The sequence below is a fragment of the Rana temporaria genome, chromosome 12 (genome assembly GCF_905171775.1).
Source record: "Rana temporaria chromosome 12, aRanTem1.1, whole genome shotgun sequence".
In the NCBI taxonomy this organism is placed as follows: Eukaryota; Metazoa; Chordata; class Amphibia; order Anura; family Ranidae; genus Rana; species Rana temporaria.
The window spans coordinates 133218069-133720460 of NC_053500.1; the positions used below are offsets into that span (position 1 = coordinate 133218069).

Genomic DNA, 502392 nt, shown 5'->3' on the forward strand with positions numbered 1-502392 from the left:
CAATTAACACTTCATCTCACAAATTGAAGTCGCAGGGCATTAAGCTGTAACACCTAGGATGCAATCTCTACTGTTTGTACAAGCGTGCAGGAATTCTTCTTTTTTTATATATATATATATATTTTTTTAAAAGGTTTGCTAAGTAGAGATGACTCTATTAAAATACAATTTGTCTTTGGCTGGGCCAATCAGTGTGGCCAGAGACAATTAGATAATATGCGGACAGAGCGTGATCTGTAGATTCCGTATCAGTTTTGACTTACCCATTTGTATGAACCCAGAGAAGAAGAAATGAAACTTTAACCACATGACCTCCGGAAAGGTTTTACCCCCCTTCATAACCAGGGCATTTTTTGCTATTCGACACTGCGCTACCTTAACTGGTAATTGTGCGGTCATGCAACACTGTACCCAAATTAAATGAATGTATTTTTTTTTCACTTATATAGGGCCAGATTCACAAAAGAGATACGATTGTCGTATCTATGCGCCTGATTCATAGAATCAGTTACGCATAGATAGCCCTAAGATCCGACAGGTGTAACTGTGTTACACCGTCGGATCTTAGGCTGCAATTCCAGGCCGGCCGCTAGATGGCGATTCCATTGCGGTCGGCGTAGAATATGCAAATGACTAGTTACGCCGATTCACGGACGTCCGCTTTGCCCGTCGATCTAAATTTACATTGTTTCCGTAGAGATGCGTCGCGTAAAACTAAGCATGCCCTCTAGGTGGTCTAACCAATGTTAAGTATGGCCGTCGTTCCCACGTCGAATTTTTAAATTTCACGTCGTTTGCGTAAGTCGTCCGTGAATGGCGCTGGACGCCATTTACGTTAACGTCGAAACCAATGACGTCCTTGCGACGTCATTTAGCGCAATGCACATCGGGAAATTTTAGGGACGGAGCATGCGCAGTACGTTCGGCGCGGGAACGCGCCTAATTTAAATGGTCCCCGCCCCATTTGAATTAGGCGGGCTTGCGCCGGGCGGATTTACGTTACACCGCCGCAAGTTTACATGCAAGTGCTTTGTGAATCAGGCACGCTGTAAACCTGCGGCGGTGTAACGTAAATGGGATACGTTACGCCGCTGTGAATCTGGCCCATAGAGCTTTATTTATTTGATCACCACTGGGTTTTTTTTTTTTTTATTATTATTATTATTATTATATGAAAGTAAAAAAAAAAATGTTTTTTTCTAAATTCTCTCTATATAGATAGATAGATAGATAGATAGATAGATAGATAGAGAGAGAGAGAGAGAGAGAGAGAGAGAGAGAGAAAGAAAGAGAGAAAGAAAGAGAGTTGTTCTCATAAGTTTACATACCCTGGCAGAATTTATGATTTCTTGGCCATTTTTCAGAGAATATAAATGATAACACAAAAACTTTTCTTTCACTCATGGTTAGTGTTTGGCTGAAGCCATTTATTATCAATTAACTGTGTTTACTCTTTTTAAATCATAATGACAACAGGAATTACCCAAATGACCCTGATCAAAAGTTTACATACCCCAGTTCTTAATACCGTGTATTGCCCCCCTTTAACATCAATGACAGCTTGAAGTCTTTTGCGGTATTTTTGGATGAGGCTCTTTATCTTCTCAGATGGTGAAGCTGCCCATTCCTCTTGGCAAAAGGCCTTCGGTTCCTGGAAATTCTTGGTCTGTCTTCCATAAACGGCACGTTTTAATTCTCCCCAGAGGGGCTCAATGATATTGAGGTCAGGAGACGGAGATGGCCACTCCAGAACCTTCACTTTATTCTGCCGTAGCCAATGACGGGTCGACTTGGTCTTGTGTTTTGAATGATTGTCATGTTGGAATGTCCAAGTACGTGCCATGCGCAGCTTCCTGGCTGATGAATGCAAATGTTCCTCCAGTATATTTTGATAATATACTGCATTCGTCTTGCCAACAATTTTGACCAAATTTCCTGTGCCTTTGTAGCTCAAACATCCCCACAACATCAGCGATCCACCTCCGTGTTTTACAGTAGGAACAGTAATGCAAGGCTTTCTCCCTGGTGTGGAGTGTTATGCTCGCCCCCTCCCTTGGACTACAGAAGAGTCAGGACGCTCTCTATGTTGCAGATAGAGAAAGGAGCTGTGTGTTAGTGGGCGTCCTTACTCTCCTGTAGTCCAAGGGAGGGGGCGAGCACGACACTCCACACCAGGGAGAAAGCCTCGCATTACTGTGTGGAGTTACAGACAGAAGAACAGGAAGTGAGGATTTCTCAGAAGAAATAAGGACATTTAAAAGCAAAATTGAAGGATGAGGTAAGTGAAGGAGGACCGCACTAAGGTAAAGGAAACTATTTAGGGAAAAAAAACTGTACCCTAAGGCCCCGTACACACGAGGAGACATGTCCGCAGAAACTGGTCCGCAGACCAGTTTCCGCGGACATGTCCGACCGTGTGTACGGCCTAGCGGACAGGTTTCCAGCGGACAAAAGTTTCTAAGCATGCTTAGAAACTTGTCCGCTGGAAACATGTCCGTTGGACATGTCCGATGGTTAGTACGCCTAATTGGACATGTCCGCTGGTTATTACGTCTAACCAGCGAAACGAAATCCCGCGCATTCGTCGAATTGATTCGACGCATGCGTGGAAGCATTGAACTTCCTGGTTTGCGCACGTCGCCGCGTCACCGTCACAGCCACGTCACCGCGTTCTCTGTCCGCAGGGATTTTGGTCTGATGGTGTGTACACACATCAGACCAAAATATCCCAGGAGACATGTCCGATGAAAACGGTCCGCGGACCAATTTCATCGGACATGTCTCCTCGTGTGTACGGGGCCTTACAACCCCTTTAAAGTCCCACGCTATTCTTTATTGTTGCATTAACATAATAAAAAACATTAATGAAGAAGCATGCATCTTAATTTGTGCTACCAGCATGCAAAATCGGCCAAACGATTCTGGAGTCCAGGGTCAAAAACATTTTCACCATTTAGCCCTACATATAGCATGCAGCTACATACTACCAAGATGTACGACGGTCTTTTTAAATATTAATGCTGTTTTTTTTTCTCCTACTTCAAAGCCATTTCCGTGTTGACTTGGTCCAGCCATTCAGAATCTACAAACTCCAAGTGAATCTTTTATCTCGTAGTTTATATTTTCTCATTAGCAGTTTAAAGCCTGGGGCATGCCTGAAGATTATCGATACACCGTATACGTCCTCAGATGAGTTGCTTCTCCTTTGTAATCAATATATAGGTAATGATCCTGATGGGCAGTTTCCAGTACAGCAGATAAGTAAAGGTAGAACGGAAATGCAAAGAGTAGGTTGATCGATCTCAAATGCATCTATACAATCCCATTCGCCACAACCTTTTGACCTGGCCAGAAGGATTCGTTTTCATTTTAGTAAGCTTTTATCCCCATAATAAGCATGACATTTTATTCTCAAAATTCCATTTTCCGATAAATCTAGGCTTTGCCGTGATTGATACATGTGGCAATTAACAACCTATAGTTTGCCTTTTGGCCTAAATAGAACGATTTGCTTTATTTTGGCCTTCGCGGAATTTTATGTTCTCATCACACCTGACATAGACATGACCTGTGCTCGGTCATACTTCCTCCTGTCGTATTAACATTTAAATTGGTAGTTAAGTAGCTGTCAGTCAATAAACAATGGTGATTCCATGACCAATTAACTGTTTTCAATTGACTTGTAAAGACGGAGCTTATCTGCTAGCTGTGTTTATTCCCCACTTGGGAAATAAAGTACCAAAACATGACTGCTTGTGTAAAGCAAACTCTCCCATCCAGGAGAATGCAGCAGTTACTGTTACTATATATTATGAGCTAGATTCAGGTAGTTCGGCGTATCGTTGAGCGGGCGTAGCGCATCTCATATATGCTACGCCAACGTAACTCTGAGAGGCAAGAGCACTTTTCACAAAGCACTTGCTCCCTAAGTTACGGCGGCGTAGCGTAAATGGGCCGGCGTAAGCCCGCCTAATTCAAATTTGGAAGGTAGTGGGCGTGTTGTATTAAAATTAACCGTGACCCCATGTAAATGAATGGCCGAACGAACGGCGCATGCGCGCATGCTCAGAATCACGTCGCATATACTCCCTAAGAAACGACGGCTCAATGCGTACGACGTAAACGTAACCTACACCCAGCCCCATTCACGTACCACTTGCGTAAACAATGTAAAATATGACGGCTGTTCCGACGTCCATACCCTAACATGACTTACCCCTGCTTTAGGTGGGATAACTTTACATCGGACGTACGCCTTACATAAACGGCGTAGCTTACTGCGACGGGCGCAAGTACGTTCGTGAATCGGCCTATCTAGGTCAATTACATATTCGACGCGTAAATCAATGGAAGTGCCCCTGGCGGCCAGCGTAAATATGCACCCAAGATACGATGGCGTAGGAGACTTACGTCGGTCGGATGGAGCCAGAATTCAGGCATATCTGGTTTCAAGAATATGGCGCATAGATACGACGGCGCATCTGTGGACCTTCGCGGCGTATAAGAAGATACGTCGGCGTAAGTCCTACGTGAATCTAGCTCATTGTTTATATTCCTGTTTTTGGACTAGAAAGAAAAATGTGTAGTGCACATGCATGAAAAACATAGGAACCGGGGAGCAGAAAAACGGCAGCAGATGTTCTGGACTGATGAGTCCAAATTTGAAATATTTGACTTTAGCAGGAGGCAGTTTGTTTGCCAAAGCCATACAACGCTGGCTGTGCAGTCTGGCAAAGCCGCGTACACACGATCAGTCCATCCGATGAGAACTATCCGAAGGACCGTTGTCATCGGTTAACCGATGAAGCTGACTGATGGTCTGATGTGCCTATACACAGGGCCGATCCTAGGCACGGTGCATAGGGTGCATTGCACCCAGGCGCCTGCAGAGGTGGGGGCGCCAAACATCTAACAGACCCTCTAACAGAAGCCCTCTCTGTGTCCATCACAGAGGCCCTTCTCCAGGTCCCAATAAAGTACTCTGCTTCTCTTCCTGTATTTTATTTATTGTTAAGAGATCATGTAAGGATCCCAGGTTAATGAAGACTTTGTGGGGGGAGAATCTCTGTGGTTGAGTCATTGCCATAGAAACATTTGTAAAGGGGAGGAGTTAGTAAAATGACAATGCCCATGTGGGGGCGCCAGAAATATTTCTGCACCCAGGCACCTGTGACCCTAGGATCGGCCCTGCCTACACACCATAGGTTAAATAACCGATCGTGTCAGAACGCGGTGACGTAAAACACAATGACATGCTGAAAAAAACAAAGTTCAATGCTTCCAAGCATGCATCGACTTGATTCTATCGGTTAGGCGTCCATCGGTTAAATTTTAAAGCAAGTTCTCATTTTTTTGATCGAAGGTTAACTGACCGATGGGGCCCACACACGATCGGTTTGGACCGATGAAAAGGTCCTTCAGTCCGTGTTCATCGGTTTTGATCGATCGTGTGTACGCGGCCTAAGTCTGTATATCTCATGACTGCATATAAAGATGTACAATGTCCTTGCCACATGAAACCATTCCTTCATTCCTATATGAGGACATGTTCATGTTTTGCTTCAGAATTTCGGTTTCCTCTGAAAAATACATTTATTTAGTTGTGAAAAAATGATATCTATCTAAATAATATATATAGAGGTGGGACTTTTTGATGAGACCATGACTCGTTTTTGCTTTTAGGCCATAATGTTTTTTTTTGTCTCATCTGACTAGAGTACCTTCTTCCATGTTTGCTGTGTCCCCCACATGGCTTCACACAAACTGCCATCTGGACTTCTTATGGCTTTCTTTCAACAATGGCTTTCTTCTCCATAAAGGCCAGATTTGTGGAGCGAACAACTTTGTTTTTTATACTTGGACTTTTTCACAATCACATGTTTCACGGTTTATAGTTTTTCAGTAGCTACCATTTACAATATCAAATTTTTCTTGGTCAATTGCTGTTTTAGGCCTATGACTGCTTGAATGCCTGTGGTGATTCCTTCTGTCCAGCAGCCATATATGCATTTTCTGTAATCTTTTTCAATTGGACTCTTAATTTAAGAACTATAGCAGCCTGCATCCCTTCTAATTAGCTGTAAACAAGATACTTTACCGCAGCAAGAACAAGCTCTCTCGAGGTTGCCCGGCTTGAGGAGATGAAGAGACATGCTTAATATAGACTGTTTTTCAGCCAACCATAATTACTGATTAACTGTCCTCTCCTCCCGCATTTCTCTCCGAGTTTTCAAAGCATTATCTCAAATCCCGATCTCTCTTAATTTAAGGAAAATAATTTACTGTTTCTCATTAGCCTGAGAGGAGGCTGCAGAACATGCCCCTGTATAATAAGAAGCCGTCTGCTTGTTTGTAAAAGTACTTTTACAATTCTGCCTAAAGCTCTAATATCTTTGTTGTGAGTGATGGTCTGATTATTCTCATACCCCCCATAGAGAAAAAAATGAGCATTAGCTGATGCATTCATTTTGTATTATTTAGAGATTATTATTATTATTATTATTATTATTATTATAGTGCAGAAATATCCAAAAAGTAGTTGCCGCAATTTTTTGTTTTTTTGCATAGAGCATTAAAGGAGCTTTGTCAGGTGTTTATTGCTCTCAGTGGGCCAGATTCACAGAAATATTTGCCGCGTCGTATCTTTATTTGTAATTCACAAACAAAGATACGACGGCTTTTGGCTAAGATCCGACAGGCGTACGGCTTCGTACGCCTTCGGATTTTAGCTGTAATTCTCCGGCGGCCGCTGGGTGGAGTTTGCGTCGTTTTCCAGCGTCGGGTATTCAAATTAGCTGATTACGGCGATCCACAAAGGTATGTGCGTTCGTCACATTCTCTTACGTCGTTTTTTTGCGTCGTAAAGTTAAGAGTGCTATTTAGATGGGGTTATATTACACCATCCATGTTAAAGTATGGGCGTCGTTCCCGCGTTGAATTAAAAAAAAAAATGTTTTGCGTAAGACGTCCGGGTATACGAAAGTACGTTACGCGCGTCGCCGTTCAAAAAACACGTCGGGGCGCCGTAATTTCGCGCAAAGCACGGCGGGAAATTTCCGAACGGAGCATGCGCAGAACGTTCGGCGCGGGAGCGCGCCTAATTTAAATGGTACACGCCCCATTTGAATTAGGCGGGTTTGCGCCGGACGGCTTTACGTTACACCGCCGTAAGTTTACACGCAAGTGCTTGGTGAATCAGGCACGTGCGCTGAAAACTTGCGGCGGTGTAACGTAAAGACGATACGTTACGCCGCCGCAGATCTCTATGAATCTGGCCCAGTGTGCCCATTAGGAAGGCCCCCTGTCCTGGTGACTACACAAGAAGTTGAATGGTTGCCAGCTTGAAGGATTGGAAACTCTCTTACAGGGAAAAGATTGACCTGATTAAAACGTATCTGATTCCGGAGAGCCAGTGTCTCTCTTAATGCGAGAATCTACAGCTGTTTCTTCCAGCTGTTATGGGGGAACAGGTTGAACCTCGTTAAGACGTCTGTAACCTATCTTTCCAGGTGGATGGGTGGCCTAGATATGGTCAACCTGGTGGTTTTCTTTTCTCTGCTATTTTTGAAGCATAATTTTGGTAATATGCTGGCAGAGGAACCAACTGGGTGGGTTGGTAGTTTTCAGTCCTGGTTTAGGCCTTTTCTGCAGAGCTGGGAGAATGTTGGGCCAGTGTCTGAAAATGCTTCGGCAGTGGCGAGGAATGGCAGAGGAAATTAAGTCTCTTTCTAGGAAGGCCCAACATAGCAATACCAATAACTATTACTAAACCAATAACATTATTGTTTCAATTGCATCTGGTTTTATATGTGGTTCCAAAACACATTTAAACTATACATGTAGGTGCTACAAATTTCTTTTGGGATCAAATATCACAATACATTTTGTGTGTGTATAGATATGAATCTAGATTGATTTATAGGCCATGCTTTGTTTTACAGACAGTACATCATGACATTTAGACACTCTGCACAAGAAGACATTGCACAGCTATATTAAAATTCCTAGGAGAACAGGATAAAAAGAATAAAAAATGGTGACAATAACTTAAATATAAATAATATTTAGGGATTCGTTTCAGAACTTAGGTTTGGACCAGACCCAGAATCAAGCTGTCATTCCTGCTAAATCAGCTTTCCCCTAGACATGTGCAATTTGTTTCATTCCGAATTAGTTTTTTACAAATTTAGATAAATTTGTTCATTTGGAAATATCCGAATGAATGAACCTGTTTAACACATTTTTCTGAATGTTCGTAAATTTGAAAATTCGAAAATATATAAATTCATAAATTCCTAAATTCAAAAATCTGGAATAATAACTTAACTATTACTAACTATTAAATTATAGATATTGGAATTTTCTTTCAAATTTGGCTGTTAGTGAATGTAACGAATATGAATTTATCTGAAGTTACGAATTATCCGAAAAAACGAATGCCGTATCTAAACAAATGGAATGTAACAAATGAATAATAATAAATAACAATAATAATGATAAAAACTGTTTTTTTATTATTATTATTTTTATTTATTTTTAATTTATTCCGTTCCATTTGTTTAGATGTGGCATTTGTTATTTCGGATAATTCGTAACTTCGGATAAATTTGTATTCATTATGTTCACTAACAGCCAAATTCGAAAGGAAATTCCAATACCTACAATTTAATAGTTAGTTATTATTAGTTAGTTATTCTTTCTAATTTTTGTATTTTCTTTCTTATTTTTGGATATACGAATTTATAAAATTTACAATTTTCGAATTTTCGAATTTACGAATTTATGAATTGTGATCATAACGAATGACCTGAAAAATAAAAAAATAAACAATAAATGAAACGAAAACTAAAACAAATTAATTTTTCAGCAGTGCACATGTCTTTCCCCACCCTGGGGCCAGGTCATTCCCTGCTCCACAGACACACATAACAAATGGGGTGGTGATGCTTATGACATCATTGACCATCATTGACCTCATTGACCTAATATGGCCACATTTTCATATTTGGATAATATCATTGACCTAATATGACCATGCCTAATAATAATTGATAAATGCAGACTTGGGTACATATTTATAAATCAGGAAATGTGACTTTTACCAAACAATAAGTTGTCACTCCCACCAAATCAGCACCCAATAAGCCACAACCTGGCCTTTCTCAACTGCTACATGTAACAAAGGTGTGGGGATGATTGTGACATCATAAACCTAATCTGGCCACATGACCTTATTTGGACAATGTTCAGCGCCTTGAAAAAGTATACACACCCCTTGAAATTGTCCATGTTGTCATGTTGCAACCAAAAACGTAAATTTATTTTATTGGGATTTTATGTGATAGACCAACACAAAGTGGCACATAATTATGAAGTGGAAGGAAAATGATAAATGGTTTTAAAATTGTTTTTTACAAATACATATGAAATGTGAAAAGTGTGGTGGGTGCATTTGTATTCAGCCCCCCGGAGTCAATACTTTGTAGAACCTCCTTTCTCTGCAATTACAGCCGCAAGTCTTTTTGGGGATGTCTCTACCAACTTTGCACATCTAGAGAGGGACATTTTTGCCCAATTTTCTTTGCAAAATATCTCAAGCTCTGTCAGATTGGATGGAGAGTGTCTGTGAACAGAAATTTTCAAGTCTTGCCACAGATTCTCAATTGTATTTAGGTCTTGACTTTAACTTGCCCATTCTAACACTTGAATATGCTTTGATCTAAACAATTCCATTGTAGCTCTGGCTGTATGTTTAGAGTCGTTGTCCTGTTGGAAGGAGAATCCATGTCCCAGTTTTAAGTCTTTTGTAGACTCTAACAGGTTTTCTTTTAAGATTGCCCTGTATTTGGCTCCACCCATCTTCCCATCAACTCTGACCAGCTTCCCTGTCCCTGATGAAGAAAAGCATCCCCACAACATAATGCTGCCACCACCATGTTTCACGGTGGAGATGGTGTGTTCAGGGGGATGTGCAGTGTTAGTTTTCCACCACACATAACGTTTTGCTTATAGGCCAAAAAAGTTAATTTTGGTCTTATCTAACCAGAGCCCCTTTTTCCACATGTTTTCTGTGTCCCCCCCACATGGCTTCCCCGCAAACTGCAAACGGGACTTATTATGGTTTTCATTCATCATTGGCTTTCTTCTTGCCACTCTTCCATAAAGGCCAGATTTGTGGATTGCAGAACTAATAGTTGTCCTGTGGACAGATTCTCCCACCTGAGCTGTGGATCTCTGCAGCTCCTCCAGAGTTACCATGGGCCTATTGGCTGTTTTTTACAACATTTTCAGTCTTTTTTTATTTATAGTGCAAAAAATAAAAACCCAGTGGTGATTAAATACAACCAAAAGAATGCTCTATTTGTTTGAAAAAAGGACATTTTATTTTGGGTACAGTGTTTCATGAATGGGTAATTATCATCCAAAGTGTGAGAGCACTGAAAGCTGAAAATTGGCCTGTTTAGGAATGAGGTGGTTAAATTAATTGAAAAGTCCATCACAGCCTGTCAACCTGTTAAGGCAGCCAGTCTGATTACCTGTGCTCATTTTTTCGTGACTTCATGACAATATGATTCATATCAAGTCTAAAGAACAATTCCAACTGAAGGTATTCCATGAGCTATTAATGCTATCATGTAAGCTCAGTGACTAAGAGAAGGTCAACAAGTTCAATGACTTTAATCTGAGTTCTGTGTAACAGCTGACAAATAAGTACTCCCACCTTTATATAGGGTCAGTAGGAGGGCAATAGCTGTTCTTTCTGAATCTAAAGTGATGTGAATTGGCCGCCCTCTACATCCTTCATCATCTAATCACATTCAACCTTCTGCACTCATTTTACCAGCTTCTACGTCACAGCAGACACTTGACTTTGCCTTTTTGCACCAACAGTGCCCACACTGGTGTTGAACAGCCCAAACACCTTCTTCATTCAGGTAAAGAATGTCCAATTGGACATTCTTTACCTTTTAGTACACAATTGTTTAATTAGTGTCGAACGAGAGAACCCCTGTGGTCAGTGTGCAGTGGCTGGCAAAGAACCAGAGCAGGACCTGGAAGATCGCGGCCAGGGCTCAAGTCCTGCGGGAACGCGTGGGAACGGAGTTCCTGCACTTTTTTCACAGCAGGAACTCAGTTCCCTTTGCAGGACTAGAGCAGCCGAGAGCAGCCGAGCCACCCAAGCCAATCCTTCACTAAGCGGCGATGCCCAGCTCGAGTCACTGTCAGGGGCAGGCGAACCTTAGTAATCCTTTATGTTACTGGCCACTTCCTCTATATAGATTCATCAGGTATTCTGTCACTTCCTCGATGCTGCAATGTCTCCTGGGAGCTTTTGTCATTGTTCCCAGGAGACATTGCGGAGGTCTGCCGCAAGTTATCGCGGGATTTAGAAAGAACTTGCTTCACACTACCTGATGAATCCATATACAGGAAGTGGCCAGTAACATAAAGGATTATTAAGGTACAGTGGATCGAAAAAAAAAAAAACATGCGGTTTAGTAATTATGCATATGAGCGTATCATTTTTTTTTTTTTGGGTGGGGGAGTGGATCTTGGGTGGGAGTTCCCACACTTTTTTCCCCAGGACTTGACCCCTGATCGCAGCTATCACTGTAGTAGTGCCAACTATTAGTGATTTCCAGCTTCCCTAGAGGTCCAACGTACACGACTCACGCTTTTGTAAACAATAGATTGGGGGGGTGTTTATAGCTCATGTCGGGGGGGTTAGGCTATTATAGATCCTATAAAATGTGTCTTGGGAGGGGTAATTGGACCTATGGAGATAACTTTCGACTAGAGGTCTCTGGGTATATATAGTTGGTTGTTTCTGAGTTGGCATGTGCTCCAAAAATGTAGTGGTGTTTTAAGGTGATTGTAAATGCCCGATCCTCCTCTTCTTGGGTCCCAGGCTGGCGCCCCTGACTAGCCATCCTCCTCCTCCCACCCAGTGCCCTCATTGCAAGCCACTTGCTCTGGAGGTACACGTGCATGCTCACTTCCAAAACCCACTCTGTGTATCTATAGCCACAAAGAGTGTGGCTTGGCCTCACCCTCACACCCTCCCTGCTGGCTGTGATTGACAGCAGCGGGACACTGCTTTGTCAGAGCCAATGAGGAGAGAGTGAGCCTCTGCTTTCCTGCACATCAAGATGAAGATCAGGTAAGTATGGGGCGGAGCTGTATGCAGAACATTGTTTTATCTTAATACAGAGCAGTGGCGGCTGGTACTATTTGGGGGGAGGCAAACAACCCTGCCCCCCTCACTCACACATAACGCCGCTACCCCCCGCGGGAGAGGTACTGGAAGGTGGCGATCGGATGGGAAGGTGGCAATCAATCCTGATCGCTGCTTTCCTGTTTCTTCTCCTCCCGGCCAAACAGGAAGTGGGTCCTGAAACCCGATTGGCCAGGAGTCTTAAGATCTCATGATTGGCCAGGAGGAGAAGCAGGAAGACACTGCTCAGGGCGCAGTGCACAGGCTCTAATCATGTGCTTAAAAAAATAAAAAATAAACATTGGAATCTTGCGTCCGGCACCCTGCATGTAGATTAGGGTCGTGATAAAAAGAATGCATTAATGTAAAGAAAAACTTCTGACTTTAGACACACTTTAAGCAAGGAGGTGAGTTTTTTTGGTGAGCCATTAGCCCCGAATGAAAAATCTTTGTTGGTCAAGTGCTCCTAGACATTGTGGGTGTTCCTGTTACATTATCCATAGACAAACCAAGCAGAGTTGGTGGGAACCACTGATAATGGACACAGCAGGTGTACAGTCCCAGGCACTCCATGAATAGATATCGCCAATAGATTTCCCCAAGAGATAGAAAAAGACAGGTTGCTTAATTCTCCTGCACTGCTAGGTAGGTGCTAGAGTAAGAATTTTTCTGGCAGAGCAGTTACATTTAGGCAGGCCTAGCTGGTGGCTAGGCCTGTTTGTTTTTATTCTAGGCTGGGAGTGGCTCAGGGTAGCAGCTGGCAACTCACAGGCAGCATCACTAAGACTTCCCTCTTCTTTCTAGAGCTTGCTGGAATGATCTGGAAAGACAGGAGGAGGCGAGAGGTGGAGCTGCCTGGGGTGGTTTAGGGAGGTCTGACCAATCCCCAATCTGGATTGGCAGGGGGCAGGCCTCCTTAAATACATGGGGTCAGCCTAGCTGGGAAAGAGTTGTCGGGTGGAAAAGCTGGAATGAGAGAGTGTAGAGGCTGTCGGGGCCCACGGGGAGCTCCCCAATCTTGGGGTGTAACCCTGGGCTGGGGCTCGTGTACATCCAGGAGGAGTGAAGAGATCCTGAAAAGTGAGGCACATGAGAGGAGAGGACAGAGGGAGAGAACACTTCTAAGAATCTCCAGGGAGGACAACTGGTCACAGCTGGGAGGGCTGGTGAGTGAGCACAGTCGGGAGGACTGGGTACACGCCTGAGAGAACTGAGAGATTGCAGTTTGAGATGGGTGCAGAACCAGAAGAGAGGACTATGGGACGGGCAGTGGAAAGAGGTCTTTGTAGCCAGGCTGGTTGGCAGGGTCTGAAGAGAGCTATCTTGGAGTGGTAGCTAAATAGAGGACAGCTAGCACCTGAACTATTTCTACACCACATGGGCCTGAGGTCCCTGTCTGCAAAAGGCAGTTCATTGAGGCCTGGCTGAAGTAGTGTCGGCCTACCCATGTGGTGCTAGCTAGTCTGGAGGAGTAACAGTATTCAGCAAAGGAAGTGCTGGTGGAGCAACAGTCTGCAGCAATTAAAGTTCTGGAGGAGAAACAGTGTGCAGCAAGTGTTTGTGCTGGAGAGAAGACCGGAGTATATATATACTGAAGTGTACATAGAAGTCCCAAGCAAGTTTGCACTGAATATTCCTGGGCATCCCATAATTCCCAATTTCCCATCCAAGTTTAATACCCTCAAATAAAAAAACAAAACAAAGCTATGGACTATTCTATATCTCTTGAGCGTTTGAGAGATGGACGTCTGGCTGGGCAGGGTAACAGGTGAACCACAACATTCAGCAACCCCTACGGAGGCTTAGCTACATTTGGGGGCTCGTCCGGGATCATCTGTTCACAACTAACCTGCCAGCTGTTGCCCCTAGCAACCAAGATTGATCGAGCCATCAAACTGTGCTTTGTTCCACCACCCTACGGGGGCTTGGATACATAATAAAACAATTAGAATGTATTCATTTGAGAAGCATCTATGATACTTGAAATTCAAATTATAATTAATAACATGTCCATACCTCCTTTCTTTCTGACTTTGAACCTTACAGACTTTGGGGCAGATTCAGGTAGCTTTTACGGCGGCGTATCTCCAGATACGCCGCCGTAATTTGAAATCTGCGCTGGCGTATTGTTACGCCGATTCTCAAAGGCAGATACGCTTAAAAAATAGGCTTCCTCCGCCGACGTAACTTGAATGCGGCGGCGTATAATTGTGTGCAATATTACGTTGACCGCTAGGGGCGATTCCGTTGTTTTCGGCTTCGAATATGCAAATTACCTAGTTACGTCGATTTACGAACGTACGTGCGCCCAGCGGTAGTTTTTTACGTGGTTTGTGTAAGCCTTTTTCGGCGTAACATTGCTCCTGCTATTAGGAGGCGCAGCCAATGTTAAGTATGGACGTCGTTCCCGATTCAAAATTTTAATTTTTTACGTTGTTTGCGTAAGTCGTTCGCGAATAGGGCTGGACGTTGTTGCGGCGTACTTGAGAGCAATTCACACTGGGATATGTACACGGACGGCGCATTCGCCGTTCGTAAAACACATCAATCACGTCAGGTCATCACACATTAGCATAAAACACGCCCCCCCTTACACATTTGAATTACGTGGGCTTACGCCGGCCCCATTTACGCTACGCCGCCGCAACTTACGGAGCAAGTGCTTTGTGAATACTGCACTTGCTCCTGTAAGTTGCGTCGGCGTAGCGTAAATACAATACGCTGCGCCGCCGTAACTAGGCGCGCAGGTACCTGAATCTGCCCCACTATTTTCTGCCCTCTTTTTTTATTTTGTTAGAAGAAAATAGAATTGGACAGATCTTTATACCTTTATAAGTACACAATGGAGAACAAACATTTACCATAAAAAAGTAAGCCGTCCCCCTTGTTCATTCACAGACTGAGCTTTTCTTTGATTCTCTTCTTTTTTTTTTTTTTGTGCCATTTCATTAAAAATTAAATTACAGGTTTTGCTGACCAGGCAACGAGCCAGCCTAGTAATACTTTGTGAAAAAAAAAATAATAATTCTGAAAAACCTCTGAATATTACGGCAATTATTTCCACATCCCCTCCGGTCATTACAGAGCTACCGTGCGTGGAGACTTTAATATGAGTCCTTTGACATCGCGCTGACATTTAATGGAAAAAGTTGACAAGTACACATTTCAGAACAAGGGCTGGGAGCTTTAGAATGTCCCTCTATGGGTTTAATGCTGTGATTACAGTGTTTAAATTGACAGCAGTTTTACAAAATATCCCATTATGAAAGTATGCAAAAAGGAAGAAAACAATAGATTTAAAAAAAAAACACAAACAATTCAAAAATATGAAAATATGCACAAAAATAAAAATCTATGAAGAGTCCCATTAACATCAAAATAAAGAAAGTAGGTTGCATAAAAATGTTTGTTAATTGCTGTGTTTTAAACCGAGCGCATGCTGGCATTCGCCACTTCACCAAGGCCACTTAAGACATAAATCAATATTTTTCAAATTACAAGCTCTTACACTCGGGAGATTGGCAAGTGTTAGAAATGACGTCTGACAGTGGCGTTTTGCTTCTTATGGAAAATAGAAAAAGAACGTGCTGTATGGTGTAATGTATTGAATAGATGATTGTGCGTAAACAATACGTGCCATTAGAAATATAACTGGCTATCGTGATACCGAGGAATGAATAAGTAGGGCGTACCGTATTTATCGGCATATAACGCGCACTTTTTTCCCCTTAAAATCAGGGGAAAATCATCGGTGCGCGTTATACGCCGATCCCCGCTTTCTGAGCGCCGCCATATACCGAGTGCAGTACACTCGGGTACACTCGGCTGGGCTTGGTCACGCTCAGCTCCGCTCGCGGTCACGCCCTAGCCTTTATGCGTGAGGAGCCGCGCGTGGCCGAGCCCAGCCGAGTGTACTGCACTCGGTATATGTCGGCGGCAGCGTTCAAAAACAGCGTGGGAGAAGCAGGGAGGACAGCACGAGGACACCACGAATGCCGCAGACGGACGCCGGACCGGACAAGGCCGCCGATTGACGCCGGGCAACTGTAAGTAACTGTAACTGTAAACAGTCAGTATTTCAATTTTTTCCTTAGGATTCCCTTCTAGGCTTGGGGTGCGCGCTATACGCCGGTGCGCGCTATAGGGCAATAAATACGGTAACCCCCTCTGTTTGTCCCATGTACCAAAAGTGAAAGTTAAGAAAAATCCCAAATTCTGGGTAGTCACAAAACAGGAATGGAGGGGAAATCTTTCAATTGGGACATTAGTTCTGGTGACAACCAGAGATACCCTTACTTTGGCGGGATTTCTATAGGCTGTTGTGGGCCAGATTCACGTAGCGCAGCGGATCTATAGATCCGCTCGATCTACGTGAATTAAGATCCGCTCCCGCAAGTTTAGGAGGCAAGTGGCTAATTCACAAACCACTTACTTAATCCCCCGGCGGAATTCAAATTCCGCGGCTAGGGGAGTGTACTATTTAAATCAGGCACGTTCCCGCGCCGATTTAAATGCGCATGCGCCGTCCGGGGAATTTCCCGGCGTGCATTGCTCCCACTGACGTCACTAGGACGTCAGTGGTTTCAAAGTGAGCGGGACTTGCGACGCGCGTGTTCGTGAATTGGCGTACGCAAACAACGTTGGAAAATTCAAATTCGACGCGGGAACGCCAGCTATACTTAACATTGGCTGCGCCTGCTAAAAACAGGGGTAAGTATACGACGGGAAAACCGCTACGGAAACGACGTAAGAACACTGCGACGGGTCCGCGTACGTTCGTGAATTTGCGTATCTCGCTGATTTACATATTATTTATCGTAAATCAGCGGGAACGCCCCCGGCGCCATTTTTAAATTGAAAAAAAGATCCGACAGTGTAACACAGTGTAACACTGTCAGATCTTAGCCCTATCTATGCGTATCTGATTCTATGAATCAGGCGCATAGATGGGACCAGTGTAAGTCAGAGATACGATGGTGTATCTGTAGATACACTGTCGTAACTCTTTGTGAATCTGGCCCTATAACTTTCCGTTACTCTATCCAAAATGAAAAAAAAAATGAAAAAAATTAAAGTTTTGCCATAGGTACTATTTTCATTTGTGTCTTCTATATATGCCTGGAGTTCAGCTTTAAGTGCAGAGGAAAATCAGGGCTTTTATTGGGATATAAGTCATATTCTTCTTTTTGCAGACTAATAAGAAAATGTAATACTGTTTATGCCCAGCGAATTATGCAATGCTGGCAAGACTTAAAATATTTGCTTAAGCTGAATGCTGAGTTATGTGTATGTTTTAATCAGAGCAAGCTGGGGATTTTCATATCTTTTCTCAATTAGCTAGAAAATATTTAGCTTTAAAAAGCAAGTAGTATATATTGGTACATTAACATCCAAGTAAAGATAAATACCCCCCATTTTTATTATTATTATTACTATAATTAATAATATATACTGGGGCAGATCCACAAAGATCTGCATTGGCGCAGCGTATCTGAGATACGCTACGCCGCCGTAACTTACTTGGCATAAGTTTGAATCCAGAAAGAATTTGCGCCATAAGTTACGGCGGCGTAGTGTATCTCTTGCGGCGTAACGGCACGTAACTCAAATCGGCGAGTAGGGGGCGTGTTTCATTTAAATGAAGCGCGTCCCCGCGCCGAACAAACTGCGCATGCACCGTCCCTAAATTTCCCGCCGTGCATTGCGCTAAATGAAGTCGCAAGGACGTCATTGGTTTTGACGTGGACGTAAATTACGTCCAGCCCGATTCACGGATGAGTTACGCAAACAAAATAAAAAAAAATCTAATTCGACGCGGGAACGACGGCCGTACTTAACATTGCTTAACATACTTAACATTGCGTATGCCACCAAATAGCAGCTTTAAATATACGCCGAAAAAAGCCGAACGGAAATGATGTAAAAGAATGCGACGGCCGCTCGTACGTTCGTGGATCGTCGTAAATAGCTAATTTGCATACTCGACGCGGATTACGACGGGAACGCCACCCAGCGGACGCTGAAGAATTGCATCGAAGACGTACGCCTGTCGGATCTAACCCAGATGCCGTTGTATCTTGTTTTGAGGATTCAAAACAAAGATACGACGCAGGAAATTTGAAAGTACGCCGGCGTATCACTAGACTGTGCTGAGATGCCGATGCGCGTGCCTGGCGGCCGCGATGTCCACCAGGTACCTGCGATCGGCGGTGACAGCAAGGACGTGGAGCTCTGTGTGTGTAAACACAGAGCTCCACGTCCTGTCAGGGAGAGAGGAGACCGATGCTGTGTCCCTTGTACATAGGGATACAGCATCGGTCACCTCCCCCAGTCAGTCCCCTCCCCCCACAGTAAGAATCACACCCAGGCAATACATTTAACCCCATCCTCGCCCCCTAGTGTTAACCCCTTCCCTGGCACTCACATTTATACAGTAATCAATGCATTTTTATAGCACTGATCGCTGTATAAATGTGAATGGTCCAAAAATAGTGTCAAAAGTGTCCGATATGTCCGCCGCAATATCGCAGGCCTGACAAAAAAAATCGCAGATCGCCGCCATTACTGGTAAAAAATAAAAAATAAATCATAAATCTAACCCCTATTTTGTAGGCGCTATAACTTTTGCGCAAACCAATCAATATACGCTTATTGCAAAAAAAAAAATTAACAAAAATATGTAGAAGAATACGTATCGGCCTAAACTGAGGAAAAAAATATTTTTTTTAAAAAAATAATTGGATATTATTATAACAAAAAGTAAAAAATATTGGCCCAGATTCTCAAAGACTTACGACGGCGTATCTCCAGATACGCCGTCGTAAGTCCGAATGGGCGCCATCGTATCTACGCACCTGATTCATAGAATCAGTTACGCATAAATTCTGACAAGATACGAGCGGCGTAAGTCTCCTACGCCGTCGTATCTTGGGGTGCATATTTACGCTGGCCGCTGGGTGGCGCTTCCGTTGATTTCTGCATCAAATATGTAAATGAGCAATATACGCCCGTCGCAATTAGTTACGCCGTTTACGTAAGACATACGCCGGCGTAAAGATAAAGCTGGTCTCTAGGTGGCGCAGCCCATGCAAGGTATGGATGTCGGAACAAGCGTATCTTTTTACGTCGTTTACGTAAGTCGTACGCGAATAGGGCTGTGCGTAGGTTACGTTCACGTCACAGGCATTGAGCCGGCGTATCTTTGGGGTGTAAATACGACGTGATACTGAGCATGCGCGCGCATGCGCCGTTCGTTTGGCCATGCATCTACATGGGGTCACGCTTAATTTAAATACAACACGCCCACGACCTGCCTACTTTGAAATACGCGCGCTTACGCCGGCCCATTTACGCTACGCCGCCATAACTTAATACGCAAGTGCTTTGTGAATACAGCACTTGCCTCTCTAAGTTGCGGTGGCATAGCGTAAATAAGATACGCTACGCCCGCACATAGTTACGCCGACCTACGTGAATCTAGGCCATTGTGTTTTTTTTTTCAAATGTTGTTGTCTTTTTTTGTTTATAGCGCAAAAAAGAAAAAAAAATCGCAGAGATGATCAAAGAGATCTCCCTAAGATCCGACAGGTGATCTCCTTAACATCTGACAGGTGTAACTGTGGTACACTGTCGGATCTTAGGCTGCAATTCTAGGCCGGCCGCTAGGTGGCGATTCCATTGCGGTCGGCGTAGAATATGCAAATGACTCGTTGCGCCGATTCACGAACGTACACTTTGCCCGTCGCTGTAAATTTACGTAGTTTCCGTAGCGATACGCATCGTAAAGTTAAGGCTGCCCCCTAGGTGGTCTAGCCAATGTTAAGTATGACCGTCGTTCCCGCATCGAAATTTGAAATTTCACGTCGTTTGCGTAAGTCGTCCGTGAATGGCGCTGAACGCCATTTACGTTAACGTCGAAACCAATGACGTCCTTGCGACGTAATTTAGCGCAATGCACGTCGGGAAATTTTAGGGACGGCGCATGCGCAGTACATTCGGCGCGGGAACGCGCCTAATTTAAATGGTCCCCGCCCCATTTGAATTAGGCGGGCTTGCGCCGGACGGCTTTACGCTACGCCGCCGCAAGTTTACACGCAAGTGCTTTGTGAAACAAGCACTTACGATGAAAACTTGCGGCAGAGTAACGTAAAGGGAATACGTTACGCCAAAGCGCAAGTACGTGAATCTGGCCCTATATTTGAGTACAGTGTAGTATGACCGCGCAATTGTCAATACAAGTTTTTCACTCACTCAAGGGCCGGATAAAAGCAAGCTAAGGGCCGCATCCTGCCCCAGGGCCACAGTTTGGAGACTACTGGTATAAAGAATGTAATAGCAGCTTCTGGAAAAAAACTACAACAAAAACAAAAAAACAAAGGCTGATGGGAACACCCAAAAAGGAAAAGGAAAACTGATATATATATAACGTCATAAGTTCATTCAGTCTATAGAAAAAAACATTACTAAATGCGGCGGTCGGATTCCCGCGGGGAGCGATCCGGGATGAGGGCGCGGCTATTCGTTTCTAGCCGCCCCCTCGCGATCGCTCCCCGGAGCTGAAGAACGGGGAGAGCTGTATGTAAACACGGCTTTTCCGTGCTTCACTGTGGCGGCTGCATCGATCGAGTGATCCCTTTTATAGGGAGACTCGATCGATGACGTCAGACCTACAGCCACACCCCCTACAGTTGTAAACACACACTAGGTGAACCCTAACTCCTACAGCGCCCCCTGTGGTTAACTCCCAAACTGCAACTGTCATTTTCACAATAAACAATGCAATTTAAATGCATTTTTTGCTGTGAAAATGACAATGGTCCCAAAAATGTGTCAAAAATTGAGAAATTCAGACAAAGAAAAAAAAAACATTATGGGGCAGATCCACAAAGAAATTACGCCGGCGTATCTACTGATACGCCGGCGTATTACACCGTCGGATCTTAGATGTAATTCCACGCTGGCCGCTAGATGGCGTTTACGACGATTTCTCATTTGTCTATGCAAATGAGCCTGATATGCCGATTCCCGAACGATTTTGCGCCGCCTCGTCGTCGTTTACGTTGTTTCCGTAAGCGTAAGGTTACCCCTGCTATATGAGGGGTAACCTTACGTCGGTCTGCCGTATGCCATGTTAAGTATGGCCGTCGGGACAGCGTCGGGTTTTTTCGTCGTTTACGTAACTCGTCGCGAATAGGGCTGTGCGTTACGTCACAACCAATGTATTTGCGGCATACTACGGAGCATGCGCAGTGGCCTACGTTTAAGGCCGGCGCATGCGCAGTTCGTTCGGCATGGGGGCGCACTTAATTTAAATACAAGCCGCCCCCTTTGATTTACGCGGGGATACGCCGGGCCATTTGGACTACGCCGCCGCAAATTACGGAGCGGCGTAGTGTAAATGGCTTACACTACACCAACGCGGGATCTTGGAGAATCTGGCCCTTTCTGAATACGGAACTTGGGCCCTAAGTTACGGCGGCGGAGTGTATCTGAGATGTATCTATCGGCAGGCGTAGTGTATCTCAGATACACTACGCCGCCGTTACGCTGTAACTTACGGCGCAAGTTCTTTCTGAATACGGAACTTGCGCTCTAAGTTGCGGCGGCGTAGTGTATCTGAGATTTACGTCCGCCGATAGATACGATAATGCATCTGAATCCGGGCCACTGTTGGGTGTCTGCTGGGTGGTGTGCGTCGCGCCCACAGTTAATTTCACAGCAGGCTGCCTTTTCCTTTTGAGCTCCTCAATTTTTGGAGACAGGCATAAATAAAGAATTGGTGCTACAAGAGCACTTATCCCTTAAAAACAAGTCAGCAATGGCAGTTCTCATATTTCAACACCATCCCGCTGCGCTGCTTTCAAATGCAGATCACTGGCTCAGCTATAAACCATCCAAACATTTTTTTTATTTTATTTTTTTGCACATGAGGTTGGAGGGCAATAAATACACAGGTAGGTAAAACTTCTATTTCCTCTCGACGAACAAAGTGCTAATGGTACAATGCGACTTCTGGTCATTTTCTATTTTCTGCTTAGGCTATTGCTATTTTTTTTTCTTTGTTTTGTTTTTTAAATAAATAAAGCCGTCTGTTTGTTTTGCTCATCAGCATTCTGTATGATTGCTATGTCATTTTTATTGGGATCTCAGCTCCAGCAGATTTTCAGATACACAGCAATTTCAGCCTTCCAGTATTGTCTGCGTATCAGTTATTGTAAAAAGTCAAACACCTACACAGCTTCCTCGACATAAATAATTTATATGTAACCCACATGCAGCCCTGGGAGAATGATAGAGGATTGCAAAAAAAAATGAAAAAAAGCGGTGATATTTTTTTATTTTTTTCTTGCGCTTTCTTGAGTTATATCTGTTTTTACTGCACTGTGTTCCATATCGGAAGAGTGGTGGCAGCTCGAGGTACACAGGCTTCAGTGTTATTGGTGGGAAAGGATAATCAATGGCTGCAGATGCAACCTTTTCCTGGCTCTGGAGAGGAGACATTGAGCTTTCTATCTGTCTCTTTTATCTCTGTAATACACAGCTCCTGTTTTTACCTTATTCCCTTTTTCAATGAAAAATAAATAAAAAATATATTTAATTAATATTATAATGGAAAGTTTCCCCAATGAGGCTTTGGACAGCAATGTAACAAGATCAGAAATTCGAATAAAAAAGGTTATTTATTAGAAGAATAATCCAGTAGCATGAATAACATACAGTATTATTGATCTGGTTCAATTATACAGTATGGGCCAGATTCAGGTATGAGTTACGACGGCGTATCTCTGAGTGTGCGGGTCGTATCTATGCGCCTGATTCTTAGAATCAGTTACGCATAGATTTCCCTAAGATCCGACCGGCGTAAGTCTCTTACGTCGTCGTATCTTAGTTGCATATTACGCTGGACGCTAGGTGGCGCTTCCGTATATTTACACATAGAATATGTAAATTAGGTAGATACGCCGATTCAGAAACGTACGTGCACCCGGCGCATTTTTTTACGTCGTTTAAGTAAGGCTTTTTCCGGCGTATAGTTACCCCTGCTATATGAGGCGTACGCAATGTTAAGTATGGATGTCGGGCCAGCATCGTCGTTTGTGTAAGTCGTTCGCGAATAGGGTTTTGCGTAAGTTCCGTTCACGTCAAAAGCATTGACTATTTGCGGCGTAATTTGGAGCATGCGCACTGGGATACTTTCACGGATAGCGCATGCGCCGTTCGTTAAAAACGTCAAAGACGTGGGGTCACGATTAGTTAGCATACAACACGCCCCCTACCAGCCAGTTTTGAATTAGGTGGGCTTACGCCGGCCCATATACGCTATGCCGCCGTAACTTCGGGCGTATATTGTTTCTGAATACAGGACTTGCCTGTCAAAGTTACGGCGGCGTAGCGTATATGAGATACGCTACGCCAGCCTAAAGATAGGCATTTGTATCTGAATCCGGCCCTATATGTACAATACAGATACAACTATTCATATGACCAGAGATACTGTTGATAAATCCTCTTTCTCTACCACCTTATTCATTCATATGATCACCCACCCATACCACTTTTTGTACCATTATACCACTACAATACTTTAACCAATTACTTTTAACACTGACCAGCTATACCTAGAGGATTTAGCATATCGGCGTTTTATTTGCCGTTAGTCCTTACTTACACTTATATGGGCATACAAACATTCAGAAACACTTATAGTTAAACTTACACTCTGGCTTAATATGCTTTGAGTCTACCCTTTTAATCTTTTTACTAACACATGGTTACTATCTGGGTGGTCTTCACAGGTGCCGACTCCTCCTCTTTTCAGTGGACGTTTCCTGTGTGTCTCTCTGCAAGCCCCGTGGGGCAGTCCCCTTTTCCCTTCGGTGGTGTTTCGGGGGGGGGATCTGGGTGGCAACCCAGCCCCCTGGATTTATCAACAGTATCTCTGGTCATATGAATAGTTATTTCACCGTTGAGTGGTAAATATACGATTTATTCAACAACATGTATGACGTTTTTCTAAACCTTAAATATATGTAATGTAATGTTTGTACCGTATTTATCGGCGTATACCGTGCACTTTTTCCCCTTAAAATCAGGGGAAAATCGTGGGTGCGCGATATACGCCGATACCCCGCCGATCCCCGACATTGTCGCAATAAGCGTTTATCGATTGGTTTGCACAAAATTTATAGCGTTTACAAAATAGGGGATAGTTTTATGCCATTTTTATTAATAATTTTTTTTTTACTACTAATGGCGGCGATCAGCGATTTTTTTCGTGACTGCGACATTATGGCGTACACATCGGACAACTTTGACACATTTTTGGGACCATTGTCATTTTCACCGCGAAAAGTGCTATAAATATGCATTGTTTACTGTGAAAATGACAATTGCAGTTTAGGAGTTAACCACTAGGGGGCGCTGTAGGGGTTAAGTGTGACCTCATATGTGTTTCTAACTGTAGGGGGGCGGGGCTGGACAAGTGACATCAGTGATTTTTCTTTCCCTATATCAGGGAACAGATGATCACTGACATTGCCACAATGAAGAACGGGGAAGGTGTGTTTACACTCACCTCTCCCCCCGTTCTTCAGCTCCTGTGACCGATCGCGTGACACCGGCGGTGATCGGGTCCGCGGGTCCCGCCGGCACGGTCACAGAGCTTCGGACCTGGCGCTCGCGACCCCACGGCTGGGCTCTTAAAGAGACACGTACAGGTACCTGCTTGTGCCCAGCCGTGCCATTCTGCCGACGCATATCGGCGTGAGGGGGTCCTTAAGTGGTTAAACATTTGTCTTCAGTTTCCAGTTTAATCCTAAAGTCCTATTTTCCCGATGGAAATAAATATATTGATTATCTGGTATATTTATAAAGCAATGAATGTGACTTTCGTCAAACATTCACTGGTGGTGAATCGCTCACTGTCATTTAAAACACATGCCCGAAAAAAGTTTCAATCTGCAGCAAATATTTGGTGGATGTGAGACTCGTTGCTTTATAAACATTCTCCTATTTTTCAGGTAACACATTTGAAGTTAAATTTTGAAAAAAAAAAAAAAAACATTTTAAATAGGAAGTAAACAAGAAATAATGAGCATCCTGACATTTACATAAGATTATAATAATTCTCATTATTAAGTAGCAGCTAATAAACAAAAATAGCATGCTAGGCTCAAATTATTATAATTGTCTGTCAAGGTAAAAAGAGGGCAACGTCGCCATGTTTTCATAGGTCAAGCCATTGAAAGATGGGGGCCTTGTGTTCAAAATGAATCCATTATACAAATAGAGGGCCAGATTCAGATACATTTACGTTTCTCCACGGCAGCGTAACGTATCCCATTTACGTTACACCGCCGCAGGTTTACAACGTAAGTGCCTGATTCACAAAGCTCTTACCTGTAAACTTGCGGCGGTGTAACGTAAATGCGCTCGGCGCAAGCCCGCCTAATTCAAATGGGGCGGGCACCATTTAAATTAGGCGCGTACCCGCGCCGAGCATACTGCGCATGCTCAGTCGGGTAAATTACCCGACGTGCATTGCGCTAAATGACGTCGCACGGACGTCATTTGTTTAGACGTTAACGTAAATGGCGTCCAGCGCCATTCACGGACGACTTACGCAAACGACGTGATTTTTTAAATTTCGACGCGGGAGCGACGGCCATACTTAACATGGCTTAGAACACCTAGAGCTCAGTCCTAATTTTACGACACGTATCTCGACGGAAACGACGTAAAGTTAGAGCGACGGGTAGCGCGGACGTTCGGGGATTGCCGTAACTAGCAATGGCCTCGCCACCTAGCGGCCGGCATAGAATTGCATCGTAAGATCCGACGGTGTAAGTCAATTACACCTGTCGGATCTTAGGGCTATCTATGCGTAACCTGAATCTATGAATCAGCCGCATAGTTAGGACGGGCGGATCACAGAGATACGACGGCGTATCAGGAGATACGCTGTCGTATCTCTTTTGCGAATCTGGCCCAAAATACTTGGAACCCGATGATAGAAAATGAGACTGCATTGGTAATACCAAAGCACAAGTTATGTTTTCCAGGCCACCATTCCAATGAGATAGCAGATGTTCATAGAAGACTTTTTCTCTCCAGCATAGGCATGCGCACAGGGTGTGCCAGGTGTGCCCACCCACGCTGCTTTTCTGAAGTCATGTGGTTACTTTTCTGGATTTTGACTGGATGTTAGTGATCATAGCAGAATTTAGTGTAAGGAATACACAGGACAAAATGCATGTTGACAAGGGGAGTGTAGAGGTGGGCGGGGAGTCTACTGACTTCACGACTCCACCCACCGAGCTCCAGACAACAGACCCACCCACAGAATCTGCATTTTTTCAGTTCTTATAACAGACAGAGGGGAGACATGTGACAGGTGAGGATACATGCAGGAGGATTGTATATCCTTATAGATCAGCACTATGGCAGTAGTTTAGAAAGGATGAGAGCGGCTTTACATCCACTTTAAGGGGCAGATCCATGTACCTTGGCGCATTGTTGCGTCCGGCGTAGCGTATCTCTGATACGCTACGCCGTAACTTACAGCGTATTTTCCTTATCCTGAAAGAATTTGCGCCGTAAGTTACGGCGGCGTAGTGTAACTTTGGCGGCGTAAGGGCGCGCAATTCAAATGGATGTGATGGGGGCGTGTTTTATCCACTACCTGTGTTGATGGGGAAATTGAGCTATTTTCTTTCCTGCAACCTTTTTTCACCATCTACTGTATATGCAACATATAGTTTGTAACCGCTTAAGGACCGGCCCATGTAGATATGCGTCGGCAGAATAGCACGGACAGGTACATTAACATACCTGTACGTGCCCTTTAAGTGCCTGTCCGTGTGGTCGCACGCGCTCGTGACCCTGCCGCCATCCCCGTGATTTGGACCGCGGGTCTCGCGGACTCGATCGCCGCGGGGATCCCAGCGATCATCTCACATCTCGCATAGAGCGCGGAGATGCTTGTGTAAGCCTAGTGAGAATGACACTGATCTCGGGCTCCGTTAACTCGGAGCCGAGATCAGTGTCACGTGACACAGAGCCCACCCCCCCTACAGTAAGAAACACTATTCTAGGCACACTTAACCTCTACAGCGCCACCTAGTGGTTAACCCCTTCTCTGCCAGTCTCATTTTCACAGTAACCATTGCATTTTTATAGCACTGATTACTGTGAAAATGACAATGGTCCCAAAAAAGTGTCAAAAGTATCCGATGTGTCCGCCATAATGTCGCAGTCATGAAAAAAAATGGTCCCCTATTTTGTAAATGCTATAACTTTTGCGCAAACCAATCAATAAATGCTTATTGCGGGTTTTTTTTTACCAAAAATATGTAGAAGAATACGTATCGGCCTAAACTGAGGAAAAAAAATGTTTTGTTTTTTTTTATATATTTTTTGGGGGATATTTATTATAGCAAAAAGTAAAAAATATTGCATTTTTTTCAAAATTGTCGCTCTATTTTTGTTTATAGCGCAAAAAATTAAAACCACAGAGGTCATCAAATACCACCAAAAGAAAGCTCTATTTGTGGGGAAAAAAGGATGCCAATTTTGTTTGGGAGCCACGTCGCACGACCGCGCAATTGTCAGTTAAAGCGACGCAGTGCCGAATCGCAAAAAGGGGCCCGGTCCTTTAGCTGCAAAATGGTCCGGGGTTTAAAGGAGTTGTAAAGGAAAAAAATTTTTTTTGCTGAAATGACTGTTTACAGGGTATAGAGACATAATAGTTAACTGATTCCTTTTAAAAATGATTAAAAATAGATAAAAATCAATCATAAAATGTACCTGCAGTTTCTAGTTGTTTCCTGCCTCTGTGATGTACAGAGCCAATACAGGGCAGTGATGGTTTGGAAAACGAAACTGATTGGTGCTGAGGGGTTTTAGACACACAGTAATCACACCTCCTTGATTAGTGACCACAGAGAGAAAGCTCCCAGTACTGTGGTTATCAGGAAACAGACAACCAGGAAGTGTGGAGATCAGAGAAAAATTACAGCAACTTGAGAGCAAAAACTAACAATGAGGCCATGAAAACAGCACTGCTTTAGGGTAAAGGAAGCTATTAAGATAAAAAAAAATCCCTTTACAAACCCTTTAAGTGGTTAATTACACTGACTGGGTCACTTTAAGTTCTATTTGGTAAAATAATAGCTCCTTGTCCAGCTTAATAGATATTTCATGTGAATTTGTTTAAATTCCATAATGTAGCCAGTTCCTTTATTAGTTTTTCTTTCAGCTCTGTACAAAAGTCTCCAGGACATCGTTAGCGGGCAGATGAGATAAGACGATTGCTTATTGTATTTTACAGTAATAACCTACAGGAAAGAGGTGCTGCTCTCTCCCATTCGTCATCAGTTAAATACTTTGTATTTCTTAGCAGATGATAATGATCCCTTGGAAACTGCTGGTTGTACCAGAGTATTAATCTTTAGCATCCCTTTGTTATAAAAACAATATACTTTTGTATGCGTTTTTTATTAATTACAAACATTGCCTTTGAATTAGCATTACTATATAACACTAGAATAATTAAAGCTGAACTCCGGTCCATTAGCTAAATATGGTGCATCCTCCAATAAAGTTACCAGGCCTCTCCCAAGACACCAGCCTTCATCTCGGTTATCTCCAGGACAGGTCCTCCCCTGGTTTCCTCCATTGAGTGGCTTCCTCCCGCAGGACGGACATCACAGGATCACCTTCAATGTGCAGGTGATGCAATTTAATGCAATCTATGCATTAAGGTGAAAAAACATCTGATGTTGCCGCCCACCCGAGCCCCCGTTTTACTTACCTGCCCCGTCGAAAGCCCTGCGCGGTCCGGAGACCCTCTTCGCCGCTCAGCCTGGCCGCTGATTGGCTAGAGCGGATGGATTGAGAGCAGCGCAGCCATTGGCTGGCGCTGCTGTCAATCACATCCAGTGATGCGGCGCACCGAGGGGCGGGGCCGAGTGATACAGCGAGCCGCTATGGACGCTCGCTGTATCACGGGAGCGTGCCCGCAATTACTCACCACCATGCGAGTTCTCGCATTACTGTGGTGAGTAATTACGGGGAGGACCAGAGACAGCTGCCAAGGGACCCCAGAAGACGTGGATCGGGGCCACTCTGTGCAAAACGAACTGCACAGTGGAGGTAAGTATAACATGTTTGTTATTTTAAAGGAAAACATTTTTTTTCCTTTACAACCGCTTTAACCACTTGAGATCCGCGCTATAGACGAAATACGTCCGCAGCGCGGCTCTCAAGTGCCAAGTGGCCGTTTAAAAACGGCCTTTATGTGCATTACCCGCGCGCGCCACTGGGTGGCGCGCGGCGGGTAAAAACTGTCCCGACGCATCGCCGAAGACCCGATGCGTGTACCTGGCGGCCGCGATGTCCGCCGGGTACACGCGATCGGCGGTGACACGGCGGTGACAGCAGGGACGTGGAGCTCTGTGTGTAAACACAGAGCTCCACGTGCTGTCAGAGGAGAGGAGACCGATCTGTGTCTCTTGTACATAGAGACACAGCATCGGTCCCCTCCCCCAGTCACCCCCCTCCCCCCACACAGTTATAACACACCCAGGCTACACATTTAACCCCTTCCTCACCCCCTAGTGTTAACCCCTTCACTGCCAGTCACATTTATACAGTAATTAGTGCATTTTTATAGCACTGATCGCCGTATAAATGTGAATGGCGCCAAATTTGTGTCAAAAGTGTCCGATACGTCCGCCGCAATATCCCAGTCCCAATAAAAATCGCAGATCGCCGCCATTACTAGTAAAAAAAAAAATAATAAAAAAAATCATAATTCTGTTCCCCATTTTGTAGGCGCTATAACTTTTGCGCAAACCAGTCGCTTATTGTGATTTATTTATTTTTTTTACAAAAATACGTCGAAAAATACGTATCGGCCTTAACTGAGAAAAAAAATAGTTTTTTAAAAAAAAATTGGGATATTTATTATAGCAACAAGTAAAAAAAATATATATTTTTTTTAAATTGTTGCTCTTTTTTTGTTTATAGCGCAAAAAATAAAAACCGCAGAGGTGATCAAATACCACCAAAAGAAAGCTCTATTTGTGGGGAAAAAAGGACGCCAATTTTGTTTGGGAGCCACGTCGCACGACCGCGCAATTGTCAGTTAAAGCGACGCAGTGCCGGACGCTGAGATTTCGCCTGGGAACGAAGGGGGTTTATGTGCCCAGTAAGCAAGTGGTTAACAAACCAACATCAACATTTTAGCACAAAACAGATGTGGGGTATGTTTGGGGAACGCTAACCCACTCAAGCAAAACAAACATGGCCATATACCGATGATATAGAAAACATGGCTGCATGGTAAAAACTTCCACCATATGGATAACATAACCGTAGAGAATTTATGTGAAAAAGAAAAATGAGAAGAAAGAAACAACAAAAAAAAAAAAAGTAAAAGGGAAATAATAAACAAAAGCATTCTAACATTCTGAGTCTGTCTCACTGTAAATGAATATATTATAGCCTGATTCAAATAGGATATCAGATGATAAGGCATCTCAAACAAGCGAGAGAGGATGTACTTGTATAATCAAAACAGCTCCGCAGGAATTCTTCAAGGTAACATCAATCAGCAATTTTGCTTCTGCAGGTGGGAATGAATTGAGTAATGGCTTCCATCTATACATGAATGAAGTGTTATCATTTAAAGATTGATTCCCATGGTATACAGTTTCAATTTTATGTAACTCTATTAACTGAGCTTTTATATTAGAAATACGGGGGCAAGTATTTTTTGATCTAGTTAAGCCATATTAACCTTTTACTTATAATAAGTCTATACCGGATTGGAGTATGATCACAGCTGAACTAAAAATCGAGAGAAAAAGAGACGTAGGCAACAGAAAAATATACCATTTAGGGTATTTTCCTTCAATGCACATGGTCATGAATGAAGAATGCTGCAAAAGAGTTCAAGAAGCCATTACGTCAATGAAAATCATATGAAATGAAAACCATATCTGTTTCAAGGACTATTGAAGAGAAAAATCCCTTTGTGGACATTTCACAAATAACTTGGAAAGAGAAAAGTTATCCAAGATTAACCTCCCATGATATACAGTTTTTTTTATGTAAGTCTATTAACTCCTTTTATATTAGAAATTGCTTTGTTTTCTTGTTTATAGGTTTCCATGCTTGGGATCTATTTATTAGTGGACACTTGATGGTTATCAATTTCTTTTTTTTCTTCTTCTTCTTCTTCTTCTTCTTCTTCTTCTTCTTCTTCTTCTTCTTCTTCTTCTTCTTCTTCTTCTTCTTCTTTCTTTATTTATTTATTTATTTATTTACTTTATACAGGGAAAGGAATAAAGAAAACAGACACAAAAAATAAATCATCTTAACATATTTTAACATATCCTCCTTCGATATATACACAACAAAAAGAAAATTTGTACATTTGATTCCCCCCAGTCCTACCAACTTCTCCTTTCTAGGATAATGTCCACTAGGGGTGGGGAGGACAAAGTGAGACATTTATAGGTAGATTCACAGAGATTGCCGCAAATTTAAGGCGGCGTAGCGCATCGTATTTACGCTACGCCGCCTTAAGTCAGAGAGGCAAGTACTGTATTCTCGAAGTACTTGCCTCCTAACTTAAGGCGGCGTAGCGTAAATGCGGCGGGCGCAAGCGCGCCTAATTCAAAATGGGCTGAGGGGGCGTGTTTTATTATAATTTTGTTTGACCTGACGTGATTGACGTTTTTTTTTTTAACGGCGCATGCGCCGTCCGCCTACATTTCCCAGTGTGCATTGCGGCAACGTACAGCGCACGGGCCTATTGATTTCGACGTGGACGTAAATGACGTAAATCCCTATTCACGGACGACTTACGCAAACAACGTAAAATTTTCGAATTTTGAAGCGGGAACGGCGGCCATACTTTAACATTACTATTCCAACTATTTGTTGGAATAACTTTAGGCCTGATAAAGCGTTACGTAAACGGCGTATCTGTACTGCGTCGGCCGGGCGTACGTTCGTGAATAGGCGCATCTAGTGATTTACATATTCTACGCTGATCGCAATGGAAGCGCCACCTAGCGGCCAGCCTAATTATTGCACCCTAAAATAGGACGGCACAAGCCTTCGTTTCTTACATAGGTTTAAGTGTATCTCTGTTTGAGAATACACTTAAACTTAGGTCGGCGCAGATTCTGAGTTAGGTTGGCGTAGCTACTGATACGCCGACCTAGCTCTACCTAAATCTAGCTATTAGTCTAAACCATAGTAAGCGAGGTGAAAAAAGAAACAAAGTAACGAAAGAAAAAGGAGGAGGGTTCTTCCCCTCCAAATTCCACCTCTCAGGCCTCGTACACACAACCGTTTTCCTCGATAGAATCCATCAAGAAACTTGGTGGGAGAGCTTTTTTGCTGAGGAAAACGGTCGTGTGTATGTTTTTCATCAAGAAAACTGTCGAGGAACTCGACGAGGAAAAAAGAGAACAAGTTCTCGTTTTCCTCGACGGGAGTCTCAATTTCCTTGTCATGTTCCTCGTCGGGTTGGTTTTCGACAAGAAACACGAGTGTGTGTATGCTAAGAAACCCGCACATGCTCAGAATAAAGTATGAGACGGGAGTGCACCTTCGTTAAAAGTAGCATTTGTAATGGAGATGGCACATTTGTCACGCTGTAACAGACTGAAAAGTGCAAATTGTCTCTTACCAAACTTTTACTTAACACGCAGTAACATGAGATTAGCAAAACCAGCCCCAAGGGTTGTGCCAGTGGAATCGAACTTCCCGTGCCATTGTATGTGTTGTACGTCACCGCGTTTGAGAACAAGGAGATTTTGTCTTGACCGTGTGTACGCAAAGCAAGCTTGTCGAGTACCTCGACAAGCCTAACAAGGAACTCGTCGAGGAAAACAAAGTGTCTTTTCCGACGAGTTCCTCGGTCGTGTGTACGAGGCCTCATATCATTTTCCTATGTCTGATCATGGGATGAGCCTGTTTGGCTACTATCTCACAATATTCCGTCCACCCCCCTTATTTATGGTCCATTTCCATTCCCCAAAAAAACTCGCAAAAAAAACAAATAAATAAATAAATAAATGATGGTTATCAATTTCACCTTATGCCTCATACACACGGTCGGTTTTCCCGACGGAAAAACTGCCATGTTTGCTTTTGGTCGGGAAAACCGGCCGTGTCTATGCTCCATAGCAGTTTTCCAGACAGGAAAACTGCCATCAAAAAAATGAGAACTTGATTCTCTGCGTTTTTTTTAGCTTGGCAGTTTTCCTATGGGAAACACTGCAGTGGAGCATATACACGGCCGGTTTTCTCAACCAAAGTTGTCATGGTAGTTTTTCCTGTCGGGAAAACCGGCCGTGCGTACACGGGGAAAAGCAACCGTTCTCGGTTTTCTCCTCGGCGAAAGGTGATTCTTTATGACTGTTCTGGAAATATTCATACTAAAATGTTATGATTAACAAAAAGAAAAGGGTTCTAAGCCTTCCTGAGTCTAAAAGTAAAAAAAAAAAAGTTTTGGTCGGGTAAACTCTTTAGGTAGGATATTTTAAAGAAGCGCTATTTTTGCATTTCCGCATCCCATGAGCCCAAGTGGAGTTTGATTGCCTATATATAGAGCGTATAATTGGCCCCTGACTTCTTCTATGGACACTCCAACAGTGAAATCTCCCTGCCATAATTTCCAGCTCTGCTGCTGTCCACCTAGGACAGGGGTGCTCAACCTTTTTAAGAACGAGGGCCACTTAATCAACTCGGTAACCTAACCAATCGCGGGCCACAATGAGCGGACGGATGACAGGCCACACTTACTCTATAGGACCTCCGATCTGGCCAAATGGAAGGGGACAAATGTTTTTCGGAGTGGAGGTAGGCAGGCGTAAAACCGACATCTGTCACTCTGTAGAGGTGAATTGAGAGTCCCATTTGGTTGAGCTGATCGTGTGAAAAGGGCCTAAGACTGCTTTCACACTGATGTGCTGCGGTTTACCCAGCTGTGTCTATCCCATGGGTTAGCTGAACTTTGCCATAGACGGCGCTGTAGAGGAAGCATCGGCTTATGGGCCTCTGCTCTGCAGCTGCTTTCTTCCTCTTCCACCAGCTTCATTCACAACACTGATGCTGTGGTATGGCGGGTCAGCAACCTGCGATCTTTGCATGCCAACCCACCATTCCAGAGCAGGACGTCGTGGACCACATCGGAGGGCTTCGCGGGCCACTTGTTGGCCACCACTGACCTAGGAGTTTTGGGTCACCTTCCCTAGATTAATTACCCCAAAATTATTTACAAGTTTGTCCAACATATGGATCGCCTAGATCAAATTTCAAGGCTTTTTTTCTCAATGCCCTTATTTCCTTATAACCTTTCTAGCATCAAGCCCTAAAACTTGTGAATGGGACGTGTGCATGTTGGAGTAATTTACTCCCTCATGTCTCTATTTCATGGTTGTCAAACAATAAATGAACATGTTTAATACAGTTTATTGAAAGACTGAATTGGAATAGAATTGAAACAGGAAAAACTACAGCAATTTTGTAGTTGTTTGGAGCCAATTTCCTTGCAGCAAATTGTTTTTTTAATTTTTTTTAGTTCAATTGCTCTGCAATTACGTAAGAAAATGGAATTAAACTTGTAATCACTCTATCAAAATGACACATATATAGTGAGCTTTAGGCTATACTATCTCCTGCTGGGCTCAGTTTAAATAAAAGTCATTAATAAAACTGTCATGTGTGCTATAATGGTTACAAAAGTGAAAACTAAAGGCTTTGTTAATTAGCAGCATCAGCCCCGGGTTCAAGCAGGAGACCGGTCAGCATTTATGGTGGCCTAACAGCCTGACACTGGGAAGGCATATTTGCTGTGACAGGAGGAGAATACAAGTGAATAAGCGCACACATATCCATCCCCTATGGAAATTTTAGGTTATTAAAGCAGAGGTTCCACGGCAAATCGTTTTTTTTTTTGGTTGCATTAAATGTATTTATTAGATCACCAATTAGTACTCACGTGTTTGGTGACTTCAAACCTCCCCTGTCTGTTTTCGGGAAAAAGATGAACTTTTAAAATCAGCTATAGGAAGTTTCCATTTTGCTTGTGGGCATTGTGAAGCCCACAAGCACTGACTTCCTCGAAGCGGTGGATGGTGTCTTGTCACATTCGGCTCCCCATCACAAATTGCTCCGGAAGTGACGTTTTGTCGCCGCCATCTTGCTACACCCCACACTCCTGCACAGTAATGATAGAGTGAGAAGGGGGCAAGCGGACATCTTGTTACACCCACCGGAGTTTTAGATTTCACAGTTATTTTCAACACAAAACGGAGCTTATATGCTTAAATACAGTGTTTGGAAATCCGACGGACTGTTTACATGTTACATTTTTAAAGCAGCAGCAAACCTGCTGACCTTACATGGTTGCTAATGTGGCAGAACACCTCTGATTTTGACATTTAACATGTAAACAGTCCGTAAACATTAGTGTTAACTTACCTAAAAAATATGTCACTTATCAGTAAGCATTATCAATATTTCTTTTATGTCTTGTTGCCTAGGTTTCTTTGCATAAGCCTTAATTCAGCTTCTGGTTACCGTATTTATCGGCGTATAACGCGCGCCGGTGTATAACGTGCACCCCAATTTTAAGAGAATTTTCTGGAAAAAAAACGAATTTTTTAAATAAACAGCTTTGAAGCAATCTAAGGGTCTCACTCACATACCTCAGAGGGGAAGGAGGGGGACGAGCGCCCTGCCGGAATCATGCCGTCATCGCCTGTCTCACACACATACCTCACATACCTCAGAGGAGAAGGAGGGGGACGAGCGCCCGCTGGGAAATTCACCGAGCCGTCATCTCTTCTCCACTCGGCTCTCACTCGGCTGTCACGTCACACATGCACAGTCCCGCCTCCGCCATCGGCATTGGACCATCTCCTGTGATAGACAGAACACTGGTCCAATGCTGGTGGCGGAGGCGGGACTGTGCGTGTGTAAGGCCCCATACACACGGGAGGATTTATCCGCGGATATGGTCCAGCGGACCGTTTCCGCGGATAAATCCTCTCGAGGATTTCAGCAGATTTTAATGCGATGGAGTGTACTCACCATCGCATTGAAATCCGCGCCGAAATCCTCTGGCGATGATGTGTCGCGCCGTCGCCGCGATTATGACGCGGCGACGTGCGCGACGCTGTCATATAAGGAATTCCACGCATGCGTTGAATCATTGCGACGCATGTGGGGGATCCCTTCGGAAGGATGGATTCGGTGAGTCTGTACAGACCAGCGGATCCATCCGTTGGGATGGACTCCAGCAGATGGATATGTTGTGCATGTCAGCAAATATTCGATCTGCTGGAATCCATCCCAGGGGAGAAATATCCGCGGAAAAAGATCCGCTTGCGTGTACACACCATAGGATCTATCCGCTGAAACCCATTTGCTGGGATTTATCTGCGGATGGATTCTATGGTGTGTATGGGGCCTGACGTGACAGCCGAGAGGAGATGACGGCTCGGTGATTTTCGGCGGGCGCTCGTCCCCCTCCTTCCCCTCCGAGGTATGCTATCGGCGTATAACGCGCACCCACGATTTCCCCCTGATTTTTTGGGGGAAAAAAGTGCACGGTATACGCCGATAAATACGATATTTATAATCTCTAAAATAAACCCATATCAGAAATGACAATATTAAAATTAACAAATAAAAAAAGAAAACGGGTACAACGTATGTTGTCCATTCAGTTAGCATATAATGAGCTTTATTTCTCTTTGTTTTACTATTGTATATTCCAACTAGGAATCTAAATATAAAGTGATGACCGGAATAAAAAATTGTTCAAACAATACATTTGCCTCCCATATAATAAATGGTAAAGACACAGAAAAATATACAACCGTGTGAACCTGGTCTTCATCTGCATTAAAACCTTTTCAAGAGGGATTTCTTTCTGTGAAAAAAACAAGGTAAAGACTAACAGATAATTTTATATAACCTCCTCTAACTTTATAGCTGATATGTATCAGCAAATTGGCCCAATTATGGGTCAGATGAGGTTTATTTTAAGAGATCACTAATGGAACAAAAACGACCCTTTTGCAATCACATAGAGTAGACTATTACGGTAATGTTCACAGATGACATCTATTTATTACTGACATACAGAGGAAGAATATGCATACTCTCTTTTTCTCTTTGTATTTTTTTTAGATCTTTGCACAATTTTTAGCCTATATTTGAAAAAAAAAAACTGATAATTTTTAGTGTATTGCATACAATTTTTTTTTTAAAACCTTTAAATGTTTTGAAGTTTAGATATGGTTATGGTTTTACCTAGCTTGGGCCTATGTAAGTTTCTATGTGGCATACCCGTGGGATGCCCATGGAAGCAGTAGTGTATTTAGGATTTGTGCTGCCCTAGGCCTGACTAAACTCGTGCACCTCCTAATTTAAATATGACCCACCCCTTCCTGTCAAGGCCACACACCCTTTCTGTATAAGACCCACCCTGAAATTTTTAAGTGGAGACATTAGTTCTTAGGGCATGAGGGGGGGGGGGGCAATGGATTCCCTTAACTTGCATAGATTTCCTCTCACTTCCTGTTTGGCTATGGGGCAGGAAGTGAAGAGAAATCTCTGCAATGGGTCAGGGATGGAAAAAAAAACTGACCGGGGCTGTAACCCTCCCTTACGCCACGTACACACGATTGAAAAATGAATTAAAAACGATCGTGTGGGCTCCAGAGCATTTTTCATGACGTGAAAAATGGTCATTAAAAATTTAGAACATGCTCTATTTTTTTGCGTCGTTTTTAACGTTGTCGTTTTTCACATCTAAAAAAATGGTTGTGTGCAGGCTTTAACGACGTGAAAAAAAAGCGCATGCTCAGAAGCAAGTTATGAGACGGGAGCGTTCGTTCTGGTAAAACTAGCGTTTGTAATGGAGATAGCACATTCGTCACGTTGTAACAGACTGAAAAGCACGAAGACTGAAAAGCGCGAATCGTCTCTCACCAAACTTTTTTTTTTTCTTTTGTGCGTGTACTTAGACAGAGGAGCCGGACTGCAGGAGTTGGGAGTAGGCAGGCCTCCCCCAGAGACAATCTGCCACCTTTCTCCATGCCCCGGGTGGCAATGGCGGGTGTGTGAGGGGGTCCTCCCACACAGCCCACCCTACCTGCTCCGCTTTGAAGCCCAAAGGGGCAGAGGGACTCCCTATAAGGGAGTGAGAGGATCTAGCCCGCTTAACCAGCCCCGTTAGTCCTTCGCCTCTCTTTTTAGAGACCGCGTGGTCAAAGTGCTTTCGTGTTAACCCAATTTCGAGTGCGTGTGTAAGTGCTCTCACCAAACTTTTACTAACACGAAATCAGCAAAAGTAGCCCCAAGGGTGGCGCCATCCAAATGGAACTTCCCCTTTATAGTGCCGTTGTACGTGTTGTACGTCACCGCTCTTTACTCAAGCATTTTTTTTTTCACGATCGTGTGTAGGCAAGGCAGGCTTAACATGAATCAGGTTGAAAAAAACGTTGTTTTTTCTAGACCATTAAAAATGTTCGTGTACGTGGTATTTCTCTATCCAAAATGAAAAAAAAAAGTGTTGCCTATAGTTTTATAGTTTGTGCTACACTGTTACAATAACAGTGTTGCACAAGCCGGCGGGGACTCTTTCCGTGCTGACCCCCTGCAAAGTGCTGCCCTAGGCCTGGGCCTTGTTGGCCTAGGCCAGGATATAGCATTGTGTGGAAGCTCAAAATCATTGTATTAGGGAATGCTTTTACAGTGGGTCTGGGTCTTATGCAACAAAGTGGTTGCCTTGCTACAGGAGTTTGGATGCTTGGCATGGGCGCCATTCAGGGAACTCTTTGCAGTTTCTCAATTAATGCAAAGCATTCTTTGATTGGACAAAGTGAGGAGGTGGGGCAATGACATCACAACCCCCACCTCGTCCAATCAGAGAAGACTTTACAGTGGGAGAGGTTCTTTTTTCCTTTATGCCTATGTTTATTGGTGTGTTTCAGTTTTGACCAATGAGCAGCAGTCCGTCTGCTGGTTGGGCAGTGAAAATACCGCCATTTCCATTGGTTAGACCCCTTTTGAAATGTAATTACCATATTTATCACTAACTTTCAGAGGGAAGTTTCAGGAAAAAAACGTTCTACATATAATAACATTTTATTTTATTTTTGGTCTATCCTGGCAATTTGATGGAAATTCACTCCTTCGGCTATGTAACTCAACGAATGAACACCTTCTTGGGACCTCCCGGCATCATGAAAATTGAAATATGTAAACAGAACAAGGTGGTTTTATAATTTCATAGTTATGCTAGCCACATACTTCAGCAGGGAACAGCCAAATTTCAATCAGCGTGTGGATGTCCCTGCTCGACAGAAGCAAATGATTTGATTATTTTAGAAATCTTTTCTAGTTTGGCTGCAGTTATTGATCCCACTGACAGAATACAATATCATGGTTGGGGAGGGGGGTTCCTCCATCCACCTCACTTGTTGTCATATACCACATATGACCAGACTGTGTGGACTGCACAGAGAGAACCAAAACGCATGTAAGTAAATCATTTTTTTATTAAGGATAAGTGATAACAATATATAAACACCTCCGATACCAACAGTGAACAACCAACCAAACAGTGACCCACAAACAACAAATAACCATATACAAATAGAAGGGAAGTACCGCAATCTTAAACGTAGCCAGGCCAGGGTCATCAATGGGAGATCAGCAGATGGGGACAGGGAACAAACAAGACAGGGAGAGGATTGATCAGGATTGATCAGGCTGCAGGGTAAAGGTAAAAGTAACAGGGTCACAGGAGGGACAGGTTCGGGTACAGGGAACAGGGTTTAGGTATCAGGTCAGGATCCAAGATAACAGGTTCAGGTCAGGGCACAAGGAAGAGATACCAAGGCAACTAGAGAGTGTGAGTTGCCAGGTATTTATACATATCTCTTGCAATCAGGCTCAAGTGACGCTTGATCGCAGGAGATAATGATAATGATGACTCAATACTGCTGGAAAATACCCGCTGGAAGACACCGGTACTACGGCCCATGGATCTGACAGTGCCACCAGCAGGTGAAATCCTTTATTACAGATCCTGGCTGCGAAAAGACACCCGATGGTGGACACCGGTACTGCCATCCACGGGACCAACAGCGCCACCAATGGGTAAACCTTTTCCTGACACTTGTGTGGATGAAGAAATCTGTTTCATGAGCGCTGGATGAATAAGAAAAAGAAAAAAAAATACCTAACCATCTATGATCAGCTTTACTCATTTATGTGCATATAAATATTGGGATATGTTCTAAACCTTATTAGAAATGAGGAAGTTGCTTGAAAAAACATTAATGTAAATTGAAGTGCCACGCCACTGCTAAATGGTCCAGATATGACTTTATTCCAATAAAAGTAAAGGGGACAACCCAAAGAGTAGTCGTTCCAGGATTTTATTGGAACAAAGTCATATATGGACCTTTTAGCAGTGGTGTGGCTCTTCTGTATTTCACTTGTGTTATACTAGAAACCAAGGAGAACGAGAAGATCTTCTGGTCACCTATTTGCATCAACATCAATACTTTAAGATAGCAATACGAAGAAGATAACTTTACAGGTCCAGCGTTACTTCTGCAACTTCATGAAAAATCTGTGAAACATCTTCAACATAACAGAACAAGTCTAGACAATCCAAAGAGTAGTCAATGCATTTCAGGACTTCATTGGAATAAAGTTGTATCTTGACCTTTTAGCAGTGATGTGGCGCTTCAGTATTACATTTACACTACAAGCCAAGGAGACCATGGAGATCCTCTGGTCGCCTACTTGCATCAACATCAAAACTTTAAGGCCTCGTACACACGATAGGTTAACCAGAGGACAACGGTCTGATGGATTGTTTTCATCGGTCAAAACCGATCATGTGTGGGCCCCATAGGTTATTTAACCATAGGTTTAAAAAAAGCCAACTTGCTTTAAATTTAACGGATGGATTCCTAACCGATAGGTCAAAACCGATCGTTAGTAGGCACGACCATCGCTTAAAAATCCATGCATGCTCAGAATCAAGTCGATGCATGCTTGGAAGCATTGAACTTCATTTTTTTCAGCACGTCGTTGTGTTTTACGACATCGCGTTCTGACACGATCGGTTATTTAACCGATGGTGTGTGGGCGCGACGAACCATCAGTCAGCTTCATCGGTTAACCTATGACAACAGTCCTTCGTACCGTTCTCATCGGATGGACTGATCGTGTGTACTAGGCTTAAGATAGCAATGCCAATAAAATAACCTTAGAGCTCCAGAGCTTTTTCACTTTCCTGGGGAAAAAAACACCTTCTGCATATAACAGAACAAGCCCAGCTGAATGTGACTAACTAGCTATTGCAGTATTATTTCAGAATATGAAATACTGTGAATAGTTTAGGATTTTTTTTCTTGATTCACAATCAAACCATTTTTAGGAAATTAAAGATGTATTTTTTTTGCAAAGTGTCCCTCTTTTTCTTTTTAATGTCAGAGATCCTGAAGCAGTCTTTAAAAACACTTATTTAAGTCAAAATTCTTTATTTATTTCATGGATTGCTCAGTAATTAGCAGCATACATATAGAAGTTCCTTTACGCCATCATGCATTATGTATTTTTCAATGAATACATTTTTCTAGATGAAAGGAGAGATGGCATCAGTATTCCAGAACTCATACTACAGTTTCATTACAACAATTATCCCAGCCAGCAAAGTTGATCCTCATTAGCTGAGATTTCCTCTTTGTTGGGCCAGAGTAACAAGACTCGTGAGGATTTGGTGTGAGCATCTGAAATGCATAAACAGTTAGAATTCTGCATATGATTCTGTACCTCTGAGTATAAAAGCCAACCAACTACATATGCATACAAAGAGAATGTCAAAAAACATTTTAATTCTCCTTTTAAATCTGCCCTATATTGTTCCATTCATATTGAAAAGGGGTCTCCAGTTAAAGCCCAAACTTTTTTTTCTCAATTTTTTTTTTTCAATAGAGTAGGGAATGGTTAAAACGCTGGACGGGTATTTTCTGCCATTTGTGTTCCATTGGGGAGAATTCCCCTTTTGGGGAATTGTTTCCTAGACACATTTGGAAGTAATAGTGGAACGTTGAAGCGGGGTCTCCATTTAAAGCCATTTAAAGGCCAAACTTATTTTTTTTTTGGGATAGTGTAGGGAATTGTTTAAAGTCCGGCTGGGTATTTTCTACAATTTGTGTCCAATTGGGGAGATTTCACTTAAAGCGGAGGTTCACCCTAATAGCATGTATATCTGACCAATATACTTATACTTATATTCGTAACAAGTACTGTCCGCAATTATTATTTTTTTTTTAATGCTGTACGTACCTTGTAATCCATTTTTTCAATCTACTTCTCCCCACGGGAGTAGGCGTTTCTATGCCTAGGGGGATTGTCATCTGGGAGGTCGCCCAGCTGGTTGACGTCTGTTGGCCCCGACAGATAAGGCCCCGCCCCCCATATTGCATAGGCGCGCACGAGTTACAGGGCTTCCGAAAAAGCCCAACATGCGGAGATGTGAGTCGGCTGTATACGGTGCCTGCGCTCTGCATGTTCGGCTTCTTTCGGAAACCCCGTAACTTGTGCGCGCCTACGCAATACGGGGGGCGGGTCCTTATCCGCCGGGGGGAACAGACGTCAATCAGTTATGAACATAAGGGAGTTGGTCAGATATACATGTTATTAGGGTGAACCTCCGCTTTAATTCTCTGTTACGTTCCAGTTCCTGTTTTGGTTTCCTAGACACAAAAGGAAGTAATAGTGGAACATTGAAGCGGGTCTCTAGTAAAAGCCAAAACTTTTTTTTTTAATTTCTAGGGTAGGGTAGGGAATAGTTACGTTTGGCTGGGTATTTTCTACAATTTGTGTTCCACTGGGGAGATACAATTTTCTGTTCCGTTCCCGTTCCTCTTTTTGTTTCCTAAACACAAATGGAAGTAGTAGTGGAATATTGAAAGGGTCTCCAGTTTTTTTTCAAGATTTATACTTACCTAGGTGGATGTAGCATTGGCCCAATGCTACATTTGTGCCCAGCATGCTTTAAATCTGAGAACTGAGCGATCAAACACCACTGATCGCTCGGTTCTCAGGGCTCCATGAGCAGAGAGCTGGTGACTGTCAGTCACAGGTGGCGGGAGGGGCCAGCTCAGGCTCTCAGCAGCTTGCTGAGAGGCTGAGCTAGGTGCCAGTCCAAGATTGTGGGTAGATCCCAACCATATTGTCGTTATCTTTCCCAAGCCTGGACCTGCACTGTGACGTCGGCTGACAGCGAACTTCAGCCTGCTGTCTGCTGAAAACAGGTGACAGGAGTGCAGAACGAACTGCACTCCTGTGATCCACAGAAGAAGTACATCCAAATTAGCTTTGGTCGTACTTTTCCTTTAAGGGGTTGTCCAATCTGGAAAATGTGTAATTTCAAGAATTAAAAGCAGCTGAAGTAAGATGTAGATCGCCTTTCCTGTGCTTGTATCACTCCCATGCCTCCCAAGCCACCCCCAACAAATTAAGTTTTAATCACCTCCATGCATCTTGGGCCTTCCTAAGGCTGCATTCACACCTGAGCGTTTTGTCGCCTGAAGCGCGACGCTCAAATACGCTAGAGGGGAAAAAATACATTATCCCCTATGGAGATGGTTTACATCTCCACTCCAATACACCTGATGCCGAACGCCTGAAGCTCAAACAAGTTCCAGACCCTTTTTTGTTGCGCATATCGGGCGGTTTGGGCGTATTTGAGCATTTCCATTTCCCATAGAAAGTAATGGAAAGGCTCGATTCAAGCGACTAGCGCGACAGCGAGCGTTTGCAACGGGCGTTTCGTCGCTTTAATCAATAGAACTTTTCACCCAGGCAGAAGATAAAAAATATCTACCAACATAGCAACAAGTGATGAAAAGATGATAATTTTTCCTATTGGCTAAAATAAAAAACGTTCAAGTACAAAAACGTCGGAAGACGCTGTATGCAAACGCGCAAATAAGCATGAATACGCGCGTCAAAACGCCGGAAAAAAAGCCTGAAAAAACGTCCGAACGACCTACGCTCAGGTGTGAATGCAGCCTAAAGGGCAGTGAGGCCTTCCATCACAATAAGGATCGATAGTGACACCCTGAAGAGTGGAAGGGTGGGGTCAAGCTCACCTTTCAAAGTAAAGGTTTAAATTTTAACATCATTTTACCTGTCTTTTTCTTTGGATCTTCTGCCTGTTTTGGCATTGCATCAATAAAGGTAACCTTGCATTAAAGCGGAGGTTCTCCCTAAAAACAAGTATATACCATTCAATCCAGCATACTGCCGACATGTACATTATGCTGTTTTTTTTTTTTTTCGGTTTACATACCGTAGTATAGGTATTTTCCCCTAGTGGGCGTTCCTATTCAGAGACTAAGTGATTGACATATGACAAAAGCTTCACCCCGTCACCAGTTTCCGAAAAAAGCCGAACGTCGGTGTGCAGGCGCCGTATAGCGCCGTATAGAGCCGGCTTCTTTCGGAAACTGGTGACGCGCATTATGCGCCGGGGGTGAAGCTTTTGTCATACGTCAATCACTTAGTCTCTGAATAGGAACGCCCACTCCCGTGGGATTCACTACCCGGAAGCCGGGGGGGAAAATACCTATACTACGGTATGTAAAGCAAAAAAAAAAAAAAAAAACAGCATACTGTACATTTCGGCAGTTTGCTGGATTGAATAGTATATACTTGTTTTTAGGGTGAACCTCCACTTTAAAGTGGAGGTTCACCCGAAAACTTAATTTTTAACATTAGATTAATGCTCATTTTGTGAAGGGGAATCAGGTGTTTTTTTAAAATCGAAGCAGTACTTACCGTTTTAGAGAGTGATCTTCTCCGCCGCTTCCGGGTATGGGCTGCGGGACTGGGCATTCCTATTTGATTGACAGGCTTCCGACAGGCTTCCGACGGTCGCATACATCGCGTCAGGATTTTCCGAAAGTAGTCGAACGTCGGTGTGCAGGCGCCGTATAGAGCCGCACCGATGTTCGGCTACTCGTGGCACAATGTATGCGACCGTCGGAAGCCTGTCGGAAACCTGTCAATCAAATAGAAACGCCCAGTCCCGAAGACCATACCCGGAAGCGGCAGAGAAGATCGCTCTATAAAACGGTAAGTACAGCTTCGATTTTAAAAAAAAACTACCCGATTCCCCTTCACAAAATGAGCATCAATCTAATGTTAAAAACATTTTTTTTGGGGTGAACTCCCGCTTTAAGCATTTTCCTCCATCATAACCTCCATTGCAAATTCCCAGGTTTGTGACAGGTTTTCCACCATCTAAATTCTAAACTTCTAATTGCTACTCCACAGAGGGAAATAATAACATTTTGCAGTGTAAATAAAATTATTATATTTCTACCTCATGCTCTTGGTTTCACTGATGAAATATTGATTTATTATTTGCCTTTGTTTGGGCAAAGTCATTTAAATTGTTTATGATACAGTTAGTTGGCTTTTACATATCTTTTGAACCGAAGGAAATTGATCAGCCTTCAGCTGCAGAATGAAAACTTCTCCAAAATTCTATTTCCCCGTCTTTGGGAGCTGATAGATGAGGAAATCATAGGAGCACTTAGCAAAATATGCCAGGCCCAGCAAATTAACCTTATATGAAACCGCGATTGTACGTGCGTTCTGTTTATTTGTGTCTCTCATTTAGCAATCTTTGTTCTTCTTAAAGTGAACTTTCATGTGGATAGAAGATGCTACCTGGAAAAAAAGGTGTTTAATGCTTACCCTTTAGAGTGGTTGTAAACTGATGGCCGTCTCAGCCAATCAGGTTCCTCGATTCTGGTTATCGGTAACCTGATTGGCTGAAGCGTCACCAAGGCGGGAGAAGACATCGAAGGACGTGGAAGGAGAAAGGTAAGTGCATTTTACAGGGCACAGCGGCAACAATGGGCACAGAGGCGACAAAGGGCACAGTGGCATCAATGGGCACAGTGGTGACAAAGGGCACATTGGCATCAATGGGCACAATGGTGACAATGGGCACAGTGGTGACAATGGGCACAGTGGCAACAATTAAAGGGCACAGTGACATGCACAGTGTCAACAATGGGCACAGTGGCGACAATTAAAGGGCACAGTGGTGACAATTGGCACAGTGGCAAAAATTGGCACAGTGGCGACAATTGAGGGGCACAGTGGCTGCGTTTGATGGCATGGCACAGTGACTGTGTTTGATGGCATGGCACAGTGACTGCGTTTGATGGCATGGCACAGTGACTGCGTTTGACATGGCACAGTGGTGCGAATTGATGGCATAGTGACTGTATTTGATGGCATGGCACAGTGGTGATAATTGATGGCACAGTGGCTGCGTTTGATTGCATGGCACAGTGGTGACAATTGATGGCATAGTGGCTGCGTTTGATGGCATGGCACAGTGGTGACAATTGGTGGCACAGTGGCTGTGTTTGGTGGCATGACACAGTGGCTGCGTTTGATGGCATGGCACAGTGGTGACAATTGATGGCATAGTGGCTGCATTTGATGGGCACAGTGAGGCTGCAATTTTTTTCTTTTCGTTTGCGCCCCCCACCCCTTAATCTAGGCTTACCTGTAGGTGCAACCAATATCTCCCAAACCTAAAAGGTTTAGGAGATATTTGCAGAAAATACCGGCACCAATGTCTACAGCGCATGCGCACTGAGCGTTCCGCTTCTAACAGCGATCATGCCTTTAGTGGCGGCACCCACGCTCATGCATGGGAGTGACATCATCGCTGCTCCGGCCAGTCACAGCGCCAGAGCAGCGATACCCGGAAGTCACTCCGGGTATCATGGCGGCGACGGAGGAGGTCACCCAGGACCGTTGCGGGGGCTTCGATCTCAAGTAAGTAATTCATAATGAGCTAGTATGCTATGTATACTAGTTCATTATGCCTTCCTCTTGTAGGTTTTTTTTTTTTAAGAAATATTTTAGAGGGGATACTTCCTCTTTAAGGGGGATCAGGCAATCATTCAAGTAAGCATGTCCCCTTTTGCATTCCTTGGCTTTTCCTATTTATTCCTATGTCAATGCAGTATGTGGAGGCTAGTGAAAGGAAACATACAATGCAGAACGGAACCTCGATACTGCAAAGCCTCAAAATAAAGCTGAATCAAGAACATGGGAAGGACTAGGCAATGGTTCGGGTAAGCAGGACCCCTTTGCATTCCTTGGTGTAGCAAAGTCTTTAGCCTCTTCCAGTCTAATGAGAACCTCCAAGGCCAAAGATTGCTGGCTTTCTTCAATATGTAGTGGGTTGTGAGGCATATTGGGTGCAAAGATGTGCAAGTCATTGGACGCCAGACACTTCTTGGATGTAAAATACGTTTTATTTCTCTTTTTGTGTTTTTGGGGGAAAGAGGGTTAGAGCCAGGACACCCTTAAAGTGGAGGTTCACCCTATAAAAAAAATTCTAACATTATATCCAGCCCAGTCCTGCAAATAAAATAACACTGACCTTTTTTTTTCCCCCTGTAGATATCGTTTAGCCATAGCCTTCACCGCGGCTTCCGGGTAGGGAATCCCGCGGGAGTGGGCGTTCCTATTGACATGCCAATCAATTGGCATGCTAAACGACGGCGCACACAGCGCGTCACGACTTCCCGAAAGAAGCTCGGGTCGGCTCGGCTCTATTCGGCGCCGGTGCGCAGGCACCGAATAGAGCCGAGCCGACCCGAGCTACGCCCCCAACATGTTTCACTCCAACCCAGAGCTTAATCATGGGCTTAATCATGGGGATCATGTCATTTTCCGGCAGCTAGAGTACTGCTGGATTGAGCGGCGGTAAAGTCGGCCATACATGAATCAAAATTCAGCCGATTCAGCAGGGACCGGATGAGATTCAATCCATGTATGGGCAGACTGATTTTACCCAAGTGAATCAATAGATCGACTTGGACACAACCAGCCTGTCAGATTTTTGACATACGATCACTGCCGGCGGCTACAGCCACTTGCAATAATAATTGCATTCTGGCGGCTGGGAAGGCTGTGCGACACCCCCCCCCCCCCCCAGCAAAACATAGTAGCACTGCAGGAGGCATCCCCCATCAACACTGACTGTGTTGATGGGGGAATAGAGCGATTTTCTTTCCTTTCACCCATGGTCATCTACGGGCTGCAGTGGGAAGGACTGCCTACTGTTGCTACCAGTGTAGAAGAGGAAGGACCTATGGTGTCATCAGATAGGCAAGAAGTAACATCTGTATGAAATAGTAAGGTGGACTAAGAGAGAATGAAGTTCTACTTTAAAAACCACTATACACAGGGCCGCCATCAGGAATTTACAAAGCTTCAGGCATGGGCCCCCTGGAGCAGAGAACCGGGGGGGGGGGGGGGGTTTGCTGCCACCTGAAATTGCAAAGGGGGGGGGGGGGGCGCCGCAAATTGAGGCCTTTACAAAAAAAATAAGAAATAAAGAAAAATATATATATAAAATAAATGATAAAAAAGGGGGGTAGCCATCCGGGGCCCTGAGGACCTCTGGGCCCTTTAATAAAAAGAAAAAAAAAATATATATATATATATATAAAACAAATAAACATTTATAAAAAATACATAAAAAGGGGGGGTTGCCTCTGGGCCTTTTAATTAAAAAATATAAACATTTATAAAAAAAAAGGGGGGGTTGCCACATGGGGCCCTGGGGACCTCTGAGCCCTTTAATAAAAAATATATATATATATATATAAAAAAAAATATATATATATATATATATATATATATATATTAAAAAAAGGGGGGGTTGCCATCCGGGGGCCCTGGGGAACTCTGGGCCCTTTAATAATAATAATAATAATAATAATAATGAAAATATATATATATATATATATATATATATATATATATATATATATATACATATATATATATATATATATATATATATATATATATATATATATATATATATATATATATATATATATATATATATATATATATATATTTTCATTATTATTATTATTATTATTATTAAATATATTTTTTTATAAAAAAATAAAATAAAAAAGGGGGGTTGCCATCCGGGGGCCCTGGGGACCTCCAGGCCCCTGGGGACCTCCGAACCCCTTACAGGTATACTGCCTTTACCCCCCTGATGGCGGCCCTGACTATACATGCCCTTTAAAGTAAAACAGAATACAAAGGACAAAGAGTTGGCTATACAATATATTTGTCCTTGTCTTCACCAATAAGGTTCTTGCTGCATTTTAGCGAGCCTATAACCTGTTATTTCCTTTAGATTACTGCCTTGTGTCTTTAAGCTCACTGTCCCACAGCTGTTTTCCTCCTTGCTTCTATTTTTATCTCATAAAATCACAGCTCCGTCCTCTACGAGTCTATCTAGAAACTACCTTCAAGGGCATAATGATACTTTGGTAATATACTTTAGCAAAACAGTGTACTGCACCTAAAAGGAATAGCCCTAAAGCAGATGGATGACTTCAATTATAGCAAGCCTATGGTAAGCAAATAGAGGCGGAAAACACTTAAGAGAGCTGTACGACTCAACAAATAGTGCGGACAACCTTCACAGCCTTGGCTAAAGGTTTGGCAAAAGTGCAATATTTACCCAACGCTCCAAAGTTTCAGATGAGTTATTACTCAGGACGAGGTTTCAGTTGAGTTAACAAGGCACTGCCATGTTTGAGTTTAAGTAAATTTATTTTTATGAAATTTTGCATTACATCTGTCAAGGCTGAGAGACTCGCTGTAACCGATTCCATAAAGTAGGTAATGGCTAGAGAGAATCCTATCAAAAATGCATTTTGTGTGTTTTTCTGTAAATTGAAGGAGAATTTATGGTACCAGTAGGCAGAGCAATGTAGTACACATGCACATTGTCTGAGAAAGTGACAGCTGGGATAAAATTGGCTTTTGCTGGTTAATTTTTTTTGCCAACAGTAAGCGTTGTTTCAACATAAGGAACATGGAGAAAAATAATTATGAAACAAGCTTAAGGCTGGGATAAGTGAGGTTGAGTGTTAAAGAAGTCTGAGGCCTCGTACACACGACCAAGTTTCTCGGCAAAAACCAGCAAGAAACTTGCTGGGAGATATTTTTTTGTCGATGAAACCGGTCGTGTGTACATTTTCGTCGAGGAAACTGTCGAGAAACTCGACAAGCCAAAAAGAGAGCAAGTTCTCTATTTCCTCGACGGGAGTCTCAAATTGGCTCGTCGAGTTTCTCGACAAGCCTAACAAGGAACTCGACGAGGAAAACGATGTGTTTCGCCCGTCGAGTTCCTCGGTCGTGTGTACGAGGCCTCACTTCAATTTGTATTGTGTTCTGTTCCCCAGGTGACAAAATATATCTTTCTATGTGGGTCAAAAGCCTCATACACACGATCGGACTTCTATCGGACTTTTCCGTGGAATTCTGTCTGAAGGGAGTTGTACGTAACCTTGGTATGCATACACACGGCAGAACATTTTCAGCCAACAAACGCAAACATAGTGACGTAATAGACGTACTACTTGGTTTTTCAGCTCTTCAGCGCCACCCTTTGGGCAACTTCTGCTAATGTTGTCTTATGGTTAGCATTGCTTCCGAGCATGAGTGTTTGGAATTAGGATCGAATTAGCGGACGTAGGATATTTGTTGCCGAAAAGTTTGAGAGCATTCACATTTTTCAGATGAAAAAGCAAAAACAATTGTCCGATGGAGCATACACACGGTCGGATTGTTCGATCAAACAAGTCAGTCGGACCCTTGTTGTCAAAAAGTCTGATCGTATGTATGGGCCTTAAGGCTAGTAGTGAGGTTGGACAGGTCAACCTTCCTTCCTCCACGACCATCCAAAACCGCAGCTAGCAAGGTGATGGCTGCTGTGACAAATGGCACTTTTCTCAGTCTCCAAGCCCTGCATGCCCCTGCAAAAGAAGTTAGATAATATTTAACACTTTGGCTGGCAGTGTCTTTGATCTTTACTCTCTTGAAGAGCTACCATGGCTAAGGGGTCTTCAGCATTCGGCATCGTCACACTTATGCATGGTCTCATCCATGAGCCCATGTGATCTTGTGATCTGCTCCCATCTTGCAGGGCTTAGGCCTGAGTGGCCATTCACCAGGTCCCAACATTGTCATGTGAGGAGGACATCATCAACCCTGTACATGCTCCAACAACACCTGATGTGAAGCTTACACAGGGATGGGACTTAACAGATTTAAAAGGAGGAGTGTGGGGAAGGTTTGTATACATGGGTTAGGGGGTGGAAAAGAAAACCAACTTGTCACTTTGCTATGGCTCTCTTTAAAGTGGAGGTTCACCCAAAAACGTAATTTTTAACATTAGATTGAGGCTCATTGAGGTATGAGGTATGGGCTGCGGGACTGGGCGTTCCTATTTGATTGACAGGCTTCCGACAGGCTTCCGACGGTCGCATACATCGCGTCGCGATTTTCCGAAGGTAGCCGAACGTCGGTGCGCAGGCGCCGTATAGAGCCGCACCGACGTTCGGCTTCTTTCGGCTACTCGTGACGCCATGTATGCGACCGTCGGAAGCCTGTCAATCAAATAGGAATGCCCAGTCCCGAAGACCATACCCGGAAGCGGCGGAGAAGATCTATCTCTAAAACGGTAAGTACTGCTTCGATTTTTAAAAAAACAACCGATTCCCCTTGACAAAATGAGCCTTAATCTAATGTTAAATTTTTTTTTGTTGACCTCCCGCTTTAAAGCCAAACTCTAGGATAAAAAAGGAAGTATCAGTCTGCTGGCATACTATCCCAAATCCACACACATTTCTGGTACACTTACCATTTTCCAGCTTTCTTCTAGCCTGTTACATGACTAGCAAAATCCTGTTCCTTTCTTCTTGCCTGTTAGCGGGTGGCCCAGAATGGCCTTGTATTTAGATTTATTTTATGCCCCGGCAAAGGAAGATAAATAATACCTAACTCTGAACGTGTCTTGGATCTTTGCTCTCTTGAAGAGTTACCATGGCTGAAGAGTCTCCCTCATCTGTCACACTTGTGCCTGGTGTGCACTATGTGTTTTCATCCATGGGACCCCATGTCACTACAAGACACAATATTGAACTAAATGCCATCAGATGGAACCACAGGGGGAAGTGGGGGATGCAGGCATTGGACATTGCTGGATCTATTGAATGTGATGCTTCTTCCAGAGTCCACATTTTTTCAAGAGAGTGAAGAACCAAGGCACAGTTTTTGAAGGTTTACAAGAGGATACCTACAGGTTACTTTTCAAAACACAAACACACTTCCTACTTGCCTCTCAAGCTTTCTATGTCCCACTCTAACTGGTACATTGGCTGGACACTGAGGCCCAGATTCACAAAGGAGATACGCGGGCGTATCTCCAGATAGGCCATCGTATCTCTGAGTCTGAGCGGTCGTATCTATGCGCCTGATTCATAGAATCAGTTACGCATAGATTTCTATTAGATCCGACCGGCGTAAGTCTCTTACGCCGTCAGATCTTAACTGCATATTTACTCTGGCCGATAGGGGCGTGTACGTTGATTTACGCGTCAAAAATGTAAATCAGCTAGATACGCAAATTCACGAACGTACGCCCGGCCGACGCAGTACAGTTAAGCCGTTTACGTTAGGCTTTTCCCGGCGTAAAGTTACCTCTGCTATATGGTGGCGTAAGTGCGGCATACCAATGTTAAGTATGGGCGTCGTTCCTGCGACGAAATTAAAACATTTTTTACGTCATTTGCGTAACTCGTCCGTGAATGGGGCTAGACGTAATTTACGTTCACGTCAAAACCAATACGTTGTTGCGGCGTATTAGGAGCAATGCACACTGGGAGATTTCCACGGAGGGCGCATGCGCCGTTCCTGAAAAACGTCAATCACGTCGGGTCACAGAACATTAACATAAAACACGCCCCCCTGTCCCACATTTGAATTAGGCGGACTTACGCCGGCCGATTTACGCTACGCCGCCGCAACTTACGGAGCAAGTGCTTTGAGAATACAGCACTTGCCCGTCTAAGTTGCGGAGGCGCAACGTAAATCGGATACGTTACGCCCGCGCAAAGATACGCGGATGTACGAGAATCTGGCCCACAATCTTTAGAATGACTTCTTGACATATGAGGTTCATGTGGTAACCAGGCCTGGACTGGGACAAAAAATAGGCCCGGGCATTTTAGACTGAGCAGCCAACTTTTCCAGGGACCGGGGGGGGGGAGGCTCGGTAGACATTTGCGGGTGGCTGGTGTCGGTCCTCCACACTGTAATGTACAGGGGACACTGTAATATAAAGGGAACTGCATTGTAAAGGGGCAATGCAATGATTACAGTGCCCCTTTACAGTGCAGTCCCCTTTATATTACAGTGTCCCAGTCCTATTGTGGCCATGCAGCATCAGTTTGCTGGAGTTGATTACATTAACATCTACCCATTATTAGTTGAATTATTCAGTGTACTGTATACTCATTATCAGTTACACTATACCCCATATACCCCATATCAGTTACAATATCCATAATATACCCATTATCAGTAAACCAATCCAGCATTATATCCAATATCAATTGTAGTATCCAGTATTTGCCCATTCTCAGCTGTGGTATCCAACATTACCCATTATCAGTTGAACTACCAAGCTTTCAAATACAAGTGTTCTAAGGAGAAGTCACATTCAAAGAAAATATCCAACAGTCATAAAAAATTTGCAAGCATGATATCCAGATGCACAAAGCAAATGCTGGGTTAACAGGCAAAGCAGGTCAGCGGCTATGTTCTGTTCCCTGAGTAAATTTAAAATCCAGATTTTCACTGCCTGGATTGAACATTTAAATAAGACTGATTTTTCTGGAAGAAGTCCAGGATAAAAGGATGGGAGCTATTTTGCTCTTCATACCTTGTAATGTGGGGTTAACATCAGAAGAAACTTTTCAGAAATATGTTATTTCTCTCATGTCTCGTGGCTTAATAATAAAACTGGATTTCTTGAATATTTAGACAGCATAATAAGTTGGAAATATTATGGGAGGCATTCATTGACACCGGCCACCTTTCCATCTTCCTCTAAGAAGGTTAAATTAACCATAAATCTGGCTTTAATGCCTCCACTCTGATGGTTCAATAGATACAAAATATTATTAGTAGACACAGTTTTTGAAAAGTTACAGCTATAAAGCTGTAGGTAATAGGTTCTAGACACATGCGTTGCTGCATTACAGTTATATAGGGGGCATTTATTTCTGTCTTGACTTTTCACCAGAGATGTTATAAAATTGATAAAAGAGGTTAATGAAGCATTGTTGGAAGTCCCTCAGCTTACACACACAGAATGAGGAAAAGGAGATAAAAAAAGAATGCAATATCTACACATATACACAGTCGTTGGTGCCATGAGGCAGACTGGAAATGTAACTACTGAGGGCAAATTCTTGGGCCCCTTTCACACGGGCGGATCGTTCAGGTCCGCCTGTCAGTTTTTTAGGCAGACCTGAACGGACGCTCCATGCAGGTCTATGGAGCGACGAATGTCAGCGGTGACATGCCCGCTGACATCCGATACGCTAAATTTAGATGGGGGGAAACCCTATTTTCCATCCGTCTGGCCGATCAGATCAAAAATAAAAGTGATAAGCGCAAATTGAAAAATCTAAAAGTGAATGATAAGACAGTCAAAACTGATAACAATCTGTTAATCAACCTATATTAAAAAGGAGACAGTGAAAAAAGTTCTGCAGTGAACCATAAATCAAGTACAAAATAAGTGAAATTATGTGCAGCAACTGTTTAAAGACTTCTGCCCATGGACGGTCAATACAGACAATCTGGATGAATCTTCACAAAGATTGAGCTCACAGAGCGCTTACCTCCAGCCAGTAAGTAATGCATGTAAACTAATTCCTCAAAGGCACTGGAATAGAGTCCGGGGGCGTCCTCTGCGTGTAGTAGCAATCCGGGTCCAGGCACAATGGAGTCAGCTCACCAAGACGACCATGAGTGTTACCATGAGCAAGAGCAAAACGAATAAAAAACGCCAAACACAGGCACTTCCGGTTGGATGGTCAGGGTATCATGTCACTTCCGGTTACGTCTGGAACCTTACGCGTTGCGTCACGTCACGTGACTTCATCGAACCTCTGATGAAGTAACGCGTAAGGTTCCGCCGGGCGCCGGGCGCAAGTACGTTTGTGAATCGGCGTATCTCCCTCATTTGCCTATGTGCATAGAAAATCAATGGGAGCGGGAAATGCACCCAGCGCAAATATGCGCCCACGATACGACGGCGTAGGCAAGTTACGTCGGTCGTAGGAAGCCTATTTTTAGGCGTATCTCAGATTGTGGGCATGGCGCACAGATACGACGGCGCATACATACACTTATGCAGCGTATCTCGAGATACGTCGGCGTAAGTGCTTTGTGAATCCGGGCCGTACTGTTTAGTTTACCAGAGGTATTAATAACACATCATAAACTTTAAATTGATGTTGTAAATTGTGTAATTTTTGGCTCTATTTTAATCTCGAAATATTTAGAGCACTTTGAGTTGTAATAAGCCTACAAAACTCTTCAGGAAATTCTAATAGGACACACAGTGTGCCCGAAACATAATAGTAATTCCGGTAAATTGAAAGAAACAGATTTAGGAATTCAAGGGAAGATCGATAACATAATTAGGAGATCAATTTACACTGTTATTTGTCTGTCACTTGTTAAACACTTGCGACAGTATCAGACAAAGCATTCACTCTCTCTCTTCCCGCCTTGCCTACCTTTCCTACTGTTTCTTTGCAGCTAGTCCTTGGTGTTTCAGTGTATTTCATACAATGATGCAGCCATACTGATACAGTATGTGAGACTCTAACGTTTAAGGGTCTGTGTTACAGGGCTTTGTTCACTTCAAGGGGGGGGGGTTTGCACTCTTGTAAATCCTACTTGAAGCAGGTCAGAGGAGGCCAACTGCAAGTCCAGTGCACCCTTCAATTCTAATGAATTCAGGAACATTTCAAACTGACGTCAATGTTGCCATCAACAAAAGCAGTTATCTAAAAGCCATCATAAGTAATTCGCTAGAAATAACGACCAAAGTCTTTGAAGTTCTTGCTTCCACTCGTTGCCATCCAAAGTCATAATGCTGAAAAAAAGGCTGAAGGAGACTCAACTGACTGACGTCAGTTTTGCAATTGGCAAAAGCCGCTATCAAAAGGCCATCAAAAGTCATTCACTAGAAATAACGACCAGAAGACTTTGAAGTTCTTGCTTCCACTGGTTGCCGTCCAAAGTCATAATGGCGAAAAAAAAGGCTGAAGGAGACTCAAAGGTTGAGAAGTCCAAAGCAAAGGATAAGCCACAAAGGAGATCTGCCCGACTATCTTCTAAACCAGCCCCGCCTCAACAAGAGCCAAAAGCCAAGAAGGCAGCTGCTCCGAAGAAAGCTGACAAATCTCCCAAAGGCAAGAAAGGCAAGGAAGATTCTGGAAAAGAACGGAGAAACAAACTTCGACCAGGCACAGAAAGCAGAGGCGTCTGCTGATGCCAAGTGAACTGTGTGAATTTTGAAAATTGTGTAATTCTGGTGAGTGTACAGTTTGATATACAATTTTTTATCAAGTTTTATAACAATGCAGAACTGTGTTTTACTTTTTATTTTAAGCTGTGTTTGGCAAATGCTTTGTGGGTTTTAATGGGCAGGGTGTGACGTGACGGTGTGATCTTCATTCATTTAACAGCTACATTGAGCCCCTGTGTTTTTACTCCCTCCATTAAATTGGCATAATTAAAAAAAAAGGCCATCAACACAGACACATAGGCCCAGATTCACAAAGGAGATACGACGGAGTATCTCAGATACTCCGTTGTATCTCTCAGAGTATCTATGCGACTGATTCATAGAACCAGTTACGCATAGATATCCCTAAGATCCGACAGGTGTAATTGTTTTACACTGTCGGATCTTAGGATGCAGTACCGCGGCCGCCGTTGGGGGAGTTTGCGTCGTAAACCAGCGTCGGTTATGCAAATTAGGAGTTACGGCGATCCACAACGGATTTTCGCGCTCGCTACGTCGCCACTAGTCTAGTTTCCCGCCGCAAAGTTAGTCGTCGTTTTGGGTGCCTTAACTTTAGACAGCAAACGTATTGCTGTCTAAAGTATGGCCGTCGCTCCCGCGTCGAAATTTAAAATTTCACGTTGTTTGCGTAACACATCCGGGAATACGGAAGTACGCTGCGCACGTCGCCGTTCGAAAAAATGACGTCACTTCGCGCAAAGCACGGTGGGAGTTACGAAACTGAGCATGCGCAGTAGGTCCGGCGCGGGAGCACGCCTAATTTAAATGTTACCCGCCCATTCGATTTGAACCGCCTTGCGCCGGATGTATTTACGATACACCGCGGCAAGTTTCCAGGTAAGTGCTTTGTGGATCGGGCACTAAAACTGAAAACTTGCGGCGGTGTAACGTAAACGGCTTACGTTACACGGGCGCTATTGTACCTGAATCTGGCCCTATAAAACCTAAGTTTAGGTGTATTTGTTTTAAACGATTGATGACCCTATACTGTATATATGTGTATAACTGTGTATATATATATATATATGCGCAGGACCTGTACGTGATCCTACACTTCATGGTCTGGGGCGCATACTTGGGCCACCTGCAACCCGCTTCCACTGTAATTGGACACAGCGGGAGCCAATCAGCGGGTCCGGTGGAACACAATGTCCGCCGATCATTTCCGAGAGAAGCAGAACAGTGGTCTGCCTATGTAAACAAGGCAGATCACCATTATGTGAGAAGGGAAGGTACAGTGCCTTGATAAAGTATTCATACCCCTTGAAATTTTTCACATTTTGTCAAGTTACAACCAAAAATTTAAATGTATTTTATTGGGATTTTATGTGATAGACCAACACAAAGTGGCACATAATTGTGAAGTGGAAGGAAAATTATAAATGGTTTTTAATTTTTTTTACAATAACATATGTGAAAAGTGTGGCGTACCTTTGTATTCAGCCTCCCTAAGTCAATACTTTGTAAAATCACCTTTCACTGCAATTACAGCTGCAAGTCTTTTTGGGGATGTCTCTACCATTTTTGCCCATTCTTCTTTGCAAAATAGCTCAAGCTCTGTCAGATTGGATGAGGAGCATCTGTGAACCCCTTTAAATACACTTTAAAGCTGATGACACTTAACCAACCAAGTACAAGGAGCAATCCAGCAGTTCATTTTTAATGTTATCACAAAGGGGCACTTATTCCTGAAGAGCTGAATTTACAGAGCTATATCAGCCCAATAGAGGTGGCAATTAAGAAAAATGAAAGTAACTATAATGTACAAGAAAGTCATTTCTGCAAAGTAAAGAAGTAAAAAAAGAAAACTCAATTGCAAGCGCAAAAACATTGATTTGAAACAGATGTAAGAGCTGTGAAATTGGCACACAACTGCCTATTATAAAATGAAATAAAATAAACGCTTTTATATAAATATATATATATATATATATATATATATATATATATATATATATATATATATATATAATGGCAGCTGTCTGTTCTTTACAACATGTTGTATAAAATGTGCTTAAGAGCAGGGCCCCCGAGAGCCATCACAAATTATATATAATGGTGGCGTGAGCAGTAATGGAACGTGCACAACGTCCATCTTTTATCAGTAACATCGGAGTGTAAAGAGATACTAAAGACGTCAACTGGAACCAATGAGAAAACTACAAATGTTACTTAGAAACAAGTCCTAAAATGTACTCGAAATAATCAAAATTGTATGTATAGCTTAAACTTTTTTGGGGGTTTTGTTTTGGAATTACTAGGAAAGGACTAGAGTTTCAGTGAAGTGTTTATTGCTTGTTGTGTCTGTGCTCTGATCCTCTGTATAAGACCTGGTGACCACCAAAACAAACATTGACTGGAAACTCTTTAGAGCTGCCACCAGAAGAGGAGCTGAAGGCAAAGTACTGCAGTTGTGTTCCGGTATCTCGATTTCCCTTGGTATCAGTCCCCAATTTAAATACTAAAACCAACAAAGGGGAGAAAAATGGGGGAAGGGGGGACTTTCAGTGAGTGGTATTGGTATGGAGGAAAAGAATGTCAGAGGTCAGAGGAGAATGGGCAGACTGGTTGGAGATGATAAAAAGTCAACAGTAACTCAAATAACATTCAAGGTATGCAGATCTCTGAACACACAACATATTGAACATTGAAGCAGAAGACCACACCGGGTGCCACTCCTGTCAGCTAAGAACAGGAAACTCAAGCCTCGTACACACGATCAGTCCATCCGATGAGAACGGTCTGAAGGACTGTTGTCATAGGTTAACCGATGAAGCTGACTGATGGTCCGTCGCGCCTACACACCATCGGTTAAATAACCGATCGTGTCAGAACACGGTGATGTAAAACACAACAACGTGCTGAAAAAAATGAAGTTCAATGCTTCCAAGCATGCGTCGACTTGATTCTGAGCATGCGTGGATTTTTAACCGATGGTTGTGCCTACTAACGATCGGTTATGACCTATCGGTTAGGAATCCATCTGTTAAATTTAAAGCAAGTTGGCTTTTTTTTAACCTATGGGGCCCACACACGATCGGTTTTGACCAATGAAAACTGTCCATCAGACCGTTGTCCTCTGGTTAACCTATCGTGTGTACGAGGCCTTAGACTACAATTCGCACAGGATCATCAAAATTGGACATAGAAGATTGGAAAAATGTTGCCTGGTCTGATGAGTCTCGATTTCAGCTACAGCAGTCAGATGGTAGAGTTAGAATTTTGCTTAAACAACATGATAGCATGGATCCATCCTGCCTTGTATCACCGGATCAGGCTGGTGGTGTGTAATGGTGTGGGGGATATTTTCTTGGCACACTTTGGGCCCCTTAAAGGAGGAGTCCAGCCTGAGCTTTTTAGGCTGGGCTTCTCCTCTGGGTCAAAGGAGTGTAATTCGTTTTGCACTCCTGGGACCCATTTTCAGCGAAGAACGGTCTGAAATCCGCTCTCCACTGACGTCACTGCCATCAGTCGCGGCAGCGCGTCATCACGACTTCCAAGTCGGGATCTGCCAGCTGCCCTGATTGATGGCAGCCTCAGCGTCCCAGCGAGCCGATGAGACAGCCTCTCCCGGCCCCTCCATGGCTCAGCAATTCAATGAGCATGGAGAAGCAGAGAGGAAAGACGCTGACTGACAGTCAGCAGCTTTCCTCTTGGGGATCTGTGAGATGGCGATGTTCGGTGGCTCAGTTCTCAGTGCAGAGACAGCGGGGGACAGATGGGGCATCGGTCTGATGTTCCATATACTGAGGTAAGTATAAATAAAGTATGAATAAAAAATAAAAATGGAACCCATTCTTTTAATACCAATTGAGCATCGTTTAAACACCACGGCCTACCTGAGTCTTGTTGCTGACCATGTCCCTCCCTTTATGACTACAGTGTACCCATCTTCTGATAGCTCCTTCCATTAGGATAATGTACCATGTGACAAAGCTCCAATCATCTCACCACTAAGCAATAAGGTCACTGTACTCCAATGGCCTCCACGGTCACCAGATCTCATCCAATAGAGCACCTTTGGAATGTGGTGGAATGGGAGATTCGCATCATGGATGTGCAGCCGACAAATCTGCAGCCACTGTGTGATGCTATCATGTCACTATGGAGCAAAATCTCTGAGGAATGCTTCCAACACCTTATTGAATCTATGCCACAAAGAATGAAGGCATTTCTGAAGGCAAAAGTGGGTCCAACCCGGTACTAGCAAGGTGAACCTACTAAAGTGGCCGGTGAGTGTATGTGTGTATATATATATATGGGACATCTCTGCCGTGTCTTTCACTTCCTTTAGAGATTCACATCCGATGTGGTACTCCTGCTTCTACCAGATATGTAACAAAAAATTGGAGATGCAATCTCAAAAAATTTGACTTCAATCTTCATGCATCGACAAGACTGCACAGTTTCGGACAGGAACTCCGTCCTCCATCAAGTTGCATGTGCAGTGCTCACTGCACATGCAACTTGATGAAGGACGGAGTTCCTGTCCGAAACTGTGCAGTCTTGTCGATGCATGAAGATTGAAGTCAAATTATTTTGAACAGTAACTGAGATTGCATCTCCAACTTTTATAGGCAATACGTGTAAGCCACCCAAGAGAGCACACAAGTGTGTCCCTTTACCAATCTCCCAATTAATTATTTCATACATTATACCTCTCACATATTTACCATTGTACAATATATAAAAAAAAGTGCATACTTCCTAATATGGAAAGTAACAAAAGAAAATCAAATATAGATGCAAAAAGTAAATGAAGAAAAAAAAAGTGCAAAAAATAATAATAATAAAAGAAAAAAGTGAGCACTGCACATGCAACTTGATGAAGGACGGAGATCCTGTCCGAAACTGTGCAGTCTTGTCGATGTATGAAGATACTTATACCTCTCACATATTTACCATTGTACAATATAAAAAAAAAATATGCATACTTCCTAATATGGAAAGTAACACAAGAAAATCAAATATAAATTGAAAAAGTTAATGAAAAAAAAAAAAAGTGCAAAAAATAATAATAATAAAAGAAAAAAGAAAACATATATATATATATTATAAAAAACATTGTAAAAAGTGGCATACAGCAGATTTACTAGTGATTTGGATATGTTTATACCATCTGCTGCTCGCTGGTTGCTCCCTTAATTTATTTAGCCAACACCATTTTACTGCAACAACCTATACTTCTGGGCCATGTGTAAATGTCATATTTAATGCGTGCTCTATCATGAATCCAATTGTACGATGTAATTAAAATTGGCACACACAGTCTGTTCCTGTTCTTGATCAGGATAGCAACAAACCAGAACGAATCAGGAAAACTGACAGTTTGCTCCAGCCAGCACGAAGCGATGAGTGTGTCGTATTAGCTGTAAATTATTCTGTAATGTGCACTAGTAACAGAGTTAGATTACTGTATTTAGAAAAAAAACTGATAATATAGGCCTTAGACATGTGCGTTCCCGTTCGTAAGGAATGAATTTTCGTACGAATTTGTTAGTATTCGTACATTTGCATCAATTCGAACGTCCGAAAAGCTGAAAGAACCAAAATACAAAAATTACGGAATTCGGAATAAGCAAAATAACGAACAAGTGAAAATACGAACGTATGACTGGACAATCTTACTAAAATACGAAACACCGAAAAAGCAAAAGAACGAAAATGACATCTATAACGAACGATTTGCATTCTGTATTTTAAATCCTTTGTCTGTTCGTATTTTCATTCGTATGTTCGTATTTTCATTCGTGTGTTTTGTAAATCCGTTTCTTTGTCTGTTCATAAATTTGTGTACTCAAATCGTTCTTTTGATTGGGCACTGGGCAGTGTAGTTAGTGAGTGATTACTTAATATCTTAGCCAATCAGCTTATCTCTTTTGTGTCACATTGTACAGTTTAAAGCCTCGTACACACGATCGGACTTCAAACAAACTTTTCCGTGGATTTTTGCCTGAAGGGAGTTGGCCGGACTTTTGAAACCGAAAAAGTTTGTCCGATAGAGCATACACACGGTCAGATTTTTTGGAAAACGCTCATTTTGACGTTTGTTGGCAAAAAGTCCAACCGTGTGTACGGGGCTTAAGAGAAAGTCTATCTTAATATGGATTAGCCGCATGTTGCGATGCATTTACGAAAGTAAAAAATTACGAATCCATTAAACGAAAATTATTATCTAACAAAATTACGAATTTCGAATCAACGAAAATAAATTAGACAGAATTACGAATCATTCAGTATAAACGAAAATAAAACTGTTACGAAAATACAAACGGGTCCGAATAGGAAAACTTGAGTCTTACGAAATACGAACAGGTCCGAATAGGAAAACTTGCGTCTTACGAAATACGAACGGGTCTGAATAGGAAAACTTGAGTCTTACGAAATACGAACGGGTCCGAATAGGAAAACATGAGTCTTACGAAATACGAACGGGTCCGAATAGGAAAACTTGAGTCTTTCGAAATACGAATGGGTCCGAATAGGAAAACTTGAGTCTTACGAAATACAAACAGGTCCGAATAGGAAAACTTGAGTCTTACGAAATACGAACAGGTCCGAATAGGAAAACTTGAGTCTTACGAAATACGAACAGGTCAGAATAGGAAAACTTGAGTCTTACGAAATACGAACGGGTCCGAATAGGAAAACTTGAGTCTTACGAAATACGAACGGGTCCGAATAGGAAAACTTGAGTCTTACGAAATACGAACGAGTCCGAATAAGAAAACTTGCGTCTTACGAAATACGAACGAGTCCGAATAAGAAAACTTGCGTCTTACGAAATATGAACGGGTCCGAATAGGAAAACTTGAGTCTTACGAAATACGAACGGGTCCGAATAGGAAAACTTGAGTCTTACGAAATACGAACGAGTCCGAATAGGAAAACTTGAGTCTTACGAAATATGAACGGGTCCGAATAGGAAAACTTGAGTCTTACGAAATACCAACGGGTCCGAATAGGAAAACTTGAGTCATACGAAATACGAACAGGTCCGAATAGGAAAACTTGAGTCTTACGAAATACGAACGGGTCCGAATAGGAAAACTTGAGTGTTACGAAATACGAACAGGTCCGAATAGGAAAACTTGAGTCTTACGAAATACGAACAGGTCCGAATAGGCAAACTTGAGTCTTACGAAATACGAACAGGTCCGAATAGGAAAACTCGAGTCTTACGAAATACGAACAGGTCCGAATAGGAAAACTTGAGTCTTACGAAATACGAACGGGTCCAAATAGGAAAACTTGAGTCTTACGAAATACGAACGGGCCTGAATAGGAAAACTTGAGTCTTACGAAATACGAACAGGTCCGAATAGGAAAACTTGAGTCTTACGAAATACGAACAGGTCCGAATAGGAAAACTTGAGTCTTACGAAATATGAACGGGTCCGAATAGGAAAACTTGAGTCTTACGAAATACAAACGGGTCCGAATAAGAAAACTTGAGTCTTACGAAATTACGAATCTTTACGAATCTACGGAACGAGACAAAATACGAACATTTTTGTTGTGCAGATATCTAATAGGCCTCTGTTAGCACGAGAAAACTATATGGGGAAAAAAATAAAAAGGCGTGTGAGATTTCCAAGGAAAATTATAGTCATTAGTGCTGAAATGGTGTTTTGTTCTGAGAGAATATGTAAGAGAGCGGGCCTGATGTTCAGTTGCAGATCTTCCTTGTTCTCAATATGGCTGTAAAAACAGGCTATGGGGGGAAAAAATCCATAATGAACCAAAAATGTTGTTTGTAAAATTATATGAAATTTAATACTCTACCTGAAACTATTTATTACTTATTAAAGTGGAGGTTCACCCAAAAGTGAACCTCCACTTTTCGGAACCCTAGCCCCCCGCCCCTCCAGTGTCACATTTGGCACCTTTCAGGGGGGGGGGGTGCAGATACCTGTATAATACAGGTATTTGCATCACTTCTGGGTATAGACTCACGCGGGAGTCCCGCCCCTTCGCGTCACCCCCCGTTGTGTTCTGGGAAACACTCGGCTCCCAGAACGCAGCGGGGATCAGTGAGGACGGCGCAGCGCGACTCGCACATGCGCAGTAGGGAACAGTGAAGCCGCAGCACTTCACTTCCCGAATTCCCTCACCGAGGATGGCGGCAGGGGAAGCCGAGAGCCGAGCGGTTGCTCGCCCTCGACTGCCGACGTTGTGGGCATTTGCAGATGTATAACTGCGGCGGCTGGTCGGCAAGCAGTTAAAGGAACCTATTTAGAAAATAAAAAACGAACCTTTACAACCCCTTTAAATTTGAGTTAACTTTTTTCTTCAGTGATTTTTTAACAAAAGCATCACTGAGCTAAATGGCGTTTTTATACTTACCTGCAGTTTAGCTTGTACCACAGGATCATACACATACAGATAACTTTGGCTATTCTTGGAGTGCATTTTTCTCCGCTATTTACAAGCAGTGATAAATGGAATTCTTCGCATGATTCTTGCTCTTATCTGCCTCTTCCAGTGACTTGAGTGTAGCAATGAATTTAAAAACAATGTTCTTATAATTCATTGCCCTTCGCACCGCAAAAACAAATTAGCCGCACAATTAGCTGTTTTGTGCTACTTGTAAAAAAAAATTCTTATTAATTAAGGTAATTTACTATGCACAAAGCACCCAATTAAAAGTAATTTTGTGTGCTGAGATGTAAATAATGCTAACAGCCTGCAATTTAAGAATAAATATTCTATGTGCTTTCCTGAAAAAAATGGCAAGAAAATAATAAAAAAAAAAATCAGCATGCCAAATAAACAAACATAGAATATCAATTTATTGTTTCAACCCATATGGCATAACTTATGTTTAATGTAAGGTACATGGGGAAAAAAATTCCGGGGCATGCACGGCTCACCTAATATGAGAACAAATGCTATGATCCTTGCAATTTTCTGCATTCAGTGCTGTCACAATTTGATTGACAATTGCACGGTCATGCAACGCTGACATTATTTATAATTTTTTTGAGACAGATAGAGCTTTCTTTTGATGGTATTTACCACTGTTTTTTTTATTTGTTGTTAAAAATTTTGAAATAAAAAAACTTTTTCTTAGTTTCTGTTGGGCACTGATGGCACTGATCATGAGGCACTAATATGCAGCACTGATGGGCATGGATAGGCAGCACTAATATGTGGCACTGATGTGCACTGATAGGCAGCGCTTATGGGCACTGATAGACAGGACAAATAAGCGGCACTGATGGGAACTGATTGGCAGCACTGATTGGTGGCACTGATGGGCGGCAATGATGAGCAGGCACTATTGGGCACTGAAAGGCATCACTGATGGGCACTGATTTGCATCACTGATAGACACTGATTTGTGGCACTGATGGGCACTGATTGGCATTACTGATGGGCACTGATTGGAATCACTATTGGGCAATGATTGGCATCACTGTTGGGCACTGACTTGCATCACTGCTGGGCACTGTTGGGGCTGCACTGATTATATATGCAGGTCTCCCCTGTGAGGAAATGCTGCTGATCGGCTCTCCTTTCCTCACACTCTGTCATTGTGAGTAGAGGAAAGCTGATAACTGGCATCTCCTTGTTTACACGTGATCAGCTGTGATTGGACACAGCTGATCACATGGGTAAAGAACCGCATCATTGGCACTTTACCAAGATCGGGGATGTGCTGTGTCCCTGCAGGCGAGAGTGGGACGATGTCATATGAGCTCTGATTTTCATCACAATGCCAAGAATGAAGAGCAACTGAGCATGTGCAGAGCAGGGGTAAGACAGTGAATTATTGGATTTTAAGCAGTATGAATACCATATTTATCGTGGTATTGCACGCTCCGGCGTATAGCGTGCACCCCTAAAGTGGACCCGCATTCCTGTAAAAAAAAAACATTTTAGTACTTACAGTTTTGGTGTCTTGCGTGGCGTCCATCGGCGGCCTCGTCGGGTCCGTCGTCCATCTGCGGCTTCGGTGGTGTCCTCCTCGTTGGGTCCGGCGTCCTTCTGCGGTGTCCTCCCCGCTCGATCCCCGCTTCCTGCGCCGAGTTTGAACACTGCGCCGGCATATACCGAGCGCAGTACACTCAGGTATAGTCGGGCAGGCTCGGCTCCTCTCGCGGTCACGTCCTGTGCGTCCTGTACGTCCAGGACGTGACCGCGAGAGGAGCCGAGCCTGCCTGACTATACCCGAGTGTACTGCGCTCGGTATATGCCGGCGCAGTGTTCAAACTCGGCGCGGGAAGCGGGTATCAGCGTATATTGCGCACCCACGATTTTGCCCTGATTTTCAGGGCAAAAAAGTGTGCGGTATACGCCGTTAAATACGGTACTTATGTTTAATGTTTTTCATAGCTATGCCTGAAAAGGGGTCTGAAGTGATCTAGCAGGGCTTAATTTTTTTGACTAAAGTTTGGGTTTTTCCTATCCATCACAGGGTTTTCTCCATCTATCACAGTGATTGGCCACACAATGGTTCTTGGTGATTGAAGGAGAAAAGCTAGGCTTCAAAACTGCAGCAATATACTGACATTTTCAGAATGGAGCACATGTGTACAGTGATTTGCCAACAAAATGGCTCCTGATGATGGGAGGAGAATGGCTAGCCTTCAAAATATATACTAGAATTTGCTTATTGCACATTGGAGTACATGGACTTTTGGGGCACTTGAGACAAGGTTTGGGGGCATGCAGGCATGTACTGGCCATTGGGACTATAGGGAGTTTCCCGGTGGGCTGATGGCTCAGCGGGCCCGTTTCAGTGACAGCCTGTCAAAGTATGATGGCTGCGCGGCCCATTAATTTGAGCACCGCTGTACTGCCTCTAAGAGAAATAAAGTAGAACGGCTAATGGCCAGTGAATGGGGGGGTGCTTGGGTGGCCATCGAGGTTGGCTGGCCGGGGGGGCCGGGTATGTCCGGCTGGCTGGTATAGGAGAGACCTGTAATCCGCACTGCCCATCACCTCACTTCATAGTGCCTAACCCAGATAAACCTCAGCGCCGCTGCATTGCTGAAAGGCAGCCAATGGCTGTGCAGCAATGCCGGTTTCTGAAATTCCAGCCAATGAGGCTGTAGCAATGTTCCTTCATGTCGTTAGCCCTCCCCCTTTACTTGTTGTTGTGCATGTTTGCAAAATTAAAGTGGGCTGGTCTGGATGAAGTCCAGGGACACATTTTTGCCCCAGTCCAGCCCTGGGGGCATGTGGTGCATGCATTCTGTTGCCTAAGCTGGTTTCTACATTTAGAAAAGTTGTCAGGTTTGCTTTAATGCCCCCCCAGCAGCACATACTCACATTTCCTTTATAACAACAGAATGTCCCTCTCTTCTCCGTAAGTGGTTCTCCACCACACTGACTGGACCCAGGATAAAAGGCTAATGAACATATTACGGAGTGGTAGTTTAGCACTCAACGTCCATTAAACTAGTCATATACTCTATCTAATAGCATCATAGAAAGACAAGATGACCCAACCCAACAGCAGTTTCTCACATGTAGGGTTCTTTGTTGAGTTTTCTTGGTTGAGATAAAAAAACTATATTTAGTGCTTCTGAATTACGTTCACCCAATCCACTTAATATATACTTTAGCCTTGGCAAAACCTACTCCTTTCCTAATGGCCAGACACTATGGAGATGGAGATTATTTAGTTCCTAAGATATAAAACCTTGGCAGCATTTTGTTTCAAAATAGTTCTTATTGTAAAAATGTTCTGCAAATGAAAACAACATGGTTTGGTAGTATTTCGAAACATGCCAAATCCATACACTGTTGGTTTAAGTATAAAGTAAATTGTTAGTGCCTATGGAAGCCATATTAGCCAATAGGGGGCACCATCATCTAGTTATTGCAACTGAGAAATAAGGAAGTGGTTTAGAACTCTTCCCTTTTCTCGATTTGAGTATAAAAACAGTCTTCTCTCCTTAAAGGACCATGTTGTCTATATTTTGCACTGACGAGGGCCACCATGCCTGGAAAATGCAGGTTGGGTTATTATTTCTATACATATAGGGCCAGATTCTCGTCCAGCGGCATAATTTTGTGCGGGCGTAACGTATCCGCTTTACGTCACGCCTCCGCAACTTAGACGGGCAAGTGCTGTATTCTCAAAGCACTTGCTCCGTAAGTTACGGCGGGCTTAAGCCCGCCTAATTCAAATTTGGATCAGGGGGGCGTGTTTTATGTAAATGTACTGTGACCCGGCGTGATGGACGTTTTTCCCGAACGGCGCATGCGCCGTCTGTGGAATTTCCCAGTGTGCATTGCTCCAAAGTACGCCGCAATGACGTCATTGGTTTCGACGTGAATGTAAATGACGTCCAGCCCCATTCACGGACGACTTACGCAAACAACGTAACTTTTTCAAATTTCGACGCGGGAACGACGGCCATACTTAACATTGGTACGCCGCAGTTATGCCTCATATAGCAGGGGCAACATTTCGCCAGGAAAAGCCTAACGTAAACGGCGTATCTTTTCTGCGTCGGCCGCACGTACGTTCAGGAATTTGCGTATCTAGCTAATTTACATATTTTGATGCGTAAATCAGCTTACACGCCCCTAGCGGCCAGCGTAAAAATGCAGTTAGGCTCCGACGACGTAAGAGATTTACGCCAGTCGGATTTAATAGAAATCTTTGCGTAACTGATTCTAAGAATCAGGCGCATATATACGACGGCTCGGATTCGGACTTACGACGGTGTACATGGCGCTATAAGGTTCTCGGTTTTCCCCTTGGTTTATCCGGCGGACTTTTTACCGCTGTGATAACTGATCGTATGTACAAGGCATTAAAGGCCATTAACTCTAAGGCCTCGTACTCACGACCAAACATGTCTGCTGAAACTGGTCCGCGGACCAGTTTCAGCGGACATGTTCGTTCGTGTGTAGGCAGTAACGTACAGAATTCCAGCAAACAATCGTCGGCCAGACCGTTTTCCAACGAACAACTGTTTCCTGGTCTTGCTTTAAAACAGTCTGCTGGAATCGTGTCCGTCAGACATGTTCGGTCGTCTGTACACAAAAGCAGCGTACAAAAACCCCGCGCATGCTCAGTCCAAATGAGGAGACGGGAGCGCTCGTTCAGGTAAAACTCGCGTTTCTTTGGGATATGGCACATTCGTCATTAGAAACCTTTTATTCTAGCAAGAGAACAATGTCTTAAAAAGGCGCACTAAACCACATTTTAAAGCCTCGTTTTATTAATTCTTCTCTTGCTAGAATAACCCCGTTCTCTTGCTGATGCAATTTCAATAGAGTTGTCCCATACTGAAATGTCACATTTCTTGCTTGTGATGTAATCCTTTAATAATGTTTTCTATGCCAGACGTGTGTTTTGGTTGGTGGTCCTCCATAATTTAGAGTAGTCATTTTTGTAAAGGAATGTGCATTTTTTTTTAATTTTTTTTTTTGTTTCTAGTTATGTCACCATTTAAACTATTTTTTTTTTACATGTTTTTTGAAATTTTTTTTTTTTTTTTGGTGTTTCATTAGAGAATATTAAACCATGTTGGCACACCAAATGTCCCCCCCCCCCCCCAAGGAGTGTGTCCTTTGTAAATTACCCATTGTATATTTATTAAAGGTTTGCTGCCTAATAATCCCCACAGTATATCAAACAATAGACATGTTTTCAAATGAAAGCAAAAGGCCTTTTATTCAGGCAAATGTCATCACAAAAAAATAAAAAGAACGGCAGCACTAGAATAGATAGCAAACTATATGCAAACTTGCATTTCCAACATGGTGAAGGATAAACTTCCAAGCCTCAGTAGCCAAACACAAAAATATGAAGCAGCAGCACACAAACAAAGGAACCCAAACTGTGGTAGTACAAACACGATGTCCTTTATGTGGAAGGAAATGGAAGGCAGAAAATCAACGTTTCCTCCTCTTTCCAGCCTTCCCTCCAGGCAGCCTTCCAGCGGATCGAACACGGGGTCTTGCAGGTGGGGTTGATGTGGCAGCAGGAGGATGGTGTTCCGCAAGCCGGGCCGGGTCACATAGCCCAGTGTCTGGGGTCAGCAGGCCCCTCTGCATCCACCAAAGGACCTGGTTCATCAGGGCCTTTGCCAGTCTTCTCTGGTCCTCCTCCCCTTCATTTAAATCATGGGCCAATGAGGCACTGAAGGCCTCTGTGGGGTTGAGGGGGGCCCTCATGATGGCGCTTGCCTCCTGGATCATGCGGAGGCTTGCCTCCTCCACAGGCCTCAACTGCCTCCTTCGGCCTGATGGCCTCACCTGGGGGGGAGAAGACTGGCTGGTGGTGGTTCTCCTGGCCGGGTGGACCTGCTGCAGGCCACTGGGCCCAGCCTCCTCCTGGCTGCCACTGACCCCGGCCTCCTCCTGGCTGCCACTGACCCCGGCCTCCTCCTGGCTGCCACTGACCCCGGCCTCCTCCTGGCTGCCACTGACCCCGGCCTCCTCCTGGCTGACAGACACCTGAGGATCTGCCACCTCCTGGCTGATCTCTTCTTCCTGTGTGGAAAAAAAAAGAATTTTTTTACAATTTCGCTAAATAAAACCACACTCATTTTCATGTTTTTCGTTCAGTATTTTCTGTTCATTATTACTTGAATACACTCTACTTCTGACCCCTGCAGTTGTCATCCCTGACACCTATTTGTCTGTACACCTTTTTGTTTGCTTTTTTCCAGCTTGGTTTTATTTTTACAATATCTAATCATTAATCCACCAAGAATTATTTACGCCATAAATATAGAGGAAACTACTATACCTCCTCATCGAAGGGTGGCAGATCTGCATCTCTGTCAGCCAGGCCCTCTTCCTCCGACTCTGCAGGGCTGTGGTCATCTGGGGAAGGTCCGCTGGAAGGTAGCATGGAGGAAAGGTTGGAAGAAAGACTGGACATCGTTTTCCTGCCTTCCATTTCGTCCCGCAAAAAAGCCATCTGTTTATAATACCACAGTTTGGGTTCCTTTGCTTGTCTTGCTGCTGCTCCCGATTTTTTGATTTTATTAGCTTTGTATGCTCTCCTGTATGTGCTTCTGAGGTTGGCAAGTTTATCCTTCACCATGTTGGCAGTGCATCCTGGCACCCATGTTTGCATATAGTTTGCTAGCTCTTCTAGTGCTGCCGCTCGTACATCTTTATTACAATATAATGCGTGTTTTGAATTCCACAGGATGGGCGTGTCCTGATATTTTTGTAGTAAGGCCTCTATAGCTTCCTTGGTTTGTAGTTGGTCCATTTTACTTTTTGAAATATGATATTTTTTTTTGAGTCTAGATTCAAAAAACATAAACCAAAGAAAAATAAATATTCAAAAGGATCAGCGTTGACCTTGATATAATATGTGTCTTTAAATTTATTACCTATATCTAATTACAAACACAGTCTCTCTTGTTTAAACAATGATTGTCAGCTCGGCCGCATTGGTTGTACCAAACATTGATTTGCTAGATGCAGAGCCATTGTTAACATTGCAGTAAATATTTTTAATATTGAAAAATAAACAATGCTTACAAATGACAGTATTCATCTAGGCACTCTTTCCTGTGTAAATCTCATGCCCCTGACAATGGATGACATAAAAGACACTTCCTAATGACCTCTGTACAACCAACACTTGAACAATACTTTGCCTGATCTGAATACACCATTCAAAAACTTGTCAATGAGGTACAGCATTGTTCACATCTCTATTTTGTGAGGTGTCCAAAAGCATTTGGATACCAAAATAACATTGTGGTACCCCATAGACAGAATAGCTTAAAAAGGGTGCAACCAACAGCCCAAACCCCCATCCCATGTGTCTACATTTTCAAGGCCTCTGCTGATCACATTTTTAATTTCCTTACCTTCCTGTCTCTCGCTCCTCGTTTCTCACGCTCGCCTAATTACCGCGTAAGATGCGTAATCACGGCGTAAACCTTTTAAACACTCCGCGTATTTATGAAACCCCGCCCTCGTCACCTTTGCGAGGCCCCTAATCAATGAGTTTAGGAAATATGGCGTTAACTGTGTATGTTCTGGATGCGCTCGAAGATTCTCCGCGTAACGGACGTAAACACGTTGTTTGCATTCTCTACACTCCGCGTATGTATTAAACGCCGCCCTCTTCTCCGCCCATGGCGTAAGAATTCATCTTTTCCACGCCCATAATCTCTGTGGGAAAGGAAAGATGGCGATGTCACACGAGCGGGCACGATGCTCTCATGCCACAAGTGAAGGGACAGAGGCAGGGACGTCCCGATCAAGGAAAAGAAGATATAAAGCCACTAATATGCGGTTCCAGGAAATGGTGGAGTTAGTTTACATCATGCGAAAGAAGGACTATGATGGGGAATTAGGGCCATACAAGACCCCTAACCGCCGAAAGGCACATATTATGGACAAGGTGGCGAGGAGAATGCAGAGGATGTTTGGGATCACCAGGTCCAAGGAACAGCTGAGGAAACGATGGTCAGACTTAAAATTGAGGGAGCCACATCAGATGAAGAAAATACTTAAAATTCTGCGTAAAAGTAAGTAAATATATATTGGGGTTGGGGGGGGGGGGGGGTGTTGATTGTCTGCAATAATGTGTTGCCATGTATATTTCACCATCTGCCTCCTTGGCCAGCTTGTAATTTTAAAGACATGTTGTTATTTATTTTTTAGAACATAAATAACTACATATTTACAAACAGTGTTCTTAGTAAACAACGTAACATCACATAGTTTATCAGAAAGGCTCGGTTATTACAGGAACAACACACCTGGACATGGCTCACTGGCCAAAAACTTTGTTTGTAAACATTGTGTAAAAGCTAGTTCTAGAAAAAAAAAGTATGATAATGGGAAAGGCAAACAGGATTCATTCTAAAAACAGTGGTAATAAAGCAGATGTTTTCACATCTGCAATGCAGAGCACCTGTGTCTCCCCAAATCAAAAATGGGTTTTGGTAGGGTCTCCCAGAAATACAGTTTAGGGGGGACATCCATGTGTGTCACTTTGCTAAAAAGGGGCAGGATCAGAGCTTGCCATATAGAAGTAATTGCAAAATGTAGGTTTGGTGAAAGATAAAAGTAACTAAATGAAAGCCTCTTCTAAGCAATGTGTGCGATTTATGCTCTCCAATATCTGTGTGCTGATGAGTCTACATTTTTTTTGGTTTATTTCAGGGGAAAGAAGTCGCCAGCATTTGGAGGAGGCAGAGAGGGCCAGACAAGGCCAAAATCTGCCATCTCAACATGTGGAGGAGGAGGAGGATGTGGAAGGAGAAGAGGATGTGGAAGGAGAGGAGAATGTGGAAGGAGAAGAGGATGTGGAAGGAGAGGAGGATGTGGAAGGAGAGGAGGATGTGGAAGGAGAGGAGGAAGGAAGAGAGGAGGAAGAAGTAATTTTGGACTTAGAAGTCATAGCAGATGAAGGGCAAGTGGCGGAAGAACAATTTGGCGAATTGAAAGAAGGTGGATTGATGGATGAAGGAGGAGTCCAAGATGATGGGGAAGTGGTGGAAGAAGGAGGAGTGATAGAAGATGATGGGGAGGTGGTGGAAGAAGGAGGAGTGATAGAAGATGTCGAAGAGGTGGAAAGGAGAAGCCCATCAGGTCAGTGTCACCCTAGCTTGATTCCAAAAAACATATGTAGATAGGCCTCATTGAAAAATAATATTGTAAATGCCATTTTTTTTTGTTGTTTTAGGGGAGGAGGATGGTGTGCCAATATTTTCACGTGCAAGTGCTGCTATAATTATTCAGCAGGTAATGGAGTGCAGCACTGAAATGCACAATATGCGTGAAAGGATGTTTCTCATGGAACAGAATGTAACAAATGTCCTTTTGGAATGCAGCACGGAAATGGACAATATGCGGCAAAGAATGATGGTGATCGAATCTAATTTTAAGAACATTATTGACATGATGGGCCGTGTCAAAGACTGAAACACCCCCCGCCCATCCCCCGCCCCCACAAACATTTTTACAGTTTGAATAATGAATACGCCAAAATTTGAAGATACACACACAGTGTGCCAACATGTGCTATCTGCCATCACAGAATATCTAATGTCTGTGCTTTGTGGGTCCAACCCCCTCCTCCATCCTCAAGTAGTTGAGAGGAAGGGTTTGCTCCCACAAAACACAGACATTGATCACCCATGATGTCAGATAGCACATGTGGCCATTTGTCTGTTGAACCAATGACATTTGGCGAGTTTGCACTGAATGTGTGTATCTTCCAATTTTGGCGTGTTCCAGTGTGAAAGCACACCATGACTGACTGCTGTTGTGAGTTTTGATATTTTTTGAATTGGATTTTGTTACTTTTTGACCATGTTGAACATTTTGGGATACTATAAAGTTTAGACCATAAAGAATAAACAACGCCAAAAAATTTTTTAAATATATATATAGAATTATAAATCTCTCTAATCACTGAATTTAGTGAAGTAGAGATTTGACTCCAAATTCTCACCTAAAAATTTTCTTTTAGAAAAACACACCAAAAAATAAAAAAATGGTTAAAAAATTATTGTTTTTTGTGCCTAAAAAATATGGCCAAAAAAAAAATTAAGGCGGTAAACACCCCACCAAATATAATCTATATATATATATATATGTAAACAATAAATCTAACTATATTTGATGAAAAAAAAAGTGAACTTGTTAATAAATGTATAATCTGCATAATATTTTTGGTTGAATTACCTGAAAAAAAAAATAAAATTTTAAAAAAATTTTGAAGACTCCTAAGTACAAAAGCAGGGAGTAATGAAAAAAATAAAAAATTATTTTTGGGGTCATGAACAAGCAAAAATTAAAAAAAATTGACCTCAACATTTACAAATGGAGTTGCTTCTTATTTCTAGACTCAATACCCTGTTTGTAGATGAGTGAATAATGTGCAAAATGTGGTTAGTTACTAAAAGTGGAGAAATCAATTATGCATTACAATTGAAGAAGTTAGTTAGAGAACCAGGAAGACAGAAAAAGAGAAAAAGCATTAATGACAAACAACTGTATAAAGTCCAATGGTCTAATTATTTATTATTTTTTAGAATATTCCTTTCTTTGGGGGCCGAATTAGAAAGAAATATGATCTGGCATAGCAATGGCCCCCCGACCCATGAAGTACTCAACATATTTGTCGCGTACCTCACGAGCTGATTGGGGGGCCAAGCCAGCGCGACCAGTGTCCAGCCCGGGAAGGGGATCTGAGGGTAGTCTTGCCTCAGAACCGATGTCGGGTAGGTACGTCTGGGAGTGCCTGCGTAAAAAGTTGTGCAAAATGCAGCAGGCAAATACAACGGTGTCCAATTTATATTCCGCCAGATGTATCGATGTCCTGAACAGGCGGAACCGGTTGGTGAGTATCCCAAAGGCATTCTCGACTACCCTCCGAGCCCTGGCCAACCGAAAATTAAACACACTCCTCTCTGAGGTGAGGGTCCTCTGGGGAAAAGGCCGCATGAGGTGAGGACCAAGCCCAAAAGCCTCGTCCGCTAGGAACACAAACGGAAGTCCTTCCACATTATCTTCATCTGGTGGCAATGCCAGACCACCAGCTTGGAGACGATCATAGAAATCAGTCCGTGCGAACACTCCCCCATCAGACATCCGGCCGTTCTTCCCCACGTCCACATATAGAAACTCATACTGTGCCGACACCACCGCCATCAACACAATACTATGATAACCCTTGTAATTATAATAGTACGACCCCGAGCGGGGTGGGGGCACAATGCGGACGTGTTTCCCATCTATTGCTCCACCGCAGTTTGGAAAATCACACCGCTGGGCAAATTGGGAAGCCACAGACTGCCATTCCTGTGGTGTGGAGGGTAGCTGTGGGGACAAACAAAATTAGAGATTTAGTACTTTGTAACAAATACATCCTACAAGCATCCTTGTGACAGTTCACAGTATTAAAATTGCATTAGAAAAATGTGCATGGAGAATTTGGGAAATGAAATATATAGGGCCACTTCATTAAGAGACTCCACAGCCCTCTGATGGGGACAATAAAAGTTTGAAGGGGGGGGGGGGGGGCACAAAAACCAAAAAGTCCTGTTTGAAAAAATGGCAAGGTGGGTTTGTCCCTAGGATAGCATGCTGGACAGGTTAATATTGGGTAAGGGACAAATATGCAGGTAGGCCAAGAATAAAACATGTAAAGCTGATATCAACATGCATAGGGAGAAAAGGTAACGTTAGTTAAACACACAGCATATCTGGGAAAATAAAAAGAAAGTTAGTTGGCCACATTATTAGAGCCAGGAAACTTACCTTAATATACTCCTCATGCATAACTTTGATGATGGCAGCACACGTGTCCGGTATGATGACCCCAAGCGCCTGCGGAGAGATGCCTGTCGAGAACTTGAGGTCCTGCAGGCTCCTCCCAGTCGCCAGGTACCGCAACGTGGCAATAAGCCTCTGCTCGGCCGTGATGGCTTGGCGCATCACAGTGTCCTGCCTCGTGATATAGGGGGACAGAAGATCCAGCAGACGGTTGAATACGGGGTCCGTCATGCGGAGAAAATTCCTAAAGTCATTAGGATTATTCTCCTGGAGTTCCCTAAGCAGAGGCATATGTGAGAACTGGTCACGCTGGCGCAACCAATTCTTGGTCCAGAAACGCCTCCGCCCCCTGTTTCTGGCCAAAGTACTGGACAAATGAACATATCCAGCAGCCATCCCATAAACAGCACCAACTCGCGAAAATTGACGCTGCTGCTCCATCATGGCTTCAAACCGGCCGGCTGGTCAGTCAAGAACACACTGAAACAGAAAGCACTCGCAAATCCAGCACTACCTGCGACAAACGCGTGACAAACAGATACGAGCGCACAGGATGCAACTGCTAAAGCAGAAACAACCTGCTTGCCTATAGCCGAATGACAACTACGTTACCGCAAGCACACGCACTGAACCCGTGAATACACGCTGTCAAAGCCTGGAGACCGAGAAGCGCGAATCAGCTCTAACCAAACCTTCACTAACACGAGCAAACACGTAACTAGCAAAAGAGGAACAGAGGGCGGCGCCATTAACTTTGGTCTTCCCCTTTATAGTGACGTCGTACGTAGTTTACGTGCACGCGTTCCGGTACGACGGGAATTTGGTCCGCTGGTGTGTACACGCCAGCGGAACAAAACACAAATCAGCCTTGTACGCCGGAAACTGTCGGGCAGACAGTTTCCAGCGCACAGATCCGGTCGTGAGTACAAGGCCTTATATGTGTTGCGTGGTTATTATACTGGAGTGGTATGGGGTTCTGGTTATAGCTGCATGGCAAGACAAGCCATAATTAATACCCCAGTCAAATGCATAAGAACATTTCTTTTTTCGCACTGCATAAATACACTAAAGACTTGATAATAAAATAAAATAAAAACCTCTAACACATTTCCCTCATTTGCAGAATCATATCACCCCAAGTGAAAGTTATGAGTAAGGGGGAAAGAGATTTTACTAACAGCCAATGGGTTTATAAGTCTTTAATTCTGATTACTTCCTTTTCCTTTATTCTCTTATTTTTGCATACTGGACTAAGTCCTGGACCCTTACTTCCCTAAGACCTGCACTCTGCATCTTCCCTTTATTCAGAAATCCCTTTAAAGCCTCTTCTCTTAAAATAAATGTCACATTTTGACAGCCCCTTTTAAACAACATCAATACTGCATTCAGCATCTCAATTGATTTATGCACTGTGCATAATAGCTGACATTTTCGCACATTTACGGATTGGCTAATGCCACATGACATTTGCCAAATGCACAAGACTTGGATATTTGGTCTGAGAATCATTTCTCTGGCCAGGCCTAAAAGTCAATCAATTTTAAAAGAAATAGATTTATTAGACCTCAATAAAGCTTTGCATCAGCATTTATTCAGAAGTGTATGACTCAAGTACACTGCTAATCTTATTAACCCATTAACATGTGTAGCACTACCCCTTAGATCATGGGTGCTCAACCCGTGGGCCTTTAGCTTTTGCGGAACTTCAAGTTCCATCATACCTCTGCCTTTGGGAGTCATGCTTGTGACTGTCAGGCCTCGTACACACGAGGGGACATGTCCGATGTACACACCATCAAACCGAAATCCGCGCGGACAGGATACGCGGTGACGTGGCCGCGCCGTCGCCGCGACGATGACGCGGCGACGTTCGCAACCCTGGAAGGTCAATGCTTCCACGCATGCGTCGAATCACTTCGACGCATGCGAGGGCTTTCGGCCGAGCGGACATGTCCGGTAAGTCGTACAGACGACCGAACATGTCCGACGGACAGGCTTCCAGCCGACATGTTTCTTAGCATGCTAAGAAACATTCGTCCGCTGGAAACCTGTCCGATCCGCCGGAAAATTGTCCGGTCGGCCGTACACATGACCGAACATGTCTGCTGAAACTGGTCCGCGGACCAGTTTTAGCAGACATGTTCGGTCGTGTGTACGAGGCCTCAGCCTTGCAATGCCTCATGGGACTTGTAGTTCCGCAACAGCCGGAGAAACACAGGTTGAGTACCCATGCCCTAGATTAACCCGTTCCTTCCCACTATAGTGCAGGGGAAGCCAGGCACACAGCAACTGTCTATCTACTCTGGCTCATTGATCAGTCCAAGGGTTTGTCTTTTTCTGTATTTTAATGCTCAGAGAAACTGGGGAGGGGATTTGAGGTGGTGTGAAATACTTCAAAATGCTCAGACACCGTTCTATAGGGGACACTTCTCTAAACAGTATAGCAGCACCGTTTCTTTTCACTCACAGCGTGAGATATTTTGTAAATCAGATGCAGTGTTTTCGTATCCACCTCCTGACTTGTGCCCGTCCACAACTTTATCCCAGAGATCCTGGTCACAGTGTCTTGCCACTCATAGTTGATTTTTTGCTTCAGTTGCACTACTGGGGACTGAAATGCTCCACAAAAGATATTTTCATGCTGAGCTAATCAAAATGATCACAGTTGAAAGTCAAATGGCTTTGTGTGCTATTGAGAAGGTGATTAGCTACACCTGATTGAGTTTACAAGTCAGGAGGGGGTGATCCTTTTTCCAACTCAGTCATTCTGTTGGTGTTATATCTTTCACTTGGATAAAACAAAAACGGTCTGTCTTAATTTCAGGCAGCAAAGCATGTAAGCGAGTGTAGGGTGTAGCGACTTCACAGAGGGAATCACACGAACTGACTTTATAAACCAGGCAACAATTATTACCGGAGAGACAGTAGTAGAAAGAGAATTTACAGCAGTAATGCAAGTAGTTTTACTCCAAGCATGGAGGCACAGATACACAGCACAGTCACTTCTGAAGTAAGCGGTAGTTGTATTTGTCAGCACTATAGGCACTTCCTACTGACTGGCACAGTATAAACCCAAGCACACAATGCGTATCTGTAGAGGCTGATATTCACACACGTTACCCGGTAACATCGGTATTTCTTCAGCATATGGATATAGGCGTCTGATAGAGTGGTCCCTCCCTAACAGCGAGGACACTTGTTTTATTATCCGCAATGGGGAGTCTTTCATCCGACCAGGATTGCTGATACAGGACTCTGTAGGAACCCTATACTATCCCTCACAGGCCGGAACACTCTCCCTACCTTCTCCTAACTCTCCCTCACAAGCGGGGTCTCTGTCCCTGTCTATACACACACGTGTTCTGTCCTAAACGTGGGATTTCCTATATAAGATATCCAGCCAAAAAATGGCCGACCTCGGACAAGAGGACATCCGTGATAGGCGGAACACTGAACAGAGTGAAAAATGTTAAAAATATTTTTAACATTACATTCAGCCGAGTTGTCCTAATGACAATCGGCTGTTTTTTTTTTTTGTTTTTTTCCCATACATACCTTATTTTCACCGCCGCTTCCGGGTATGTCTTCTGCGGGACTGGGCGTTCCTATCTGATTGACAGGCTTCCGACCGTCGCATACTACGCGTCACGAGTTGCCGAAAGAAGCCGAACGTCGTTGCGCAGGCGCCGTATAGAGCCGCACTGACGTTTGGCTTCTTTCAGCAACTCGTGACGCGCTGTATGCGACGGTCGGAAGCCTGTCAATCAGATAAGAACGCCCAGTCCCGAAGAAGACATACCCAGAAGCGGCGGTGAAAGTCGGTATGTACGGGGGGGAAAAAAACAGCCGATTGTCATTAGGACAACTCGGCTGAATGTAATGTTAAAAATTTATTTTTGGGTGAACCCCCGCTTTAAAAAAAGGAGAAGACATTATTTGAGATCATGGGCCTTGGTTTTATAAAACGTGTATCGGCACGGATCTGTGCACTCAATTTATTCTAAGTTTACTGTACAGTCTAATCTTCTTCTGGATGCTAAATCTATGGTTAATTGCTCGCACTTCGTTATTTTGGATCCAACCGACATAATCAATATTATGGATCATCCCCTCTTCTTATCTGAACCCTGAGCTCCTTTAAACTAACACAGACGTCTCTCCTTTTGTTTTTCCACCCCCAAGTATTATGTTGTTCTACTTTTCAACTCATTAAAGCAGATTTGCTTTGCTTCAGTTTGGGGGGAATGATGTTGAGGCAAAGTAGTTTACAATAAACACCGGAGAACAGAAATCATGCTATTGTTATAGATCACCTCTGGTGCTTTATGTTATTGAGGAAATGCTGCAGTTCTGCCAAGGAATAAAATAGAACCATGGTCTCTGATAAAAAAAAAAGATGTGTTGCAGCACTTACCGTAATCATAATTGCATCTGTATTCAAAGTTTTCTCCAAGTTCCCCTGCAAAGTCTCACCTGTTGATCACCTGTTGATCCTGACAGTGAAGTCCACCGAAGGCAGTATCCTTTCATGGGGTGGCAACAATACTGCACTGCCCCTGCTCTTGTCGTGTCGACTGTGTTTTCTTGCAGTACAGTGGGACATACTGTAGCTCCCAACTGTCCCTGATTTCGAGGGACTGTCCCTGATTTGGGGCAATGTCTCTCTGTCCCTCTTTCCCCCTCATTTGTCCCTCATTTTGGTCTGATCTATATAGTTGTATATAAAATGCACTTTTTATCTTTCAAACAGTGTTTCCCCAGTGCTAAACCTTTCATCCAAGTTCTAAATTGCAGTTGTAAATTCTAAAAGCCAATATAAAGAAATAGTAGTGGGAAAAAAAGTCCTTGTGGATTTAATTAAAGTGGTTGTAAAGGTTCTATTTTTTTTAAAAAAGTGGTTGTAAAGGTTAGTTTTTATTTTTATTTAAATAACAAACTTGTCATACTTACCTCCACTGTGCAGTTTGTTTTGCACAGAGGGTCCCACGATGGCTTTTGCTAGCTAAACCCCTCTGTGAAGCTCTATCTCAAAGGGGGTTACCTTGCGGTCACATACAATCGGCGTCCATAGCCACTGTGTGTATGACTGGGCCCCGCCCCCGGCGGCCGCGTCATTGGATTTGATTGGCTGCGCTGCTATCTATCTATCCAATCAATGCTGAGACTCCGTGGAGAAGAGGACACCGGGGACGCACAGAGCAGGCGAACTGGCTCAGGTAAGTAAAACGGGGGGCTGGGGGGCCTGTGATTGCCAGGTGTTTTTTCACCTTAATGCATAGGATGCATTAAGGTGAAAAAACACAAACCTTTACAACCCCTTTAACCTTTGTTTGGTTAATTCTCCTTTAAGGGGGTGTGGCAGGGGGTGTGTCCTATGCCTACGTACGTTTGTTAGGTGTCCCTCATTCCCATCTCAAAATGTTGGGAGGTATGCAGTGGGATGAAAAGATGTTCAGGGGATGTGTCTGACAGCATAGTCACTACAGATTGACAAGCCTGTAACTTATCAATCAGCAACAGGCCACACCTAGTTCTGCCCATTGCTCTATTGATTGACAGCATTCTTTTTTTTTTTTTTGTAATCCGTGGCGGTGAGCAACAACAAAAACCTGTGAGTGAACAAAAAAAGTGCATGTGAAACACACACAAAAAAGTGCACTTAAGGTTGTGCCTTATGCCCACCCCCTGAAGGAGTAGGACCTTACCCTAAACCCCCAGGGAGCAAGACTCCTGACAGGCACAAGGTTTTGAACATGGTCCATCTAGCTAAAAGACACTGGGGTAGATTCAGGTACCTTTTGCGGCGGCGTATCTCCAGGCTTCCTCCACCGACGTAACTTGATTGCGGCGGCGTAGAATTGTGTGCAATATAACTTTGGCCTCTAGGGGCGCTTCCGTTGTTTTAGGCGTAGAATATGCAAATTTTGTTCGTTTTTTACGTCGTTTGCGTTAAGGCTTTTTCGGCGTAAGGCTGCTCCTGCTATTAGGAGGCGCAGCCAATGTTAAGTATGGACGTCGTTCCCGCTTCGAAATTTGAATTATTTACGTCGTTTGCGTAAGTCGTTCGCGAATAGGGCTGGACGTAATTTACGTTCACGTAGAAACCAATACGTTGTTGCGGCGAACTTGGGAGCAATGCACACTGGGATATGTACACGAATGGCGCATGCGCTGTTTGTAAAAAATGTCAATCACGTCAGGTCGTCACATATTACCATAAAACACGCCCCCCTTCTCCATTTGAATTACGCGCGCCTACGCCGGCCCCATTTACGCTACGCCGCCGCAACTTACGGAGCAAATGTTTTGTGAATACTGCACTTGCTCCTGTAAGTTGCGGAGGCGTAGCGTAAATACACTACGCTGCGCCGCCGTAAATTATAGCGTAGCTACCTGAATCTAGCCCCTTGATGGTATTTTGCCCCATCCATTTTTCCTTCTATCCTGACAAGTGCTCTGGTCCCTGCTGCAGAGAATCAGCCAACAACAGAAAATTACCACCTCCATGCTTTACTGTAGGAATGGTGTTATTTGGATGGAGAGTTGTATTGGATTTCCACCAGACATATCGTTTGGTGTTGAGGCCAAATAATACAATTTTAGTCTCATTTTACCACCTTTTTCCATGTGGCCTCAGAATCTTCAAGGTGCATTTTGGCAAAGCTCAGTCGTAACTGCATGTGGCCTCAGAATCTTCAAGGTGCATTTTGGCAAAGCTCAGTCGTAACTGCATGTGGCCATTTTTGAGGAATGTTTTTTTTTTTTTTTTGTAACCCTCCCATATAAGCCACGTTTGTGGAGAATGTGTGATATTGTTGTCACATGCGCACAAAAACCAATCTTTGTCATAAATTCCTGCAACTGCTTCAGAGTTTCTGTAGGCCTCTTGGTAGCCCCTCTGACCAGTTTCCTCCTGGCTCTTTCATCCAGTTTGGAGAGAAGTCCTGATCCAGGGAGGGTCTGTGTTGTACCAAATACCTTCCACTTCTTAACCACTTAAGGACCGCCTCCTGCACATATACGTCAGCAGAATGGCACGGCTGGGCACAGGCACGTACCTGTACATCCCCTTTAAGTGCCCAGCCATGGGACCCAGTCCGAAACTCCGTGACCGCGGCCGTGGGACCCGCGGACCCGATCGCCGCCGGTGTCCCGCGATCGGTCACAGGAGCTGAAGAACGGGGAGAGGTGAGTGTAAACACACCTTCCTCGTTCTTCACAGTGGCAATGTCACTGATCGTCTGTTCCCTGATATAGGGAAAGGCGATCAGTGACGTCAAACGTCCAGCCCCGCCCCCCTACAGTTAGAAACACATATGAGGTCACACATAACCCCTATAGTGCCCCCTAGTGGTTAACTCCTAAATTGCAATTGTCATTTTCACAGTAAACAATGCATTTTTATAGCAACTTTTGCTGTGAAAATGACAATGGTCCCAAAAATGTGTCAACATTGTCCGATGTGTCCGCCATAATGCCGCAGTCAGGAAAAAAATCGCTGATCGCCGCCATTAGTAGTAAAAAAAATATATATTAATAAAAATGCCATAAAACTATCCCCTATTTTGTAAACGCTATAAATTTTGCGCAAACCAATCGTTAAACGCTTATTGCGATATTTTTTACCAAAACTATGTACAAGAATACGTATCGGCCTAAACTGAGAAAAAAAAATTTATATCTTTTTTGAGGGTATTTATTATAGCAAAAAGTAAAAAATATTGTGTTTTTTTTTTCAAAATTGTCGCTCTATTTTTGTTTATATATATATATTCGCCAGCACACCAGGGATCATTTTAAAAAAACGTCCAAAAATTTAATGCATATCTATTGATCCAAAAGAGCAACGTTTCGAGGCAACGCAGGACCTCTTCGTCAGGCAAAAGATGATTTTTGTTTATAGCGCAAAAAATAAAAACCGCAGAGGTGATCAAATACCACCAAAAGAAAGCTCTATTTGTGGGAAAAAAAGGACGCCAATTTTGTTTGGGAGCCACATTGCACGACCGCGCAATTGTCAGTTAAAGCGACGCAGTGCCGAATCGCAAAAACTGGCCAGGTCCTTTACCTGTGTAATGGTCCGTGTCTTAAGGTCTTAAGTGGTTAATAATAGACTTCACTGTGCTTCTAGGCATTGATCAAGCCTTTGAAATGTTTTCGTATCCATCTCTTGACTTATGGCCGTCCACAACTTTATCCCAGAGATCCTGGTGACAGTGTCTTGCCACTCATAGTTGATTTTTTGCTTCAGTTGCACTACCGGGGACTGAAATGCTCCACGAAAGATATTTTCATGCTGAGCTAATCAAAATGATCACAGTTGAAAGTCAAATGGCTTTGTGTGCCATTGAGAAGGTGATTAGCTACACCTGATTGAGTTTACAAGTCAGGAGGGGGTGATCCTTTTTCCAACTCAGTCATTTCACTTGGATAAAACAAAAACGGTCTGTCTTAATTTCAGGCAGCAAAGCATGTAAACGGGTGCCGGGTGTAGCGGCTTCACAGAGGGAATCACACGTACTGACTTTATAAACCAGGCAACAATTATTACGGGAGAGACAGTAGTAGAAAGAGAATTTACAGCAGTAATGCAAGTAGTTATACCCCAAGCATGGAGGCACAGATACACAGCACAGTCACTTCTGAAGTAAGTGGGAGTTGTATTCGTCAGCACTATAGGCACTTCCTACTGACTGGCACAGTATAAACCCAAGCACACACATTACCCGGTAACAGCGGTATTTCTTCAGCATATGGATATAGGCGTCTGATACACTTGTCCCTCCCTCACAGCGAGGACACTTGTTTTATTATCCGCAACGGGGAGTCTTTCATCCGACTAGGATTGCTGATACAGTACTCTGTAGGAACCCTAAACTATCCCTCACAGGCTGGAACATTCTCCCTACCTTCTCTTAACTCTCCCTCACAAGTGGGGTCTCTGTCCCTGTCTATACACACACGTGTTCTGTCCTAAACGTGGGCTTTCCTATATAAGATATCCACCCAAAAATGGCCGACCAAACCTCCAGAGATTTGCTTGTCCTATCAGGACACCAGGCTTCTCCAAAATGGTGCTGGAGACAATTATAGAGGCCAAACAGCTCTGAACATATGTACACATAAACATATCAAATCGGCTGAAAAGTGAGTACCGTATTTTCCGGCGTAACTATAAGACAACCTTTTGTACTTAAAAATATGCCTCAAACTTGGGGGTCCTCTTATACGCCGGTACCTGTATGCAGATTCTCAGTCAGACTGCGGGCGTCCATTGTTCAAAAGCCGCACCTTCTCCTCGTGCTGTTCCGTGATAGGCGGAACACTCGGTTTCCCAGCAGAGCCTGTGTTCAGTGTTACGCCTATCACGGATGTTTTCTCATCCTCGGCCCTCGGACGAGAGGATATTCATGGTAGGCGGAACACTAAATGCAGTCTGACTGAGAATCTGCATACAGGTACCGGCATATAAGACAACCCCCGAGTTTTGAGGGAATATTTTTAAGTATAAAAGGTCGTCTTATACGCCGGAAAATACGGTACTCACTTTTCAGCCGATTTGATATGTTTATGTGTTCAGAGCTGTCTGGCCTGCTGGGAAACTGAGTGTTCCGCCTATCACGGAACAGCACGAGGAGGAGGCGCGGCTTTTGAACAATGGAGGCCCACAGTCTGACTGACTCTGCATGTCAGGGATAATGTAGGTGAGGCATGCAATGGCACAGTGAGGCATGCAATGGCACAGTGAGGCATGCAATGGCACAGTGAGGCATGCAATGGCACAGTGAGGTATGCAATGGCACAGTGAGGCATGCAATGGCACAGCGAGGCATGCAATGGCACAGTGAGGTATGCGATGACACAGTGAGGCATGCAATGGCACAGTGAGGCATGCAATGGCACAGTGAGGAATGCAATGGCACAGTGAGGCATGCAATGGCACAGTGAGGCATGCAATGGCAAAGTGAGATTAAAAAAAAAAGTAAATAAAGCATGTTCCTGCCAGCGGTTGTTCCGGCTATCCCTCAGCTTCGAGACAGACTAGTAGGAAGGGGGTCGTCTTATACGGCGAGTATATCCCAAAACCAACATTTTAGCTGGAAAATTAGGGGGTCTGCAAATACGGTATATACACAGTTTGTGTGCACTAGTTAACCTTGATATATTTTTTACTGAAAACTTGCGCTAACTTTACACTCTATGTGACATCAAACTACCACTATTTATTCTCCAGAGTTTTCAGGAAATGTATACTGTTTGGGGGTTTTAACTAATCTTCCAGCCTAAAATAATTATTTTAACATGTGTGCAAAATCAAAAATAGCTCTGGCAGTGGAAAATATATATATATATATCAAAATCACAAATATGTTTTGGGTCTTGGCAATTTGTGTTCTGGCTGGAAGTTTCCTTCCAGTTGATCCTGTGATATCTTTTACGTAAAACCTTTTTCTTCACCTCCAAACAACTTTGCAGACTGTAAGTAAAATAAGAGCAAATATATGCAGTATACAAGCAAAACTGAACTTCTAAAGTGTTAGTGCGAAGAATGATTTAGTGACTTCACTGTAAATAGACATTTATGTCACTTTGTAGACTCCGATCTGCATTGCAAGCATATAAATAAGAAATCTTCGAAACCTTGCAAGAGGATCAAACTAACCGCTTTTTGAAAGGTGAAACTGGGAAACTTTTTTTTTTAACCCCATCATGAAAATTGCCCTATATACCCATTGTCAGTCACTGGCATAGCGTCAGGGATCACAGGGGTCACAATGGCGCCCCAGCCCATGCTACAGGGGGCAACCCTGTCATATTCTGTTTTACATCCACCTAGACAGGAGATGAGGCAGGGGTGGCTTATACAGGAACAGATCTCTATCTTCCTCCTGCAGCTCCTTTCCCTCCTATCAGCATTCAGTGGCAGCAGAAGGTGAATGGAGGGGATTGGTTCCTGTATATGCTGCCCCCCACCGCCCCTTCTGTCTAGGTTACTCTTATTTCCTGCATCCCCTCCCCAGCATCACTGTCTGCTTGCACTCCTCTCCCGCCAGCTGCTGCAGGGGATGCTTTAGGAAAGAGTGTGGAGGAAGAGGCCAGTAAATATGTAATTTACTGGCCCCTTCCTTTCTGAATGACCACAGCAAGTGATCGGCACTCACTGTGTTCATTCATAACTGAAGCATAGTAAACTATTCTGGTTTGTGAATAAACAGGAAGCTCTGTACAGAGCTATTCCTATCCAATAAAAGCTGCGTTCTTAATCTCCTTTCTCTGTCGTAAAGGGGAAACATCAGAGGTCTGTTTGGACCCCTGATATCACACCAAAGCCCACCAACAAGGCTCTTAAAAAGAAAACGGTAAAATAATAATAAAAAAATATTATTGTTAAAAAAACGCTTCTCCTAGGGGGTTTACCGATGCAAGGAGGAGCCGCGGGCGCCATCGGGGGACCCCAGAAGTCGGTGATCGGGGTCACACTTTGCAAAACGAACTGCACAGTGGAGGTAAGTATGATATGTTTGTTATTTAAAAAAAAAAGGATTTACAATCACTTTAAGTTATTATTAGTTAGTTATTATTTCAGATTAAAAAATGTGGGGGTTTTTCGGATTTCAAGATAGCCATGCGGAAGGCGTAAAGAAAGAAAGAAAAAGAAAAAAAAAAGAGAAGAAAATAGAGGGAGGTTTAAAGTGGATGTAAACCCTCCATACACCCAGTGAAGTGAACAGCCTCAGATGATACACAGAGATTAACCAAATCAACCTACATAAGTTTTTATATGTATATCTGCTGTTTTCACATTTATATACTGTTTAGAAAGTTCAGATTTTATTAGGAGATTTTCTCTTCCTGGTTAACACAGAGTTTGATGTCTGGGCATAGAGCCAAGATAGCCAACATTGCCGATTGGAGGAAAGGCACACACCCCCTCTCCTCATAGGCAGAGATGCACAGAGCTGTTTTGTAATAGGAGCTGCTCTCTGCTACTCTATTTTAGCAACCTCCTTTGACAAAAGATTTTACAGGCTGCTTTTGTCTAAAAAGTCAAAAAATATGTCAGGAGTTCTCAGGCTGATAACAGAGGAACGGGTCAGGAGAGAGCTATAAGACTTAGCTCATTGAAAAGAGATAACAAAATTCTGCGGATATATGTGCCCAGCTCAAATTTCATGAAATCGGATTTACATCCACTTTAAGAGGAAGAGAAAGGTTTAAGTTTTGAGCAAACGGAAAAGGTCCTCTCTTCCAGATGATAGGTCTACATTCCTTTCCGAGTTTATGTGCTACCATGTTTCTAATATGAGTGTATTATTTTATGTGTATGTATTTATACATGTGTACTTCATATAGGGGGTGGTAAAGGAAAAAGGAAAAACAAAGGAAAAAAGTTAAAGTGAGCGTACGAGAATTTTTCACAAATAAAGGATCTACATTCCCTTCCTAGCTTACGGCTTATGTGCTAACATGTATCTATTATAAATGTGTTATTTTATGTGTATGTGTTTATCCATATGTACTTCATATAGGAGATAGTAAAACACTCTTATCCCCCTCCCCCTCCATCTCAATGAGGGAGAAAAAAAAAATATATTAAAATAAAATATATATATATATATATATATATATATATATATATATATATATATATATATACCGTATATACTCGAGTATAAGCCAAGTTTTTCAGCACATTTTTTTGTGCTGAAAATGCCCCCCTCGGCTTATACTCAGTCACCTTTTTGCGCCTGATCTCCCGGACTTTGGGGACCCAGTACCGACCGGCCATAGGCCCGTATGTCTTCCTTCCTTCCTCTACAAGTGTGCAAAGTTTGTTGTCCGGGGGACCTACGGCCGGTGGAGCACCGATTTTTCAAAGCTGGGCACCCCTTCCATGTTAAACGGTAATTTCTCCGATGACTTTGGGGAACCGGTACCGGTCGGTTGTAGGTCCCCTGGACCCCAAACTTGGCACACATGTAGCCCCACACTTTCTCTACAAGTGTGCAAAGTTTGTTGTCTGGGGAACCGATTTTTCAAAGCCGAGCACCCCTTCCATAGACTCCCATGTTAAACGTCAGTCTAGTCATGGACACAGTGAGGCATGGGCATAGTGAGGCATGGGCACAGTGAGGCATGGGGACAGTGAGGCATGGGGACAGTGAGACATGGACACAGTGAGGCATGGACACAGTGAGGCATGGGCACAGTGAGGCATGGGCACAGTGAGGCATGGACACAGTGAGGCATGGGCACAGTGAGGCATGGACACAGTGAGGCATGGGCACATTGAGGCATGTACATGGACACAGTGAGGCATGGGCACAGTGAGGCATGCACATGGACACAGTGAGGCACAGTGAGGCACAGTGAGGCATGCAGATGGACACCCTAGGCCATGGGTCTTCAAACTACGGCCCTCCAGTTGTTCAGGAACTACAATTCCAATCATGCCCAGTCATGTCTGTGAATTTCAGTGTGTTACAATGCCTCATGGGATGTGTAGTTCTACAACAGCTGGAGGGCTGTAGTTTGAGGATCCCTGCCCTAGGCTTATACTCAATAAGTTTTCCCATTTTTTTGTGTTAAAATTAGGTGCCTCGGCTTATATTCGGGTCGGCTTATACTCGAGTATATACGATATATAAAATAAATATGATAAAAAACAAACCTTTTACCACAGAAAAGGGTGCTTACTTTTTGGGTCTACTTTAATTTGTATCCTCTCCTCCTAGACTTACAGAGGTTATCATTTAGCATATTCAGTATCACAAGTAAGGTGGTGACAGGTTCACTTGAAAAAGCAAGATAGTGTAAATGTCACCAGATCCGTGTCTGAAGCCACAGCATTGAGGGCCAACAATGAGACAATGAAAGATCGACGGCTAATAATTCTTGTTGCCCTTCTATCTGGAAGGTGCCTGCTTGTAAACTGTGAAACAGATAGCAAGAGACGCTGATAGGTATACGGCGTCTATTACAATTTCCTGCATACTCTGGCAGAATCGCTAACAATGCTTATGTATTATGCCTCACATCTCCAACATAGCACAACCATCATTTCAACTACTCATCACATAACATGGCCATAAATTTTACTGTTCTATTATCTCATGTGGCCCAACTAGGAGAGAGCCAGTGATTCACGTATTGATAATAATGCCCTTCACATCGCCATTAGCACATAAATCAATGCCATGTATCGGAGAAGGACGGAAAAGGAGGAAGGAACACAAATAGAACGGCCTTCATTCATTAAATATAACTATTACTATTATTATCCCTATTGGATATTTGCATAATTATTCAGCTTGATCCCGAAAAAGAAAACAATCACATAAAGACTTAGGGCCAGATCCACGAAGAAGTTACGACGGCGTATCTATTGATACGCCGCGTAACTTCTAGGATGCTCCGGCGTATCTTTGTTTTGTATCCACAAAACAAGATACGCCTGAAGCTGGGCTAGATCCGACTGGCGTACGTCTTTGTACGCCGTCGGATCTAAGGTGCATATTTACTCTGGCCGCTAGGTGACGCTTCCGTCGATTTCCACGTAGAGTATGCAAATTAGCTAGATACGCCAATCCACAAACGTACGTCCAGCCGGTGCATTTTTTTACGTCGTTTCCGTAAGGCTTTTTTAGGTGTAACGTTACCCCTGCTATATGAGGCGTACTCAATGTTAAGTATGGACGTCGGGCCAACGTCGAAATTTACGTTGTTTGCGTAACACGTTCATGAAAAGGGCTTTGCGTAGAATTACGTTCACATCGAAAGTATTGGCTTGTTGCGGGTTAATTTGGAGCATGCGCACTGGGATACCCCCACGGACGGCGCATGCGCCGTTAAAAAAAACGTAATTTACGTTGGGTCAAGACGTATTAACATAAAACACGCCCCCATCTCATCCATTTGAATTTTGCGCCCTTACGCCGACACAGTTACACTACGCTGCCGTAACATACAGCGCAAATTCTTTCAGGATACGGAAAATACGCTGAAAGTTACGGCGGAGTAGTGTATCTGAGATACGCTACGCCGGACGGAAAAATTCGCGGAGGTACGTGGATCTGGCCCTTAGCTCTTAAAGTGGTAGTAAACCGACGGCTTTTTTTTTTTGTTAAACCTGCAAGACAATGGTGATAAAAGATGGCACAGTGGCTGCGTTTGATGGCATGGCACAGTGGCTGCATTTGATGGCACAGTGGCGACAATTGATGGCACAGTGGCGACAATTGATGCCACAGTGGTAACAATTGATGGCACAGTGGCTGCATTTGATGGGCACATTGGCTGCATTTGATGGGCACAGTGGCTGCCTTTGATGGGCACAGTGGTTGCAATTGATGGGCACATGTAGCTGCGTTTGATGGGCACAGTGAGGCTGCAATTGTTTTATTTTTTTTTTCGTTTGTTTGCGCCCCCTCAAAAATTTTGAGCACCAGCCGCCACTGAATTTACAGGCATCCTTTTTACAGGAATTGTTTCAGTGTCAACAGCTTGTTCTGCTAAAATATACCAGCAGAATACAGAAGGAGGAACAGTGTCCACCATGTACACTCTAGACATTTTAAATACAATTTTGCGGGATGTATTTCATATCTTTAAGGACCTTCATTGGTTGATAGGTTATTGCCATTTTGCTTGCATTTGTGATCATTGATATACTTTCTTGCCTCCTTTTGCAAACATTTTGTCATCAGCACCTCCATTTTTCCAACTTTTAAGTGAACTTTTCTGAATACACAAGGCTATGTAATGCTAATCCTCTTGTCCTGTTGTGGCTTGTTATAGAAAGAGGATTAGATATTTCCATAATCCATAATTTCACATTTCTTTCACAAAAAAAAAACCTCTTTTGAACAAAACACACCATTCTTAAATTGTATGTTAACCCTCACATTGGGCTCCTCTTATTTCGTGCCTTTGAACCATTGAAAGTGTTCTATTATATCTGTTGGTAAATGCTACTAAAATACCTGTTGATCCTGCCAGAAACTTCTCAGCTGATGCACTTGCTCCCACTCGCTCTTAAAGATACGCTGGGTTTCCTTGGCATAAGCCAGCGCAGGTGGAAGTGGGCGTGAGCCATGCTAATGAGGCGTGACCCCATGCAAATGATGGGCCAAGCGTCATAGAAGTACTTAAAATGAACGGCGCTTGCGCCGTCCCGTGGACGCATCCCAGTGCGCATGCTCAGAATCACGTCGGAACTACTCCCTAAGATACGTCGGATCACTGCCTACGACGTGAACGTAACCTACGCCCAGCCCTATTCACGTACTACGTAAACAACGTAAAATACGCTGGCTTGTGTTCCCTTTGCATGGATGCTGCGGAATTGCACCTCCTCTATGGGGCATAACTTTGCGCCGGACGTATGAGTTTACGTGCACTGCGTCGGACGGACGTACGTTCGTGAATCAGCGTATCTCCCTCATTTGCATATGTGCATCGAAAATCAATGGGAGCGGCAAATGCGCCCAGCGTAAATATGCGCCCAAGATACGATGGCGTAGGCAAGTTACGTTGGTCGTAAAAAGACTATTTTTATGGGGTATCTCGAGTTGTGGGCATGGCGCACAGATACGACGGCGCATAGTTACACTTACGCGGCATATCTCGAGATACGTCGGCGTAAGTACTTTGTGAATCCGTGCCTTAGTGTGTATGGGGCTTAAGACTGGGATGCCATTAAAGTTAATTTGTGTGTAAAGGCAGGCGTCCCAATACTTTTGGAAATATAGTGTATACAGTAACAATTAAAAAAAGCAGGGAGAGGGTTGTATTAAATGGCTTTAGGGCAATACTGAAAATACACAAATCCTTTAAATATCATGCTTGGGGGATGCCATAAGCTGGCAGCACATATGTTTTTGGAATTGATATTTTTTTCTTTTACAATTGGCTTGGCTTACATTTACCAGCAGCACCCAAATGATTTTCATTTTGTTGTTTTTTTAGGAAGCTTTAACAACAACACATCAAACGGTCATAGACACACTTTGAACAGCAGATAGAAATTGGCCAGGAGTTCACTGTGGCTGTCTCTGTTCTCGCTGATTCAAAACTATCCTGCCGTTGGCCAATTTCTATCAAACACTCATTAAAGGCACTCTATGGTCACCGAATACACTTTCATTTTATAACATCAGCATTGTAATTCAATACAAACAAAAGTTATTTTTGCCAATCCAATAGAAGTTTACTTGAAAATTCTTTTGTTTTTTAAGTGCTGTCTGTCTGCTGGCCATCGCTTTCTACAACTTCTTGGATTCCCTGCTTGTCTTGCAGCTTCTTCTCTGCTGTTTACTTTTAATGTTTAAGAACTACATGTCCCATGGTACCTTGCTGTCTGCAAGCTGTGATTTCTGTACTGACTCTGCCTCCTGAAACGCCTCCTTTCAGCAGAACTGTATTTCCGAAAGCAGGCTCTATGAATTCTGTGACACAGCAGTGCCTACTCACAGGGCATAGTGAATAAATGTCACAGAATTCAAAAGATAAATGTGCGGGGATCTTCACAAGGTAAGATTACAAATTTCTAAATTGTTTTGATTAATAGGGGTAGGCTAGAAATAATAGAAATACAATGTGGAACATCCTTCCAGCACCATTCCAGTCGCCTGGTGTATCAAGCTTCAAGAAGAAGATCAAGGTGTGCATGAGTGTCGCTACACGAGGTCCTGTACGGAAGACATCAGAGCGGTCTGGTCATTGGTGAGAGGGCAAATCGCGCAACCTTTATCCATCCTTTGTCACAGTTAAGGCCCGTACACACGATCGGATTTTCCGACTGGAAAAGTGTGATGACAGACTGTTGTCGGAAAATCCGTTTGTTTGCTCCATCGGACAATTGTTGTCAGATTTTCTGCCAACAAATGTGGGATAGCATGCTTTAAAATTTTCCAACAATAAATGTGTGATGTCGGATTTTCCAAGAGTACAAACACGCATGCTCAGAAGCTATGCTCACCATAACACAACATTAGCAGAAGTTGCCCAAAGGGTGGCGCTAAAGTGCTGAAAAACCACATCGTTTTGTGTTTGTTGGCTGAAAATTCTTTGCCGTTTGTATGCAATATAAGTTCCTGGCCAACACCCTTCGGACAAAAGTCCTAGGCTTTGTCAGCGGAAAATCCGATCGTGTGTACAAGGCTTTACACTAAGACATTTTGTACAAACATCTTTACTACAGGAATACTTTACTGCAGTTACTTAAATGTTGGCTCTTTATCCTTCCTCACTACAAGAAGCCTAATGTTCCCCACCATACCTAATCAGATTACAGTTAACGAGCTCCTACAGGCCGGTGAAGAACATCAGATCTGCAGCATGAACTCTATTGCCATTACTATTAGAAAGGCCCCCATATTATCCTTTATAGATCTGCTCTTCCTTCTTAAGCCTCATACACACGATCAGTCCATCCGATGAGAACGGTCTGAAGGACCGTTGTTTTAGGTTAATCGATGAAGCTGACTGATGGTCCGTCACGCCTACACACCATAGGTTAAATAACCGATCGTGTCAAAACGCGGTGACGTAAAACACAACGACGTGCTAAAAAAAATCCAATGCTTCCAAGCATGCGTCGACTTGATTCTGAGCATGCGTGGATTTTTAACCGATGGTCGTGCCTACTAACGATCGGTTTTGACCTATCGGTTAGGAATCCATCGGTTACATTTAAAGCAAGTTGTCTTTTTTTAACCTATGGTTAAATAACCTATGGGGCCCACACACGATCGGTTTTGACCGATGAAAACGGTCCTTCAGACCGTTGTCCTCTGTTTAACCTATCGTGTGCACGAGGCCTTAGGATAGCTTTACAGACTGACTACGTTTTATCTTCTACAGAGTGGCAGCACAATCGATTAGCTGAAATATCCATCAAGGGAGTAACTTTATCTCTCACGGAAGTGTTTATTACTTTAAATTTGTTTTTTTTTTGCATAAAAAAAAAAATATTAAAAACTAGACAGCAAGACTTAAAAAGGTCAAATATTTGAAATGAGAGCACTAAATAGAATGAGATTAACAACTCACAAAATCACATATCTAATGAACGCAATCAAGCATTGCTAATTTTAATTAGCATTTTACGACATTGGTTAATGAATAGAAAATATTATTTGACAGAAAGAAAATGGATTCAAGCATTTGGACCAACTTAAGAACATTTTATTTTAGATTGTAAAAATGCTACTCAACAAGTAAGGTATGTCCTGTGTACAGTACAAATGATGTTCTTTCAAAGGTTTTCTTTTCTTAAAAAGATTTCACAATGTAATTAATGGGGCTGCTATCTTGTTTTATGAACTAATAATCCAGATGCCTTGCCAGGATAAACGATTTTGTCCTTGGCTTTCTTTATGCACCTTGAAATGTGTAATTGCTAATAAAACCACGCTGTTATTGCTTTAATAAAATATTGTTAGTGTCTGCTGGACTAAGGTAAGAAAGTTGTATTTTGTCCCCATCCCACCAGCTCCTTGGGTGTACCGTATATAAAATTAAGGTAAACAGGTATCCAATTTCTGGAATGGTTCCACAGAATGCTACGGTTCAATTTATAGTTTGCGTTGCAAAGGTGAACTTGGAATAGTGTTGCAACTTTTAAATGTGTATAGTTAAACTTACCAGAAAATGAGTGAGAGGGTGAGAGTGAGTGAGAAAATTGACTAGCAATGTTGACTAGCAAATTGGATAGATTGATGGAAATTCCAGATTTTGGTGTTCATAGGCCCAGTTAGCTTCACTCCTTCAGTGCATGCGCCAGGACCTGGACCGCCTGCTGATGGTACTGTGGTTGCCTGGGTGGAGGGTTGTAATTCCAGCGTCCACCAGCGTGTGTCCCCAGGGACACTGGGAGGGTATTTAGGTCCTACCCTACTAGTGCCTCTTTTTCCATTTATTTGCTGCTACCAGATTTTGTTTACCTAGATCCTGCTCTTGCTCCTGCCATGTACCCTACTGCTTTGCACCTGCTCCCCCTTGTTCCTGATCCCAGTTTTGGTTCCCCCATTCTATCTTTTCCCTGCACCTCCAGTTTTCTCCTGCTTTTCAGTGTTCCCCGTTACCCCATTTTGTATATATTTTATATAGTTAGTTGTTAGTTAGGCTTTCTGTTTGGTAGGTTGATTAGTTAGTATATCTGCATGGGGTGGTCTTTAGGGGGTTAAAGTGATCAAAATTTTGTAGCTTTGCAGCCTGAAATGAAGACAGGCACTCATTGTCTTGTCGGGCTGTATTAAAACGTGCAACTTGTAACATCCAAGTAAAAGATATAACACCAACATGTCAGAGAAAAATAAATAAAAGGACATGCAAGGACATTCACCTTTTTCTCCTTCAACCACTGTGTGCTCATTGTTGCTGTGTGCTTTGGGTCATTGTCATGTTGGAAGGTAAACCTTCTTTCCATTCACAACTTTCTGGAAGAGGGCAGCAGATTTTCGTCAAGAATTTGACAGTATTTAGCCCCATTTATTTTTACTTCTATCCTGGCAAGTGCTCCAGTCCCTGCTGCAGAGAAACACCCCCATACCAAGATATTACCACCCCCCATAACAGGATATTACCACCTCCATCCTTTACTGTAGGAATGGTGTTATTTGGATAGTGAGCTGTATTGGATTTCCACCAGACATATCATTTGGTGTTGAGGCCAAACAATTACATTTTAGTCTCATCTGACCATAATACCTTATTCCATGTGGCCTCAAAGTCTTCAAGGTGTTTTTTTGGCAAAGCTCAGTGGTGACTGCATGTGTCCTTTCTTGAGGAGTGGCTTTTTTCATGACCACCCTTTGTCATAAATTCCTGCAACTGCTTCAGAGGTAGGCCATATCTCCGGGGAGCCGTGATGTGTGGCCACCCTGAAGGTGGGTGCCACACCCGGAACAAGAACCCCGCCCAATGGCGTCTGCTCCAGAAATACCCTCCCCCAGCATGCTCCGCGAGGGAAACTCCCTCGCTATTGGCTGCTGGCAAGAGGCACTCCAGCCTGGACTCCACTGCTGCAACCCGTCGCCCCGGGGTGGTATCACACCCCGGCAACAACAGAATAGACCCACAGCACAGCCCAGCTAAAGCAGAGGCCCAATTTAGCCAAATTAAATGGATGAGAGCTAAATAACTCGCTCATCCCCCTTTAAATTTAAAATAGCACCTGTACAGAAAGTACACAGGCGCTAAATATATATATATATATATATATATATATATATATACAACATTTTAGTGTGGTTGTACAGTGAGTCCAGTTAGTACAGATCAGACTGGGGTTCTCAGGGGGGGCCGGGGGGGGGGGGCTGGACAAGGAGCTTCCAGTGCTCTCCAAGGTAAACTGGGTTCCACAAGCCCCTGCCAAAAGTGACTCCCTATCCTCAAATTACAGCCATGACTGCCTCTATAGATATATAAGTGGATTGGCAGAGCATAACATTAATTATAAAAAATTGACTGTCAGCTTTCAAGTCCCTCTAAAAAAGAAGATTTATGGGGGTTTCCTTGAACAGGAAAAAATGTAGGGACTATTATTAAAGCATGAACAGTAGTAAGGTATGGAAATATGTGGGCCTGGTCAAACCTCAATCATGGGAACCACAACAACACATGTAAATATCAAAAAATTTATTTTATAAAAAAGTTTCTTTATATAGAGACATAGAAAAAAGGAAAAAGATATACAATAAATACTATAGAATGCATCTTTGAAAGGATTCAGACTAATAAAATGATACTTCAAATGCATAAGAATGCAGGTGATCTTCATTTCATCCCGCATGTGGCAGTTCTACTAGTTTCGCCCGAAAGGGCTTTGTCAGGAACCAATAGGGGGCAGTAGTCTGAGCAAACAAAGAGTATATCAGTAACAGAAAAAAAAATATATAATATACAAAAACATCACATAAGTTTAATGTATCAGTACATGCAGGCAAAATATATGATTGACCATAAATAATGCCTCTATAGATACATTGGAAAAGTGAGTGTAGACATGAAGGGGAAAGTAGTGTGTTATAAGCAAGATTACTGGGTGAAAATATAGGTTAAAAAAACATATTTTAGGACTGGTATGCTGCATTTAACTAGATTTTTCCTTTCGGGTTTAGAACACTTCTGTACTTTCCAGACTTCCAATCATTGCTTCCTATGAATTATTTGAACTGAAATAATACACCTCCCACGCTTCTATTTTTCCAACTACTTCTGTTTAAATAAAGCACAAGGGCAAGAAATGGTTGGCTAATGGTACCACTATCCTCACAGAGATTTTTACCTATCAATGTATCCCAAAAAAAAGACAAGACACAGGCAAAGGAATTATTTAGGAAGGATTTATTTACTTCCAGTAGACCTCTCCAAACTCCGGGAGCTCTTCTTTCACATCATTACTACTAATTGTTCTATATTAATTCACTTTTGCTTTAGCAAGGGCACAGTGCGCATTGGGCTGTTTTCTATTGCTTGGAGTAATGATACTGAATACATTGGATGAGAAATGCATTCTCGAAAGGACATTTTTAGCATTATAGCAGACTAATGTGTCATATGTCCTTCTTGAAGACATTACGTTTTTATTTGATATACTTTGGGATGGCCCTAGCTATCAAATATGTATAATCTAATATTCTCTAATCACCGAATGCAGCAGCTTGCTATTAACCTGACTTCCACAGGAGATTTTTTTCCTGTTTACAAGAACTGCATAATAATCTTAAGTTTGTTGTTGCAAAAGAAAAAAGGCTGAAGAACAATCATGTAAGAACAGGGGCCAGGTGTGTACCTAAACTCTTCTAAAGGTAGGTATAATATGTAAGCCAGCACCCCGTTGATAGATAAAAGTGTAACTCCAACCAAAACTTTTGCTTTGGGTAGTCCACCTTTGACTGATTTTTATTGCCATCTTGCCTTGGGACCCCACCGCACACACACTAAGGCCTTGTACACACACGATCAGTCCAAACTGATGAAAACGGCCTGAAGTCCAGTTTCATCGGTCCAAACCGACCGTGTGTACGGCCCATCCGTCTGTTGTCCTTTCGGACAAAAATTATAGAACTTGCTTTAAAATCGGACCGATGGACGGCTGACCATCAGTCAAAACCGATATTTAGTACACAAAAGCATCGGTTCAAAACCCGCGCATGCTCAGAATCATGTCGACGCATGCTTGGAAGCATTGAACTTCGTTTTTTTCAGCACGTTGTGTGTTTTACGTCACCGCGTTCTGACCCGATCGGTTTTTGAACTGATGGTGTGTACGCACATCAGACCATCAGGCCACTTCAGCAGTGAACCGATGAAAACGGTCCGTCGTACCATTCTCATCGGATGGATCGACCGTGTGTACGCGGCCTGAGACACACCACCACCTTCAGTTAAATGTGGTGTTGTCAGGGCTGGGCTCAGCCCTTCCTTCTCAGATCTCTGTGCTCATCTGTCGGTTAATTGCCAGCGACTCTCCATTCCACAGTGACTCACCTGGCTTTTTTTTCCTGTTTGTCTGTGCCTTCGCCTTGGTCCACATATCTGGACTCTCTCTGATGTGTTTCCTGTGAAAGACTTTTGCTTGGCTTCCCTTCTGGTTCATTATCCTATTTGCTGCACCCGACTTCGCAGATCTCTGGACTTTCGTTTCTCTGGCTTCTTCTGACTACCCGTCCTGGTTACTGAACTCTGCCTATGTTTTGACTATGTTTTGCTCTGTTTATACCATTTTAATAAATTGTTTACTGCACTTCTGTCTCAGTCTGATTCATTGTTTCTGACAGGTGTAAACATTTAACTGAGGGTTAGGACAGATAAGTAAAAAAAATGGCACAGCATTAAGTTTATAGCACAACCAAATACAGCAGCTTATTATAGTAAATAGCTAGAAAAATCATGGATAAAAATGCTGTAATATTTAAAACAGTATTATAGTCCATGGGAAGGTCTTGAGAGGCTAGAGAAAGGAGGAGCGACTCTCTGAAACGTGTAGCCATGCTCACTTATTGGTCCTCCATGGTGTGACATCCCATCTGGTCCTGCACCCTCCATGTGCTCCACCATGGTTCCGACGCCTCCGGATTATGCTTTCAGTGTACAGCTATTCAGCTGGCAGCCATAGCAGCGTCATATCGCTGACAGTAAACCACAAAGTCCACTGCTATCATTACTGCATTGTCAAAGGATATACAATGCTTTTATTGGTTTATACCAAGTGAGTTGCCATTTGTATTTTTACAATAAAATGTTAAATACTTGCTGCATTCAGCCTGGTGCCCTCCGCTATTTCATAAAATTTGGTGTACTGCCTGGAATTTTTCAACTGGGTGGCATAAAAAAAAAAAAAAAACAGCAAATAATTACCAAGAAATGGAAACCTTGTGGAAATGTTTAAAAATTCTAAAACATACGGCTAAAATAGAGAGTAAGGAATCGTTTTTTTTTTTTTTTGGTTTTGCTGTGTGTGTACTGTTAAATTTCTCATTATTTTCTGTCATAGCAATGAAACAAAGACATAGACAGGGGAGTTCCCTTCATAGGCAAGTGTCACCAGGAGCAGGGGTCCCCTTTGAAAGATTGGCATTCCCTTCTTGTTCTTGCGACAACTCTAAAAAAAAAATTGCCTCAATTGTAATGTGAACGGTGGTTTCAGTCACCCTAATTTTGGTCTGAACTAGATTAAGAAGAGGGATTTTCCATTCTTTTGAGATGGTTTGTTTAGCTGCCTTAGTAATTTGCTGCTATAATTTGATCTGAGGTTTTGTGATGTCTGGTGGTTGAAGATTCACCAGTGCTACAAGGGGGTCAGGTTGGATTGTTCTCGAGAATAGGGTGGAGAGAACCTGGAAGATTTCTGTCCAGGACAGGCTTACGACAGAAACCACAACCACCAAGTGTGATAGTGAGAGCCTATATTTCCGCAACCTCGAAAGCAAAGTGGTGAGTGGGAAGGAACATACTTTGGAGACTCTGGCCGGGACAAAGTACCATCAAGTCAAAAGTTTATAGTTTGCCTCCAGAGCAATCATATTTTGCATCAAGGATTTAGCATTGGTCCAGATTGTTGACATACACTTTATTTTCAATTCTAAAAAATAAAATAAAAAATGCAATAAAAAACACAATAAATTAACAATCATATTGAAATGTATGTGATATTTTAAAAGGGTGACATAACACTATAGATAATGTAATAGGATGAACTGTGCCATGGACTGTTGTGGTGGCCATACACACTTCAATTTGTTACTATCCAATTGATTTGCAATTCAATGAAAACAATCAAACCCACAAACAACTGAATAGCCATAACTTCCATTTCAAAGGATTTAGACCCAATTTCAACCAGATTCTATAAAACTGAGTCGATTGGCCAGGGTGGATCAGTTGAGATACTTTCTTCATTACGATCGTTGTCCATCAATCAGATTATGAGATTACATGGTGAAAACAGAGATGGGATTTATAGTTTATGAATTCTTAACTATCTATTATCATTCACTTTCCCATATGTGACATATTGGTCCAATGGGTTGTTGACTATAGATTGATTATTCCTATTGAAAAAGATTGATTGAATAAAATGATTATCTATTGAAGCCTGTATGGCCACCACCAGTCATCAGCGTCGCCGGGTGGCACCTCCCCTTATTTATTTAAGAACTGTGAAATGGCAGAGCAGGCAGCCTTCATCGGCTGCAGACCTTCTTTTTTTTTCGGGACAGAGGCAGGCATCGTGATTGACGATGGATCTACACATTTTTGTTTTTTAAATTAATGACTTTTCAAAAAACTGCCTACCCTCTTTTTTTACACTAAACTTTTTGGGGTGAATAAGTAGGGACACTATGTACCCCTACTCATTCACATAGGGGAGCCAGAATCTGTGGGACCCCTTGTTAAAGGGGGCTTCCAGATTCCGATAAGCCCCCTGCTCGCAGACACCCACAACCATTTTTTTTTTATTCAGTACTTTTTTTATTCTTGATAACAATACAGATTATACATTTATACATACATTTTATCCAGATACATGATCTCACTACTAACATTTACCCACCCAAAGGAACCCCCCGCCCCTACTGTAACTCTACACTCCCCCTCAACCCCAAAAACAATTCTCCCCCCCCCCATCCTCCCATCCTCTCCCAATATTAACCCTCTCCCACATTGGTTCATCTTAGATTTTCGTGGTCCCAAGCCTCCAACCTTTCCAGATAGCATCAAATTTGACCAGTGGTTGTGGGGGGGTGTGGGCAGGAAGCTTATTGGACAAGGTGCTTTGGGAGGAGCCCTCGTGCCCCAACCCCCCATTTAAAGGGCATGTGGCCTGGTATGGTTCAGGAGGGGGCATTCGCTTACCCCCCCTTTCCTGGCCTGCCAGGCTGCAGCTAGATAAGGGTCTGGTATGGATTTTTGGGGAAAACCCCACGCTATTTAAAAAATAAAATTGCCATGGGAGTCACCCTCAAAACCTAAGGGTCTGCCTGAACATTGATAAACACCAGCAAAAAAAATGCTAAAACATTCTTGTTTTTTTTGTCCAGCATTTCTAAAGTAGTTTTTAGCTGCATGAAGCCTTAGGATGGTATCAGTGCCTCTAGTCACGGTTTTAGTAGCAAACCCTTTTATGATCTAAAAATCCGCAAGCAGTGGCATTGCCAGCTAGGTGAGAACATTCCAATTTTAGATTTGTAAATGATGGAAAATTTCAGTTTCAGTCTTCACAACTAATGACCAGCTCTTCTCCAGGCAAGCACAGAATTGCAGGCAAAGCATTCATCTGCCAGGTCCTCTTGGCAAGTGGAGAGCAAACAGATACACAAGAGGGATAAAAATAGGAAAACACAGAATACATTTTGATCTGGAGAATAAATGCTACTTGTTGAGATAGTGACAAGTTGAGTAAACATCTACCGCCTTGTAAGAGTTTAAACCACTTCACCTTCTCCGCCATGACCTTGAAAACTTCATTTTCTTCCTTCCTTTTATTTATGGCAGATGAAAAGATTTTTCCTCTGCTCTCCTACTATTTCTTGTTTTCATAGTGAGACTATAATATATGGAAATAATTATGTCACTCCAAGTTTCTGCTATAAAAAAAGAGTATCTCAATGTTTTTCTAGCAGGTTTGTTTACTGTTTTTTTCCCGCAGATCGACATGTTTTCTGGAAGGTTGTATATTTTAAATATCATGTTCCTTTTTTTTTCCTGTTATCCTCCTCTAGAGTATTAGCTGTGCAGCATTCAGTTTCTTAGGTCTGTTTCAATTAAAATTAAAGGCAAAATTCCGTTTTGATCTCTAGAAATCATCACCCCCTAATCAGTGTGTTTTACCTTTTATGTTATTGCTCTGCAGCCACCATCCTTGATATATTACTCACTAAGGGCCAGATTCACGTAGAATCGCGGCGGCGTAACGTATCCTAGATACGTTACACCGCTGCAATTTTTCAGCGCAAGTGCCTGATTCACCAAGCACTTGCGATGAAAACCAACGCCGGCGGCCTCCGGCGCAAGGCGGGCCAATTCAAATGGGCGTGTGCCATTTAAATTAGGCTCCGTTTCCAAAATCCCGCCGTGCTTTGCGCGAAGTGACGTAATTTTTTTGAACGGCGACGCGCGTAGCGTAATTCCGTATTCCCGGACGGCTTACGCAAACGACTTTATTTTTTAAATTTCGACGCGGGAACGACGGCCATACTTTACACAGCAATACGATTGCTGTGTAAAGTTAAGGCACCAAAAAAAAACGACTAACTTTGCGACGGGAAACTAAACTAGCAGCGATGTAGCGACCGCGAAAAACCGTCGGGGATCGCCGTAACTCCTAATTTGCATACCCGACGCTGGTTTACGACGCAAACTCCCCCCAGCGGCGGCCGCGGTATTGCATCTTAAGATCCGACAGTGTAAAACTATTACACCTGTCGGATCTTATGGCTATCTATGCGTAACTGGTTCTATGAATCAGTCGCATAGATGGAAACAGAGATACGACGGCGTATCAGGAGATACGCCGTCGTATCTCATTTGTGAATCTGGCCCCAAATCTCTTAGGTCTGCTTAAGGCCTCGTACACACGATAGGTTAACCAGAGGACAACGGTCTGAAGGACCGTTTTTATCGGTCAAAACCGATCGTGTGTGGGCCCCATAGGTTATTTAACCATAGGTTAAAAAAAAGACAACTTGCTTTAAAATTAACCTATGGATTGGTAACCGATAGGTCAAAACCGATCGTTAGTAGGCACAAACATCGATTAAAAATCCACGCATCAAGTCGACGCATACTTGGAAGCATTGAACTTCGTTTTTTTCAGCACGTCGTTGTGTTTTACGTCACCGCGTTCTGACACGATCGGTTATTTAACCTATGGTGCGTAGGCGTGATGGACCATCAGTCAGCTTCATCGGTTAACCTAGGACAACGGTCCTTCAGACCGTTGTCCTCTGGTTAACCTATCGCGTGTACGAGGCTTTACAGTTCCTATGGACATTAGTTTGGCAACGAAAAAGGAGTCCAAGATTTTCTAGTGTTATCACATGTAGCAACAGGAAATAAATCCAACCCGTTTCAGGGGTCAAAAACTCCCCTTCATTAGGACTTGAACATCAACGTCTATCTTGATCTTGTTTTCTTCTTGTGTTAAATTGCTACTTTTCCTCAATCATTTTGCTTTGGAGAATGCTTTAACCAGAGTAAACCATGGAAATCCAGGCTAAGGGTCAACAACACGTGTAATAACAGGAAGGCAAAATAAATCCAACAGGTTTCTGGGGTCAGAAATCCCCCTTAATTTGGGCTTGAAAATCAACGTCTGTCTTTTTTTTTTTTTATAATCACTTTTTTTCCTTTATTATAACAAATTTCAGTTTACGAAAAGAAGAAGAAAAAAAACAATACACAAAAACAAACAAAAACATTCCATAAGTTTTCTCCTTATAAAATCATTTTAACATATAACCCTTGTTCCCCTTTCCCCTTAGGGTGCTCTAAATCTATACTCTTGTTTTCCCCTTTACCTTTTCCTTCCTTCCTCCCCCCTCTTCTCTTCCCCTCTTTATCGTGAAACCTTAATCCCCCCCCCTCCAAAAAAAAAAAAAAAAATCAATTTAAGAAAGGGGCTCAATGGCGCCTTATTTTTTGTTTTCTCCACCCCCCCCCCCCCCCGAAGAGGGAGAGAGAAAAAAAAACGAAGTTCCATATTACTCTGGTAAACCTCTTTTAAACCTCTTGTCTGTCTTGATCTTTGCTTCTTGCGTTAAATTGCTACTTTTCCTCAATCATTTTGCTTTGGAGAATGCTTTAACCAGAGTAAACCATAGAAAACCAGGCTAAGGGTCAACAACACATGTAATAACAGGAAGGCAAAATAAATCCAACGGGTTTCAGGGGTCAAAAATCTCCCTTCATTAGGGTTTGAACATCAACGTCTATCTTGATCTTGTTTTCTTCTTGCGTTAAATTGCTACTTTTCCTCAATAATTTTTCTTTGGAGATTGGAGAATGCTTTAACCAGAGTAAACCATAGAAATCCAGGCTAAGGGTCAACAACACATGTAATAACAGGAAGGCAAAATAAATCCAACGGGTTTCAGGGGTCAAAAATCCCCCTTTATTAGGGTTTGAACCTCAACGTCTATCTTGATCTTGTTTTCTTCTTATGTTACTTTGCTACTTTTCCTCTATTATTTTGCTTTGGAGAATGCTTTAACCAGAGTAAACCATAGAAATCCAGGCTAAGGGTCAACAACATGTGTAATAACAGGAAGGCAAAATAAATCCAACAGGTTTCTGGGGTCAGAAATCCCCCTTCATTTGGACTTGAACATCAACATCTGTTTTGATCTTGTTTGCTTCTTGTGTTAAATTGCTACTTTTTCTCAACCATTTTGCTTTGGAGAATGCTTTATCCAGACCTATAGAAATCCGGGCTAAGGGGCAACAACACATGTAATAACAGGAACGCAAAATAAATCCAACAGGTTTCAGGGGTCAAACGCCCCCTTTATTAGGGCTTGAACATCAACGTCTATCTTGATCTTGTTTTCTTCTTGTGTTAAATTGCTACTTTTTCTCAACCATTTTGCTTTGAAGAATGCTTTAACCAGAGTGACCCATAGAATTTCAGGCAAAGTGTCAACAACACATGTATTAACAGGAAAGCAAAGTGTCATGCTCGCCCCCTCCTTTGGACTCAGGATGAGAGTCAGGATGCTCTCTACGTTGCAGATAGAGAAAGGAGCTGTGTGTTAGTGGGCATTCTGTAGTCCAAGGGAGGGGGCGAGCACGACACTCCACACCAGGGAGAAAGCCTCGCATTACTGTGTGGAGTTACAGACAGAAGAACAGGAAGTGAGGATTTCTCAGAAGAAATAAGGACATTTAAAAGTAAAATGGAAGGATGAGGTAAGTGAAGGAGGACTGCACTAAGGTAAAGGAAGCTATTTAGGGGGGAAAAATTACCTTTACAACCCCTCTAAAGTGTTACTAAACCCAGGAGCCTGGATTTACTATATCTGGTCTCCCACAGTACACAGAACATGGAAATGCAATTATTTTAGTAAGTATAATCTGCTTAATACCCTTTCTCATCACAGGGATATAGTAGACTTGTGACTTCTATCAATAAATATGGAGTAGTTTTCATTCTCCTCTGACTGTCCTATGGGGCTGCATGACCTCTGAACCTCTGTCGGAATGGTGCTGATTGGCCCTGTGCCAATCACATGCAAACAAAAAAAAAAAAACCTTCTAAAAATACACAGCAAACTGAGCATGTGAAAAGTGCCCCCAAGGCACTGCACTATCAACAGATAGATTGGGGACACTGGAAGAAAGGGAAGGATCACACAACCTTTTTACACAATGTTGAGTATTAACCCCTTAGGTTTCACGGTGAGTATAACAAGCATGCTTTACTGAATATACAGACTGATTTTACTGTTGTGGGTAGCCATATTGCCCTTCTCCTAGCTGTAGGCCTCACAGCAATGGGTGCAGTTTTTTTTTTTTTCAAAAGTACAAAGGGCCAGATTCACACAAGGGATACGACGGCGTATCTGCTGATACGCCGTCGTATCTCTGTTTCTATCTATGCGACTGATTCATAGAATCAGTTACGCATAGATATTCCTAAGATCCGACAGGTGTAATAGTTTTACACTGTCGGATCTTAGGATGCAGTACCGCGGCTGCCGCTGGGGGGAGTTTGCGTCGTAAACCAGCGTCGGGTATGCAAATTAGGAGTTACGGCGATCCACGAAACTTTTTCCCGTCGTTACGTCGCCGCAAGTGTTAGTTTGCCGTCGCAAAGATAGGGCACCCTTTACAAAGTGGAAAATTACTCCACCATGTAAAAGTATACCCGTCTTTCCCGCGTCGCTTTTGAATTTTTTTTAAATTTTTTCTTTTTCCCGGCGCAAGTCTTTTTTTCACGTCGCGATTCACAAAACGTCGGCGCGTCGTAATTTCGCGCAAAGCACGTTGGGAAATTTGCGTCGGGAGCATGCGCAGTACATCCGGCGCGGGAGCGCGCCTAATTTAAATGGTACCCGCCCCATTTGAATTGGCCCGCCTTGCGCCGGACGGATTTACGATACACCGCCGCAAATTTCCAGGTAAGTGCTTTGTGGATCGGGCACTTAGACAGAAAATTTGCGGCGGTGTAACGTAAATCGGTTACGTTACGCTGCGCTCGGGCTACGTGAATCTGGCCCAAAGTGAGGTACTTTCTGTGATCACTTTGGAAAACAGCAAACAGGCATTTGTAAAACAAAAAAAAAAAAATCCACTTGTGCGTCAATATTATTTAATCCTAAGAAACAACTTAATATCTGCATTTCACCGAAAATTACTTGTGTGCGCAATTTCTATGACTCCTTTCATAATTTATCAGATGTATTAACGCGACTGAATAATACCGACACCGTCGCATTGTGCTCCTTCCCCTATATTCGTGCGCTTTATTACTTTACATAAATTTGCACTGAAAGCAAGCCATTATTCTTCCATGCAAAACTTTAGGCTTGAGAGATGTAATTCCAGCACCGAAACACCTACTGGGTTTTAGATTTAATGAACATTTCCTCTGCATTATATTAGTCAAGGAGGGCTATTTATTATTGATGAGTATGAAAAGTACATTCAGAGATTCATTTGGTCCGTGAGCAACCGGGTTTAGAAGCTACCAACTCTCCCAATGAACACAATCACAAGAAGAAAAAAAATCTTTTATTCACGTCCGAAAAGCTTATTTCCCTTTCATTCCATAAAATGTTTATGAATCCAAGCCTACTTTCACTATAACAGGTGCTCCATTATTGATGCCCTTCTGGTGTGATAGACAAGGTAGCCTAGTTGAATTTTAATAAAGTTATATAAAGATTATAAAGAATACTTTTGAATAATTTTTGGATTTTATTTAATGCCGTTCTAAGCACAAAAGCACGCATTTTACTAATGTTTGCCTAGGCAAATCCATAGATGTGCATTTTCTGTATACGTGTTGCCTTTGGTCTTTTTTTTACTTTTTTTTTTTATCGTTGTCATTTACCATTTTTGAAGTCAATATTGTTGTTTTTTTGATTACCGTATTTATCGGCGTATAACGCCTTAAAATCAGGGAATATCGTGGGTGCGCGAGCGCCGCAGCCTAGAGCCGAGCCGATCCGAGTGTACTGCGCACTCGGCTACACTCGGCTACGCCCGCAGCCACGCGAGAGAAGCCGAGAGGAGCCTAACAAACAGGAAATCCGTCTCCTCCCGGCTCGGCACCTAATTCAAAAACGAACACCGCCGCAACCCCGGGCAACATGCGGATGGAGGACTGGACGGACCCCGCAGACGGACACCTGGACGAACCCCGTGAGGAAGCCGCAGACGGACGCCGCGAGGAAGCCACAGACGGACACCTGGACGGACGCCGTGAGGAACGCTGGACGGACCCCCGAGCATGGCCGCAAACAGACGCCGGACTGAACAAGGCCGCCGGGCAAGACACCAAAACTGTAAGTAATTCATAATTTTTTTCAGGAATTTCCCTTCTAGATTAGGGGTGCGCGCTGTACGCCGGTGCGCGCTATAGGCAGATAAATACGGTATATCAAATCTGTTGAGTATAGCCTCATATAAAAATGAATACAGTTGAACCTCGGATTACGAGCATATTCCGTTCCAGGAGTATGCTCGTAATCCAAAGTACTCGCATATCAAAGCGAGTTTTCCCATTTAAGTCAGTGGAAACTAAAACAATTTGTTCTGCAATACCAAATGCGGCCAGAGGTGGGGGGCGCCAGAGAGCGCCGAAAAGGCCCGAAGACACTTTGGCTCGTTTCCTGTGCCCCTGTACCTCAGGCCAAATGAGGTACTGCAGGCCAATGTTCGACTTTTATCAGCTCCTGCGCCCCCGTACCTCAGGCCAAATGAGGTACTGCAGGCCTATTTAGCTTGAATTCTGCTCGCCTTGCGAGTCAACACTCGCAAACCGAGTCAGAGTTTAAAAATAAGTTGCTCGCAAATCAAAACGCTCTCAAACCAAGTTACTCTTAAACCGAGGTTCCACTGTAATAACAAATTGTAATAGAGTACCATCATCTAAATTAATATAGAGAAACAGGGAAGGGTGAGAATCAAGGGGTAGTTGCTGAAGCTAACCACAAGGATTGCCGCCTAATTGGTTGTAATGGACTATCTCGGTACTGATAAGAGACAACGTAATTTTTATATAAAATAAAGTATTTATAACATATAAAATTGACATACAAAATTCATCTAAAAATCAATGAACAAATATTTAGGGTTCCCCCAAGAGGTACCTGTTAGTGTATCCTCAACTAGTTTCGCCGCTTCTTCAGGAGGAGTGATCTATAAGACAGATAATACAATCAACCATAAGACAAATACATTGTAATTAGACATTTTCAAAACAGCAATAGGTATAACAAGGAGAATTGCTCACCCAGTAGGTCAAAGGTAAGCTATGAACCCAAGCAGCTCAGAGAGATTCCCACCTTGGCGGACGAGGGGAATTATGCGGAATAATTTCTAGATGTAACAAATAACAATATTGATAAGGGAACACAACCTCTAGAGTGGTTCCAATAAGGTAAAGGTGACAGAGTTTGGTGAAGAAAGAAAAAAAAAAGAAAAAGGCATCAAAGGCGGAGAGGGAAGGGACTGGAATAAGGGCAAGGGAAAGGAAGAGGACAAGGAACATGGGGGGCTGGAACACGATGACTGGAAACAAAAAGGGAAGGGAGGGGAAGACATGGCCGTCCACCTAAACTGACAGGCCGGGCAAGGAGAGCATTCATCAGAGAAGCAGCCAAGAGGCCCATGGTAACTCTGGAGGAGCTGCAGAGATCCACAGCTCAGGTGGAAGAATCTGTCTACAGGACAACTATTAGTGGTGCTCTCCACAAATCTGCCCTTTATGGAACAGTGGCAAGAAGAAAGACATTGGTGAAAGAAAGCCATAAAGAAGTCCCATTTGCAGTTTTTGAGAAGCCATGTGGGGGACACAGCAAACATGTGGAAGAAGGTGCTCTAGTCAGAAAACGCTATGTGTGGCAGAAAACTTGGGTACCCCCATTGCAAGTTGCTTTCTGTGGGGGCACCCGGTAGAAGGGAGGAGTCAGGAGTGCCGGCATGGTCCTGAGAAGAGGATCCAGGCTGATCTGTGCAAAACCACTAAACAGAGGAGGTAAGTATAACATGTTTGTTATTTTTAAATAAGAAAAAAACAAGACTTTAGTATCACTTTAAGGAGCAGTAGACATGTGCATTTGTTTTCATCCGAATGCATTTTCGTCCGAATTTCAGGTATTTTCATTATCGTTTTAACAAACGATAACGAAAGCACAGAGGTCGAAAACCGAAAGATCCGACATAAACAAATGCTTTATTTTCGTTTTCGTTGCGGTCGAATGTGCCTAACCTTAACTCTATTAGTCCAATATTATTCTACATAAAGAGAAAAGATTCGACATAGAGAGAAAAGATTCGACATAGAGAGAAAAGATTCGACATTATAGAGACATGAAGAAGAGTCGACATAGAGAGAAAAGATTCGACATAGAGAGACATGAAGATTCAACGAAGTAGCTAAAAACATACGATGCCACGAGTGGACATTTATGGTGAAATGCTCTGCCCATAGGCTATAGAAGAATTCTAATGTTTGACTAGTAATAATAATGAATAAATATAATTATTATTAGTCATACAACATTAGAATTCTTCTATAGCTTATAGGTGGAACATTTGACCGGAAATGTACGATTGCGGCATCGTACAGTTTCGTTGCTCCGTCAAATCTTTTTTTTTTTTTTTAAAGATTCTATCGAATCTTCTTTTTTTCTTTTTTCTTTTTTTTTTTTTTAAAGATTCCGTCAATTCTTCTTTTTTAAGATTCCGTCAAATCTTCTTAGAACATTCGACAGACACCATAAGCCTTCAATAACAGATTCGACCTTAATTAATTTGGATTTTCGGACGAATGCATTTTTTTAACGAAAAACAAAAACGACTAAAAACGAATTTCGGGAGTAACTAAATAAATGTATTTTTCGGACGAAATTCCGAAACAAAATATTTCAGTGCACATGTCTAAGGAGCAGTAGAGCAGAGGTAGGCCGGGCTACATGACCTGAGAGCACAGAGGAGCATCTTGGTCCAGGCAGGTTCTCGGGTTCTCAGAGCTACTTGATCTGACAGGAAAGCCAATCCCATTGATCCCCCCCTCCTTTTAAAAAATAATCTGACAACGGGGTCCTTAGAGATCATTTTTATGTGAAAATCTTTTTTCTTTTTTCTTTTTAGCTACATATTGATTAACATTGCTTGTAAAGCATTACATAAAAAAAAGAATATATTGATACTGCAGAGTTCTTATGTTAACATCTGTTCCCTACTGACACTGAATGAACAAAATAAGAAATGCATATCATGCTTTTCGCTTACCTCCGCCTGACTATATGTAGTGAGTACCCACTTGGGGTACTGTAAGTAAAAGTTTCCATTACTATATTAATTTGCCATCAGAATAAAGGGTACCCCCTCACACACACACACACACACACTACATTGGGACTTTATGGGCAAACTCAAATTATCAAATCAAATTACTTTAAAAGTATAAAGTTCATTCATACACAATAAAAACATATGACAACAACATGATAAGAAACAGCTCATGTAGGGCTGTTTATTGATGTTATTGATTGGGATCCGCTGACGAAGTCCCACCCGTGATGATCATCGTGTTTATTTTCAGAACACTTAAACACAAGGCGCTGGGTGATAGTGCCATGCTTGCAAGTGTCATTTTGTTCTTTTAAATAAATGAACTTGCATACAGAGAGCACTATATGTATCTCCTTTAACCACTTCCCGACCGCCGCATGTAAATGTACGTCCACAGAATGGCACGTACAGGCAAATGGGCGTACATGTACGTCCTTGCCTTCTAGCGGGTGGGGGGTCCGATCGGGACCCCCCCGCTACATGCGGCGGTCGGGTTCCCGCGGGGAGAGATCCAGGACGACGGCACGGCTATTCGTTTATAGTCGCGATCGCTCCCCGAGGCTGAAGAACGGGGAGAGCCGTATGTAAACACGGCTTCCCCGTGCTTCACTGTGGCGGCGTATCGATCGTGTGATCCCTTTTTATAGGGAGACTCGATCGATGACGTCAGTCCTACAGCCACACCCCCCTACAGTTGTAAACACACACTAGGTGAAGCCTAACTCCTACAGCGCCCCCTGTGGTTAACTCCCAAACTGCAACTGTCATTTTCACAATAAACAATGCAATTTAAATGCATTTTTTGCTGTGAAAATGACAATGGTCCCAAAAATGTGTCAAAATTGTCCGAAGTGTCCGCTATAATGTCGCAGTCACGAAAAAAATCGCTGATCGCCGCCATTAGTAGTAAAAAAATTTTTTTTTATAAAAATGCAATAAAACTATCCCCTATTTTGTAAACGCTATAAATTTTGCGCAAACCAATCGATAAACGCCTATTGCGATTTTTTTTACCAAAAATAGGTAGAAGAATACGTATCGGCCTAAACTGAGGAAAAATAAAATTGTATACATGTTTTTGGGGGATATTTATTATAGCAAAAAGTAAAAAATATTGAATTTTTTTCAAAATTGTCGCTCTATTTTTGTTTATAGAGCAAAAAATAAAAACCGCAGAGGTGATCAAATACCACCAAAAGAAAGCTCTATTTGTGGGGAAAAAAGGATGCCAATTTTGTTTGGGAGCCATGTCGCACGACCGCGCAATTGTCTGTTAAAGCGATGCAGTGCCGAATCGCAAAACCTGGCCTGGGCATTTAGCTGCCTAAAGGTCCGGGGCTTAAGTGGTTAATTGCATGTACTTTGCCCATTTGGAGTTCTGGTATAATATACCAAGGAGATCATTTGACTCATACATACTCCAGCCGTTGGTGGTTTTCATATATATCGATGTGGATTTCCTATATTTTGACCCTTATGGGAGGGTGCTTTTGACCCCCCCTGTTGAATTAGGGGTCGAGAAAAAAGGGGAAAAAAGGGGTATTAGCCCTAATCGGACTTTCAGCGACACAGTTAACAAAGGAAGTGTATACAAAATATATATATGTTTAATAGAAAAAGAAGACCACATACATGTAATAAGATACAAGGACAATACAACAATTTTAAATCATACATATGAATACATATTGCATGATGAGTACCCGAACATACAACAGTAAAAATGTGAAAAGGGGGAAAATACTGCGCTAATCTAAAAATATAAAGTGAGCAGCTACACAAGCAATATGACAAAAATTGGAATAGAAACAGTGAAAAAATATGCAGCGCTGAAGAATTCTTTTAAAAATTGCAAATTATGCGTCAATGTGATGAGAACACAGTGACCTGTGAGTGAGTGTCCATTTGAAACATCAAACACAAGGAAAACACAAAAACAAAAAGTCCATCAATAGGGGGTGTATGACCACATCCTCATCATTGGAAAAACTTTCTGCACGATAAAATCAGGAGTAGATGGAATACTCTTACCAGATTCTGTGGATCTGCTTGTCAGCGACAACAGATCGTAAACGCATGTAACGACTCCACACGACTCTGCTCAGCTGGACGATGGCACGATGTTAGACTCACCACGGGGTATCCTGATGGATGGCTGTGAGCCTGGACTGGAACCTCACCGTGGGTATACTTGCTCCAACTCCAATTCGTGAACAGGGACAGAGGGTCAGCTTGTTGAAACGCCAACTGGTGATGTAAACAGTGGTGTCCACTGATGCAAGGTGCACACAGACGTGGAGTTTGAAAAAACCTTTAAGCCCTGTTGCTTCCAAGATTTAGCATGTCGTAGAATGTTCTTCTTACAGCAGGATTGGCTCCAACAGAAATGGTAAAGTGAGGTCTAGGATGCCAAATTCCACCTGAACTCCAGATCCCCCAAAGACTCCCAGAGAAAAACGGGTTCCCCAATATTTCTGGCACCTTTAGCAGCCTAAGTTTAATGGGACTTCATATACAGGGGAGCATGAACCTGGTTGAGCCAACACAGTGGCATAGTAAGGGCTGTATCCAGGTGATCCACGATCCTGCAGGTTTGAGGACAGAAAAAAGAAGGACATACAACAGTAAACACTGGCCCAGATTCAAGAAGCAATTTCGCCTGCGTAACCATAGTTACGCAGCGCAATTGCTTACTTGCGCCGGCGTAACGAATGCTCCTGATTCAGGAACCTCGTTACGCCGACTGCAGCCTAAGAAATGCATGGCATAAGGCTCTTATGCCCGCATATCTTAGGCTGCATTCTTGCGATGGCCGCTATTCACGTACTACTACGTAAAATAGGACGGCTGTTCCCTGGTCCATACCTTAACATGACTTACACCTCCTTTATGGGGCTTAACTTTACGCCGGACGTAAGCCTTACACAAACAGCGTATATGATGCGCCGGGTGCAACTACGTTCGTGGATCGCCGTATCTCCCTCATTTGCATTTACACATAAGACGACTCTTATGTGTAAATCACCCTGTGTCTCTAATAGGGGCACAGGGTGAATGAGAACCCCACTATGTGCTAGCCAGACTCAATGTTGTATATATGTATAATGTTTTTATATATATATTTGTTTAAGTTTTAGGTAGAACAGGGAAGGCTTAAGGCCCGTACACACGATCGGAAATTCCGACAACAATTGTCCATTGGAGCATGCAGACGGTCAGATTACCCGACAAAACACATCCATCAGACAATTGTTGTCGGAATATCCGATCGTGTGTACGGGGCTTAAGCCTTCCCTATATATATAATAACATTTGGACTGGAAAAGCAGGATTACACTTTTAAATTAACAAAATTAATTGACTTGGGATTTTGTAACACCTTTTACTAATGAAGTTCTATAGAGTGTAGATTAAAAAGTCATATAATTGAAAAAAATATAAGCTAGGTGTTACAACGGTATGGAAATCAGCACTAGCTGAGTTCTTCAGAGTTCAGAATCTGTGAAGAGTCATTGCTCCAGGCAGGTGAGTCATACTATATCTCTAGTGCTGTGTGACTTATGCAAGTGTTTGTGATATGACCCATGCATATGAAATAAGTACATAAAATGAGATATCACAGAGGTTTGTCCATAAATCTATGTCTGTCTCTGTTGGCATCATTCAGTGATGATAAGAAGACATTTAAGACTGATTCATGCTTGTGTGTTGTTGCAACTCTTGCTAAAGCAATCTCATGGCATTACACTTGTTCTATGTGCAGGGCCATTCATTGTATATAGCATTCCAACACATAGGGGCAGATCCACAGAGCAAGTACGCCGGCGTATCTACTGATACGCCGGCGTACTTTCAAATTTCCCGCGTCGTATCTTTAGTTTGAATCCTCAAACCAAGATACAACGGCTTCTGGGTTCGATCCGACAGGCGTACGGCTTCATACGCCTTTGAGGCTGCATTTGATGGGCGCTGGTGAGGCTGCATTGATAGGCACTGGTAGGCTGCATTGATGGGCGCTTAATTAAAAATGTGGGGTGCACATGTGCAGGGCAAAGGTGGTGGGGCCAATGGGGGGGGGCGCAAAATGAGGTTTCGCCTAGAGTTTTAAAAATCCTTGCACCAGGCCTGCCTACTACAATGTACATGTGAGTGGATTTTTTTTTTTATAAACTGTGGTCTTTGCGGCATATCAGTTCACTAACAGGTTTGGGTTGTTGCCTGGAACTGCTCTTTAAAACAAAAAAGTCCCAGCATTAAATCTTCAGACACGCATGCCGTACTCTAATCTGCACAATAGATTTTATTTTATGGTACGCTGAAATGCACTCATGGGCTTATCTAAGTGATTAAGGAACAAACTCGAACAGAGTCGTCATCCAAAAATTGTAAATGTAAAAAAAAAAATCTCAATTTTAAACTCTGTCACACTGACTAAAAGCAGAAGTTCAAGATATTTCCATTCATGCTGAAAAGAACAAGAAATTCCACTTATAATTGTTTGATTGCCGCACATTCATAATTCAAGAAGAAAGAACGAACGTGTAACCGAGGAGAACCAAGTGTTTGGATGTCTTTTCTTACCAAACTATGCTAAGCGCTCTATGTACTTTATCGATCAAAGCATGAAGACGACTTTTTTTCCTTTTTTTTTTTTTTTTCTTATGTTGTTATTGTAGATTTAAATATTTGGACTGTACATAAATTCTTTCCTCTTTCCCAACATTCAGCTGAAATTGAAGTACCGACCAAACTTTTTTTTGTTGTTAAAATACCAATTGGTCTATCAAGTCTACCCTTGATGATGCGGAGAGTTATGTAGTTACATAGTAGGTAAGGTTCAATAAAGATAACAGTCCATCCAGTTCAACCTATGTGTGTGCGTGTTTGTGTAGATCAGTGGTCTCCAAACTGTGGCCCGGGGGCCAGATATGGTCCTTTGCTTGCTTTTTTTATCCGGCACCCCCCGTTCGTAAATGTCCGTGGTTGCGGGAATGTGCCAGTAAAAATAGCCGAGATAGGTTTGGCTTGGAACTGAGCATGGAGATTGGAGGCAGAGGGTGATTGGAGGCAGGGGGTGATGGTGACTGTGGTGGCACCGCAGAGGGGGATGGAGGCAGGGGGCAATGGAGGCGGGGGAGATTGGAGGCAGGGGGAGATTGGAGGCAGGGGGTGATGGTGGCACCGCAGAGGGTGGGGAATGGAGACAGGGGTTGTTGGTGGCACCGCAGAGGGGGAGGATGGAGGCAGGGGGTGTTAGTGGCAGGGGGTGATTAGAGGCAAGGGTAATGGTGGCACCGCAGAGGGGGATGGTGGCACCGCAGAGGGTGGAGGATGGAGACAGGGGTTGTTGGTGGCACCGCAGAGGGGGATGGAGGCAGGGAAAGATGGAGGCAGAGGGAGATTGGAGGCAGGGGGCCTGGGGGAGATTGGAGGCAGGGGAAGATTGTGGCACCGCAGAGAGGTGTGGTGGCAGGGGGTGATGGTGACTGTGGTGAGGGGGATAGAGGCAGGGGACAATGGAGGCGGGGGAGATTGGAGTCAGGGGGTGTTAATGGCAGGGGGTGATTAGAGGCAGGGGGTGATGGTGGCACCGCAGAGGGGGATGGTGGCACCGCAGACGGTGGGGGATGGAGACAGGGGTTGTTGGTGGCACTGCAGAGGGGGATGGAGGCAGGGGACGATGGAGGCAGAAGGTAATTGGAGGCAGGGGGCCTGGGGGAGATTGGAGGCAGGGGGATATTTGAGGCAGAGGGTGATTGTGGCACCGTAGAGGGGGGTGAAGGCAGGGGGTGTTGATGGCAGAGGGGGATGGAGGCAGGGGGTGATGTGACTAAATAATTTCCCCTTATTATATCGAAAAATAACAGAAATATGTTTTTTTACCTTGATATCTTAAATCAAATCGCTATTTGCCTAGCGTACTTGTTTGTAGCCTAAATACTGAAATTTGCACCTAAAAATGTAATTTAGTAACTTTTGTGAAATGCCAGTAAAAACGTGGCTGCACCAGTAAATTTTCGGGTGTCGTGCCAGTAAATTTCAATCTGGTAGGTTGGCAACACTGTTACCAGGCTATTGAACAGCTGTACCTAATAAAGTGGCCGGTGAGTGTAGGTGTGATGGTCCAGCTTCTACAAACGTTTGAACAGATAATGCAATTGACTTGACCAAGACACACACAGACGGAAAACATATGCTGGGTTCAGCTTCACTCAGCAATACTCTTTGAGTTTGGCCCAAAATAGCTGTAGGCTAACAGAGAGAAGTGTTGGAAATAAACTGTTGTAAAAAAAAAGAAAATGAATTGTTACTCTCTATGCCAAAATCATGCCCGTTACGAACGCCGCTGGAAATGTCAGACCTGGAAAGAGATTTCTTTCTTTTGAAACGTTCTCCTTTCCTTACTCGCCCAAATGTGACTTTGTAAGAAGATAATGCTGTCACCTTACATATGTTTCCACACTTTTACCAGAAATCTAGCCTTCTGTTTCTTGACCTTTCGCTACAAAGAGACTTCCAAACGATGTCACTTTCTCCCGGCCTGACTCGCTGTAATTTTCATTATCATAGTATCAAATTAACCTTATTATGACTTAAAAGGCATCCATGACACCTCATTAAACTTCAACAATGCTGAACTCAGAATTACTTAATGAATACTGAAATTACCGCAGGTTAATTTAAGAAGGGCATGACGCATTCAATTCTGCCTTCATGCTACAAAAGCAAGCAATTTTCTTCTATTCAAACACAACACAAGCAAATTTTATATAATACACCGAGCCAAAGATAAAAAGAAAAAAAAAATTAGGCAGCTTGGTGAATTCACAGGAAAGTCACTATTCTTTCCCACTGTTAAAGGTGTTTACAAAGAATATAATACATTTATTTAACTTTAAATAAGAATGTTCAATTTCTTTTTTTTTTTCCCTTTCTTTTCTTTTTTAGAGCTTGTTATTTCTAAAAAAAATAATAAAAAAAATGCTTTCTTATATTGTTAAATGATTGTGCTTCGGTAGATGCTCATTTTGAGTTATTTTTGCAAAGTCGCATACCTAACAAAGCCTAGTAACCCAGAAGCGATGTCATGACATCACGTCCGGTTAACTGAAGACTTAGGCCTCGTACACACCACCCAACATGTCCGATGAAAACGGTCCGCGGACACACCATCAGACCAAATTCCCCGCGGACAGAATACGCGGTGACGTGGCTGCGACGATGACGCCGTGACGTGCGCGCACCAGGAAGTTCAATGCTTCCACGCATGCGTCGAATCACTTTGACGCATGCGTGGGATTTCGGGCCAGCGGACATGTCCGATGAGTCGTACTGACCATCGGACATGTCCGACGGACAGGCTTCCAGCGGACAAGTTTCTTAGCATGCTAAGAAAACTTTTGTCCACTGGAAACCTGTCCGCTAGGCCGGGAAACTGTCCGGTCGGCCGTACACACGACCGAACATGTCCGCGGAAACTGGTCCGTCGTGTGTACAAGGCCTTTAAGGCGCCAGATTTAAAAAATAAGTCCCCACATCTCACCACTAGGCTGGGAAGCCTAAAAAAAGATCACTGCTTCACAGCAGAAGCGGCGCCCTTTTTTTGAATATAGAAGCTGGGCGTGAAGTCATAACATCGCGCCCGGCCTCCGACGATCATAGAGACTCCGGCGACCATCTTCTACCCCCCAAATTACTCCTCCCAAGACAAAGCCCCAACCCCCTCAATATCCTTGTGGTGCCCCCCTAACTCACATGATGCCATAGTGCCCAGGGCAGCCACCCCTCCTTCACACCCCTTGTCCCAGCCCTGATCCCAAGTATGGCAGCGTAAAACGGAAGTAATACAGCCAAAGATACGCCCATTCATGGGACTGTGACCTCCCCTTGTGATCACAAGGGGAGATAACAGTCCCACATATGGGCATATCTTCAGCTGGATTGCTTCCATATTACACTCTCATACTTGGGATCTTCTATATGTTCTGGTGGTTTTTCTATGTAAGCACATGCCGCCCAACATGCATGATGATATCCCCTCCAAGCAGGGCTGGGATAAAGGGTGGACAGAAGGGGTGGCTACCCTGGGCGCAACGGTTTATTGCAGGGATGTGGGCGCCCTGACCGTTACCATTAGGCGAAGGGGCGTGCAGTTTGTAATTTTTGCCCTGGGAGCTGGATTTCCTTGTTCCGGTGATCTGCCGTGCTGGTTCCAGGTATCACGGAAGTTCCAGCGCATGCGCGAACTGATGCGCTGAGATGGTTCCAGCTATCGGGAAAGTTCCTTTAAGCACTGCGCAGGTGCAAACTTGTAGACGGAAATCCCCGAACGGCGGCCGGCATCCAGGGCGACGTGGACTTAGAGGAAAGTGGCCAGTCGGCCTCACGTCCTCGCAGCGCTCGGACGGCTCGCTTCGCTCGCTCGGCCTCCTGGCTCTTTTTTTAACATCCTCCAATCCACGGGGATGTTAAAGAATGAGCCTGGATGCCGGGCGAGGTTCGGGGATTTCCGTCGGGAAGTTTGCGCCTGCGCAGTCAGTGCAGGAACTTCCCCCATAGTGGAACATTCAGGACAAGTCACCGGCACTGCCTCGAAGGGGGCAGATCTGTGACAGCCTGGGCTAAGAGGAAGTGGGTTGAATGTCAATGACCAACATTCATCCTGGAAGATTGGTGCCATCTAGTGTCAGAGAAGAAGCATTGCAAGGGACGACTTTAAATTAAAGGTGAGAATTGTAACTCAATTTTTTTCTTTTTTTTCTTTTTTTGTGCGCTGGTTTGCAGATTTTTTTTCCAAAGCTGAAGTTTACCTTTATCGCTAGACAATAAATCCTAATCACTTCATCACTGGGATATTCTAAAAAGCCAACTTAGACATGTGCTACACGCTGCTGTTTATGTGCCTACTTAAAACATAAGGAAGGCGTCGCGCAACAGAAATTACATGTTAAATTCTGCATTCTGCATCACCTTTTAGCAAAAAAGCGGATTGTGTAGGCGTGACACACTAAAGAGATGGATTGCCTGAGCTTGAAGTTACTTACTAAGTACAAACGAGGAGGTTTGTAGGTACAATATATTGATGCATTTCTTTTGTAAATATAATAGCTTGTCACGGGCTGACAAATCGCTCGCGGAGTCATTTTTGAAATGCAAAACGAGGGAGGCTAAGAAACGAATAAACAATTCAGGAAGCCAAAATGAAATCAATAAAACAAAGTCTTCTAACCACATAAAAGATTAGTAATTAGATCAATCTAAAATTTACCGATAGAGAGTTTTGACATTTTTGGGCTCAAAATAGCCCTTTCTCTGTTTACCCAAACCCCCCACCCAGCTCCTTAGAGCAATCGATCTTAATGGGACAGATACATTTCTGGGACGGATTACCATCGGGGAGTCTGACATCATGTAAGTCTGTGTGTTAAGATATCAAGGGCCATGACCCCCATTATTTTCAATCATTATCCAAAGTAACTTTGGATAAATTGAATTGAATTGCTGCAGTGGATTGAATGCTAAATATATATATATATATATATATATATATATATATATATATATATATATATATATATATATATATATATATATATATATATATATATATATATATATATATAGAGATAGATAGATAGATATATATATATATATAGATATATATATAGACATATATATAGATATATATATATATACACATACATACATACATACATACATATATATATATATATATTTATTTATATATATATATATATATATATATATATATATATATATGATATTTATTTTATTCAATTTATCAAAGTTACTTTCAATAATGATTGAAAACAGGAAACATTCCAAGGGTGGGGGAGTGAATATTTTTGCAAGGCACTGTATATATATATATATATACGGTATTTAGCTTTCAATCCACTGCAGCAATTCAATCAATTATCAAAGTTACTTTGGATAATGATTGAAAACAGGAAAAATTATTATATATATTTTAAATACTACTATATATATATATATATATATATATATATATATATATATATACAGCGCCTTGCAAAAGTATTCATTCCCCCCCCCCCCCCTCGCTTTGGAATTTTTCCTGTTTTCAATCATTATCCAAAGTAACGTTGATAAATTGAATTGAATTGCTGCAGTGGATTGAAAGCTAAATATATATATATATTACATTAGATGTATACTTTAAATACTACCATATATATATATACAGTGCCTTGTAAAAAAAATTACCCCCCCCTTGGCATTTTTCGTGTTTTGTTGCGTAACAACCGGGAATTAACATGGATTGTTTGAGGATTTGCATCATTTATTTTACAGAACTTTGAAGGGTTTTTTTCTTTTTTTTATTGTGAAGCAAACAACAAATAGGACAAAATAACTATTCACCCTCCTAAAGTCAATACTTTGTAGAGCCACCTTTTGCGGCTATCACAGCTCCAAGTCGCTTTGGATACGTCTCTATGGGCCAGATTCACATACATTTCCGCTACGCAGCGGCGGCGTAACGTAATCCATTTACGTTACACCACCGCAAGTTTGCAGCGTAAGTGCCTGATTCACAAAGCACTTACCTGCAAACTTGCGGCGGTGTAACGTAAATGCGATCTGCGCAAGCCCGCCCAATTCAAATGGGGCGGGCACCATTTAAATTAGGCACGTTCCCGCGCCGAACGTACTGCGCATGCTCCGTCGGGTAAATTAACCGACGTGCATTGCGCTAAATGACGTCGCACGGACGTCATTTGTTTAGACGTTAACGTAAATGGCGTCCAGCGCCATTCACGGACGACTTACGCAAACGACGTGATTTTTTAGATTTCGACGCGGGAACGACGGCCATACTTAACATGGCTTAGAACACCTAGGGCTCAGCCCTAATTTTACGCGGCGTATCTCGGTGGAAACGGCGTAAAGTTAGATCGACGGGCTGCGCGGACGTTCGGGAATCGCCGTAACTAGTCATTTGCATATTCTACGCCGACCGAAATGGCCTCGCCACCTAGCGGCCGGCCTAGAATTGCATCCTTAAGATCCGACAGTGTAATTCAATTACACCTGTCGGATCTTAGGGCTATCTATGCGTAACTGATTCTATGAATCAGCCGCATAGTTAGGACGGCCAGATCACAGAGATACGACGCCGTATCAGGAGATACGCCGTCGTATCTCTTTTGTGAATCTGGCCCCATGAGCTTGCCACATCTTACCACTGGGATTTTTGCCCCATTCCTCCTCCTTGCAAAACTGATCCAACTCCTTCAAGTTGGATGGTTTGCTCTTGTGAACAGCAATCTTTAAGTCTGACCACAGATTTTCTATTGGATTGAGGTCTGGGCTTTGACTATTTGATTCCAACACATTTACATGTTTCCCCTTTAAACTACTCAAGTGTTGCTTTAGCAGTGTGTTTGGGGAATAGCGCAAAAAAATTAAATCGCAGAGGTGATCAAATACCACCAAAAGAAAGCACTATTTGTGGGAAAAAAAGGACGTCAATTTTGTTTGGGAGCCACGTCGCACGACCGCGCAGTTGTCAGTTAAAGTGACGCAGTGCCGAATCGCAAAAAGTGACCCGGTCCAGGCCAGCCGAATGGTCCGGGGCTTAAGTGGTTAAATATGTTTTGTCAACAGTTAGTCATAACTTGCAAGTTGCCATTTTTTAATTGCAGTCCTGCTTAGTATGCATCTTGCTGAGGGTTCCCTTAATTGTGTCATTTAGAGTAAAAATATGATGTTTATTGGCCAGAGGTGTCACTACGAAGGCTCCAAAAATACAGAAGGGTTATGAGCAAACTTTGCAGCCTTTCTCCTTTGGCATGGCTGTCCCGCTAATTAAGTTGTATTACTCAGAATACACGCGGTAATCCTGAGTGACGGCAAGTGTTCTGAGGCTCCATACCTAACCCGCCAGCTGCTTCACATGACATTTGTGCTCCTTTAGAGCCAATCAAACTTGTTTATCATGCGTTGAAACGCTGCAGCTCAACAGCCTGTAAACTCAGCCCCTGAAAAATATCAAGAATAGAATTAATGACTTGAGTATTTTGTGAAGACTTTTACCATTAAGCTTATTATAAACTTCATATATGCCGAGCAAAAAAAAAGTAGATGTAGACCCTAACGGAATGAGATTCTCCAGACTCTCACAATGGTGACAACAGTAGACCATGCCTCTGTAAAGTACATCACAATATATTATCAAAAGTATTGGGACACCTGCCTTTACACACACATGAACTTTAACCACTTCCCGACCGCCGCATGTATATGTACGTCCACAGAATGGCACGTACAGGCAAATGGGCTTACAGGTACGTCCTTGCCTTCTAGCGGGTGGGGGGTCCGATCGGGACCCCCCCCCCACTACATGCGGCGGTCGGATTCCCGCGGGGGGCGATCCGGGACGACGGCGCGGCTATTCGTTTATAGTTTCGTCACGATCGCTCCCCGGAACTGAAGAACGGGGAGAGCCGTATGTAAACACGGCTTCCCCGTGCTTCACTGTGGCGGCTGCATCGATCGAGTCATCCCTTTTATAGGGAGACTCGATCGATGACGTCAGACCTACAGCCACACCCCCTACAGCCACCCCCAACACACATTAGGTGAACACTAACTCCTACAGCGCCCCCTGTGGTTAACTCCCAAACTGCAACTGTCATTTTCACAATAAACAATGCAATTTAAATGCATTTTTTGCTGTGAAAAAGACAATGGTCCCAAAAATGTGTCAAAATTGTCCGAAGTGTCCGCCATAATGTCGCAGTCACGAAAAAAAATCGCTGATCGCCGCCATTAGTAGTAAAAAAATGTTTTTTTATAAAAATGCAATAAAACTATCCCCTATTTTGTAAACGCTATACATTTTGCGTAAACCAATCGATAAGCGCTTATTGCGATTTTTTTACCAAAAAATAGGTAGAAGAATACGTATCGGCCTAAACTGAGGGAAAAAAATGTATATATGTTTTTGGGGGATAGTTATTATAGCAAAAAGTAAAAAATATTGAATTTTTTTCAAAAGTGTCGCTCTATTTTTGTTTATAGCGCAAAAAATAAAAACCGCAGAGGTGATCAAATACCACCAAAAGAAAGCTCTATTTGTGGGGAAAAAAGGACGCCAATTTTGTTTGGGAGCCACGTCGCACGACCGCGCAATTGTCTGTTAAAGCGACGCAGTGCCGAATCGCAAAACCTGGCCTGGGCATTTAGCTGCCTAAAGGTCCGGGGCTTAAGTGGTTAATGGCATCCCAGTCTAATGCCGCATACACACCATCACTTTATGTGATGAAAAAAAACGACACTTTCTGTGAAGTAAAAAATGACGTTTTTGAAACTTAAATTTTCAAAGACGAAGTTGCCTACACACCATCGTTTTTCTCACAATGTTCTTGCAAAGTGAGGTTACGTTCCACCACGTTTTACCATTGAAGCTAGCTTCTGGGCATGCGTGGATTTTTTTGCTACACACGGTCAATTTCTGTGAAGTAAAAAGTGCACTTTTGAAAAACGACACATAAAATTGAAGCATGCTTCAATTTTTTTTGGTCGTTTTTTACAAGACATAAAACGACGTTTTCCCCCACACACAGTCAATTAAAGTGACGTTTTTAAAAACGTCATTTTTTTTCATCACATAAAGTGATGGTGTGTACGCGGCATTAGGCTCAGATTCACAAAGCACTTACGCCAACGTATAATACTTTTCCCCTGACGTAAGTGCAAATGTGCGCCGGCGTATGTGTGCGGCAGACCCACAAACCAACATGCGCCTAAAAACAGGCTACACCCCGCCGACGTAGCTTGCACACGCCAGCGTAGGGTGGGCGCACATATGGGCTGGGCGCATGGTGCTGCTCCCATTGATTAGCCATTCAAACATGCAAATGAGGGAAATACGCCGATTCACAAACGTGCGTGTGCCCGGCGCAAGCAAGTTGGCTTTTTTTTAACCGATGGTTGAATAACCTATGGGGCCCACGCACAATCGGTTTTGACCGATGAAAACAGTTCATCAGACCGTTGTCCTCTGGTTAACCGATCGTGTGTACGAGGTCTAACAATGGCTTTAACCCCCTCCAGATTCTGTGCAAAAGTTTAGACTCAAGTAGGGCTGTAGAAAGACCTTTTGCTCAAATCAAATAGTCGGGAACAGTTGACGTGATTTTGAACTCTTGTCTTTTGTTTTGTCGATATTGCTCGGCATTGACTGTTGACTGTAGAAGCTCTAGCTTGTGTTTATGTTTAATGAAAACATTTCTGATCAGACAGAAACATGAAAATTGCTAGTTTTTAGCAAAGAACAACTGAAGGAAAATGGCACTTTACAAATCATTATGGTAACAGGGGTGTATAGCGTAGCTCTTTGCTTTGATTGCATTGATTTGTATCAAGGTTCTTTCCATTAAATACACGGCCTCCACATTGTGTGCAAAGAGGAAATGGAGGACGGAATATTGCAACAAAGCAACGGAGATAGTTTGGTATTGAGGTTTATTTTCTGCTATAAGATGTTAGGAGCACAATCGTTATATTTAACCTCTTCCTTACTGGGCACTTAAACCCCCTTCCTGCCCAGACCAATTTTCAGCTTTCAGCGCTGACGCATTTTGAATGACAAATGCGCGGTCATACTACACTGTACCCAAATTATATTTTTATCATTTTTTTCCCACAAATAGCGCTTTCTTTTGGTGGTATTTGATCAACTCTGCGGTTTTTATTTTTTGCCTTTAAATAAAAAAAGACAGAAAATTTTGAAAAAAACACAGGCCCGGATTCACGTAGGAGAGCGCATCTTTGTGCGGGCGTAACGTATCCTATTTACGCTACGCCTCCGCAACTTTGACAGGCAAGTGCAGTATTCACAAAGCAAAGTTGCGGCGGCGTAGCGTAAATAGGCCGGCGTTAGCCCGCCTAATTCAAATGTGGAAGATGTGGGGGAGTGTTATGTAAATTTAATGTGACCCCGCGTTAATGACGCTTTTTACGAACGAACGAAAGTATCCCAGTGCGCATGCTCCAAATTAACCCGCAAAAAGCCAATGCTTTCGACGTGAACGTAAATGACGCCCAGCCCTATTCGCGAACGACTTACGCAAACGACGTAAAACGTGAAAAATTTGACGCTGTTCCGATGTCCATACCTAACATTGGTACGCCTCATCTACGCCTCATAGAGCAGGGGTAACTTTACGCCGGAAAAAGCCTAACGTAAACGGCGTATCTGTACTGCGTCGGCCGGGTGTACGTTCGTGAATAGGCGTATCTAGCTGATTTACATATTTCTAGGCGTAAATCAGCGTACACGCCCCTAGCGGCCATAGTAAATATGCAGTTAAGATACGACGTCGTAGGAGACTTACGCTGGTCGTATCTTAGAGAAATTTGGGCTTATCTGATTCTTTGAATCAGGCGCCAAGATACGACGCCTCAGACTCAGAGATACGACGGCGTATCTGGAGATACGCCGTCGTATCTCCTACGTGAATCCGGGCCACAATATTTTTTTACTTTTTCTTAAAAATATCCCAATTTTGTTTTGTTTTTAAAAACAATTTTTTTTCTCAGTTTAGGCCAATACGTATTCTTCGCAATAAGCGTATATTGATTGGTTTGCGCAAAAGTTATAATGCCTACAAAATAGGGTATAGATTTATGTTTTTTTTTTAATGGCGGCGATCTGCGATTTTTGTCAGGCCTGCGACATTGTGGAGGAAATATCGGACACTTTTGACACTATTTTGTGACCATTCACATTTATTTAGCGAACAGTGCTATAAATATGCACTGATTACTGTATAAATGTGACTGGCAGGGATTAACACTAGGGGGCGAGGAAGGGGTTAAATGTATTCCCTGGGAGTGATTCTTACTGTGGGGGGAGGGGACTGACTGGGGGAGGTGACCGATCTGTCTCCCTATGTACAAGGGACACAGCATCGGTCTCCTCTCTCCCTGACAGGACGTGGTCTTTGCTCTGTCACTGCTGATCGCGGGTACCTGGTGGACATTACGGCCGCCAAGCACGCGCATCGGCATCATGTGACACGCCGGGCACAGGTTTTCCCTGCTGCGCGCCCTCTGCGGCGCGCACGCGTAATGTAAATAGCAGGACGTCCAGGGACGTCCACCCGACACTTGAGAGCCGCGCTGTAGACGAAAGACGTCCACAGTGGTTAAAGGCACATTTTAGAGGACATTTTTTTGCAAAAGGCACTGTGTTACTTCAAAAATTGCATGGTCATGCAACGCTGTACCCAGTTCTGTGTATCTTACCAACGCAGGTGCCGGCAGACATCCAGTGCACTCGGCTTGAATGCTTGAATGCTCACAGCAAAAAGCGGCCTGCCTGCGGCATGCACACGCCCCCTGCAGGCAGAAGTACAGAATCACATATATATACGTGATGCTGCAACAGGAGAGCCACCCTGTAGCAGTAAAACGTCGACCGAACGCTGTATGTATACGTTGGCACTATAAAGATGAATATCTCGGTAACGGCAGCAGCTGCTGCAGTATTTGTAGCTGCTGGCTTTAAAAAAATATAAAAAAAGGTGAACCTCCGCTTTAAAGCAGAATTCCAGGCCCGGATTCAGATAGCAGTTACGACAACGTATCTCCAGATACGCCGTCGTAACTCTGAGTTGCGGGGTCGCATCTATGCGACTGTTTCAGAGAATCAGTTACGCATAGATTTCCCTAAGATCCGACCGGCGTAAGTCTCTTACACAGTCGTATCTTAGGCTGCATATTTACGCTGGCGGCTAGGTGGCGCTTCCGTAGATTTACGTGAGGAATATGCAAATTAGGTAGATACGCCGATTCAGAAACGTACGTCCGCCCGGCGCATTTTTTATGTCGTTTATGTTAGGCTTTTTCCGGCGTAAAGTTACCCCTGGGCATCCTATGTTAAGTATGGACGTCGGGCCAGCGTCAAATTTTCCGTCGATTACGTCATTTGCGTAAGTCGTTCGCGAATAGGGCTGTACGTAAGTTACGTTCACGTCTAAAGCATTGACGATTTGCGGCGGAATTTCGAGCATGCTCACTGGGATTCTTTCACAAACGGCGAATACGGAACTTGCGCCCTAAGTTACGGCGGCGTAACGTATCTGAGATACGTTACGCCCGCCGATAGATACACCATTGTATCTGAATCCGGGCCCCAGGCTCTAACTAAGCCTAAAACTTCTCCCACTAACTTCTAACTCCCAATGTAACTGTTACCCTGTAAAAGGAAGATACTTATACCGTGTTTCCCCGAAAATACGCCCTACCCCGAAAATAAGCCCTAGCTGGATTATCGGGGTGGGCTGCAATATAAGCCCTACCCCGAAAATAAGACCTAGTCAATCTCTGTTAAAACACCTTTTAAATGCTGCCTATTGTCTCAGTTTGATGCTAAATATTAAACAAACATGTCTGCACCCACCGCTGCCCCGCCGGAGGCCGAAGTACAGATTATCTAAAAAACGAATGTAAAGGGAATAAACTGTACTCCTGACATGATAAGGGGGGTGTGGTGCTGGTGGGGGGAGACCTGAGGGGAAGACAAGACACAGGATTTTTAGACTTTAACATCTAAAAAACGGACAATGTAAATTGAAAAAACTGACTCCTGACATGATAAAGGGGGGGGGGGGTGAGACCTGAGGGGAAGACAGGACACAGAAATGTTGTTCAATGTACATACCGTAAATAAATAAGCCCTACCCTGAAAATAAGCCCTAGTGTGTTTTTTGTGACTAAAATGAATATAAGACCCGGTCTTATTTTCGGGGAAACACGGTAGTTGCCTATTCTCAGGGCTGTTCGGTCCGGTGACCTGTTCTCCCCAGTTCTTCAGAGGAGAGAGTGCTAAACATGATGGAACGTCTGGGTGGTGACATCACCCCTAGGACAAAGCCAAAGGTTTGGGTTATGGGGCATGTTTACTTTAATCCCCATTGTGGCACCATATCAATTATTTTTGCTGGGTTGAAAATACTCACCTTTTCTAGTAGACAATGTTTAGGAGTTTATAAATAATGTCATTCTCGGAACCACAGACCACATCAAAAAGTCAACATTTGTTTCTTTTAAATCTGTTCAAGTTTGTGTGACCTTTTCATATACTCAATAGAATAGTAAAAACCTCTATACGAGTCTCAATTTCAGTTTTTATTTATCCAAATTATATTTCCAATTTTTATTTCTTAATTCCTTTTTTTTATAGCTTATGCCCCGCAGCCAAGTTAAGAAAAACATTTTTATTAGTATCAAAGAAGTTGCAAATTATTTTGCAGTTTTATGGATAGGTGATGAAAGCTAAAATAATGAATACAACAATGACAACACAAAAAATAAGGCCTACAACCAGGGCCGCCATCAGGGGGGTACAGGCATTACACCTGTAAGGGGCCCGATGGTCCCCAGGGGCCCGAACGAGCCCCCCCCCCCCCCGTTTTTATTTTTTTGTTTGACCCCCCCACCTTTAGAAACTCGCTGCAGCCAAGTGGCAGGGGAATCTGCCCAGCACAGGGTAAAAAGGGTGTGCACAGGCACACCTGGTACACCCTGTGCACACGCCTATGGCCTAGGGAATGTTGCTGGATGTTGCTCTGCTGTTAGGCCCAATAGCCTGTTTTGGGGCCTAATGTGTGACTGAAACTGTCCTGCCTGGTCTGTAGGAGGCTGTGCCAAGGACCCAGGGGAGGCCCCTTGTTGGGGAGAGCGAGGAACGAAGCTGGGCTCTCAGAAGGTCCTGGTAACTCATCTGGAGGACACACTGAAGTTTGGGAATGTGTTTACAGTGTTGCCGGGTCAGCTTAACCACTTCACATCCCACCTATAATCAGGGATGGACTGGCCATTGGGACTACAGGGAGTTTCCCGGTGGGCCGATGGCTCAGTGGGCCGGCTTCAGTGACAGTGGACCGCCGCCCCCCTCTGCTCCTCTGTCTCTCCCTTCCCGCAGCACTCACCTCCTCTCCCTTCCCGCAGGGGGAAACAGAGAAGCGGGGGGGACCAGAGGAGCAGGGGGGACGACAGAGGAGCATGGGGGAGGGGACAGACAGCTGACTCAACAGCTATGGCCTGGGAGTTTCTCACTTCTCCCTAATCTTGTCCCATAAGGGGGGGCACCGAACTGATTATTTTCCCCAGGTGAAATAATGTCTAGCTTCCCCACTGGTACTGCCTATAAGAGTACCAGTACCAGCCGTTCTACTCTAATAAGGTAGAACAGGTAGTGGCTAGTGAAGGGGGAGAGGGGGCTTGGGTGGCCGGGGGGGGGGGTTGCGGGAGTTGTCCTGCCGCCATGGGAGAGACCTGTCAAAGTGGGCCATTCTGGATGAAGTCCAGGGCCAAATTTTTGTCCCAGTCCAGCCCTGCCTATAATAATATGACGGCCGCAAGGTGGCTCTGCCATCCTGGGTGGCCGTCATATGACGTCCTCGTACCTCCCGGCCCATCACTCGGGTGTCGATGCATGTGCCTGGCGGCCGTGATGTCCGTCAGGTGCCCGCGATCGGCAGTTACAGAGCCAGGCATGTGGTACTGTGTGTGTAAACACACAGATCCATGTCCTGTCAGGGAGAGGAGACCGATGATGTGTCTCTTTTACAAAGGGACACAGATCGGTCACCTCCCCCAGTCAGTACCCTCCCCCCGCAGTTAGAATCACTCCCTAGGGAACACATTTAACCCCCTTGTTTGCCCCCTAGTGTTAACCCCTTCCCTGCCAGTCACATTTATACAGTAATCAGTGCATATTTATAGCACTGATCGCTGTATAAATGTGAATGGTCCCAAAATAGTGTCAAAAGTTTCCGATGTGTCCGCCGCAATATCGCAGTCCTGACAAAAACATAACCACCATTACTAGTAAAAAGAGTGAGAGAGCTGAAAGCTGGAACTTGGTCTGGGCAGGAGGGGGGTTGAAGTGCCCAGTAAGCAAGCGGTTAAGAAATAATGTTGATCTAGTGAGTTTTCTGATTGCCTTTGGGAATTAGGATACAGTAAAACCTTGGTTTGAGAGTAACTTGGTTTGAGAGCGTTTTGCAAGACAAGAAAAATGTTTTAATAAATTTTGCCTTGATATACAAGCGATGTCTTGATATAAGAGTAGCGTCATGTCACAACCGAGTATAAAATATAAGTATAAGTGTAGCAATATGGGGCCATATTCTCATAGAAGTTACGATGGAGTATCTCAGGATACTCCATCGTAACTCCCTTTTTTGGCCCGCGTATCTATGCGACTGATTCTTAGAATCATTTTCGCATAGATACACTTAAGATCCGCCATCTGTAAGTCACTTACACTGGCGGATCTTAAATGTAATGACGCCGGCCGCCGCTAGATGGCATTTACGTGAAGGACTCATTTGCCTATGCAAGTGATCCTTCTACGCCGATTCCCGAACGAGTTCGCGTCGCGTAACCGTCGCTAACGTCGTTTGCGTAAGTGGAAATTTAGTCCTGCTATATGAGAAGTAAATTTCCGCAAGTCCCACGTAGGCCATGTTACGGATGGCGTTGGGTCCGCGTTGTGTTGTTTCGTCGGGTACGTCGTTTCCGTAAGCCGTTCTTGAATACGACTTTACGTCAATGACGCACACGTCGGCGTCATTGACGTTTTCCGCCGAGAACTGGAGCATGCGCACTGGGCTTTTTGAAGCCCGGCGCATGCGCAGTTCATTAGAATCGGGGGCGCGCTTAATTTGAATACAAGCCGCCCCCTTGGAGATCCGCCAGGCTACGCCGGGGCATTTACACTCCGCCGTCCCAACTTATGGAGCAAGTGTTTGGGGAATACAGCACTTGCTCCTGTAAGTTGGGACAGCGGAGTGTAAGTGCCTTAAGCGCAGCCCGCGGATTTTTAGAGAGAATATGGGCCATGGTTACATTTAATTAAGGTACAACATTTAGAAACGTATTGCTTCTCTTCTCATTAATACCCTGTAAAAAAAAATGCTTTGATATACAAGTGCTTTGGATCACAAGCATGTTTCTGGAACAAATTATGCTCGCAAACCAAGGTTTTACTGTATTTTTTTTCCATGTTTGAGCCTTAAAATAAAATTATTCTGCATCAACTTTGGGTTCAGGAGTCTGTGGATGGAAGGTATTATTTTATTTTATTTTTTTAATTTGAGGAACATGACCTTTTTCAAGCTGACCCAGTATATCAAAAGTTAAAAAAGTTTTGGACTGAGTTTTATCTTAATTCATTTTTTATAATGTAGGGTATTTCTAATTTGACAGTTCCCGCTAAGTGAGATTTTGTCCTTGTTTGTCCTTCATTTGAAAATATCTTTAATATACATTTTTTGTTTTTTTTTTACTTTGCTGTGCATCCTATGAGATTTCATTTCCACCTCTTACTTTTTTTGTTAAGATCAGCCAGACAGACATAATTAAGAGTGCAGCCACATAGGAAAACCCAAGTATGTGCTTGTGAGACCTAAGTGTTTGCTAAGAAATTATCATCAACCTTTTTCTTTAATTACTAATAATTAGCTGATATCTGGAAGAGCAAAGGCATTTAGCCAATGGTTTATTAGACTTCTATAATGCATTTTTTTTTTTTCTTTTGGGCTTCTCATATATTTACCCTTTTCGAGAAGCATTTTCGTTTTATTAAAATCATTTTCATTTCATTCCGGCCATAACAAATTTAAATGAAGTGCATTAAGTAAGATGACTCGTGTTAGTTATGATTAGCATTATTTAACCACTTCCTTACTGGGCACTTAAACCCCTTCCTGACCAGAGGACTTTTTGCGATTCGGCACTGCTTCGCTTTAACTGACAATTGCGCGGTCGTGCGACGTGGCTCCCAAACAAAATTAACGTCTTTTTTTCCCCACAAATAGAGCTTTCTTTTGGTGGTATTTGATCACCTCTGCGGTTTTTATTTTTTGCGCTATAAACAAAAATAGAGCGACAATTTTGAAAAAAAATAAAATATTTTTACTTTGTTGCTATAATAAATAGCTCAATTTTTTTTTTTACGTTTTTTTTTTATCCTCAGTCTAGGCCGATACGTATTCTACATATTTTTAGTAAAAAAAAAAAAAAAAATCGCAATAAGCGACTGGTTTGCGCAAAAGTTATAGTGCCTACAAAATAAGGGACAGAATTATTATTATTTTTTTTTTTTTTTTACTAGAAATGGCGGCGATCTGCGATTTTTATTGGGACTGCGACGTTATGGCGGACACATCGGACACTTTTGACACATTTTTGGCGCCATTCACATTTATACTGCAATCAGTGCTATAAATATGCACTAATTACTGTATAATTTTTTTTTTTTACTAGAAAAGGCGGCGATCTGCGATTTTTATTGGGACTGCGACGTTATGGCGGACACATCGGACACTTTTGACACATTTTTGGCGCCATTCACATTTATACTGCAATCAGTGCTATAAATATGCACTAATTACTGTATAAATGCTTTTTTTTTTACTAGAAATGGCGGCGATCTGCGATTTTTATTGGGACTGCGACGTTATGGCGGACACATCGGACACTTTTGACACATTTTTGGCGCCATTCACATTTATACTGCAATCAGTGCTATAAATATGCACTAATTACTGTATAAATGCTTTTTTTTTTACTAGAAATGGCGGCGATCTGCGATTTTTATTGGGACTGCGACGTTATGGCGGACACATCGGACACTTTTGACACATTTTTGGCGCCATTCACATTTATACTGCAATCAGTGCTATAAATATGCACTAATTACTGTATAAATGTGACTGGCAGGGAAGGGGTTAACACTAGGGGGTGAGGAAGGGGTTAAATGTGTAGCCTAATTAGTGTTCTAACTGTGGGGGAGGGGGGGGTGACTGGGGGGGGTGACCGATCTGTGTCTCTATGTACAAGAGACACGGATCCGTCTCCTCTCTCCCCTGACAGCACCGCTGTCTGCGAGAGCCGGGAATGAGAGATGATCTCATATGTAAACATATGAGATCATCTCTCATTGGCCGCACAGATCGCCTAGGAAACGGCCGCTCCGATTGGCCGTTCACGGCGATCTGTGACTGGCTGTGTCCGAGGGACACGGCCAGCACAGCAGTTCCCCGCTGCGCGCTCGGGAGCGCGCGCGGGGAACGCGAAAAGGGGAGGCCGTAAAAAGACGGCCTGTTAGGGATTGGGAGCCGCGCTGAGGCCGTACAAAGTCGTACGGCCGTCAGCAAGTGGTTAATGAGTCAAAGAAAATTGAATTTGGGTCTTTTCATGAGCTTTTAAAGTATAACTCCAGCAACAACATTAACTCCCAGAAATATATTGCAGCTTAACCACTTCACCTCCGGAAGATTTACCCCCTTCATGACCAGGCTATTTTTTTTGTGATACGGCACTGTGTTACTTTAACTGACAATTGCGCGGTCATGCAACGCTGTACCTAAATGAACAGTGGGCCAGATTCATAAAAGAGATACGACGGCGTATCTCCTGATACGCCGTCGTATCTCTGAGATACGATTGTCGTATTTATGCGCCTGATTCATAGAATCCGTTTACGCATAGATATCCCTAAGATCCGACAGGTGTAATTGACTTACACCGTCGGATCTTAGGCTGCAATTCTAGGCCGGCCGCTAGGTGGCGATTCCATTGCGGTCGGCGTAGAATATGCAAATGACTAGTTACGCTGATTCACGAACGTACGCTTTGCCCGTCGCTGTAAATTTACGTTGTTTCCGTAGAGATACACGGCGTAAAACTAAACCTGCCCTCTAGGTGGTCTAGCCAATGTTAAGTATAGCCGTCGTTCTCGCGTCGAAATTAAAAATTTCACGTCGTTTGCGTAAGTCCTCCGTGAATGGCGCTGGACGCCATTTACGTTAACCAATGTCCTTGCGACGTCATTTAGCGCAATGCACGTCGGGAAATTTTAGGGACGGAGCATGCGCAGTACGTTCGGCATGGGAACGCGCCTAATTTAAATGGTCCCCGCCCCATTTGAATTAGGCGGGCTTGCGCCGGGCGGATTTACGCTACGCCGCCGCAAGTTTACAGGCAAGTGCTTTGTGAATCGAGCACTTAAAACTTGCGGCGGTGTAACGTAATTGTAATACGTTACGCCGCCGAAGCGTAGGGCGATTCTACGTGAATCTGGCCCAGTGTCTTGAAATTTTCCACATTTTGTCATGTTACAACCAAAAACATAAATGTATTTTATTGGGATTTTATGTGATAGATCAACACAAATTGTAAAGTGGAAGAAAGACGATTTAACATTTTTTTTTACAAATATGTGAAAAGTGTGGGGGGTACATTTGTATAGCGTCCCCCGGAGTCAATACTTTGTAGAACCGCCTTTCACTGCTATTACAGCTGCAAGTCTTTTTGCGTATAGGGCTTTGCGTAAGTTACGTTCACGTCGAAACCAATGAGGCTTTGCGGCGTAATTTCGAGCATGCGCACTGGGATTCTTTCACGAACTGTGCATGCGCCGTTCACAAAAAAACTTAAAATATGCGGGGTCAAGTGAAATTTAAATAAAACACGCCCACAACATCCCCATTTAAATTAGGCGGGCTTACGCCGCCACACATACGTTACGCCGCCGTAACTAAGGGCGCAAGTTCTTTCTGCATACGGAACTTGCGCCCAAAGTTACGGCGGCGTAACGTATCTGAGATACGTTACGCCCGCAGATAGATAGACGAATCTATCTGAATCCGGGCCTAGATAAATATAATACGATTAATATTTATATATATATATATATAAACAATATATAGTCAATCCTGTATGAAAACAATGTAAGGAGAGTCTCAAATATTTATTCAGATGTTTTTTTTTTTTTTTTTTGTATTTTAATCTCAATCGACCCTTACGGTAGCAGCTCATAAATATTTCACAGCATTTGTCTATCATTAAATTCTCTGCTGAGCTCTTCATCTATTGCGAAACTCCATAAAATGGAAGAAATGAAAGATATCGGAGCTGTTGCTTTACCGTCAGCAGATGACTTAGGGCAAGGGTCTGAGTGACAGAGTTCTCCTTGGTGGTTATGAGTTTGGTAAGAATAACCTTATAAAATATTGATTATGCTGGTTTGTTTTCCACAGCCGTGGGAGCTTCGTGTTCTAAGATTTGCTTGTTTTTTTGGAAAACATAATTGGAGAGAGGAAACAATTTTTGTTGTGCCAACTTTTTACTTTAAACTCTTCCTGCTCAGCCCCGATGTCCCTTTAAAGTGGGTCTATATGTCCAGAGCAGGATGGACTTCCCCATCATGTGACCACTGTTATGGGCTGTCACAGTGGTCACATGATCACGGGTACCATTCCAGTAACTCCTGAGCATAACAAGGAACTGAGAGTTCCCTCTATGACTGTGGTCTCCAAATTGCAGACCAGGGGTCAGATGTGGCTTATCTTTGACTGGCACTATTCTCCCTACTGACACTCATGTCGCGCACACACGGTCGGAATTTCCGACAACAAATGTTCGATGTGAGCTTGTTGTTGGAAAATCCGATCGTGTGTTAGGCTACATCGGACATTTGCTGTCGGAGTTTCCGACAACAACAATTTTAGAGCTGATTCTCAAATTTTCCAACAACGAAAGCTGTTGTCGGAAATTCCGACCGTGTGTACACAATTCAACGCATAAAAATTCTATTAGGTAGATTCAGGTACGTTTGCGTAGCTTTGCGGCGGCGTAGCTTAAGGAATTTAAGCTACGCCGCCGTAAGTTAGCGAGGCAAGTACATGATTCACAATGTACTTGCCTGCTTAGTTACGTTGGCGTAGCCTGAATCGGTGGGCGTAAGGGTGCCTAATTCAAATGTGTTTGAGGGGGGCGTGTTTTATGTTAATGGCGCTTGACCTTTTTTACGTTTTTTGCAAACTGCGCATGCGCATACATTTCCCAGTGTGCATTGCGGCTAAGTACGCCACACGGGCCTCTTGATTTCGACGTGGACGTAAATCCCGATTCACGGACGACTTACGCAAACAACGTAAAAAATTCGAATTTCGACACGAGAACGGTGGCCATACTTGACATTACTATTCCAATAGGGCCTAGCTCTAACTTTACGCGGCCTATCTCTTACGTAAACGGCGTGAAAGTACTACGTTCGTGAATCGGCGTATCTCCTCATTTACATATTCTACGCCGACCGCAATGGAAGCGCCACCTAGCGGCCATTCAAAATATTGCAATCTAAGATAGGACGGCGCAAGTCGTCGTATCTTAGATATGTTTAAGCGTATCTCTGTTTGAGCATACGCTTAAACATAAGTCGGCGTAGATTCTGAGTTAGGTCGGCTTATCCACTGATAAGTCGGCCTAACTCTTACTGAATCTACCTATATGTATGCTCAGAATCGATTCGACGCATGCTCAGAATCATTGAACTTTATTTTTCTCGGCTCGTCGGAGTGTTGTACATCATCGCGTTCTTGACGTTCGCAATTTCTGACAACGTTTGTGTAACCGTGTGTATGCAAGACAAGTTTTACGGAACATCTGTCGGAAAAAAATCCACGGTTTTGTTGTCGGAATGTCCGATTGTGTGTACGCAGCATAAGAGTAGGGGCATAATTTCTGCCAATGACACCAACAATGGGACATTATTCCTCCCGGTGACACCATTGATGAGACACTATTCCTCCAACTGACAGCAACAATGAGGCACTATTCCTTCCACTGATACAAATGATGGGGTGCTATTCCTCCCACTGACACCATTAATGGGGCACAATTCCTCCCACTGACAAAAATAACGGGGCACTTTTCCTCCCACTGACACCAATGATGGGGCGCTATTCCCCCCACTGACACCAATGATGAGGCGCTACTCCTCCCACTGACACCATTGAAGGGGCACTCTTCATCCCACTGATACCAATATTGGAGAGCGGTATTTATGGGGCAGACGCCATTGGTTCTGGGTCTTCTTCTTCGAGTGTGGCACCCACCTTTAGGTTGTGGCCTACCTGGCCGGGGCGTGCGTGCTACGCAGTGTTCCTGGTTCCGGGACTTTGTTAGCGACTGGGTTTCCACCTTTGAGGATCCCAAGCTGTATTTGCTGTTCTGTGGAGAGTCTGTCTGAGGAGCGCCATTGAGAGGCTGGCGATCCAAAAGGGCCTCAACAAACCACCAGGGATCAAGGTAGCTGGACACTGAAGGATTGATCACCTGTCAGTTGGTACCTGGGCCGACTGACAGTAACTTTAGTTACTACCGAAATTAGTTTATATTTATTTTGTTTTGTTTCAATTTGGCAGTAATGAATTCCAGTATGCTAGGCCGTAAAACATTCAGTCTAAATTAACCCTTCATGAAAAGAAGCGTTTTTTGAATGTGGTCAGCGTTGGCAGCCCCTGGAATTCTCTCACTGCAGGTTTGGTTTTAAGAATCATTGGCCTCCGAGTCTTTCCTTTCCACCTACACGTGCTCCGAAAGACAATATCTCAGTGATTACATGATTGACACCCTCCACATAATTGCCGGGAATGCGACTTGATCAGAAGTGCGTGGGGTTGATAGATTTAAATAGAAGGCCGAGAGAAAGCGGGCAACACTTAACCTTGGATAAATTATCGCATTGGCTGACAGATTATAGAAGGCTTGTAAATTGTTGTTTTATAGCTCTGCTGGTAAAACAAACAGCAATAGTATTTACTCGTATCAATGAGTTGAGTCTGCCGAAAAGGTCAGTCTACCCATAGCTAGATTTTCGTTTTAGGTAGAGTGAAGAGTGTTGGCTCCTAGACTTACTTGCCTGCTGTGGATTCCTCTTTTTTTCTGGGACTTCGTGTTTATTGTATGTCATGGAGAGGGAGATTAAAGTACCGTATATACTCGAGTATAAGTTGAGTTTTTCAGCACATTTTTTTGTGCTGAAAATGCCCCCCTCGGCTTATACTCGAGTCACCTTTTTGCGCCTGATCTCTCGGAATATGGGGACCCGGGACCGGCCGTAGGGACCCCACCTTTGGCACACATATAGCCCCACTCTTCCTCTGCAAGTGTGCAAAGTTTGTTGTCTAAGGGACCTACGGCCGGGGAGCACCGATTTTTCAAAGCCGGGCACCCCTTCCATAGACTCCCATGTTAAACGGTAACTTCTCTGGAGAATTTGGGGACCTGGTATCAGCCGGCCAAAACATGGCACACATGTAGCCACAGTTCTCCTCTACAAGTGTGCAAAGTTTGCTGTCTGTGGGATCTACGGTTGGGGAGCATCAATTTTTCAAAGCCGGGAACCCCTTCTATATACTCCCATGTTAAATGTAAGTCTAGTCATGGGCACAGGGAGGCATGGGCACAGTGAGGCATGCAGATGGACGCCCTAGGCTTAAACTCGAGTCAATACGATTTCCCATTTTTTTGTGGTAAAATTCGGTACCTCGGCTTATATTCAGGTCAGCTTATACTCGAGTATATACGGTACATACATCTCAACAAAGAACTTCTTTTGGTCTGGTAAATATGTAGTTGAAAACAATTTGATATATCTATTTAATATATGTGTAGCACCCAGGCCCAGACAAAAAATAGGCCCAGGAATTTTAGACTTAGTAGGCAATTTTTCCCAGAGATGAGGGGTAGGCAGTGGAGTCGCTATGGGGGGGTGCAGATTGCTATGGGGGGGGGCTGTGGAGATAAGTAGGAGGGAGATGTGTGCAGAAGAAGTTAGAGCCCAGGAGGAGGAGTGGAAACAAGCTGTTGCACTCTGTATACAACGCACCCCTGAACTCTGTACGTAACACACTCCTGCATCCTGCACTCTGTACATAGCGCACCCAAACCCTGTACACTGTACACAGTGCACCCCTGAACTTTGCACTCTGTACATAATGCACTCCTGAACACTCTCCACTCTGAATGTAGTGTAATCCTAAACTCTGCCCTCTGTACATAAAACACTCCCGAACCCTGCACTCCAGATACTGCCAGCCCTTTGAGGGCAACCACACACTGCTGATGTGCCCCGCAATGAAATTAAGTTTGACACCTCTGACCCAGGGCATCACACAACCAGAAAGTTAAGAATCGGACATGCACATCTTGAGTTTAGAGGCTGACACTGAGGGGTGGAGGAAAATGATGTAATGTTTTTTTTTTCATATTTTTCAATCCATAGTTAGGGTTCGTTCACACCAGGCGCTGCGTTGAGTAGGGGCTGGTGTGCAGTATTGTCCAGCTAGTCCATCACAGTGTTGATGTGCCGATCCTGGCCACTCAGTGACATTTTGTAAAATTCTATCGGCCAACGTCTAGTACTTTTTTACAGCACACAGTGCCTGTGCACCACCAAAACACAGTAGTGTAAACCAGTCACATCAGTGACAAGGCAGTTTGTCTAGTCTTGTCGTAGGGGTGTAATGGGGTGTTGTGGGACAGCACTGGAATAGCCGCCCAACGTAGTCCCACTGTACCATGTGAAAATGGATCCTCAGTGCATCTAGGTGTTGCGGAGAGGCTTGGTGGAACAATTACAATTCAATAGCCCCCCCTCAAGATCTTTAGGTAAGGAGTGAATAACGAGAGGAATAGGAATAAAGAAGGGGGGAGGGGAAAGCAAAAACAAGGAAAAAAGAAAAGAAAAAAAAAGGGGAAGAGGTTTGGAATACAAGGGGATAGCACTCACATGGGCCACATCTGTATATATAGTAAAGGGGGGAAAATAACTACAAGTAGATATTGATGGTCAGACTTTGAGGCCAAGGAAGTATATTAAAAAATAAAGTTTAATATCATATTAAATTACAAACAAATATACATGGTAATAAATTACAATTACAAAAATGACCACTGTATACAAAAGTCGCCGACGCACGTTTCGCTGTGGGGCTTCTTCAGGACGATAACAAGGATTTCGTAGAGTAACGTATAACAGAGAACAAGTAGTTATATGACAAATGGTCTCTCGATGGCTGCATCCATAGGGCACAAATAGCAAACGGTATCACAAGATCGATAGGGAACTTGTCCACAATTTTAGAAAAAGATCTTGTAGTGACTTTAAGGTCAAAACACAGTTCACAAGCTTGAGATAGGCGTAACGAATATAGTCACACGTCGTCTGTGCTAAAATGAACGGTCCTGTGGCATACTGGGACAGCAAACACCTCACAGACAGCAGGAAAGAGTAAAATCCGCATCTAATAGGTCCCCAATGTGTTGGTTCCTATGCTAGGCAACAGTGTTGCAGCCTACAAAGGTAGTGTCATACAGCTGTAGGAGGGTGAGGTATGTGTCCCAGGGTGTACATGCATGTACCACGTAGGTAAGGAGTGTCTGCTAATGAATGGAAGTCCATGTAGACGCTGATTTTGGCCTCATTCTTGGCAGGCCTAATTAAGGCTTAGCTGAGATCTCGGGAACACAAAATGTGAAAGTAAAACGGCATTTCGTGAGTCAAGCTATTTTACATGCCAATTTGCATACATAAATACATTTTAAAATCTAGGCATCTGCCTACCATTTATCAACCAGAAATTAAGTCAATTCTCCACCAACGTCTCAATCTGGGAAACATTACTTCTGAAGGATTCTAGAGGAGGGCAACCCTTTGCATTTTTCTGCGGCTCCCTAATACGCCTTGTGTTGATGAATGCTTTAATTGCATTAGCAAATACCTTTTTTCAATATTCTTGGCCGATAAAGCCGCTATGAAGGAGGGTTGATGTTCAGGAACACTCGGCAGATGAGCCATCTGCTGGATGGCATTACGCCTGCTTCCAGACTAGTATGAGGTTTTCCATTATGCCAAGAAAAATTATTTGAATAATCAGATTGCATAACTTTTTCCGAAGGCCATCTGTCCAACAAAATATTCCCGAATGCCGTATCACAACAGCGGAGATACAAAGCCACATATGTCAAGTTATACCGAGACACACCTGGGATGTATATGTCTGTGTAAAAATGCAAGTTCTTGACACAAGAAGGAATCTTAAAGGAAAACTATTGTCTTTTTACTTAGTTATGGGTTTGTATTTTACTAAATTTATGTAAATACTCTTACCATTGTCAAGTTAACCTATGAATTTAAGTTGACCTAGATGGATCTGTGTCTTGATTCAACTTTTCCAACAAAGTAATATGTAGCCAGGTGCAGGCTACCATAATATGAACACATTGAAGACATTACTTCTATTGCTCCAGTCTGCTCTTGTTTGCCTTTAGTGCTGCACTTAGACTGTTTGCATCACATTTCTGAGCCAAGAAGCAAAGGACAGAGGGACTTGTAGTCCTGTGTTCAGCCATAACTGGACTCTGGAGTCTTTCTCAGACTATATCTCACAGCAAGCTTCTAACTAAGAAAGGGATTATGGGAAAGGCTATTTAGGGAGGTGTTTCCAGCGGGCCTGCTTTTTTCTTCCCGAGATCCATCAGTGAGCATCAGAGCTGCCGCCCGACGGCACACATCAGGTCCCATGAAATATCTTAAATTGCATAACGATGAGAAACAGAACAAAATAGCTTCAAGGGGGGGCACACTCCTAAACCTTGTGGACAGACTTTCCAGAAGAGTTGAAGCTGTTATAGCTGCAAAGGGCGGGTCAACTCAATATTGAACCCTACAGACTAAGACTGGAATGCCATTAACGTTCATGTGCGTGTAAAGGCAGGTGTCCCAATACTTTTGGCAATATATATATATGGTGTAGTTGTTGGTAAGGCTAAAGATTATGCAATCAGATTATTTTGTGTGTGGCCATATTTCTTTGCAAACACACTCTAGTGTTACCCTCGAGACCCTTGGAAGAGACGGACGTTCACGTCTGTAAAAAATTCAGACACTTGGAGGTTTTGCGGAATCTTAGTAGATGTTGACAATCCTTCTGCTTAATTAACAGATAGATCATTCACACAATCCTATTAGTCAGGAAGGAGGAACCCACCAATTAATTATTTGTCTGTTTTCAATAATTAAAAGCAGAACATTTGTTAAACTCTTTTACTTTGTTTGCCTTTAAGCTATCCCTGAAAACTCTTCAGAGAAGCCTATCCTATCTCACCCTAAAAACTCTTCAGAGAAGCCTATCCTATCTCACCCTAAAAACTCTTCAGAGAAGCCTATCCTATCTCACCCTTAAAACTCTTCAGAGAAGCCTATCCTATCTCACCCTTAAAACTCTTCAGAGAAGCCTATCCTATCTCACCCTAAAAACTCTTCAGAGAAGCCTATCCTATCTCACCCTAAAAACTTTTCCTTTCTCCATCAACTTATCCCCACATACATTTTACCTTCTGGATCACTGAGCAGGTCCTCCTACTCTCTTATCTCAAATTGTATTGTAACTGTACCATCTCCTTTTTTTTAAGTATTGTGCAATCTGTTAGCGCTATATAAATCCTGTATAAAACGAATTAACATGAAAGTTTATCGGACATATAGTAGATTTTCCTCTGGGAGTTCAACAATGTAACTAGACAAGGTCCACTGACACCCAAGGTGAAGACTACAAAGAGCTCCACCACCATATCCACCTTGCTGAGTTAAGACATACCATGCTTCTACGCAATGTGACTGGGAAAGGGCAAGATGCAGAACTGATGGCGACTGTGCCCTTAACCTAGCGCTACCACCTTCTGGTCCATAGAAGACTGAATAGTCAATAGTCATAGTGCTCATAGTAAAAGCAGACTCAGGTTCTCGTTATATTATTCACTGTGGGGTAGATTCATGTAGAATGGCTTATTTTTCTGCGGGCGTAGCGTATCTCAGATATCTGAGCGTATCTCAGATCTCAGATACGCTACGCCGCCGTAACTTAGTGAGGCAGGTTCTGTATTCACCAAGAACCTGCACCCTAAGTTACGGCGGCGTACCCCAAATCTGCCGGCGTAAGCGCGCCTAATTCAAATTGTGAAGAGGTGGGCGTGTTTTATGCAAATAAAACATGACCCCACGTAAATGATGTTTTTGACTAACGGCGCATGCGCCGTCCGTGAAAGTAACCCAGTGCGCATGCTCCAAATTAACCCGCAAAAAGCCAATGCTTTCGACGTGACCGTAAATTACGCACAGCCCTATTCACGGACGACTTACGCAAACAACGTAACATTTTCAAAATTCAACGCGGGAACGACATCCATACTTAACATAGGAGGGGTAACTTTACGCCGGAAAAAGCCTAACGTAAACGTCGTAAAAAAATGTGCCGGGCGGACGTACGTTTCTGAATCGGCGTATCTACCTAATTTGCATATTCCTTGCGTAAATCGGCGGAAGCGCCACCTAGCGGCCAGCGTAGATTTGCAACTAAGATACGACGGCGAAAGAGACTTACGCCGGTCGTATCTTAGTCAAATCTATGCGTAACTGATTCTAAGAATCAGGCGCATAGATACGACGCCGCACACTCAGAGATACGACAGCGTATCTGGAGATACGCCGTCGTATCTCCTACCTGAATCTGGCCCTAAATTGTCAAAAGTATTGGGACACTTGCCTTTACACACATATGAACTTTAATGGCACCCCAGTCTTAGTCCATAGGGTTCAATATTGAGTTGGCCCCGCCCTTTGCAGCTATAACAGCTTCAACTCTTCTGGGAAGGCCGTCCACAAGGTTTAGGAGTGTCTATGGGAATGTTTGACCGTTCTTCCAGAAGCACATTTGTGACGTCAGGCACTGATGTTGGATGAGAAGGCCTGGCTCGCAGTCTCCGCTCTAATTCATCCCAAAGGTGTTTTATCAGGTTGAGGGCAGGACTCTGTGAGGGCCAGTCAGGTTCCTCCACCCCAAATTGACTCATCCAGGTCTTTATGGACCTTGCTTTGTGCACTGGTGCGCAGTCATGTTGGATCTATGGTTTGCCCGTGTTCCAACACTGGCCTGTGGGGGTATCGCCACCTACAGGCAACACTGGGAAACTGCTTTTAGGCACAGCCACTGCCACGACAGAGGCTAATTTAGTATAAATCATCACAGTCTGAGCCACATTACCCTCTCAGACACCCACTAAATTTAACATAGCGCCCAGTCATTTGGGAGCAGGGCGCTACATATGTATTTAAAATGTATATTTAGCCGCTCCTAGTTCTGCTTTAAAACTAAGATTGTCCCACATTATAATATGTAGGTGTCATGGAATAATATTAGATTTGTCATGCCCCAATATCTCCTGATACGCTGTCGTATCTCTGAGTCCGGCCGGTCGTATCTATGCGCCTGATTCATAGAATCAGTTGCGCATAGATATCCCTAAGATACGACTGGTGTAAGTGTCTTACACCGTCGTATCTTAGGCTACAATTTCACGCTGGCCGCTAGGTGGTGCTTCCGTATAGTTGCGCTAGGAACATGCAAATTAGGTAGTTACGCCGATTCAGAAACGTACGTCCGGCCGGCGCATTTTTTTACGTCGTTTACGTTAGGCTTTTTTTCGGCTATATGAGGCGTAGCTAATGTTAAGTATGGCCGTCGTTCCCGCGTCGAGTTTTTAAAATTTTACGTCGTTTGCGTAAGTCGTTCGCGAATAGGGCTGGACGTAATTTACGTTCATGTCAAAAGCAATGACGTTTTGCGGCGGATTTTCGAGCATGCGCCGTTCAAAAAAAAAACGTAAAATACACGGGGTCAAAGCAAATTTAAATAAAACACGCCCCCAACATCCCCATTTGAATTAGGCGGGCTTACGCCGGCCCACATACGTTACGCCGCTGTAACTTAGGGCGCAAGTTCTTTCAGAATACGAAACTTGCGCCCAAAGTTACAGCGGCGTAACGTATCTAAGATACGTTACGCCGGCCGGACAGATAGACCATTCTATCTGAATCCGGCCCTTGTACTGTAGAGCGTCAAACATAACATGAATTCTAGACACTCACGGCGGGCATGCCTTCTCTGTAATTATAGCTCCGGGACCTTCCTGAACTAGTGACTTGATCCTTGATCATTATAGACGTGGCTTTGCAATTGCAGAAAATGGGAACATGTAATGATTTTGCTCCATCAATAGGTGTACAGAATTGGCTAACCTGAAGTGTCTACGCCACCATCTTGAGAAGTGTTCTTTTGTGAGAAATGGATACAGCTGGGTATGAAATTCAGCAAAAATTACAATTTCATAAGAGTCCTGAATTACAGAGGAGGCCTGCTCAGGGAACGAGTCCATATTTTGTACTTTACACATAATTATATACAACGGGTCTGAACTCCTTTAGAATTTTAAGAAGGTATAAAGGCATTTGAAAACCGGTGTGCAAAATATTGCTTTACAATGGATGGCACAGCATGCATTAATCATGCCCACAAGGCCTAAAATAATGTTTAGATCGTTTTAAATGTAAAATTCAGAGTCATAATACCTACCGTATTTATCGGCGTATAACTCGCACTTTTTTCCCCTTAAAATCAGGGGAAAATCGTAGGTGCATGTTATTACGCCGAACCGCGCTGTCTGAGCGCCGCCGCCACCATATACCAAGCGCAGTACACTCGGCTCCGCTCGCCCACGCTCGGCTCCGCTCACGGTCATGCCCTGTGCTGCCTCCTAGCCTTTATGCGAGAGGAGCGTGTTTTATGTTAATGACTCGTGACCCGACGTGATTGACGTTTTTAACGAGCGGCGCATGGACATATCCCAGTGTGCATTGCTCCAAAGTACGCCGCAAGGACGTACGCAAACAACGTAAAAATTAAAAAATTCGACGCGGGAACGACGTCCATACTTAAAATTGGCTAGGCCAGCTTTTTGTTCGACTAACTTTACGCCGGAAAACGCCTTACGTAAACAGCGTATCTTTACTGCGACGGGCAAGCGTACGTTCATGAATAGGCGTATCTCGCTGATTTACGCCTTCTAGGCGTAAATCAGCGTTCTCGCCCCTAGCGGCCGGCGGAATTAGACAGCTAAGATACGACGGCGCAGGCAGTCGTATCTTAGCTGCATTTAAGTGTATCTCAATTTGAGAATACACTTAAATGTACGACGGCTTAGATTCAGAGTTACGACGGCGTATCTACTGATACGCCGGCGTAAACGTCTCTGAATCTGGCTAATAGTAACGAATGTCAACAAATCTGAAAAAAGTTATAGCAAAATTAATGAATGTATTTGTTTCATTTGGATTCATTGAGAATAGCTGGTTGTTAAGAAGTGGGCAGCCGCTGCGTCCTTAACCACTTGCTTTCCGCCGTACGACTATAAACGTCCTGACTTTGACTGAGGAATACCGTTGTTATGCACGTGCATTTGCCGAAGCGACCACGGACGTTCTGAGCGTCCTTGGTTGGCGTGAGTCGGGGGAACAGCAGCTGCACCTTGCAGACGTCTTCCCTGACATTTTGTGATGTTTTGGTGGTGCTTTGGTGGTGCTTCAAGCGAACTTTGTCATAGACTTCTACGGAGGCTTTGAAGACGCTTTAAAGCACCACTAAAGCCACATGGGGTATTATTTTTGAAGCGAAGCCAAAGCAAAGCAAAAGCAAGGTGTAAACAGGACTGTAAGCTAACGATTATATTTAGTGACAGGAGCTTTGACTGGCATTGAGAGAGCTTTAACAAACCCTGTTCAAAGCCATGTTTTGAAGCAAGTGTAAACTAGCCCTTAATGTCACTTTAAGGGCCCTTTTTTCTATGTGTTTTTGATGCTTTGGTGGTGCTTTAATGATGCTTCTGTGATGTTTTGGTGGTGCTTTGGTGGGGCTTCAAGCGAACTTTGTCAAATACTTCTATGGAAGACGCTTTGAAGCACATCTAAAGCAACATGGGGTATTATTTGTGAAGCGAAGCCAATGCAAAGCGAAAGCAAGGTGTAAACAGGACTGTAAGCTAACTATCTTATTTAGTGACTGGCATCTTAGGTGTGTGTAGTCTATTGCATTAGGGTGTGAACCCCAAAGCTTAAACACACACTACTGATCACTCACAATGTTCATTCAGAAAGGGAATGGGATGGTCAATTACATATTTACCGGCCCCTTCCTCCACTCATCCTAAAACATCCTTGCAACAGCTGGTAGGAGAGGAGGGAAGCTGGTAGCACTGCAGGGGGAAGGAGGGAGCCAGGGAAGTAGGGGGAATCTGTGCTGTAAAGGGTGATTAGCAGGGCTCAAGTCCTGCGGGAACGCGTGGGAATGGAGCTCCTGCACTTTTTTCACAGCAGAAACACAGTTCCCTTTGCAGGACTAGAGCAGCCGAGAGCAGCCGAGCCGCCCGAGCCAATCCTTCACTAAGCGGCGATGCCCAGCTTGAGTCACTGTCAGGGGCAGGCGAACCTTAGTAATCCTTTATGTTACTGGCCGCTTCCTGTATACAGGGCCGTCTTTAATATGGTTTGGGCCCTGGGCAAAAAAAATGTTGGGCCCCCCTCCAGCTTATTTTGGGCCTGGCTGGTTCACATGTGTTCTCATTTGTGCAGGCACAGCAGCCCATTGATTTGAATGGGCTGCCATGCCTTTGTTTCCTGCAGAAAAAAGGTGCATTCAGCATTTTAAAAATACAGTTGCCTTGAAATCCATTCTACTTTTGCACCATGCTACTTACCTGCAGTTCTTGCACACACAAATGCACTGTGTTTTTAAAAGCGTGACCTAAACGTCTAAAAATGCAGCAAGTTTGACAGTGCGGGAACTGCAGATAAGTCACAGCAGACAGGAGAATGGACAGACAGTGCTGTATTTCAGTGCTTGATGGGCATAGGTGTGCCGTGTGCACAGCCTATTACATGAGGCATGCGCTTTTCTTTGCAGGAAACGCAGGCATGGTGGCCCATTCAAATGAATGGGCTGCTGTGCCTGCGCAAATGTGGGCCGCCAAAACACATACATGTGAACCATTCAGGCCCAAAATAAGCCCATCAAGCAGTTAAATACAGACAGTAATGCCATGTGCTCTGAGGTCTTACTCAGCCTGGACTGCAGGTCTGGTCTGTGATTTAAAGAGTTCCTCTATTTTACACATGGCATGGCATGGGTCCCATGGTGCTAAAGCAGAATGGACATACGGTGCTGTGACCACATGCCATGGCATGTGTAAAATAGAGGAACTTTTTAAAAAACTGACCAGACCTGCAGTGAATCATCAAATATTATAAAGACTTTGGGCACACTCAGAAAACTTCTATTTACAATATAGATTAGCAAACAGTGACATACCTTGAGGAGCAGGACATGAAGAAGTCAGCCACGGGAAGAGCAAACTGGGGATGTTATAAAATCACATTCTAATTCACTTTTATATACAAGCAGCACCCAGTGGCAGGAAGGGAGAAGTGCACGTCTAAAGGGAAGCCAGGGGTGCTGTACATTTTAAAACACTGGGAAGGGAAGCAGTACTGTCACTGGCTGCGTGCCACTGACGATTTTCAGCGCTGATTTGTGGGCAGCACAGGGGCTTAACGGGCGGCTCTGCTTTGGGCCCCCAACAGTGACAGGGCCCTGGGCAGCTACCCCGGTTTGCCCTATGGTAAAGACGGCCCTGCCTGTATATGGATTAATCGGGTAGTGTGCGGGTATTCCGCCACTTACTAGATGCCGCAATGTCTCCTGGGAGCTTTTGTCATTGTTCCCAGGAGACATTCCGGAGGTCTGCCGCGAGTTATCGCGGGATTTAGAAAGAACTTGTTTAAAAAAACATGCGGTTTAGTAATTATGCATATGAGCGTATCATTTTTTTTTTTTTTGGTGGGGGAGTGGATCTTGGGTGGGAGTTCCCACACTTTTTTCCCCAGGACTTGACCCCTGGTGATTAGGGTGTGCCTGGGCACACCTAGCACACCCTGTGCGCACGCCTATGACTGGCGTTCAGAGAGCTTTAACAAAGCGTATCCGAAGCCATGTTTTGAAGCAAGTGTAAACTAGCCCTTAGAATCACTTTAAATACAATCATGAAAAAATGCCACCAAGTAACAATGTAAACGATGTTATCATTTCCATATAAAATAGCTCTGTCCCTGAACATACAATTACAACATAACAGTAATATTTAAAACTGATCAAGAAATGGGCTCTGATCCTCCTTTCATTAGTTTGACAAAGTCGAGTGAAATACACCAAAACAAATTGTACCCATTAGGATCTTCTTTGTCATTAAATATGCATATGGCTCCCACTTACTAATTACAAGGCGGCATAAACATTTTAAACTTTATTTATATGCAAATCCAGCCATTGTTGATGTTAAATTTCCCTCTATTTTTATAGTCTACTTCGGTTTATAATTAAACTTCGGGCTTACAGTGGAAGAAACACTTCCTTTGTTTGCATTATTAATGCCTCATTGCAATTGTTTTATTGGGGGGAAACTTTTTCGGCTACTATAGGCTTTCTTGAGCTACAGTCATTTCACTCCCAGCATTCAATGTTCTGAATGTCTTGGCAGAGAAATGGAAAGATCTTAATAGGCTTCATCTGAAAAGTCATGGACAATTAAGTTGAATTAAGTGAGTCAAGTTGCTCACATCATGTATTCCTATTCAAAACTGGCTCCCTATTTGCAGTATTAACATTACTTAGAAGTCCTTTGGGTGAAATTGAGATTCTGTTTCTTTCTGCAGATTTGTTCACAGTTAAGAGACCCAAAGCAGGCTTCCTTCGGAGGGAAATAAATGGCGGATCATTAAAATAAGATCTTGACTTTAGCAGCAATAAAGTTATGGGCTAGAGGAGCTAGGGCGCATTAACCCATTGAGTTTCTATTTTAGCTTTTATTCTAGTGAATATACATGAACGGGCTGGTTTGCTCACACCTTGGACTTGCATATTAAGTTTGCCGCAAGTGGAAGTTTAGTGAATATTTAAACAGGAGAGTCAGGACGCTCTCTACGTTGCAGATAGAGAAAGGAGCTGTGTGTTAGTGGGCGTCCTGACTCTCCTGTAGTCCAAGGGAGGGGGCGAGCACGACACTCCACACCAGGGAGAAAGCCTCGCATTACCGTGTGGAGTTACAGACAGAAGAACAGGAAGTGAGGATTTCTCAGAAGAAATAAGGACATTTAAAAGCAAAATGGAAGGATGAGGTAAGTGAAGGAGGACTGCACTAAGGTAAAGGAAGCTATTTAGGGGGAAAAAAATTACCTTTACAACTCCTTTAAATGCAAGAAAGAAAAAATTCTGATCTAAACCCTTCATCCTTCATTGCAACTCAGTGCTGCTGATCTCCTCCACACTCTTTAACCACTCCTGTATACATGCGTTGGCTCCAGCGTTGGCTGCAAGTCATGGTGACATCTTTGGACCATACCCATTTACTGTGTATTGGTGTGGCTTCTCGTAGTCTCTGACAAGGTAATAACAATGGGGCACAATCGAAAGAGGGTTGCCATTCCGTAACAGGAAGCGCCTGATGGTTGAACATTACTGCAGGACCCCCTGGTGTTATTTTAAAGAAAGCTGCAGATTTTAGGTGAATATCTAAACCCGAAAACCAAATATTGAATGTAAATATTCAGCTCACCAATGTGTTGGCTGTAGTTTTCTTTTTTACTTTTTTACTCTATTTACCTGATTACCCAGCCAGTAACATACCGTATTTATCGGCATATACCGCGCGCCATCGTATAGCGCGCACCCCAAGCTGAGAAGGGAAGTTTAGGGAATAAACCGTACATTTTGGATGTCTTGCCCGGCGTCCATCAGCGGCCTTGTCCGGCGTCCGTCTGCGGCCTTCGGCGGGGGGTCCATCCAGCCTTGTCGGTGTCTGTCTGCTGTCTTGGCACGCTGTGCAGAGCCGGATTTCCTGCGCACTCGGCTTCTCTCGGCTCCTCTCGCATGGCTGCGGGCGGAGCCGAGCGTGGCCGAGGTTAGCCGAGTGCGCAGTACACTCGGCTCGGACAATGTCGGAGACAACGGGGATCGGCGTATATCGCGCACCCACGATTTTCCCCTGATTTTAAGGGGAAAAAAGTGTGCGGTATACGTCGATAAATACGGTACTTCCCACCTAGCCCAGGGTGGCTCCATTGCACCTCTATAGAGTTGAGCCACCCTTTGAAAACAGCACGTTCAATCTGTGAAGAGGGTAGTGTTGGATGCCTTAGAAAATTTAGATGAACTCGACTAACAAATTTAAGCCAAACTCCAGATAATTTTTATTTTTTTAGCCCGTTATGCCGCATACATACGATCGGAAATTCCGACAAGAAAACCGTGGATTTTTTCTGACGGAATGTTGGCTCAAACTTGTGTTGCATACACACGGTCACTTAAATCTTGTCGGAAATTCCGACCATCAAGAACGCAGTGACGTACAAGACATACAACGAGGCCGAGATCAATGAAGTTCAATAGGCAGTTCGGCTCTTCTGCTTGATTCTGAGCATGCATGTTTTTTTTTGCACATTTGCATACAGACGAACGGATAGAGAACCTGCTCTCAATCTTTTGTTGGCGAAAATTCCAACAGCAAATGTCCGAATTTCCCATCAAAAGCTCACATCGCACTTTTCTTGGCGGAATTTTCGACCGTGTGTAAGCGGCATTACAGCAACTTTCATTTTGTTCTTTTTGGGATGAAGGTTCTACATGAATAAATAAAGTCTGATGATTGTAAGCAACTCTGTCAGTGGTAAATGGTTTGTTTCAAACCTCAAACTGCTACTTTTGTTGGTCACCTTGGCCTGTGAAAGGAATTCTGAAAACTAACAGGCTTAATCTGGCCATAATTGGCTGTTCAACAGGGACCGGGCAAATTTCGATCAGTGTGTGGTCGTCCTTGCTCCACAGAAGTTGATTGTTTGAAACGATGCTGGAAAACTTTTGTGTATCAGCAGCTGGAGCCAATCCCGCTTTCAGAATACAATGTCCCGGCAAAGATAATTCCCCCATCCACCTCAATTGCAGCTCGCTGGTTGAATGGAAAAGAAAAATAAGCATCTGCGACCAGCTCTGCTTCATCAGGTAAAAATAAAGGAAAAAAATAAATGGCGGCGATCAGCGTTTTTTTTTTTTCCGGTACTGCGACATTATGGCGGACACTTCGGACACATTTTTGGGACCATTGGCATTTTTATAGCGATCAGTGCTATAAAAATGCATTGGATTACTATAAAAATGCCACTGGCAGTGAAGGGGTTAACACTAGGTTGCGCGAAGGGGTTAAGTATGTCCCTGGGTGTGTTCTAACTGTAGTGTGTTCCCCTAGTGGCCTCACTAGGGGATATCACTGATCTTCTGTTCATACATTGTATGAACAGAGGTTCAGCATTTCTCCCCCTGACAGGACCGGGAGCTGTGGGGCAGATTCAGGTACCTGCGCGCCTAGTTACAGCGGCGCAGCGTATTGTATTTACGCTACGCCGACGCAACTTACATGAGCAAGTGCAGTATTCACAAAGCACTTGCTCTGTAAGTTGCGACGGCGTAGCGTAAATGTGGCCGGCGTAAGCCCGCGTAATTCAAATGTGGAAGGGGGGGCATGTTTTATGCTAATGTGTGATGACCTGACGTGATTGACGTGTTTTGCGAACGGCGCATGCGCCGTCCGTGTACATATCCCAGTGTGCATTGCTCTCAAGTACGCCGCAACGACGTATTGGTTTCGACGTGAACGTAAATTAAGTCCAGCCCTATTCGAGAACGACGTAAAAAATTAAAATTTCGAAGCGGGAACGACGTCCATACTTAACATTGGCTGCGCCTCCTAATAGCAGGAGCAACGTTACGCCGAAAAAGCCTTACGCAAACAACGTAAAAAACTACCGCCGGGCGCACGTACGTTTCGTGAATCGACGTAACTAGGTAATTTGCATATTCTACGCCGAAAACAACGGAAGCGCCCCTATCGGTCAACGTAATATTGCACACAATTATACGCCACCGCATTCAAGTTACGTCGGCGGAGGAAGCCCATTTTTTAAGCATATCTGCCTTTGAGAATCGGCGCAACGATACGCCGGCGCAGATTTCAAATTACGGCAACGTATCTGAATCTGCCCCAGTGTGTTTACACACACAGCTCCCGGTCCCCGCTCTGTAACGAGCAATTGCGGGTGCCCGGCGCCGATCGAGCCCCTCCGGGCACGTGCACGGGAGTCGGGGGCGAGCGGGGGGCGCGCGCCCCTAGTGGCCTGCGAGAGACCCGAAGTAGAGCTACGGGCTCTTGCGCAGGGGAGCCGACCTGCCGCGGTAAAACGACGGCGGCAGGTCGGCAAGCAGTTAAAGGCGCAGGTGTCTATAATGGAGTCACAGGTACATTAGATTACTGAGACAATACCACTGATTAGAAGAATTATGAGAGATATAGGCTGAAGACTGAAGAAGATGTAACAAAAGGATGTGAGTGAAACACATTAATTATTGTGGATACGGCTGAGTGCTAATGAATGCATTTATATAACGTAAGAACATAATCAAATACATGAACTAATGACTGAATGTATAAATAAGTATGAAAAGTAGTTGAGATTAAATGTGATAAACCAAGGCAGACATGCTAATAATGAGCCATGAAATCTTAAAAAGCTAACTGAAACAATGAGAAAATAGCAATAAATCCAAGATGAAGGGCCAGATCCACAGACAGAGTACGCCGGCGTATCTACTAATACGCCGGCGTACTTTCAAATTTCCTGCGTCGTATCTTTAGTTTGAATCCTCAAACCAAGATACGACGGCTTCTGGGTTAGATCCGACAGGCGCACGTCTTCGGTGGTGTCCTCCTCGTCGGGTCCGGCGTCCTTCTGCGGTGTCCTCCCCGCTCGATCTCCGCTTCCTGCGCTGAGTTTTAACTACTGCGCCGGAATATACCGAGCGCAGTACACTTGTGTATAGTCGGGCAGGCTCGGCTCCACTCGCGGTCACGTCCTGTGCGTCCTGTACGTCCAGGACGTGACTGCGAGAGGAGCCGAGCCTGCCCGACTATACACGAGTGTACTGTGCTCGGTATATGCCGGCGCAGTAGTTCAAACTCGGGGCAAAAAAGTGCGCGGTATACGCCGATAAATACGGTACCTGCCAACTCTGACCTCTTGGATGAATCAAGTTAGTTCAGTACTGATCTAGTAAATATTTTTGTTCGTTTGTTAGGCTTCCTGTTACTTAGTTGGGCGTTTTGGTTATATGTTTGTAGTTCACTTGTATCATCACTTTTTTGTGTTTCCTGTTTGGATACTTGGATGTCTCTTATTTTAGTCTTATCACATTTACTTCACTATATATCGTCTGGTCCAAGTGTAGCCACACAGATTTGGCCATCCTTGCTGCAGATTCCTGACACCCACTGACCACCTGTGTATATGGCCTCAGCTTGGCTCCTGACTATTGCTACTCAGCAGGGGCGTCGTTAGGCCCGGGCTTGGGGGGCTGGAGCCCCGAATGGGCCCTCGAAAAGCCCTGAATCTATTTACCTATGGTTTGTATTGTTAGCCCCGAGCGCCGGGGCCCGGGACCGATCTGATGGGCGACCGAGTGCGGCTGGGGCCGAGTTTGGCTATGTGTGGCTGGGGCCGAGTTTGGCCGAGTGGGGCCGGGGCCGAGTTTGGCCGAGTGCCATAGGTCCCGCCTTCTGGAGCCTGCAGCGCCAATCCAGGAGGACCATGGGACGCATGACGTGGTGGTGCGTCGCCGTCCTTCATAGCCTGCAGAGTCTCCAGAAGGCGGAAATTTCAAAATGCAGCCGCCGAAGTTACAATATCCCTGGTCGGGCGGGCGGCTCTCCTCCCTCTGCTCCTCGGCTCGGCAGCTCCTCTCCTCCTCCTCGGCATGGCAGCTCCTCGACCTCTCCTCTCTGACAGTGACGAGTGACTGACACCACGGCTGAGCTCAGGTAAGTCAGTTAGGTAGATTCACAAAGAGTTAGGCCGGCTTATCAGTAGATAAGCCGACCTAACTCAGAATCTACGCCGCCGTATGTTTAAACGTATGCTCAAACAGAGATACGCTTAAACATATCTAAGATAGGCCGGCTTGCGCCGTCTTATCTTAGATTGCAATTTTTCGGATGGCCGCTAGGTGGCGCTTCCATTGCGGCCGGCGTAGAATATGTAAATGAGCTTGTACGCCGATTCACGAACGTACGCCAGCCCGCCGCAGTCAAATTACGTTGTTTCCGTAAGGCCTTAGGCGGCCTAAAGTTATTCCACCTATGAGGGGGAATAACAATGTTAAAGTATGGCCGCCGTTCCCGCCGCGAGGTTCGAAATTTTTTACGTCGTTTGCGTAAGTCGTCCGCGAATCGGGAGTTACGTCGTTTACGTCCACGTCGAAATCAATAGGCCTGTACGGCGCACTTAGCCTCAATGCGCACTGGGAATTGTAGGCGCCCGGCGCATGCGCAGTAGCAAAAAACGTCAAAAAACGTGAGGTCAAGCCTCATTTCCATACAACACGCCCCCCTCCAACCAATTTGAATTAGGCGCCCTTACGCCCACCACGATTACACTACGCCGCCCTAAGTAAGGGGGTAAGTGCTTTGAGAATATGTACTTTCCTCTCTTACTTAAGGCGGCGTAGTGTAAACACGCTAGGCTACGCCGACCTTAGTTTTGCGCGCCCCTACCTGAATCTACCCAAGTGTGTGTGTATCTATGCCATTGTCAGTAGGTCAGTGTGTGTTAGGTCATGCAGTGCAGGTAGGTCAGTGTAGGTAGGTCAGTGCAGGTAGGTCAGTGGTCAGCGTTGATGGGCACACAACCCCACCGCCCAGCCCCAACATACGTTACGCCGCCGTAACCTAGGGCGCAAGTTCTTTATGAATACGGAACTTGCACCGTAAGTTATGGCGGCGTAACGTATCTGAGATAGATACACAATTGTATCTGAATCCGGGCCAGTATTTCCGAACGGCCCCAAGCCCCCGCACCTCTGGCCAAATGCGGTACTGCACACCACAGAGGCTTGCATCCCGCCCGTTTTACGAGACAACGCTCGCATACCAAGTCAGGATTTTAAAAATAAAGTTGCTCGTCTTTCAAAACGCTCGTAAACTCATAAACCAAGGTTTCCCTGTACTATGTTATGTTTATTCTGAGTGTCAGGCTGTTATTATGAGCAAATGGCTATATCCGCTTTCTGATGAATTATTAAAAAAATATAACAATTTGACATATTAGGCTTGTTTGGTATATTAGTACATAGTTTTGTCCTGCTTTATGTGATACAGTAAATATGTTCTGGTGAATGATACAAGAAAACAGACATTTCCTGTATTCCTTTATCGGCTGCTCAATTTTGCTTTATGCAGTAATTGTCTTATTTTCTTTGCTCTGCGACTGCATTAATATTTGAAATATTACATTTTTTACGATAATTTAGTTTAAAGTTCTTTAGCAAAGATGTATATATTTATATATACTATATTGTCAAAAGTATTGGGACACCTACCTTTACATGCACATGAACTTTAATGGTTTCCCCAGGGGCGGCCTTAGGTGTTCAGGCGCCCTGTGCAAGCTAATCCTGTGCCCCCCCCCCCCAATCTTCACCCCTCGCCCCCTGGTCACCTAAACATACACAAAGAGGTCCCTTATATCCTCCTCCCCTTCTGTGTGTAGGCTGGCTATAAAAAGTAAATACTTTTTCTTTTTATCTGAAAAAGTAGATGCATGCAAGGCCAGGGGCTTAGTGTGACTTACCTTTCGCTGGATGGTGCGGCTGTGCATTTAAAAATGGCGCCGCCCGGCGCTTAGACGCCACTGCACATGCACTGTCTGCCCGAGAATAGGCAAGCGTTTTCGGGCTTTCCCGCATGCGCAGTGTGCCTGTCGGGGCCGGCAGCAGCCATTTTTTTTCAGGTGCCGCAGCCGATGCGTTGCTCTTCATCCAGTCTCAGGGCAGGGGGACCTGGCAGCGCCTGCTGCTGTGACTCGTAGGAGTCGGACTCCTGTGATGATCATGTGAGTAACTGACTGACTCACATTCTGCGAACTGTGATGGCCGCACGGCGCCCCTGTTGCCCATGGCGCCCTGTGCGGCCGCACAACTCGCACACCCCAAAGGCCGGCCCTGGGTATCCCAGCATTGCCTTATGGGTTTATGTGAAATCTAGCTGGCATCTATGAAAGGTGTGCAAAAGGGCATCAGAGAAGCGCTTGTTAAAGGAGCAGACTATGCAGGGCCGAAAATTGTATATACAAACCATGGAGAGACAATTCCATTGTTACACCTACTCCCTTCAAATGATCCCATGCTGGGATATGCAATGAAGGGAGGCCAATCCGGGAAAATTCAATTAAATCTCCTGCCCAGAATAGTCACCAGTATGTGCATGAAAGGGGGCTGACTTATGTAGTAAGCCCTCCAATCATGAGCCCAGCTAGGCCAACCAATGGGACATCAGCATGGTGGGATATAGTCAGGGCAGATGGGAAAGGGAGCTCTCTTGATGGAACGCCAGCCTGCAGGATGGTACTTAGGCCCCTTTCACACTGGGGTGTTATTCGAGCGTTATTCGAGCGTTATTACAGCGTTATTAGAACGTTATTACAGCGTTATTCGAGGGTTATTCGAGCAAAGCCTCATCTACAATCCCAGTGTGTTGGTAAAGCACCGGTAGGACCCTAAAGTTTTAGGGCGTTTTTGCAGTGTCTCGTGTGAAAGGGTAAGGCGTTTTTACAGCGCTTTCAATTCATTTCAATGGAGAGGGGCGTTTTTGGAGCGTTTTTTTTTTTTTCAGCACTCAAAAGCTGCTCCAAAGATGCTGCTTGCAGGACTCAGTGTGAAAGGGTCCATTGAGATGCATGGAGAGCGTTTTTCATGAGCATTTTAAGAGTGATATTTTTAACGCTAAGGCCGGGTACTAACAAGCAAACATGTACGGTGAAACCAGTCCGTCGGACCGTTTTCACCGTACATGCCTGCCAGAGGGCTTCTGTACGATGGCTGTACTAACCATCGTACAGAAGTCCGCGCGTAAACATTACGCGGCGACGTGGGCGGGCCTGCCATTTAAAGGCTTCCACGCATGCGTCGAAGTCATTCGACGCATGCGAGGGACGGCGGGCGCTCGGACATGTACGGTAGGTCTGTACTGACGACCGTACATGTCCGAGCGGGCAGGATTCCAGTGGACGGTTTTAAAACACGTTCAGGAATATTTGTCTGCTGGGAAAAGGCCCGGCGGGCAAATGTTTGCTGGAATTCGGCCCGCTCGCGCCTACACACGACCGAACATGTATGCTGAAACTGGCCCGCGGACCAGTTTCAGCATACATGTTTGGTCGTGTGTACGGGGCCTAAAACGCTGTAAAAAAACCCTTCAGTGTGAAAGGGGTCTAAGGGGTATTTATGGGAAAATGTCTGTCTTACATGTAACTGAAAATATTTGTACATTAATGTTTTAAAGGAATATACTCTGTATTCCTCCATGTAAATATTGTATGTTAACCTACTATTTCCTTCTTGTTTAAAACTATAGATATTTTCTGCGTATTAGATAGACTTTTTAACAATAGGGTCCATGACACCCTAGGTATAGAGGAAGTGGGTTGAATGGATGTCATTCGAATTAGAAGACTGAGGGCATCTAGTGGTAAATAAGAAATATACGGAAGAAATGCTTAGACCTCCGAGGCACTAGCAGCGCTAAAAAATTATTAACTCAGCCCATATTTTGGATTTGGAAACACTCATAGAAATCCTAGCCGGAATAAGAAGACTGATGGAAATCCGGGTCAGGTTAATTAGTCCCATCACCACACCTCATGGGCCTCCTCACCCCGTGGATATTAAGCTCTCCAGAGATCGAGAGAAACCGCGCCTTCAGTATACTTCCGTAGCAGGTACAAACAAGCCTCCTCCCGTCTGTGGATCCACAACCGGACTACGTCTTAGGATAAATTGCTCAGTGGACACTTTAGACGGGAGCGTTAGCCTCCTTAATAGTGGTGTACATACGAAAAAAGCAATCTCATATAAAAATCCTTTAGTCATGAAGCACCCCATCTCACTGGCTGAAGAAGGAACCAATGAGCTGTTCCGAAACGCGTCCCGCCTCTATGACACACTTCCTGTCCTCTTCCTGTTTGTGTTCCATGCTGGTTTTTGTCTCGCTTCCTCTGACATCATCCTCAGGCTCCAGCACCATTGTGTTCCCTAAACACTCACAGCACAAGTTGGTTGTTATCTTGTGGACTTCCCTGGAAGCTTTAACATCAGACTGGGACTACCCTGCCACTGGAACATCTTCTGGACACACTTACCTGCTACATGCCTGCTTCATCCACCATCTTGTAAGCGTTTTTAACCCCTTGTTTGTTTTTCTGTTAAGCACCCCAGACCACATGTGTCAATCTCACCCGGATCGAGCTTCACACTCGTACGTCTGAGTACAGTAGGTGACCATGTGGACACGAGCTAACGCGTTTTGTCATAATACTGCAGGGAACAGCTCTGGATCGAAGGTGAGTCATTTTTGTTTCACGTTTTAACTTTATTTTTAATTATTTTTGAGTTCTACTCCTTAAAAAAATATATTTTTTTCGCTTCAACCTAATGAGCATGCTGATAATTCAGCCTAACAATTTAACATTAATTTTGGTTGCTAATGCTCCCCATGACTCTTATTGGATGACACAGAGAAACAGCCGGCGCTGAGCACTATATTGAGTTGATCCTACACTTAATCAAAAAAAAAAAAAAAACGCTCGCATTGACAAAAGCAAGCAGAAACCTTTTCCCACTGTAAACAAATACAAAGACACTGCAGCAAGTGATGGATATGTTTAATATTTTTTCATAAAATATTTAAAGATTTTTTTTTTCTTCTTCTTCTTCTTCTTCTTCTCACTTGTTATACCCCTTGTAATTTTCTCTCATAATAAGCCATGAATAAATAAGAGACGTTTATTGTTTGTGTAAAGGGACCCGAGCGTCGGGCACAAACTTGTCTCCGTTAAACATTTCCTTTAAGCCGCTGGTCCGCGCCGGTGCAAACAAGGACAGAGCCGTCTACAACTTCTCCTAACTTTATAATCACATTAAATATCAATAACTACCGCTGGCGGCACGACGTGGGATTTTATATATATATATATATTTTTTTTTTGTTTGTTTTCAACGGAAAAAATTACCGTTTGACGGAGGGCAAAACAGGGACATGCCAAGTGTGTGGGCTTCGAGACTTTTGGCAGCTCCTGTTGAAACCCATCTGTAGCTTGTATGTGATTTAAAACTAACACTTCGCAAACAAATTTAGGTTTAAAATAAACCTTTTAAAAATGTCTTGTTGTGAATGTTCTGTACAGAAGGTCAATGACAGACTTGAGTTAAAAAATTAAAAAAAAAGATGAAACGGTAGGTCGGGAAATGTTTGAAAAGTTCGGTGTTAAAGCAAAACAGTCAGTTTTATCTTAAAGCCCATAATATATAACTATATTATATTGGCATAAGTATTGCGACGCCTGCCTTTACACGCACATGGGCCCCGGATTCAGAAACAACTTAGGACGGCGTATCTCCAGATACGCCGTCGTAAGTCTGAATGTGAGGCGTCGTATCTTGGCGCCCGATTCAAAGAATCAGATACGCCTCACTGTTGCCAAGATACGAGCGGCGTAAGTCTCCTACGCCGTCGTATCTTGGGGTGCATATTTACGCTGGCCGCTAAGGGCGCTTCCGTATATTTCCACGTTGAATATGCAAATGAGGTAGATACGCCGATTCAGAAACGTACTTGCGCCAGTCGGATTTAGCTATGCCGTTTACGTAAGGCGTCGGTCCGGCGTAACTTTACCCCTCATAAAGCAGGGGTAAGTCATGTTAGGTATGGACGTCGGAAACGTCGGAACAGCGTCGTATTTTACGTTGTTTGCGTAAGTCGTCCGTGAATGGGGATGGGCTTAGGTTACGTTCACGTCGACTGAACATTGAGCCGGCGTAACTTAGGGAGAAAATTCGACGTGATACTGAGCATGCGCGCGCATGCGCCGTTCGTTAGGTGCGTCATTTATGTGGGGTCACGATTCATTACCATACAACACGCCCCCTACCAGCCTAGTTTGAATTAGGCGGACTTACGCCGACCAATATAGGCTATGCCGCCGTAACTTAGGACGCAAGTTGTTTCTGAATACGGCACCTGCCTCTCTAAGTTACGGCGGCTTAGTGTATATGAGATACGCTACGCCGCCCAAACTTAGGCGATTCTTTCTGAATCTGGCCCATGAACTTTAATGGCATCCCAGTCTTAGTCCGTAGGGTTCAATTTTGAGTTGGCCCACCCTTTGCAGCTATAACAGCTTCAACTCTTCTGGGAAGGCCGTCCACAAGGTTTAGGAGTGTGTCTATGGGAATGTTTGACCGTTCTTCCAGAAGAGCATTTGTGAGGTTATGCACTGATGTGGACGAGAGGGCCTGTCCTGCAGTCTCCGTTGGAATTCATCCCAAAGGTGTTCTATCGGGTTGAGGTCAGCACTCGGGTCTTGTTAAAGGCTCCCGCTGTCTGCCTGCTCCACCAACTGACATTTCAATAGCTAAGGGGCAGAGTCACCTGATGACGTCAGTGGGTGCCCCTGCCCCCTTATGACGTCATGAAAAAAATTGCTCTAATCCACTCCCACCCACGCAACGCAATTATGTTGTGGCAGAGAGAGTGGGCTTTAACACTCACATATTTCACATGCGTGTCCATGGACTGCTAAGGTTTCGGTGTTGAGAGCACACTCACTTTCTCAGCACAGTGACCGATCTGTGACTCATTCTATCAACTTGGATCAACGCTCACAATGCCAATGTATTTTTTCCAGTGATCCACACTAATGAAGGGTGCCAGCATCATGAGTCATGTAAATCTATGTGATGCAGCCCAACATGCAATCTAGATAGAAGGTGGCCTTAGCTGGCTCCTCCCAAGCCATGGCCCAGGCGGGACTAGCTCCCAATCATGTGACCACTGTGACAGCCAATCACAGTGGTCATATGATCAGAAAGTCTATCCGGCTTTTAGAACCATTTAAATGGATGGGCGGGAAGGGGTTAAAATGCCTCCCTGAGCTCTGAATTAGTTGTAAAAAATAATCTAACAGTATAACAATCATGGCTTCTTGGCTCTGAGCGTTATTATCTTCTAAATTATCTTTTTTTCATTTTTAAATCAGGGTATAAGTTCACGTATTGAGAAGCGCCAATTGCTCTGTGAAAAAGCATCAATTCCCCAAAACAGGGTTTAATCCATTTTTTTGGCAGGAAAACGTATCGTCTATCCACAGCCAAGCGGTTTCCAATCAGCCAGTGCCGCAATGGCTTTTGTTTAATTTACCTTTGCGTGTGTGGGAAGCCCCACTCCCTCGTAATCTGTTTTATTTCATTCCATCAATGGCATCCCTAATGACCCAATTTATCAAGTCAGAATGCAGCCTTTTTTTTCTCATGTATTTTAAATGCAGTATTTAAATCACACTCTAATGAATGACGTCCATTGGTGAGAATCACATTCCAAATTAAGGAATTAAAGAACTCAGGTCACAAAGAAAGGAAAAATACATATCAAGTTATGAGCAATTCCTGTCATTGTGAGCTGTAGACTTTCCTTCTTATTAAAGGCTCCATTTTGGGGGGGGGCAGCAACAAACCCCCCACACCACTTCATCTGCCCGCTCGCTTGCCCGCCCTGCACTTACCTCATCCAAGTCACGGGTAGCTCCGGCAGCTTCCCCAGCTTCTCCGCCGGCCAATCTGGTCACTTCTCCTCCCGCTCAATCCGGTCGCTTCTACTCCGGTCTTAAGAGCCGCATCCTGTCCTAATTGGCTGGGGGGAGAAGCAGGAAGACAGTAGCGAATGTTGATTCACTAATGTCACAATTGGGTGGGCCGACCTTTTTGAAGCCAATGAGAGCCTCAAGCCTAGTACACACGACCTGTTTTCCCGGCAGGAAAACTGCCAGGAGAGCATTTGGCCGGGAATCCCGGCCGTGTGTATGCTCCCTGGCAGTTTTCCCATCAGGAAAACAGCCGAGAGTCCCGACGGGAAAATAGAGATCCCTGCTCTCTATTTTCTCGTCAGGTTTCCGGACAGAGTGTTTCCTGACGAGAAAAACGGTCGTCTGTATGCTTACCTGTCCCAGGTAAACCCGCGCTTGCTCGATAAGAGTTCGACGCAATGCGAGGTAGCATACAAGTTTAGTGTGGGGTGTAGCAAGATGGCGGCGACAGAATCGAAGGTGACGAGCGCCGGCTCGTCGTAGTCGATGACGTCATCGCGTTCTTGCCATTCAAAAGAACGGCCGTTCTTTTGAATGGCTGTCTGTATGCATGGCTTTGCAAGACAAGCTTGCCAGGAATCCCGTTGAGGAAAACCAACGTTTTTTTCCTGATGGGATTCCCGGCCCTGTGTACAGGGCCTTATGCTCTAATCATTTGCTTCAAAAACAAAACTCATAGAAATTAATGCATCCGGCGCCCCGCCTGGAGATTAGTAGCCAGTGCATGGAGATTAGGGGGCAGCGCCCCTGCGCCCCTTATGGACAGGCCGCTGTTCCTTCAAATGTTTTTGTTGTTTTAACTAGCCATTAGTGCAGTTAGGCTTTGTGTAGTAGGCTTGCAAGCAGGTGCAGATTTCCCTCCATCCAGTAGGTGGCACTGTGCCATTATACAAACTGAGTGGAGTCTGTTAGTAGAATTGTTCCCTCATTGACTCAATTAGTGTCTCATATAAAAGAAAAGGGATTTTGAGACTTTATATGAGACAATGACTAGTTAAGTACATACAGGGCTTTTTTTGGCTCAGACCCTTTGGTGCCCCGGGCGCTCACCACAATCACTTGTAAACACAGAAGTCTGGTTTCTGTGTTTACAAGTGACAACTCTACACTCTGTGTGTAACCCCCTGAACTCTACACTCTGTATGTAATGAAATCCTGGTATTTAATGCCCCTTTAAGACCCTCCTACTGTTTTTGAAATTTGAATGGGGTCGTGGTTGAGTTCCTGCACCTATTTTTTGAGAAAAAAAGCTCTGAGTACATATGTCTACATCTCTGTTAATTGGAAAAAAAGGGGGTTTAGTGGGACTTTATATGAAACACACCACTGAGATAAAATGAATCAATTAATATTCAATGACATATTTAATGATACACGTGGCCATACATACGAAACACAAAAATATAAATTCATCACAGTAAATAGCATAACAAATAGAATAAACATGATTGGCAAATCACATAATGGTAATAATTGTTGCAAAATACATAGATACACCCCCATGATTCATAATAGTAAAATGGTATAGTAACCAATATAATACAAACATGATAAATAGAGGCCATGGTATATATAATTGATTCATAATTTGCATATTTTCTGTGACATCGTATCAATGAAATCTCGACGCGTTTCGTGGATAAACTTCCAATTAGTGTCTAAGCGGAGAGGAACCAGCTGTCTGATTGGTGGCCATCTTGGTGCGGAACGTTATATAATTGAGTACCTTTGTTACCACGGGAGGTAGCGTAGGTAGGGAGGGAGGGAAGAAAGGAAGGAAGGACAAAGGTTGAGAAAGAAAGGAAGGAAGGACAAAGGTTGAGAAAGAAAGGAAGGAAGGACAAAGGTTGAGAAAGAAAGGAAAGAAGGACAAAGGTTGAGAAAGAAAGGAAGGAAGGACAAAGGTTGAGAAAGAAAGTGTATAGTGCACGAGAAGATTCCTGGCAAGTAGAGTCTGAACAAGGACAATGCCTGCCTTGAGGAGGCATTCCAGTACAATTCCAGCTAAGGTTGTTCTTTTGTTCTTGGAGTCGAGGCTCAGAACAGAGAACCCAAATTACCAAATGGCTCCTTCAGGGTTGACACCACATATATATATATATATATATATATATATATATATATATATATATATATATATATATATATAAATATATATTAAATTTGAACAACCTACTGTATATAAGATAATAAAAAAATTTGCATTCTTTCAGTACAGCCCTCCTATAAACAACCCTTGATAGATTTTTCTTAGTGGCAAGAGGTTGGAAAGTGGCGAGCATTTCTAGTTTAAGGTCACAACTATTAACCCCCCTCCATCCGGGCGGTTGACCTAATAACACTTCATACCCTCAGTACCCCTGTTTCTAGCCCAGAGGACATTCAAAGGTGAAAATTTTCCATTGTGTCTAAGTGACCTTTCTCCCACCTAATAAAAATCAGTATAAAAGTATTGTACTATATTCCCGCAAGGAAACGTATTCACTGTGCTGTGCAGGCAGCAGACCTAAAAAAATTAAATAGGCAATAACATAACATTTTTTTCGCCTTTACAGCTAAATGAGGTTTTAAATGCATTTGTATTGTAGGCTCAATTTTTGGGGAAATATCTTTGCGAGTGAAGATAATGTGCTTTTATTCCTTTTCTTCTGTGTGAAAAGTGCCTAATGAATGTGGCAAATTGCATTTTTTTTTACATCCACAAAATGACAATTTATCAAAGCTAGTTTGTGAATTATACAGAGGATGAGCATTTCAGACCTCCAACAGAATCGGGAAAGTAGAAAAGGACTTCAAATTGCAGAGGAGAACAGGGAAATAAAGGAAGGAAGGGAGGGACAAAGGATTGGAGAAAAAAAGAAGGAAGGAAGAAAGATAGGGACAAACTAGGTTGGGAGTAGTGGGAAGGAAGGAAGGGACAAAGGTTGGGAATAGTGGAAAGAAAGGAAGTAACAAAGGTTTAGAGAAGAAGGAAGGAAGGCACAAAGCTTGGGACAAAGGGACAAAGGTTGGTGGTGGAAGGAAAGAAGACAGGGACAAAGGTTGAGAGAAGACGGAAGTAAGGGAGATAGGGACAAAGGTTGAGAAAAAAGGAAAGGAGGGAGGGAAGGAAGGAAGGAAACAAGAAATATCAGGGCCGCATTTGCTCTCCCTGCCCCAAGGAAGGTTTCCGCAATGCACCCTCTCCCCACCAACTGAACCACCCCCCCCCCCAATCAACAGAGAAAGGCAACCGGATGGCAGGGGCACCACGGTTAGTTCAATGTTTGTTTGTTTTTTACTTTTTTATCACTTTTTTTGTAGCTTGTCATTTACTTTTTTTTTTGTATAATTTTCTTATTATTTTTCTTATTCTTTACCTTTTTATTACTTTTTTATTTTCTTAATTCAATTATTATTTCTTATTATTTTTTTCTTTTCATTTTTTTTTCTATTTTTTTCACTTAACTTTATTGCTATCACACAGGAAAAAACAATTCCCTGTGTGATAGCAATTGGAGGTGACAGGTTCTCTTTATTGACCCTGTCACCTCCAAAACAGGAGTCTTAACACTGTGCTAGAACTCCTGTCACAGCTGAGATGGGAAGAGCACAGCTCACCCCTCTCACTGTGTACATCCGTGGCAGGGACAGGAGACAGACTCGGTGGCTGCAGGGAGGACGGAGTCCCGAAGACAGAGCCAGCAGAGAGAGGTATGGGGGGGGGCAGGGGAGGACGGACGGCAGCACACATATTAGAAGTGATTTTGGCAACAACAAGCAAGCGGATTCCCCCACACTACATTTAGTCCAGCTAGAAAGCAACTTACCACCCTTAACTGTATGTTCCGGGCATCGGGGGACTCCATTTTGCTTCCACCCCTCTGCGCCCTGCCTCCCCGAGGCCTGGCCTCGATAGCCTTGTGGGAAATCCGGGCCTGAGGAATATAGGGATAGAGGTTGTGAGTAGAAGGGAGGAAGATAGGGACAAAGGTTGAGAAAAGAAGGAAGGCAGGTAGGTAGGTAGGTAGGTAGGGAAAAACATTTGGAGAGGACGGAAGATAGAAAGGAAGGAAAATAGGAAAAAAGGTTCAGAAAGGAAGGAAGGACAAAGGTTGGGAGAATAGAGGAAGGAGGGAAGATAGGGACAAATGTTGAGAGAAGAAGGAAGGAAGGAAGAAAATAAGATGTTTGATGGCTTCAATTCCTGCTACATATTCAGAGACAATTTATTGGAAGGAAGGAACCAACTTTATGGCCAGAACTCTGTTTAGACCTGACCATTACATCTCATATTAGTTTTCTGGAATTCCCATTCCAGAACTATGGGCATTAACATGGAGTTGATCTCCACTTTTCTGAGAAGGCTTCAACAAAATTCAGGATTACGTGTGATGTTATGCCCATTCAGCCAAAATAACATATGTCAGGCCCCGTACACACGACCGGTTTTCTCGGCAGAATCCAGCAAGAAACTCGATGGGAGACTTATTCTGCCGAGAAAACCGGTCGTGTGTACACTTTTCGCCGAGAAACCCGTCGGGAAACTCGTCAAGCCAAATAGAGAGCATGTTCTCTATTTCCTCGTTGGGCAATGGGAAAATTTGGCTCGACGAGTTTTCTGACAGCCGAACAAGGAACTCGACGAGCAAAACTATGTGTTTTGCCCGTCGAGTTTCTCGGTCGTGTGTACGGGGCCTCAGGTCAGATACTGATGTTCGATGAGAAGACCTGGCTTGCAAAATGTGTTCCAACTCATCCCAAAGGTGAGTAGAATTAAGGGCAGGACGCCACTTGAGTCTCTTACACCAAGTTGATCAAACCATGTCTGTATTGAGCGGGCTTTGTACACGGGGACACAGACATGCTGGAACAGAAAAGGGTCTTCTGCAAACTGTTAACACAAGGTCAGAAGTGTACAATTGTCTAAAATGTTGTAGCAAAATTCACTGAAAAAATCACTGAAAATCACTGAAAAACCTTGAAGCAAGATTTTTGAGATAGTGTATCCTACTGCAGGCCCAAAATGTTATGCAACACAAATTTTTACTTCCAAATGATGCAACCAAACAAAAGCAGACTTTGCTAAATGTCGATCTATCATAGACATTTATTGCTAAGGTTAGTGATTGGTTAGAGTACCCCTTTAAAAAAAAAAACTAAAACAGATCATGCCTCTGTATTTGAGTTGCAGTAATATTTCTTGTAGTCCCTTCCAGCCACATTGATTTCTGCGTGTCAAGACAAAGGTGTTTTTTTCCATCTAGTAGAAGTACAATACCTCCCAAAGTGCAGCCAGGGGACACAGCGCAGGAATCATAGCTGGTGAACAAGACTGCTGTGCTAATAATAATCACCTTAAATCACCGTCTGGGGATTTCATTCTAACCCAACACCAGCATCCTTTATTCTGTCCTCCCTTTTCCTAGTGTGCGTGTTATTGGTGTGATCTTTCACTGATGATGGGATCTGATTGCTGACTTTATTTATGGAGACATATAGATCACTTGAATAGGAAAGAACAGAAATAAACTGTCACAGATCCTACACACTGCACATCAACGAATTACCGTGTAACTTTCACACTGAATAAAAGGGAAATAGCACGACTGCTAAATATTCAGGGCAACTTAAAGTGTTTCTAACCCCCAAAACAAAAATGTGGTGATGGTTGTGATGTTTTGTTTTTTTTTTCAGTATTTTTTCCATTTATATCTGCCTGGTGATCCTGCCACTAAAACGCTTTGGGGTCTATTTATTAACTATCACAGATAATCCCTGTAATGTGTCTAATGTGTACTGTCCACACACCATCCACTGCCCTACTGACACTGTCCACTGCGCTACTAACACTGCCCACTTCCCCACTGACTCTGTGCACTGCTCTACTGACACCGTCCACTGCCCTATTGACACTGTTCATTGCCCTATTGACACTGTTCATTGCCCTATTGACACTGTCCACTGCCCTATTGACACTGTTCATTGCCCTATTGACACTGTTCATTGCCCTATTGACACTGTCCACTGCCCTATTGACACTGTTCATTGCCCTATTGACACTGTTCATTGCCCTACTGACACTGTCCACTGCCCTTTGACACTGTTCATTGCCCTACTGACACTGTCCACAGCACTATTGACACTGTTCATTGCCCTACTGACATAGTTCATTGCCCTATTGACACTGTTCAATTCCCTACACACACTGTCCACTGCCCTATTGACATGGTTCATTGCCCTACTGACACAGTTCATTGCCCTATTGACACTGTTCATTGCCCTACTCACACTGACCACTGCTCTATTGACACTGTTAATTGCCCTATTGACACTGTTAATTGCCCTATTGACACTGTTCATTGCCCTACTGACACTGTTCATTGCCCTACTGACACAGTTCATTGCCCTATTGACACTGTTCATTGCCCTACTGACACTGTCCACTGCCCTTTGACACTGTTCATTGCCCTACTGACACTGTCCACAGCACTATTGACACTGTTCATTGCCCTACTGACACAATTCATTAACCAATTGACACTGTTCAATTCCCTACTCACACTGTCCACTGCCCTATTGACATGGTTCATTGCCCTACTGACACAGTTCATTGTCCTACTGACACCTTCCTCTGCCCTACTGATGCAGCCCACTGCTCAACGGACACCATCCTTTATCCTACTGACACCACCTTCTACCTTACTGATACTGTCCACACACCATCCACTGCCCACTGTCCACTGCTCTACTGTCCAACACTGTCCACTTTTAAGGTAGTGTAAGTTTTTATTTTTACAGTGACATTTGTTTCATTAAATGTTTCCTTACTATTTAGTAAGGCCATGCTAGCAAATTTCTTAAAACCAAAAAAAATAAGAAGGGGGGGCACCAAATCCTGGTGATCTTTGATCTCTCTCATGTTGTTCAGGCAGATCTCTGCCTTTCAAAGGTTGCCTATCCCTGGTCTAGAGTAAACCGGTGAAAAAATACCTGCTTTATACCCACAGCTATGGGAACGTTAATGAACTAGGTCTTATTAGTGAATGGCAAATTGATGTGATCCTTTCTTTTTTTTTAACTCTGCATAACAGTTAATGTAGCAGACCTTCCTTACGACTGGCAATTAAATGGGTTATTACCAGCCATGCCCAGTCCCATGACTAGGAACAGATGGAGAGAACGGGAACAGCAACTTACTATTCCACAGCTTAGTTTCCAAATAACTGTACCTATGTCAAGTGAAGCATATGGTTCTATATTTGTTTGCATAATTTCCTAGTAATTGTAGCTGTATAGAGAATTCTTTAAATAATGCTGTACTGTTACACAACAGCTACTGGATATCAATCATTATTAAGGAATCAGTGTAAATAGTTTTAAATGAACAGCAGGCCCCTTTCAGCAAGTTGCAGATTTCTGATTTAAAGGGGATCGGACACTGTAAAGTGGAAATTTGGATTTTGGATAGAGTCTAAAGCAGGGGTGCCCAACCAGTGGCCCGCGGAGCTCTCTGATGTGGCCCGCGACCTCCTGCTCTGGGATGGAATAAAATAGAATAGAATACTGTTATTAAAGGTCAGTTTATTACTAATATCACAGTGTGTATATGGGCTTATCTGTTCTACAGTGGTTACTGGGCTGCTTTCAAACTGATCCACAGGTTCCCGCAGGACTTGAGCCCTGATACTAACCTTTCCAGGCCCCCATCATGGAGGCCCCCATCATGGATCAGTGGATTTGCATGGCAACTCCCTGATCTCGTGGTCAGGGTGACAGCTCCTCCACCAGACACTGACAGAAACAGCGACCACACCAATCCTAGCCAGAAGGCCGGAATGTCCCAGCGTTTCGGTCAGACCAGTGCAGCACCTATCCTAATCAGGAGTACCCTTTTGGCCTGCTCAGACTCAACCATGCATTAGCCTCTATGACCTAAGAGCGCCAACGTGGCCCCTGCTGAAACAGACCATCCAGATACCATCACGCCAGAGGATTTGCATGACCCTCCCCATTTAGAAGCAGCACAGCGCCTCCTCTGGCAACTGATAAGAACAGATACTACACTTGATCTTAACCAAAAGGCCTAGGTGCCGCTGATGATATACTAAAATGTAGGTGTAAAACCTTATGACGTTTGAGATGTGCATCTATAAGAGCTGAAACCAAGGGGTTATAGAGAAACCTAGGTCATGGTGAAGTTATTCGAATGCACCGTACACAGGATTGGAAATTCCAACAGCAAAAGTCCGATGTGAGCTTTTGAACAGAAATTCCGACCATGTGTATGCTCCATTGGCCTTTTGCTGGTGGATTTTCCACCAGCAAAAGATTGAGAGTTGGTTCTCAAATTTTCCAACGGAAAAAAAATCCTATCTGTAGCAATTCCGACACGCAAAATTCAGACGCAAGCTCGGAAACAATTTGACGCATGCTCGGAAGCATTGAACTTAATTTTCTCGGCTCGTCGTAGTGTTGTACGTTGTTCTTGACGGTCGAAAGTTCAGAGAACTTTTGTGTGACCGTGTGTATGCAAGCCAAGCTTGAGCGGAATTCCGTCGGAAAAACAATCCAAGGTTTTTCCAACGGAAAATCCCATCGTTTGTATGCAGCATAAGGGCTAGCTGTGATACCTTATAACCTCAGAGATTTGCACCTGGAAAACCTTGATTTTGCTGTTTGGACACCTTCTACAAAAGTCACATTCAAAAGTTTTGCGAGTGTGTGGGCATGCACTTGCAATTTCGGAATGTTTGCACAAAAAAAAAAGTTTGACTTTAAAGAGGAGAAAATATGAAATGCAAGTGGAGTTTGGCAGGTATCTTTTGGTACAGGATCAATTCCCTTTTTTTTTTTTTAATTACTCCTGTGCGAAGCAAACCTCTCCCTTCAAACATTGCTACAGACTGAATATTCCAGATAAATCATTTTTTTTTTTTATTCATTCATCTATGTTTTCATCCATCATAATATACAGAGAATGTGCCCAGCTTTAAAGTAAGCTTACTAATTACTGTTTCGCATCACACAGGGCTGATCAGAACTGCCGCCTGTTCAAGGCACTTCAAGGTTTTGATTGATAGTAAATAACATTGGAATGAAAAACACATTTTATCTGTGCGATGTACTTTCAGAGAAAAAAAGAGAGAAGTATCATTTACATATATTTAAAGCAATTAAAATCATTTTGAAAAACGCACATCATTTTTACATCCTGTCTTAGCCGTAGAGATCTATCAGTTCATTATAAATTTTAAAGTCTGCAGTCTATAATCCATGAAAAAAAAAAAAAAAATAGTACTTCATTACAGAAATAAAAAAATCCCCAGGTAATTATGGGAAATGATAAATGTCTTAATTTTATTAAAGAATGTATTAATTAATGCTGTTATCGGGAATATAATTTTCCTTTAGACTGGCTGGCTGGGATAGCCAAGCTCTCTTTTCTGCATTTGCAAAGATTTTAATTAACCTGTGCACTTGCGTAATGCGCAGAAAAGTTTTATGCTAATTTGCTTTTGTTGCAGTAATTAATTTGATTGGGTAAATTGAACAAGTTAAGAAATGTAACACTGGAAAAAAAAAGAACTGCCCCAGATTTTAAATCTTTTCTTTGTGAATTAACCACTTGACCACTGGGCACGTAAACCCACTTAATAACCAGACCAATTTTCAGCTTTCGGTGCTCTCACAATTTGAATGACAATTACTTAATTTTTTTCACACAAATAGAGCTTTCTTTTGGTGGTATTTAATCACCGTTGGGTTTTTTATTTTTTGCGCTATAAGAGAAAAAAGACTGAAAATTCTGTAAAAAAAAAATTCTTTGATTCTGTTAGAAAATTTAGCAAATTTTGTATTTTTTCTTCATTCTTTTGCATAAATGTGAAAGATGAAGTTACGCCGAGTAAATAGATACCCAACATGTCACACTTTCGTGGAATGGTGCCAAACTTCGCTACCTAAGAGTCCCCATAGGCGACGTTGCTGAGTATTGTGGGGTATTGCAGAGTAGTTTGGGGCATTGCAGAGTATTTTGGGGCATTGCAGAGTATTTTGGGACATTGCAGAGTATGGGGGGTATTGCAGAGTATGGGGGGTATTGCAGAGTATGGGGGGTATTGCACAGTATGGGGTGTTATTGCAGAGTATTGCACAGGGAGGGATGGATGGCTGGATCTGTGACTACATTTGTCACAGATCCAGCCCACAGCAGCAGCTACTGCTGCTTCCGCTCTCCCCACTCTCCTCTCACACACTGTACCGTTCGGTACAGATAGGGGAGGGAGAAACCGGCGTCATCACATGCGTCATCACAGCGGCGATTTACCGTGATCCGTGATCCGCCGGGTCCTGGGGACCCGGCGGTCACGGTGATTCCCGTGTGCGCGCCCCAGAGGGACGTCCTCTAGAACTCTGGACGTCCTCCCAGAGTTAAGCAACCGCCTTGTAGACGTATTTCGTCTATAGGGCGGTTGTTAACTGGTTAAAGAGGACCTGTAATGAAAGAATAAGTGCTGGTCACAGTACGGTGGTAGATATGTCATTTTCACTTATTTGACCTCTCATAAGGATGCATTTATGCTAACGTATCATTAGTGTAAATATATGTATTTATTTAACCACTTCAGTCCCGGAAGAATTTACCCCCTTCCTGACCAGAGCACTTTTTTTGCGATTCGGCACTGCTTTGCTTTAACTAACAATTGCGCGGTCGTGCGACATCGAGCCTAAACAAAATTGACGTCCTTCTTTTCCCACAAATGGAGCTTTCTTTTGGTGGTATTTGATCACCTTTGTGGTTTTTATTTTTTGTGCTATAAACAAAAAAAACTGTGTAAATTTAGAAAAAAAAAAAGCAATATTTCTTACATATGTATCCTTCTACATATTTTTGGTAAAAAAAAAAAAAAACACAATAAACATATATTGATTGGTTAGCGCAAAAGTTATAGCATCTACAAAATAATTATTATTTTTTTTTTATTAGTAATGGAGACGATCAACAATTTTTATCGTGACTGCGACATTATGGCGGACACATCGGACACTTTTGATACTGTTTAGCCTATAATATACAAAAAAACAATACCGAAGAAAATTGAATAGAAATTGTACTTTTTGTCCCCACTCCCCAAACCAAAAAAACAAAGCGGGGGGCAGTTGGACTATTGCGGTACAGGTGAGTAGAATCAAATATAGGAGTACATATATATATTGTGAGGGGTTAGCTCGGTAGCGGGGTGTGTGACCCCTTGGTTGGGATCACCACACACTAAATTTCTACAGACTGGCAGTCGAAGACAGTTGAAAAATAAAGCTTTTGGTTTATTTTTCCATCTTGCTGGAAAACAATTGCAAGCATCCAAACAGCATAAACAAAATCAAACATAAAATAAATCCTAGCCACTCTGGGCGTCTACCTTCCACACAGGAACCTAAGGAGTCTGGCTCAGCCTAGCGCTGGGCAGACAGTGCTGGTCATACAGCACAAACAGTAGTCTTTTTGATTTTTATAACACAGGAAAAAGTCAATGGTCTCCTCACCTCATCAGGAGACTTTCAGTACGCTGCTCTCCTACTCACAAAGCCTTAGGAATGACGCAGCAACAAAGTGGTAATCCTCTGGCTACTTATAAAGGCCTTGATTGCATCATTCTGACCTATCTTTCCCAGTGACGTACGAGGGTACGTCAGAGGGGGCGGGGTCACATGACGGGTGGCCGCTTCCCCTATATAAGTATATGTCAAAGCTCCAGGGCGTCATTCCGCTGGGCTGTGTCCAGCGGAGAGAGGAGTTCGCCTGTTGCGCTCTGGACGGATGGATCTTCTCATCGCTGGACCGGACCGCTGATCACCCGTCGCTGGAGAGATCATCCGTCGCTGGATAGAAGACAACGTTGGAGCAGGGAGCCGCATCGACAGTGGATTACCACCGCTGGATTTTTTTTTTTATTAATAAAGGAATTTTTTCTACGATGTCTGTGTGTATTTTTTTTTAACTATTTACACTTCCTTCGTGAAATGGTAGAGGTACAGTGTACCCCATTACCAATTCACATAGGGGGGGCCAGGATTTGGGGGTCCCCTTTGTTAAAGGGGTCTTCCAGATTCTGATAAGCCTCCCGCCCGCAGACCCCCACAACCACCGTGCAAGGGTTGTGGGGATGAGGCCTTGTCCCCATCAACATGGGGACATCCTCCCCATGTTGAGGGCATGTGGCCTGGTGTGGTTCAGGAGGGGGGGGCCGCACTCTGTCCCCCCCTCTTTTCTGCGGCCGGCCAGGTTAACGTGCTCGGATAAGGGTCTGGTGTGGATTTTTGGGGGAACTCCACGCCATTTTTTTTTTAAATTTGGGGTGGAATTCCCCTTAAAATTCACACCAGAACTCAAGGGTCTGGTATGGATATTTGGGGGGAACCCCACGTCATTTTTTTTCCAAATTGACGGCGGGGTTCCCCTTAATATCCATATCAGACCTGAAGGGCCTGTTAATGGAATTTTGGGGGACCCCCAGGCTTTTTTTTTTTTATGAATGAATCATCTTTGAATTGCCAGAGCCGACAATTCATTAGAGCCACAAAGCCAGTTTTAAATGCCTTTTTTTCTTTCAGAAATGACACTCTGTGAGATGGTGGAAGACTGCAAACATGATACAGGAGATGGTCAGAGACTGCAGACATGGTACAGAAAATGGTCAGAGACTGCAGACATGATTCAGGAGAGGGTCAGGAACTGCAAACATGATTTAGGACAGGGTCAGAGACTGCAGACATGCTGCAAGAGAGGGTTAGAGACTAAATAGGGTTGTTGGGGACTGGAGACATGCTTCAGGAGACAGTCCAAGACTGGAAAAAATATTACATTAGCGTGCTAGAAATCACTGCTATAACAGGGCAGTAGGGAAAATAATCAGTCTGCAGGGGCCCATGGGCAGCATGTGGGCCCCAGGCCACAAGCTGGGAACCAGCGCTTTATAAGGTTTTTGTTTTGCCTTCCTCGGGATCCGTTGTACCCTGACTTCCTTTGAAGCTGGATATCAGGCAAGCCCCCAAAATATTTGTACATTGCAGTGTTCCATCCCAGTGATTCTCTAGCAATGAAACTGTTTTGGGAACTCAATGCTGATTTTCAACATGTCATCAACGCTGCCAACATTTACTCTATTACCAATTCAAGTGATCAGAATTAAAAGCTCTTTATAGAGTGAACCATCGTTGTTTCCCCGCTACTCATGCCAAGGTGTCAAATTCAAATGTATTGATGGGGAAAAAAAATGCAATTACCCGACGAGCATTAAAAGCACGTACAAATTACCTTGTGACATCGATGTTGTCTTTAGATTTATTACAGAAACATCACAAAAATGATAACATATCCAACTTGGCAGCAGTATAAATTATCAGCGCAGCTAATGTGCGAACTCTGAAATGTAATTAAGAGATGTGGGCGGAACACCGTAAATAATATTAAACTGTTGGTACACATGTATACATTTGATTTGGAGTGCAATTAATTTGCAAGCTGGTTATTAATTACTTCAAAATGTAATGAAAAAATAAAAAAAAAATAACTTTTAGCACAAAACACAGAGTGAATAATGTATACTTACAATCACATAGACAAGCGCAAGTGATTCCTTTCCAAATCTTTTAAATTGACCAAATTTGTTAGCTAATTAAACAAAACAAATGTACGCAGATAATTGGCTTGTTAATAGTGGCTCCTGTCTAAAGTTTGAATGGATATCTTTGAAGGAGCGGAAATTGCATTGACCGGTCCTAGCATGAAGCTAAGCAAGTCTGTTGTTCTAGAACATTGTGTTCCAGAATTATATCACGCTGCAACACTTTCAAGTACCGTATTTGCCGGCGTATAAGGCGACTGGGTGTATAAGACGACCCCCTAATTTTCCAGCTAAAATGTTGGTTTTGGGATATACTCGCCATATAAGAAACCCCCCCCCCCCCCTCACCGTGCCATTGCCTCACCTCACTGTGCCATTGCCTCACCTCACTGTGCCATTGCCTCACCTCACCTCACTGTGCCATTGCCTCACCTCACTGTGCCATTGCCTCACCTCGCTGTGCCATTTCCTCACCTCGCTGTGCCATTGCCTCACCTCGCTGTGCCATTGCCTCACCTCACTGTGCCATTGCCTCACCTCACTGTGCCGTTGCCTCACCTCACCTCACTGTGCCATTGCCTCACTTCACCTCACTGTGCCATTGCCTCACCTCACTGTGCCATTGCCTCACTGTGCCATTGCCTCACTGTGCCATTGCCACACCTAACCTCACCTCACTGTGCCATTGCCTCACCTAACCTCACCTCACTGTGCCATTGCCTCATCTAACCTCACCTCACTGTGCCATTGCCTCATCTAACCTCACCTCGCTGTGCCATTGCCTCACCTCACCTCACTGTGCCATTGCCTCACTGTGCCATTGCCTCACTGTGCCATTGCTTCACTGTGACATTGCTTCACTGTGCCATTGCCTCACCTAACCTCACCTCACTGTGCCATTGCCTCACCTAACCTCACCTCACTGTGCCATTGCCTCACCTCACCTCACTGTGCCATTGCCTCACTTCACCTCACTGTGCCATTGCTTCACCTCACCTCACTGTGCCATTGCCTCACCTCACCTCACTGTGCCATTGCCTCACTGTGCCATTGCCTCACTGTGCCATTGCCTCACCTAACCTCACCTCACTGTGCCATTGCCTCACCTCACTGTGCCATTGCCTCACCTCACTGTGCCATGGCCTCACTGTGCCATTGCCTCACCACACTGTGCCATTGCCTCACCTCACCTCACTGTTCCATTGCCTCACCTCACCTCACTGTGCCATTGCCTCACTGTGCCATTGCCTCACTGTGCCATTGCCTCACCTAACCTCACCTCACTGTGCCATTGCCTCACCTCACTGTGCCATTGCCTCACCTCACTGTGCCATCGCCTCACTGTGCCATTGCCTCACCTCACTGTGCCATCGCTTCACTGTGCCATTGCCTCATCTCACTGTGCCATCGCCTTTATGTGCCATTGCCTCACCTCAATTCGCCGATCTTCATTATGCCTGGCAGAGTGAGTCAGACTGCGGACGTCCATTTTTTAAAAGCCGCACCTCCTCCTCGTGCTGTTCCGTGATAGGCGGAACACTCAGTTTCCCAGAAGAGCCTGTGTTCAGTGTTCCACCTATCACGGACGTCCTCTCATCCGAGGACCAGACGATGTCAGTGATAGCCGTAACACTAAGTCAATATGTATGGTTGACTTGGTAATTTTTGTTAATCTTTCTTATGAAGTAGTTTGTGTTTTCTTCTTTCCCCTGTCCTTTTCCCTTTCAAATTATGGGGATATGGCAGGTAAGATATCTGTAGAAGCATCTAATAATTTTTGTAAATCTTTTCCAGTTACAACAAAACCTCTGAAGAAGACCTGTATAAAGGTCGAAACGCATTAGGAATTGTTATATGCTTGTATATACACATGTCAAGCTGTTCGATAGTTGTTGTTTTTTTGTCATTTACTTATATGTATGGGAATTTTAACCACTTTTGTACCTTTGTAACTCATATCTTAACCATTTGAATATCCCCCTTGTATATGTCATCACACAATAAAAACTTCCTTCTTTTTACATACGTTGTCTATAATCTTTTAATTGAGCTGCCAAAAAAAAACCCACTGGGGGAAATACCCTTGACAAGAAAAGATAACAGGCCAATTATCAGGATAAGCACAAATACAAATGCAGACCAAACTAATTTCTGGAATATTTCAAGCCATTAACAGTTGGACAGAAGTTAATTTGACCGCCGTACCGGGTGCAACCTGTTGATCAGGCACTGGAAAAATAATCAGCAGTCTACTTCAGCTTTCCTGATAAGGGCAGCATGGGAGGGCTGGCAGCCTTAGGGCTGGGGGGCAAGTCCAGTCAAGTGGCCCATTGAACCGTCGAATGAGCTCACCATCCATGGCCCACCTGTTTTTTTAATGCAGCCTCACCAGTGCCCATCAACGCAGCCTGATCACTGGGGCAGGTTACATAGGGTGTATGGTGGGGGGAGATGGGGGGTCAGCTAGGGGTGTCAGGGTCTCTCACCTCAGTGATCTCAGCTCAGCAGGTCCTTGCATGCCACGGCCTCCTGGGGGGGTAATGCTCCTGGGCCTGGGGTCAAGTTGCAGCCAGCGCCCAGCCCTGCATCCTGACTCCCTGGCACGCATTGCCTCTTCCAAGAATCCGGTCCCAGGAAGCTGTAGTTTCCTCTGCGCTGCTCTGTTCTCCACCCACCGGGAGCTTGAGCGTGGACTACAACTCCCGGAATGCAACAGCAAGTGCCAAGCCGCTGTGTCCCCGAAATGACTTCCTAGTGCAGAATAAAAAAATATGGTAAAGGACAGAGGCTGCTGACCATTTTGAACATAAGTTAGAGCGGCCTGGGAGGCAATTGCCACCCTGCCTCCCGGCCCAGCCCTCCCCTGAAGGGCAGGTGTGCTCATCAGAGATCTGAGCTGCAGTGCTAGGTATGACCAGCAGATGCTGAAGACTCAGGACTGATAAATTATAGCTGGTAGTGTAAGATGCTTATCAAAAATCAGGAAGGATGACAGGTTTGTGGCCCTTTTGCCAGTGGATTCTCCTTCATTTCCCATCACAGCGATAGTGATCAATAAAACACAGAGGCCCAGACAAACATACATCCTAAAAGGGGTTAACCACTTGCCGTCTACCTCACATAGATAGATATACACCGGAAGAATGGCGACGCAGTGCCGAATCGCAAAAAGTGGCCCGGTCATTTGGCAGCCAAATCCTCCGGGGCTGAAGTGGTTAATAATGAATACCCTCTTTATCCTTCATGATGACATTTTCTACAAAGACAAAATATTTTGTCATAAAATGACTTATAAATGCAAATTATTGTTTTGACTTGAAGGAAATTTAAGGTGTATTGCTGAAATGGTTAAAAATGAAACATTTAAAAAAGAAAAAAAACACACAAAAGAAAGCAACGCTTCCAGTTGCGGGGAGGTTAAAATGAACCTTGTCTTGTTTGCCACTGATTTGGAGAATGACCTATTTTTGTTTGGTGTTTTGAAAGCTTGATTGGGTAGTTCTGCTTGTAACCAGCTTGCCATCTGTTGTGCATTAGTTTCTAATCCTTGGAATGTTTATGCATTTCATGCGTCCGTCCTAATAGAAGGAGGATAAAAAAAAACCACAAAAACACGAGGAAATGTGAAAAAACAGTTGGTCTTCATTATTTGTTGAGCTAATTATTTATTTATTTAGGTTTATGAGATGACAGAAGAAATACAAATTCAGGATAATAATTAATAATAAATCAAAAACACCTTTGGGCCAGATCCACGTAATTCGGCGTAATTTTAAGCAGGCGTAGCGTATCGTAGTTACGCTATGCCGCCGCTACTTTGAGAGGCAAGTGCTGTATTCACAAAGCACTTGCGTCTAAAGTTACGGCGGCGTAGCGTAAATGTGTCGGCGTAAGGGCGCGGAAATCAAATGACAAAGATGTGGGCGTGTTTTATGTTAATTCAACTTGACCCCACGTAAATTAAGTTTTTTTTGAACGGCGCATGCGCCGTCCGTGGGGGTATTCCAGTGCGCATGCTCGAAATCACGTCGCAAATAGTCAATGCTTTCGACGTGAACGTAATTTACGCAAAGCCCTATTCACGAACGTTTTACGCAAAGGACGTACATGACCGAAAATTTGACGCTGGCCCGATGTCCATATTTAACATTGCGTACGCCTCATAGACCCAGGGGTAGCGTTACGCCGAAAAAAAGCCTTACGTAAATGACGTAAAAAAATTCGCCGGCCGGACGTACGTTCTGAGAATCGGCGTATCTAGCTAATTTGCATCCTCTATGCGGAAATCAACGGAAGCGCCACTTAGCGGCCATCGTAAATATGCACCTAAGATCCGACGGCGTACTAAGACGTACGTCAGTCGGATCTAGCCCCCATTCAGTCGTATCTTGTTTTGTGGATACAAAACAAAGATACGACGGGGCATCCTAGAAGTTACGCAGCGTATCAATAGATACGCCAATGTAACTTCTTTGTGGATCTGGCTCAAAGTGCTTAGGCTTTGAGGGTGTTTGATACATGGTTGTGTCCTTAAAGTGGATGTAAACCCAAATATTTTTTTTTTTTTTTTTTATGTCACAATGTACAGTATAAGATTTCCTATCATCTGTGCCCAGTCTTGCCACACAGAGTCAATCCAGCTCTGAGCAATCCTCTTTTATTGTTCAGTGAAATACAACAGACTTCCAGATAAAAACCAAAGTCCTTGCTTCTGAAAAAAAAGTGCACAATTCACATCCCCTCCCCTTTGTTTTGATTAAATGTTTTCAAAATATGGGGTGAGTCACAGTTCAGTGCCATGAGAAAATGCAACAGCCATCAGAATATACATAGAGCTGGAGGGAAGAGGGGAGGGGGATGTGAATTGAGCACTTTTTACAGAAGCTGTGTATGTCTGCAAGCAGTGCACGAGATATGTAAATAACCCGTCACTCAAGCAAGGACTTTGGTTTTTATCTGGAAGTCTGTTTTATTTCCCTGAACAATAAAACGAGGATTGCTCAGAGCTGGATTATATGTGTGGCAAGACTGGGCACAGATGATAGGAAATCTTATTCTCTACATTGTGACATCAAAAAAAAAAAAAGTCGCTGGGGACTGCTTCACACTACTCCGAGAGGTTGAGCCCATCATGTCTTGGGCCCAGAAGAATCTGACCAACATCTCGGCGGCCTTTATCCCCGGAGTCCAGAACGTCCAAGCAGACTTCCTGTCCCGCACTCGGTTAGACAACAATGAGTGGTCTCTACTCGTGCAGACGTTCAAGTGGATCCTGCCTCTGGGAGTCAATCCTGAAGTGGATCTATTTGCTTCCCCCTGCAACTGCAAGTTTGAGAAGTATTACACTCGGGCCACTGCAGCCAGGCCTTTGGGAATAGATGCCCTGACAGATTGATGGGAATTCAAGAGGGCATACGCCTTTCCACCGCTCCCAATCATCCTCAGATTTCTACGGAGACTTCAAGCAGAAGCAATCGAGGTGGTGGTAATAGCACCCTACTGACCGAACAGGCTTTAGTTTCTCCTCCTGAGCCAGCTCAGCTTTTGGGATCCGGTGCCTCTTCCTCTCAGGCCGGACCTTCTTTTTTAGGGGGCAGTACTGCATCTTTGTCTGGCATTAATAAGACATATGGTCTAATTCTTGAGAGGGAGAGGCTGAGATCTCTCGCTGGCAGGCTGTCTAACAAACAGACAAATAGAAAATCTCTCCCCAAGCCCATCGGATAAACAAACCTGTGAAGGTATTTTTTGCTGTTACAACTTGTTCTCCATTGAACACACTGAACTTTTTGACCTATTAAGAAAAATCACGGGTGGTCTCCGGGTTGTACCCTTTCCCCAAAAGACACCCTTTATCTCCCCTCTACAGGAGTCCCCTCCTTTTTTCCCCCAGTGCTGATGGGGGGTGACTCCTTGTAAGCTGGGTGGAGGTGGGGCTTCTTCTCGCGGGGGACCTGGAGCACGTGGAGACACCTCGGAGTCATCTGGACTTGGTTAATTTTTAGAAGAGCAGCAGTTTAGTCGCCCATGAAATACAACTTTCTCGCTTATGAACTGAACTAAATTCCCTGAAGAAGACCGTTAACCATAAACTTTTGGTCGAAACGCGTTGAGTTTATATATGTGGAATTTCATATGAATTCATTGTTCTAATTTTGATTCCATGTGTCAAATGTTCCTTTATTTATGAGATATGTTCTTGATGTTACGTCCAGTAATTGCCTTTTATGACTCCCATGTAATTATGCCCTATTCCCTTTTCTTTTTGATACACGGAATAGAAATATATATATTTTTTATATAAACAATTTGTTACTTGTTTTATACAATACCTTGCTGCTAAAAAAAAAACATGAGGGATCTCCCATTCAAATCTGCACTCTCATGAAGTTTGGGAAGGAAAGGAATATTACGGTAAGTATTTGATAATACATTTTCGGTTATATAGCAAAGAATGGTGACTACCCCTTAAGATTTCATGCATTGGGTTTATTTTAAAAAGCCTCCCTAAGACTCATTACAAATCCAAACTTTTATACCAAAAAATACAACATGAACATTGAAGATACCGTATTTATCGGCGTATACCGCGCACTTTTTTCCCCTTAAAATAAGGGGAAAATCATGGGTGCGTGATATACGCCGATACCCGCTTCCCGCGCTCAGTTTGAATGCCTGCGCCGACATATACCGAGTGGAGTACACCCGGCTACATTCGGCCAGGCTCGGCTTCGCTCGTGCTCACGCATAAACGTCACATAGTGTGAGCACGAGCGAAGCCGAGCCTGGCCGAATGTAGCCGAGTGTACTGCACTCGGTATACGTCGGCGGAGGCGTTCAAACTGAGCGGGGGAAGCGGCGATTCGACGGGGAGACAGCGCGGGAGAAGCCGGGAGGACACCACCGAAGCCTCAGACGGACGCCGGACCCGACGAGGCCGCAAGACACCAAAACTGTAAGTACTAAAATGTTTTTTTTCACAGGAATTGCGGGTCCACATTAGGGGTTCGCACTATACGCCGGAGCGCGCAATACCCCGATAAATACGGTAAATACAGAAAAAGCATACCGGCCCGCGGAACTTTTTTTTTTTGGCTTTTATTTAATCTTTATTTGTTTTCCTTGGCTTGCCTACAACAACAGAGCTTGTTTTAGTTAATTGCAAATAATCACTTGCACTTGAAGTATTATGCATAACTATAAAATTATTATATTAATTAAGCTATTTGGTGCTATTTGAAGAAATAATTAGTTTAAGATGTAAACTTCTTTTCATCCCCAGGTTCCTATTTGCAAGCATGCAGTCATTATTTCTAATGGAGAAAAATGAATCACTGGGACAAACATCATGCTGTGTATCTAAGGATCTCGAGAGCAGCTTAATGCATTTGAAGATCACATTTTGTTCTTCGGTCTATAATATATTTATAAGTCTTTGGATGAGACCTGGTACACTCTTAAAAGGTTTGATTCCCTTGGAATGCTCAGTAGGTGTTTTTTTTTTTTCTTTAATCACAAATTATCACCTGCACAGTTGTACAAATATATATTTAATGAGCCTTTAAAATAATGTTTTTGCTTTTATAAAATATACAAAAAATTCTAGCTGATTTTTTTTATTTTTTCATTTTTTTATTTCAAACGACTTTCTTGGTAGGGTAGAAATTATAACTAGAGAATTTTTTTTATCATATGGAGTAATGTAATTAACTTACTTTGAAGTGGTGCTGAGCAAATTACATAGAACATAAAACAAGTCTCAACTAGCAGAGAAAGTTTCTATCATTGAACACATGGAGAATTGGTAAGAAGTACAGTGGAACCTTGGATTAGGAGCATAATCCGTTCCAGGAGAATGTTTGTAATCCAAAGCACTCGCATATCAAATCGAGTTTCCCCATAGAAGTCAATGAAAACTACGATAATTAGTTCCGCATTCACTTCTATGGCATGCAATACCGTATGTGGCCAGAGGTGGGAGGGGGCGCTGGAGAGCCTCGGAAATACTCGGGGACAGCTTGGCTGCTCTCAGAAAGGTTCGAAAACACTCTGTCCGCAAATCCTCTGTTTCTGCAGACGGGGGAAACCCCTATTTTCGGGTGAATACGGACAGACGGTCCGTGTTCATCTGATCCACCCATAGGGCAGAGCGGAGATCTGACAGGGTGGTCCCTGTACAGTGTGCGGGGACCGCCCTGTCACCAACCGGCTCAGCGGGGATCAACGGAGCGATCCCTGCTGAGCAAGCAGAGGTTCAACAGGCGGATCATCACGGATCCATCCCGTGTGAAAGAGGCCTTACCTGTAGGAGAAGCCCGCGATGTCCCTGTCTTCCTCGCTAGTAGCGAGTGGCCATTCTTCACCCCTCTTCCTTCTGGGGCCACGAACTCCGGCACTGTGACTGGCCGGAGTCTCGTGACGTCGCATGACGTTGCGTGACATCGCATGACATCACTCCCGCGCATGCCCCACAGCGTGCCCTTTCTTATTCCGGCGCACGCGCAGGAGAAATCGCCCTGCGGAAAATTTATCTCCTAGACCGCGCAGGTCTGGGAAATATTTCAAGCACCTACAGGTAAGCCTAAGGGCTCTTTCACACGGGCGGCCCGTTCAGGTCCGCCTGCCAGTTTTTTAGGCGGACCTGAATGGGCGCTCCATGCTCCTCTATGGAGCCGCGGATGTCAGCGGTGACATGCCCGCTGACATCCGACCCGCTCCCATCCGCCAAAGTGTGACGGAGGAAAAACCTACTTTTCCACCTGTCTGGCGGACCCGAACCCGAACTTTAAAAAAAAAGTTCGGGTTCGGGAACCCGAACCCGAACTCCGAACCCCATTGAAGTCAATGGGACACAGACTTTTAGTAAAAAAAAAAAAAAGGCGGAGGTCCCCCCAAATTCAATAACCAGACCCTTTAGGTCTGGTATGGATATTAAGGGGAACCCCGCCGTCAGTTTTAAAAAAAAAATGATGTGGGGTTCCCCCTAAATATCCATAACCAGACCCTTCAGGTCTGGTGTGGATTTTAGGGGAACTCCACCCCAAATTTAAAAAAAAAATGGCGTGGAGTTCCCCCTAAAATCCACACCAGACCCCTTATCCGAGCACGTTGACCTGGCCGGCCGCAGAAAAGAGGGGGGGGACAAAGTGTGGCCCCCCCCCTCTCCTGAACCGCACCAGGCCACATGCCCTCAACATTGGGAGGGTGCTTTGGGGTGCCCCCCAAAGCACCTTGTCCCCATGTTGATGGGGACAAGGGTCTCATCCCCACAACCCTTGCCCAGTGGTTGTGGGGGTATGCGGGCAGGGGGCTTATCAGAATCTGGACGACCCCTTTAACAAAGGGGACCCCCAGATCCTGCCCCCCCCCCTGTGTGAAATGGTAATGGAGTACACTTTCAGCAATTATTCGGGTCTGGGTTCGGGAAAAACCCAAAGTCCGTACCGAACCCGAACTTTACAGTTCGGGTTCGCTCAACTCTATTCACAACCACTTTAACTCCTTAGGTCCAACACTGAGTATAACAAGCATGCTTTTCTGCATATACAGACTGATTTCACTGTTGTGGGTTTAGTAACACATTAAAGCACCCCGCTTGGAAAAATTTCTGGCTAGTTTCGGCAAAAGATGAAATTATTGGTTACCAAAGTGCAGTCATCTTTTTGTAGAATCACACGGTTTTGGTAATCATATTGATGTTTCTTTTTTTATCCGCTCGGTTTGGCCCCCTGTTTTCCGCACGCTTGATATAAAATATTCCTGGCTAAACGGCTGACAAGCTGCTACAGATGTCAAAAAGCATTAACCAAGAACACAGCCAATATTCCATCTCCACCAAATTATCTAGGAACTGGAAGCCTAAATACTCAAATCTGGAGAGCCCGGACTTAATCCTTAAATCAATTCTCATTTGACCTTTAGAAACTCTTTTATCTGTCAGTGCCCCAGGCATCAAAAATGAGATTGCAATCTCGACCGAGCAGATGAATCAGCATGTACGTATCAATGTTCTTCTCCCGCCCGTCTCCAAAGTTAAAGTAAGAAAATAAAAAGCATGCATGTCATTAATTCCGTGTGAAGACTTGAAGGGGATGACACTCACCGTTCCCTATAGGACCATAGACTTTCATGTTATATGTATTGACTTTGGCTTGTAAAGAAAATATATCTTTAGTGGTTTACACCCATCGCACTTCGAGAACAAAAAGCCAAAATGAAAATATAAATTACCGTATATACTCAAGTATCAGCCGAGTTTTTTTTAGGGCTGAAAATACACCCCTCGACTTATACTCGAGTCAGTGTACCTGAAGGGCTGCGAGTGTCCGTTGTTTAAAAGTCGCGGCTTCCCCCTGGTTCCTTTCTGTGATAGGTGTTCCCAGCAGACACTGTGTTCAGTGTTCCGCCTATCATGGAAGTTCTCTTGTCCGAGGATGAAAAGACGTTCGTGATTGGCGGAACACCGAACACAGTGTCTGCTGGGAAACTGAGTCAGAGGATGAGAAGACGTCCGTGATAGGCTGCTGAGAAAAGCCTATGACGGAACGGGACCAGGAGGAGACCGCAACTTTTAAACAATGAATGGACGCCCGCAGCCTGTCAAGAATTTCAGGTACACTGACTCGGACACAGTGAGGTTGCAATGGGCACTGTAACGGAACAGTCCCACACTCCGCTTGAGTGCTTCCGTCATATACCGCTTCCTATCAGTCTGGATATAGATATCAGAAGTTCCAGCTGCTCACAAAGAACACAACGAGACGAGACTTGTTTGTCTGCTGAACATGGAGTGTTTATTAGAACCAAGAATACAACCTTATATACAGTTAAAGGAGGTAACCAAAACATAAATTAACATGAGCTAATTAACTAATCATTTACCCAGACTAGGCGACTCATAGATATGACCTTTCAGGGTAGACGTCACATCTCCTCGCTCACCTGCTATAAAATACACATTATCATAAGTGTAAACACAGGACATCTTCACACAATAGCAGGGTCAATTAGCACAGAGAACAGACAGATGGCTGGAGGTGGCATTAGCATCTCCTTACACTGTATTTCCCAACAGTATGAATCAGTCACTCTAATATGGCATATGATATCCGATCGTGTGTACAGGGCTTTCGAAGCCATTGCTTTAGATTATCCTCTGGAATTATACGCTGTCATTTAACCAACCAATGATGTGTTTTTCCTGGTAGGACAATGTAATGTGTCTCATGTCCTCTGCATGTGCCATCGCTGTCACCAGCCATTCATTACAGATCTAATTGCACTGATGCTCCTACTTTTCTCATTGACATACATTTATTTTAATACAGTAAAATACTTACGTATGAAAAGCAAAAGACACTTCTAATTGTCAGGCTCATCAACAACACATCATTTCTTGTGCTGTGGCTGGCTGTGGATATTATAATGAGAGGAACATTTCCTAGGCAGCTGTATGGGCTCTGTAATGGGATCTTAATTGCTGAAACAATTATACCTGATGAAAGGAAACAGTTTTTGATATGGGTATAAATGACGTGCACTTTCTTTATTCCGTGCACTATTTTTTAATACAGAAAAAAAAAGTGTGCTCTAAACAAACTTAAAGTGACATTAAAGGTTCGTGTTTTTTTTTAATAACAAACATATAATACTTACCGTATTTATCTGTGTATACCGCGCACTTTTTTCCGGTAAAATCAGGGGGAAATCGTGGGTGCGCCATATACACCGATCCCCGCTGTCTCTCCTAGAGCCTAGCCGAGTGTACTGCGCACTCGGCTATGCACGGCTCTGCCCGCCGCAGCCTAGAGCCGAGCCGAGTGTACTGCGCACTCGGCTAGGCTCGGCCATGCTTGGCTACGCCCGCAGCCACGCGAGAGAAGCCGAGAGGAGCCGAACACACAGGAAATCCGGCTCCTCTCGGCTTGCGCCAAATCCAAAAACGAACACCGGACACGCTGGACGGAGATGGACACCTGGATGGAGGCCGCAGACAGACACCTGGATGGAGACGGACACCTGGATGGAGACGGACACCTGGATGGAGACAGACACCTGGATGGAGGCCGCAGACGGACACCTCCAAAGCCGCAGACGGACACCCACAAGGCTGGACGGACCCCACGCAAGGCCGCAGACAGATGCCGGACAAGGCCGCCGATGGACGCAGGGCAAAAATGTAAGTATTCTTTTCCTTTTTTACCTTTCTAAGCGTTATATGCCGGCGCGCGGTATATCCCGATAAATACGGTACATCCACTGTGCAGCTCGTTTTGCACAGAGTGGCCCCGATCCTCCTATTCTGGGGTCCCACGGCGGCTCTTGCGGCTCCTCCCGCACTAGATAACCCCCTTTTGGAAGCGCTCACCTGAGGGGGTTACATTGCGGGCGCATTCCTGTGTCATACACTTGGTGTCCATAGACGCAGAGTGTATGACTCGGCCCCGCATCATTGGATTTGATTGACAGCAGCGGGAGCCAATGGCTGTGCTGCTATCAATATATCCAATGAAAGCTGGGACTCCATGGAGAGAAGGACAGCGGGATGCGCCCACGAAAATTCAGGGCTCAGGTATGTAAAACGGGGGGCTGGGGGGGCCAGACACGACAAGGTCTTTTTTCACCTAAATGCATAGAAGGAGTTAAGGTGACAAAACACGTAGGTTTACAACCCCTTTAACCACTTGCTGACCCGCCGCAGTACATATGCTGCAACCGGGCGGCTCCTACAAGCACAGTAACATACTGGTACTTTGCTGCCTGTTTCTGGGTTTCGGGCAAGAGCGCCCCCACCCGCCTACTTCCCTGCGATCTGTCAAATTTCAGTCTGTTGTCAGATTTTCCGATCATGTGTACAAGTCCATCAGACAAAAGTCCAAAGTACAAATACGCATGTTCGGAAGCAATGCTCATCAAACACAACATTAGCAGAAGGTGCCCAAAGGGTGCCACTAAAGTGCGGAAAAACCACGTAGTACATCACTACGTTCATGTTTGTTGGCTGACAATTGTGTGCAGTTTGTATGCAAGACAAGTTCCTGGCCAACAACCTTCAGACAAAAGGCTCACGCTTTGTGGAAAATTCGATCGTGTGTACGAGGCTTAAGTCTGGAAGAATGTTTGACCATTCTTCCAGAAGCGCACTTGTGAGGTCAGGCACTGATGTTGGACGAGAAGGCCTGGTTCACAGCCTCCACTAAATTCATCTTAAGGCTCCTTTCACACTTGTACGACTTGTCTTAAGACTTGGGACTTCAAAATCGTGATAGTGATTGACCCCTGATACAATCTCAGGGCTAACCCATTTCTGCCGCTTGATTCAAATCATAAGGTGAAATATGCAGACCAGACAAAGAATCTACATCTCACCTTTTTCAGCATTCAACCAGCAAGAGCGCTAGCTAGGCCTGAGCAGCTGCTTTTTATTGGCCAATGACATCACAAAACATATGCATTCAGATTGGTTAACTTACACATTTTACTCCCATTTACCCACCCATTTACACACCCCTGTGACGTCTGTCCTTTGCACAGGCTAAGTTCTTTGTCCAAAATTCATATACAGGGATTCCTTGGTCAGCTCTGCAAGGGTCTGCCATACAAGGTATAACAGTTCTTCTTGTACAGAAGGGGTGACTTCCTCTTGCAAGTCCATGTTTGTTTCCTGAGTGAATACAAGAAGAAGGAGGGGGAGGGGATGACATCTGCTCTTGATTTCAATAGCTCTCTTGTCTCTACTCCAATGCTCTAATGTACTGTGTCTTTAAAACAATATCTGACAAATCTTTTCAAGGAAAATAAACACTATGTGATACCCATATATAATAACTCCATCAACATTTGAGTAGCTCTATTCATAACACAAAAATATTCATTTTATTTACCTCCACCACAGTCGCATGACAAGTCGTTCCCCATGATTTCCAATGACAACCATTCATATTAGTACAACTTCAAGTCGTGCCGACTTCAAAATAGTCGTAGCACTTTGGCGCTAGCTCGCCCCCTCCCCCTTTCCTGACCTGCCGGGCTGCGTGCTCGGATAAGGGTCTGGTATGGATTTTGGGAGGACCCCCACTCACTTTTTTCGGCTTGGGGGTTCTCCTTAAAATTAATATCAGACTGAAGTGCCCGGTATGCTCTTGGTGGGGGACCCCATGCCGTTTTTCTTTTTAAAATTGGTGTGGAGTTCCCCTTTAATATCATCAGAGCACAAGTCCCATGTCAAAGTCGAGTCAGTTAAGACGGCGATCCGACTTTGATCCTACTTTAGTGATATTCAATGGGCTGAAGTAGGATGAAAGTCGAACCAAAGTACAATACCTGTTGCCGAGAATGTGTTTCCAGCACAACGGCATCGCGCTCATTCTCGCTCGGTGGAATAGAAAAAGCACATTCCAGCGAGCGCGTCATAGAAGCGACGGGGATCCGACTTGGGTTCCCGCCAATTCTAGCCGCGGCGTTTGGTATGAATCATGAGGGGGAACTCCACGCCAAATTTTAAATAAAAAAACGGCATGGGTTCCCCCCAGGGGCATACCAGGCCCTTAGGTCTGGTATGGATTGTAAGGAGAACCCCCTACACCGAAAAAACGGCATGGGGGTCCCCCCACAATCCATACCAGACCCGTATCTAAGCACGCCGGCCGGTCAGGAATGGAGTGGGGATGAGCGAGCGCCCCCCCTCCTGAGGCATACCAGGCTGCATGCTCTCAACATGGGGGGGTTGGGTGCTCTGGGGCAGGGGGGTGCCCTGTGGCCCCCCACCCCCAAGTACCCTGTCCCCATGTTGATAAGGACAGGGCCTCTTCCCGACAACCCTGGTCGTTGGTTGTCGGGGTCTGCGGGCGGGGGGCTTATCGGAATCTGGGAGCCCCCTTTAATAAGGGGGCCCCCAGATACAGGCCCCCCACCCTAGGTGAATGACTATGGGGTACATCGTACCCCTACCCATTCACCTGGAGGCAAAGTGTCAATAAAATAAACACACAACACAGGGTTTTAAAATAATTTATTAGTCAGCTCCCCACTCCTTTCCTAAACGACCGGGCGGCGTGCTTGGATACGGGTCTGGTATGGATTGTTGGGGGACCCCCACGCCGTTTTTTCGGTGTAGGGGGTTCTCCTTACAATCCATACTAGACCTAAGCACCTGGTATGCCCCTGGGGGGAACCATGCCGGTTTTTTATTTAAAATTTGGCGTGGAGTTCCCCCTCATGATTCATACCAAACGTTGTGGCTAGAATTGGCGGGAATCCAAGTCGGATCCCCGTCGCTTCTATGACGGCTTTTTCCCATCGCGGCGAGCCGGCTAGGCGCTGGTGGTCAATCTCGCCAAGAAAGGGAGCAAGATTGACACAATATCGCGGTCACCTACAGTAGTGCTGGGACTACTTTGAAGTTGGCACGACTTGAAGTTGTACTAATGTGAATGGTTGTCATTGGAAATCATGGGGAACGACTTTGCAGTCCCAAGTCGTAGGACAAGTTGTACAAGTGTGAAAGGGGCCTAAAGGTGTTCTATCGGGTTTAGGACACGACTCTGTTCAGGACAGTCAAGTTCCTCCACCCCAAACTCGCTCATCCATGTCTTTATAAACCTTGTTTTGTGCACTGGTCCAAATTATTTGGTTGATTATGGGGTGGGTTTGCTTTTCTGGGGTTGGGCTGTATAGCTTGTATGTTTCTATTTATTTATAATAAAATAAATCACTCACATGATTACAAATTGAAAACCGCATGGAAACTCAATAAGGGAAATTTCAAACCCAAAAGATGGGCGCGCACCACTCTGTTCCGGTAACATGATGACATCACACACCGGGCTCCACTCAATGGATATCTTGTCAAACAGATATCAATGTGGTGGACAAGAATGGTAATAAATGACCCCGACCAAGTCATTGTAGTAAGAACAAGATCCACCAGTACATAATACAAAGTTCTTTCCCTAGTAGAGCCTGTGTGCACTGTGTGCACTACGGAGAAGCAAGAACAGTAATTGAAACAATCTTACTATTCGAAATGGAAATGCGTGGGATCCTAATAATAATTTTATTGCATATTTTAATTCACCGTCCCTTCTATAGATATATTCATTTTGGAGTAAAGCATTTGAGTAATGCTCACCAAATTTGCCTATGGTGCTTCTGTTGTAAAGCTAAGCCATCCAAATCTATATCTGGAAACTATAACATCTTTTAAAACAAATTAACTTATGTAGTAGCAGTTAATCCTGGGTGTCAAGCTATGCTGCTTTTTTTTTTTTTTTTTCTAAGCAATTTAAAAGATAATTTCCCTCTGGACTCAACCGCATTTAAATATGCTGTTCGAATTGCTGGTGAATCTACTCCTGAATGAGAAATGCCATGCGGTACTGTTAAAATAATTTACTAGGAAATACAAAGCAAAGCCTATTTGTTTCATATTTTAAATACTTAAAGGGTTGTATGTGATTAGGAAAGCTGCCCTTTAATGTGACTGCATTGAGAAGTGTCATTGGGACTAGGACTGTTTGAGGTAGGATGAGCTTTGAAGTTTACTTGTTCTTCAGAATTGTTGTTGGAATTTTACTAAAAGAAAACTTTAAAATTAATGATGGTGGTGATAATGATGATGGTGGTGATGATGATGATGATCTATTAGATTGTAAGCTCTTCTGAGCAGGGCCCTCTTAATCCTCTTGTATTTTATTGTATTATAACTGTATTGTCTCCCTTTTATGTAAAGTGCAGCATAAACTGGTGATGATGATGATGGTGACGATGCTGATGATGGTGGTGGGGACGATGCTGATGGTGGTGGTGGTGACGCTGATGGTGGTGGTGGCAATGCTGATGGTGGTGGTGACGATGGTGGTGGTGACGATGGTGGTGGTGACGATGGTGGTGGTGACGATGGTGGTGATGATGATGGTGGTGGTGATGATGGTGGTGATGATGATGATGATGATGATGATGATGGTGGTGAGGGTGATGATGATGGTGGTGATGATGATTATGGTGGTGATGATGATGATGATGATGGTTGTGATGATGATGATGATGATGATGATGATGGTGGTGGTGATGATGGAGGTGGTGATGATGGAGGTGGTGATGATGGTGGTGGTGGTGATGGTGATGATGGTGGTGATGATGATGGTGGTGGTGGTGATGATGATGGTGGTGGTGGTGGTGGTGGTGGTGGTGATGGTGGTGGTGGTGGTGGTGATTATGATGGTGGTGGTGATGATGATGATGATGATGATGATGATGGTGGTGATGATGATGAGTGTGGTGGTGGTGATGATGATGATGGTGGTGATGATGATGAGTGTGGTGGTAGTGGTGGTGATGATGATGATGATGGTGATGATAAAGGTGGTGGTGATGATGATGGTGGTGGTGGTGGTGATGATGGTGGTGGTGGTGGTGGTGGTGTTGGTGATGATGGTGGTGGTGGTGGTGGTGATGATGATGGTGGTGGTGGTGGTGATGATGATGGTGGTGGTGGTGATGATTATGGTGGTGGTGGTGGTAGTGATGATGATGGTGGTGGTGATGATGATGATGATGATGGTGGTGGTGGTGGTGATGATGATGATGATGGTGGTGGTGATTATGGTGGTGGTGATGATGATGATGATGGTGGTGGTGATGATGATAATGGTGGTGATGATGGTGGTGGTGGTGATGATGATGGTGGTGATGATGATGATGATGATGATGATGATGATGGTGGTGGTGGTAGTGATAGTGGTGATGGTGGTGATGACGATGATGATAATGTGTATGTATTATAAAAACATTTTAAAATACACTTTATTGACAAAGGTTATAGACACCTGACCTTCACACCTACCCAATGACCAAAAACAAGTGGACATCCCTCCAAATGATTGGGGTCAGTTGTTTCCAGTGAAGGGTATAGCATCTCAGATGATTATGTGTGTATGTAAGCTGTAGACATGTGCCGTTTCCTTCATTGCGAATCGAAATTTATACAAATGTTTCCTTATTTGGAAATTCGGATGTATCCGATTTTCCGAATTACAATAGTAACAAATATAAAGTTCAAATCAAATTTCAATCATCTTCAAATCACATTTTAATTTTAAATTCCAAAAATATTAAAATAAAGGAATAGAATAGAAAATAGAATTGAATAGAAAGTAGAAGAAAGTTTTGTAAAACAGACCAGAATACCAAATAAAAGAATACTATAAAATAGAGTATAAAATAAAGGAATAGAATTGAAAAGAATAATAGATGATAAAAAAAATAGAATAGAAAATCTGAATAATAAAAGTATAATATAATAATAAATAAGTTATAAAGAAATAATAATTAAAATACAAATAAATATAAGGAGGATGAGAATATATTAATACTCAACATCTTATTTTTTTTATGACATTTTTTAACTGTGTGCAACAGTTTTGCCTAATTTTTATTTTAATTTGAACATTAATATATTATATTTGTCAATCTGGATAGATTATTTATTTATTTATTTTTTCAATTTAAACTACGCTATCAGCATTTTGATATGTGAGATGGATATAATAAGACCTAAGCTTACTCTCTGTATACACAATGCATCTAAAAAAAAAAAAAAAGTAGGGGTTGTTACAAAGATTTTCAATAACATTTTTTTTTCTGTGGCAGGAGTTTACGCACCATCATATAAATCCCTTGAGGAAGCAAGATAGCTGAAAGCAACTACAAATTTAAAGTTTTAGTTTAAAAGCTATAAAACTCGAGATTTTAATAACAGATTGTGCAAATTGCTCCATAAATCATGCGGGAATTGAGTCACATAGTAGTTCACAGAAATAAAGAGAGTTTATAAGAAAGAAAAAAAAGAAAAAATACACATACACATGAAATCTAACAATCACAACTCAGGTGGAATATCAATTGGATGCCTTTTTAAAGCTTTCAAAATAAAAAAATACAATGTCAAATGTCAAATACCCCATAAATAAGGCTTCCTGGTCTAAAGGGCACCCTAATATATTGCCTTAAATTGGAACGCCTTTTAACATTTCATATTTATCAATAGGGATGAGCTTCATATTCGAGTCAAACTCATATTCGACTCGAACATCGTATGTTCGATCGTTCGTCGAAATACGAACCAAACGGGTCGTTCGCGCCAAATTCGAGTTACGTTTCACAGACAATAACAGGAGAGCCATAATTGGCCAAAGCCAGGGTGGCTTTGGCCAATTATGGCTCAGGGGGTTTAGTACACACCCCACACTATAAAAGGCCGCCTGCAGTTAACAGAGAACAGAGAGAGGTCATTTTTTGCAGGTAGATAGAACAGGCAGGCAGGTAGGCTAGTCGGTTAATGTTACAGTGTGTAGAGGATATATATACATCCCAGGTGTTGTACATATATTTATACACTGTGGGTTTGATTCAGATAGATCAGCGGATCTTTAGATCCATGTAATCTATCTTATTTTCGATAAGCGCAAGTTTTTGAGGCAAGTGCTGTATTCAGAAAGCACTTGCCTCTAAAGTTGCGCCGGCGGATCGTAAATCCCCTGGCGGAATTCAAATTCCGCGGCTAGGGGGTGTGTATTATTTAAATCAGGCGCGTCCCCACGCCTATCGTACTGCGCATGCGCCGGCCGCGATTTTTCCCAGTGCGCATGCTCCAAATGACGTCGCTAGGACGTAAATTACGTCCATCCGTATTCGCGAACGACTTACGCAAACGACGTAAAAATTCAAAACACGGCGCGGGAACGACGACCATACTTAACATAGGATGCGCCGCTAATAGCAGGGGTAACTATCCGCCGGAAAAAGCCGAACGCAAACGACGTAAAAAAAAAAGCGACGGACGGGCGTTCGTTTCTGAATCGGTGGATCTCCTCATTTGCATATTTGTTGCGTGTAAATAACGAAACGCCACCTAGCGGCCAGCGAGAGAATGCAGCCTAAGATCCGACGGTGTAAGTCACTTACACCTGGCGGATCTTAGGGAGATCTATGCGTAACTGATTCTATGAATCAGTCGCATAGATCCGACCGTCGGATCTCAGAGATACGACGGCGTATCAGGAGATGCGCCGTCGTATCTCTATCTGAATCTGCCCCTGTATAGTTTAGCTAGATCAGTTCTTCCTAATTTACTGGCAGGCAGGTGATTGTGCTATTTAAGGACATTATCACAGGCATACTACAGTATAGACACCCAGCAGGTACAATATTTAAAGGAATTTAAAATATTTTTTTTTTTTTTATTTAAGCATCATTAAAATCACTGCTCCTGGAAAAAAACGACAGTTTTTAAAAACTTTATTTCCATTGATACATGTTCCCTGGGGCAAGACCCGGGTTCTCAAAGACGTTTTACGACAATAACTTGCATATTGGGCTTTAAAATTAGCAATTCGAACGTTCGAGTCCCATAGACGTCAATGGGGTTCTAAATGTTCGCGCGAACGTTCAGTCCGTTCGAAGGTTCTGGTGCGAACCGAGAGGGGGGGTGTTCGGCTCATTCCTATTCATTAATCCAAAAAAGAATATTATCGACCAATTTAGAAATTTCGGGAGCAGATGTGAAGATCCTGGGCCAGATTCTCTAATATTCTGCGTTGGCGTAGTGTAAGCCATTTATACTATGCCACCGCAACTTACTGGAGCAAGTGCCGTATTCTCCAAGCACTTTCTCCGTAATTTGCGGCGGCGTAGTGTAAATGGCCCAGCGTATGGCCGCGTAATTCGAAGGGGGTGGCTTGTATTCAAATTAAGCGCGCCCCCGCGACGATTGAACTGCGCATGCGCCGGGCTGAAAAATAGCCCAGTGCGCATGCTCCAGCTCACGACGGAAAACGTCAATGACGCCGACGTGAGCATCATTGACATAAAGTCGTATTCAAGAACGACTTAGGAAAATGACGTAACCGACGGAAAAATCCAACGCGGACCCGACGCCATACTTAACATGGCATACGGCGCACTGGCGTAAGGTTACCCCTCATATAGCAGGGGTAACCTTACGCTTACGAAAACGACGTACGCGACGATATCTAGATTCTTTTACTTTATTTTTTCATAATACGTCCTCGAAAAAAATAAATAAAATTATACTTTCCATATGCATCAGCAAGTCATTGTAAATTTCAGCCATGTCTAAATGTGATATATTCATTAATTCTCAAATTAATAATTTATCTTCTACTTCTTCTCGAGTGTAAGAAAAAAAAAAAAGTCAAACAAAACTATTATTCATACATTGATCAAACTCGATATTATTTTTTAAAGCACATTGTAAGAAAAAATCAATAGGTATAAATTCATCAGCATAATGAATAAATAAACAACTTGAAATATATTCAGGTTCAAATAAGAAAGATCAATATGTTATTACTTATAAAAATTACTTTAATAAATTATAGAAAATGGAGCATCCTGGGCTTCTGTATTGGATTTAGCAGCAGGATATTTCAAAGAACTAAAAAAGAGATTGTTAGTTTGAAACATTCGTGCCACATATCTTAGGTGTAATTCCAATGTTATCTCAGATTCAGGGCTGTAAAGCAATGAATAACACAATTATGGGGCAGATCCACGTACCTCCGCGCATCTTTCCGCCGGGGGCAGCGTATCTAAGATACACTACGCCGCCGTAACTTATTTAATTTTTTTCGAATCCTCAAAGAATTTGCGCCGTAAGTTACGGCGGCGTAGTGTATGTTTGGCGGCGTAAGGGCGCGGGATTCAAATGGATGTAATGGGGGCGTGTTTTATGTAAATACGTCGTGACCCGACGTAAACAAAGATTTTTTGAGCGGCGCATGCGCCGTCCGTGGGGGTATCCCAGTGCGAATGCTTGAAATGAAACCGGAACAAGCCAATGTTTAAGACGGTGACATCATTCTACGCAAATCCCTATTCGCGAACGACTTACGCAAACGACGTAAAAAATTCGAAATGCGAGGCGGGAACGACGGCCATACTTAACATTGAGTATGCCTCATAATAGCAGGGGTAACTATATGCCGGAAAAAGCCGAACGCAAACGACGTAAAAAAATGCGCCGGCCGGACGTACGTTCGTGGATCGCCGTAACAAGCTAATTTGCATACTCGACGCGGAACTCGACGGAAACGCCACTTAGCGGCCGCCGAAAAATTGCACCTAAGATCCGACAGCGTACTAAGACGTACGCCTGTCGGATCGATCCGAGATGCAGTCGTATCTTGTTTTGTAGATACAAAACAAAGATACGATGCGCAAAATTTGAAATTACGCGGCGTATCAAGAGATACGCCGGCGTAATTCTTTCGTGGATCTGGCCCTATGTACATACTGAAACCTTGGGCTATGCTTGGAATGCCACTCAAAACTGGGGACTAGAGTTGGGCCAAATGAACCGCCGATCCGGTTCGCGCCAGAACTCTTAAAAAAGTTCAGACCCGAACTCTGATACCGCGTACACACGACCGTTTTTCAGCCTCTAGAAAAAACAACGTTTTTTTTTCAACCCGATCATTAAAACGGCCTTGCCTACACACGATCGTGAACAAAAAAAATGCTCTAGTAAAGCACGGTGACGTACAACACGTACAACGGCACTATAAAGGGGAAGTTCCATTCGGATGGCACCACCCTTTGGGCTGCTTTTGCTGATTTTGTGTTAGTAAAAGACGATTCGCGCTTTTCTGTCTGTTACAGCGTGATGAATGTGCTTACTCCATTACCAACGCTAGTTTTACCAGAACGAGCGCTCCCGTCTCATAACTTGCTTCTGAACATGCGCGTTTTTTTCACGTCGTTAAAGCCCACACACAACCATTTTTTACAACCTTAAAAACGACAATGAACAAAATAGAGCATGTTCAAAATTTTTAATGCCCATTTTTTTAGATCGTGAAAAATGCTCTGGAGCCCACACACGATCGTTTTTAATGACATTAAAAAAAAAAAAAAGAACATTTTTTAAAACCCGGTCGTGTATATGTGGCATGAACCCTATTACTCATTTCGAAAAAAAAAAGAAAACATATTTTGTTATACAATTTTGAAAACAGGTAATTTTTCTCCTTCCTTCAATCTGGGCCATTATAATTGTTTTGTTTAACCACTTCCCGCCCGGCCTATAGCCGATTTACGTCCTGCAGGATTTTATGCCGCGCGCGCCCGTGGGGGCGTGCGGCGATCGGTGATGCGGGGTGTCAGTTTGACACCCTGCATCTCCGATCTCGGTAAAGAGCCTCCGGCTGATCATGATTTAAACAGGAAGAGCCGTTGATGGCTCTTCCTCACTCGCGTCTGACAGACGCGAGTAGAGGAGAGCCGATCGGCGGCTCTCCTGACAGGGGGGGTTCGCGCTGATTGTTTATCAGTGCAGCCCCCCCTCGGATCGCCACACTGGACCACCAGGGAAGCCCACCCTGGACCACCAGGGAAGGGCAAACAACAAAAAAAGGGGGCAAAAAAAGTCTGAAAAAAAAAACATTAAAAATAAAAAAGATGCCAATCAGTGCCCACAAATGGGCACTGCCTGGCAAAATGGGTAAATCAGTGCTGCCCCACAGTGTCCATCAGTGCCACCCCACAGTGTCCATCAATGCCCAGTGCCCATCTATCAGTGCCCATCTGTGCCACCCATAAGTATCCATCAGTGCCACCCATAAGTGCTGCCCATGAGTGCCCATATGTGCCGTCTATGAGTGCCCAGTGCCGCCCATGAGTGCCCATCAGTTCTGCCCATAAGTGCCCATCAGTGCCGCCTATGTGTGCCCATCAGTGCCGCCTATGTGTGCCCATCAGTGCCACATACCAGCGCGGCCAATCAGTGCCACTTCATCTGTGCCCGTCAGTACTACCTCATCGATGTCCATCAGTGCCATCTCATCGGTGCCCATCAGTGTCGCCATATCAGTGCCCGTAATTGAAAGAGAAAACTTACTTATTTACAAAAAAATGAACAGAAACAAATAAAAACTAAATTTTTTTTCAAAATTTTCAGTCTTTTTTTAGTTGTTGCGCAAAAAAAAAAATCGCAGAGGTGATCAAATACCACCAAAAGAAAGCTCTATTTGTGGGGGAAAAAAGGACGCCAATTTTGTTTGGGTACAGTGTAGCATGACCGCGCAATTGCCATTCAAAGTGCGACAGCGCTGAAAGCTGAAAATTGGCTTGGGCGGGAAGGTGCTTAAGTGCCTGGTATGGAAGTGGTTAATCAATCTTAATTTTTTAACATAACACTTTACAAAACAGACCACTGTGACACTCATCCAACCGAGCGGTAACCTCAAACAGGAAGAAATGATTACATTTAGAAATAAAATAAAGAAAATTCACAATGAACTTAATATTCACAGTTCATTACACAGAGTAATAATAGCCTGATATTATTTGTAATCCTCTTCATAAACAGCAGCATATCTTGCAGAGTAATACATATTCAATGAGATTCAAGGCAGGCAAAAAAAACAGTCTTGTTTTTGAAAAGTTTATTTAAGCTTTTAAAGCTTCCAAAGTTTCCTGTGTGGCACATGAATACAAATAATGAACTAATAATAAAAAATAAAGGACATTTTTACACTCTCAGCAGCTTGCCTGATTTGCTGTCATTATCCAGTTTGTATTTTTTTCATATCCGTTTTATTTATTTTGTAACTAAAAAAAACAGCAGTTTAATTCAGGGTTTAAAAGTAGTCACACTGTACAGGCTTAGGGCCAGATTCAGGTAGGGCGGCGCATGTTTGAGCCGGCATAGCGTATCTCATATACGCTACGCCGCCGTAAGTTAGAGAGGCAAGTGCTGTATTCACAAAGCACTTGCCTCCTAAGTTACGACGGCGTAGCGTAAATGGGCCGGCGTAAGGGCGCCTAATTCAAATGAGGAACAGGGGGGCGTGTTTTATGTTAATGACTCGTGACCCAACGTGATTGACGTTTTTAACGAATGGCAAATGCGCTGTCCGTGGACATATCCCAGTGTACATTGCTCCAAAGTACGCCGCAATGACGTATTGGTTTCGACGTGAACATAAATTACATCCAGCCCCATTCACGGACGACTTACGCAAACAACGTAAAAAAATCTAAATTCGACGCGGGAACGACGTCCATACTTAACATTGGGTAGTCCAACTTTTTGTTGGACTAACTGTACGCCTGAAAACGCCTTACGTAAACGGCGTATCTTTACTGCGACGGGCAAGCGTACGTTCGTGAATAGGCGTATCTTGCTGATTTACGCATTCTAGGCGTAAATCAGCGTATAGGCCCCTAGCGGCGGCGTAAGTAGAAAGCTAAGATACGATGGTGCAGACCGTTGTATCTTAGCTAGATTTAAGTGTATCTCATTTTGAGAATACGACGGCTTGGATTCAGAGTTACGCCGACGTATCTACTGATACGCTGGCTTAACTCTTTCTGAATGCGGCTATACGTTTTTTTTTAATTATTGAAATAATGTCCTGCTGCTTTGTGATCTGATACAACCCTGCTGAGCCTAGATAGAGCTCTACAATCAACAGAGGGCACCAGAGAGCATGAGCTTTGCTTACTGGACAGTTCTAGCTTTGACTTAGCAGGGGTGTGCTTGATCACTCTTACAGAGCTCATATATTGCAACAAAGGGTAGGTAGTAGGATTTTAAACACCCCTCCAGTGATCACACAAGGACACTTATGCAAAAAAAAAAATGTAAACTGAGACAAAATTATATATTTTTTTATATATTTTTGGGGGATATTTATTATACCAAAAAGTAAAAAATATTTTTTTCTAAATTGTTGCTCTTTTTTTGTTTATAGTGCAAAAAATAAAAACTGCAGAGATGCTCAAATACCACCAAAAGAAAGCTCTATTTGTGGGAAAAAAAGGACGTCAATTTTGTTTGGGTGCAACGTCGCACAAAGGCGTAATTGTCAGTTAAAGCGACGTAGTGCCGTTTCGCCAAAAAAATTGCCCATTCATTGGGCAGCCAAATCTTCCGGGGCTGAAGTGGTTAAAGACACTAACTTTTTTGAAGCGGGCAGTGGCACCCGGTATCCATATAGCAAGAGCACTATGTGTTTGTGGATCTAAGAGCTGGGAGATCAAGAGATTTCTGGCAGATCAAGTATTTTCTTACACTTGCAGTGGTTTGAAGGAATAAATTGTGAGGAAATTTGCATGTATTGCATAGATGTCCTTCATATTTTTTTGTCCTGACATATCGTATTTATCGACGTATATCGCGCACTTTTTTGCCCTGAAAATCAGGGCAAAATCGTGGGTGCGCGATATACGCCGATACCCGCTTTCCCACGCCGAGTTTTGAATACTGCGCCGACATCAGTGCTTTAAGTGGGCCGGAACGCGGCGGTACTCAGTACCGCCACTTCCAAAAATGGCCCTGGAGAGTACCAGCACCTCTCCGTGCGCCCAGTACGTGGGTTTCCGGTACCGGAACGCAGCGGAGAGCTAGCTACGTTGAATGAGAGAAACTAAGGGTGGGACTTTAAGGAAGAACATTACTGGCATATGAACCAAAAACATATGGTAAAAAATATTTATTATACAAACAAAGGAGGTATGACAAATACACATTCAGATGAAAAAATGGTACAATTAGTAACCACCTAGAAATTATATAATAGTACAAATTAGTCCAACAAAACATACATGGTAATGCATAATAGTAATGGGTCTAGGTACATAATTCTAGAGGAAACAAGAGGGTACATGATGGTCTATGATAGGTACTCATAGTGGGGCATCTGGTACATGAGAACCGGCTTTGTAGGGGTAGCATAGAAAAAATAAATAAAAATGAGTTGGTTCATAAAATTGCAATGTTAGAGGGTAAATATTATACATGTACACTGTGACATATCATCGTATAATGGCTCTACGCGTTTCGTGTTCACTTTAACACTCATCAGGAGCAGATACACAGTGTACGGGTATCTATAATAGAGAAAGAAATGCCATAGTAAAGTAATGGACATAATAGGGAACATAGAAAAGAGGGGAACAAAAATAGTCCCAAACACTCTCACCTAGTTATAGTAAAATGGGTAGAATCATAAGATGGTACTGTAAGAGAGGGGCAGCTATAAATGGAGAGCTAGCTACAGCATTGTAGTGGCTGGCCGGCGCTGGGCGAATTACATTGCGCACCGTCTCTCTCCTCCATAATGTCATTGGCTGGGCCGGCCATCAGCTAGTGGAGGGGGGCGGCCGTGTGCAGAGTACTGGTGAGTGTTTTGTTGCTACCTATGGCTGCTCACAGACTGATATGTATACACTTCTCCTATCAATTTATCATGGCTCGTTTCAGACAGCCATGCAGACTTGCCCTGTTATTTTCCTTTTAAGTTTATTTTAAACTGTCTTGAAAAGTAGGAAGATGTTCATTGTATGATTATTGTTGCAAGCTTGCACATGGACTGCTCAGAGTCACTGATGAATAACATCCATTATTCTATCTATTTTCTGTGGTGTCTGTCCCTTGTCATGCTTTGTGCCCATTTTATCTTCTCTTTTTTTAGTTTCTGACATCATCAGGTGGTTTATGTAATTTTAGCAGAAAATGCACCAATATATTGCAAACCATAGCTGCTATGGTTTGCAATATATTGGTGCATTTTCTGCTAAAATTACATAAACCACCTGATGATGTCAGAAACTAAAAAAAGAGAAGATAAAATGGGCACAAAGCATGACAAGGGACAGACACCACAGAATATAGATAGAATAATGGATGTTATTCATCAGTCACTCTGAGCAGTCCATGTGCAAGCTCACAGACTGTACCCTTTTGCACATTTTATTTATGTTCAGTAGCTCTTTCTACAGTAGCTCTTTTTCAGGGTACTTTCTAAGGGTATTTTCATGTTCAGTATTGGGGGGGGGGGGGGAGCACCGGCGCCTAATAGAGTACCGGCACCTCTTTTGGCCCACTTAAAGCACTGGCCGACATATACCGAGCGCAGTACACTTGGGTATAGTCGGCCAGTCTCGGCTTCTTCCGCAGTCACGTCCTGGACGTACAGGACGTACAGGACGTGAGCGCGACAGTTGCCGAGCCTGCCCGAGTGTACTGCGCTCGGTATATGCTGGCGCAGTATTCAAAACTCGGCGTGGGAAACGAGCGGGGAGGACGCGAGGACGCCGGACCCGACGAAGAGGACACCCGAAGCCGCAGACGGACGCCGGATTTGCCGATGGACGCCGCGCAAGACACCAAAACTGTAAGTACAAAAAACTCTTTTTTTCCACAGGAATGGGGGCAACTTTAGGGGTGCGCGCTATACGCGGGAGCGCGCTATACCCCGATAAATACGGTAAGCTTTAAAAAAGCTCTTTTCCTGAAAAATAAATAAGGCACAGTACATTTTTTTATTAAATACCAACTGTAAAATACATACTATAACGGGAGGGCCATGGGACCCAGAAGCTCTTACACAGATTGAGCCAGGAAATAAGGGACATATGTTGGATTGCTTTAACCTGGGTCTGTAATCCACAATATATTCAAGAATGTCTAGAAGAACTAATTACAGGTTGTTGATTCTGAACCCAACAGGTCAATAGAAGAGTGACTCATTCATGTGGGAACACAGACTGTTAAGGGTGTAATTAAGTCTGCTACTGTCATGTAAACTAACCTTAGTCTGGCTTCTAAAGACCTTTCATTGTGTTATGCTAGTTGACACTGTATTGTGTGAATTTCTATTGATGATAGATGTGTATTGTGAGTTAACACAGTCTAAAGGTCAGATGTCTGACTTATGTCTACTAAAGGAATGTGTATTGTATAGTAGGTGAGAGAAGCCGGAGTCATGATGTCTGACTTGTCAGCTGTAGCTAATTAAATTTAAAAAGAAAACGGAGGAGGAAGAAAAAAAGAGCTTTCCTGGAGCATTTCAGTCTCTGGTAGTGCAACTGAAGCAAACACTCAACTATGGGTGGCAAGGCACTGTCACCGAAATTTCCAGGATAAAATTTGTGAATGTGAACAGGCACAAGTCCAGAAGCACAGTGAAGTTTATTATTAAGAAGTGGAAGGTATTTGTTACAATACAGATCCTCCCTGTATAAGGACTCCGCTCCAAACTGTAGATATATACTATACACAGTATCTCACAAAAGTGAGTATACCCCTTACATTTATGTGAGTGTGTGTATATATAAATATATATATATATAGATATCTATATATACACTGCTCAAAAAAATTAAAGGAACACTTTGAAAACATATTAGATCTCTGTCTGTAACTCCACACAGTAATGGGAGGCTTTCTCCCTGGTGTGGAGAAAGCCTCTAGAGGGGGGAGGGGTGAGTAGGCAAATCAGGACACTCTCTATTTTACAGATAGAGAAAGGAGCTGTGTGTTAGTGGGCGTCTTGACACTCCTGCTCGCCCCCTCAAGAGGCTTTCCTTTTTTTTCCCCTAAATAGCTTCCTTTACCTTAGTGCAGTCCTTCTTCACTTACCTCATCCTTCCATTTTGTTTTTAAATGTCCTTATTTCTTCTGAGAAATCCTCACTTCCTGTTCTTCTGTCTGTAACTCCACACAGTAATGCAAGGCTTTCTCCCTGGTGTGGAGAAAGCCTCTTGAGGGGGAGGGGGGCGAGCAGGAGTGTCAGGACGCTCACAGCTCCTTTCTCTATCTGCAAAGTAGGGAGCGTCCTGACCCTCCTGCTCGCCTCCTCAAGAGGCTTTCTCCACACCAGGGAGAAAGCCTCCCATTACTGTGTGGAGTTACAGACAGAAGAACAGGAAGTGAGGATTTCTCAGAAGAAATAAGGACATTTAAAAGCAAAATGGAAGGATGAGGTAAGTGAAGGAGGACTGCACTAAGGTAAAGGAAGCTATTTAGGGAAAAAATTGTTTACCTTTACAACCCCTTTAATTTCAATTGACAGCAAAGCAGCTGAAACTGATTAACAACCCCCTCTGTATACACCCCTCCCCCTCTGCTACTTAACTGACCAGATCAATATCCCAGTTCTGATTTAAAAGTGTTCCTTTAATTTTTTGGAGCAGTGTATATACACACACACACACACACACACACACACACACACACACAGTGTATACATTCTGTATATAAAATCATAAAAAAATGATATAGACAGAAACTACCCAAAGGGCACCTCATATTCTTATGTACCTATACACATAACATTAGTCCAGCACCACTAAAAATACATTTTATTTATTTCACCAGCCAAAATAACTTTGTCAAAGAAAAGCTAGTTGTGGAAATATTATATAGCTTTTGTTTCCTTTAATTTCCTCCAGCCCTGCGTCTCATTGCAGTTGGAAGCAATAGAGAGCATGAAATATCTATTGCAGTTTTAAGATTCTTGTGTCTTGGCTGAGATTAAATTACTAAACCGGATTTTGAGTTATATATCTTTCATACTGTGATATGAATAGGCCGTAAAAATAAAACTAAAACAAACAGAGGAAAAGCATATGGAAGTTTTAGTTCCCAACACCAATCTAAATGTCAGGCTTCGTAGTTTGGAGATATAAATGAGAAGCTTTATGTTTTGACATCTGTGGAATGGGTACTATTAAACAGCAAATGAAGATTCGCAGGTAATATATGCAAATTTCCTACAACAATAAATTTCACTATAACACTTTGTAACAAAAGGTACTTACTACCCAAGATCACACATCCGTTGCATTATAACAATAAATTGGCTTTTTAGTGTAACGCCGATATGCCTATTCTTGAGTGGTATTTGTCATTCATTTTAACCTTGTTTTATTGTTGTACATACACAGACATCGACAAGTGTTCAAATTTGATAATTGATGTGTTCTATGAAAAGTTTTGGGTGGCATTTTAAAGGGCTTTGATGATTGTTTAATTTAAAGGCGCGGCTTTTAAATCATGGATGCCCACAGCCTGAAACATGGATGTCCGCAGCCTGAAACATGGATGTCCGCAGCCTGAAACATGGATGTCCGCAGCCTGACGGAGACAGGTACCGGCGTATAAGACGACCCCCGACTTTGGATGCATTTTTTTGTATCCAAAAGGTCGTCTTATACGCCGGAAAATACGGTACCTATTGGATAGACTGAATCATACAAAAATTCTGTTTGATCTTCCAGATTCCAAGAATATATCCAAACCCAGTTTTCTAAACCCACAGGAGACTGTTTAAAATGTTTCTTTATGCATGCATTGGCATACCTCCTTAGACCCACTCTTTCAGGATGGTATGGTCACCTTTTGAGTTGGCACTATCCACAGGCAGCTTAAAGCGGAGTTCCGGACACAATTTCACTTTTTAAATAGAAATACCCCTGTAATACACAAGCTTAATGTATTCTAGTAAAGTTTGTCTGTAAACTAAGCTCCGTTTTGTTAGGTTGTTACAGCATTTAGACACTTTATAAAATAGAAATTGACTGGGGCCATCTTAAGTGTGGGCATCATGAAGCCAGACTGTATGACTTCCTGGATTTCAGCCTTGCAGATCTCGCACATGCTCAGTGCTGCACAAGCAGTGTCAGATCAGGTTTCAGCACCTGTACTGTCCAAGTCACATGATTCTTCGAGACTGGGGAGTGCACAGACTCCTGGAAAGTTACACCCACTACATTCCCAGGAGTCTGTGCGGTGAAGCTTAAGCACCTAGGTGCAGGAAGAGGGAAGATTAACTATTCTGCCTAGCAACAACACTTTGAAGGCATCTAAAAAAAATATTTTTTTTCTTAAAGGACTAATGAAATTTTTTTAAAACTACTGATGTAATGTTATATTTATGGGTGGAACTCCACTTTAACTGAGACTTAACACAGACTTTAAATCTGTTGTACTGATTGCAGCACAGAGGGTGTTTCTTTGTCCAGTCTTTTGAAATCAAAGAAGATGATAAACCTGTCTTTTTGAAGAACTAACACTGACTGATGGCATATGTAAGAAAGCAGGTCTAGTCAGGATCTGTTTGACAAACTGACAGACAGAACACCTGTGGGAAAGGGCCTGTCAAGACCCGAATCTGAAACTGCAACCTTTGCTTTGTCTGGCAGTATCTCTTCTTCCTGAGTCACCTGAGCTCTCTGGGTAATTCCTTGGTCAATCTTGCCTTGAACCTTGTTTCTGGTGAACCTTGAATTTTTTTCTCCTCCCATGAACTTCCTATTTAACCCATGCCTTTGCACTTCCTGTTTTGCAGATTATTGTGCTCTCTTCATCCAATATACTACTCTTATCACTCTTTCCATCTCTTTCACATTAATATCTTCACTACCACTTGTTACCGACCTTTGGCTTGTTACTCAACTGTGCTTCCACTTGATTCCAACTTGCAACCACTTGCTACCGACCTTTGGCTTGTTTACTGACTACGCTTCTGCTTGATTCCTAACTGCTATATCTGCTACTGGACCCTGGCTTGTTCATCTTCTGGTTGGGCGATCCTGAGGACTGTGACCTGGTACTTACACACAGCAAAACCCATTGCAACTATCAGGAGCTCTGGTGAATACTAGATACGACTTAGGCCCCGTACAGACGAGCAAACATGTACGATGAAACCGGTCCGCCGGACCGTTTTCATTGTACATGTCTGCCCGGAGATTTCTATATGATGGCTGTACTCACCATCATACAGAAATCCGCGCGTACTCGTTACGCGGCGACGAGGCCGTGCCGTCCTCGCGACGATGACGCGGCGACGTGCGCAGGCCATGGCAGTTCAATGCTTCCACGCATGCGTCAAAGTCATTCGACGCATGCGAGGGATGGCGGCCGCTCGGACATGTACAGTAGGTCTGTACAGACGACCGAACATGTCCGAGGGACAGGATTCCAGCGGGCATGTTTCTAAACATGTTTAGAAATATTTGCCCGCTCGAAAAAGGCCCGGCGGGCAAATGTACGGTGGAATCCTGTCCGCTCGGCTGTACAGACGACCGAACATGTCTGCTGAAACTGGTCCGCGGACCAGTTTCAGCAGACATGTTCGGTCGTCTGTATGGGGCCTTAGACCCTGTGCCTCGGGTGAGCCCTGTGGACAGCTGCCTGGACAATTCATTGGACAATCTTGCCTTGAACCTTGTTTCTGATGAACCTTGAACTCTTTGCTCCTTCCATGAACTTCCTATTTAATCCATGCCTTTGCACTTCATGTTTTCCAGATTATTGTGATCTCTCCATCCAATATACTACTCTTATCACTCTTTCCATCTCTTTCATATTAATATCTTCACTACCACTTGTTACCGACCTTTGGCTTGTTACTCAACTGCGCTTCCACTTGATTCCAAATTGCAACCACTTGCTACCGACCTTTGGCTTGTTTACTGACAACGCTTCTGCTTGATTCCTAACTGCTATATCTGCTACTGGACCCTGGCTTGCTCACCTTCTGGTTGGGCGATCCTGAGGACTGCAACCTGGTACTAACACACAGCAAAACCCATCGCCACCATCAGGAGCTCTGGTAAATACTAGATACGCCTTAGACCCTGTGCCTCGGGTGAGACTGCGTCATCCACCAGGGTGACCTGCTTGATGGTGGATAGTGGCCCTGAACTGTGGGAAAGGGTTTGTCAGGTCCCGGATCTCAACCTGCAACCTTTGCTTTGTCTGGCAGTATCTCTTTTTGCTGAGCCATCTGAGCCCTGTGGACAGCTGCCTGGACAATTCATTGGACAATCTTGCCTTGAACCTTGTTTCTGATGAACCTTGAACTCTTTGCTCCTTCCATGAACTTCCTATTTAACCCATGCCTTTGCACTTCCTGTTTTCCAGATTATTGTGCTCTCTTCATCCAATATACTACTCTTATCACTCTTACCATCTCTTTCACATTAATATCTTCACTACCACTTGTTACCAACCTTTGGCTTGTTACTCAACTGCGCTTCCACTTGATTCCAACTTGCAACCACTTGTTACCAACCTTTAGCTTGTTTACTGACTATGCTTATGCTTGATCCCTGCCTGCTATATCTGCTACTGGACCCCAGCTTGCTAACCTCCTGGTGGGGCGATTCTGAGGACTGCGACCTGTTACTAACACACAGCAAAAGCCATCTCCAACATCAGGAGCTCTGGTGAATACTAGTTAAGACTTAGACCCTGCGTCATCAACCAGGATGACCTGCTTGTTGGTGGGAGCCTCTCTACTGCTATAGATACTGGTTTCTGAGCCTGACCCCTGGCCGTGACAGTGCCCTAAGCAGCACTAAACAGGAGAGATATAAAATCATGTAAGTAAACTAAACTGTGGGAAAGGGCCTGTCAAGACCTGAATCTGAACCTGCAGCCTTTGCTTTGTCTGGCAGCATCTCTTCTTGCTGAGCCACCTGAGCTCTCTGGACAGCTCCCTGGATGATCTCTTGGGCAATCTTGCCTTGAACCTTGTTTCTGGTGAACCTTGAACTCTTTGCTCCTCTTGTGAACTTCTTATTGAATCCATGCTTTTGTACTGTTTTCCAGATTGTTGTGCTCTCTCTCTAGCCAATATCCCACTCTTGTCACTCTTGCTGCCCTCCATATCTTCGCTACCACTTGGTACCGACCTTTGGTTTGTTCCTCCACTGCGCTTTCACTTGACCCCAACTTGCAACCACTAGTTACAGACCTTTGGCTTGTTTACTGACTACCCTTCTGCTTGAACCCTACCTGCTATAGCTACTGCTAGACCCCAGGTTGCTCAACTGCTGGAGGGGCGATCCTGAGGACCATGACCTGGTACTAACAGGCAGAAAAACCCATCTCCACCATCAGGAGCTCTGGTGAATACTTTATACTTTCATAGTGCAGTGCAACAAATGTATATATATATTAGCACATTTATGTACAATGTACTAATATATACATGCACTATGAAGGTATAAATTATTGTTTGGTATTGTGAGATCACTAATTGTTCAGTTAGCAACAATTTTGAAATCATTTTTAGCTACTTATCTGAGTTTTATAGTTTTTTAGGTTCACATGTGTTGAGATATTTTTGATTGCGCCGAATGTCACTAAATACTTGATCTCATCTGATGAACACAAGTTAATACTTAGACCCTGCACCTTAGGTGAGACTGCATCATGTGCTAGGGTGACCTTATCCTGCTGGTCAGTGGGAGCCTCTCTACTGCTATAGATACTGGTCTCTGAGCCTCAACCCTGACCATGACTGGGCCCTAACTACCGTGTTTCCCCGAAAGTAAGCCCTACCCCGAAAGTAAGCCTTAGCATGATTATCGGGGCGGGTTGCAATATAAGCCCTACCCCGAAAGTAAGCCCTAGTCAAAGTTCATTAAAAATCTATTTTTTCAAACCTATACATTGCTGGTGTTAAAAAATATGGTACCGCTATGTTTAAAGCCACTGCTGATTCGTCCTCTTCTCGCCTCGTCTTCAGCCTGTCCCTTCATACTGCACGGAGCGAGCCGATGACAGGTGACATCGGCTCTTCTCTCTCCTTCTCTCCTCCTGCCTGACGTCTTCTGCCGGTTCCTCCTCAGCGCGCAGAGCGGGCTGACGTCAGCGGGATCTCTTCTCTCTCACTCTCTCCTCCCGGATGACGAAAGAAGAGCAGGTGAATACCGGTACACCAGGGAGCTGTATACCCTACGGTAAAGGTATTTTCTATGGTACTGCACCTTATACAGTGCCAAGATGTCTTTCTCAAAATACCGTAATGACTCTTGACCTGACAGTTGGGGGGGGAGGGTTAACAGGGGGACACAGAATCTTTGTAAAATTTGTACATTCCGTAAATAAATAAGACATCCCCTGAAAGTAAGCCCTAGTGTGTTTTTTGTGGACAAAATTATTATAAGACCCGGTCTTACTTTCGGGGAAACACGGTAGCGCTAAACAGGAGGCAAGAACAGAGAGAGAGATATCAAATCATGTAAGTCAGGGGCCTCAAACTGGCGGCCCTCCAGCTGTTGCAAAACTACAAGTCCTATGAGGCATTGCAAGGCTGACAGTTACAAGCATGACCCCTGCCACGGGCAGAGGCATGATGGAACTTTCGCAACAGCTGGGGGGCTCGCTAGTTTGAGACCCCTGATGTAAGTAAACAAGTCGTAGTTGCCCTAAGCCACCACTAGATGCCAGCAAATTTCAAAAGACAGCAAAACTGCAAAAATACCGTATTTATCGGCCTTTTACGCGCCCCGGCGTATAGCGCGCACCCCCGAACTTGAAGAAAAATTCCTGTAAAAAAAAAATACTTACAGTTTGGATGCCCCTCGTCGGTGTCTTGCCCGTCGTCCATCGCGTCCATTGGCGGCCTCGTCCGGTCCGGCGTCCTTCTGCGGCCATCGTGGTGTCCCCCCCGCTCGATCCCCGCTGAGTTTGAACCACTACGCCGGCATATACCGAGCGCAGTACACTCGGGTATAGTCGGGCAGGCTCGGCTCCTCTCGCGTAAAGGACGTACAGGACGCACAGGACGTGACCGCGAGAGGAGCCGAGCCTGCCCGACTATACCCAAGTGTACTGCGCTCAGTATATGCCGGCGCAGTGGTTCAAACTTAGCGCGGGAAGCGGGTATCGGCGTATATCGCGCACCCACGATTTTGCCCTGATTTTCAGGGCAAAAAAGTGTGCGATATACGCCGATAAATACGGTACATATAAGAACAAAAAGGAAGAGATCATATATGGTTGAAGGATTGTTTTTATGTGAACTGAAAGTAAACATCTAATTTTGAGAGTTGAAATCAGGATACATGTAAGTATGTGTACTTTTTTTTAGACATTACATCTACGTTGTATAATTGTGCTGCATTTTTCCCATCCCTAGGTACCCTTAAAATACCCTTAAAATATCACAATATAAGAGAGCTGGAAAAAAAAGAACATAATCTGTTAAATTGGATGGGGAAAAGGCAGAAAAATTGGTAAGGAACTTCAAAACTAAAAAAAGAATAAAGAGCGCTCCGGTAGGCAGACAGTTTACTGAAAATTGCCACAGCGACAATCTATTCAGAAGGCTTTTACCTGAGAATTTCTGCTGCCGGGGGTGATTGTCAAAAACTGTGGCTGCAGAACGGATGTACTAAGGTTCTATGTGTCTTAAAAGTATATTTTTTTTAAAAAAAAACTTTAAAGTTCAGTTTGCTGTCCGTACTTTAATGAAAAATCCAAAACTGCTGGACTTAAAATTGATGTGAATAAAGCAAATGTATTTCTAACTGTCGTTTTTTTTTATTTTTTTTGTGGAGAACACTGGGCCGCTTTATTATATATATATATATATATATATATATATATATATATATATATATATATATATATATATATATATATATATATATATATACCGTATTTATCGGGGTATTGCGCGCTCCGGCGTATAGCGCGCACCCCTAATTTTGACCTCTTTTTCCTGTAAAAAAAAATTATTACATTTTAATACTTACAGTTTTGGTGTATTGCCCGGCGTCCATCGGCAGCCTCGTCCGGTCCGGCGTCCGTCTGCGGCCTCGGTGGTGTCCTCCCGGCTTCTCCCGCGCTGTCTTCATGGCAAATCCCTGCTTCCTGCGCTCAGTTTGAAGCCTCCGCCGTCGTATACCGAGCGCAGTACACTCGCGTATATTCGGCCAGGCTCGGCTTCTCACGCATAAACGTCACAGAGCGTGACTACGAGTGAAGCCGAGCCTGGCCGAATGTACCCGAGTGTACTGCGCTCGGTATATTGTGGCGCAGGCATTCAAACTAGGCGCGGGAAGCGGGTATCGGCGTATATCGCGCACCCACGATTTTGCCCTGACTTTCAGGGCAAAAAAGTGTGCGATATACGCCGATAAATACGGTATTATTTTTATTATTATTAACCACTTCAGCCCCGGACCATTTGGCTGCCAAATGACCGGGTAACTTTTAGCGATCCGGCACTGCGTCGCTTTTACTGACATTTACGCGGAAACATAAGGAACCTGGCATTGCTGAAAGTGCTAGTTGCCTGGCAACAATGCAGAAAGCAGAGACCCTGGAGAATAAAATGGTGGCCGCTGCAATTTTTTTTTTACGTTGAAAATTTTTTGTGCAGCTGTTTATTAACCACTTCAGCCCCGGAGCATTATGCAGCTAAAAGACCAGGCCCCTTTTTGCGATTCGGCACTGCGTCGCTTTAACAGACAATTGCGCGGTCGTGCGACGTGGCTCCCAAACAAAATTAACGTCCTTTTTTTCCCACAAACAGAGCTTTCTTTTGGTGGTATTTGATCAACTCTGCGGTTTTTATTTTTTGCGCTATAAACAAAAATAGAGCGACAATTTTGAAAAAAATGCAATATTTTTTACTTTTTGCTATAATAAATATCCCCCAAAAAATATTTTAAAAAACAAATTTTTCCCACAGTTTAGGCCGATACGTATACTTCTACATATTTTTGTTAACGCAAAATGTATAGTGTCTACAAAATAGATTTTGGTAAGCAGTGCCGTTCAGCAGCTGGGTTGTAAGAGAGGAACAGTTATTAAATATAAAATAGGTTAGTTTTGTCTTCATTGGCAATACTTCTCTTGAGGCCGCCCCGGAGTTTCCATTTATTTTCACTTTCCTTAGTTGGATAATTTGCAAGAGTGTGAAGACGCGTGTGCAAAGACATCAAAAACTTCCCAGTGTGCGCAGTTCTGTCAAATCCAAGTAAATTGGACTTATGGGATATGGTTACTAATGGCTTTGGGATGGAAGGTATGCTTGTCTCATTATGAAAGAGCGACCGGATTTTTTTTATTTTTCTTTCTTGGGCGTCCTAATATAACGCAGCTTCGGAAAGCTCGTACAAAGCTCTTACTGATTCACAGAAGTATTCCCAGTTTGAGAATATGGGTTGCTTATAATGGAGTGAAGGAAAGCAAATGCTTTTAGTTATTTAAATGGGAACCTGTTTTGCATTTATACTAACACTTCACCAAGCCTCTCGAAATGAGAGAATCGAGGAACTGAGGCTTACGTGAGCCTTATAATTAGACTTGTGAGCTGCCATTTGTGGTCTCCTCCTTTGAGTGCTTTTTAACCACTTGCCGACCGGCCACCGCCGTTATACGTCGGCAAGTTGGCTCGGCTGGGCGAGAGCACGTAGTATGACGTCCTCTCTCCCAGCCGCCACTAGGGGCACGCGTGCCGCCGGAGGCGCGCACGCGCACCCCCCGCTCGCCCCCGACTCCCGTGCGTGTGCCCGGCGGGCGCGATCGCCGCCGGGCACACGCGATCGCTCGTTACAGAGCGGGGACCGGGAGCTGTGTGTGTAAACACACAGCTCTCGGTCCTGTCAGCGGGGGAAATGCTGATCTTCTGTTCATACAATGTATGAACAGAGGATCAGTGTTTCCCCTAGTGAGGCCACCCCCCTACAGTTAGAACACACCCAGGGAACATACTTAACCCCTTCCCCGCCCCCTAGTGTTAACCCCTTCACTGCCAGTGGCATTTTTATAGTAATCCAATGCATTTTTATAGCACTGATCGCTATAAAAATGCCAATGGTCCCAAAAATGTGTCAAAAGTGTCCGAAGTGTCCGCCATAATGTCGCAGTACCGAAAAAAAAATCGCTGATCGCCGCCATTACTAGTAAAAAAAATATAATAAAAATGACATAAAAATACCCCCTATTTTGTAAATGCTATAACTTTTGCGCAAACCAATCAATAAACGCTTATTGCGATTTTTTTTTTACGAAAAATATGTAGAAGAAAACGTATCGGCCTAAACTGAGGAAAAAAAATATTTTTTTTTATATTTTTGGGGGATATTTATTACAGCAAAAAGTAAAAAATATTCATTTTTTTCAAAATTGTCGCTCTATTTTTGTTTATAGCGCAAAAACTAAAAACCGCAGAGGTGATCAAATACCACCAAAAGAAAGCTCTATTTGTGGGAAAAAAAGGACGCCAATTTTGTTTGGGAGCCACGTCGCACGACCGCGCAATTGTCTGTTAAAGCGACGCAGTCCCGAATCGCAAAAAGTACTCTGGTCTTTGTGCAGCAATATGGTCCGGGGGGTAAGAGGTTAAAGATTAACACCAAGCAAAACAAAACAAAAAAAAAACCCTGACCCTCCATCCCGTGACCCTATAGCTGATTAACCACCTCAATACCGGGCACTTTCACCCCCCTTTCTGCCCAGGCCATTTTTCAGCTTTCAGCGCTGTCACACTTTGAATGACAATTACGCAGTCATACAACACTGTACCCAAATTATATGATATCATTTTTCCCCACAAATAAAGGGCCAGATTCACCAAAGAGATACGACGGCGTTTCTCCTGATACGCCGTCGTATCCCTGTTTCTATCTATGCGGCTGATTCATAGAATCAGTTCTGCATAGATAGCCCTAAGATCCGACAGGTGTAATGGACTTACACTGTCGGATCTTAGGATGCAATACCGCGGCCGCCGCTGGGGGGAGTTTGCGTCGTAAACCAGCGTCGGGTATGCAAATTAGGAGTTACGGCGATCCACGAAGATTTTTCCCGTCGTTACGGCGTCGCAAGTGTTAGATTTCCGTCGCAAAGATAGGGCACCTTTAACATGGTGTAAAAGTACTCCACCATGTTAAAGTATGCCTGTCTTTCCCGCGTCGCTTTTGATTTTTTTTTTAATCTTTTATTTTTCCCGGCGTAAATCTTTTTTCACGTCGCGATTCACAAAACATTGGCGCGTCGTAATTTCGCGCAAAGCACGTCGGGAAATTTACGACGGGAGCATGCGCAGTACGTCCGGCGCAGGAGCGCGCCTAATTTAAATGGTACCCGTCCCATTTGAATTGGACCGCCTTTACGCCGGACCTGTTTACGATACACCGCCGCAAATTTCCAGGTAAGTGCTTTGTGGATCGGGCACTAAATCGGAAAAATTGCGGCGGTGTAGCGTAAACCGGTTTACGTTACGCTGCGCCCGCTGTACGTGAATCTGGCCCAAAGAGTTTTATTTTGGTCCTATTTGATCACCTCTGTATTTTTTATTTCTTGCGCTATAAACAAAAGAAAAGGGACAAGTTTTAAAAAAAAACCACAATGGGCTAGATTCAGGTAGCTGCGCCCCTTCTTACGGCGGCGCAGCGTATCGTATTTACGCTGCGCCGCCGTAAGTTTGAGAGGCAAGTGCTGTATTCACAAAGCACTTGCCTCCTAACCTACGGCGGCGTAGCGTAAATGGGGCCCGCGTAAGCGCGCGTCATTCAAATGAATTCCATGCTTGCCTCTCTGCGCTGCGTCGGCATGGCGTACATTGGGTTGCGCTACGGCGGCGTAATGTGCGCCCGCTCTCTGTGAATCTGGGCCAATGGCCCTGCGGGCAATTGAAAACCTGCAAAGCGTCGCAGCCAAGAAAAGAGACCTCCGTGTAATTCTTGCGTTGTAAAAAGCCGCGGATTCGCGTACACTTCTCAAGCACCTCTGCCAGATTAAACACCATAGAATTTTTTTGCATTATATTGAAAATCCCTCCAGAAATGTCTTGAGACATTTTTTTCATCAGACAAAATCATAAAGTACAGAGCGATGATCAATCTTTTTGACATTCAGTGTCTAGAGCCTATGTACGCGCATGCATCACAATTAAATGTGTGGAACAAAAGCGTTCCCTGACACATTCTACTTCAAATACATTCCACAGCAAAGCTGCAGCTTCTAAGATGACCACATGTGTACCTGTCTAACATTAAAACGAAAATAAGTTTTATCTATAACAGAATGTCCTCGGAAAGGAGAAGACGGGAATAAAGAAAACTTTTGCACAAAGTAACAGAAGTGAAGACTTTTGTTTTGAAGAAGAAAAAAAAAAATCTTGAGCAGTTACAAAATATACAGTAAACCAGTGGCGGCTGGTGCTCAAATTTTTTTGGGGGGTGGCGCAAACAAACAAAAAAAAAAAAAAAAAAAAAAAACATCAATTGCAGCCTTATTGTGCCCATCAAACGTCGCCACTGTGCCATCGAACGTGCCATACCATCAAACGCAACCACTCTGCCATCAAACGTGCCATGCCATCCAGGGACGCTGATAGGCCTGTTGTACCGGGCCCGGCCAGCAGAGGGGGCCCGGGTAATATGAACAGAGTGGGAATTGATGCAGAAAAAAAAAAATATTCCTCCAGCACCCTATCACCAACCAATCCAAGCACAGCTCTCTGCTGGCAGCACATGCGTTATGGCCCATAACGCATGTGCTGCCTGCAGAGACAGTGCCACCCATTGCCATAATGTGCTGCAGACAATGCCACCATGGGCATTGGCGGCATGGGTGGTACTGTCTGCAGTACATTATGGCATTGACGGTGTCTGGGGAGGGGGCGGGGACAGGGGTGGGACCCCATCAATTAGGCTGTACAGGGCCCCATGATTTCTATCAGCGGCCCTGATGCCATCAAACGCAGCCACTGTGCCCATCAATTGTCACCACTGTGCCCAGCAATTGTCACCACTGCACTGTGCCCAGCAATTGTCACCACTGCACTGTGCCCAGCAATTGTCACCACGGCACTGTGCCCAGCAAATGTCACCACTGCGCTGTGCCCAGCAATTGTCACCACTGCGCTGTGCCCGGCAGCAATTGTCACCACTGCGCTGTGCCCAGCAATTGTCATCCCTGTGCCCACTGTACTCATCCTAAGGTATTTCAACCACATGTCGCTTTAGCTGACACGTGGAAAGTGTCAGGAGTACGTGTATATGTGTTTTTTAACCATCACAATTTATTTTAATTCTCATGTGTTAATATATGTGTATCTCATTTCGGATAGATTTGTTCTATGTAACTGGTTTCCCATTGTTGCTTGTCCTAAAGAAGCCTTACGGCGAAATGCGTAGATGCACAAGGGACACCATTCAATTATTTGTATGTTTTTTTTTGAACATTGTAATTTGTGTATGCTCTTTGTAATAAATATATTTTTTGTATTTTTTTGTTGTTGTCTTGCCTCCAAAGTCCGACCATTAGTTATTCCTGTTTTGAGAAATCCTTGTTTTCTCATTTGTGCCCAGCAATTGTCACCACTGTGCCCAGCAATTGTCACCACTGCACCCAGCCATTGTCACCACTGTGCCCAGCAATTGTCACCACTGTGCCCAGCAATTGTCACCACTGTGCCCAGCCATTGTCACCACTGTGCCCAGCAATTGCCGCCAGATTACTTCCCCGTCCCCCAGCACTTACCTTTTCTCGGGTCAGCTATCCTCCCTCGATGTCTTCTCCCAAGTCCCGCCCTCGATGTTGCTTCAGCCAATCAGGTTACCGTTAACCAGACCCGGTGAACCTGATTGGCTGGGACGAGTGTCAGTGTTAACCAGGGAACGCACACCCTGTACGTCCCCTGGTTAACTATTTGGTAGCCGATTAGAGCCAACAGGCTGTAATCGGAAAGCCTATCAGAGCCGCTGGTTGTGATAGACACTTCCAAACACCAACAAAATGCTGTTATTCAGATGGCCGGCGCTCACCAGGGAGCCGGCCATCTGAATAGTGGGTGGCAGTGGAGACAATACATAGAGATTCATGCATTGCATTAATCTCTATGTATTGTACACCTGACAGCGCAGGGGAGCGAGGGGACGGCGCCATTGCATGCCTCACTGTGCCATTGCATGCCTCACTGTGCCATTGCATACCTCACTGTGCCATTGCATGCCTCACTGTGCCATTGCATGCCTCACCTCACTGTGCCATTGCATGCCTCACCTCACTGTGCCATTGCATACCTCACTGTGCCATTGCATACCTCACTGTGCCATTGCATACCTCACTGTGCCATTGCATGCCTCACTGTGCCATTGCATACCTCACTGTGCCATTGCATGCCTCACTGTGCCATTGCATGCCTCACCTCACTGTGCCATTGCATACCTCACTGTGCCATTGCATACCTCACTGTGCCATTGCATGCCTCACTGTGCCATTGCATTGGGTTGTAAAGGTAAAAGTTTTTTTTTACCTTAATGCATCCTAAGGTAAAAAAACATCTGACAGCACCGCCCCCCCCCCGAGCCCCCGTTTTACTTACCTCACCCCTCGAAAGTCCCGGGCGCGTCCTCGTCATCCTGTTCGGTAACCCAGCCTGGCCGTTGATTGGCTAGGTTGGACGAATTTATAGCAGCACAGCCATTGGCTGGCGCTGCTGTCAATCACAGCGGATGACGGGGGGGGCGGGGCCGAGTGATACAGTCAGCGGCTATGGCCGCCGCTGTATCACGGGAGCGCGCTCGCAAAAGCTTTCCACCATGTGAGGGAGCTCGCATGAAGGTGGAAAGCTTTTGCATGGAGGAGCCGAGACAGCCACCAAGGGACCCCAGAAGACACGGACCGGGGCCACTCTGTGCAAAACGAGCTGCACAGTGGAGGTAAGTATGACATGTTTGTTACTGTATTTATCGGCGTATACCGCGCACTTTTTTGCCCTGAAAATCAGGGCAAAATCGTGGGTGCGCGATATACACCGATACCCGCTTTCCCGCGCCGAGTTTGAATACTGCGCCGGCATATACCGAGAGCAGTACACTCGTGTATAGTCGGGCAGTCTTGCGCTCACGTCCTGGACGTACAGGATGTGAGCGCGAGAGTAGCCGAGCCTGCCCGACTATACACGAGTGTACTGCGCTCGGTGCGGGAAAGCGGGAAACGAGCGAGGAGGACGCCCGCAGAAGGACGCCGGACCCGACGAAGAGGACACCCGAAGCCGCAGACGGACGCCGGACCCGACAAGGCCACCGATGGACGCCGCGCAAGACACCAAAACTGTAAGTACAAAAATCTTTTTTCCACAGGAATGCGGGTCCACTTTAGGGGTGCGCGCTATACGCCGGAGCGCGCAATACCCCGATAAATGCGGTATTTTACCCCAAAAAAAATCTTGCCTTTAGTGTTCCTTTAAAATATTTTTTTTTTTTACAACGTATGTAGCAAAAACGATTCTGGCCGGGAAAGGGTCACCGCTACAGTATATTTTTCCCTTTTAAATAAACTGTATATGACACCGCAGGGGCCAATTGAAATAATATATGTCAACTATTGAACTGGATGTATTGTGACAACAGCAGGGCATAACTTTCATTTGAAACAAATCATAAAATCTATAGAACGGCTTGCTAGTGTGTCGGCGTAGTGTCCTCATATGATATAATGGTCTTTACATTAAGAGCGTAATGCCGTGACAGGTTTCCTTTAATATCGCTCATTGCATTGGCGTCCAGATACCGCCTACGTAGCGTGGAAGATAAGTTGCCTGCCCAGCGGAGCTTTTGTCTGTTGTACTAGCGGGTACATCTCATAGAGGTCAAGGCCCTGTATTATAGAGCAGTCAATGGCTACTTCTCTTCCACCATCCTTTTTTTTTTTTTTTACTAATTATTTCATCTTCTCTGTCAGTTATAATATTTGAGATCTTTCCCCGCGCTGCCCGAGCTGTCAAGGTAATGGGCAATAATTTGTCTGCACTTTTAGCCTCCCAGTAATATTTCTGGCTACGTCTGAGCGGGACATATTAAGTGGGTTTCAGTTCTCGAGGATATATTGAATTTTAATAGTTAAAACCTCTTCATTTAACAGCATTTGTGGAAGACAAATACAAATGGATGAAATCTAAAACGATGCACCCCGTGGATTTTATGATTTTATATTGGCCTATACGATATTACACTGTAGTGTGACTTCAAGATGAAAAACAAAAGCTACTGGCAAAGAAAAAAAAAAAAATATATATGTATATATATAATATATATATATATATATATATATATATATATATACCGTATTTATCGGCGTATAACGCGCACTTTTTTCCCCTTAAAATCAGGGGGAAATCATGGCTGCGCGATATACGCTGATCCCCGCTGTCTCTGAGCGCCGCCGTGAAAGACTGACAAAGACCGAGCCGAGCGTACTGCGCACTCAGGGAGGGCTCGGCCACGCTCGGCTCCGCCCGCAGCCACGCGAGAGGAGCCGACAGAAGCCGAGAGAAGCCGAGAGGAGCCGAACACACCGAAATCCGTCTCTGCACAGCTCGACCGAGGCGCCAAACTCAAACACCCGGCAGACGAACGCGATGGACACCGACAAGGCTGGAGGAACCGGCAGACGGATGCGACGGACACCGACAAGGCTGGATGGACCCCGCGCAAGGGCGCAGACGGACGCCGGACAAGGCCGCCGATGGATGCCAGGCAAGACAGCAGACGGACACCGACAAGGCTGGATGGACCCCGCGCAAGGCCGCAGATGGACGCCGGACAAGGCCGCCGATGGACGCCAACAGCAGACGGACACCGACAAGGCTGGGCATCCAAAATGTAAGTTTTTTCCTAAACTTCCCTTCTAAGCTTGGGGTGCTCGTTATACGCCGGCGCGCAGTATACCCCGATAAATCCGGTATATATATATATATATATATATATATATATATATATATTAGGGCTGTGGAAATTAAAGATTAATTACTCGATTAATCGTAAAATTTTTTGATTGATCAAAATTCTTTTGATCGGTACTAGTGGTGCAACGGGTCGTAAATGATCCATGACCCGAACGGGTCACCATATGTGGATCGGCACACCACGTGATCCGCGGAGCTCCGCTGATGCCTCGGCTATAGATAAGGCCGCGGCTTCGGCCTAGCTCCCCGGAGTTGCGGCCATCTTGGTCCACCCGGCGCGGCCTAGGTGAGCCTAGAGCAGCTCGCTGATGTCATCACCTGGCCTCAACTGCTCGTGTTCGGCCGGCTTCTCTGGTAAGAATAAGCAAGCACTAATCTTCCTATACAGTGGGGGAGATGTCTGTGGATATTACAGTGGGGGGGAGATGTCTGTGGATATTACAGTGGGGGGAGATGTCTGTGGATATTACAGTGGGGGGGAGATGTCTGTGGATATTACAGTGGGGGAGATGTCTGTGGATATTACAGTGGGGGGGAGATGTCTGTGGATATTACAGTGGGGGGAGATGTCTGTGGATATTACAGTGGGGGGGAGATGTCTGTGGATATTACAGTGGGGGGAGATGTCTGTGGATATTACAGTGGGGGAGATGTCTGTGGATATTACAGTGGGGGAGATGTCTGTGGATATTACAGTGGGGGAGATGTGGATATTACAGTGGGGGAGATGTCTGTGGATATTACAGTGAGGAAGATGTCTGTGGATATTACAGTGGGGGAGATGTCTGTGGATATTACAGTGGGGGAGATGTCTGTGGATATTACAGTGGGGGAGAGGTCTGTGGATATTACAGTGGGGGGGGGGTCTGTGGATATTACAGTGGGGGAGATGTCTGTGGATATTACAGTGGGGGGAGATGTCTGTGGATATTACAGTGGGGGGAGATGTCTGTGGATATTACAGTGGGGGGGGGGTCTGTGGATATTACAGTGGGGGGGGGGGGGGGGTCTGTGGATATTACAGTGGGGGAGATGTCTGTGGATATTACAGTGGGGGAGATGTCTGTGGATATTACAGTGGGGGAGATGTCTGTGGATATTACAGTGGGGGAGATGTCCGTGGATATTACAGTGGGGGAGATGTCTGTGGATATTACAGTGGGGGGAGATGCCTGTGGATATTACAGTGGGGGAGATGTCTGTGGATATTACAGTGGGGAGATGTCTGTGCATATTACAGTGGGGGAGATGTCTGTGGATATTACAGTGGGGGAGATGTCTGTGGATATTACAGTAGGGGAGATGAAAGAATGAAAGAATGCACACTGTATTAACCACTTAAGGACCGCCTCCTGCACATATACGTCGGCAGAATGGCACGGCTGGGCACAAGCACGTACAGGTACGTACTCTTTAAGTGCCCAGCCGTGGAGTCCCGCGATCGATCCCCGGAGCTGAAGAACGGGGAGAGGTGTGTGTAAACACAGCTTCCCGTTTCTTCACTGTGGCAGCGTCATCGATCGTGTGATCCCTTTTATAGGGAAACACAATCAATGACGTCACACTTACAGCCACACCCCCCTACAGTTAGAAACACAAATGAGGTCACACTTAACCCCTTCAGCGCCCCCTTGTGGTTAACTCCCAAACTGCAATTGTCATTTTCACAGTAAACAATGCATTTTTTGCTGTGAAAATGACAATGGTCCCAAAAATGTGTCAAAATTGTCCGAAGTGTCCGCCATAATGTCGCAGTCACGAAAAAAATCGATGATCGCCGCCATTAGTAGTAAAAAAAAAATAATAATAAAAATGCAATAAAACTATCCCCTGTTTTGAAAACGCTATAAATTGTGCGCAAACCAATCGATAAACGCTTATTGTGATTTTTTCTTACCAAAAATAGGTAGAAGAATACGTATCGGCCTAAACTGAGGAAAAAAAATGTTATATATATTTTTGGGGGATATTTATTATAGCAAAAAGTAAAAAATATTGGGGTAGATTCAGAAAGCAATTGCGTCTGCGTAACCATAGTTACGCAGCGCAATTGCTTAGTTGCGCCGGCGTATCGACTGCTCCTGATTCAGAGAGCTCGATACGCCGACTGCAGCCTAAGATGTGACTGGCATAAGGCTCTTATGCCGTCGTATCGTAGGCTGCATTCTTACGCTGGCCGCTAGGTCAGTTTACGTCATTTACATTCGTCGGGTTCCGCGTAAGGCTGCTCCTGCTATTAGCAGGGGCAGCCAATGCTAAGTATACCCGTCGTTCCCGCGTCGCGATGTTTGAAAATGACGTCATTTGCGTAAGTGAATCGTGAACGGCGCTGGACGCCATTTACGTTCACGTTGAAGCAAATGACGTCCTTGCGACGTCATTTGCCGCAATGCACGTCGGGAAAGTTTCCCGACGGAGCATGCGCACTACGTTCGGCGCAGGAACGCGCCTAATTTAAATGATCCACGCCCCCTACGGGATCATTTAAATTACGCGCCCTTACGCCGGGCATTTTCAAGGAGCGCCCGCACAAATTACGTAGCTACTGCTTCATGAATGAAGCGTAGCGCACGTAATTTACGGAGGCGCAGCGTTAAAAGGGTACGCTGCGCCTCCGTAAGAGGGCGCAAATAGTACCTGAATCTACCCCATTGCATTTTTTTCAAAATTGTCGCTCTATTATTGTTTATAGCGCAAAAAATAAAAACCGCAGAGGTGATCAAACACCACCAAAAGAAAGCTCTATTTGTGGGGAAAAAACGACGCCAATTTTGTTTGGGAGCCACGTCGCACGACCGCGCAATTGTCAGTTAAAGCGACGCAGTGCTGAATCGCAAAAACTGGCCGGGTCCTTTAGCTGCCTAAAGGTCCGGATCTTAAGTGGTTAAAAGATATTTTATTAATATCTTCTTCTTCTTCTAAAGCCTTACTAAAATAAATTACCCGCTAAGATCGGGTCTTCCTGACTTCCATTTTACAAATTGCTCTCTCTAAGCGGCTGATAATCATATTTTTATTTCACATTTTAAGTCAGCAAAACTAAGTTGCAGAGCAGACTTTAAGATAATTGTGCCAGATTATTAACTAAAAGCATGAAATTATCATAAGAAAACAAGTTCTAATGCTTCGCATTCATGCAACGCTCATCTTTTCATCAAAAACAGTTGACTTCGGTCTTTCCTTTTTTTTTTTCTTTAAATAAACTACATCTTGGCATTCTGTTCCTTCAATAGTAGCCAAAAATATCAGGAATCAATATCAAGCCATTTTCTTATCATAGAATAAATGAAAGTCTCAGATTTGCACTTCAATGAAGCAATTTCAGTTTTCTTTTAAATATGAGAATCTCCCTTGTATCTAAGCATGTTATTTTCTTAAAAAAAAATAAAAAAAAGAAGCTGTGTGCCATTGTATGCCAAGTTTATTTTTGCCGTATTGTTCGGAATAACATATCAGCATAAGATAGGAAAAAATCAAACCAAAATGTATTTGTTTTATTTATTTTTTTGAGTTGGCACCCCAACGTGCAATTGCAGTAGGAGGCAACACATCTGCATTGCTGGGCTGCGCTAACCAAGGGTCACAGAGCGTTCCTTAACCACTTCAGCCCCGGAGGATTTGGCTGCCCAATGAGCGGGCCGTTTTTTGGGATTTGGCACTGCATCTCTTTAACTGACAATTGCACGGTCGTGCGACGTTACACCCAAACAACTTTGACGTCCTTTTTTTCCCACATATAGAGTTTTCGTTTGGTGGTATTTGATCACCTCTGCGGTTTTTATTTTTTGCGCTATAACCAAAAAAAGAAGCGCGACAATTTTAATATTTTTTGCATTGCATACTAGCTCATTATGAATTACTTACCCCCCTCCGGCCGGCGACATCTCTCCCGGAGTTACTTCCGGGTATCGCGGACTCCGACGCGGTGACTGGCCGGAGCCGCGATCACGTCACTCCCGTGCATGCGCCGGTAACGGCACACTCCCTGAAGAAACGGCACATACATGCCAATGCTTCAGTTTGCTTCAATGCGCATGTGCCAATGACATCGACACATGCAGGGGACAGGGGATATCTCCTAAACCTGGGATCATTCGGGACACAAGGTCCCACTGTCTGTCTGGAAAGTCCCTAGAAGACTAAGGACTGAGAGAGTCAAATCAGCAGCTGAATATTTATGTAGCCCTGGACAATCCCTGAGAATAGGTACCCAGATGGTGGCTGAGAGTGAGCATAAATACTCTGAGACCTGGAGCAGAGAGGTTCTTGCCGTAGAGGACGAGATCCCAGCTGCTGCCCTCCTGGGCAGGCTTGCCATGTGTCTGCTGTTCATCGAGGTCGCTGGGGAACCTATTCTGCTAGAAGTTTGTTTAGAAAGTTTGGAGACCCTTCTCTAGACCAAGACTCTCCAAACTTTCTACACAAAGTCTACTGTCCTTCAGACTTTAGGGGGGCTGGACTGTGGCCAGCGGGAATATAATTTTTTTCCTGCCTCAGTAAACAGAGTAAACAGTCCCCCATCTTTGGTATTAGGGGGAGGAATAGTGTCCCGTCTTTGGTATAAGGGGGAGGAATAGTGTCCCATCTTTGGTATTAGGGGGAGGAATAGTGTCCCATCTTTGGTATTAGGGGAGAAATAGTGCCCAATTGTCTGTGTCAATGGGAAGAATAGTGTCTCATATCACTGGGATGAATACTGCCCCAAGGGCTGGATAAAGACATGCAAATCTGGCCCCAAGGCCAACGCTGTATCCCAGGCCTAGGGCAGCACTTTGCAGGGGGGCAGCACGGAAAGAGTCCCCGCTGGTTTGTGCTACACTGTTAGTGTAACGCAAGCTGCTTCTAATTTTGACTGTCCTATCAGCCTGGACCACAAACCTTCCTCACTGTGCTATATGTTTTCTGCTGCACCATTGGCATGGTTACATCTTCTTAGTCCTCTCCATAAAATTATCAAAAATTTGTGCTCAAATTAGAACTATAGACAACACTTTTTTTGGATAGAGCGAGCGTTATATCCCCTGTCAGTTTATTTTTTACCATCCCTGTCCCATTTCAGAGATTTCCCTTCACTTCCTGCCCCATAGCCAAACAGGAAGTGAGAGGAAATCTATGCAAATTAAGGGAATACAATGCCCCCCCAGGCCCTAAGAACTAGTGTACCCAATTTCAGGGCGGGTCTTAAACAGAAAGGAGTGTGGCCTTGACAGGAAGGGGTGTGTCATATTTAAATTAGGGGGTGCACGAGTTTAGTCAGGCCTAGGGCAGCACAAAGCCTAAATACACTACTGCCTCAAGCCGCATTTTGGAGACCCCTGCCCAAGACTTTTCAATGAGCCAAAGGAGTGACAAGGAAAGCCAGACTGCAGATGCAACTATGGGAAAAGACCCTAGGGACCTTCAACTACGCGCTCCTGCAGGAGTGAGTGCTGCATTTGGACTAAAATTCCTCTATTCCTCTATCTAAAGGTCCAGATACAACGTTATGCTTGGGGCTGCCAAACCAGCTGCTGTCATTACAATGGAAGCAATACCATTAAAATGTCCATTTCCCTTCCAGCCCATTCACATTGTCCTGAATCTCAAGCCCTGAACAAGCCCTTTTGGTCCCCTGAAACACGTTGAATACTCTTCAGATTGTCCCCGTGGCTTTTAATGGGGCAAATAAATTTGGGACCTCTCACTGTGTTGTGTTGTATTGTCCTCTATTACACAAAACTATCAAGCTATCAGTTTTGGGCAGCTACGGTCTTTTTTTAATTTGAATTATGTATTAATGTAAAGTTTCTGTTTGACATTAAAACAAGTTTAAAAAAAAAAGCCTTCTTTTTTGTTGTTTTTTTTTTTTCATACTGTTATATAAATGCAATGTATACAGCTCTGACCATGAAGAGCCATTGTGTAGCCGCCTCAGATGTCACCTATGTGCTTTATCACACTTTCCTGGAACCAATTTACAATAGCTTTATTTTACATTGATTTTAGTTCATAGAAGAGAAAAGTAGAGAACCTTGAAGGACATTTGCATACGTAAGCATTTACTGATGGTCCTTGGACTTGTTTGTATAACTCTTTATTGTTTTCTTTTTTATTGTTGCATATACTGTTAAACTGTTAAACATGCATCTATAATAATGCTGAAAGCAGTGGCGGCTGGTGTTTTTTTGTTTGGGAGGGGCAGCAAACAGCCAAACCCCCCCCCCCCAGTGAAAACTCAACCACCCCGCTGTCTGCCAGTCGGTCCACAATCACTTACCCCATCTAGGTGATGGGCATCGGATAAGAAGCGGCGAGGATCAGGCATCCAAAGAGCGGTGGTGGGAACCGGGCATCTAGGCATCGTGGGGACCAGGCATCCAGGCATCGGCGGGGACCTACATTCAGGCATCGGCGGCGACCTACATCCAGGCATCGGCAGGGACTGGGCATTCAGGAATCGACGGGGACCGTGCATCCAGGCATCGAGGGGGACCGGGCATCCAGGCATCAAGGGGGACCGGGCATCCAGGCATCGGCAGGGACCTACATCCAGGCATCAGCGGGGATTGGGCATCCAGGCATCGGGGGGGACCCGGGCATCCAGGCATCGGTGGGGACCGGGCATCCAGGCTTTGGTGTGGACCGGGCATCCAGGCATCAGCGGGGACCGGGCATCCAGGCATCGGCGAGGACCGGGCATCCAGGAATCAGCGGGGATCGGGGCATCCAGGCATCAGCGGGGATCAGGCATCGAGGCATCAGTGGGGATCAGGCATCGGCGGGGACGGTGCATCCAGTAATCGGTGAGGACCGTGCATCCAGTCATCGGTGGGGACCGGGCTATCCAGGCATCGGTGGGGACCGGGTATCCAGGCTTCGGTGTGGACCGGGCATCCAGGCATCGCCGTGGACGGGGCACCCAGGAATCAGCGGGGATTGGGCATCCAGGCATCGGTGGGGACTGTGCATCCAGTCATCGGTGGGGACCGTGCATCCAGGCATCGGTGGGGACCGGGCGTCCAGGCTTCGGTGTGGACCGGCATCCAGGCATCGCCGTGGACGGGGCACCCAGGAATCAGCGGGGATCGGGCATCCAGGCATCGGTGGGGACTGTGCATCCAGTCATCGGTGGGGACCGTGCATCCAGGCATCGGTGGGGACCGGGCGTCCAGGCTTCGGTGTGGACCGGCATCCAGGCATCGCCGTGGACGGGGCATCCAGGAATCAGCGGGGATCGGGCATCCAGGCATCGGTGGGGACCAGGCATTCAGGCATCAGTGGGGATCAGGCATCGAGGCATCAGCGGGGATCAAGCATCCAGGCATCAGCGGAGATCAGGCATCCAGGCATGGGCGGGGACCAAGCATCCAGTCATCGGTGGGGACCGTGCATCCAGGCATAAGCGGGGATCAGGCATCCAGGCATCAGCGGGGATCAGACATCCAGTCATCGGTGGGGACCGTGCATCCAGTCATCGGTGGGGACCGTGCATCCAGTCATCGGTGGGGACCGTGCATCCAGTCATCGGTGGGGACCGTGCATCCAGTCATCGGTGGGGACCGTGCATCCAGGCATCGGTGGGGACCGTGCATCCAGGCATAAGTGGGGACCGTGCATCCAGGCATCGGTGGGGACCGGGCATCCAGGCATAAGCGGGGATCAGGCATCCAGGCATCAGCGGGGATCAGACATCCAGTCAACGGTGGGGACCGTGCATCCAGGCATCGGTGGGGACCGTGCATCCAGGCATCGGTGGGGACCGGGCGTCCAGGCTTCGGTGTGGACCGGCATCCAGGCATCGCCGTGGACGGGGCATCCAGGAATCAGCGGGGATCGGGCATCCAGGCATCGGTGGGGACCAGGCATTCAGGCATCAGTGGGGATCAGGCATCGAGGCATCAGCGGGGATCAAGCATCCAGGCATCAGCGGAGATCAGGCATCCAGGCATGGGCGGGGACCAAGCATCCAGTCATCGGTGGGGACCGTGCATCCAGGCATAAGCGGGGATCAGGCATCCAGGCATCAGCGGGGATCAGACATCCAGTCATCGGTGGGGACCGTGCATCCAGTCATCGGTGGGGACCGTGCATCCAGTCATCGGTGGGGACCGTGCATCCAGTCATCGGTGGGGACCGTGCATCCAGTCATCGGTGGGGACCGTGCATCCAGGCATCGGTGGGGACCGTGCATCCAGGCATAAGTGGGGACCGTGCATCCAGGCATCGGTGGGGACCGGGCATCCAGGCATAAGCGGGGATCAGGCATCCAGGCATCAGCGGGGATCAGACATCCAGTCAACGGTGGGGACCGTGCATCCAGGCATCGGTGGGGACCGTGCATCCAGGCATTGGCAGGGTATGGGCATCCAGGCATTGGCGGGGACTGGGCTTCCAGGCATCGGTGGGGACCGTGCATCCAGGCATTGACAGGGACTGGGCATCCAGGCATTGGCGGGGACTGGGCTTCCAGGCATCGGCCAGTGGCTCTTCTCCTGCTCGCTTCCGCCGTACGTCTCCTCCCCTACTCCTAGGCATCCAATAGGATCGCCTGTCCTTTCAGCCAGAAGAAAAGATTACAGCACACACATGCTAAAATGAAATTTAAATTCGGCAAGGCTTTGCCTGAACACCTGAACATATTCAGCAAATAAGCAAAAAATATGGGGATTTGGTCACACCGTATGGCTATATGGTGCTTAAGCCCACTACTGCGTCAAAGTGCCCCATTATCAGTGGGTCCTACACTTTTCATAGAATGAAAGATCCTGCTTCTCAAACATGGGAGAAATACGGGGCGCGTTTAAAATGTATTTATTTTTTTCTTATTTATTTTACCTTTTCTTTTTTTCTTTTTACACTGTTCTTTAGAAAATAAACAAATTGTGTCACTTTTATTCCTATTACAAGGAATGTAACCAAACGCATGGCAGGACCTCTTAAATATAAGATCTGGGGTCAAAAAGACCTCAGATCTCGGGTCAGATTCACAAAGAGTTACGCCGGCGTATCAGTAGATACACCGACGTAACTCGCAATCTAAGGCCGGGTACACACGAACAAACATGTACGGTGAAAGCGGTCCGTCGGACCGTTTTCACCGTACATGCCTGCCAGAGGGCTTCTGTACGATGGTTGTACACACCATCGTACAGAAGTCCGCGCGTAAACAATACGCGGGGCGTGTCCGCGTCGTCGCCGCGACGATGACGCGGCGATGACGCGGAGACGTGGGTGGGCCTGCCATTTAAAGGCTTCCACGCATGCGTCGAAGTCATTCGACGCATGCGAGGGACGGCGGGCGCTCGGACATGTACGGTAGGTCTGTACTGACGACCATACATGTCCGAGCGGGCAGGATTCCAGCGGACGGTTTTAAAACACGTCCAGGAATATTTGCCCGCTGGGAAAAGGCCCGGCGGGCAAATGTTTGCTGGAATTCGGCCCGCTCGCGCCCACACACGACCGAACATGTATGCTGAAACTGGCCCGCGGACCAGTTTCAGCATACATGTTTGGTCGTGTGTATGGGGCCTAAGCCCGTCGCATGTTTAAGTGTATGCTCAAACTGAGATACACTTAAACCTACCTAAGATACGACAGCCTGCGCCGTCGTATCTTAGGGTGCAATATTTCCGCTGGCCGCTAGGTGGCGCTTCCATTGAGTTCGGCGTAAAATATGCAAATTAGTAGATACGCCGATTCACGAACGTACGCTTGCCCGTCGCAGTAAAGATACGCCGTTTCCGTAAGAGGTATGCCGGCGTAAAGATAGGTGGCGTATCCTATGTTAAGTATGGCCGTCATTCCCGCGTCGAAATTTAAAAATTTTACGTCGTTTGCGTAAGTCGTCCGTGAATGGGGCTGGACGCCATTTACGTCCACGTCAAAACCAATGACGTCCTTGCGACGTCATTTAGAGCAATGCACGCCGGGATTTTTTAGGGACGGCGCATGCGCAGTTCGTTCGGCGCGGGGACGCGCTTCATTTAAATGAAACACGCCCCCTACCCGCCGAATTTGAATTCTGCCGGGTGATTTACGCTACGCTGCCACAACTTTACAGGCAAGTGCTTTGTGAATAAAGCACTTGCCTGAAAAACTTGCGGCGGCGTAACGTAAATCAAATACGTTACGCACGCCCAAAAATACGCCCATCTACGTGAATCTGACCCTTCATATTTATACTAAAACCTGACTCGGTTCGCGAGTGTTGTCTGAAGCAAAATTCAAGCTAATGGGGTGTGCAGTACCGCATTTGTCCAGAGGTGCGGGGGCGCCGGTGACACTCGGAACGATTCGGAGCCGTTCAGAATCACTTGGAAATACTCAGAAAACATTCAGAAGTACTGTCCCAGAGTATTTCCGAGGCTCTGCGGTGCCCCCCCCCTACCTATGGCCACATGCGGTATTGCATGCCATAGAAGTCAATGCGGAACAAATTATCTTCCTTTCCATTGACTTCTATGGGGAAACTCGCTTTGATATGCGAGTGCTTTGGATTACAAGCATTCTTCTGGAAGGGATTATGCTCGTAATCTGAGGTTCCACTGTAGTGGAGTTTTCTCAAATTTGACGTAAAAAAAAAAATGAAAACATCCTTCAGGTCACGGAACACATATGATGGCTTGCCCAAGCAGCAACCAAGAGCGCCCACGTATGTAAACCAATTACAGATTTAAATAAAAGTGTTCATTTCCGCGAGCGTAAGAGAAATAAATAATTAAATACATTTCATCCAGGAAAACTAAGACAGCAAGCCAGCCCGAGAAAAAAAAAAACAGTATACGGCCGCTTTTGAAAAATCCAAAGAAAAGTTCAGGCTATTAAAAATGCATCCGTGTGCAGTAAATATTAACCAGACGTTGATGCTTCAAGCGGAGGATCCGGGCAAAATAACACAAGCGCGCTCCTCCGCGGAGGTACCAGAAATGCCTAAAAATAAAACAGCCGCGTTACGGTTTGTTATAAAAAAACGTCGGTTGCTAGCTGCACAGAGGAATTTGGATTCTCGGATTAGTGTGTCATCCCTGCCTAATGAAGTTGGGTGGGCGGGGGGGGTGTATCTAGATTAATCGCTTTAAGACCAGCCGTCACTATTATACTGCGGCAGGTTATCTCTCCTGGGCGAATCGCCATAGGTGTGCGTCAGCCGCTTTAAAAGCGATAGGGGGTGCGAAACGCGCCGGCGGCACAACGCCAGAGCCGATGCATGTGGCCGGCAGCCACGATGTCCGCCGACCACCCGCGGTCGCTCCACAGAGAGCCAGAACGGGAATCTGTCAATGTAAATAAACAGATCCCCGTTCTGTCAGAGGAGGAGAGACAGATCTGCTGTTCCCAGCTCTCTCCTCCTCCAGTCAGTCCCTCCACCCACAGTTAGAAACACCTCCCAGGGAACACATTTAACCCTTTGATCGCCCCCTAGTATGAAACCCTTCACTGCCAGTGACATTTACCATATTTATCGGCGTATACCGCGCACTTTTTTGCCCTGGGCAAAATCGTGGGTGCGCGATATACACCGATACCCGTTTTTTCCGCGCCGAGTTTGAATACTGCGCCGGCATATACCGAGCGCAGTACACTCGTGTATAGTCGGGCAGTCTCGGCTCCTCCCGCGCTCACGTCCTGGACGTACAGGACATGAGCGTGCGCTCGGTATATGCCGGCGCAGTATTCAAACTCGGCGCGGGAAAGCGGGAAACGAGCGAGGAGGACGCCGCAGAAGAACGCCGGACCCGACGAAGAGGACACCGAAGCCGCAGACGGACGCCGGACCCAACGAGGCCGCCGATGGACGCCGCGCAAGACACCAAAACTGTAAGTACAAAATCCTTTTTTCCACAGGAATTTCTGGCCAACTTTAGGGGTGTGCGCTATACGCGGGAGCGCGCTATACCCCAATAAATACGGTATATAGTAATCAGTGCATTTTTATAGCTGCATAAATGTCACTGGACCCAAAATAGTGTCCGATCTGTCCGCTGCAATGTCGCAGTCTCGCTAAAAATCACTGATCACCGCCGTTAGTAGTAAAAAAATAATAATAATAATAAAAATGCCTTAAATATATCCCCTATTTTGTAGGCACTATGGCCCAGATTCACAGAGAGCGGGGGCGCACATTATGCCGCCATAGCGCAAACAATTTACGCTACGCCAACGCAGCGCAGAGGCAAGCATGGAATTCACCAAGCCAGTGCTCCCAACGCTGCACTGGGTTTCGAAGGCGTATGCCGGCGTAGGTTGAAGTGGGCGTGACCGTATCACGAACTGCGCACGCATCGAGACGTGGACGCATCCCCCTGCGCATGCTCAGAACCACGTCGGAACAACTGCCTAAATTACGCCGGATCACTGCCTACGGCGTGAACGTAACCTACGCCCAGCCAGACATGTCCAACGTAAAATACGCCGGCTTGTGCTCCCTGGTGCAGCCCTTTGCATGTCTGCTGCTGGGTTGCACCTCCTTTATGGGGAATAACTTTACGCCAGACGTAAAACTTACGCGCACTGCGTCGGGCGCGCGTATGTTCGTGAATCGGCGTATTTCACTCATTTGCATATTTGAATGGCTAATCAATGGGAGCGCCACCATGCGTCCAGCCTAAATGTGCGCCCACTATACGCCGGCGTAGGCAAGTTACGTCGGCGGGATGAAGCCTGTTTTTAGGCGCATCTTAGTTTGTGGGTCCGGCGCACAGATACGACGGCACACATTTGCACTTACGTTGGCGTATCTTGATATACGTCGGCGTAAGTGCTTTGTGAATCTGGGCCTATAACTCTTGCGCAAACCAATCAATATACGCTTATTTCATGTTTTTTTTTACCAAAAACATGTAGAAGAATGCATATGCCTCGTTTCCACTGAGTGGATCGGTTCGGGTTGGTTCGGTACGGTACGCTATTTTGGGTGTTTCCATTATGAAAGCGGCCCATACAACCGAACCATACCGCACCATTCTGGGTCCTGCTTCATATGTGGGGCCATAGAAAATAGAACGGTTCGTTAGGGCGGAGCTACAATACATTCCACTGATTGGTGGACACGCTAGGCATTTTTTCTAAACCCTGTATGGCCCCTGACGGCAGTGTTGCCAACCTACCCTCACCAGAATAGACCAGACCATTCTAACCGTTCCAAACTGTACCGACCCAAACCGCTCCACCCAGTGGAAACGAGGCAATATTGGCCTAAACTGATTAGTGTCACTGGTCCCCAAAAACCGTCAAAGGTGTCAGTTAGTGTCAGATTTTCCCGCCGCAATATCATCGCTGTTCATCACCATGACTAGTAATAGAATAAAAATAAGGAAACAAATTTACCGTATTTATCGGGGTATTGCGCGCTCCGGCGTATAGCGCGCACCCCTAAAGTGGACCCGCAATTCCTGTAAAAAAAAGATTTTAGTACTTACAGTTTTGGTGTCTTGCGCGGCGTCCATCGGCGGCCTTGTCGGGTCCGGCTTCCGTCTGCGGCTTCGGTGGTGTCCTCCTCGTCGGGTCCGGCGTCGTTCTGCGGTGTCCTCCACGATCAATCCCTGCTTCCCGCGCTGAGTTTGAACCACTACTACGCCGGCATATACCGAGCGCAGTACACTCGTGTATAGTCGCTCGCGGTCATGTCCTGTGCGTCCTGTACGTCCAGGACGTGACTGTGAGAGAAGCCGAGCCTGCCCGACTATACACGAGTGTACTGCGCTCGGTATATGCCGGCGCAGTAATTCAAACTCGCCGCGGGAAGCGGGTATCGTCTTATAACGCGCACCCATGATTTTGCCCTGAATTTCAGGGCAAAAAAGTGCGCAGTATACGCCGATAAATACGGTACATAAATATATCCCGTAGTTTGTAGACTTTTGCGCAAACCAATCAATGTTCGCTTATTTTTTATTTATTTTTTGCCAAAAATATGTAGCATAATACATATCGGCCTAAGATGAAGAAATTCAATTTTTTTCAATTTTTTTTTGTTAGATATGTTTTATAGCAAAATTGACAGTCTTTTTTGGGTTATAGCGCAACAAAATTTACTGAGGCTGGCAACCCTGATGGGGCCCCCTAGTGGCATGGGGCCCTCAGGCAGTGCCCCAGAACCCTAATGGTCAGTCGGCCCCTGGGAGAGATCCATCTAAATCTAGCAAACAAGACCCCTGACTTTCTGAATAAATGCATCCCTTGAATTAGGAGAACTCTGTATTATGGGCACTAGATGGTGCTGACCATCATAGGGCTAGATTCAGGTAGCCGGGCGCATTGTTACGGCGGCGTAGTGTATCGTATTTACGCTACGCCGCCGTAAATCAGAGCGGCAAGTGCTGTATTCACAAAGCACTTGCCTCCTAAGTTACGGCGGCGTAGCGTAAATGGAGCCGGCGTAAGCGCGCCTAATTCAAATGAGTATGAGGGGGGCGTGTTTTATGTAAATGGGTGGTGACCCAACGTGATTGACGTTTTTTACGAACGGCCCATGCGCCGTCCGTGTACATATGCCAGTGTGCATTGTTCCAAAGTACGCCGCAAGGACGTATTGGTTTTCGACGTGAACGTAAATTACGTCCAGCCCTATTCGCGAACGACTTACGCAAACGACGTAAAAAATTAAAATTTCAACGCGGGAACGACGTCCATACTTAACATTACGTACGCCTCATAGAAGCAGGAGCAACGTTACTCCGGGAAAAGCCTTACGCAAACGACGTAAAAAAATTCCGCCGGGCGCACGTACATTTGTGAATCGGTGTATCTAGGTCATTTGCATATTCTACGCCGAAAACGACGGAAGCGCCACCTAGCGGCCAGCGTAAATATGCAGAGACTTACGCCAGTCGGATCTTAGCCTAATTTTGGCGTATCTTGCTTTCTGAATACAGAAAGAAGATACGCCGGCGCAGCTTTGAATTTACAAGGCGTATCTATAGATACGCCGGCGTAAATCAATGCTGAATCTAGCCCATAGCAATTAAACACGTATAATGATCATCAGCTCCACCTAGTGACCACAATATGGTATTTTCCTACTTCACTCCACTCAATATGAATGGAGAACATTCGACCTGGAGAGAAAATAGCCTAATAACATTTGCCCCATTACCAAAAGGATTGTACAGTTGCACATGATGAATAGCTCTGCATTTTTTATAAATATTTCCCTATGTGTTTCTTGTTATGTACTGTATATTTGTATTGTTATGTTTTTTTGTGCTCTACCCCCTTGTTCCTACAAAACTCATTTTTTTTTCTGTAGAGATCCATCTAAATCTAGCAAACAAGGCCCTTGACATCACTTTCTAAATAAATGATTGGGGGTTGGGGGGGATATATAAATAATAAATGAGGGGAAAACATGCTGAGAGGCGCTGAAGTGTTTTGACGTTACATCCACTTTTACGGAGCGTTGTCCATTCAGCCGAGCCTAGATTCACTTACCGTAAGGCACATTTATTGAGGAGGTCCCGATCACCTGGCTCCCCTCCTGTCACGGGTCCCCGGGCTGCACGCCGGCTGTGAAATGTGTTTAGAAACGCTCGGGAAGAAAATACAATTTGCTAATTTCTGAGAACACTTCAAGGCCCATTGTGCAGGTTCTGTAACCCGTAGCAACCAGTCATTTGTGTCATTCCATTAGCCCACCTCACACTAGGCTGGTCAAAGATATTATCTGGTTGGCTGGCACGCCTCACCTCCGGATATTTATAGAGCTGCAGATGAACTACGATATCTCAGATTTAAAGAGGCGGCTTCCACGAAGCAACGTGCAGTTCGTTTCCTTAAAGCTGAACTGTAGGCGGATATAGAAGACACAAATAAATGCAATAAAATTTTTGGGGGGTGCAAACAGGGCCGGATTCCAGACAAGGCCAACAAGGCCAGGCCTCGGGGCGGCAGTGGGTGCAGGGGCGGCACTGCGGCTGAGAGGAGAGGACACTTTCACTTTCATTTCCGGAGTTCCCCCCTGTCATGTCACGGATGGTGAGAGGAGAGAAAACAGAGGGAAGAGGAGGTGAGATGGCTCTCAATGTAATTTTCGGCATCAGCAACCCACCCCCCCCCCCCCGGTTCTCAATGTCATTTTGTCAGACCCCCCAATGCTCAATGTCACCCCCCCGCTTCTCAATTTTCGGCAGCACCATCCCCCGCCTCTCAATGTCATATTCGGCAGCAAACCCCCCCCCCCTCGTTCTTCGTGTGTTGCCGAAAAAGTCCCCCGGCGGATAATGTCCCCCCTGTACTGCGCAGGCGGGGGCGGCATTGAAGGACCCGGCCTTGGGGCGGCAAAGGGAGTAAATCCAGGCCTGGGTGCAAACAAACTGAAAAAAAACCCATCAATTGCAGCCACTGTGCCCATCAAACACAGCTACTGTGCCCATCAATTGCTGCCAATGTGCCATCAAACAAAGCCACTGTGCCCATTAAACGCAGCCACTGTGCCATCAATTGCCTCTACTGAAGTTCAGTGGCCTATGTTGACCCTTGACCTTAACCCTACTGAACACCTTTGGGATGAATTGGAATGTCAATTGCTAGCTCGCCAGGTCTTCTTTTCCAACATCAGTCCCTGTAGGGTGTAGAGGAACTTCAGTGGCCTACGCTGACCCTTGATCTTAACCCAACTGAACAGTATTGTAATGCCAGTTGCTTGCTTGCTAGGTCTTCTTTTCCAACATGAGTGTCGGTTGGGTGTAGTTGAACTTGTTGGGTGTAGCGGAAGTGTAGAGGAAGTTCAGTGGCCTATCTTGACCCTTGACCTTAACCCTACTGAACACCTTTGGGATGAATTGGAATTTCAATTGCTTTCTCGGCAGGTCTTCTTTTCCAACATCAGTACCTGAACTTCAGTGGCCTATACTGACCCTTGATCTTAACCCAACTGAACAGTTTTGTAATGCCAGTTGCTTGCTAGCTAGGTCTTCTTTTCCAACACCAGTGCCTGTTGGGTGTAGAGGAAGTGTAGAGGAAGTTCAGTGGCCTATGTTGACACTTGACCTTAACCCCAATGAACACCTTTGGGATGGATTAGAATGTCAATTGCTAGCTCACCAGGTCTTCTTTTCCAACATCAGTCCCTGTAGGGTATAGAGGAACTTTGGTGGCCTACGCTGACCCTTGATCTTAACCCAACTGAACAGTATTGTAATGCCAGTGGCTTGCTAGCTAGGTCTTCTTTTCCAACATGAGTGTCGGTTGGGTATAGTTAAACTTGTTGGGTGTAGAGGAAGTGTAGAGGAAGTTCAGTGGCCTATGTTGACCCTTGACCTTAACCCTACTGAACACCTTTGGGATGAATTGGAATGCCAATTGCTTTCTCGCCAGGTCTTCTTTTCCAACATCAGTACCTGAACTTCAGTGGCCTACGCTGACCCTTGATCTTAACCCAACTGGACAGTTTTGTAATGCCAGTTGCTTGCTAGCTAGGTCTTCTTTTCCAACACGAGTGTTGGTTGGGTGTAGTTAAACTTGTTGGGTGTAGAGGAAGTGTAGAGGAAGTTCAGTGGCCTATGTTGACACTTGACCTTAACCCTACTGAACACCTTTGGGATGAATTAGAATGTCAATTGCTTGCTCGCCGGGTCTTCTTTTCCAACATCAGTCCCTGTAGGGTGTAGAGGTACTTCAGTGGCCTACGCTGACCCTTGATCTTAACCCAACTGAACAGTATTGTAATGCCAGTTGCTTGCTTGCTAGGTCTTCTTTTCCAACATGAGTGTCAGTTGGGTATAGTTGAACTTGTTGGGTGTAGAGGAAGTGTAGAGGAAGTTCAGTGGCCTATGTTGACACTTGACCTTAACCCTACTGAACACCTTTGGGATTAATTGGAATGTCAATTGCTAGCTCGCCAGGTCTTCTTTTCCAACATCAGTCCCTGTAGGGTGTAGACTGTAGAGGAACTTCAGTGGCCTACGCTGACCCTTGATCTTAACCCAACTGGACAGTTTTGTAATGCCAGTTGCTTGCTAGCTAGGTCTTCTTTTCCAACACGAGTGTTGGTTGGGTGTAGTTAAACTTGTTGGGTGTAGAGGAAGTGTAGAGGAAGTTCAGTGGCCTATGTTGACACTTGACCTTAACCCTACTGAACACCTTTGGGATGGATTAGAATGTCAATTGCTTGCTCGCCAGGTTTTCTTTTCCAACATCAGTCCCTGTAGGGTGTAGAGGAACTTCAGTGGCCTACGCTGACCCTTGATCTTAACCCAACTGAACAGTATTGTAATGCCAGTTGCTTGCTTGCTAGGTCTTCTTTTCCAACATGAGTGTCAGTTGGGTATAGTTTAACTTGTTGGGTGTAGAGGAAGTGTAGAGGAAGTTCAGTGGCCTATGTTGACCCTTGACCTTAACCCTACTGAACACCTTCGGGATGAATTGGAATGCCAATTGCTTTCTTGCCAGGTCTTCTTTTCCAACATCAGTACCTGAACTTCAGTGGCCTACGCTGACCCTTGATCTTAACCCAACTGAACAGTTTTGTAATACCAGTTGCTTGCTAGCTAGGTCTTCTTTTCCAACATGAGTGACGGTTGGTTGTAGTTGAACTTGTTGGGTGTAGAGGAAGTGTAGAGGAAGTTCAGTGGTCTATGTTGACCCTTGACCTTAACCCTACTGGACACATTTGGGATTAATTGGAATGTCAATTGCTTGCTCGCCAGGTATTATTTTCCAACATCAGTACCTGTAGGGTGTAGAGGAACTTCAGTGGCCTACGCTGACCAATGATCTTAACCCCACTGAACAGTTTTGTAATGCCAGTTGCTTGCTAGCCAGATCTTCTTTTCCAACACCAGTGCCTGTTGGGTGTAGAGGAAGTTCAGTGGTCTATGTTGACCCTTGACCTTAACCCTACTGAACACCTTTGGGATTAATTGGAATGCCAATTGCTTGCTAGCCAGGTCTTTTTTTCCAACACCAGTGCCTGGTGGGTGTAGTTGAACTTGTTGGGTGTGGAGGAAGTGTAGAGGAAGTTCAGTGGCCTATGTTGACCGTTGACCTTATCCTTACTGAACACCTTTTGGATAAATTGGAATGCCAATTGCTTGCTAGCCAGGTCTTCTTATCCAACATGAGTACCTGACCTTTTAGCTTGAATTGGTATAAATTCCCACAGAGGCAATCCAAAATCTCGTGGAGAGTCTTCACAGAAAACTGGAGTATCCTACACACCATTCCTTACCTGGTTAAGGATGAGAGGTCAACCCCATGGTTTTGTAACAGGATGTCCAACAAGCTCATATAGGTGTGATGATCAGGTGTCCACAAGTGTTCTTTAAATAAGAATTGTTGGAATAATATACACAGTGGATGAGATTGGGAAATTTCTGTAGAAGCCTTCAGCACCGGTTCTTGCTTTAGAGGTACATTTGTAAAGAAAAATAATTCCGTATGCATATAACCAGTTATTATTCATACTTAATGGCAGCGTAAAGCCTAACTGGGACCCTCCTTTATCTTCCTTTGCAAACTGTGAACCACCATGGTAAGAGATGAACAGAACGCTACACTCTCCAATTTTTCGGTGCAGCTTCTGTCATTAGTTTCCACTCAATGGTAATAATACTAGAAGTACAACTGGCGCAGATGGAGTTCATTACCTGCAAGACGAGAATCAGTCACAACATCTGCTAAATAGGCACAATTGTAGGGGATATTGCCTGTGAAGATACACTATTGCTTCCTTTACAGTGCCAGTGCTACATTTAACTTTAAATTTACAGCTTCTTGTTGCAATCATTGGGTGCGATTGATCAAAGCCTGTTATATTTTTACAAGCGCCTTCTGGCTGCAAAAACCCCAACATTGAAAACAGTTTACAGCGCCGGTGTCAAGATGAACTCACCAAGCGGCAAGCTGCAACTTCACAGGGCATGACCGATGGACTCTTTGGAGGGCCGTATCTATGGCAGTGCATAATTTCAGGGCATTTATTTGTTGTTAGTGTAGCGCCTGGCTATTATCAGGGCCGGTGCTATTTGAAATTTAGAGGGAAAGTTCAGAGAAATAGTTGCCTCTGAACTAGTTTGATTGTTTAAATTTGGGTCTCTGCTCTAGCTTGGCTGTACTGCGGGCTATCCTTTTGTCCAGGGACTCCCGTCACCCCCGAACGGCAGGTGGCAGCAGCGGGGTCGAGTGTGTCTGAGTGTCATTTAGGGGGCAGACGCCATTTCCACAAGGTTCTTCCTCGTGCACTTTTTTAATTAAAAAATAAGACAACAGTAAAGTTAGCCCAATTTTTTTATATTGTGAAAGATAATGTTACATCGACTAAATTGATACCCAACATGTCACGCTTTAAAATTGCTCCCACTCGTGGAATGGCGACAAGCTTCTACCCTTAAAAATCTCCAAAAATTCTACAGGTTGCATGTTTTGAGTTACAGGGGAGGTCTAGGGCTAGAATTATTGCTCTCGTTCTGCCTCTGGCATGGAGTGGGCGCAATACGGTGAAGGGTACAGCCATAGCAGGAGGGTTAATATTCTAGAAAAGACAGGAGCGGGGCAGAGACGTGTGCTCTTGGCACCAATTCTAGCCAACCCTGAAGGACCTCTAAGGCCCCGTACACACGAGGAGACATGTTTTCATCGGACATGTCTCCTGGAAGCTTTTGGTGTACACACCATCAGACCAAAATCCCCGCGGACAGAGAACGCAGTGACGTAGAAGACACCAACGTTCTCAAACACGGAAGTGCAATGCTTCCACGCATGCGTCGAATCAATTTGACGCATGCGCGGGATTTCGGGACGCTGGTTACACGTCATAACCAGCGGACATGTCCGATTAGGTGTACTAACCATCAGACATGTCCGACGGATATGTTTCCAATGGACAAGTTTCTTAGCTTGCTAAGAAACTTTTGTCCACTGGAAACCTGTCCTCTAGGCCGTACACACCGCGGACCAGTTTCAGCGGACATGTTCGACCGCGTGTACGCGGCCTTACAAGCAGATCAAACTTCAGCTTTAAATGTAAAAAAAAAAATACAGCATGCAAGAACAGCGGAAAGAGCTTCTAGGGATTATCCTGCCCTGTAGAACAGATCAGGAGCATTGATATTAGGATAATCTATATGTCACACCAATATAATCCAGGTCAGTAAATGCAGATTTCTCTTATGTCTTTCACTTAAATTCCCCCCTTTCCTTGCTGGGAAATTATCTGTGTAATTAAATCAAGTAGCGGAGGACCTGCAGCCAGATGGGTTAATGTGGTATAACTAAAATGCTTTAGCCTTGAGGCTGACTGCATGGCGAGTGCACAATAAACACACAGAGGTATGTACTCCGGAGAGCAGGAATAATCTTCATAATGCCAACAGGGACAGGTAACAGCAGTAATCAGAGTCATGGACTGAGAGGACGGAAAAGGCTACTTATAATGCTTGCTAACCATCTTTATTAGCGATGAGTAAAATTGGGAGTTTTCTAAAATGTTATTTTTTCCATAAAAAAAATGCATTGGAGGCAATATGGAAGGCAAAATAAAGTAAATAAAAAAATGTATATTTTCCCAATATCTACCTACTGTCTCCATACACCAATGCCGTGCTCGACATCCTCCTCAGCCCTGCGGAGGCACTCCTCTACAGATTTTCCATGAGACCAAACTGTTGTTTTGACATCTCCCTCTATAGGGCGCAAGAATCAAACATCAATATCAACGGGGGAGGCGAGAGTAAAGTAGACCTTGGCCCGGATTCAGATACAATGGTGTATCTTCTCGGCGGGCATAACGTATCTCAGATACGTTACGCCGCCGTAAATTAGGGCGCAAGTTCCGTATTCAGAAAGAACTTGCGCCCTAAGTTACGGCGGCGTAACGTATGTGGTCCGGCGTAAGCCCGCCTAATTCAAATTTAGATGATGTGGGCGTGTTTTATTAAATGAATTGTGACCCCACGTATTTGAAGTTTTTTACGAACGGCGCATGCTCATTGCTCGAAATTATGCCGCAAATCGTCAATGCTTTAGACATGAACGTAACTTACGTACAGCCCTATTCACGAACGACTTACGCAAACGACGTAACATTTTCAAAATTCGACGCCGGAACGACGTCCATACTTAACATAGGATACGCCTCATATAGCAGGGGTAACTTTACGCCGGAAAAAGCCTAACGTAAACAACGTAAAAAAATGCGCCGGGCGGACGTACGTTTCTGAATTGGCGTATCTACCTTATTTGCATATTCCTCACGTAAATATACGGAAGTGCCACCTAGCGGCCAGCGTAAATATGCAGCCTAAGATACAACAGTGTAAGACACTTACGCCGGTCGGATCTTAGGGAAATCTATGCGTAACTGATTCTCTGAGTCAGTCGCATAGATACGACCCCCCAACTCAGAGTTACGACGGCGTATCCGGACATACGCCATCGTAACTCCTTTCTGAATCCGGGCCCTTGTTTTTTTATTTTGCCAAAATAAATAAATATATAACCCAATATCTATCTACTGTCTCCAAGCTCCAACGCTGACCCTAGCTTCCTCTACAGTCCAGTGTCGGCTCAATGGGGAAGGCGAAAATAAACTAGACATCCAACTAGATTTTTTATTTTACCAAAAAAATATATATATATATATATATATATATATATCTAAACTATATATATATATATATATATATATATATATATATATATATATATATATATATAAACTATATATATTCGAGTATAAGCCGAGTTTTTCAGCACATTTTTTTGTGCTGAAAATGCCCCCCCTCGGCTTATACTCGAGTCACCTTTTTGCGCCTGATCTCTCGGAATTTGGGGACCCGGTACCGGCCAGCCGTAGGTCCCCTGGACCCCAAACTTGGCACTGTAGCCCCACTCTTCCTCTACAAGTGTGTAAAGTTTGTTGTCCGGGGGACCTATGGCCGGGGAGCACTGATTTTACAAAGTCGGACACCCCTTCCATGTTAAACGGTCATATCTCTGGTGATTCTGGGGGACACAGTACCGGCCGGTCGTAGGTTCCCTGGACCCGGAACTTGGCACACATGTAGCCCCATTTCTCCTCTAAAACTGTGCAAAATTTGTTTTCTGGGGGACCTACGGCTGGGGAGTACTGATTTTTCAAACCTGAGCACCCCTTCCATAGACTCCCATGTTAAACGTCAGTCTAGTCACGGGCACAGTGAGGCATGGACACAGTGAGACATGGGCACAGTGAGGCATGGACACTGTGAGGCATGGACACAGTGAGGCATGCACATGGACACAGTGAGGCACAGTGAGGCATGCAGATGGACTCCCTAGACTTATACTCGAGTCAATAAGTTTTCTCATTTTTTTGTGGTAAAATTAGGTGCCTCGACTTATATTCAGGTCGGCTGATACTCGCGAGTATATACAGTATGTGTATATATATATATATATATATATATATATATATATATATATACATACATATATATATCCCAATATCCATCTACTGTCTCCAAGCTTTTTTACCAAAAAAATTAATAAATATAATATATATATATATATAAATATATATATATATATATATATATATATATATATATATATATATATATTCCAATATCTATCTACTGTCTCCAAGCTCCAATGTTGACCCTAGCTTCCTCCTCAGTCCAGCGTCGGCTCAATGGGGAAGGCGAAAATAAACTAGACCTCAAACTAGATTTTTTATTTTACAAAAAAAAAAATATATATATATATTTATATATATATATATATTCCAATATCTATCTACTGTCTCCAAGCTCCAATCTCCTCCCCCTCAGTCCAGCGCCGGCACTCCTCTTCAGGCAGAATGATAGCCATGTCATTCTGCCGATTTCCCATGAACCCAAACTGTTGTTTACACATCAACCTCTAGGGGTTACATCATCACACATTGGAGTCAATGGGGAAGGTGAAAATATAGTAGACCTCCAACTCGATTTTTTTATTTTACCCAAAAAATTGTAAATATACAGTATATACCAATATCTATCTACTGTCTTCATGCTTCAACGCTGTTCCTGGTTTCCTCCTCAGTCCAGCGCTGGGCACTCCTTCAGGCAGAACAACAATCAAGGCATTCTGCCCATTTCCTGTAAGCCCAATCTGCTGTTCACATATCTCCCTCTAGGGGGCGCATCATCATGCAGAGTGAGCTGACAGTACTCCAGGATTGAGTTGGCACTCCACTTCATTAGGTGAGCATGGCTCAGTCCTTGAAGAATGCCCATTCCCCCCACCCCCACCACTGGTGGAGCTGGAGGAAGTTGCCGTGATGTCTCTAGACTGGTTTGAACATTGTAGGTAAAAATGTATGTTTTCAAACAAAAATACCCTGGAGTGGAGGGTGGTGGAGTGCTGGTGAAAGGGAGGGGGGGCATAGGTATATCCTGAAGTTATTTTATAGTCATTGAGGTCTGATAAAGAGGTCACTCACCTCGAAACTTTCCATCACACACTGGAGTCAATGGGGTAGGCAAAAATAAAGTAGACCTCCAACTAGATTTTGTTTAATTTTACCCAAAAAATTGTAGGTATATCCTGAAGTTATATAGGCATTGAGGTCTGATGAAGAGGGGACTTCTCTCGAAACACGTCAGAAGACACGTGTGGCATGTTTCCAACATATAAGAAGTTTGTATACCTGTTCTGGTGGTTCTCCATGTGAATATTTAAGATGAGCATGATATTTTTATTGGTTTGTTAATATGATAACCTATTTTCCTCTTAATAAATAGTGTTCAAAGATAATGAACTAGGCGCCTGCTTTCTTTTTTATATATATATAGCATCTAGAAGTGTATCTATAGCCATTTTTTTTAGTTCTGAGTAGAGTAGGGAAGGATATATACAGCATCTCACAAAAGTAAGTACACCCCACACATATTTGTAAATATTTTCTTCTATCTTTTCATGTGACAACACTGAAGAAATTACACTTTGCTACAATGTTGTGTTACAGCTTGTACAACAGTGTAAATTTGCTGTCCCCTCAAAATAACTCAACACACAGCCATTAATGTCTAGACCACTGGCCACAAAAGTGAGTACACACCTAAGTGAAAATGTCCCAATTTGGGCCCAATTAGCCATTTTCCCTCCCCGGTGTCATGTGACTCGTTAGTGTTACAAGGTCTCAGGTGTGAATGGGGAACAGGTGTGTTAAATTTGGTGTTATCACTCTCACTCTCTCATACTGGTCACTGCATCAAATTGGTCTGCTTGGCTGTCATCCCACAAGGAAGCCTCTTCTAAAGATGATGCACAAGAAAGACCACAAACAGTTTGCTGAAGACAAACAAACTAAGGACATGGATTACTGGAACCGTGTGCTGTGGTTTGATGAGACCAAGATAAACGTATTTGGTGTCAAATGGTGTCAGGCGTGAGTGGCGGCAACCAGGTGAGGAGGACAAAGACAAGTGTGTCTTGTCTACAGTCAGGCATGGTGGTGGGAGTGTCATGGTCTGGGGCTGCATGAGTGCTGCCGGCACTGGGGAGCTACAGATCATTGAGGGAACCATGAATGCCAACATGTACTATGACATACTGAAGCAGAGCATGATCCCCTCCCTTTGGAGACTGGGCCGCAGGGCAGTATTCCAACATGATAACGACCCAAAAAAACACCTCCAGGATGACCACTGCCTTGCTAAAGAAGCTGAGGGTAAAGGTGATTGACTGGCCAAGCATGTCTCCAGCCGTAAACGCTATTGAGCATCTGTGGAGCATTCTCAAACGGAAGGGAGAGGAGCGCAAGGTCTCCAACATCCACCAGCTGTGTGATGTCATCATGGAGGTGGGGAAGAGGACTCCAGTGGCAACCTGTGAAGCTCTGGTGACCTCCATGCCCAAGAGGGTTAAGGCAGTGTTGGAAAATAAAATTGCCACACAAAATATTGACACTTTGTGCCCAATTTGGAAATTTTCACTAAGAGCCGGTTCACACTGCGGCTGCAACGACTTCAGGGGCGACTCTGCAAGTCGTCCTGAAGATGACTTCAGAGGCGATTAACAAAATGACTTCTGGCCCCGAGCCACCCCCGAAGTCGTACAAGAACCTTTTTCTTGCATCGCTCCTATTAGAACGGTTCTATTGCATAGAATGGGACGCGACTCGTCAGGCGGCTGAGCCGCCTGACCAGTGGCGGCTGGTGCTCAAAATTTTTGGGTGGGCGCAAACGGAAAAAAAAATTGCAGCCTCACTGTGCCCATCAAATGTCACCACTGTGCCATGCCATCAAACACAGCTACTGTGCCATTAATTGTCACCACTGTGCCATGCCATCAAACACAGCCACTGTGCCATCAATTGTCACCACTGTGCACCAGCAAACATGAGACTGCGGCAGACATTAGGGCATCGAGTAGCGGCTCCTTCTCTTCCCTTCTCGCTTCCGCCATGCGTCTCCTCCCCTCCTCCTAGGCGTCCAATAGGATCACCTGTCCTTTCAGCCAATTGGATGACGGGTTAAATACCCCACTTCCCGATTGGCCAGAAGGAGGATTAGTGTTGCAACAGCGAATATTCATTCACTGTTGCAACACACCTGGGTGGGCTCCAGACGCAATGCTCTGCACCTCAAGCCCTCCCTATATTGAAGCCTATTAGAGCCTCTGGCTATAATCAGTGCTTAAAAAAACAGACCCCTGCCCATCCCGCCATAGGAATTAATGTGCATGGATAGGGAGGGCAGCGGCATGGATAGGGAGGGCAGCAGCATGGATAGGGAGGGCAGCGGCATGGATAGGGAGGGCAGAAGCATGGGTAGGGAGGGCAGCAGCATGGATAGGGAGGGCAGCGGCATTGAAAGGGAGGGCAGAAACATGGATAGGGAGGGAAGAAGCATGGATAGGGAGGGCAGCGGCATGGATAGGGAGGGCAGCGGCATGGATAGGGAGGGCAGAAGCATGGATAGGGAGGGCAGCAGCATGGATAGGGAGGGCAGAAGCATGGATAGGGAGGGCAGCAGCATGGATAGGGAGGGCAGAAGCATGGATAGGGAGGGCAGCAGGATGGATAGGGAGGGCAGCAGCATGGATAGGGAGGGCAGAAGCATGGATAGGGAGGGCAGCAGCATGGATAGGGAGGGCAGCAGCATGGATAGGGAGGGCAGAAGCATGGATTAGGGGGGGGCAGCGCCCAATGCGTCCACAATGGACGGGCCACCCCTGGCATGGAGCCTAACTTTGCATCAAAATTGTATCTAGTAAAATCACTGCACTGATCCACAGAGCACAATAAATACACCGAGAGACAAGTACGACTCTTGTTTTTACGCATTTTTCCTTGATGAGCAAAATTGAGCTTCCACTTTGGTAAAATTAAGTTTCACTGAGAGCAAAAATCTGTAATTTTGCATCGAAATAATAATAAAAAAAAAATCACCGCACTCAACCCTGGAGCACATTAAACACACAGAGGCATGTACAAACCTTTTTTTCTTTTTTTTTTACGCAAATGAAGCTTGATGAGCAAAATTGAGTTTCCGCTTCAGTAAAATTAAATTCCACCGACAGTAAAAAAAAAAAACAGTAATTTTGCATCTAAATCAAGTTTAAGAAAATCACTGCACTCATCCCTTTTGCACAATAAACACACAGAGAGGCTGGTACTCCAGAGCTCAGGAATAATGTTCATACTACCAACAGAGAGAGGTAATCAGCACTAATCACAGTGCATGGGCTGAGATGGGGGTGGGTGGCTGCTTTCAGTGTTTGCTAGCAATCAGCATGCACTGAAAAAAAAGTGTGTCAGTGGATTTATTGACCACATTGTCTCCTATCCAGCATCCAGTATAGTCCCCCATGTGACAAGTCTTTTTTTTTTTTTCCTTGAATGGGAAATAGGAGGGATGCAAGTTTGCTGGTGGCTGGGATAGCCATGCATTATGCAACTCACTGACTGACAGTCTGCAAAGCTGTGGGTCACTTCAGGCTGTGGCTGCAGGTCAGGATGGGCAGAGTTTGCCAGTGAATCCAGCACTGCTTCATTGCATGCTGTACTGAGACAGCCTGGCAGGGAATACAAAGTGAGCTCTCCCCTCCCTTATCCAGGAGAATTGTCGGGAATCTATATGCGGGGATCTTGCTAGACTTCAGCACCTTGGACAGCGCTTCAGCTTCTACACAAGACTTATCCAGGCATCTTCTCAGGAGGGGGACCCTACAAGATTGGTGGGGGGTCTTTTTTTGCTGAACCCTCTTTGGCACCAGGTGGACTTCTGGGGAGCTCCTATAGTGACAATGGTTGAATGCAAATGGGAAAAGTGCGGGACTACACTGCAAGACTGCTGAATTCCCAACGCGGATTGGAAGAGAGGTCCTGCTGCAGAGCACCTTAAAGCGCCAGGGTAGAACCGCTGGAGAGGTCCTGCGGAGCACCTTTAAAAGCGCCAGGGAGGGACCACTGGAGAGATCCTGCCGGGCACCTTAAAGCGCCAGGGAGATACCGCTGGAGAGCTCTTTAAAGCGCCAGGGAGGGACCGCTGGAGAGGTCCTGCGGAGCACCTTAAAGCGCCAGGGAGGGACCACTGGAGAGATCCTGCCGGGCACCTTAAGCCAGGAAGGGACCACTGGAGATATCCTGCACCTTAAAGCGCTAGGGAGATACAGCTGGAGAAGTCTTTAAAGCACCAGGGAGGGACCGCTGGAGAGGTCCTGCGGAGCACCTTAAACAGCCCCGGTAAGTGCAGAGCGCTAATTAGCCACCCAGAGCTGGGGATCTTTATGAGCAGGACCCCCCCCCCAAAAAAAAATAGTCTAGGCTCGGGATCCTCAGCAGTACTGACCCGCAGTGACCTACCTGCTGCAGATGAGAGCCTTCCTCCATAGCCAGGGCGCGCATGAGCGACAGAACTGCGCCTTAATCTCCTCCAGGGAGCTGATGCACCTTGCTGGACCTCACTCCTACCCTGCTCAGCCTTCCAGCCAAGCCAAAGTGCCAAAAGTAGAGTGAACCGCCAATGATCCCCACCACCCTTACCCAAAGCTCATTGTGTGCAGCACCTTCAGGAGGGATCTCTGCTGGACAGCGCCTGTCTGGATTACCTGGTAGGTAGAGGAGCCTCATTAAAAAAAAAAGGATATTATTTTGGATGCACAAAATGCTGAAGTAATGGCAGCTTTCCCTTTGCAAAAGCTTGGCAGATTCAGATCAATATGCCAGGAAACAAACAGCTTAACTATCTGAGAGGCAATACAATTTTGCAAAATCTGCATCCTATCTTTGCTTTAAAAAAAAAAAAGATCCTTATTAAAATGATGCATTAAATGCAGGCTGCCCACCCATGCCTGGGAATTACATGACTGCAAATATGCAATCTAGTGTAGTAATATGTATAGAAAATTTCAAGTGACTGTAGTACACCTGAATCCTTTAGGATGTGCTTCTTCAAGCTTTGCTTTGGGAGGTATAGGGTGGTTTTATGTGATACTCCAGCGCCCCCTGGTGCCCAAACAAAGAGACACCATGGTTTTAAAAAAAAAAAGAAAGAAAAAAAAATTAAACCCCTTGCAATGCTATCTTGCTGCAGTCAGTCACATAACATCACACTGGTGTTATTTTCAATTCAATTTCTCTTTTCTCTACAAAATGTTTTGATTTTGTTTCGTTACCTTTATTTTTTATTTTAATTTTTTTTCTGTTATCTTCTCACAGGGGGGACCCCCAGCTCATCAAGGATGTCCATGACAGTCTTGGGAGATACATTGAAGGGATAAAACTAAAACAGCTTAATGCCCATCGCTGGGGGATCGACTGCACGGATAATGATCTTGCTGGCCAACTCTTAATTTAACTGCAAGAAGATTTGGCTGTGGAGATAATATTTTTTTTTTATATATTGTGATTTGGATTTTTTTTTTTGTCTTGTGAATTATTATTCTTTTTTTGCTTTTTTCCATTTTTTTTTTTCTACTGATGGAGAGAACAGGATCAAGTTGAGGTCCTTGTGTTGGATTTTTCCTTCTTCTTCTTTTTTTTTTCTTTTTTTGGGACATGAGTAAACATATTTGGAAAATACACTCAGGCAGAGAGGGACCTTGCCATTGGGAAGTGTTCTATTGATTGTTCCGTTGAGTGATGCAGTTGGTATGAAAATCGTAGAATGGAAATTGTTTGGGAGGTGGTGTTTTTCCTACAAGCCAATTTCATCGTTTGCATGTCAGGTATGGTATATAAAAAAAAATATATATATATTTTATTTGCATTTATTGTAGAATGAGATTTGATTTTTTATTATTATTATTATTATTATTATTATTATTATTATTATTATTCTACATGTACTGCATGGTAATACTTTTCACTGTGCTGTTTTTCCTTAGCCAAGGCACTTACAGTAAGAAATAAAATATTAAGCTTAATAATTCTCCCAGGTGCACAGATCACTTGGTCGGCTATCATAGGATGGGTGACATAATGATGTGCTGTTGGCATACCTCTAATTTTTCATGCATCTTATTCTACTATATAATGACATATATATGACATGTACGTATAAAATGTGGCTTAAATCCCAGAGCAAACTTTTATTAAAATGCATTTTTTTTAAGCATTTTTTTTTTTTTTGATCAGCTGAAAAAAAAAAATGTGTATAATTATTTTTTTTCTTATGATTTATGTGTTTAAAGCAAACCCTTCTTATTTTTCCTTTAATTCTTTTTTTAATGCCTCAAGAGTTGTGTAAGTTTTTTTCCAGTGCAAGGACTGAGGATGTTATATGGGGGTGATAAGTCTATAAGCGTTATTAGAGATTTTTTTTTTTTTTTTTGTGTGTGTGTGATTGTCATATCAATGCAAAAAAAAAGGGACATGTTGTACGCCAGGCAAAATAGGTGCTGTCAAAAAATAATGAATACTTTGGTTGGTGGGCACATTTATAAAGCACAGCTAGTTGGGATTATTCCTAATAATGGGATTTCAGCTGAATGTTAATTTTCCAGTATATAGCATTATATGCATAAACAGTGGGAGTCTGGGGGTCAGACCTACAAACCCAACCCATACACCCCCCCCCCCCCCACTCCGCCCCTCCCCCACCCCCCAAAAAAATAGCTTTGCGCTAAAGGACAGACTACAACCTCCACAATGCCATTGGCATGACACTGAAATGCGATTGGATATGGCAAGTACTAAATAGCTGGATTGGTTCCAAAAAGAGGGGATGTACGGTATTAGAGCATTTAGTTACTTTCAATGGTGGCCAAAGGGGGTGTTGCTTGAAATGAATTGTACTGGCTCTACAAAGAAGAGAGCTGTGTGGAATGAAAGTGAATTGAGAAGTGAAAATAAATAAAATAAAAAATATGCAATTTTTTTTTAATTGTTGGTGCTGTTTTTGATTAATCAGCTGTGGAAAATCGATGATTTTTTGATGTTTTAATCTTTGGCTCAATAGTGGGGAGCTGTATAGAGATAGGAGACGTTAACGCTGCTACTTGCCTGCAGGTTGTTATTCAATAGCTGCACCCAAAGGGAATTTTAATTGTAGAAAAATGTGGCAAAAGTAAGTTGCTTTGACTTATTAGTGAACTTGTTGAAGAAGCTAACTTGTTCTAAGAAACATATTTACTTTAATGCAGGATGGTGGTACCAAACCCATCCCTCTTGGTGTACCTTCAGTGGGGAGCCACTGCTGGGGGTCATGAGGCCAGTGGCCTTTCCAAGAAGGCTGTGTCTTGATGAGCAGGGGCGGACTGACAACTCATGGGGCCCCCAGGCAGTAGGAGATTATGGGGCCCCCGGGGCAATAGGAGATTATGGGGTCCCCAGGCAATACATTTTGGGGCCACACAATATACACACACACAGACAGGTCGGTGGTACCAAACCCATCCCTCTTGGTGTACCTTCAGTGGGGAGCCACTGCTGGGGGTCATGAGGCCAGTGGCCTTTCCAAGAAGGCTGTGTCTTGATGAGCAGGGGCGGACTGACAACTCATGGGGCCCCCAGGCAGTAGGAGATTATGGGGCCCCCGGGGCAATAGGAGATTATGGGGTCCCCAGGCAATACATTTTGGGGCCACACAATATACACACACACAGACAGGTCGGTGGTACCAAACACATCCCCTTTGGTGTACCTTCAGTGGGGAGCCACTGCTGGGGGTCATGAGGCCAGTGGCCTTTCCAAGAAGGCTGTGTCTTGATGAGCAGGGGCGGACTGACAACTCATGGGGCCCCCAGGCAGTAGGAGATTATGGGGCCCCCGGGCAATAGGAGATTATGGGGTCCCCAGGCAATAGATTTTGGGGCCACACAGTATACACACACACACAGACAGGTCGGTGGTACCAAACACATCCCCTTTGGTGTACCTTCAGTGGGGAGCCACTGCTGGGGGTCATGGGGCCAGTGGCCTTTCCAAGAAGGTTGTGTCTTGATGAGCAGGGGCGGACTGACAACTCATGGGGCCCCCAGGCAGTAGGAGATTATGGGGCCCCCGGGCAATAGGAGATTATGGGGCCCCCCGGGGCAATAGGAGATTATGGGGCCCCTGGGGCAATAGGAGATTATGGGGCCCCCGGGGCAATAGGAGATTATGGGGTCCCCAGGCAATAGGAGATCATGGGGCCCCCGGGCAATAGGAGATTATGGGGTCCCCAGGCAATAGATTATGGGGCCACACAGAATACACACACATAGACAGTATACATACACAGTATTCACACACAGACACACAAGATACACACACACAGTATACACACACACACAGAATACACATATATACACACACTGAAAAGGTACTGGAGAGGCGGGGCAGCTATAATCTTGGGATTTTTAGACCAAAGGCATGTCAGGAAGGGACATTTCAGGGACACATGTAAAAAAACATAGATTTTTACATACTGTCCCTGGTTTTACTGAGGCTGGCAACCCTGATGGGGCCCCCTAGTGGAATGGGGCCCTCGGGCTCTGCCCGAGTGCTCGAATGGTCAGTCCGCCCCTGTTGATGAGCAAATAAACGTTGATCCACTGGCGATATGGCGAATACGAATCTGCGATGCGGGTCACATGGTGCATTATCAGACATCTGTTGCTTGTAATAAAGTGATAAATTGAGCATTCAAAAAACATTAAAAACATATACACGAGTATACAGTGATCCCTTGTGCGTCAACGCGTTTCGCCGTTAGGCTTCATCAGGACACGTTCAAGGTTCAAAGATAACAAAGAGAAAACGGATCTCACTGTCTTTTAGTAGAGTTAGCTTCATACAAAATTATCCAAAAACAATGATACATAGAGATGTCTTCCAGCAGGGAGACTAGTTCCAATAGTCTATATATGGGCAGTTTAGAAGCAACTAGTTCTGCTAATATAGGCAGATCACAGATAGTAACTGGATAACTTCCAAAAACAGGGGCAAAAAGATATCACAGGAAGGAAATACAAGGTAACTAGCCAGTCAATGAAAGGCTTGAGTATTCACCCCAGGATCCGAGCGGGAGCTGGACACAAAGGAGGTTCATGTACTGAGACATATACTGTATGGTCATCAGAGTATGAAAGCCCCTCAAAAGGAATAATAGAGCTGTGAAGATCGTGAAAAGCCCCTGGGAGACAGCAAGGCTCTGTGCACCCTGGGCCCCCCACCCCCCCCCCCATCTATCTAGTCCATGGGTAGGTGACCCCCAACCTGCAGTCAAGACAAATGCAAGTCCTCCACCCACAAGGGGCAGAGAATTATGGGTCAATAGGCAAGCATAGATTATGTTGGTGACCACCTTATAGATATGTCAGGTCAACATGATGGTAAAGCTCCTGTGTGGTGTTAAGGTGGTTGTAAACCTCAGACAATAAATCCGAACAAAGCATATCGCTCTATAGTGTGTACTTGTCTCAATTAAAAGCACTAAGTGTCATTTCTGTCTGCTGCTTCGTTCCTCTGCTATCAGCATCATTCACTTCTGACAAATTTTCCTGACACCAAGAGAAAAAAGGTGACAGGGAAGGGATCTCCAGCACACAGCTTGTGATTGACAACTTCAGCTCTGTTCTTGTGTGCTGCGTGAAGAGCGTTGTGTCCCTTACCTTCAATCAGCTCTCAAAGCTCTGCTCACTAAGCTCTGCAGTGTGAAACTTCAGCTCTCCACCCCCTTTTTTATGACTGCTCAGACAAGCTGTATAAAAGCAAGACTTTGAACAGATGAAGGGAAGAGCAGGTCGCAGATAAACAGATACAACTTATGTAGGAGGATTGGTTTCATCTCTGTGTATCATCATAGTCAATTCACTGGGTATATGGAAGGTTTTACAACCACTTTAACCTTTGTGGACTGAAAAGTACATATTTGGGCATCTTTGTCATGATCACATAGTACACCGATAAGGCTTTGCACCACATAATCAATTTAATATGTTCTCCTATTGGCCTATTCTTTTGATCTCTAGACAGCTATGAGAAACATATAAGGACAGATAATCCGCACATGGTGTGATACTGTATGACGTTTAATGGTATAAAAAGGGGTTTACACTTACAGCAAATTGAAAAAAACAAGCTTGTAGATAAAATAGGACATGAGCAATAATTTCAAGAGTATTACCCAACGTGTTTCGTCCTATTGGACGTCATCTGTGGTGTCAATGTAAGGAAGCCAGAATGTAAGTAAAATCCACAATTAGGGTAAGAGTACATGGGGAAGAGGACTGTTTTTATACTGAGGGAGTGGACTGCTAAAGGGTCCAGAGGACTATTTTATTATGTATATGGGTTCACTAAGCCACACAAACATCTGATCTCCACTGAATGGACCAGTTTGCCCTAAATCTTGATCACTGGGTTAAAAATTGTGTTATGTGCCCAATTTTTACTACAAGATAGCATTTGAAGGGTGGAATTATTATTTTTTGGTGGTAGAAAGTCTGTCTACTCCAGACTACTTAACTAGGGTTTCTCCTTCCTACGATTAAGCCTTGGAGGGCAGGGGCAAATTGCATCAGAAGGCCTTGCTCTTTTGGTGGAGACTTGCAGGCTGAAGCCAATTCTGATTCCTATGCTATGATGGCTGGTCAGGGGAGCGACGTCTTTTGTACTTGATGTAGGGTTCCTCCAGAGGTTGGTAGGGGTTCCTTGAGCAATGAGCATATTCTGCCATTCAATCAGCTAAGAAACCACTGGCAACAATAATTATTATTATTATTATTACTGTATACAGGATTTATATAGTGCCAACAGTTTGCGCATAGCTTTACAACAGGGCAGACACTAAGGGGCAGATCCACATACATACACTGCGCCCGGTGCAGATGTCAGATACGCTACGCCGCTGTAACTTACTTTGAGTTGGTTTGAATCCTCAACGAATTTGCGCCGTAAGTTACGGCGGCGTAAGGGCGCGGAATTCAAATTCGGCGGGTAGGGGGCGTGTTTCATTTAAATGAAGCAGGTCCCCGTGCCGAACGAACTGCGCATGCGCCGTCCCTAAAATTTCCCGGCGTGCATTGCTCTAAATGACGTCGCAAGGACGTCATTGGTTTTGACGTGGACGTAAATTACGTCCAGCCCCATTCACGGACGACTTACGCAAACGATGTAAAATTTTCAAAATTATACGCGGGAACGACGGCCATACTTAACATTGAGTACGCCACCATATAGCAGCTTTAACTATACGCCGGAAAAAGCCGAACGGAAACGACGTAAAAAAATGTGACGGCCGCTCGTACGTTCGTGGATCGTCGGAAATAGCTCATTTGCATACTTGACGCGGAATACGACGGGAACGCCACCTAGCGGCCGCAGAAAAATTGCATCTAAGATCCGATGGCGTACTAAGGCGTACGCCTGTCGGATCTAACACAGATGCCGTTGTATCTTGTTTTGTGGATACCAAAACAAAGATACGACGCGCAAAATTTGAAATTACGCGGCGTATCAACAGATACGCCGGCGTAATTTCTTTGAGGATCTGCCCCTAAATATTACATTTTTGGTTTGGGGTTTAATACAGTTTTAAGAGCTATATTTTGTTTGTGGAACAACGGTATGCCGTTCTTGGGTCAATCCCTTCTATTCGCAGTTAGAGGATTGAACTATGACTAGGGAACAAATGAAAAATGGTTTTGTAGAAAAGCCTGATCCGATTGGTTGCTATAACAATACACATTGTGGGCCAGATCCACAAAGAGCTTACGGCGGCGTATATATTGATACGCCGCGTAAGTTCTACGATGCGCCGTCGTATCTTTGTTTTGTATCCACAAAACAAGATACGACTGAATGTGGGCTAGATCCGACTGACGTACGTCTTAGTACGCCGTCGGATCTTAGGTGCATATTTACGCTTCCGTTGATTTCCGCGTAGAGTATGCAAATTAGCTAGATAACGTACATCCGCCCAGCGCATTTTTTTACGTCGTTTACGTAAGGCTTTTTTCGGCGTAACGTTACCCCTGCCTCTATGAGGTGTACGCAATGTTAGGTATAGACGTCGGGCCAGCGTCTGTCTGTGTCTGTCGAAAGTTCTAAGAAGATTCGACAAGCAGCTAAAGTTTGGTTGTCCCGATACCACTTTTTTAGGACCGAGTACAAGTACCGATACTTTTTTTCAAGTAGTCGCCGATACCGAATACCGATACTTTTTTTTAATGTCATGTGACCGTTTTCAAACCACAATACAGACCAAAGATATTTTCTTTAGAATTATGAAGAACTGGTACATCATGGTGTGGGGCTGTTTTTTAGCATACGGTACTGGAAAACTACATATGATTGAAGGAGTGATCACTGTCAGTGCAGCTCATCGGTGCCAGTGCCCAAAAGTGCAGCTAGCCAGTGCCACCTATCAGTGCAGATCAGTGCCCATTAGTGCATCAGTGCAGGGAGGCAGCTTATTAGTGCATCTCATCAGTGCCACCCAATCAATGCCAGTGCCAGTGCCACCTATCAGTGCCATCCATTTATGAGTGCCATTCAATCAATGCCAGTGCCACCTATCAGTGCCATCCAATGGTGCCATCCAATTTGTGTTCGATGTCACAAAAAAAAAAAAAAGTATTCTATTTTGGTATCGGGAGTATTTGCGCGAGTACGAGTACTAGCGCAAATACTCGGTATCGGTCCCGATACCGATACTGGTATCGGTATCTGGACAACCCTAAGCTAAACTGTACGACGCCGCGATCGGACATTTCCGGTCAAATTCTCGGCCCATAGGCTATAGAAGAATTCTAATGTTGGTTGACTAGTAATAATAATTAATAAATATAATTATTACTAGTCATACAACATTATAATTCTACTATAGCTTGTGGGCAGAGCATTCGACCGGAAATGTACAATCTCTGCGTCGTACAGTTTAGCTGCTTTGTCGAATCTTCTTACAACATTCGACAGACACCATAAGCCTTCAATTGACAGATTCGACCTTAATTTAGATTTTTAGACTAATGCATTTTTTAACTAAACAAAATAAATAAAAACGAATTTCGGGAGTAACAAAATAAACGTATTTTTCGGACGAAAACGAAATTCTGAAACAAAATATTTCAGTGCGCACATGTCTACTTTTGACTATATAGGTAGGTATGTTGGTCAGGTGTCCACAAACTATTGGCCATATATAGTGTATACCGTGTTTCCCCGAAAATAAGCCTGGGTCTTATATTAATTATGCCAACAAAAGACACAGTGGGGCTTATTTTCGGGGTAGCTCTTACCATGTAATGTGCTGTCTTCTCTCCCCCTCCCCCTCCCTGCCTGTCAGGAATCCCCAGTGTGAACTGAGTTAAAATGCTTGTAAAATCCTACAATCCACTCTATTACAGTATTATATAGTGTACAATGTGCGTGTTCCTGTAATATAATTGTGCCAAATACCTTTGTTATAGCGCCATTCTGCGCTTCTGTGATCCGCCAGAGCTCTTTTCCCCGCAATTATATTACAGAAACACACACATTGTACATTATATACTACTGTAATATAGTGAATTTTAGGATTACACAAGCATTTTTAACTAGGGCTTATTTTTGGGGTAGGTCTTATATTGCAGCGCTCCTGGAAAATAACGCTAGGTCTTATTTTCAGGGTAGGTCTTATTTTTGGGGAAACAGGGTATGTATCAAAACCAACTAAGATTATATGGCAAGCTTTTTATCATTGGCTTATAACTCTCAGATTGGCAGTGTACTTATTTACATTGCTAAATACCCTTTCCTCTTGCTAATAGCATTCATTGTTTTATTTTGTTTTTACTGTTGTTGTGCTTTTTATCTTACTCTTCTATTTGGCATTCTGTAGTACAGTTATCTTAATGAACGGCCACGCTGCAGAATATTCACACATTACCATTAATGGGCCTTCGGTAATTAGTTACCATGTTTTCATTTGTTGGCTCACATTTGATTTATGTGCCGTACGGTGCTCATTCCCCCACCTCTGTTAGCTTACCATTTATTTTGTTCTTATAAGCACATTAATATCTTTCAGATATCCCACCCCCGAATGTCTATTTGCAGGAACTTGTTTCTATTGCCTTCATCTTTGTTAATGAATTCATTTATTTTATTGTTCTTGCTTTCCTGGGCTTTCCCGGTTCCCAATTTTCCCCAATATGCAGAACATGGCTGTCCATGTTTCTTATTCTCAAGGCTTCATTTTGGGTTGAGGTGGGCACAAGACATATGTGGACACTCCTCCAAATGATTGAGTTCAGGTACTTTTAGTAAGGGATACTGTTAACATTTTTGACAATTGTACGCTTCCAACCTTGTGGCAACAGTTTGAGGAAGAAAATTGAAGAAAGTGGCAGATATGTCCTCGTTAGATACAGAAGCTCATCCCAAAATGTAAAGGGAAAAATAGAACAGGGAGAGTAGGGATTATTGCGGTGCCAGAACAATTCAATGACAAGGGCCCGGATTCAGAAAGAATCGCGTATCTTTAGGCGGGGGTAGCGCATCTCATATACGCTACGCCACCGTAACTTAGAGAGGCGAGTACCGTATTCAGAAAGAACTTGCGCCCTAAGTTACGGCGGCATAGCGAAAATGGGCCGGCGTAAGCCCGCGTAATTCAAATGAACAAGGCAGTGGGCGTGTTGTATTGCAAATGAGGGGCCGAACGAACGGCGCATGCGCCGTCCGTGGACGTATCCCAGTGCGCATGCTCAGAATCACGTCGCAAATACTCAATGCTTTCGACGTGAACGTAACCTACATCCCCCGGCCCTATTCACGTACGACTTACGCAAACGATGTAAACCACGTAAAATTCTACGCTGTTGCGACGTCCATACTTAACATTGGCTGCGCCTCATATAGCAGGGGGAACTTTACGCCTACAAAACACCTTACGCAAACGACGTATATCAAGACGGCGGGCGTAAGTACGTTCGTTAATCGGCGTATCTAGCTCATTTGCATATTCTACGCGTAAATCTATGGAAGCGCCCCTAGCGGGAGGGACAAATATGCAACCAAGATACGACGGCGTAAGAGACTTACGTCAGTCGGATCTTGGCCAATTTCTGGCGTATCTGATTCTTTGAATCAGGCGCCGAGATACGACGGCACACATTCGGATTTACGACGGCGTAGCTGGAGATACGCCGTCGTAAGTCCTTTCTGAATCCGGGCCAAGTAATTTAAAATGTAACACATTTTGTTACAAAGTATTATAAAAATAGTACGAAGAGACAAAATATTGGACATGTGCACACTGAAATATTTCATTTCGGAATTTCGTTTTCGTCCTGAAAAATACATTTATTTCGTTACTCCCGAAATTCGTTTTTATTTATTTTGTTTCCTTAAAAAATGCATTTGTCCGAAAATCTGAATTAATTAAGGTTGAATCTGTCATTGAAGGTTTATGGTGTCTGTCAAATGTTCTCTAAGAAAATTTGACGGAGCAGCTAAACTGTACGACGCCGCAATCGTACATTTCCGGTCGAATGTTCCTACAGGCTATAGAAGAATTCTAATGTTGTATGACACTAGTAATAATTATATTTATAAATTATTATTACTAGTCAACCAACAATTAAATTCTTTTATAGCCTATGGGCCGAGCATTTGACCGGAAATGTACGATTGCGGAGTCGTACAGTTTAGCTGCTTGTCGAATCTTCTTAGAACTTTCGACAGACACCATAAGCCTTCAATGACAGATTCGACGTTTGTATGTTTTTCGCTGCTTTGTCGAATCTTCGCCGTTCATGTCGAATGGTCTACCCCAACACTGTCTCTATAATGTCGAATCTTTCCTCTCTATGTAGAATAACCTTGGACTAATAGAGTTAAGGTTAGGCACATTCGACCGCAGATTCAATAGACACAGATTGTTATTGTCAGCGTTATGTCAAATCTCCAATCTATATCGAATTGTTGTAGCAATGCGTTTTTGGGGATTGGCTCCCCTTTTTTCAGGACTTTGGTAGTATTAGATCTGTTGGTGATAACTGCAGTCTATGTCCTAATATAATATCAGTGTTTTGTAGTATCTATTGTGCTTTTAGTGGCAATAAAGGTTTACTAAAGCGCTAAAGAGGGTGAAGCTCAAATCCCCTGAAACACCAATAAAGTGATCATTGATCTCCAACCAGGTAGAGTTCCCAAGACTTTCTACCTCCATAACCTTGACCGGGACAGGAAATCAGGAGAAATCTCCCCAGGACATAGGACTCTTTTTTTTTTTTTTTGAGATACAGTTTATTTGGCTACCTTTATTTTCAACTTGCTGAGTAATTATTCCTTGTGTTTCTCATTGGGAACCTAATTTTGCAATGGTGGAACAAGTATGTTGCTTTTACATAATCTATTACGTGGAAACACATTGATATTGTAGGGTCTCTGCATTAAAAACAAATAAAGTAAAAACAAATATGCCTTTCACATGAATTATTCTCTCCCCTTTGTAAAGTAGATGACTTTATTATGCAGCTAGTTCTGTAGTAATCTGGAGTCATGGTCATATTATGCATTTGCGATGGAGGTGAGAGCGCTGTGCCTCTCGAACAATAGCTGTTGATGTAATCACACCGGCATCTTGTATTGCTGGTTCCTCCATCTCCTTATCGTGGAAGACAGTGGTGATAGCATCTTTATATAAAGAGCAGCCGTGGCCAGCCAAAACCACTCAGTGAACAACTAATGATATCCAGTAAAATCTACAAACTTGCTTAAGTTACCAAGCATGTTTGATTTATTTTGAACTTGAGTGTGTATAATCCATTGCAGCCACATTTAGCTGATTTTCTATTGTGCTTCTGAATTTACCTGATGTCTACTGTAGCTAAATTTTATATTTTGCAACCTCCCTCTCCAGAAACACTTGTACAACATTTTTACAGTTCCAGGTTCCGAGTTGTTCATGGTAAAAATGAAACCCAGTATGATTCCTGGGTGAATATCAAGTTCATGCCCGTCGGAATAAGACAGGCAAACCAAACAACTGCTTGAGGGCCCCGAGCTGGCCTGGGGCCCTGGCAGGGCGGGCTCTTGCCGCACCGCCGCCTCGTATAAATTCTGCAACCTGTAGCGTGGCCGAGCTCCTCTTCCTTCCTCCTGCAGTCTGGCCGGCTGCTTCCTGTCAGTTCGACCGGGAACAGCAAACTGAATCTCCTGCCGCGCGGACACCAACATATGCCGTTGTGTGGAATTCAGTCTTGTGAGGCTGGTAGAGGCTCTGCCGAGGATAGAGGTTGAAGTTATCATTGTAGAGTGTCTTGTGGGGAGGGATATGGGTATCCTGGATGGTATGGAGAGGAGTGCTACCCATACACGTTTATACTTCCTCCCAGGGATGGACTGGGACACAAATTTGGCCCTGGACTTCATCCAGACTGGCCCAATTTGACAGGTCTCTCCCATGGGGGCCAGACAACTTCCGCACCCCCCGGTCACCCAAGCCCCCTCTCCCCCTTCACTAGCCACTAACTGTTCTACTTTATTAGACTAGAACGGCTGGTACTGGTACTCTTATAGGCAGTACCAGTGGGGAAGCTAGACATTATTTCAGTCGGGGGAGAGAATCATTTTGGTGCCCCCCTTATAGGACAAGATTAGGCAGAAGTGAGAAACTCCCAGGCCATAGCTGTTGAGTCAGCTGTCTGTCCCCTCCCCCATGCTCCTCTGTCGTCCCCCCTGCTCCTCTGGTCCTCCCCCTGCTTCTTTGTTCCCCCCCCAGGTGAGGGCTGTGGGCAGGGAGAGGAGGTGAGCGCTGCGGGAAGGGAGAGACAGAGGAGTGGAGGGGGCAGCGGTCCGTTGTCACTGAAGCCGGCCCACTGAGCCATCGGCCCACCGGGAAACTCCCTGTAGTCCCAATGGCCAGTCCATCCCTGCTTCCTCCTCCACTAAAGTGCTGCTGAGTAGAGGAGAGAAGCCAACTAAGGCTGAGCTCCGGGAGGACTTTATTATACACAGCTGGCTGTCTATGTGCAATCAGTGCATGAGAAGCCGAAACACATTGAAGTAATGAGAAGACCCCAACCCCACCCCATCCACCCATCACCCTCACCCGCCCCTCATCATGACACACAGAGGAGACATGATCACTGAGGAAGGGAATAGATTTCTATATATACACACAAACCAATGTAGTAATGTAGTAATGTAGTTTTCGGCAGATCCATCAGATACATCCCGCTTCCGAACTTGAAAATTTCGCCCATTTTTGGCCTTGGGGCCCACAAATTCCTTCAAACGGCCCTGATCAAGTTTACGGCTGCTTTCACATTGCAGCGTGGAGCCGCGGTGACGGTATAGCCACGCTATTTGTAGCACGGCTATACCGTCGTATTTACCGCGATATTCGGGCGCTAGCGGTGAGGTTTTAACTCCCGCTAGCGGCCGAAAAAGGGTTAATACCGCCCGCGTTGCGTTTCCCATTGATTTCAATGGGAAGGCACGGTATAGGAGCGGTGAACACACCGCTCCTATACCGCGGTAAAGATGCGGCTAGCAGGACTTTTGGTGCGCTCCTGCTAGCGCACCGCTTCAATGTGAAAGCCTTCGGGCTTTCACATTGAACACTGCAGGGCATGATTTTTCATGCGGTATAGCAGCGCTATTTTTAGCGCTGTACCGCATGAAAAACGCCCCAGTGTGCAAGGGGCCTTACTGTCAATTTTTTTTCAAACTGACAATACAACCAAAAATCAGTTTGTTGTACCTTCATGTACCTATGTGAACTGTCAATTCATTTTCAGCCAATATATACCTCAGTCTTTGGTACACAACATAGGCCTTCACCTCTGATCCAATTCTAAGACAAGCAGCATTTAATGCTGACAGCATAGGTGTGTGCGGCCTATTGCATTAGGGTGTGCACCCAAAAGCTCAAACACAGAGTAATTAGGAATGAATGCTCCAGACTGTCTACTGCAAACAATCCCCTTAACATTTTTATGTTATAAAGTAAGACACAAAAATTAGCCAAATATGTTTTTTTATTTTGTGAAGTTTTTTATTTTATTTTATGCTATCTCGCCTTTCTTCCTCTCAGCATGTTTTAATGAAGGTTCATTACAAGATTATCAGGATTTTGATTGTCAGACTCCTGAGTCTTCTACACTAAAATCAAGTCAATTATGTTATATATTTCCTTCATACAAATAGAGTTTTTTATTATCAGTGCGGCGGTGACATAATTGAGGCGGTTTGGAGAAGGGAATCGTTTCAAAGTTATTAAAAAAAAAAAACTTTTACTAAAATCGGTCTCTATTGTATTTTATTTAAGGTGATTGTAGACACATTAAAGCACTTGCAACATAAAAATGTGAGCGCTGTCTGTGATACTTTTTTTTTATTTGCGCTAACATATAATTTTTCAGAACAATCTTTCGGGGTATGTCCCCTTCCTTAAAGGGGTTGTAAAGGTACAATAATTTTTTCCCCCTAAATATCTTCCTTTACCTTAGTGCAGTCCTCCTTCACTTCCTCATCCTTCCATTTTGCTTTTAAAGTGGAGGCTCACCCTAAAAACAAGTATATACCATTCCATCCAGCATACTGCCGACATGTACAGTATTTTTTTTTTTTTTTCGCTGTACATACCGCCGTATAGCTACTTCCCCCCCCCCCGGCTTCCGGGTAGTGGATCCCGCGGGAGTGGGCGTTCCTATTCAGAGACTAAGTGATTGACGTGATGACAAAAGCTTCCCTCCGGCACCAGTTTCCGAAAGAAGCCGAACATCGGTGCGCAAGCGCCGTATAGAGCCGACTGGCAGTTCGGCTTCTTTCGGAAACTGGTGACGCGCTTATGCGCCGGGGGGAAGCTTTTGTCATCGCGTCAATCACTTAGTCTCTGAATAGGAATGCCCACTCCCGCGGGATCCACTACTCGGAAGCCGGGGGGGGGGGGGGGATAGCTATACGGCGGTATGTACAGCGGAAAAAAAAAACAGCATACTGTACATGTCGGCAGTATGCTTGATGGAATGGTATATACTTGTTTTTAGGGTGAACCTCCGCTTTAAATGTCCTTATTTCTTCTGAGAAATCCTCACTTCCTGTTCTTCTGTCTGTAACTTCACACAGTAATGCAAGGCTTTCTCTCTGGTATATATACAGTACAGACCAAAAGTTTGGACACACCTTCTCATTCAAAGAGTTTTCTTTATTTTCATGACTATGAAAATTGTAGATTCACACTGAAGGCATCAAAACTAAATAAAAAAATAAATAAAATATATTTCATATTCTAGGTTCTTCAAAGTAGCCACCTTTTGCTTTGATTACTGCTTGGCACACTCTTGGCATTCTCTTGATGAGCTTCAAGAGGTAGTCACCTGGCGCAGCGCCCCATCACTCTCCTTCTTGGTCAAATAGCCCTTACACAGCCTGGAGGTGTGTTTGGGGTCATTGTCCTGTTGAAAAATAAATGATGGTCCAACTAAACGCAAACCGGATGGAATAGCATGCCGCTGCAAGATGCTGTGGTAGCCATGCTGGTTCAGTATGCCTTCAATTTTGATTAAATCCCCAACAGTGTCACCAGCAAAGCACCCCCACACCATCACACCTCCTCCTCCATGCTTCACGGTGGGAACCAGGCATGTAGAGTCCATCCGTTCACCTTTTCTGCGTCGCACAAAGACACGGGGGTTGGAACCAAAGATCTCAAGTTTGGACTCATCAGACCAAAGCACAGATTTCCACTGGTCTAATGTCCATTTCTTGTGTTCTTTATCCCAAACAAGTCTCTTCTGCTTGTTGCCTTTCTTTAGCAGTGGTTTCCTAGCAGATCTTCTACCATGAAGGCCTGATTCACACAGTCTCCTCTTACCAGTTCTAGAGATGTGTCTGCTGCAAAAGGTGGCTACTTTGAAGAACCTAGAATATAAAATATATTTTCAGTTGTTTCACACTTTTTGTTATGTATAATTCCACATGTGTTACTTCATAGTTTTGATGCCTTCAGTGTGAATCTACAATTTTCAAAGTCATGAAAATAAAGAAAACTCTTTGATTGAGAAGGTGTGTCCAAACTTTTGGTCTGTACTGTATATAAATATATATGTTTGGGGGTTCTGAGTAATTTTCTAGCAAAAATAATATGAGTTTTACATGAAGGAGAAAAGTGCCAGAATAGGCGCGGTATGGAAGTGGTTAAACACTTATTACAGGCACTAACCCCATAGAGTATTTTTTTCTATAGTTTTCATTTAATACGTACATTAGCAACATTTTGCACAGTTCTGCCTGTCCATTCTTTAGTTGTACAGTGTCTACCGGGAGGTACAGCTCTGTACCGGATGACAGGTAAAGCGATTGGCTTAAGCAATCCAGTTCTTTGCCTGGGGCTTGTTGACCCAGCACTTTGGCACTTCTCCCACATAGTTCCGTTTACATCCTTCAAGATATTGCTTGAGACACTTATATTAAGCATAAAAATAGATATCGCAAACACAGCTTCATTCACCCCACCATCTACACATTCAGAGAAGCTTGTAAAAATGAAACATATGTCACTGCAAATCAAGAATTTAAATAGCAGGTGTCAAAAGTACGGGTGCACACACTCAATTACCGAAAATTATACATACTGTACATAAAAGCCAAACACGTTTTAGATTTTTTTTTCATAAAATAGTAAAACACAATGCAGTTTTCATGAATATAACTGATCATTAGGGGGGCAGGGCCTTTCTGCTATCCCCAGTAGAGTATCCCAGTTTGGCCATTTTCCCTGTTCAGTGGCAGGTATGCCTCGTACACACGGCCGGACTTTCAGAGAAAAAAAGTCAGACGGGCTTTTTCTCTCGGAAAGTCCGGCCGTGTGTAGCCTCCATCGGTCTTTTTTTGATGGAAGTCCGATAGACCTTAGATAGAGAACCTGTTCTCTTTCTTTCAGTCGGACTTCCGACAGACTCACGGCGGACTTTTGCATGGTCAAAAGTCTGACGGTGTGTACAAGGCTTTAGGAGTCTGTCTTTCATTTGAAAACTAATGGCAGGTGAGTCTTCTACTGGCAGAATTTTTTTTTGGGGGCGGTGAGTGAGTGAGTGAGTGAGAAACTTATATAGTGCAACACATGCGAACTGAATCGCCTCTGGGCGCTTGGTATCCATTCCCTGGGCCCTCAGAAGAGATGGGTCTTGATCTTTCTCCTGAAGGCCAGGTGGTTTACCTCCAATCGGATGGTGGTTGGTAGAGCGTTCCATAGTCTGGGTCCTTGGACCGCAAATCTTCGTTCTCCTTTGGACTTGTATCTGGCTTTGGGTATCTGGAGTAGATTTTGGTTGGTGGATCGCAGAATGCGATTGGTGTTGTGAGCTTTTAGTTTCTCGCATAGATATTGGGGGGTATTTCCCAGAATACACTTATGTGTCAGACAGAGAGCTTTGAAAGTGATTCTGTCTTTTACGGGCAACCAATGAAGGGATCTCAACGAAGGTGAGATTGATTCCCAAGGTTTTTTCCCAGTCACAAGTCGAGCGGCCGTATTTTGAACGACTTGCAGACGAGTGATTTGGTATTTTGGGAGTCCAAGATAGAGGGCATTTGCATAGTCAAGTCTGGAGTTGATAAGTATCCCCACCACGACTGCAATATCTTTTTTTGGGATAAAGGGAGTGAGCCTGCGTAGAAGGCGCAGCAAAGATGGGGGGGTGGGGGGGGTTAAGATTTAACCACACTACCCCTTCTTCCCTTCACTTCTCTAGTATTGCACGGCTTGGCTCTCTCTGTTGCTTTCCAACAGTTGATAAAGTATAGAGGTCATGGAAGTTCATTCTAATTGCATGCCCTAGGCCAGTGTTTCTCAACTCAAGTCCTCAAGGCGCCCCAGCGGGTCATGTTTTCAGGATTTCCCTCAGATGAAATGGCTGTGGTAATTACCAAGGCAGTGAAGCTGATCGAATCATCTTTGCAAAACAATGTAAAGCCTAAAAACACGACCTGTTGGGGCGCCTTGAGGACTGGAGTTGAGAACACTGCCCTAGGCCTAGCCAGTTACTAAAGAAAAGGTTTGAAAAACTTCATGCCAGATTTGAACATTGCTTCAAAAGCTCCAACACCGTACACCTTCATCATAGAAACTCTTCTAATACTACACTTGCAACTGAGGATGGACTTCCCTCTTTGGGTGCCCAGATTAGGGTGACCATATTTCCCTGGTTTTATGGACAGTTTCTGATTTGATGGGCTGTCCCCTGGAAAAAAATTGTTCACAATTCTGTCCCTGGTTAAAAGGATGTGTATGGATTATTTGTTGCCTTGTTCTTCTTTGTCATTCTGACCTGCAGTGCACGTCTGGGCCTGGAGCCAGTAAATTAACCCTGCACTAGGGTACATGGCTGAAACAAGGGGTAAGGGGTAGATGGGCATCCAGGAGGAGCAGCTGCACTATGCAGGGGGGGGTGCTGGAGAGGCGACACGCTCAATCTGATGCCACAGACTCCACCCCGTCTTGCAAGTATATGGTGCCTATGGTGCACTGGAGATGAGGGAAGGGAAACTCACCAGGAGATGGTGAACTGTGGGGACTCACAAGCAATGCCATGCCAAGGTCTGGTCAGGCCCGTCGCTACAGGACAGGCAAACCAAACAATTGCTTGGGGCCCCGAGCTGGCCTGGGGCCCCCAACTTCCCCTTCCCAGGCTGTAGCGTGGCCGAGCTCCTCTTCCTTCCTCCTGGAGTCCTGTCAGTCCATCAGGGTACCGCGCGTGGTACAGAAGATTCAGTTTCCTGTTCCCGGCCGGACTGACAGGAAGTGCACACTGAGTGGGCACAATCTGTTAGGGGACTGGGGTCCCATAATGATAGAACACCGGACTGACAGGAGGAAGAGGAGCTCGGCCACACTACAGCGGCAGCCTACAGGGAAGAAGGGGAGGTGAGAATAGAAAAACATAGGGACTAGGGAGGAGTAAGAACATGGGTGTAAAAAATTAGTGTAGCGATAATGTAGGCTTTGTGTGCGGGGGGGGGGGGTACTTGGGGGCCCCCATTTTGCTTGGGGCCCCCAAATTCCTTCAAATGGCCCTGGGTCTGGTGAGTACTATTCAGGAAGTAGGGGATTTGTGCTGGAGGTGGTTTTGGCAGGGGGGGTTGTATCGGGAGGATGCATTAAGGTAAAAAAGCACGAAGCTTTACAGCCCCTTTAATCCATTGCTTAGGGAGCATCTTCATGCCTTACCTTTCTGAACAGAGCTCACGTTTCTCCAGTGCACGTGTCAAACACAAGGCCCGCGGGGGCCGAATCCAGGCCAAGTCATGTGGCCCTCGCACCTCTCCTGCAGTCGTGGCACCCCCCTTCTCTCCATCTGAGCATTCAGCAGACTCTGCTCTTCAAATAGACTCTACACATTCTGCTTCCCAGACCCTACACTGTGATGGATAGCTGCTACAGTTATATGCCACTTGAAAAGGAGGGTCACCCACCACTATCAGTGTTGCCAACCGTCCATATTTTTACAGACAGTTCGTAAAAACGGGCACTTTTTTCCCCCGTTCGTAAAATGTCCGTGGTTGCGGAAATGTAGGGTTCACCTGCATGAAATTCAATGTTTGCACTACTGCCCACAAAACATTTGCAAATATAATTACTAGTGCTGTCAGTTAAACGCGTTATTAACGGCGTTAACACAAACCCATTTTAACACCGTAAATTTTTTTATCGCGCGATTAACGAGGTTCACCCTTTAAAACATTTTTTTTTTTGTCAGCACGTACCTCTTAACCCTTTCACGCCGACGGGACGCATATATGCGTCCTCGGCGTTCGGGGGTTATACCGGGATGATGCCTGCAGCCGCAGGCATCATCCCAGTACCGTTGTTTAGAGCGGGCGATCGGCTATCCAAACATAACAACCGATGCGGCTAAAAGCCGCTCGGTTGTTATGCCGGAGGAGCGGGAGGGGACATCCCCCCCCCCCCTCCCGCCGCCTTTCGCCGCTCTGACCGGGCCTCCCGTCCCACCGGGAGACCCGATCCTCCATCCGCCACGTTCTGTGTTCAGGCGGAGACTGACACTAAGCCGTAAACGGCTTTGATTCAGTCTCCGCATTGAAACCACGGAAGCGGCGTCATGATGTCACTTCCGGGTTTCTCGGCTGCCAATGGCGCCGGATTTAAAAAAGTACACAGTATTCAGAATCGCCGTTTTCGGCGATCTGAATACTTTGAAGTGCAAAGGAGGGCTCGGAGGTCTTTTAGACCCCGATCCCTCCATAAAGAGTACCTGTCACCACCTATTGCTGTCACAAGGGATGTTTACATTCCTTGTGACAGCAATAAAAGTGATCAAAATGTAAAAAAATAAAAAAACACAATTTAATATTATAAAAAATAAATAAATAAATAAGAAAACAAAAAAAAAATGTTTTAAAGGGTGAACCTCCTTAATCGCGCGATTAATCGTGAGTTAACTATGACATTAATGCGATTAATCGCGATTAGAAATTTTAATCGCTTGACAGCACTAATAATTACAGGATGTTGAAATATGCATCCAACGTTAGTGAAATTGTGGGCCTACAGGCTGAATGTGAGCATGCTGGGCTTAGGTTTCCTCCTGCCAGGGTGCGCTGGAAAGCTCCCATCCATGAGTTAAGAATTCAATGATCAGTGATAAGTGCGCAAGCGAACCATAAGGAAATTGTCCAAATTTATTTTCTAGTTTACATTTATTTGCATAATGTTTACAGGCGCTAAAAACATGTTAAATTTTTTTAGCAGATAATATGTACACATAATGTTTTGTACACTGGAAGGTGTCAGAAGAAATCTGCAGTTTGCTCTGTGAATCAAAGTTTATGTATCATATCAGCCGGCACCTGTGCATAGTGATGCCGCGTTCATATCTGGTAGAAGTAATGTGATAGGGCGGGATGGCGGGATAACCACCAGCTGTAAAATGGTCCAACTGCTCATCCATGCTTAACATATACTATTATTACTACTATTATCACTGCACTGTATTTACCATCCTTCCAATATTTGACACATTCTGTATGATAACTTTTTTTTTTTTGCACAAATTTTTCAGAAAACTTATGGAAAATAACCACTTAAGGACCCCCTACCGATGATATACGTCGGCAGAATGGCACGGATGGGCACAAGCACGTACCTGTACGTGTTTCTTTAAGGCCCAGCCCTGGGGTCGCGAGCGCGCCGCTGGTGGCGCGCTTGCGACCTGGTCCAAAGCTCCGTGACCGCACCCGCAGGTCCCGCGGACCCGATCGCCGCCGGTGTCCCGCGATCGGTCACCGGAGCTGAAGAGCGGGGAGAGGTGAGTGTAAACACACCTTCCCCGTTCTTCATTGTGGCAATGTCAGTGATCGTCTGTTCCCTGATATAGGGAAAGACGATCACTGACGTCACGCATCCTATACAGTTAGAAACACATAGGGTCACACTTAACCCCTACAGCGCCCCCTAGTGGTTAACTCCTAAACTGCAATTGTCATTTTCACAGTAAAACGTGCATTTTTATAGCACTTTTTGCTGTGAAAATGACAATGGCCCCAAAAAATGTGTCAAAATTGTCCGATGTGTGTGCCATAATGTCGCAGTCACGAAAAAAACGCTGATCATCGCCATTAATAGTAAAAAAATATATATATTAATAAAAATGCCATAAAACTATCCCCTATTTCGTAAACGCTATAAATTTTGCGCAAACCAATCGATAAACGCTGTATGTAGAAGAATACGTATCGGCCTAAACTGAGGAAAAAAAGGTTTTTTTTATATATTTTTGGAGATATTTAAAGCGGGAGTTCACCCAATTTTTTTTATTTAACATCAGATTGAGGCTAATTTTACTAAGCAGAATCGGGTGTTTTTTTTTAAATGAATGCAGTACTTACCGTTTTAGAGATCAATGTTCTCCCGCCGCTTCCGGGTATGATCTTTGGGACTGGGCATTCCTATTTGATTGACAGCCTTCCGACGGTTGCATACAGCGCGTCACCAGTTGCCGAAAGAAGCCGAACGTCGGTGCGGCTCTATATGGCGCCTGCGCACCGACGTTCGGCTACTTTCGAAAACTGGTGACGCGATGTATGCGACCGTCGGAAGGCTGTCAATCAAATAGGAATGCCCAGTCCCGCAGCCCATACCCGCAAGCGGCGGGAGAACATCGATCTCTAAAACAGTAAGTACTGCATTCATTTAAAAAAAAACACCCGATTCTGCTTAGTAAAATTAGCCTCAATCTAATGTTAAAAATTGATATTTTGGGTGAACCTCCACTTTAACATTTTTTTCAAAATTGTCGCTGTATTTTTGTTTATAGCACAAAAAATAAAAACCGCAGAGGTGATCAAATACCACCAAAAGAAAGCTCTATTTGTGGGGGAAAAAGGACGCCAATTTTGTTTGGGAGCCACGTCGCACGACCGCGCAATTGTCAGTTAAAGCGACGCAGTGCCGAATCGCAAAAAAAGGGGCAAGGTCCTTAACCTGCATAATGGTCCGGGTCTTAAGTGGATAAATAAATATTGGACAGCATGATACATAATGGAGCGATTGGTTAGCCTCAGGCAGAGATTCAAACGATACATATGCTTGAATTGCTCAGAATATTTTACTTTAATTTGAATGAACCCTTTTGCATTAGGTACTGAGGTCTGCTCAATTAATTCTACCTATTGCACAGAAGGATTTAGATAATCGTTACGAATGGGAAGGTCTAGTGACAGATGCTTTTTAATGTAGATAAATGCACATCTAGGCATTTGGTTAGTCAACCTAAGTAGGTTAAATAAATGTCAAGTGCAGTGGGGACGGGTCGAACATTTGATGTGAGCTTTTTATAATACATTAATGAAAACATATTATCTAAATGTGGAGCATGATGAACTGGCTGCAAGGTTGGCAAACAAGAGTAAAAAAAGAAAGAAAACCCATTAACAACCTGAGTATAACTAATGAAGATTTGTTTTAAAGGGTAATTTTGAAAATCATTATAGAATTTTTAAAATCTAGAAACTTTAATTTAAAAAACCTGGTGATCATGACATTAAAGTGTACACTATTAGCTGGATTCAGAGAGAGTTATGCCGGCGTATCAGTAGAGACGCCGTCGTAACTCGGAATCTGCGCCGTCCTAAGTTTAAGTGTATTCTCAAACTGAGATACACTTAAACCAAGCTAAGGTACGACAGCCTGCGCCGTCGTATCTTAGGGCAATATTTAGGCGGGCCGCTAGGTGGCGCTTCCGTTGAGTTCGGCGTAGAATATGTAAATGACTAGATACGCCTATTCACAAACGTACGTGCGCTCGTCGCAGTAAAGATACGCCGTTTACGTAAGGTGTTTTCAGGCGTAAAGTTATTCCATCAAATAGCTGGACTAGTCAATGCTAAGTATGGCCGTCGTTCCCGCGTCGAAATTTGAAAATTTTACGTTGTTTGCGTAAGTCGTCTGTAAATAGGGCTGGACGTAATTTACGTTCACGTCGAAACCAATACGTCCTTGCGGCGTACTTTGGCGCAATGCACACTGGGATATGTACACGGACGGCGCATGCGTCGTTCGTAAAAAGCGTCAATCACGTCAGGTCACCCCCCATTAACATAAAACACGCCCCCTCATCCTCATTTGAATTAGGCGCGCTTACGCCGGCCCCATTTACGCTACGCCGCCGTAAGTTAGGAGGCAAGTACTTTGTGAATACAGTACTTGCCTCTCTGACTTACGGCGGCATAGCGTAAATACGATACACTGCCTCAAAGATGCGCCCATCTACCTGAATCTAGCTATATATTACCAAAAGTATTGGGACGCCATCGGAATTCCCATTCCGTCGGAAAAAAAGAGAACATGTTATCTTTCTAAGTCCGTCGGAATTTCCGAAGGAAAAACTCAGATGGGGGCACACACACGATCGGAATATCCGATGAAAAAATTCCATCTGACTTTTTCCATCGCAAATTCCGATCGTGTGTATGCGGCATAAGTCCGTAAGATTCATTATTGAGTTGCCCCACTTTTTGCAGCTCTAACAGCTTCAACTTATCTCGGAAGGTTGTCCACAAGGTTTAGGAGTGTGTCTATGGGAATGTTTGACCGTTCTTCCAAAAGAGCATTTGTGAGGTCAGGCACTTATGTGGATGAGACGACCTGGGTCACAGTCTCCACTCTAATTCATCCCAAAGGCGTTCTATCGGGTTGAGGTCAGGACTCTGTGCAGGGCAGTTAAGTTCCTTCACCCCAGGCACTCTTCAGTAAGGGTGAAACAAAACTCACAACAATACCACAGGACAGCTGTACACACCCCTCCAAATTCTACTGGGTACTCTTCAACAAGCTCTCCAGACCAAAATCCCAGACCAGACTTGAAATAGGCCCCCTAGCTGTGCTACAGCTGGGACCTCAATGACCTTCCAACAGCGTTCCAGCAGGCTGCCCCCAGGGGGCAGGGGGCTCCTTCTGCAGGACTCTACCCAGGACCAACTCAGCTCCTGCTCCAGGCCTCAGACTGTTTATGGGCTCTCCAGCCACCTACTGGGCACACCTCCCCATAAATATTTAGACTGACCTTCAGCCTCTTTCCCCACTGTGATTCCAAAATACTCTAAAATGCAGGGGGAAATAATCAGACCTGTGAGAAACTGATTAGGCTAAAGCAATCAACAGCTGCTTTACAAGCTACGGAGGAGCAAAACGCGTTCCCAGTGGTCCCCGCTGTCTCCTGGGACCAGTGTGTTTTGCAGAAGGCAGCGGGGGACAGGAAGTGAAGTGACTCCCATAGGAGTCTCTCCCCGGAAGTGGCTGCAAATACCTTTATTATACAGGTATCTGCACCCCCTCCCCCTGAAAGGAGCCAAATGTGACACCGGAGGGGGGGGGGGGTTCCGAAAATCGGAAGTTACATTTTTGGGTGGAACTCTGCTTTAATGGGCACATATTTTATATGGCACTGGTAAATATTTTAGTACACCATTTGGTTCAGAATATTTTTTTTCTTGTTTTCCTCCTCTAAAACCTAGGTGCGTCTTATGGTCAGGTGTGTCTTATGGAGCGAAAAATACGGTAAGCTTTGACGATAAAACCTGGAAGCTGATTGGTTTCTATGCAGAGCTGCACCAGATTTTGCACTCTCCAGTTTTAGTAAATCCAGTGGGGCAGATTCACGTACCTACGCGCATCTTTCCGCCGGGCGCAGCATATCTAAGATACACTACGCCGCCGTAACTTATTTTTTTTTTACGAATCCTCAAAGAATTCACGCCGTAAGTTACGGCGGCGTAGTGTATCTTTGGCGGCGTAAGAGCGCGGAATTCAAATGGATGTAATGGCGGTGTGTATTATGTAAATACGTTGTGACCCAACGTAAACAACGTTTTTTTTAACGGCGCATGCGCCGTCCGTGGGGGTATCAAAATTTAACCGGAACAAGCCAATGCTTACGACAGTGACATCATTTTACGCAAATTCCTATTCGCGAATGACTTACGCAAACGACGTAAAAAATTCAAAATTTGACGCGGGAACGACAGCCATACTTAACATTGAGTACGCCACCATATAGCAGCTTTAACTATACGCCGGCAAAAGCCGAACGCAAACGACATAAAAAAATGCGCCGGCCGGACGTACGTTCGTGGATCGCCGTAACTAGCTAATTTGCATACTCGACGGAAACGCCACCTAGCGGCCGGCGGAAAAAATGCACCTAAGATCCGACGGCGTACTAAGACGTACGCCTGTCGGATCGACCCGAGATGCAGTCGTATCTTGGTTTGTAGATACAAAACAAAGATACGACGTGGGAAATTTTAAAATTACGCCAGCGTATCAATAGATACGCCGGCGTAATTCTTTTGTGGATCTGCCCCAGTGTCTTTTTAATGTCATTTACTGTTCTTTGACCCAGAACCCAGGGCTCAAGTCCTGCGGGAACGCGTGGGAACGGAGTTCCTGCACTTTTTTCACAGCAGGAACGCAGTTCCCTTTGCAGGACTAGAGCAGCCGAGCCACCCGAGCCGCCTGAGCCAATCCTTCACTAAGCGGCGATGCCCAGCTCGAGTCACTGTCAGGGGCAGGGGAACCTTAGTAATCCTTTATGTTACTGGCCACTTCCTGTATATGGATTCATCGGGTAGTGTGTGGGTATTCCGTCACTTTCTCGATGCCGCAATGTCTCCTGGGAACAATGACAGAAGCTCCCAGGAGATATTGCGGTTTAGTAATTTAGCATATGAGCTTATCATTTTTTTTTTGTTGGTGGGGGAGTGGATCTTGGGTGGGAGTTCCCACACTTTTTTCCCCAGGACTTGACCCCTGCCAGAACCTCTACTAAAAGTCTGTTCCAAACATCCATTACTCATTGCTTTGGGTCACTGCTTTACGCCATTGCCCTATGCTCATACTTATACAACATTAATGGCTTTTTTTTGGACGCAAAAGAGTCCGGAACATGTGCGGAACTTACCTAGGAAGCCCTGTGTCCCCCTGGATAATTTCAAGAGTTACATAAACAGAACTGACAATTCCTTCCTGGGCCTGAACAGTAACAGCTGGTGTTGTATAAATAACATTTTCTCTTTCTCCCCGGAGATAAGAAATTCTGTCCTCTCTCTCGCAGCTCGAAACAGGACAAGTGCGCAAAAAAAAAAAAAATACAGCTTGGCAGAACCGCGCGATGGTCTACATAAATATATATGAAAATATTTGTTTTTCGTTTTTCTTATGAAAAAAACATGTATCGCTGATATAGGAGAAGATCTATGGAAAGTGACAGAAAACTGAATTATAGGAAACAATTCTTAGAAATACCGGGATGAAATAAACATAAAGGGCAGCCGTACTGGATGAAAACACATAAGAGCATTACTCTGTTCAGGGACTGGATTGCGGTGATAGCTTGACTCCTGAATATGGGCAGTAAGGCATTCTAGGTTAAGGTCAGACGCGGATCAGGGGCAAGGTCTCTCCAGTCTAGAAGCAGATTATACGTAATATATGTATGGATTTAATACAGTAAACATCTGACCCTTTCGGGCTGATACCAAACATAGCCAAGGGCAATTGATCAGAATAGTAGTCCATGACTGACTAGGTGACAACCATTTTTATTAGCATTAGATTCGGTGCACCCATACAATTGATTTCTGAACCCAACAACCTCAAAGCCATTGTGAGAAATCACGCTTTCCTAAATAAATCTCTCCAGTTAGGTGCACCCATATAATTGACCTGTTTCTGCTACATGAGGGCTGAATGAATGTTTTGGCTTCTTGTGTTGTTTCGAGACCGTGGTGTGTGATTTACGCATCCCACTCCAGCTATCTCCAAGAAAAATTATCTGGTACACGGGGGCTGAATAAACCTTTGGCTTCTTGTGTCATTTAGATACCATGGTGTGAGGTTTCTGCACCCAACTCCAATTACCTCCTAGATTCATTATCTGGTATATGGGGGCTGAATGAACCTTTGGCTTCTTGTGTCGTTTAGATACCATGGTGTGAGGTTTCTGCACCCAACTCCAATTACCACCTAGATCCATTATCTGGTATATGGGGGCTGAATGAACCTTTAGCTTCTTGTGTCGTTTAGAGACCATGGTGTAAGGTTTCTGCACCCAACTCCAATTACCACCTAGATCCATTATCTGGTATATGGGGGCTGAATAAACCTTTGGCTTCTCATGTTGTTTAGAGACCATGGTGTGAGATTTCCGCACCCAACTCCAATTACCTCCTAGATCTATTATCTGGTACATGGGGGCTGAATGAACCTTTGGCTTCTTGTGTCGTTTAGAGACCATGGTGTGAGATTTCCGCACCCAACTCCAATTACCTCCTAGATCCATTATCTGGTACATGGGGGCTGAATAAACCTTTGGCTTCTTGTGTTGTTTAGATACCATGGTGTGATGTTTCTGCACCCAACTCCAATTACCTCCTAGATCCATTAACTGGTACATGGGGGCTGAATAAACCTTTGGCTTCTTGTGTCGTTTAGAGACCATGGTGTGATGTTTCTGCACCCAACTCCAATTACCTCCTAGATCCATTATCTGGTACATGGGGGCTGAATAAACCTTTGGCTTCTTGTGTCGTTTAGAGACCATGGTGTAAGGTTTCTGCACCCAACTCCAATTACCTCCTAGATCTATTATCTGGTACATGGGGGCTGAATGAACCTTTGGCTTATTGTGTCGTTTAGAGACCATGGTGTGAGGTTTCCGCACCCAACTCCAATTACCTCCTAGATCCATTATCTGGTACACGGGGGCTGAATAAACCTTTAGCTTCTTGTGTCGTTTAGATACCATGGTGTGATGTTTCTGCACCCAACTCCAATTACCTCCTAGATCCATTATCTGGTACATGGGGGCTGAATGAACCTTTGGCTTCTTGTGTCGTTTAGAGACCATGGTGTGAGGTTTCTGCACCCAACTCCAATTACCTCCTAGATCCATTATCTGGTACATGGGGGCTGAATAAACCTTTGGCTTCTTGTGTCGTTTAGAGACCATGGTGTGAGGTTTCTGCACCCAACTCCAATTACCTCCTAGATACATTATCTGGTATATGGGGGCTGAATGAACCTTTGGCTTCTTGTGTCGTTTAGAGACCATGGTGTGAGGTTTCTGCACCCAACTCCAATTACCTCCTAGATCCATTATCTGGTACACGGGGGCTGAATAAACCGTTGGCTTCTTGTGTCGTTTAGAGACCATGGTGTGAGGTTTCTGAACCCAACTCCAATTATCTCCTAGATCCATTATCTGGTACATGGGGGCTGAATAAACCTTTGGCTTCTTGTGTCGTTTAGATACCATGGTGTGAGGTTTCTGCACCCAACTCCAATTACCTCCTAGATCCATTATCTGGTATATGGGGGCTGAATGAACCTTTGGCTTCTCATGTTGTTCAAAAACTGTTGTGTAAGATTTCTTAACCCAACTTTGGCAACCTTCAAGAGCTATTATGCAAAATTGTATTTTCCCTATTGGATCTCTACACTTAGGTAGAGCTTAGATGCATCTATAAAATGTTTTTTGGTACATAGAGGCTGAATGAACTTTTTGTTTCTTGTGTAGTTTAGAGCACATGATGTGAGATTTCTTCATGGTGTGAAATTTAGGCATCCAACTCTGACTACCTCCAAGAGCCATGATGAGAAATCTTGCTTTCCTCATTGAACCTTTCCACTTACGTGGAGGTTAGTTGTGCCCATCAAATAGCATTTCTGGTACATGGGGGCTGAATGAACCTTTGGCTTCTTGTGTTGTTTAGAGACCATGATGTGAGATTTCTGCTTGGTATGAGATTTTTGCAGCCAACTCTGACTACCTCCAAGAGGCATTATGAGATAGCTTGCTTCCCTATTTAGAATGGTCCACTGGTCACAGAAACCAAGTTTATAACTCAGTCAAGTGTGCACCTATCACATGAAACACCAGAGTTTAAATGAATGTAAAAGTTTGAGTTTTAACCTCCTTCTGTGGTATTGATGCCTAAAACAGGCAATCAGAGGGCAAAGGCTGACTTACCATGCCTTGTTCCACAATGGTGGAGAGTTGTAGAGCTTTGCTTCCTCATGTCAATGTTTCCCATCTGATTACTGGTGATCTAATGACTGGTGGGGTAATAAAGAAGAAGCAGCAGTAGAGGCGAAGGAAGTACAGATCCACAGAATGAATAAAGTGGAAGCAGGGTGATCCTTGAACTACAGGTCCTCGGGTCCAGCTTCCTCTCCAGCAAGGAGAACAGGTAGCAGCACAGAAGTGAAATCATCCAATCTCACTCTAAACTTGTTTAGACTAGCAGTCAGTTGCAACAGTGCTATAGTTGATCTATGCTGCAGATATTCAGCTATGGGGCTCAAGGCATAGGAGTGTCTTGGCACAGGAAGTTAACAGCCAGTTTTCTTTATTTTAATTGGGTAAAGTTTATTGAAAACAACAGGGAGTTCTCCAGAGCAATTCAATAGACAATAACCAGAGTACTTTAACATTCCAGTTACAGTAGATCAAATAATTCAAAAAATTAGATGTGCTATAATGACAACAACATCACTTATACTTAGGGGTTTTTTTCTGAGAGAATAGGTGCAGGTACCTCCCCCCCCCCCTTTCAAATCACCCCTTGTCTCCACCTCTTCCCACATCCGAGCACCATCTCTTGGTTCTACCCCCTACTCACCTCCAAGCACTACCCCTTTTAGAGAATACAGAACCAAGTATCATTTTTTGATGCTAAGTAGCTCATATGGAATTTGCTAATGAAAAGCAGTAAAACAGGTCCCCTGCAGCCATCAAAAATAGACCTCCCCCAGCAACAATAGACCCCCCCTTGGCAATAATAGATCTTCCTAACAATTATAGATTTCCCCAGCAACAATAGAGCCCTCTAAGCAACTATAGATCCTCGGCAACAACAGCCTCCAACAACAATAGACCATTCCCTCAACAGTAAATCTCCCCCAGAAACAATAGATCCCCCACCAGCAGCAATAGGCCTTCCCAGAAACAATAGATTCCCCCAATGACAATAGATCACCCAGCAGCCAACATCAATAGGCTTTCCAACACACCCCATATACATTGAGCGGCGGTGCCGGAACTGCATTCTCCCGCGTTACTGCTGCAAAAAAAGCCCTGGTTATACCGTAGTTTATAACAGTCAGCATTTTGCACAATGTAGCTACTCTCCAGATTTGTAACTAACAAATCACACACTATATTAGAGTTTGTCCCTCACAAAGTCAAGAGGTGATAAACCAGGTTTGGCTAGGCAGCTATCCCTTACTTTGTAATATTGCACCAGGCACCCCCTGTGCTGGAAGCTGTTCAGGGCGTAGAGTAGAGCCCATATGTTGGACCCTCTCTTTATGTGTTGGAGGATTCTAGCTTGAAACGTGGCCTGTAAAACTGAATTACTAGTATTTCGAATAATGGTCCGGTACCTGTGGAGTTTGGGGCAGTGCCAGAGGATATTGAAGAGGCTCCCTGATTCTCTAAGAGACCCTAACAGCATAGAAAAGTTACATTTTTTCAAAGTACTGCTTAGGCACAATCAACATTTCAAGATGTTGCCTATAAGAGTGCAGATCATAACTTTTTTTGTTATGTTTACTGTAAGGGAAAATGGCTTGCATTTAAGGAGCATCTGAGAAGTGTTTTATATACATTGCATAGGCGTGCCCACAGGGTGTGCCTGGGCACACCCTAATCACCCTGTGTGGTGCAGATTGCATCGAGATATACTGCTTTAAATGTGCACTAGCGCACAGAAAAATACAGCATTAAACGGCACATAACACACCGAAATATACAACGTTAAACGTGCACTAATGCACAGATATATGCTGCATTAAACGTGCAGTAACACACTGGAATATACTGCGTTAAACATGCAGTAATGCACAGAAATATACTGCGTTAAGTGTGCAGTAACGCACAGAAATAGACCCCTGATATCTCACCAAAGCTCTCTAATGGGGCTCCTAAAATGAAATAAATATATAATAAAAATAAAAAACTACTTACACGGTCCACTGCCCTACTGACATCAATCTCTGCCCTACTGACTCGTCCACCGCTCTGTTGACACCACCAGTATACTGTATATACACATGCAAATATGTTTGAGCTTTGGGGTGCACACCCTAATGCAATATGCTGCGCACACCTATGATACATTGACAATGCTTCCATAATGCAATTCCATTGACTTGTATGCTGCAATTTATAGCAAATGCAACAGTAAATGCAAGTAAACGCTTCTCCATACAATCCAAATTTAAATTCTGAAACTGTATTCCAGATCATTTTAAAAACTCCAGGTATATTAAACCTAACTGTTGGTTCCAGGCAAGCATTTTCATATATGAGGTGAAGAACTGTTTTACTAGCCATAAGATTTGTTAGAGAAAGTGCATCCTCTTGTGATTCACTGATTCCTTCTGAGCCGCCCCCACCTTCTGCCTTTTCCACACTTCCCACTGAATTTCAATGCTTTTTGCATTACTTAGAATGTGTCAGTGCTCCGGGGAGGAGATCCTGTTAATTGCGAGCTAATGGAAGATTTACTCCAAAAAGTGCCTTCCCATGGAGCGTGTTAGTTTGGGTCAGACTATCGCTTTAAGTGATTAAAGGCCACTTGAATAGGACATTTTATGTATAGCTGAAGGCTAGAGAGACATCCGGGAATCCATTGGTGGAAACCACCCTCTAGGGCTCATGCTTCTTTCGACAGTGATGGCCTTTAAAAAGCCAAGAAGGAGGAATTCCGAAATTCATGTTTTTGTCAAATGCTCTTTTATTTGATTTCTCTGGATTTTCTCTAATCTAGCAATATTAAAATAGGGGGCATGAGACAAAGTGCCCGCTGTTGGAACAATTTCCCAGTTCTGTCTCCAATTTATGGGGTAGGATTGAGGATTTTGGCCTGGGAGACCAACACAACCAACTGGCCTTTCAAAGTAGGGACAGTTCCCTGTGAGATAAAAGTATGCCACGTGCTACAGTGATTGGTGGCCATAGTGAAAGGTGAGTGTTATTTTAAAAATATGATTTATTGTAACATACTTTTTTTTAATTGTTTATTTATAACAGTTTTAAGACGTCTTACAATGTGATACAAAAGTTAAAGGGGTTGTAAAGGTATTTAAAAAAAAAAAAACTTACAATACTTACCTCCACTGTGCAGTTCGTTTTGCACAGAGTGGTCCCAATCCTCATCTTCTGGGGTCCCTCGGTGGCTGTCTTAGCAACTCCCTGCAAGAACTAACCCCTGTTCTGGGAAGCTCTCTCCCCAGGGGGTTAGCTTGCGGGTGCGCTCCCATGTGATACAGTGGCAGCCGTAGCCGCCAAGTGAATCACTTGGCCCTGCCCCCCCAGCGCGCCGCATCATTGATTTGATTGACAGCAGCGGGAGCCAATGGCTGCGCTGCTATCAATTTCCAATGAAGAGCCGCCTCAAGCTAGGGGAAACCATTGCGGGATCGTGCCCATGGATTTTCGTGCCACAGGTAAGTAAAACGGGTGGGGCTGGGGGGCCCGAGAGTGCAAGGTGTTTTTTCACCTTAATGCATAGGATGCATTAAGGTGAAAAAACATGAAGCTTTACAACCCCTTTAAGGCATTTCAACTTATAAAGATATAAAGCAGTACAAGCATAAACATATAAAATATATTGAGAATACGGTATAGTTAGGTAAAAATTTATTGTTAACCTCTTAGATAAAAAACAAATAAATTAATAAAAATTTTAGTACCATCATCCTGAAAAGTATTGAATAGAGATGGGGCTTACGGGACCCCAATACCCGAAAGACCAGAGAAAAAAGAGGGGCAGTAGGACTGTTGCGGTACAAAATTGAGTAGGTAAACTCACACAGAGTGGATAGAATAAAAGTTTATAAATTTATTGACATAGTATCAGACAAGATAAAAAACATCAAACCAAGAAAAAACAATAAAAGTTACAAAGTATTGTGATAAACCATATAGGTCACTGGGAGTGATAAACCCCTTAAGTGGAAAAATCACGGTGAAGGTAGGGGTCACGAAAGGGATTCTCAACTAGTTTTGCGACAGGCGTCGTTTCGCCAGGAGAGTTTTCCTAGAATTAATCAAAGTTCAATCATTAACTGTAGAAGAAAAAGTTGAAACAGGTAGTATCCAGTTCAACCTACACAAAGACATTATCTTACAAAATATAAACATTGGGGATAAACATTGGGGAATAGTGACCATGTTCCTTACCTAAAAAGGTTAATCCCGTAGTAGCTTGACCGCGCAATTGTCATTGAAAGTGAGAGAGTGCTGAAAGCTGAAAATTGGCCTGGGAAGGAAGGGGGTGAAAGTGCCCGGTAATGATGTGGTTAAGTACTATTTTTTGGCACTAAGCCAAGCACATTTGGCGACGGACATTTTTGTGCATTTCGTGCGTGGAAAACAAGTGCCAAGATGCACAAATGCTACCCGCATTTGGGGTACCATTAAGAAATGATGGCGCTGCAAGCGCAACTCATGTCTTTGCTTGTTTTTGGTGCGTTTCTGGAAACGCGGGCTGTATTTCCATATCTGTAGTATTAGTATCAGTAAACTTGCAATAGAGATAAAGGGGCAGAACCCCAAAGAAATTACGTCGGCGTATCTCTTGATACGCCGCGTAATTTCAAATTTTGCGCGTCGTATCTTTGTTTTGGTATCCACAAAACAAGATACGACGGCATCTGTGTTAGATCCGACAGGCGTACGTCTTCGTACGCCGTCGGGTCTTAGATGCAATTTTTCGGCGTCCGCTAGGTGGCGTTCCTGTCGTAATCCGCGTTGAGTATGCAAATTAGCTATTTCCGACGGTCCACGAACGTACGACCGGCCGTCGCATTTTTTTACGTCGTTTCCGTTCGGCTTTTTCCGGCGTATAGTTAAAGCTGCTATATGGTGGCGTACTCAATGTTAAGTATGGCCGTCGTTCCCGCGTCTAATTTTGAAAATGTTACGTCGTTTGCGTAAGTTGTCCGTGAATGGGGCTGGACGCCATTTACGTTCACGTTGAAAACAATGACGTCCTTGCAACGTCATTTGGTGCAATGCACCCTGGGAGTTTTTACGGACGGCGCATGCGCAGTTCGTTCGGCGCGGGGACGCGCTTCATTTAAATGAAACACGCCCCCTACCCGCCCAATTTGAATTCCGCGCCCTTACGCCGCGAGAGATACACTATGCCGCCGTAACTTACGCCGCAAATTCGTTGAGGATTCAAACCAAAGCCAAGTAAGTTACAGCGGCGTAGCGTATCTTACATCTGCGCCGGGTGCAGCGTATGTATGTGGATCTGCTCCAAAATCTTGTACTCCTAGTGATGACGTTGTACATGGAAGTGAATAAGACAGGTAAAGAGAAATAAATTAAAAAAAAAGCAGTTTCGGTAGATCCAAAGCCAGCAAACATTGTTCCATCAGGCAAACTGCCAGTGTCTTGGCAAATCATTCTGGCACTGTCAAAAGGTATATAATCTGCATGTTATAAAGCTTATTTAAATGGAATAGCACATAGCAGAGATTAGGTATATGTTTTTCCAACCAATTAGAAGGTAACAACCAAGTCCAATAGTGGCATCAATAAATCACAGCCTATTATACTCCAGTGGCTCCAAGCTGAGCATTCCAGAAAATAATAACATTGTTTATTCTGAATTAAATATGTACATACCATCGGTCACCCCTCGCAGCAATTTCAAATGAAAACAGTTTCGGAGAAATAGCAGAGTTGCAAAAAAAAAAAAAAAGGACCAGCGGGTCTGTTTGGTAATGATGATGTTTCAGAAATGTATAATTTCTCTATGTACAATAGTGTGGACACCAGACTATCACAACTATATGAGCTCCTTGGACATACCATTCCAAGTCCATGGATATTCATAAGGAGCAGGGCCGTCTTTAAGGCAGGGCAAAAGGGGAAGCTTCCCTGGGCCATGTCATTGTTGTGGGGGCCCAAAACAGCTGCCTCATACTTGCCAACTATCCCAGTTTAAATAACCTTGTCCCTTGATTTTTTAGTCCTGTGATGTGTCCTGATATCTCAGTGTGAAGTGTTGCTACTAATGCTGGCCAGCTCTGCCCTTTTGTTGTGTACAGATGACTCAACTGCAGACTCTGGGCCAGATTCACAAAGAGATACGACGGTGTATCTCCTGATGCACCGTCGTATCTCTGACTTAAACTGGTCGTATCTATGCGCCTGATTCATAGAATCAGTTACGCATAGATATGGCTAAGATCCGACAGTGTTACACTATGTTACACCGTCGGATCTTATTTTCAATTTGAAAATGGCGCGGGGGGGCGTTCCCACTGATTTACACTGAATAATATGTAAATCAGCGAGATACGCGAATTCATGAACGTACGCGGACCCGACGCAGTTTCTTACGACGTTTCCGTAGGTTTTACGGCAACAAATCCTGTTCTTTATGGACCTTGCTTTGTGCACTGGTCCAACTCATTTGGTGGAGGGGGTATTATGGTGTGGGGTTTATTTACTAGGGGTTGGGCTTGGCCCCTTAGTTCCAGTGAAGGGAACTCTTAAGGTTTCACCATACCAAGACATTTTGGACAATTTCATGCTCCCAACTTTGTGAGAACATTTTAGGGACGACCCCTTCCTGTTCCAACATAACTGTGCACCAGTGCACCAAGCAAGGTCCATAAAGACATGGATGAGCGAGTTTGGGGTGGCGGAACTTGACTGGCCTGCACAGAGACCTGACCTTAACAAGCCGCAGTTCTTTTGGAAGGCAAGAGAGCCCTTGAATCCAGAAAGAAGCTCTGAAGTTCTGGCATGATACGCCGGACCTCCAGAGCGCATGCGCCGCTGATGTCAGCGGCTGCATACAGGATGAATATCTCTTAAAGGATTAGGAGAGATTCATGTTACCTACAGGCGAGCCTTAATATAGGCTTATCTGTAGGTAAAAATCGCAAAGCAGAACATACAACCATTTTAATTACTATCATCATTCTGAATGAATATCAATTTATTTTCAGACATTATCGGCATTAATAACCCTATTTTCGGCCATTATCGGCACCGAAAACCCCTATTTTCGGCCATTATCGGCACAATAACCGTATTTTCAGCCATTATTGTCACCGATAACCCTATTTTTGGCAATTATCAGCACTGATAAACCTATGTTCGGCCATTATCAGCACGATTACCCTATTTTTGGCCATTATCAACACCGATAACCCTATTTTCGGCTATTATCGGCATTGATAACCCTATTTTCAGACATTATCGTCACCGATAACCCTATTATCGACCATTATCGGCACCGAAAAATCCTATTTTCGTCCATTATCGGCACAATAACCGTATTTTCAACCATTATTGGCACCGATAACCCTATTTTCGGCAATTATCGGCACTGATAAACCTATGTTCGGCCATTATCAGCACGATTACCCTATTTTTGGCCATTATCAACACCGATAACCCTATTTTCGGCCATTATCGGCATTGATAACCCTATTTTCGGACATTATCGTCACTGATAACCCTATTATCGGCCATTATCGGCATTGATAACCCTATTTTCAGACATTATCGGCACCGATAACCCTATTTTTGGCCATTATCGGCACCGATAACCCTATTTTCGGCCATTATCTGCACTAATAACCCTATTTTTGCCGATTATCGCCACTGATAACCCTATTTGCAGCCAATATCACCCATCATCCATTCACGTCGCACCGCGCGGCTCGCGCACGCACAGTAGGGAATCGGGCGGTGAAGCCGCGAGGCTTCACTTCCTGCTTCCCTCACCGAGGATGGCGGTGGGGCAGCCGAGACCCGAGCGTTTGCTCAGCTTCGGCTGCCGTCATCGCGGGCACCCTGGAAAGGTAAATCTCCTTATTAAAAGTCAGCAGCTACAGCTAGTAGCTGCTGACTTTTAATTTTTTTAATTTTTTTTAACCGGACCTCCGCTTTAAAGCGGTGGTTCACCCTAGAATGCAAGTTTCTTCCAAGAAATAAAGCATAGTAGCGTGAGCTACAGTATGCCTTTATTTATTTTTTTGCGCCATACTCACTGTTTAATCCCGGAGATACGTTTTAGACTCCCCGCGGGGAATGGGCATTCCTAGTCAGAGGGGACAATGATTGACGGCCAGCTATGGTGCGTCACGCTTCCCGAGTAGGACTCGTCTCTTCACGGTGCTTTACGGCGCCTGCGCACAGACTAGGAGCTGACTGCGCAGGCGCCGTAAAGAGCCAAGTCCTATTTTGGCTATTTCCGTAAAGCGTGACGCGCCATAGCCGGCCGTCAATCATTGTCCCCTCTGCATAGGAATGCCTACTAGACTGAAATTTATCTCCGGGATTAAACAGTGAGTACGGCGCAAAAAAATAAAATAAAGGCATACTGTAGCTCGCCATGTATGCTAGATGGCATGTTAGAAAAAAAATTTTTTTAGGGTGAACCCCCGCTTTAAGTCAGTAAAAGTACAACACAAATCTAACCTCTTTCTTTCCCAGCCAACTACTCCTCTTTGTTCTTTGACAGAACAATAGACAGCCATGTGGCCACATAAAATAATCCCTATGATTTATCTCTTATTTTTTTTTTTTATTCTTCCAACCTGGCTGATTGCGGCACAATATTTTTCCGGCTCGTAAAATAAAAGGAACGAAGAAAAATTATAAAAGATATACCGGGCAGGACAAAGTAAAGAGAAAGTACAGAGGGAGTACAATATGCGCAGGCGGTCCCTTGGCCTCTCTTTTAGGTGGCATATTGAGAACGGCCATTTTTCTTGGAGACGCATGGAAGGTTGACAGTGGAAACAAACTGCTCCTGGAGATTACCAGCTCCTTGTAAATTAGAACCCCGCTTAGGAGCTTTGCTGGTCATGAGATGAAAATGATTTTCAATCACTTTGGTCATTGCGGGATTAAAAATGAGGATGCAGAGATTAATGGCCTGTTTTGACTAATCCATTAAGCCTTCCAGTTCTCCTAAATTGACTAAACCAATACAGCATTAGCAAAAGGCAGCCTGGTCTGATAATGCGCTCTTTCCCCATTGAACATCCTCTAACGACGTCTCTGGGGGCTGTGTTAAACAGACCTATATAAATGTTACCAAAGAGCACGACGGCTTTCGCCGCTATCGAATCCAGCTGTATAATAATGGCATCCAATTAAAATTACGCATGGCTAGGCACCATTTCTATTATTTTGGTCTGGAGTTATTATATAAATAATGGACAAGGAACTCGTGTAAGTAGGAACGGTTTATGGGAAACGGGGAAATAGTTGATGTTTAATCATGGAGATAGAATTATAGAATTGTAAAACCCAAAGAAGAAGTTGGCTTTTTTTTCTAATATCACAATAAATTATATTGAGAAAAGGAAGGGGGCGTCCTGCTTGATTGCCACAGGGGTGTATAGGGGAAAAAAAGGGTCCTGGCAGAGCAAAGTTTTCAAGGGACAAACATAGTTTTACGGACAGCGATATGTAAAAGAAAAATGTTCATACAAAGTACATGGGCAGCTTGTTGGGTAAACAGTGTTAATTTCGTTGACTAAAATGACTAAAACATTTTAGTAGACGAAATAAATACTATTTTAGTCTACTAAAATACGACTAAAACTAAAACAATTAAGATGACTAATATACGACTAAAACTAAAATAGTCAAAAGACTAAAATGGGACTGTGACAGACTCGGACCCTCTAGAGTCTCTCTCTATTCATGAAACCCTGACCCGGAATCAGGTGGACTAGAAATGATCTAGCACTTAAGGAACATGCTATGCTTTCCAAGAGACAGGTGACCAGTTCCATCCATGCTCCAGTCCCAAGGCGTGGGTCTATGTGCCAGCCTTATCCCAGATGGAGGAGGGGGGGAAGCTTACCTAGGCTAAACAAGTCTTTATTCTGGAATTAGGATGGTAAAATGGACTCCAAGCTTAGTAGAGGGAATGTGGCAGCTCTCTACTGCCCAGTGGAGCCCCAATGGGGTCCCTGGGAGAATCAGTTTGTGTGGAGTAATAGGATGAGAGCTCTAAGAGTTGAGGGCCAACATATTTTGGATTTAGATTGCTGAAAGGTAGCTTCTTTCTCTCTCTATGCATGAAACCATGACCTAGAATCATGTGGTTTAGAAATGATCTAGCACTGGGTTCTTAAGGAACACGCTGTGCTTTCCAGTAGACAGGCAACCAATTCCATCCATGCTTCGGTCCCAAGGCAAGGGTTTTCATGTGCTAGACTTGGGGGTAGTGTCAGCTATTCTAGGCCTAACAAGTCCTCCATTCTGGATATAGAGTGGTAAAGTCCAGGACTTCACACTTGGTAGAGGTAATGTGGCATCTCAGTGGAGCCCCAATGGGGTCTCTGGGAGAATCAGCTTGTATGAAATAAAGGGATGAGAGCAGCAAGAGTTGAGACCCAACACATTTCAAGGGTCAATTATAACTCACTTTACATCAGCAGTTAGGTTTATTATACAAGTGGAATTTGGACGGGTGTTTACTCTTGAGTTTTATTTCTTTAAAAATTGCACTTAGGATATCATTCACTTAGATCAGGGGTGCCCAACCAGTGGCCCGCGGAGCCCTCTGATGTGGCCCACGACTGTCTGCTCTGGGATGGCAAGCCCAGTTTGTGGGTTTCCGACCCACAGTCCCAGACCAAGAGTGTTGTGAATGAAGCCGGCGGTAGAGGAAGCAAGTCATAGGCTGCTTTTGAAACGATCGGTACGACCCAATCAGGCCCTCCATTCACCTCTATTGAACCACAGATGTAAAACAGACTAATAGCCATTTACACCCGCCTACCTACAATCCGATCAATCCGAAAAAACCGAAGGGGGGATCCGTCCCCTTTCATCTGGGCAGATCGAATTGGAGGCCCATAGGAGTAGAGCGGGCTGTGTCCACTCTGCAAATGCGGAGTGGAGGTGGACCTGTCATCCGCCAGTTCCACTCATTGTGGCCCATGACCGGTTACCAAGTCACTTAAGTGGTAACCGGTCACTGTTGGGTACCCCTCAATTAGATCATCGGCCAGCACATTGGCTGTCAACTCTTGACAGGGTCTCCATCAGGAGGGTACAGGCAGTACACCTGTAAGGGGCCCGGATGGCAACCCCTTTTTTTTTCTTTTATAATTTTTTTATATATTCTTTTATATATTCATATATTTTTTATTTCTTTTATTTTTTGTAAGGGGCCCGGAGGTCCCCAGGGCAACCCCCACAATTTGTGCCCCCCCCCCCCCGCGTTTCTTAATTCACGACGGCCCCTCCTTCTCAATTTTCTCAATTAGCACCGGCACCCCCGCCCTCTCAATTCGTGGCAGCCCCCCCGCTTCTCAATTTGAGACGACAGCACCCCCCGCCGGTTCTCTGCTACAGGGGGCCCATGCCTGAAGCTGTGTAAGGGGCCTCATAATTCCTGATGGCGGCCCTGACTCTTGATAATCCCCTTTTATTGTAATAAATAAAAATACATAGCTAGATCAATCCCTACTGCTTGGAACGCTCAATCTTTCACTCGGGGTTCATGGAACTGCTGTCTTGTCACGTTTATGGAGATTCAACACTGATATCTGTGATTTCAATGCAAGGTACACTTTAATCTTGTTTACAGTAGTGTCACTTACTGTGCATCTAAACCATGATATGTCTGAGGCTATCCAAACAGTTGGTGATGGATTTGCCATTAAGTTATATACTTTATGCCAAGAATTGCAATTATACTGACATGTAAGATTTTAATGGTGTAAGCAAAGCCATTGACCTTTCCAGCGTTTTGGATAACGAGTCGAGCTTTCCACCACTGTATGTGTAATATATGTGCAAAAAGCACCTCTGACGGGAGCAGGCAAACATTTTGTTGATGTAAACGCTTCCTCAATCAGCCATGAAACGACTTTCAATTACGGCGAGCTACATTTATAGACGCTTTATTTAAGTAACAAGGGTTGAACGATGACAAATCGCTATTAATCACCATGGAATGTCTGATCCTTAATTGATTATCATTATTGGGGATTATGCTTGAATTTGTTGCAATCACTGTAATGCTTCAATCCCCATTATAGTTTCATTCCTTAAAGTAGATGCGACCCCAATCACTGAAATCTCATATAAGCTTTAGCATGTTAATGTCATTCCAAAAGTCATTCTCTTCCATGACCAATCTCCTCTCGGGAATGTTGCACACCGGCTACATCGATCTGCTGGTGGAGCTTTGATGCAATCTTTGACATTTCCATCTTAAGAATCTCGTATTACCCTGTCACATTGAGACCCTGTTATCAATCCTGCACTACTGGACTCTTTCCATTGTCGCATCTTCATATATGCCGACTCAGCCCCAGTGGAGATGTCTTGCTCCCAGCCCACCTTGCACTGTTTGCTGCACGCTGCACTCGTTGTCTAGGTTGGAAGTCTGCTGCATCTGCTCCTGACGAGTGGACATATCCACGAAACGCGTAGAGCTATACCTGATGCTACAGATACATCTCATATGAAATTCCACTTACCTACTTACTATGTATTTTCTATATAATATCCAGTGGATCTACCTAGGTTCATATGCGGGTGCCGAGCATGTTGCCTTTGGCATTTTATTGCCATATTATTCTCTACAATTATCTTTTATATACCCAATATTGCAATCATATGATGCTATGTATTTATTTTTCCATCATGTGAATGTTTTGTACATGTAAATTATGTAGACATATTTTTTACTTTTTGCTATAATAAATATCCACAAAAAGTATATATAAAAAAAAAATTTCCTCAGTTTAGGCCGATACGTATTCTTCTACCTATTTTTGGTAAAAAAAATTGCAATAAGCGTTTATCGCTTGATTTGCGCAAAATTTATAGCGTTTACAAAATAGGGGATAGTTTTATTGCATTTTTATTTTTTATTTTTTTTACTACTAATGGCGACGATCAGCGATTTTTTTCGTGACTGCGACATTATGGAGGACACTTCGGAAAATGTTGACACATTTTTGGGACCATTGTCATTTTCACAGCAAAAAATGCATTTAAAATGCATTGATTACTGTAAAAAATGACAATTGCAGTTTGGGAGTTAACCACAGGGGGTGCTGAAGGAGTTATGTATGACCTCATCTGTGTTTCTAACTGTAGCCGGGTGTGGCTGTAGGTGTGATGTCATCGATTGTGATTCCCTATGTAAGGGAACACACGATCAATGACGGCGCCACAGTGAAGAACGGGGAAGCTGTGTTTACACACGGCTCTCCCCGTTCTTCAGCTCCGGGGACCGATCGCGGGACTCCACGGCGATCGAGTCCGCGAGTCCCGCGGCCGCGGTCACAGAGCTTAGGACCAGGTCGCGTGCTCACGCCCGCGGCGCGCGCATGCGACCCCACGGCTGGGCTTAAAGGGCAACATACAGGTACGTTGATGTGCCCAGCCGTGCCATTCTGCCAACGTATATCGGCGTGAAGGGGTCCTTAAGTGGTTAATACAAATTTTTACCTGGGGTGCCCAAACTTTTTGATCCCCACTGTATGTAATAAATGTTTTGCTTTAAACCACAGCAAAAATGCAGCAAGCTCATAGGCGTGCGCACAGGGTGTGCCAGGTGTGCCTGGGCACACCCTAATCACCCTGTGTGGTGCAGATTGCATCAAAATATACGGCGTTAATATGCAGTAACGGTGTAACGCACAGAAAAATAAAGCATTGAATGGCACATAACACACCGAAATATACAACGTTAAATGTGCACTAATGCACAGAAATATGCTGCATTAAATGTGCAGTAACACACTGGAATATACTGCTTTAAACATGCAGTAACGCACAGAAATAAACCCCTGATATTTCACCAAAGCTCCCTAATGGGGCTCCTAAAATAAAATAAATATATAATAAAAATAAAAAACTACTAACACTGTCCACTGCCCTACTGACACCAATCTCTGCACCTACTGACACCAATCTCTGCCCTACTGACGCCGTCCACCGCTCTGCTGACACCATCAGTATACTGTATATACACATGCCCCCCCAGTAGGGCTACGCACAGATGTGAATGGGGCCTTACTCGGAACCGCCGCGGCACATAACAGTTAAAGCTTTTATTATCTCCGATGCCATTGGAACTTTCTCGGGATCAGTTTCCTATTAGCGAAGCATTGAACCAATCTGCTGCCAGAGAGTACGACTCCGAACAAGCTGTCCTAAATCTATAGCGGGAAGAACACTAATCAAATCAAAGACTCATTTATATTGTTGACTGTGTGCAGAAGGAACAAAAGGAAAAAAAAAACAACATTATGTTTCCAGAGAGTTGAAAGATTAATTGCCTTAAGAAGCGCACTGTATTTGTGTTTAATTTGATTAAACATTTCATTTGCCGATCGTTGAATGGCAACATTTGCAGTACAAAGGTGACGAATATCGATAGAAAATAAAGTAGCGGGATTATGTGGTGAAGTGAAGAACAATTGCCAAAATCCTTTTATGAAATGTTGCTGACTGACTGCTCAGAAGCACGAAAAGATTTAGGCCTCATGCAGATGGACATCTAGGAGGCTGCAAAGTCCCCCCCCCCCCCCAAACACCACTCCTTGGTTCCACCCCTTCCTACCTCCCGAACACCATTCCTTGGTTCCACTCCCTAACCACCTCCCAAAAGCCATTTATTGGTTCCACTCCCTAACCACCTCCCAACCGCCATTCCTTGGTTCCACTCCCTAACCACCTCCCAAACGCCATTCCTTGGTTCCACTCCCTAACCACCTCCCAACCGCCATTCCTTGGTTCCACTACCTAACCACCTCCCAAACGCCATTCCTTGGTTCCACTCCCTAACCACCTCCCGAACACCATTTCTTAGTTCCACTCCCTAACCACCTCCCAACCGCCATTCCTTGGTTCCACTTCCTAACCACCTCCCAAACGCCATTCCTTGGTTCCACTCCCTAACCACCTCCCAAACGCCATTCCTTGGTTCCACTCCCTAACCACCTCCCAAACGCCATTCCTTGGTTCCATGGCTGATAAGACGGCACTTATGGGTACTAATTTGGTGGCACTGATGAGGAGGAACTAATATGCTGCACATATGGGCACTGATATGTGGCACGGATGAGCACTGATAGGCGGCACTGATGGGTGGCACTGGTGGGCACTGATGGGCATTGATAGGCGGCACTGGTGGGCACAGATAGGCAGCACTCATGGGCACAGATAGGCAGCATGGAGAGGCAGCACTGACGGGCATTGAGGGGTGGCATTGATGGGCAGCAGTCTTGAGCATTGATGGGCAGCACTGATAGCCAGCACTTAATGGCATCACTAATGGCCACTGATTTCTGGCACTTGTGGGCACTGATTTCTGGCACTTGTGAGCAAAGGTAGGCACTGATTGCTGGCAGTGGTGGGAACACATTGCTGGTGGGCACTTAATTGTAATCAGGGCACTGATGATCCACCCAGAACGAGAGTCATTTGAGGGTTGACGGGTGGCAATTGGTTAAAAGTGCCTTTCATGCTAAAAAAATCCACTAGATTCTGGCCAATGAAATATCTCCAGATACGCCGTCGTAACTCCGAATGCGGGCCGTCGCAACTCGGCGCCTGATTCATAGAATCAGATATGCCTCACAGTTGCCTAGATACGAGCGGCGTAAGTCTCCTACGCCGTTGTATCTTAGGGTGCATATTTACGCTGGCCGCTAGGTGGCGCTTCCGTAGATTTCCGCGTAGAATATGCAAATTAGCTAGATACGCCGATTCACGAACGTACGTGCACCCGGCGTATCAAGATACATCGTTTACGTAAGACATACGCCGGCGTAAAGTTACCCCTCATAAAGCAGGGGTAGGTCATGTTAGGTATGGACGTCGTAAACGTACGAACAGCGTCGTATTTTACGTTGTTTGCGTAAGTCGTCCGTGAATGGGGCTGGGCGTAGGTTACGTTCACGTCGACTAAGCATTGAGCGGGCGGAATTTACTTTTGAAAATTCGACGTGATACTGCGTATGCGCCGTTCGTAAAAAGCGTCATTTACGTGGGGTCATAATTAGTTTACATAAAACACGCCCACCTCTTCCTTATTTGATTTAGGCGCGCTTACGCCGGCACATTTACGCTACGCTGCCGTAACTTAGGACGCAAGTGCTTTGTGAATACTGCACTTGCCTCTCTAAGTTGCGGAGGCGTAGCGTAAATACGATACGCTACGCCCGCTTAAAGTTACGCCGCCCTACGTGAATCTGGGCCTCGGACTCCAAACTCTGCTAAACCAGTTTGAAAAAATGCAGTTTAGATGAGTTTATAACGCTGATTTTGTCCTGTCCGCATAAACAGCGTTTCCAAGAAACCAGTGTGCCTAAGGCCTAAAGAACAAAGTTTGAACAGAGCAATGGATGTGACTAAAGAATAATATACTAAATATACTGTAATAGTAAGCCGTTGAGTGATATTTCTTTTTCTTCTACTATAATGTATTATCAAGCATATGCTCAAAAAAAACATGTGAATATACAGTTTAGCAAAGTTCAGTCCCAAAAATTTGTGATGGCTCCTTCACCGTGCACGTGCTTGCTCAATAAAGATCACTGTGCTCCAAAAGTGTGCAGTATCCCCTGCCCCCCTAGCTGTAGACCCGCCAGGGAATTTTGACCCTATGGCAAAATTGGGTCAAATAGTTGTTAAGTATGTATGGACCATATGCCTCTTGCCACTCTCTGCCAGACCACCAACACAGGACTCTGCTCAGATCTCTTCCTCCAATCTGCTCCACTCCAGCCGCTTTGTACACTGGGCCACAACCTAGATAATTTTTTTATAACCACTGCTTACCTGGTTCCGGGTCCTGCACAGGTAAGGTACATACCCAGCGGATGTGAAGACAATGGGCCAGATTCTTGTAGATTCCGCGGCGGCGTAGCGTAAGCCATTTACACTACGCCGCCGCAAATTACTGGAGCAAGTGCCGTATTCTCCAAGCACTTGCTCCGTAATTTGCGGCGGCGCAGTGTAAATGGCCCGGCGTAAGGCCGCGTAATTCAAAGGGGGCGGCTTGTATTTAAATTAAGCGCGCCCCGCGCCGATCTAACTGCGCATGCGCCGGGCGGAAAAATAGCCCAGTGCGCATGCTCCAGCTCACGACGGAAAACGTCAATGACGGCGACGTGAGCGTCATTGACATAAAGTCGTATTCGCGGACGACTTAGGAAAACAACGTAAACGACGGAAAAAGCCGACGCTGATCCGACGCCATACTCAACATGGCATACGACGGACCTTCGTAAACTTGCCCCTCATATAGCAGGGGCAAGTTTAGCTTACGGAAACGTCGTAAATTCGCTGCGTCGTCCGCGCGTACGTTCGGGAATTTTGCGTAAATAGCTAATTTGCATAGACGACGGGGAAAACGACGAGGCGACACCTAGCGGCGGGAAAAAAAAATGCATTTAAGATCTGACAGCGTAAGAGCCTTACGCCTGTCAGATCTAAGGGATATCTATGCGTAACTGATTCTAAGAATCAGTCGCATAGATACGACGGCCCAGATTAGGACTTACGACGGCGCAAATGGCGTTGCGCCGTCGTAAGCCCTTTGAGGATCTGGGCCAATGGCTGCAAACCAACGAAATCCATTCTATAAAAGTGCATGACACACACCACAAGTACATCAGCCGGTACAGACAACTACACAATGTAGTGTGAAACGCGTCAACCTCTTTACCGGCTGATGTACTTGTGGTGTGTATCATGCACTTTTATGGAATTGCCAAATAAATGGACTTTCACTATGTTGGTGTGCAGCCATTCTCTTTACATTAGCTTATCCATGGCAGGCGAGCCGAGGTGTACGTGCACCCGCATAAGGAGTCTCACCCACCTAACCGCACCTGGATCTACTCACCTGGAGCTGCGTTTTTCCTTGCCCAGCAGATCCAACGTTTTCCTTCTGTAATCCACTTCTCTTTTGACCTCCGCTCAGTCCCACACCGCCATTTTTTTGCATGACGTCATAGGGAATCGGCTGGCTCTTCCGGGTTCAGCTGACCACTCTCCCGATGACTTTCTGCTACACCTGCCTCCCTCCTTCTTACTCAGTGAAGGACTACGCCTCCGAGTCCTGAGATATGTGACGTACACATCGCAGGAGGCACAGCAGGCAAGGTGCATGTCATTCGCTTAGGCAAATGACGTGCATAGAGGGGTGGGGTGCGGTCCTGAGGTTTCTAATTACAAAGTAAAATTAATTAAAAAATAAAGCCCAATTTTCACAGTGGAGGGGAGAAAGAGTGTATAGAAGGCAACATCATATTGAGGGTGAAGATCTGCTTTAAAAAAGCTGAGGGTTTAATATCACTTTATTCAATTCCACTTCTCATCTCCCAATTTTGCCAAAATTTTGGGCAAGTTGATGCTCAACTTTGCTCATTTTTAATCCTGATCCACTGCTTTGAACAGCGTTTCCTCTGAACATGTTTATGGGATGGGAGTGAACATGTATGACCTCAGTAGTGTGCTTCGGCATCTCCATTGTCCAATCACAGCCTGTGGTGTATTTCTGGTTTCTTATTACAAAAAAAATTGCATTCTTATTGCAAAAAGGTTAATTAAAAAAAGCCACATTTCCACAGTGGAGGGGAGGAGGGGTAAATAGGAGGCAACATCATATTGAGGGTGAAGATCCACTTTAAAAAAAAGCTGAGGGTTTAATATCACTTTAGTAAAGGCCACTTCCCATCTCCCGGTTTTGCCAAAATTTTGGCCAAGTTGATGCTCACCTTTGCTCATCTTTAATCCTTAAAGTGGAGGTTCACCCGAAAAGTACATTTTTAACCTTAGATTGAGGCTCATTTTGTCTAGGGGAATCGGGTAGTTTTTTTTAAAATCGAAGCAGTACTTACCGTTTTAGAGAGCGATCTTCTCCGCCGCTTCCGGGTATGGGCTGCGGGACTGGGCGTTCCTATTTGATTGACAGGCTTCCGACAGGCTTCCGACAGTCGCATACATCGCGTCACGATTTTCCGAAAGTAGCCGAACGTTCGGCTTTTTTCGGCTACTCGTGAAGCGATGTATGCGACCATCGGAAGCCTGTCGGAAGCCTGTCAATCAAATAGGAACGCCCAGTCCCGAACACCATACCCGGAAGTGGCGGAGAAGATCGCTCTCTAAAACGGTAAGTACTGCTTCGATTTAAAAAAAAAACTACCCGATTCCCCTTGACAAAATGAGCATCAATCTAATGTTAAAAAAAAATTTCGGGTGAACTCCCGCTTTAAAGCGGGGGTTCACCCTAAAAACGATTTTCTAACATTACATCCAGCTCACTCTCTACATTGACAATATGTTTTTTGTTTTTTTGCACATACCTCGTACAGCTATTTTCTTCCCCGGCTTCCGGGTCGGGACTCCCGCGGGAGTGCGCGTTCCTATCCAGCAGGTGATTGACGTGATGACAAAAACGACCTCCCCTCGTCGCATAAGGACCGTCACGAGTTGCCAAAAGAAGCCGAACATCGGTGCGCAGGCGCCGTATATCGCCGACTCGCCGTTCGGCTTCTTTCGGCAACTCGTGACGCTCCTTATGCGACGGGGTGAGGTCGTTTTTGTCATCACGTCAATCACCTGCTGGATAGGAACGCCCACTCCCGCGGGAGTCCCGACCCGGAAGCCGGGGGAGAAAATAGCTGTACGAGGTATGTACAGCAAAAACAAAAAAAAAAACGGCATACTGTCAATGTAGAGAGTGAGCTGGATGTAATGTTAGAAAATCGTTTTTAGGGTGAACCCCCGCTTTAAATTACTGTTTTGGACAATGTTGCCTCTGAAGATGTTTACGGGATGGGAGTGAACATGTATGACCTCATTAGTGTGCTTCAGCATCTGCGTTGTCCAATCACAGGCTGGGGCGGATCCCTGACCAGGCTGTGTTGCTGAGCTGCAGTGTTCTCTGCAGAGAGGTCCACAATCTTGCTGTGTAGTAGTAGCTGGATCACAAACATGGCTAAACAGGATAATAAATCTGCCGATAGGTAAAACAATTTCCATACATGTATTTAGATGTATTTAGATGTTTTCCTGGAGTTCAAGTTTTACCGGAAAGTTTTATAGCCGAGTCGGCTTTTTCCATCTTTGAGTCAGCGAGCTCCAGTGACGGTGATTCAGTGTTATCTGCCCTAGACAGCGTCTACTTTAAATACCGCTTTACACTAAAACGACTTGGCCAGCTGTGACTCTCACAGTTCCTGCAAGCTCAGACATTCATCAGATACTTTGTGCTTATACAGTGCAATTCATTAATTGAATCACCGAGAAACGCTGGACAACAAATCACTCATTGACTGCAGATTGAAATAAATTCACTACAAATTCACAAAGCAGGACATCGCAATTAAATAAATCCACTACGCTCAAGAACACAAAAACAACTTACAATCCATCACATGCTCAACGCTGTCTTCCAACTGGCCGTGGTTGTTTTCGTTCTCTTTTTTTTTTATTCTTTCTTCTGAACTTTATCTTCCAACTTTTGAAGGAAACTTTAAATAAAAACCATTGTGTATTTTCTGCAGGTATTATGGAATGTACATCAGGTTGCAGTGGATGGGGGCAAGGTCTGTTGTGGTACACCACTGCTAAAGGCCAGCTGGAGATTGGGTTTGGTCTCCTATTTAAAGAGGCCAACTTAAAAAATTCAGGTAAACACGCTGGGCCAGATTCCCGTACATCCTGCGGCGGCGTCGCGTAAGCTATTTACACTACGCTGCCACTACTAAGGCCCCGTACACACGAGGGGATCTCCGCTGGAAACGGTCCGCCGGACCATTTCCAGCGGAGATTCCTCCTCCGGATTTGGATCCGATGGCTTGTACTTATCGGATCAAAATCCGTGCGGAATTCATCCGCGGTGACGTGTCGTGCCGTCGCCGCAATGATGACGCGGCGACGTGCGCGAAGCTGGAAGGTAAGTACTTCCACGCATGCGTCGAATCATTACGACGCATGCGAGGGAGGGGAGTGGACGGATTGATCCGGTGAGTCTGTACAGACCACCGGATCAATCCGCTGGACCCGATTCAAGTGGATAGATTTCTTAGCATGCTAAGAAATTTATATCCGCTTGAAATCGATCGGCCCGAGAAATCTCCGCGGATAAATATCCGCTAGGCCGTACAGACAACCGGATTTGTCCGCTGGAACTGATCCGCGGATCAATCCCAGCGGATAGATCCGGTCGTGTGTACGGGGCCTTACAGGAGCAAGTGCCGTATTCTCCAAGCACTTGCTCCGTAATTTGCGGTGGCGTAGTGTAAATGACCCGGGCGTATGGCCGCGTAATTCAAAGGGGGGCGGCTTGTATTCAAATTAAGCGCGCCCCCGCGCCGATCAAACTGCGCATGCGCCGGGTGGAAAGATAGCCCAGTGCGCATGCTCCAGCTCACGACGGAAAACGTCAATGACGCCGACGTGAGCGTCATTGACGTAAAGTCGTATTCGCGGACGACTTAGTAAAACGACGTAACCGACGGAAAAAGACGACGCCATACTTAACATGGCATACGGCGGACTGGCGTAAGGTTACCCCTCATATAGCAGGGGTAACCTTCCGCTTACGGAAACAACGTAAACGACGACTACGCGGTGCAAATTTGTTCGGGAATCGGCGTATCAGGCTCATTTGCATAGTCAAATGAGAACTGAACGTAAACACCACCTAGCGGCCAGCGTCGAATTACATCTAAGATCCGACGGTGTAAGTGACTTACACCTGTTGGATCTAGGCCGTATCTATGCGAAAATGATTCTAGGAATCACTCGCATAGATACCCAGGGCCAAAAACAGAGATACGACGGTGTTTCCTGAGATACACCGTCGTAACTCTTTTGAGAATCTTGCCCAGGAACATCAAGTATATGTAGCGCCCCCTTACTTTCAGTATGGGCACTACGCTAAGGTTAGTGGGGAATGGGAGAGTTATTTTGCTCCCATTCAAAATTTGTTAAATTTGGGCTGCTGTCATTCCTGAACTGTCCTGTAGGTCAGTCTGCGCTAAAGGGGTGTTGTTTCCACCCCTGGGTGACAGGTGGCGCCAAAGGGGTTCTGGCAGAGCCGCTTTTCCCCAGCAGCCAATTAGAGGAGTTTTCCCTCGTGGAGCATGCTGGGGAGGAGTATATCTGTGGCAGACACCATTTTTATGGGTCCTTCGCGGGTTCCAGGTGCGGCACCCTCCTTTAGGGCGTGCGCATCCAATGGACCCCCGGCGATGGCCTACCAGGCCGGTGTCGCATTCTACGCGGAGTTCCATGTTCCTGAGAGGGGCCCCAGTGACTTACTGGGTCCCCAGTTCTATTGAGAGGATCCCTAGGCAACACCAAGGCAACTTAATACGCCGATCTCAACAACAAATCAGCGGCTCCTGAGGGGGTAGCGCTACATATATTAAATGCTTCAAGGCGCTTTTTTCCATCCAGTGTCATCCTAATCCTTCAGAAGAGATGGGTCTTAAGTTTTTTCCTGAAGGCCCGATGGTTTTCTTCCATGCGGATGTTTGTGGGTAGAGCGTTCCATAGCCGTGGTCCTTGGACTGCAAATCTTCGTTCTCCCTTCGATTTGTAGAGGGACTTGGGGATGTGGAGGAGGTTTTGGTTTGGTTTTGGTTGGTTGATCGGAGAATGCGATTGGGAGTGTATTGTTTTATTTTCTCGCATAAGTATTGAGGATTTCTTTTTAAATTCATCATAACGAATGTTCGTAATTTTACGTTGTTTTTTTTTTTACGAATTTACCTTGACCTTTGGCCAACAAAGGCTAAAGCAGGTAGCTTGAGCAGGACGTAAGTTTATCCACTTAAGGCCCGCCGCCTGTACATATACGTCGGCAGAATGGCACGGCTGGGCAGATGGACGTACCGGCACGTCCTGTCCATCTACTCAGCCGTGGGTCCGAAGCTCCGGGACCGCGGGCAGGGCCGTTTGAAGGAATTTGGGGGCCCCAAGCAAAATGGACATAGAGGCCCCCCAACCCCCCCTGCACGCGCACACAAAGCCTACAGGAACCGGTGGGCGGCCTCCTACTGGCGGCTCTGGACTGTGAGGGAGGGAGGAGGAGGGGAGAGGGAGCCAGGCAGGACACACTCGTGTATTTAGGTTTTGTGCTGCCCTAGGCCTGGTGAAACTTGCGCACCCCTTCCTTTTTAAGACTCGTCCTGTCATTTTCATGGGATGAGGACAGAGGGACAGGGTGGGAGGGAGACAAGGTGGGATGAGCACAGGGGGACAGGGTGGGATGAGCACAGGGGGACAGGGTGGGATGAGCACAGGGGGACAGGGTGGGGTGAGCACAGGGGGACAGGGTGGGGTGAGCACAAGGTGGGATGGGGACAGGGTGGGATGAGCACAGGGTGGGATGAGGACAGGGTGGGAAGAGCACACGGTGGGATGAGGACAGGGTGGGATGGGGACAGGGTGGGATGGGCACAGGGTGGGATGAGGACAGGGTGGGATGGGGACAGGGTGGGATGAGCACAGGGTGGGATGGGGACAGGGTGGGATGAGCACAGGGTGGGATGAGCACAGGGTGGGATGAGGACAGGGTGGGATGGGGACAGGGTGGGATGAGCACAGGGTGGGATGAGGACAGGGTGGGATGGGGACAGGGTGGGATGAGCACAGGGTGGGATGGGGACAGGGTGGGATGGGGACAGGGTGGGATGAGCACAGGGTGGGATGGGGACAGGGTGGGATGAGCACAGGGTGGGATGAGCACAGGGTGGGATGAGGACAGGGTGGGATGAGCACAGGGTGGGATGAGCACAGGGTGGGATGAGGACAGGGTGGGATGGGGACAGGGTGGGATGGGGACAGGGTGGGATGAGCACAGGGTGGGATGGGGACAGGGTGGGATGGGGACAGGGTGGGATGAGCACAGGGTGGGATGGGCACAGGGTGGGATGGGGACAGGGTGGGATGAGCACAGGGTGGGATGGGCACAGGGTGGGATGGGGACAGGGTGGGATGAGCACAGGGTGGGATGGGGACAGGGTGGGATGGGGACAGGGTGGGATGAGCACAGGGTGGGATGAGGACAGGGTGGGATGGGGACAGGGTGGGATGGGCACAGGGTGGGATGGGCAAAGGGTGGGATGGGCACAGGGGAACAGAGCATCTTAATGGGGGGGGGGTAGAGGGTGGTATGGGGATATGTGCTGGGGAGTGATTTGAGAGGGAAGATGATATGTGCTAGTGATCGGACCCCCCCCCCACACACACACACACACACACACACTAGCACATATCATCTTCCCTCTCAAATCACTCCCCAGCACATATCACCATACCACCCTCTCCTCTCCCATCATTTCAATAGTTCACCTCGAATCTGCTTAAGGGGGGGCCCCTTACCTCCTGGTTACTGTGCAGCACTCGTGTCTCTCCTCGGCTCCTCCTCCTGGCTGTGTACACATTGAGCCATGAGGGGGGGAGGAGCCGAAGTGTGACTGTGTAATGTATTGCAGTCAGTGGAGAGAGAGGGACGGCTGCACTGTCTCTGGTGACCGCGCCACTTTGCGGGGGGCGGAGAAACGCCCCCCCCCCGCGAGCCCCCCTCCTCCCGCACGGAGAGCCGCACAGCTGAATCCTGGAGTTCAGTGCAACTGCACGCTTCGGCGCTGAACTCCAGGATTCAGCTGTGCGGCTCTCCGTGCGGGAGGAGGGGGGCTCGCGGGGAGCCTGTGAACATAGCAGCAGGCAGACAGGCGAGCCAGCTTGGGGGCCCCCCTGTAGCTCGGGGCCCCAAGCAATTGCTTGCCTTGCCTGTCCTGTTGCGACGGGCCTGACCGCGGGACCCATGGACCCGATCGCCGCTGGGGTCCCGCGATCGGTCCCCGGAACTGAAGAACGGGGAGAGCCGCGTGTAAACACGGTTTCCCCGTGCTTCACTGTGGCGGCTGCATCGATCGTGTCATCCCCTTTATAGGGAGACACAACCGATGACGTCGCTCCTACAGCCACACCCCCTACAGTTGTAAACACACACTAGGTGAAACATAACCCCTTCAGCGCCCCCTGTGGTTAACTTCCAAACTGCAAGTTCCATTTCCACAATAAAGAATGCATTTTAAAGCGGGGGTTCACCCTAAAAAAAAAAAAAATTTTCTAACATGCCATCTAGCATACTAGCGCGAGCTACAGTATGCCTTTATTTTATTTTTTTGCGCCGCACTCACTGTTTAATCCCGTAGTTACGTTTCAGTCTAGTAGGCATTCCTATGCAGAGGGGGACATGATTGACGGCCGGCTATGGCGCGTCACGCTTCACGGAAATAGCCGAAATAGGACTTGGCTCTTCACGGCGCCTGCGCAGTCAGCTCCTAGTCTGTGCGCAGGCGACGTAAAGCGCCGTGAAGAGCCGAGTCCTACTCGGGAAGCATGACGCGCCATAGCTGGCCGTCAATCATTGTCCCCTCTGCATAGGAACGCCCAGTCTGAAACTTATCTCCGGGATTAAACAGTGAGTACGGCGCAAAAAATAAAAATAAAGGCATACTGTAGCTCACGCTACTATGCTGTATTTCATGGTAGAAACTTGCATTTTAGGGTGAACCACCGCTTTAAATACATTTTTTGCTGTGAAAATGACAATGGTCCCAAAAATGTGTAAAAATTGTGCGAAGTGTCCGCCATAATGTCGCAGTCACGAAAATAAATCGCTGATCGCTGCCATTAGTAGTAAAAAAAAATAATTAATAAAAATGCAAAAAAACTATCCCCTATTTTGTAAACGCTATAAATTTTGCGCAAACTAACCGATAAACGCTTATTGCGATTTTTTTTTACCAAAAATATGTAGAAGAATACGTATCGGCCTAAACTGAGGAAACATTTTTTTTTTTTTTATATATTTTTGGGGGATATTTATTATAGCAAAAAGTAAAAAATATTGCATTTTTTTCATAATTGTCGCTTTATTTTTGTTTATAGCACAAAAAATAAAAACCGCAGAGGTGATCAACTACCACCAAAAGAAAGCTCTATTTGTGGGGAAAAAAGGATGCTAATTTTGTTTGGGAGCCACGTCGCACGACCGCGCAATTGTCAGTTAAAGCGACGCAATCCCGAATCGCAAAATTGGGCCTGGTCCTTTACCTGCATTTTGGTCCGGGGCTTAAGTGGTTAAAATAGTTAACAGGTTCACTTTAATGGTTCTAGCAAAGGAAAAAAAAAAATATTAAACTCATTTCCAATCGCTCAAACGTCTCGACTTTCATTTTCATTCAAAACGAGAAAAAATACAAAAAAAAGTTTAAACGCGCTAATGGGACACGAGCGGCGGAAACGTTCGAAGTCTGAGTTTTGACTGACAATACCGCCCGCCAGGCGTCTCGGCGCCTTTTCACACTTCGGCCAGTTTAATTTGCCATCATCTAAACACAGCACAATCCCTGTCATTGTGAATTGAGTTAAACAAGACTATCCATCACCCAGATATTCAATTAATTTGGAGCTGGCTTATTAGCGGCCACACGCGCATGATAATTCAAAAAGCCTTACTGTAATGTAATGGACCGTTTCCAATTTAATTTCAGCTAGACTGTCTTTTTTTCCCCCGGATTCTAGAGTCTAGTTCTCAAATAATAATCATGATTCTGAATATATAAGCTTTTTTTTTTTTTTGGCAAAACCTGTCTAAAATGAAAGCTAAAATCCAGGCAGATAGAAAAGACGCAAATGAATGCAGCTCTGGATTTATTCATAAATTAATCTAATTTTTATTTTTTTATTGCAAGCAGTGTTCAGATTTGGTATCAGCCTTGTACGATCCTCAGTAAGATCCCAGACTGGGAGAGGGAGGCGCTGCGTTGGGAGCCAATCAAATGTGCTGCATGCAGAGTTGCTATTAAAGTACCGTATTTATTGCGTTATAACGCGCTCCCGTGTATACCGCGCACCCCTAATGTTGCCCCGAATCCTGTGGAAAAAAAGTTTTTTTTGTACTTACAGTTTTGGTGTCTTGTGCGGCGTCCATCGGCGGCCTCGTCGGGTCCGGCGTCCATCTGCAGCTTCGGGTGTCCTCTTCGTCGGGTCCGGCGTCCGTCTGCGGCTTCGGGTGTCCTCTTCGTCGGGTCCGGCGTCCGTCTGCGGCTTCGGGTGTCCTCTTCGTCGGGTCCGGCGTCCTTCTGCGGCGTCCTCGCGTCCTCCCCGCTCGTTTCCCGCGCCGAGTTTGAATACTGCGCCGACATATACAGAGCGCAGTACACTCGTGTATTGTCGGGCAGGCTCGGCAACTCTCGCGCTGACGTCCTGTACGTCCAGGACGTGAGCGCGGAAGGAGCCGAGACTGCCCCACTATACCCGAGTGTACTGCGCTCGGTATATGTCGGCGCAGTATTCAAACTCGGCGCGGGAAAGCGGGAATCGGCGTATACCGCGCACCCACGATTTTGCCCTGATTTTCAGGGCAAAAAAGTGCGAGGTATAGGCCGATAAATACGGTAACATGTTTATAGGAGGAAAGAGCAGAGTGAGCGGAGAGATGGCCTTTCCCGGGGATGGACTGGCCATTGGGACTACAGGGAGTTTCCCGGTGGGCCGATGGCTCAGTGAGCCGGCTTCGGTGACAGCGGACCGCCGCCCCCCTCCGCTCCTCTGTCTCTCCCTCCCCGCAGTGCTCACCTGGGGGGAAAAAAGAAGCAGGGGGAGGAGCAGAGGAGCAGGGGGGACAACAGAAGAGCATGGGGGAGGGGGACAGACAGCTGACTCAACAGATATGGCCTGGGTGTTTCTCACTTCTGCCTAATCTTGTCCCATAGGGGGGAGCACTGAACTGATTCTTTACCCCGGGTAAAATAATGTCTAGCTTCCCCACTGGTACTGCCTATAAGAGTACCAGTACCAGCCGTTCTACTCTAATAAATATAACGGCTAGTGGCTAGTGAAGGGGGAGAGGGGGCTTGGGTGGCCAGAGGGGTGCGGGAGTTGTCCGGCCGCCATGGGAGAGACCTGTCAAAGTGGGCCAGTCTGGATGAAGTCCAGGGCCAAATTTCTGTCCCAGTCCAGCCCTTTCCTGTCTGCTGCTGCTCTTTCACTGCCCAGTTAACAGGCTTGGGTAGAGCAAGGGCATCACTTTCTTCTACAGTCATCCACCTGGCTGCGCGCTATGGCAGGGCTTTGAAGATCTCAGGACTGAATCAACAGAAATGCAACTCATTTAGCAAAAAGAGAGGATACACACAAAGCTCAGCCGCCTGCGTTTACATAATTGCCACTGAGTATGGCACTGGTGGAGGAAGAAGAAGAAGCTGCCATGACCACACCAGAAGATGGATGAGAAAGGGTATGGATGGGGGGAGGAGGGGTGGGGTTTCAAAATGCTGAAGTATGACTTTAAAGAGTAAGGAGTTGAGGTAGGGGTCAGCTGATGCTGGCTTTTGGGGGATCTATTGTTGCTGGGATGGACCTATTGTTGCTGCGGGGGTCAATTGCTACTGTGAGGGATCTACTGTTGAGGAAGGGATCTACTGATGCTGTCTACTGTGAGATCTATTGTTGCTGGGAGGATCTATTCAGTGGTGGCTGGTGCTCCATTTTTTTGGGGTGGCAGACAAACCAAAACCCCCCATGGTCGATTGGCCGGCTGGTCGATCCCCCCTGGTCTCTTGATCGTCAGCCCACCAGCCCCGCACTTACCCCACCTAGGTCTCTGGCAGCGCTTCCTCCTCGGTAGCTTCAGCATGTGTCTCCTCCTCCTCAGCTTCATGGTGGCTTCCCCTGTGTCTCCTCCTCCTCCTCCTCGCCGGCCAATGCGATTGCTTCTCCTCTCGTCCAATCGGGTCTCAGGACCCGCTTCCCAGTTGACCGGTAGGAGAATCAGTGTGTCAATAACAAACATTATTTCGCTAATGTCACACAAACTGGGTGGGTTCAGGGCGCACAGCTCTGTGCCCCGAGCCCACCCTTTTTTTAAGCCAATTAGATCCTCTGGCTTTAATCATGTGCTTCTATAAAAAAAAAAACACTATTGATATCAATGCGTCCGGTGCCCTGCATGTAGATTAGGGGCCAGGCGAATGGATTAGGGGCACCCCTGTGCCCCTTATGAATCGGCCACCACTGTTTGAAGGCAAGCTTATAGCCCATAGCCCCCTAGAACTAAGCCTTGCCCACCAGCCGTAATATAATAAGACATCAAGGACGCCGACCCCCCAAGCAGGGGGCAGGGACTGTGCTCCTCCAGGCATTGCCGGCCAGGACACGTACTGTCAGTGAATAAAGCGGTGATGTGGCAGCCTTTTTTGGGCGCATCAGATTGGCCCGGGGGGCGGTTGTGTCAGTTTCATCCTGGGACCTGCAAAATGCGGGACTGTCCTGGGCAATCCGGGACACGTGGTCACCCTAGACTGGTACATCATTTCTAAAACAGACATTTAAATCGAATAAGCGAACGACTGCATCCTACAGCGGTTCTTCACTAATCAAGTTGTTTTACAAGCTTTTCTTTTTAAATTGGCCAGGGGGCGTCAGCAAGGCTGTTGTTTACCTCTGGCGGCGCTGAAAGCGCACACATTCATTAACCTCTTAGAAATTATCCGTCATTTTCTCCTAAGGTGAGTAGCGGAGAGGTCAGGATGGAAATGTTAATCCGATTAATTTGGCTTAAGCTCGGTTCTGTTCAGGCAATGAGGATCAAAGGCCGGTTATTAACAGCAGCGAGGGGCCTGCAAAGTAATAATCACCACTTGCACTGACTCCGCCTCCTCCCTGCATTAAATAACGGCTCCATTAGCCTCGCTCAAACAAAAGACAAAGCGACACGGCGTAGATTGTTCGAGAACCTTCACCTTGAATACATTTCAAGTAAAAGAAAGGTGTGAAATGTTGAGCAATGGCAAAACCTGCAATTTAAATGTATTACTTAAAGGAAAAAAACGAATCCTTTGTCACTGTGGATTTAGTTCTTCTGGAGCTTATATCAGTAATATGTACATAGAAAAGTTACCAGAAGTTATTTTTCCATTCAGAATACCATACATACCTTCCTATATTACATTGTCACATAATGCTAGTAAAAGCGGACCTTTCAGTAACTTTACAGGTGTGCTGAGATGATGCCATCGGGGACTTTAGCTAGGCTGGCATGATGCCAGCATCAATCCAGCCTAAGCCCAGGAATAGGTGATGCCATCAAAGACTTTGCTTAGGCTGAGATAATGCCATTAATGACATAATAAAAATGCCATAAAACTATCCCCTATTTTGTAAACGCAGTGGCCGCGATTCGGATACATTGTCGTATCTTTGAGCGGGCGTAACGCATCTCCCAACGTAACATTGAAAGGCAAGTACTGTATTCAGAAAGCACTTGCTCCCAAAGTTACGTCGGCGTATCGTAAATGGGCCGGCGTAAGCCCGCGTAATTCAAAGTAGCAAGGCAGTGGGCGTGTTGTATTGTAATGAAGCATGACCCCATGTAAATGCATGGCCGATCGAAAGGCGCATGCGCGCGCATGCTCAGAGTCACGTCGCAAATACTCCCTAAGATACGTCGGCTCAATGCTTTGTCGACGTGAACGTAACCTACGGCCAGCCCCATTCAGGTACGACTTACGCAAACGACGTAAAATACGACGCTGTTCCGACGTTTCCGACGTCCATACTTTAACATGACTTACCCCTGCTTTATGAGGGGTAAAGTTACGCCGGACCGACGCCTTACGTAAACGGCGTAGCTAAATCCGACGGGCGCAAGTACGTTTCTGAATCGGCGTATCTAGGTCATTTGCATATTCGACGCGTAAATCTACGGAAGCGCCCCTAGCGCCCCGGTCGTATCTTGGCCAAATTCAGGCGTAACTGCCTATATGAATCAGCGCATAGATAACACGACGCTCATTTGGACTTACGACGGCGTATCTGGAGATACGCCGTCGTAAGTCCTTTCTGAATCTGGGCCTATAAATTTGGCGCAATCGATAAACGCTTATTGCGATTTTTTTTTTACCAAAAATAGGTAGAAGAATACGTATCGGCCTAAACTGAGGAAAAAAAGTTTTTTATATATTTTTGGGGGATATTTTCTATAGCAAAAAGTAAAAAATATAGATTTTTTTTCAAAATTGTCGCTCTATTTTTGTTTATAGCGCAAAAAATAAAAACCGCAGAGGTGATCAAATACCACCAAAAGAAAGCTCTATTTGTGGGGGGAAAAAAGGACGCCAATTTTGTTTGGGAGCCCGGCGCAATTGTCAGTTAAAGCGACGCAGTGCTGAATCGCAAAAAGGGGCAAGGTCCTTAACCTGCATAATGGTCCGGGTCTTAAGTGGTTAAAAAAAAAAACTAGATCTCTTTAAACATGTCTCTTTGTCACCAGGACAAGTGGCACATGGGCAATTTGTGTTCCATACTGTATTTTATTTTTATTTCTATACCTATAGAAATTCAGATCAGGTTTTGCTCTACAAGGGGGGGGGGGGGGGGGGAATTTGCAAACCAAATCTGAATGGTCAAAGACGCTCTAACCTTGTAGCCGATGTGAGAGCGGCAGCCGACTCTCGGCGTTGGATATACAGTAAAGATTAACTGAGATCTGGAAAAGCGCGCTGTCTCAAACATCAAGCGCAAGCAGATCTAGGTCACTAGGCCTAGCCCCGTGTCAGCTCTACACATACTAAACTTTTTGGAGCTTTGATAAAGATCTTGTTGTCAGATTCGCTAAAAATACATCCACTCTGCCATAGAGATAATGGCGCTATCGGTCTGTGGTCTGGGCTAGCGGCTTAAAGGGAAATTCCAACTAGGAACTAGGATAGATATTAGTAGGAATGGGGGGGGGGGGGGTGATTTTTTTTTAAATAGCTTTCCCAGCAGAATCATGCCGAAGTGGAAATTAGATATTTTCCCCATTTTCCTTTTTTTCAGTGAGCTGTTTGGGTAAACTTAACCACTTAAGACCCGGACCTTTAGGCAGCTAAAGGACCCGGCCAGTTTTTGCGATTCGGCACTGCGTCGCTTTAACTGCCAATTGCGCGGACGTGCGACGTGGCTCCCAAACAAAACTGGCGTCCTTTTTTTTCCCCCACAAATAGAGCTTTCTTTTGGTGGTATTTGATCACCTCTGCGGTTTTCATTTTTTGCGCTATAAACAAAAATAGAGCGACGATTTTGAAAAAAATTTTTTTAACTTTTTGCTGTAATAAATATCCCCCAAAAATATATTAAAAAAAAATGTTTAATTCAGTTTAGGCCGATACGTATTCTTCTACATATTTTTTTGAAAAAAACAGGTCAGCCTGTCTTCTAGCATAATTCCTCCTCGGTCAGTCTGTCCCCCAGTACAGTCCCCCCCCCAGGTCAGTCTGTCTTCTAGTATAATTCCTCCTTGGTCATTCTGTCCCCCAGTACAGCCCCCCCCCCAGGTCAGTCTGTCTTCTAGTATAATTCCTCCTTGGTCAGTCTGTCCCCCAGTACAACCCCCAGGTCAGTCTGTCTTCTAGTATAATTCCTCCTTGGTCAGTCTGTCCCCCAGTACAGTCCCCCCCCCAGGTCAGTCTGTCTTCTAGTATAATTCCTCCTTGGTCAGTCTGTCCCCCAGTACAGTCCCCCCCCCCCAGGTCAGTCTGTCTTCTAGTATAATTCCTCCTTGGTCAGTCTGTCCCCCAGTACAACCCCCAGGTCAGTCTGTCTTCTAGTATAATTCCTCCTTGGTCAGTCTGTCCCCCAGTACACCCCCCAGGTCAGTCTGTCTTCCAGTAAAATTTCTCCTTGGTCAGTCTGTCCCCCAGTACAGCCCCCCTCCCAGGTCAGTCTGTCTTCTAGTATAATTCCTCCTTGGTCAGTCTGTCCCCCAGTACAGCCCCCCCCCTAAGGTCAGTCTGTCGTCTAGTATAATTCCTCCTCGGTCAGTCTGTCCCCCAGTACAGTCCCCCCCTAAGGTCAGTCTGTCTTCTAATATAATTCCTCCTTGGTCAGTCTGTCCCCCAGTACAGCCCCCCCCCAGGTCAGTCTGTCTTCTAGTATAATTCCTCCTTGGTCATTCTGTCCCCCAGTACAGCCCCCCCCCAGATCAGTCTGTCTTCTAGTATAATTCCTCCTTGGTCGGTCTGTCCCCCAGTACAACCCCCAGGTCAGTCTGTCTTCTAGTATAATTCCTCCTTGGTCAGTCTGTCCCCCAGTACAGTTCCCCCCCCCCAGGTCAGTCTGCCTTCTAGTATAATTCCTCCTTGGTCAGTCTGTCCCCCACTACACCCCCCAGGTCAGTCTGTCTTCTAGTATAATTCCTCCTTGGTCAGTCTGTCCCCCAGTACAGTCCCCCCCCCAGGTCAGTCTGCCTTCTAGTATAATTCCTCCTTGGTCAGTCTGTCCCCCAGGTCAGTCTGTCTTCTAGTATAATTCCTCCTTGGTCAGTCTGTCCCCAGTACAGTCCCCCCCCAGGTCAGTCTGTCTTCCAGTAAAATTTCTCCTTGGTCAGTCTGTCCCCCAGTACAGCCCCCCTCCCAGGTCAGTTTGTCTTCTAGTATAATTCCTCCTTGGTCAGTCTGTCCCCCAGTACAGCCCCCCCCCTAAGGTCAGTCTGTCGTCTAGTATAATTCCTCCTCGGTCAGTCTGTCCCCCAGTACAGTCCCCCCCTAAGGTCAGTCTGTCTTCTAATATAATTCCTCCTTGGTCAGTCTGTCCCCCAGTACAGTCCCCCCCCCAGGTCAGTCTGTCTTCTAGTATAATTCCTCCTTGGTCATTCTGTCCCCCAGTACAGCCCCCCCCCCCCAGGTCAGTCTGTCTTCTAGTATAATTCCTCCTTTGTCAGTCTGTCCCCCAGTACACCCCCCAGGTCAGCCTGTCTTCTAGTATAATTCCACCTTGGTCAGTCTGTCCCCCAGTACAGCCCCCCCCCAGGTCAGTCTGTCTTCTAGTATAATTCCTCCTTGGTCAGTTTGTCCCCCAGTACAGCCCCCCCCCCCCAGGTCAGTCTGTCTTCTAGTATAATTCCTCCTTGGTCAGTCTGTCCCCTGGTACAGTCCCCTCTCCAGGTCAGTCTGTCTTCCAGTACAGCCCCCCCCCCCCAGGTCAGTCTGTCTTCTAGTATAATTCCTCCTTGGTCAGTCTGTCCCCCAGTACAGTCCCCCCCCCCAGGTCTGTCTGTCTTCTAGTATAATTCCTCCTTGGTCAGTCTGTTCCCCAGTACAGTCTCCCCCCAGGTCAGTCTGTCATCTAGTATAATTCCTCCTTGGTCAGTCTGTCCCCCAGTACAGTCCCCCCCCAGGTCAGTCTGTCTTCTAATATAATTCCTCCTTGGTCGGTCTGTCCCCCAGTACAGTCCCCCCCTCCAGGTCAGTCTGTTTTCCAGTATAATTCCTCCTTGGTCAGTCTGTCCCCCAGGATAATACCCCCCAGGCCAGTCTGTACCCCAGTTAAAGCACCCCCCCACCAATATAAATAAAAACACTGGAAGCTGATGTGGAGGGAAAGGGGAATAGGAGGACTAGTGCTGCAGGGCTACCACTGATGTGTCGGGGTTTCAGGTGGACTGAAACCCGGACACAGGATCTAAAACCTGGACTGTCCCGGTGAATCCCAGACAGGTGGCAACCCTACTTGTGCTGCTTCATTCTCTCGCACTCCAGCCCTGCTGTACAGGGACTGCAGGAGGCTGATCCCAGGTCAGATTCAGATACTTGCATTTAATAAATACATTTATTGATCGCAGAGCTGTAATAACTTTTGTCTTTTACAGTATATCTGCCTAGCGCTCACCTTTAAGAACTTTATCTTATAAAAGTAAGTTAATTTCCCGCACCCGTGATGGGAAGTCTTCGTGACTCCATGCAACTTCCATTTCATTATAATACTTCTGGCGGTTATAATGACTGGTTAGGGACTTGTACTTTCCTGTCTGTAGTCCGCTTTCAAAAAAGTAAATTATAATAATTTGCAGATCTGCTGACAACTACATAGAACAGATCAGGCGCGTTTAAAGTTGACACCAACGGCAGTCTAGGTTGTGATTTCCTTTTCTGCAATTTATTTTTCCCCTTCTTTAAAGTGAACCTGATACGTGGGCGGCCATTGCTGTTCTCACCTTCTGAAAATGGCGTGGTCCATATAGCAGGGGTAACTTTACGCCGGGAAAAGCCTAACGTAAACGGCGTAACTTTACTGCGTCGGCCGGGCGTACGTTCGTGAATTCGCGTATCTAGCTGATTTACATATTTTGACACGTAAATCAGCGTACACGCCCCTAGCGGCCAGCGTAGGTATGCAGTTACGATCCGACGGCATAAGAGACTTACGCCTGTCGGATCTAATAGATATCTATGCGTAACTGATTCTAAGAATCAGGCGCATAGATACGACGGCACAACGCAGAGATACGATGGCGTATCTGGGGATACGCTGTCGTATCTCTTTTGAGAATCCGGGCCTAAAAGTCCACTGTAGAAAGGTGACCTTTAGACACGTGGCGGCCTTTACTGCCCCTCAAAAAAAAAAACGATCTGCTGGGCTTGGCTCCTCACCACTTGTTTTAACCACTTGCCCTCTGGAAGATTTACCCGCCTTTATGACCAGGCCATTTTTTTGCGTTATTTTTAACTGACAATTGCGCGGTCTTTCGTCGCTGTACCCAGAATGGAATCTGATGTCCTTTTTTTCCTACAAATTAAGCTTTCTTTTGGTGGCATTTGATCACCTCTGCGGTTTTTATTCTTTGTGCTATAAATAAAAAAAGACAGAAAATTTTGAAAAAAAAAAAGACAATGGGCCAGATTCAGAAAGAAGTTACGCTGGCGTATCTATTGATACGCCGCGTAACTTCTAGGATGCGCCGGCGTATCTTTTTTCTGTATTCAGAAAGCAAGATACGCCGGAATTTTGCTAAGATACGACCGACGTAAGTCTCTTACGCCGTCGTATCTTAGGGTGCATATTTACACTGGCCACTAGGTGGCGCTTCCGTTGATTTCGCTGTAGAATATGCAAATGAGCTAGATACGCCGATTCAGAAACGTACGTGCGCCCGGCGGATTTTTTTACGTCGTTCACGTAAGGCTTTTTCCGGCGTAAGGTTACTCCTGCTATATGAGGAGTATCCAATGTTAAGTATGGACGTCGGGACAGCGTCGAATTTTGCGTCGTTTGCGTAAGTCGTTCGCGAATAGGGATTCGCGTAAATTACGTTCACATCGAAAGCATTGACTCTTTGCGACGTGATTAGGAGCATGCGCACTGGGATACGTTCACGGACGGCGCATACGCCGTTCGTTAGAGACGTCATTTACGTGGGGTCATGTTTTATTTACATAAAACACGCCCACCTCTTCACAATTTGAATTTGGCGCGCTTACGCTGGCAGATTTAAACTACGCCGCCGTAACTTAGGGCGCAGGTTCTTTGTGAATCGAGCCCCAGCCTCACTAAGTTACGGCGGCGTAGCGTATCTGAGATACGCTACGCCCGCACAAACTTACGGCGGGCTATCTGAATCTAGCCCAGAATTTTTAGATTTTAACATTTTTGTTTTTGGAAATAGAGAGGGATAAATGACACGGCACAAACACTGTGTTGTCTATTACGGTATGCTTTAAAGGAATGTTTTTAAATGTTGTTTAATGTACATACCGTAAATAAATAAGCCCTACCCTGAAAATAAGCCCTAGTGTGTTTTTTGTGACTGGAATTAATATAAGACCCAGTCTTATTTTTGGGGAAACATGGTATTGCCTTCTGGAATGTAAGCTCTACAAGCAGGGCCCTCCTGGCCAGATTCACGTAGGGAGCGCGTATTTGTGAGCGGGCGTAACATATCCTATTTACGCTACGCCTCCGCAACTTTGACAGGCAAGTGCAGTATTCACAAAGCAAAGTTGCGGCGGCGTAGCGTAAATAGGCCGGCGTAAGCGCGCTTAATCCAAATATGGAACAAGTGGGCGTGTTTTATGTTAATGTATTGTGACCCGACGTAAATGACGCTTTTTACGAACGGCGCATGCACCGTCTGTGAAAGTATCCCAGTGCGCATGCTCCAAATTAACCCGCAAAAAGCCAATGCTTTCGACGTGAACATAAATGACGCACAGCCCTATTCGCGAACGACTTACGCAAACGACGTAATCGACGGAAAATTTGGCGCTGGCCCGACGTCCATACTTAACATTGGCTGCGCCTCATATAGCAGGGGTAACTTTACGCCGGAAAAAGCCTAACGTAAACGGCGTATCTGTACTGCGACGGCCGGGCGTACGTTCATGAATAGGCGTATCTAGCTGATTTACATATTCTAGGCGTAAATCAGCGTACACGCCCCTAGCGGCCAGCGTAAATATGCAGTTAAGATACCACGGCGTAAGAGACTTACGCTGGTCGTATTTTAGAGAAATTCTGGCGTATCTGATTCTTTGAATCAGGCGCCAAGATACGACGCCTCACACTCAGAGACACGACGGCGTATCTGGAGATACGCCGTCGTTTCTCCTACGTGAATCTGGCCCATTGTGTATAATAATAATAATATGAAGCCTGCTCCCCGCTTGTTTTAGCACAATTTTTGCCAACGAACGCACAACAACCCCGGTTGTGGTGCATTTGCAGCACTTTCCCATCGCTAGCGTGTGCAGTGTGAATTACCTGTAGGTTTAATTTGAGAATAATGGCGTTCCCGTAGTGGTCAGCGCAAATTGCATACTAACGCCGATTCGCAACCCTACGCGCGCCCTGCGTACGCATTTTACGTCGTTTGCATTCGTCGGGTTCCGCGTAAGGCTGCTCCTGCTATTAGCAGGGGCAGCCAATGCTAAGTATACCCGTCGTTCCCGCGTCGCGATTGAAAAAAATTACGTCGTTCGCGTAAGTGAATCGTGAATGGCGCTGGACGCCATTTACGTTCACGTTAAAACAAATGACGTCCTTGCGACGTCATTTGCCGCAATGCACGTCGGGAAATGATCCACGCCCCCTACGGGATCATTTAAATTACGCGCCCTTACGCCGGGCAGTTTTAAGGAGCGCCCGCGCAAATTACGTAGCTACTGCTTCATGATTGAAGCATAGCGCAGGTAATTTACGGAGGCGCAGTGTTAAAACGGTACGCTGCGCCTCCGTAAGAGGGCGCAATTCGTACCTGAATCTACCCCAGTAACTCAGATCCACACTGGCTGAGAATATTCCGCAGATTCTCTTGAAGTTCTGTTATAAAACTTCCGTCTTTCCCTTAATAGCAGCCTCAGCCAGACACCTTCTGATGAATTATGTACGGATGTGAGAGATCAATCTACGCACTTGATTGGTGGAGCTCCAGTATCTCGAATCTTAAATCTCAGCTAGGTCATTCTGGACATAATTGGATTTCTTGATGGCTTTACCCCATCCAAATTAATCTCCCCAATGGCTGATGGGCTATACAGGTGAATATTTATTGGGCGCGGGCCGCGGTGGGGTCTGAGTGTGACGGGTCGATGTAAAGTTTTAGTGGGAATCACTGGATGATTATAGCTTGTGATCACTCACTTCATACTCAACGGGCTGGGTGATAAGACACGGAGGAAAGGAGGTAATGATGAATAAAAACCAGAGACCGAGGCAAAGGATTTTTAGATATACTGGGCTAAATTCAGATAGCCCGGCGTAATTTTCTGCTGGCGTAATGTATTCATAAAGGGCCAGATTCTCATAGAATCGGCGGTCGGCGTAGTGTAAGCCATTTACACCACACCACCGCAACTTACTGGAGCAAGTGCCGTATTCTCCAAGCACTTGCTTCCGTAATTTGCGGCGGCGTAGTGTAAATGGCCCGGCGTATGGCCGCGTAATTCAAAGGGGGCGGCTTGTATTCAAATTAAGCGCGCCCCCGCGCCGATCGAAAAGGGCATGCGCCGGGCGGAAAAATAGCCCAGTGCGCATGCTCCAGCTCACGACGGAAAACGTCAATGACGCCGACGTGAGCGTCATTGACGTAAAGTCGTATTCGCGGACGACTTAGTAAAACGACGTAACCGACGGAAAAAAGACGACGCTGACCCGACGCCATACTTAACATGGCATACGGCGGACTGGCGTAAGGTTACCCCTCATATAGCAGGGGTAACCTTACGCTTACGGAAACGACGTAAACGGCGATGACGCGGCGCAAATTCGTTCAGGAATCGGCGTATCAGGCTCATTTGCATAGTCAAATGAGAACTGAACGTAAATGCCACCTAGCGGCCGGCATTGCATTACATCTAAGATCCGACGGTGTAAGTGACTTACACCTGTCGGATCTACGCCGTATCTATGCGAAAATTATTCTAGGAATCACTCGCATAGATACCCGGGGCCAAAAAGAGAGATACGACGGTGTTTCCTGAGATACACAGTCGTAACTCTTCTGAGAATCTGGCCCAAAGAACTTGCGCCCTAAGTTACGGCGGCGTAGCGTATGTGGTCCGGCGTAAGCCCGCCTAATTCAAATGTGGATGATGTGGGCGTGTTTTATCTAAATTTAGTGTGATTTGACGTTTTTTTACTAACGGCGCATGCGCCGTTCGTGAAGGAATCCCAGTGCGCATGCTCGAAATTACGCCGCAAATCGTCAGTGCATTAGACATGAACGTAACTTACGTATAGCCCTATTCGCGAACGACTTACGCAAACGACGTAAAATTTTCAAAATTCGACGCGGGAACGACGTCCATACTTAACATTGGATACGCCTCATATAGCAGGGGTAACTTTACGCCGGAAAAAGCCTAACGTAAACGACGTAAAAAAATGCGCCGGGCGGACGTACATTTCTGAATCGGCGTATCTACCTAATTAGCATATAAAAGTGAAACAATACAAGTGAAATATTCCTTTAAATTTCGTACCTGGGGGGGTGTAAAGTATGCCTGTGAAATAGCGCATGTTTCCCATACTTAGAACTGTCCCTGCACAAAGTGTCATTTCTGAAGGAGAAAAAGTAATTTCTCCCGGACAGGTGGCAACCCTATTGTAATGCAATTTTTTATCTATGGAGATGAAAATCGCACCATTCCACACTAAGACGCACGTGACCATTTTTTTCTTCACTGCATCGCTTAAATGTGAAAGGCCTTCGTAGAAAACAATGTTATTTCGGGTGATAATATGCAGGACTGAGAAAAGGAAGTAATAGCCAGATTCAGGGAGAGATACGCCGTCGTAACTCCGAATCTGCGCCGTCGTATATTTAAGCGTATTCTCAAATTGAGATACGCTTAAATGTAGCTAAGTTACGACCGCCGTCGCCGGCGTATCTTAGCTGTCTGTTTACGCTGGCCGCTAGGGGCGTGTACGCTGATTTACGCCTAGAATGCGTAAATCAGCGAGATACGCCTATTCAAGAACGTACGCTTGCCCGTCGCAGTAAAGATACGCCGTTTACGTAAGGCGTTTTCAGGCGTAAAGATAAACCACCAAAAAGATGGCGCAGCCAATGTTAAGTATGGACGTCGGAAAACCGCGTCAAATTTTGAAATTTTTACGTCGTTTGCGTAAGTCGTCCGTGAATGGGGCTGGCCGTAATTTACGTTCACGTCGAAACCAATGAGTCTTTGCGGTGTAATTTGGAGCATGCGCACTGGGTTACGTCCAGCATGCGCCGTACGTTTAAAACGTCAGTTACGTGGGGTCATGCCGTATTAACATAAAACACGCCCACCTCTTCCCAATTTGAATTAGGCGCGCTCACGCCGGCACATTTACGATACGCCACCGTAACTTAGGATGCAAGTGCTTTGTGAATACAGCACTTGCTTCTCTAACTTGCTTCTCTAACTTGCGCGGGGCGTAACGTAAATTACATACGCTACGCCCGCACAACTTTAAGCCGCCGTACGTGAATTTATTTTTCTGCAGCTTCTTCTTGCTCACAGATGACCCTTTTTCTGCCTTATTTCTTCAATACCAGGCCAACCTAATTATAATTCCAGACAGAGACAGAAATGATGCTACCAGCTTATTGTACACTTTTGTGTCAGCAAAATCCGCCTCTCCACAGCTTGGAACTAATCTAGAATACTGTCCTAAAGGAAAGTAATGTAATACATTATTAAAATCGTATAATGTTACTATTATAGTAGGAAGCGGGAGAGCAGCTTTTAGCTGTGGAACTTTGCCACCGGGACAGGAAGTGCGGGGGAATCTCCAGCGGGGACACAGACACTAATAAAAAGGCTGATGCCGGGTCTAGACAAGTGTTTCTCAGCATTTTTCTTTAAGTCACAGCGCCCTTTAAAAGTTTTGCAAAATCTCAAGGCACTTCAGTCTAAAATGGGACCCCTTTGTCACATCAGAAGCTCCCCTTTTACATCAGAGTCCCCCGTTCATATCAGAGTCCTCAGTCCCCCCCTTCACACGAGTGTTCTCAGTCCCTCGATTCATATCAGTGTCCTCAGTTCCCTCTTCACACTATTGTTCCTCCGTCCTCCCCCTTCACGTCAGAGTCCACAGTTCCACCCTTTCACATAAGTCTTCATTCCCCCCTTCCCCCTCCCCTTTAACAAAAGAGTCCTCAGCCCCCCTTCACATAAGTGTCCCGACCCCCCCCCCTTCACATCAACCCCTCCCTCCCTTTCACAACAGAGTCCTCAGCCCCCCACCCCATTTAAACCAGAGTGCTCACCCCCTCTTCATATCACTGTCCTCAGACTTCCACTTTTACATCAGAGTCCTCAGTCCCCCTTTACATCAGTGTCCTCAGTCCACCCCTTCACATAAGTCTTCATTCGCCCCTCCCTTCAAACGAGTCCTCTGCCCCCCCCCTTCATATCAGAGTCTTCAGTTCTCCCTCCCTTTCAATATGGGAGTCCTCACCCCCTCTTCATGTCCAAGTCCTCAGCCCCCACTTTTACATCAGTGTCCTCAGCCCCCCTCCCCTTCACATTAAAGTCCTCAGTCCCCTCTTCACATTAGTGTTCCTCAGTCCCCCCCCTTCACGGCAGAGTCCACAGTTTCACCCTTTCACATAAGTCTTCACCCCCTTCACAAAAGAGTACTTGGTCCCCCCTTCACATCAGTGTACTCAGCCCCCCCCCCTTTTACAACATAGTCCACAGCCACCCCCCCTCCTTTTCATATCAGAGGCCTCAGTACCCAACTTTCACACTAGAGTCCTTAGCCCCCCTCCCTTTCACTATAGAGTCCTCAACCCCCCACCCTATTTAAACTAGTGTGCTCACCCCCCTCTTCCTATCAGTATCCCCAGCCCTCCACCTTTACATCAGTGTCCTCAGTCCACCCCTTCATTTCAGAGTCCACAGTTCCACCCTTTCACATAAGTCTTCATTCCCCTCCCCCTTCACAAGAGTCCTCAGCCCCCCCCCCTTCATATCAGAGGCCTCAGTACCCCACTTTCACATTAGAGTCCTCAGTTCTCCCTTTTCAAATTGCGGTACAAAACGCCGCTATTTTTCACCGCAATTCGCGGGACAAAACGCCACGATTTTGTACGCCGAGGTGTGAATGCAGCCTAATTGTCTTCAATGTTTGATGTTTTTATTTTTTTATATTATATTAATAAATGTACCTATTTTTTTTATATATCTGCTCTTTTCTGAGTAGTCCTCCTTGCCCGCTCTCTTCTCTTGGGTTCTCCTGGGTCCTTGGGGTTCCCAGAACACCAAGGAAGAAGAGAAAGGACCCCAATGTCACAAGAATAGTCTGAACAATGCCGGGATAAAGGCATAAAGATTTTTTTGTTTTTTTTGGGAGGCTTTGGTGGGGGGGCAATAAACATATAATTTAGTGATTTACTGATTAGGGCAAATACCAAAAATAAGCATTAAATAGACCAGATGCTACTCCAATAAAATATAAATTGTGACTCCTGCATTTAAATAAGTAATGTTATGACTCAAAATCTGCGTCATCAGATACCGCGTCACTCTATAAGAGCTGCTTAATTAAAATCGTTTTCTATTAAATTTCATATCAATTGCCTTTGACCTAAAGCAGAAAAACGGTGACAGATATGCCCTGCAGTTTATTCCAGAGTTCAAAATGATGACCATCATGTTAATAATTCTTTATTTTCTCTTATTTTAAGAAAATGTTCATTTGAAATATAATTTTGCTTTCTTAAGACCTTTTATTAGCGCGACAATGAGGTGATTCATCATTTTATAGCGGTATAATTATAGTTAACAGTGGGCACTTAAAGTTGTTCTCACTTATACTAAATCCTGTTAAAAGTGCCCAGTGAAGGCAGTTAGAAGTATTTCAGTCCATTTTAATTTATTAAATTTTTAATCAATAAGATTTATGTCTGTCTTTAAACTATACATATAAAATATTTCCTTCTTTTTTTTTCAAAATAAACATGAAAATATAATAAGAGTTGTCAAAGCTGTTTGTTGTGTGGCCTTGAATAAGCCATCGAATAAAATAAAAAAAAGTCACTTCTCTGATTCATTCCAGTTCTGTAAAACAATGGGCAGCTTCAAATGGATACAATGCTACAAAAATGAAAGGAAGCCTAGAGCTCCATCTACTGGTCAGATCAAAAACAATAATACTGTATTAGTATCATTATCATCCAGTTCAACCATAAAAAATAAAAATAAATATCGTACAATCCCATATACCCAATTCTATACCCGCAGTTGATCCAGAGGAAGGCAAAAAAAACAGCAGAGCATGTGATCTAATTTGCTACAGCCGGGGAAAAAATAAATTCTTGATCCACCGGATCGACTTTACCTATAATTGTTAGTACCCAGTTATATTCTGTACATTTAGGAAAGTATCCAGGCCTTTCTTAAAACAATCTACTGAGCTGGCCAGAACCACCTCTGGAGGGAGTCTGTTCCACATTTTCACAGCTCTTACTGTCAAGAAACCTTTCCGTATTTGGAGGTGAAATCTCTTTTCCTCTAGACGTAAAGAGTGCCCCTTTGTCTTTTGCGTTCACCGTAAAGTGAATAACTCAACACCAAGTTCACTATATGGACCCCTTATATATGTGTACATGTTGATCATATCCCCCCTTATTCTCCCTCTCAAGAGTGAATAAATTCAGTTCATCTAATCTTTCCTCATAGCTGAGCTCCTCCATGCCTCTTATCAGTTTGGTTGCCCTTCTCTGCACTTTCTCCAGTTCCCCGATATCCTTTTTGAGAACTGGAGCCCAAAACTGAACTTCATATTCCAGATGAGGTCTTACTAATGATTTGTACAGGGGATTTGTATTCCATCTCAAATTTTTGCTGCCAGAAATTCCGACAGCAAAAGTCCCATGGAGCATACACAAAGCTCACATCGGACTTTTGCTGGCAGAAATTCCGACCGTGTGTACGCGGCATTAACACTTGGAGTGCAAGGGCTCGTTCATTTGAATAGTGATCCACGTTCAGATTGCTCTTCAGAGAACATTTAACAGGCAGTGAGGAGTCGTTTCATTGCGTTAACCCTTTGATCCCTGCATTAGCACCCCACAATGCACACTGTTGCAGAGTGCCCCCATATGCATGAGCTATGCCTTCCAAAAGCAACAGGGGGCATCACAGCTGCGACATGTGTACACCTCCTGCTGTAGGGGTAGTAAAAGCAAGGTTCACCTGCAGGGTTTTTTCACCCGCTAATGGCTAGTGTGAATGAGCCCCAATGGTCTTGGATAGTTGGAACTCCTCTTTGGACATTACAGTAGGGCGACCAGATATCCATGGTTTCCGGGGGACAGTCTCTGGATTGAGGACACTGTCTCCGGACCAAGTCTGTCACTGGATTGGATCCAAACAGGGGCTGGGGCAATTCCAAAGCTTAGGGGTTTTTTTTTTTTTTTTTCATTATCTGTGCCCCTTTCTGATGATCGTACTGGTCGGAGCAGAGGGACTATTTCTTAGTTTCGGGTGCATGCCCATCCAGCTCCGCTCGCATGTTCTTCTGCCTTGGCTCAAGTCCCGGCCAGCCACCTGCCTATTTGCCTTCCCTGGCGGAGTGATCTTCCTCCACCCCTCACCCAGCAGTACTCGGGGCCCGGAGAGTAACACTTGACGGCAAAGAGTCGTTGATTGCTCCCATTACTAGGAAAAAAATAAATATGTCCCCGGATTTAATTTAAAAAATCTGGTCACCTTATTTTACAGGCTTCAGCCAGATACTTTAGCGTTGCAGGTTTTTGGGCCGTAGCCTTTTATCTCAGCAGTCATAACCTCGTGTCTCCACCCTCATGGTCGTAAATATGATTGTGACAACAGACAAAGCAAACATCAAGCAGGAGAAATGCCAGAAAATGTGCAGAAGATGCTACAGCCGACTATGCCGAGTGTGAGGCTTGTTATTAATATTAAAAGACAGGATGAAAGGTTTGCTGTGTGCCATAATAAATATTTTAGCTCGGCTGTGGTCCACATGGGACATTACGGCATTACGGGCTCGTTCTCGTTGCCTACATTGTCTCTAGGGGTGGATGGAGGGCAATCAGATCCAAGAGTAACAAAGATGGAGTCCTAACTCCTTCTTTCTGATGGACCGGTGTGAGGATCTTGTGTTCTGCTGATATACATTATCGGAACGTCGTTACACACACATATATTATAATGTAGCCTCAATTCCCTGCAAAAAAGCCTAAGGGGAAGATTTAACAAGGATGTGCCAAGCTCAGCCCTTCTGCGTAGTTTGCTTTTTGTGCTTCAAGCTGGATTTCAGGCGTCTAGCTGAAGATATGATGGAATGTCTTAAAGGGATCTTCCAGGCTACTTTTAAATTGGAAGCTTGCATAGCAACAAGCAAGTCCTCACCTCTAGCAACTTCAAAGTTGTAATATCATTTCTGAGGCCTCGTACACACGACAGAGTTTCTCGGCAGAATTCACAGAGAAACTCGGTCAAACCCGGATTCTGCCGAGAAACTCTGTCGTCTGTACACTTTTGGCTCGATGGAGCCGCCGAGGAACTCGTCGAGAAAATAGAGAACATGTTCTCTATTTTCTCGTTGTTCTATGGGCGAAGGCGGCCCGCCGAGCTCCTCGGCGGCTTCATCCCTGAACTCGACGAGGAACTCGACGTGTTTGGCACGTCGAGTTCCTCGGCCGTGTGTACGGGGCCTGACTTGTGTGCAAATCAGAAATGATCTGTGATTCGGGCCCTTTCTGATTGGCCCTGTCAAGTCTCTGGTGTGAGGCCGGGTTGCTGAGAGGGTGCCCCTTGCATCTAAGGCAGGGCCTTTATTAACATATGAATGCTGCCGGCCTTGGCTATTTACAAATGAATGTTGCCGCAATTTACATATGAATGTGCATGTTATTTACATATGAATGTGCCTGCTATTTACATATGAATGTGCCTGTTATTTACATATGACTGTGCCTGTTATTTACATGTAAACACAGGGTCTGCAGGTGAGTCATCTGTACACAACAATAGGGCAGAGCTGGGCAGCATTAGTAGCAGCACAGGACTAAAACTTCAAAGGACAAGGGAATTTAAACTGGGGTAATTGGCAAGTATGAGGCAGCTGCTTTGGGCCCCACAACAATGACAGGGCCCAGGGCAGCTTCCCCTTTTGCCCTGCCTTAAAGACGACCCCTTGCCTAAGGGCAACGCACCCCTGGGAGTGATACAGGGAGTGCGGTGCCCAAAGGAGTAACTAGGGAACAAGCAGAGTAAAAGCAGGTCACAGGGAACAGCTGAAAGACCAGTCAGCACTGCAGCAGGAGCAGGATCCTATTCAGGGGTGGACTGACAACTCATGGGGCCCCCGGGCAATAGAAGATTATGGGGCCCCTGGGCTTACTGATGGCTACCACGCCAGGAGGCAGTGCAGAGGCGGGGCAGCTAAAATCTCGGGATTTTCACATCAAAAGCATGTCGGTTTCGGACATATCAGGGACAGATCTAAAAAAAAACATAGATTTTTACATACTGTCCCTGGTTTTACTGAGCCTGGCAACCCTGATGGGGCCCCCTAGTGGCATGGGGCCCTCGGGCATTGCCCGAGTGACTCAATGGTCAGTCCGCCCCTGATCCTATTTAAATAGTGCGTTTGGCATCCACATGCATTGAGTGCGCTCCCATGCTCGTGTACGCGCCCGTGCCTGTGTGCGCGCAGCATGCACATTTCTGTGCGCATGCGTCTAGTCACCATTCTGCTGAGAATTCTTCACGCATGCACATTTCTATTAGCCTGGTAGTCTCTGACACTCCTGGATGACAGACAACTCTCTCCTGACATTAATTTTAAGCTATGGCCAGGCCTCCCATAGAACGAGTGTACACACCTGCACCCACAAACAACCTGCAGGTCTCCATTAAGACCTGGACACAGGATTTGGAAGTTCTTCCCTCCCAAATCTCTTTGAAGTCTTCAAGCTCCAGATCCTGATCCGGGAAAACCAAACCTGCAAAAAATTGAAGTCCCAGTCATGGGCGTCCGCTGAAATTTTTTCCCATAGTGAATAGTGTCCCATCATTGGTATACATGGGAGGAATAGTGTCCCATCATTGATATACATGGGAGGAATAGTGTCCCATCATTGGTATACATGGGAGGAATAGTGTCCCATCATTGGTATACATGGGAGGAATAGTGTGCCATCATTGGTATACATGGGAGAAATAGTGTCCCATCATTGGTATACATGGGAGGAATAGTGTCCCATCATTGGTATACATGGGAGGAATAGTGTCCCATCATTGGTATACATGGGTGGAATAGTGTCCCATCATTGGTATATAACAACAAAACCTGGGGAATGCCCAGGGAAAAACCAAGCCTACTTACCGACCAGCTAGCAGAACAACCAATTAACCTGTCTAACAGTATGCGTTAAAAACAGGGGTTTTGTCCGTACGCATTTGCAAATGCATGCGTGAGCCACAGAGCCGCGCCAAGGCTCCCATCATTGGTATACATGGGAGGAATAGTGTCCCATCATTGGTATACATGGGAGGAATAGTGTCCCATCATTGGTATACATGGGAGGAATAGTGTCCCATCATTGGTATACATGGGAGGAATAGTGCCCCTCATTGGTGTCAGTGAGAGGAAGAGTGCCCCCTGTTGGCGCCAGTGGAGAAAATAGCGCCTCGTATCAGTGACAGGAATAGTGCCTCAAGAGCCGGATAAAGGCAAGCAAAGGGCCACATCTGGCCCCTGGGCCACAGTTTGGAGATCACTGAAGTAGAGGGTCTGGAGTCACATGACCATTACCAATGCAGGAGAAAAACTCGATAAAAAAATAGGAAAACATCATTTATTTTTTTGGTTTGGAAATCCTAAGAAGTGACAGTCGGCTGTAAATTGCGGATTATTATTCATGTACAATAAAATAAATGACAGACTGACTTGTATAACAATTATATCAATTTTGTAATAAAAGCAGAGGTTGGAATGGGCAGATAGACGGGCAAGTAGATCTGTTCCATTTTCTGAATGTTCCATTTTTCTATCAGAAGCTGATCTGTAATTATTTCTGTTCCCTATCTGTAGGGAAGGATTGGATATACAATGTCAGGTACTCTGGGTTTTCTCGGCCCATTCTCTGCTCAAGTTCCTGATAGCTAAAAGGAATTAAAAAGAAAACGTATCCCAAGGGTATACAAAACACAAAAGGAGATCTTTGTATTGTACAGAAAAGGGATTGTAAGAAATGGCATTAGTTATAGGGGAACCAACTAAATGCTTTAGATGGGCAGAGGGAGAGAAAATGCATTTGAAGGGCCATTCGGAGTTCTACTTAACATAAGACACTTGTGAGCCAAAGAATTCATAATAAGAGAAGTCAGACCAGGAGCACTGCACTATAATTTCTACTTTTTATTAAATAAAGAAATAGATCTATTGGGAAAGAGCTACCGGGATTCATGAGAAGAGACTGTCAGCTCTCTTATAATAAAGCTACACTCTATGGCCAAAAGTAGACAGTTGACCATCACACCTATGGCCAGGTGTAGGGCAACCATCAGGAATTATGGGGCTGCCGCGAATTGAGAAGCGGGGGGGGCCCCTTTACAAAAAAAAAGAAAATATATATAAAAACAGGGGGGTAGCCATCCAGGGGGACCTGGGGACCTCTGGGCCCTTTAATAAAAAAATTATATATATATATATATATATATATATATATACTGTATATATATATATATATATATATATATATATATATATATATATATATATATATATATATACATACAAATTATTATTATTTTTTATAAAAAAAAATACAAAAAAAGGGGGGTTGCCATCTGGGACCTCTGGGCCCTTTAATTTAAAAAAAAGAAACCTCTGGGCCCTTTACTGTAATAAAAAAAAAAAAAATGTATAAATAATAAAAAAAAAAAAGAAACAAAACAGGGCCCTGGGGACCTCTGGGCCCTTTAACCACTTAAGACCCGGACCTTTAGGCAGCTAAATGCCCAGGCCAGGTTTTGCGATTCGGCACTGCGTCGCTTTAACAGACAATTGCGCGGTCGTGCGACGTGGCTCCCAAACAAAATTGGCATCCTTTTTTCCCCACAAATAGAGCTTTCTTTTGGTGGTATTTGATCACCTCTGCGGTTTTTATTTTTTGCGCTATAAACAAAAATAGAGCGACAATTTTGAAAAAAATTCAATATTTTTTACTTTTTACTATAATAAATATCCCCCAAAAACATATATAACATTTTTTTTTCCTCAGTTTAGGCCGATACGTATTCTTCTACCTATTTTTGGTAAAAAATATCGCAATAAGCGTTTATCGATTGGTTTGCGCAAAATTTATAGTGTTTACAAAATAGGGGATAGTTTTATTGCATTTTTATAAAATTTTTTTTTTTTTACTACTATTGGCGGCGATCAGCGATTTTTTTCGTGACTGCGACATTATGGCGGACACTTCGGACAATTTTGACACATAACCCTCTGGACTTCTTATAGAGGCCTTAATTGCCTCATTCTGAACAGATGGAGTCTTTCAACGCCCTTAGATCTTGTCTGTCTATTTTTGCAGCCGACGCCCAATAATGATTGGCGTATTGTCTAAAGAAGGCAGAAATGTATGTTCCGTCTGTGACAACACCCACAGATTTACCTGACTTCCTGTCACAATATAAATAGATAGATAGATAGATAGATAGATAGATAGATAGATAGATAGATAGATAGATAGATAGATAGATAGATAGATAGATCTACATATATATATATATATATATATATATATATATATATATGAGAGAGAGAGAATTGTTCATAATTAGTCTTATTGTTGTGTTGGCTGCTCATATTCTGCGTTTGGCGCAGTATTTTATTATAATTTTCCTTTTTTTATATATATAAATCCTTTTTTTTAAGTCTGAATGCCTTTTTTAATTTGTAATGTCATTGCATTTATCTCGTCTCGCATCGTTCCCTTCAGCGCCATTTTTTTCCCCTCTCTCTCCATATTGCCAGAAAATATTAAAATTTAATTCACGAGAGCCGTTTCAGCAAAAAGGTCTCATCTCCATTTCTTTGTTAATATTGCATGCAGGATTTTAATTGAATGGTATTTTGCAGGGATTGCTTTAATTCAAAGAGAAGCTGCTTCTATTTTGCATTTGGCAGGTTGGAAATCAGACAATCGGTTTTTATTCCCCTCTTATCCCGTCACCTGGCTTTGACAGATCTTGTCATGGGCTTCACCTTGGTATCAATACTTTCCATCTCTTATTTCAGCCTATTAATCTTACAAAATGCTTCTGCTCCAAATGCCTAACCTTAAACTGTCAGATTGGATTTCCTGTTGCAGCTCTTCACTTTGAACCCGCATTTATCTTTTAACCCCGCGTGGAACCGTTCTCCGCCTCTGTACATTGGCACTGTTGCTGTCGTACCGCGTCCTAGTTTGCTCATTTAAAGGGGTCAAGTATACTTTTTTGTTGGAAGTTTACAGGTTTAAAAAATGAAATTTCATATGAATTTAAAAATATTATTTATATCAAATTTTTATTTTACAAAGAAACATTTAAAGTGGATGTAAACCAAAAAGTTTTTTTTTTTTATGTCACAATGTAGAGAATAACATTTCCTATCATCTGTGCCCAGTCTTGCCACACAGAGTTAATCCAGCTCTGAGCAATCCTCTTTTTATTGTTCAGGGAAATAAAGCAGACTTCCAGATAAAAACCAAAGTTCTTGCTTGAGTGACAGGTTATTTACATATCTCGTGCACTGCTTGCAGACATACACAGCTTCTGTAAAAAGTGCTCAATTCACATCCCCCTCCCCTCTTCCCTCCAGCTCTATGTATATTCTGATGGCTGTTGCATTTTCTCATGGCACTGAACTGTGACTCAGCCCATATTTTGAAAACATTTAATCAAAACACAGGGGAGGGGATGTGAATTGTGCACTTTTTTTCAGAAGCAAGGACTTTGGTTTTTATCTGGAAGTCTGTTGTATTTCACTGAACAATAAAAGAGGATTGCTCAGAGCTGGATTAACTCTGTGTGGCAAGACTGGGCACAGATGATAGGAAATCTTATACTGTACATTGTGACATCCACTTTAACATTGGATAAATCCATGACTTTGAGTTTAAAAAGAAAATGGTGAGGTTCAAATTGAAAGAGCCCCCCGATGTCTGAATGCTTGAGACAAATTGTTCAAAGTGGTTGGGCCAGAGGGTCCTGTTGTTTTAAAAAAAAAAAAAAGGGGTCTGGCCCACCATCATACCTCACAACATTTTGAGATGGGAATGAGGGACACCTACCAGCAAACGTATGTAGGCATGGGACGTGCCTCTGCCACACCCCCTTAACCACTTCAATACCGCACATAAACATATGACGTCCACAAGGGGGATCTCCCATCCCAGGTGGACGTCATATGAAGCGGTTCCGCCGCTTGATCGTTCTTATAGGCGGCGGGAGGGGACATCCCCCCCCTCCCGCTGCCATCCGATGCTTCTCCGGGCTCTCCCGTGCCATCTGGGGCCCGGAGAAAGAATCGCCCAGCGCGGGATAGGAAGCATAGAGATGACTGGTGACCAGATGGTCACCAGTCATCTCTATGACCGTCGGAGGCCCGCGCGCGATGTGATGACGTCACGCCCGGGTACCCGGAAGTAAACAAAGCCGCAATTGCGGCTAGTAGGCATGAGATCGGTGATTTTTTTTTCACGATCTCATGCTTTCCAGCCTGGAGGAGAGATGTGAGGTCTTATTGACCCTGCATCTTTCCTTAAAGAGGACCTGTCACACACCTTTCCTATTACAAGGGATGTTTACATTCCTTGTAATAGGAATAAAAGTGATCCAAAAAAAAAAAAAGGGTAAAAAATAAATAAATAAAGTAAAATAAAAAATAAATAAATACATTTAAAATGCCCCTGTCCCCGGTAGCTCGCGCTTAGAAGCAAACGCACACGTAAGTCCCGCCCACGTATGTAAACGTTGTTCAAACCACATATAACCAATAATGTCCTTGCAGAGCAAACATATTCCCCCACCTCAACGATCGTCTGCGCTAATGCACAAAGGGCCCTTCGTCGGCGGACATATCCTCACTCTGCAAACATTACTCTCCAACCTTAAAAAGTTTTCCACTACCAGACGGGACTCAACCAGTGTCACTCTGCATCAGTCAGCTTTTGGGGAGTGTTGCGACTTGGGAGTGGGTTGCGGAAGAACTAACACTGGGAGACACTATGACAACACATATTAAATAGGTCTTCATAAAATTTACATGGTAACAGCCGGGAGAGGAGACAACCACGTGAACAGAAGACCACTCTGCCTACTGTAGGTCAGCGGTGGCTTCCCCTTCCTCACAACTGGATCTCTGGCAGAGAGAGGCTCCTGACAAAAAAAGGTCTTCATCATCAAAGTTTCCATTTGTCAAAAAATTCGATCCATGGCATGTGGATTACAAGAAGAACCCTGTCAAGAAATGCCGCTAACCACCTAGATGATATTTTGGTTTAATGTCTGTAAAAGATAGCAAAGTGTCAGCAGACTGATCAAAGATACCTCCAGACTTGACAACCTGTTTCTGTCACCAGAGGAAGAACACTGCGTCATTCTTTGGCTCAAATTAGTATATTGTTTCTTTCATTTTGGGCATATTATACTAAAGCAGACAGGTTAAAAATGTATCATGTCATATCATCCATCCTTCACCTTTCTCTACTGATCCTAATTACATGGTGAACGGAGACACCGCAAAAATCTTGTCCACCCCGCCAAAAATGGAATCTAAAATGATCAGTAATCAAGATATCATTATCTTCAAGATATCATTACATATTCAACTGTAGGCAAACAATAGGCAGCACCACTCCAGTGTGAAAGCACTCGGGGCTCTCACACTGGAGTGACAGGAGAGGCGCTTTACAGGTGCTATTTTAAGCGCTAAAACAGCTGTAAAGCGTCTCGGTTTGAAAATGGCATCCCAGTCTTAGGGGCAGATCCACAGACATCTGCGCCAGGCGCAGCGTATCTAAGATACGCTACGCCGCCGTAACTTATCTTTTTTAAATTTAATCCACAACGAATCCGCGCCATAAGTTACGGCAGCGTAGTGTATCTATCGCGGCTTAAGGCCGCGGAATTCAAGTGGATCGAATGGGGGCGTGTTTTATGTTAATACGTCGTGACCCGACGTAAACACAGTTTTTTTGGAACTACGCATGCGCCGTCCCTGGGGTATCCCAGTGCGCATGCTCAAAATAATATATATATACAGTGGAACCTCGGATTGCGAGTAACGCGGTTAACGAGCGGTGTGCAGTACCACGTTTGGCCTGAGGTGGAGGGTGCCAGAGCCGAACGGCGCCCCCTCCACCTCAGGGCAAACGCAGTACTGCACACCGATGTGGCTTGAATCCTGCTCGTTTTGCGAGACAACACTCGCAAACCGAGTCAGTGTTTTTAAAAATACAGTGCTTGGAAAGACTAGGAAATACTCCTTTCCCGAGCCTTTCCAAGGTTTTCCGAGGTCAGCCCATCATCTCTCCATAAAGAGGACCTGTCACACACTATTCCTTTTACAAGGGATACATTCCTTTGAATAGGAAAAAAAGTGATAAAAAAAATGTAAAAAAAGTGCAAAAATAAAAAAACTTAAGATATAAAATAAAAAATAAAAAATATATATAAATATATATAAATTATACTGTCCCCATTAGCTCGCGCTCAGAAGTGAACGCGCGCGTAAGTCCTGCCCACATATGTAAACGCTGTTCAAACCACACATGTGAGGTATCGCCACATGCGTTAGAGCGCGAGCAACAATTCTAGCACTAGACCTCCTCTGTAACTCTAAACTGGTAACCTGTAAAAAAATTAAACCTTCGCCTATGGAGATTTTAAAGTACCAAAGTTTTCCGCCATTCCATGAGTGTGCGCAACTTTAAAGCGTGACATGTTAGGTATCTATTTACTCGGCGTAACATCATCTTTCACATTAAACAAAAAAATTCCCTATGGTGTCTGCTAAAAAAATATATATATATATTGTAACGGTATGGCCCGTGGGACTCAGAGGCTCTTGAAGGATGTGGGGTACTCCTATGTCAGCTTCACCAATGACTCTTGTGTCTAGGGTCATCCTATGTCCACTAGAGGCATAGGATGACTGAGAACTGATATCATGGATTACATGAGATGGGACAGTAATGATAATTCATGTATTGCAGGATATCTTGAAATATTACAAGTTGTTCATTCTGAACACAACAGGTCAATAGAGTGTCTCCTTCAATGTGGAACATATACTGTTAAGAAGTTAATTGATGATAATCACCTCCAGCTACCTGGATGTAGTGATGAAAGCTTGCTGTGATTGCATTCTATTGTCTATTGTGTTAATTAAGCCTGGCTCCTAAAATATTTCATGGTGCTATGCTAACTAACCCTGTATTGTGTGAAAGTTCTATTGGTGATAATATGTGTTATTAGTTAACACACTCTAAAGGTCAGACGTCTGACTTATGTTCACTAAAGGAATGTGTATTGTGTAGCAGGTGAGAATAGCTTATCGCGGAGTCAGAAAGTCTGTCTAAGATGTGGATTGAGGGGGACTCGTTAGCACCCATTGTGTGATGTTGTGGGTGAAGTGTGTCATTGTCCCTTTGATTCCTGCAGCATGCTTTCTAACTGTATATAAGAAACCTGAGTTTACCATTAAAGTCTATGGGCCAGATTCAGGTACCTTGGGCGCATCTCTGCGGCGGCGTAACGTATCCGAAAATATCCCAGTGTGCATTGCTCCAAATGACGTCGCAAGGACGTCATTGGTTTCGACGTGAACGTAAATGACGTCCAGCCCCATTCACGGACGACTTACGCAAACGACGTAACTTTTAAAAATTTTAAAGCGGGAACGACGGCCATACTTAACATTGGCTGCGCCCCATATAGCAGGGGCAACTTTACGCCGGGAAAAGCCTAACGTAAATGTTGTAAATTTACTGCGTTGGCCGCGCGTAGGTTCGGGAATTCGCGTATCCAGCTAAATTTGCATACTGGACACGGAATTCGACGGAAGCGCCACCTAGCGGTCAAAAAAAAATGCAGTTAAGATCCGACGGCGTAAGAGACTTACGCCTGTCGGATCTAATGGATATCTATGCGTAACTGATTCTAAGAATCAGGCGCATAGATACGACGGGTCGGATTAGGACTTACGACAGCGTACATGGCGCTGCGCCGTCGTAAGTCCTTTCAGAATCTGGCCCCCTGAGTTTACCATTAAAGTCTATCTGTTTGGAACCGGAGAACAGAGCTGTGTCTCGTTATTCTGGGGGAAATCCAATGGGTCCTGTCTGCTGGATTGTGGAGTGTCAGAAGCTGTCTTGGGTTGGTGGAATGGAATATCGTAACAGCGTTAACCCCTGACCGTTACATATATATATATATATATATATATATATATATATATATATATATATATATATATTTAGGGTTCTGAGTAATTTTCTAGTAAAAAAATTATGGGCCAGATTCACAAAAGAGATACGACGGCGTATCTCCTGATACGCCGTCGTATCTCTGAGATACGATTGTCGTATCTATGCGCCTGATTCATAGAATCAGGTTACGCATAGATAGCCCTAAGATCCGACAGGTGTAAGTGACTTACACCGTTGGATCTTAGGCTGCAATTCTAGGCCGGCCGCTAGGTGGCGATTCCATTGCGGTCTGCGTAGAATATGCAAATGACTAGTTACGCCGATTCACGAACGTCCGCTTTGCCCGTCGCTGTAAATTTACGTTGTTTCCGTAGAGATACGCCGCGTAAAACTAAAGCTGCCCTCTAGGTGGTCTAGCCAATGTTAAGTATGGCCGTCGTTCCCGCGTCGAAATTTGAAATTTCACGTCGTTTGCGTAAGTCGTCCGTGAATGGCGCTGGACGCCATTTACGTTAACGTCGAAACCAATGACGTCCTTGCGACGTCATTAAGCGCAATGCACGTCGGGTAATTTTAGGGACGGAGCATGCGCAGTACGTTCGGCGCGGGAACGCGCCTAATTTAAATGGTCCCCGCCCCATTTGAATTAGGCGGGCTTGCGCCGGGCGGATTTACGCTACGCCGCCGTAAGTTTACAGGCAAGTGCTTTGTGAATCAAGCGCTTACGCTGTAAACTTGCGGCGGTGTAACGCAAATGGGATACGTTACGCCGCCGCAGCGTAGCCCGATTCTATGTGAATCTGGCCCTATGATTTTTACATGAAGGAGAGAAGTGCCAGAATAGGCGCGGTGTGGAAGTGGTTAATAAAACAAATGAATAAATAAAACGAATTATGCATTATTGGTTTAGGCAGGTCATCCTGTTTGGTGATAACTAAAAACACTGCAGAGAATTTAACCAAATTAAAACATATTAAACAAGTGACATCTCTCCCCGTACATACAAAGGAAAAGTCTACTGGGGTTTTATTTTGCTCGGCTTGGCTAATAAAGGACCATCATTTAGACAATATAAAGGATGTAGGTCTCGGTCGGCGCTCTTTGTGTTCACCCATGAGAAAAGGCGATTGATAGCGGAAGATGTAATGAAGACTCAACGAAACTGCAAGCATTGTATAAAACGAGGATTAAGAAAAATGACTAAGCGGAGAAAGGATTAAAACTGTGTGAAATTGTCTCTTCCTTCCTGTCTGTATTCTTCGTTTTTATGGCAAAATAAAGATGTGCGCATACTGTATCGCTATAAAACAAGTCTGTACCCAAAATGTAGGTCAGTGTTAAAAAAAATAAAAAAATAAAATCAAACAGCACACATTTCATTTTAAATTCTCTTGAATTAAAGCGTTTTGGCCCTGTGTCCAAATATTAGGTCTTTGATGCCGCGTACACACGATCGGAATTTCCGACAACAAAACCGCGGATTTTTTTCCCCGACGGAATGTTGGCTCCAACTTGTGTTGCATACACACGGTCACACAAATGTTGTCTGAAATTCCGAACGTCAAAAAACGCGGTGACGTACAACACTACGGCGAGCCGAGAAAAAGGAAGTTCAATGATTCCGAGCACGCGTGGGATTTTGGGCGTTCGTGTATACTACGGGAAAAAAAAGTGCCCTGTGCTGCTAAATTGTTCGGGTTTAGTTTGAAGAAAAGGTGGCAACCCTCACTTACAGGTTAACGCCTTCACTGTCAGTGTCATTTTTACAGTAATCAGTGCATTTTTATAGCACTGATCATTGTAAAAATAACAATGGTCCCAAAATAGCGCCAAAAGTGTCCGATGTGTCCGTTATAATGTCGCAGTCACGATAAAAAATAAATCGATGATCGCCGCCATTACCAGTAAAAAAAATATTAATAAAAATGCCGTAAAACTATCCCCAATTTTATAGACGCTATAACTTTTGCGCAAACCAATCAATAAACGCTTATTGCAATTTTTTTTTTACCAAAAATATGTAGAAGAATACACGTCGACCTAAACTGAGGAAAAAAAATTATTAGTCAGATTCAGGTAGGGGCGCGTATCTTTAAGGCGGCGTAGCGTATCGTATTTACGCTACGCTGCCTTAAGTCAGAGAGGCAAGTGCTGTATTCACAAAGTACTTGCCTCCTAACTTACGGCGGCGTAGCGTAAATGGGGCCGGCGTAAGCGCGCCTAATTCAAATGAGGATGAGGGGGCGTGTTTTATGTTAATGGGGGGTGACCCGACGTGATTGACGTTTTTTTACGAACGGCGCATGCGCCGTTCCGTGTACATATCCCAGTGTGCATTGCTCCAAAGTACGCCGCAAGGACGTATTGGTTTCGACGTGAACGTAAATTAAGTCCGGCCCTATTCACGGACGACTTACGCAAACTACGTCAAATTTTCACATTTCGACGTGGGAACGACGGCCATACTTAACATTGACTAGGCCAGCTATTTGATGGAATAACTTTACGCCGGAAAACGCCTTACGTAAACGGCGTATCTTTACTGCGACGGGCGCACGTACGTTCGTGAATCGGCGTATCTAGGCAATTACATATTCTACGCCAAACTCAACGGAAGCGCCACCTAGCGGCCAGCGTAAATATTGCACCCTAAGCTACGACGGCGCAGGCTGACGTATCTTACCTAGGTTTAAGTGTATCTTAGTTTGAGAATACACTTAAACTTATGACAGTGCAGATTCAGAGTTACGTCGGCGTATCTACTGAATCTACTCTGAATCTGGCCATATATATTTTTTGGGGATATTTATTATAGCAAAAAGTAAAAAATATTGCTTGGGCGGAACAACCGCTTTAACTGACAGCCATTTCCAAGGAACGTGTGCATGGGGAATATTTCTCTGGACAGACAGTAATAAGGACCTTTGGATGGGTTCTAACTCCTCCATAATTCATTTCTTTATTTTTGCTATTTATTTTTTATTAGGTATTTTATTTTATTGCTATTTATTATTTATTAGGTAATATTCTATATTAAATGTCCGAGTTTTGGTTAGTGAAAATAAAATTTTTAGGATCACGTTATTTTGTCTTCAGGGCCGAACAAACCCAACATGGCCCGGATTCAAAGAGAATTGCGCTTTTTTTGCAGAGGCGCAGGGCAACGATTTTTCCCTGCGCCCCCGCAAATTTGCTCCGCTGCCCTTGATTCACGGAGCAGTAGCTCCGTAAATTGCGAGGGCGCGCCGGCAAAATTGCCCGGCGCTAGAGCACGCAATTTAAATGATCCAGCAGGGGGCGGGAATCATTTAAATTAGGCGCGTTCCCGCGCCGATCGTAAAGCGCATGCGCCGTCGGGAAACTTTCCCGACGTGCATTGCGGCAAATGACGTCGCAAGGACGTCATTTGCTTCAAAGTGAACGTGAATGGCGTCCAGCGCCATTCATGAATCACTTACGCAAACGACGTGAAATTCAAATTTCACGACGCGGGAATGGCGGGTATACTTTAGCATTGGCTGCCCCTACTATTAGAAGGGGCAGCCTTACGCTAAAGACGCCGTACGGAAACTCCGTAACTTGGGTACGCAGGGCCCGCGCAACATTGTGAATCGGTGTTAGTATGCAATTTGCATACTATACACTGAGCACAATGGGAGCGCCCCCTAGCGGTCATCGCAAGAATGCAGCCTAAAATCTGCGTGGCATAAGAGCCTTATGCCACGTAGATTTTAGGCTGCAGTCGGCGTTACGATGTTCCTGAATCAGGAGCATTCGTAACGCCGGAGCAAGTAAGCAATTGCGCTGTGTAACCTATGGTTACACAGGCGCAATTGCTTCTTGAATCTGGGCCATTCTTTTTTATGCATTCCGGGTTTTGTGAAAATGCAATTGCATTTGAAATCCTTGAAATATCCTTCTTACCGTGTAGTGAGGACTTTTGCGAAATAATCTTTTTGTCCTCCAAGCGGCATTTTTTCACAAACGACCCTGTTTAAATGGGAGGGCCATTCACCTAATCTCAGGCTGTCACATCTGCCTTTGACAGATGCAGTCCCATACATTACCTTGGTATCAATGGCGTGTATCTCACATCGCAGCCTATTTATCTTCCAAAGTGAGTCCCTTCGTTCCGTGTTTCATCACTTTAATCCTGACTTGCGGTTTAACTCTGGATGGTAACGGCTCAGCCATACTGACGGCCAGCCATACATTGTATCCTACACTGGGATCTCATCAAGCTCAGATTCTGCAATGCTAATCCTCATAGCAGCTTGCGACTGTAAAAAGAAAATACTGGGGTAGATTCACGTAGCATTTACGGCGGCGTATCTCTAGATACGCCGCCGTAATTTGAATTCTGGGCCGGCATATCCTTACGCCGATTCACAAAGGCAGATACGCTTTAAAAATAGGCTTCCTCCGCCGACGTAACTTGATTGCGGCGGTGTAGAATTGTGTGCAATCTGACGTTGGCCGCTAGGGGCGCTTCCGTTGTTTTCGGCGTAGAATATGCAAATTACCTAGATACGCCGATTCACGAACGTACGTGCACCCGGCGGTAGTTTTTTACGTCGTTTGCGTAAGTCGTTTTCGCCGTAACGTTGCTCCTGCTATTAGGAGGCGCAGCCAATGTTAAGTATGGACGTCGTTCCCGCTTCGAAATTTGAATTTTTTACGTCGTTTGCGTAAGTCGTTCGCGAATAGGGATGGACGTAATTTACGTTCACGTCAAAACCAATACGTCGTTGCGCCGTACTTGGAAGCAATGCACACTGGGATATGTACACGGACGGCGCATGCGCCGTTCGTAAATCACGTCAATCACGTCAGGTCATCACATATTAGCATAAAACACGCCCCCCTTCCCCATTTGAATTACGCGGGCTTAGGCTGGCTCTATTTATGCTACGCCGCCGCAACTTACGGAGCAAGTGCTTTGTGAATACTGCACTTGCTCCTGTAAGTTACGGCGGCGTAGCGTAAATACGATACGCTGCGCCGCCGTAACAAGAAGCGCAGGTACGTGAATCTACACCAGTGTTTACTGTTGGGAATTACAGTATACAGAAGAGATCTGGTATCAGCTAAAAAATAAATAGGATACACTCGCATTAACCCGCCAGTTCACACTGCAGTAGTGACTTTTCTTTTCTGCGCTAAAATGAGCTGCATTGTCGCGTTGACAGAAAGAAGTCTTTACTGTGCCAATGCCACAAAAAAGCCCGGTGAGGCATGTTAAGGTGTTGTCGGGCACAGGCCCCAAGGCCGGGTCCTTCAATTCCACCCCCCCGCCCATAAAAACATGAAAGTCCCCAAACCTGAAAACGCACATATACTAACGGAACAATTTACATATTGGTCTAAATGTATAAAGAATTTTTATTTATTTTTTTCATTAGCTATGTATTATAGCTAGGGCCGCCATCAGGGGGTACAGGCAGTACACCTGTAAGGGGCCCGGAGGCCCACAGGGCCCCAGATGGCAACCCCCCCTTTTTTTATTTATTTTTTATTAAAAAAAAAAAATGTATATATTTTAATTTTATTTTTGTATTAAAGGGCCAATCTTTTTTATTTTATTTTTTATTTTTTTTAGGGGTCCGGAGACCCCCAGGGCCCCGGGTTGACAACCCCCTTTTTTTATAAAAAAAATATATTTTTTATATATTTTTTTATTTCTTTTATTTTTATATATATATATTATTATTATTATGATTATTATTAAAGGGCCCAGAGGTCCCCAGGGCCCCGGATGGCAACCTCATTTTTTTTTATAAAATAATTTTTTTTAATATTATTTTATTCCTTTTATATATATATTTTTTTTTATTAAAGGGCTCAGAGGTCCCCAGTGCCCCATGTGGCAAATCCCCTTTTTTTTATTTTTTTTTATAAATGTTTATTTTTTATTTTTTTGTTTATTTATTTATTTATTTATTTTTTTTAAAGGGCCCAGAGGTCCACAGGGCTCTGGATGGAAACTCTCCCTTTTTCTAAATGTTCATTTAATTTTTTTATATATTTGTTTTTATTTATTTTTTTATTAAAGGGCCCAGAGGTTTCTTTTTATTATTATTAAAGGGCCCAGAGGTCCCAGATGGCAACCCCCCTTTTATAAAAAATAATAATAATTTGTATATATATATATATATATATATATATATATATATATAGGGCCCAGAGGTCCCTAGGGCCCCAGATGGCAACCCTCATTTTTAAAAACAAAATCTATATATTTTTTTTCCTTTTTATTAAAGGGCCCAGAAGGTCTATATTTTTCTTTATTTCTTCTTTTTTTGTAAAGGCCCCCCCCGCTTCTCAATTTCAGGCGGCAGCACACCCCGCCCCCGACCCCCCCCCCCCCCCCCCCCGGTTCTCTGCTCCAGGGGGCCCATGCCTGAAGCTGTGTAAGGGGCCCCATAATTCCTGATGGCTGCCCTGATTATAGCAGAAATTATAAATCTTGTTTTTTTTTCACAATTATCTTTTTTTTGTTTAAAGTGCAAAAAAAAAATGCAAAGGTGATCAAAAACCACCAAAAGAAAGCTCTATTTTTTGGGGAAAAAAATGCATACATTTTATTTGGGTACAGTGTCGCACGACAATTGTCAGTTAAAGTAACGCAGTGCCGTATCAGAAAAAATGGCCTGGTCATAGGGGGGGGTAAATCAAGTGGTTTTAATAGTTGTGATATTATTACATTGGAAGCTCTACATTTCTTTCTGAATGTTAGAATTGTAACAGTCCGTGACGGACTTTCCTTTAACATTCTATAGCTCGGGGTTCAGTGACTCTCCCATTTATAATCAAAGAGGACGCGACTGAGAAAATGGTGACAGGCTATAAAAACTGTTCAAGTGATCAATGCCCTGAAAACGAATATCCTTGCGCTGTTTTTGCAGAAACTATTCTACATCGAATGAATATAATTAGGCGCAATCATCCTCTCGGAGGAGACGGGATATAATGTAATCTGAGTGCTTAATTGCTGTTTGCTGTTCTTGTACGCAATTATTTTTTATACGGTTCATATTGTTTTACCACCCGTCATCCAGCGAGCGTCCGGCCTAACGAGAGGCAGCAAAGCGCGGCTAGGCAGCGCGCCGGGGTATAGAATCTCACTGACCCATTTACATCTGCTGGCTCAACACTAATGGTCACATATAGCAACCACTTAAGAACAAAAGATGTTATCTGAGACTGATCATTACTTTGAAAGCATAACATCAGAAAAAAAAAATCGACATGGCTACCAAGATATTATGTGGCAGCAAATGATAGTGTTGTAACTTTATATTATTGTCTGAGTTTCCTTAAAGTGCACCTGGCCTTTTTTTAGGAGCTATACAGTGCATTCAGAAACTGAGACATGTAGATGGGCAAAGCAAGGCTGTAGATGGGCACAGTGAGGCATGCAGATGGGCACAGTGAGGCTGCAGATGGACACAGTAAGGCTGCAGATGGACACAGTGAGGCATGCAGATGGGTACAGTGAGGCTGCAGATGGGCACAGTGAGGCTGCAGATGGGCACAGTGAGGCATGCAGATGGGCACAGTGAGGCATGCAGATGGGTACAGTGAGGCTGCAGATGGGCACAGTGAGGCTGCAGATGGACACAGTGAGGCATGCAGATGGACACAGTGAGGCATGCAGATGGACACAATAAGGCTGCAGATGGGCACAGTGAGGCTGCAGATGGACACAGTAAGGCTGCAGATGGACACAGTGAGGCATGCAGATGGACACAGTAAGGCTGCAGATGGGCACGGTGAGGCTGCAGATGGGCACGGTGAGGCTTGCAGATAGGCACAGTGAGGCGGCAGATGGGCACAGTGAGGTGGCAGATGGGCACAGTGAGGCTGCAGATAGACACAGTGAGGCTGCAGATGGGCACAGTGAGGCTTCAGATGGGCACAGGGAGACTGCAGATGGACACAGTGAGGCTGATAATGGGCAGAGTAAAGCTGCAGATGGGCACAGTGAGGCCGCAGATGGACACAGCGAGGCTGCAGATGGGCACAGTGAGGCTGTAGATGGGTACAGTGAGGCTGTAGATGGGTACAGTGAGGCTGCAAATGGGCAGAGTAAAGCTGCAGATGGGCACAGTAAAGCTGCAGATGGCTACAGTGAGGCTGCAGATGGGCACAGTAAAGTTGCAGATGGGCACAGTGAGGCTGCAGATGGGCACAGTGAGGCTGCAGATGAACGTTGTTGACCCTCTTTTCCACTTACAGTAGCTGCTGCATTTCCCACACTAGGCATATACTTGAGTCAATAAGTATTATTTTTTTTTTTTTTTGCATACTTCCAACAAGGCAGCAATACCAAATTACACATTTTACATAATATCTAGAACAGCCCTCAAATTTTCCACTCGCCTGATTTACACCGACATCAATACCTTAAGATAACAATACCAATCTTTCCACTTTTCCCAACTGTTCTTTTGGATTTGATCTTCTCCGTGTGTATTCTGGACGAGGTGGTCTTGATTCCATCCTTGCCCCCAATACTCGCCCTTCTACAGATCTGAGTGGTGTGATGGTGGCAATCTAATTACAGCGTCTATCACAATAGTTCTCTGTTTTTCTTCGGCGTTCTTAGAGGAATGAGTTGACTCGGGATGACTGTCATCTGTTTACTTCTGTGAAATTACCGCCTGAGTGAATGTAAAAAGAAAATACCGTGCAAGTGACACCGGCCTGTCACACCTTAGAAGTTTCATAAAAGTTTTGTTCTTTCATGTCAATGACTGATATGGCTGCTGTGTCTTCTGGAGAAAAAACATTGTGGTAAACAACTGTCGAGGCTGTAACATTTGAAATGCTCATTTGCTGTAAATAATTGTCAAGTTTAACTTACATTGGAGAATATATTCATAGAAAAAAAAGTGAAAAAGCTTGATTTATGTGTTTCTGTTTATTTATTTTGTATTTTTATTTTAATTCCCCAGCATACCTTTTCAGTATAGAATGCTTTAACCACTTAAAGGGGTTGTAAAGGTAAATGTTTTTTCACCTTAATGAACAATGCGCCAGGCTACGTGAATCTGGCCCTCTGTGTTTACAAGTTTAAAACCGTTTTTTTTGCTAGGAAATTACTTAGAATCCCCAAACATTATAATTTTTTTTTCTAACACCCTAGAGAATAAAATGGCAGTCATTGCAATACTTTTCGTCACACCATATTTGCGTAGCGGTCTTACAAGCGCACTTTTTTTGTAAAAAAATCAATTTTTTTTTAATAAAAAAATAAGACACCAGTAAAGTCAGCCCAATTTTTTTTTATATTGAGAAAGATAATGTTATGCCGAGTAAATTGATACCCAACATGTCACGCTTCAAAATTGCGCCCGCTCGTTGAATGGCATCAAACTTTTACCCTTAAAAATCTCCATAGACAGCGTTTCAAAAATTTCTACAGGTTGCATGTTTTAAGTTACAGAGGAGGTCTAGAGCTAGAATTATTGCTCTCGCTCGTACGATCGTGGCAATACCTCACGTGTGTGGTTTGAACACCGTTTTCATGTGTGGCCGCTACTCACGTATGCATTAGTTTCTGTGCACAAGCTCTTCGGAACAGGGGCGCTTTAACATTTTTATTTTTTTTTCTTATTTATTTTACTTGATTTTATTTATTTTTACACTGTTTTAAAAAAATAAAAATAATTGTGTTACTTTTATTCCTATTACAAGGAATGTAAACATCCCTTGAAATAGAAAAAAGCATGACAGGTCCTCTTAAATATGAGATCTTGAGGCGATTCAGTTTGCATTTGTAGCGCTATATAAGTTATTCACGTACTCACTCATATTTAGGCTAAAATGCAATAAAATTAAAAAAAAGAAGAAGATGTCGTCATTTGAAAGAATGACAAAAATAAATTGTCCCTTTAACCGCTTAAGGACCGCCTCCTGCACATATACGTCGGTAGAATGGCACGGCTGGGCACAGGTACGTACAGGTACGTCCTCTTTAAGTGCCCAGCCGCGGGAAGCTCCGTGACCGCGGGACCCGCGGACCCGATCGCCGCTGGAGTCCCGCGATCGGTCCCTGGAGCTGAAGAACGGGGAGAGGTGTGTGTAAACACAGCTTCCCCATTCTTCACTGTGGCGTCATCATTGATCGTGTGTTCCCTTATATAGGGAAACACAATCAATGACGTCACACCTACAGCCACACCCCCCTACAGTTAGAAACACAAATGAGGTCACACTTAACCCCTTCAGCGCCCCCTTGTGGTTAACTCCCAAACTGCAACTGTCATTTTCACAATAAACAATGCATTTTTAATGCATTTTTTGCTGTGAAAATGACAATGGTCTCAAAAATGTGTCAAAATTGTCCGAAGTGTCCGCCATAATGTCGCAGTCATGAAAAAAATCGCTGATCGCCGCCATTAGTAGTAAAAAAAAAAAAAAATATTAATAAAAATGCAATAAAACTATCCCCTATTTTGTAAACGCTATAAATTTTGCGCAAACCAATCGATAAACGCTTATTGCGATATTTTTTTTTACCAAAAATAGGTAGAAACTGAGGAAAAAAATAGTTTTTTTATATATTTTTGGGGGATATTTATTATCGCAAAAAGTAAAAAATATTAAATATTATATATATATATATATTTATAAAAATGCCATAAATCTATCCCCTATTTTGTAGAATCTATAACTTTTGCGTAAACGAATCAATAAACGCTTATTGCGATTTTTTTTTTTTTACCAAAAATATGTAGAAGAATACGTATCGGCCTAAACTGAGGGGAAAAAATTTGTTTTTATATATTTTTTGGGGACATTTATTATAGCAAAAAGTAAAAAATATTGCATTTTTTTCAAAATTGTCGCTCTATTTTTGTTTATAGCGCAAAAAATAAAAACCGCAGAGGTGATCAAATACCACCAAAAGAAAGCTCTATTTGTGGGAAAAAAAGGACGCCAATTTTGTTCGGGAGCCACGTCGCGCGACCGCGCAATTGTCAGTTAAATCGATCGCAAAAAGTGGCCTGGGCTTTGACCACCCAAAAGGTCCGGGGCTGAAGTGGTTAAATGAGACGCAAGGGACAGAAATTCGAAGAAAAGAGACGCATTACCGCGTTGAAGTGAGCACAAGAGCATTAGCCGGAGCCTGATTGGCTGTTACAAGTACCTATTCTCCTATTCATTTTCTATGCCCCCCGTACCGTCCTTAAGAAACCCACCGGCGCTCTGTATGCGGAAGCACACTTTTTGGCTTTTCTTCATTTGCATTTATTCTTCACATTGCTATATAAGCCTCCATCTCTCTCTTTAGAAAATGTAAGAGGGGAAAAAAAACGAAAAAAAAATAAAAATAAAAAAAACTAAAGCAGGGATCAAGGAAATGGGAAACAGTTGCACAATCTGGCACATCTGTTGTGATTTAAAACTAAGCTCGGGCAGATTAATTTTGATTTGCTTATGTAGGTGGCTCGGAGGAATTCCATTGTCTGGGCCGTCGGGACATCTATAATTTACAGCTGATGTTGTTCTTTATCTGAGCGGCTCTAATGACTGAACACTACATGAAAACAATTTGAACAAGATTAAGTTGAAGATTAAATAATGTTGACCAGTTGTTTCACAGTTTGAATCTCTCCGTGTGCGCCGGGTAAAAGCTTTTTTTTTTTTTTTTTTACAAATACACAATAATCATCTTTGGAATAATAACATTAAAAATAGAAGCTGGTTGGATACGTAACCAGTTCTTTTTCCCGCAATTACACCAAATTAAGGTCTATCCATGTAATGCCGAGACGAAAGTTGAATCTGCTTATATTTTTGTATTCCTGTGCTTCTTTATCCTAATCTACAACAGTGGTCTCCAAACTGCGGCCCTTTGCTTGCTTTTATCTGGCCCTTAGGGCACTATTTCATTCACTGATACCAACAATGGGGCATAATTCACCCTCACTGACCCCAATGAAGGGACATAGGGCCAAATCCTCAAAAGAGATACGACGGAGTAACTGCTGTTACTCCGTCGTATCCCTGGTCCTAACTATGGAACTGATCCACAGAATCAGTTTCCCATAGTTAGGACGAAGATCCGACATGTGTAATTGAATTACACTGTCGGATCTTAGGATGCAGTACCGCATCCGCCGCTGGGGGCATTTCGCGTCGAAATGCCGCCTCGGGTATGCAAATTAGGACTTACGGAGATCCACAAAGCTTTTCAGCTTCGTTTTTCCTCCGTAAGTTTTATTGTGCAAACGCAAAATTAGGGCTGCTTTTTTTTTGGCGCCGTATCTTTTTTTTTACCCGACGCAACTTTATTGTCCCGTCGCAATCCACAAAGCCCGACGTAACGTAATTTCGCGCTATGCACGTCGGGAAAATGACGTCACGAGCATGCGCCGCGGGAGCGCGCCTCATTTAAATGGGAATCGCCCCCTGGAGAAGAGGAACGCCTTGCGCCGGCCCGATTTAAGTTACACCGCTCAAAATTTCTAGGTAAGTGCTTTGTGGATCGGGCACTTAGTTAGAGATTTTGCGGCAGTGTAACTTAAATGGAAAAAGTTACGTTGCGCCGGGTTTTTGAGGATTAGGCCCATAATTCCTCCCAATGACACCAACAATGTGGCAAACTTCCTCCCAATGACCCCAACAATGTGGAAAAATCCCTCCCAATGACACCAACAATGTGGCAAACTTCCTCCCAATGACACAAAAATGTGGCACAATTCCTCCCAATGACACCAACAATGTGGCACAATTCCTCCCAATGAGCCCAACAATGGGGCACAATTCCTCCCAATGACACCAACAATGTGGCAAACTTCCTCCCAATGACCCCAACAATGTGGCACAATTCCTCCCAATGAGCCCAACAATGGGGCACAATTCCTCCCAATGACACCAACAATGGGGCAAACTTCCTCCCAATGACCCCAACAATGTGGCAAAATTCCTCCCCATGACACCAACAATGTGGCACAATTCCTCCCAATGACACCAACAATGTGGCAAAATTCCTCCCAATGACACAACAATGTGGCACAATTCCTCCCCATGACACCAACAATGTGGCACAATTCCTCCCAATGACACAACAATGTGGCATAATTCCTCCCAATGACACAACAAAGGGGCACAATTCCCCCAATGACACAACGATGTGGCAAAATTCCTCCCAATGACACAACAATGTGGCACAATTCCTCCCAATGACACAACAATGTGGCACAATTCCCCCAATGACACCAACAATGTGGCAAAATTCCTCCCAATGACACAACAATGGGGCACAATTCCTCCCAATGACACCAACAATGTGGCACAATTCCTCCCAATGACACCAACGATGTGGCAAAATTCCTCCCAATGACACCAACAATGTGGCAAAATTCCTCCCAATGACACAACAATGTGGCACAATTCCTCCCAATGACACAACAATATGGCACAATTCCTCCCAATGACACAACAATGTGGCACAATTCCTCCAATGACACAACAATGGGGCACAATTCCTCCCAATGACACAACAATGTGGCAAAATTCCTCCCAATGACACAACAAAGGGGCACAATTCCTCCCAATGACACCAACAATGTGGCAAAATTCCTCCCAATGACACAACAATGTGGCACAATTCCTCCCAATGACACAACAATATGGCACAATTCCTCCCAATGACACAACAATATGGCACAATTCCTCCAATGACACAACAATGGGGCACAATTCCTCCCAATGACACAACAATATGGCACAATTCCTCCAATGACACAACAATGTGGCAAAATTCCTCCCAATGACACAACAAAGGGGCACAATTCCTCCCAATGACACCAACAATGGGGCACAATTCCTCCCAATGACACAACAAAGGGGCACAATTCCTCCCAATGACACCAACAATGTTGCACAATTCCTCCCAATGACACCAACAATGTGGCATAATTCATCCCCATGACACAACAATGTGGCATAATTCCTCCCCATGACACAACAATGTGGCACAATTCCTCCAATGACACAACAATGGGGCACAATTCCTCCCAATGACACAACAATGGGGCACAATTCCTCCCAATGACACCAACAATGGGGCACAATTCCTCCAATGACACAACAATGGGGCACAATTCCTCCCAATGACACAACAATGTGGCAAAATTCCTCCCAATGACACAACAATGGGGCACAATTCCTCCCAATGACACCAACAATGTTGCACAATTCCTCCCAATGACACCAACAATGTGGCATAATTCCTCCCCATGACACAACAATGTGGCAAAATTCCTCCCAATGACACCAACAATGTGGCACAATTCCTCCCAATGACCCCAACAATGTGGCACAATTCCTCCCAATGAAACCAACAATGTGGCACAATTCCTCCCAATGACCCCAACAATGTGGCACAATTCCTCCCAATGACACAACAATGGGGCACAATTCCTCCCAATGACACCAACAATGGGGCACAATTCCTCCTAATGAGCCCAACAATGGGGCACAATTCCTCCCAATGACACAACAATGGGGCACAATTCCTCCCAATGACACCAACAATGTGGCACAATTCCTCCCAATGACACCAACAATGTGGCACAATTCCTCCCAATGACACAACAATGGGGCACAATTCCTCCCAATGACCCCCAACAATGTGTAAAAATTCCTCCCAATGACACAACAATGGGGCACAATTCCTCCCAATGACACAACAATGTGGCACAATTCCTCCCAATGACACCAACAATGTGGCACAATTCCTCCCAATGACACAACAATGTGGCACAATTCCTCCAATGACACAACAATGTGGCACAATTCCTCCCAATGACACAACAATGTGGCACAATTCCTCCAATGACACAACAATGTGGCACAATTCCTCCCAATGACACCAACAATGTGTCAAAATTCCTCCCAATGACACAACAATGTGGCACAATTCCCCCAATGACACAACAATGTGGAAAAATTCCTCCCAATGACACCAACAATGGGGCACAATTCCTCCTAATGAGCCCAACAATGGGGCACAATTCCTCCCAATGACACCAACAATGGGGCAAAATTCCTCCCAATGACACCAACAATGTGTAAAAATGCCTCCCAATACAGTAAGTTGCGGAGGCGTAACGTAAATCAGATACGTTACGCCCGCACAATTTTACGCGGATGTACGAGAATCTGGCCCTGAGCCTGCACTTTTCTGAAGCTCTACAATGAGGCCGCAGTGCCAGTGCTACACCCCCCCCCCCAGGCACTGGCTATGAATAATAGCACCAATAACGCCAGCACCTTATAATAGCTGTAAATATAGGGCTATCAGAAGCACATAATAAGCACATAATAATAAAATTAAAAACAGCCCTACCTGCAGCACATAATAGTTGATATTCCAATAATAGTGATAAAAAGCAATACATCATAGTGATAATAGTCCTGGCCGTAGCACAAAGTAACAGCCCCACAAACAGCATATCATTTCAGTAATAACAAGTTAACAACCTTAGAATTTAATAGCAGTAAAATATTACTATTATATATGCCCACCAACGGCACATTATAATAGTAATATAGAAAAAAAAACATCCCATCAGGAGCACTGTATTATATAGTAATCCAAACCACAGTACAGACTAAAAATAACCCCAGCAACAGCACAGAAGAATATTATCAAAAATATATTATTGTGCCCACTAAAACATTTATTTCACATATTAATTTGTACAAAATACAACCCAACCTTGCGAATAGTAACAATGATAATTAAAAGATTAGCTCCACCAGAAGCACATCATTGTGATAACAGTTTGTCAGCCCCCTTGTCATAGCAATAAAGGTAAAAAAAAAAAAAAAAAAAAGGTAAAAAAAAAAAGATCACCCCAAAAATATTTTTTTTGCAATAACAATTTTTATTGACTTTTTTGTTTTTGTTTTGTTATATTAAGAATATGTAAGAAGATACATGCACAGGCCCCTTTCACACGGGGCGGATCAGTAATGATCCGCCTCCTCATGCTCCGTATGCTCAGCAGGGATCGCTCGGTTGATCCCCGCTGAGCCGTCGGATGACAGGGCGGTCCCCGCACACGGCATCGCGTGCCATCGGTGCCTTTCTTTTGCAAATATCTCCTAAACCCAGAGGCGTATCTAGTGAAAATAGCACCTATGGCAAGCACTGAAACTGCGCCCCTGTCGAAACATTCGAAACCCCCAAAAATAAAACAGCTAACAAAACTAGTGATATTTATCATCCCTTGTGATACCTTGGGTAGTGACATATCCTCTTTATGGAGAAATCTGGGGTTTATTAGACCCCTGATCCCTCCTCTGCCCTCCAAGGCCAGGTGAATGCAGAACCAATACTGGAAGGGATGAAATCTTCATCACTTAAGGCCTCAGGCCCCGTACACACGACCGAGTTTCTCGGCAGAATTCAGCCAGAAACTCGATCGGAGCTGGATTCTGCCGAGAAACTCGGTCGTGTGTACAGTTTACACCGAGGAAGCCGACGAGGAACTCGTCGGGCCAAATAGAGAACATGTTCTCTATTTCCTCGTTGTTCAATGAGGAAAGTTGGCCCGCCGAGATCCTCGGCGGCTTCACACAGAACTCGACGAGAAACTCGATGTGTTTGGCACGTCGAGTTCCTCGGACGTGTGTACGGGGCCTCAGTTTTCACAGAGGAGAGGGAGAAACTGATGTTCCTCCTTCTTCTTTGTGCGCTTCCAATCTGACCAGATGGAATGGGAGAGCCTGGGAGAACAGGGGAGGGCTGTGGCTGAACGCAGCAGGGATAGCGCTGCCATTGTCCATTTGCAAAAGTGCTGAAAAGGAGATCCTGCCTATGCTCGGGAGGAGGGAAGAAGAGACCCTCAGACCCTGGTAAGTGCCTTGCTGCCCAGCCACTCAACAGCTCCCCCTTCATATGGCGCCCATGGCATTTGCCACGGCTGCCATACCCTAGATACGCCACTGCCTAAACCGTGCAGGTTTAGGAGATATTTGTTGCACCTACAGGTAAGCCTTAATCTAGGCTTACCTGTAGGTTAAAGTGGACTGTAAGGCCTCGTACACACGATAGGTTAACCAGAGGACAACGGTCTGAAGGACCGTTTTCATCGGTCAAAACCGATCGTGTGTGGGCCCCATAGGTTATTTAACCATGAGTTAAAAAAAAGACAACTTGCTTTAAAATTAACCTATGGATTGGTAACCGATAGGTCAAAACTAGGGTTGTCCCGATACCACTTTTTTAGGACCGAGTACAAGTACCGATACTTTTTTTCATGTACTCGCCGATACCGATTACCGATACTTTTAAATGTGTCCATGTGTCCCCAAATGCAGCCATGTATCCCCAAATGCAGCCATGTGTCCCCAAATGCAGCCATGTCCCCAAATGCAGCCATGTATCCCCAAATGCAGCCATGTGTCCCCAAATGCAGCCATGTCCCCAAATGCAGCCATGTATCCCCAAATGCAGCCATTTGTCCCCAAATGCAGCCATGTCCCCAAATGCAGCCGTATCCCCAAATGCAGCCTTGTCCCCAAATGCAGCCTTGTCCCCAAAGAGAAAGCCAAGAACTCCCCCCCCCCCCCCCCGCCGCTGCCGCCTAGTTGATCAGCGCAGGGAACATTACAGCTTTCATTTGAATAGCTGTGTGTTCCCCACCGCGCCTCGTCATATATAGCCCCTCCCCCTTGTCCGAGCACTTTGATAGACAGATCACCCATCCAATCAACTAGACGGCGGCGGAGGGGGGGGGCTTGGTTTCTCTTTGGGGACTAGACAGTGGCAGCGGCTCTCTCCGCCTGCTCTCCGCCCCTCTCCACCCGCTCTCCGCCCCCTCTCCGAAGAAAAAAGTATCGGTGAAGCATCGGGAGCATTTGCGCGAGTACAAGTACTTGCACAAATGCTCAGTATCGGTCCCGATACCGATACTAGCATCGGTATCGGGACAACCCTAGTCAAAACCGATCGTTAGTAGGACCGATCATCGGTTAAAAATCCACGCATGCTCAGAATCAAGTCGACGCATGCTTGGAAGCATTGAACTTCGTTTTTTCCATCGCGTCGTTGTGTTTTACGTCACCGCGTTCTGACACGATCGGTTATTTAACCGATGGTGTGTAGGCGCGACGGACCATCAGTCAGCTTCATCGGTTAACCTATGACAACGGTCCTTCAGACCGTTGTCCTCTGGTTAACCTATCGTGTGTACGAGGCTTAAGGGTTTACAACCACTTTAACCACTACCCGACGGCCGTACGACTTTATACGGACGCGGGGTGGTTCTCAATCTCTAACAGGCCGTAAAAACACGGCCTGCGCGCGCATCCAGCGGCGCGCGCGTGTTCGCCGCATCGCTGAGATGCCGATGCGAGTGCCTGGCGGCCGTGATGTCCGCCAGGGACTCGCGATCGGCAGCTACAGGGACAAGATGTGGAGCTCTGTGTGTAAACACAGAGCTCCACATCCTGTCAGGGGAGAGAGGAGACCGATCTGTGTCCCTTGTACATAGGGACATAGATCGGTCACCTCCCCCAGTCACCCCCCTCCACCTACAGTTAGAACACATTTTAGGGTACACATTTAACCCCTTCCTCACCCCCTAGTGTTAACCCCTTCAATGCCAGTCACATTTATACAGTAATTAGTGCATATTTATAGCACTGATCACTGTATAAATGTGAATGGCGCCAAAAATGTGTCAAAAGTGTCCGATGTGTCCGCCATAACGTCGCAGTCACGAAAAAAATGCTGATCGCCGCCATTAGTAGTAAAAAAAAATAATAAAAAATAATAATAATTCTGTCCCCTATTTTGTAAGCGCAATAACTTTTGCGCAAACCAGATTTATATTTTTTTCCCCAAAAATATGTAGAAGAATACGTATCGCCTAGACTGAGAAAAATTTTTTTTTTTTAAAACAATTGGGCTATTTATTACAGCAACAAGTAAAAAATATTGTTTTTTTTTTCAAAATTGTCGCTCTATTTTTGTTTATAGCGCAAAAAATAAAAACCGCAGAGGCGATCAAATACCACCAAAAGAAAGCTCTATTTGTGGGGAAAAAAGGACGTCAATTTTGTTTGGGAGCCACGTCGCACGACTGCGCAATTGTCAGTTAAAGTGACGCAGTGCCACAAGCTGAAATTTCACCTGGTCAGGAAGGGGTATATGTGCCCAGTAAGGAAGTGGTTAATTAAAATTTGCACCTAAATTGTGCATTTTAATATGTATTTCAGAAAGTAAAAAAAAAAGGGGGCTCTGGCAGCAAAAGGGTTATTATACTGAAGAATCTGTTTAAAAAAAATAATACAAATTAAATTAAAAAAAAAACAGTCTTCTGCTTTTCAAAGATTATATACATTTTTTTTCCCTAATCTTCTGTTTTTAGTGACTCATCTTTCTTTCGCTCCTATCAGTATAATCAAGCTGTTATTATCATTTCATTCGTGGCTTTAATTTGGTTTATTAAAATCAATTTGCGAGTTAAAAGAATATTCCTTTCAATTCATTTTTCATACTCTTTGATCATGTGATGTTTAAAGCTGAACTTCAGGCAGAATAATTAGATGAAATATATATTATAAATTATAATATATTTTAAACTTTATTCACTTGTGTGAAACGTCAGTTACAGTGGGGGGCTGAGGCTTAAAATTTTTGGGGGGGCGCAAACAAACGAAAAAACAAACAAAAAAAAAACAATTGCAGCCACTGTGCCCATCAAATGCAGCCACTGTGCCCATCAAATGCAGCCACTGTGCCCATCAAATGCAGCCACTGTCACTGATTTTTACATGTAGAAGAGGAGTGCCAGAATTGGCCCGGTATGGAAGTGGTTAAATGTTAAATGTCATTAGTCATGTTGATGAGGGGGGAAAGAAAGAACCAGGAAAGGCAAAATCTACCCTGTTTCCCCAAAAATAAGACATACCCTGAAAATAAGACCTAGCGTTATTTTCCAGGAGGGTTGCTATATAAGCCCTACCCCGAAAATAAGCCCTAGTTAAAAATGCTTGTAAAATCCTATAACCCACTCTATTACAGTATTATATAATGTACAATGTGTGTGTTTCTGTAATATAATTGTGGGGAAGAGGGCTCCGGCGGGTAACAGAAGTGCAGAGCGGCTCTATAACAAATGTATTTGGCACAATTATATTACAGAAGCACACATTGTACATTATATAATACTGTAATAGAGGGGATTATAGGATTTTACAAGCATTTCAACTCGGTTCACATTGGGGATTCCTGACAGGCAGGGAGGGAGAGGGGGAGAGAAGACAGCACATTACATGGTAAGACCTACCCCGAAAATAAGTCCTACTGTGTCTTTTGTTGGCATAATTAATATAAGTCCCGGGCTTATTTTCGGGGAAACACGGTAAGCAGATTAAACTTCAGATTTATTGGAGTGAAGAAGAGTTAGAACCTCTTTAATTGTTGTCTGTGTCTCTGATTTCCTCTTACTACCTGTGTGGTCGCAAGGAAAGGAAATCAGGGAAAATCTACCCGATGGGACATTGACAAAGATTCTTAAACCCTTTCCCACTTTATCCAAAAAAAAAGGTTTCGGGCTGAAGCTGGAATTCAACTAATTAATCATTTAATTTAAATGTAATTTTCTCTACTAAGGTGCTATACAAAACTGAGATTGTCTTTTTGTATTCCTCAGCACAACAAAATTCACCGAAAATCCATGAAGGCTGGTGGGCCTATAAGGAGGTCGTTCAGGGGAGTTTTGTTCCAGGTAAGATCTTTGTAGAAAAATGTATGCTTTGCACTCCAGACTTCTGACAAATGTAAGGCAGAAACATAAAAAAAAATTGAAATGTTAAGGGGCATTCTTTTCAATGGCCATCAATGTAAAGGGTATTCCTCCCATTGGCTGTCAATGTAAGCGGTATTCCTCCCAATGGCCACCAACATATAGAACATTCCTTCCAATGGCCACCCATATAAGGAGTATCCTTCCCAATGATCATCAATATAAGGGGTTTTCCTCCCAATGGCCACCAATGTAAGGGGTATTCTTCTCAATGGTCATCAATATATGGAGTAACCCTTCCAATGGCCACCAATGTAATGGGGTATTCTTCCCAATGATCATCAACATAAGGAGTATTCCTCCCAATGGCCACCAATGTAAGGGGTATTCTTCCCAATGATCATCAACATTAGAAGTATTCCTCCCAATGGCCACCAATGTAAGGGGTATTCTTCTCAATGGTCATCAATATATGGAGTAACCCTTCCAATGGCCACCAATGTAATGGGTATTCTTCTCAATGGTCATCAATATATGGAGTAACCCTTCCAATGGCCACCAATGTAAGGGGTATTCTTCTCAATGGTCATCAATATATGGAGTAACCCTTCCAATGGCCACCAATGTAAGGGGTATTCTTCTCAATGGTCATCAATATATGGAGTAACCCTTCCAATGGCCACCAATGTAATGGGGTATTCTTCCCAATGATCATCAACATTAGAAGTATTCCTCCCAATGGCCACCAATGTAAGGAGTATTCTTCCCAATGACCATCAGTGTAAGGGGTATTCCTCCTAATGGCCACCAAAGTAGGGGGTAATTTTTCCCACTTGCCACCAATGTAAGAAACATTATTCTCACTAACTAAAAGTGTGGAGGAACACTAAAATGTTCGGAAGTTGCTAGGGGTTCCTTGAGCTGTGGCTGATTGACCTCCCATCTGATGGTGCCTACATATTTCCAGGTTCAGCGCAACTTGGCAGAGACAGTGGCATGAAACCAATGATCTTTTTAGCTGGATGGCATTATTTCTACTGAACAATCATGTGGCACATTTTTCCCACTGACCACCAATTTTCAGGGACATTCTTCCCATTGATTCCCAATGAATTATTTTAGTAAATTATTTAACTGTTTGCTCCCCCCCCCCCCCTCAAAAAAAAATTACCGCCGGCCGACCACTGCTAGATACTGAGGCCCGGATTCTCGTACGAGTTACGCCGGCGTATCTCCAGATACGCCGTCGTAACTGTGAATCCGAGCCGTCGTATCTATGCGCCTGATTCTTAGAATCAGTTACGCATAGATTTGTATTAGATCCGACCGGCGTAAATCTCTTACGCCGTCGTATCTTAACTGCATATTTACGCTGGCCGCTAGGGGGCGTGTACGCTGATTTACGCCTAGAAATATGTAAATCAGCTAGATACGCGAATTCACGAACGTACGCCCGGCCGACGCAGTACAGATACGCCGTTTACGTTAGACTTTTCCCGGCGTAAAGTTACCCCTGCTATATGAGGCGTAGATGCGGCGTACCAGTGTTAAGTATGGACGTCGTTCCCGCGTCGAATTTTGAAAATTGTACGTCTTTTGCGTAAGTCGTTTGCGAATAGGGCTGGGCGTCATTTACGTTCACTGTCGAAAGCATTGGCTTCTTGCGGGTTAATTTGGAGCATGCGCACTGGGATACTTTCACGGACGGCGCATGCGCCGTTCCTAAAAAGCATCATTTACGTGGGGTCACATTAAATTTACATAACACACGCCCACATCTACCACATTTGAATTAGGCGGGCTTACGCCAGCCTATTTACGCTGCGCCGCTGCAACTTTGGTTTGAGAATACGGCACTTGCCTGTCAAAGTTGCAGAGGCGTAACGTAAATAGGATACGTTACGCCCGCACAAAGATACGCGGTTCTACGTGAATCCGGGCCCCATGTATTGTAAGCTCCTGGATAGTGATTATCTCATATGTTATTAGGCTTCTGAAAGATTGGCTTCAATAGAAAATGTCAAGGTACTTGTGACTGATTGCTCCCAATAGCCAGAATTCATTGTACGTAAAGGAAGAAGGAAGGCGCGTGACCTGATGCATTAATCAAGATAAAAAAGTTCATTTCAAACTAATTGATATGTACAAAAGAAAATACTATGGGGTAGATTCACGTAGAATGGTGTTTCTTTGTGCGGGCGTAACGTATCCTATTTACGTTACGCCGCCGCAACTTTTACAGGCAAGTGCTGTATTCTTAAAAGAAAGTTGCGGCGGCGTAGCGTAAATAGGCCGGCGTAAGCCCGCCTAATTCAAATTGTGAAGAGGTGGGCGTGTGTTATGTAAATGAACCCTGACCCGACGTGATTGACGTTTTACACGAACGGCGCATGCGCCGTCCGTGGAATTTCCCAGTGTGCATTGCACCAAAGTACGCCGCAAGGACGTCATTGGTTTCGACGTGAACGTTAATGATGTCCAGCCCCATTCACGGACGACTTACGCAAACGACGTACATTTTTAAAATTTAGTCGCGGGAACGACGGCCATTGGTGTGCCGCATATACGCCTCATATAGCAGGGGTAACTTTACGCCGGGAAAAGCCTAACGTAAACGGCTGACCTCAGCAAACCTCGGAGAGACTTTGATCCCGAGATTTGCAGAGGTCAGCCGTGCTGTACTCGGGCCTTTCCGTGCATTTCCAAATAGCGCCAATCGGCTGCGATCGACGACGTTCGGCTCTGCTCGGCTCTGGCGCCCCCCCCCCTACCTCAGGCCAAATGTGGTACTGCACACCGCTTTGGCTTCTATCCTGCTTGTTTTGCGAGGCAACACTTGCAAACCGAGTTACGGTTTTTAAAAACACAGCGCTCGTATTGCGAAACGCTTGTTAACCCATTACTCGCAATCCGAAGTTCCATTGTAATTCAGAAGTTTGACTTTGCGAAGTTGGCAAGTTTATCTATTGCATCCACAAAACATACAAAGAATACCATATTATCTGCGGCGTCATCTGTCACAGTTTGTATATGTTCATTCCAAGCAATCAAAAGCGCTATAGAAAAAAAAAACTGCACAGTGGCATATTTGGCAAATTATGATTAGAAGTTATTTTATAAATAATTGATTTCATTCGGTCGCACCTTTTTTGGAATCGTTTCTCAAAAAAAAAACCGCCTGCAGCAGCAGTCAGTGCTGCATGAAATACGAGTAAATGGGTGGAATATAATGGAACAGATGTATCAGCAGGTTAAGCTGTCCTAAAGTATAGGGTGCAGGCACAAATGACCAAAATGTGATTAATGATAACTTTCTGCCTTTTGTCTGCAACCGAAAATTGGCATTGCCTGTCCAGTCCGACTTGCTTTCAGATAGAGGGCACAGCTGCTTCTACCGTAACGGTGGCCATCTGGCTCTTTTCTGTCAAAGTTTTATGTAATTAAACTCTACTGTACATTTAAAAAAACTTCATTTCCAAAGGGTTGTCATCAGTCAAACCTGAATGGTTTTCTGATGTCTTACCTCTTAGATTACCCATTGTCAAATAGCATTCTGTGGAACCTGAGTGTTCCTCCAGAGGTTGCATAGTCACATAGTAGCATAGATGTGCGCAGCCTATTGTATTAGGGTGTGCACCCCAAACAGGGATGGACTACAGGGAGTTTCCCGGTGGGCCGATGGCTCAGTGGGCAGGCTTCTGTCACAGCGGACAGCTGCCCCCCTCCGCTCCTCTGTCTCTCCCTCCCCGCAGTGCTCACCTGGGGGGGAACAAAGAAGCAGGGGGAGGACCAGAGGAGCATGGGGGGAGGGGACAGACAGCTGACTCAACAGCTATGTCTTGGGAGATTCTCACTTCTGCCTAATCTTGTCCCATAAGGGGGGGGGCACCAAACTGATTCTTTGCCCCGGGTGAAATAATGTCTAGCTTCCCCACTGGTACTGCCTATAAGAGTACCAGTACCAGCCGTTCTACTCTAATAAAGTAGAATGACTAGTGAAGGGGGAGAGGGGGTGCGGGTGGCTGGGCAGGGGGGGGGGTGCAGGAGTTGTCCGGCAGCCATGGGAGAGACCTGTCAAAGTGGGCCAGTCTGGATGAGGTCCAGGGCCAAAATAGCGGCGCTTTACCGCCACCGCACCTCCTTCCCCAGTGTGAAAGGGGCCTTACTGTGCCTCCATCTTAATTGCCCCACTATAATTACCAAAAATATACTGACACAAAGGTTGGGAGTAAACTGCCCGTTTTCGGCCCCTTTGTTAAAATTAACAATTATGTAAATAATATTTCAAACAAAAACATGACCTTTTGGTTGCCGATCCTTGGAGACGCTAAGCCGCACTGCACCGACCTGGGGACGAACCACATTCTGCAGATACACCATTGTAACTCCCAGTTAATCCACCATAACTGGCATTCCACCGGGGAGTGGGACCCATACCTTAGATGTGTCCCAATCATCTAATTACAGCAGGTTATTTAAAAATGCCTCCAAAGACCCAACCGCACACACCCTGTAAGAGAAAAAACAAACAAACACAATCAACAAACATAAAAACAGACCCCCCCCCCCCCCTTCACCATATCACCTCTTTTAGCACAATTCCTCTCCCCCTACTCCCATGTTTAAAGCGGAGTTCCACCCAAAAGTGGAACTTCCGCTTAATCCACTCCTTGCCCCCTTACATGCCACATTTGGCATGTCATTTTTTTTGGGGGAGGAGTGGGACATCCAGTCCCACTTCCTCCTTGAGCCCAGGGGCCGCTAAGGCGATACGTCATATCGCCTTTTGGCGGCCCCTCCCTGTAGGCGATCGCCTGGGACATGTGACAGGTCCCAGGCGATCGCCTGTCCAATCGGATAGCGCAGCGCCGCTCGCGCATGCGCAGTGAGTGCCCTGCCATGAAGCCGAAAGCTGTCACAGCCGGGTGCCCACAGTAACAATGAGGACGCCGGCCGGAGGGGGGGAGAGGAGCGGAGCTCTGGCCGGCGCGCCGCTGGACCGTGGAGCAGGTGAGTGCATGTTTATTAAAAGCCAGCAGCTACACTTTTTGTAGCTGCTGACTTTTAATAAACATTAAAAATGCCTAGAACTCCCCTTTAAAGCTGATTTCCAGGCACAAAAACGTTCAATTTAAATAAATTCATCAACAGCCAACAAAGGATATAAATCCGCTTTGTTTGTACTAAATGCCTTTTACGAACTCAAATATTACCTTGTAAAAGTAAAGTTGACATCGCCACTGTGCCTGTGCAGAGAGCAGAGCTGTGGGAGAGGCTCAGCAGGCTCCACCCACTACAGCCTGCCTGCAGAAAATGACAGGAAGGGGCGGAGACAAGACCCGTCACACTGCACAAAGAGAGAGAACAGCAGTGACCGGTCTTTATTACAGGAAGTTCATGCACACAGGTAACATTTCACACGGGATTATTGCACAGATCTGGAATAATACAGAAAGCACACCAGGTTTCAAGGAAGAATACATATACCTTAAGGCCCGGATTCACATACATTGGCGCACATTTATGCCGCCGTAGCGTATCTCCTTTACGCTACGCCGACGCAGCGCAGAGAGGCAAGCACTGGATTCACAAAGTCAGTGCTGCCAAATCTGCGCTGGGTTTCCTAGGCGTAAGCCGACGTATCTGGAAGTGGGCGTGAGTCATGCAAATGAGGCATGACACCATGCAAATGATGGGCCGAGTCTCAGACAGATATGTATAATGAACGGCGCATGCGCCGTCCCGTGGACGCTTCCCAGTGCGCATGCTCAGAATCAAGTCGGAACAACTCCCTAAGATATGCCGGATCACTGCCTACGGCGTGAAGTAACCTACGCCTAGTCATATTCACGTCCTACGTAAAATACGTCGTCTGTGTTCCCTGGTGCAGCCATTTGCATGGATGCTGCTAAGTTACACCTCCTTTATGGGGCATAACTTTACGCCGGACGTATGACTTTACGCGCACTGCGTCGGACATACGTACGTTCGTGAATCGGCGTATCTCCCTTATTTGCATATGTGAATAGAAAATCAATGGAAGCGCCAAATGCGTCCAGCGTAAATATACGCCGGCGTAGGCAAGTTACGTCGGTCGGATGAAGCCTATTTTCAGGCGTATCTCAGTTTGTGGGACCGGGGCATAGATACGACGGCGCATATTTGCACTTACGTGGCGTATCTGGAGATACGTCGGCGTAAGTGCTTTGTGAATCCGGGCCCTTGTATGTAGACCATATTATCTTATCCCAGAGTTCACCTTTAAATGGATTATCGTGGTTCCAGCAGTTGTTGATTACAAAAGATAACTTTGAGCGAGAGCGTGAATGACATCATCGCCAAAATCAAACATTTAACACATCCTTAAACACGCCTCCTAATTACTGGCGAAGCGAAGTCTGCATCCTAATTGGGATTTAATACATAAAGAAGCGGCCCGTGTATTCACTTGTGGCTGAAGATTTAATTAAAACACAAATCTTGATTTTAATTAGCGAGCCAATGTGTGGAAGTGGTATTAGCTGAGCGTCTATTGTGAAGTTAATTGTGGAGAGGAAGGAGGAAGATTTGCTTTGCTTTGCTTACTGGTCAGTTGTTGTATAAGGGCTGATTTACATAAGCATTGGCAGTAGCGGTGGGTCGCTTTTCAGAGGGCAATTTCCCCCAGGGCCGGTTCAAGGATTTTTGACACCCTAGGCGAAACCTAATTTTGCCACCCCCTTGGCTCCACCCCTGACTCCACCTTTGCTACGCCCATGTATACCCCCACCTTTTTAATGAAGTGCCCATCAAATGCAGGCCACCAGCGCCTATCAAATTCAGCCTCACCAGCACCCATCAATGCAGCCTCACCAGGGCCCATCAAATGCAGCCTCACCAGGGCCCATCAAATGCAGCCTCACCAATGCCCATTAAATGCAACTTTACCAGTGCCCATCAAATGCAGCCTCTCCAGTGCCCATCAAATGCAACTTTACCAGTGCCCATCAAATGCAACTTTACCGGTGCCCATCAAATTCAGCCTCACCAGCGCCCATCAAATGCAACTTTACCAGTGCCCATCAAATGCAGCCTCACTAGTACCCATCAAATGCATCTTTACCAGTGCCCATCAAATTCAGCCTCACCAGTGCCCATCAAATGCAGCCTCACTAGTGCCCATCAAATGCCTCTTTACCAGTGCCCATCAAATGCAGCCTCACCAGTGCCCATCAAATGCAGCCTCACTAGTGCCCATCAAATGCATCTTTACCAGTGCCCATCAAATTCAGCCTCACCAGTGCCCATCAAATGCAGCCTCACTAGTACCCATCAAATGCATCTTTACCAGTGCCCATCAAATTCAGCCTCACCAGTGCCCATCAAATGCAGCCTCACTAGTGCCCATCAAATGCATCTTTACCAGTGCCCATCAAATGCAGCCTCACCAGTGCCCATCAAATGCAGCCTCATCAGCGCCCATCAAATGTAGCCTAACCAGTGCCAATATAATGCAGCCTCACCAGTGCCGATCAAATGCAGCCTCACCAGCATCCATCAATGCAGCCTCACCTGCACCCATCAAATGCAGCCTACCAGCGCCCATCAAATGCAGCCTACCAGTGCCCATCAATGCAGCCTCACCAGCGCCCATCAAATGCAGCCTCACCTGCGCCCATCAAATGCAGCCTCACCTGCGCCCATCAAATGCAGCCTCACCTGCGCCCATAAAATGCAGCCTACCAGTGCCCATTAATGCAGCCTCACCAGTGCCCATTGATTAATGTTTGCTTGCTTCCATTCATTTGAGAGTCGGGACACAGACACAGTCCTCCGCCGCCGATGTGCCTCTGACACTATGTGAGAATGGAGAGGCGGCTGCCTGCTAATGCTGAGTAGACATGTGCAAAAGGAAATAATTTGTTTAGTTTCGTTTTAATTAGTTTAATTAATTTCGTTAGCTTAGATTCATTAAATGTGTTAAATTCGTGAGACTTAGTTGCTTGCTGCAGAGAGAAGAGAGTAGAAACATCAGTGGCTGGGCGTCCTAGGCGGCTGCCTAGTTTGCCTAGTGGTAGCACCGGCCCTGGGGACCCCCCAGATACAGGTGGGATATCTAAAAAAAATTAAAATTAAATTGGGATTGTTTTTATGTGTCTATCGTACAGCATACACTGCAGGTGGAAACAGTACGGGAAGGAGACATACAGTAGGCTTTACGACAGTGCTCCACTATTTGAGCGCACTTTGAAGGTGAACTAATATTGGGAACTTGGCTCGCCAGCTGCCGAAGGGAGGCGGTTCGAAGTGGAATTAGCGTGGAGGAATAGAGCGACTGCCAAGATTCATTGGGTAGGTCGACCTGCTTGTCAGCTGTGATCTCTCTGTTATGAGACAGATGATCATTGTCATTAAGAGAAAAGGGTTCACTTCCCATAGAGCGTCAATGTAATAACCATAATGAGAGGCGATGGGAAAGGTTATGACAATGCTTGTATGACCGAGTGAACGCCGTACTTCCCGAATCACGCACACCTACCATCACAACCATCCAGATCCACTCCGCTCACAAAGCTTCGGAAAGAGCGTTGAATAACAACACAAAGCAGGCGTGACAAATCTTCCGTAAATGTGGAGCACGGTGTGGGTGGAAGTGTTACATTATGAAAGGTACACTTTACTGAGACTAATGCCGCGTACACACGAGCGTTTTTAATGTCATGGAAAAAACGACGTTTTTCTCTACGTGATTCTTGTCAAGCCTGCCTTGCATACACACGATCGTGAAAAAAAATGCTCGAGCAAAGCGCGGTGACGTACAACAACTTGAGTCTGGGACGGAGGTTCACCTTCCAGCAGGACAACGACCTTAAACATACAGCCAGAGCTACAATGGAATGGTTTGGATCAAAGCATATTCATGTGTTAGAATGGCCCAGTCACAGTCCAGACCTAAATCCACTTGAGAATCTGTGGTAAGACTCTAAGGGCTAGATTCACATAGATCAGCGGATCTTTAGATCCGCGTGATCTATGTGATTTAAGATCCGCTGCCACAAGTTTGAGAGGCAAGTGGGTAATTCACAAAACACTTACCTCCAAACTTGCGGCGGCGGATCGTAAATCCCCCGGCGGAATTCAAATTCCGCGGCTAGGGGGAGTGTACTATTTAAATCAGGCGCGTCCCTGCGCCGATTTTAATGCGCATGCGCCGTCCGCGATTTTTCCCGGCGTGCATTGCTCCCACTGATGTCGCTAGGACGTCAGTGGTTTCGGCGTGAGCGTAACTTGCGACGAGCGGGTTAGAGAATCGGCGTACGCAAACGACGTAAAAAAAACAAAAATTGACGCGGGAACGACGGCTATACTTAACATTGGCTGCGCCTCATAGAAGCAGGGGTAAGTATACGCCAGGAAAACCGCTACGTAAATGTCGTAACAACACTGCGTCAGGCCCGCGTACGTTCGTGAATTGGCGTATCTCGCTGATTTACATATTTCTCAACGTAAATCAGCGAGAACGCCCCCCGCGGCCATTTTTAAATTGCAGTTAAGATCCGACGGTGTAACACAGTTACACCTGTCGGATCTTAGGCATATCTATGCTTAACTGATTCTATGAATCAGTCGCATAGATACGACGGGCCTAAGTCAGAGATACGACGGCGTATCAGGAGATACACCGTCGTATCTCTATGTGAATCTGGCCCTAAAATTGCTATTCACAGACGCTCTCCATCCAATCTGACAGCTTGAGATATTTTACAAAGAAGAATGGGCAGAAATGTCCCTCTCTAGATGTGCAAATCTGGTAGAGACGTCCCCAAAAAGACTTGCAGCTGTAATTGCAGAGAAAGGAGGTTCTACAAAGTATTGACTCCGGGGGGCGCCATACAAATGCACCCCACACTTTTCACATATTTATTTGTAAAAAATTTGGAAAGCCATTTATCAATTTCCTTCCACTTCACAATTATGTGCCACTTTGTGTTGGCCTATCACATAAAATCCCAATAAAATACATTTACGTTTTTGGTTGTAACATGACAAAATGTGGAAAATTTCAAGGGGTGTGAATACTTTTTCAAGCACTGTACTTTTCTGTCTGCATGCTTGAATGATAAGACTCAACAATCATGTGTCCTAGAAAATGATATGAAATAGTTCTATGTACTATATATACACACTCCATATGGACGTTGCTGCTCACTTGCATTACTGCTCTATTTTTATCTGCACTCCGGTATTCTTCTTCTTATCACTGTTCGGAATAGACTGAAAAGATGGAGGAGTTCTGCATTGTCCGCTTTCTATCTTGCCTTTTACAGAGGCTTCAGTCTTCTACTGTCTGATGCACATCTCCACATTTTATAAATAAGTGATGCCGTCCTTCTCATAGAGCGGAAGGGTCTAATGGCCGTCCAGAGACTAACGACCTCGGCAGATGCGGAATCAGATGAGGATATGACATGGATAGGTTTTATTGTGCTAAAGCTGAATGGCCTGGCTGATATTTTTAATAAAAGCCGTGCAAGAACCTGATTCTGACTTGATATCAGCCTTTTGCAGCTTCAGCAACAATACACCCCCTGCAAAAAAATATCCCCCAGCGAAACTAGTTCCTCCCCATAAACATTTGCCCACCCAGCAACAATAATCAGCTCAGCAACAATATCCAACAGGAACAATAGATCTGAAAATGATTGACCCCTGATACAACCTCAGGGCTAACCCCATTTCTGCCGTCTGACCCAAATCATAATAGTGAAACATGCAGAGAGCTGAGAAACAAACTGCTGCTTCCTTCTGTGTCCAGCCATAGAGAGAGACCGAACCCACTTTATTGGTCCTTTTAAAAACAACATGACATCACACACATAAGCACATTTGATAGGTCAGTTCATATAAGGGTGGTTTCTTATTACACGCCCCTGTGACGTCTGTTCTTAGCATACTACACACATTCTCCTTGTAAGTCCATATATGGTATGGGGGCTCTCATAGCACAAACAGTCCCTTTGCCATGAGGCACATTCTTTCCTTCCACAGTCGCCATATTTGTTTTACTCGACGGAGGGAGTGATGGGAGGAGCTGTTTTGGAGGGGTTTGAACACATCTGGGCAAGATTTTCAGAGACTTACGCCGGCGTATCAGTAGTCCGAATCTGCGCCGCCGTAAATTTAAGCGTATTCTGGAAACCAGATACGCTTAAATTAGGCTAAGACACGAGCGGCGTAAGTCTCCTACGCCGTCGTATCTTAGGGTGCATATTTACGCTGGCCGCTAGATGGCGCTTTCTTTTATAGATTTTAACTGGTTCTGGAAGGGGGCTAGGTACAGAGCTTTATCAATAGTATGGCGCCATGGAGGCACCAGGAAACCTTGACTGCTGGCACCTTAAACGCATTTAAATAAATTTGATTTTAGAAGTTTGAGTTTTCCAGTCTGTGGCTCTAACTTCAATAAAAGCTCAATCAAGGTTTTTGAAATTGAAACTATTAGAATGAGCAAGAGAGTCGAAAATTCCTAAATTAATGTGTCGTCAATTGTTCTGCGAAGACGGATCATTCTAAGAGTGAATGTCAATGAGGAAAAAGTGAGAAGTGAAATGAGTAGCTGCCAGCGAAAGGTGAAAAATGCCTTGAAGTGCCTGATTACATGAGGAATAGAGGTGAGGTAACAGTCATATTTTATTCGGCAGTATTGTAAACACAAGCAGATGACAGCAGTGCCCACTTCTCAAAGTCAGAAAGGGGTCCTTATAAGCCGCCAAATGAATGAATCTGTGATCTGCAGGGAAAGTGTTATACGCCGCGCACCTCGGGAGTCAGGCCCGTCGGAACAAGACAGGCAAAACAAGCAACTGCTTGGGGCCCCGAGCTGGCCTGGGGCCCCCAAGCAGGAGCCCGTTCGTTCCGCCGCGGGGATGGGGGCTTTCGTTTGCTGAGGGGAGAGAGAGAGAAGGCAGAGGCAGCCTGAGACTGTGGACTGCCCCAACCTCGCCTATCCAGGAACAGAGAGAATGTAGAGAGGCGGGGCAGACACTGCTGACACCAAGTGAGAGAAGGTCATGGGGGAGGAGCTGCAGAGACACATGGAGCAGAGGGAGCCGAGAGAGACATGGAGCCATGCAGGGGAAACCAAGAGGACACTGACAGAAAGTAAATGTCTCTGATTCCGGCACCCAGCGCTGCCAATGTACCCAGTCAGTCCCCACCACCACCACCGCTGATTCCATCCAGTCAGTCCCCCCCCACCACAGACACTCATCCCACCAGCACAGCCACTTATCCCTACCCCCCACCAGCACAGGCACTCATTCCTACCCCCCGCCACTGCCACTCATCCCTACCCCCCACCGCTAACACTCATCCCCCCACCACTGACACTCATTCCACCCCCCACCAGCACAGCCACTCATCCCCAACTCTGCTGGGGACACCTGCTGTGGGTGGACTCTGATGGGGACACCTGCTGTGGGTGGACTCTGATGGGGACACCTGCTGTGGGGGGGACTCTGACAGGGACACCACTTGCTGTGGGGGGGACTCTGATGGGGACACCACTTGCTGTGGGGGGGACTCTGATGGGGACACCTGCTGTGGGGGAATCTGATGGGGACACCTGCTGTGGGGGGACTCTGATATGGACACCACTTGCTGTGGGGGGGGGGGGGACACCTGCTGTGAGGGGGACTCTGATGGGGACACCTACTGTGGGGGGGACTCTGATGGGGGCACCTGCTGTGGGGGGGGACTCTGATGGGGGCACCTGCTGTGGGGTGGGAGGGGGAGGGGGATAATAAGTATGTTGGATTTAGTTATTGTGCGCTTTTTTTATGTATATTAATTGATTTTATGGTACAGTGGTGTTTTTTGCAAATGTTCAATTATTGAAAATGTTCAAATTTTATGCGCATTATATGCAACAGCAGTATTTGCACTGTAAACATTTTTAATTTATATAACGTGTGGGTGAACTTAAACTGTATCGCTATGCTGTGGTTCCTGTAAGCTTTGCGTGCGTGCTCAAGGGGGGGTGCTGGGGTTTGGGGGCCTCCATGTCCATTTTGCTTGGGGCCCCCAAATTCCTTCAAACGGCCCTGTCGGGAGTCCTATCCTGCCTGCCTATTAGCTAAAGATGGCTGTGGGAGGGTGGAGATCGTGTCATGCTATGGCTGACTGCATTTTAATCAGACTAGCCATGTTAAAGTATGGCTGTCGTTCCCGCGTCGAATTTTGAATTTTTTTTTTTTTTTGCGTAAGTCGTACGGGAATAGGAAAGGACATAACGCACGTCGCCGTATCTACTGATACGCCGGCGTACTTTCAAATTTGCCGCGTCGTATCTTTATTTTGAATTCTCAAACAAAGATACAACGGCATTTGGCTAAGATCCGACAGGCGTACACCTTCGGATCTTAGGATGCAATACTTTGGCGCCCGCTGGGTGGAGTTTGCGTCGTTTTCCGCTTCGGGTATGCTAATTAGCTGTTTATGGCTCGTCGCATTCTCTTACGTCGGCTTTTCCCGTCGTAAAGTTACGCATGCTATTTCATTGGCTTATATTTAGACTAGCCATGTTAAAGTATGGCCTTCGTTCCCGCGTCTAATTTTGAATTATTATTTTTTTGCGTAAGTCGTACGGGAATAGGAAAGGACGTAACGCACGTCGCCGTTCAAAAAATTACGTCGGTGCAACGTCATTTCGCGCAAAGCACGGCGGGAAATTACAAAACGGAGCATGCGAAGTACGTTCGGCGCGGGAACGGGCCTAATTTAAATGATACACGCCCCATTTGAATTAGGCGGGCTTGCGCCGGACGGATTTACGTTACGCCGCCGCAAGTTTACAGGCAAGTGCTTTGTGAATCAAGCACTTGCGCTGAAAACTTGCGGCGGTGTAACGTAAATGGGATACGTTACGCCGCCGGCGTTCTACGTGAATCTGGCCCGTAATTTTTTATTTTGCTGATACAGAATGCTCATACATCTTGGGGAGGGCGCAATTTGACATGTTCGCCCTGGGCTCTAGATGACCTTGTCCCGGCACTGACTAGGTCTCCTTGAGAACATCATCAGTGCACTATTTTGTACCTCACCGTTGTCCAACTGCTGTTATGGAGGGGTGCTGCAGTGTTTTTAATGGTCCATAGATCTCCTTGATCGAACTACTCTTCTCTTTAGATACGTTTTGGCCAGAGTTCCAATTTAATAACCATAAGTAACAAAGCTTTTCAATTATTTTGTCTCCCTAGTGCCTTCCTTTTGGGGATTGGTAAATTCCGCCTGGAATCTATGTGCGGTTGGAAAGAGGCAGTCTCCCGTCAACATAGAAACCAGCCATATGATTTTCGATCCCTTCCTAACATCGCTACGTATCAACACAGGTGGAAGGAAGGTAAGCCTTAAATGTGCACCAAATAAAACTCATTCATGATGCAGAAATTGTTATTATATTAATGATAAGAAGTTCTGAACAAATAGATCTCTTAAAGGTATGTAATGAGAAGACTTCGTATGTAATGGGAAGACCTCTGATGTGATGGAGGTACCTCTGATATGATGGGGGAACCTCTGATGTGATAGGAAGACCTCTGATGTGATAGGAAGACCTCTGATGTGACGGGAAGTCCTCTGATGTGGTGGGGGAACCTCTGATGTGATGGATGGACCTTTAATGTGATGAGAGGACCTCTGATGTGATGAGAGGACCTCTGATATGATGGAAGGACCTCTGATGTGATGGGAGGACCTCTGATGTGATGGGAGGACCTCTGATGTGATGGGAGGACCTCTGATGTGATGGAGGGACCTCTGATGTGATGGGAGGACCTCTGATGTGATGGGAGGACCTCTGATGTGATGGAGGGACCTCTGATGTGATAAGAGGACCTCTGATTAGATGGGGAGACCTCTGATGTGATGGGAGGACCTCTGATGTGATGGGAGGACCTCTGATGTGATGGGAGGACCTCTGATATGATGGAAGGACCTCTGATGTGATGGGAGGACCTCTGATGTGATGGAGGGACCTCTGATGTGATGGGAGACCTCTGATATGATGGAGGGACCTCTGATGTGATGGGGGACCTCAGATGTGATTAGAAGACTTCTTATGTAATGGGAAGACCTCTGATGTGATGGAGGTACCTCTGATATGATAGGGGAACCTCTGATGTGATGACGGGACCTCTGATGTGATAGGAGGACCTCTTATGCGATAAGAAGACCTCTGATGTGATGGGAGGACCTTTGATGTGACGGGAGGACCTCTGATGTGATAAGAAGACCTCTGATGTGACGAGATGACCTCTGATGTGATGATAAGACCTCTGATGTGATGGAGGGACCTCTGATGTGATGAGAAGACCTCTGATGTGATTAGAAGACTTCTTATGTAATGAGAGGACCTCTGATGTGACGGAGGTGCCTCTGATATGATGGGGGAACCTCTGATGCGATAGGAAGACCTCTGATGTGATGGGAAGACCTCTGATGTGATGGGAAGGCGGTCTGCAAGTGGTTAAGCTCTGATGAAGGGGGAATGTTGTAGCTCTCGAAAGGTGTTGACTTGTTACCTTGACCACTGGAAACTGGAATGTGTGGGGAAAACAAGAGCACCAAGCCATTTGCGTCATCACAGGTGGTCAAGGAAGACCTATGATGTGATGGGAATTCCTCTTATGTGAAGGGGAAACCTCTGATGTGATGGGAAGACCTATAATGGGATGGCGGTATCTCTGATGTGATGGGAAGACCTATAATGGGATGGCGGTATCTCTGATGTGATGGGAAGATCTCTGATGTGATGGGAAGATCTCTGATGTGATGGGAAGTCCTCTGATGTGATGGGGGAACCTTTGATGTGATGGGAAGACCTCTGATGTGATGGGGAACCTCTGATGTGATGGGAAGTCCTCTGATGTGATGGGGAAACCTCTGATGGGATGGGGGAACATCTGATGGGATGGGAAGACCTCTGATGGGAAGACCTCTGATGTGATGGGAAGTCCTCTGATGTGATGGGGAAACCTTTGATGTGACGGGGAGACCTCTGATGTGATGGGGGAACCTGTGATATTGTGGGGAACCTCTGATGAGATGGCAAGACCTCTGATGTGATGGGAAGACCTATAATGGGATGGCGGTATCTCTGATGTGATGGGAAGACCTATAATGGGATGGCGGTATCTCTGATGTGATGGGAAGATCTCTGATGTGATGGGAAGATCTCTGATGTGATGGGAAGTCCTCTGATGTGATGGGGGAACCTTTGATGTGATGGGAAGACCTCTGATGTGATGGGGAACCTCTGATGTGATGGGAAGTCCTCTGATGTGATGGGGAAACCTCTGATGGGATGGGGGAACATCTGATGGGATGGGAAGACCTCTGATGGGAAGACCTCTGATGTGATGGGGAAACCTTTGATGTGACGGGGAGACCTCTGATGTGATGGGGGAACCTGTGATATTGTGGGGAACCTCTGATGAGATGGCAAGACCTCTGATGTGATGGGGAACCTCTGATGTGTTAATAAGTAACATTTATGTTTTTTCCAATGTAGCATACTTTTATAGCATGCTGTGGAAAAAAAAAAAAGGCTGAGAATGGCTGGTCTATGAGGACCTCTAAAATAAAATGCAATGTGTCCAAACTGCAAGTCACATGATGTCATCTATACATCGAAAATAACATTAAAACCTAATCGGGGGGGGGGGGGGGACAAAAGATGCTGTTTTCTATAAATCCTTCAAAACGACCATTTCATTAAAAATTCCGCTCGGTATCTGGTAACATAGTAACAGAAAATCGGAGATTACTGTGCTTTCGCCATCTGTGCAGATTAATGTTCCTAAAACAAAGCGCTACAGATGAAAGAATGGATTTGGAGATAAAGGATAAAAATATCAAATAGTTGTTGATTTTGCGGCCAGTGGGTTTACGCCTAAAAATTGGAAATCATATTACTTTGAGATCGGGCCGCTATCTCACTCTCTATAAAAAAAAATGTCTCAAAGTTAGCAGCGGGACACAGAAGATAAAACCATTCATGTTTATTAATGAACGCATAATCAAACTGCGTATAATCCCGTTTCCGTCAAGGATTTTGCCACTGCTACAGTGATCCTTGCTGTCTTCTGGATCCCACTGCCCTGCTGCATAGTGACCACAGGGGGGCGCTCACTCAGCACAGGCACCATTCAGAAAAAAACACTTTGGGCCAGATTCTCAGTGGAGATACGACGCGTATCTCCAGATACGCCGTCGTATCTCTGCGTTGCGCCGTCGTATCTATGCGCCTGATTCTTAGAATCGGTTATGCATAGATATCTGTTAGATCCGACAGGCGTAAGTCTCTTACGCCGTCGGATCGTAACTGCATATTTACGCTGGCCGCTAGGTGGTGCTTCCGTCGAAATTCTGCGCCGAGTATGCAAATTAGCTAGATACGCGAAATTCCCGAACGTACGCCCGGCCGACGCAGTAAAGTTACGCCGTTTAAATTGGGCTTTTCCCGGCGTATAGTTGCCCCTGCTATATGGTGGCGTAATTGCGGCGTACCAATGTTAAGTATGGCCGTCGTTCCCGCGCCGAAATTTGAAAAAGTTACGTTGTTTGCGTAAGTTGTCCGTGAATGGGGCTGGACGTCATTTACTTTCACGTTGAAACCAATGACGTCCTTGCGGCGTACTTTGGAGCAATGCACACTGGGAAATTCCACGGACGGCACATGCGCCGTTCGGGAAAAACGTCAATCACGTCGGGTCACAGTACATTTACATAAAACACGCCCCCCTGATCCAAATTTTTAATTAGGCGGGCTTACGCCGGCCGATTTACGCTACGCCGCCGCAACTTACGGAGCAAGTGCTTTGAGAATACAGCACTTGCCCGTCTAAGTTGCGGAGGCATAACGTAAATCGGATACGTTACGCCGCAAAGATACGCGGTTCTATGTGAATCTAGCCCTTTGCATTATTTCAATGAATGAAAAGCACTCTCTGATTGGACGAGGAGGAGATTGTAATGTCACTGCCCCTCCTCTCCACCTCGTCTAATCAGAGAACATACAACACTTTCCCTAAATGGTACCATGCGGAGCTGCTGTGTCCCCACCCAGGAGTTTTACAAAGCATTGGGGTGTATTTATAAACAATTTGCAGATTTAATCATCCTGTGAAACTGCATGTAAATTTGTTCTGTGAAAATGGGGCCAAATCGTATGTTCTTAGGCTATTTCCTCTCCATGTAGAATGTTGTCCATTCATTAAAAATAGAGCGCAGCAAAAAAAAGCTTTTTTTAGAGCTGAAAATAGCCCCCCTCGGCTTATACTCGAGTCAGTGTACCTGTTGGGTCGTGGGCGTCCATTTTTCAAAAGTCGCGGCTTCCCCCCGGTCCGTGATAGGCGTTGGACAATGTGTTTCACTACCGCCTATCACGGAGGTCCTCTCATCCTTGGACTTTCCCAGCAGACACTGTGTTCAGTGTTCTGCCTATCATGGACGTCCTCTTGTCCGAGGATGAAAGAAGGTCCGAGATTGGCCGAACACTGAAAACAGTGTCTGCTGGGAAACTAAGTCCGAGGATGAGAGGACCTCCGTGATAGGCGGTAGCTGAACACAGTGTCAAACGCCTATCGCGGACCAGGAGGAAGCCGCGATTTTTGCAAAAATGGACGCCCGCGACCAGACAGGTACACTGACTATCACGGAACGAATAGGACCAGGAGGAAGCCGCGACTTTTGCAAAAATGGACGCCCGCGACCCGACAGGTACACTGACTATAATGGAACGAATGGGACCAGGAGGAAAAATGGTGCCCGCAGCCTGTCAAGAATACAGGTACACTGAAGCTGCAATGGGCACAGTGAGAATGGGCACAGTAAGGCTACAATGGGCACAGTAAGGCTACAATGGGCACAGTAAGGCTACAATGGGCACAGTAAGGCTACAATGAGCACAGTGAGAATGGGCACAGTGAGGCTGCAATGGGCACAGTGAGAATGGGCACAGTAAGGCTGCAATGGGCACAGTAAGTCTGCAATGGGCACAGTAAGGCTGCAATGGGCACAGTCAGAATAGGCACAGTAAGGCTGCAATGGGCACAGTAAGGCTGCAATGGGCACAGTCAGAATAGGCACAGTAAGGCTGCAATGGGCACAGTAAGGCTGCAATGGGCACAGTAAGGCTGCAATGGGCACAGTCAGAATAGGCACAGTAAGGCTGCAATGGGCACAGTCAGAATAGGCACAGTAAGGCTGCAATGGTCACAGTAAGGCTGCAATGGGCACAGTAATAATGGGCACAGTAAGGCTGCAATGGGCACAGTAAGGCTGCAATGGGCACAGTGAGAATGGGCACAGTAAGGCTGCAATGGGCACAGTCAGAATGGGCACAGTAAGGCTGCAATGGGCACAGTCAGAATGGGCACAGTAAGGCTGCAATAGGCACAGTGAGAATAGGCACAGTAAGACTGCAATGGGCACAGTCAGAATGGGCACAGTAAGGCTGCAATGGGCACAGTGAGAATAGGCACAGTAAGGTTGCAAATGGGCACAGTGAGGCGTGGAAATGGGAACAGTGAAGCTACAAATGGGCATTGTTGACCCTCTTTTCCGCTTACAGTAGCTGCTGCATTCTCACCCTAGGCTTATAATCGAGTCAATACGTTTTCCCAGTTTTATGTGGTAAAATTAGGGCCTCGGCTTATACTCGAGTATATATAGTACCACATTAAGGCCATCAATGTAATAATACTTATTCCATACCTGTGTTATCCCTGTGGAAGTGGAGAATCACTGTAGTAGCTGCTGCTACTACAGTGATCCTTGCTGTCTTCCCAATCCCCTGGCAAGTGGCTGCCCTGCTGCATTATAACCACAGGAGGTCGCTCAGCATGGGCACCATTCAGGGAACACTTTGCATTTTGCAATAATGTGACCACTGTGATTGGCAGTCACAGTGATCACATGATCAGGGGGCAATCCCACTCCTAAACCTTGTGGACAGCCTTCCCAGAAGAGTTGAAGCTGTTATAGCTGTGAAGGGCGGGGCCAACTCAACATTGAACCCTACAGACTAGGACTGGGATGCCATTAAAGTTTTATGTGTGTGTAAAGGCAGGCGTCCCAATACTTTTGATCATATAGTGTATGTGTGAATGCGATCTGTAGGATGATTTTCTGATCTGTAAAATGTAAAAGCAGCCCCGTCCTTATCCCGGTGTAGTGCTGGAGTACACAGCAGGTATCGGGGAGGAAACGTATCTTGTGGATCTCATGAGTCAGATGCTGTTTGGCAGCGGGCTGCTTCCTTCACACATAACGGAGCTGTGTCCTTGTCGCGGGGCCAGGAAGCAGGCGGCGGAGGGGATGAGTATTCTGCCTGCAGAGCGCATATCCAGCACTCGTGATATAACACAATGAGAAGACACTTCAATCAATTCCTCCCAGCACTTAAAGCCGTATTAAACCCAAAAGCAAATATTTATTATATTGCAGCTTACCAATTCTTGCATGTGATGGCTGCGTTAGTTTTCTTTCTTTAACCACTTGCTTACTGGGCACATAAACCCCCTTCGTGCCCAGGCGAAATTTCAGCTTCCGGCACTGCGTCGCTTTAACCGACATTTGCGCGGTCGTGCGACGTGGCTCCCAAACAAAATTGACGTCCTTTTTTCCCCACAAATAGAGATTTCTTTTGGTGGTATTTGATCACCTCTGCGGTTTTTATTTCTTGCGCTATAAACAAAAAAAGAGCGACAATTTAAAAAATATATATATTTTTTACTTGTTGCTATAATAAATATCCCATTTTTTTTTTTTTAATATTTTTTTTCTCAGTTAAGGCCGATACGTATTTTTCTACGTATTTTTGAAAAAAAAATCGCAATTAGCGACTGGTTTGCGCAAAAGTTATAGCGCCTACAAAATAGGGGACAGTATTATGATTTTTTTTATTTTATTTTTTTACTAGTAATGGCGGCGATCTGCGATTTTTATTGGGACTGCGATATTGCGGCGGACGTATCGGACACTTTTGACACAAATTTGGGACCATTCACATTTATACAGCGATCAGTGCTATAAAAATGCACTAATTACTGTTCAAATGTGACTGGCAGGGAAGGGGTTAACACTAGGGGGTGAGGAAGGGGTTAAATGTATTCCCTGGGTGTGTTCTAACTGTGGGGGAAGGGGACTGACTGGGGGAGGTGACTGATGCTGTGTCCCCATGTACAAGGGACACAGATCGGTCTCCTCTCTCCTCTGACAGCACGTGGAGCTCTGTGTTTACACACACAGAGCTCCACGTCCCTGCTGTCACCTGCTGTGTCACCGCCGATCGCGTGTACCTGGCGGACATTGCGGCCGCCAGGTACACGCATCGGCTCTTTAGCGATGCGCCGGGACAGTGTTTACCCGCTGCGCGCCACCCAGTGGCGCGCGCGGGTAATGCTTTTAAAAAGACGTCCAAAGACGTCCACTTGGCACTTGAGAGCCGCGCTGTTGACGTCTTTTGTCAATAGCGCGGGTCTGAAGTCGTTAACCACCTTACGACCACCCATCGCACATATACTGTGGCAGGGAGGCGGCTGTGCGCAAGATCACGTACCTAGGACCGGGGTAGGGAGCGCACTCACGTGCTCCCGCTGCCCTGGCTGTGCATCGATTTGTTGCTGTACGAACCAATCAGCGGGTGCCGGCCACTGATTGGTCACTGGCACCCGATGGTCGGCTCTGGTAATTACCGAAGACAGCCCTGTGTATATAGGAGAACACAATCCTCCTCATTTGTCCCTCATTTTGGTCTGATCTATATAGATGTATATAAAATGCACTTTTTATCTTTCATAAAATGTTTCCCAGTGCTAAACCTTTTATCTGATTTCTAAATCGCTGCATTTGTACATTTTAAAATCCAATATAAAGAATAGCAGTGATAAAAAAAAAGCCATTGTGGATTTAATTACCCTTTTTTTTTGTTAATTCTCCTTTAAGGGGGTGTGGTAGGGGGCGTGTCCTATGCCTACATAGGTTTGTTAGTAGGCGTCCCTCATTCCCATCTCAAAATGTTGGGAGGAATGGCAATGGGCTAGATTCAGATAGCCCGCCGTAAGTTTGTGCGGGCGTAGCGTTTCTCAGATACGCTACGCCGCCGTTACTTAGTGAGGCAGGGGCTGGATTCACAAAGAACCTGCGCCCTAAGTTACGGCAGCGTAGCGTACATCTGCCGGGGTAATCGCGCAGAATTACAATTTTGAAGAGGTGGGCGTGTTTTATGTGAATAAAACATGACCCCGCGTAAATGACATCTCTAACGAACGGCGCATGCACCGTCCGTGAACGTTTTCCAGTGCGCATGCTCCTAATCACGTCGCAAATAGTCAATGCTTTCGACGTGAACGTAATTTACGCAAAGCCCTATTCGCGAACGACTTACGCAAACGACGGAAAATTCGACGCTGGCCCGACGTCCATACTTAACATTGGATACGCCTCATATAGCAGGAGTAACCTTACGCCGGAAAAAGCCTAACGTAAACGACGTAAAAAAATGCGCCGGGCGGACGTACGTTTCTGAATCGGCGTATCTACCTAATTTGCATACTCCTCGCGTAAATCGACTGAAGCGCCACCTAGCGGCCAGCGTAAATATGCAACTAAGATACGACGGCGTAAGAGACTTACGCCAGTCGGATCTTAGCCAAATTCCGGCGTATCTTGTTTTCTGAATACAGAAAAAAGATACGCCGGAGCAACCTAGAAGTTACGCGGCGTATCAATATCAATATCAATTCGACGCTGGCCCGACGTCCATACTTAACATTGCGTACGCCTCATAGAGCAAGGGTAACGCTACGCCGAAAAAAGCCTTACGTAAACGACGTAAAAAAATGCGCCGGGCGGACGTACGTTTGTGGATTGGCGTATCTAGCTAATTTGCATACTCTACGTGGAAATCAACGGAAGCGCCACCTAGCGGCCAGCGTAAATATGCACCTTAGATCCGACGGCGTACTAAGACGTATGCCAGTCGGATCTAGCCCAGCTTCAGGCGTATCTTGTTTTGTGGATACAAAACAAAGATACGCTGGAGCATCCTAGAAGTTACGTGGCGTGGGCCTTTATGTACATCAGAGTTAAGAGACAGTGAGATGCAATTTAGTGGCTGTTTTGATACAGTTTATGTGACTTGATATATAAGACATTGTATTGTTCTTTTATCTGAAATGGCAATAAAAAATTATAAAGAAAAAACCCTACTACTACTAATAGTAATAATAATAATAAAAAAAATAATAATAATAATAATATTAATATTAATTAATAAATATGCTGGCTTTTACCTTTGGATTTATATGATGAAATAAATACTTAAATAAATAAAGACCAATAATGCTAAACAAATACTAATAAAATACATACTAAATAAATGAATAACTACCAATTTTATTATTATTAATAATAATAATAATAATAATAATAATAATAATAATAATCATCATAATAATAATAATATTAAAATACGTACTAAATAAATACTCCTAAACCTGTTTTGTGGTGCTCTTATTTCTCCCTAAATTCTCCAGCAATAAAAACCAGACAGAGGTCCCCCCCCCCCCCCCCCACTCTCTCTACAAACCGTACATTGGTAGAAACCAAACTTTACTTTTCATATTAATGATTCTTTAACGATGTCCATAAGAAGTAAACAAAATCATTGCTTTAGGCAACTGAATATTTTATGACCAAGATAGAAAGCGCAGACTTGTCTGTGGCCTCCAACAAGGCACTTTTTAATACCGAAAAAAAAACGCTTTCATGTAGATTTCAGTTGGACTGCCTGTCTCCGACGCGTTTCTCTCAGTATTCACATTCCCGCGGGGGGTTGCCATCACCAGAGCATCAAACAGGACTAATTATGCTTCACGCATTAAAAAAAGTATCCTCAGTTCTCTTAATTCTGTTTCTAAAGTGTAACATTTAATATGCAGACACACAAGTTATTTTATTTTTCTATTTTTTTTCTATTTCTTTTTTCTATTTCTTTTTTTCAATTTTTTCTTTCTATTTTTTTTTTTTTCTGTTTTATTTTTCTTTAATTTTCCCTTAAAGTGGACCTAGCACCAGATGGAAGAAAAGCCCAAGTCTAACTATTCTTAAAAATGTTCCCTCTCCCCTCCTCCTACCTATCCTCCCTATCCTGTAGAAAAAGATGCGTGTGTACTTACCTGGAACAGGTGAGCCAACGTTACGACCCTTTCCTCAAGTACCAGGTGGTGCTTAGGCTGGAAGGTCTCTGATAACCTTCAAAGCTACACATGTTCACAGAAAAGGCCTCACCCTAGTAAGTCAGTATATATGGTCATCCTTTATTACAAAATAGTTGAATACATCTGGGGGGAAAAACAACGCGTTTCGTCTGTTAGTCCATGATTCAGGCGTACCAGCCAAACTGAGTTGGCTTTTTATTTGACAGTATTCCACTATTTTGTAATAAAGGAAAACAGTAAAACCTTGGTTTGAGAGTAACTTGGTTTGAGAGCATTTTGCAAGATGAGCAACATTTTTTAATAATTTTTGCCTTGATATACAAGCGATGTCTTGATATAAGAGTAGTGTCACGTTACAACTGAGTATAAAAGAGAAGAGAGGAGCCTCTAAGTGTAGCAATATGGTTACATTTAATGAAGGTACAACATTTAGCAACTTATTGCTACACTTAGAGGTGCCTCTCTTCTCTTTTATACCCTGTAAAAAAACTGCTTTGATATACAAGTGCTTTGGATTACAAGCATGTTTCTGGAACGAATTATGCTCGCAAACCAAGCTTAGGAACTGTTAGGGGGGTGTCTGTGTAATGTAAAGGGGTCCAGAGGTGCAGGGTGCTGTGTAATGTAAAGGGGTCCAGTGGTGCAGGGTGCTGTGTAATGTAAATGGGTCCAGAGGTGCAGGGTGCTGTGTAATGTAAAGGGGTCCAGAGGTACAATGTGCTGGAACCCCACATCCCATCATTAACCGCCGCAAAGCGCCGCGCCCCTGGTAGGGTGACCACGTGTCCCGTATTGCCCAGGACAGTCCCGCATTTTGCAGGTCTGTCCCGGGCACCTTCATTCCAGGACAATACAGTGTCCCGGAATGAAACTGACACAGAGACCCCCCCCCTGGGCCAATCTGATGCCCCAAAAAAGGCCGCCACATCACCGCTTTACTCACTGACAGTACTTGCCCTGGCCGGGAATGCCTGGAGGAGCACAATCCCCGCCCCCTGCTTGTGATTGGAGAAATCATAAATCCTGCCTCTTGTATCCAATCACTGTGCTGTCATTCGTTATAGCACAAGCTGATTTATGAGAAGGGGGGTGTCCCTGAATGGTAGTTTGGAAATGTGGTCACCCTAGCCCCTGGGCTGCTCAGTCTAAAATGCCAGGGCCTATTTTTTGTCCCAGTCCGGGCCTGGTTGGAACGGTGAAGACCTTTAGGTAGATTCAGAAAGAGTTAGGCCGGCTTATCTACAGATTAGCCGACCTAACTCTGAATCTACGCCGCCCTATGTTTAAGTGTATTCTGTAACAGAGATACACTTAAACATATCTAAGATAGGACGGCTTAGATTGCAATGTTTTGGCTGACCGCTAGGTGGCGCTTCCATTGCGGCCCGCGTAGATTATGTAAATGAGCTTTTACGACGATTCCCGAACGAACGCGAGCCCGCCGCAGTCGATTAACGTTGTTTTCGTAAGGCCTTACAGTGTCAGTGTACCGGAATGACCGGAAGTTAGAGCTATGCTCTAGTGGCCTAGCCAATGTTAAGTATGGCCGCCGGTCCCGCCGCGAGGTTCGAATTTTTTACGTCGTTTGCGCAAGTCGTCCGCGAATCGGGAGTTACGTCGTTTACGTCCGCGTCGAAATCAATAGGCCCGTACGTCGTACTTAGCCGCAATGCGCCCTGGGAAATGTAGGCGCCCTGCGCATGCGCAGTGTAAAAAAACGGCAAAAAAACGTGAGGTCAAGCCTCATTTCCATACAACACGCCCCCCTCCAAGCAATTTGAATTAGGCGCCCTTATGCCCGCCGTGTTTACACTACGCCGCTCTAAGTAAGGAGGTAAGTGCTTTCTGAATCATGTACTTTCCTCTCTTACTTAAGGCGGCGTAGTGTAAACACGCTAGGCTACGCCGTCCTTAAGTTTAGGCGCCCCTACCTGAATCTACCTACTTATGTCTATGGGGCTTGGGGAGAAGTTTATCAGTTTGTAAACGCATTCCCAAAGCATGGCAAAAAAAAAAAAGAATGGTTCCCTATGAATACAGCAGGCCAGGCGGCAGGCCCCCTCTGCATCCTGATAAGAGGCCATGCTTCTCAAAATCCAGAGCCTGGTTTATCTGCACATGTTTCATCTCCCCTCCATAGAATGTGATGGGGTTCAATGACTGAAAGCAGAGGAAATCCGCTGCCATCCCCCTATTAACATCATGTACTAGAAAGCATCAGAGTTGAATCATTATTCATTTTTTTTTTAAGACATAAAAATCCATTAACACAGTTTGCATTATACAAAAAATCGTTGGCTTGTGGAGTGTGCCCAGCATATTGTGGGTTATGGCAATCAGCACAACATGCTTCTAATGGTCTCTTATAATCAATGCTAAGAAGATAACAATAGGCACTTTGTAAAAGAAAAGTTGCCCGACTCGGGAAAGGAAATACAAAGGCGAATAAAATTTACATCAGGAAGGAGAATTACATCTACGTATCAGAAGAACGCTGGAAGTGAGTTAACGCCACATTGCAAAATATATTCATTTAGAAATAAATCACTCAACGCTTGTTCATGCTGGTCCAACACCTGACCATGCTGGTCCAACAGTTGTCTATGCTGGTCCAGCACCTGTCCATGCTTGTCCAGCACTTGTTCATGCTGGTTTGGCTCCTGTCCATGCTGGTCCAACAGTTGTCCATGCTTGTCCAGCACTTGTTCATGCTGGTTTGGCTCCTGTCCATGCTGGTCCAAAAATTGTCCATGCTTGTCCAGTACTTGTTCATGCTGGTCTGGCTCCTGTCCATGCTGTTCCAACAGTTGTCCATGCTTGTCCAGCACTTGTTCATGCTAGTCTGGCTCCTGTCCATGCTGTTCCAACAGTTGTCCATGCTGGTCTGGCTCCTGTCCATGCTGGTCTGGCTCCTGTCCATGCTGGTCTGGCTCCTGTCCATGCTGGTCTGGCTTCTATCCATGCTGGTCCAGCACCTGTCCATGCTTGTCCAGCACTTGTTCATGCTGGTCTGGCTCCTATCCATGCTGGTCTGAAAGATGTCCATGCTTGTCCAGCACTTGTTCATGCTAGTCTAGCTCCTGTCCATGCTGGTCTGAAAGATGTCCATGCTGGTACAACAGTTGTCCATGTTGATCTGGTATTTGTTCATGCTTTTCTGAAATATGTTCATGCTGGTCCAACAGTTGTCCATGTTGATCTGGTATTTGTCCATGCTTCTCTGAAAGATGTCCATGCTGGTCCAAAAGTTGTCCATGCTGATCTGATCCTTGTCCATGCTGGTCTGAAAGATGTCCATGCTGGTCCAACAGTTGTCCATGTTGATCTGATACTTGTCCATACTTTTCTGAAAGATGTCCATGCTGGTCCAACAGTTGTCCATGTTGATCTGATACTTGTCCATACTTTTCTGAAAGATGTCCATGTTGTTCCAACAGTTGTCCATGCTGATCTGATACTTGTCCATGCTGGTCCGAAAGATGTCCATGTTGTTCCAACAGTTGTCCATGATCACTTTTATTGTTGTCACAAGGAATGTAAACAGTAATAGGTGGTGACAGGTACTCTTTATGGAGGGATCGGGGGTCTAAAAGTCTAGAATTGTTGCACACGCTCTAACGCATGCGTCGATGCCTCACGTGTGTGGTTTGAATGGCGTTTACATGTGTGGGCGGGACTTACGTGTGTGTTCGCTTCTGAGCGTGAGCTACCGGGGACAGGGGTGTTTTAATTTTTTTTATTTATTTGTAGCACTACCCCCGGAGGAGCTGCTGGTTTGTTTTGGGTGGCACGTTACCTCTGTTTCTCCGCCGTCTAGGGTACTTGATGAGAGTTGTAGTAAATGGAATGTCCACACAACAGGTGTCTTTTCTGTGCTTTTATTACCCAGCCGGGCAGAGGCGTATCTAGTGAAAATGGCGCCTATGGCAAGCACTGAAACTGCGCCCTTGTCAAAACATTGGAAACCCATCTTTCAGATAACCAGGGACACGGCGGGGACAGAGAGGGACACTGGGGACCACTGGCGGCTGGTGGTGAACATTTTTTGTGGGCGCAAACAAACTGAAAAAAAAAGAAATCAATTGCAGCCACTGTGCCCATCAAATGCAGCCACCACCCTATGTGGATCTGGTCTGGCCAGTCATTGGTCATCTTGGATGCACCTGTCACTCCCCTCCCCAGGCAGAAGGAGAAATATTAGCAATTGCTGTGCCTGCGTTGCGCTTCAGCAGGGTGGGCGTGGCGCCGGGAGCTACATTAGTGCGGGAGGCGGCGGCGGGAGGACGGGTGGGTTTTTTTCATGCAGGGGGGTGGCTTTTTGCTGCCCCCCTCCCCATGGTGCCCATGGCACTTGCCATGGCTGCCATACCCTAGATACGCCACTGCAGCCGGGTAAAAACGGTAGAACATGGTGAAGAGTGAAGATATAGCAAAAATGGAGAATGACAGATTCAGGTGTATGTAGATAGGAAACAGTTTCACCACACTAGCCAGAGTGGGTATAGCGCACCGGGACAGGCCTCTCTCACCAGCCTGGCAGCCAGAATGTCACTCGGAACTTGGGGTTAAGTCTCTGCCACAGACCTTCCCAATCGTTGAAAATAATGGAGATTATGGTGGTCCGGAATCCTCATTAACACATTCAGCACCCGGATCTCCTTCAGGTAGTTTTGGTTAGGTTACCGACTGATAGGCGACCAACATTCAGCCTCTCAGTACCCAGTTTCCCTTGGTCCCCGATGGATGGTCAGGCCCCTCTTGGAACACCAGCCTCTCTTGGCACTCCTCAGGCAAACTCTCCACCGGACAGCCTCCTCCAACAGGACGGACAGCTCATCAGATTGGGAACCCAGCTGATCACTGGGCCCCAGCGTCAGATCAGATGCTCCGGGCCAACGTGGTCCCGGAACCAGGAACACTGCGTAGCACGCACACCCTGGCCCCAGGAGGCCATTTGCCGGGGTGCTGTGGTATGGCTACCCTGAAGGTGGGTGCCACACGGGAAGAAGACCCAAGAAAATTGCGTCTGCCCCATAAATACACCTCCCCAGCATGCACAGTGAGGAAACCTCCTCCTGATAGGCTGCCGGGAAGAAATATCCAAACCCATGACTCCACTGCTGCCACGTGTCGTCCTGGGGTGTTATCAGCACCCCAGAAACAACAGCATGAACCCACAGCACAGCCAAAGCAGAGGCTCCAATTTAAACAAATTAACCTGGTCAGAGTCATTTAACTCTCTGACCCCCTCTAAATTTACACTAGCACCGGTTCTGAAAAGTAACCGGGCGCTACATATTTATTTAATTTTTTTTTTTTACTTAATTTTTTTATTTTGACACTTTTTGTAAAAAAAAAAAAAAATTTGATCACTTTTATTCCTGTAAATAAAATCGCACGGGAGAGCCCGGAGAAGCCCGGAGAAGCACGTCCCCTCCCGCCGCCTATAAGAACGATCAATCGGTGTAACTGCCGATATGATCGTTCTTATGGTGCGCAAAATCGTCTGCTGAAAAGAAGGATATCTGAATGATGCCTGTAGCTGCAGACACATTCAGATAACCCCCCCCCCCCCCCCCAAGTCCAAGACGTCATATGACGTCCAGCGGTAGGGAAGTGGTTAAACGTAACATTTTCTATTAGCGTATATACTCGAGTATAAGCCGAGTCTTTCAGAAAAAAATGTTGTGCTGAAAATACACCCCTCCGCTTTTACTCGAGTCACCTTTTTGCGCCTGATCTCACGGACTTTGGGGACCCGGTACCGGCCGGCCTTAACTTCCCTCGACCCCAAACTTGGCACACATATAGCCTCTTCCTCTGCAAGTTTGTTGTTCGGGGGACCTGTGGGCGGGGAGCACCGATTTTTCAAAGTCGTGCACCTCTTCCATAGACTCCCAGTTTCTCCGGTAACTGTGGGGACCCGGCACACCCGTAGGCATACCTCCCAACAAGCACGGATTCTGCGGGATTTTCCTGCACTGACTGCATATTCCCGCAGTCCCGCAAAAGGGTTAAATTTCCCGCACTGAGAGGATCCGATCTCCCCCCCCCCCCGCTCAGTACTGTAGGAGGAGGCGGGCGGAGCTGAAAGGGCAGTACTGCTGGAGAAGGCGGGTGGAGCTGAATGGCAGCCTATAGGAGGAGGCAGGCGGAGCTGAATGGCAGCCATACTATAGGAGGAGGCGGGCGGAGCTGAATGGCAGCCGTACTATAGGAGGAGGCGGGCGGAGCTGAATGGCAGCCGTACTATAGGAGGAGGCGGGCGGAGCTGAATGGCAGCCATACTATAGGAGGAGGCGGGCGGAGCTGAATGGCAGCCGTACTATAGGAGGAGGCGGGCGGAGCTGAATGGCAGCCGAACTATAGGAGGAGGCGGGCTGAGCTGAATGGGCAGTACTGCTGGAGGAGGCGGGCGGAGCTGAATGGCAGCCGAACTATAGGAGGAGGCGGGCGGAGCTGAATGGGCAGTACTGCTGGAGGAGGAACCGTAGCGGCGTGTCGATGACTGCTGAGGGAGGAGACATTCTGTGAAAAGGTGAGAGGCATCCACCTGGCCCCCCCCCTGCTCAACAACCTCGACCCCCCCCCTGCTCAACAGCCTCGATCCCCCCCCCCTCCGCTCAACAACTGTCCCGCAGTGGACTTTTAAAATGTTGGGAGGTATGCGTAGGTCCCCTGGACCCAAAATCTGGCACACATGTAGCCCCAGTTCTCCTCTACAAGTGTGCAAAGTTTGCTGCCATGTTAAACGTAAGTCTAGTCATGGACACAGTGAGGCATGGGCACAGTGAGGCATGGGCACAGTGAGGCATGGGCACAGTGAGGCATGCACATGGAAACAGTGAGGCAAAGTGAGGCACAGTGAGGCATGCAGATGGACACCCTCGGCTTATACTCGAGTCAATACATTTTCCCATTTTTTGTGGTAAAATTAGGTGCCTCGGCTTATATTCGGGTCGGCTTATACTCCAGTATATACGGTATTTGGTTTGGTAAATGTCTTTCCTCTAAAGTTGGCAAAATCTGAATATTTCATCAGGGATACAACACGTGCCATATTAATAAACAATGATTCTATTCGGCTGTATCTAAATGATAAACGATTGTTTTGTTTGCGGCCGCATTATGAAGCTATAAATTAGGCGGGCTGCTGTGTGCGGGATTAGGGACGATCTATACTGGCTTGAGTGACAGCGTGAGAAAATTTATTGAACCGTATTGAAGGCGGCCTCCCTTGTGCCGTCTGCAGCCATTCCCCCGACTATCGGCGGCTTTGCCGTTCCTATTTTTTATAAAGCGTGTTTTTCTGCGCTTATTATCAGAGCGGTAATGAGAGATACAAGCTCTCCAGTAGGAAGTGGGTGAAAAGCTTCTTCCAAATGTTCTGACCTACGCAGAGTCCTCTGTGATTATTGCGAACGTCTCAGAAAATGAACAGAGCGAGTTTATTAAAGACGCCAAACAAGACACAATTTCCATTTACTCGCCGTCCTTTGTCATGCAAATTAAAAACTCGTCTGTTCGTTTCGCGACGTGGTTAAGTCCTTGTCATCGTTACGGCTTAGCGCCAAAGTTCAGCTCCTTTCATCGTTTTTTTTAGTCCCCTGTAACAGATTTGTGATGGCCTTTTCTTTTTTTTTTTTTGCTACTAAATTATATTTAAAGGCAAACAGCGTTGTAATTTAAAGCATTTGTAAAGCCAACTTTTTTTATTTATTTTTGAGTTTTGGATATTTTCTCCAGCATTGAAACTCAATAAGAATGAATGGGCTGCGTTAACCCATAACGCCACAACATACAATAAAGCAGCCTTTCTCAACCAGGATTCTATGGAACCCAAAGGTTCCTCCTAAGGTGGTTAGGTTTTTTTTTGGGTAATAAGCAATGGAAAATTGATTTTCCCACTTTAACCGGTTAAGCCCCGGACCATTATGCAGGTTAAGGACCTGGCCCCTTTTTGCGATTCGGCACTGCGTCGCTTTAACTGACAATTGCGCGGTCTTGCGACGTGGCTCCCAAACAAAATTGGCGTCCTTTTTTTCCCACAAATAGAGCTTTCTTTTGGTGGTATTTGATCACCTCTGCGGTTTTTATTTTTTGCGCTATAAACAAAAATATAGCGACAATTAAAAGAAATATATATTTTTTACTTTTTGCTATAATAAATATCCCCAAAAATATATAAATATTATTTTTTTCCTCAGTTTAGGCCGATACGTATTCTTCTACATATTTTTGGTAAAAAAATCACAATAAGCGTTTATTGATTGGTTTGCGCAAAAGTTATAGCGTCTACAAAATAGGGGATAGTTTTATGGCATTTTTCTTAATATTTTTTTTTACTAGTAATGGCGGCGATCAGCGATTTTTTTTGTCGTGACTGCGACATTATGGCGGACACTTTTGACACATTTTTGGGACCATTGACCTTTTCACAGCGAAAGGTGCTATAAAAATGCACTGATTACTGTGAAAATGACAATGGCAGTGATGGGGTTAACCACTAGGGGGCGCTGTAGGGGTTAAGTGTGACCTCATGTGTGTTTCTTACTGTAGGGGGCGTGGCTGTACGTGTGATGACACTGATCATCGTTCCCTATGACAGGGAACAGACGATCACTGACACTGCCACAGAGAAGAACTGGAAAGGTTTGTTTACACTCACCTCTCCCCGTTCTTCAGCTCCTGTGACACCGGCGGCGATCGGGTCCGCGAGTCCCGCGAGCGCGGTCACGGAGCTTCGGACCGGGTCGCGAACGCGCCCTGAAATTTTCGAGTAGTTCTGAGGGCCTGCGGGGGGGGGGGGGGGCAATCGATTACCTTAATTTGCATAGATTTCCTCTCACTTCCTGTTTGGCTATGGGGCAGAAAGTGAAGGGAAATCTCCGCAATGGGACAGGGATGGTAAAAACGAAACTGAGTGTTGCTTATAGTTCTACTTTAACCACTTCCATACCAGGCACTTACGCACCTTCCCGCCCAAGGCATTTTTCAGCTTTCAGCACTGTCGCACTTTGAATGGCAATTGCGCGGTCGTGCTACACTGTACCCAAACAAAATTGGCGTCCTTTTTTCCCCACAAATAGAGCTTTCTTTTGGTGGTATTTGATCACCTCTGCGTTTTTTTTTTTTTTGCGCAACAACTAAAAAAAGACTGAAAATTTTGAAAAAAAATTACGTTTTTATTTTTTTCTGTAAATTTTTTTGTAAATACGTTTTTCTCTTTCAATTACGGGCACTGATATGGCGGCACTAATGGGCACCGATGAGATGGCACTGATGGACATCGATGAGGTAGTACTAACGGGCACAGATGAGGTGGCACTGATTGGCGGCGCTGGTATGCGGCACTGATGGGCACACATAGGCGGCACTGATGGGCACACATAGGCGGCACTGATGGGCACACGTAGGCGGCACTGATGGGCACACATAGGCGGCACTGGGCACTCATGGGCGGCACAGATGGGCACTCATGGGCGGCACTTATGGGTGGCACTGATGGATACTTATGGGTGGCACAGATGGGCACTGATAGGTGGGCACTGTGGGGTGGCACTGATGGACACTGTGGGGTGGCACTGATGGACACTGTGGGGTGGCACTGATGGACACTGGGGTGGCACTGATGGACACTGTGGGGCAGCACTGATTTTACCAGGTTGCCAGTCAGTGCCCATTTGTGGGCACTGATTGGCATCTTTTTTTTTTTTTTATGTATTTTTTTTTATTGCAGACTTTATTTTTATTTTTTTTGCAGGCTTTTTTTTTTTTTTTTGCCCACCCTGGTGGTCCAGGGTGGGCATCCCTGGTGGTCCAGTGTGGCGATCCGAGGGGGGGCTGCGCTGGTAAACAATCAGCTCTTCCTGTTTACATCGTGATCAGCCGTCATTGGACACGGCTGATCACGTGGTAAAGAGTCTCCGCCGGAGGCTCTTTACCGAGATCGGAGATGCAGGGTGTCAGACTGACACCCCGCATCACCGATCTCCGCGCTGCGCGCCCCCACAGGCGCGCGCGGCATGAAATCCTGCAGGACGTTCTGGAACGTCCTGTCAGGATTTCAGAACCACTTCCCGGACGTAAATCGGCTATAGGCCGGGCGGGAAGTGGTTAAGCACAAATTTCTGATAATTTTATGGAAAGGACTAAGAAGATATCATGCCAATGGTGCAGCATGTGGTCCAGGATGGTAGGACAGTCAAAATTAGAAGCGGCGACCACCCACCACAGTTGCGGAATGCCGGGCGCCCGCATACCGGAGCAGTGCGGTCGCTTTATGGGGGAGCTAGACCAATTTGCCTAACAGTGTAGAGCAAGCCGGCGGGTGCCCTAGGTCTAGGCCAGGATACAGCGTTGAGAATGTCCATTTCAACCACTTGGCTGACAACCCATAGACTGTGCCATTTTAATGGGCCCCTGGCCCCTTTAGGTCCCTCTGCAGTAGCTCAGACTGCACAGGCAGCAAATAGTTTCGTATTTCAGTTCAAATATAGCAGACCTTCCGTCCCAGCGCTCAAATGTTTTTATGCTCTATCCCAGGGCAGCATCTGATACCCTGGCTCACTCACCTGGGCATCAATTTGCTGATCTTGCTTACCCAACGATCCGTTGCATTAAACGTACATGAACGGAGTAATGTATTCATGCCTCACTAATTTCTCATCAGACAGCAATAATACGGCGGGTTATCTGATAGACACTGCGCCTAAATGGCAGTTTTGAGTACAATGGGACTGACATGGGAAATCAGGATTGGAGTAAAATTAGCAGGGGTGCGTACCCCGGAGAGTAGGAATTTGTTGTTGCAAACATCGGCGTGTAATCAGCTCATTACATCGCGCCATTAGCATCATTCTGTAAATCGGGGAGTTGGATTAGACGCTGCCATTTATTGATAAGTGTTTACACAAGCTCGGGCTTTTCAATGAGAAGGGATTGTAATCCTTTAATAGTTTTTATTTATTGCATAATCTCAAAGGACCATTCACAAGGTAAAGGAACGCCATTGTCATTTTTTTTTTATGTGAGATGTTAGCGCTTTCTTATTTATCTTTATATTCACAGCGCTTCACCTTTTCCGCATTTTGGGCCAGATTCACAGCAGAAATACGCCGGCGTATCTACTGATACGCCGGCGTATTTTCAAATTTGCCGCGTCGTATCTTGATTTGGAATCCTCAAACCAAGATAAGACGGCTTTTGGCATAGATCCGACAGGCGTACGGCTTCATACGCCTTCGGATCGTAGGTGTAATTCTCCCTGGCGGCCGATGGGTGGAGTTTGCGTCGTTTTCCAGCGTCGGGTATGCAAATTAGCTGTTTACGGCGATCCACGAAGGTACGCGCGTTCGTCGCATTCTCTTACGTCGTCGCTAGTCGGTTTTTCCCGTCGCAATCTTAAGCCTGCTATTTCATGGCTTAGATTTAGACCAGCCATGTTAAAGTATGGCCGTCGTTCCCGCGTCGAAATTTCAATTTTTTTTTTTTTGCGTAACACGTCCGGGAATACGAAAGTACGTTACGCACGTCGCCGTTCAAAAAACACGTCGGGGCGCCGTAATTTCGCGCAAAGCACGGCGGGAAATTTCCAAACGGAGCATGCGCAGAACGTTCGGCGTGGGAACGCGCCTAATTTAAATGGTACACGGCCCATTTGAATTAGGCGGGCTTGCACCGGACGGCTTTACGCTACGCCGCCGAAAGTTTACACGCAAGTGCTTTGTGAATCAAGCACTTACGTTGGAAACTTGCGCCGTTCGTTATACAAATCTGTCTGGCGCTCGACCCATCATTTGCATGGGGTCACGCCTCATTTGCATGGCTCACGCCCACTTCCACCTAAGAAACCCAGCGCAGTTTTGGGAGCAAGTCCTTTGTGAATTCCATACTTGTCTCTCTGCACTGCGTCGGCGTAGCGTACAGGAGATACGCTACGGCGGCATAAATGTGCGCCGCTGTCTGTGAATCCGGGCCATTATTTTCCTCAAAATTCTACAAACAATACCCCATAATGACAGAAGTTTGAAATGTTTGCAAATGTATTAAAAATAAAAAATCCCATGTTGATAAGTATTCACCGCATTTGCCATGACAGTCAGAACTGAGCTCGGGTCCATCGTTTCCACTGATCATCCTTGAGATGTTTCTACAACTTGATTGGAGACCACCTGGGGTAAATTCAGTTGATTGGACATGATTTGGAAAGGCCCACAACTGTCTATATAAAGGTCCCACAGGTAACAGTGCATGTCAGAGCACAAACCAAGTCATGAAGTCCAAGAAATTGTCTGTAGACCTCCGAGACAGGATTGTACGCAGTAACGTTGCCACCATGCCTTGGTCCCACTGCATGTAGGAATGTAGCCCCCCCTGCCTTGCCTGTCTTTGTAAAGGTGTTGCCATTGTGAAGGTGGGGGCTGCTGTAGGATGAAAGTCTGTTTGAAGGATTAGGCCGCTGTATCCAGTTAGAATATGTCAGTACTGGTATGATGTGTGTTCCCCCCATGGACACCCTCTAGAATACGATACTTCTATTTTACATCAAATATTTTAGTCTTTCTTCTTTTGATAACAGCGTCCTTTGAAATCTTTCCTTCCTGATAAAGTCTTACTATACAATAGGCACCAGAGGCCGGACCAGCGTCTCAGGTTCATTCCAGCTGTTTTCATAGAATGAGTTATCTCTGAAATAAAATGTTCCAAAAAAGAAAGTTCCTCTTTCACTTTTGCACACATAAAGCCGAACTTCAGGGAAAGCACTACAAATAGAGATAAAAAACATACAAGGGAGCTGCTTTACCAGCCAGGGGCTTTGCTACGTTCGTTCTCCATGGTCCCCTCTGTATGTAGGATCGTAGCCACCCTGCCTTGGTCCCACTATATGAAGGAACATAGCCACCCTGCCTTGGTCCCACTGTATGTAGGAACGTAGCAATCCTGCTTTGGTCCCACTATATGAAGGAACATAGCCACCCTGCCTTGGTCCCACTGTATGTAGAAAAGTAGCCACCCTGCCTTGGTCCCACTATATGAAGAAACATAGCCACCCTGCCCTGGTCCCACTGTATGTAGGAACATAGCCATCCTGCCTTGGTCCCACTATATGAAGGAACGTAGCCACCCTGCCTTGGCCCCACTATATGAAGGAACGTAGCCACCCTGCCTTGGTCCCACTATATGTAGGAACGTAGCCACCCTGCCATGGTCCCACTATATGTAGGAACATAGCCACCCTGCCTTGGTCCCACTATATGTAGGAACATAGCCACCCTGCCTTGGTCCCACTATATGTAGGAACATAGCCACCCTGCCTTGGTCCCACTATATGTAGGAACGTAGCCACCCTGCCTTGGCCCCACTATATGAAGGAACGTAGCCACCCTGCCTTGGCCCCACTATATGTAGGAACATAGCCACCCTGCCTTGGTCTCACTATATGTAGGAACATAGCCACCCTGCCTTGGTCCCACTATATGTAGGAACGTAGCCACCCTGCCTTGCTCCCCCTGTATGTAGGAACATAGCCACCCTGCCTTGGTCCCACTATATGTAGGAACATAGCCACCCTGCCTTGGTCCCACTGTATGTAGGAACGTAGCCATCCTGCCTTGGTCACACTTTATGAAGGAACGCAGCCACCCTGCCTTGCTCCCACTGTATGTAGAAAAGTAGCAACCCTGCCTTGGTCCCACTATATGTAGGAACATAGCCACCCTGCCTTGCTCCCCCTGTATGTAGGAACATAGCCACCCTGCCTTGGTCCCACTATATGTAGGAACGTAGCCACCCTGCCTTGGTCCCACTATATGTAGGAACATAGCCACCCTGCCTTGCTCCCCCTGTATGTAGGAACATAGCCACCCTGCCTTGGTCCCACTATATGTAGGAACATAGCCACCCTGCCTTGGTCCCACTGTATGTAGGAACGTAGCCATCCTGCCTTGGTTACACTTTATGAAGGAACGCAGCCACCCTGCCTTGCTCCCACTGTATGTAGAAAAGTAGCCACCCTGCCTTGGTCCCACTATATGAAGAAACATAGCCACCCTGCCCTGGTCCCACTGTATGTAGGAACGTAGCCACCCTGCCTTGGTCTCACTGCATGAAGGAACGTAGCCACCCAGCCTTGGTCCCACTGTATGTAGGAACGTAGCCACCCTGCCTGGGTCCCACTGTATGTAGGAACGTAGCCACCCTGCCTTGGTCCCACTGTATGTAAGAAGGTAGCCACCCTGCCTTGGCCCCACTATATGAAGGAACGTAGCCATCCTGCCTTGGCCCCACTATATGAAGGAACGTAGCCACCCTGCCTTGGTCCCACTGTATGTAGGAACGTAGCCACCTTACCTTGGTCCCACTGTATTTAGGAACATAGCCACCCTGCCTTGGTTCCCCTATATATAGGACCATAGTCACCCTGCCTTGGTCCCACTGTATGTAGGAATGTAGCCACTCTGTCTTGGCCCCACTATATGAAGGAACGTAGCCACCCTGCCTTGTTCCCCCCCATATAAAGGAACGTAACCACCCTGCCCTACCCCTTCAAGGTAATATATATTTAATGATGTATTAATAAACACAGAGCTGTATTCATTGGCGTCTTTTATATCTGCTCGGAGTTCAGCCTTTAAGAGCTTCTGTTGAAGATGAACGCAATTCCTCGCCATCTGAACCGCGTCTGTTCTTTGCCGTTGATTGCAGGTGAGCGGGACCATGTACAACACGGGGAGACACGTCTCCTTGCGGCTGGACAAGGAGCATCTAGTGAATATATCCGGCGGGCCTCTCACCTACAGCCATCGCTTAGAAGAAATCCGCTTACATTTCGGCAGCGAGGACGGCCAAGGCTCAGAACACCTTCTTAACGGGCAGGCCTTTTCTGGGGAGGTAAGGCTGCGATTTTCTTCCCTCCAGGTTAGAAAGAAAAGGCCGATTTGTGGCAACGCTATCCCGCAAATACACTGTATTGTCAAATGTATGCCTTAAGGCCCGTACACACGGTCGGACTTTCGGCCAACAAACTTAAAAAAAAAAAAATTGTACACAACCCCTTTAAATGAACCTGAGAGAGTGAAACAAATATTTGACAGTAAAATAATTCAAGGACAAGAACCTCTTCCCCACAACCCTGGCCGGTGGTTGTGGGGGTCTGCGGGCAGGGGGGCTTATTGGAATCTGGAAGCCCCCTTTAACCACTTAAGGACCGGACCAATATGCTGCTAAATGACCCAAGGGGTTTTTACAATTCGGCACTGCGTCGCTTTAACAGACAATTGCGCAGTCGTGCGATGTGGCTCCCAAACAAAATTGGCGCCCTTTTTTTCCCACAAATAGAGCTTTCTTTTGGTGGTATTTGATCACCTCTGCGGTTTTTATTTTTTGCGCTATAAACAAAAATAGAGCAACAATTTTGAAAGAAATTCAATATTTTTTACTTTTTGCTATAATAAATATCCCCCAAAAATATAAAATAAAACATATTTTTTCCTCAGTTTAGGCCGATACGTATTCTTCTACCTATTTTTGGTAAAAAAAAATCGCAATAAGCGTTTATCGGTTGGTTTGCGCAAAATTTATAGCATTTACAAAATAGGGGATAGTTTTATTGCATTTTTATCATTTTTTTTTCATTATGGCGGCGATCAGCGATTTTTTTCGTGACTGCGACATTATGGCGGACACTTCGGACAATTTTGACACATTTTTGGGACCATTGTCATTTTCACAGCAAAAAATGCATTTAAATTGCATTGTTTATTGTGAAAATGACAGTTGCAGTTTGGGAGTTAACCACAGGGGGCGCTGAAGGAGCTTTGTTTCACCTAGTGTGTGTTTACAACTGTAGGGGGGTGTGGCTGTAGGTGTGACGTCATCGATCGTGTCTCCCTATAAAAGGGATCACATAATCGATGCAGCCGCCACAGTGAAGAACGGGGAAGCCGTGTTTACATACGGCTCTCCCCGTTCTTCGGGTCCATGGGACCCGCGGTCCCGGTCCCGGAGCTTCGGACCGGGCCGTGCGCCCGCGACCCACGGCTGGGTACTAGTACAGGACCTGTACGTACATGTGCCCAGCCGTGCCATTCTGCCGACGTATATGTGCAGGAGGCGGTCCGGAAGTGGTTAACAAGGCGGCCCCCAGATCCTGCTCTTTAATAACTAAGGGGCGGGGGCCACCTGGTGATGTCACCTGGTGAACCCGCCCCCTTGTGACGTCATTAACTGAGGGCATGCTGGGTAACGGATGTCACAAGGGGTGGTGCCACCGATATTCACTGGTTGTTAGGGACGCTTGCAGCCCTGCTCCTGAGTCAGGGCTCTTAACGCTGCCTGAGCACAGCAGCATTACGGTCCCCTGTCCCTCAAAATTGGGGTAATGCATTGGGTAAGTTAGGCCAGTGTTTCCCAACTCCAGTCCTCAAGGCACACCAACAGGTCATGTTTTCAGGCTTTCCATTATTTTGCACAGGTGATTTGATCAGTTTCACTGCCTTAGTAATTACCACAGCCGTTTCATCTGAGGGAAATCCTGAAAACATGACCTGTTGGTGTGCCTTGAGGACTGGTGTTGGGAAACACTGAGTTAGGCAGCCGTGAGGCCCCTGTGAGTGCGAGGCCTTAAGCGACCGCCTAATTTGTCTAATTAAAGAGCCGCCTCTAAATGTGATCACTTATAAAAAAAAAGGTATTTATTATGTTTTGTTTTGTATGTATACACAAATGTTTTGCCTTTCATTTCTATTTTAACCTGAATGGATCACTTTAATATCAGTCGGATTATTGCACCAGAGCCGCCATTTATCAGCGTTTTATTTCCCCGAATCGTCTTCTCTTCCTTCTCATTGGTTGGATTTGTCTTCTTCTTCCTCCAGGTCCAGCTGATACATTACAACCACGAGCTGTACACAAATGTAACGGAGGCAGCGAAGAGCCCGAACGGCCTAGTTGTTATATCCATATTTATAAAAGTGAGTACGTTTGTTGGCCGCGAGGTTTCACTACCGCGGCGGAGATTTTCATTCGTCCCCGTGCCAAGGGCGCTGAGATGGCTCGACATAATCAGGAGCGTAAAATGGTTGCCTGAGCATGTCCCCGTCTGCGGGATAATCCGTAAGGGTCCGGTACAAAAAAAAATAATAATATATATATTAGCTGTAATACGCTGTGTTCTGGCGGAGGCATGGCGCTGTGTGAAATGACTTTGTGAGCCGCGGCGTGACGTTATAAAGGTAAAGCTGAACTCCAGGCAAACCGCTAAATCTACCGATAAAATGTAGAAAGGAGATGAGCTTTTATCTTCTAAAGAAATTGTATTTCTGTCCAGATAGCAGATGTACAAAACCCGAGCAGACAGCGGGGCCGGGTCAGTGACCAGACTTCTCACTACTGCTGTTATGCAACACAACTTGGTCAAGCCCCGCCCCCCAGCCTGTGATTGGCACAGCACGGAAATGAGTCATTCTTCTTTGTTCACTCCCCTCCTGTCAGTGTCAGTGGGAGGAATAGTGTCCCATCATTGGTGTCAGTGGGAGGAATGGTGTCCCATCATTGGTGTCAGTGGGAGGAATGGTGTCCTATCATTGGTGTCCGTGGGAGGAATAGTGTCCCATCATTGGTGTCAGTGGGAGGAATGGTGTCCTATCATTGGTGTCCGTGGGAGGAGTAGTGTCCCATCATTGGTGTCAGTGGGAGGAATTGTGTCCCATCATTGGTGTCAGTGGGAGGAATGGTGTCCTATCATTGGTGTCCGTGGGAGGAATAGTGTCCCATCATTGGTGTTGTGGGAGGAAAAGTGTCCCATCATTGGTGTCAGTGGGAGGAATGGTGTCCTATCATTGGTGTCCGTGGGAGGAATAGTGTCCCATCATTGGTGTCGGTGGGAGGAATAGTGTCCCATCATTGGTGTCAGTGGGAGGAATAGTGTCCCATCATTGGTGTCAGTGGGAGGAATCGTGTCCTATCATTGGTGTCGTGGGAGGAATAGTGTCCCATCATTGGTGTCAGTGGGAGGAAATGTGTCCCATCATTGGTGTCAGTGGGAGGAATAGTGATCCATCATTGGTGTCAGTGGGAGGAATAGTGTCCCATCATTGGTGTCAGTGGGAGGAATAGTGCCCCATCATTGGTGTCAGTGGGAGGAATAGTGATCCATCATTGGTGTCAGTGGGAGGAATAGTGTCCCATCATTGGTGTCAGTGGGAGGAATAGTGTCCCATCATTGGTGTCAGTGGGAGGAATAGTGTCCCATCATTGGTGTCAGTGGGAGGAATTGTGTCCCATCATTGGTGTCAGTGGGAGGAATTGTGTCCCATCATTGGTGTCAGTGGGAGGAATGGTGTCCTATCATTGGTGTCAGTGGGAGGAATAGTGTCCCATCATTGGTATCAGTGGGAGGAATAGTGTCCCATCATTGGTGTCAGTGGGAGGAATAGAGTCCTGTCATTGGTATCAGTGGGAAGAATTGTGCTAAAGTGACAGATTTGCTGTGTTATGTGATTACTTGTAACATTTTTTTTTCTTTTGCTTTCCCTCAGGTTACAGATTCATCCAATCCTTTCCTAAACCGAATGCTTAACAGAGATACTATAACAAGAATAACATATAAAAGTAAGTAATCTGTTCAGCTTCCAGTCATTCCTGACCTCCTTGTGAAAATGCTGCTTGCTTGGCTGTCTCTGGATTAACCACTTCAATACCGGGTACTTTCACCCCCTTCCTGCCCAGGCCAATTTTCAGCTTTTTAGCGTTGTCACACACTGAATGACAATTGCGCGGTCATGCAACACTGAACCCAAACTAATCTTTTATTATTTTTTTGAGACAGATTGAGCTTTTTATTTTTTGCTAAACAGACAAAAAAAATGTCAAAAGGAAAACAAAAATGTTTTCCTTGTTTCTGTTTCAATATTTTGTAAATAAGTCATTTTTCTCCTTTACTGATGAGCACTGATAGGCTGCACTGATGGGCACTGATGAGATGTCATTGATGGACACTGATGAGATGGCATTGATGGGCACTGATGTGGAGGCACTACTATGCAGCACTGATGGGCACTGATAGGCGGCACTCATGGGCACTGCTGGGCACTAATAGACGTCACCGATAGGTGGCACTGACAAGCATCACTGATGGGCACTGAAAGGCAGCACTGATAGGTACTGATTGGCATCACTGGTGGGTACTGGTGGGCATCGCTGATGGGGCTGCACTTATAATCAATGCATCAGTGCAGCTCCCCCCTGTCAGGACAGCAGCTTATTGGCTTTCCTCTACTCACGTGTTGTCAGTGGGCCGGATTCACAAAGAGATACGACGGCGTATCTCCTGATACGCCGTCGTATCTCTGAGATCCGACGGTCGGATCTATGCGACTGATTTATAAGAATCAGTTCCGCATAGATCTCCCTTAGATCCGACTGGTGTAAGTGACTTACACCGTCGGATCTTAGGCTGCATTCTCCCGCCGGCCGCTAGGTGGCGCTTCATTTTTTTACGCGCCGAATATGCACATTCCGATTTCGGCCGATTCAGAAACGAACGCCCGCCCGTCGCTTTTTTTTTACGTCGTTTGCGTCCGGCTTTTTCCGGCGTATACTTACCCCTGCTATATGCGGCGTATCCAATGTTAAGTATGGGCGTCGTTCCCGCGCCGAGTTTTGAATTTTTACGTCGTTTGCGTAAGTCGGTCGCGAATATGGATCGACACAATTTACTTTCACGCCGAAAACAATTACGTCCTAGCGACGTCATTTGGAGCATGCGCACTAGGAAATTTCGCCGGCGGCGCATGCGCAGTTAAATCGTACACTCCCCCTAGCCGCGGAATTTGAATTCCGCCGGGGGAGTTACGATCCGCCGGCGCAAGTTTGGAGGTAAGTGCTTTGTGAATACTACACTAGCCTCGCAAAATTGCGCCGGCGAATCATAAATTACATAGATTACGCGGATCTAAAGATCTATGTGAATCTAGCCCAGTGTGAGGAGGGAAATGCCCAATAACTAACACTTCCTATTTACACTGTGATAGGTATGCTCATCCATGTCTTTATGGACCTTGCTTGGTACACTGGTGCGCAGTCATGTTGGAACAGGAAGGGGTCATCCCCAAACTGTTCTTACAAAGTTGGGAGCATGAAATTGTCCAAAATGTCTTGGTATGCTGAAGAGTACCCTTCATTGGAACTAAGGGGCCAAGCCCAACCCCCTAAAAAACCAACCCCCACACCATAATCCCCCCTTCACCAAATGATTTGGACCAGTGCACAAAGCTAGATCCATAAAGACATAGATGAGCGAGTTTGGGGTGGAGAAACTTGACTGGCCTGCACAACGTCACGTATGACGAAACGCGTCTGGGGGAAGGGCACATGCTGACTTCACAACGCTGTGTACTAGGAGGACTGGCTTCTGTTGTTTGCTGGAATCTCTGTGGTGCCACTGGGAAGAGGATTCATTCCATCCTATATGTTGATCAATAACATGCCGTTTTAATGAAGAATTTTCCTGCAATATTTGGGACTATTTAGCACAGCTTCTCTCATTTTCTATCTATTATTGTGTGTATCTCACTTCAAGCTGCTGCTTTATTTTATATTATTTGTGTTGGTACACTAGCAAGTAGAAAGCTCTATTTGTGGGGAAAAAAAGGACATACATTTTATTTGGGTACAACGTTGCACGACCACGCAATTGTCAGTTAACCTCTTGTCAACCGCTGCACGACTATATACGTCGGCAGAATGGAATGGCTAGGCATATGGACGTATATATATATATATATATATATATATATACGTCCCCTTTAAGACGTGGCATTGTGGGCGCGTGCGCCAGCCGCAAGCTCTGTGAGTGTGACCGCGAGTCCCACGGACTCAATGTCCACTCCCGCGATTGTCTCACGGAGAGAAAGAACGGGAAGTGCTGATGTAAACAAGCATTTCCCCAATCTGCCTAGTGACAGGACACTGATCACAGCTTCCTGTGATCGGTAGAGGTGATCAGTGTGGTGTCACACGTAGCCCCGCCCCCACACAGTTAGAACACATCCCTAGGACACACTTAACCCCTTCAGCACCCCCTACAGCTTAACCCCCTCACTGCCAGTCACATTTACACAGTAATCAGTGCATTTGTATAGCACTGATCGCTGTATAACTGTGAATGGTCCCAAAATAGCGCCAAAAGTGTCCGCCATAATGTCGCCGTCACGATAAAAATGTGGATTTATTAAAGGCCTATGAGATCCCTTTAAAAGTGTAAGAAATATTAAAATCCGTATCAAGAATGAGACGTCTATAGAAGCTACAATGGATAGAAGAGGAGGGAGTAACATATTCACGATAAAAACAAAATGAGTCACTCGTCGGAGTCGTCAATAGCACAGCATGAGGCTCATATAAGTAGTTGTAAAACCTAGAATATAATTAGCAGTGTTATACATTTCCTTAATTCACGGTCTCAGTTCCAACTCAGTAATTACTGAGCCTCTACCTAAATGTGCAGATTTGTACATAATGATGACCATTATGTGGATTTACGTGTGGAAGGAAAATATGCGCCAACATCTGTTCTAACATCTGATTTTAAAGTGGAATTGTCAGACATATGTGACACCCATGACCTTTTAAAAAACCATATATGCTTTCATGCTCGTCAGTACACTCTGGGGGCGATTCAATAAAGTATTTGCGGCACATTCCTGGTGGTGTGTATGTAGACGGAAGTCTAGAACCCAATTCATGAAGTGCACTTTTGACACATTTTTGGGACCGTTGTCATTTTCACTGCGAAAAGTGCTATAAAAATGCACTGATTACTGTGAAAATGACAATGGCAGTGAAGGGGTTACCACTAGGGGGCGCTAAGGGGTTAAGTGTGTCCTAAGGGAGTGATTCTTACTGTAGGGGAGCGTGGCTGTAGGTGTGACGTCACTGATCGTCGTTCCCTATATCAGGGAACAGACGATCTGTGACACTACCACAGAGAAGAACGGGGAAGGTTTGTTTACACTCACCTCTCCCCGTTCTTCAGCTCCTGTGACCCGATCGTGGGACACCGGCGGCGATCGGGTCCGCGGGCGCGGTCACGGAGCTTCGGACCGGGTCGCGAGCACGCCGTCAGCGTGAGAGAGCGGGCGGAGAGGGGGCGGAAAGCGGAGCAGTGCAGTCCTCAAAGAGAAAGTCAAGACCTACCCCGCCGCCGCCGTCTAGTTGATAAGCGCGGGGAACAATACAGCTTTCATTTGAATAGCTGTGTGTTCCCCCGCCGCGCCCCCTTGTCCGGGCACTTTGATAGACAGATCACCCGTCTCAGGATTGAATGGGTGATCTGTCTATCAAAGTGCCCGGAACAAGGGGGAGGGGCTATATATGACGAGGCGCGACGGGGGAACACACAGCTATTCAAATGAAAGCTGTAATGTTCCCCGCGCTGATCAACTAGGTGACGGCGACGGCGCTGGGGGGGGGGTTAAGCGTTCTCTTTGGAGACATAGCTGCATTTGTGGGGGACATGGCTGCATTTTTGGGGGACATGGCTGCATTTGTGGGGGGACATGGCTGCATTTATGGGGGACATGGCTACATTTGTGGGGGGACATGGCTGCATTTATGGGGGACATGGCTGCATTTGTGGGGTACATGGCTGCATTTGTGGGGTACATGGCTGCATTTGTGGGGACATTGCTGCATTTGTGGGGGACATGGCTGCATTTGTGGGGGACATGGTTGCATTTTTGGGAAACATGGCTGCATTTGTGGGGACATGGCTGCATTTGTGGGGGACATGGCTGCATTTGTGGGGGACATGGCTGCATTTGTGGGACACATGGCTGCATTTGTGGGGGACATGGCTGCATTTGTGGGGACATTGCTGCATTTGTGGGGGACATGGCTGCATTTGTGGGGGACATGGCTGCATTTGTGGGGGACATGGCTGCATTTGTGGGGGACATGGCTGCATTTGTGGGACACATGCATTTGTGGGGACATGGCTGCATTTGTGGGGGACATGGCTGCATTTGTGGGGACATGGTTGCATTTGTGGGGTACATGGCTGCATTTGTGGGGGACATGGCTGCATTTTTTGGGGGACATGGCTACATTTGTGGGGGGACATGGCTGCATTTATGGGGGACATGGCTGCATTTGTGGGGTACATGGCTGCATTTTTGGGGTACATGGCTGCATTTGTGGGGACATTGCTGCATTTGTGGGGGACATGGCTGCATTTGTGGGGGACATGGCTGCATTTTTGGGGGACATGGCTGCATTTGTGGGGGGACATGGCTGCATTTATGGGGGACATGGCTACATTTGTGGGGGGACATGGCTGCATTTATGGGGTACATGGCTGCATTTGTGGGGGACATGGCTGCATTTGTGGGGGACATGGCTGCATTTGTGGGGACATGGCTGCATTTGTGGGGACATGGCTGCATTTGTGGGGGACATGGCTGCATTTGTGGGGGACATGGCTGCATTTGTGGGACACATGGCTGCATTTGTGGGGACATGGCTGCATTTGTGGGGGACATGGCTGCATTTTTGGGAAACATGGCTGCATTTGTGGGGACATGGCTGCATTTGTGGGACACATGGCTGCATTTGTGGGGACATGGCTGCATTTGGGGACACGGCTGCATTTGGGGACACATTTTTAAAAAAGTATTGGTATTCGGTATCGCCGAGTACATGGAAAAAAGTATCGGTACTTGTACTCGGTCCTAAAAAAGTGGTATCGGGACAACCCTATATATATATCTTATTTTTTGTTCAATATTAGTGCATCTGAACCATGGAAACTTCTTCTTGGAGGAGACAATAATGGTTTTGGACTGGAATGTCCAACAAGGTCACCTGGGTGTAATGTTCGGAAGTCCACAATTTTTGGCCATGTAGTTCCTAATCACTTGAATGCTCTTGTACGAAGCGCTGGATCTACTCCAACACATTCCTATATAACGGCACTTTATCTTTCAATAACCAATAATACAGATGTGTTGCTTCGCATAAATTCACCTTTTCTTTCTTCCTCTGATCTTTGGTTACTGAATGTTGTTTTCTCCACAATGTATCCTTAGATGATGCCTATTTACTACAGGGGCTAAATATAGAAGAGCTTTATCCTGAAACCGCTAGTTTCATCACCTACGATGGGTCAATGACCATACCGGCATGTTATGAGACAGCGAGTTGGATCATCATGAACAAACCCATCTATATTACCAGAATGCAGGTGAGCCGCGTCAAGAATGATTACTGGTGTGCACTGGGTGTGTATTCCAGGCTTCATGAATGTTTTCTACTATATTATTCCACCTTATATTGTGTCTGGTTTCTTGTTCAGCAGCCCAGATATGTTAAAGTTACTACAAAGGGGAGACATAACGAATGTTTTTGAATATAGCAGCTACCCAAGATTATCTCCTGTTGGGTTTGTAGCCTGAAGATCATGAAGATGTTATATAAAAAGATACGTCTCTTATCCAAATAATTGAAGCAATAAACCTACTGTGTAATATACAGTGGAACCTCGGATAACGAGCATAATCCGTTCCGGGAGAATGCTCGTAATCCAAAGTACTTGCATATCAAAGCGAGTTCCCCCATTAAAGTCAATGGAAACTGTTAGGTTCGGTTCTGGTTCCGTTGTTGCCTAGGCTGGACCTTGGACAGGCGGATGCCCCCTCACCGGTCGAGCAATTAAAGACACAGACGGCTTATGTTGTATCGATGATTGCAAATTGCTTATATTTTTCACAGTACTTATACAGATACAGATGTTCCTCTTTCCACAAGTTTCATTCTTACAAGTTTCAGAAAATTGAGGAACAATTTACAAACTTCAGAGGATTGCGGAACAAGTTACTTGCACACAGAATGCCTGTGCCGGAACTAGCCGTCTAACACATAATCTATTTGTATCTATGACAAAAACCACAACGCTTAAATGTTAGAAAAACAAGAATAAAAGCACATATTGTATTATCTCTAAGAGACCTATGTTATCTAAAATGGAGTAGCTAATGTCAGACATATAATATTCCATTATTTCACATTACTTACAGAAACTAAAATAATTAGTTCCGCATTGAGTTCAATGGCATGCAATACCGCAGAGTAGGGATGAGCTTCGTATTCGAGTCGAACTCATATTCGACTCGAACATCGTATGTTCAATCGTTCGTCGAAATACGAACAAAACGGGTCGTTCGCGCCAAATTCAAGTTACGTTTCACAGACCATAATTTACTGCGGCATCGCTGGCTGATGATTGGCCAAGCATGCACTATGACCCGCATGCTTGGCAAATCACAGCACACAAAAAACGGAGAGAGCCATAATTGGCCAAAGCCAGGGTGGCTTTGGCCAATTATGGCTCAGGGGGTTTAGTACACGCCCCACACTATAAAAGGCCGCCTGCAGGTCGGCCTTGTGTAGTGTGTTGCGGCAGTGGTTAGAGAAAACAGAGAGAGACAGAGAGTGTCATTTTTTGCAGGTAGATAGAGCAGGCAGGCTAGTCAGTTAATGTTACAGTGTGTAGAGGATATATATACATCCCAGGTGTTGTACATATATTTATACACTGTATAGTTAACTAGATCAGTTCTTCCTAATTTACTGGCAGGTAGGTGATTGTGCTATTTAAAGACGTTTTCACAGGCATACTATAGACACCCAGCAGGTACAATATTTAAAGGAATTTTTATTTTTTATTTTTTTATTTTTTTCTTTAAGCATCATTAAAATCACTGCTCCTTAATGATGCTTAAGTTAAAAAATAAAAATAAATGAAAAATTCCTTTAAATATTGTACCTGCTGGGTGTCTATAGTATGCCTGTGAAAACGTCTTTGAGAACCCGGGTCTTGCCCCAGGGAACATGTATCAATGGAAAAAAAGTTTTAAAAACGGTCGTCCTGAAGTCCTGAAAAAAACGACCGTTTTTAAAACTTTTTTTCCATTGATACATGTTCCCTCGGGCAAGACCCGGTTTCTTAAAGACGTTTTACGACAATAACTTGCATATTAGGCTTTAAATTGAGCACTTTTGAATTCAAACGTTCGAGTCCCATAGACGTCAAATTCTCCACAACTTTATCCCTGACCTATCTGGTGTGTCCATTGGCCTTCATGATGCTTTTTGTTCACTAAGGTTCTCTAACAAACCTCTGAGGGCTTCACAGAACAGCTGTATTTATACTGAGATTAAATTACACACAGGTGACTTCTGAAGGCAATTAGTTACACTAGATTTTAGTTAGGGGTATCAGAGTAAAGGGGGCTGAATACAAAATGCATATCTGTTCAACCATCCAAACTGCATGTCAATTTTGTTTGAATAGGGCAGAATCAAATGTTCCCAGGCTATTTTCCCTGCTGATCAAAAGGTATTAATTAAAAAAAAAATATGTGAAATGGGGAAAATGCCAGATTATGGCCACTAGATGGCAATGAAGATCATATTTAATACGTATGTTCCTCCGCTCCATCCACTGGCCATAATGCGGCACTTTCCCTACTTACCGTATATACGCAAGTATAAGACGAGTTTTTCAGCACGTTTTTTTGTGCTGAAAATGCCCCCCTCGGCTTATACTTGCGCCTGATCTCCTGGACTTTGGGGACCCGGTACCAGCCAGCCATAGGTCCCCTGGACCCCAAACACACAGGTAGCCCCACTCTTCCTCTGCAAGTTTGTTGTCCGGGGGACCTACGGCCGGGGAGCACCGATTTTTCAAAGCCGGGTACCCCTTTCATAGACTTCCATGTTAAACGGTCATTTCTATGGTGATTTTGGGGACCCGGTTTCGGCCGGTCGTAGGTCTCCTGGACCCCAAACTTGCCACACATTTAGCCCAATTTATGGTCTAAATGTGTTCTAAGTTTGTTGTCTGGGGGACCTACGGCTGGGGAGCACCGATTTTTCAAACCCGGGCACCCCTTCCATAGACTCCCATGTTAAACGTCAGTCTAGTCATGGACACAGTGAGGCATGGGCATAGTGAGGCATGGGCACAGTGAGGCATGGGCATAGTGAGGCATGGACACAGTGAGGCATGGGCATAGTGAGGCATGGGCATAGTGAGGCATGGGCACAGTGAGGCATGGGCACAGTGAGGCATTGGCACAGTGAGGCATGGGCATAGTGAGGCATGGACACAGTGAGGCATGGGCACAGTGAGGCATGGGCATAGTGAGGCATGGACACAGTGAGGCATGGACACAGTGAGGCATGGGCACAGTGAGGCATGGGCACAGTGAGGCATGGGCACAGTGAGGCATGGGCACAGTGAGGCATGGACACAGTGAGGCATTGACACAGTGAGGCATGCACATGGACACAGTGAGGCAAAGTGAGGCACAATGAGGCATGCAGATGGACCCCCTTATACTTGAGTCAATACGTTTTCCCATTTTTTTGTGGTAAATTTAAGTGCCTTATATTCAGGTCGGCTTATACTCGGGTATATATGGTAGTTTTGTTTCCAATTAATAACATTTGATCTGCAGAGAATATAGCCTAAGAACATTCGATTTTGCCCCATTCACATAGAATGAATTGACATACAGTTTCGATGGATGAACAGCTATGCAAATGATTTTATAAATACACCTCAAAAAACTAGGTAGGCCTTCCTCCCTGCATGTATCTCAAGGCTTTATTTTCACCGGAGTTTACCTTATAATTTAAGCATACAGCACACACAGACGGAAGAATAATTGGTTGTATTTTATGCTTGCTTAGCTAGGAAAGACAAAAATAATGAAGCAAGGGGCAGCCTACTGACCCCTGAGACATTGTACCGCTAGCTGTGGCCTGTCAGATCTCCTTCAACAGCTAAAGACACACATGTCAAATCGTGTTTGTGATAAAAGCCTCAAATCTGATCGCACCTCCGTACGATACGACGGGGAAAGTGTAAGGATATTAAGGCATTAAGGCTGAATCAACAAAAAAAACTATCGTCTGCATTGCGAGATTCGCTTCCGGCAAAGTAGGCTGTTGCCTGTGGCTCCTGTCTATCTGTCACCGAGCAGAGAATTTACATTGCAAAAGATTATCAGGTAATTCATTATTTACCAGCCCATATCCTAAAAAGGGTTGTCTCCAGCAAGGCAAAGTGTATCTCCGGCTATATTGGATGTTTCTCTGGATATTACGTTGGGAAACTTTCTGAGACTTAAGTTACTGTCTGTTTTCATTCATAATTTATCAATGAGTGAACACAAAACAGGATCAGACGGGCGTCATTTGTTCCATCTATTTAATAAGAAGTCTACATTTGTCATTTGTTTTACAAAGTCATAGTGGCCATAAATCTGAGGAGCTTCACAAGTCTTCTTCTCAAGAAGCTTCTACTTTTATCATTTAAAAAGCCCTCCTTGCCGTTCCTGGTCCTCAAGGAAAAATTTGGCCTCCCCAATTATATTCTATTTCGTTACTTACATGCCTTGCAGGCTCAATTCACCGACACGTTTCGTACTCTTCAAGTACTTCCCCTAGTGGATGTCATTCTGGGCATAGAATATACTAGATTGATATCTACCTTCTATAATATCTTCCATACACCCTTTGCTACCCACACGGCCTTTATGCCCCGTACACATGATCGGAATTTCCGATGAAAAAAGTCAGACTGACTTCGGAACATTGCAGCCACGGGTGCAGCCACGTGGTCATGGGCGGGTGGGCAGTATAGTTCCTCTTTCTCCTCTCCAGCCAGAGAGGAGAAAGAGGAACTATACTGCCCACCCGCCCAGGACCACGTGGCTGCACCTTGAGAATTGCTACCGGATCCAGAGGCCGGAGACTGAGCCATTGTTGTTTCAATAAACCTTTTTCATACAGAGAGCGCTAGATATCTTCTGTGTTTTTTCCTATGTATGGTGGTCTGCTGGTACCAATGTTGGTATGGTGTTTCCATTGGAGGTTTGTTACTAATTGAGATTACTGCTGATATGCTTTGTGACCTTCACGGGTCGAAGCATTAAGGTTGAGAGTCCATCTTGCATGCGGTGGTGGATTCCCTATTGGTGTTTCATCTTCACCTTCACTCCTTTTGGATTCATTTGTGTAATCATACACTCTTATAAGGACTTTTTTTGGACACGTGGACATTTATTATCACTGGTTTATATTATTTATTTTTAGTTTTCACTGCTCAGTTGATTCACTGTTATTTGTATATGTATTAGTATTTTGTTTGCGCTACACTTTTTCACTTGATTTATGCATTTAGGAAAGTATCCAGGCCTTTCTTAAAGCAATCTACTGAGCTGGCCAGAACCACCTCTGGAGGGAGTCTGTTCCACATTTTCACAGCTCTTACTGTGAAAAAACCTTTCCGTATTTGGAGGTGAAATCTCTTTTCCTCTAGACGTAAAGAGTGCCCCCTTGTCCTCAGTGTTGACCGTAAAGTGAATAACTCAACACAAAGTTCACTGTATGGACCTCTTATATATTTGTACATGTTGATCATATCCCCCCTTATTCTTCTCTTCTCAAGAGTGAATAAATTCAGTTTCTCTAATCTTTCCTCATAGCTGAGCTCCTCCATGCCTCTTATCAGTTTGGTTGCCCTTCTCTGCACTTTCTCCAGTTCTCCAATATCCTTTTTGAGAACTGGGGCCCAAAACTGAACTGCATATTCCAGATGAGGTCTTACTAATGATTTGTACAGGGGGGGCAAAATTATATCTCTGTCTCTGGAGTCCATACCTCTCTTATACAAGAAAGGACTTTGCTCGCTTTGGAAACCGCAGCTTGGCATTGCATGCCATTATTGAGCTTATGATCAACTAAAAACCCCAGATCCTTCTCCACTACGGATCCCCCCAGTTGTACTCCCCCTAGTATGTATGATGCATATTCTTAGTCCCTAAGTGCATAACTTTACATTTATCAACATTAAACCTCATCTGCCACTTAGTCGCCCAATTAGACAGAGCATTGAGGTCGGCTTGTAAATTAGAGACATCCTGCAAGGACGTTATTCCACTGCATAGCTTGGTGTCATCTGCAAAGGGATGTAATGTATCTGGGTGTGTGGGGGTGTAATGTGTGTGTATTGGGATGTAATGTATCTGGGTGTATTGTGGTGTAATGTGTGTGTATGGGGGTGTAATTTATATGTGCTTTGTTCGCAGTCTCTAACCATCTCTTGTAGTATGTCTGCAGTCTCTGACTGTGATGACATTGTCGAAAATTATGCCCCCCCGAAAAAAGTTCTACGGACGCCCCTGACTATATTACCAAAAGTATTGGGATGCCTACCTTAACACTCACATGAACTTTAATGACATCCCAGTCTCAGACATCCGTAGGGTTCAATATTGAGTTGGCCCACCCATTGCGGCTATAACAGCTTCAGCAGAATCCATAAGCTATGAAGTTCATTCCAAAAAAAGTCCCTAAAGCAAAGCAGTGCTTTCAAATAATAAATTGTACACTGTTAGGTGGCAATATGGTGAAAAACACCCAGTGGGACAAATCCGGTTAAAGTGCTTGGGCAGTAGTTAATGGAAAATCGTTTGGCGTATGGAGACTCCACCTTCACCACACCACGTGATTCCACTCCCCTAGGAAATGCACTTACCATAATTATGTCAAAACACGCTTTAGATATGTTATGCCCAGACAGCAATATCAAGGGGTTGTCTTCCAGGGTATCTCAAATAGTTCACCGGGACAATGGATTTGTGCACTCCAATTCACGCTATTCTCACTCATATGATAATAAGCAGTTCCATGGGCTCAAACATAAAGAAAAACAGTCCTCATAGCGTAACTCTGATCGCCGTTTCTAAAGTGCACCTGCGCCATTGTCTATGGCGCATGTGCCACAGACATCGGCACCCGTCATTATTGTAAATAATTAATTATTGTAAATATTTCGAGCACCTACAAGTAAGCCTTAATCTAGGCTTACCTGTAGTTAAAAGTGGTTGTAAAGGGTTTATCGGGAGCAGTGATCACTGTCATTTCAGTGGTAGCCCCCCCCACAGTTAGAATCACTCCCTAGGACACACTTAACCCCTCGATCACCCCCTAGTGATTTTTTTTTTTGGGAGCCACGTCGCACGACCGCGCAATTGTCAGTTAAAGTGACGCAGTGCCGAATCGCAAAAAGTGCTTTGGTCTTTGGCCAGCGAAATGGTCCGGGCAGGGCTTTTTTTCAGGGGGAACTTGGTGGCTCAGATCCTTGGGGGGGGGGGGGGGGGAGCTGCTCACCACAATCACTTGTAAACACAGAAGTTCGGTTTCTGTTGACAGCTCTGAACTCTATGTGTATCCCCCCCTGAACTCTCCACTCTGTATGAAATGCAATCCTGGTATTTAATGCTCCTTTAACCTCCCTTGCGGTATGATTCTTTCAGAAAAAACATGCTGAAAGCGGTACCATTATTTGCAAGGAAATTTGGCGTTTTATATTGTAGGTCTGTAATTTTTAGAAATAACTCACTTAAATCTGACCAAACAAGATTCTAATAGGCATCCCGGTATGACATTTTTTTAAAAACAAAATTATAAATTATAAAATAATAAATAATTATAAATAATTATAACAAATAATAATATAATTATAATAAAAATTATTCAATAATGTAATCAAATCAAAATCACTGAAATTTGCTCAGTTGCAGAATTGTCGCTGTCATTATTTTTTTTTTTTTATGACGATTTTCCCCACAAATCACTATCGCACAATTCTGCAAGTGATTATAATTTATTATCGCTGTTTTTTAGCTGATCTAAAACTATTTTTGACATAAAGGGACACTTTTGGTTACTATGGACAATCTACAGTTTTTTGGAGAAAGAAACGTTTTTATTATATAAAAGTACATGTAGGGCACTGGGCAGACCACTAGGGACAAGGGGGGGGGTGTTTTTTTTACATACAGTACTGTAATCTATAAGATTACAGTATACTGTATGTAATGTGTTTGTTTACTTTTTTGAATTTGGCGCCGTTCTCCGTCCCCGTGCGTCGTAACGTCGCAGGGAACGGAGATCGGCGGCACAGGAGGAGGCTGTGTGAATCGAGCGAGGTCCCGCTCGCTCACACAGCGCGGTGGCATCGCTGGATCCAGGGACAAGGTAAGTAAACAGTGCCTGTGGATCTAGCGGGGCGAGCCTGAGTCTGACTCGGGGTTACCGCTCGCAGCAGGAAAATCTAACCCTGAGTCAGACTCGGGAATACCGCCAGGCAGGTTAAGACCCTCTTACTGTTCATGAAATTTGACTGAACACACCAACTACTTGATGTGATTTGGAGGGTGTGTATGGGTGGAGGGGTTTTGGGGGGGTGGTTGAGTTGCAGCACCTATTGTTTGAGAAAAAAAGCCCTGGGTCCGGGACTGAAGTGGTTAAGGTAGTAGTTAATTTTTGTTTTTATTATCTCATAGGGGACTATTACAAAAATTGTCTTCATGCGCACATGGTACGATAATTTGCCTGTAACATTGACAAAGCCACGTACATGAATTGACATTTATGTACGTGGCTGTAGCCTGTGGCAGAGTTAGTTATCGGTCTTCATTATCTGGCAAACAGAATGGTGAGTTTGAGGGCTTTTCAAAATTCCAGCCATTATGTGGAGTTGCCCTTTAAGCAGGATTGTCTCCCTGTCTTCAGCAGGAAAATTGGATTCATACAAAAGAAAAAGAAAAGTACAAGGAAGCGGCGCTATAATGCGGAACTAAATTAAACAGGAAGATGACATTTGCAGATTTTTATACAGCTCCAAGTTTTTATCAGACAAACTTTCTTGGGTTAAAGGCTTCCGTTGTACAAGCTTAATAATGATTTCCGCGAAAGCCGCAGAAAATCTTCTCCGGCTGATATTATCGCCCCGGCACTTGTTATGTTCCAGAAGCTAAAACGATGGCTAGTTCATTTCTAATAGAGGACGCTGACGGCTTCAGTGGGATTAAGTGCAAAGTGTAACAAATTAAAAATCTGCTTTTGAACATGTTCCTAACTTTGTGAAACGGCGCAGGTAATTGTAACACCACCGGCCAGACATCGGCACAACTAGACTGGGGGTTTGGAGAGCCGCCATGAGAAACTCCTCAATTACTCCACTTGCGTTCAAGCATTTCATCTTAGAAAAAAAAAAAGTGACCTCTCCGCCAAGACTCTGATCTAAACAAAAGTTTTCTTTTGCAGCTAATACAGCCTACAGACAGAACAAATCATTCATCCAATTTGGCGGTCTGCATGAGAACATTCCATTGTCTGTAGGCCACCACTTGACCATGGCCAACGTCTACTCTGTTTGAGATGTATTCTGGAGGAATCAATCAACCAGGGATGGATATTTCTCAAGTGCTGCCATGATTTGTCTGTGAAAGTTCTCATATATACAGGTCATTGTATATTTCAGAGAGAAAACAACAAATGCTAGCACTTAGGATGCCTGCATACAGTGGCAGCTGGTGCTCAAAATTTTTTGGAGGGGCGCAAACAAAACGAAAAAAAAAAAAAATGCGGCCTCACTGTGCCCATCAAACCCAGCCAAAGGCCCATCAAACGCAGCCAATGTGCCCATCAAACGCAGCAACTGTGCCATCAAATGCAGCCACTGTGCCATCAATTGTCGCCACTGTGCCATGCCATCAAACTCAGCCACTGTGCCATCATTTATCGCCACTGTGCCATCAATTGTCACCACTGTGCCATGCTAAATGCAGCCACTGCCACTTCAATTGTCGCCACTGTGCCCATTAATCGTCACCACTGTGCCATGCCATCAAACGCAGCCACTGTGCCATCAATTGTCGCCACTGTGCCATCAATTGTCATCACTGTGCCCATCAATTGTCGCCACTGTGCCATGTCAAACGCAGCCACTGTGCCATCAAATGCAGCCACTGTGCCATCAATTGTAGCCACTGTGCCATGCCATCAATTGTTGCCACTGTGCCATCAATTGTCACCACTGTGCCATGCCATCAAACGCAGCCACTGTGCCATCATTTATCGCCACTGTCCCCCTCAATTGTCACCACTGTGCCATGCTAAACGCAGCCACTGTTCCATCAATTGTCGCCACTGTGCCCATTAATTGTCACCACTGTGCCATGCCATCAAACGCAGCCACTGTGCCATCAATTGTCGCCACTGTGCCATCAATTGTCACCACTGTGTCCATCAATTGTCACCACTGTGCCATGCCAAACGCAGCCACTGTGCCATCAAACGCAGCCACTGTGCCATCAATTATCGCCCCTGTGCCATGCCAAACGCAGCCACTGTGCCATCAAACGCAGCCACTGTGCCATCAATTGTCGCCACTGTGCCATCAATTGTCACCACTGTGCCCATCAATTGTTACCACTGTGCCCATCAATTGTCACTAGAGGTGCACCGAAATGGAAATTTCAGAACCGAAACGAAAACCGAAATAAAAAAAAATGTCAGGCCGAAACCGAAAATGACTTTTCTTTTTTTTTAAATAATTGTATGTTAAAACATACACTCACTGTGCCCCCAATTGCCGCCTCACTGTGCCCCCAATTGCCGCCTCACTGTGCCCCCAATTGCCGCCTCACTGTCCCCCAATTGCCGCCTCACTCTGCCCCCAATTGCCGCCTCTTGTTTCTTTTTCTTTTTTTCTTACTTTATCACTTTTTTTTGTAGCTTGTCGTTTTACTTTTTTTATTTTTGTATAATTTTCTTATTTTTAGTATTATTTTTCTTATTCTTTACTTTTTAATTACTTATTTTATTAATTTAATTTAATTATTATTTCTTATTTTTTTTTACACTTAACTTTATTGCTGTCACACAGAAGAAAATAATTCCCTGTGTGATAGCAATTGGAGGTGACAGGTTCTCTTTATTAACCCTGTCACCTCCAAAAACAGGAGTGCATTGGCGGCAGGAACAGGAGCCAGACTAGGCAGTCGGGGGGAGGAGGAGGAGGGACAGAGTCCCGAAGATAGAGCCAGACGGAGGGAGGTATGTGGGGGGGACCGGGAGGACGGATGGCTGCTAGAAAAGAAAGCAACTCACCGCCGCCCGTATGGTGAAACTGTCTCTGCTCTCCTCGCACACAGCCCCGCCTCCTCCTAACCCCCGTGCTGTGATAGACATGCTGTGATAGACACGCTGTGATAGAACTCAGCATTAGACCCGCATTTTTATCACAGCGTGGTTAGGAGTAGGCGGGGCTGTGTGCGAGCAGAGCGGAGACAATTTCAGTATGTGTTTTACCGATCTGCACCACTAGTATTATCGGCAATTTTTAAGCTGTTTCAGCATGTCCCCAAAACAGCTGTTTTCGGCCGATATGTATCGGCCACCGATATATCGGAGCATCCCTAATTGTCACCACTGTGCCATGCCAAACACACCAACTGTGCCATCAATTGTCGCCACTGTGCCCTGTAACATGCTGCCAGATTGCCCCCCACCCGGCACTTACCTTTCTGGGGTCAGCCATCCTCCTTCCACCGTCCCTCGATGTCTTCTCCCGCCCTCGATGACGCTTCAGCCAATCAGGTGTTACCGGTAACCAGAACCGGTGAACCCTGATTTTATATATATATAGATAGATAGATAGATAGATAGATAGATAGATAGATAGATAGATAGATAGATAGATAGAATTTATTTATTTTTCTATTTTATTTTTTTTATTTTTATTTGAATTTCAGCTTTAACAGCATAACATCTGTACTCATTACACTTTATTTTAAAAAATAAAACAATTTTCCATAAAATTTATGCCAGTTCTCTCAAACGAAAATTCTCTTTCCGCAACAAATTATAATAATTGTTAGCGTTTGTCGGTATGACAGATTACATAATCAAATAAAAAACAAGTCAATTAAGTAAAATCCAACACATTGAAAAATAATAGAATTAATAAACCACAACAAATTAATTCAAGCCAACCCGGCGAGAGAGAGAGAGAGCGGTAAACATATTCAGCAAATGCGAACGGCGATAGCTCAGCTCAACCCATAGTTGCGGCCGCAATCGCTGAAACTCAACACAGCTGTTTCTACATAAGAATAAATAAATAAGCGAAACTATAAATGAATTAGTTCAAGGAAAGTAATCAAACAAATTCAACAGAACCTGGCGGCACCTGGTCTTATGTACAGTGCGCATAATTTTCTGCATCAATGTTTACTTGTTGTCGGGGTAAAATAATTGCAGCCAGATGTATTGTGCAAATTGAATTTGGTTTAAACATCTGGGCTTAGTTGAGTCAACATGATAAGACTAAATAGCAATAAAACAAACCGGCAACTTGAACGTGAAACATTATATAATTTTTTTTTTAAATGAGAGCGGGGGTGGGGGTTTGGAGCGTACTTTTAAAGAATACTTTGATGTTAACCTCTTACAGACTGGGCAACCCGTATACAATGGCAGGGTGGGTGTACCTTAACTCCCTGCCACCATACATATGCGTCCGTGGGCCTTCAAAGTTCTGTGCTGGGAGCTCATTCGCTGATCGAGCTGTCACTGAGGTGCCAGCGGGTTGGGATCCCTCTCATGTGACCATTGTGACAGCCAATCACAGCTGTCTCTACTTCTCTGTATTAAGACGTGTGACAGAAGACTCCAATTCTCACAACCATCCCCGTTTGAACGCATTGTCCTGGAGGGTCGCCATAGACGGGGACTGATTACAGACATCTACCAGATCCTGAATGCGTATGACTTGCCAGGGCGGGGGAAACACGCCTATATGTTGAGGTGGGAGAGGGAGCTGGGGGAGGAACTCCCAGTGGAGGCCTGGCAGGCTGTTTGGAGACAGGCGGCTAAATCCTCCATGTGCACCCTACACAAAGAAAATTCATATAAGATGCTTTTTTTTTGGTACCGGATCCCGGATATCCTTTACAAAATTTACCCCTCCACCTATGATCGATGTTGGCGCTGCCTTCAAGATAGAGGCTCTCTTTTCCCCTTATTGCCCCGTTCTGGCAATCTACGCAACAGCTTCTCACCCGTCTCTTCGGGACGTCAATTCCCCTGACCCCTAAACTGTTCCTGCTAGGTATCTCTCAGCCTAAACTCGCTAAGCCTTACAAAAAACTGCTCCGGCATATTTTGACGGCAGCTAGGTGCCTGATAGCCCTTAATTGGAAAAAATCCACACCCCCGTCTCAGGAAGCACTATACGCCAGGGTTAAAGACGTGGAGCTGGTGGAGAGGATGACTGCCAGGATACACAACAGCCTAGACGCCCATGATGAGGTCTGGGAGGAGTGGCATCGGCGGGAGGACACGCCAGGATAGAAGAACATGTTAACCAGAGAGTTCCCAAGAGATAGAAGAACCAGTTACCCAGAGAGTTCCCAAGAGATAGAAGAACCTGTTACCTAGAGAGTTCCTAAGAGATAGAAGAACCAGGCTGTTACCCAGAGAGTTACCAAGAGATAGAAGAACCTGTTATCCAGAGAGTTCCCAAGAGATAGAAGAACCTGTTATCCAGAGAGTTCCCAAGAGATAGACAAACCTGTTACCCAGAGAGTTCCCAAGAGATAGAAGAACCCGTTACCCAGAGAGTTCCCAAGAGATAGAAGAACCCGTTACCCAGAGAGTTCCCAAGAGATAGAAGAACCTGTTCTCCAGAGAGTTCCCAAGAGATAGAAGAACCAGCCAGGCTGTTACCCAGAGAGTTCCCAAGAGATAGAAGAACCAGGCTGTTACCCAGATAGTTCCCAAGAGATAGAAGAACCCGTTACCCAGAGAGTTCCCAAGAGATAGAAGAACCTGTTACCCAGAGAGTTCCCAAGAGATAGAAGAACCTGTTACCCAGAGAGTTCCCAATAGATAGAAGAACCTGTTTGGGGTTTATCTTTCTAGCATCTGCCAAAAACGAAATAATTAGTTCTGAGTGGTCAGACCCTTTAATTGGCAATCAGCAGAAGTTAGTTTGGTGCTCGTTGCAGGAAATCTAGTTTTATGACCGACCATAAAGCTAATAAAATGGCTGATTCATGCAGGCTAACTTTCTGGCTGCAGGCTGTTCACTCAGAAACTTCCCTACCAGGTATCTGATGAAGTATGGTTGCATGGTAGAAACTGCTGGATGGACTAAACTTGTCACAGAGCCCGGTTGGTCATTTAAGCCCCATAAACATGAACGGACTTCCGTAAAACTTAATTAACTGCAAATTAGAGTTCTTTTTATCAGGCACTGTGTCATTCTGTTGGCGCATAATATCTGCCTAAAGCACCATAGTACTTGACAAGTGGACTCTATAGCTGCTGAACCGTCGGACTATGCTTTACCCTTGTAATTATCCATAGCGGCACAACTGTCTTTGCTATGAGTAGACACCGATGTCCACACAACTCTGGGGAAAAACTGTTATGTAGGTCGTTATATGTTTAATGTAATTACTTGCTGGGAAATTATGTACTGTTCAGGGTTATATGGAGCATGAGGCATTAAACATTTCAGGAGGAGCTGTGATTATTGCAAAAAGCCTATTAGCATCGGATAATATAATTCGACCTCTTAATAAGGCTATAAAGCAAAAATCGGTCACATGTAAATTAAAAGGAGTAGAACACGGGATCTGGCGAGAAACAAGAGAGTCTCAGTTATATTAGTGAAGAGGAGGCCAGTGTTCCTGCTGCTACCATGAAGACCAGGAGGCACCAGGAAAAGCCATTTTTATTTTTAAAGTCAATTAAGTGTTTGTTTTTTTGGTTTAGAGTGGAAAGAGTAGACAGAATTTAAGTCCATGTATGACCAGCTTTGTTCAGGTACTTAAAGCGGAGTTTTAGGCCTCGTACACACGACCGAACATGTCCGCTGAAACTGGTCCGCGGACCAGTTTCCGCGGACATGTTCGGTCGTGTGTAGGGCCGACCGGACAATTTTCCGGCCTAGCGGACAGGTTGAGAAACATGTCCGCTGGAAAGCTGTCCGTCGGACATGTCCGCTGGTCAGTACGACTCATCGGACATGTCCGCTGGCCCGAAATCCCACGCATGCGTCAAAGTGATTCGACGCATGCGTGGAAGCATTGGACTTCCGGGTTCGCGCACGTCGCCGCGTCATCGTCGCCGTCACGTCGCCGCCACGTCACCGCGTATTCTGTCCGCGGGGAATTTGGTCTGATGGTGTGTACACACATCAGACCAAATGATCCCAGCAGACATGTCCGATGAAAACGCTCCGTGGACCGTTTTCATCAGACATGTCTGCTCGTCTGTACGAGGCCTCACACAATTTTTGAACTTGCTGCTGATCACATTGCCATTTTTTCAAAGCTTATCACCTTTTTTTGGGTACGTCATATCCGGCTGTACATTGGCTCTTGGGATATAAGTGTCATCAACCCCAGGAGTCAATGGCCAGCCTCCACAATGTGAGCGCGAGATCGAGAGGCGCATGCTGGGTAGTCAGCAGCACTGTATTCTGGAAGGAGCTACGAGCCGATTTCAGAATCCAACACTGAAGATGGGAGCACGCTTGCTCAGGAGGTAGAGTCATTTGCAGATCTAACAAAAAATACTTAATTTACTATATGTGCCTGAATGTATTATATAAGATGCGACCATCGCGGGGGGTATTTTTTTTTTATTTGTTTATTTTTTTTAAGGCTGAAACTCTGCTTTAAAGTTATGTTAAAGCTTCAGCTTTTTTTTAATTACCAAACATGTCCTTACCTGCTCTGTGCAGAGGTTTTGTACAAAGCAACCCCGATCTTCTTCTTTTTGGGTTCCCCCACTGGCGCTCCTGGCCCCTCCCCCTTGACTAGTGCCCCCATTGGCAAGCTACTTACTATGGGGGGCACTGCTCACTCTTGAGCCCTGCTCTATGCAGCCATAAGACAAATAGAGCCGTGGCTTGGCCCCACCACCTGCTCTCTCCTCATTGGCTCACTGGCTGTGATTGACAATGGTGGGAGCCAATGGCTCCTGCTGCTGTGTCAGCCAATGAAGAGAGAGGCTCCTGTGCACATCACTGGATCAAGAGAGATCTCATGTGAGTATTGGGGGGGCTTGGGGGGAGAAACACACAAGATTTTTTACCGTCTTTCATAGAATGCATGAAGGTAAAAAATCTTCAACCTTTACAACCACTTTAAGTGCTTGCATTTAAAAAAGCACATTTAGCAATATGTTAATAAATACAAAGTGGTAGTAATTTATATCTATCTCTTATAGCTGCCTAGACTTTAGCTTTAGAAAAAAAAAATCTAGGTTTCATGGTGTTATCATCATATCTTCGTTGACACCGCTGGTGGCACAAATTCACATCATCTTGCTTTTTGTTGCTGCCATTTGCCCTAAGCACTGCAATTGAAGCCCCGCTGTTTCGGTTACTTTTCTCTTCTTCACCTTCTGGAGTGCACCACTTTTAAACATAATCGCTAAAATTTCTGTTCTTTGCATCTTAAAAAGAACTAAAAGGCGTTTTTGGGATATTTTCAGCACTCTGTAGGATTTGCTATTATACCCAGAAAGTAGATAGAACAAAAAAAATGTGATAAGGTGGGAGCACAAAGAGCTATGTCAGGCTTTTTGTATAAAATGGAAGGATGCAATAGAATCTGTCCTATTCTGGGTCGCACGCCTCTTGACCCACCGACACCTTTCTCTACAGCTCTGTAATACATACAACCTTTCCCCAGCACTCAGCCCTGTTTGGCAGAAAAAGAATCCTAATTAAAAACCTGTTTCTAATATTTTAATAAAATCGGAGGTCTCAGAAGGCAATCGTTTGGGAATATATGAGAAAGCCACATGCAGGATCAAAGTGGCTCTGTAAAGTGTGTTGGTTGGCCTAATCTGAAGAAGCCATCACTGGGGATACATATAGTATTGAAGAAAATGAGAGCAAACTAACCTGGAGGTCAACTCCATACCTTCCTTAAAACGTATCTAAAGACACAATCTTTTTATTTAAACTTTTTGGTAGTGTAGAAAATTGTTAAACTCCTGCCATGTGTCTTTTTCTTTGTGTGTCCCATTGGGGAGATTTATCTACATTTCCTGACCCAGGGACAGAACAGATAATGAACGGAACTCGTCAATGGTTTGCCCTCTATTCACACTGTGTTTAAATTGGATAGCTTCATAAATGTGTGGTGCTACCCCTGAGGAGTCGCTGAATTGTTTGGGTCCCTTTGCCGTCACTCCAATGATGACTAGCCCCTGTACCTAGACTTGAGAACACTGACACACCTGTTAACAGTTTGAAATGGGCTTCATTAACGCAAAAAAGTCCTGTAAAAAAAGGATGGGTTTGACAAAAAATCTATGAAAGTAATGTAGCACCCTCTAGATGTGTGCTAGATGTAGATAGGTTTGTTGTTAGTGTAGGCAACATTTTGTTTTAGCTCAGGGCTAAGCCTGAGCTATGAATCTGGGTCAGGGTTCAGTTACTCGGGGCTGGGTGACTCATCCTAGCAGCTTCTCTGGTTCCTCGGGACATTGGAGAATGTTCCAGACTTAGTGGGTGAAAGTTAGGAGGAGTTGCTTGGAATATTTATGAGGTCCTTAGCCAATCCCCAGTAAATAGCTTGCAGGGGGCAGGCCACCTCATAAATAGGCATGAGTCATGCCGTTGGGGGGGGGGGGAAAGGGGGAAGATGGCGATGGAGTGCTGAGCAGGCTGTTGGTGGCCCTTAAGTGTGCTTCCTAGTCTGAGGGGGGTGACCTCGGGCCTGGGGCTCAGGTGCTGAAAGATTCCTACCAAAACACACAGAGGAAGCTCTTCCTGGAGACATGGGAGCAAGGAGAGCAGACAGCAGGAGAAGGACAACACATCTAGGAGATCTCCTGAGGGTCAGCCGTGTGGCCTGTTGAGTGTCAGTCTGGAGGACTGTGGGGAGAAGTTAGCATGGAGAGCTAGTGAAAGGGGCAGCTGCAGCCAGGTGGGTTGGCAGTGCCTGAAGAGGTGATGGTGGGATCGGTAGCCACAGGACTGATGCAAGTGGGACACTGAAATTCTGCTACACACCTAAGAGGCCTCGGGTTCCTGCCTGTAATGAGCCTTTGCTGCACCTGACTAAGTGACTGTCAGGCTTTCAAAGTGTTCCAGCTAGTTTCTGAAAGCAAGTGTGTGCTGGAGAGAAGAAGAAAAGCTGTATATATAGAGGCTGTATATAGGAATAGTTGTCCCTGAAGTTGTTGTTGAAGTCAAATGTGCATCCCATACCCGCTTATCCCTATCCAAATTTTTACCCTCGATAAATAACAAAAAAACAAAGTCACAAACTGTTCTTTGACTCAAGAGTGCCTGTGAAAATTTGGTGTGCCCGGCTGTGCAGGGTGGGAGATCTCAGATTACTTGCGGCTCCTTAGGGGGTGCGCTACAGTAATACCAGCTTTAGGATTAGGCACAACAATAAGGTTCAACAAAGTAAGTAAGATGACATATCTTCAGAATAAAGGCCCTTCCAATTCCACTGGCCAGTGGGAGTAAATAACAGTAAAGCTGTCCTGCGGGTGTTGGGGCCCTGATGTAGTGGTGGAGTTCTCAAGAGCCCTCCCACCAATAGCAAGTCTTGAGATTTACAGCAGTCCCTCGGTGGCCAGCAAATGGGTCCCCCCTCTCATGCCAGTACCAGAAGCTGTAACAGGAAACCAAAAGCCCCTGGATCTGTTGCAGACTTTTTTTTTTGGAACACTCCCGCAATCCCTGTGTAACACAGTTGCAGTCTCTCTGGAACACTCCGGGAAAACTGGAAGATTCACAGCTGCATGTGGCAGACAGAAGCTCTCAGCACAGCATTAAGTAGTAACTGCAGCCACATGGTCCTGGGCTCTCAGCAGCACAGTCTCTGGCAGTAGCAACACAGCACAGCTCTGGGTTCTTGGCAGACTCTGGGTTCTTGGCAGACTCTGGGTTCTTGGCAGACTTAGCAAGCAGCCTTGTGTGCACCACAGTCTTTCTCCTACAGCAGTAGGTAGTTTTTTAGGGCAGCAGCACATGGTAACCACATATGGTCCATCAGCTGTCAGCCTCTCCCAGCAGCAGCATTTGCAGTAGACCTCTGTCGCAGGATCTCAGGCTAACAGTAGCATGGACACCAGGATCCCCCAGTTCTGACACCCTACCTGGGTAAAAAAGGGGACATACTCCTCAGCTGTGGCAGCAACGATTCAAGTTCTTCTTTCCTCCTGCACTGTTCTTAAGGCACGGAGCAAAAAAAGTCTGACTTTAGCCCTCCTGGGGTGCTCTTGAAGGAGCTTAGCTGGTGCAACAAATGTAAACCCTATCTGTGCTATGGTTGGCCAACGGGAAATATGGGAAAGAACTGTATGGCCTGGCTCACCATCCTAAAATTAAGGTGCTAAACCTCTTGTGTGATGGATTTGTAATGGACATGATGGCATATAAATATTTTGGGCCAGATCCACAAAGAACTTACGCCGGCGTATCTATTGATACACCGCGTAAGTTCTACGATGCCCCGTCGTATCTTTGTTTTGTATCCACAAAACAAGATACGACTGAATGTGGGCTCGATCCGACTGACGTACGTCTTAGTACGCCGCCGGATCTTAGGTGCATATTTACGCTGGCCGCTAGGTGGCGCTTCAGTTGATTTCCGCGTAGAGTATGCAAATTAGCTTGATACGCCGATCCTCAAATGTACGTCCGCCCGGCGCATTTTTTTTTACGCCGTTTATGTAGGGCTTTTTTCGGCGTAATGTTACCCCTGGGTCTATGAGGCGTACGCAATGTTAAGTATGGACGTCGGGACAGCGTAGAATTTTCCGTCGTTTACGTTGTTTGCCTAAAACGTTCGCGAATAGGGCTTTGCGTAAATTACGTTCACGTCGAAAGCATTGACTATTTGCGATGTGATTTCCGTAACTTACGGCGCAAATTCTTTATGGAAACGGAAACTACGCTCTAAGTTACGGCGGCGTAGTGTATCTGAGATACGCTACGCCTGCCTAAAGATAGGCAGATCTTTGTGGATCTGGCCCTTTGTGTTTAAGTACTTCTTTTGAGAGATCTTTATAGATTATTTTCTTGACCATACTGTAAAGAGGCCATGTCAGTCTCTTGAAAAATCCTACCTGATGTTCACTTCAAGAGAAGAGCTCTTATACTCATTTCACCAGTGGCCAGTGTCTCCTAATCAGCTATAATGAAGTGTCGGATATGTCCCCCCGCTGTGAGCTGTGGTTCCATCCTGTGACCCCTATGTTCCGTTGTGTCCTGTACTCTCATGTAGGGGTCGGAAAATTAGGCCACAGCACATGGCAGGGAACACAGGCACCCGACACTCCTGATATTGTTGAGTGCCATAGAGTAAGTTGAGTGCCATAGAGTCTTCCAGAGGCTGTAGCAGTGAAACAGAAGGGATGTAGGAAACACAGACCACTTGAGCTGCCGTTGAGTATTAGAGCTCTTCAATTGCTCAGGTAGCATTTTTGAAGGGACTAAGAGGGTCTCTTAAAGCTGGAATTAGGATGCTGAGCTTGACAAAGGATCAAATATCCAAATAATTGCTGGAATGTGGCAGCTAATTCCCCATGGGGCCCCAGTAGGGTCCCTGAGAAATTCACCATGTACAGAGTAAAATGGTGAGAGCTCCAATCTGTAGAGGGTGATTCAGATATAAATCTTTGTCACAACCGAAGGGTTTTGGCCAACACATTTCTGGGGCACAAATCCCCCTTCATTGGGGGTTAGTATGATTGTGCTGGATACTGGACAGGTAGTTACTCCTAGGTTTTTATTTGTTGTGATCTATGGTTGGAGGCTCCCCTAGTGAGTTGTCAGGCCTGAAAAATGTTGACTGTCAACCCTTGATCAAACTACATAATTTTTCTCAGAGCTTTTGGATGTCTACACAAGGGGAGACATTTACAGGTACATACCATGCATACCATCAGGGGCGTTGCTGGGTGGCAAAAAGGCCAGGTAGTGGTGGAGGGTTTTATTTTTGGCTGGGCGGTGGTGTTGTGTGGCGGGGGGTAAGCTCAATTGTTGGTTGCTGCCTGGCTTACTAGTGCCCATCAATGCTGACCACTAAACTCACCTGTCTGACACTGACCAACCTAACATACATACACTGACCTACCTACCTGACATACATACACTGGCATACCTACCTGACCTACATACACTGACCTACCTACCTGACATACATACACTGGCTTACCTACCTGACCTACATACACTGACCTACCTACCTGACATACATACACTGGCATACCTACCTGACCTACATACACTGACCTACCTACCTGACATACATACACTGGCATACCTACCTGACATACATACACTGACCTACCTACCTGACATACATACACAGACCTGTGTTTTTATGAAAATGCTCAATGTGTACCAGCTACCAAAGTTTTGTAAAATGATGTACCGGGCGATGTTCGCCTAGGATGTGTGTTTGTTGTATTGTCTGTTTTGTATGTACAAAGATTTCAAAATAAAAATGTACCTTTAAAAAAAAAAATACATACACAGACCTACCTACCTGACATACATACACTGACCTACCTACCTGACATACATACACTGACGGTAGTGACATACATACACTAACGGATGTGACATACATACACTGACCTACCTGACATACATACACTGACCTACCTGACATACATACACTGACCTACCTGACCAGGAGACAGACCTTATGTGTCCTGCAGCAGCTCAGCCATGGTGTGCGGTGTGCCCATCATCACAGCAGGCAGCCAGAGGAGGAGAGGAGAGCCGCTCGCCCGAGCGCTGAGCGGGGAGCGGGTATCTCACAGACAGTGATGTGGTGCGGCGACCGCATTGTAGTTGCCGCCTTCCAGAGCCTGCAGCGCCTATGATGGACATAACATGTTCCACAGTCCCTGGCATTGGACCAGTCGGATGTCCATCATAGGCGCTGCAGGCTCTAGAAGGCAGACCTGCTATGTCACTCGGCCGCACTCGGGATCAGATCGGTCCCTGCTCGGCAGGCTCGGAGCTAACAATAGATTGGTACATGCCTGAGACCCAGGGGTTTTCGGGGACCCATTCTGGGCTCCAGCCCCCCCAGTCCCCCCCCTCCCGACGCCACTGCATACCATGGATCAAATACATATGCAAGCTTATGGAAAGATTTTTGTTGACATGAATGGCAAAAGGGTCTCTTTAACAAACTGCAACAATGTGAATCCAACTGAATGTGTTGGCACTTTTTCCCTACAGGATGTCAGAGCTGTATGACACACAGATTCAATAACTAATAAATGTTCTTTGGTTTTCCAGATGCATTCATTAAGACTGCTAAGCCAAAACCAACCCTCGCAGATCTTTTCCAGCATGAGCGATAACTATAGACCGGTCCAGCCCCTCAACAACCGCTGCATCCGAACCAATATCAACTTTAGTTTACAAGGGAGAGACTGTCCAAACAACAGAGCACAGAAAGTACAGTATAAAGGTAAGATTCGTTAGCACAAGGATATGACCAATCATGATGTACTGCAAATCCAGGGACCAGCAAAAACAATTGTACTTATTCTAAATGCAGCAAAGTCTTTAGCCTCTGCCAGTCTAATGAGGACCTCTAAGGCCAAAGATAGATGACATCCGCCTGAAGTTCTCCAATTCTCCACTGTGCCCGTTCGGTGAGAATACTGCTCCGGTATTGGCTTTGGTTACTCTCTGTGGACCCTGGTAAAGGTGGCTGGTCCCTTAGTGGCGACAGCTTCCCTTCTACCTCCGACCACGACAGGTTCTCCGGCCGGCAGAACTGTCACTTTTGCTTGGACTGCAAGCCGCAATGCCAACCCTGCGCTGCCCTCTTAGTTCTAGATAGGCCCTCAGACAGCCTAGCAGGTTGTAGGTGCTCCCAGCAGGCCAAGGGATTGAAGAAAACCCCTGCCCATTGGCTGGGACACCCACATACCCATAACCCGACCTTGGGTTGCCCTTCTCGTATCTAGTCCCACCAAGTACCCGGCCACCTAGAGGTAGAAGAGGAAAGTGCAACAAGGCCAAACTTAGGGAGAAATCAATAGATCCCTATCAATCAACCAAGATAACTACTCTTGGCAAGTTAATTTGTGAGGAGCTCCCTGACTAAACTCCAGGGCGCTCCGCGCGTTACTCGCAATCTGAGGTATTACAGTACCTAATAGTAGTAAGTTCCAGTCAACTGGACTTGTTCTTTTATGGTGACAGTGGCCCAGATTCTCAAAGGGCTTACGACGGCGCAACGCCATGTACGCCGTCGTAAGTCCTAATCTGGGCCGTCATATCTATGCGACTGATTCTTAGAATCAGTTACGCATAGATATTCATTAGATCCGAAAGGCGTAAGGCTCTTACGCTGTCGGATCTTAAATGCATTTTTTTTTTCGCCGCTAGGTGTCGCCTCCGTCGTTTTCCCTGTCGAGTATGCAAATTAGCTAGATACGCGAATTCCCGAACGTACGCGCGGTCGACGCAGTGAAGTTACAACGTTCACGTTAGGTTTGCGCGGCGTAAAGTTGCCCCTGCTATATGAAGGGCAACCAATGTTAAGTATGGCCGTCGTTCCCGCGTCGAAATTTAAAAATTGACGTTGTTTGCATAAGTCGTCCGTGAATGGGGCTGGACGCCATTTACGTTCACGTCAAAACCAATGACGTCCTTGCGACGTCATTTGGAGCAATGCACCCTGGGATATTTTCCGGACGGCGCATGCGCAGTACGTTCGGCGCGGGAATGAGCTTAATTTAAATGCTCCACGCCCCCTACCCGGCTAATTTGAATTAGGCGGGCTTGCGCCGGGTGATTTACGCTACGCCGCCGCAACTTTATAGGCAAGTGCTTTGTGAATAAAGCACTTGCCTGTAAAACTTGTGGCGGCGTAACGTAAATGACATACGTTACGCCGCCGCAGAGATACGCCAGATCTACGAGAATCTGGCCCAATGTTTCCCAACTAGAGATGGTATTTGGTGTCCTCTGAACTCATCTCTAACCCGACCTCCGAACTGGTCTGGAGTTTGCCTAGAGGAGGGCCGGAGTCAGCTGCTAGAGTTTGCTAAATGCTAAGACCAGGGGGGAGGCACAGGATCTGTAGGAGGACTTTTGTTCTCTTCTCTGCTGCCGACTGCTGAGATGGGGGGCAGAGACGAGCCTCTCCATGGCTGCCTAATCTTCAGGCCTAAAATGTTTTTTTTTAAACATGCGCGCAAAAACGCAAAAACAGCTCTGGCAGCGAACAGACTAAAAAAGGACCCGAGATGCTCTTTTGATTATATAAAAATACATTTAAAAGGCAGATACAGTTGGTTTAATGTACTAAGCATGTTCCAGTAATGATAATATAACCTTACTTATTAATAGATGACTTTGATTGCTTCCCATTTATGCTGATATTATAAGAGCAGCTGTATTGTGGTGGATTGTGCGCGTCCAGGGAATGGGGTCATGTTGTACCACTGCCATTACGCTTTTATTAGTGCGGAGGGCTATTGATATAATGTGTTTTGGTTCCTTGTCAGACAATAATATAAGGCTCAGCGAATGTAATTCTCTGAGGCTCAGAAAGGAACATAATGAAGCAAAAGCTTTTGTTCCGTTCCATGCCAATCTCATTTATGCTTTGATGGAAAAAAACAAAAAACGACTGGGAATTGGTGTATTAGCAATATGAATGCGTTTCCTCTTTTAGCAGTTATGACAAGCGCTCGCTGTGCATCTTTTCTAATGCTGAAAACAGAACTACTTTAAATAAAAAAATAAAGTTTGAGGTTATGTAGCGGTACCCCCATAGGAGATGCTGAAGGTTGTGGCCCACCTGTCACCCTGCCAAGCCCGGCATTCACTTCCCAGTCACTTTTGAGACAATGAACGGTCCATGAGGTTGTTTTGTATTTTTATTGAGGGATTTGAACTTGGATAGGGATGGGAATATATGGGATGCCCAGTAGAACAAGCAATTGATTGATTGTATATCAATCAGATGGGACAACTGTATACACTTGGCTTACTCCAGTCTCCTCCAGCCCATCACTTGCTTGCAGACTGTTAGGCCTCGTACACACGGACGGACTGTCCGCTGAAAACGGTCCGCCGGACCGTTTTCAGCGGACATGTCCGCCCGGAGATTTCTGTCTGATGGTTGTACACACCATCAGACAGAAATCCGCGCGTACACGATACGCGGTGACGTGGCCACGCCGTCGCCGCGACGATGACGCGGCGACGTGCGCGGCCCCGGAAGTTCAAAGCTTCCACGCATGCGTCGAATCACTTTGACGCATGCGAGGGATGGCGGCCGATCAGACATGTCCGGTGAGTCTGTACAGACGACCGAACATGTCCGACGGACAGGCTTCCAGCGGACATGTTTCTTAGCATGCTAAGAAATTTTTGTCCGCTGGAAAACGGTCGGCTGGACAAATGTCCGCTGGAAACCTGTCCGCTGGAAACCTGTCCGGTCGGCCGTACACACGACCGAACATGTCTGCTGAAACTGGTCACCGGTTGTGTGTACGGGGCCTTACTCTCTGGCCTCGTACACACGATAGGTTAGGATCTGTGTTTGCAATAAGACAGTACAGCAGTACAGACTGTTCAGCAGGTGCCTGGGCCCCTCTTTGAACTGATGGGGCCCAGGCCCAGTACAGGAGGGCTGGCTGTATTGCCTTATCAGGGCCAGTGCTACCCCCATATCAACGGCCCTGCCCATACAGGAGGGCCAGTGCTACCCTCTTACCAGCGGCCCTGCCTATACAGGAGGGCCAGTGCTACCCCCTTATTAGCGGCCCTGCTCATACAGGAGGGCCAGTGCTACTCCCTTATCAGCAGTCTTGCCCATACAGGAGGGCCAGTGCTACCCCCTTATCAGCGGCCCTGCTCATACAGGAGGGCCAGTGCTACTCCCTTATCAGCAGCCCTGCCCATACAGGAGGGCCAGTGCTAACCCCTTATCAGCGGCCCTGCCCATACAGGAGGGCCAGTGCTACCCCCTTATCAGCGGCCCTGCCCATACAGGAGGGCCAGTGCTACCCCCTTATCAGCGGCCCTGCCCATACAGGAGGGCAAGTGCTACCCCCTTATCAGCGGCCCTGCCCATACAGGAGGGCCAGTGCTACCCCCTTATCAGCGGCCCTGCCCATACAAGAGGGCCAGTGCTACCCCCTTATCAGCGGCCCTGCCCATACAGGAGGGCCAGTGCTACCCCCTTATCAGCGGGCCCTGCCCATACAGGAGGGCCAGTGCTACCCCCTTATCAGCGGCCCTGCCCATACAGGAGGGCAAGTGCTACCCCCTTATCAGCGGCCCTGCATATTGGAACTGGCAGGTAAAACAGCTTCTATAAATGTGAGTATTTATCTGTTTGCCTGATGTCAGCTTCAAAAATTACTAACAGACAAAGACTGGGTTAATTCGAAGCAGTTTCCACAGCTGCAGATCAATATTGACCAATGTGCTATTCATCTTATAACTTATGGCTTCTTTCAACCCGCCTTGTTTTACAAATAGCAGAATATAAATCATGATTGACTTTGTCATTTTGTATTTTCCTTCCTAGTGAATGAATGGCTTCTAAAGTGAACCTATTAGTCAAACCCACCAAGAAGAGTCACCAAGTCGCCCGTCGGCCTGGATTGACATACTTTGCACCAAGCTCCATCCACGTCCTTGGACATGTACTTCATTAACAGCACCCATCATGTGCAGTTTGGCGGCAAAAAAAAATAAAAAAAAAAATGAAAAAGCAGAAAAAAAAAGAAAGAAAAGCAAAACTTAATAAACGTTTCAAAAAACGTCCATAAAACCTCAAGGGATGAGGCAAACGCGCTACGGTTTATGACAATTTACAACCAACGCAGACGAAGACTTGACTGCCTTTGTACATACAGATGGCTTTCTTTCTATAAAAAAAAAAAAAACATTTGCTTTGGACACTTTTGAAGTGCATCCATAACCTCATTCCACAAATTTTTGGGAGTCCCCTTGACCTGCTTTATCATAACCGCATACGAAATATGAAAAAAACAAAAAAAGAAGAAGAGAGATGGGAGAGCGGACGTGAACGAAAAACAAAGACTGTTTCTAGGCTACGGTTGTTCAGGTTGCTTCCGAACAAGGCGAGATGACGAGTGATTATATGTATAATATATATATATTATTAAAGAGTATAAAGACATAAAATTATTTATTTCCTCTCCAATAGCTCCCTAAAAAAAAGGAAGACAAACATTTTTGTTATCCAGCTAAAATCATCATTGTTTTTTTTTTTTTTTTGTTCTGTTAACAGCTTTTTTTATGATTATTATTTTATGCTGCATTTTAGTCATTTTTATGTTCTGCACAGTTGTCTCCACCATCCGTAATCCAATCCGATGCTTCGTCTTTCTCAAGTTTTGTTTCCGAAAAAAATTGCACAGAGATTCTGGTTGCAGCTCCAGGAGGAATCCATTTCTATTTTTATTTATTTTTTCGACTGAGCTGTTTTATTCCCTCTTTCCCCCCCCCTTTTTTTTTTTCATTCCATTTCAAAATGAAAAAAAAAAGGTTGTCACCCTTTTCTAAAACTACTCATTAATTGTGTTTGGTTACTGTCAGCATCTTAATAAATGTTATTAAAGATCTTGTAATAACTAGAATGGTTTTATTATATGGGGATCCAGAAAACTTCCTATAAATAAGCTATGCCACTGGTGTATGTCTGGGCAAAACGTAGGGGCAGATTCACAAAAGAATTACGCCGGTGTATCTAGTGATACGCCGCGTAATTTTAAAGTTCCCGTGTCGTATCTTTGTTTTGTATCTACAAAACAAGATACGACGGCATCTCGGATCGATCCGACAGGCGTACGTCTTAGTACGCCGTCGGATCTTAGGTGCCTTTTTTCCGCCGGCCGCTAGGTGTCGTTTCCGTTGAATTCCGCATTGAGTATGCAAATTAGCTAGTTACGGCGATCCACGAACGTACGCCTGGCCGGCGCATTTTTTTACGTCGTTTGCGTTCGGCTTTTTCCGGTGTATAGTTATGGGTTGTTTTTCAGGGGTTGGGCTTGGTCCCTTAGTTCCAGTGAATGGAACTCTTAAGGCATCAGCATACCAAGACATTATGGACAATTTCATGCTCCCAACTTTGTGGGAACAGTTTGGGGACCGCCCCTTCCTGTTCCAACATGACTGCACACCAGTGCACAAAGCAAGGTCCATAAAGACATGGATGAGCGAGTTTGGGGTGGAGGAACATGACTGGCCTGCATAAAGTCCTGACCTCAGCCTGATAGAACACCTTTGAGATGAATGCGAGCAGGGACTGCGAGCCAGGCCTTCTCGTCAAACGTCAGTGCCTGACCTCACAAATGCACTTCTGGAAGAATGGTCAAACATTCCCATAGACACACTCCTAAACCTTGTGGACGGCCTTCCCAGAAGAGTTGAAGCTGTTATAGCTGCAAAGGGTGGGGCCAACTCAATATTGAACACTAAGGACTAAGACTGGGATGCCATTTAAGTATGTGTGTGTAAAGACAGGCGTCCCAATACTTTTGGTAATATAGTGTATGTGTACAGCCATTGTTGGGGCCCACTTGCCACGTTTGTGCAAAGAGGCTAACACACACTGATAACTAATCCTGTCTTTCATTGAATAAAGAGAATTTTGCTAAGACAGAAAGATATTTAGACTTACATTATTCAATTTTACTTTAGATTTACCAAAACCATATAAGGTCAAACCTAAACACTTTCAATTTGTATGCAATCAGGCAGGCCCTTGCACTACCGTGTTTCCCCGACCATAAGCCCGGGTCTATAATTAATAATTAATTTTGGCAACAAAAGACACATTAGGGCTTATTTTCGGGGTAGGTCTTACCATGTAATGTGCTGTCTTCCCCCCCAAATTCAAATGAGGATGAGGGGGCGTGTTTTATGTAAATGGGTGGTGACCCATGCGCATGCGCCGTCCGTGTACATATCCCAGTGTGCATTGCTCCAAAGTACGCCGCAAGGACGTATTGGTTTCGACGTGAACGTAAATTACGTCCAGCCCCATTCACGGACCACTTACGCAAACAACGTAAAAATTTCAAATTTCGACGCGGGAACGACGGCCCTACTTAACATTGACTAGGCCAGCTATTTGTTGGAATAACTTTACCCCGGAAAACGCCTTACGTAAACGGCGTATCTTTACTGCGACGGGCGCACGTACGTTCGTGAATCGGCGTATCTAGGCATTTGCATATTCTACGCCGAACTCAACGGAAGCGCCACCTAGCGGCCGGCGTAAATATTGCACCCTAAGATACGAAGGCGTAGGAGACTTACGCCGCTCGTATCTTAGCCAAATTTAAGCGTATCTGGTTTCCAGAATACGCTTAAATTTAGGACGGCGTAGATTCAGAGTTACGTCGGCGTATCTACTGATACGCCGGCGTAAACCTTTCTGAATCTAGCTACTGGTCTTATTTTCAGGGTAGGTCTTACTTTCGGGGAAACACAGTAAATAGTTGAAAGTAAATCTAAAGGAAATTGTAAAATGTATTGGTGGCAAATTGACAAGTACGGTATATAGACAGAGACATACAGTATTTTATATCTTAAAAAAAACAAACATGAAATAGGAATAGATAGATAGATAGATAGATAGATAGATAGATAGATAGATAGATAGATAGATAGATAGATAGATAGATAGATACAGAGCAGTTTTTATAATTGAGTATTTTAATAGCTCCGTATTACACACATACACTGTAACCTCATCTACAGCTGACCTAGATCTGTACCATCTTCTGACTCAGTTCTCGGTTTCCTTTACATCCTTACGACATGATCTAGTGGGACTACCAAACATGAAACAGATTCTCACATAAATCATATGGCTAATGGCAAATCAATAAAAGGCACGGCTGAGCAAGTATGACCCTTTAGTATTACTTACAGCTAACAGAAAACCCAGTTTTCCTCGAAAATTGACATAACATGTATAATTGCTACACAAGCTGTTCTGTGAGTTACTTTCATGTATTGATACACTGAAGTTGATGATATGATTACAGGAGGCAGAAGATTATTTTTGTAGGATCTACTTGAGTGCTCTGGAATGGACTATGTTACTATTTACAAAACAAAAGCAGGTAAGGATTTGCATTGGCATTCGCAAAAAGTATTATGCCACCGTGTTTCCCCAAAAATAAGCCTGGGTCTTATATTCATTTTGGCAACAAAAAAAACACAGTAGGGCTTATTTTCGGGGTAGGTCTTACCATGTAATGTGGCGTCTTATCCCCCCCCCCCCCTCTCTCTCCCTGCCTGTCAGGAATCCCCAGTGTGAACAGAGTTAAAATGCTTGTAAAATCCTATAAATCACTGTATTATAGTAGTATATAATGTACAATGTGTGTGTTTCTGTAATATAATTGTGCCAAATACCTTTGTTATAGCGCCGCTTTGCACCTCTGTGACCCGCCGGAGCTCTCTACCCCGCAATTTTATTACAGAAACACACACATTGTACATTATATTCTACTGTAACATAGTGGATTATAGGATTTTACATGTTTTTTAAACTAGGACTTATTTTCGGGGTAGGGCTTATATTGCAACCCTCTTGGAAAATAACGCTAGGTCTTATTTTCGGGGTAGGTCTTATTTTCCGGGGGGAAACCAGGTACGTGTATGTAGCTAATATGCAAGACACTACTTTATATCATTGACAGAATCTAGTACTGGTTAAGAAAAAAAGATGACTAAGGTCAGCAAAATCATTACAGTGCCCCTTCTCTCACACTTCCATCCTAAAAGTATAACCTCAACCAGTAAAGGAGGCAGAGTTATGGTGTGGTGCTGGAAATTAAGCTCCTCCTGTAAGGCTAATGCCGCATACACACGATCGGTTCGTCTGATGAAAACGGCCCGATGGACCGTTTTCATCGGACGAACCGATTGTGTGTGGCCCCCATCGTTTTTTTTTCCCATCGGTGAAAAAACGTATGCCCTGTACACACGATCTGTTCATCCGATGAAAACGGACCGATGGATTTTTTCATCAGATATCCGATGAAGCTGACTTTCATCAGTCTTGCCTACACACCATCAGTTAAAAAAACCATCGTGTCAGAACGCGGTGACGTAAAACACGACGACGTGCTGAGAAAAATTAAGTTCAATGCTTCCGAGCATGCGTCGACTTGATTCTGAGCATGCGTGGGTTTTTAACCGATGGACTTGCCCACAGACGATCGTTTTATTGTATCGTTTTTTTTATCTGAAAAAATCCATCGGTCCGTTTTCATCGGATGAACCAATCGTGTGTACAGGGCATAAGTGAACCTCACACAATGCTGGAGAAGGGGGTAGGGCTTAACTCACTGACCACAAATTATGTGGAAGAGCGGTGGCCTGAACCCTACTGGCCACCAATGCCAAGGAAAGGGTAAACTGAATTCCACTGACCACCAATGCCAAGGAAAGGGTAAACTGAATTCCACTGACCACCAATGCCAAGGAAGGGGTGATCTTAATCCTGCTAACCACCAGTGGCGGTTCGTCCATAGAGGGCGCTGGAGCGCCGCCCCCTCTGGCTCTCACCTCCACTGAGTGAAATAACATAGATTCATGCATTGCACGAATCTATGTTATTTTCGCCGCTGCCGCTGTTATTCAGATGCTCGGCGCTCAATGTCCGGCCATCTGAATAACGCCAGCTGGTTGGCTGTACGGAAATGTCTATCAAAGCCAACAGCTCTGATAGGCTTTCCCAATACAGCCCTCGGGTCCCGGAAGCTTATTCTCGGAGCGCACAGACTGTACGCCCCTTGAATAAGATGACAGGCGTCTCAGCCAATCAGGTTGGCCGGTTCTGGCTACCTGTAACCTGATTGGCTGAGACGCCTGTCAGTCATCGAGGGCGGGAGAAGACATCGTGGGACGTGGATGCCTGACTCCAGTAAAGGTAAGTGCCGGGCGGGGGGGGGGGGGGAGAACGCAATTTACAGGGCACAGTGGGGACAATTGGCACAGCGGCGACCGTTAAAGGGCACAGTGGCTGCGTTTAATGGCATGGCACAGTGGTGACAATGTATGGCACAGTGGTGACAATGCATGGCACAGTGGCTGCGTTTAATGGCATGGCACAGTGGTGACAATGTATGGCACAGTGGCTGCGTTTAATGGCATGGCACAGTGGTGACAATGGATGGCACAGTCACTGCGTTTAATGGCATGGCACAGTGGTGCAAATTGATGGCACAGTGACTGCATTTGATGGCATGGCACAGTGGTGCGAATTGATGGCACAGTGACTGCATTTGATGGCATGGCACAGTGACTGCGTTTAATGGCATGGCACAGTGGTGCGAATTGATGGCACAGTGGCTGCATTTGATGGCATGTAACAGTGGCTGCGTTTGGGCACAGTGCGTTTGGGCACAGTGAGACTGCAATTTTTTTTTCCTTTGCGCCCCCCCAAAAATTTTGAGCACCAGCCGCCACTGCTAACCACCAATGCCAAGGAAGGGGTGATCTGAATCCTGCTGACCACCAATGCCAAGGAAGGGGTAATCTTAATCCTGCTAACCACCATTGACAAGGAAGGGGTGATCTGAATCCTGCTGACCACCAATGACAAGGAAGGGGTAATCTTAATTCTGCTAACCACCAATGACAAGGAAGGGGTCCTGCCTGCCAGTCCCTATATACCAACGTCATTTGGAGCAATGCACACTGGGGGACGCGCTTCATTTAAATGAAACACGCCCCCTACCCGCCGAGTGACATAGGGGCTAGAACCAGAGAGCACAGACTTTACAATAACAACTCGAACAATACTCTTTTAAAACACACAATAGTTTCTATAAGTTCCATAAAGCAACCACTGTTATTATGTCGCAGTTTCGCAGCCTCCAATCTTACTGTATATTTATATTTTAGCACTTTTCTAGCACTTTAATTATGTAGAAGCGCTTTTATACATCACTTTGTGCTGATTTATAATGCCCGCCACCATCCCATGGGCTTGGATTGAAGGAGCTTTCCATCTTTATAACTCTCTTTCTATTATTTCCATTTCTTTTTACGAGGCTTTCTAACATAAGTGTGGTTGTTTTGCTTCATTTTATCACTATGTGTCTATGTTTATAGTTGATAAATGTATTATCGTTACTCCTTTGTGCTTATAGTACATCTCCCGCTGATGTGCGCTGGTGGAGAAGCGCTGGGTAATATTATTGTGCATTTCTGTGGAGGAACTGTTCTATATCACTTTGGCACAGCCTGTTCTATTGTGCCACGACTTATGAAATTTTCTTGAAAAACTCATTCTGACTTTGGGTGGCTCAAAAAAAAAAGGAAAATATAGACATTTGAAGGTAATAGATAAACCGTAAAAGGAGGGGGCTTTGTAAGTTGGCCACAACTGACCAACCAGAGACTCTGGCCCAGATTCACGTAGATGGGCGCAAAATTGTGCGGGCGTAACGTATCTCATTTAACCACTTCAGACCCGGAGGACGTCCTGGGACGTCCTCGGCTTTGTGCGGTGATTCTGTGCACCAGAAGAACGATCAAAGCGGCGCCGCTCGATCGTTTTTCTAGGCAGCGGGAGGGGACGTCCCCCGCCCCTCCCGCCGCCATCCGGTGCTTCTCCGGGCTCTCCCGTGCCATCGGGGGCCCGGAGAGCGAATCGGCCGGCGCTCGTTGGTGAACCATAGAGATGACTGGTGACCAGACGGTCACAGTCATCTCTATGACCGTCGGAGGACCGGGTGTGGCATTATGACGTCACGCCCGGTAACCGGAATTAAACAAAGCCGCTATCGCGGCTGTCGGCATGTAATCGGTGATTTTTTTTTCACCGATTTCATGCTTGTAAGCCTGTAGGAGAGATGTGGGGTCTTATTGACCCCACATCTCTCCATAAAGAGGACCTGTCATAGTGATTCCTATTACAAGGGATGTTTACATTCCTTGTAATAGGAATAAAAGTGATAAAAACAAAAAAAAAAAAAATTTTAAAACGCCCCTGTCCGGTCGCTTGCGTGCAGAAGCGAACGCGCATGCAAGTCCCGCCCACATATTTCATGCTTGTAAGCCTGTAGGAGAGATGTGGGGTCTTATTGACCCCACATCTCTCCATAAAGAGGACCTGTCATAGTGATTCCTATTACAAGGGATGTTTACATTCCTTGTAATAGGAATAAAAGTGATAAAAACAAAAAAAAAAAAAATTTTAAAACGCCCCTGTCCGGTCGCTTGCGTGCAGAAGCGAACGCGCATGCAAGTCCCGCCCACATATGTAAACACCGTTCAAACCCCACATGTGAGGTATCGTTGCGTGCGTTAGAGCGTGTGCAACAATTCTAGCACTAGACCTCCTCTGTAACTCAAAAATAGTAACCTGTAAAAAAAATTAAAGCATCGCCTATGGAGATTTTTAAGTACCAAAGTTTGGCGCCATTCCATGAGTGTGCGCAATTTTAAAGCGTGACATGTTAGGTATCTATTTACTCGGCGTAACATCGTCTTTCACATTATACAAAAAAATTGGGCTAACTTTACTGTTTTGTTATTTTTTAATTCATTAAACTGTTTTTTTCCCTAAAAAAAGGCGCTTGAAAAATTATTGCGCAAATACTGTGCGAGAAAAAAAGTTGCAATGACCGCCATTTTATTCCCTAGGGTGTCTGCTAAAAAAAAAATATATAATGTTTGGGGGTTCTGATTAATTTTCTAGCAAAAGAATTGTGATTTTTACATAAAGGAGAAAAGTGCCAAAATAGGCCCGGTAACGAAGTGGTTAAGTTACGCCGCCGCAAGTTTTTCAGGCAAGTGCTTTATTCACAAAGCACTTGCCTGTAAAGTTGCGACGGCGTAGCGTAAATCACCCGGCGGAATTCAAATTCGGCGGGTAGGGGGCGTGTTTCATTTAAATGAAGCGCGTCCCCGCGCCGAACGAACAGCGCATGCGCCGTCTCTAAAATATCCCAGTGTGCATTGCTCCAAATGACGTCGCAAGGACGTCATTGGTTTCGACGTGAACGTAAATGACGTCCAGCCCCATTCACAGACGACTTACGCAAACTACGTCAATTTTTTAATTTTCGACGCGGGAACGACGGCCATACTTAACATTGGCTGCGCCTCATAGACCCAGGGGCAACTTTACGCCAGGAAAAGCCTAACGCAACTTTACTGCGTCGGCCGCGTGTACGTTCGGGAATTTGCGTATCTAGCTAATTTGCATACTCGACGCGGAAATCGACGGAAGCGCCACCTAGCGGGCAAAAAAAAATTGCAGTTTAGATCCGACGGCGTAAGAGACTTACGCCTGTCGGATCTAATGAATATCCATGCGTAACTGATTCTAAGAATCAGTCGCATAGATACGACGGCGCTACGCAGAGATACGACGGCGTATCTGGAGATACGCCGTCGTATCTCTTTTGAGAATCTGGGCCTCTCTTTTGTTTCCTAGTTAGTAAGGTTGAATAAAGACACCAGTCCATCTAGTTTAACCTGTGTAGGGGTGTGCTTGTACTTTCACTTATATAATATATAGATGTGCTAATATTAACTTAAAAGTGATAAAACGTACAAACTAATCAGGGAGATAAAATCTCCATATACTGTGAAATGCAACCAAGTCCTTAAATAGTGCACAGTGATTAGCAAAGTCCCAATCAGGAAAACACCTCCTTCAGTATGAATGCTGATCCAGCACTTCACCGCTGTGATCAGATGAACAGGCACTCACAGGCAGGTATTACATGAAAGAAAGAAAGAAAACCTCATTGCGCAATATTCGATGACAGATCGTAAATGTAATTCAGAGCATCAGCATATACACTCACGAATCCCCGCTTTCAATAAAGCATGAAACGCCGCTCAGTATGCTGTTTCCTCAGCTCGATCCGATGCACTCGGATTCGATCGCAGGCTCCTCCCTACGCGTTACGTCACAGGCACGCGACTTACTCATGGGTCTATTGAAATGTACTTTCACTATATTGCCAAAAGTATTGGGACGCCTGTCTTTACACGCACATGAACTTTAATGGCATCCCAGTAATAGTCCGTAGGGTTCAATATTGAGTTGGCCCACCCTTTGCAATTATAGAAGCTTCAAGTCTTTTGGGAAGGCCGTCCACAAGGTTTAGGAGTATGTCTATGGGAATGTTTGACGATTCTTCCAGAAGCCCATTTGTGAGGTCAGGCACTGATGTGGACAAGAAGACCTGGCTGTAGTAGTGCGCCGTGGTAGGAAAATGGGCGTGGTTTAAATGAACTATTGGGCGTGGCTTAAAGGGGTGTGGTTATAGTCTGAGGTGAAAGAGGGATGGAGGGAGAAGGAAGAGAGGAATAGAGGGTGAAAGAAAGGGAGATTGAGAGGGAGAAAAAAGAGAAAAAGGGAGAAAGAGGGAGAGAGAGAGAGAAAGGGAGAAAGAAAGAAAAAGAAAGAAAGAAAGAGATGATAGGGAGGGAAGGAGAGAGAAGGAAGGAAAGAAAGAGGGATGAGAGACAGCAGGTTCAGATCCTACACCACAATAGAAATATGTGTATTCCAGAAAGTTTAACAATCAGCAGATAAAGATACACCAAACACCACCCCCCCTGGCAGATCCCATCAAACAGATACAAGAGATGGTTGGAGACTGCAGACATGATACAAGAGATGGTCAGAGAGTGAGAGGACATGGCACAGGAAATGGTCAGAGAGGGTGAGGACATGGTACAGGAGATGGTCAGAGAGGGTGAGGACATGGTACAGGAGATGGTCAGAGAGGGTGAGGACATGGTACAGGAGATGGACAGAGAGGGTGAGGACATGATGCCAGAGATGGTCAGAGAGTGTGCGGACATGATACAAGAGATGGTTGGAGACTGCAGACATGATACAAGAGATGGTCAGAGAGTGTGAGGACATGGTACAGGAAATGGTCAGAGAGGGTGAGGACATGGTACAGGAGATGGACAGAGAGGGTGCAGACATGATGCAAGAGATGGTCAGAGAGTGTGCGGACATGATACAAGAGATGGTCAGAGTGTGAGGACATGGTACAGGAAATGGTCAGAGAGGGTGAGGACATGGTACAGGAAATGGTCAGAGAGGGTGAGGACATGGTACAGGAGATGGTCAGAGAGGGTGAGGACATGATGCCAGAGATGGTCAGAGAGTGTGTGGACATGATACAAGAGATGGTCAGAGAGTGTGCGGACATGATACAAGAGATGGTCAGAGAGTGTGAGGACATGGTACAGGAGATGGTCAGAGAGGGTGCAGACATGATACAAGAGATGGTAAGAGAGGTTGCGGACATAGTACAAGAAACTGCCAGAGAGGGTGCGGACATGGTACAGGAGACTGTCAAAGAGTTTGCGAACACATTACAAGAGACTGTCAAAGAGGGTGCGGACATGGTACAGGACTTGATGTGCACCTCCAACCCAGCTCTGTACCCCACTCCCCCCCAACACACAGAACATCCAGCAGATCACTCGATGGCCACTTAACTGCAACTGTGGTGCCTGCAGCATCTGCCCTGCACCTCTGGCTGCCAGCTAAGAATTAAGCAGGGGGAGCAGGGGGGTGGACGGCAGCGGGATCTCCTGGCATTCGGTAGGCAACCCATTGCAGGCCTCCGACGCACGGTTAGCTGCACGGGTCAGAGGCCCCTTCCCTCTCCGCTGAACACAGAGGAGAGACCTGCTAGCCAGAGAAGAAACCCTGCAGCCATGTTTTGGTAGCCAGAAGTTGCGGCTGCTGGTCAGCCGGTGACGTGTTGCCTACCGAATACCGGGACAAAGCCATTTTCCCAGACAGACCGGGACAAGGGTCTAAATACTGTGAATATCCCGGGAATATTGGGACTGTTGGCAGCTATGCGTCTTTCACAAAGCTGTTGCCGTCAGTGAAATACTCAACATCCGACTTTCCCAAGGGGCTGTCTTCCAAGTGTGGCCGGCTGGCATAGACTTCATCCATTACCTGGAGGCGGTCATATGCTAGGGGTCCTGGTGAGGTGGGAAGCAGAGTGGCTGGGTTTAGAGTGTTAACAGTCTCTAAATGGATTCAGGGATTTTCACACAGCATGGCCTGGAATTTGACCATTCGGCTATCAGAGAACCAGTAACTTCCCTTGTAATCCATCAATGCCTGTACCTGGTGTGGGACTCAAACACACGTCTCCTGACACAGTGACAACTTCTTCAGCACATAACTTCTTTCCAGTTTGAACATAGACTTTTTCCCTCTCCCCCTCCTTCTCGAGCCTCCGTCTAAGCATTCTCTACTTCTTTGAACTTCTTCTGTCAGGGCTTCTGCCAGTAAATCAACGTTTTTTTTTCATTCTCCGATCTTCTCGTTTTATTTAACCCCTCTTGCTTCTGTAATTTCCTTTTGATGTCTCTTGCATGCTGACTGACAAAGGCTGAATTTATCAAATTCTTATTATCATTTGCCTCTGGATCGAAGGGTGTATACAATCTGAAAGCTTCCCATAGTCTCTTATAAAACCGTCCTGGACTTTCATTAGCCTGTTGAAAGATTTCTGCCATCTTACTAAAGTTAGATCAGTGTTTCTCAACTCCAGTTCTTGAGGCTGGGTTTACACTACTACACTACTTTCATCCTACTTTGCTCTGCTACATCGGTCCTACATTTATCCTACATTGGTCCTACATCCATCCTACTTTCATGAACAGGATACTACTTTGGTCCGACTTCAATGATATTCAATGGGCCTGAAGTAGGATCAATGTAGGACCAAAAGTAGTACAGGGAGAATTTTCAAAGTCGGACGCTACAAGACGCTCTCATAGGGAAACATTGAACACAGAGCAAAGTAGGATGAAAGTAGTGTAGTAGTGTGAACCCAGCCTGAGGCGCCCCAACAGGTCACGTTTTCAGGCTTTCCATTATTTTTCACAGGTGATTTAATCAGTTTAACTGCCTTAGTAATTACCACAGCCGTTTCATCTGAGGGAAAACCTGAAAACATGACCTGTTTGAGCACCTTGAGGCCTGGAGTTGAGAAACACTGGGTTAGTACAGTAAGTCTCTTGTCAACTGAATTCATCCCCTCTAAAATAGCTGTCCGATACATTCTGAGACTGTCTATATCTTTCTTACTGTTCGGCAGGGGCGTTGCTAGGTCTACAGAAGATCTGGGGCTAGAGGAATAGCAGCGAGGTAAAGAAAGTCATACGCTTGGGCGAGCATACACATGTATATAATATACGAATAGGCGTGCGCACATAGGGTGTAAGGTGTGTCTTGGCACACCCTAATCACCCTGTACTGTGCAGATTCCCCCTGCTGCCTGGCTGCAGAGAAAGAGACTGGGGAATCTCTGTCCTCAGTCCCTTTCTCTGTCTCAAAAGTTAGTCTGTCTAAGCAGCACAGTTTGTTTTTTATCTACAGGCGCCGTTATCTACATAGGCAGTTTTTTTTTTTAGTTTTTTTTAGTAAAGGTGAACAAAGTCTTTAATTGCCTTTTATAAAGTCAGGTACGCTTTACCTGCTGATGTGTAGTGAGAAGCTTCCATGTACTGGTAATATCAGAACCGGCATCAGATCGCAAGTTCTGTTGTCATGGAAACATGCTGCAGATTCCGGATTAGTGTGTAATGATTCTAGAGGGGGTGATATCAGAGCCGAGCTTTATTGGATTTTTGTTTTGGAAGCCAGGTTACCGCAAGAGCTTTCAGATATCTCTGTCTTCACATTTTGAGAATTTTCCTGTAAAAGGCGTTTGTTCCTATGGCTGCGCTACCCCGATGGCGTCCCATCCAGTGGTGGCTGATGCTTAATTTTTTTTTTGGGGGGGGGGGGGGGCAAACAAACTGAAAAAAAAAAACATAAATTGCAGCCACTGTGTCCTTCAAACGCAGCCACTATGCCCATCAATTGCTGACACTGTGCCCATCAATTGCCGCTACTGTGCCCAAACGCAGCCACTGTGCCCCATCAAACGCAGCCACTGTGCCCATCAATTGCTGACACTGTGCCCATCAATTGCCGCTACTGTGCCCTATCAAATGCAGCCACTGTGCCCCATCAAACGCAGCCACTGTGCCCATCAATTGCTGACACTGTGCCCATCAATTGCCGCTACTGTGCCCTATCAAATGCAGCCACTGTGACCCATCAAACGCAGCCACTGTGCCCATCAATTGCTGACACTGTGCCCATCAATTGCTGACACTGTGCCCATCAATTGCCGCTACTGTGCCCCATCAAACGCAGCCACTGTGCCCCATCAAACGCAGCCACTGTGCCCATCAATTGCTGACACTGTGCCCATCAATTGCTGACACTGTGCCCCAAACGCAGCCAATGTGCCCCATAAAACGCAGCCAATGTGCCCCATCAAACGCAGCCACTGTGCCCCATCAAACGCAGCCACTGTGCCCCATCAATTGCTGACACTGTGCCCCATCAAACGCAGCCACTGTGCCCCATCAAACGCAGCCACTGTGCCCATCAATTGCCGCTACTGTGCCCCATGAAATGCTGCCAGTGTGCCCATTCGGTGAGAATATGGTTCCGGTACTTTCTTCTGTTACTCACTGTGGTCCCTGGTAAAAGTGGATGGTCCTTTAGTGGCGACAGCTTTCCTTCTACCTCCGACCTCGTCAGGTTCTCCGGCCGGCAGAACCATCACTTCTGGTTGGACTACAAGCCACAATCCCAACTCTGCGCTGCTCTCTCACTTCTAGATAGGCCCTCAGACAGCCTAACAGCCAGATGCCCCTGGGATAGGCTCAATCTCTGGCCTAGCAGTCCGGGCATACAACACACATCTACCCAGACAGCTGTCCAGGTGGCACAGAACACCTGACCTCACCCGAATATATAGGCTCTCCTAGCAGGCCAAGGGATTCAAGAAAACCCCTGCCCATTGGCTGAGATGCCCCATATACCCATAAACCTGACCGTGGGTTGCCTATTTCATATCTTGTACCACCAAGTACCCGGCCACCTTGTGGTAAAAGAGAAAAGTGCAAATCAATGGATCTCCATCAAATCGACCAAGATAACTAATTTGTTAGGAGCTCCCTGTCTAAACTCCAGGGTGCTACATATTAAAAATAAAAAACAATCCCATGTACATAAGTATTCACAGTCTTTGCCATGACACTCAAAATTGAGCTCAGGTCCATCGTTTCCACTGATCATCCTTGAGATGTTTCTACAACTTGATTGGAGTCCACCTGTGGTAAATTCAGTTGATTGGACATGATTTGGAAAGGCGCACAGCTGTCTATATAAGTTCCCACAGGTAACAGTGCATGTCAGAGCACAAACCAAGCCATGAAGTCCAAGGAATTGTCTGTAGACCTCCGAGACAGGATTGTATGGAGGCACAAATCTGGGGAAGGGAACAGAAACATTTCTGCAGCATTGAAGGTCCCAATGAGCACAGAGGCCTCCATCATCTGTAAATGGAAGAAGTTTGGAACCACCAGGACTCTTACTAGCGCGGCCGCCCGGGCCTAGGGTTGCCACCTGTCCAGGATTCACCCGGACAGTTCGGGTTTGGAATCATGTGTCCGGGTTTCAGAAAGCCTGAAACCCGGACACATTTTTTAGCCTGGACTATAGCTTGCCAGCAGGGTTTATGGCTGCAGTTGTCTCTTTCACACTGCCTGAGAGAGGGCTCGATCTACACCTATTGCCCCCCCCCCCCCCACACCGTCCCCTCTGTGTCTGCCCACACTCCAATCCTCAGTGCTGTGCCTCAGAAAAGGAAAGTTGGGGTTAGAAATTTGAAGTTCAGCAGCCTCAGATACATCTGGATGAGAGGTGCTGACTGCCAATGGGGCCGGCGTAAGCGCGCCTAATTCAAATGAGGATGAGGGGGCGTGATTTATGTAAATGATTGGTGACCCGACGTGATTGACGTTTTTACCGAAACGGCGCATGCGCCGTCCGTGTACATATCCCAGTGTGCATTGCTCCAAAGTACGCCGCAAGGACGTATTGGTTTCGACGTGACCGTAAATTACGTCCAGCCCCATTCACGGACGACTTACGCAAACGACGTAAAATTTTCAAATTTCGACGCGGGAACGACGGCCATACTTAACATTGGCTACGCCACCTAGGGGGCAGCTTTATCTTTATGCGGCGTATCTCTTACAGAAACGGCGTATCTTTACTGTGACGGGCGCACGTACGTTCGTGAATTGGCGTATCTAGTCATTTGCATATTCTACGCCGAACTCAACGGAAGCGCCACCCAGCGGCCAGCCTAAATATTGCACCCTAAGATACGACGGCGTAGGAGACTTAGGCCGCTCGTATCTTAGCCTAATTTAAGCGTATCTGGTTTCCAGAATATGCTTCAATTTACGACGGCGTAGATTCGTAGTTACGTCGGAGTATCTACTGCTATGCCGGCGTATCTCTCTTTGAATCCAGCTATATGTATTAAAAAAAAAAAGCAACAGTGACATCTAGTGGCAATGTGAGGTTTCTATATTTTTATTAACTGAAGCGTTATAAAAAAAAAAGTAATAGTATTAAACCCCCCCCCCCCCCCCCCCCCCCCCCCCCCCCCCCCATGTTGTAAAGCGCTGTGCAAACTGTTGGCACTATATAAATCCTTTATTATAATAATAATAATGTGCTAAAAATGCAACTATCCTGAGAAGAAAAAAAAAAAAAAAGGCTCCCAACTTTATTTCAAAGAATGGACTTTGTGATTTGGTTCTCCTGCTTGAGAGACAATAAGCAACAACAGCGCCATCTTGTGGTCCAATGGCAGACTTCGCCTGTTCCCTGCCACATCCAAATTCATTCATATGTGAGATAATTACCAACCGAGCCAAATAAATTCACCTTGTATGATAATCCCTCTTGTTTTTATGTATTCAGCCTGGCATTTAATGACAGCCAGTGCTTCTTCCAGCGTTGAAATTAATTAATCCTTTCACTGCCAAGCAGCCGGGGGGGAAATATTGTGCCCGATCATCAAAGCGAGCGCACAGGCTGCTGCTAGGCGCTTTAAAAAAAAAAAAAAAAACATCCTCTTCCCGGGGCCCAGACACCTGCAGAAGACGGATATATTGATTGTACAGATCTGGTCTCTCCGGAGCCAGACAGGGGCCAACGCAGCCGCCCCTTGGCATAGAAAGCGCACCAGTCCAACTTTGCGTGCCAATTCTAATGGAGCAGCAAAGATCACGGATTGGTTGTTCTGCTTCTCAGTACAATACGGTGGGCAGGTTGCAGATTGTGTACAGAAAGCAATTAGTGTTGCTCTTCTATTGAAACACGTATGACAGTTGTAATTAGTTGCCGAGTATCACCCACCAGGCAATCAAGCTCTCTCCTCGTTCCCTCTCTGACCATCATAGGATGATTAGAAAAGGAATCGCTGATTAGAAGGTCGCTCAATTGTAGAAGAGAGATTGTTTGTGGACTTCTGACCTTCACCCCTATGTGAGCTTGCTGGAGGTCTCATTCCAAGGTCATAGGCAATGAAGTGACCCTGTCATTCAAAAATAAACCTAAGCATATACAGTGGAACCTCGGTTTACGAGTAACGCGATTAACGAGCGTTTTGAAAGACGAGCAACTTTTTTTTTTAAATCCTGTTGTCTCGCCAAACGAGCAGAATTCCAGCTAATGGGGTGTGCAGTACCGCATTTGCCCAAAGGTGCGTTGTTTTTGTTTATATTAGGGTTGTCCCGATACCACTTTTTTAGGACTGAGTACAAGTACCGATACTTTTTTTTATGTACTCGCCGAATACCGATACTTTTTTTAAATGTGTCCCCAAATGCAGCCATGTCCCCCACATATTGCAGCCATGTCCCCCACATTCCAGCCATGTCCCCCACATAATGCAGCCGTGCCCTCCACATTCCAGCCGTGTCCCCTACATTCCAGCCGTGTCCCCCACATAATGCAGCCATGCCCTCCACATTCCAGCCGTGTCCCCCAACATTCCAGCCGTGTCCCCCACATTCCAGCCGTGTCCCCCACATTCCAGCCGTGTCCCCCACATTCCAGCCGTGTCCCCCACATTCCAGCCGTGTCCCCCACATTCCAGCCGTGTCCCCCACATTCCAGCCGTGTCCCCCACATTCCAGCCGTGTCCCCCACATTCCAGCCGTGTCCCCCACATTCCAGCCGTGTCCCCCATACCTTGATGCCGCCGTTAATCAGCGTCCAATCCCGCGCAAAGGGGGAGTGTCTATACACGGCGGGGATAAAGCTATTCAAATGGAAGCTGTTCCCCGCACGCTGATTAACGGCGGCGGCTTTGCGGCGACGGGTTTGCGGTGGCGTTGGGGGGGGGGGGGGGGGACAAGTATTCTATTTTAGTATCGGGGGTATTTGCGGGAGTACGAGTACTCCCACAAATACTCGGTATCGGTCCCGATACCGATACTGGTATCGGGACAACCCTAGTTTATATTTCACAAAGTAATTCAGAAAACAGCAATATGTAAAATATCAAAAAATACATTTATTTTCCCCCACGTGTCATCATGATATAACACTATTGTACAAATGATTCTTATGTTAGAAATTCAACAGAAACTGTATTATTAACACAGAAAAATCTTTATAACTATTCAGCTCTTGGCATGTTTTACAAAAATGTGACAACAGTCAGGTGTCAAGAGAATCCCCTAAATACTCAGTAAGGCCTTGTTCACATGGGAGGGTATCAATGCATAGGCCCTGTGAGGGCTGAGTGTACCCACACAGGTAGTATCCTGGCTGGGATGTAAATTGGAAGACCCCAGTGCTGCAAGGAAGAAGTGCTAACCACCGAGTGACCCCTCGGGTTACAACCTCCTCCACAGAAAGAGACAATCATATACCAGGACTATCTAATTGACTAGCAGAGCTGTGTGTATTACAAGAATGGCTGGCCAATTTACAAATCCCTTTGCAGGTAAAACTCTAAACCTTATGTATTGGCAGTAGAGACGACCGAAGCGTGGCAAGAGAGGGGCGTCCCCCCCCCGATAAAAGGGACACACGTTTTATTTGGGTACATCGTCGCAAGACCTCAAAATAGTCAGTTAAAGTAACGCAGTGCCATATCACAAAAAATGGCCTGGTCATGAAGGGGGGTACATCTGGTAAGCGGTTAAAACATATGGGGACCCTGCTTTAGGCTGAAGAGTACCTAGTCCATGTTAAAGGGGTTGTAAAGGTAATTTTTTTTCCTAAATATCTTCCTTTACCTCAGTGCAGTTCTCCTTCACTTACCTCATCCTTCCATTTTGCTTTTAAATGTCCTTATTTCTTCTGAGAAATCCTCCCTTCCTGTTCTTCTGTCTGTAACTCCACACAGTAATGCGAGGCTTTCTCCCTGGTGTGGAGTGTCGTGCTCGCCCCCTCCCTTGGACTACAGGAGAGTCGGGACGCTCTCTAAGTTGCAGATAGAAAAAGGAGCTGTGTGTTAGTGGACGTCCTGACTCTCCTGTAGTCCAAGGGAGGGGGCGAGCACGACACTCCACACCAGGGAGAAAGCCTCACATTACTGTGTGGAGTTACAGACAGAAGAACAGGAAGTGAGGATTTCTCAGAAGAAATAAGGACATTTAAAAGCAAAATGGAAGGATGAGGTAAGTGAAGGAGGACTGCACTAAGGTAAAGGAAGCTATTTAGGGGGGAAAAAATTACCTTTACAGCCCCTTTAAGTATTGGCAGTGAGGCTGTAGCTGTGGCCCTGTTTACATTATCTGGGTTTGTTGGGTTTCCTCCAAGCACATTGTTTGCTTCTGCCTGTTGAGTATTCTTCAATAGGAAGAGCAAGAAGATACAACTGAATTGGCTCTAGTTCACACCATGCAGTCAGTTTCTGGTTAGTTTCTGGTGCAGAAAGTGACTGCACGGTGTGAACTAGAGCCAACTAGAGCCATTGGAATACATGGAAAACACTGCATGCATTTTGTGCAGGAAAAAAAGCACACGGAACTGCGTCTGGTGTAACCTGGCCCTAAAAGAAGATGTCCGTCTGGCCTACTGAATCTGCATTAGCCTGTGGGAGAGATTAAAGATACTACAAGTAGAGGGGTTTTTGCTGCCGTTTTCGGGTGTCCTGTACCCCCAGCGAGCCCTTTTCTTATTTCTGGACTACAGAGCCAATACATTTTGCAAAAGAAGAAAGACAGAGTGGAAGTCGGTTGTCGCCACTGGGCCGGCGAGTGTCTGAATGGGATAACAAGAGGCATGACATGGAAAATGCAGAAAGATAAATGGAGTTTTAATGTTCATTTTTAACACCACGGCAGACCTAAAAAAAAAAAATAAAAATAAAGTTATGAGACTTAATTATACAAGAAAATTGAATTATAAAGGAATTGTCGGTTAACAGGCAAATAAACAAGTCTCTCATACAGAATGAGTTGTTTTACGGTATTTTGTCAAACCAATTACTGAAACATACAAACATTGTTTATTAACCACTTAAGGACCGCCTCCTGCACATTTACATCGGCAGAATGGCACAGGCACGTACAGGTACGTCCTGTGCTGGTACCCAGCCGTGGGTCGTGGGGGCGCGCCCCGGTCCAAAGCTCCGGGACCGCGGGACCCGATCGCCGCTGGAGTCCCGCGATCGGTCCTCGGAGCTGAAGAACGGGGAGAGCCGTATGTAAACACAGCTTCCCCGTTCTTCACTGTGGCGGCGTCATCGATCGTGTGTTCCCTTTTATAGGGAGACACAATCGATGACGTCACACCTACAGCCACACCCCCCTACAGTTGTAAACACACATGAGGTCACACATAACCACAAGGGGGCGCTGATGGGGTTAACTCCCAAACTGCAAATGTCATTTTCACAGTAATTAGTGCATTTTAAATGCATTTTTTGCTGTGAAAATGACAATGGTCCCAAAAATGTGTCAAAATTGTCCGCCATAATGTCGCAGTCACGAAAAAAATCGCTGATCGCCGCCATTAGTAGTAAAAAAAATAATTCATAAAAATGCCATAAAACTATCCCCTATTTTGTAAACGCTATAAATTTTACGCAAACCAACAGATAAACGCTTATTGCGATTTTTTTTTTACCAAAAATATGTAGAAGAATACGTATTGGCCTAAACTGAGGAAAAAAAATGTTATATATGTTTTTGGGGGATATTTATTATAACAAAAAGTAAAAAATATTGAATTTTTTTTAAAATTGTCGCTCTATTTTTGTTTATAGCGCAAAAAAAAAAAAAAACGCAGAGGTGATCAAATACCACCAAAAGGAAGCTCTATTTGTGGGGAAAAAAGGACGCCAATTTTGTTTGGGAGCCACGTCGCACGACCGCGCAATTGTCTGTTAAAGCGACGCAGTGCCGAATCGCAAAACCTGGCCGGGTCCTTTAGCTGCATTTTGGTCCGGGTCTTAAGTGGTTAAGAAAGAAAAAAAATTTGGGGCCTGTGAGGACACCTTTTCCTCTATACATGTTTACGTTTAAAGTTAGGTGGCATATTTATCTCGAAGGTGGTGAATTAATCAATGTCATTTAAAACACATATCCCTGGAAGATCCAATGCAATGCATGTTTGGCTGATATCAGATTTACAGCTGTATACATATGCCCCCGAGTGCTGATTGCATTACAGCAAATTTTAAAATGACACATCCTGCACAAATGATTATTGGAAATGAATAGTATATAAGAGACCGCGGTAGCAGGACGATGTGCTGAGATGTGGGAAGACGCAAGAGAAGGGTGGGGGGAATAGAAAAAGAAAAAAGTCTCATTCACACAAAGTGTATCCATGTGTACCCCCATGTGAGGGCCCATGTTTACCCGCACAGGGATGCATATGTGCTCTGTGCATCCCTGTGCAGGCAGTTCCTTTTAATGTTGATTGGGATGCAACCGCTGCGTGGACTCCCAATTTGACATCTGTGTGATTGCGGGGGGCGTGGCCTTGAATGCAGACACTGAATTTGGGGACACGCACCTACAGGGATGTCATATAAGGAGCATCGACTGTCTGCGCAGCTGCTGCATCCCATCAATAGGAATGCAAGTACAGCTGGGCATCCCTGTGAGGGTAAGCATAACCCTCACACGGGGAGTGAATTGACAGATTTTGAGGGCTGTACGTGTGTATATATATATATATATATATATATATATATATATATATATATATATATATATATATATATATATATATATATATATATATATATATTATAGGGTTGTCCCGATACCACTTTTTTAGGACCGAGTACAAGTACCGATACTTTTTTTCATGTAGTCGCCGATACCGAATACCGATACTTTTTTTAAATGTCATGTGACAGTTTTCAAACCACAATACAGACTAAGGATATTTTCTTTAGAATTATGAAGAACTCTAACTCAAGACATTATAAAAGAATAAAAATGAGTAAAAATGAATAAAAATGTTTTATTTGCTTGTCACGCAGTAGTAAAAAACTCAAAGAATTTTCATAGAACATGTTGATAAATACAAAAAAAGTATTCTATTTAGGTATCGGGAGCATTTGCGCGAGTACGAGTACTCCCGCAAATACTCGGTATCGGTCCCGATACCGATACTAGTATCGGTATCTGGACAACCCTAATATATTATATATACACACACACACACTTACAGCCCTCAAAATTTCCACTCGCCTGCTTGCATTTGGACAGTGGAAATTAGTGGAGGGTGAGTATGGAGCAGGGGAGGACTGGGCTGAGAGTTTCCTGGCTGATCGCTTCTGGCAGAAGTGGTGCGGCCATCGAGGGGGCCTCCCTGCCTCCTGGGCCACTCTGATGTCCTGTGCAAAAGGCCACACAGCTTCTGCCAGAAGAGATCAGCCAGGAAACTGTCAGAAGTATTGGGCAGCCGGAGGACACAGAGCCGGGATCTCCCAGTGAGAAGCGGCTTGTATATGAATAGCCGCCGCTGTCAAACAAAGTCCCACCTCCTAGACCGGCATTGGACCAGTGTGCTGTCTATTAGAATAGCCGGGACTTAGTTTGACAGAGGCCAACTATTCATATACAAGCCACGTCTGCTCTGTCCTGGTCTGTGTCATCCGGCCGGCAGATCCTCCTATTTCCTCTCTGATGCATTGCTGGGCACTGATGAGGCTGCACGTATGGGCAATCATAGGCTGCACCGATAGGCGGCTGTGATGGGCAGCATCGATGAGGTACTGACAGGTGTTACTGCTGGGCAGAGATTGGCACTGTGATGGACATTGCATACTTTATTATTAGGGCACTTACGGCAGGTGATTTGTACATTGGAGGGGACTGTGCTGATAAATCAATGTGCCGATATCAGCACAGACCCCCCCCCCCCCCGACAGGGAAAGCCGCCGATCGGCTCTCCCTGTCAGCGTGAACCAAGAAATGCCGTTACCGGTACTTCCTGGTTCACGCGATGATCAGCTGTGATTGGTCACAGCTGATGACGTGGTAAAAATCCTCTGACAGAGGTTTCCTATCACGATTGGAGATGCGGGGTGTCAGACTGACACGCCGCACTCGCAATTGGCACGATGCGCGCCGGCATGTTATCCTGCTGGACGTCAATAGATGTCCAGTCAGGATAACAGAACCACTTCCCGGACGTCAATTTGCTATTGACCGGGCGGGAAGTGGTTAAAGGAAGATCTCCGTCTGGCCTACTGAATCTGCATTAGCCTGTGGCAGAGGTTAAAACTACTACAAGCAGATCTTCTCCTCCATTAACATTGGCTTCCCCATCCTTATAGAGGCCAAGACATGGGGCAGGGCTGGGAACTTAGGTGCAGAGATGCTGCCACGTGAAGCTTCTAAAAACATAAGATCTGTGGAAAATGTAAAACCTGCAGCATTTTATTCTTTTTGGGTTAAAGATTCATGAAATTTACATCTGTACAGCAACTTACCATTTTGTCTTTCCATTCTTAGAAATCAGAGTAATGCTTTAATCTGGGCAAAGATAAAAAAAAAATGTACAGTCAATGACATTGAAAGACCGAGTCAGTAGGACCAAAAAAAATAAAACAATAAACATAATAAATAAAAATTATACATCACATAATAAAATATAACGATAATAAAAATTATTAATTAATAAACTGCTACTATATTAAAATGCTTCTACTTTATTGGGAACAACCAATAAAATTACAGCTGTCATTATTTTAATCTGAAGAAGTTGCTTTAGGCCAGTGGTTCTCAACCCTGTCCTAAAATACCCCCAACAGGCCATGTTTGCAGGTTTTCCTCTGTCTTGCACAGGTGCTTTAAATCAATGGCTTGGGATTTTGGACAGATATTTTATCTTAACCACTTAAGGACCCATGCACGCCGATATACGGTCGGCAGAATGGCACGGCTGGGCACATCCACGTACATGTACGTGGCTCTTTAAGCCCAGCCGTGGATTCGCGGGCGCGTGCACGCGACCCGGTCCAAAGCTCCGTGACCAGGGGACTCGCGGACCCGATCGCCGCTGGAGTCCCACGATTGGTCCCCGGAGCTGAAGAACGGGGAGAGCTGTATGTAAACACAGCTTCCCCGTTCTTCACTGTGGCGCTGACATCGATCGTGTGATCCTTTTATAGGGATACACAACCGATGACGTCACACCTACAGCCACACCCCCCTACAGTTAGAAACACAAATGAGGTCATACATAACCCCATCAGCGCCCCCTTGTGGTCAACTCCCAAACTGCAACTGTCATTTTCACAGTAAACAATGCATTTTTAATGCATTTTTTGCTGTGAAAAGGACAATGGTCCCCAAAATGTGTCAAAATTGTCCGAAGTGTCCGCCATAATGTCAAAGTCACGAAAAAAAAAAAAAAAAAAACGCTGATCGCCGCCATTAGTAGTAAAAAGAAAGAAAAATGAATAAAAATGCAATAAAACTATCCCCTTTTTTGTAAACGCTATAGATTTTGCGCAAACCAATCGATAAACGCTTATTGCGATTTTTTTTTTACCAAAAATAGGTAGAAGAATACGTATCGGCCTAAACTGAGATAATGTTTTATATATTTTTGGGGGATATTTATTATAGAAAAAAGTAAAAAATATTGATTTTTTTTTCAAAATTGTCGCTCTATTTTTGTTTATAGCGCAAAAAATAAAAACCGCAGAGGTGATCAAAAAGAAAGCTCTATTTGTGGGGAAAAAAAGGACGCCAATTTTGTTTGGGAGCCACGCCGCACGAAATTCCCAAAACATGGCCTGTTGGGGGTACTTGCGGACAGGGTTGAGCCCCACTGCTTTAGACCAAAGACGCTTTACTCCGATTTCTATACAGAAAATCCTGTGTGGCTCCCGGTATCACCAAGGACACTTACCTGTACAGTAAAGCTTCACCTCTGTTGTTTGCGATGGAGAAGAAACCGCTGTGTGGGGAGAAATCCATTGCACGGGCCAGGTGAATTTTTTTCCTCTTGCCTTGTACCGGAAAGTTTGAAAAGACTGTAAAGGAGGGAATGTGAACCTGCCAGGAAAACAACATCAGATCAGTTCCCACCGTCAGGAAAAACACTACAAGGTCCACATATGTGGGGAGAGGACCCACTTCCTTCTACTCCACAGAAACGGGAACCTTGTCACATAGATTGTATGAAAAGCTGCACCAGGGCTCTGAAGAACTCTTCATAGCATTGGGCAAGGCCTACCTGCCATATCAATGCACGAATGGAACGCCCGTGCATCCCCGTGTGGGCAAAGACAGCCCTCCCATGGGTGTCCGCTGTAGTACACACATGTGAACAATGACTTGGCTGTCATCCAATTGGAAGATTCTCTACTGTGGCTCCAGTGACTACTGTAAAGGTAGGGTTGTACTCAATCCTTTCTACCCTGGGGTCAGTGGTCATCAGGACAAAGAAAGAGGGTGCATATCCCCACTGGAGACACAGCAGTAAGAAACTGATGGAAATGTAACTACTTGCTGACCAGCCACTTCAGTTGTACTGTGACAGGTTGGCACAGCTGCGCGAATCGTCATTGTATGTCGGCTGCTTTAAGAAGCCACGGCTCACAGTCAATGGGGCGGATTCAGGTAGGGGCGCGCAAAACTGCGACGGCGTAACAATTGACATTTACGTTACGCCTCCGCAAGTTTTACGGGCAAGTGCTTGATTCACAAAGCACTTGCCTGTAAAGTTGCGGTGGCGTAGCGTAAAAGGGGCCGGCGTAAGCGCGCGTAATTCAAATGATCCCATAGGCGAACGTACTGCGCATGCGCCGTCCCTAAAATTTCCAGACGTGCATTGCGGTAATTGACGTCGCAAGGACGTCATTGGTATCGTCGTGAACGTAAATGGCGTCCAGCGCCATTCACGGATGACTTAGGCAAACAACGTAAAATGTTCAAATCGCGATGCGGGAACAAAGTCCATAATTAACATTGGCTGCGCCTCCTAATAGCAGGAGCAGCCTTACGACGAAAACGACTTACGCAAACGACGTAAAAAACTACCGCCGGGCGCACGTATGTTCGTGAATCGGCGTAAGTATGTAATTTGCATACTCTACGCTGACATCTATGGGAGCGCCACCTAGCAGCCAGCGTGAGAATGCACCCTAAGATACGACGGCGTAAGAGACTTATGCCAGTCGTATCTTAGGCTAAAGTCGGCGTATCTTGCTTTCTGAATACAGAAAGTAGATACGCCGGCGCTACTTAGCAATTACGCGGCGTATCTATGGATACGCCGGCGTAATTGCTCGCTGAATCTACCCCAATGTGCGTTGCCGGCGGCCACGATGCCCACTGTCCGCTCATGATTGCTCCTCAGAGAGCCAGAACAGGGAACTGTCAATGTAAACAGACAGATCCCCGTTCTGACAGGGAGTAGTGAGAGATCTGCTGTTCCTAGTGATCGGGAACAGCGATCTCTCTCCTCCTCTAGTCAGTACACTGCCCCAGTGCTAGAAACATCTTCCTAGGGAACACTTAAAGCGCAGCTCCACCCTGAAATTTTGAGTCTGACACAGAAGGGATTTTTTTTTTCCTTCTGTGTCACCCTTCCATATACACAGTCAAGTGACTGGCCTCAGGTGATAGACAGAGATGGAAAAAAAACTCCTACATAAGTCTGCAGTCATCTCTTCTCAACACCCATTCAAAGCGCAGAATTTTTAAAGCTCAGTAAGGAGAGTCGATTGCAGGAAAGAGACCCCCCCACCCACACACACTTCACACAGGAACAGAGCTGAGGCTTCAATCAACTGGAGCTCCCTCTCCTGTCACCATTTTTCTCTTGGTGTCCGGAAAACTTGTCAGAATGGACACATGCTAATAGAAGAGGAACAAAGCAGCAGACATAAATGACACTTCGTGCTCTGGATTAAGACAAGTGCACACCATAGAGCAGGGGTCTCCAAACTTTCTAAAGAAAGGCTCAGTTTATTATCTCTCAGATTTTAGGGGGGCCGGACTAGGGCCATTGGTAGTAGAACATTTCCAGTTGTCCTGTGGGAGTAAACAATACCATATCTTTGGTGTCAGTGGGAGGACTAGTGCCCCATTATTGGTGTCAGTGGAAGCAATTGTGCCATTTTGATGGTGTCAGAGGAATAGTGCCCCATTGTTGGTGTCAGTGGATGAAATAGTGCCCAAAAGGGCAAGATAAAGGCCAGCAAAGGGCTGCAGTTTGGAGACCACTGCTATAGAGCATGGATGCTCAACCTGTGGCCCAGAAGCTGTTGCAGAACTACAAGTGCCATCATGCCTCAGCCTTTGGGAGTCATGCTTGTAAAGGTCAGCCTTGCAATGCCTCACTGTTCCGCATCAGCTGGAGGGCCGCAGGTTGAGCACCCATGCTATAGAGCAGTGGTTTTCAACCTACTAGTGCCGTGACCCCTTGATAAAATTCCCCCAGTTGTGTAGTCAAATTTTCCTAGCGTGGGTTGTCAGCACCCAAGGCAAGACAAGTAATTTGCACCCCTAATCCACGAACATTTAGCGCTCCTTAAGTCCTTTTAATGGCAACTATAAATCACAGGTAATGTTACTCACTGTGTCTCCGACTTCGTGGTGTCACCTATGCCGAAATCAGGAGATAGGGTCTCCTGCAGCCCCTCCCACTTCACATTACTCCCCAGGCAGCTGACTTCTAGTCTCTGCCTCCCCCCCCAGCAATGCGAAGAGGCTGAGTGGGTGGCCACGAGCTCGAGGGACAGCACAGCTGGGCGGCCACAGGCTCCAGGGACAGCCCAGCTGGGCGGCCACAGGCTCCAGGGACAGCCCAGCTGGGCGGCCACAGGCTCCAGGGACAGCCCAGCTGGGCGGCCACAGGCTCCAGGGACAGCCCAGCTGGGCGGCCACAGGCTCCAGGGACAGCCCAGCTGGGCGGCCACAGGCTCCAGGGACAGCCCAGCTGGGCGGCCACAGGCTCCAGGGACAGCCCAGCTGGGCGGCCGCAAAAAGGCTGGGAGAGCGGTGTGGTCTTCAGGAACAGCCCAGGATTCGGTGACCCCTGGCAAACCCCCAGATTGAGAACCACTGCTATAGAGGGATATGCTTTGCTCATATTTCATATCTGAGGTTTACAACCACTTTTACCTTTCCACATTGCATTAAAAAAATTTAAATAAAATTAAAAACATATTTTGTCTCTCCCTTACTAATTTGACAGCGTCGTCCATCGTGTGAGACGCCACGGCTAAGATTTCGGTTTGAGGGCTGAACACCTGCGATGAGGCGGTTGTCACGAGATTCATGATCGATCGCATCGGTTTTGGGTTTGTGCTTTGCAGACAGTCATCGTAGTTGTAGATATTCACCACCCCGGAGCTGGAGCTGAAAAATAAACCTTGAGTCAGACAATGCCTATGCACTAGAGAGCAGTGATGGGGAACCTTGGCACCCCCAGATGTTTTGGAACTACATTTCCCATGATGCTCAACTACACTGCAGAGTGCATGAGCATCATGGGAAATGTAGTTTCAAAACATCTGGGGTGCCGAGGTTCTCAATCACTGCACTAGAGGGTTTAAAGGGGAAGAGGTTGGAAAGAAATCCGAAAGGTCGAAGAGACAGAATCTCCTAAAGCGTCTCTAAACCCAAGAATAAAAGTTATATTGCAGCTACTAGTTCTTAGGATATGATGGCTGCCTTAGTTTCTTTCTCTGCCCCCCCCCCCCCCCCATCTGTTATCATGTCATGATCTTCCCAGTAACACATTTCTGGGGTGACAACACTTACCATACTGTATCTATAGAGGAACGGTGTTGTCACTCTGGGGCAGAACTATAAACCCCACCCCATCTGTTTTCAAAAACATAGGTAGGAGGTGTTCTGTAGCTCACAGAGACAGCTAGGAACAATGTTAAACGATAACAGGCAACATAGACAGAGAGCACAGGAAGCTTTCCATCTAGAAGATTTCTGGCAGGACCAATAGATTTTTTAGCACTTATTAAACAGATACAACTATTTGTATTTTAATGCTATATTACAGACAAGAAAGCAAATCGGAGAAGTTCCTTAATAACCGTTCAGACTCCGCTGATCACAGATCGGGGTAAAGGGCCAATCACAGCTGCCCTTTTACCACGTGATCAGCTTCGTCCAATGACAGCTGATCAGGATGTAAACACAAGTCGGTTATGAGCTTTCCTTTCCTCACGCTCACAGTGTGAGGAGGGGAGAAGAGAGCCGATAACCAGCTAGTGTTAAAGGGACATCTACACTGATAATCAGTGCACAGCCCATCAGCGCAGCGTCCACCAGTGGGCGGCCCATCAGCGCAGCGTCCACCAGTGGGCGGCCCATCAGCGGGCGGCCCATCAGCGCAGCGTCCACCAGCGGGCGGCCCATCAGCGCAGCGTCCACCAGCGGGCGGCCCATCAGCGCAGCGTCCACCAGCGGGCGGCCCATCAGCGCAGCGTCCCATCAGAACATCGTCCACCAGTGGGCGGCCCATCAGCGTCTATCAGTGAAGAAGAAAAATGACCAAATAAACCATTAAAAAAAAAAAAAAAAATTAATTGTTCTTTTTTCCCCCCGCTTGTTTAGCAAAAGATAAAAACCCCAGTGGTGATTAAATAACACCAAAAGAAAGCTTTGTGTGAAAAAAAAAAAAGATAAAAATTTAGTTAGGGTACCGTGTTGTATGACCGCGCAATTGCCATTCAAAATGTGACAGCACTGAAAGCTGAAAATTGGCCTGGGTAGGAAGGGTGTCATGCCGCGTACACACGATCATTTTTCGGCATGAAAATAAACGTTTTTCTGCATGTAGAAAAAACAACGTTTTTCCAACTTCATCATTAAAACGACGTTGCCCACACACGGTAGTTTTTAAAAAATGCTCTAGCAAAGCGCGGTGACGTACAACGCACTATAAAAGGGGAAGTTCCTTGTGGATGACGCCACCCTTTGGGCTGCTTTATCTGATTCCGTGTTAGTAAAAGACGATTCACGCTTTTCTGTCTGTTACAGCGTGATGAATGTGCTTACTCCATTACGAACGGTAGTTTTACCAGAACGAGCGCTCCCGTCTCATAACTTGCTTCTGAGCATGCGTGGGTTTTTCACGTCGTTTTAGCGCACACACGATCATTTTTTACAACCCGAAAAACTACATTGTTTAAAACGTCGTTAAAAAATGCAGCATGCTCGGAAAAAAAAATTGAAGTTTTTCAGAACCCAAAAAATGATGTGAAGCCCACACACCATCATTTTAAAAACAATGTTTTTTTCATGCCGAAAAATGATCGTGTGTACGCGGCATCAGAGTGCCCAGTAGGCAAGTGGTTAAGGTGTGCATACAGTTTGAAAGTTGTAGTGCCCAGCATTCAGCTTTGACTGGCATGAATGACCATCATGTCATGCTTACCCACAGGATACAAAGCGACCATTCTTTGACAGTGCTAAAGACGTCTCACATAAGCTGCCATCGTCTTGAAACCGGTTAAGGCAACGCCTGCTTTTAACATCCCAAATATACACCTCACCGTCACCTAAAGTAGAAGAGGATGAAAATTTTAAATACATAAGTGGGCGCCAATCCAAAATTTCCTTTAATCTCGTGCAGCTGCGTCTTTAAATGTAAACACCGCTATTAATATACACAACGTAAAGATAGGAACTTAACTGGCCTGCACAGACTTCTGACCTCAACAGAACACCTTTGGGATGAATTAGAGCAAACACTATGAGCCAGGCCTTCTCGTCCAACATCAGTCAAACATTCCCATGGACACACTCTTAAACCTATGAACCCCCCACCCCTGGCCACATGTGGTATTGCATGCCATAGAAGTCAATGCGGAACAAATTATTTTAGTTTCCATTGACTTCTATGGGGAAACTCGCTTTGATATGCGAGTGCTTTGGATTACAGGCATTCTCCTGAAATGGATTATGCTCGTAATCCAAGGTTCCACTGTATTGGTGTCACTGGTCTCCAAAAAGGGTCACTTATGGTCAGATTTGTCCCCCGCTAAAAAAAAAAAAAAAAACGCTGATTGCCGCCATTATACGTAAAAACAAATAAAAGTCCATCGTTTGAAGACACTATGGGCCAGATTCAGGTACATCTGTGGTGGTGTAACGCATCGCATTTACGTTACACGGCCGCAAGTTTTACGGACAAGTGCTCGATTCACAAAGCACTTGCCTGTAAAGTTGCGGCGGCGTAGCGTAAATTCCTTCCGGCGCAAGCCCGCCTAATTCAAATGATCCGGGTAGGGGGCGTGGATCATTTAAATTAGGCGAGTTTACGCATGCTCCGTTTTGAAATTTTCCGCCGTGCTTTGCGCGAAATGACGTCGCACCAACGTCATTTTTTGAACGTCGACGTGAGTTACGTCCTTTCCTATTCACGGACGACTTACGCCAAAAATAAATACATTTAAAATTCTACGCGGGAACGACGGCCATACTTTAACATGGCAAGTCTAAATATAGGCCAAAAAATAGCAGGTTTAACTATACGCCGGGAAAAGCCGACTAGCGACGACGTAAGAGAATGCGACGGCCGCACGTACCTTCGTGGATCGCCGGAAAAAGCTAATTAGCATACCCGACGCGGAAAACTACGCGAACTCCACCCAGCGGGCGCCGAAGTATTGCACCAAAGATTCGAAGGCGTACAAAGTCATACGCCTGTCGGATCGAAGCCAAAAGCCGTTGTATCTTGGTTTGAGGATTCAAACTAAAGATGCGACGCGGGAAATTTGAAAGTACGCCGGAGTATCAGTAGAAACGCCGGCGTACTTGTACTGTGAATCTGGCCCTATAACTTTTGCGCAAACTAATCAATATACGCTTATTGGGATTTTGTTTTATACCAAAAATACGTAGAATACATATCAGCCTAAATTGATGAAGAAATATAGTTAATTTGGGCTATTTTAGCAGAAAATAAAACTTTTTTTTTTTAATTGTCGGTCTTTTTTTGTTTATAGCGCAAAAAATAAAAACCGCAGAGGTGATCAAATACCACCAAAAGAAAGCTCTATTTGTGAGAAAAAAAAGGACGTCAATTTTATTTGGGTACAGCGTCGCACGACCGCGCAATTGTCAGTTAAAGTGTAGCAGTGCTGTATTGCAAAAAAATTGCCTGGTCATTAAGAGGGTAAATCCTTCCAGGGCTGAAATGGTTAAAAAGGCATTTGGGCCTGTGCATTGGTTTCCAGTCTCCCAGGTAATTTGTGGTATTTGATGGTCCCCCCCCCGTGTACCCCCCAAATCAACATTTAACAACTTACTTGAACTTGAGAAGATTTTACTGCTGTCCGCTGTGAAGGCCGCTTTTATAGCTTTTCCATTCATCTTCATACTTCCAATCAGCTCCTTAGTCTTAATAAAACAAATAATGAAAAAAATTGGTAATTAGATCTTTCTTGTCGCTGTAACAAAGTTTGCACATAAATATTTCGAAATCTGGCTCTGGTACATCACCGGTCCTCATGTGGTTGTACAGCGCCGGTAAATAGTAAAATAGAAGCGAGGACCCGACATCACTTCCAATTTACTCGGTAAACAATCGGCAACATACAGTGAAACCTCGGATTGCTAGTAATACGGTAAACAAGCGTTTCGCAATACGAGTATTTCAAAAACAAAATCCTGACTCGGATTTAAGCCTTTGCAGTGTGCAGTACCGCATTTGGCCAGAGGTTCCGGGGCGCCGGAGCCGATCTCCGTTCCCGAGCCTTTTCGGAGTTCAGCCGAGCTGTCCTTGAGTATTTACGAGGCTCTCCGGTGCCTCCCCCACTTCTGGCCACATGCAGTATTGCATGCCATAGAAGTCAATGCGGAACAAAGGCCCAGATTCACAGAGAGCAGGGCGCACATTACGCCGCCGTAGAGCAAACACTGTACGCTACGCCAACGCAGCGCAGAGAGGCAAGCATTGCATTCACAGCAAGCCAGTGCTCCCAACGCTGCACCAGCGTGGGTTTCGAAGGCGCACGTCGGCGTAGGTGGAAGTGGGCGTGAACCCATGCAAATGATGGGCCGAGCGCCAGACAGGTACGCATCACGAACTGCGCATGCGCCGTAACGTGGACGCACCCACATGCGCCTGGTCACAGCCACGCCGGCAAAACTGCCTAAGCTGCGCCGGATCACTGCGTACGCCGTGAACATAACGTACGCCCAGCCAGACACACGTCCAACGCACAATACGCCGGCTTGTGTTCCCTGGTGCAGACCTGTGCATGTCTGTTGCCGGGTTGCACGTCCTTTATGGGGAATAACTTTACACCAGACGTAGAACTTACACGCATCTCGCGTAACATGCGCCAGGCACATGTACGTTCGTGAATCGCCGTATTTATCTAATTTGCATATTTGAACGGCTAATCAATAGGAGCAGCACCATGCGCCCAGCCTAAATGTTCGCCCATGCTCATAAAAATTAATATATATATATATATATATATATATATATATATATATATATATATATATATATAAAACGTTTGAGGGTTCAGAGTAAGTGTCTACATGTGAACACAAATTGCCAAAAAAATTGCCAAAAAAAAAGTCTGGTCCTTAAATGGTTCACTGCAGATTCGTATCATCACAAACATTCTGAGTTTTTCTAATGTTGGTTAGAAGCATCATTGTTACATTGCTCAGGAACAATCAGGAAAGAAAAAAGTGCATGTGAGCGTAGGCACTAACATTTTCAGAATGGATATACGGTGGTACCTTGGATTACGAGCATAATTAGTTCCAGAAGAATGCTTGTAATCCAAAGCACTCATATATCAAAGCGTGTTTCCCCATAGAGGTCAATGTAAACTCAGATAATTTGTTCCACAGTGACTTCTATTGTATGCAGTACCAAATGTGGCCAGAGGTGGGGGGCGCCGGGGACACTCGCAAACACTAGGAGCCGTTCGGAACTGAGTGTTTCCGATTGGCTTCGAGTGTCACTGGCGCCCCCGCAGAGGCTTGAATCCCGCACCGACGACCAGGTCGCTGCCTCACACACCTGTAAAACAGACGCTTGATGGCGGAAAGCCCAAGAGGCACCAATTGCCTCACTGTTTGTAAAATACCTTCATCGACAGCAGATGTAAATATCCAGAAGTCCCATTGAGCAGCAGGTACGTTCCATCTGCAGACACTTGAAACTCTTGAAAACATTTCTCCTCCAAGCCTGAAACAGAGGATTTCACTTTAGCTGAACAGAAAACAACATTGACCTCTTATATTCACGCCAAACCCCAAATAACACAGGAAACGTGCTTACATTAAAGATGGACTCCACCCTTACTTTTGGCCTTGCACAGTTGTACAGGTTCCTCGACTGTATGGATTCAGGATTCAAGCCTCCGCGGTGTGCAATACCACATTTGGCCAGAGGTGGGAGGAAGGCGCCAAAAATACTCAGTTTCGAGCCTTTCCGAGTATTTTTAAGTCTCTCTGGCACCCCCATCTCTGGCCACATGCAGTATTGCATGCCATAGAAGTCAATGGGGAAGATTCAGAAAGCAATTACGCCGGCGTATCCATAGATAGGCAGCGTAATTGCTAAATAGCGCCGGCGTATCTACTTTCTGTATTCAGAAAGCTAGATACGCCGACTGAAGCCTAAGATATGACTGGCATAAGTCTCTTACGCCGTCGTATCTTAGGGTGCAATCTGACGCTGGCCGCTAGGTGGCGCACCCGTAGTTGTCAGCGTAGAGTATGCAAATTGCATACTTACGCCGATTCACAAACGTACGTGCGGCCGGCACTCGTTTTTTACGTCGTTTGCGTACGTCGTTTTCGCCGTAAGGCTGCTCCTGCTAATAGGAGGCGCAGCCAATGGTAAGTATGGACGTCGTTCCCGCGTCGCGATTTTCTAATTTTACGTCATTTGCGTAAGTCGTTCGTGAATGGCGCTGGATGCCATTTACGTTCACGTCGAAGCCAATGACGTCCTTGCGACGTCATTTACCGCAATGCACGTCGGGAAATTTTCCCGACGGAGCATGCGCAGTACGTTCGGCGCGGGAACGCGCCTAATTTAAATGATCCACGCCCCCTACGGGATCATTTGAATTAGGCGCGCTTACGCCGGCCCCTTTTACGCTACGCCGTCGCAACTTTACAGGCAAGTGCTTTGTGAATCAAGCACTTGCCTGTAAAACTTGCGGCCGCGTAACATAAATGTCATACGTTACGCCGCCGCAGTTTTGCGCGCCCCTACCCGAATCTGGGCCAATGTGGAACGAATTATTTTAGTTTCCATTGACTTCTATGGGGAAACTCGATTTGATGTGCGAGTGCTTTGGATTACGATTGTTTGGGTACAACGTCGCACAACCACGCAATTGTCAGTTAAAGTAAAGCAGTGCCGTATAGCAGAAAATGGCCTGGTCATTAAGGGGGTAAATCCTTTAGTAAATGAACCCCAATGTGTACTTTAGAAAATACAGGTAACAAGGGAGAGTGCATCTGTTACGGAGAAGAAGAAAAAAAAGAAAAGAATGGAGGACAAGGGGAATAGCTTGACCTCAAGGCTTTAGGGCACTCACAGAGCAAGGTCACCCAGCTCCAGTCCCGTTCAGAAGCACGCAGGCAAGGGTGGCTCCATAGGACTCTGCATAGGCATGGAGCCACCCTATAGCAGGAAAGTTTGTTTAGCGAGCAATTAAGAACTTTTAAAGGATGAAGAAGCTGCATACAAAGCAAGGGCTGATGTCAGTAGCTATAATGCTAATAAACGCTTAGGGTTTAGCTACAGTTTAGTCAGTTAAAAAGAGACAGTGTTGGGTTTCCCAATTACAGGGTTCATGTATGGAGTGCAAACTGAATGTCACAGATGTACCCTGAAATACATTTTTATTTAACCCCTTCCCTACCCACCTATAGACATTTGACGGCCGCAGGAACACTCTGTCCCTCTGGGCGGCCGTAATGTGACATCCTCGGGCCTCTAGGGGGCGTGCGCACTGCGTCACTCGGGAGCCAATGCGTGTGCCCGGCGGTCGCGATGTCCGCCGGGCACCTGCGACTGCCTGTCACAAAACCAAGGACGTGGATCTGTGTGTGTAAACACACAGATCCACGTCCTGTCAGGTGAGAGGAGACCGATGGTGTGTTCCCAGTACAGAACACAGATCAGTCTCCTCCCCCCACAGTTAGAATCACTCACTAGGTAACACATTTAACCTCTTGATCATCCCCTAGTGTTAACCCCTTCCCTGCCAATGACACTTGTACAGTAATCAGTGCATTTTTACAGCACTGATCGCGAATGGTCCCAAAATAGTGTCAAAAGTGTCCGATGCGTCCGCCGCAATGTCACAGTCACGATAAAAAAAATCACAGATCACTGCCCCTATTTTGTAGACCCTATGGCCCGGATTCACATACATCGGCGCATATTTATGCGGGCGTATCGTATATCATACGCTAGGCCGACGCAGCGCACAGATGCAAGCACTGCATTCACAAAGCACTCGCCCCCAAATCTACGCTGGGTTTCCTCGGCGTAAGCCAGCGTAGGTGGAAGTGGGCGTGAGCCATGCTAATGAGGCGTGACCCCATGTAAATGATGGACTGAGCGTCATAAAGATACGAATAACGTACAGCGCATGCGCCGTCCCGTGAACGCAACCCAGTGCGCATGCGCAGAATCACGTGGGAACTACTCCCCAAGATACGACGGATCACTGCCTACGACGTGAACGTAACCTACGCCCAGCCCTATTCACGTACTACTACGTAAACTACGACCGCTGTTCCCTGGTCCATACCTTTGCTTGAGTTGCGCCTCAGATGGGGAATAACTATATGCCGGACGTAAGCCTTACGCAAACCGCGTATATTATACGCCGGGCGCAACTACGTTCGTGAATAGACGCATCTCCCTCATTTGCATATTTGCAATGAGGCGGCCAGCGTAAATATGCGCCCACGATACGACGGCGTAGGAAAGTTACGTCGGTCGGATGAAGCCTATTTTCAGGTGTATCTAGTTCTGTGGGCACGGCGCACACAGGGCCATTTGAATGAATTTGGGGGCCCCAAACAAAATGGGGGCCCCCAAGCATGCAAAGCCTACTTTAGCGCTACACTAATTTTTTACACCCATGTTCTTACCCCCCCCCCCCCCCCCCCCCCCCCAAGTCCCTATGTTTTTCTATTCTCACCTCCCCTTCTTCCCTGTAGGCTGCCGCTGTAGCGTGGCAGAGCTCCTCTTCCTCCTGTCAGTCCGGTGTTCTGTCATTATGGGTCCCCAGTTCCCAATCAGATAGTGCCTGGGCTGGGCAGGGTACCGCGCGGCATAGGAGATTCAGTTTCCTGTGTTCCTGGCTGGACTGAAAGGAAGTGAGCACTCAGTGTCCTGGAACAGACAGGAGGAAGGAAGAGGAGCTCGGCCACGCTACAGCCTGGGAAGGGAAAGTTGGGGGCCCCAGGCCAGCTCGGGGCCCCAAGCAACGCTGGGGGATGTACCCGGGGGGACCGCCCCCTGGGAGGTACTGTATTGTGGGGAGTGTTTTAACACTTAACATGCTGTTTTTTCTGCCTAGTCAATCTCCTAAAAGGGAGGATAATACCCTAAGGTCAATTGCTGCTGTGTCCGTCCATGAACGGAAGAGAAATGGGTACACTGTAGCATGACCGTGCAATTTTCGTTCAAAATGTTACAGCACTAAAAACTGAAAATGGGCCCGGGCAGCAGGAAGGGGGTGAAAATGCCTGGTATTGAAGTGGTAAAAAAAATTTTTTAACATTAGATTGATGCTCATTTTGTCAAGGGGAATCGGGTAGTTTTTTTTTAAATCGAAGCCGTAACTTACCGTTTTAGAGAGCAAACTTCTCACCCGCTTCCGGGGTATGGTCTTCGGGACTGGGCGTTCCTATTTGATTGACAGGCTTCCGAAGGTCGCATACATCGCGTCACGAGTAGCCGAAAATCGGTGTGGCTCTATACGGCGCCTGCGCACCGACGTTCGGCTACTTTCGGAAAATCGTGATGCGATGTATGCGACCGTCGGAAGCCTGTCAATCAAATAGGAATGCCCCGCAGCCCAAACCCGGAAGCGGCGGAGAAGATCGCTCTCTAAAACGGTAAGTACTGCTTCGACACACACACACACACACACACACACACACACACACACACACACACACACACACACACACACACACAACCACATATATACACACACACATATTTTTTTTTTTTTGCTTTCAGTAAGAACCACACCTACCTCTTATCCTGGGAACAGGTATAATACTGCCTCCCATCATGTCGTACACGTAAAACATTTTCTGTCGCAATCCTGTGGCAATTACTTGTTCCCCATCAGCACTGAACCGAGCCTTATAAACAGGAAATTTTTCCAAATGGATGCTTTGAATCTTGGGGTTTAATTTGCCATCAACCTGGAACAACAGTATACACAATGCGATAGGTAATTGTTGTAATAGCGCAGTCTCCTTGTAAATTATCACCCCCTTACTGGCACCCCAATGCATTTAATGCAGAGCGGCACCAAAAAGGGGAAGTTCTGCTTTAAGGCCTCCTGCCCACCTTCTCTTCAGGAGACTGAAACCTCCCACTCCGGTCTCAACATAAGTTCTCCTCTCCCCCTCCCTCCTCCGGCTCTGCTATTGGGTGGAGTCCCGGGAGCCGACTGTCACGGCACAAGCAGTATAGAAACGCAACGGATTGAGCCCATTCTTTAGTGCGCATGTGCCGATTATGTAAGCACCAGCATATATGGCGAATATCTCCTAAACCACAGAGGTTTAGACGATATTTCCAGTACCTACAGTATTAATGCTGCTCACCAGAAATTTCAAAACGAAGGTTCCCCTCTGCTACTCCGGGGAGTTAATGTTTATCACAACTAACCCCGGCTCTATTGAGCACATGCAGCTTACCTGAAACAGGGAGACGGATCGGTCCAAGCCGGCTGTCATAATAACTTGTGCAGAGGGATGGAACTGCACTGTGGTGAGCGGCCCTGCAGACTTCCTTTCATTATTAGCATTCAAGCACGGCTTTATCTAAAAGAAATATTGAAAGATTCGTAAATTAAATAGAACTATAAGCAAAAACTTTTTTTTTTTCCCTACTCAGTGTAAGTTAGTGTCAGAGTGGCCGCCGCACAATCACGGTATCACTCTAAGTCTAATCACCGCCATTACTAGTATAAAAACAATTCCAGTTTATACTGTATACCAGGGGGGTCTCCAAACTTTCTAAACAATGGGCCAGTTTATTAACCTTCAGACTTTAGGGGGCCGGACTATGGCCAGTGGTAGTGGAAATTTTCTTGGCATAAACATCACCATAATTGGTATTGGGGGAGAAGCAGTGCCCCATAATTGGTATTATTGGGAGGAATAGTGCCCCATCATTGGTTTAATTGGAAGGAACAGTGCCCCTTTATTGGTATCATTGGGAGGTGGAGGAATACTACCCCATCATTGGTATCATTGTAAAGCAATAATGCCCCATCATTAGCATCAGTGGGAGGAATAGTATCCCATTATTGGTGTCAGTGGGAGATTGGGTGCTTCCTTGCTGGTGTCAGTTGGCAGATTAGTGTCTTGTATCTTTGGGAGTAGTGACCCAAGGGCCAGATAAAGGCAGGCAAGGGGCCGCATCCGGCCCCAGGGCCGCAGTTTGGAGACCACTGCTGTATACCATAGTTTGTAGATCCTATAAAACTTTCACTCAAACCAAAACCAATCAACATACACTTATTGGGATTTTGTTTTTTTCTTACCAAAGATATGTAGCAGAATATATTTGGTCTTAGGGCTCTTTCACACGGGCGGCCCGTTCAGGTCCACCTGCCAGTTTTTTAGGCGGACCTGAACGGGCGCTCCGTGCTCCTCTATGGAGCCGCGGATGTCATCGGTGACGTGCCTGCTGACATCCGACCCGCTCCGATCCGCCAAAGTGTGGCGGAGGAAAAACCTACTTTTCCATCCGTCTGGCGGATCGGATTGGGTGAACACGGACAGACGGTCTGTGTACATCCGATCCCCCCATAGGGGAGAGCGGAGAAAAGAGAGGGCGGTCCCTGCACAGTGTGTGGGGACCGCCCTGTCATCCGCCGGCTCAGCGGGGATCAACGGAGCGATCCCCGCTGAGCAAGCAGAGGTGCACGGGGTGGATCATTACTGATCCGCCCGTGTGAAAGGGGCCTTAATTTAAGATTTTTTTTTATTATTATTAATATTATTATTAGGATATGTTGTATAACAAAAGTAAAAAAATTGCTTTTAAAAAAATAAATAAAAAATGTGGTCCTTGTTTATAGAATTAAAAAACGTGGTAATAAAAATACCATCAAAAGAAAGCTCTATTTGTGTTAAAAAAAAAAAGTTATCCAAATTAGTTTGAGGGCAGCGTTGCATGACTGTGCAATTACCAGTTAAAGCAGCACAGTGCTAAATAGCACAAAATGGTCTTGTCACGAAGAGGGGAAAACCTTCCGGAGTTGAAGTGGTGCACAGTGTGCCTGATCACACTTACCTCTAAAATGCCTTTTGGAAGTGAAGTGGACTTCCCCAACATATCTCCAGTTTTACGCAACAAGTTGTCTTCATCATCGTCATCTTCACTGTCATCTTCATCTGTGATGTAAATCGTAGTTTAACATTAAAGTGATTGTAAAGGTAATAATTTAAAAACAGAAAAAAAAAAAAAAAAAAAAAAAAAAAAACACGCCTATACTTACCTGCTCTCTGTGCAATGGAATTGCACATAACGGCAGAAAAATCCTTTTTTCGGTTCCCCTCTGGTGCTCATGGCCCCTCACCTCTGTCCATTGCCCCATGCTTGTACCCAAGCACCGTTGCTGTGTCCATTGACACAGACGACAGCGGGGGACTCAGCCCCGCCCCCTGCTCACACACACACACATATATATACACCGTATTTATCGGGGTATAGCGCGCACCCCTAAAGTGGACCCGCATTCCTGTAAAAAAAACTCATTTTAGTACTTACAGTTTTGGTGTCTTGCGTGGCGTCCATCGGCGGCCTCGTCGGGTCCGGCGTCCGTCTGCGGCTTCAGGAGTCCTCTTTGTCGGGTCCGGCGTCCGTCTGCGGTGTCCTCCCCGCGCCGAGTTTGAACACTGCGCCGGCATATACCGAGCGCAGTACACTCGTGTATAGTCGGGCAGGCTCGGCTCCTCTCGCGCTCACGTCCTGTACGTCCAGGACGTGAGCGTGAGAGGAGCCGAGCCTGCCCGACTATACACGAGTGTACTGCGCTCGGTATATGCCGGCGCAGTGTTCAAACTCGGCGCGGGAAAGCGGGTATCGGCGTATACAGCGCACCCACGATTTTGCCCTGATTTTCAGGGCAAAAAAGTGCGCGGTATACGCCGATAAATACGATATAGATAGATATATATATATATATCTATCTATCTATCTATTAGTGGTGCAACGGATCGTCATTGATCTGTGATCCGTACAGATCAACATCTTTGGATCAGCACATAGAGAAACAGAAATTGCCGCTCCAGGTGGGTCCTACTTGGTTGCAATCTTCCTCTCAGGAACCAAGGCTGCTGGCAATGCACATGGCAATTGGAAACAAAAGATTAGGACAGCCACACTCCAATCCAACGTAGCTTTATTGTAAAAATAGAAACAGGCACTACAAGTCGCAGCAACGAAACCCAGGACAGCCGAAGCGTTTCACACCAACAGTGTTTACTCATAGCTACTACTCATGAGCTATAAGTAAACACTAAGATAGTGTGAAACGCGTCAGCGGTCCTGGGTTTCGTTGCTTTGAATTGTAGTGCCTGTTTCTATTTTTACAATAAAGCTACGTTGGATTGGAGTGCGGCTGTCCTAATCATCTTCAGATCGGCACACACGTGATCTGCAGATAGGAGGCTCTTCGGCCATAGGAAAGGCTGCGGCTTCGGCCTAGCTCCCGGAGCGGCGACCATCTTGGTCCACCCAGCGGTGGTGGCAACAAGCTTTCCTGGCCTTCTTGATTGCCTGGGAATTCCCTGGATCAGCCTCCGGAGTGCCTGAGAAAAGTAGAGGTTCACTTTTTGTGTGAACCTCTGCTTTAAAGGTTCCTGTCACACATACTAGGGCCAATTTAGGTGGAAGCCAATTAACCTACCAGCACGTTTGGAATGTGGGAAGAAGGAAGAGTATCCGACAGAAACTCGCGTAACATGTAAATTCAATGCAGATCGTGTCCTGACCAAGATTTGAACTTCTGTCCGCAGTGCTGAAAAGGCAGATATGCCAACCACTGAGCCAACATCAGCAACATTTTCCACATTTGTAGTAGTAGGGATTCTGATACACATATGTACCCAGTATCTGGATTTGAAAAAAGATAGCATAGCCATACTGATGCTTAAGGAAAAGCCAAGACAGAGCTGGTCTTACCTTCTTTAGAAACTCGTTTCTTGGAGTCAGAGGATGCCCAAGAAGGAACTCCACCCATCGCTTTCTGGAATCTATCAAGAGAAAAGCAAATGGCAATAATTTAAACTGAAAAAATATCAGTAAAGCGTACCCATCATTGCCAATATAAATGAATTTGAATTAAGAGGACAAATTTAGAAATCAAAATTATTATGCCCAGCAAAACAAGAACCGTTAACAAAAATTGCCGTTCTCAAGTTCCCCAAACACTAAGGGGTAGATTCACATACCTTTAGGCGGGCATAGCGTATCTCCTATACGCTATGCCGTCGTAACTTTGAGAGGCGAGTATGGTATTTTCAAAGATTTTGCCGCCGAAGTTACGGCGGCGTAGCGTATTAGGGCCGGCGTAAGCCCGCCTAATTCAAATGTTGAAGCTGTGGGCGTGTTTTATGCATATTAAGTGTGACCCCACGTAAATGACGTTTCGATTGAACGGCACATGCGCCGTCCGTGGACGCATCCCAGTGCGCATGCTCCAAATGACGTTGGCAAATCGTCATGCTTTCGACATGAAAATTACGGCCAGCCTCATTCACGGACGAGTTACGCAAACGACGTAAAATTTGAAAAATTTGACGTGGTTCCGACGTCCATACTTAACATTGGCTGCGCCATGTTTTTGGTGGTTTATCTTTACGCCTGAAAACCCCTTACGTAAACGGCGTATCTTTACTGCAACGGCCGGGCGTACGTTCGTGAATCGGCGTATCTAGCCGATTTACATGTTCTAGGCGTAAATTAGCGTACACGCCCCTAGCGGCCAGCGTAAATATGCAGTTAAGATACGACGGCGTAGGAGACTTACGCCGGCCGTATCTTAGCAACATTTAAGCGGATCTCAGTTTGAGCATACACTTAAAGTTGCGACGGCGCGGATTCGGACATACGACAGCGTATCTACGGATACGCCCGTCGTAAGTCTTTATGAATCTGCCCCTAAGCGACCTGGGTCATATGATCACTGGGTATTAGGGGCACTGTGAACTTTTTACATTTTTTTTCTTATTATATATATATATATATATATATATATATATATATATATATATATATATATATATGTATATAATATTTTAACGTGTTTAACAATAAGAAAGGCCAAAAAAAGTACAGGGAGCAGTGCTTCCAAATCTCCCTCATGTGTACAAAACGAAATAAATTGCAAAATAGACAAGTACAACTGTGTCCCTTATACAATGTCTTTAAAGGTCGGTTCCCACCAGTGCAATGTCCCACATCGGATGCAATTCGCACCGCAGTGCAAATCACATGCTTTTATACATACAGACAGTATGGCTGAATTTGCTTTGCATTCGGACCAGACTCGCATAGGACCCTTTTTTTTGGTCCGCGGCAGATCCGGATCGCTTGGCTGTTCACACCATGCAAACCGATTCCTGTCTGAATTTCCTGTTCGCATTCCGATTCGGGGGTGTCATTAAAGGGGTTGTAAACCCGCTTTTATTTTAAAATAACAAACATGTCATACTTACCTCCACTGTGCAGTTTGTTTACCACAGAGTGGCCCCACAGTGGCGCTGGTAGCTCCTCCCTGCATCGAGTTTCCACATTGGAGAAGCACTCTCCTTGGTGGACACCTGTGCGGCTGCGCTCCCGAGTCCCGCATCCGTGTCCATTCACACAGAATGCAGGACTTTGCCCCGCCCCCCCGGAACCGAGTCGTTGGATTTGATTGACAGCAGCAGGAGCCAATGGCTGTGCTGCTATCAATCTATCCAATCAGGACAAGAGACACCACCTACAAATGGTGTGCTCATTCCCGAACGGAGGATGACAGCGTCCAGGTACCGTATTAATCGGCGTATACCGCGCACTTTTTTGCCCTGAAAATCAGGGCAAAATCGTGGGTGCGTGATATACGCCGATACCCGCGCCGAGTTTGAATACTGCGCCAACATATACCGAGCGCAGTACACTCGTGTATAGTCGGCCAGTCTCGGCTCCTCTCGCGCTGACGTCCTATACGTACAGGACGTCAGCGCGAGAGGAGCCGAGACTGGCCGACTATACACGAGTGTACTGCGCTCGGTATATGTCGGCGCAGTATTCAAACTCGGCGCGGGAAACGAGCAGGGAGGACGCGAGGATGCCGCAGAAGGACGCCAAACCCGACGAAGAGGACACCCGAAGCCGCAGAAGGACGCCGGACCCGACGAAGAGGACACTCGAAGCCGCAGAAGGACGCCGGACCCGACGAAGAGGACACCCGAAGCCGCGCAAGAAACCAAAACTGTAAGTACAAAAAAACTTTTTTCCACATGAATTTTGGGCAACTTTAGGGGTGCGTGCTATACGCGGGAGCACGCTATACCCCAATAAATACGGTAAGTAAAACGGGGGGGGGGGGGGGGCTGCAGCACTACAGAAGGTTTTTCACCTTAATGCATAGAATACATTAAGGTGAAAAACCATGAGGGTTTACAACCCCTTTAACTTTCAATTGACACTCCCAGCAGTTCACATAAGGCAGTGGAAACTGTCACCGGGAGACATGCGATGCAGGAAACCGCAGCGGATAGAAAAGTTAAGTATAGACTGCTTTACTTTACGAGGGAATATGAACAGGGCTTATAATAGGGGTGGGGAGCAGGTTTATGTATAGTTAGGATTTGCCTGGACTACTTTTACTATTTCTCAATAAAACTTTCCACGACAAAGCAGGGAAAAGTTCTGGAAGGCAATGGATGCCATTTAATCACATACTCGTCTTGAAGTCTTGATTGAAGCTTTTCTTTGCTTAGGGACATCTCCACTTTACTCTTCATGATGTCTTTCCGATACCGATGGGTCATCTCAACACTGCGGACAAAATGTAAAATATAGAAGATCAGCCTTTGCTTTTAGATTCACAATTGGGATTTACAATAGGATTACAACAAACAATTCAATACTAGAGACATGTAATATTTCTCAGCTATCCCTGAGAACGACAAAACACTATCCCCTTATGTTATGAAGAAGAAAAGGAAGGGGGAGGGGAGGAGTCGGGGGGGGGGTGGTTGTTCTGTAGTACTGTCTTAGGGTGCTCCTCCATAGATACAGTATAGTAAGTGAGTGTTGTCACCCAGGGACAAAGTGTGTTATTGGCAGGACCACCAATTAAAAATAAAAGGAAAACTAAGAGTTACGAAATATTATTTTTGTCCATGGGTTAAGAAAAACTTAAAGTGTTTGTTGGCCCTAAAAAATAAATAAAAATAATAATAATAATGAATCCTGTTTCCTTAAAAGGAGTTGTAAAGGAAAAGGTTTTTTTTATCTTAATGTATTCTATGCATTAGGATAAAAAAACCTTCTGTGTCTAGCAGCCCCCCCTAATTACCTACCTGAGCCTCTTCTCTCTCCAGCGATGTCCACGATCCCCTCAGCCATCCAGGACATTCCTCCCGATTGGCCGAGACAGAGCAGCGGCGCCACTAGCTCCTGCAGCTGTCAAAGTCAGTCACCCAATCAGGGGAGAGGGGGGGCGGGGCTCCCTGTCTGAATGGATACACAAAGCTCTGACTCGGCTTGGGTGCCCCCTGTAGCAAGCTGCTGGCTGAGGGGCACTAAAATGAGGGAGGGGCCAGGAGCAGCGGAGAGAGACACGAGAAGAGGAGGATACGACTGGCTCTGTGCAAAACCAACTACACAGAGCGGGTAAGTAGAACATGTTATTTAAAACTAGCTGAATACCCGGCTTTGCCCGGTCTTGGGGAGGAAAATCATAGTAATATAAATATACCCATCTTTTATATAAGGGTGTAGGTAAGGGTTAATTTAACTGTCATATATTTTTATTTGGCATATAAGTAATATGTGTACCAGGTATTATTGAAATATCTCCAGGCGTACAGAAGTTATGTGGGAACATACATTTCCCATTGATTTGCATGGGACTTTAAACAAAAACCCTGACCCTCACAAATGGGGGTAGTTAAGGGATAAATTAACTATCCTATAGTTTAAGTGGACATATAAGTAACATGTGACCAAGTGTTATCGAAATATCTACAGCCGTTTGGAAGTTATGAAGTAACATGTATTTCCCATAGAGCTGAATGGGACTTTAAAGAAAAACCCCGACCATGGCAAATGGGGATGGGTAAGGGTTAAACCACCTATCCTATGTTTGTTGCTGACATATAAGTAACATGTGTGCCAAGTTTCATGTTAATATCTTTAGCCGTTTGGACGTGATGCTGGAACATACATACATACATACATACATACACAGACACGTTGAGTTTTATATATATATATAGATATAAAAAAAATAAAAAAACACAAGCCTTTACAATCACTGTTTTACAGTATAGCGCTTGTGCTGTGTAATTTGGCCCCCTGTATCACCTAAAATACCTGGCTGATCCTGCCCTTCCCCCTGTAAAATGACCAATCTAGAACATGGCTGCCGAGTCCTGACACTGTGGTCAGTTTACATGCCTCCGTCATGCGTAGCTCTCCTGTCCTCTCTTCCCCCTCCCGTCTCTGCCTGGCAGGTGTATGTGCTGCTCCTTCCCTCCCGCCACTATTAGTATTTATTTAAGCATAAAAAAAAAGCTATAATACATAGTGAAAGTGTATGTGGAAAACAAAGCTTCTAAATACAATGTTTGCAGATTTCAGGCCAGTAACGTGACTCCTGGCCCCTCTCCACCCCCACATCTAAAGGCTACAGCAGGTCTGAACACACAAGTTCCCATTTTAACCCACCTTTCTTCCAGCTCATCGTCTTCATCAACCCAAACCGGCTTCTTGGTTGATGTGCTTTTCTTTGTAAGTTCATCATCATCGGAGTCGCTCTCCAGAAGATCTGCGCTGACATCAACTCTGGTCTGCAATACACAAAAAAATGTCTAACAGAAATTCTAAGCATTCCTACAGACTCAAATCAAACCCGTGTAGAGAGCCAAGGCAGGTTCTTACTTCTGAGAGATATATTGTGAAATAAAGTCCTTGTGGTGAGAACTCAGAGTAACTAAATCAAATGTTACTCGGAGTTCTCACCACAAGGACTTTATTTCACTATATATCTCTCACTAGTCAGGATTCGTCCAGACTATATATTCAGCGCTGCACTTTATTTCCTATGTTGTTTGTACTTTGTTTGTATGTGTGTCAGCCGCTCACCATTCACTTATTTATTTAATTTTTGTTTGATTAGCGCAGTTGTTTTTCTGCATATCCAGGTTCTTACTTCTAGCAGCACAACAATCAATAACACCAGTTTTACACGGACTTCAGCTTGTATAAGGAGCAGTGTGAACAGCAAGCTTTGACCAAGCATTTGCAGAGCTTCCAGCAAGTTTTGAACGATTCAACTCCAGTTTGCAAATGTTGAATGCAGATCCTAATAGAAGTGCTGATTGCCACTTTAAGCAAGCTTCTAGCAGGCTTCAGCACTTCTAAGAAGCTTAAGACTGCTAGCAGCTTGCTTAAAGTGGCAATCTACACTTCCATTAGGATGTGTTAAGCATTTACAAACTGGAGCTGAAGACTGCTTTAAAAGCTTCAAGCTTGCTGGAAGCTCTGCAAATGTTTTGTCTAATCTTGCCGTTAACACTGCTCCTATAAAAGCTGAACCCCGTGTGAAGCAGGCCTAAAAACCTCACAAATGCTTTTACTGTACAGCAGAATACACATTACCATCTTGGCGTCAACAAACTTGGCACAAAGTGGAACGTAAAGCTGATGCAGTAACCACGTAAAGACCGAGCCTCTTTCTGAGATTTGGTGTTTACAAGTTAAAAACTGTTTTTTTTTTTGAGAAAATTACTTAGAACCCCCAAACATACATACATATATACATACACACACACTGGCCCGGATTCAGATACAATAGTGCAGGGAAATGCAATTAGCGGACCTCCAGCTGTTGCAGAACTACAAGTCCCATGAGGCATAGCAAGACTGACAGCCACAAGCATGACACCCAAAGGCAGAGGCATAATGGGAATTGTAGTTTTGCAACATCTGGAGGTCCGCTAATTGCATATCCCTGCAATAGTGTATCTCTCGGCGGGCGTAACGTATCCGAGATACGTTACGCCCGCGCATTTGCGCCTTAAATTAGGGCGCAAGTTCCGTATTCAGAAAGAACTTGCGCCCTAAGTTAAGGCGTCGTAACGTATGTGGTCCGGCGTAAGCCCGCGGAATTCAAATGTGGATGACGTGGGCGTGTTTTATTTAAATTAATAGTGACCCCACGTATTTGCCGTTCGTGAAAGAATCCCAGTGCGCGTGCTCGAAATTACGCCGCAAATCGTCAATGCTTTAGACGTGAACGTAACTTACGTACAGCCCTATTCGCGAACGACTTACGCAAACGACGGAAAATTCGCCGCTGGCCCGACGTCTATACTTAACATAGGATACGCCTCATATAGCCGGGGTAACTTTACGCCGGAAAAAGCCGAACGCAAACGACGTAAAAAAATACGCCTGGCGGACGTACGTTTCTGAATCGGCGTATCTACCTAATTAGCATATTCCTTGCGTAAATCTACAGAAGCACCACCTAGCGGTCAGCGTAAATATGCAGCCTAAGATACGACGGTGTAAGAGACATACGCCGGTCGGATCTTAGGGAAATCTATGCGTAACTGATTCTATGAATCACTCGCATAGATACGACCCCGCAACTCAGAGTTACGACGGCGTATCCGGAGATACGCCGTCGTAACTGCTGTCTGAATCCGGGCCAGTATATATATATATATATATATATATATATATATATATTTTTTTTTTTTTTTCTTCTAGCACCCTAGAGCAGGGTTATGCAATTAGCGGACCTCCAGCTGTTGCAAAACTACAAGTCCCATCATGCCTCTGCCTCTGGTTGTAATGCTTCTGGCTGTCAGAATTCTGCTATGCCTCATGGGACTTGTAGTTCTGCAACAGCTGGAGGTCCGCTAATTGCATATCCCTGCCCTAGAGAATAAAATGGCTGTCGTTGCAGTACTTTGTCACACCGTATTTGCCCAGCAGTCTAAATAGCGCACTTTTTTTTTGGGGGGGGGGGGGGATTTGGAATTAAAAAATAAGACAACAGTAAAGTTACCCCAATTTTTTGTTATACTGTGAAAGATAATGTTACGCCGAGTAAATTGATACCAAACATGTCACGCTTCAAAATTAAAAAACGCATCCAATTTGCACTGATGAGAACCGAGTCCAATAAACGCAATAGCGGTAGTCACTTTGTGTGTTTAAAAACAAAGAAATACCTTTCTCTCGCCCATGAGCCTTTCCACAAACTCATCCTGGCCACCAAACACCAAATCCTCCAAACATTTCTCTACAGCCGACTTCTCATCGAGAACCTTCAGGTTTTTGGCTTTCAGCTCTTCCTCAATGGAGACTTCTTTCTGGCTGGAATCATCGAGTTGCCTTTTCCTCCATGGAGAGGCTCGCTCCTTGGTGGTTTTATCCTTAGACTGCATTTTCCTTGTAAGAGCTTACAGGAAAAAAACTAAATAAAATTAACCTCTTGACAACCAGACTGTAATACCCCTTCATTATCAGGCCATTTTTCAGTGCTGTGTTAGTTTGACTGACAGTTACTCTGTCACGCAACATGGTACATAAATGAGTTTTACATGATTGTTTTTTGGAGACAGATAAAACTTTCTCTAGGAGGTAGTCCATAATCACTGTTATTTTTTGTTTTATTAACCGCATCTTCCTGCAGCGCTCACCTCCTCTCTCTCCCCACAGCGCTCACCTGGGGGGGGGGGGGGCAGAGAAGCAGGTGGAGGACCAGAGGAGCAGGGACGATGACAGAGGAGCATGGGGGGAGGGGACAGACAGCTGACTCAACCGCTATGGCCTGGGAGTTTCTCACTTTGGTGGATTGTCACGTGGTGGAGATTTATTTTCGTTTAATTCACTCATCTTCTGACACTTATGGACTTTTGGACTGTTTGTTTGAATTGTATTTAATTTTTAAAATTTTTTTTTTTTTTCCATTTTTTCTGCATATTCACACTTATGGTATTGGTGTTTGAGTATACCAGTATCATTTATATATTTGAGTTTTGCGCTGCACTTTTTCTATTTTATTTTTTAGTTTCTCACTTCTGCCTAATCTTGTCCCAACTGATTCTTTGCCCCGGGTGAAATAATGTCTAGCTTCCCCACTGGTACTGCCAATACCAGTAACAGCCGTTGTACTCTAATAAAGTAGAACGGCTAGTGGCTAGTGAAGGGGGAGAGTGGGCTTGGGTGGCCGGGGGGGGTTGGGAGTTGTCCGGTCGCCATGGGAGAGACCTGTCAAAGTGGGCCAGTCTGGATGAAGTCCAGGGCCAAATTTTTGTCCCAAACATATTGCAGCCATGTCCCCCACATATCCAGCCATGTCCCCCCACATGCAGCCATGTCCCCCGTACCTAAATGATGCCGCCGCCGCGGTAATCACCGCGCGGGGAACAGAGTCAGCTTTCGTTTGAATAAGCCGTTTTCCCTGACGCGCTGTGTATAGAGACACTCCACCTTGCTCGCGATTGGACAGATCCGTCCAATCCAGAGCAAGGGGGAGTGTCTATGCGCGGCGGGGAAAACAGCTTTTCAAACGAAAGCTGACTCTAATGTTCTCCGCACGGTGATTAACGCGGCGGCCGGCTTTGCGATATACGGCAGCGGGGGGGGGGGGGCGCAAGTATTCTATTTAGGCATCTGGGGTATTTGCGGGAGTACAAGTACTCCCGCAAATACTCGGTATCGGCTCCGATACTGGCATCGGTATCGGGACAACCCTACCTCGAATCCTTCGTGATTGGCCGGGTACAATGACGGCTTTCTTGTGGCTCACTCAGGTGGGTGTGCGGACTAGGAGCCAAACACGCCTCAGCGAATCGATCGCCGCCACATGGATATCCAATGGGGACTACAAACGTGGCTCTGAGCAATACCACACGGCCATTACTGGACTACATGTGGGCAGGAAGTGTCTGCAGAGAGGTTGGAGGAGATCAGAAGCACTGACATGACGCAAAGGAGAGAAAGAAAGAGGAAAACAAGGGTTTTATTAGGGAACAAAGTGTTCAGGATACACAGGACACAACATGAGCGCACGTCTATGTATGGTCAATGTAGCCAGAACTCAGGAACCCCCACAGGACACAAGATGACTGGTTGCTCCTGGCAACCTCAGTACTCACCTCCTTGATACGCACGTGGAGCTTCCTGTTGCCTCTTCCTACAGAGCGGAACCACGCCCACTCCCTCCAATCAGAGATGTTTCCTCACCAGTCCCCGCCCAGCCTCGACTCTCATTTACTCACACACACACACTCTACGCTCACGCATGCGCCTCATTCACTTCCGGCCTCACTGCTTCAAGCCCTGCCCTCTCTCTCTACAACTAACACTCCGTTTCCGGTCCAACACATTACAGTTCAGCCCCATCTCCGGCCCTAGTGCGCCAAAACAGACCCGCGTCCTGCGCTTCTCGTTACAACCCGTGCCCCATTTCCCGGTGCTTTATTATTCGCACACAATTGTGTCAAGTTCTGACCCCCACAACAGCTGTTGCGTCAGATTAGGCGACCCGTCAGAATGTGTAACGGAATTGACGTTTTGACGTCGCCGCCATCTTGCTACACCCCGCACTCCACAGTAAAGATACAGTGAGAAGTGGGCAAGCGGACATCTTGCTACACCCACCAGAGTTTTGCATTTTACACTTATTTTTTACAAGTAAACTGAGTTTATATAGTGAAATCCAGTACTTAGAATTCCGTCTGACTGGTTGGATGTTGAATTTTAAAAGCAGCGGCAAGCGTGCTCATCTCACAGGTTTGCAAATCTGACAGAACACTGCTGCTTTTAAAAAATTCAACATCTAACCAGCCAGACGGAGTCCTAAGTACTGTATTTCACTATATAAACTCAGTTTACTGTTAAAAATAAGCGTAAAATGCAAAACTCTGGTGGGTGTAACAAGATGCCGCTTGCCCCCTCTCGGTATATCGTTACTGTGGAGGAGTGCGGGGTGTAGCAAGATGGCGGCGACGTAACATCACTTCCATTACACATTCTGACGGGTCGCCTAATCCAGGGGTCTCCATACTTTTCAAGCAAAGGGCCAGTTTACGGTCTTTCAGACTTCAGGGGGGCCGGATCGGGTATAAAAAAATGCCCCAGGGCCGAGCATCAGTAAGAATAAACATGACCACAGTGTTGGTGGGCAGTAGGAGGAGGAATATTACTCCATCATTGCTATTAGTCTAAGAAATAGTGCCCCATTGTTAGTGCCATTGGGAGGAATAGTGCCTCATATCATTGGAAGCAATACTGCCCCAAGGGCCGGATATAGGCTAGCAAAGGGCCACATCCGGCCCTCGGGCCACAGTTTGGAGACCCCTGGCCTAATCTGACGAAACATCACCTGCGGGGTGTAGCAAGATGGCGGCGATAGAATGTTACAAAATCTGACGGTTGCCGAATGTGACGAAACACCTCAGCTCCTATCATGAGTTGCAGACTGGAGCTCCACTCATGAGTTGTGGAATAACCAAAACTCTGGTGGGTGTAACAAGATGCCGCTTGCCCCCTCTCGGTATATCGTTACTGTGGAGGAGTGCGGGGTGTAGCAAGATGGCGGCGACGTAACGTCACTTCCATTACACATTCTGACGGGTCGCCTAATCTGACGAAACATCACCTGCGGGGTGTAGCAAGATGGCGGCGATAGAATGTTACAAAATCTGACGGTTGCCGAATGTGACGAAACACCTCAGCTCCTATCATGAGTTGCAGACTGGAGCTCCACTCATGAGTTGTGGAATAACCAAAACTCTGGTGGGTGTAACAAGATGCCGCTTGCCCCCTCTCGGTATATCGTTACTGTGGAGGAGTGCGGGGTGTAGCAAGATGGCGGCGACGTAACGTCACTTCCATTACACATTCTGACGGGTCGCCTAATCTGACGAAACATCACCTGCGGGGTGTAGCAAGATGGCGGCGATAGAATGTTACAAAATCTGACGGTTGCCGAATGTGACAAAACACCTCAGCTCCTATCATGAGTTGCAGACTGGAGCTCCACTCATGAGTTGTGGAATAACCATAATGTTTGCTTGGAATGTTTGTGACATTCATTAACCACCTGAGGCCCGCGCTATAGCCGAATGACGGCTACAGCACGGACCTGAAAATCCAACAGGACGTCAATTGACGTTCGCCCCTTTCCTCGTTCCCCGCGCGCAGCGAGGAAACTCTGTGCTGGCCGTGTCCCTTGGACACAGCCAATCACAGATCGCCGTGAACGGCCAATCGGAGTGGCCGTTCGGTAGGCGATCTGTGCGGCCAATGAGAGATGATCTCATATGTAAACATTTATCATTGCCGGCTCTCACAGACAGCGGTGCTGTCAGGGGAGAGAGGAGACCGATCTGTGTCTCTTGTACATAGGGACACAGATCGGTCACCTCCCCCAGTCACCCCCCTCCCCCCACAGTTAGAACACTATGCAGGGTACACATTTAACCCCTTCCTCACCCCCTAGTGTTAACCCCTTCAATGCCCGTCACATTTATACAGTAATTAGTGCATTTTTATAGCACTGATCGCAGTATGAATGTGAATGGTGCCAAAAATGTGTCAAAAGTGTCCGATGTGTCCGCCATAATGTCGCCGTCCCAATAAAAAACGCAGATCGCCGCCATTACTAGTAAAAAATAATAATTCTGTCCCCTATTTTGTAGGCGCTATAATTTTTCGCACACCAGTCGCTTATTGCGATTTTTTTATTTATTTTTTTACCAAAAATATGTAGAAGTTGGGATATTTATTATAGCAACAAGTAAAAAATATTGTATTTTTTTTCAAAATTTACGTTCTTTTTTGTTTATAGCGCAAAAAATAAAAAACGCAGAGGTGAAATTTCACCTGGGCAGCAGGGGGTATATGTGCCCAGTAAGCAAGTGGTTAAAAAAAAAGAAAAGAAACGTGAGCTCCTCTTCCTCGAGTTATGTTACAATAAAGTTTATTTAAAAAAAAAATGCAGTGGAGGGCACATGCTTCCTGTCACATGGGGGAGGGGGGTCTGGCTGCAGACTGGAGCTCCACTCATGAGTTGTGGAATAACCACAATGTTTGTTTGGAATGTGTGTGACATTAAAGTTCATATTAAAAAAAACAAAAAACGTTGCTTCCACTTCCTCGAGTTATGTTACAATAAAGTTTATGTAAAAAAAAAAAAGGTGCAGTGGAGGTCACTTGCTTCCTGTCACATTGGGAAGGGGGTCTGGCTGCAGACTGGAGCTCCATACACGAGTTGTGGAATAACCATAATGTTTGTTTGGAATGTGTGTGACATTAAAGTTCATATAAAAAAAAGTACAGTGGAGGTCACGTGTTTCCTGTCAATTGACATCCCCCCATTATATCCACCTTTGCTCCAATAATAATAACCCCCCTTCCTTACACGCTAGGTACGCCTCTGTTACGCCCTTTTTTCATCCTAGCTACGCCTTTCCTCACGCCCCTCTTTTTCTGAGCCAATGCCTGCCCAATTTCCGCCCTCACTGCGCTTCCTTCCCGCCCTTTTTACGCCAACCTTCCGCCGGAAGTGGGTGGGGCGCGACTGACAGGTGCCAATGAGCGGCCTCGGGGCGCGCAGGCGCGGCGAGGGGGGAAAAAAGAGCTGCTGGGTTTTGTTGATGTTGTGCTAGGAGTTCATTGTTTTCAGGCTGAGCTGGAATCACGTTTCCGCGTGCGGGAGGCTGAGGCGCCGGGGTAGCGTACAGGGGAGCCCAATGAGGGTCTGATGGAAAAGGCCAAGGAGCTGGTGAGTGCTGCAGGCCTGAGGTGTGGTTGGGGGAGGGGAGGGGGGCTTTGTTGTCAGTGTTGGGATGCAGTGAGGCCTGGCAGGGGGGGGGGGGTCCTGTTCCCTGACACCCCCTCCTCAGACTGAGAAGGACTTCCTCCTCAGCTGTGCTGGGACTACAAGGCTCAGCCTGTATGGGGGGAGGAGGAGGTTGCAGGGCATGCTGGGAGTTGTAGTCCCACCACAGCTGGGCAGCCCAGACTGCATCACCCCTGGAGTGTCCCTTCTTCTCAGCACGTTCCCTGCAGAGGACATCCTGGGACTTGCAGTTCATGGCTGAGCCCCCCGGCTGTCTTATTACAAAAGCTGGGGCCACTGACTCCATGGAGGGGGCAGATTACACCAATCGCTGGGAGATTTGGGTCTCTTCTGCCTACAAATTCAATTTTACAATAAAACTCAAGGCTTTTGAATGGAGAAAGGGAGGGTTATACCCTCTGTCTTGTCCCATAGGAGAGATTTCCCTTCACTTCCTGTCCCAGGACCGAAACAGGAAGTGAGAGGAAATCCCCCTACAAAGTGAGGGAATCTCTCATTGTTGCCGTGTCCCCATTGGAAGATTTTCCCCTCCATTCCTGTCTGCCTACAAATTCAATTTTACAATAAAACTAAAGGCTTTCGGATGGAGAAAGGGAGGGTTATACCCTCTGTCATGTCCCATAGGAGAGATTTCCCCTCACTTCCTGTCCCAGGACCGAAACAGGAAGTGAGAGGAAATGCCCCCTCCTCCAAAGTGAGGGAATCTCTCCTTGTCACTCATTGGAAGATTTCCCCCTCCTTTCCTGTTCTGGTGACAACCCAACATTGGGATTTGCTTTCACTTTCAGGGATTGGTTCCCGGGACAAATGGAAGAGGCTTATCCTCCTTTACGGGGGGGGGGGGGCACGGCAATAAAGACCTGACAGGGGTTCCAATCCCTCCCTGCTATTCCCTGCCTCTCCAAAGCTTAAAGTGTTATTAAACCCACAACAGAAAAATCAACCCCCGGCCCTCCAGCTGTGGTGAAACTACAAATCCCATCATGCCTCTGTCTCTAAGGCTGCTTTCACACTGAGGCGTGCAGCCGCAGTGACGGTATAGCCGCGCTATTTGTAGCGCGGCTATACCGTCGTATTTACCGCAATATTCGGGCGCTAGCAGTGAGGTTTTAACCCCCGCTAGCGGCCGAAAAAGGGTTAATACCGCCCGCGTTGCGGGCGGTATTACCGCGCTTTCCCGTTGATTTTAATGGGAAGGCGCGGTGAACACACCGCTCCTATACCGCGGTAAAGATGCGGCTAGCAGGACTTTTGGAGCGTTCCTGCTAGCGCACCGCTTCAATGTGAAAGCCTTCGGGCTTTCACATTGAAGACTACAGGGCATGATTTTTCATGCGGTATAGCAGCGCTATTTTTAGCGCTGTACCGCATGAAAAACGCCCCAATGTGAAAGGGGCCTTAGAGTCATGCCTGTGTATTGTCAGGGTCTTGCAATGCCTCATGGGACTTGTAGTTTCACCACAGCTGGAGGGGCCGAGGTTGCCTCCCCCTGCAGTAAAGCATGCTTGTTATACACACTGTGGAACCTAAGAGCCCTTTCACACCAAAAACGCCTATAGCGGAGCGTTAAAATAGCGGTAAAACATAGCGTTTTTACAGCGTTTTCAATTCATTTCAATGGAGAGGGGCGTTTTTGGAGCGTTTTAGCTATTAAAACGCTCCAAAAACGCCCCTCTCTGTTGAAATGAATTGAAAACGCTGTAAAAACGTTGTGTTTTACCGCTATTTTAACGCTCCGCTATAGGCGTTTTTGGTGTGCCATTTTTACCGCGAAAACGCACCAGTGTGAAAGGGCTCTAATGGGTTTATTTTCCGCATTGCGTAAAAAGGCTGTTTGATCCTGTCTTCTCTGGTCCTCCCCCCCCCTTCTTCCACTGTCCCAAATCCATCTCCCAATAGGACAGAGCCTTGGAGGGCACTCTGCACATGCTCAGTTTGGTGTGTATTGCTGTTTTTGTTCTTTCTTGGGAAGGTGCATGTGATCAGCACTCTCCAGACAGAGGGTCAGGGGTCCTGCAGCCTCATTGGACAGTCGGAGGAGAATGAAAACTCCTCCTACAAGCTTTAATCAGACACTGATAGAAGTCACAAGACTGCTATAGACTGCTATATACTGCTAATGAGAAAAGGTATTTAGCAGTTTATATTTACTAAAATAATTGCATTTCTGTGTACTGTGGGAGACCAGATATAGCGAATGCTGGGTTTAGTAAGACTTAAAAAAATAAAAAATAAACACGTTTTCTGTCTTAAAGAGGAACTGCAGTCCGCTCACACAATTTGTAATAAAAACATCTTTGCCGTTCTGAAGCTTCCCTCCAACCACTTTGCATATTATTTTATATATACTCTGATTCTGTACTTGCCAAATATGCTGCAGAAATCTCCCTCCACCGAGTCTGGCTGCAGCCATTTTAACTGTGGGCAGCTGAAGCTGCTGCCTGTTCACTTCCTGGATTTACACACACGCACCCCCCCAGCTCTACCGCTCTCATTGGCCCTCCTATGACTCATCCCCCGCTTTCTTCCTGGCAAACTCTCACGAGAGAGAGCTGTGCATGATGTCATAAGCCTGGGCTATTTACCACAGGGTTTGACAAATTTGCTTGGAATCTAGGAGCCAGCTAAAAAAAGTTAGGACCCAGAAAACGCGCCCCGTCCCGACGAGCTTGCGCGCAGAAGCGAACACATACGTGAGCAGCGCCCGCATATGTAAACGGTGTTCAAACCACACATGTGAGGTATCGCCGCGATTGGTAGAGCGAGAGCAATAATTCTAGACCTCCTCTGTAACTCAAAACATGCAACCTGTAGATTTTTTTTAAACGTCGCCTATGAAGATTTTAAAGGGTAAAGGTTTGTCGGCATTCCGCGAGCGGACGCAATTTTGATGCGTGACATGTTGGGTATGAATTTTACTCGGCGTAACATTATCTTTCATAATATTAAAAAAAAATGGGGATAACTTTACTGTTGTCTTATTTTTTAATTAAAAAAAGTGTAATTTTTTCCCCCCAAAAAGTGCGCTTGTAAGACCGCTGCGCAAATACGGCGTGACAGAAAGTATTGCAACGATCGCCATTTTATTCTCTAGGGCAGGGATATGCAATTAGCGGACCTCCAGCTGTTGCAGAACTACAAGTCCCATGAGGCATAGCAAGACTCTGACAGCCACAAGCCTGACACCCAGAGGCAGAGGCATGATGGGAGTTATAGTTTTGCAACAGCTGGAGGTCCACTAATTGCATATCCCTGCTCTAGGGTGTTAGGATAAAAAATATATATAATGTTTGGGGGTTCTAATTAGAGGGAAGGAGATGGCAGTGAAAATAGTGAAAAATGACATTAGAATTCCCGTTTAACTTGTAATGCTTAACCTGTAATACCAACGGCCACCACCAGATGGCGCCAGCTCACACATTTGGTGGTAATAACTTGTAATACCAACGGCTCACCACCAGATGGCGCCCACCTTCCAAGCCAAGTCGCCAGGACGCTATTTCTAGTCGACCATGGCGACCGGGATTTGTCGAGCCCTGATTTACCAGACAAGAAACAGGAAGTGTGCTGTATAAGGGATTTACTGGCAGAAAAAAAACGTCCCACACTCCGCTTTCGTCATATCGTATACCGCTTCCTCCGAGTCTGGATATAGATATCAGATATTCCAGCTGCTCACAAGCACACAACGAGAGGAGACTTGTTTGTCTGCTGAGCATGGACTGTTTATTAGAACCAGAATACAAGTCTTACCGTATATACTCGAATATAAGCAGAGTTTCCCAAGTCCTGTTTTTAGGGGCTTAAAATACCCCTCTCGGCTTATACTCGAGTCAGTGTACCTCGGGCGTCCATTTTTTTAAAAGTCGCGGCTTCCTCCTGGTTCCGTGTTCCGCCTATCACGGACCTTCTCTTGTCTGAGGATGAAAGAACGTCTGTGATTGGAGAAACACTGAAGACAGTGACAGGTCCTCTTTATGGAGAGATGCAGGGTCAATAAGACCCCACATCTCTCCTCCAGGCTGGAAATCATGAGATCGGTGAAAAAAAATTTCACCGATCTCATGATTACTGTTGCTTATTAGCCGCAATCGCGGTTTTGTTGACTTACGGGGACCCTGGCGTGACGTCATTACATCGCGCCCGGGTCCTCCGATGGTCATAGAGATGACTGGTGACCATCTGGTCACCAGTCATCTCTATGCTTCCTGCCAGCGCCGGACGATTCTTTTTCCGGCCCCCGATGGCACGGGAGAGTCCGGAGAAGCACCGGATGGCGGCGGGAGGGGGCGGAACCGCCGCTATGATCGTTCTTATGGTGCACAGAATCGACGGCAGAAGAGAAGGATATCTGAATGATGCCTCTAGCTCAGTGTTTCTCAATTCCAGTCCTCAGGCCCCCCAACAGGTCAGGTTTTCAGGATTTCCATTATTTTGCACAGGTGATTTGATCAGTTTCACTGCCTTAGTAATCACCACAGCCTTTTCATCTGAGGGAAATCCTGAAAACCTGACCTGTTGTGGGGCCTGAGGACTGGAATTGAGAAACACTGCTCTAGCTGCAGGCATCATTCAGATATCCCCCCCACAAAGCCCAGGACGTCATATGACGTCCATCCAGGATGAGAGATCCCATCTGTGGACGTCATATTACAATGGGCAGGTATTCAAGTGGTTAAAAAATGGACGCCCGCAGCGCAGGCTGTCAAGAATTTCAGGTACGCTGTAATGGGCACAGTGAGGTTGTAATGGGCACAGTGAGGTTGTAATGGGCATTGTTGACCCTCTTTTTCCACTTACAGTATCTGCTGCATTCTCACCCTAGGCTTATACTCGAGTCAATACGTTTTCACATTTTTTTGTGGTAAAATTAGGTGCCTCGGCTTATACTCGAGTATATACAGTAAAAGAGGAGGTTCCTACATCCTGCGTATATTACTCTAGCAATACACAGAAACATAAATTGACATGAGCTAATTAACTAATCCCATAAGGCAGCCGTTGTGACTCCCTAACTTCAATACACCTTATCATACATATCAACACAGAACTCCTTCATACAATTGCAGGGTCAATTAGCACAAGCAACAATGGGTGAGAGATCCTTAGAAGTTATCCTAGACCAGGGCTTGACAAATTTGCTTGGCACTTAGGAGCCATGAACGCGCCCCGTCCCGCCAAGCTCACGCTCAGAAGCGAACGCATACGTGAGCAGCGCCCGCATATGAAAGCGGTGTTCAAACCACACATGTGAGGTATCTCCGCGATTGGTAGAGCGAGAGAAATAATTCTAGCACTAGACCTCCTCTGTAACTCAAAACATTCAACCTGTAGATTTTTTTTTAATCGTCGCCTATGGAGATTTTAAAGGGTAAAAATTTGTCGCCATTCCACGAGCGGACGCAATTTTGAAGCGTGACATGATGGGTATCCATTTACTAAGTGTAACATTATCTTTCACAATATAAAAAAAATTGGGCTAACTTTACTGGTGTCTTATTTTGTAATAAAAAAAAGTATATTTTTTCCCAAAAAAGTGCGCTTGTAAGACCGCTGCGCAAATACGGTGTGACAGAAAGTATTGCAATGACCGCCATTTTATTCTCTAGGGCAGGGATATGCAATTAGCGGACCTCCAGCTGTTGCAAAACTACAAGTTCCATCATGCCTCTGGGTGTCATGCTTGTGGCTGTCAGTCTTGCTATGCCTCATGGGAGTTGTAGTTTTGCAACAGCTGGAGGTCCACTAATTGCATATCCTTGCCCTAGGGCAGTGATGTGCAATAAGTGGACCTCCAGCTGTTGCAAAACTACAAGTCCCATCATGCTCTGCCTCTGGGTGTCATGCTTGTGGCTTTCAAAATCTTGCTATGCCTCATGGGACTTGTAGTTCTGCAACAGCTGGAGGTCCGCTAATTGCATATCCCTGCCCTAGGGCATGTGTGCTCAACCAATGGCCCTCCAGCTGTTGCAAAACTACAAGTCCCATCATGCCTCAGGCTTTGGGAGTTATGCTTGCAACTGTCAGCCCTTCAGTGCCTCATGGGTGTTGTAGTTCAACAGCTAGGGGGCCGCAGGTTGGGAACCCATGCCCTAGGGTGTTAGAATAAAAAATATATATAATGTTTGGGGGATTTAATTAGAGGGAAGGAGATGGCAGTGAAAACACAGGGGAAGCACCATTAGCATTGCTGGTTGTCTTGTCATACCAACGGCCACCACAAGCTGGCGCTAGATCACAGAAAGAAAGCATAGGCCTGCAGGAGGCCACAAAGCTGCAGCCTCAATTGCTGGCGGGGGAGGTGGGGTCGCACGGAGACACAGGATGCGCCATGCCGCTAATTCTAGTCGCAATTAGCGACCTGGCGCCCTGGGTTTGTCGAGCCCTGTCCTAGACTCATTTACATCATAGCAGACAGACAGATGGCTGGAGTTGATGACTTTAGCATCTAACAGTGTGTGTCCCAACAGTATGAGTCAGTCACTCTTTCTAATATGACATATACCAGGTTCCCAGAGTCTGTGTGTCTTGGGGGGACATGGACCTGAATCCAAAGTAACATTACCTCAAGGGTCCCCAGGCATACAGCTCACAAAGAGCACCGTTCCCCCCCCAAATGCCAGGGCCCATGATCGCAAGGCAAGGGGCTAGCATTCAGTCCCCTCCAAAAGCCTCCGTCCCGGGTGAGTCTGTCACAAACGCCATCTGACTCCTCCGTGTTTATCAATGAGGGTCAGACAGGAAATAGAGAGATACAAAGTATCCTTGTTCAGCTGTGAGATGATACAAGGTAACATTGTTACTGTTCTATCCACTCTGTTTCATTCATCTGCAGAGCAAAGCGATGATCTGCAGATAATGTCAGGCTCAGCTTACACCGACATTACAAGCAGGCGTTTTTGAAACGCCCCGCAAATAATATGTACGGCACACAATATTTTACTTTCTGCTATAAAACATATGCAATAAAAAATTTTTTTTTTTTTAGAAAAAAAAATAATTCTTTTATAATTTAGGCTAATATGTATTCTGCTACATGTTTTTGGTAAAAAAAAAAAAAATCCCAATAAGCGTGTATTGATTGCTTTGCGCAAAAGTTCTATAGCGTCTACAAACAATGGTATAATTCTATGTATTTTTTTTATTTATTTTTTTACTAGTAATGGTGTAGTTCAGCGATTTTTAGCGGGACTGCAACATTGCGGTGGACAGATCAGACATTAAGTGACACCAATACAGTGATCGGTGCTAAATTATATGCACTGTCACTGTATTAATGACACTGGCTGGGAAGGGGTTAACACCAGGGGCAATCAAAGGGTTAAGTATCCCTAGGGGAGGGCTTGCTGTGTGTGGGATAGACTGACTGGGGAAGCACAGAGATCCCTGTTTCTGCTTAGCAGGAACACAGATCTCTATGTTCTCCCCTGTCAGAACGGTCCCGGGTGCTGACATCACGGGCGTGCTGGACATATTTGGACATATCTGGATTAAGTGTCCATATTGAAAAAAAAAAAAACATTCGGCGGAACCTCCACTTTAATAATAGAAAAAAAAAATGTGTGGGCCCCCGGGTTGTTGGGCCATAAGATGCACATATGTACAGTATATCAGCACATTATGGTAGACTTCTCTGTCAAATGATGCTCTTCCATCTTCTGGTCTTCCTTCCGGGTTTGCTCTGCTCAGCCAGTTGAATGGCTGGGCCATGATGATGTCACTTCCGCACATGTGCAGAGGAGTCGCATCATCGGGACACCCAGCAGGTGCAGTAAATGTACTCCTGAGCTGCACATGCGTAGCACACTGCATTACCGCTGACAGGCCAGGAAAGGCGTTTATGACAGAAGAGACTCACTAGGGTCATCACTACATTTTCCCGGCTTGTGCTGGGTCTTCTAGTTTTGTATTACTGATTTATTTTGTTGTGCATTAGGAGGTTGTAATGTATTGTAGCATTTCTTGCTGGTCATTGGTGTGCCAGGGATTATGGGACTTGTGGTTCTAGTGATGTTCAGTGTTTGGAGGTTGCCATTCGTGATCAGTTTTATTCTCCTGTACTGTGAATTTATATAAAAATGTTGAATGTTCTGCATTGCTGTGGTGATGGTTGTTTAAAGCGGAGGTCGTCCAGATGATTGACGTCTGTTACCCGTGGCGGATAAGGCCCCGCCCCCCATATTGCGTAGGCGCACACGAGTTAGGGGGTTTACGAAAGAAGCAGAACATGCAGAGCGCAGGCGCCATATAGAGCCGACTCACATCTCCGTATAGGGTTGTCCCAATACCACTTTTTTAGGACTGAGTACAAGTACCGATACTTTTTTTTTATGTACTCGCCGATACCGATACTTTTTTAAAATGTGTCCCCCCACATATTGCAGCCGTGTCCCCCCACATATTGCAGCCGTGTCCCCCCACATATTGCAGCCGTGTCCCCCCACATATTGCAGCCGTGTCCCCCCACATATTGCAGCCGTGTCCCCCCACATATTGCAGCCGTGTCCCCCCACATATTGCAGCCGTGTCCCCCCACATATTGCAGCCGTGTCCCCCCACATATTGCAGCCGTGTCCCCCCACATATTGCAGCCGTGTCCCCCCACATATTGCAGCCGTGTCCCCCCACATATTGCAGCCGTGTCCCCCCACATATTGCAGCCGTGTCCCCCCACATATTGCAGCCGTGTCCCCCCACATATTGCAGCCGTGTCCCCCACATTCCAGCCGTGTCCCCCACATTCCAGCCGTGTCCCCCACATCTTGATGCCGCCGTTAATCAGCGTGCGGGGAACAGCTTTCGTTTGAATAGCTGTATCCCCGCCGCGTATAGACACTCCCCCTTTGCGCGGGATTCGACAGATCATCCGTCCAATCCCGCGCAAAGGGGGAGTGTCTATACGCGGCGGGGATACAGCTATTCAAACGAAAGCTGTTCCCGCACGCTGATTAACGCCGGCGGCGCCTTTGCAGCGACGGGTTTGCGTTGGCGGGGGGGGGAAGTATTCTATTTTAGTATCGGGGGTATTTGCGGGAGTACGAGTACTCCCGCAAATACTCGGTATTGGTCCCGATACTGGTATCGGTATCGGGACAACCCTATGTTCGGCTTTTTTCGGAAACCCCGTAACTGGTGCGGAAATCTCAGCGTCTGAACTCATTTATTTTTTATTTTTTTTTGCTTTCAAAGAAACGCTGTTAAAAGCAACTGCCTAAAAACGACTGTAAACGAGACTGTGTACATGGTCACATAGGATGGCATTGAATGAGTTCAGGGGCAGTTGAAAAAAACGTCCAACTGCATCTGAACGTCCGTTTAACAGCAGCAGTGTACATGGGGCCTAAAGCAAAGTTTGGTTGAAGCATTTGTAGAACAGAGTAGGGTGCAAGGTAGGTGTTGTTTTCCTTTTAGGAGGTTGGGGATGCAGAAAGTTTAGCACCTCCTCCAAGGCCCATGTACAGGAAGTCCTCCTCAGCTCAGCCTTGGGGTTCCAGAGAGAAGAGAGGTCTCAGCTCCTGGTGTTCAGAGAGGAGAGAGGTCTCGGCTCCTGGTGTCCAGAGAGGAGAGAGGTCTCGGCTCCTGGTGTTCAGAGAGGAGAGAGGTCTCGGCTCCTGGTGTTCAGAGAGGAGAGAGGTCTCGGCTCCTGGTGTTCAGAGAGGAGAGCGGTCTCGGCTCCTGGTGTTCAGAGAGGAGAGCGGTCTCGGCTCCTGGTGTTCAGAGAGGAGAGAGGTCTCGGCTCCTGGTGTTCAGAGAGGAGAGAGGTCTCGGCTCCTGGTGTCCAGAGAGGAGAGAGGTCTCGGCTCCTGGTGTCCAGAGAGGAGAGAGGTCTCGGCTCCTGGTGTCCAGAGAGGAGAGAGGTCTCGGCTCCTGGTGTCCAGAGAGGAGAGCGGTCTCGGCTCCTGGTGTTCAGAGAGGAGAGCGGTCTCGGCTCCTGGTGTTCAGAGAGGAGAGAGGTCTCGGCTCCTGGTGTCCAGAGAGGGGAGAGGTCTCGGCTCCTGGTGTCCAGAGAGGAGAGAGGTCTCGGCTCCTGGTGTTCAGAGAGGAGAGAGGTCTCGGCTCCTGGTGTTCAGAGAGGTCTCGGCTCCTGGTGTTCAGAGAGGAGAGAGGTCTCGGCTCCTGGTGTTTTGAAGGTTGGAGATCCCCATCCAGATGCTGGTGGTACTGCTTAACAAGCCCCCCAAGAATGCATGTTCCTTGTCTCAGCCAACTGCTTACTTGTCATCCCACCAAGCACCAAAACATGGCTTTTCACCACAGCCTGTGCTTCCTCCTCATCACCCTGTGTGTATGTCAAAATGCTTGTTCTCCCACCAGGACCTCAGCCTTGGAGAAGCAATGCAACCTTTCCTGGCTCCTCGCAGCCCTTTGGGTGCAGCTGCAAACTCCGCATCCCACCCGGCGCCCAGACATGGGAATTCACTGCAGCCTCTGCTACCTTCACATTGTCCTACAAGAATATCTGCATGCTCGGTGAACCACCAGGCCACCAGATTTGGAGAATCACCGCATTTTCTGATGTCTCCTCAAACCCATGGAAATGCTCCTGTAAGCTCAGTAACCAACCAGGCACCCGGATGTGGAGATACACTGCAGCCTCTGCTTCCTCCACACTACCATGCAAATGTATCTGCAGGGCCAGTGTGCGACCGGACCCCCGCAATTCAAGATGCAATGCAACCTCTGCTGCCTCCACGCTACCATGCAAGTGAATGTGCATGCCCAGTGGACCACCAGGTTCCCAGAGTTGAAGAGACCCTGCATCCTCTGAGCTCTCCTGACATGCATGCAGCTGCAAGCCCAGTGTCCCACCAGGCACCCAGAAGTGGAAGTTTGCTGCAGTCTCTGCTTCCTCCATACTACCATGAAGCTGCAAGCCCAGTGTCCCACCAGGCGCCCAGAAGTGGAAGTGCACTGCAGTCTCTGCTTCCTCCACACTACCATGCAGCTGCAAGCCCAGTGTCCCACCAGACGCCCAGAAGTGGAAGTTCACTGCAGTCTCTGCTTCCTCCACACTACCATGAAGCTGCAAGCCCAGTGTCCCACCAGGCGCCCAGAAGTGGAAGTGCACTGCAGTCTCTGCTTCCTCCACACTACCATGAAGCTGCAAGCCCAGTGTCCCACCAGGCGCCCAGAAGTGGAAGTGCACTGCAGTCTCTGCTTCCTCCACACTACCATGAAGCTGCAAGCCCAGTGTCCCACCAGGCGCCCAGAAGTGGAAGTTCACTGCAGTGTCTGCTTCCTCCACAGTACCATGCAGCTGCAAGCCCAGTGTCCCACCAGACGCCCAGAAGTGGAAGTGCACTGCAGTCTCTGCTTCCTCCACACTACCATGAAGCTGCAAGCCCAGTGTCCCACCAGGCGCCCAGAAGTGGAAGTTCACTGCAGTGTCTGCTTCCTCCACACTACCATGCAGCTGCAAGCCCAGTGTCCCACCAGACGCCCAGAAGTGGAAGTGCACTGCAGTCTCTGCTTCCTCCACACTACCATGAAGCTGCAAGC

General features: G+C 45.1%; 3 protein-coding genes across 10 annotated transcripts in view; 2 read left to right on the forward strand and 1 right to left on the reverse strand.

Annotated features, from left to right (window-relative positions):
• Nucleotides 1-255169: 255169 nt before the first annotated feature.
• On the forward strand, nucleotides 255170-436360 carry CA10 (carbonic anhydrase 10). Its single transcript, XM_040330765.1, has 9 exons — nucleotides 255170-255679; nucleotides 360896-360970; nucleotides 375226-375368; nucleotides 399958-400143; nucleotides 402129-402224; nucleotides 403791-403863; nucleotides 409338-409492; nucleotides 431474-431648; nucleotides 435738-436360. Exons 1-9 carry the CDS (start codon nucleotides 255619-255621, stop codon nucleotides 435758-435760), a joined length of 987 nt encoding a protein of 328 aa, XP_040186699.1. The 5' UTR covers nucleotides 255170-255618; the 3' UTR covers nucleotides 435761-436360.
• A 19025-nt stretch (nucleotides 436361-455385) lies between these two features.
• On the reverse strand, nucleotides 455386-487290 carry UTP18 (UTP18 small subunit processome component). The gene is made up of 15 exons (XM_040330766.1): nucleotides 487184-487290; nucleotides 485252-485481; nucleotides 482736-482857; nucleotides 480744-480839; nucleotides 477978-478048; nucleotides 476085-476185; nucleotides 474479-474604; nucleotides 473803-473977; nucleotides 469651-469751; nucleotides 467848-467938; nucleotides 465972-466095; nucleotides 463756-463930; nucleotides 460473-460618; nucleotides 459046-459088; nucleotides 455386-455436 (listed from the first exon to the last, which is right to left on the reverse strand). Exons 2-14 carry the CDS (start codon nucleotides 485465-485467, stop codon nucleotides 459064-459066), a joined length of 1569 nt encoding a protein of 522 aa, XP_040186700.1. The 5' UTR covers nucleotides 485468-485481; nucleotides 487184-487290; the 3' UTR covers nucleotides 455386-455436; nucleotides 459046-459063.
• A 3317-nt stretch (nucleotides 487291-490607) lies between these two features.
• MBTD1 (mbt domain containing 1) overlaps nucleotides 490608-502392 on the forward strand; it is a 67772-nt gene continuing 55987 nt past the window's right edge. For all 8 annotated transcript variants that reach the window (XM_040330767.1, XM_040330768.1, XM_040330772.1 and 5 more), the window contains exon 1: nucleotides 490608-490815. In XM_040330767.1, the coding sequence (XP_040186701.1) occupies nucleotides 490795-490815 (21 nt within the window). In that variant the 5' untranslated portion in view covers nucleotides 490608-490794. The remainder of the gene's footprint in view (nucleotides 490816-502392) is intronic.

Coding starts and splice junctions, on each gene's coding strand:
- CA10 (XM_040330765.1), top strand. CDS start 255,619: ATGGAAATTGTTTGGGAGGTGGTGTTTTTCCTACAAGCCAATTTCATC. Junction 375,369..399,957: donor TCAACACAGGTGGAAGGAAG/GTAAGCCTTAAA, acceptor CGTTGATTGCAG/GTGAGCGGGACCATGTACAA. Junction 409,493..431,473: donor TCTATATTACCAGAATGCAG/GTGAGCCGCGTC, acceptor TTGGTTTTCCAG/ATGCATTCATTAAGACTGCT.
- UTP18 (XM_040330766.1), bottom strand. CDS start 485,467: ATGCAGTCTAAGGATAAAACCACCAAGGAGCGAGCCTCTCCATGGAGG. Junction 476,186..477,977: donor GAAACGAGTTTCTAAAGAAG/GTAAGACCAGCT, acceptor TTTACATCACAG/ATGAAGATGACAGTGAAGAT. Junction 469,752..473,802: donor ACCTGTTCCCAGGATAAGAG/GTAGGTGTGGTT, acceptor CCTCTGTTTCAG/GCTTGGAGGAGAAATGTTTT.